This window comes from Fusarium sambucinum, chromosome II, assembly GCF_050947815.1.
Source record: "Fusarium sambucinum isolate potato_lamoka chromosome II, whole genome shotgun sequence".
Taxonomy (NCBI): Eukaryota; Fungi; Ascomycota; class Sordariomycetes; order Hypocreales; family Nectriaceae; genus Fusarium; species Fusarium sambucinum.
The window spans coordinates 5,585,303-6,134,943 of record NC_139293.1 but is presented as its reverse complement, the minus strand read 5'-3'; the positions used below and the strand labels follow the sequence as shown (position 1 = coordinate 6,134,943).

Below are 549,641 nucleotides of genomic sequence, written 5' to 3'. Positions count from 1 at the left end.
AAGTCCAGGTTACGGTACTCGAGGGAGGGAGGCGCCGTGCCCGTTGAGATGTGGTTGACTGGCATTCCGTTGGGTGAAGAATTCGGCTGATTTGTACATATGTACATCCATCCATATTCTACCTGGCCCTATTAGCAATTCATTACTTCACATGGCTACTATTGTCTCTTGACGCCTGTTGTAGCTCCATGTTTTGAGGTTCAGTAGAATGCCCAACACGATGAATGACAGACCCAGGCCCAAGCTTATTAGAGGCGACAGCCTTAGACGCAGCCGAAATTCCCAGCTCTCCACGGCAAGCCTCTTTCTTGTTTGTTTCTCATTTGTTTGTTGTAGTGCGTCAAGTAGAGAGAGAGAGACGCGCTTTATTTCTCCGCGTCATCTGTTTGAACCGACTGAGAGGGACCCCGGCTTGGACAAAGAAACAAAGATCCAGATCCCAGTCCCATGGATGACGGTCCGTTCCTGGTCCGTTCCTCAAGGCCCGTCCGTGACCATGAGGCTACGAGTGGCTAATGTTATTTTATTGTTATAATCACTACGTAGCCTGGTACAGCCTTACCCTTACCTTGTCCAGGGACGTCAGGCTTTCGACGACTGTGTACCCGTCACCACTGCTACAACAATAATCCACTCTGCTATAGCTGGCGCGTGCTCAGCTGGTCATTTTGCCTCCTGGCTGGGTCTCTGGCCTTTGACTTTCACGCCAGAAACGCTCTGGACTCGATTCTACACTTTCCATTTTCCTTCTATTCACGCTGCTGCGCTTGTGGGATACCCTGCGCTTGTTGCCCACTGACCTAAGTACGTTAGTAGGTACTCAGGTAATTGATATGGGTTTGTCTGGCGAATACAATCTATTGGGCTCTGTGGTTCGTCTTGGATGGACAATCTCGGCTGGCTTTCATTTAGCATTGTTGGTATGGATAGACTCGACTTGGCTTAGTCGTTGTTTCATCTCGTCCGCAGGTAAGGTAAGGTGAGGGAAGGTACATGCGGCCGGCCTGTATCTACGGGCCTGCAGCACAGTACTTATAGTAGGCTTACAGGGCAGGGCTACAGAGCCAGATGGGACCTGTAGGTACTGTACCCAAAATGGCCTTGGTGCTAGCTGGGCTCCATGGGGCCGGCTCCCTGGGAACGGCACGACACCGGCCCATCCGCCCCATTACTCCCGCCCTGGTCTCCGCCACTTGTCCACCTTAGACTGTCTTTCTCCTACGCTGCACCTGCAGCTACCCTCACACATTCAATCGATGAGCCTACTAGACTTACCCTTCTAATTAAATAGTAGCACCCCTTCATCCTTGAACCTCATTATGTAGTACTTACCTACTTCTGGCGCGCGCTCTTCCCCACTTCCTTGTCGCCGCAACGGCATGCACCTGCTGTAGGCATGGTCCAGTGTTAACAACTGGAGGCGGTATTCAGGTACACACACCTCTCAACTTTGGACCTTGCGAAGGTTATGTCTGCACCTTTCTATCTTGACTTTCCTTCACCACCACGTCTCTTAAACATTCAACTCTCCACTCTCAACCTCATCTTCCCTCTTGTCGTCACTTGCAATACGAACAATAGGAACGCTTGGTAGTTGCTCGAGTCGCCTGACCTATTACGACTAAACAAAACAGCAGCAATTTTACCAAAGAGGTCTTGTCGCTAAGCAGTCTCGTAAGAAAAAGAAAGAAGAAGCAGTAAAACGAGAGGGGAAACAAAGACTTGAAAAAAAGAAGAAAAAAGAAAAAAAGAGACAAATCGCCTTATTCGAGATCTTCTGCCGTATCGGAGAAGCAAGTTGCGATATCTCCTCTTGCAGACAGACAGACATACGACGAGCGAGACAGTGGGAGGGAGAGAGTATTTTGTCTCTCACCTGACTATTTCCGCACCCCCAAGACAAGACAGGTAGAAGACCAGAAAAAAATAACAAGGGCCCAGAAGTGCCCCCTCTTTTCCTTTTTTTCTTTTCCTTTTCTCACCCCCAGTCCCGGTCCCAAGTCTCAAATCCTAGTCCCAAGTCACTCAGGCAAATCCACAATCCCCAAAACCCCAGGCTCCATTTACGGTTGGGTGGCTAGGTGGTTCCTGGCTCTTCCCACGCAGTGGATCAGATTGGATCGGAGTTTCCTCCCATCCATTCCCTCCCTCGCTATAATTGTCGGCCTGTCCCGCCGCACTCTTCCCGCCCACGTCAGAGACCATTTTTATCCTCTTCCGCCTCTCGGGAAACATCACTACCGTCAGGCATTGGATTGTGGTCCCAAGACCTCGTGGAATCTGCTGTCATCTCCCGTTGAGACATACATTCACTCACTCGCTCTTGACTTGTAGCAATCGGTCATCGCCGGTCTTTTACAATCGGGACAGGGTACGCGCGACTGGACAAGAAAGGACAGGGCAGGATCTCGACGACTCGGACTAATCACTTGACCATTTCCTTTTCACTCCGTCTTGGCCTTGGGTTATTTCCCGTGCCAAATGCTTGCCCGCAGAAGCATCTTTGAAAACTCTCAACCACACGCATTTGGCACCATCGCCGCTGACCGTATTTGCCCATCTGCGGCTCTTTGCGTCTCAACATAGCATGGCCGACGACAGCTACCGAAAAGAGTATCCCCAGCACAGCCGCCCCGACGATAGTCACCCTCGAACTCAGTCACACTATCCTCCACCACCGGATACTGCCCAGCGTCCTTCCGACGCTCCTCCAGGCACCATGGCTACCTCAGTCACTTTGCCCTCTATCCATGACTCTCGTGGTTACGGGCCGCCGCCTGCAGCTCCGGGTCGTGGTTATCCTACAGACCCGCGATATGCATCTCCTAATGCCGTCAACGGTTACCCACCCCCTGGCCAGCAGCCTCCACCGGGCCAACCCCAACAGTACCTTCCACCTCTGCAACCCCAATCCGATCCTCGATCTTCAGCCTATCCTCCTCCCCCGCCGGATCAACGGGGTGGCTACTACGACGACCGCCGGCCTCCCTATGGCCAGGAGCCGTATGGTCAGGATCCTTACTATGCTTACTATCGCGGACAGCCCCCTCCGGGCCCTCCACCGCCGAACGGCTACCGTCACCATCCTGTCGGTGTTTATGAGTATCCTCCAGTTGGACCCGGCAACGGACCTCCTTTGGCGCAGGCAGCTCCCCGTCAAAGAACATCAATCGCCTGCCGATACTGCAGGAAGAGAAAGGTTTGTGACGCCGTGCTTGAGGAGACGAATGATTCTTGCTTAAAGAATGCTAACCACATGTAGATTCGTTGTAGCGGCTATCAGACTGCTCCCGGTGGGAAGTGTCAGAACTGTGCTAGGATGAACCAAGAATGTATCTTCCAGCCTGTCTCTTCATCAAGCTCGACCGCCTTTATACCTGTATCAGCAGTACCAGGAGGTGTCCCTCCGGGCACACAATTATTCGGCGCTTATGGTCAACCTTTGGCACCAGGCAATCCTCCGCCTCCACCGCCGCCCCATGCTGCTTATCAACATTCTAGTGCTCCGCCGCCTCCAGGAAACTATTACGCACCTGTCCAGTCGCCAACGGAGTCGTTCTCGTCTTACGGAGATGCGAGAACGGACGACGGCAGCCAGCTTGCAGGACGGCGGCGTCGTAGGACTTCAGAGGAGCAAGATGACGCCTACAGACTACCTCCACCACGAAGCGCTGTAGACGAAGACCCACGACGAAGATCCCCAGCCGAGTTTTCCAACCACAGTAGCCCAGGCGGTGTTGGATATCCGCCATACCAAGGTGCGAGACAAAGCCCGCGGAACCCGACGAGCGGCACTCTGCCTCAGGCTGCAGCGACTGGTAGCTATGCAACTTCTGCACCTGGAGGACGGTCACCGACAGGTCAGAATGGGTCAAGTGGTGCGTCCACCCCCGCCCGGCAGGGACAGCAATCCCAAGGAGGAAATGCATCGATTATGAGTCTGAGCAACTTGGTAGAAAAAAACGACATTGATAAGACCATGATCGACAGGCTTAACCGACCTGCACCAGGTCAGCCAAGTGGTCGACGAGACGCCAGCCGTTGACCGACTAATGGAGTTACGATTGACGCTGCCGGACAGGTCAACGAGAAGAGTCGAAACGACCCACGACAATACTTGCTGACAAGTTGATGACGATTGTTTGCTTTTAATACCTTATCCAATTCGATCTTACGCCTACATTTTCGTTGACCGGGATGAGACAGGAGTGTGATCGCGAGAAGAGGAAAAAACAAAAAGCGGAGGGGCAGCGCGACAACAATACAGGACAAAAAGTTCAAGATCTAGAAAAAGACGCGAGTTTGGCAACAAACGACCCCTCCGTTCGGTTTTCATGTTTTGCTGGACGTTTCTCTTATTTGGAATTTGACTTATGTGCATTGCCTTTTGCTAGTCTGCTCGTTCTACGGGGTGGAAGGGATTGCTCGGAAAAGCAACGGCTGGAGTAGTCGCTGTATTCTTTTTTTTAATCGGTCGGTAAATGTGTGTTCCCAGGAAAGACGGATAGCCTCACGGCACCATACGGTTTTGTTTTGATTCATGTTGATGCTTTGTTACGTTTCTACATTTGGGTTCGGTGTCTGGTCCTTCACCGACTATCATCGGTCGGTGTGAGGGAGAAAGTGTGTACTGGTGGTGATGGGAAGGAGGGGTGATGTAGGGGACAGTGAGAGAACCACCCATCTGTTGACAGAGATGCCACAGTTGGAGTGTCAGAGCGTGTTGGTCAAGCGATGCATGCCACGAGAAGAGATGAGCACAAGGAATATCAGGGAGGATGGCAAAGAAAAGGATGTGGGGGTGGTGGAAGACTTTTGTCGACACCGTTGATTTTTTTGCTTTTGTACATGAGAGTATCGCCATAGCCAAAAACTTAAACCAAACTCCAATGGCAGCAAGACTAGATGCCCTTGAAGAAGCTCGATGGCGTTGTGTGATATATGATATGTGATGAGGTACACGATGCTTGTCACAATCAGTTTGCCGAACCTGATGTATCATAGTTCGGTTCTGATTTGTACAGCACATCCAGTATTGGCAGGGTGGGGATGCAGAGGTAGCTACAGGGGTCGTGACAGCGAGATACCCAATGGTAAACTTGAGATCAAAAGGCGCAGTGCAGCCTAGCAGTGGGCTGTTGAACTGGTACGGCAGAGATACATAGTGATGGTGCTGTGGTGTGTGGAATATGAGCAGTGTTGCTAGAGCCAAGCCACGCAAATAGTAGAGTAGACTGGGTTTTAAGAGAGGGGTGTTGAGGGTGAGAGCCGGGGAGATTATAAGTAGAGGAGTGTAAAAGTCAGAGGAGATGGATCCCAGACGACAGACAGGAGAGGAGAGGAGAGAGCAGATGAGAGAAGAGGAGACAAGCAGGGCGGGGAACAAGCGGAAGGACGGACAGGTGCACGACTTCTAGCGGGTACACGGCAGATACCGCAGTGAGATTTACACGGTGAGACTACTTTTTCTTGAACATCAATTCGATTCCTGTTTTCGGTTCGGAGGGACAGGCTGGGGGTTACAGGACACAGGCCAACGCATGGGAGCGGGAGAGGCGTCTACAGCAGGGAGTAGACAGGTTAGTACCTGCTAGACATTGCTACTAACCTCATAAAACAGTTGAAGGAGTACAGGGACGTTTGGTTGCAGCGGCAAAGAACCCATAAAAGCACCTACAACGTTTTCCAATCAGACGTGTCTAGAACAGAGGTACACACAGAGAGGCCAACAAATGTGCTGAGAGGTTTGCAACCCACTTATCAATCAAGATCGAAGGGAAGGGAAAGAAAAGGAAGGCAAGGGAAGAGAAGAGCGGGGCAGTGGACAGGACGGACGGACGGACGGCTTATTGTTTGTCTCGAGACGAACTGTTTGCCAACTACCTAACGTTAGTAGGTAGTAGCCAAAGCAAGCATCCATCAGATTCACCCTTATCCGGGGTTCGTAAGCCAAGACGGTCGAGTAACCGCCGACAAGACAAGAGGAGAGAGGTGTAAAGAACGAAGGGGAGGGGGAGGGAGAGAGAGAGAGAGAGAGACGGGCGTGGGGCAAGGGAGGAAGAAAGGAGGAGCAGAAAATCGTGCGTATTGGCCGACATGGACGAGAATTTATTAGCTGAAGCCTGCGGCTGAACATATTAATTGTTCTTTTATTGAATTGCATTTCAGTGCTGAGTGGATGGATCACGGCTGGCTGAAACGACAACGATAGACGATGGTTGTTTTCATTAGTACCTGTTGGTTAGCTGTACTGCCTCTTTATCCGCATCGTCCCGTAGCCCTACTAATTATTCTTGTGACAAGGCAAGGCATTATCCGCCGTAGCTCTAACTCTCTTCTTAGAGCTCTATCTAGTATTTGCCTATTGATCGTTAGACTGTTAGCAAATTTGAGGTACATCGATACTGCAGGCTTACCCTCGGACAATAGATGTGATAATCTGAATGGGGTTGCCTACCATCGCTCACTCCTATCCTCCACCAGACTATCACCCCTGCATCTTGTGTAATGTCAGGTTAGTAGGGAAGACCCTGTCGACTTTTGAAAAACAAAAAAGGGATCTACATGGAATGTTGGTTAGGACAGGGCAGGCCAGCGGGAACACAGAACGGGAAGAGCACATGACCGTCGGCTGATGTGGTCAGCATCCCTCATGCGAGACATGTTCGATCTTGGGAGATGAGGCAGTGAGTTGACAGGGCGGGATAGAACCTGAGATCAGATGAGATGCTGGTCTAGGCTCAGTCATCACGTTTGTTGGTGATGAGTTGCAATGGATGGTGTTGAAACTAACCAGCGTTAGCTCAGTCTAGTGACATCTCGTACCTGGGAAAGCATCTCCTTGCACCGGCCCACGTCTATCAACTACAGACAACCTGGTCTGTACGACCCCTACACCAAGGCACGGTACGGTCACGGTAACTGCTCACGTAAGTAAGACACGACACGACACGAGGCTCTGAGTTGGACTCGTCCCAGGCACGAACCATGATGTACCTATATTAGCGGAGGTCCAAAGCGTAAGTAGCCAGCAGGTAGGTAATCAATCATCTGTGACACGGACCCGAGCGGTTACCTAAAAGTCTAATAATAAGATGAAACATGTTCTAGGGTATCGTGGGTTGGCCGATGCTGAAAGCCATTTACTTGAGAAGTTCAAACAATCAAAAACAACCGCAATTCCATGATCAACCATTGTTGGCAACTAATGTACCAAGAACTACTGCAGTGGGTAAATCTAGGGACAGCTGCCCGTAATAATTAACCTCTCATAACACATCTTAATTCCAGGGACCCGGTTTACAACCCTCCCTTTACCTACTAACTGCTGGCTTGCTCAACAGCGACGATAACAACTTAAGTTAGGGCCAGGGTAGGGCTTGACTAAAGAGGGTGCATATGGGACACACATACATACATACAACAGGCCAGATACCGCAACTCAAAGCAAGGGGCTCGGCTCAATCAATGGTCGGCAGGTGCTGAGACTGTGAGGAAGGGGGGGCGTGTATCGGACTGCACTGCATAGGCGCTGGTTAAGTGATGAGGCGGTAAACTTTTGTATGGACTGTGCTCTTTATGGGTCTTGACTTGGCGTAGAATAAGGGAGTTAAAACGAGTCAAGCGCAATGGAACAAAAGGTGCCACATATGTACAGTGAAGGGGGGCGTGTAAGTCAATTAATCAATGTTCTGGTGGGAGGACAACCCTGGATATGAAAGCGGTCAGTGAAAGACGAATGGAGACTCTGACCGCGACTAGAATCGGGGAGACGGGCCCCTGTGATGATGGTTTGTTCGTAGTGTTTGCTATGGAATATAATACAGACAGCATCATGGTGAAATGAGTGGCCGAGATCGACTGGCAGACGATCTGAAGGATCAAGTGTTGTTGCTAAGCTGACTCTAACTTGACCGAGGGGAGGTATTGGAAGCGAGACACGATAATTTCGAGCGCTATGGAAAGATGCCGTGTCTTGTGGCTGCAATGTGGGCAAGTTACCATGAACGGAGTGGCTGCAGCTGTCAAAAGTACAACTTTGAGGCTATTCACCGTAGAGTTTGACTTGAGGGCTTTTGTGGAACACTAATAAATGATTTACGTCTTCTCGAAAGAACACCTGGGTAGGTAAGTAGGCGTAGACATTGTCATGGTAGCCTCCTATTCGTGTGATGAAAAAGGCCGACTCATGCAGTGTTTCATTGTCAGGCACGTAGAAGCAAAGATATGAGACTATGGGAATGAAGAAAACCTGGAAGAGGAACAGACTGTGGTTTCCGCAGGCAGAATACCAATCAAGATAACTCGGGTGCCCGATCATCCAGAAATGGACGTCTTGTAGCGAGATCAGCCACACAGAAGCCCGATGAGGGTTTCAAAGGATGAAGTTGTACGTGCCAGACCACGCGTTAGCCATGGAACAAGCACTATGGGTCGTCCCGACGGAACGTGACGACTCTCAAAGAGATTTGCCGAAAGAAGGGAGAAGGAGCATGCACTGGATTGTACACGAGAATACTGTCTTAGACACTCGTTTGTTACCGGATGGCACTTAAAGCTTGGCCGTAAGGGAAGCGTGCCAAAGTAGTAAATGCAAGCACAAGTAAACAAGAGTATATTTGTAAATTTCGCTGTAGGGAGCTTTATAACATGGATTTCAGTTGGTTCAGATCAGATATTGGTATGGAATTCGGATTCCTAGAATACATCCTCGTGAGAAACCTACCATTCCTTGCCATTCTATACTTTGGTAGGTAGCTGCCCTTTGATGGTCTCCTTTCTTTTGATGACCACAAATATCACCGCTTCGAACACGCCCATGCCCAATACCCTGGAAATCAAACCAAGTTTAAGCTTCTTCCGTACGAAGTTTATAGAACTCTTCATTCTTGCCCCCCTCCTTCAACTGGCCATCAAATCCGTTGCCATCCCGGCGGAACGCATCGGCGCCGCTTCTTGCTCGATGGGCGTGTATAGAAGCTTCACTGTCTTTCCCTGCCTGTATTTTACTGCCAAGTACATTACCTGGCTGAGAGCGTGCGTGTAAAAGAGCGGTCGAGGGGTCACTGGAATGCAGATGACGATGGGTTCAAAAAGGGTAGACTTGTTTTGGTGGGACAAAGGGCCCGGATGTGCGGGAATGGCTTCTCGGGGTTTCCGCGAACGGGAGTGGAAACGGGCGGACTCTGGCGAGCTGAATTCATCGTTTCCCTTTGCAGTATACGCGTTGCTCCAGACGTTGGCGGTGGGAGGAATCCAAAGAGGTTCGATTCAAGACAGAAACTTTCCACTTCCGGGCGGCCAGACGGGACGTCACGGGATGACGGTACCATTGGAAAACGGGAAGGAACAAATCCATCGTGCCAAATGCAACTGCAAATTCGACAACAAGAGTTATCTTCTGAACCGATAGCTCGCTCTTGCTCACTGTGCCGCTTCCAACTCTGCAACCAAACTTCGGCCCCTTTCCAGAATCAGCGGGATGGCCGTCTTCACCACGGGTACGAGGATACAACTTTGTCTCCCTTTCTTCTAGATCCGGACGAAACGAGAATCGCAAAGAACATTCGATCGTAACGGACGTTTGTGGCGATATCATGATGTCGGAGGCGAGTATCGACATCGATCCTGGCAGGTGGTAGCCGCAGATGCTGCCTGCTTATCTTCTCTTTTCCCTCGTCCTGATCTTTGACGCCACGCGCTTTCTTTGAAGAGCTCAGATATCCTGTGGTTTTGGTCCTGTGGTTCGAGTTGCCTGCGGCAGGGTTTAGAAAAGAGAAGTCTGGGCCTTGAGTCTTTGCACAGGCTGGACAACAGTTCCGAGCTCCCTTTGTCACCAAGGCTGAAACAACAGTAGCCGACCAGCCTCCCAATTTTCCAAGCTATGGCAGAATCTTCCCCGTCATGGTGAGTTGACCCGAAAGCATGTCTTCGCCGAAAGCCCTCGCAGTGCTTCTTTTGATTCTAGTTCGACAAACGCTTGTTCTTTGTTGCTAGTGCTTGTAAGAACTTCCGCTGACTTGGAGACCATCATTATGCAAATTCCAGAGCAAATAGGAAACCCGAGGACTCTATGGGTTACGTAGATTGTCTGGGGAACTCGACCCGTCCCTTCCAATCGTCGAAGAACCAGACTGTTTGACCAACGACTTGAAGGATCAATTCACGACTCGATGACGAGCGACTTCTATAACCCTATAATAGCAGAGAGTTGAACGGGCCAACTCATCTGAAAATCAGGAACGGCGATCACCTATGCGGCAAACAGATAGCACCTCTCTTTTTCCACACGTTGCGTACATGCTTGTTTGGAAAGCGTAGGCAGCAATTCGCACAGGCAACGTGGCCGTCATTAGACAATCTGCACCAAAGCCAGCTGCTACAGTCAAACTGTATGTTTTTCATGTTCTTTAATCGTTTAGTCGTCAAAGGTTGCCACAACACCCAGCTACTGTTGGGGTTGAGTTGTAGCTTTGCCTCGACGACGTTATGACTACGCCAACGGCCTGCTATGCTATACTTAGCTGCAGTTTTATATGCTCCACAACAATTTCGAAAACTTTGTGAAGGCGCTGCTCCGTGGTTGAAGTTAGCCATAGGGAAAGGGATGCAGAAACCCAAAGGAATCCTTTACCCCTCTACTACCTCTCATATAGAGACGCGTTGATACTGACTAATACTCGCATTAACTGTCATTCTTGGTACAGGGTCGTTATTTGGAACGTCATATCGAGTCTTTGCGCTCAATGCAAGCCATGTCGTTGCTCTTTCTCTATGTTCTGGATGAGAGGAGTAATCCTCAAATACTGTCAGAAAGTCCGGAATGAAGCAGTTTCTACTCTCGAGTGTTTGCTTCTGATCATTGTTTTAGCATTCGTTTTCGACCACTCTTCTCGATCCCTTTGTTTGATTCTTCTGACTCCCTCTTTGGTCCCATCTCATCGGCCAAATTCGCAGCTAGCCCTTCAGACTACAATCTACATCCTTTCCACTTGCATTAAACTGCCCAGCGCGTCAATTGTTGACACTGAGCCTATGCCATAACCATCCTCTTGCTACAAGCCCATGTCTGATCGTACCCTGGTTTCCACTTTCGTACGTTTCGCTTGAGTGTTGTTCGTTACCTTAGCGAGACTAATGCGGCCGGGCCGGGGGGCCGGCGAGCACGACAGACGCTCCACACTGTGTGAGAGGAGTAGACTATCTGGCTCATATCTCTGCGGTAAACACCGATCTTGCTCGAGTTTGTCTCACAAAATTGCTGGCTTTGGATAGTCGAGAATATTTGGTCGAGGGCTCATAAACTGTCACGATGCATCGATTGACGATCGTTGATGAATAAGAAGGGACGGGAAGGGCCGCGCGGGAAAAGAAGGGATGGACCAACACACGGGGCTAGTGGGTACCAGAAAAGTTGACATCCTAAGCTTAAAGGTACAAAAATAAACAGCCTAAGAAGTATGATCTAAATAGCATTAGCTGACCTACTAATTTCGTTTTTTGTTCTTCCACCAGCTAATTTTTCTGATACCCTGAGGTGTGCTGTCTTTAGTTGGACCCAGTTGTGAGATAGAGCATGGAAGCGCTAGCTTACCCTAGGTACTTAGCCATCATCTCACCGAGTATTGAGGTGCTCCAGGTGTCTAGTCCAGGCAACTAATCGTAGCTTCAGAGCTATCGACTGCAATTACTCTTGGTGATTTGTCTGTCCATCGCCTTCTCTTGGTTGGACGATATACGATATGATTAGCTAGACCTCCCGATGATTTGGGGGGGAAACGTCTTTTATAGGCTTATTAGCTTGAATTGAGTCGGTGAGTGTGTAATGAGTATAGCCCAGGGCATTGCACCCTCACAATTAGGTCCTTTAAATATTCTGGTTTGTAAGACCCACAGGCTTGATTGATAGATTGCTGGAGCGTCGAAGGCGGCGTTGTGTCACACTGCTGGAACAACTGCGATGAGCTAAGATGCTCTAAGGTCAAATTAAGCATACGCTCAAGGTGTGTGAGTGGTATCATTGTTTCCTAGTCTTCAAACTACGGTCAGAGTTCTCCAGTGGTCCCTGGTCGTGTCATGAAAGATGCGTTGCTTCAAAGGAAGCCTATCGGCACGAGTGGCATTCGATACATAGCACTATATCGATGTATGATAACATACTGCTATAAGAGTTTAGTTTAGCATACCATTAGCCACATCACATGTAGTTGTTATAGTGTTTATGGGGGAATCGTGCGACGCTGCGAAGAGTCCTCGATTAGCTACATTATTTGCTGCGGCTTTTGTCTACACCCTGTCACCATGATCACGATACATGAAAATTATATAAAGTGTTACTAGGCGATGTAACAATATTATTCTGTAGACCATGAAGTACTTCCAAGTACGTTTGACTTGAATGGCGTGGTATTACTTAATATGGTACGAAGACTGCTCGATAAATTGCCACTATATCGGGTGAACGAGCTAATCTTGTCCTGTCTATTCCTGAGACAGCCTTAAACACGACTTTCTAAGCCACAATGCAACCAGAGTTATCTAGGCATGCTACAACGCCATGTCGTGGAGAACATTGACAAAATTTCTGGCTGCTAGATACTCAGACAGCAAGATGTAGTTGCCGTGATAGGAGATGCAGAGTATATGGCCCAATTGGCTAGAATAAATAGTTATGATATCGATATGGCCACTCTCAGGTGAGAAATGGCCTTGTTAAAATGATCGTGTACCTGTTTGAGATTGTCCTTAACTGTAATCTGGAAGTGAAGTGTGACACCGTGAGTGGACACTATTATCTCATCAAGGTCGCACCGGGAACCAAGCTAAGTGGCTCTAACATGATGAACCAGCGTTCAATTCGGTATTCTAAAAGAATTGAAACAAATAAAACGCTCGACAGTACTGTGAGAGTTGGTCTGACAACCGCGCGAAGCAGAAGACAACGCACACCTCGAAGACAGGCATTGTATATGTCTAGAGAGCAGTGTCTAAGGACGGACGACTGTAACTATTACAATACATCAGAGTTGTGGCAACGCTCAGGCAACGTTGAGTGACATACATACATATATCATAAGGTGCCTGGGTCAAAGTCACAAGAAACAAAACAGCAACGGAAATATACATGATGTAATGATATGACACGAACCAAATAACAATGGGACCTTTTTATTCGTCATGTCATTTTTCTCGTTATTGGATCTCGGCGCTTTGTCGAGTAAAAGTATCTAATTGTAATATTTGGTGGCATGAATTTTCATCCTCTGCTCCTTTGACTGCTGGCCGCTACTAGGCTCAAGCGCGACAAGTCGTAGTTTTGCCAGGGGCCTGAGCGTTAGTTTTTGGCAATAGTAAAGCTGTGCAGCTACATGGCGCGTCCAGGCATGCCAGGCAGATGCGACAGCAATATAGTGGTGGTGCTAGAATACCTGAATGGTAAAGGTATTATGTAGGTGATCTTTGAAACGCGCCGAATCAATGCCCTCAAGGGCTTGGGCTTCCTCCATGACTCGTAGGCTCGGCGCAAACCTCCTCATGAACCGCTATCCTTCCGCTCTGTACATCTCGCTCGAGGACAAAGCACCTCTCGGCGTATATGCCCATGTTGTTTCTTCGTCGCCATATACCGCCTAGTCTGCGAACCATCACCCGCTTCCAACCCCCCACATTGACAGCAATGTACTTCCAGGGAGTATAAGCGCCAAGCCGTTCCTTTTCTTGCACGAGCAATTGGAATGTTTTCATCGCAGCCTCGTAATCCCGGTCGATCCCCGGTGCCACCTCATCCAGAGGTTGAATCATGGTCTGGACATGTAGTGTGAGCGTGTGCACTGCTGGGAAAGCACACACCGCTCGGAGAAAGGTGAATGGGTCACAGAGCCTTGTGTCTAGGTCGAGCTCGAGTGTGTGAACAAACTTCAGCTGTTGGCCAAGACCAGCCAGACCACTGGGAGGGAGTGTTGGACATCTTTGATCGTCTTCAGAAAACCCAACATGATCTCTAAACCGCAAGACCTGTAACGAGTCCCGATGTGCTGCAATGGCGTCCAGCTGAAACAATCGAGTATGGCAAGTAATATTTAACACCTCGAGTGCTTTGATGTGGTCCTTTATCAACATGTTCAAAGCAATGCTGGCGTCTTCTCTCTTATCCGATAGATGGGCACTGTAATCCTCCGCATGTAGAGTATGGAGCTCTGAAAAGTCTCGGAGGCATACCGACTTCAGAAAATTGAAAATGGGCACCGAAATCAATTCGAGTGATTGTATCCCAGAGAAGTCCCAATGCTTTGCGACGTCATCAGCTGTGTGCTGCCAGTCGTACGATCGCAACAGTAAGGTGTTGACAGGCGGTATTTTTTCTCCGGGAGAGAAGTTGAAGCATGTGCCTTGGCCGCGATCTTCATAGCACAGTGTGCCGAGTTGTCGAGCTTGAACGACGAGTTGCTTCAGCGAGTTCAGCCGGGTTGACAGAACCGGAGTTGAGTTGGCAAGCTTCAGCGATGTCAAGAGCTCGGCAGGGATTGATCGAATGAATGTTTCCAACATGTTGTTCTCGTATTCTCGTCGAAGAGGGAGATTTTCTATATGCAGTTGTGTACTATTCGAGTCACAGTTGTGTAAACGACGAAGATCTGAAGGAAACCATAGTCCCGCGGTAGGGATGTTGCCATCCAAATATCGCCAGCTATTGTTCAGATTGTCAGTAGCCCTATGAGGTATCCGTGGATGGGTGTCAATACCGGACAGACTTCAATCGCTTAATGCACGATAATAATCTATTGATGCCTGTGGAGTTCAAATTGCTCGGTATTATGACATGGTTCGTGAGATTGGAGATGTGGCGGAAGACATCAGGATATCTTCTTTCGGCATCTGGTGCGACAAGAGCCTCATTCAGCTTCAGGAATCGGTATGCGATGGGTGCAGCGATGGCGTCCAGCCGCTTTGAAACTAGGCGCACAGACGTGAGGGCATGTGAGTCTAGATCCCGAAGCTATCAGATGGAAATTTAGAATTGTGCTCATGTCCACACCATTGTAGATCTTACAACATACCTGTTCGAAAATGAGGGCGATGAGTTCTGAGCTGAGGCAGTTCAAGGAGAGGCTTGGCGAGAGCGTTGTCCTGGTCGAGGTGTCCATACAAATGGAGGGATTAGGAGAGTTAAATGAGAAGCAAGACCGACTTGGTGGTACAGAGTACGATAGAGTGATGGGGGGTCGAGAAACTAACAGCTCGGTTGTAGAGAGCATTATAAGACAAGCCAGTATGGTCAAGAGTGAATGTGTCGAAAAGATGCGTTTGACAAAGAGGAAATCGATTCGGAACTGCGATTTATTATTAAAGAAGTGACAGACGGGAAGTCGCTTTGCCTATGTATAAGTCGTCCACCTAAGACCTAATATGGCAGCTCGGGAATGACTACCGGGCGTAAACTCTACTTCTTTGTTTTATGGCACTAGACTAGTTGAGGCGAAAGTAACGAAGGATGGAAGATGGTCAAGCCTCATGCGGGTTGGGAATTGACAAAAACCCTCGCTCGACATGGAGGGATGGGTCCTTGAAGCGGTTCCAACAAGACGGAACCATAGCAGGGTTAATTTGCTGGGATTTGGAAGCAGAACGGAGAGGGGTGGAGAGATGGTCACCAGGATCATTTATGTATGTACATGTCCTTTGATCAAAAGAAAGAAGGCCATAATAAAAGAAGTTATGTTGGGTTGATGAAGCAAATCGAAGGATCGTGAGAAGAAAGGGTGGCAAGGAATTGAGGACGAGGGCACACCCGGCCATATCACAGACAAAAGCAAGAACGTAAAACAATTGCAGGAAGGAGCTGGGTTATCTCGAGACAATTTGAGTGACTTAAGAGTCAGTCACTCAGGGTGGATGTATGGATATGTGGAGATAATTGAGCTTCTGAAGCGAAAAAGATGCAGCAAAACAAGGGTGAATTGCATGTGGGGAGGAGGCTAAAGCAAGCAAAGACGCGAAGTGTAGATGAAGGAGAAACAAGGGTGTTCTAGTCCAAGTCGGGGAGGTGACAGATCAAAGCTCGAGCCATAGCAACAGTCAGAGCCAGCTGCCGTTGACGATGACAATATGTAGCCGGAGGCGGCTAAAGCCTCTGGACGAATAAAGTAGTGAAAGTAGAGACATGGTGGGTAAAACGACATCAGGTACAGTGCAGAGAGTACATGAAAGAGAGAGTCGTGTGATAGTGTGTATGGGCATGATGCGTCGTTCTGTTAAGAGAATATTGGAGAGAGGGAGAGAGCCTCAAGCCCTCGATCAACCATTTTGAACAAACAAGGACGAGCATGACAACACAATCTCGGCCATTGAGCGGGGGACCAGGCTAAGAAGTAAATGAAGCGTGATGCTTGCTGCATCTCGTGTCGTATCGAGTCGAACCGGGAGAAACGGGTTGTGGACGTCAAGAATTGCTGCGTACACAAGCAAATTAGTTTAGTTGAGTTTAGTCCGGTCTGGTCCAGTTGAAAGAGTAAGCTTGCTATAGCCTGTATGTAGCATTGGCAAACCGAGTGGAATGATTTGTGGTGTCGTGAGCGGGCATGCACGTCGTACAAGCAAAAAAGTCAAGGTCTGAGTGTCGTTCGCAAGATTGACCCAAAACGGTAAAACGGGGACCCAGCTGGAGGGAACGGTGGCCCCTCATGGCGTCTCTATGCGGAACCAATCGCTGGCACCGAGACGCCCCAGACCACGGTGCGGCGCGCAGCGGGGAACAGGGGAACTTGGGCAGTCAATCGCATCGTGTCACATTCTTCCGAGATCCTTGTTGATGTTTATGTCGATGTCAATGTCAATGTCACTACCATGCCAGGATCAACATTCCGATTATGAACATGATTTATACCAATGTGATACTCTGCATGAACCATCCTCAACGGAATTCCCTAAGAAGAAAGCTTTGCCCAAGTTTCTTAATACTCCAGATACTGGGTATATCTTCGTCTCGTATACGTGTCTAATAAGTCAAGACGGTTTTGCAATCCTCCATTTCCTCCTTCTCGCGTCCCGTGAACCAGTGGGACAGGTCGGGCCAAAAGCAGATTTGTCACTCCAGACAGAGTTCCTTCAGCGCTGGCAAAATTCCGTCTTGGCGTTGGCTATCTATCGCCTTCCGCTAACATCAATGATCAACAACATGATGTGATGTAGGAAGCCGCGTTGCTCTGGGCTCACTTTTCCCGATATTCTTTCATCGCCCACTTCGCGACAGAAAACGCGTTCTGTCATAATATTGTTCAAGCTGAAAACTACATGCTGCAGGTGAGCGAACAGGGGTTGCGATGTGTGTTGGGCGCCGTTAAATGCGACTGGTTCGGTAGACGCTGGTCAGGGTTACATCCACTAGTCGCCGTGTCGAGAACGGCAATCACAACGTCTATTAGCAGTCCGAGATCCTGGGAATCTTGACTAAGGCTCCTGAAAATAACCTACTGTCCTGTGCGGTTCAGTTTGTCAAGCTGCAGCTGAAGAAGAATCGGCGGAGTACACAGATGGGCCGGGACTCTAGACGATCGATTGCAACCACTATATCATGTCCAACGACAAACAAATAAGAAAATAGAATTGCCTGTTCTAAAAAAGAAAGAATAGAAGAAGAAGAAAGAAAGGAAGAAAAAAAAAGAGAAAAATTGATTCACCCCCAACAAAGAGTTGCATATCTCCAACCCATATCGCTCATTGCTTCAGAATATCTCAATAAATCTAACTGTTATGTTTCTTAACGCTGCTCAGTATCATCTCGACGCAGTTCTGCTGACCGGGCCGATCACCATTCGCCATCCCCATCGTCTTGGTATAATTGGTACGACCTTGACGAACGATAATGAGACCTTAGCCACGCTATCGAGTCCGGGACTAGGTCCATGAGACTTGCATCTGCAGTGAACCCTAACAAGACACATGTCCCTCCATTTTTGTCCGACCAACCTCGAAACCTGTTGTTGCTCGTCTCTGACGCTCCGGTCAGCTAGATTATTAGAGTCTTCATATTGACTCTGAACCAATAATGAGTCAGAATAGAGGGAGACAGTACTGCTGTTGGGTACCTACTTGCTAGTTCAATGGCCGTTACAATCTGTAAGTGGAGGTTTCCTCGATCCCGCGGGCCATTGAATTAAAACATGTATTCTCTCTTTGTCGCGCTGATATCATGCTGGAGTGATTGTTAGATTGTCAGAAGCTACTAACTATAGTGTGGGCAAAGTGAACACATCTCAGCAAAGGCGCACATAGGACTGAGGAAACGCCTGTAAAGGCCGCGAAGATGGTATTGATGCTAAATAACAACATATTAGATATAACGCAACAAAAGAGAACGCTATGGGAATCTGCCTTTCGCCGTGCCAGCCCATTCATGCATGTACGACAATACTACGATGTCAATACAAAATACAAAATCTACCATCTAACCGAGGCATCCGTCTTCCCACTGGGCTGGGAGTTTGCAGCGTAAACCATTGATATCTTAAAATGAAGCAATGCGGCATCCTCTAGCAAATTCGATAAACGGAACACATATTTCGAGAACTGCCATCAAGCCAGTCTCCTTAACCCTCAGCCCCACCGTTAATATCGGTACATGGGCTCCTTACTCTTGGGCGGAGGGCCGCTGGGTGCATCGTAGATGTCATCGTCATCCGAAACCTCGTCAAGCCGTTGCTGTGCAGGTGGTTGGGCTGATGGGGTCGATGCGCCAGCGCCGTGCATGTGGACCTTTCCAATGGCGCTATCCTGTCGGCCTAGATAACTTTCTGTTGCCCTAAATCCAGGGTGGAAGGGTTCAGAAGCAAGACGTTGTTCCTCAGAATACTGGTACGCCGCCGCCGTTTGGGCAGGACCGCTTGGTTGAGGGTCTGCGAATGGGTTCTCGTCAGATTCATCGTGGGGCCGGCTTGTACTTCCTTCGCCTGCCTTTGGTGGAGGACCTGAGGGGGGTGAGTAAGACTGTGTCTCTTTGCCTTTGCCGTTGTTGTGACCAGAACTTGAAGAAGACACATTGCCGAAATAATGATCAGTGTTGGTTCCATCGGCCTGGAACTGAGACTCCGGCTGTTGTTGGGGATGAAGCTGGGGGGTTAAACTCGGCGATTGGGAGTCAGTGTGTTCGTTAAGACCCAGCTGTTTGCGAGCGCTGAGGACAGCGCGCTTATGTTGATTAAGCGCAGTTTGCAACTGCTCGTTGGTGTCGATAAGGTTCTCCATTGTATCGTTGTCAGGTGTGGGATTCTCGGATGTCATGTAACCCTGAATACTGCGAGAGGCGCTCGAGCACCGATCGGCAAATTCCTTAATAAGATCATTGTCGAGAATCTCGCCGGGAGGTGTATTCATAACGACCTGCTCAAGGAGCTTGGCTGACGTTCGGGCTTCTTCAAGTCGGCTGGCGAGTTCGATAGGGTCGGGCAATCGCTTGTTTGTATGGTGTCTCGCAAAGTAATTTTGGGAGTGCGGGTTTTGAGCAGGAGGAGAAGTATTGTAACCACCTGGCGGCATCATGGGTTGCCGTGGCCCCTACGACAGTCGGTATTAGTCTGGATCGCATCCATACGTGAAATCTTGTAGACATACGCCGTAGTTCTTGTAAGCTTCTTCCTTTTCCTTCTGCCACATTGAGGTAAGCAACGTTAGGTTTTCATCGTATGCCTTGGAGCGCTGGAAGTCATCAAGAGTTTCCATCACGATCTGACGGACGCTGGGATCTCTCAAATGCTTGAGGAGCGAGCGCACAGTATCAACAAATTTCTGGTCCAAGTTTCGCGTGAAGGTCGGGCCGGGGTTATCAGTCAGGATGCGTAGCAGCATGACTGCATTGTATTGCCATGATGGTCTTGAAAAGTAGTCTTTCGAGAGGTATTTGCGGATCAAGCGCGCGCATTCTGCGGCAGCGGCGGGAGAAGACTCGGCGGCGTCGACGATAGGAGGGAGAAAAAGGACCTCGTCTTGCTGTTGTGCAGGAGCGCATGATGTTAGCGAAAATGCTTCATGAGAGGTGATGTGATGAGTAGTAGGCGTTTACCTTTGACTTTCCCCCAGACTCGCAGAATGCTTTCTAGGTTTGGTCAGCAATGACTAGACGACACGGGTGGTTTCACAAGATTGCGCGATAATGCGACGGCATACCACACTGTTATGAGCTGTAGCCTCAGGCGAGCCAGCAGGCGTCGTCCCTGATGGTGATGTTCCGGAGGGTCCGTCGGATGTTCCTGTAGATATCAGTACTGGTTCACTATTTGTTTTGCGCCGCTTGAGCCTGTGCGAAAAGCAAGGCTGCTCGTGTGCATGTAGACACTTACGATTCGAAACATTGCTTGCTTTCTTTCTAATGCTTCCAAGCATCTTGCTCATACCGAGACCTTTCATAGATTTCATGGCTGCGTCGGAGCCTTGTGCCGCAAGAGGCGGCTACTTGGATATGGTAATTGGGTACTTGTGGACAGGAGGCAGGCGACGAGAGGTTGCCTAAATGCGACGGTGTGAGACAACAAATCGTTGTTGAAGAGATAGAGGGTTACTGAGATATCTGAAAAGAGATGAAGGGAAATTAAGGCCCAAATGGGAAGGCGCCGAGCATCCAATCCAATGCCTTCGCAGTTTCAGAAACAAACGGTGGTGTTGGTCGATTTAACTTGTTTCGCAGAGCTGACGATGTTGGATTTGAGCAAGTGTCGAATGATTGGCGCCGTTGTCTAGGAGTAGCAAGGGTATAGAGGTAGGTATTGATCCCCGAAGACTTGTGAATGAGAGAGAAGAGTTGAATCCTTGGTAAATCTTGAAGCGAAAAAAAGCGACGGACGCGATTAGTGATACTGTAACCGCTCTATCGTCTTTTGATCCCTTTCTATATCTTAATATTCCTTCTTCTTTTATTGTCGTTGCTTGTGTTTGTTGATTTCGAGGTGGTTCGGACTGGTCAAAGGGTCCGTAATGCGCCGCTCGCTAATACTGCTCCGTACGTCACCCACTTGTTGGACTTAATGCTGGGCTTAGGCTGTCAAAATAAAGCTCGACGATTGCAGGGTCCTTTTTCAAGGTCGAGGAGAACCGAATGGGGAAGCTCAGGAGTGAATGTCTAAGTACATGGTTTTTGGATTGAAAACTGCGAACCCAAACGTTGATCGAAGTTAATCAATTTTTGAGGAATTCCTTCATCCTTTTCATCATTCTAAAGCGGCCTCTGTTGCACAGCCTCATCACCCTACGCAATCAACCCCTCCCGAGGCATCGCCGCCGGGTAACACGAGTGACAATCGCGTCTTGGCTTTACCTTGGGCCCCTTGGGGCTCCTGGGGTACATTATAGGATGTACAGATGGGCCATGACAGATTGATATTGAAGTGCAAGGGTTTTATTACTTTACAATACCATTATTAAAGCATCAGATCTCATATATATCGAATGACGAGGATGTTTCTATGTCCATCGGACTGCGCCGCTCTTGAAGTTGTCTAAGTCCGACAAACATGACCCCTTCATCGCTCTTTCGGCAATTTACTGGAATCGGTGCAACATGTAAACCAGCATTTAATACCAGGTAGCACGGTTGATGTTGCCAGTAATATACACAGTTTAGTCAGAGTTCTCTTTGCCAAAACGCATTTACTTCTTATCAAAAGCTGGCATCTTGGACTGCCTTACGAAATCTACGCAGTAGACAACGACCTACTCATCGCCTCACGGCCTTTTCTACTAAACAGCCTCCGCCTCCTCGTCTTCGTCATCAACGTCGTCGTCTGAATCATCTTCCGAGTCCAGTGAGACGTCCTCCACAATCAGATTTCCTGATCTTCCGATTTTCTCCCCCATTGTCACCGTCGCGCTGGGCTCGTACACCTCCCTGGGCAAGACCGAGGCAATCCGGAACTTGTACTCGTGCTCGTAATCTTCCGGTCTGTCACCTACCGCTACGCCGTCTTGGTGGAGAACGCTGTAGCACTCCACAAAAGCATACATGTCTTCCAGAGATGCATCCTGGGGGAAACGGCGCACGATTCGGCCGATACCCGAGTCTTCGGGCATCTTAAGAGCGACTCGCACAACATTCTTCTCATTGGTTGGTGGTTCGGCCACAATCGTTGTAGCTCTCCATGTTTTCCATTTCCCGCGCTTCTCTTCAAGTATTGCCGCTGCGTTTTCTTCTTCGAGGGCGCGTTTTTCTGCTGCCGCTGCTACCGCTGCAGCTTCCTTCTTCTGTCGAGCACGCTCGCGGTCAATAGCTAGGGATCGCTCGTAGGCTGAATCTTGTTCGGTTCGTAGATTTCTTGTAACTTCCTGGGCTGTTCGCTCGGCCCGCACTCCGTCAAGATCAGCACCGTACTTCTCGATAGCTGCTCGAATTTCAGATAAGTAAGTAGAGGGAGGCATGGGCCCGACGAGGCGCTTGACAATCCCCATGCGGGTGCTACCCTCTTTTGGCGTAAGACAAACCAATGCTGAGAAAGGATACTTGGTACAAATATACTCCTGAGCCACTTGGTAAGCTTCAGAGTCGAGCACGTTGCCGCCCCAAAGTAGGATGTTATTGGAAGGATCCTTGATGAAAGCGACTACTTCCGGCGACAGCAAAGTCTCCTTGACAAAGGACTCGGTATCGTCATGCTCGGGGGATAATAGTACCACAAGCATAAACTTAAGATCTTTCTTGGCTTGGTCGTGCGCTTGAGCGACACCGCCTTCGAAAAAGGACAAATCGTTCTCCCCATACTCTTCCTCAAATTCTCTCTTGAACCTCGACGCAGTGTCCCGTGGCATTAGAGGTCGTCGGCCATTGGTACCCCTGAAGCCGGTTGATATTCTGCTTGTTACAGCACGTGGTCGAATCGATGCAGGTAGGAACGACAAGGCATATATCAGGGTTCGAAAGAGTGTTGAGGCAGCCTTCCAACCCAGGCTGAAAGGTGTTAGGAGCAGACCTAAAAGCCAGGGAGCCCGGTTTGTGACCGAGTTTTGGGGAACGATTCGTGGTGCTAGATCAGTGCGCTGCCGTGGTGAGGCACGGGGGGGACGCACTGCCTCGTGGAAAAGACTTTCTTGCAAGTTTTCATGTCGCGCTGTCGCTCGGGGGATTTCTTGCTGCGCTGCAGCTATTGGGTTGGCTGTTTCGCCGTCGAAGAACTTAGCGATTGCGATCTGTGAGCCAGCGTTAGAATCTCCAGAAGTGCATATCGAATGAAATTGCATACCTGAACGTTCCATTCCGACCGCCTCAGAAGCGGGATGGCTTCGTTGACTTCTTGATTTGTGACTTGAGTGTACTGGTTGAGGGCCTCTTGCTGCGTAGAGGACAGCTGTCCCAAATCGATTTCACTTTCGTCCATACTATAGTTGTGATTTCCCTCTGGCCGCCTTGTCTGTAGTATTGAACAAAGTCGTTTCGTGAGCTTCAGTTGCAAGCTTATCTATGAAGCTTTAGTGCTTGCGACTGTTGCACGTGAGAATAGAATGTGGTTTGCGTTTCGGTCGTGGTGGTGTCCCCCGCTGTTCTTATAAGAACAAGACGAGACGAAGGTTTTGGATCTGCAAATCAAGCGTATTGAAGGTTAACCTACCGAGGCAGGGTTTGTTTGATTGGTTTATGCAGTCTTTAAGTAGGTACTTGAAAGTTCCTGAGGCATGGGTCGTAGAATTATTGCCATGACTTGGGGTCCCGTATTAAGAACTTCGGGGATTGTGAAGAGAGCTAGACGGGATAGAGGAATGATAACATCGGAGCGTGTCAGAGCTTGGCTTATCAGTATGGGGTAGACTAGGACAGTGATACATCAAACCCGTTTTTGGTGGGCTATTCTTCGGCATATTGCATAAGTACTACTAACCCAACACACTAAGGTAATGGGAACAAGCTGGGTTCAGGCAGGTTGGCGTCATGCCGCCGGGGGACATGTATCTTTGCATATCAATTCTGCGGGAGAGATACTCTGAAGCGCGGTGCTGTTGGAACCAAGACTCGCGAACTGAACTGTCTTGTCTCGCCGGTCAATAGGTAGGTCGTCTTGCGCGCCAGTCCCTCCACCGAAAGTGCCCCCCACCGCCCACATCCACCACACTCGTCCAACTCCTACATACCTATCTACCTAACCTCTCCTACCTAACCTCTCCTCCCCCGACCTCGCAACTGCTTGTTACCGTTACAAGAGGCGACGGCCTGCGCCTTGTTTTTCCTGAACACGGCTGTTGGCTTCCTGCGCTCTCTTCGACTTCGACGCTGCTCCGGTCAGCAGCGCTGTTGAAACCCCGCCGCCCGTCTCGTTCCTCCATGGGCGGCCAGTCGCCTCGAGCCATTGAACCATGGGAGATGCTTGCCAGAGTCAAGTAGGTGCTGTCTTTGTTAGTACTCTGTCCAGGTCCCGTCGGCTTTGTTCTCCGTGCAAGACCGCTGTTACCTTCTGCGCTCTGCTAACGTACCATCCTTGCTTTAGACGTCGTAAACTCGGCCAAGGGGCTGCACTATCTTCAACATTATATACCACTGACCATGGCGACATCGCGGTATCAACCGGCCGATCTACGACGCCAAGTCGGGTCTCCGAGGCCCAAGGGACGCGGTTCGTTTACCCTCCCGATCATAGAACGCCCCGCCTATCCTAAAGCCTAAACAAACACTGACTTGGGCGTCTTTAGAAAATAAAGATACCTTGTGCCGGAACGTACTTATTTATGGCCATTGTCGCTACGAAGACCAAGGCTGCGCGTTCAGCCATGATCAAAACAAAAATAACTCCAATTCAGATATGTAGGTTAATCTTGCTCATGATCGTTTGGTGCTTGATAGCCCATCATGCGAAAGCTCGCTGTGTCAAAGTTCGACTTTGGTTTGGTTACACGCGTGGGCCAGAAAAGTCCCTACCCGCCACTATCCATGTTCGCTGAATTGGTAATGTGATTTGAGAGACTCCAATCATGGATCGCACCTGCCGCAATTTGAGTCTAAAGGTTCATTGCTGTGGCAGCAGCCACTTATGGTGCCTGCCTCTACGTTTTGCTTAACGGCTGGTGCTTGCCTTTATCATCACAAATGACTTATCTGCCAACTTTCTCCCGAGTTGTCCAAGCCATACATTGCTTGTTCTGTTCATTGACTTACAAAATCTTTCATAACTACCTACCTACCCATCCCGATCATACTCTATCGTATTTCACTGTCTCATCTTGTTTTAGACTCTGGTTAATCTTCCAAAGGCCCACAGTCTCTTCTTATCCATGGACATGTTCCGTTGACTTAACAGGATGGCTGACAGCGACAAACATAGATCCAAAAAATCACTAAACGTCGACTCGCCCTCGTTTACACCCGCCGGCATAGGTAGCAAGAAGCCAACATTCTCTTCCCAGGCTGCAAGCGCTCCCGCATTTACTCCACGTGGATTGGGTTGTACGGAACCTTATATGTCCTTGTAATTCTCAACTTGACTGACAATATGTGAAGCTGCCACCCCCGTGGGTCTGCAAGATGGCGATAATAGCCTCTTCAATCCTGGGTCTGTCCGCGAATTCACACCTACGTTTGACATAAACAATACGGTGAGACACAATCACATCAGATGCCGAGACAATGCTAATGAGGCAGACTACGACAAATGGCTCCGCCCAAGATGGCGGGATCTCTTATGACCCATTTACTGCAAATCAAGGCCTTACCACTCCCCAATTTAACCCTTATGCAGAAGACCCTACGCTCGGTGCCCACGGGCCAGGTTATTTCCAAGCGCAAAACGCCTTTGCAACACCCGTCCAACCACTCCAACACCATCTGTATTTCCCGGTGGCCCCCCATCGGGATGACTTGATGTCCTATCATCGTGTACCGCACGACTTCTTCCTGCCTGAGAAGGAGCGCGAAGAGATTGCCCGGAAGCTCGAGGCAGCCGGCCAAGTCCTCCCCAACTCTCAGCTACCACAACTCGATAACTACCACAACTTGGTGCCATTGGACACGACCCATCGAAAAAATGCTAATATCTTTGGCTACCCCAGTTGGGTCTACAAAGCTACGGCAACCAAGACAGGCAACCTTTATTGCTTAAGGCGGCTAGAAGGTTACAGGCTAACCAACGAACATGCAATCAGACTTGTGAAGGAATGGCGACGCATTAACAATGGCAGCGTGGTGACCATCCACGATGCATTTACGACGCGTGCCTTTGGAGATAGTTCGCTCATTTTTGTGCAAGACTACTACCCTCTCTCAAAGACACTTGTTGAGGCTCACTTAACTCCGAGCACCACTCATGGTAGTCGTTTCCAAGCGAAAACACCCGTTGCTGAAAACGTTCTCTGGGCCTATATCTCACAGATCGCCAATGCTCTCCAATCTATCCATTCGACCAACTTGGCAGCACGCTGCATTGATCCGAGCAAGATCATCTTGACTCATACAAACCGAATTCGTCTCAGTGCATGCTCCATCCTCGATGTTGTGCAGTATGATGCACACCGACCGATTCAGGAGCTACAGCAAGAAGACTTTATCCAATTCGGACGCTTGCTGCTTTGTTTGACAACTAACACGTTGCCAGTACACCTGACCAACTACCAGATGTCGTTGGAACAAATGTCCAGGGTATATTCTGTTGAGATAAGAGATACTATTTTATGGCTTCTCACACCCCAACAACCTCCCGCTCAGAAAGGCATTGAGGAGTTTGTACGCGGAATCGCTGGGCGAATTGCTTCCACTTTTGACCAGAATCTGCAAGCTTTAGATAAGGCTAATACCGACGTGATGCGGGAGATTGAAAATGGAAGGGCTGCGCGGTTGATGATGAAGCTTGCAACCATCAACGAACGGCCTGAATTTGAGGGGGATCGAGCGTGGGCCGAGAATGGCGAACGCTATATGCTTAAGCTTTTCCGAGACTACGTTTTCCACCAAGTTGATAACAACGGCAAACCAGTCCTGGACATGGGACACATGCTTCGATGCATGAACAAGCTAGATATTGGATCAGATGAGAGAGTCTGTCTCACAAGTCGAGACGAACAGACCAGCTTTCTCGTTAGCTACAAAGAGCTCAAAAAGATGCTGGCGAATGCCTTTGGCGAACTTGTGAAAGGGAGCAAGTCAGGACGAGGCTTCTGATAGTACTTCGGTTTACGACAGAACTTGGGCCAACACTTTGATTACTATATTGGAAGAGTGCAACCTTGGATTACTGCGGGCCCACCTCATTCCAAGTCACGACTGATCGTTATAGAGTGGGAATTCAGATATATCAGAAGTTTGTGTAGGGCAAAGGGTTCAGCGAGATGCATACAAAGCTAGCTTTGCTTTATTAACATGGTCTATTGCCTTGAATATAAGTTTTGAATCCGGCTAGTGACGTGGTAATCGCACGATTGAAGCCTAGTGGATTTGCACTGCGCGGCCCTTTGTGACCCCATACATAGTCCAAAATGGTATAATTGGAGAGGGCCGTCTAAGTAATTGCTCCGCCTCTTTGAGTTGTCGAGCCTTGCGTGACACGGCTGCAGATTTTGTGGCCGTCGCTCAACCAGGCACTTTACTCTTCACTATCGTCATGATGTTCATTTCCAGTCCGCTTGTTTGTATTTTCAATCATCCTCCGTTTGAATAAAAGGGTTGGCAATTTCTTCACTGCCGTCGACGGGGCTGACAAGGACAAGGAGGGTGCCTCGTACCACCACAAGACCGAGGGATCGAGTAGACTCGTTGCCTTCGTCATCTGTAATGATGGTGTTAGCCGCGGAAGTATGCAAAGTGTGAGAATAATTAAGGGAGAAGACAAAATGCGTATATGTAATCGCGTGGCATACCTCGAACAACCTCGTGTACATCATCGAGAACCAGGTTCATGAGAGCGTCATAGCCCTTCAGCGTGCCCTTGACTGCACACAGAGTTAGCACGTTGCCTTGATGGCGCATAAATCGAGCGGACGTACCCTCACGGCCACCGTTGAACTTGACGGTGATCTGCTTATCCATGTACTTGGCCAGGTCAAGGATGTTCTCCTTCTTGGGCCTCTCGCGCTCCTGCTGAGCGCCTCCCGCGCCGCCGCCTCCGCGACCACCTCCGCGTCCACCTCGAGGATGCGATCCTTGGCCGCGGCCACCTCGGTGTGAGGGTCTATCGGACATGGCGTATTTTTGGTCGGGGGTTGGGTAGGGGGAGATGGGGGTGGGCGAGAGATTGTTGATGAGCTTGCTTGGGTGTTTGGGTTAGACGTCGTTGGAACTTGTGAATGCTTTGGTGGGGTGAATTACTAGTACGGATCTGGGCCAAAGTGTGTGCAGATTCGGGCTTTCTGTGGGGTGGTATGTGTGGGTTTGGGTGCGAGGTAGTCAAATCGGTTTGTGATAATGAGAGTGAGACGGGAGCTTGACATGGATGGAGCTGGCTTGGCCAGCCGCCTCGGATGCATGAAAAAGGATGTTAGGATCAAAAGACGGGAATAAAATAGTTCAGTTGCACGTTACGAATACTTTGTTCTAAATTATTTCCCGATAATCAAGACTAGGTACCTATTTTTCTAATGAGATGAACCACCAACATTAAAAGCCAGTCTTTCTGAAATATGGTATTTCTCAAAAGTTACGATTCAGCCAATCATTGATGAGTCTGAATTAGCAACATGTGAATGCCACGAGATCCTACCCCGAGTTCCTAATCACGCGATTAACTTTTATTGGAGATGGTCGCGAGCGGGCTGAAGCAATCGACAACCAACCTGAGACAGCGGGGGTGAGCTCGCGTGCCTCGGGGAAGCAACGTTCAGACAGATCATGGCGTCGTCAATGATACATGGGAGACCAACCTAGGTTTATGCATTCGTTACCGCCGTTTATCCATCCCTCCATCCGTACCTACCAGACTAGTAGTCTACAAGCAACAGCACAGCCTCATACAAAGATTCCTAGGTAGATATGTATATGCACCTGGCAGACAGTAAGCGATATACATTCACAACTGTCGGTCACGGTCAATGAGTTGTTTTCTTGCATGTATATGCCGCCTCTGTTAGGTATGAAGGAGGCCTCTCTAAGTTGATTATGGACTGTCCTAAAGAAGTCAGGTTGCACTAATTTGATCGTGAGTCCGTTGGTCCGCTATACGCTTCTCTCCTCTCTCTTTGTCTGAATACCACTGCCTACAGTACTTGCTTAGGTAGTCTTTCTCCCACGTTTTCTTGGCCTACCTCATTTCAACTTTGCCATTAAGGTTCTTACAGTGGTACATCCCCTGCGAGGTGAGGCTGGTAGTAGGGAAAGTCCTCAATTTGGCGCACTTTCCAGTCAAGTTCATTCCAGCCGCCGCCATACTCCCGTCCTCTCATCCAGTTGGTACCTTATCCCCCCACATCGTCCCGGCACTTTCTTCTTGCTCGAGACTCTTTTCCCGCATGCCCTTCTGATCTTTTGTCCCGAATATTCGACCCTCTTCAATCTCCTTTTCTTGATCAACAAGACTCCTCCTCGCCCACTAAGAGTCTCCAACTAGACCGCTCGTAGCTGAGTGCGGTATTTTGCACGAGGGATTTTCTGTTCTGGGTCAAATTGAGCAATTGCGACTGTCCATCGAAAACTGTCCTCCTCTTGGCGGTCATTTACTTGCATCTGGATCTCTCCTGAGGCTTACACTGCAGATCGACACATTGTCCCCTTTATTCACCATCAACTCTGTTCAACCTAAATCCGTCGCCATGAATCTTCAATAACCGCTTCTGTTGTCCCCTCCTCTCTTCACTCTTCTCACCTTGCTTGCCATCCTGACTCCAACCTTGTCACATTCCGCCACTCACCTGACTCTCATCTGCGTCGCCAAATCTTTCGACACGCCCTGACACCCTCCCTACTTTGTGCAATTCGCAGAAGCATATTTGGATTGCAAGATAGGCCTGCTAAGCCTCAATTTCGGCCAGCTAGTTTGTCGGATAACGCAGGCGCCATATTCTGGTTACTCTCACGCTTGAAAACGAACTGCTACTATATCTATTCTCTTGACCAACATACCGCAGCTATCCACCATGGGTCATACTTCAGACTCGGAACCCGCGAAACGAAAGCGTGACGTCGATGATGCTGGTGGTCCAGGACGTGCTCCTACATCTCTTCAAGGTATGTTCAGTACAGTGGCAGCCATCTAGCGCTGTACCGTGTTGTGTCGCCTCAAATCCTGAGACGTCCATTCGTAGCATCGCGCATAAGACATATTGTGTGTCTTTGCGTTTTCCACATTGCTCAACGCATGTTGTCGCCCCGAGGCGCGCGCAAAAAGACAAGCGCTTTGAATTAGCAGCCTTCTCCAGACGCAGCATCTAGTCTGACTCCTCCAGGAGCGCATATGCTTGTTGCTTTTGTATCTGACTTTTCTGTCTCGGTGGTCTGGCACAGCTTGTTCGCTTTGAGGATATGCTAACCTGACATCCAAGGCGTTCCCGGCTACATCCATTATCTCTCAAGATCAAATGCCTCTCACTTGAGCCTCGTTCAGGGCGATGCCGACACCTTTGCCGACATCATTGGCCTCATCGGCGAATACGAGAGTAAGAATCTGACATGTTCCATGAAATCAACATGGGAGACCATTAGCTAACACCCATCCTCAGATGTCCTAGATAGACATGAAAGTCTTGCAGCAAGTCTTGGAGCCAAACTCACTGGTCCGCGACTTTTAAGGGGCATCGAGAAGTTTTTCGATGGTCCCATCAAGACAACACCGCTCCAGCCATTCTCCAACCCCATAAGCTGGCTTGACGTTGTCAGTTTCGCTAGATCGAATCCCAAGGACTTCAATCTCGTTCAGAAGCCAGACGGCTCCCGATGCTGCCAGTTTATTCTCAAAGGTTCACAGGTTGAGATTCTGGAAGATGACTGGCGCTTGGTGTGGTCTGGTGCATTGGATCGGTTTCCCCTCGATCACCCTCTCGAGGAGGACGAGACAGCAGAGTTGGCGACTTTGGATATTCTAGAACAAAGAACGTCCATCCTTTACAAGAAAGCTGACGAAGTAGCGGCAAGGGCCCGCATACTCAACCATCGCCTCGGTCAACGAAAGCAAGATATTCGCCGGCGTCGTAGCACGCAAGACCCATCGGCGTCGCGATATCAGTCAGCGAACAATACAGCGAGTAACGCTTCCCAACGGACAGCCACTACTTTCAGTGCTGGGTACGATTTGCATGCAGATTTGTTGCAGCAGTTCCTTACAGCTTCAGCGTCACCACCCCCATCACGGTCAGCATCAGTTACAGGAATGCCTATAACTGCACTAGGTCAGCCATCACCATCTCACAGCACAGCTCAGTCTCAAACACATGGGTCACGATATGGCCATGCCGTGGAAACGATAGTGCAACCTGCAATCGATAGTCGCGAGGCGGCTTTCCGACCCTTGATCGCACAAAGAACTGAGCAGCTAGGTAAGGGGGATGTCATTACACCACCCTGTGATCGGTGTCGAAGATTACGGGTAGAGTGTGTCAAGCACCTGACGGCATGTTCAGGATGTACTAAGAAGCATGCTAAGTGTAGCTGGAAGACAGTCACAGACGAAGAGGTTCGACAGCTCAAAAGAGAGATGGGACTTAGGGATGAGATGGATGTTGATGGACAATCCGACACTGGACCGAGTACCGAGACACTGGATCCTAAGGATGGGCTTTCCAATCGAGTTGGAGATCGGCAAGACGCCGCCAAGACTCCAGGAGAAAGAACACCGGGGACATACGGGACAGATGAAGGGTCAAGGCCGCCCAGTAGGGACAACGCACATCTACCTAGCACAATGGAGCCCTCGACCGCATCAATGCATCGCTTCGACCTGAGTGCTGAACGACATCGACTCCCATTCGGGATGAGCCAAACAGCTAGATCGGACCATAGCAATCACTCGGTCGAAACCCTGCAAACCGGGACGAGCGCTGCAGGCATGACAAGTTCGCTGACGATAGCCTCGAATAGTACGTACAGAAGTGGTGATGGTTCGTTAAATCCGTCACCCAGCTGATACCGTCTAGTTAGAATAACCCCTTTGGCGTTTTATGCATAAACGAAGAGGAAGTCCTACCTAGCGAGGGCAGGAGCGCGGTAGGGGCCATGTACCGGGAAGTGGTAATATGTGACGAACACAATGAATATAAAGCTATGTCAAACATATATGCTGTTTGACTTATACTCCGTCTTGTTCTGGGTTGAAGATACACTGCAACACGAGACTCTGATATCGGCGTGGACTCATAGGTTGATACCGAATCTTTATGCCCCACAATTAAGGCAGAACGAAAGTATACTCCATAGACCCGCCACAGCGCCACTTTACAGACTGAGGCGCGTCCAGTAGTATGTAGTCATAGAAAAAAAGTTTTGGTCGTCGCTCGTTTACCTGCGGGAGGCGATTGACTGGACTTGATCCTACCGACCGCTTCGCTGATTCATGAAAAGATTCTCCATCTTTTTTTTTTCGATCAATAAAGAGAGGCAGAGCATTCCTTCTCTTTATCCCTGAGGATACACCCTCCTCCTACGCCCAATCGATGCTTTCGTCTTATATGCTCTTTTATTAAACGACAGACGAGCTGCCCTAGGCTTGGTACAACAGCCGGTGTTCCCGCGTAGAGACGACTAGTAGCGACTTGAAAACAAGGAAAGCCGATAGAACAATCACTGTCCAGGGTCTGAAACTTCTTACTGTTTTGGGACCAAATTACTTCTTACCATGTCGCATCACCAAACTTCATCGCCAATCATGACTAGTGACGACGAGAAACCCTTCAACCATACGCATTCGCCAATCGATCACTCAGCACTCATTCAGTCACGGGAGACTGGCGATGTCCTTCCCGATGATACGCCTATTCAGGGCAACGTCAAGGCGTTGCCCTTTGCCAAATCCTGGGTGCACATGTTCGCTGGAGGGTACGTAAAAGTTCTCTTCGTTACTACGGGACTTACCATGTAGCTCGCTCGCCGCGAGATTGACTCATGGAGAACTGTAAGACTGACTTTATGGTGACCTCTAGTGTTGGAGGAATGACTGCTGCTGCGATAACAGCTCCTCTCGATGTGCTTAAAACCCGATTACAATCCGATTTCTACCAAGCCCAGATTCGAGCCCAACGCGAAGCTCAGGTTCAGACTCTTGGGCGACTTAATCCCGCTCGAAGCGCACTCTATCATCTCAACGACACCCTTCAGATTCTCAGCTCCGTGTACAAGAATGAGGGTTGGCGAGCACTCTTCAAGGGACTCGGCCCCACCACTGTCGGAGTTGTACCTGCTCGGTCCATCAACTTCTATGTATACGGTAACGGAAAGCGTCTGATCTCGGAACATTTCAACAATGGTGTAGAAGCTCCCTGGGTTCATCTATCGTCAGGTGTAGCCGCTGGTGTTATTACCTCGACGGCTACAAACCCTATCTGGATGATCAAGACTCGTCTGCAGCTGGACAAGAACGTGGCAGCCGGCGGTACCCAAATGCGCAAGTATCGCAATAGCTACGACTGTATACGCCAGATTCTCCGCGACGAAGGCATTCGAAGTCTTTACCGTGGCATGAGCGCTAGCTACCTTGGTGTTGTTGAATCCACGATGCAATGGATGCTGTACGAACAGATGAAGGTCGCCTTGGCCCGTAGACATAACGAGATCGTCCGCAGCGGCCGTGAAAAGACTTGGTGGGACAAGACGGTGGACTGGACTGGAAAAGGTTTTGCTGCTGGAAGCGCCAAACTAGTTGCTGCTGTTATCGCTTATCCCCATGAGGTACGCCATTGACGTGAAATATTTGTGTCTTGGGACATGCTGACAAGAATACAATAGGTTGCCCGAACGCGATTGCGACAGGCACCTATGGAGAACGGTTTGCCCAAGTATACCGGCCTAGTCCAATGCTTCAAGCTCGTCTGGGTCGAAGAGGGCTTGATGGGCCTTTATGGAGGCCTGACTCCTCACCTAATGCGAACGGTACCTAGCGCCGCCATCATGTTCGCTATGTATGAAGGTATTCTTCGGTTGTTTCACACGCCTGCATAGGGCGTTGAATGGGTGAGAGAGTAGTTGATCAGATGAGGCAAAGACCAACAATGTGGAGCGTCCGTGCCGGACTCCACTCCGGGTCTCACCTGATAACTTGTAACAATATCTGCCACGGGTTCTTATGAAGCTTCGCATGCTTCATAAAACACCACTGACGACTGTGTCATGTACAATATCTGGGATCTTAGACAGGGGCTGGGGCATGAAGAGACTACGAAAAACCAACAAAAGGGGTGACGGCGTGAAAGGGACGTCTTTTGCTTTCGGCGTTTGGCGAGTGGCTGGTTTGGTAGAAGGGAATCAAGAAATCACATACTCATACGAAATTATGTATAATAGGAGGCAGGCACACGTACATTCTCATGATATCACCACACATCGCATGTACCATATTACGGATGTTTTATTCAGGAAATGACCAACTCATGTATCTCACGACGAAATAAAGCAATGGCTTGGTGCCAAATTGTATCATTTATTGAGGTCCATGTCTATGTTAGGTTCAGGCGCTTATGTCCTTCATTCAAGCTGTTACTAGCTATGATTATACTGAGCAAAATATGTGGATATAAGACAGTCAGTCTATCAAGTAATTGTCATGTGCCCCATACGACAACCAAAGAAAACAAAAACTGCATTGTAGGAAATGTGCAACATGAACTGAAACGAACGGTCTTAAACAGATTGAATGCAACGACTGGACCAGAATTTGCTTTTTCGCCCTTGCAAGAATAAGAGACACCAGTATGTACATGAAAAGGAATGCGATTCCATGCGATTCCTCCCCCATCATCTCATTGATTGGTTTACTTCTGTTATCAGGGCGAGAGCATATTGTTGAGGAGTGAGTCTCGTTGGGTAAAAGCTGGATTTCGCTTGCGAAGTTTTCGAGGGTGACGCGGAGTTGAAACCGGAGATGGGGAGCGAGAACAAGAAGATGACTTGGCTTTGAATGGCCAGATTAGACGGAGGCGTCACCAAGCGTTGCGGTCCCAGTTGGGGTCTGCGAAGGTGTCAATCGGGGCATCATGATGGCAAAGATGGATTTAGCGACAAACTCACCTTGGACAAAGGCGGCCAGAACCTTGCTCCCTGTCTGCAGCAGGGGATGACCAACAACGATCTTGAGGAACTTCTCAAGGCCTGCGCGACGACCCTCGATGACGTCGTCGCTAAAGCGGTTGGTGAAGACCTTGCCAGGCAGGGGTGGAATGGTTACTCGGGCGCTCTCGCGCTCGAGGATGTCGCGGAAGTACTCAAAGTCAGAGTAGCGACGACGGACGCTGCTCTGGCGCAGCTTGAACGCCGGTATGTTTGTGCGGCAGAGAATTTCATAATCTGTATACATGTGGCGGCCCATGCCGTGCGTTCTTGGGTTGCGGACCTATATAGCGCGCTTTGTAAGCCTTTCTGTATGTATGTGTGTATATGGCTCTCTGGGTCTGGTGGCAGAGCGCAGAGAGGGAGGCTGAAGAAATGCGCACCTCAATCTCTAGGAAGTTCTCAGGAGGTCCGTAGATTTCGTCAAAGCTTTGTTGGCGCGTATCGGGCATAGATTGTAGAATTGGTCGGTGGAATTGCGAGCCTGGCGCATCGAGGCCGGAGTTGTCCTGATCGGACGCCATAGTGGCAGGGTTGCAGAGGTGAGCTTAAACTATGAAGTGTTATATATATGGGCGATCAAGAGCGTTAGAGTCAAAGGTTGACAGCAGGCGCAATGGGAGTAAAGAGAGGCTCGTGGTATGTTTTGTAAAGTGGAGGTCGAGGTGAGGTATGATGTTCGGGCTGTCATGTCGCATGAGGTTGGCTGGAGTTGGAGGTGGGGGAAAAGAGGGCGGGGTACTTGTGTCAAAGGCATAGGATCCAGCTTTCCATATGTACCTACCTCTTCCTCGCGTGCTTCCTTTTTATTTGTTTTTATTTTGTTCAGGTTGGTAGGTAGTGTTACAACTAACGAAAACAAAATCCAAACCTGTTTCGGCTCCTCCGGCGTCCGTCAATATTCATTGCTTTGTGTAACCATGAGGAAATACGACATTACATTGTTAAAGTGCGATGAATAAAAATGTCGAACTTGTTCAACTGAGACATTACTGTATGTGTACCATTTGGCCAGCATCTAAATTTAGGCCCATTTTGTTTAGATCGGCAAGTTTTATCTTTTGCGTCTGCGAAACGTTGTAAGTGATATGGTGTGCATGCTCCAGACACTGATGAATGATTCTATATTTAATTAGGATCTAGCTCTTATCATGTATGAAGCGGCAGACTTAAACAATCTCTATTATTAATATTTCCCAGTCCATACTGGTCCAATAACGTGTTGCGTCAGAATATTGAAGACGTGCTACACATTTCTAGTCGTTGCTGAAATATTAGCCATACGCCTACTCAGCGATGTGGCACACATGGCGCATACGGTTTAGAGTTAATTCTCATCCACCTTCGAGCGATGAGTCCGTTTGGGGGTTCCCACAAGGATATCCCAAGTGTCATGCAAAATTGAGCTGAATCAAACAAGTTAAGCCCGTATAATCGTCAAAACGCCATGCTCCAAATGGGCCTCACCTTGAGCCTGAACCTACAACGCCTATCGCGACATGCATTGTTATACATGGCCCATGTACAAGACCGACGTAATCCGACACTTGGCTTGCGGGTTACCCGGTGTCTTTTCTTCATTATCTCCGTATCGGCAATCTGTCCAACTACCAAATACTTCACTTCTTGTCGGCGAACTTTTGATGAATGGCGCGGATCTGCTCCTCGACGTTAACGTTTTGCATATGGCCCAACTGTGCTTGGCTCTTAGCGTCCATGGCACCATCGTAGCTGTGAATAGCAGCCTTCTTTCTACGCGCCAGCTCGTCCTCGGAAATTGCCTGTCCGGTCACGGGGTCGAAGACGTCGCTGCGTTGGCTAGCAAGACGCTTCAGATTGTTTGCAACGTCAACATGGGAAATGTTGGTCGAGGCATAGCGCGAGTCTGCCTTGGCCTTTTGCTCCTTCCAACTGGGGTCGAGGAGTTCAACTATGAAAAGATTAGCATACTGGTCATGCTGGCGGGGCTGGTAAACATACTTCGCATATGTGCCTCGAGCTCGTTCATGGGGATTTGCTGCTTGCAGTTGGGGCAAAGAGCCATCTGGGCACCTTGTCTGTTAGCAGCCTTTTGTGCTGCGCGTGGCACGTAGTTCTCCTTGATCTTCATAGGAGGAGCACCACCACGTGCTTCGGCAGTAGCGTGCTGCTTGCGTGCTTGCTGCTCTGCGCGCTCCTGGATACGTCGCTCTTCTTCCTCTTCCTGCGCAGATCGCTGTGTTTGTTGTGGATGATGAGCATAAGGCTGCATTGGTGGGGGCATCTGAGCCGGTTGGTAGGCTGGTTGCTGAGGAGCAATAGGGTAAGCACCAGGCTGGTTGGGATATGCGTTGTAACTAGTATCCTCGTCGGGCATAGCTTCCTCGATTCGAAAGCTGGCACTGATAGATGCGTTGTTACGATCTTCGAGCGATGCGTACTGGAGATCGGAAAGATTCGTTGGAGGGGGGAGGTTGGCATGGTCATCGGCCTCGTTAAAAGTAATGGTTTCAACGACGACAAAGTCGCTCCAATCGATTTGAGCGAATTCTTCTTTCTGTTTTTCTTCCTCCTCCTCTTTCTTTTGGCGTTCGGACTCGACAAACTTGGCATATTCCGCTCGTTGCCTGGCGCGGTTAAGAACAAGGAACTTATCCTTGATATTGGCTTCAAGCTCTCTTACACGCTCTTCTTGAAGCTTTCCACCTTCTCCACTCAAACCACTCGCGCGCAAAAGGGTTGTGTACTGATCAACGATATGCTGGAAAAAGTTGTGGAGAGTATGGTTAGGAATAAGGAATGAAAACTGCGGGTTGCCAGCCTCTCGCTGAGCCAGCTGTGTCATGAATTGCCGCCCGTTTTTAGCAACAAATAAGGCTGCAAGTTGGATTACGTCCAGATCCTTTCGGGCGATGCGAGGCGTTCGCGCAGAGAAGTAAAAATCGATGGGCTTCGGGGGTCCCTGGGGCTTGAGAGGTTCGGCGGCAGGTTCATTCGCGCGGCCAGCAGCGATTGCCGTACCACGTCCACTCCTCACTTCATCAAGTCGCCATTGATAGAAGGGATGGTAGGCATCGGAAGGGTTGAGAAAGCTAAACTTTGGGTTGGAGCGCTCCTTGTCGCGAATACGATCCTCGAAGACAGCGCCATTGCGCGCTACGTAGCCGGCAGTTTTCTCAAGGACATTTCGAATTTCGCGAGGAGGGAGGACAACACCAGCCGGGGGCTTAATATCGTCGAGAATGGATGCAGCGGCATCGCCGTTGGTTATTACGGCTGCCATTGTGAGGAGAATCGAAGGACGCGCTTAAAGGCTGATGGAGATGCTACTCAGAAAGCGAGTTGGGAAATTTCGAAGTGCTCTATCTAGCATGTACCAAGGTACCACCTACCTAGCGACGCGAAGCTGTTGAACGGATGATTATTGTTCCGCGATTTTCGCTGAGGTACTCTTAATCAGCTATTAACCTAACCTCAGGGTATCAGAAAAATTGATCGCTGGAATCATAAGAGACGAAAATAGTAAGACGCTTTATGCTTCTCAGAGTATAGTTGTTAAACTACTTATTTTTACACCCTCAGACTTAGGAGGCTATTTTTTCTGCTACCCAGTAGCCTAATAGAGGACTAACTTTCTTTAGGTATTGTAGGAAGAATTATTAAAAATCCACTTTCTAGCTATCGCACTGCATATGCTCTGGTAACAATGAAATCCTTATGACAAGATATCCATGGTCACCCAAGATCTGATCCCGACATCTTGGAGTACTTCCATACCTGCCCATCCTGGGCACGGAGTAATGAAACAGAAGCTGTTGTACGCACAGCTAGATACCTAGCCTACTAGCTTATGTACATATTTCTATATATTCTAAGCTTTCTTGTAAGGTGAAAGACTGCTTAAGTAGGAGGTATATATAAGCCCCGACGTTTCGATCTATTGTCAAAGCTACTAGGTAGAGGTACATGTTGGTTGGCAATCGTATTATGTTGATTGGCCATACGTTGCCTCATCCAGTATGTACAGCTTGCAAGGTGATCAATAAGTTCTGTAGATGGCAATGTCAGCTCAAAGTTCTTGTATCGGTCAGATTACTATGTTGAGTTTGTTGGTGAATACGTCCCAATTGCACCATGACCAACGGAACATTGTTTTCATATCGTACATATACATTCATATTACGCTATGGAGAATGGTATATCTGCGCACAATTTCGCAGCCGATTTGTTGGCTTTGTCGTGTGACTTGAGATTGCTTCCACAGACTTTGCCCCTATCAAACTAGAATATGGATACCCCGCAATCGCTTCCACCTTAATCCAAAATACACTAAATGGTACTGTATGTTATCAATTATCACGGAGCAATCGCCGTTTTCCCCGACCAACATCCTAACTAGGCTGGCATAGTATCTTCAACACGCTTTCGGTATTCGGCATTCCAAACCGCTATTGCTAGACTTGCTTAGGGGTCTTATCAACAGCCTCACTAGGAACAAAGCTTGTACAAGTACACATTGACCCCAGGGGACAAAACACCGCAAAACTGGAGTGGGCTTTTGATGGAAAGCTCTTCCGTCGATACAACTGTCGAAGAAACCCCGCCTTTCTTCTATGACACTCCGGGAGAACTACTCAGTGTGGCCAAATTATATACAAGTCTGTTCTATGGAGCTGCCAGCATGGAGGGCATCAGCTCTCGAGGCCGCTTCTCAATCCTTATTTGACGAGAGTTCCACTCGTTCTGAAGATGCCAGTGTGTTATTGGTCTTACTGTCATTCTTTTCTCCCTGCGAAAAAATCCCGTTGATCCTTTTCGTACGCGGTTCAACATCGAGGAAACGCTGGACAGTCGAAGGCAATATTGAGTTTGCTGATGCGACCAGGGTCGGGCTGGTCTCGGAGTTGGTGGACCTATTATCAGATGCTCAACGACTTACACAGGCTTTTGATGAGCTGTGCCGGTCTGCGGCAGTCCTCGAATACCCCAATGAGACATACCATTTGAATGAGGATATGTCAGCACGGGTTCATCGAAGCCTGGCGCCAGATACTTTACCCTTCTGGCGACAGCAGGCACTAATCGTGGCGTACAGGGCAATACCTTGGAAGTATATCGAGTTTCCGTGAGTCCAGAACCGACAACCGTCGAGCTCGAACCACTGACATTACAAAAGAGACCCTGTAATCAGATCGTTCCTGCCACATTTGCACCATGTTGCAGAGGCGTTCCAAGACTGCTTTGACGAGCTACCTAGGGCGACCAGGACCGACTTTATGCTTACACTGATCGAGGCTTTCCGGTTCCCAGATATGGCCTGGAAGTACTTTGCCATTGGCCAGGCTGAATTGGCTGCTGGTCGATTGAAAGACACACACCTTCGCCTTTGCATCGGCCAGACCAAGGCAGTGCTGGGACGCCTCAGTGGAAACATGGACGAGGCCGTCAGTAGTCTTAAAGACATTATGTCAAATGACTCGGCTGCCGCTGCAAGTAAGCGAGTACGATGCGAGGTCGGCGTTGCAACCATTCAACGTTCTTTAAATTGTATTCAAGTTGCGGATCTTTCAACAGCACAGGAACTACTGGAGGACTGGGATCCCTATGACGCAGAGCCATCTCTCTTGGAGAAGATTCTTAGCTTTCGCAGATTTTCGTTGCTGGGACGAGTCATGCGCCTGCAGGGCAACTTCGGCAAGGCATTGGAACTTCTCAAAACAGCACATCAGGCGTCGCAGATACCAAGCGAACTCGTTTTCGATGAGGATCTCCGCGATCTCACGTGTGACCTGGCTGACACTTTACGAGAACTCAACGAACCCGTGGCTGGTGAGGGATATCTTCGTACAGAGATCATACGGCGTACCGAGAGGCCAGACCCATTGCCTGGTAAATCGCTTCTGGAATTGGCTATAGCCGAGGCTCTTTTTGCTCAGGAACGCTATGGGGAGGCGAAAGAGATATGCGTCGACATTGAGTCACGAGTGAGTCTTCTCAAATACGAGAGGTTGCGCGTAAATGTCATATTGGCAAAGCTTTCACATATCCAATCGGAATTCGATGTGGCTCTGTCGCGATGGAGCGAAGCGATGCAGGCATTGCAGGAGTTTTCCCTGGTAGATGGACAGGTACAGAACATTATCTCTGCGTCAATGGCCGATGTTTTGGATGCCCAAGGTCACAACTGGCTGACGAAAGAATCTCCTCGAAAGGCTTCGCTGACAGAATTGGCAAAGCCAGAGGGTGTGCCACATTGGATTGCTGGTTTCCGGCAATGGGCAGAATACCTCCAGTCCAAAGGCACCGGATAACCTGTAGTTGTCAATGGTTGGATTTAATAAAACATAGGAGAATCTACGTTGGTAGCGAACTTGTTATAAAGGTGGAATTTAGATACCCAGAATCGAGCCAATTGATCATGTTAACGGCAATACGCATCAGCAAAAATGTTTCGAGTGAATGTCCATGCTCGGCCACTAAGATGTGGTCTAGAACGCGCGTTTCAAGTAACTTGGTGATCCATTCATGGATTAGAAAAGGGGTCAAGTTGATGGTGCTGTATTTCTGAGCGTTAGCTTATAAGTAGGTTGTCTGAAACCGGTGCCACAGCCGAGAACCCCCTTTGTGGCTACAGCTATAGATAGCCACACTTGGTTGAAGATATTTAGAAAGGAAATTATCAAGCAACTGAAAAGCCAATCAATTGATGGCAGAGGATGTCCAAGACGGTTCCTAAAAACAAGCCCAATGTTGATCGATCATCAACATCAAACACGTTTTGTGAGAGCTGAAACCATCCAAACTGCTTTCATGGAAGAGCTATCACAGGCAATAATCAATATCGATAGACGGGCACCTACTGAAGCTCTGTTCTCGGGCTAGTGTGGCGGGGACGCCAGGGGATCTTCGCGGCCGGGGCCGGGTTTGATTCGCTGTAAGGGTCCCGTCTGGTCCAGCTTAGGGAGAGCTAGAGAGAGCCTCCACCGGGCTGACAGACAGCCCGACTAGACGTCCATGCTGGCAGTGGACAGGACAGGAACGAGCCGAAAAGGCCACTGTAGCTACAATTTTTGAGTGACACGCGCTTGCTTTTGCTTGTCCTCGTACCGCAACCATCCACCCCATCCCATCACGAATTCCATACCTCTGGTAGTAGGTTCTGTTGCAGTCTCAGCCCGCATAAGGTAATATTGGCTGCTATCCCCTGAAAGCTTCATCCCTCTTCTTTTCCCCTTCTCTTCTTTTCTTCTTTACTACCCCCCATCACAATTACCTTCCCTCACTCAGGCTTGTTGCATCGTCTACCGATACTGATATAATCGGCGGTCCGCAGTTCAGCTTTTGGGTCATTTTCCCTTCTCCTTTCTCTTCCGTTTCCATTCTTTCCTTCCCTTTAACGCTCCAGACATCGATGAGGTATCTTTAAATCCTCCGACGGTTCGTATCCTAGCTTTTCTTCATCGACTCTCGTTACATCGAACCAGCGAATTGGAACCCTCGTGATCGAATCGACTCGACTTTCTACATTGATACCCTACTGCCGCCATGGCTCGTACGAGGGGCAAAAGTCCCCAACCGCCAGTTAAGGCCGCGACGCCTGTGGCCGAGAAACAGCAGCCCATTGCAGCTCCTCAGCAGCAGCAACCCACTGCTGTCACCACTAAACCTAAGAACAAGTCTAAGAGCAAGGTTACCTCGTACCAATCTGAGGGCGTCGAGGACAACGATGTCTTTCTTCTCCCCGTTTCCGACTACTGGGTAGTACTCGCCCTCATGGTCCTTGCTACCGCCGTTCGTGTCTACAAGATTTATCAACCTACGAGCGTTGTCTTCGATGAAGTTCAGTGCGTCCCCAAGTCATCTGGAGCTTCATGGTCGCTTCAGTCCATATCATTCCTGCCAATGCGCTAACCTGTGGGTGTTTATCAACAGCTTCGGCGGTTTCGCTACCAAGTACATCAAGGGCAAGTTCTTTATGGATGTCCACCCTCCCCTAGCCAAGATGCTCATTGCTCTCACCGGATGGCTTGCTGGTTTCGACGGCAGCTTCGATTTTAAGGAGATTGGCAAGGACTATATTGAACCTGGCGTCCCCTACGTCGCCATGCGAATGTTTCCTGCTATCTGCGGTATACTTCTGATTCCTTGCATGTTCTTCACACTCAAAGCTGTTGGATGCCGCACTATGACTGCTGCTATGGGTGCGGGCCTGATTATCTTTGGTATGTACATGACTTCGTCTGTTGCAATAACTCGCATGGCTGATTACTGACTATGTGCAGAGAACGGCCTTCTTACTCAGGCTCGTCTGATTCTTCTTGATTCCCCTCTCGTCGCCGCGACCGCTTTCACAGTCCTTGCCTTTTCGTGCTTCACCAACCAGCACGAGCTTGGTCCTTCCAAGGCTTTCCAGCTGAGCTGGTGGTTCTGGCTTGTCCTTACAGGTCTCGGCCTGGGTATCACCGTGAGCATCAAGTGGGTTGGACTCTTCACTATTGCTTGGGTTGGCTCCCTCACTCTCATCCAGCTCTGGGTTCTTCTCGGCGACAACAAGAACGTGTCCATGGTAAGCACTTCCGGCCTAATGGTGTTTCAAATCGTGACTAACATTCGCACAGCGTCTTTTTGGCAAACACTTCATGGCTCGAGTATTCTGTCTGATTATCATTCCTCTCACTTTCTACATGGCTATGTTCGCCATTCACTTCGTTTGTCTTCAGAATCCTGGAGATGGCGATGGCTTCATGAGCTCTGAGTTCCAGGCCACTCTCAACAACAAGCGAATGAAGGATGTCCCCGCCGATGTCATGATGGGTAGCCGTGTCACTATCCGCCATGTCAACACCCAGGGTGGTTACCTTCATTCTCACCCGCTTATGTACCCCACCGGCAGTAAGCAACAACAAATTACACTCTATCCTCACAAGGATGACAACAATGTTTGGCTTCTTGAGAACCAGACTCAACCCCTTGGAGTTGACGGCCAGCCCATCAACGGTACCAAGGCCTGGGATGCCCTTCCCGAGCCTGTCCACATCAAGGATGGTGCCGTTCTTCGTCTTTACCACAGCCCTACCCACCGCCGTCTGCATTCTCACGACGTTCGCGCCCCTATCACTGAGGCTGACTGGCAAAACGAAGTTTCCGCCTATGGTTATGAAGGATTTGAGGGTGATGCTAACGATCTCTTCCGAGTCGAGATTGTCAAGAAGAAGACTCGGGGTGCTGTTGCCAAGGAGCGTCTCCGAACCATTGAGAGCAAGTTTCGCCTTGTTCACGTCATGACTGGCTGCGTCCTATTCTCTCACAAGGTCAAGCTTCCTGATTGGGCTTCAGAGCAGCAGGAAGTTACTTGCGCCCGTGGCGGCACTCTTCCTAACAGTTTGTGGTATATTGAGGGCAACAGTCACCCTCAACTGCAGGATGATGTTGAGAAGGTCAACTACCGAAACCCTGGTTTCTTTGGCAAGTTCTGGGAGCTTCAGAAGGTCATGTGGCGAACTAACGCTGGTCTCACTGATTCCCACGCATGGGATTCCCGCCCTGAGTCCTGGCCTATCCTCCGCCGCGGTATCAATTTCTGGGGTCGCCAACACACTCAGGTTTACCTCCTTGGCAACCCCATCATCTGGTGGTCTTCCAGCGTCGCTGTTGCCATCTGGATTGTCTTCAAGGCCATTGCCGTCCTCCGCTGGCAACGCAGTTGCAACGACTACGCCAATACTACTTTCAAGCGTTTTGATTATGAAATTGGTACTTCGGTTCTTGGCTGGGCTTTGCATTACTTCCCTTTCTACTTGATGAAGCGTCAACTATTCCTCCATCACTACTTCCCCGCGCTATACTTCGCTGTCATCGCTCTGTGCCAACTCTTTGACTACGCCACTGCTCGTGTCCCCGGTGTTGGTGCTCGCGAGATATCTGTCATCAACCGCATTGCCACTGTCTCATTCCTTGTTCTGTCGGCTGCCGTCTTCACTCTTTATTCTCCTCTTGCCTATGGCAGCCCTTGGACTAAGGCTGACTGCAAGCGAGTCAAGCTTTTTACCACCTGGGATTTTGACTGTAACACTTTTTACGACAGCGTGAGTTAAACATTATCTTAGCATGTATCGAATATCAACTGACATGATGAATAGTACGATAAGTACAGCGAAATCCCGTCAATCAGCTCATCTGTGGTCCCAACAACCCCAGCAGCCAAGAAGGAAGAGCTCAAGAATGAGGTTCCTGTTGTTCAGCAGCAGGGGGGAGCTGTCATTTCTGGAGCCCCTCCCGCTCCTGACCAGCATGTAGAGCATCGTGTTGTAGCTAAGGAGGAAAAGGTTGAGTATCGTGACCAGGATGGCAACCTTCTTGACCCCGAGGAGGTGAAGGCCCTCGAGGGCAAAGTTGAGTTCAAGACCAAGTATGAAACAAAGACGCGTGTTGTTGATGAGCAGGGCAACGAAGTTCAGGAGCCCGCCGAGGGTTGGGATCAAAACCTCGATACCGGTGTTGCCCCTCCTCACCCTGATGTTGAAGGCGTCGACAGCGAGACTGTCAAGGGCAATGTCGAAGATGCTGCCGCTCCTCAGGATGCTGCCGCCAGTAAGGATGGCGAGAAGGAGGCTGAGGAGGCAAAGGCCAAGCCTGCCAGCGAGAATCAACAGGACGCTACCGTCAATGATGAGCTTTAGGGGCTTTTCCTCATACATGTCCTGACTGACTGCAGGACTCGGCCAATAACATTTCTCACAGCCTCGCCACACCCTGTAACATCATGTACGCTATCACTTACGACTTATGGAGGACGGGAAGATTTCTCTGGTCTAATTCAAAAGGTTCAAATTCAGGATCAACATTTCGATCTTGAAATGGAAAACATACCAAAAAGAAGGGGAAGGGTTTAGACGAAACCAGAACCGGGACGTCGAGCTATGACGTATTCTCATTTGTTTACATGTGTCGAGAGTAATACTGTGGCGGTAAGATATTGGCAGTTGATGCACACACGAATCTCGTATAATACAATCTTTATGTTTAAGTTCGTTTTGCGTGCAAACATGTGATATGGATTCGTCGCTGTCACCTCTGAAGGAAGGAAAATTCAACGGATATCCGAGGTTGCTTGCACTATGCATTGCAGCATCAATCAGTAACGGGCACGGAATTGACGAGAACAATCAAACACTACTTAGTAAAGTCAAACGTCCTCATTTCTAACAACGTATTCATATTTCGGCGAAAGATAAAGTATCGTAAGGGTCAAATATTATAGTTGGTATCATATCTATTACTACTACAACTAATGGCATCGCCAGAGGGCATGTTTGACGGCCGAGAGTAATCTAATAAGTTGTAAGAGCGAGCGCATGCCTGCCTGCCTGCATTTTGCGTTGTTGTTGTTGTTTATTTTTGCTGCGCAAATCAGCAACCGATTCATAACGCTGATCAAAAGACAAAGAACAAATAAAATATGTCATCTCGAAAAAGAAAAAACCCGTTGCCCAAATCGTTGCGCCGCTCCAAGTGAATGACGCATATTCCGTTAAACGCCAGTAATGAAATTCCGTCTTCAGCAGCCCATAAGCAGCCGACCAATTCCGACTTTCGTTCTTCCAGCCAAGTTCCGTACCGTATTCGTCCGATAAAGAAGCACAGGAGTAAGCGTTGAACCTCCCACTCCCTGAGTCCAATGACAACTTGCTCCAGCAATCTGTCAAGTAATGCTGCCAATAAGACGTGATCCAAAGAAGAAGAAAAAAGAGGAAATAATGCATCCAATCCTGAAGCCAAACTAGTATACATAGTAATACACAAAGCCCATTATATGTCTAGACTGTTAACGTCAAGGGGGTTTTCAAAGAATACTGCGCTGTTAATCCGTGGCTGGAATCGTGAGGGATAGTCGTTTTGTCTCCTCTGATCCGGAGGCACTTTTCACGTCAAGAGATTGGACGGAAGTGCGAACACTCCTTGCTCCATCGATCTGCATAGGAGGTGTATGTGGCTCTTCTATAGGCACAGCGTTACTCATATCGCTTAGTGTTCGCTCCATTGTCGTGGGTGGGGTTTGGAAACCAGGGACTTCGAGATGGTCTGACCTCACACTGCCCTCATCGCTGTTACGCGGACTTTTCTCCATATCAACAGAAAGGGGCGCTGGAATGCTTGGAATGACACCTCCTCCAATGCGAGACCAAAACATCTGCTCTCTGAGCCGAACGCTCTCCTCCCAGGCAGCCTTTTCATGGTCCTCGTTGTCTGCTCGCCAATGACCATCCTTGATCATACGTAAAAAGCCCAAGAAATCGCAGGTTGAACGCACACGGTTAAGGCAATACTTGCAAAGAGGATGTCTTTGAGCGGAGTCGGTCTCACTGGTTCGAAATCGATGGTTGCGAAGATATTCTGGGCCTTTGCGGGAGTCACCGCACAGTGAACAAGGGTAAAATTGTGGCTTCGTCAGTGCGACTAGGGATCCAGTTGTTGGCACAGGTTCAACTACCAAAGTTCCGTCAGCAATAGAGGCGATGACAGATCGCCGAGCGAGCCAAGACAACCCTGGTGCCATGTCCAGACGGAGTGTAGGCTCGATATCCTCTGCCAGAACGCGTTTGTAGAACTTTGTTTCCCTTAAACTAGGGAGAGGTGTAGCGGAGGCGTTCGAAGCAGCGCTGACAGTTGAGGCTGGAGTATTCGGCGACTGAGGTGCACTTCCGGGGCCAGGAATAGGAGTGCCGAGCGACGTAGTAGATGCGTTTGAGGGGTGGGCACTTGATATCGAACCACCGAGTCCAAAGCCAGTCAACGCATTCAATGCACCCACAGAGCCCGAGGATACACGGCTGCTGGCGCGGTTCCGGGAGATTCGGGTGAGGCTGACAAAGTCATCATAGGAAGCCAGATCGGTTCGCAAGATGGGCTGGATCAGATGGGAGAAGCTCGTTGGGTGGGCGGGTTCGACAATAGCGGCAGCACCCCATAATGAAGGTATTGGCTCTTCCGTAGAGGATCGGCGATCGTCCCGAGTGTCGGGTTTCGTTAACCCAGGGGAAGAGGGAGCAGTAGGGTTGGTGTGTTCCTCTCGTCCGGCAGCCATGTGTTCCATGACATGCTTGAGCTCTACAAGCTGCTCTTGTTGTGACTTAAGTATGCTTTCTGTATCCGCGAGCTGAGACTTGAGCTGGTCGTTCTTGCGTTGCAAGGCTTCATGATCAGCTTTTGCCTCCTCCTTAGCAGCTATAACCATCTTATTCGCTTCCTCGAACAATGCTGCAGTAAGATTTTCCAGTTCTTGCTCGATCTTCTTCTTTTCCATTTCCGTGTCAAGACGCTTTTGACGTTCCGCGGCTATCTTGGCCTGCCAAACCTTCTTTTCAGCCTCAACGGTATGTTTGCGAACCCACACGTCACCAGCCAACATTTCGCGTTGCGAGGCATTTTGTATTTCCAAATCGCGGATACGATCGCGCGCAGCATCAAGTTCGTGGCGGGCGGCGGATAAGGAGTCGTCTAGTATTGTTTGATGGTTGATTGCATTGATGAGTTTGTTGCTGAGGGTAGCGACTTCGTCATTGAGGTCAGGGTGATGGTTGGGAGTTGCAACACCACTGTCATCCGCAGGGCTTATGGCTCGACTTCGCGGATCGGGTATTGTGCTCATCTCGTCTCCAAAATCTACAGATGCACTTTTCACCCCAAGAGGTAGATGTGTTGAGGATGAGGATTTGATCGGCGTGTGGTCGGGAGTGAGCGACGGAGTTCGGGGATGATAGCTGGGGGCAGCTGCTATCGAGGAGAGAGATCTGAAGTGGCCTAATGATCGCCGGGATGCTGTCGATTTTGTTGCCAAAGGCTGACCCCAGCCGGCAGCGGCGGCGGACATTGGAATAAATCTACAGCGTGTAAGTTTCAAGCCAATGACAGCATATGGAAGTGGCCGAAGCTGGGCAATAGAGTTCGATTGAGTAGGTGTGCCACCGGAATAATGGGAGGTGTAGGTGGGATGTCCTGAGTCAATTCAAGCTGGGAAAGATGGTAACATACGAATCCATTGTGATCGGGCGCGTTGTGTCAGTTGGATAGGTACGTCTTGTGCTCTCGGCCCAGAGAGGCGTGACCTGACCTACTGTGACAGGTCGATATGAGACGACAAGTCAATGGGCAGACTTGTTGGAAAAGTCAAACTCTCGAGGGAAACTGGGGAGAGCAAACGTGGGAATGGAGAAGACGGATCTTCCGGGCCCGATAAGTGACGGCGAGCCAAATGGGAGATGGGAGACAAGAGATCCGAGCGACGGAGTGAGACCTTGTGCTTGAAATGAGCGAGCCACGTTCCACAGCCAAAGAGTAGCTGCGATCAGTCGATAGGTAGGGTCGAGAATTGAAATGCTGTGGCTTGTTCGGTTTGATTGGGCTTGGTATGGTATGGTTTGTTTAATTTTGCTTGACTTCTGTCGCCAGGCTCTGGCAGTAAATGTGTAATGAGAAGGAAGAGAGGAAGCGAAAGTAAGGTACGAATACGTGGGTATTGTACGGTACTGGGTCTGATTTGAACCAACCTGGACCTGTTACGGTACGGTGCGGTAGTAGGAGCAGCAGGTAGACGACAGGGTAGCACGGGCGACGGCGGTCCCTGGTTCTCCGCAAGCTTGTGAGATGGAGCTGAGTCCCAATCCGACAAAGTCGTGTCGTATCGTATCGGTCGCGGATCGTAATTGGGAAGTGGAGTCTTTCGGAAAGTCGTTTGACGATGTAATGATGTCGATGGCAACCTACTAACTCAACAGATAAACATTGAAGTTAAAGTGCCTACTTGTGCAAGTACCTTTAGTTATTAAGGCGTATATAGGTAGGTATGTACAAGAAGTCTTGTCAAGAATATATTTTCCGTCGGAAAGGACGGCTCATGAATTGTGCCTTCTGCTCGTCTCGTTCATTTTCGCCTCGTCTCACCTGTTCTTGTGCTCGACTTGATTAGGTAGTCTATTGGGTATTGGGCAGGCAGGAAAGAGGAGTGAGAGTACATCCGAGGCAAGTAACCCCCGCTGTGCAGGCCTCTAACACGTCAGTTGCCCAGTAGGGAAGGAGAAACACGACGTGGTCCAGACCTTGACTTGGCCAACCAGGCCATTAGCGTTGCCGCCTGCGCCACGGATCGTCTGCTGACGCCACGCTATCACATTGCAGGCGCTTGCTATCGAATTAATCCTTGTTGGGAAGAGTTATCGCTGATAGTTTGATCGGGCGGTACTTATACATCAAGTATTGGTATTACCAGACTAGACCAGATCAAAAGGGATGCGTCTTTACAGCGAGAGCCCGTGCGCTGCAGTAGCGATGGATTCGAGGCAGGGGCCGTTCTAACGCCCTATCCGGGGCTTGGTTCGATTCTATTTTCTTTGGCTATAGATAACCCAACAGTCGAAGAAAGGCGCATGTCCAGACTCTGAATTATCGCCGAGGCACCTACATACCGGTACCCACGTTCCAACACCAGCCCGGGTCTGGGCCAGCCTTCCCATATTGAAAACCCGAACTCCTGGGTTTCATCTACAAAAGTTTACCGCCATGGCTAAAAGTTACGAGCTCAAAGGGGAAAAGAGGCAGAAAGAGAAGGTTTCTTTGAGTCGTGATAGTTCGAGAGAACAGAAAAATGAAAATACGGGTATGCAGACAAATTAAACAGAAAGGAGTTGGTATGAGCTGAGACAGATGCAAGTTTGAGAAGTCTGCTGTTCTGTAGCAGTCATGGTTTATTGAAACATCGCTTAGTAGGCAATTGCTACTGCAGGTATCCGTAAAGTGCTGTCTTCCCCAATGGAGGAATAAATAAAGTGACCTAAAGTGGGCAGCTATGACGGGGCATTTGAGTCAATCAAGGATAAATGACGATTGACCAGGGTCTGGTTTTTTTTTTCTTTCGGTTTTTTTCCCTCCTCACTGGATGAACTTGGATGATGACTACCCGGTGACCCAGTTTTCAAAGCCACGCGCCAAGGGATAAAGCGTCAAGTCGAAATTGGAATTGTACATAGTAAAGGGAGATTCAGAGCGTCGTGACTCTTGACTAGACAGACTAGTCTATTCTTGAGTATCCGTAAAGTGAATCAAGCACTCATGATGAAATTGCTCTAGGGTAGGCTGCTGACCCTTGAATGAGCTTCAAGAGTGACAGGCATGAAGTATTTATTCAGGTCAGCTGGAATGCAATTGTCTCGACTTAACAGTAGATTACGGAATAGTTAGATACCATTACTATCATTTGTTAAACTGATGGCCTTCTCACCCCTGACTAGCAATCAATCAGCTATCTAGCTACTATGTACCTTGTTACCGTTCCACTGCAGCTCAACTATTACCTACTGCATACCATATTGTGTTTAGTGTTGACCAAGCAATATTGCGATGTAGTATCAGAAAATGTCGTGTTTCTTTACGACACTGCCGACACCCGCCTGTTTCTTCTGTATTCGTTTCAGGTAAACAAATATTGTCCACGTCAACCTATCAGGTAACGTTGGGTTAGTACATAGTTAGTAAAGGTAGGCATCTGTGCCCATCCAAGGTCCAAGTGCCTGGAAAGATTCAGGGTCCAAAGCATCCTATGACATCACAGCAAACATACCCAGCCCAAATTCAATTGGGGTGTTTTGGGCCAACGAGTGGTTGGCTTGTTTAATTAGTTGCCTATGGCCGACATTCCGAAGCTTGCCCTTGCTTAAAAAATCCAACAACTTGGCCTTTACTATAACCAGAATACGTACTAATAATTCAAAATGGCATGAACAAGCCAAGTCAAAACTGTGGGCCGGTTCTTGATATGGCCAGCCCACCATAGTTGCCAAAAACTCACCAGAAGCATTCAAGCATTTAAGACGCATACAAGACTCAATATCACCATGAATTGCCACAAAAGATTTGAGAGTGTTATCAAGCTACCTACCTAGTAGTTACCCATGTTAGCATAGACAAAATAAGGACAGCCACCACGTATATTTACACAATCATCTTAAACACCATCTAAACTCCCTACAGTTGTCATGTGTCCATGTATCTAGACTTTTAATTGACATATAGTGGGAAGTTACAGCTAAAGAATCAAGCAAAGAGCTTTCTAGACTCGCTAAGAGGAAACAGAAAAAGGTCTATGTTCCGTCATCCTCTCTTTCCTTTACATCATCTACGCAGTCCTGCCAGCTAATCCACTTCATGTAAGCGCACTCAAGACCCGCGATGATGACCATGCCACTTCCAAGACCAATCCAGAGGCCGTCAAGCTTCAGATTGGGACTTCCCAACTCGAGCCATATGGCGAATGGCACGGCGGCCACGTAGTTGACTGCCAGCACAACCCAGGCAGCAACAGACTGCTTCGCTAGGCCCCTCAACACACCATTGGTCCCGCAGATGATGGAGTCAATGATCTGGAAGCAGGCAACAGTGATCATGGATCCTACAGCAAGGTCCTTGACCGTAGAATCATCCGAGAACAAATCTGCAAGTGGTCGCCGCAGCAGGAATAGGAACGCGCCATCCAAGATACCGACACCGACAAAGACAATGGAATATAGGATCGCCGCCCGACGCGCTTCTTTTAGAGCTCCAGCCCCTACGAGATGGCCGAAGCGAGTGGTGACGGCGACGCTGATAGAGAAGGGCACGTGCCAAGTTACAATGGAGAGAGTGTTGAGAACGGTTTGAGCAGCGAGGTGAGGAGTATCGATATACGAAGTGCTGATCATGAGGATCTCAAAAGCAAGCCACTCAGCAAGATTAACGGCCGTGCTGGCAACAGAAAGACGGATCATAGCACCCCATTCATGTACTGCAAAGGCGGCACGGGCATCCCAACCACCCCAGCAACGATGAGATTTTTTGCCAATCAGGACAACGTAGAGCAGAAGCAGCGCGGGACGTAGGTTATTGGCGAGCGCTTGGCCAAACGCAGCACCATCGAGACCCATGTCGAGCTTGACGGCAAAGTACCAGCTCAGAAAGGCATTGACGGGAGCGCAAATGATAAGAACGACCATGCCTGGACCAAACTCGCCCTGCGCCTGCAGAAATCTCTTGCCCGCCTCGAAGAAAGCGTAACCGGGTAGTCCGACAAGACTGACGCGCAAGAACGATGCTGCTTTGAGGGCGAGGCTTCGCTGGGGGACGAGCAGCGGAAGGATCCAGTGAGAGCATAGCCAGATGGCACCGACAGGAATCATGACGATAGCCATCAATACCATCATACGCTGGATGTGCATTCCGACACCGGTATAGCGACCAGAACCGTACGCCTGAGCACACAGCGTGTCGAGTGCCGTGGCCATGCCCTCAAAGATAGTGAAGCCGATGATATTGATTGTTGTCAGCGCCAGACTAGATGCCGCGAGCTCCTCGGCACCTAGCCGGCCAGCAACGATGGTGGTGATAACGGTGAAGGAGTACTGAAGAAGATAGGTCGCAATCAGAGGAAGCGAATATTGACATAGAAGCTTCGCCTCAGCCAGCAGGCTGTGGACGTCTGTAAGCGATACTGACGTCTCAGCTTCGCTGACCTCTGATATCCGAGGGAGCAATGGCGATGTCTCGTCGTGTAACACGCCATTGTACTCTTGCTGCTGGCTCTCGCCTCGCCAACGTTCGCTCCGAGGCATTGGGTTGGTGGTTAAGATCGCAATGCCTACTCTGAAAGAGATGAGACAGCCTCAATCGGTATGGATCGAGTCCTAATGCAACGATCCACTCACTCGAGGGCGAATTGCATAGAGTAGAAAATGTCTAGAGAAAGAATTCTCGTGGCTAAGCGAGCCTTGGAGAGACGTCTCGACCCCGATCTCGGACCCCCACTGGACCAACAGTGGTGGGTGCTCCTCTCCGCTGGAGCGACAGATACGACTTCCATCCACATGTCAACATATTAATTCTTGAACAATTTTAACACTTCACATTCACTTTTCAGAAGAGATCCCTCAGCATCCTTGATATATTTAAAGGTATAAGAAGAATCGACATGTCGCGCTGCAGTTTTCAGTGATGTTGGCACAAGTAGCAATTGCTGAAATTATCCCGATCAACTTATAAATTATCAATATGAAGATATTTGGCATCGAGAATCAAGGTTTTGAGCCTTATATAGTTCGTTATCACTGGTTGTTGTTGTAGCAGGGCTAAAGATAACAATAAGAAACATATTACAAATCGAACGGATGCATTGGGAAAAAGGCAGGAGAGCAAGAGATGTGAGAAAGTGAGATCCAACGGAATATAACGGCATAATTTATACTTGCCTTATTAATTAAAACGGCGCCATGTCAGCAAGTTATAGCATGGTGGTGAATGGTGAGTAAGGGGCAATATTCAAACATATAAAAGCAGACAATGCCAAATAACCTCTTCTCAAATAGTTTCTAATTCAAGCTTCCTTTCTATTTGGCAATAATATGAACAAATCCAAGCTCATTGTCGTTATTGGTGCAACAGGAGGCCAAGGTGGCTCTGTTGTTGAGGCGTTCCTCCAAGACCCTACATGGCTTGTTCGTGGCATCACCCGTAACCCTTCAGGCCCAAGAGCAAAGACTCTCCAGTCCCGCGGTATCGATATAGTACGAGCAGACTTGGACGACCCAGTGTCTCTAGCACATGCTTTTCAAGATGCCAGTGTCATCTTCGCCATCAGTGACTTTTGGGGTATCTACAGCGAATCTGATAATCCCGACAAACCAGAGCCTGGCTCACTATTTAACGAATGGGTTAAACAAAGGGAAACTCAGCAACTCAAGAATATCATCGACGAGGCCGCCAAACTCACGAGCCTAGAAAGATTCGTTATCTCATCACTGCCAAATGTGACCAAATTGACAGGCGGAAAGTACACCAATGTCTGTCATTTTGACTCAAAGGCCAACGCGGTTGAATACGGCGAACAGCAACAGCCAGATCTTTGGTCCAAGACGAGTGTTTTCCTTCCAGGCTACTTTTTGAGTAATTTCCTTGATCATCCAATGGCACAACCCACAAAGGTGAGCCCTCTGATACATATCATGGTATATTTGAATTCTAACGCACTGCAATGTAGGGAGATAACGGTCGAGTACAATTTTCAACAAACCTGGATCTCGATAACAAACTGCCATTCATTGCACACGATCAAGACTCTGGACCATTTGTTAAATCTCTAGTTCAAAACTGCCCAAACAAGAGTGTTATTGGATACCGAGCTTGGTTGACACTCCGACAGTTTGTTGACATATTCAGCAACGTGACAGGATATGAGACAGAGATACTGAAATTTCCACTTGGTCAGTTCACCTGGGACTGCGAGCCTGAGTTGAGAGATGAACTTCGTGAAACCTTTGCCTTTGTCAACGAGGTTGGGCTACACGGCGGTGACGACGCAGGATATAGCCATCCTTATGCTGTAAGCTTTTCTCTCCTGTGGTTCTCGCTTGCCAATGATAAGCACTGACGAATGAGCCTCCAGCTTGAGACATCTCCAGACGTTCAGAGTATCGAGGCTTGGATCACTGAACAAAACTGGGAGAAAGTACTGGGGCCTTAAAGAGTTGGGTACCTGAATAGCAAGGTGACCAAAGAGTATTTGATATTTGTCCTTGAATCTTACTTGTTGATTGGGTACAACATTCGCTCCTAATGGATCGGAATCTTCTATGACTGTCCGTATATTCAATAAGAGGTAGTGGAATTTTCAGGATTCAAGTTATGACAAGCTGTTTTATTTATGTGTTGACCTCGGTAGTCATTGATGTGGTCGCCGTTCACAATCGACCGTTACATTAGTTTAATTAATGGCTTGTGGGGACAAAAGCTAGACCGTTCCAATACCCCGCAGAGTGTCAGCGAAATCCAAGAAAGGGTGTAGGGTCGCCCATAACTTCCATGAAACTAATTTTCAAGTGCAGCGTTTCGCCCTGAAGCTGGCTGTGGTCAACATCAACGAACTGCCTTTCGGGTCGCCTCGATAAATATCTGCCAGCTAAAATGAACACCCCTTCAAAAATCGTCGTTGTTGCCTCCAACAACGTCCCAAAGATCAAAGCAACAAGTGAAGGATTTAAGCAGATGTTACTGGACACCTATGACTTCCAGGGTCTTAGTGTAGATTCCCACGTCTCAGATCAGCCCTTCTCCGACGAAGAAACACTCCGTGGAGCGACAAACAGAGCTCAGAATGCCCAGACATTAAAGCCAGAGGCAGACTTCTGGGTTGGTATTGAAGGAGGCGTTGAAATCCACAACGGCTCTCTCTGCTCTTTTGCATGGATCGTGGTCATTGGAAAGAGTGGAAAAGTTGGAAAGGCACGTACGTCGGCCTACTTTCTGCCCGAAAAGACGTCCAAGCTGCTGAAAGAGGGTGTTGAGTTGGGCCACGCGGATGATATGGTGTTTGGCCAGACGGATTCGAAGAACAAGCAAGGCTCAGTTGGGCTTCTAACGGGTGGTGTTGTCGATCGGGCAGCCTATTATACTCAGGCAGTTATTCTAGCTCTCATTCCCTTCAGAAATGCATCGTTGGATTTCTAAAACCCTTCTCAACATACAAGGCAAGATATGTGCTCGCAGGCAAGAAATATGCACATGTATGTATGTATTCGTTTTAACAATATTATATCGGCGATTCAAATATTATAGTATATGCATGCGGACTTTTCTTCCCTCCACCATGTTTTCTGCAACCATTCTGTTATTACTATTCCATCCATCTCTTTGACGTATTTGAAAATTAACAAGGTAAGGTATATATATATATACGGCCACGACGCCATGCTATAATGGGACTAAACATATTATTTTCGACAAAGTTGGCTGATGGCAGCCATTATGTATCCGTAAGATAGAGAAAAGATGACCGTTATCGACAGTATCGCCAAGTACGTAAATGAAGCAAAGTCAAGTGTTGCTGGAAGAACAAACATGTGATGCTTGCGTTTATTTAAAGATTGGTGGTTGCGTGGTGAAGGCGGACTTTAAAAAGGCATTGCTTATAAGAGTCAACCCTTCAACGGTACAAGGCTTCATTCCAATCACCCACTTCAGTCATGCCGTATGGATTCCACTCTTGCCCAGGATAACTAGTCGCACTCATCTGAGCAGGCACCTCCCCATCTGAATCGGCATTGGGATCATAGTGGATCTTTTCTTCCTGTGAGTTGAGACGTAGTGTACGTTTTCGTGCGTCTTCTGTGTTCTCAAGTTCGGCATGGAATGAAGGGCCCCCGCTGGGTTTGGGTTGGGACGGAGCCTTCGAGTCGCCTATATCTGGTGGAGATGGCCTGGTTGGTCCTGAACTGGCATTGCGTGTCGTCGCAGTAGGTGGACTGATGGACACGCCCTGAGACTCCTCTGCCTTGGGAGAATAGCCCCGGTTGACGTCCGTCGCAGATCCAGCTCCCATAAAAATCTCCCCAACAGATTCAGAAGCAAACACAGGCATGGGAAGGGAGGGAGCCTGGTTCTTTAAGCCCCCGTTTTGTTCCGTGCCGATTTCTAGGGAAATGTGCTCGTTGGGCGATGAACTAGCGCTCGCCCGAGGGTTTCCGTTTGTTCCGCCACTATAGAGGTCAGTGTGACCACGGTTCTCCTGCTGGAGCCCTTCAGCGTCGATGCTGCCGGAGGCAAGAAGATTGAGCAGTGAAGGACGTGGCGATGGTGCGTGAACTGGTGTGGGCGCGTGAACAGTGTCAGGAGTAGAGACATGAACAGGGTGCGACTCTTCCCCATGAACCATTTGCTGGCTCGGATGCCTAGGCTGTGGACTATAAGGCTGCTGGGAGAAGTGCGAATGCCGAGGACTTTGATGTGCAGGCAAATTTGGACTCTGGCCAATGGAACCTTGCCACTGGCCAGGATAAGAAGCTTGCCGAGATTGAGCGGGCAAAGATTGATTCCCCAGCGAATGTGTCTGATGTTGCCATTGACCCTGAAATTGACCCTGAATCTGAATAGGGGCGTGAATTTGACCTTGATGTTGGGTGGGGGACCCGAACTGTCCTTGCTGTGGTGGCGGTGATGGAAACTGCCTTTGCTGAAGTGATGGAGACTGGAATTGCCCTTGGTGTTGGGGAGGAGACTGATAGTGTCCCTGCTGTTGCGGCGAGCGGTGGGTTGGATCAGTAGGTGAGTTTGGGGGCAAGAACTCGGCTTGAGGCTGAGGGGGTTGAGACGCAAGAACGTGCTGTGGCGAATGCATGCCTAGTTGCCCTTGAGGGATGGATCCTGAAGAGCTACGGAACTGCTGCTGAGGTAGAGATGGGCTGATAAACATCGAAGACTGTCTTTTATATTGCAGCTGCGCAGGGGACTGGTTGCTCAGATGTGATAATGGTCGTGAAGTTGTGGCTTGCCCGAAAGGCTGGCCGCTAACATTCGAAGATGGGCGAGGGGACTGTGCTTGCCCGTATAGAACCTGAGCAGTAGAATGCTGCTGAAGAGACTGTCGTTGCTGTGGAGCACCCATCTGGTGCTGTTGGTAAGCTTGGAAATCTGGAATAACCATGGATTGCCGGTTTTCCTTGGAACCTCGTTTAAATGCCCCGAGGATCTTGCTTGCAGTCAGCTTGTCTTTGTCAGTCTCGGTATTTCTTTGACTAGGCTGTGACTTATGCACAACTTGCGCAGACATGCGATTCTTAAGGCCCTTCCACTTCGATACTCCAGGACTCCCCTGCCGAGCTGGCTGGTCAACTACCTGAGGCTGCTGCAGATGGCTCGATTCGTTCTTTGGAGGAACTGAAGGGTTTCCGTCAGGTTCCTGCATCTGCATTGGCAGACGACCCGAAGCCATCTGATAAGCACCCTGCCGAGGAGGACCGGCCTGTGACAAGAAGCTTGAGGACTGCTGTTGCTGAGGTAAAATTCCCATCCTACTAGTGGATGCCTGTACTGGAGGACTGGTAGACGCTACCGGAATGACTGGAGTCTCAGGTTGTGAAATTTGTGAAGATTGCCGCCTTCCACTAGTAGGAAAGGAACTGTTCAGCCGAGGACTCTGTGTTGCCATTGAGGAAACAGACGGTGGTCCTGTCTTCGAAGCTTGGGATACAGGGGACAGAGGCATGCCGTCATCTAATGCAATTTGTCCAGGTCTCGCATTCTGCCTGAAAGACATGTTCGGCGAGTCAGTGACGGGCCGTTGAATAGGTGCTATCTCTTGCATGTGTTGCGAAAGCTTTTCGAACGACTGCGTCGGATGATGAAACGAGGTCTGTGCTGTCGGGGCTGTGCTTGGAATGTTGAAGGACGTCTGTGTTGTTGGAGCAGAACGTATGCCTGACGCCGCTGGCGAGATTGATCTCATTCCTTCGGTTCGAGGGTCATGAAAGCCCTGGCCGACACTGAAAGGAGTTTGAGGTGTGCCATGACGACTGTGGTCTATCGTCATCACGATCGGAGGAGTCCCTGCAGGAGTCGTGGAACCAAAGCCTAGTGGTGATGGGCGGGAGTTTCGGTACACTGTCTGAGCGTGTTGGCTCTCTCTTATTGCACCCGACGAGGTTCTAGAGGTCAGCATGGGAGACTGCTCCCTGGGAATAGCATCGCCAATCATTTGGCGAACCATTGGCGGTTGCTGGTTAACAAATGGCCGCGGTCTTTGGGGCTGGGGGCTGGCGAGAGGCGGGACATCGCTCTGAGGCGTTGGGATTCCAGGGGTCTCGGGGAAAGCGCCAGGCATCTGCAGAGCAGGAGTGGGCAGCTGAGGACCAGATGGGCTTCGATCCTGGGATTGCGGCATTCCATGTTGGGATGGATTGAGTTGTAGTTCAGAAGGGCGGCGATCATGCGACTGTTGGGCGAGATGCTGTTGTATCTGAGGTGAGGCACTTTGCTGACCTTCCTTGCTCTTGTGGCCATGCCCTAAGAGACCCGAGATCAATCCAGCGGCCGAGCCACGTCTTGTGCGACGATCTGAAGCATCGGCAGGGGGTGCATTTGGTAGGGTTGAAAGCATCTGGTTGAAAGTTGGACCAGCAGTGTTGCTTCGCTCGAAACCCGGATGGGATCGCTCCACAGATACCGGCTGTTGTACGCCTAAATGACTTGAAATCGGCCTAGAGGAAGTGGGAGTACCGGGTTTGGCAAATGTGCCACTGCTTGGCCTGTTGAATACGTTTGTCATAGCAGCCTTAGCATTGAAAGCTGAGAATCGCTTCTTAGGAGGAGGGGTAGCACTTCCAGTCTGGCTCAGCTCGTTAGCCAGATTGGAGGTAGCTGCGCGAGGTACACCCGCAGGCCTTGATTGGGCAGAATCAATGCCCAACCCGGGATTGATTCGAGATGCCCTCTTGTCTTCAATTGCGGTGTGTGGTCTCGAGTCTTCCGGGCGTGGAGGGGGAGGCATGGAGAGCTTTTCTCGGCTCTGCTTATTTCTCAGACCCAGCATGAAACTAGTTCTGGATTTCTTCCGGTCGTTTGTTCCATCAGTCGCTACACTAGACACGGAAGCTGCATCATGGTTAGCCTCTGGAAGCTGTGGAGGCTGGTATGGATTGTAGTTGTCAACAGGTGTGCGCTGTCGCTCGGTTGAAGACTTCCTGAAGCGATGCCCAATATCCTTGAACAGTGCCGACGCTCCCCTAGAACGACCGCGATCATCACCAGGGACTTCATTGCCACTAGTTCCCGTTCTTGAGATACCTTCCTCATGAGACAGGCGCCCGGCGACCTGAGAAGCCAGACCGGGGCGGGTTTCCTGCGAATTATCTTGTGGTGGTTGCTGACCAGGGAAGAGGCCTGGATATCGATTGGTCGTTGAGGGGGGCACTTCGGAAGGCTTCTGTCGTTGATGATGATGCTGATACTGAGTGGCCGAGCTCGACGACGGAGAAGTGGGCACATCACCCGTCTCTTTGTTGTAACCAAACGACGGATCATGCTGCGAATGTCGTGAGCGATGCGAACGCTGGGAGATCTGCGAGGCGTTTGTGCCAGCTCGGTTCCTATTGACAACGTGAAGAGGTTCGGCTAAGTGACTTTCTTCCAGCTTCCATTGTCCCGATGGAAGAAGTGGTGAAGCCTTGGGGGTAACGCGATGCAAAGGTTCCGACAGATGGCTTTCTTCGAGTTTCCAGGGACCGGAAGGAGGTAGTCTCTGGACTGGATTGCCACCGCCACCCATCAAATGGGGCGGTAATAGTGGCAGTGAAGGGCTTTGATGTTCCGGATTATGTGGTGGCATAGGTCCCTGATTGACTGGGTGCATCTGGAGGGAATGACGTGGTACCGCCTGAGGGGATCGTTGCTGTGAAGCACGACGTTGCCACTCCGGAGTCATCGCAGGTGTTTCTGGATCATCAACATCCTTCTTATATTCTTTATCAGGCGCAATCGAGTCGGTTCCCACCAGAGTTGACCCGATTGTGACTTCGGATGTAATGGTTCCTTGCTGGCGAAGGATTTCATCATAGTCTTCAGCGTCAGCTGAAACACGCTCGTCTATAGGCTCAGTCGGTCTCCGCTCGACTGCAGTCGGTCTTGGGTTGACATCGAAAGTCGAACCCCTTCTGATAAGCGGCAAGCCCACAAAAGATGAATGCCGCTGCGGAGTAATAGATAAATCGGTTGGTTGAGACTCATGCTGAACGTCTCTGGGTGTCTCTTGAGATGTGACAGTGGCGTAGACAGACATCGGCTGATGCAATGAGCCAGAATGCTCTTCTGAAGGTACCATACGAACACTGCCACGGTCAGGCACAGGAGATGCGCCACCAGACAAAGGCTTACTGAAAGGCGCCTCAACACTGGCTTTCTGTTGAGGTTGATCACCGTTTGTAACCAAGGCTCTAGATTCCTTAGAGGCCTTAAGATTGGCAAGATTTGTCTCCCGGAAAGGATCCCAAGTAGATTCATCGATAGGCGTTGGAATATACCATTGTGATCTATCATCGTGTTCTTTACTGGGTATGGCAGATGCATCTTGTAAAAACTGAGGCTCATCACTCTCGCGTAAAGCGATTTGCTTACCTGATTCGCCAGTCGGAGGCACAGGGCCAAAAGGAGGAATACTGGATGATTGGGAGGACTGGGGAGCATGATAGGATTGAGTCGAGGGCCTCGAGTTCACGTCTTTTTCGGAAGTTTCATCAGCGCGGGATCTCGCGAGACGATCTAAACCCCACGATGCGCGTCTTTCAGTCTTGAGCTTTGTTTGCACCGGAGATGTTGGTTCGCCCTGCCATTCAAAGAAACATTAATAAACATTCTTGTCACATATAGCCTGATGGATGGGCAACATCATGGTGACATGTGGGAGGAGAAAAGGGAACAAGCGTCGTAGAATTCCTATCTCATACACCCGTCTCATCATAAGGCCAAGAGTGAAACACCAGCCTTGAAGTGCATGATGAAAAGAGATTTAATCCAACAAAAACCCCACTCAAAGGGAGAAAAAGGAAGAAGCCCATCACAACAGGTTCTAAAAAGAGAAGCGTCAGTGAAATACCTTGTCCCCGGTTCCACGCAATTTGCTCTTTCCCTTGCTAAACAATCCTTTGCCCATCTTCCCAGCAGACTGCATAAGTTCCTTACTCTTGGTGCCGATCTGGTTGCTCGAGTTACCGAAGCCGCTGGAGCCCGATGGCACCGAGCTAGCGACCCGAGATCTGCCGGCTGCTGGTTGTCCTGTCGTAGGCGAGCTCGCGTTGAAATACTGCTGAGTATGAGATACACTGGGGCCTGGTGCGTGCCCTTTTTGACTTGCAGGCATACCACCGACCCCGGAAAAGGAAGCAGTGCTGCTTGCGTATTCGGGATGCTCGATCATAAGACTAGAGAGCCAGTTATCCAAGCCCGACTCCCAAGCTTGATGCGTGTCTCGGCCAGCTTCGAACTTGAGGGTCCTTTGAACAGGTGTCGCCAAGGTCATAATATCACGCCACGGAGTAGTCTGAGGAAACTCGCTGCTTGAGGGAATCGACCTACCCGAAATTTCAGGGGGCGGCGTTGTTGATGCGAGAGTCGAAGATGTTTTAGCTAGGGGCTTGTCATCCACGATCGATGGACGGCGATCTGCTATGGCCTGAGGCGTGGAGTCATTGTGTTCCACAGACACTGGTGAAGGGGGCTCCAAAGTAGTTTGCTGCTGGCTTGGCGGAAGTGTGCTAGCCTTGGATACCTGATGAGAGATTCCACCGGAAGGAGGAACAATGATTTTCGGAGCTTCAATATTTTGTGGCGACTCGTTGGATTTGCTGATATTGATGGAAACTGGGTTCTGCGAGGACTGAGCATCTGCCGATACCACTGGTGATGGGGAACCTGGGGCGGGAACTTCCTTGTTCAAGTTCCCAGCAGGAGTCTCAACAGGGAGGGTCTTGGGGGGTGAGTCAAAACCAGCTTCCCAAGAGAATCTGCGTCGCGATTCAGCATTCGGAGAATCCGGCGGAGAAGCAGGCTTGGGTCCGATAGAAGCCAACCCCTCAGGCAATGGCTGTTCGGTTGGCTCTTGTTGTGGTTCATTTACGAGAGCATTCGCAGCCTGTAACTTCTCCTTCCCTTGCTCGGGCTTGCCGATTGAATCTGCCCAATAATTATCGTAGTCGCTGAGGGTATAACTGCTGTTACGCATTTCGTTCTGACCACCTGGTGTCAATGACTGAGTGTTCTCGGGCGCAGGTCGGGCAAGAGCAGAATTTGAGGTTGGGGCGATGGGACTCAAAGACCTCATAATCTCCTCACTCAGAACATCACTTTCCTTAATAGGTGATGAATTAAATGTATTCATTGTGCCCTGCGTGAGTGCAGAATTTGGCTCGTAGTTTGAAGGCGAGTAATCTGATGGCTGGGGATGCAGTGGTTCTGTCGGTGTGATCTTGGAGCCTGTTGCAGCCGAGCCACTCGCAGGGTCTCCAAGTGATGGATAAAGCCCTTTTGTGTTTGGGCTTGGTGTACGCAGAGGCGGAACAGATCGTGGATCATTTGCAGGAATAAGTGATGATTGATTAGACGAAGCATTGCCAAGTCTGGATTCATTGCCATCATCTTCGCCCTCCGGGGGCTTTTCGTTCAGCGTAGAGAGGTTTGCGGCAGTATTGATTGACTGCTTAGATGCCAAGGGCTGTTCCTGTTTGACGGGACCCTGAGCATTTGAATTACCGCTGTCGGAAGAGAAGAAATCAGCGCCGAAAACTGACATACGCGCGACATCAGGAAGCTGTGGGCTAACAGACATTCGTTTTCGGTCGATCTCTGTGGGTGAATGCAGGACAGACTCTTCCTTGGGGTTGTTGATTTGCTGCCAAGTTTCAGCGCTATCTAAGACGGGTGCATCGTTCGATCCTGACTGTCCAACATGCAGCTCATCGCGTTTCGCAAGAATACTGTCAAAAGTCGGCTGCTTCTGGACTCTGTCGACCACAGGGTCGTCTCCTGGGCCGTGTCCCTGACGGCTAGGTTCGTGAACGGGTGGCGAAGAACGATCATCCGGCCTGGGCGCAACGTTTTCCGTGATAGACAAGGGTGAGCCACCAAGTTTACGTTCATCATCTATATGGCGATACAAATCAGGTCGAATCGAAGGAGAAGCTCGAGCAGAACTACTGGGGCTTTGCGGGGTAGAGGAACGGACTTCAGGCTGCTGTTGAAAACTCGGCGGTTTCGAAGACCCGGCGCCCGAAGAAACTGGCGCAGGAGATCCGTTCCGTCCTGCAATAGGCGATGAAACATTATAGAGTTGTTCCGGAGGCGCAGCGTTAGAGGGCCCAGCTGAATGTTGAGTTTCGAGCTGGAGCGACGGAGGACCACTCGAGCCTCGAGAGCTAGAAGCTACAGCAGCAGCTAGCCTGGGCGAAGGCCCGTATGATTCGGAAGGACGTTGGCCAACAGACCGGAGACCTGTTGTAACTCGAGAAACGGGAGGGGGCGGCGGTGGTGGTTCATCGTCATCAAACTCGTCGGCGCCCCAGTCATCACCATCATAGTTCTGAACGGGTGCTTGGACCCATTTCCTTGTCTTTTGACGGCTGACGTTCACTTGGTATCCGCCAGGTGTTTGAGGCGATCTGGAATGAATCGTGGGTTAATTAAAGAAAAGGTGTCAGAGATGATAATGGTTATTTACAATGGTGATTGCGACTGCCCTTGCGCATAAGGGTTGTTGTATGTCCCATCCATGTCGTGTATTCGTCGTCAGTGTTCGACTATCGGTGCATTCTTGGTTGGTGCTTGATGACTAGCAAGAAGCGAAGGTTTATGGCGACGCAGAGAGTGCTGGGCTCAGCGGACGTGGCAAACTAATTAGGTGTGCAGACCTCGTTGGGGTTGGTGTTGACGAAGATCGGTGATGACTGACTGGATCGAAGCCTGGGTTACAAAATGGGAAATCCAAGAAGAACGAAATCAGTGATGGACTAACAACAAGTATACGATGGAAAAGAAACAAATCAAAATACGATGAGGAGAAAGGCAGCACAATAGGAGCCAGCGGCAACAGATGAGGGATGCCAACGAGATGGTGATAGAACAAGGAGGTGGTGCTCTCGAAGGTCGGTAGGTAAGTAGGTAGCAATGGAGCGGGAACAAATGGTGCGGTCAGGGACTTTTAGGTGCTAGTGTTAGTGTACTAGCGCTGCAGTTGCCCGTTGGAGATTGGATGACAGAAGTGGATGGGGCACCTCGGCGCCGCAACTGTTAATAAAAACAGACAAGGAAGGCCGCATGAGCCAAGGAGGATACAGATACCCCAGTTTGCCCAGCCTCGTTGAAGCCTAGGATAAAATTAACCAAAGGGACCTATTATTATTCTACCGCCTACTAAGGTAATGTTGGGATGTATCCGCACGTACGTAGCTGCTTCTTGGGCAAGTGAGCTGGGACATTTAACCGTCAGATTTGGAAAGTCAAAGCAGGCGCCCAAACAATGTCCAAGTGGCTGTGCCGATTAAGTTGATTGAGGAGTTACGGAGTACAACGTACTATGAAGTACAGACAGAGTACAGGAATGAAATTACCAGCGGAGCCGATCCCAAGATCGTGGAGCCTCCATTATTATGGCAACAAGTTACGAGATCAGCTGCCTACTAACCTCTTGTTCCTACTCTGTACTGGGCTTCTGATCCTCCGTAACACTCCTAGTGGGTAGCAGAAGAATTCCATGACCTCTAAGCTTTAAGCTACGAAAAACAAATAGCCTAACAAGTATGGTCTAAGTAGCATAAAGTGGCCTACTAACTTAGTATGCTTCTGGCGGCTAGCTTTTCTGTTACCATGCCTAATGATTGCTAAAGTTATTATTCGCCGGTAATTAAATATGCGTACAATCCACGTAACCAAAGTAACATGAATCAAGTACTGGTCGTTGCTATTTTTGACATCTATAGTGGCATTCAAACACGAATCTCTACGCGATCGTTCAGGTCGTCCCGGCTCGCGATCCATATTGTTATGGTTGTGATTTTACAGATAATAACAGGAGTGCCAAAAAAAAACACAACTACGGATTTAGTGAAGCTGAATCGGGACCTGTGAATGTCACATATTGGAGTGGCACAGAATTGTTATTCTCGTCGAGTCTTGCGAAACTGGACAAAAGCTTGCATGTTGACCAAGGGTTGGGTTACTCGGTTTCCTCACAGGCGATGAAGGGGTGAAGGATTTTTGATCTTGCTCTTTGCTGTCATAGTGGACCAGCCTTCGAATATGTCGATCCAAGCCTCAACAATGTCACGAATATCATACAGTTCCTTCAGCGATACAATATTCCCACCCTCCCTCATATGATAGCCTCGTTCACTTTGCTTATAGATGCCCGAGTGGTTTGTTCAACTCTTGTCACATATGTTGTAACAAGGTCTACCAAGGTACTGCTCCGAAGCACAGCCGAGGTTGCACATCAAGATGAATACCACCATTGCTACAACGATAAAAAAAAGAGTCCCGGTATAGACATGCCTATTCTGATAGGGCGAGTGACGTTGGCAATGACACGTTAAGGGGCCAAGAGTTTTCGTGTCTCTGAGTATTAATTAATAATTTAGTAGCAAGCTTTCGACTAGGTATTGTTCATCTTGCAACACAAAGTTTACTCGTGAAGTATTAGCAAGGAGACAATGGGCTTTAAACAATGCCGTCATTCCCGTCCCGCTGAAGCTAGACCCCACTCAGTTGCAGAACTAAAGGACTCGCGATGATACATAATACGAGCATCCAGACTCAGGACGAGCTAGAGACGCATGGAGGGGCCGGCAGTTACGAGAACATAACTAGAGATCGAATCTTGGGAAATGGAGCAAGTCCAGCAACAGTTGCAGCGCATGGGGTCTTCTCAAAGTATAATAGCTCTGATCAGGGCGGTTTCGTCACGAAAGATAGGGCTCTATTCTTAAAAAACAGAATACCAAGGGACTGTAAGACCCAATACCTGCTGAGTAGCCCACCTCCTTCCTCCAGCACAACCAAAGAAATGGTTCCAGATACCTGTATCTACCTAGTTATCCGTAACAACCTCAATCTTGAACTTGTTAATCACAGCCACAGACACAGCCACACTAAAAACTTGGGGCCAGCATTGCATTTATTCATTGCATGGATAGTTCGCAATAGCCAGCGTGGCGGATCAACGTCTGTGCCTACCCCTGCCTGGACCAGTCTGGAACAGCCATTCCCCCAATCAATCTATCAATCCAATCTCCTTTCAGACGCAGCGACACCAATTCAAATCAAACTTCATCTGTCTCTGGCATTCTTGGTTGCGCATTTAACATAGCTTCTCCTCCATTTAATCACATAGAGGCCTGCGACTTCTTATGGGCAGCTATTAAACGATCCTCTTCCCACCATATTCGACCTGCCTGTTCGATTACATCCGTCGCTAAACCACTCCTTTTAATACACTGCAATTCGCTCTCGTGTCCGCGTCACCCGCCCGCCGCACTCAACGTTTTGTTTCGCCTACGCTGTCAACCGAGACCTGATTCGGTCCCTCCCACGTTTTACACCACGATTCGATTCATTCTCAGTTGAACTGAAGTTGCCAAGGTGTCCGGCATATTGCCCTGCTACTACAAAATCAACGTGAATCTGTTCTTTTCGAGACACGAAGCCGCGCTGGCCGCAGTCTGACATCTCGGCGTTATCCTTAACCCCTCTTAATCTGGCCACGATGGCTGTCTTATCTATTCAAGACCGAACCTCCGAGTTCAAATCGGTACTCGCACAGGCACAGCGAAAACAAACATCGTCAAAAGTCAGCTCCCAGCGTCAATCTCTTTTGACTGATGCGCAAAAAGATGCCGCCAACGGCCATCCCACTGGGCCTCCAAGGCGATCCGATTTTGCCCGCAAAGCTGCTGAAATTGGACGTGGCATCTCAGCGACTATGGGCAAGTTGGAGAAGCTAGCACAACGTGAGTACGACATTATAGTCATTTATGGCGGAGATGCGCAGCGCCATGTATGGTTCTAACATGGAGAACAGTCGCGAAACGAAGAACCCTTTTCGACGACCGCCCCGTGGAAATCAACGAACTTACTTTCGTCATCAAGCAAGACCTGTCGTCTTTGAATCAGCAGATTGGAGCTCTCCAAACTATCACAAAGCAGCAACATCCCAAGGCCGATCAAGAGGGCGAGCACAACAAGAACGTCGTGTACTTACTACAAGGCAAACTTACTGATGTCTCCGTCAACTTCAAGGATGTCCTCGAAGCCAGAACCAAGAACATCCAAGCATCGCGATCAAGAACGGAGAACTTCATCTCTTCGGTGTCGCAACATGCTCAGCCTTCTATTCAACAGTCCGCTTCGCCACTCTACGGGACACCCGCCCGCAACTCACCTGCGCCGGGTCAAGATACACTCTCCCTTAATCCTGTTGGCGACCAGCAACTACTGATGATGGAGGAGGCACAGCCTGCCAATACATATATCCAACAACGAGGTGAAGCAATTGAGGCCATCGAGAAGACGATTGGCGAGTTGGGAAGCATCTTTGGACAACTGGCCACAATGGTTTCGGAACAGAGCGAAATGATCCAGCGCATCGATGCAAACACCGAAGATGTGGTCGACAACGTCGAAGGAGCACAGCGAGAACTTCTCAAGTACTGGAACCGAGTATCAAGCAACCGGTGGTTAATCGCGAAGATGTTTGGAGTTTTGATGATATTTTTCCTGTAAGTTCACTAGTTGAGCATCTGGAGATATGCCAAGAAGGCTATAGTTTTCCCGGCGTGCTCAGTCACCGTTGGGCCAACCAGTCGCTAACCTTTTCATAGGCTTTGGGTTCTTGTTTCCGGCTAGTCTTGAGCCATTGAATGAAGCAATGCATGGCATGAGAACAAGAGTCGGGTAGAAAACTTGGGCAATGGGAAAGGGAGTTAAGGCACGTGTTTTGTCGCTACGCTATTGCCATTCTCCTTAGATTCGGATGAGAACGACGCAGCATGGAGGACAGGGTCGGAAATAAAGACTATTCGAGAGCTTATGTTGGCGGTTTTAGGGTTAATAATGAATGAGTAGATAGCCCTCGGGCGAAAACACAAAAGCCATTATCGTTCTCATCTGCTGATTAAGAGGTCTAGTGCCTGTACCAGCAGCTAAATGGACATTGTTAGGAACAGAAAACAAGAAGTACCCCCACGCTCATGGACGAGGTATATCGAAACTTGTAAAGAATTTGACATGATTTTGAGCGCGATGACAGCTGAACCTACCTAGGTAGTTTTACCTAGTTACCTACCTGTATATAAAGCAATCAGAGTCGGCCACCAGCCGCAGTTCGTGTTTCACTATCTTCATCGAATCACCGACAAAGGGAGTCTTCGAGGCTCTTCAAGAGAAACTACATCGAGGAACGGCATGATTGGGGGCATCATGTTTTCCGCCAACCGGTGTTCTCACCGACCTAAGGGACACATCATGTTAGCTTCTACTAAATACGGACGATTCGGACCAACCCCACCCCGAGAAAACTCCATCAACCATCACTCTTTTCCGTACAAGTCACACCCCAAACCCGCCTACTGCTCCATGAGGTAAAACTCGCCTCGAGCTAGAGGCATGTCCCTGGCGATGCAGCTTTGTTTGGCGGGGAACACAACCTTGACCCCACAGATATGATCGCATGTAACAGTTTGGGGGGATCAACAGCGGGATAAGTCTGCGGGATGTAACAAGGTAGCATAGCTTGGCCCGACAAACGTAGCTACATATGAGGGGCAGTCAGTCATATTCATGATGCGGCAGCAGTTTATAACCTTGAGGTCTCCCGCTGTTATACGAGCATCTTCTTTCCCTCCTGTGCTTTGCTCTAAACTTCGCTCATACACATACACGCCCTTCAACCAACTATATCGCCTACTGCCTTGCCGACTCCACACAATGGCTCCTTCAACCTTCAAGCTCAACACCGGACAGGAAATTCCTGCTGTCGGACTCGGTGCGTTGTTTTCCTAATGCTCCGAATTCCGATAACCTCAATTGATTAACCTTGTGTTTGCAGGTACTTGGCAGTCCCCCGCTGGCGAGGTCGAGAAGGCTGTTGCATATGCTCTTAAGGACGGCTACAAGCTGATCGACTGCGCCTACTGTTATGGGAACGAAGAGGAGGTTGGCGCTGGTCTCAAGGCTGCCTTTGAGGCTGGTGTCAAGCGCAAAGACATCTTTGTCGTTACCAAAGCCTGGGCTACCTACAACACCCGTGTCGAGCTAGCTCTCGACAAGAGCTTGAAGGCCCTCGGCCTCGACTACGTCGACCTTTTCCTAGTAGTAAGTCTTTCTAAGAAGGGTTGAATTACCTAAATCGTTGTATGCTAAATAATGTCAGCATTGGCCTCTTCTTCTCAACCCCGAGGGCAACGACGACAAGTTTCCCAAGAAGCCTGATGGTTCCCGAGATGTTATTCGAGACTATAACCACGTCGATGGCTGGAAGCTCATGGAGAAACTCCCCGCTACGGGCAAGACAAAGGCTGTCGGTGTTTGCAACGTAGGCTTGCCAAATTTCACTGTGGCCTAGGCCTAATTAACACTTTTCTAGTACAGCAAGAAGTACCTTGAGGAGCTTCTGCCTCATGCAACCATCGTACCCGCTGTTAACCAGATCGAAAACCACCCTGAGCTTCCCCAACAAGAGATCGTTGACTTCTGCAAGGAGAAGGGCATCCATATTGAGGCTTACAGTCCTCTTGGCAGCACAGGTGGTCCCGTCATGAGTGCCCAGCCCGTTGTCAAGATTGCTGAGAAGAAGGGTGTTTCTGCCTCTACTGTTCTCCTCAGCTACCACGGTAAGTCTCGATAGTGTACTCTTTACTGTGACTCTGCAACTAATTTTCTTTTCCTAGTCGCTCGCGGTAGCACCGTTCTCGCCAAGTCGGTCACCCCTGAGCGCATCACCGCTAACAAGACCATCGTCGACCTCGATGACGAAGACATGAAGGCTCTTAACGACTACTCTGCCGAACTTCAGAAGAACAACCAAGTAAAGAGATATGTCTACCCTCCTTTCGGCATTGACTTCGGCTTTCCCGACAAGTCATGAATACAAGGTCGACTATAAACGAGTGTGTGACGGTGAGACCAAGACCAACATGATGAAAGAACAAAAGCGGTAAAAGTAAAACTACATTATAATTAGATATTCTTAGTGAGATCCAAGAAAAGGAAATCAAACTGATCTGACTTTATAATTTGCCTCAACGTGATCATGCCAGCTTGGCCAAATTTTGACTTCAACAGGCAGGCAAACAAGGAACGTACATCAGACCAATCTTTTTGATGGGGGGGGGGTTTCTCAAAGTCTAATTACATCAGACCAATATAACAAATAATGGCTAAGCTTGATAAATGCGGATAGTCTATATCTTGGTGCTTGAAACAGCTCGTGTCTTTCATCGACTCTTGCTAGAAATCCACCGCTACATTTCGACATGTGCAAACGTTCCACCAACACGTTTATTTGCCGGCTACACGTTGCAAGTACCCGTTCGCATCGCCCTCTAATGAAAGAAGCCTCTAAGTTCGTGATACGAAAAAAAAGTAGTTAATTGCATCGCCAATTGCTACAAAGCCATGAAAGATATTCAGAATTTCCGAGACACCACCATTCAACAAGCTCGCCTTTTAGCCCATCCAAACAATACTCTGATGAAACACCATCCAGTACGATTCTACAAACGGGTCTGTAATTATTTTTCATTAAAGTCTACAACAACCTTGATGACAAGGTTGCCTTGTTCATCCCTCACCTTCCCTGCCATTTTGAAAGCTTCCTCAATCTTGTCCATGCCGGTATACCTTTGAGTGACTAGACGGCTAACATCAGGCATGTTCGCAGGGGGGTTGGCAAGAAGCTCAATGATCTCCTTGTATGTGTTGGCATAACGGAAAACACCCACGATGTCGACTTCGCGAAGGGCGGCAGCTGACATGGGGATGGTGAGCACGGGAGTACCCATACCGATAATCATAACTTTGCCTCCAGGCTTGGTAGCGTAGATAGCGGTTTGGACGCAGGTTTCGACACCCGTACATTCGTAAACAGCTGTAACCTCGCCAACAGCCTCTCCGTTGATCTGAGTCTCCTTAACCATGGCAGCAACCCTTTGAGCAAAGGCTAGCTTATCCTCAATGGTTTGCGGGCGCTCCATGGGAACAACTACTGAAGCGTCGGCGAAACCATTACTTGTGGCAAAGTCGAGGCGTTCCTTGAGAATGTCGGCGATGATGACTGTCTTTGCCTGGTCGGCCTTGGCAACAGCGGCTGCTAGAAGTCCAACTGCACCAGCACCGAGAACCAGAACTGTTGAGCCTTTGGGGAGAGATGCGCGGTCTCGGGCGTGCATTGCGACAGAAAGTGGCTCAACAAGAGCACCGAGGTCGAGGGTGACGTGATCGGGCATCCTGGGCACGTGTTAGCAGGCTATTCATCTCATCCACAGCCCTCAACTTACTTATGACACCACTTGGCAGGGTGGTTAATTCGCTCTTGTAGCGTTCCTTGGGCATGAGGGTTGGCCTTTGCCGAGCTTCGAAACTTCATGCCGCGACAGATGTTGTAACGTCCCTCGCCACAGAGCTCGCAGGTTTCGCAAGGAAGACCAACTTCAAGGGCAACATGGTCACCGGGCTTAAGGTGTGTGATTTCTGAACCAACAGCTACGACTGTTCCTGCAGACTCATGACCGAGGGTGAGAGGCTCTCGCACGATAATATCGCCATTGCGAAAGTGGTTATAGTAGTGGAGATCTGAGCCGCAAAGACCAGTAGATTGGACGGCCACTTGAACTTCATTGTTGGAAGGCTCGGGGAGTTCACGGTCTTCCTGTTTCATGAAGTATTTAGTGGTTGTTATGAGGTCTTTTTGGGTGTTGGACTAACCAGGCGCAGGTCCTTCTCACCGTGTAGGACGGAGGCTTTCACGAGATCAGTTGCCATGATGAGGGTATGATACAAGATGCGGCGCAGGTAGTAGAAGTGCAATTACTGGTTGACCAATTGTCGTCCTGTTGTTTCCAATGGTCAATCAATAAACAAAATACTTAGATTAAGAAAATGGTAGATTTGCATGAAACGTTATTAGAGAATCATGGGCAAAGAGAGATGAGAGTGGGATGTGGGTTAATTAAAGGGACCTTGTCATGAAGATGGGGTAAAAGGTGAGAGTCGACCTGGAAGTCAGGTACCTCTTACAGTTAGTACTCAGAAGGAAACTAAAAATAAAAGAAAAATTATCGCGGAGAGAGAGCCGAGCTTGAATAAGAAGACGAGCCCGACCAGAGTTAACTTACGGAGAGTACATATCTACTGTACATTGATTGTAGTTATGTCCCATGACGTTCAAAGGCCCCTCCCCCACTCAAGCTCCAAAGGGTGAAGGATGGCTACTATGGAGACTAGTAACTTCCACTAAAGATCCACAATGTTGGAGACAACCTAAGACATTGGAGAAGACGAGTCGAGGAGGTATAGAAGGAAATATGTAGAAACAAATTGACTACCAATTAAGAGATTCCTCGTAATCGTTCTCGAAGGAATCTTATATGTACTTTTTGTAGTGACTACAAAATGGACATTGCTGGGAACCTATACCTCTACAATGGTATCTGTACCTACTGTTTCTTTTAGTAGTGGACCTCTACTAGACGAGACTCAACACCCCTCAGCGGGGAATCGCGGGGGTGTTTTTGCATCGGCCTTCTTTCCGACCACCAATAGCCGTCCCAAACGCCGAATGCTTTGTCGTTGGCAGGTATGGATGGATAGATGCCGATGAAGGAGCTTGTCGCCAAGGCTACATTGTCAATTGCCTACCTCTACTAAGGTAGACTTGGTTGCTTTGATCTAACCCGTTATTCGAGTAGCAGTCCCCATATACAGACAGGTGCCTGCCCCTCAGTGAATTCAAACAAAACATAAAGGTCATCCTTGACTCCATCGCGACGTGAGCAGTTCGCATCATTCACATCAAAATCACACAAAAATGTCTGCTTCATTCTTTTCTCTTCTAGGCCAAACGGCTCTTGTTACTGGAGGCACACGTGGTATCGGACAAGCTGTGGCCATTGGCCTGGCAGAGGCTGGCGCCGACATTATTCTAGTACAGGTACGGACCAAAACGAAACATCCACAGGCTGTCATGATGAGCTCCGAATACTAAATCGGCACAATGGACAGAGAGACACAACTTCACAATCGACCAAGGAGTCAATCGAGAAGCTAGGCCGAAAGGCTTTCATTTATACCGCCGATCTATCGTCGCAAGAATCTGTTGCTGCTCTTGTGCCCAAGGTCCTTTCCGACGGACATGAGATCCGCATCTTAATCAACTGTGCTGGCATTCAGCGACGTCACCCTTGCGAGGTCTTCCCTGACAGCGACTTCAATGAGGTACAAGCCATCGAATGCAATCTGTGTCTTGGAACCTATCTAACATGCTCTAGGTCATCCAAGTCAATCTCAACTCTGTCTTCACTCTATGCCGCGATGTCGGCGCCCATATGTTGAACCTCGAACCGTCTTCTGTCACTGGTCGTCGTGGCAGTATCATTAACTTCGGCTCCCTTCTCACATTCCAAGGAGGCTTCACGGTCCCTGCTTACGCCGCATCGAAAGGTGCTGTTGGCCAAATGACCAAGAGTTTCGCCAACGAGTGGACTGCCAAGGGCATTACCGTCAACGCAATTGCTCCCGGATACATCGCAACTGATATGAATGAAGCTTTACTAAACAACCCGGAGCGTCTCGCCAGCATTACTTCACGAATTCCTGCTGGTAACTGGGGCTCGCCGGATGATTTTAAAGGCACTTCGGTGTATCTTGCAAGTAAGGCCAGTGGATATGTGAGCGGACATGTCTTGGTTGTTGATGGCGGATGGATGGGCCGATAAGCTGCAAAGCCAAGAAGGAGACGAAGAAGAAGAGACTAAGCATAAGAGCAAAATTTAATGGTTTTGGATACATATCATCCAAATCCCCACACATACAGTTAACGACGCGCACGAATGAGCCTTCGTTTGGCTAAACGAGGTATGCCTCCGCAATCCGTGACTACCGTGACCTTGTTGATAAGACGGCGGACGACATGCAACACTGAAGGGTTCTTTGATCGAACGCTGCACAGGCTCTATCAACGTTCGTCCATCTTAAAGCGAAGCGAGGCTTACAATGATTGTAAAGCAGCAATGCGCACTTTTGTAAACGAAAGGTCAAGCTCGTCGAACATGATTAAACTTGATGGCATCCGTTTCTCGAGGGAGGAGTCGCAGCTAGACAGGACTGGGAAAAGAATTGGGCTCGATGAACTACATGCATTCCAGCTGGGTAGGGAGTCTGATACTTATATTTGATGCCCATCGAAAGTCGGAAGCCGGATCAACAGCCTCACTCAGCTTATGGTTCGAGTCACACAACAGCTTAGGGGGTTCTACTCGCAGTATTTAGTCAATAGCCTGTAATAGCTCACTATTGTTCGCCAATGGTCATAACCAAACGAGCCCATAGGTGCAACGAAGCCCTTCTATGATCCGTTACCAAATCTATCATCCGAGTTTATCGTATCCCTTTTAGATTTTACTGCCTGTACCATGCGAAAAACCCGCATCAGCCTATATGCCTTGCGCCGAGGTAAACATAACGATACAAGGGTATAATTGTGAATAGACATTTCATAATGTCGTATTTAGTAAAGAAATCACTGAGATTTACCCTTTTCGCCCTCATAGTAGTGGGCCATCTGGAGACCAGCTCGTCGGAAGCCGCACTTGACGTAGAAACCTTCGTTGGCCTCGCTGCAGTCCAGGATGCTCTTATAGCAGCCGACCTGCTCGGCGATGTGGTCGAGCGCTTGGATGATTCGGAGACCGAGCTTCTTGCCCTGCTGGTCCTTTGCGACGGCGATATCCTCGATGTGGCCGACGGCGCCAAGAGAGTGGATGCTATAGGGGGGTTTGGTCAGCCTTGCTATCTATACGAACGGGCAAGGTCGGCTTGAGAGCCATTCGTGACTTACAACTTGCGCTCAGTGATCAAAGCACCAGTTCCGACGACGGGACTCTCTTTGCGCAAGGTGTCCTCAATGATAATAATGTAGTAGCTGCCAGCAGCAGCCATGTCATCGTACTGTTTAACGAAGTCGGCCTCGGTAATATCACCGACCGTGGTCAAGACACGTAGGCAGTCGAGGAAACCGCTGTTGAAGTCGGACTTGCGCAAAGCGCGCAGAGTGTAACCCTCAGGAAGAGCGGCCTTGACCTCAGAAGAGAGGAGGTTGGCGCTGAAGATGCCTTCTTGAGCCATGGCGGTGTCGAGTTTGGTGGGGGATAGGAGTTTTTGGCGGGGTCGTGATCAGACCTAGAGACGGCACAGGAGAGGCTTTGTCTCAGCGAGTAGCGTAAAAGGGGGTAATTGAAGAGAGGAATGAAGGGAAAAGACTCTGAGTCAAAAGTATAGTATATGCGAGAAAAGCGATGCCAAAGTCAGATCTAACAGATGTACAGTAACCATCATAGCGGGCTAAGCTTAGGTCCTCTGTCAGTGCCCCACTGGGGGGTTTCTATTCTATATCGGGATCACCCTTCCAGGGGTCGGTGAGAGTCCGCCCGTCACGACCTAAAGTTACGTTACAAGCTTTGCTTCATGCCTCAAGATGGACTACCTATGCGACAAAAAATCCGGTTCCGCCCGGGATTGAACCGGGGACCTTCTCGGAATTAACTGTTAACGAGATGTCATAATGAAACCGGGTTTAGAGTATTCTTTCAGGAAACCCGCAAGCCAACCGTCGATTATGATTGCGACCTAGCAAAATCGTGATAGTGTTTTAGGTGCTTCGCTCCTGTTTATGTATAGCAATTCCGACTGAACTATTCACATGTTATTGTCTTTGCCAAGGTATGAAGGGACGTGTTTGTGTGGCTGCGTGTCCCAGATATCTGAAATTAGTGGTCTTTCCCGATGTTCGAGAGGCTTGACAGTTGTAAAACGGCCCCAGCTAGCTCCATCATGTAACCAAATGCGAAGAGGCAAAGAATCACATGTAAATCAATATCTTATATCGTCATCTATTTTGTCTGACTGCTAAATTATACTATTCCTTTTATTGCCCCCATGCTATCCACCCATTTCTCTGCGACATGCCATTAATGCTTTGTCACGCTTTTAATTACATTCCGACCATGTAATTGGTGTTGAACATGCGTGGCGAGGGATCATTGTTACTTCTTCGTTGAGCTTCATTTAGTAGTTTGCGGCACGTTCGCTAGCCCCAACTTCTTTTCAAAGTGGACCTGATTTAAACTTGAGTTACAGCGGCTCAGGCTGTTTAAATTAGTAGTACAGGCTCTCTATCGACGGGCTGTCAATGTCTACGTATGCAAACACCTTATGATACCCTTTTCTCCTTGATCTCTTTCTTCTTCCAATTACCTAAAACGATTTCCGATCAAATCTCAATGCAAACTCCTTCGTCATGGATAACGCAAGTATTGCATCCGCAGAGGAACTTCCTCCGCAACCTGGCCGTACTCTACTCCCTTCTCCGGTCGCTCAAGCTGTCAGTCTAGCAACACGCTCGACATGCCTTGCCATTCGTCTTAGTTCAAGGGCCGGTTCCTTTGGCCTCAGTGCAGCGAAAGTTACAACTCTCTCTTCCCTGGAGCTCGCTCGCGGTGTGGTCGAGACTGTACTAGGCCAAGCGGGAAGGGAAACACTATCACGATCCCAGAGCGATTTGTCAACTGCTGAGGCCGAGTCCATCATCGAGCGCAGTTTTGAGCATCTTCATAATGCTATGTCCCAGGCCGTCTTTTGGACAACCGCAGGGTTTCACTTTACAAACACGACCTTCTCCATGGCATCTGGGATCTCTCAATTACTTCTATCTTCCCTTGACCAAATATTTGGTTCGACTGACTCTTCTCGAGCCATTGCAAGCATAATAACGTTGATAAGACGGGAGTTCCACGATCCTGCGACTGGACTCGATGGGGAAACTATCGGCATGACGGATCTCGTTCTTGGATTATGCGCTTTGTCATATTTACAGCAGTGGTCGTGGAAAATGGTAGAGGAGGAAAGAAAACGACAGGAGTGCGAGGAGATTGTATGGGATGTTGTTGTCTTGAACGATGGCGAGCGAGTCGACATACAGGATCATGCTCCCCGAAACCCAGTCTTCACGAAATCGGCCAGTCAGCCTTCCCGAGAAAGCAATCCTAATAAACTCCAAACAGCAGCCATTACCCCTACACGCTCAGTATCTTTCCAGGGCGAGGAAGAAATTATCGAACATCTGAAGGATGAGATGGTCAATAAACTCCCTCCTGAAACTTCTGTTTCCATCTTGAATACAGTATCATCGACACAGACCGTCACCATCGATGTCGATGGACCTCGCCCATTTCCTCTGCCTTTGCTACCAGGCGCAGAAATCATCGAAGCTAATGGGTTAGATTACCAGGTCGGAAAGCGCTGTAGTCAACTACTTGAGGATCCTCCAGAAGCTTCAAGCTACCGCGTTGTGTATAAGCTTGAAAGATCCAGGACTGGTGTCATGTCCTTCTCAGGATTGCGAGATGGTCCCATAACTGACGTTAACACGCCACAAGAAGAGTCACCCCCTATGGTTCTAGTCAAAGAGCCTCCTCAAGTACCCAAGAAGCCACGGACGTCTGCTGCCAAATCACCCCCACCACAATGGTCAAGACCTACTAGGGTTACTAACGACACACCGTCTCGAACCTCCCCATCGACTGCAAGCAAATCTCGCAGTCACGGAACAAGAGATGAGAAAGGGATATTACCACGATCAAATTCGACCTCACCGCCATCCTCGCCCATTGAGCCTCAGACCCCTCAGCGTGAAGCAAATCAGAAAAGACCACGAGCGCCCATCAACCCATCATATCCTCGTGGCAAAACCAGTGGCTCCCGTGAAACCACTATAACCCCGAAAAGAGTACTTTCGAAAGGGAAGTCAAACACTTCAACTACTACTACTCAGCAGCCTGGCGACAAAAAGACCGGTCTACGGCAAGCTCTTCGGGAAGGAAGTCAGTCGATTTCCAACATCTGGACCAAGGACTCGCCGCCTACAGATAGTAAAAAAAAACCGCAACCAAAAGTCTCAAATACCGCCAAGCTCAGTAGCAAGATTATCAATAATCCGCGGGCTCATCTAGACCAACAGCGTGTCGAAAAGGCCGAGCTTATTCCACGCAGCTCCTCAAGGGCAAGCTATGTCTCTATCCATGAGCGCCGGCGGAACTCTATGGTATCCCAGACAGATGCATATTCTTCTAAATCAGGATGTGTCACCGCAACTTATCCTCCGAGTGTTTCCCTGAGCGGCCCGGCGTCTGATCTGATGGGGGCTCAGCATTCGTCCAATGATGGCTTGCTTGCACCTCCTCCGATCTCTATAAACCATCGTAGGATCATTCGCAAAAGTCCAAGTCTTTGGAGCATGGGTTCAAATGACTCGCAGTCGTCGGTAGTACTTTCATACTACCACCAGAAGAGCGCTTATACAGCATCAGATGCAATGGGGGGCCTTCGACGTGACGGTATGGTGAACGGGATATTCCCTCGGGCCCACGTGCTTCGCAACATCACAAGATACATGAGGTTCTCGTCTGCATCCTATGGGTCGGCATTTCTCAAGTTCATGGGGATCTCTAAGGACATGCCATTATTAAGAGCGTGGGATAGTACTCATACTGATGTTAGGCATTTCGTCCATCACACCGAGTCCGACACCCACAGCATTCTTTTGGCTTCTCTTGTTGATCCACAAGGGGGAACAGACTCTAGTGGTTCGACGGGAACGGGCGTACCCTTGGTACATTACATCTCTCTGGACCATGATGCCAAGGCAGTTGTCCTAGCCTGCCGAGGTACTTTGGGGTTTGAGGATGTTCTCGCTGATATGACTTGTGACTACGACGTCTTGACTTGGCGCGGCCGAGGCCACAAAGTGCACAAAGGTGTTCATGCTTCAGCTCGTCGTCTCTTGTATGGCGGCGATAGGCGCGTGCTTCTGACACTTCGTGAGGCGCTATTGGAGTTTCCAGACTATGGTCTTGTTCTATGTGGACATTCTCTTGGGGGTGCAGTGACAGCGCTACTTGGGGTCATGCTTTCCGAGCCAAACCCAACTGGCACCGGGTTTGTGACGGCCATCAATGCACCTGAAAGAACAGTCGGCGATGATCAGCTTGATGGGCTACTTCCTATTCACTCCACACTACCCTCAAGGCGTCCTATTCACGTCTATGCATATGGGCCTCCCAGTACAATGTCAACATCTCTTCGTAAGCGGACCCGTGGCCTTATCACTACCATAGTTCATGGAAACGATATTGTTCCATACCTCTCCCTGGGAGTCCTTCATGACTTTCAGGCAGTTGCGCTCGCTTTCAAGAACGACCAGCAACAGGCCAAAAGGGAGGTTCGTCAAAGAATATGGAAAGCCTTTCAGACTGGCGTGGCAGATAAATGGTATGGAGGCCTGCCCTCGGTGCCGTCTGGAGATACATCCAAATGGGGGCATTCGGTCCTTCAAGGCCTGAGAGTTGGCATGACGAACCGGAAACTTGTACCACCCGGAGAAGTGTTTACCATAGAGACTCAGAGAGTCTTGAGGCGCGATGCATTTTTGTTACCTGAAGAAGACCATATTGGCAGGCCAGCGCAAAGAATCGTGTTGAAATATGTCAAGGATGTCGAGGAGCGTTTTAAAGAGTTGAGATTCGGGACGAGCATGTTGGTCGATCACAACCCGGCGAGATATGAAGAAGCGTTGAACAAGCTTCGTCTTGGTATTGTTTGAGCAAGAAAGACTTATTCTGATGAATGATGATAATGCTTCAGATTTTACAATGGTTTCTGCGGTTCATGATGAGATAAGTTGGTACCGTTTGTTCGTTTCTATTTACATCAATTGCTTAAACATCTATTTGGTTTGTTCTCTTTCCCAATGGACTAGTCAGCTATAGTGGTAATGATCTTGCCATCATCATCGTAAAATATCTCTTTGGCTTTGACTGATCTCAAGTGATCGACGCCCTTGCTCAACTCACAGTCATGGTAGAAGAGGTAGGTCTTGCCCTTGAACTCGACAATCGAGTGATGTGTCGTCCATCCCAGCACTGGCTCCAGAATTCGACCTCCATAGGTGAAGGGCCCAAGAGGACTGTCACCGATGGAGAAGCAAAGGAAGTGTGTGTCTCCTGTAGAGTACGAGAAGTAGTATTTACCATTCCTCTTGTGAACCCACGCTGCTTCGAAGAAACGTCGGTCGTGGTCGTCTCCTAGAATGGGCTTGCCTGTCTCGGGGGCAAGGATCTGGATTTCCTGAACATCACCTACGAATTGGTGCATGTCGTCGCTGAGCCTGGCAACTCTTGGTCCTTGGGCGGGCACACCTTCGCCGCTGACTTCCTTAGGGCCCTGCCACTCAGGATCAAAGATATCGTTGCCCTTTTGATAGCATTGCAGTTGTCCACCCCAGAGACCTCCGAAGTAGAGATATCCCTGTCCATCGTCATCCACAAAGCTTGCGGGGTCGATGCTGTAGCTGCCCTTGATAGGCTCTGGGTCCGGGGTGAAAGGACCCTCTGGCTTGTCGCCTACAGCAACACCAATTCGAAAAATTCCCTGTTTATCTCGCGCGGGGAAATAGAGGAAGTATTTGCCGTCCTTCTCAGCGGCATCAGGAGCCCAGAGTTGCTTGGACACCCAGGGAATGTCTTCTGTTTTCAGGACAACACCATGGTCAGTAACCTCGGCAGGCGGGTCTAGGCTCTCAGCGCTAAAGACATGGTAGTCGGCCATATCATACTGATCGCCATTGTCGTTGAACTTGATATCAGTCTCACGATCGTGAGAGGGATAGACATAGATCTTTCCATTGAAGACATGTGCTGAGGGGTCAGCACTGTAGATATTGGTGATGAGGGGCGCCATAATGATGGATGAGTAAAGAGGGAGGGCTGTATTGGTCTGGTTAGGGAGCTACAGATCGAAAATGGTCAAGAGTAGACAGCCTTTAATAAGTGAATAATAACTCATTGTATAATATGTATAATTGACCCCGCGTTAGCTTGTGAGTCTGATATGAGGCTCATGTCATTGATTTATCCAGCAGCACCATGTAATTACCCGGGTTGAGTTCCACACATTTGTTATGATGAACTTGACGAACAAGAACCAAGCACTAAGACATGAACTTCCGTGGGTAGGTATCTACCTATGGAGCATATGCCTGAGTTCGGAGAATGTGGGTTGATGGCAACGGGGTGGCGGCTAAATGAACCGGTAAAAATTCACAATAATCTCAGCAATTCGCTCGGAGGTGTAGTGTTTGTCAGGACATTCTACCAAATTGTCGTCAATTTTGGCGTTGTTCTTTATGCTGCCTGATATTTATAACACAACCTTGCCTCATTGATCCTGACATTGCCATTTAGGCAAAATGCTAACCAAAAATGCCGGTGCGATGCGCCAAAATGCGGGCATAAGCCAGCTTCAGGGTAAGTGGCAACAAGGGCGGCAATGTCATGACATTATTATTTTCAACGTATAATTCGTTGGGTAAAATAGGGAGGGTCTCGGATTTGTTGCCAAAATAAGATCGCCAAATCGCAAAAATACAGGCTACTGGCCAGCCCACTGTTGGGATGTTGAGCCTAAAAGTCCTGAACACCAGTCTCACCCCGCCGTCTTGCTGCTTGTAACGATGGTTCATCCTCGACTGTCCAGCTTGGTTCTTCATCGTCGAACCACGCATCTTCAGCGTCTCGTCTGAGCATGGTATCGAGATCTTCATCAATGTCGATTGGCCCATAGTCGACGTCCTCGTCCAGGCCATGGACGAAGCGCTCTTCAAGAAAGGCATGCCATAAGAGTATACCGTTAGCCTTGTCAGCGGCTGGCTTCTCCCAAGGATGCTCAAGATCGCCAATTAAAATTTCAACTCTGTCGCCTTCCTTGAGCTGTGCGAGTCTAGATTCCCCTCGTTGCAGATCAGCCTCCAGCGTCCGGCCATAGCCTTTTGCTTTACCCTCAGCCTCACGCTCCGAAGCTGTGTGAAACCTCTTGACTAGCCGCTCATATAGCACAGGATCTGGGCGCAAAGTCAGGTTGGGAGTCAGGGATAGTCGAGTTGTACAGCTTTACCAGCGAACTCATGCTCAAGGTTCTCAAAGTAAGAGGGATGCCGAGCGAGATACTCTCGCCTTCGATTCTGCGCTTGGATCTGCGCAGTCCGAGCTGGAGATTTAGGTCCTCTAGGGACGGGCTTATCAGGCGGGCGCTCGCCTTGGAGTATTGATATTATAGGAGCCATGGCGATGTGTTTGTAATGAGTAGATAATGATATTGAGACACTTCTGTTTCTGGTGGGTGGGTAAACGAGAGGGAGCTGATCGAAGTTAGTGCTCGTTGGTTTAGTAATGACAAACAAAAAGACAACAACAGCACACTGGCCGCACCTAACATCGGTACCTCAGCACCAACATGAAATTTATGTTAGGCCAGACATAATTCTCCCTCCCCTTCCATCTTCACAAATCAATAGAGAGTACCATAGGAGAAGAGGTTTTTTATTTTTAACATATGTAGATGATAAAATAAGGCTGTCGACCGGCTATTAGCAGTACCTACATATCACATTGAATTCTGACATGCTATATGTACCTTTGGTAGCCAGCCGACAGCCTTAAATTGTCATCTAGGCATGTCGAAATCCCCCCCCCCCCCCCTCCCAAACCCGCGATGGTAGTCTTCTGTTGTTTTCTAGATACCTTGAAGGTAAGTACTAGATACTTCTCTTTGCAATATCAACAATAAATCCACCAGCAACCAATCCGCTAATAACAGGGTCAGGTGGTATCACGGTGGGCAGTCATGGGTGGTGCCACAGTTATCATGTACAGGTATGTAGACTGAACTGGCGACTGGCAGCTTGTTAAGGCGTTGCATTGCAGCTAGCACTCATTGATATTATCCATGAGTTATGACACAAATTTGGGAGTGGATGCGATCCAGAAACATCTGTCTTTGACGTGGCCGATTCATACTGACAACAGCATCGGAAATCAGACTCAGGCATTAAAAGGAACAGGGGGGAGCCTTCTTTAGAGAAAACAATCAAAACCATAAACTACGTATTGACTGTTTCTGGCAGGCAAGACGCTGGTCCGGACGGAAATAAGTTGAGATTGACTTGGATACCCCCTGTCAATTGTAGACGCTCGGATGGCATCTGAATGGACGCAAACACTCCATGTGGGATGGATGCAATGAGCTGTGCATTGTAAGTTCCAGGGCACTGCTGACTCGGCTGAAATTACCATCATATCGAGCCCAAAGCTTGCTTGGGAGATATCCGAAGGGGACGGGAGCTTGGGGATCCCATCAACACTGCAACGGCGGATCTGGCCTGGTCTGGCACTGGCATCCCTCAATCATTTCCTACCTTTGATTAATATGAAGAGCATCCTCTTCTGTCGCCGACTTGCTTCTGACTGGTCTTCATTCCCCTTTTTTAAACCCATAACAGCCTTGCGTCAATACCCTACCCGAAGGAGCCCTTGCTCATCGATAATATTGCGAGACTGGGTACGTACGGGTCATTTTATTCCAGTTTTCATTACCTTCGCTCATTCAATCTTCTTAAGAACATTGTTTTTGTCCATCTTTCATTTGTCTATTTTTACTTCCTACCTTTCAATTCTTCGCCATAATTGTTAGGTTCATCGGTATCGGTCGGTGTCTTACTCTCCCTGCTTCATCGCCACTTTCGAGGTCCATCCAACTCCACGTTTAAGCCGCGTCCCATCCACATAGGATGCCCATGTCGTCCTCATAATGGGAGCTACCGACATTGCCTCGCGCCTTCGAGCCAAATTTACGAAGCGAAGACACTCGACAGCAGGTTCTCAAGCATCTTCGAACCAGAGCGTTACCGACACCTCATCGTCGTTCGGAAGCCGTCAAGTCGGAGATCGTGATCAGGCTCGGGCTCGGTCTCGCCAAAATGGAGATGGAGATCGTTCATCCCGCGCCGTGAGTAATTCAAGGGGCACCCTTAGTAGCCGACGTGGTATGACGGCGACAACCGATGACTCGCAACGACAACGAGAAGATAGCGACGAGTTCGCAAAGGTCGAGATCTCTCGCCGAGTATCAGGAGCAGACGCAGACACAGGAAACTCCAATTCAGACTCGGCAGAAAATACATCCTCGGAGACAGATGCTGAAGCGCCCGGAGCGGTTCCACCCGCTAAAAATCATTCCACAGCGAGAGCCGCAGCACTGAAACGCTCGACCCCCCCTGTAGACCAGGAGGGCCTTGGCGAAGAGCCTGCTACAGCCGCCACTAGCTCCAGCTCCAACTCTAGCTTGAGCGACCAGCACCAGCACCAGCCTCCGCCACAACCACAACCTCAAATCAATCCACCACCGTTGATCTCCCCTTCACTACATCCACAAGAACAGCCGTCACCATCGCGGCCACGTCAGGCAAGCTCGAACCTCGACCGAATTCACGAGGACGCACAGGATTCGGATTCTGAATCACCCACTGCGCGCCCCAGACCTGTCACGAGTTTAGACTTGGATGCTGCCCCTGTGCTTGCTGGACACAATGACGACGACCCGTTGAGTCCAGACCAAGCTCCCAATTCCCCCAGATCTGCCGCGTTTGCGCCTTTGGCAGCGGCTACCTTGACGACTTTTGTCGCTCCATCTCCTGGTCTTCCGCCATCAGGAGTTCTTTCGGTCCCTGACTCTCCAACAGCGCGACCAGCCCCGCCCCCCAGACGACAGAGCTTGCTATCGAACCGCCAGACGACCTTGATCAACACACTCCTTTCGAATCAATCCACGCAAGAACCTAGCATAACTCAAACTCACACATACGCGCCCATAAACGGAAATATGGTGACCCGTAAGATTTGGGTCAAACGACCCCATGCTTCACCAACCCTTGTTACTGTCAACGAAGACGACCTTGTTGACGACGTCCGTGACATGATTTTACGTAAATATTCAAACTCCCTCGGTCGAAGCTTCGACTCTCCCGATATAAATATCCGCATTATACCTCGAGACCAACATTCAGAACGCATCCTCAACCCTGAGGAGCCCATGGGCAGGACGCTAGACGCTTATTACCCGGGCGGACAGACAGTTGAAGAAGCTCTTGTAATCGATATCCCCCGACGTGCGCCAAAGGCTTCCCCACGCCCTGTCGTACCAGCGTATGTTGGCAATGTATACTACAGCGAAGACGGCCGGCCTACTGAAACAAGCGATGGCTACTTCCCCCCCTCAGTGGCTGTGGATGCTCATCCTGGCGCCGTTGCCTCGCCACATCTCCCGGTGGCAGTACCCGCGCACGGCAATCCTCCAGGCCATCACTCGATTGCAGTGCTGGGGACTGGCCATATCCCTCATATCCCGTCGCCTGGTAGATCACGCACATACCAAAACCGTCCGGAACGTCCCAAATTAGGCCGTACTCACACGGCATCACCGACTCTGATACCTAACAATTCATCCGTATCTTTGGCTGCCGCTGCCGCTGCGAAGCATCCGAGCCACGGTACGCAACACTTCAACCCGAGGCTACCACATTCACGAACTCATTCAAATTCTTCAGATGCCCCTGGTATGCCGCCCGCTGCCCCTCCCCTACCGACGCCGCCCGCACCAGAGCCGTTAATAGCACATGTCTCGACACCACCTGTCAGGCCATCTTCACCCCGGCCCACAGCCAAACCAAAGAAGAGCAAAAAATCCGAGCATCCAAACCTGCCGCCAGGCATGCTCAACGGTGGTGTACCCCCCATTAATGTTCTGATCGTCGAAGATAACCCGATCAACCTCAAGTTGCTAGAGGCTTTCGTCAAGCGCCTTAAAGTGCGATGGTCAACCGCCATGAACGGACGCGATGCCGTGAAAAAATGGAGGAGTGGTGGATTTCATTTGGTTTTGATGGATATTCAGCTCCCAGTCATGAATGGACTCGATGCGACTCGCGAGATCCGTAGGTTAGAACGAGTCAACTCTATTGGAGTATTTTCTTCGTCTCCTGATGGCGAAATAACGACAGAAAATCCCGACGAGATTGACGAGAAAGATCGCCTGGACAACACTTCCCTATTTAAGAGCCCCGTAATCATCGTCGCTTTGACTGCCAGTTCATTGCAGAGTGACCGACATGAAGCTTTAGCCGCGGGCTGCAACGACTTCTTGACCAAGGTACGTTATTCCTACCACTATGCTAGCATATTGACACGTTTGGCTGACTTGAATGTAGCCTGTCAACTTCGTTTGGCTTGAACGCAAGGTTATGGAATGGGGCTGTATGCAGGCTCTTATTGACTTTGATGGCTGGCGCAAGTGGAAGGAAATTTCCCAAGAAGCTGAGGAGAATGAGGCGGCAAAGAAGGCAGCAGTTGCAGCAGCCAAGGCAAAGTCGAAAAAGAATCGTCTTTCCATGACTAAGCCTGGTTGATTGCCTCCATTTCAACCGATACCATGATGTCAGATGTCTGGTTCAATGTAGGAGAAGTCGAAGATACGCCATGGTACACTTTCCGTTGGAGACAGCAGCAAACATAAGCTGGCTCGGCGATCTATCTATCTGCTTGCTACCCAAAGATTTTAGCACGGGGTTAATGTTGGTTATGTATTTCATGGCTGTTAGATGCTGGGCGAGAAAGGAGTTGTCCAATGCTTACAAGCATGGTGGCGCAAGTAATAAACACATACGGATGTCAACGTTTATAATGTTATACCAAGGTTTCAATATTTTTAGCTCCAGAACATCATATGGCTTCATAGGCCAATCTGCAAACGTCTAGAAAGATTTTACTTCCAGCAAAAGAGTGGTTGATATATCAGAGACGTTGACCACAACAAGTCCAAGAATTATCGACTAAGATAGACTACCAGATTATCCAGGTTGTCTACCCTGAGCCTCGGGGTCGAGAAAAACAGCGGAAGGGCTTACACCAAAAACCGCCGATCACCCACCCAGATCTTTCCGCTGTTTTTTTCCGACCCCCTACCCAGCCTGACAAAAACTAGGTAGCCTGTAGCTCACATATTTCGGTTTGTAGTGATGTGGACCTACCCCACTACCGGAACATTTGGAAACTCCGAACAGCTGAAAAATTGCTACACTTGATGAACAGCTTTAAACACCTCTCAACAAGCCCAGCCTTTTCCGATTCGACATCCAGCCAATTCCAATCAATTGGTCCTGGGTCGCATGTAGTGCAGCAAGCAGTCAGAGAATATCTGAAGCTGCTGTAATCATGCCTCCTCGAGTGCGCGGCGCATCGACGCCGCTGGCTGGCCTCGATGCCGCCGTTTCTATCTCCTCCAGGAGTCCCTCCCCATTCCTGCGAACGTTCTCGACAACGCCATGCCGCGAGAAAATGAGCAAGGGTCGCGCGAGGATGTTCGAGTGGTTGAACAATGGCGGTGGCAGGAGTCTTGCTGAGGCTGGTACCAGCCCTAACTACCTTGGTCCTCACCAAGATCAGCCTTTTCCTCTTAACCCCTTGTTCCGAAGTCAACCTGTGCTGGCCGATCAGGCACGCGAGATTATCTACGACAAGGTGATAGGCAAGGGTGAGTCGCTCAAGGCGGTGTCTGCTGAAATGCACATCGACGTGAGACGAGTTGCCGCCGTGGTGCGGTTAAAGGAGGTTGAGAAGCAATGGAAATCTGAAGTAAGTACAGCACTCAATAATCCCATTGCCTGCCCTGCTATATGATGAGACCAAACAAAATTTTCGATTAGTCTTGAAGACACCTACATGGTTATACTTTTACATACTCTGATAGCATTACCTGATTGGGTTTACGTCACTTTCTACGCCGGATAACAATGCTAACCTATTTCAAGGGCAAGCAGCTGGCAGTTCCTTACGCCAAAGCAGTCATGAAAATGTTGCCCAAGACATTCTGGGAAGAGGGTGCGGAGAACGTACCACACGAGCCCATCAACGAGATTCACGTGCACAACCTCACAATGCAACAACTGTTTGCGCCCGTGTCAGAATCTCGGCATTTCACACGAGAAGATGCTGCCAAGGCCTTTCACGATAATATGCTCTCTGCAGATTCGCGATCGCCTCAGCGTGAGCTCATCAATATGGAGAGAAATGTTATCAAAGGTGTTCCTCGTCCAGAGGCCTTAGCCAAGTTCCAAGAAATCACTCAGAATCGCGAGAGTGAGATGGCCGACGAGATGCAGCGTCGTCGTTGGCGTATAGAAGACAGGACGAGTCGAATAACGACGGACCGTTATGAGTTCCGGTTCAAGCCTATGAACACTGATGACGTGGGGCGCGACGGTCGTTCAAGAAAGGGAACCGGATGGCGCTACGGTGCACCTTTCGAGGACCGCAAGCGTGGGTTGGTCAAGATTCCTACATCGGTGCCTTGAACTGTATGATTGCGAATGGAATATGGCGAATGACTTGCCTTCGATGGCATGAATGTACAGCACGAATCAATGCCAGATATCAAGTGGTGTATTAATTAGATATGGATCAAACAAGGGTCCAATGAAGAACAGCGCTTGAGTTTTTTTTTCGTTTATATGTGATCTTGATATTGATCATTGGCGATTGATCTTTTGCATCATGGTATACTTAATGCCTAGGCTATTGGTTGCTATGGGGTACGATCAAGTTTTTCCGAACCTGCTTGAGATCGTCTTCTGACAGTCCGCAGTACTTGACAAGGTATTGCTCAACAGAGCCATGTTGCTCTCTTAATGTTCTCAGGGCTGCCAGCATGTTTCCAGGCTGAGCTCCAAGCATTCGTTTGGCACCTTCGGGGTTCTCTTGGAGTTCGGGGATCTTCATCACTGCCTTGAGAAGCTCGTCTCCGAAATCACCAAGTCCCACCTCTGTGAGGGCGTACTCGCGGGCGATGGTCTGATCATCTACGCCACAGATTGACAGGATAAAAGCACAAATGACTCCAGTTCTGTCCTTGCCTGCCGTGCAGTGGATGAGTAAAGGTGAAGGGTCTGGCCTGGCCAGGTGTGAGATGATAGTTCTGATAGGTTTCGTTCCCGTTTCCCATATTCCTCGATAAGCCTCCACAAAGCCCTCGCTTCCCTCAGCCGTGTAGTTCTTGAACCGTACAGCAATAGCCTCTGGGCCATAGTCTTCATCCAGGAAGACGGGAACAAAAACACGTTCCGCGCCTGGCCACTCACGAGTTCCCGTGGCGTAGCGCTCAATCTCAGTACGGGAGCGCAGATCGTAAACGTGCGAGATGTTCAGATTCTGCAGCTCTGCGATTCCGTCTTCGGTGAGACGAGACGGCTCTGCTGAGCGGAAGATGAGACCAGACTTGATCGTGTGGTCGGGGCGTGACTTGATAGGAAGTGGGCAGCCTGCGAGGTCCCGGAAGTTGTGAAGCCCGGAGATGGAGTGGAAAGGAAGACCGAGATCTGCCATTGTATTCACTGAGAAAGGTTGGGTTATGAGCGAAGCGTTATATGAGGTCAGAACTCAGGCAGCACTATCACTGTTCTTATTATTGTCAGTTTGAGAATCGACCGAACGTGGCAGTCTGGGGATGGAGAGTTGCGGTTGAAAGTGTGGGGCATCCATCACTCATACCTCGGCATGGGTATATCGAAGAAGTCGAGACCATGAACCTACTAAGGTACTGTACGCTCTTTTTATACGATTATGATCTTCTGATCTATGAAAGCTAGTCTATAATGACTGAGTCAATCAATTAAATGCTTTGTTCACCAATGAGCGAAAATAATGATGTAGCAAAACAAAGAGGCATACAATGCTAATTGTGGGTCTTGGCTTAAAGAGAGTGCAAAGTTGGATTTCTATTGATAACAGAGACAGAGGAATAAGATGAAACAAAAACCAACCTAGGCGCGAGCCCTATTCTAATTTTTGTCGAACCATGGAGACAAAAGAAAACAAAAGACGATACCCCCTCCCTCAAGCTACAGCAGCCGCTCGAAGACAACAACACTATCCTGTAATAAACGGCCGCTCTATTCTGAGTCCCGTATGGGAGGGATGGCATATCAACCCACAGAAAATCCTGAGCGTCTCGCCGTCTGTCATCATCTAACAAACTCCGCATCTTGGACAGCGACGGACGTTGCAGTTGGGGCAAACCGGGTCAGTGACGAGGTTAAAGAAGCCGTGAGCGCAGTTGCACTATAAAGATCAGTATGCTATTGTTACAGGCGGGTTTCCTGTTGCTTACACATTTCCATTGAGATTGAAAGTCAACAATCTGGCCCCGGTTGCCGGCAGAGGCTGGTGAATCTGCGCTGCAACAAGTTAGAACTCGATCAGAGAGCGAGAGAGAATATAGCTATGACATACAAGTTACCGCTAGCCATTTTTGTTTGTCTTTTCGAGTTGGAGAATGGGTATTATTTGGCTTGGATGCCCAAGTATTCGAATGCTTCTATTGAGACAGATGTCTGGTTCGATAGTAAGAGAGAAGTGTGATACTGGCTTGATGATTTGGCATGTCATTGCGAAGGATCTGAATTTATATAGTATGAATGAGAATGAGTGTTCGAGGCGTTTACAACCTAGGGGTCTGCGGTTTGGAACTTTCTGCTGCACGAACTACATTGTAGTTGAGGAAGTCATGAAAAACAATGCCAAACTGCCCTTGCAGTAAAAACAGTGCCACACAACTCCATCTTTGCGATGTTCTCTTTGCTTGAAAACGAGCTTGCTCCACGTTAGCGGTATACTAAACTCCTCGACGGTTACAGTTTTTTTGGCCGAGAGAGGAAGTTGATAGGATGAAAAGCAAAGAATGGAAGACTAAGCCCCGTCTATAATGACTTAAAATGCTTCCTTTTGCGCAACTGTGTCATACATCTCTGAGGTTTCGGAGGCCAGACAATGATAACAGGGCCAAAGTTAAAGCAAAGCAGTCTTGTATTGGGGGCGATGTTAAACCGCTAGTTGGACTGTGCCTCAATTGAATAGAACGCTAAGCAAGGCGATTAAGTTAAGCTTACGAGAGTTCCTGAATGATACAAAACATTACCATTGCCTGGCTCGTATTTGGACGTCTTCTGCTGGCACTTTCAACTACCTGGGTCAATGCGGCTCTGCTCTGTATGCGGCTCTGCGGTATCAAATAGGGCTGGCTTTGGATGTTGAAACGGCCTGAAGGGGAAAGAATAGATATGCACTGCCACATCAAACTACTGAGACCATGAGTGGGAGTTGACCAATCCTGAAGGTTGGGCGCTTGTTACAACTCAACTCGTGCCACAAACACAACAAACTGCGCTTCTAGAACAGAGAGCAATACAAGGTAAACAATGCTAATATGAGCATTTTGAGGATTTGCTAATTGCAATTTACAGAAATTCCTTGTATTGGAAAGATTACTTCTGTAACGAACCTCAATACCTTGTATCGGTGTACTCCGTCTGACTTGATCCTTCCAGGGTAGAATGCTGATAATGTTGCTGCCTTGAGTCGGTTAGGCAAGGCAGCAGCAACCAGTTGAATGAAACTTAGGCTCTGTTCCTAAACTCAACATACCTACCTACCTATACACGACAAGCAGAGCTTTAGACATAGCCCGACAAATAACAACCTGCCTGTTACAGCTTCGTATCAGACAAGAATAACAACAAAATTACTGTGTATATACATATTCACCTAGTGCTGTGGAGACGCTGAGAATACTAGACTAAATCACAGAAACGCAAAATGTCAGTCAACTACATAAAAGTTGAAACAACAAGATGCTGATCACATTAGACAAGGTAATAACAACAAGCGGGACAATCCGGCTTCGGTACTCCCATGCACGATCAGGGGTCACGAAGCACTAAAACAAGGCTAGCTCAAGCTACGTCATACCTCTATTGGTGAATCACGACAATCTGGGTAGGTAATTTAAAAGAAGAAAATTTGTTAAAAACTTTGGGTGATCTTGGCCTTGCCTGTTTTGAACTGGGCTGGCATTGAGTGCATGACGGCAGAGGCTTTCCACTTAGTTGTAGGTATTAATTAACCAGCGGTCTACCTACCTTTCACCAAAATCTGGGAGCTCTCATTGATAGTCGAAGTGACGTTCTACAATAAGCCTTCGTAATTGCTAAGGTACTCCAATTCACTACATACCTCCTAAAGACTACCTACAATATATCTTCATTACCACCCTCATCCCCTTCACTCCTGATACGCAACCACCCGAAGATAACATCAACTCCCTGGAGCTCATTTGCACTTCCCCCAAAGCGATTGAATTGAAACGGCGATCATGGGTATCAAAGATCTAGCTATCAGCTACGTGGTGTTCACCGTCATTCATTTCTTCCTCTTTGCCCTTGCTCTGGCAACCTGTGGTCTATATGGCACCGACGTCCATCATGCGAACCAGCAGGGCAAGTACTCCGACTCGAAATGGGTAAGTAATTGAATTCATTTGTGTCATTGTGTGACCCGACATAATGCAGTGCTGACAAGAGTGCCAATGTGCAGGTCTACGCTGTGGTTGTTGGTAGTATTTCTGCTGTGACGTGTGTCCTCTACTTCGTTCCCTTTGTCCTGCGTATCGCCGGTGTCTTTGTTCCGGTATGGGACTTTATTCTCTTCGTTCTCTGGATCGCCCTTTTTGGCGTGTTCGGCAAGGTGAGTTGACATCAATCAGCCCTCCCCCGGGTGGTTACTGCAGACGGCTCACGGCTAACTCCAACATCACAGATGTATATCAACGAGGACGCTGAGGGTGATGGAGACGTCAGACGCATGAAGAACGCTGTCTGGGTTGATCTCACCAGTGCCCTCCTCTGGTTCATCGCAGCATTAGGGGCTTTCGGATACTGGTGGAAGCATCGCGACCACAGATCGCGCTTTACTGGTCGCGCTCACGTCTAATCAAATATCGGGCCCAGACATGCATGTTAACGCCCCCTAATGAGGAGAAGGATGAACCAAGCTTGGTCCGTACACAGTGTAAGTCACGACTTGAGATAATAGGTACCTTGTTCAGAAACAACGACGATAATGGAAAGGAAGGAAGGAAGGAAGCCTGCCGGTCAGGCCAGTGGACTGCCGAGCTACGGCACGATTCTGATACTGTTGACTGTTCTGTTCTGTCTTGTTCTCTTTCCTGTTTTCACTTGAAGAAAGGCTGCGTGGTTCCTGAAATAATAATACCGTATTAACTCATGAGATTCGGTAGCGCCTGTGGATACAAAATGTGAAAACCTACAGCATTCATTGGTCGTCTAACTCTTGAGTATCCGGTACTTTACTATTAGTCAAATCAAGAAATCTCCTGGGATCCACAGGCGCTACCGAATCTCATGAGTTGATACGGTAGCTATACAGTATTGGAGTTAATCTCATTGTTATCACGCGAATCGACTGTATACATCAGCAGTTAAGCAATGGAACCATTTGCGGCAGCCTCCCGCGAGGCGTATACCCAACCTCTGGTTCGATCTACCAATGATTGTCGCCCAAGTGAAAACTGTCTCGCAAATTAATTGCCCAGTGAGTCACCGCAAGTTTCGTGTGAAATCATCACGGGGTTGTGTCGCTAATTCTACCCGTAGGTGTGCAGGCCTGCAGGTCGCGTTTGCGCCAAGATGAGTGATATCCGAGATAGCCTGAGGGACAAGAAAATGATAGCATGGTGCAGTATGCCGCAACTTCAATATCGCACCATCGCGGCGCAGGATGTTTGAATGTTGCACCTACCAGACCAAGACACACAGGCAAAGAGGGGTCAAGCGTCGATCATGGACAGCATTTTTGCCCCAAGACTCTATTGAAGTGATGTGACGATGACGGCTCACAATCAAGAAGGGGTCTTTTGCAAGGGTCCGGCGTTTGAGTGGTTGCTCTGCCGCTCTGACCTTGGTTTTTGGGTGTGATAACAGTCTTGACCCATTCGGGATTGTGAAAGGAAGGGATGGCAAAGCGGCGTTTGTGAGCATGCCAAGAAGCCAAGTCACTTTTCTTCGACGCCATGACGTCGATCAGTAACCTGATAAAAGCTCCATGTGGGTCCGCTTGTTAGAGCCCGTTTGTTTTCGGTACAGTCCAAGGATATTCTTTGTTGACCTGGAGCACACAGCAAGAGGAGGGAGAATATGTAACAGTGCAATGCAATGCAATGCACCATAGGTAGTTACCGTAAGCGATTTGGCTGTTTATCTTCACCCCCAGAAAACAGTAAGTTGAAAAATGCGGAATGGCACGTGGAAATATTCTATGATATTGGTACATACATTGTTCGCTCAAAGGACATTGAATCGTAGGTATGTAAGAATAAAGAGCAACAACGATACTTGTACAATTAAAATTATTAGTAACTATTATCAGAAATACGAATTGTGAGCAAATGCCATCTCTCTTTGGTTCATCAATTTCTTTGATGGGCCAGGTAGGTACGTACTATGTATTGGGTGCCTGAAAACCCGACCGCATATTCGCAGGAACAAAAACAAATTACCTAATAAGAGATGGCTCTAGTGGCATAAACGGACTGTTCTGGTGGGTGATTTCGTCTCGTATATCCGTACTCTCTGTAGCCAAGGCTTTTCTTTGCTATCAGGCCAATATACCATCGCGGAATCGGGTAAGTCACCGTCGAAAATCGTCATCGGCCAAAGCCCTTGGCCACGTAGGGTCCTCAAAGGGTCCCTACAGCAAATCTCAGGGACTGACTTGCTGCCGCCTGTTCTGTGTGTACCTACTAGTCTAGTCAGTCACGGCGTCTGGACGTTGACCGGGGGTTACCATTTGTCCCATTGACAGGTGTTGTCTGTTCAATCTGACTCTTTCTCGCTTGGCCAAGTCAATATGCGCTTAGTGTATTCGTTTGCGTTGGTGGTCTGGGGCTCACAGGTATCTCTTGGCACAAATGCTAATACGGAGGACTCGGTAAAAGAGAATAGAAAGTACTCTCGTCGCACACAAATCATGACAAAGCAGTTACCTATCAAAAGTCCTGCCCACATGGTTAACCTCCAGAGGGCACTGCACTGTACCCAAAAGCGGGTTCTGGTGTTGAAAACATAGAGCCGGCCTGACGATAGGAGGTAAGCAACTCGCTTTAGAGTGTGTCGTAGAACGTCGCAGAGATCCACCAAAACCTTCGCCTTGCCCTGGCCCTGGACTACCTAAGGTAGTTGTTTGACTGCGGTTTTGCGATTTGGGCTCACGTCCCCACGCTCCTCGCTTCAATCTCTCCAGGGCCGATCAGTAGACGTCTTGGTATTCCCACTTTTCGTGTCGGTTTGTTGGTTGGGATTGTGTGATGGATGGAAGGGGATACCTACCTAGGGAGAGGCAAGATCAACCAAATCAAAAGTGACTCGCTTGCGATAACAAAACCGTTTCGGGACCCTTTGATCTCCATTTCTTAGCAACCCTTTATTTCTCGACCCAAAGAAAGGCACAAGATTTGGAAAGTAGATGCTACCTACTAACCTTCATATTATCGGGGGCCTGTGATTGCCATTTCCATCTTGACGCCTCCATCACTTCCTTCAATTCCAGTTCTCACTCTAGTGGCCAGGGCTGCCCTCCTCTTCCTCTTGCTCTTCCTCTCTTGTGCCTGTGGGCATTCCAACAACCACTTCGCACAACACAAAAGCCGGCTCTCTTGGCTTTTTATTGATTTGCGACACCCACTGCCCCTCACTGCAAATCATCCATTCATCCATCGACCACCGACTGTCGCCTGCCCACCTGTCCACGACTCTTCACCATCCGCACGATCTCTTGACTTTCTCGGAAACTGTTCATATATATGTACCGGCGTTGGCGCTTACTGTACGATTTGGATTGTCTGATCACCAGTAAGACGAATACGCATCCTCCGAAAGGCCGGACATTCAATCTCCAGACATCGAACCACGGCTACGACAAAATGGCCAGCTTCGCCAGATCGATCAAATCCCCTTACCTCTCGCCGCGCATGCGACCTTCAATGTCGGGACGCACCATGTCTGCAAACTCTGACCGCTCAAACACAAACAATAACTCGCCCAACAGTCCCCGATCTGATGATCTTGGTGATTTTAATCTGTCTGGACGTAACACTCCAACAATTCACCATCACTCCAGGCCAAGTCAGGGACGAGACGGTTTTTTTTATGGCGAAGACATTTCTCGGACTTCCTATTTCACTGGTAAGTTTATTCGAATTTGCTGGAATGCATATCCCTCCTTTGACCCCTGATTGCCCATCACTATCCACCCCACCTCTCCTCTCATTGATCTTTTATCGCCTACGCTCAAGTGAGTGTTCTCAATCTGTTTGCGGCCGGACGTCGGGGTCAGCTCCGGCCGATAATCCCGAGCGGAGGCGGGCATCGCTGCGTTGGACCCGGCACCTGGCACCTCCGAAGTGAAACACGTCCTCTCCACAAACTGGTTCAAGGCCACAAAATCGTCTAGTCAGGATCCAGTATCCCTTGGCACATGGCATAAGCTCTGCAGTCCAGTCCAGTCCAGTCCAGCTCAGTCCAGCTCAGCCCAGTTCGCTTTCTGTACACCACCAGCTGTGTACAACGGATCGATGCCAGTGTGGAAGTTAAGTGTGTTCTTTCTTGGGGCAAGATCGAACCATTCGAGAGCCGCCACAACGCTACCGTTCCACGCTGCGGTGCATCAAAATTATTTTTCAACCAATGGTGCATGTCATGGTTGACTGGCGCAAAGCGCGGGGCGGGATGAGGTCTCGGGAGGGACGCTCCCGCACCACCGTTTTGAAGATTCCCATCCCATGCATCTCCATTTTCATTTCCCCATTCTTATCCACAGCAAATAGCGCTGGGTCAGGTCGACTTTTTCCTGTCTGGCAAGTTTTCGACCCCTCTGCACCTCGCATTTTGCTTATACTTTCCGCTTTTCCTATAATCATATGCCCTGGTCGGCCTCATTTCCAGCCTTTGCGAGCCAAGCCTGTCTGGGGAATGACCATGGTATGGCACTACTGATACCCCCTCTCCACTCGCTCCCGTCCCAGCCATCGCGGGGTAGCCCCATCCCTCGTCCCGGGGTTGGCCGTTACGAGTGATGCCTGCACTACCGGCTTTTGCTCAAGAAACTTCTTATATCCCCATGCTATGCCTCATTTTCCTGGTTTCCGTCCTGCTGTCATCGACCCTCGTCACCAGCCGTTCCATTTTGATAGACCTTTATCCCAAACTCTTATACTTACACATGCTTGTCAATTAGATGACACTGAACGACCTTCTGCCACCCCATCCGCTCCCTCGACGCCTCGCAGCCGTAGTCACGCTCGGCCGATAGTTATTGACCTACCTCAACTCAAACGCTTCACTTCGGCTCCTGCTCGCACACCTCCTGAGCCTCTATCTGCACGAGGTGATTTGCCTGGGTAAGATGATTTGGTTCCAATTGAGCGACTAAAATATACTCATACAATGACAGAGGATATTTTCCCCTCCACGAGGACCCCACCAGTCGTGTGCACCGTCCACACCCATTCCAGCATCACCCAGACGCCCGTATGAGCCGTCTCATCTCGGAATCAGGACCAATATACGCGGACCGTCCCACTTCACACCCTGCTCAAAGTGCACTCATGTCTCAATCAAATACACCAGTTGCTTCATATCTTGCCCCGGGCTTCCATGACAATCCACTTCCCATGGGCAAATACTATCCATCAAATTACGAGAGCAGAAACGGCAACCAGGGCAATATACGGCCCCCACTAAACGGGACTATGTCATCCAATATTGGGCCTGATTCCCAGACAGTCCCTCGCACAAGTAGCCAGTCAAACCCGGAGACAGAGCTCCGTCGCAAGCTGCAGCAGTATCAACGCGACATGATTGCACAAGCAAGTATGGCTGCCAACGAACTTCTCAGCACTTCGGCCAAGTCAGGCGACAAACCCAGCATATCACTCAACTCCCTACCACTCCGTGACTCGCGCTTCGCTACTGCCGGATCTCACAAGCCTATATCACCCAGGCTTCATCCCTTGGGAAGTCCCGGTCCTGTCACTCCAATGGATCTTGAGTCCATGAGCAGTGGCGATTACTTAAGCCGATAGCGAAATGAGACAATTGGGGAATCGATCTGTCATTATAACAAATATAAACTCGGATTGAGTAAGATTACACATTGGACAGGGATATTGACTTGGTTTTCTTTCACAAAAGGCGTTGGATGGAGATGGGCCCCATGGTGGCCCGCTATCACTCCTGGGTGGCATTGAGCGTGTTATTTAATTGCATCTGGTTCAATAAGATACCGAACGTGTAGTAAAGGCATGATACCCATAGAATACATATCATTTGTAAGGACTTTATGGTGATCTTCCACCTTCTTCAACTGCTATGAATGATACATTGTAAGAGGGATACTGGTCTTGAGCTAAACTTGAAAAAAAATTGGCGACGTATGTATTGCGGCTGACTGACAGGGAACTAGTAGTTCACGAAATGCTTAACTGTTGGTTGGTAAGGGTGAATTTGGTAATTTATAGCCTCACCGAAGGTAAGCCGGCTGAAGTCCCCCCCCCCCCCCCCCGGAGGGTATAAGTTCAATTCCCTCTATCGAAAAATGCAAAAGACCAAGACCAAGAGGCCTAGAAGGAAGAAGACCTGTACCTAGGCCGAGGCTTTGCCTGCGCTTCGGTGATGGAGTTAGCATCAGCGTCTTGTTCATAGTTCGTTAAAACTTCATGTTATCAGACTAAAATACAATAAGTCTTGTGGCGTTTCAATTTTCCTTCGTAAACCACCATAAGACATTTAGTATAATCACATGTATACTACTTATTCCTGTTTTGTTCTTGAGAACATACTTGACAAGGGCGGAAGAGAGGAGAAGGCGAAGAATAAACAAGAAGAATTGCAACGAATAAATGCTTGTAGGGTAGGCAGGCACCACCACAGTCCTTCCAGGCAACCACTTCCAGCGGGATGAGCACGTGACATGGCGTCGAGTTGGCTTCACTTTAACCCATTCTCCTGTTTCTACGCGTTTACATAACCAGATATTGTGTTTGAGTTGGTAAATGACCATACCAGCTTGACTCCATTGAAATGCTGAGAGAGGATTTATTTGGTGGGTTTGCGACGTCAAGCTCAAATTTCCGCCAAGAGCCATGAATTCTAGCTCAACACCTTCAACCGCCACTGTGGTTGACTTTATCTGCCTGTTCACACACGATTTGAAGAGAAAACAGAAACGTTGGCAGGATGGCGTTCTAAAGTACCATACATTCAACAAACGGGTGATGGTATATGATGATCGAAGCCACTTCATTGGCGATGCTCATTGGCAGGGAGGTGGCGATCTCGAGCCTGGTGATGAGTTTGAGCTTGATCGCGGCTCTGCCATCGTGCAGGTTTCAGACTGCACCGGAACACGAGAACAGGATTTAACAGAATTGTTGGATAAGCGTGTGAAAGAAGTCGAAAAGAGGCGATCAAATGCTGAGACAAGGACATCGGGATCGATCGCAGGAACTACTCAAACCCCGAGAAACGACCAGAATATACCCCATTTCCAACTTCGACACCGTCCGCTAAACGATCTGGTTGGGGGTACAAATAGAATCGGGAGAGCTTTCATATCCCCTCATTCACCGTACCAAGTACGCAAGATGGCCGAGAGCCCCGTTCAGCAGCAAGATTCACCTTCAGAGGACACGCGTCCGTCGAAGAGAAGAAGGCAAGAAGAGTCTCCCCCGAGCAAAATGGGGCATGCTCGTGCCCTCTTCGGGACGACATTGACTTTGACACCTTTTTCGTCTTCAGTCTCGACGTCTCGGAGTCAAGCATTACCTGTTAAGGCAGCCATGAAACCCAAGAACACATCAACAAGCACAAGGACTGACCTGCAGGACGTTTCCGAAGGAACTGGTACAAGTACAGAACAAACCTGTTCTTCAGATCCTGAAGAGCCGGAGATTCGTGCCCCTGGTCGGACAGCACCTCGCCGAGTGTTCACACAACGAGCTTCGCTTAGAGAACTACTGGCGGGCAATGAGCAGAACTGGAACGGAGAGCATCCTCGACCGAGACAGACTATGCCGAAAAACCGTCCACATGTACCAGAAAAAGCAAGACCCTATTCACCACAAAATCAAGACAATGTTGTTTCACTTTTTACACAAACAGAACAACCGGAGTGTCTTGACAATGCAAGTCAAAACCTCCCACGCTTTGCTGGCACTCGGCAAGAACCTGGAGTCGACAAATCATCCAAGTCTCCGCCCCCAACAACAGTAAACGAAGACATGGAGAATTCAGGCCGAGATCAAAAGCAGTCAGCAGGGATCAATGACGACGCGTTTCTCAACTGGCTTGCACAGGGCGAAGGTGCATTAGCTGACCACCAAACGCCAGCATCTCCAACAAATTCCCGCCCCAAACGCTTAATGATGTCGGGGAGTGATAAAAGCACATTACGCCAAAAGACCGTAGAAGAAATGAATCACACGGTAGTCCAAAACCCAATCCAGATTGATAAGGATGAACAATTTCACCCATGCCAAGTTACCCAGGCACGTTCTCGAAACCCTACTCCCAAATCACCCAGGAAGAACCAGGCAACTGCTCCGAAGACTCATAGCACTAAGCGATCATTGAACACCGATAGAGAACCACTTCCACAAACTGGAGTAGCCGAACCTCCGCCTTTAAAGCAACCGAGAACTGAACTTCGTATCAGATCGAGGCAGCGCCGTGGGTTACTTATGGTAGCGCAGAACAAGCAAAGTAAGAGAGCAGAATCATCGGGAAGATCGCTCCCATCTTCGCCAGGAACAGGAAGCGACGTGTACACTGCATCCCGTCCCGCTATTCCTACAATTCCATTGCCAGGGGAATCTAAGATGGCCCACGGCAACGCAAAAGGAATTGACTCACCCTCGCCACCGGCTAAAGAGAAAGCCTCCTTCGTGCTCGAACATAGCTCTATTCAAGAACCCTGTCACAAATCTGCCAACAAATTTGACTCAGCGATAGTGGAAAAATTATTGGATGAAGAGTCGAATAAGGACCCAAAGCCATTGCGAGGTTTGGCAGATAAAAAAATCCAGATTGAGGATCACACTTTGGACGATACTATTTCGGAGAAAGATAGAACCTCAGTGACAACACCTCGGCGCAAAAATCCGAGTCGACGCAGACGAGAAAAAGCAGCTCAAGTTGTGCCTAGTGACAATGAAGATGAAATGGCAGCACGCAACTCCCCCTCAGGAGCTGGATATTCTGATAGCCAAAACGAAAACTCATCAACTGATACCAAGCCTACAGGAGAGCGCCAGCCCACAACCAAACCCAGTGCCGAGGCGGAAGCAAGTTCCGGTCCTCAGATCACCAAGATGTTAAGAAAGAGTGTGAAGAGCAAGGAGATAATTGGCTTTACCATACCAGCCGAGGACTTTATGCCTGCTGATTTCGGCATTGGTGGTTACGGTCAATCGATAACTGCAACGACTGAAAACACGGACATAACAACCGAGAATGCTTCGCAAGGGAGTTATCACGCACTCAAGAGACCAGGGAACACCACAATTGCAGCACACCCACAGGAACCATTACGAGAGTCATCGAGAGACGACCAACCACAAAAGAAGCCGCTGCAAGAAAAACAACATCAGGGAGAGCAAACGCAAATAGAACAAACTCCACAACAACCCCAAATAAAGCAACTACCGCGTGTATCGAATCCTGCCACCAGAGGTAAGAAGGCTGCTCGGAAACAGGACGCGGCCGGGTTGCCACCACAGATTCTGGTTCAACTAGAGCCTTTCCCAGCCTCGTCTCGCATTGCATCTAGGAACTCACTACAAAGACCGAATCCCGTGAGTGACACAGCCCGATCAGAGCTACCAGGATTTTGCAAGCCGAATGGTGGTGCTTGGAGCAGGCATGCGGAAGATTTACTAGGGATGACAAGACCCTCTAAAGCAGCATCTCGATAATGATTTGACGAAATTCACCAAGTCTCCGGCTCCTACGACAAAATCCTTTCCTGACGCATGGGTGATTTGACAAGCGCTCCTGCAACTGCTCCTTAACTGAAATCTATGAACTGCAAACGACTTGTTGTGATTGGAATGCGGACAACGAGTGCTGCGGAACCAATAAGGTACGATTCTGTTTTCTAAGTGAGGGTATGGTTGAATAAAGTGCAACCAGTATCTGTACGGCAGTATGCGGCTCGCCGATAGAGTCATGTCGGCGTACCTCTTTGGTTTTGGCGAGATTTATCAGCACGATGGAGGGATGGCGTTTCGCAAGGGGCATGGATCCCAGCGTTCGAGGTTTGAAGTCGTGAATGCGATTAGGTGTGGAGCCTAGGACATATCCATACGCAATTCCGTTTGGCCATCATACTATATAAAGGACTTGATCCTCCAACTCGTCCCTCTTCACCAGTTCCAAGAACTGACCTGCCGATTCACATGGTGTCGATTGAGTGCTACAACGTCTTTCAAGGCCGAGGTAACTAAGACCAGCCTCTGTGACACAAGGATTCAAGAAACTCTGACTTTAGATTTGCACATTAGTACGTTTACCTTTCTTATATTTATATACCTTCCTGCATTCCCGCCATTGGGATCCCGCCAGAGTACAGTGGTACGAGGATCGGAGCCACGGTTGACAATAATTTAGACCACCTTGGTTTGATACTGTCCAGCTGAGTAATGATCCTGTTGATATTCTGTTTAATAATATTATGACTTGAAACGAGTCCGACTCTGAATTTGCGTGGATACCACTATTGCAAGCCTTTTGAGGTAATGAAAAGACTGAGAGAGATTGCTCAACAAAACTAGTTCAAGAGTATCTGTGCTGTCAAGCTCTTAGACAGAGTCTATGTTGTCTGACACCCCGCTCTACTTGAGTGTCGTATCGGGACCTTGAAATCTGGGGTTGTGGAAGGTTGACTCATTCTTAGATGCAGGCTTAAAGCATTGACCAACAAGAATGCTCTTCTCTCGCCGAAGTCTAAGCTTTGATGGTGCAGAATGTGGGCCAGTATGACCAATAGAAGCCTTTATCATGGCGGATCTCTTGAAAGTTCTGAGTTGTGATTGGCTTGTACTGCAGCTCTGCCTTATGACGCTATACCTTTTCGAGCACGCCGAAAGACTCAATCTCCTGCTCCTCCCACCTGCTGCGCCATGTTTCCAGTTCCCAGGGCATCCAAAAAAATTGGCCATTAGGAGCATAAGGGACAAAATTAGTAAGTCAACATAATCGGTTTAGATCGAACTTCTTAATCTATTTATTCTTACTCCCTCAAGTTTACCGGACAACTTTTCTTTTACCCGCTAGCCAGTGTATCTTCAAACCTGGCAGTGAAATACTTCGACGACGCCCTCCCCGTGGCCTCAGGCCTTTTCTCTTATTCTTCTTACTTCTCTCTCTTGCCTTCACAATCACGGCTCATTCTTCATTTGGTAAAGAGTATCTTGAATCGTACGAGTGATTTGTCTACTTTTGCCTTGTATTTGTTGTATCCCTATACTGAAGAACACTACAACAAACCTGGCGACAAGCTCGGTATTTCAAGGCTTTGCCTATTTCCCCATCTCCCGCTCCATCCCGAGTGGCCTCGAAACATCATAACCTCTGTTTATTCTAGCTCAACAAACAAAAATTGCTGCAGCGTCGCAAGTTACCATAACTTTGCCATTCCACCTTGGTACTTGCCGACAAGTAATCGCCCCACGTGAGAGTAAGCACGCCGGAGTAAGCAACACTCCGAGTTACACATGCTTGCGTACGGGTTAACTAACAAATACGCATAGAGCGCGACTCCGCACCGTTTTCAAGATTCTGTCCTTTCAAGCCAATAACGGAACTTCAAAGCTTGCAATGGCGACTAATTCGAACACTCTCCCTCAAGGGTTCTCTGTTTTTCAACCCGCTCTTGGCGCTCAGCTCCAGTTCTTCCCTGCTATCGGAACCCGGGAGCTCGACGAGCTGGTGAATGCTTACATCCCTGGCCCTGCTTCCACGCAAGAGAAGCGTGCCACCGTCTCTCTCGACTACTTTGAGTATGCGCACCTGACTGGACAGACATTCAAGTTCTATCCGGTTTACACACTTTCCGCTTCCGTTGAATCTCCTGCTGGTGCTAGCCCTCTCCAGGACTCTGGTTATGGATCTTTCAACACGAGCCCCGTTACATCCAACTGGGATTGGAGCCATGTGAATACCACTTCCTCCCGCCGCTCATCTCCCAAGTCCACCGCCAGCCAGCAGCCCGCTGATTTCTCCAACCTGCCTGGAATGAAGATCATGACCAAGGATGGCCGCGATGTGACCAACTCTGCCTCCCGAGGATCCAAGACAAAGGAGCAGAGAGACCACGCACACCTCATGCGAATCATCAAGGCCTGCGAAAGCTGCAAGAAGAAGAAGATCCGCTGCGACCCCAGCCACAAGAAGCGTGGCGTTACCAGCACCGTTGCTCAACCTGCAAAGGTCACAAAGAAGACGAAGACAGTGGCCCCAGAACCAAAGGTTTCTGTCGTTGCCCAGAATGCTTTTGCTGGCCAAATGACAACCCCAGAGCCCGAATTTTCGGTAAACCTCGACGACCTGATTGCCTCAGTCGAGCCAGAAAGCGACGCATGGGAGCAGTTCATTCAATACCCTGCTGCCGATGACAGTTATGACTTCTTCAACGATCCAGAGGGCTACTTCTCCCCGCAGTCCTCCTCCTCCTCTATATCGGACTACTCTACAAAGCCCGATACCCCGACAACAGGAGAGGACCTTCTTCGTCGCCCTCGTGGCACGGCCGATGTAGACATTGGAGACCTGGGCGATTCTACGGCGCATCTGCCATTCAACCAAGTCGATGTCAATCACGACTATGTGGACTTCAATCTTTACTCTCCCGGATCATTCTTCTCGGAAGATGAACGTATGGTCCCGGTTCAAGTCTCTAAGCAGTCGGTTAGTCGGCCGAAATCACCAGTACCGAACCCGCTACCGCCACGGGACTTCTCGAATGGGTTGAGTAGTTGTGGTGACGAGCTAGGTGACGATCAGCTTACTCACAACCTCCTCGAAGGACAGCATGCTGTTCCCACTTCCACACCTCAGCATTTCTTTACTGATGGCCAGATCGGCCGCGAAGACGTCTATGGCGATTCTGGAGCTGGCTTGGAGTATCGCCTTGCCGTTGCGCCAACAGCAAGTCTCGGATTGGACCTTCTGGGCACGAGTACTTTATCACAGCACAGCTCGCCAGTCGTTGCATCCACCGCCCAATCCACTGTGAATACTGTGCTATCTACGAATAGTAACGTACGTACCTCACTTACACACCCATTCCATTCAGAACAGCAACTAACTTGGGAAAAGGTGACAATCAGTCGCGATATTATCGAGGCCTGCGGAATGACGACAACAGGATCATCAGATCACCTACTATCAGAGAATGCAACAACACAAGCAGCTCCTCACTCGACAGAGATTGTGGCTACACAACAGAACCCCCAAACACTTGCAGCGACGGCCGCACAAGCAGATTCCCAGTTGAGCGAGATTGCTCACAGTCTTCCAGTTTGCCAAGCAACAGACACCGGATCTACAGCTACGCAATCAGATCATCACGATGTCATTGCCGAAAGCGAACTCAAGCAATCAGATTCTCGCGATGCAGAGATTCACAATGCGGTGGGAGATATATCCCAACCTTCTCCCACGTCCGCTGCGGTTGATCCTGCGTTGTACTGCCCGACATCGATGATTCGCCAACCAGGCCTGGATACTCTTGCACCCCTTATGGTGGTGTTGATCGCCTCGGCCGTCTGGTCCTTTGTATACCAGATGCTTGTCAACAGAGACGAATGCTGTGGACACCGGGCACGCTCTTCTGCACACAGCCAGAGGAAGGTCCACCAGATGACATCGAAAATTGGAAGGGTTGCCATCAAGTTACAGAGCACGGTTTTGAATAGCACGACACCAGTTGGTCGGATGGTATCGATGGGCAGGAGCCTCATCGCTGTGTAACGGCTTATCTTTGGGGTACAACAGGCGGAGTAGATGAAGAGGTGACCGCAGTCCCATGATTGAAGTCACCATCGTGCTTGCATTTTCCCTGGTTTATGATCTGAATTTTTTAGCATTGAGAGCGAAAGACTGCGCATTTGCGTTGATCCTACTAAGATAGAGCCTTTGCGATAGAGCGAGCATCGGACTGAGTGGAAAAATAATTGAACTGACTATTAAGTCCTCTTGATCTCTGAGTTATGGTGCATTCCAGCAATTTGACCTCTGATAAACTAAACGTGTTATTGTCCAGACTACAATACAATGTAGAAATCGGGATCAGGAACTGTCGGTGTTATGCTTTTTATTTATTTATTTATGTAACGTGTTTTGATGGTGTGCCGCGTGTGAAGTTTACATTGGACTCCCTTCAAGACCGGCAGGAGAAGCGATGCCACTGAATTATTGTTCAATCTACACAAACGGATCGCATAAAACCAACACCTCCGGTGTTTAATAGAAGTATTAAGTCAGCTTTAGTGAGTATGTAGCCGAAGAGAGCACTAATACTTTTGTCTGATCATGGTACCTAGGTATTCTTTGGCGACCTCTATGCCTGCTCGGGTATTAAGCGATACTGTATCCACGGTAAGTCGCAAGTCCAGTCCGTGCACTGACAGCTGTGTGGTCTGTTAGTGCATGTTAGACAGTTTCCTAACTCGCGTTCCGTTAACTCCTACTCTTGGGGCGGGGCATCCGTTATAGACGGCCATCTAAATGTGGCTTAGTGCACAGGAGCAAGTAGTGAAATCTTCTCTCAAAGGCGAGGTAGGACATGCGCATCTAGAACTCTTCTTCCTAAACTTTGGAGGTTCTGGTGAGTCTCTGATTCTCAAAAGCTAAAAATTGACCGCTGGACCTCTACTTTTGAGTTAGTCACTCCTTAACGTTTTCTTGTCAACCAGTGCGACTATTGATTGATCCGATCTCTTCATATACCTACGAACTCTCACACGCCTATTGAGTTGGGGAAAGAATCCTGCCAGCCCATGAAAAATTGTCAAAGCTACGAGAAATTTACGTCTACTGGGCATCTGGATCTTCTACTCAAGTTAGGGCTTTATCAGCCTGGTGGAAGTCGTTGAAAAAGATTAGCCTCTAAATTATTGTTTGCCTACTCAGCTTATTGCTTAACTCCAGTGATTGGACGAAGCGATAAGTCAACCAACAATCAGCTCGTCTTTGTCCCGATCAACAAGCTACACTTATTCACTACGGTTGTCTCTTGGAAAGGCGCTTGTCATCTTGTCGCCTGGTTTGCCAATACGACAAAGACGTATCACCCGCGCGTTAATAGGACCCAGGATATATTGTTTAAGGAGCAGCATAGGGCGCGACATAAAGGAGATCTAACCTTTTAGCGGTGACTTTTGTATGTATATAAGAACATACTAAGGACATTACTGAGAAAGGAGTCGTCGGAAAGAAAGAGGGACACTGAACTGAACTGGAAAGAGTGAAGTGAGGGTATACAAAGTCTCAAAGGTTAGGTATCTTATTACCCAACCCCTTAGTACCTAAAACCTCTTAGAGCAGACAGGATGGGAGTTTTCCAGTCACTTGGCCTTTCACCAGCCAAGAAAGCAGGTGCAAAAGCTATACGCCGTCTCTTTGGTCGAGTGATGCCTGGCGAGGGTGACAGCGTCACTGCCAGTGCCAGCGCAAGTGCCAGCGACACTGACCAAACTGGCAAGGGTAACGCCAGCAACGGAAGCAACCATCGCCAGGAAATTTTCAAAGATAACAACGAGCCTCAGCAAAAAAGAAATCCAGACTCTGCATCGTCGCCTTCTGCCCCGAAAAGTCAAACAAATACGACCACGACAGATTATCCCCAACAGCAGGAAAACCTTCAAACAACCGCGACACATGCTGCTAATAGCAGTATGCAATCTCTCCAGAATCGACCTACCCAGTATGGGGATGCAGATAAAGAGAATCTGCCCCCCGGCGTATCTCAGCTGTCTGAATCTCTTGCCCGCCTGGAGCTTCAAGATGACAAATCCATCTCGACTTCCCCCAAGCCGGTCACACCGGTCATCCCTCCTGCACCGATATTCACAGACCCTGCTGTGGTAGCTGAGCGAGCGATGCACATGAAGTTTACTGAAGCAGCCCTTGACATGGTAAGCCTCCCAGCCTCCCCTTTAGGCCCGTTTTCTTCCTCACACTTGGCCCGTTAAAACTCACAACGTCTGTAGGCACGGCTCGCTCTCCAAACCAACGAAACGCCTGTTGGATGCGTTCTTGTTCACGATGGACGGATTATTGCCCGGGGCATGAATGCGACTAATGTCACTCGAAACGGCACTCGTCATGCCGAGTTCATGGCGCTCGGTGCTTTGCTATCTTACCCCCCAAAGGACGGACCAAGAACGACGTATCTGAAGCCCAAAGCTGAGAACCAGTCCGAGGCGGCTTCTGAGACATCTTCCATTGATTCGGGACCTCCAGATGAAGGCAATGAGGATGGAGCCAAGGGACATCTTTACCCCTACGGACAAAAGTGCCATCCTGATGCGCGAGTAGACAGATCGATCATCAGAGAAAGCATCTTGTACGTCACGGTTGAGCCGTGTGTTATGTGTGCTTCTCTATTGCGCCAGCTTGGCATTAAAAAGGTCTACTTCGGCGCTGTCAACGACAAATTTGGCGGAACCGGTGGTGTCTTCAGCATCCATGCGAACTCCCTTCCTGTCAGTGCCGATGGGCAGACTGCCAGTGCCCATCCCACCCCGAAACCTGCACAGCTTCCAGATGGCAGTGGCACTTTGGGTGTCTCATATCCTCCAGGCGGGGGTGATGGCGGAAACATTGAACCTGGTTATGAGATTGAGGGTGGCTGGGGCCGCGATGAAGCTGTTGGCCTACTCCGGCGCTTCTATGTGCAGGAGAATGGACGAGGTAAGTAACCCATCATCCCGTTTGTCTGTTATCATCCATTGACTCAGCAGCCCCTGTACCTCGCAAGAAGGAAGGGCGCGCAGCTCGACTGGCCGCTATGCTGGAAGGCGAGGGTAATGGAGAAGAGACTCTAACCCCTGATATCACAACACCTGTACCAGAGGCCGATTGCGCCGACCTCCCTACTTCGACAGAAACCCTCAAGGAACAGGCCGAGCCGCTGGCAGATCGCACCAATGTCTAGAAGAGCACGGCTGCCCACTCGCGAGAGGACAACGAGCAACGCAACAAATAACGGAGACATTAAACAAGGCAGTAAAGAGCACGTTCCATTGAGGCATGCCGTTGATAACTTGAGATGATGCACGTTTTGCATGTGCGAAACTGGCTATTTGATGGACATGATGTAAGCATCTGCTGCATGAAACATGCCCGTTCTGGACTGAACATGTCCAAATATTGCATTATGATTCGAGTTAAAGCGAGGCATAATGTAAAAAGATGCATTGCATTCAAAATGTCATTACTGGAAATTTTCCCTCAGCTTGCTTGATTTTGGCATGCTACCACGCGAGTAGTGGACTGAGTACGTGGGATACTACATGAGTAGGGCCTTCTGGGCCATTATGAGAACAACAATAATAATATCAACTTGAGTTAAGGCAGTTTAGGGGACAACTCTATTTGTTTCGCTAATATATCACGGCGGCGTAGGGGCCTTTGAGTTTCCAGAAGCAAACGCTCTGCTGATGGCAACACCAGTTGCAGGATAGGAGATGATCTTGTCATGTACGCCATACTTCAGGATCTCTAGTCGTATGTCAACTTTCCTGGTGGCACAGACAGTTACTGAACCATCTTCTCCACGGCTTTGCTCGTTTTTATTTATCCTGAGGAGTAGCGCTCCCTCATCCTCTATCAAATTGTCCGCATTCGCCGCTACTCGAATAGCCTCCCTGTAGAGTTTGACGGAATGTTCCATGGGAATGTCCGTATCGTCTTGAGCATGCAAGAGAATGATGTCGTACCTTTCAACCGATTTGAAAAACTCGCCCAGTCTCTGTATATTATCCCAGGTACTTGAAAGCTGGCGCGCGAAGGAGGCAAAAAGTGCCTTCACCTTGACTACTGTTGAAAGCACTGGAATGAACCCGCCGATACGATATGTGGCCGTCAATTGAGGAATATCTGCAAACGTTGCCGTAACGACTAGTATGGCAAAATGAACCGAAGGCTCTTTCTGAGCGAGCTCATTGACAAGTGCAATGACCACTGCAGAGCCCAGGCTTTGACCAAAGATTACGATCCGCTCAGGCGGAATATCAGCAGTGTGGATGGCCCAGTTGGCTACGGTACTAGCATCTGTGACGATGCCTTTCTCGCTAGGAGAGCTAGTTAATTCTCCGTACCCACGGTAGTCGAATGTAAGAACATGGGTATCTATAGGGTCAACTGAGTAGAGAGAACAGTAGCTGACAGGGCGCCAACCGCTGGCCATTGTGCCACTGGTGCCATGGAAGTAGAGGACCAATCGAGAATTTGGGTTCCCTTTCAGTAGATGGAAGTTAATAGTACCCTCAAAGTTCTCAACCAGGCCTGCCTCGGGCCCCTCATAAAGGTCATCTTAGCTCCTGGGAAGCTTTGCCTTAAATGTTTGCAAGAACTCTTACAGGCGCGTAAAGCCGTAAGGCGATGCGCCTACAACTGGCAAAGAGTTCAAGACGATACACGGATTTTTCCTCTGCATGATGGGAATACGATACAATTCTGGAGACAATGGAGGATATCGGACACTGTGGTCGGGCCAGTACGCCTGACTATTGAACAATAGCTTGGTGTCCTGGAAAGATCACAAGTACTGGGCGCTTGCCAAAGAAGACATCTCAGACAAGAACAAGGCTGATGGTCTGGTCAAGCTAGCGGCTCTCCTTCAAGTCGTGTGGTTCACCTTGCAGTGCATCACCCGTGCCGTACATCACCTTCTTTTGGTGACTCTAGAAACGATGACCCTGGCGTATATGTTCAACGCACTAGTGACCTACACTCTTTGGTAGGAGAAGCCAAAAGATATTATTACTGCATCCTTTGTTGACTTGCCACAAATGACGTCCGCCCAGTCGGCAAAACTTGAAAGTCTAGCGATGGAGAACACATACGACGTCTCTCGACCGGACCAAAAGCAGGGCGACTCTATTGCCTGGTATATCGTCTCTCGCGACTGTCGAGATGATGAAGTGGGAGTGATGGAGGAACAAGAACACTATCTGGAAGAAGGTGTTTTTTGAGCGAGTCTGGCAGACACAAGGTTGAGCCAACCGTCACGGTAATTGAAGAAGGTGCAAGTGTTATCACAGAATGGGACGCAAATCTGTACATGACCAGGTACTGGCCGCTCCTATGTCTCCTTGGGGCATCGTTTGGAGCTATTCATCTAGTTTCGTGGGAAACATCATTCCCTTCTCAAACAGAACGATGGCTGTGGCGGATCAGCGCTCTTGTATCTGTCATAACATCTGTTATCTGTATGCAGTTCAGAAAGATGAGTCTCAGGTGGGAGGGGATACTGACTATCGTCAAGGTTGGAAGCCCGTTGTTGTATCTTATCAGTAGAGTTGTAATGGCAGTAGAAGCATTTGCGGGTTTGAGAGCTATGGAACTAGCGACGTACGAGACTTGGTAGACATTGGCGGATTACATAGAGAGGTTTGGGCTGACAAACGCTGCTTTTGAATATATACTATCGATACAAGTTCTTTAGGCACATACGACCAAAGGTAGTGGAAAATACGGGATCCCGTCCGCTCTCCCATAGTCAAGCCACTAACCGGCGGATTAGTAGTTGGGTCGGTGACGACCAGCGAATCCCCGCTGTTGTATGTTTTTTGCTTCTCTCTAAAACACTTACTCTTCTCGGTTTTATAACTCATCGCTCTTCTTTCCATTTGCGTCCCTTACTGTGTCTCGCCTACCTATCTAGTATATGACTTGATGTATTGTTGAATAAAATAGTAAAAAATCCTTTGAACTATCCTTGGGATGAGAGTAGGTATAGTTGGCTATGTCAAGGTGCTAACAGTTATTGCGTAACGTTAGGATGGTAGATAACGTTATTGGTTACGAAACATATATACCAATGTGACATAATCTTCAACGTTAACAACGAAGAAGATCGAATTACAAGAAATGCCCTATATAAACATGCATTCTGGTTAAGATGTCAGCACGGAACTGGCCACCAAAGCGAAGTCATGACCATGGACAAACACAATCGGCGCAATGTACTAGTATCTGGCGCAAATGGTTACATTGGGTTGGCCGTTTGTCGAGCATTTGTCCGTGCTGGCTGGAATACCTATGGCCTCATCCGGAACCCCAGAGCAAAAGAGCAACTTGCCCTCTCTGAGATTATCCCAGTTGTTGGGTCCTTTGCCGACCTTGGCTTTCTGGGTCCTCTTTTCGAACTAGTCAAGACTTTCGACGTGATTGTCAGTTGTACAGAGAAGATCCCCGGTTATGCTGCTCATTTTGAAGAAGTCATTGCATGTGTTGAGATACTGGCGAGGCGAAGTAACAGCGAAGGGGTACGGCCTCTCGTGCTGTGGTCATCGGGCTGCAAAGATTATGGCACCACACCCCTCCACGATGCACCTGATTTGGCTGCTCATATCGAAGACTCGCCGCTAAATGGACCAGAAATACTGAAAGAGCGTACCGTTAACTCGGTCAAGGTCTTCCACTATACCGATCTATTCGACGCAGCGGTTGTGCGGCCAACATGTGTTTTTGGCTACTCCAGCAGCTATTACGGTGCCATCTTTGACTATGCAGATGCCCAGCGAGCAGCTCACCCCCAAGTACTTCGAATCCCTGGAGATGCGAACAGCATCATGCATGCAACACATGTGGATGATTGCGGCGACGCCTATGTGTCACTCGCAGAGCACAAGGAGCGGGGCGCCGTTGCTGGTCAGTCTTTCAATATCTCCGGCCATCGCTACGAAACGTTGAATGAGATCGCAACATATGTGGCCAAGGAGTATGGCTTTGAGAAGGGTGTGCAATTCGTGCCGACTAGCGAAGCTGACCCTTCTTTTCCTCGGGGGCTGCATTTTGTCTTTAGCTTTAGTCAATGGGTCAGAAGTGACAAGTTGCGGTCGCTCACAGGATGGAAGGACAGGCGTGCTTTGTTCTCGGAAGGGATACATGCGCATAGGCTGGCGTATGAAGCGTTCAGAGGTCATGGGCATGCCAACGTTTCTGAGGTACAAAAAAGGATTGAAAGTGTTCTGACACAATAGAATCAATGGCGGTTTATTGCTGTCCCTTTGTTAGGTTGGTAAGTAAAACAACAAGATATGGTTCGGCTCAAAGCGACTATACTAGTGTCAAGTTGAATTGCCGGATACAGTGGCTGAAGACCAACTTAGACTACTAAGGTACTTTAGTGTACATACAGTACGTTAGTGACTTTGCAGCGATTCGGCAGTGGTTGTCAGCTCGACTGCCTCCTTGCCTATCAATTCAATGCACCGACAATCAAAGTTTGGTCTAGAGCGGTGCCGAAAGTTAGACAAATTAATCAAATCGAACTTGCTAAGTCTCACCGCACCCCACAATGACTTCAGCGCCAGCCATGGAATGTGTGTGAGAGAGGGAGCATCGACAGCACATGAACGAACGCATCCGTGGAAGCCGAGGCAACGCTGAACTGGAAGTCTTGTTGACCGTCGATTTGGTACAAGGCGCGGCCATTCTGCAACTTGCACTGTAATTGACCATCAATTCGACATGGCGCTCAATCGCATCAAGTCCCGTGGGCGAGGGCACCTCGTAATTGACGACTACGACGCCAACAATGGACCCTCGAGCAATGTCATCGACGATGGACGCGTTGAAGTTCAGTTTCACGACAACCCTCAAGCACTGGCCGTTTGGTGCCAGCATTTTAAAGACTCATTCGCAGGCGATGCATCATCTTCGGAGCGACTACAACCCCCCGAGCCTCGTCGAACGAATAGTATCGCGTTTATACCCGGCGTGGAGAAGCCAGATGAGGGTCCGCGCCTCCATATCGCGATACATATCGTGGGATCGCGCGGTGATGTTCAACCGTTTATACCTATTGCACAACTTCTTATGAAACCACCCTATGGTCACCGAGTACGGATATGCACGCATGCCGCTTTTAAAGAGTTTGTTGAAGCTCAAGGTATAGAGTTCTTCAACATTGGTGGTGATCCCGAGGCCCTAATGGCATACATGGTCAAGAACCCTGGGTTATTACCAAACCGCGACAGCCTTAAAGGGGGAGAGGTCGGGAAGAGACGAAAAGAGATGGCAGAGATCATTTCTGGTACCTGGAGAAGCTGCATCGAAGCTGGCGATGGAATGGGAGAGCCCATAAAAGCTGCTAATGTAGAGTCTGCCGATGATCTGTTCCTGGCTGACGTTATTATTGCCAACCCCCCATCTATGGGCCATATACACTGCGCTCAGAAACTCAGCATTCCCCTGCATATGGTCTTCACAATGCCGTGGTCACCAACTAAATCCTTTCCCCATCCACTGGCTTCAATGAGCTATGGTGATGCCGATGCCAAGGTCGCTAACTATTTGTCCTTCATGATGATGGAATTGCTAACATGGCAAGGGTGAGTAACACACACGTTCCCGATCGTTCTCGACTTACATGTTCTAGCCTTGGGGACTTGATAAACAAATTTCGTACGCAAACGCTGCATCTTGATCCCGTCAGCCCGCTCTGGGGCTTTCAACTCCTTTCCAGGCTTCGTATTCCGTTCAGTTATCTCTGGTCAGAGACGTTGATACCCAAACCATCTGACTGGGACGACCACCTGAACATTACAGGCTTCTCTTTCCTACCACTTGCCAGCTCTTACACACCTCCTACAGACCTTGTAAACTTCCTCAACAATGGGTCAACACCAATTTACATTGGGTTTGGATCTATCGTTGTGGACAACCCCCAAGCACTCACGACTATGATCTTTGAAGCTATCAAGATTGCCGGCATTCGAGCCATTGTTTCGAAAGGATGGGGGGGTGTTGGTGCCGGAGAAGTCCCCGATAGCGTTTATCTCATTGGAAACTGTCCCCACGACTGGCTATTCCAGCATGTTGCAGCTGTTGTCCACCATGGCGGTGCTGGCACGACAGCTGCCGGCATAGCGGCTGGTCGACCAACTGTCGTTGTTCCGTTCTTTGGAGACCAGCCCTTCTGGGGTCAAATGATGGCTCGTGCAGGTGCGGGACCAGTAGCGGTTCCATACAAAGATCTCACAGCAGAGATACTGGCCGAGAGTATCACATTTGCCCTTCAACCGCATGTTGTAGCGGTAGCGAAGGAAATGGCGCTGCAGATTGGGGAAGAGGATGGATCTGGTGGCGCAGCTATGGACATACAGGAGCGTCTGGACATTGATAACCTTCGTTGCGACCTGAGTCCGGGTAGACTTGCAAGCTGGCTCCATCGTCAGACAGGGGCTCATCTGAGTGGCTTTGCTGTAGGCTGTCTCAGAGATCATGGGTTGATTGAGATGTCAGACATCAAGCTGCTCCGACATAAACACTGGTATGTGGACGAAGGAGCTGAATCTCCCGCTATCGGTGCCATAGCTGCTGTGTCAGGCTTTGCAGCAGCCATAGGCACAGCAACGTCCGACTATAGTGAACGCTTGAGGAACTCGCCGCACTCTAAGACGACAAGGCGCCGTAGCAGCATAAGTTTGCCAAGGGTCCTGGCGACAGAACATAGCACTGTTGATGCCTATTCGCAGTCTCAAAAGGGACCACGAGACGTAAGTCAAGCAGATATGGAGGAACTCGCTCAGAAGATGGCAAGCAAGACACTTTACGGTGCCGAACCAGCTTTCTCAGCTGCACGATTATGTCGCCCAATCAACGAGGCTCGCCAGGGGCGCAAGAATTCATGGAAAGCTCGCGAGAGCGGCAGAAATGGACACGTCTTCTATATTACACGTGTGACAGGCAAATATGCTTGTGACCTTGCTGCGGCGACCGCCAGAGCGCCCGTTGCTTTCTTCTACAATGTTGCCAACGGCTTTCACAATGCACCATCAAACGTCTTTGATGTTGATGTTCGTCGCCGAGACGAAATAACAGGGCTGGGGAGCGGCGTCAAAACCGCAGGTAAGGAATTCTGTTATGGAATCTGGGACGCCTTTAGTGGCATAATCGTGAAACCGTACGAAGACACAAAGAATATGGGCGCCAAGGGTCTTGGAAGGGGTCTGTTGAGAGGCGGCCTTGGTATAATAGGCAATTTGGGCTCTGGTAAGTTATCTCTTATGTTGAAGGGATGAGTACACGTACTGACGAAGACATAGCATGTTTCGGGCTCCCAGGTTATACCTTGAAAGGGCTAGAGAAAGAGTTGATGAAACGTTACATGACAAGCCTGAAGGCAGAGATATTATTAATCCGACTTCGGCAAGGTATAGAGGATTGGAGAAAGGCTACAGAGAGTGAAAAAGAAGAAGTAGTAAGGAGGTGGAAAATATTAATAGTATAATAAGTTTTTAAGAGATTTTAAATTAATTATAAAAGTATTAATAAAAGATATTTTTATAATTAATTAATAATAAAGTTATATTATATTAATTAAAAATTAAAAATTTCTTTAAAAGTCTATATAAATTAAAAACTTAATATATTAAATTTAAATATCTTTTAATAATTAACTTTTTTAATAAAATAATATAATTTAAACTTTATAATAAGAAAATAATAAAAATATACTTTTATATATATAATAACTTTTCCTTAGTTTAAAATATAATTTAATATTTTAATATTTTAATATAAATTTAATAATCTTTATTAAAATTATTAATAGTATAATTATATAAGGATTAAAATAATTATATAATATAGTAAAAAGTCTAGTTATATAACTTAGTTTAATTAACTATAGTATTAATTAAGTTTTACTTTAATATTTTAACTTTATATTAAACTCTTAATTATATATATAAATTTCTTCTTTTAACTTTAATTTAAATAGAGTTTCTTATTTAAGCTATTATAGCTAAATATATAGAAAAGCTATTACTTAGAATATTTATATTTATCTTTAATAGTTTAAATAAATACCTCTAGTTTTATTAATTATAGCTTATATTAACCTATTATATTATAAAATATAATTTTTCTTATTATAAGGGTATTCTTTTTCTTAATTTTATAATATAGTATATAAAGCTATTACTTTTTTTATTAAATTTATTATAAATCCCTTTAAAGGATAAAAATATTAAAGAATTATAAAACCTTATAATTAAATATAGCTAATATTATATTATTTTTAATTAAAGGTCTTTAGCCTATAAAAATATATTTTAGCTTTATTATTATAAGGTTATATAAATCTTAAAATAAAGCTAAGCTAATATATAATATTTTAATAATTTTATTATATATATAATAAAATTACTTTATATATTACCTAGCTATAAGGCTATAATTATAAGGTTAAATAGTATAGTAATATAGTATTAATATTATAATTATAATCTAGGTTAATTTAATATATTAAATAAATAATTAAAAGTAAAATAATTTATTTTTTTATTATTATTTTTACCTTTTTTTATTAATAATTTTATTATATAAAATAAAAAAAGTATTTATTATTATTTTATTATTTTATATAATTTTATTTTAATATAAAGTTTTATTAAAAGCTTATTTATAAATATAGCCTTATAGCTTTATAATATTATTAAATTATTAAATATTTATTATTTAAGCTATTTTATTTCTTTATTTATATCTTTAAAGCTTTTAATTATTTTATAAAAAAATAAAATAGCTTAAATAATAAATATCTAATAATTTAATAATATTATAATGCTATAAAGCTATACTTTTAAATAAGTTTTTAATAAAATTTTATATTAAAATAAAACTATATAAAATAATAAAATAATAATAAATACTTTTTTTTTTTTATATAATAAAATTATTAATAAAGAAAAGTAAAAATAATAATAAAAAAATAAATTATTTTATTTTTAATATTTAATATATTAAGCTAATTTAAATTATAATTATAATATTAATATTATATTATTATATTATTTAACCTTATAATTATAGCCTTATAACTAGGTAATATATAAAGTAATTTTATTATTTATATAATAAGATTATTAAGGTATTATATATTAGCCTAGCTTTATTTTAAGATTTATATAACCTTATAATCTTTGTTAAAATTATTAATAATATAATTATATAAAGATTAAGATAATTATATAATATAATAAGAGGTCTAATTATATAATTTAATTTAATTAATTATAGTATTAAATAAATATATTTAATTTAATATTTTAATTTTATATTAAACTCTTAATTATATATATAAATTTCTTTCTCTATAAACTTTAATTTAAATAAAGTTTCCTATTTAAGCTATTATAGCTAAATATATAAAAAAGCTATTACTTAAAATACTTATATTTATCTTTAATAGTTTAAATAAGTATCTTTAATTCTATTAACTATAGCTTATATTAACTTATTATATTATAGAATATAATTTCTCTTATTTTATATTATTTTTAATTAAAGGTCTTTAACCTATAGAGATATATCTTAGCTTTATTATTATAAGATTATATAGATTTTAAAATAAGGCTAGGCTAATATATAATGCCTTAATAATCTTACTATATATATAGTAAAATTACTTTATATATTACCTAGCTATAAGGCTATAATTATAAGGTTAAATAATATAATAATATAGTAGTAATATTATAATTATAATCTAGGTTAATTTAATATATTAAATATTAAAGGTAAAATAATTTATTTTTATATTATTATTCTTATGTTTTTTTATTAATAATTTTATTATATAAAGAAAAAGAAAATATTTATTATTATTTTATTATTTTATATAGCTTTATTTTAATATAAAGTTTTATTAAAAGCTTATTTAAAAGTATAGCTTTATAGCCTTATAATATTATTAAATTATTAAATATTTACTATTTAAGCTATTTTATTTCTTTATAAAATAATTAAAAGTCTTAAAGATATAAATAACTTTATAATAATAAAGCTAAAATATATCTCTATAAGCTAAAGACCTTTAATTAAAAATAATATAGTATTAGTTATATTTAGCTATAAAGTCTTATAATTCCTTAATATTCTTATCCTTTAAAGAAACTTATAGTAAATTTAATAAAAAAGGTAATAATATTATATATTATATTATAAAATTAAAAAATAAAATACTCTTATAATAAGAAAGACTATATTCTATAATATAATAGGTTAATATAAGCTATAGTTAATAAAACTAGGGATATTTATTTAAACTATTAAAGATAAATATAAATATTTTAAGTAATAGCTTTCTTATATATTTAATTATAATAGCCTAAACTATAGGAAACTCTATTTAAGTTAAAGTTTATAAAGAAAGAAATTTATATATATAATTAAGAGTTTAATATAAAGTTATAATATTAAAGTAAAATAAATTTACTTAATACTATAGTTAATTAAACTAAATTATATAACTAGATCTTTTACTATATTATATAATTATTTTAATCTTTATATAATTATATTATTAATAATTTTAATAAAGGCTATTATATATATAAAAGCTTTTTTTATTATATTTTTATTATAAAGTTTAAATTATATTATTTTATTAAGAAAGTTAATTATTAAGAGATACTTAAGTTTAATATATTAAATTCTTAATTTATATAAATCCTATTATAGCTTAAGACTAGACTTAATTACCCTATAGCTAAAAATAAATCTAATTATATAGTAATAATATTATTACTATAACCTTAATTAAATTACTAGTTAAATCTTAAATATAGCTTTTTAAGCTATATCTTATTAATAAAGCTTAATTTACTTATAATATTTATCTATAGCTATAAAATTTATTATACTTAAAGTATTTCTTATTTACTTATATTATTAAATTTAACCTATAATATTATATAGCTTTTATTTATTCAATATTAAATATAATTTTTATTTTTTTATTTTTATTTTTTTTATTAAATAGTATTAAATTATTTTATAATTATATTTTAGAATATTTAAATAATTAATTTAAATACTTTTAGAATATTTATATTTATATTAAAAATACTTAAAATTATTTATTTTAATTAAAAAGCTAAATAAAAAAATTAAAATAATCTTTATAATTAATTATTATTAAATAAAATACTATTTAAACCTAATTTATATATATTAAATAGTAAATTAAATAGCTTTAAAGAAAAATAATAATAATATTTTTAAGGCTTATTTTATTAAATATTATACTTTTAATATTATTTAATTTATTATATTTAATATTTATAAACCCTTTAAAATTAATACTTTTATTAAGCTTTATATAATAATATCTATAAAAATAACTTTTTTACTTTTTTTTTAATTTATTAAATTATATAGTTTTATTAAATAATTATTTAACCTTAATAAGTTTAAAAGTAATTAAATTAATTTATATTATTTTATTTCTTAAATATACTTAAAGCTAAAAGCTAATTATAATTAATTTTTAATATATTTTATTTAAATATTTTATATAATTAATTATCTTAAAGAATATATTTATATTTAAGTCTTATTATATATTAAAGCTAAAGAATATTAACTTTTAAATTATTAAGATATTATTAGGTTTTTTTTTTTTTTTTTTTTTTTTTTTTACTTTATATTTTATAAAGCCTAAGTCTTTTTAAGGTTTTTCTTATAAATTTAAAACTAAAGGATCTATATAGATTAAAAACCTAATATATTAAACTTAAATATCTCTTAATAATTAACTTTCCTAATAAGATAATTAATATAATTTAAACTCTATAATAAGAAGGTAATAAAAGAAGCTTCTATATATATAGTAGCTTCTTCCTCCTATAACCCACTAAGCACCTTTAAATAATTACTTATCTAAATACTAAGGCAGTTAATTAATCCCTAGTCTATCTACTACTAGCTGTATTATATAGCTAACTAATCCGCAGGACTTATATAGCACTATGCCTCCTAGAAGAAGAAGCCTCTACAGTAGTATCTATAACTATTCTAATAGCTAGATATTATTAGTTTATTAGAATATATTTTTTAAAGATTTAAATTATATTAATAATATTTATATTAAATTATTTTATTTTTATTAAATTTATAAGGATTTTAATATTCTCTTTATTAAATTCTAATACTTTATATAAAAAAAAGAAATATTAAAAAAGGCTTTTTTTACTTTATTAAAATAAGCTATTTCTTAAAAGCTATATAGAATATTAATATATAATTTATTATTTAGCTATTAATATTATAATCTAGCTACCTTTTTATAAAAATTAGAAAATTAATAATACTATTTTATAATTAATCTATAGCCTATAATATAAAAAATAAATATACTATAAAAAGAATACCCTTAAATACTTTAAAAGAAATCCTTATTACCTTATAGAGAAAAAAGCCTTCTTAAAAATTACTAGCTAATAGAAAAACCTATAGACTTAAGTAATTAATATTATTATAATTATCTTAATTAATAATAAAATAATAATTAATATTTTTACTATAACTTAGCTAATTATTATCTTTATAATTATTTTTAGCCTAATAATTACCCTATTAAATTCTATTAAGCTATTATTATATATAGCCTTTTTTATAGTAATTATTAATCTTTTTTCTAGTCTTTTACTTTTAATTAATTAGGCTTTTATAGTTTTTAAGCTTTATAGAAAAATAAAATAAGCTTATTATAAATTAATATTAAGCTTTTACTTTTATATTTACTTTAATAAGAAAAATAAAAATATTTATTATTATTATTTATAGAACTTTAATTAAAATTAAAAGTAATTAATATTTTAATTTAATAATATTACTAATTAATATAAATATAACTAGAAAAAAACTTATACCTTTATATACTATAGCTAATATAAATGGAGGCTTCTTCTTCTAGGAGGTATAGTGCTGTATAAGTCCTGCGGATTAGTTAGCTGTATAATGCGGCTATGGATAGACCAGGGATTAACTGACTGCCAGGTTTAGAAGTACTTAGTAGGTTATAGGAAGAAGAAGCTACTATATATATAGAAGCTTCTTTTATTACCCTCTTATTATAGAGTTTAGGTTATATTATCTTATTAGGAAAGTTAATTATTAAGAGATATTTAAATTTAATATATTAGGTTTTTAATCTATATAGATCCTTTAGTTTTAAATTTATAAGAAAAACCTTAAAAAGACTTAGGCTTTATAAAGTATAAAATAAAAAATAAAAATAGCTAATATAAAAATAAAAAGTAAATAATTTATAAATAAAAGTTAAATTAAATCTTAAAAGCTATTATTTTAACCCTTAAAATAATTATTTAAATTATTTATATTTAATAATAAATTAATAGAAAATAAACTAATAATTTATTATATTTATATTAGCCTTTATATTAAAAACTATTATTAAAAGAATATAATATTTTATATTATTTAATTAGCTAATTATCTTATTATATTAAAAATACCTTAATTAAAATAATATAATTTATAAATAGGCTTTACTATTTATATATTTACTTTTAATAATAAATATTATAAAAAGAATTATAATACCCTTACCTAGCCTATAAGAATTAAAGCCTTATAAAATATCTTAAAGAAAATCTTTTATTAAATAAAATAGAAAATCCTTATAAACTTATAATAAAAAGATATTCTATTAATATCCTTAAAAGCTATAAAGCTATATAATAAAAAAAGTATTATTATTTTTTTATTATTACTTTAAAATAAATTAATTATATCTTATAAATTAATATTCTTTAGATTAAACTATTAGAAAAATTATTAGAATTTTAAAATATTTTTTTATTTAAAGAGATTAAAAAGCTATTCTTTTATAAAGCAAGGAATTATTATATTAAATTAAAGCTTAAATTAAAATTGCCTTTTAAATCTTTATATAATATATTTTAAAATAAGCTAATAGCTTTATATAAATAGCTAAATAAAAACTTAAAAAAAAGATTTATTAAATTAAGCTTATTTTTTATAATTTGTTTAATTTTTTTTATTAAAAAGCTAAAAGGAAAATTATAATTTTATATAAACTATAAGGCTTTAAATAATATTATAATTAAAAACTAATATTTATTATTATTAATTAAAAAATCTTTAAATAATTTATTTAAAATAAAATACTTTTTATATATTAATATTATATTTACTTTTAATAATTTAAAAATTAAAAAAAGCTAAAAGTATTTAATAGCCTTTTAAATTTACTTTAATTTATATAAATTACTAATAATACTTTTTAATATAATAAAAATATTAATAACCTTTTAATATTATATTAATAATATACTTTAAGAATACCTAGATATATTTTATATTACCTATTTAAATAATATCTTAATTTATAGTTAAACCTAAAAAGAATATATTAAATACTTAAAAATAATATTATAAAAGCTTTAAAAAGCTAGCCTTTATATTAATTTAATTAAATATAAATTCCTAGTATTTAAAATAAAATTCTTTAGCTTTTTTATTAATAAAAATAAAATTAAAATAGATTTAATTAAAATTAAAATTATTAAAAATAAATAAACTTTACTTTAAATAATAAATATATAAGCTCTTATTAGGTTTATTAGGTTTTATAAAAGATTTATTTAAGATTTTTTTAAGCTTATTATTTTAATAAATTACTTAATATAAAAGGATATTCTTTATATTTAAGATAAGAAATATAAAATAAGCTTTAAAAAATTAAAAAAAGCCTTTATATTAGCCTTAATATTATATCTTTTTAATTAAATAAAGGATATTATCCTAAAGATAAATATATTTAATTATATATTTACTAATATATTATTATAATATAATAAAAATAAAAGGCTATATTTAATATCCTTTTTTAATAAAAAGTATATAACTATTAAATATAACTATAAGATTTTTTAATTTAAAATATAGTTTAAAGTTTTAATATTTTAATATAAATTTAATAATAGAATTTTAAGGCAGTATATTATATAACTATATTAATTTCTATAAAGCTTTTACCTTTAAATTAGCCTATATTTTAACTTTCTTTGTCTTTAATATAATTCCCCTAGATTAACCTTTAATTAGCCTTATTAACCTTATTAACCTTAAATATAGCTTTTATTACTTATAAGGCCTTTAATATAAATACCTTTATTACTTTAGCTATTTTAATAGTATTTTTTATAATCTTATTTTTAATTAATTTAATAGGATTATTAAAAACCTTATTAGCCTAGGCTATTTATAAGTTAAGATATTAATATTAATCCTTATATTTATAATTAGACTTAACTTTTTTAAGGAAAATAGCCTTATTATTATAAATATTAAGACCTTTTATAAGTCTTTTTTTAAAATCCTTTAAGTATTTAAGCTTTTATTTAAGCCTTATTATTATTTAATTTAGCTTATAGATTTAGAAATATATTATAAAGAGTAAAAAGAGCTTATAATTAAAGGTAATTAATTTAATAAGGCTATAATTATTATTATTATATTAAGTTTTTTAAAAATATTTAATTTTATATTTTAATTACTTTAAGCCTTTATTATTATTATTAAGTAAAATAATATTAATAATATTCTATTTATTAAGGAAATAGCTATTAGAATAATTATAAATATTATTATAGAGGCTTTTTTTTTTAAGAAGTATAATATTATATAAGTTTTATAGATTAATTAGCTATATAATATAGCTAGTAAATAGACTAGGGATTAATTAATTGCCTTAGTATTTAAATAAATTTAAAGATATTTAATAGATTATAGGAGAAAGAAGCTACTATATATATAAAAGCTTCTTTTATTGCCTTTTTATTATAGAGTTTAAGTTATATTATTTTATTAGGAAACTTAATTATTAAAAGATATTTAAGTTTAATATATTAAGTTCTTAATCTATATAAATCCTTTAGTTTTAAATTTATAAGAAAAACCTTAAGAAGACTTAGGCTTTATAGAGTATAAAGTAAAAAAAAAAAAAAAAAACTATAAGATTTATAATAAGAAGCTTATAGCTATTATTTACTATTTTAAGGAATAGAGACTTAAACTAGAGGGAATATTCTTATTAATAAGTATAATTATAGATTATAAAAACCTTAAGTATTTTATAATAATAAAGCTATTTAATTAATAATAAGCTTAATAGTTTAAATTTTTATTTTAATTTAATTTTTAAATAATAAATTAATTTAAAAAATAAATAGTTAAGCCTAATACTTTAGTTAAAAGGTTAAAGAATCTTTTTAAAGAGGGAAATAAATACTTAATATATTAAAGCTAAATAATATTAAAGAAAAAAAATTAGTAATTTTTTTTATTATAAGTCTAAAAAGTCTATATTTATTATTTATTATAATAAAACTAGCTTATATTAATGCTGAAGGAATTTTTACTTTCTATAGAATTATTAAAAGAAATTAATTATTTATTAAATAAAAAATATTAAATTAATAATAATCTATAATTAATAATATAAGCCTTAAAAATAAATATATTATAATACCTAAAGATTATATTTATAGAGTATAAGATTATTTAAAACTGGCTATTATACTAAGATTATATTTATATTTTAAATTATAATTCCTTTAAGACTATTTTCTTAAAAGCTTAGTATAAATACTTTATAATTAAATACCTAGGCTATACTTATACTTATAATTTATTTTCCTAAGATTAGTATTAGCCTAGAATATTAGCTTATATTAAATAATAAGTTAAGAATTACTATATATATTAAAATATTAATTTAGCTTAAAAAGTAAAATAAGATATATTAAAACCCTTATTTATTCTTAAATAAGCCTAATAATATATATTAATAGACTTTATTATATATTTATTACTTAATAAAAGAAATAATACTATTTTAATTATAGCCTATTACCTAATTAAAATAAGATATATTATTATATATAAAAAAACTTATAATATTAAATATATAGCCTATTATTATTTAAAAAAAGTATAAAAGCTATATAGGCTTTTATAGACTATAATATTAAATTAAAGACCTTAATTTATAGTAAAATTCTAATAAAAGCTTATTTAATAACTATTAATTAGCTTATTACTATTAATTATATATTATCTTAAAGTTAATAAATAAATTAAATATTTAAATACTATATTAAAATAGTATTTATAAGCCTATATATTATATTTATAAAATAATTAGATTTAATAGCTTTTTTTAATAGAATTTATAGTAAATTCCTTAAAATTTAAGATTATTAATATATCCCTATTTTTTATAAACTATAGATTTTAACTTTAAATAGGCTTTAAGCCTATAATTACTATTAAGGAATTTTTATTATTAAAAATATAAAATAATTTATAAAAATTATAAATAATATTTTAAAATACTTAAAAATAAAAAGTATTATTATTTAAGCCTATTATAAAGCCTAAATAGATTAATATAAATAGTTAGCTTAATAATATTAAAAAAAAGACTTTATTTAATTAAATATTTAAAATATTAAGACCTTAAGATTATAAATAAAATTAAATTAAAAATATATTAGCCTTTTAAAGGTTATAAAGATTATATTACTTTATATTTATTAATTAGAATTATTAGCTAATATAAAGATTTACTTTATATTTTATATAAACCTATTAAAGCCTATAGCTATAAATTTATTATTTAAATAAAACTTAAAATTATTATTATTAATAAAAGCTAAAAAAATAAAAAAGTAAAAAATTAAAAATATTATTAATTTATAATAAAATAAATAAGGCTAAAGAGGCTACTTTAAGCTAAAATATATTATAAAGTAAATTAATTATATTAATTCAATAGAGATATTTATTATTTATATAAAGAATATTATATAGATTATAATATACTTTTATAGGAAATACCCTAATAAGCCAAGACTTTAATAACTTATTTTAATAAAGCTTAATATTAAAGAAAAGAATATAATTATAGCTTAAAATTAGACTTATTTACTATATAGCTAGAAATAAATCTAATTATATAGTAATAGTATTATTACTATAACCTTAGCTAGATTATTAATTAAATCCTAAATATAGCTTTTTAAGCTATATCTTATTAATAGAGCTTAACCTGCCTATAATGCCTATCTATAGCTATAGAATCTATTATATTTAAAGTATTCTCTATTTACCTATATTACTAGACTTAACCTATAATAAATCCTTTAGTTTTAAATTTATAACAAAAACCTTAAGAAGACTTAGGCTTTATAAAATATAAAGTAAAAAAAAATATAAAAAGACTAATATTAATAACTTAGGTTATAAATAGCTTAAGTTAATAAAGTCTTTAATAATCCTATTAAATTAATTAAAAATAAAATTATAAAGAATATTATTAAAATAATTAAAGTAATAAAGATATTTATATTAATGGCCTTATAAATAATAAAACCTATATATAAGGTTAATAGAGTTAATAAGGCTAATTAAAAGTTAATAGGAAATTATATTAAGAATAAAGAAATTTAAAATATAAGCTAATTTAATAGTAAAAGCTAATTCTATAGGAATTAATATAATTATTTTATTTTTTTTACTTTATACTCTATAAAGCCTAAGTCTTTTTAAGGTTTTTCTTATAAATTAAAAACTAAAGGATTTATATAGATTAAAAACCTATTATATTAAACTTAAATATCTCTTAATAATTAACTTTCTTAATAAGATAATATAACTTAAACTTTATAATAAAAATATAATAAAAGAAGCTTTTATATATATAATAGCTTATTCCTTTTATAATCTATTAAATACTTTTAAATAATTACTTATTTAAATATTAAGCTAATAGTTAATTAATCCCTAGTCTATTTACTACTGGCTATATTATATAGCTAATTAATTTATAGGACTTATATAATATTATATCTCTTATTCTTAGAAAAAGAAGCCTTTATAGTAATATTTATAATTATTTTAATATCTATTTTTTTAATAAAAGAAATTCTATTTATTATAGCCTAAGACTAGACTTAATTACTCTATAGCTAGAAGTAAATCTAATTATATAATAATAATATTATTACTATAACCTTAATTAAACTATTAATTAAATCTTAAATATAGCTTTTTAAGCTATATCTTATTAATAAAGCCTAATTTACTTATAATAGCTATTTATAGCTATAGAATTTATTATACTTAAAGTATTTCTTATTTATTTATATTACTAGACTTAATTTATAATATTAAATAGCTTTTATCTATTAAATATTAAATATAATATTTATTTACTTATTTTTATTTTTTTTATTAAATAATACTATATTATTTTATAGTTATACTTTAAAATACTTAAATAATTAATTTAAATATTTCTAGAATATTTATATTTATATTAAAAATACTTAAAATTATTTATTTTAATTAAAAAGCTAAATAAAAAAATTAAAATAATTTTTATAATTAATTATTATTAAATAAAATATTATTTAAACCTAGCTTATATATATTAAGTAATAAATTAAAATAGCCTTAAAAAAAGAATTAATAATATTTTTAAGGCTTATTTTATTAAATATTATATCTTTAATATTACTTAATTTATTATATTTAATATTTATAAACCCTTTAAAATTAATATTCTTATTAAGCTTTATATAATAATTTCTATAAAAATAATTTCTTTATTTATTTCTTATTTTATTAAATTAATTAATTTTATTAAATAAATACTTAATTATAATACATTTAAAGGTAATTAAATTAATTTATATTACTTTATTTCTTAAATATACTTAAAGCTAAAAGCTAATTATAATTAATTTTTAATATATTTTACTTAAATATCTTATATAATTAGCTATTTTAAAGGATATACTTATATTTAAGTCTTATTATATATTAAAGCTAAAGACTATTAATTTTTAAATTATTAAAATATTATTAATTTATTAAAATATATTTTTAAAGATTTAAATTATATTAATAATATTTATATTAAATTATTTTATTTTTATTAGATTTATAAGGATTTTAATATTATTTTTATTAAGTTTTAATACTTTATATTAAAAGGAAATATATTAAAAAAGGCTTTTTTTACTTTATTAAAATAAGCTATTTCCTAAGAGCTATATAGAATATTAATATATAATTTATTACTTAGCTATTAATATTATAATTTAATTACTTTTTTATAAGAATTAAAAAACTAATAATACTATTTTATACTTAACCTATAGCTTATAATATAAAAGATAAATATATTATAAAAAGAATGCCTTTAAATACTTTAAAAGAAATCCTTATTACTTTATAGAAATAAAAGCCTCTTTAAAAATTATTAATTAGCTAAAAAACCTATAAACTTAAGTAATTAATACTATTATAATTATCCTAATTAATAATAAGAAAATACTTAATATTTTTATTATAATTTAGCTAATCTTTATTAAAATTATTAATAGTATAATTATATAAGGATTAAGATAATTATATAATATAATAAAAGGTCTAATTATATAACTTAATTTAATTAACTATAGTATTAAGTTTTATTTTAATATTTTAACTTTATATTAAACTCTTAATTATATATATAAATTTCTTTTTTTATAGACTTTAATTTAAATAGAGTTTCTTATTATTTAAAATACTTATATTTATCTTTAATAGTTTAAATAAATACCCCTAATTCTATTAATTATAGCTTATATTAACCTATTATATTATAGAATATAATCTCTTTTATTATAAAAGTATTCTCTTTTTTAATTTTATAATATAATATATAAAGCTATTATTTTTCCTATTAAATTTATTATAAGTCTTTTTAAAGAATAAAAATACTAAGGAATTATAAGACCTTATAGCTAAATATAGCTAATATTATATTATTTTTAATTAAAAGTCTTTAACTTATAAAGATATATTTTAGCTTTATTATTATAAGGTTATATAAATCTTAAAATAAGGCTGAGCTAATATATAATATTTTAATAATTTTACTATATATATAGTAAAATTGCCTTATATATTATCTAGCTATAAGACTATAATTATAAGGTTAAATAGTATAGCTATATAATATTAATATTTTAATTATAATCTAGGTTAATTTAATATATTAAATAGTATTATCTTATTTAAATAGTATTTTAGTCTAGGTTATTAATTCTTTAAGGATAATTAAAGGTAAGATAATTTACTTTTTTATTATTATTTTTACTTTTTTTTATTAATAGTTTTATTATATAAAAAAAAAAAAGTATTTACTATTATCTTATTATTTTATATAGTTTTATTTTAATATAAAGTTTTATTAAAAGCTTATTTAAAAGTATAGCCTTATAGCCTTATAATATTATTAAATTATTAGATATATACTATTTAAGCTATTTTATTTCTTTATAAAATAATTAAAAGTCTTAAAGATATAAATACTTATAGTTAAATTTAATTTTCTTAAGAAAAATAGCCTTATTATTATAAATATTAAGACCTTTTATAAGCCTTTTTTTAAAATCCTTTAGATATTTAAGCTTTTATTTAAGCCTTATTATTATTTAGCTTAGCTTATAAGTCTAAAAATATATTATAAAAAATAAAAAAAGCTTATAATTAAAAGTAATTAATTTAATAAGGCTATAATTATTATTATTATATTAAATTTCCTAGAAATACTTAGCCTTATATTTTAACTATTTTAGGCCTTTATTATTATTATTAAATAAAATAATATTAATAATATCCTTTTTATTAAGGAAATAACTACTAAAATAATTATAAATATTACTATAAAGGCTTTTTTTTCTAAGAATAAAAAATATAATACTATATAAATTATATAGATTAATTAGCTATATAATATAGCTATAGATAGACTAGGGATTAATTAACTATATAAGTATTTTCTATATATTTTTATTTTATTTTATTTATATTATCCTTTTATTAAAATAGCTTAATATTTAAATAAGTAATTATTTAAAAATACTTAATAGATTATAAGAGAAAGAAGGTATTATATATATAAAAGCTTCTTTTATTACCTTCTTATTATAGAGTTTAAGTTATATAATCTTATTAGGAAAATTAATTATTAAAAGATATTTAAGTTTAATATATTAGGTTTTTAATTTACATAAATCTTTTAATTTTAAATTTATAAAATAAACCTTAAAAAGACTTAAGCTCTATAAAATATAAAATAAAATAAAATAAAATAATAACCTTATAATACCCTTAGTTTAAAATATAATTTAAAATTTTAATATTTTAATATAAGTTTAATAATAGAATTTTAAAGTAATATATTGTATAACTATATTAATTCCTATAGAGCTTTTACCTTTAAATTGGCTTATATTTTAATTTTCTTTATCTTTAATATAATTCCCCTAGATTAACCTTTAATTAGCCTTATTAACCTTATTAACTCTATATATAGCTTTTCTTATAAGGCCTTTAATATAAATATTACTATTACTTTAGCTATTTTAATAGTATTTTTTATAATCTTATCTTAAATTAATTTAATAGGATTATTAAAGACTTTATTAGCCTAGGCTATTTATAATTTAAGGTATTAATATTAATCCTTATATTTATAATTAAATTTAACTTTTTTAAGAAAAATAGCCTTATTATTATAAATATTAAGATTTCTTATAAGCTTTTTTTTAAAATCTTTTAAATACTTAAGCTTTTATTTAAGCCTTATTATTATTTTGTTTAGCTTATAAGTTTAAAAATATATTATAAAAAGTAAAAAAAGCTTATAGCTAAAGGTAATTAATTAAAAATATTTTGTTTTATTTTATACTCTATAGAGCTTAAGTCTTTTTAAGGTTTTTCTTATAAATTTAAAACTAAAGGATTTATATAAATTAAGAATTTAATATATTAAACCTAAATATCTCTTAATAATTAACTTTCCTAATAAGATTACTAATAAAAGAAGCTTCTATATATATAATAGCTTTTTCCTCTTATAGCTTATTAAGCACCTTTAAACTTATTTAAATACTAAGGCAGTTAATTAATTCCTAGTTTATTTATTACTAGTTATATTATATAGTTAATTAATCTATAGGACTTATATAATATTATACTTCTTAAAAGAAAAAGCCTCTATAATAATATTTATAACTATTTTAATAGCTATTTCCTTAATAAAAAGATACTATTAATACTATTTTATTTAATAATAATAATAAAAGCCTAAAGTAATTAAAATATAAAGCTAGATATTTCTAATATAATAATAATAACTATAGCTTTATTAAATTAATTACTTTTAGCTATAAGCTCTTTTTACTTTTTATAATATATTTCTAGACCTATAAGTTAAGCTAAATAATAATAAGATTTAAATAAAAGCTTAAATATTTAAAAGATTTTAAAAAAAGGCTTATAAAAAGTCTTAATATTTATAATAATAAGGCTAATTTCCTTAAGAAAGTTAAATTTAATTATAAATATAAAAATTAATATTAATATCTTAGGTTATAAATAGCCTAGGCTAATAAAATCTTTAATAATCTTATTAAATTAATTAAAAATAAAATTATAAAGAATATTATTAAAGTAATTAAAGTAATAAGAGTATTTATATTAAAGGCCTTATAAGTAATAAAAGCTATATATAAGGTTAATAGGGCTAATAAGGCTAATTAAAGGTTAATAGGGGATTATATTAAGGATAAAGAAAATTAAAATATAAACTAATTTAGAGGTAAAAGCTAACTCTATAGGAATTAATATAGTTATATAATATACTGCCTTAAAATTCTATTATTAAATTTATACTAAGATATTAAAATTTTAAACTGTATTTTAAACTAAAGGCAATTAATTTAATAAGGCTATAATAATTATTATTATATTAAGTCTTTTCTTTAATTTAAAATATAATTTAAAATTTTAAGCCTTTATTATTATTATTAAATAAAATAGTATTAATAATATCCTTTTTATTAAAGAAATAGCTATTAAAATAGTTATAAATACTATTATAAAGGCTTTTTCTTTTAAGAAATATAATATTATATAAGTCCTATAGATTAATTAGCTATATAATATAGCTAATAGTAAATAGACTAGGGATTAAATAATTAGATTTAGAGGTATTTAATAGGTTATTATTATAGGCTTAGGCTTAAAGGGCTTAAGCTTAAGTATTAAATAAATAAAAAAATAATAAAGTAAGGAAAATAAAGGGATATATTAGAAAAAAAAGTAAAGGATTTCTATATAGCCTTTTCTTTTTCTCTTTAAGTTTAATAATACTATTATTAATATCCTTTAAGCAGCTATTAAAGAGCTAATCCTTTATAATTATTAAACTTCCCTTAGCCTAAGACTAATAATAACTCCTTAGCTATAGTTTATACCCTTTAGATAAAGAATTAATTATTTTAATTAATATAGAATTAGCTTAAAACCTTAACTATTCTTAATAAAAATAAAATATTAATATTTAATAACTAGGAAGAATATTAATTAAAGCTATTTAAGTAAATAGAAAAGGCCTTACTTAATGCTTTACTTAATATAATATAAACTAAATTTAAAGGTTTTTATATAGACTTTTAATAATAAATAAGGAATAATATAGTAGTAATTTTTATTAAATAATATAAATATTAATAAATTAACCCTATTTTAATACCTTAGCTTTAAATTATTAAATAGGCCTTAGTTTTACCTATTAAATAACTTAATTTATAATTTACCTAGGCCTAATTAAATAGCCTTTTTTAATATATACTTAAAATTATAAAGTTTAATAATAATTATAGCCTTTAATTAGCTTAATATATTATTATTAATTATATATTCTATATAATAAGCTATAAGATTAATAATATAATAAATTAGTAAATATATATTTACTATTACCTAGAAAATAAAGCTCTTTATAAAATAAAACTATTCTTTAAGATTAAATAAGCCTAAGGTATAAACCTATTAGAGTTTCTTAATTATATAAAGTATATTTATAGTAATTAATATTATTAAAAGCTTACTTAAATTAAGCTAAAGTAAATATAATAAATAGATTTAGAAATATTTAATTAGTTTTTTATTTAATTTAACTAGAAGTTAACTATAGTAAAAGGCCTTAATTAAAATAATAAAATAAAATTAGCTTAACTTTAATAAGTATTTAATAAGGAATTATATAACTATTTAATTAAAAAGGGTATACCTTATAATAGTTTTAACTAGGCTATTTCTATATATTATATTATAATTATAAAGATTAAGTCTTATAAGCTAAAGGAAAAGTTTAAAATATTAAAATAAATTAATATTTAAAATTACCTTATTATTACTAAGGATAATAATAAGGATATAATTATAATAAGTATTAACTTAGCTAAAACCTAATAAAGCTAATTATAAGCTTAAGTTTAAATTTAATTTAAAGCCTAATAATAAGCTAAATAAATCTTAGCTTAAATTATATAAAACTAATAAATATTTAAAGCCTGCCTTTACTATAGTAATTAAATATATATAGTATATAAATACTATATAGCCTAAGCTATTAAACTTTAAAATATTACTTAAATTAACTAGATTTATATAGAACTCTTTAAAAACTAAGTATTTAATACTAAGGATTTAAAAAACTAGTTTCCTTTAAACTTAATCTTATTTAAAGGATTATTATAAATAACTAAGGTCTTAAATAAATATATTACTTAAATATAATAAAATACTATAGGGAAATTAAAAAATAGATAAATAGTATATTACTATTAGTCTTTATATTTCTTAATTCTTATAAAGTATTTAATACTTAAATTAACTCTAATTATTATTATTATAAAGTAATAAATAAGAAAATAATAAGGAAACTAGGCCTTTATTAAATATTACTAAGGAAACCTAGGGAGATTTAAATAATAATAAAGATAACTTATAAAGGCTAGTTTACCTATAAAGAGATAATAATTATTATATATATTATATGAACTATAATAAATATTAATAAATAGTTAATATTAATCTTATTATATATTATATTAAGGCTACCTTAAGATATAATCCTAAGGCTATTATAATTAGCCTATTATAATATATATATTTATATTAAATAAAGAGAGATAATTATTAATATAATAAGAAAATAAGTAATTGAAATTAAGGATACTTACCTAATATTAAACTATATTATACTTATAATTAAGGCTATATTTATAGTAATAATAAGATAATAGGCTTAATAATAAATTCTAAGGTTTATTATAGCTATAATAAGCCTCTATAAAATAATAAAAATCCTATAGGTTATAATATCAATAGAGATAAAGGCTAGTATAAAGACTAGACTTATATTTTTATTAAAGTTATAGGATTATTAAGACCTTTTTAACCTTAATAAGGCTATAGCCTTTTTACTATATTAAGGCTCTTAAGACTATAAAATCCGCTTTAAACCTAACTTAAATAGGATATAATTAAATCTATCTTAAGGCCCTTTTTATTTATTAATTTCTATGCTTTACTAATAAATATAAATAAATATAAGTTTAAGCCTCTTAATAACTCTAATATTTAATAAAATATCTATATAAATTAAAAACTTATTATTTTAAAATAAAGTTCTCTTAATAATTAAATTTCCTACTATAAATATATATAACTATTAAGATAATAATTAAACTCTATAATAAGAGTTATATAGAAGAAGCTTTTAAGCTATATATATAATAGCTATTTCTTTCTCTTATAATTATTAATTTATTAAAAATAGTTAATTAATTACAATCCTTTCTTTTTAATTTATAATATTAATTATATTATAAATATAATATATTTACCCCCTAGTTATTTAGCTAGACTATATATATTATTAAAACTTAATAAAAAAAATAGACTTTTATTATAATAATAATTATAACCTTAAGCCTAAGGCTATTAAGGCTATTATAGTATTATTATTAAGGGATTCTAATCTTATAAAAAAGGCCTTTTTAATAAGCTAGGATTTTAACCTTTTTAATTATAATAATATTATTAAGCTAATTACCTTTAATTATTAAATTCTTTTATTTTTATTAAAGGAAAAAGAGGCTAAAAGATATTATCTCTATAAAGAGCTAGGTATTTAAATAAGGCTATATAAAAAGCTAAAATTAAATAAAAAACTAAAGGCTAAAGAGAAAGATTTCCTTATAACTATAGATATAGGATATATTTAATAGTAACTAATTTACTTAGTAAAATAAATTACTTATATTATTAATATTTTTAATTAAACGGTTAAGGTTATTAATATAAAACTATAAAGATATTATATATAAAGGTAATTAGAAAATAAAGTAAAATTAAAAATTAATTTAAGGTTTTATTAAGGTAATTTATAATATTAAATTAAAGTAAGGCTAAATCTAGAGGCTAAATTTATATAATTAATCTAGATTATATATAGACCTATTATCTTAATTTACTCTACTAGAGAGTAATAAAGTATCTTTAACTATATCTTTAACTAAAGAAGGCCCTTTTTATAATATATTAAGAGATTAATTAATTAAGCTATAGAAATAAATTATAGATTTAATAGATAAAGAATAGATTTAAGCTAATAGCTTTTTAATAATAGTATTTATCCTATTAGTAAAAAAGCTAAAAGGAAAATAGTATTTTTATATAAACTATAAGGCTTTTAATAAAGTAATTTAATAAGATTATTACCTATTTTTATTTATTAAGGAAATATTATAATCCCTTTTAAAGGTATAATAATTAATTAAGCTAGATATTTAAGCTACTTTTTATAAGATTTAAGTTATTAAAAGGAATAAGAACTTAACTATATTTTAAATTTAATTTAAACTCTTTAAATAGCTAATTATATTATTTAGCTTAATAAAAGCTTTAGCTACTTTCTAGAGATATATTAATAAAGCCTTTAAATTAATACTAAGAGTATTTACTATAGCCTACCTAGATAATATTCTTATTTATATTAATAAATCTAGAAAAGATTATATATAGTATATAAAGGAAATACTATAATAGCTATAGAAACCTAAATTAAACCTAGACTTAAAGAAATATACCTTTACTATAGATAAGGCTAAATACTTAGGATATATTATTAAGGTAAAAGTTAAAATCTGCTTAAACCTTAAGAAAGTAAAAGCTATCTATTTATAGAAAGCTTTAATTACAGTTAAAGATACTTTATTACTCTCTAGTAGATTAAAATAATAGGTCTATATATAATCCAGATTAATTATATAAATTCAGCCTTTAGATTTAGCCCTACTTTAATTTAATATTATAAATTACCCTAATAGAACCCCTATTTTCTAGTTACCTCTATATATAGTACCTTTATATATTTATAGTCTTAGGCTATAACTAATATATTATAGTCTTATATTAATAACCTTAACCCTTTAGTTAAAGATATTAATGATATAAGTAATCTACTTTATTAAGTAAATTAGCTACTATTAAATATACTTTATATCTATAGCTATAAAAAAATCTTCCTCTTTAACCTTTAATTCTTTACTTAACTTTAGCTTTTTATATAGCCTTATTAAGGCACTTAGCTTTTTATAAAAATAATATCTCTTAGCCTTTTCTTCTTTAAATACAAGAATTTAATAATTAAAAGTAATTAGCCTAATAATATTATTATAATTAAAAAGGTTAAAATCTTAGCCTATTAAAAAGGCTTCCTTTATAAGACTAGAATCCCTTAATAATAGTATTATAATAGCCTTAATAGCCTTAAGCTTAAGATTATAATTATTATTATAATAGAAATCTATTTTTTCTATTAAGCTTTAATAGTATATATAATCTAGCTAACTACTATTAAAATTACTATTAAGATTACTGCTTATTATAAGGCATTTTTTTTTATTTTATATTTACTTAGATAATTATTATATAATCTATTTTTCTATAATACTTATTAATTTATAAAGAAGCCTTTACTTTAACCTAAAGCTTTCTATTAAAACTAATATAGCTATATAATAAATATTAACCTATTCTACTTAAATTTATTTTAATTATTATAATTAATTAAAAAGCTAATTATTTTTTATATATTATTAAATTACTTAAATATCTTAATTAAATATATTATTACTTTAAAGTCTATAATTTAAAGCTTATATTTATTTAACTATATTTCCTCTAGGAATATTTCCTCCTCTATTAATAATATATTACCTTAATCTAGCTTTTAATATAAAATATTAAAATATTTTTTCTTCCTTAAGGACCTATTTAATATAATCTAATTTAATAAGGTATAAAAAAACTAAAATTAAGTAATTAAATTATACTAATATAATATTAAGCTAATTACTATATATAGATTTTTCCTTATATATACTATTAACTTTAATATTATAAAGTATATTCTACTTAAAGGTTAATTAATATAGATATTTAATATATTTATTATTACTATTTAATATAATTATTAACTTTTCCTTATTATTATATTAATTATTATTACTATAGACTAAGGCCTTAAGGCTAATATCTATAAGGTTAAAGCCTGCCTAATATAATATATTATTATATAGATTATTATTAATTAATTTCTTTTATTATATTAGTAATAAAATAAAATAATTTATATATTATACTACTTAAAATATTAATATTAATAATTTCCTTATTTTTATTATTATATTATAAAAGAGAGAAGATTTTTTACTATCTATTTAAAGCTTATATTCTAATATAAGGTTTAGTTTAATATTAAGCCCTATAGTATTACTATACTATTACTATTAAATTACTATTACCCTATATTTACTATTAAGTATATAATTCCTTTTAAAGTATTAGCTGCTATAAAGGAAATATAATCTAGCTAAATAACTAAGAGGTAGATATACTATATCTGCAATATAATTAATACTATAGATTAAAGGGAAAAAGAACTATAATTAATTAATTATATAAGTAAGTATATTAACTATTTTTACTTTAACTATATTAATTTTTCTTTAGATTTTAATAGATTAATAATTATAAGAGAAAGAAATAGCTATTATATACATAGCTTAAAAGCTTCTTTTATATAACCCTTATTATAGAGTTTAATTATTGCCTTAATAGTTATATTATATATTCTTAATAAGAAATTTAATTATTAATAGAATCTTATTTTAAAATAATAAGTTTTTAATTTATATAAATATTTTATTAAATATTAGAGTTATTAAGAGGCTTAGACTTATATTTACTTATATTTACTAATAAAGTATAGAAATTAATAAATAGAAAGCTTTAATAAGACTTAAAGGTATATAAAGCTTCCTTAGCTTTATTAACTTCTATAGAGACTTTATATTAAGGTTTACCTAAATTATTATACTATTTAATTACCTTATATAAAAAAATATACTATTCTTATAAATAGAATAAGAAAATTAAGCCTTTTAAATACTTAAAGATACTTTTATTTTAAAATTAATTCTAGCTTAATAAAAAGTAAAATAAGAAATAATAATTAAAATAAATTACTTAAGATATACCTTAAGAAAGTATTTATTATAAAAGAATAATATTAATATGTTATATCTAGTTATATACTATTTAATATCTTTAAATATAATATAATAAAATTAAATAATTTATAATAAAGAGCTTTTAATAGTTATTAATTACCTTAAAGTATAATTAATAGAGTTATAAGGAATTTTAAAACTATTTATTATATTTATAGACTATAAGAACCTTAAATACTTTATAAAAGTATATAAAATCTTTAAATATTAAGTAAAATAAGCTAACTTTTTTTTATAGTTTAATTATTACCTTTAATATAGACTAAGGAAGTTCGCTGAGGAAATAGCCATTAGAATAGTCATAGATGCCACTGTAGAGGCTTCTTCTTCTAGGAGGCATGGTGCTGTATAAGTCCTGCGGATTGGTTAGCTGTATAATGCGGCTAGTAGCGGATAGACCAGGGATCAACTGACTGCCTTGGTATTTAGACGAGTTTAGAGGTGCTCGGTGGGTTACAGGAGGAAGAAGCTACTGTATATATAGAAGCTTCTTTTATTATCTTATTGGGAAAGTTAGTTATTAAGAGATATTTAGGTTTAATATATTAAGTTCTTAATCTATATAGACCCTTTAGTTTTAAATTTATAAGAAAAACCTTAAGAAGACTTAGGCTTTATAAAGTATAGAATAAAAAAAAAATAGACTAAGGAAGGATATATTATAATTAGATATATTATCTTGGAGTGAATAAGATAAGGGAATTAATACTATAAGATAAGGCTAAGTCTTTTAATTAATCTCTATTTTATAATTAAAAGCTAAAGGCTTAATAAAATAAGTATTTTACTAATAAAATACTAATATAATATTACTATTATACTATAAGGTATTCTTTAATTTTTACTTATTTATATCTTTAAGACTTTTAATTATTTTATAAAGAAATAAGATAGCTTAAATAGTAAATATCTAATAATTTAATAATATTATAAAGCTATAAGGCTATATTTTTAAATAAGCTTTTAATAAAACTTTATATTAAAATAAAGCTATATAAAATAATAAAATAATAGTAAATACTTTTTTTTTTTCTATATAATAAAACTATTAATAAAGAAAAGTAAAAATAATAATAAAAAAGTAAATTATTTTACTTTTAATTATTTATTTAATATATTAAGTTAACCTAGATTATAGTTATAATATTAATATTATATTATTATACTATTTAACCTTATAACTATAGCCTTATAATTAAGTAATATATAAGGCAATTTTACTATATATATAGTAAAATTATTAAAGTATTATATATTAGCCTAGCCTTATTTTAAGATTTATATAACCTTATAATAATAAAATTAAAATATATCTCTATAAGCTAAAGACTTTTAATTAAAAATAATATACTATTAATTATATTTAATTATAAAGTCTTATAATTCTTTAGTATTTTTATCTCTTAAAGGGATTTATAATAAATTTAATAAAAAAAGTAATAACTTTATATATTATATTATAAGATTAAAAAAAAAGATATCCTTATAATAAGAAAAACTATATTCTATAATATAATAAATTAATATAAGCTATAATTAATAGAATTAGGGATACTTATTTAAACTATTAAAAATAAGTATAAATATTCTAAGTAATAGCTTTTTTATATATTTAGCTATAGTAACTTAAATAAAAAACTCTATTTAAATTAAAGTCTATAGAGAAAGAAATTTATATATATAGTTAAGAGTTTAATATAAAGTTAAAATATTAAAGTAAAACCTAATATTATAATTAATTAAACTAAGTTATATAACTAGACTTCTTACTATATTATATAATTATCTTAATCTTTATATAATTATACTATTAATAATTTTAATAAAGTAATTTTTACTTATAAAGTCTATAAAACTAGGCTATTATATATTATTTAAAGTATATAGCTTATCTTAAGGCTATATAAGATTAAAAATAATAATTCCTTGAAGAAATAAAAATAAATAAATAAATTTAAAATTACTAGATTAATAATATAAGGTTACTTTAATATAAAGAATAAACCTAGCTCCCTCTATAGGAATTACTAATTATAGTAATTATCTAAGAGGTATATAACTTACCTGCCTTAAGTTACTTAAGGAAAAACTTAACCTTTTAAATCCTTAGCTAAGATTATTATTAAGATAATATATCCTAGGATATAGCTAGATTCTACTATAATTATTACTATTAAAAGGCCTATAAAAGCTATTAGTATAGGCAAGGATTATTTTAACCTTTATTAATATTAAATTATTACTTTATATAAATATCTATAGACTTTATAATTAGCTTACTTAAGGAAGCAGAGAAAATGCTTATATTTTTACTTATAATTATAAATTACCTATTAAAATATATTTAATTAAAGGTATTAATAACTATTATTATAAAAGTATATATATTATAATTCTAGGACTATTAATAGAAATTCTATAGATTTTTAAGAAGCCTTATTATAAACTAAGGTTTAAATTAATTAAGGAAATTCTAAATAGAATTATACTACCTAATTAATATAAAATAACTTCTCTTTACCTTATTTTATTTTTTTTACTTTATACTCTATAAAGCCTAAGTTTTTATAAGGTTTTTCTTATAAATTTAAAACTAAAGGATTTATATAGATTAAAAATCTAATATATTAAACCTAAATATCTCTTAATAATTAACTTTCCTAATAAGATTATAATTAATATAACTTAAACTTTATAATAAAAAGGCGATAAAAGAAGCTTTTATATATATAATAGCTTCTTTCTCTTATAACCTATTAAATACCTCTAAATATAGTTAATTAATCCCTAGTCTATCTATAACTATATTATATAGCTAATTAATTTATAGGACTTATATAGTATTATACCTCCTAGAAGAAAAAGCCTTTATAGTAATATCTATAACTATTTTAATAGCTATTTCTTTAATAAAAAGGATATTATTAATATTATCTTATTTGATAATCCATAGTTAAAGATATAGTTAAAGATACTTTATTACTCTCTAGGGTAGGGTAAATTAAGATAATTAGTCTATATATAATCTAGATTAATTATATAAATTTAGCCTCTAGATTTAGCCTTACTTTAATTTAATATTATAAATTACTTTAATAAAATCCTAGATAAACCTTTAATTTTACCCTATATTTTAATTATTTTTATATATAATATCTTTATAGTTTTATATTAATAACCTTAACCTTTTAATTAAAGATATTAATAATATAAATAATTTACTTTATTAAGTAAATTAGCTACTATTAGATATACCCTATATCTATAGCTATAAAGAAATTTTCCTCTTTAACCTTTAGTTTTTTATTTAACTTTAGCTTTTTATATAGCCTTATTAAAGTATTTAACTCTTTATAAAAATAATATCTTTTAATCTCTTTTTTTTCTAATAAAAGTAAAAGAATTTAATAATTAAAGGTAATTAACTTAATAATATTATTATAATTAAAAAGATTAAAATCCTAGCTAATTAAAAAGGCCTCTTTTATAAAATTAAAATCCCTTAATAATAATATTATAATAGCCTTAATAGCCTTAGGCTTAAGATTATAATTATTATTATAATAAAAGTCTGTTTTTTTTATTAAGCTTTAATAATATATATAATCTAGCTAAATAACTAGGGGATAAATATATTATATTTATAATATAATTAATATTATAAATTAAAGGGAAAAGACTATAATTAATTAACTATTATATTAATATTAGTATAATTTTAATAGATTAATAATTATAAAAAGAAGAAATAGCTATTATATATATAGCTTAAAAGCTTCTTCTATATAACCCTTATTATAGAGTTTAATTATTACTTTAATATATATATTCTTAATAGGAAATTTAATTATTAAGAAAACCTTATTTTAAAATAATAAGTTTTTAATTTATATAGATATTTTATTAAATATTAAAGTTATTAAGAGGCTTAAACTTATATTTACTTATATTTACTAGTAAAGTATAGAAATTAATAAATCTTATTTAATAATAATAATAAAGGCTTAAAGTAATTAAAATATAAAGCTAAATATCTCTAAGAAACCTAATATAATAATAATAATTATAGACTTATTAAATTAATTATTTTTAGCTATAAGCTTTTTTTACTTTTTATAATATATTATTAAATCTATAAGCTAAGCTAAATAATAATAAGGCTTAAGTAAAAGCTTAAATACTTAAAGAATTTTAAAAAAAGACTTATAAAAGGTCTTAATATTTATAATAATAAAGCTTTTTCTTTAAAAAAAGTTAAATTTAATTATAAATATAAAGACTAATATTAATACTTTAAGTTATAAATAGCCTAGGCTAATAAGGTCTTTAATAATCTTATTAAATTAATTAAAAATAAAATTATATAAGATATTATTAAAGTAATTAAAATAATAAAGGTATTTATATTAAAGGCTTTATAAGAAAAGCTATATATAAAGTTAATAGGGTTAATAGGGCTAATTAAAGGTTAATAGGGAATTATATTAAGGATAAAGAAAATTAAAATATAAGCTAATTTAAAAATAAAAGCTCTATAGGAATTAATATAGTTATATAATATATTACTTTAAAATTCTATTATTAAACTTATACTAAGATATTAAAATTTTAAACTATATTTTAAACTAAGGCTCTTTACCTTATATTATCCTTAAATAGATAAAGGAATAAAATAAATTAATTAAGAAATATAAGTAATATTATAAATAATAATATCTTTTATATAATTTAATTAGCTAAACTACTTAGCTATAATATAATAAGCCTTTAATAATTATACCTTATTAATTATAGGATTTAATTTAAATTACTTACTATATAGCTTTAACTTTAATATTATATAATAGCCTAATAATAACTAAGAAAGTTATACTTTAGCTAAAGGATAAATAATATCTTTTATAGCTTATCTCTATGATAAACTTAACCTTACTTAAGCTATAATTGCATTTTAATAGTAAAAACTTAAAGATATAAAGAACTAGGTTAAATAGGTAATAAAATACTCTTAAATTAGTAATTAAGTTTAGCTTAACCTATAGAATATTAAAATAAATTACCCTAGTAAAAAACTTAATTAAGTAATATATAAATATATAATAACTGATATCTTAAATAAACTAAATATAATCTTAAATATACTAAGGAATCTATACTTAATATTTTATATTAATTTAATAAAGTAAATAATAATAGATTTAATATCCTTTTAGATCTTAGTAAACTTTAAACTAAGACTAGACTTTATTTTATATAAAGAAGACTTAGAGTTAAAATAAAATAAAGAATATTAAGTAAAAGAGATTCTAATAGCTAGAAATATATTAAGATAAGGATAATAATATTAAGTATTTATTAAATAAATAAGATAAATAAAATTAATATAATAACTATTAAAAGACTTTATAAATATAGCAATATTAGATAAGTTTAAAGTATAATAAGGAAAACTCTTAATTTATAATAGGCTATTTTAGGCCTAGAAGCTATATAAAAGTATAAAAACTATATATAAATAAATAAAGCTATTTAAAAATAATAAAGTCTAGAAAAAAACTAGAGAAAACCTAAGGCTAAAATAAAATTAAAGAAGAACTTACTTATCTTTATTATCCTTATTACTACCTCTATAATAATTACTATAGTAATTATTATAATAGTAAAAATAAGAATAAAAAGATTAATAATAAAATAAGTAAAAAAAATAGGAATAATTATTATAAAGGTAAATATTAATATTAAGTTTATTAAATTAAAGGAAAGTAATTAAGGCCTTAGTATAAATAATAATAATAATATCCTAAGTTATAATATTCTTATAAGTAATAATATCCTAGATATTATATAAAAGGGTATTAATCTTTTTTACTTAATTAAAGAAATTCTAAAAAACTTAACTTAAGGCAGCTATAGTATTATTAAGAATAAAACCTAATCTAATACTATAACTATAAATAATAAGACTTAAATTAAAGAGAATAAAAGCTATAATAGTAAGGAAATAATAAGTAAAAGTATTAGTAAAGGAATTAATATTATTATAGTTATTAGTTACTTTATTAAAATTATTAATAGTATAATTATATAAGGATTAAGATAATTATATAATATAATAAGAAGTCTAGTTATATAATTTAACTTAATTAACTATAGTATTAAGTAAATTTATTTTATTTTAATATTTTAATTTTATATTAAACTCTTAACTATATATATAAATTTCTTTTTTTATAGACTTTAACTTAAATAAAGTTTCCTATTACTTAGAATACTTATACTTATCTTTAATAATTTAAATAAATATCCCTAATTCTATTAATTATAACTTATATTAACCTATTATATTATAAAATATAATCTCTTTTATTATAAAGGTATTCTTTTTCTTAATTTTATAATATAGTATATAAAGCTATTACTTTTCCTATTAAATTTATTATAAATCTCTCTAAAAAATAAAAATACTAAGGAATTATAAGACCTTATAGCTAAATATAGCTAATATTATATTATTTTTAATTAAAGGTTTTTAGCCTATAAAGATATATTTTAGCTTTATTATTATAAGGTTATATAAATTTTAAAATAAGGCTAGGCTAATATATAATACCTTAATAATTTTATTATATATATAATAAAATTACCTTATATATTATCTAGTTATAAGGCTATAGTTATAAAGTTAAATAATATAATAATATAATATTAATATTATAATTATAATCTAGGTTAATTTAATATATTAAATATTAAAAGTAAAATAATTTACTTTTTTATTATTATTTTTACTTTTATTTATTAATAGTTTTATTATATAAAGAAAAAGAAAGTATTTATTATTATCTTATTATTTTATATAGCTTTATTTTAATATAAAGTTTTATTAAAAGCTTATTTAAAAGTATAGCCTTATAGCCTTATAATATTATTAAATTATTAGATATTTATTATTTAGGCTATTTTATTTCTTTATAAAATAATTAAAAGTCTTAAAGATATAAATAGTTATTAGTTAAAAAAGAGAAATCTAGAGAATTGTAAGTAAGCTAAGTAGGGATTTACTAGAGATAAGCCTATAATATAATATATTAAAACTGCCTAATTTAATAAAAGAAATTAATAATAAGGATAACTATCTTAAAATCTTTTTTATCTTTATTAATGCTAAAGCAGAAAGGTTAATTAATACCTTTACTACTAGTTTTAATAATAAAAAGCTTCTTTTAAATATAATAAAATTGCAAAAAGATTATAAATAAATAGCTTTCTTAATAATACTTAATATAATACTTTATATACTTTATATATAAGGTATATTTACTAGGGAGATAAAATAGCTTTAAACTATTAATAATAAAATAGGCAATATACTTTAAATAAGGCTAGTATATATTATCTAAGAGATTAAAAGATTTATTATTAAAATTACCTTTAATAATAAAATTATTTAAGGCTTACTTAAAGTAATATTTAAAAAGGCTATTAAGGATATAAAAAGAAATTAAATTACTATTACTTTTATTAATAATAGTAAATCTAAAGGGAATAAATATATTAAGAATAGCTATATAATAGTTAATAAACTAAGGTAAAAATATTATTATAAGATAATTATATAGGGAAATAGGTAATTATAAATTAAAAATAGGAAAAGTATAATAAGAATATAATAAGTAATACTTATAGAAAGCTTATATAATATTAATAAAGAGAATAAACGCTAATCTAAAGATAAATAAGATATATTAAAAGAATAATATAAAGATTAAAGGGAAATAAGAAAGGATTAAAATAAGGATATAATAAATCTTTATATAATATAAAATTAGCTATTACTAGGTTAATAATAAAATAATAGAAATATAATACTATAATTAAATATAATACTAAGGTTACTTATAATAATATTAAATAGAATTTACTTTAATTATAGTATTAAGCTAGACCTATAGCATACTAAGTAAACTTTAGTAAATAAAAAATTAACTAGCTTAGCCTTATATTAAAACCTAAGCTATTAAGGTATCTAGAGGAATAGATAAAGGATATATTATAGGCTTAAGCTTAAAAGGCTTAAGCCTAGGTATTAAGTAAGTAGAAGAGTAATAAAGTAAAGAAAGTAAAGGGATATATTAAAAGGAAATAAAGGATTTCTATATAGCCTTTTCTTTTTCTCTTTAAGTTTAATAATACTATTATTAATATCCTTTAAATAGCTACTAAAGAGCTAGTCCTTTATAATTATAGGAGAAAGAAGCTATTATATATATAAAAGCTTCTTTTATTAATAATCTTATTAAGAAAGTTAATTATTAAGAGATATTTAAGTTTAATATATTAGGTTTTTAATCTATATAAAATCTTTAATTTTAAATTTATAAGAAAAACCTTAAGAAGACTTAAACTCTATAAAGTATTAAAAAAAAATATATATATATTAAATATTTATATTAATTAACTTTTAAGTAAAATATACTTTATAATATTAAGGTTAATAGTATATATAAAGAAAAATCTATATATAGTAATTAGCTTAATATTATATTAATATAACTTTTTAATTTAAAATATAATTTAAAATTTTAAAATTTTAATATAAGTTTAATAATAAAATTATAAGGTAATATATTATATAATTATATTAATTTCTATAGAGCTTTTACTTTTAAATTAGCCTATATTTTAATTTTCTTTATTTTTAATATAATTCCCTATTAAACTTTAATTAACCCTATTAACCCTATTAACCTTATATATAGCTTCCCTTATAAGGCCTTTAATATAAATACCTTTATTATTTTAATTACTTTAATAATATCCTTTATAATATTATCTTTAATTAACTTAATAGGATTATTAAAGACCTTATTAGTCTAGGCTACCTATAACCTAAGGTATTAATACTAGTCTTTATATTTATAATTAAATCTAATTTTCTTAAGGAAGATAGCCTTATTATTATAAATATTCAGACCTCTTATAGTATTATAGGTTAAATCTAGTAATATAAGTAAATAGAGAATACTTTAAGTATAATAGATTCTATAGCTATAAATAGGTATTATAGGTAAGTTAGGCTTTATTAATAAGATATAGCTTAAAAAGCTATATTTAAGATTTAATTAGCAGTTTAATTAAAATAATAATAATATTATTATTACTATATAATTTAATTTATTTATAACTATAAAGTAAATAAGTTTAATTTTAAGCTATAATAATATTTTTCTTTTTAATATTAAGCTTTATTAAAATAAGTTATTAAAGTCTAGGCTTATTAAAATATTTCCTATAAAAGTTTATTATAATTTATATAATATTCTTTAAATAAATAATAAATATCTATATTAAATTAATATAATTTACTTATTTTATAATATACTTTAGCCTAAGATAGCCTCTTTAGCCTTATTTATTTTATTATAAATTAATAATATTTTTAATTTTTTCCTTTTTTACTTTTTTAACTTTTATTAATAATAGCAGTTTTAAGTTTTATTTAAATAATAAATTTATAGCTATAGGCTTTAATAGGTTTATATAAAATATAAAATAAATCTTTATATTAGCTAATAATTTTAATTAATAAATATAAAATAATATAATTTTTATAATCTTTAAAGGACTAATATTTTTTTAATTTAGTTTTCTTTATAATCTTAAGGTCTTAATATTCTAGGTATTTAATTAAATAAAGTCTCCTTTTTAATATTATTAAGCTAATTATATATATTAATTTACTTAGGCTTTATAATAAGCTTAAGTAATAATACTTTTTACTTTTAAATATTCTAGGATATTATTTATAGTTTTTATAAATTATTTTATATTTTTAATAATAAAGATTTTTTTAATAATAATTATAGGCTTAAAGCTTATTTAATAGTAAAACCTATAGTTTATAAAAAATAAAAATATATTAATAATTTTAAATTTTAAGGAATTTACTATAAACTTTATTAAAAAAAGCTATTAAATTTAATTATTTTATAAATATAATATATAAGCTTATAAATATTATTTTAATATAATATTTAATCTCTTAGTCTATTTATTTATCTTAAGGTAATATATAGTAGATAGTAATAAATTAATTAATAGCTATTATATAAGCTTTTTTTCCTTAATTTAAAATATAATTTAAAATTTTAATATTTTAATATAAGTTTAGCAATAGAATTTTAAGGCAGTATATTATATAACTATATTAATTCCTATAGAGCTTTTGCCTCTAGGTTAGCCTGCATTTTAACTTTCTTTATCCCTAATATATTCCCCTATTAACCTTTAATTAGCCCTATTAACCCCGTTAACCCTGCATATAGCTTCCCTTATAAGGCCTCTAATGCAGATACCCTTATTAGTTATAGATGCCACTATAGAGGCTTCTTCTTCTAGGAGGCATAGTGCTATATAAGTCCTGCGGATTAGTTAGCTATATAATGCAGCTAGTAGTAGATAGACTAGGGATTAATTAACTGCTAGGTTTAAAGGTATTTAGTAGGTTATAGGAAGAAGAAGCTATTATATATATAGAAGCTTCTTTTATTACCTTCTTATTATAGAGTTTAAGTTATATTATTTTAGTAGGAAAGTTAATTATTAAGAGATATTTAGGTTTAATATATTAGGTTTTTAATTTATATAGATTTTTTAGTTTTAAATTTATAAGAAAAATATTAAGAAGATTTAAGCTTTATAGAGTATAAAATAAAATAAAAAGAATAATCTTTTTTTAGAATTTTACTATAAATTAAAATCCTTTATTAGATATTATTATTTAAAAAACCCTATAAAGCTTTTATACTTTTCTTAAGTAATAGTAAATAATATCTTTAATATTATAAATATAGCCTAGGTATTTAACTATAAAGTATTTATAATAAGCCTTTAGTAAAATAATTTTAAAGAGATTATAATTTAAAATATAAATATAGTCTTAATATAATAGCTAATTTTAAATAATTTTATATTTTATAAATATAATCTTTAAGTATTATAATATATTTATCTTTAAGGCTTATATTATTAACTATAGGTTATTATTAATTTAATATTCTTTATTTAATAAATAATTAATTTCTTTTAATAATTTTATAGAAAATAAAGATTTTTTAAGTATTAATATAGGCTAATTTTATTATAATAGGTTATAAATATAGACTTTTTAGACTTATAGTAATAAAAGTTATTAATTTTCTTTCTTTAGTATTACTTAGCTTTAGTATATTAAGTATTTATTTCTCTTTTTAAAGAAATCTTTTAATCTTTTAATTAAAGTATTAGGCTTAATTTCTTATTTCTTAGGTTAATATATAATTTAAAAATTAAATTAAAATAAAAACTTAAATTATTAAGCTTATTATTAATTAATTAATTTTATTATTTTAAAGTATTTAAGGTTTTTATAATTTATAATTACTTTTATTAATAAAAGTATTTTTTTTAATTTAAGTCTTTATTCTTTAAAATAATAAATAATAGCTATAAGCTCCTTATTATAGATTTTATAGTTATATTTAATAGCTATATACTTTTTATTAAAAAAGGCTATTAGGTATAGCCTTTTTTTATTATTATAGTATAATAATATATTAATAGATATATAATTAAATATATTTATTTTTAAGATAATATTTTTTATTTAATTAAAAAGATATAATATTAAAGTTAATATAAAAGCTTTCTTTAATTTCTTAAAGCTTACTTTATATTTCTTATTTTAAATAAAAGGAATATCTTTTTATATTAAGTAGTTTATTAAAATAATAAGCTTAAAAAAGTCTAAAATAAATCTTTTATAAAAACTAATAACTTTATTAAAATTATTAATAGTATAATTATATAAAGATTAAGATAATTATATAATATAATAAAAAGTCTAGTTATATAACTTAATTTAATTAACTATAGTATTAAGTTTTACTTTAATATTTTAATTTTATATTAAACTCTTAACTATATATATAAATTTCTTCTTTTAATTTTAACTTCAATAAAGTTTCTTATTACTTAGAATACTTATATTTATCTTTAATAGTCTAAATAAATACCCCTAGTTCTATTAACTATAGCTTATATTAACTTATTATATTATAAAATATAATCTCTTTTATTATAAAGGTATTTTCTTTTTTAATTTTATAATATAGTATATAAAGCTATTACTTTTCTTATTAAATTTATTATAAATCCCTCTAAAGGATAGAAATACTAGGGAATTATAAGACTTTATAAGTAAATATAGCTAATATTATATTATTTTTAATTAAAAGTCTTTAACCTATAGAGATTTATTTTAACTTTATTATTATAAAGTTATATAAATTTTAAAATAAAATTAAGCTAATATATAATACTTTAATAATTTTATTATATATATAGTAAAACTATTTTATATATTACCTAGTTATAAGGCTATAGTTATAGGGTTAAATAATATAGTAATATAGTATTAATATTATAACTATAAATTAGGTTAATTTAATATATTAAATAGTATTATTCTATTTAAATAGTATTTTAATTTAGGTTATTAACTCTTTAAGGATAATTAAGGGTAAAATAATTTACTTTTTTATTATTATTTTTACTTTTATTTATTAATAATTTTATTATATAAAGAAGAAAAAAGTATTTACTTTTATATTATTATTTTATATAGCTTTATTTTAATATAAAGTTTTATTAAAAGCTTATTTAAAAGTATAGCCTTATAGCCTTATAATAATATTAAATTATTAGATATTTACTATTTAGGCTATTTTATTTCTTTATAAAATAATTAAAAGTCTTAAAGATATAAATAAAAACTAATAAACTTAATAAAAGCTTATATATTTATTATATAGGTTAAATATTATTAATTCTTAATAGTTTTAATTTTAGCTAAGTTTATTTTATTTTTATTTTTATTAATAAAGAGGCTAAAGAATTTTATTTTAAATATTAGGAATTTATATTTAACTAGGTTAATATAAAGGCTAGCATTTTAAAGCTTTTATAATAGTATCTTTAAATATTTAATATATTCTTCTTAACTTAGTTTAAAATATAGTTTAAAATTTTAATATCTTAGTATAAGTTTAATAATAGAATTTTAAGCCAGTATATTATATAACTATATTAATTCCTATAGAGTTAGCTTTTACCTCTAGGTTAGCCTATATTTTAACTTTCTATATCCTTAATATAATTCCCTATTAACCTTTAATTTGCCCTATTAACCCTATTAACCTATTAACCCTATATATAGCTTCTATTACTTATAATACCTTTAATATAAATACCTTTATTACTTTAGCTACCTTTAATGCAATTACTTAATTTTACTTAATCTAGAGTAATTAAAACCTTATATAAGAACCTATAAAACCTTCCTTTAACTAACCTATAAAATCACCTAATTAAGCCTTTCCTATAGCTTAATCTTTTATCTTAGCTTATTAATTAATAAGGCCTGCTTATATAGTTCTAGGAACTATCTATTATATAGCGCCGGTTTATTTAGCATATCTAGAAATGCCTTTTATTCTTAATCTCAAGGCTTTTTACTCTTAAAGCTAGTATCTAGCTCTTGCAATAGCCTTTTCTCTATTATTAGCTAGTTTATATATTCCTAGCTAAATCTCTTATCTTTCTAGCTATATAAGAGCAAGAGACTATAGCTAAATAGGGCTACTTTAATCCTCTAAATATTACTTAATATATTAAATATATTTATTATAGCCTTTGCCGTATTAGAGATATTTTAATTATTACTACTGGCTTATAAAGCCAGTATAACCCTAGTTAAAAATATAGTTAAAGATACTTTATTACTCTCTGGTAGGGTAGATTAAGATAATAGGTTTGCATATAATCTAGATTAATTATATAAATCTAGTTAGCCTCTGAATTTAGCCCTGCTTTAATTTAATATTATAAATTACTTTAATAAAACCCCTATTTTTTAGTTATCTCTATATATAGTACCTTTATAATCTTATATTAATAACCTTAACTTTTTAATTAAAGATATTAATAATATAAGTAATCTGCTTTAATAGGTAAATTAGCTATTATTAGATATACCTTATATCTATAGCTATAAAGAAATTTTCTTCTTAGCCTCTAGTTTTTTACTTAACTTTAGCTTTTTATATAGCCTTATTAAGGCGCCTAGCTTTTTATAAAGATAATATCTCTTAGCCTCTTTTTCCTTAAGTAAAAGAATTTAATAATTAAAGGCAGCTAGCCTAATAATATTATTATAGTTAAAAAGGTTAAAATCCTAGCCTATTAAAAAGGCTTTCTTTATAAGACTAAAATCCCTTAATAATAGTATTATAATAGCCTTAATAGCCTTAGGCTTAAGGTTATAATTATTATTATAATAAAAATCTATTTTTTCTATTAAGCTTTAGTAATATATATAATCTAGCTAAATAACTAAGGGGTAAATATATTATATCTGCAATATAATTAATATTATAGATTAAAGGGAAAAAGAATTATAATTAATTAACTATATAAATAAGTATATTAATTATCTTTACTTTAATTATATTAACTTTTCTTTAGAATATATTAATATTAATATAATTTTAATAGATTAATAATTATAAGAAAAAGAAATAGCTATTATATATATAGCTTAAAAGCTTCTTCTATATAATCCTTATTATAAAGTTTAATTATTACTTTATTAGTTATAGTATATATTCTTAGTAAGAAATTTAATTATTAAAAGAACCTTATTTTAAAATAATAAGTTTTTAATTTATATAGATACTTTAATAAATATTAGAGTTATTAAGAGGCTTAGACTTATATTTACTTGCATTTACTAGTAAAGTATAGAAATTAATAAAGAAAAACCTTAAAAAGACTTAGGCTTTATAAAGTATAAAGTAAAAAAATAAAATATTAATATAATTTAATTATTTAATCTTAGTCTTTTTATATTTTATTAAATTAAATTATATTAAATGAATCTTTAAAAAAGAAAAATATCTTAATATTTTATATTAAAAGCTAAATTAAAATATTATATTATTAATAAAGGAAAAGGTATTCCTAGAGGAAATATAATTAAGTAAGTATAGGCTTTAAATTATAGACCTTAAAGTAATAATATATTAAATTAAAATATATAAATAATTTAATAATATATAAAGAATAATTAGCTTTTTAATTAACTATAGTAATTAAAATAAATTTAAATAAAATAAGTTAATATTTATTATATAGCTATATTAGTTTTAATAAAAAGTATTAAGTTAAAGTAAAAGCTTTTTTATAAATTAGTAAATATTATAAATAAATAAATTATATAATAATTATCTAAGTAAATATAAAAAAAATAAAATACTTTATAATAAGTAATAATCTTAATAATAGTTTTATTAGTAAATAAATAATTAATATATTTATTAAGCTAATCTATTATAAAGGTTTTTTATTAAAGCTATAATAATTCCTTTTAAAGCCTAATAGTCTATTAAAATAAGGAATTTATTTAATAATCCCTAGAGGTAATATTTCTAATATTCTAGGGATTTAATAATAGCTAATAGCTTTTATTACCTTAAATCTTATTATTATTCTATCTCTATAAGCTTTTATAATTAATAGGTAATTAGTTATTATTAAATATTTATTAATTAGATTAAAATACTTATTTTATTTTATTTTTTTACTTTATACTCTATAAAGCCTAAGTCTTCTTAAGGTTTTTCTTATAAATTTAAAACTAAAAGATCTATATAGATTAAGAACCTAATATATTAAACTTAAATATCTCTTAATAATTAACCTTCTTAATAAAATACTTAATATAACCTAAACTCTATAATAAAAAGGTAATAAAAGAAGCTTCTATATATATAGTAGCTTCTTTCTCCTATAACCCACTAAGTACCTCTAAATGCAGTCAGTTAATCCCTAGTCTATCTGCTACTAGCTATATTATATAGCTAACTAATCTGCAGAACTTATATAGCACTATACCTCCTAGAAGAAGAAGCCTCTATAGTAGTATTTATAACTATTTTAATAGCTATTTCTTTAGTAAAAAGGATATTATTAATATTATCTTACTTAGCGATAATAGCAAGGGCCTAAAGTAGCTAAGATATAAGGCTAGGTGCCTCTAAGAAACCCAGTATAATAATAATAACTATAGCCTTATTAAGTTAATTGCCTTTAGCTGCAAGCTCCTCTTTTAATTAATTATAAATAATAGCTTTATTAACTATTTATTAAGTATTACCTTATATTTTATAAGTTTTCTTTAATTTAAATATAGTTTAAATTTTTAATATTTTAATATAAGTTTAATAATAGAATTTTAAGGCAATATATTATATAATTATATTAATTCCTATAGAGCTTTTACTTTTAAATTAGCCTATATTTTAATTTTCTTTATCCTTAATATAATTCCTTTAAATTAACCTTTAATTAGCCCTATTAACCCTATTAACTTTATATATAGCTTTTCTTATAAAGCCTTTAATATAAATACCTTTATTATTTTAATTACTTTAATAATATCTTATATAATTTTATTTTTAATTAATTTAATAAGATTATTAAAGACCTTATTAGCCTAGGCTATTTATAACTTAAGGTATTAATATTAGTCTTTATATTTATAATTAAACTTAACTTTTTTTAAAAAAATAGCTTTATTATTATAAATATTAAGACCTTTTATAAGTCTTTTTTTAAAATTCTTTAAGTATTTAAGCTTTTACTTAAGCCTTATTATTATTTAATTTAACTTATAAATTTAAAAATATATTTTAAAAAGTAAAAAAAGCTTATAGCTAAAAGTAATTAATTTAATAAAGCTATAGTTATTATTATTATATTAAATCTTTTAAAAATATTTAACTTTATATTTTAATTACTTTAAGCCTTTATTATTATTATTAAATAAAATAATATTAATAATATTCTTTTTATTAAAAGTATAGCTATTAAAATAATTATAAATTATTATAGGTTAAGTCTAGCAGTATAGGTAAATAGGGAATACTTTAAGTATAATAGATTCTATAGCTATAGATAAGTACTATAAGTAGGTTAGGCTTTATTAATAAAATATAGCTTAAAAAGCTATATTTAAGATTTAATTAATAATCTAATTAAAGTAATAGTAATAATACTATTACTATATAATCTAATCTACTTATAACTATAAGGTAAATAGGTTTAATTTTAAGCTATAATAATACCTTTTTCTTTAATATTAAGCTTTATTAAAATAAATTACTAAAGTCTAGGCTTATTAAGGTATTTCCTATAGAAATTTACTATAATCTATATAATATTCTTTTTATAAATAATAAGTATTTCTATTAAATTAGTATAGCTAGCTTACTTTATAATATACTTTAGCCTAAGGTAACCTTTTTAGCTTTATTTATTTTATTATAAGTTAATAATATCTTTAATATTTTATTTTTTTATTTCTTTAGTTTTTATTAATAATAATAAAGCTATACCTATAAGCTTTAATAGCTTTATATAAAATATAAAGTAAATCTTTATATTAATTAATAATTTTAATTAATAAGTATAAAGTAATATAATTTTTATATCCTTTAAAAGACTAATATTCTTTTAATTTAGTTTTTTTTATAATCTTAAGATTTTAATATTTTAAGTATTTAATTAAATAAAATCTCTTTTTTTAATATTATTAAGCTAATTATTTATATTAATTTACTTAGGCTTTATAATAAGCTTAAATAATAATACTTTTTATTTTTAAGTATTTTAGGATATTATTTATAGTTTTTATAAATTATTTTATATTTCTAGTAATAAAGATTCTTTTAATAGTAATTATAGGCTTAAAGCCTATTTAAAAATAAAACTTATAATTTATAAAGAATAAAGATATACTAATAATCTTAGATTTTAAGGAGTTTACTATAAACTTTATTAAAAAAAGCTATTAAATCTAGTTATTTTATAGATATAATATATAGGCTTATAGATATTATTTTAATATAGTATTTAGCCTTTTAGTTTATTTATTTATCTTAAGGTAATATATAGTAAATAGTCCTTAGTTTAAAATATAATTTAAAATTTTAATATCTTAATATAAGTTTAATAATAGAATTTTAAGGCAGTATATTATATAACTATATTAATTCCTATAGAGCTTTTACCTCTAGGTTAGCCTATATTTTAACTTTCTTTATCCTTAATATAATCCCCTTAGATTAACCTTTAATTAGCCTTATTAACCCTATTAACCCTATATATAGCTTTTATTACTTATAAGGCCTTTAATATAAATGCCTTTATTACTTTAGTTACTTTAGCAGTATTCTTTATAATCTTATTTTTAATTAACTTAATAGGATTATTAAAGACCTTATTAGCCTAGGCTATCTATAACCTAAGGCATTAATATTAATCTTTATACCTATAATTAGACTTAACTTTTTTAAGAAAGATAGCCTTATTATTATAAATATTAAGACCTTTTATAAGCCTCTTTTTAAAATCCCTTAGGTATTTAAGCTTTTATTTAAGCCTTATTATTATTTAGCCTAGCTTATAGGTCTAGAAATATATTATATAGAGTAAAAAAAGCTTATAGCTAAAAGTAATTAACTCAATAAGGCTATAGTTATTATTATTATATTAGGTTTTTTAAAGGTATTTAGCTTTATATTTTAACTATTTTAAGCCTTTAATATTATTATTAAATAAAATAGTATTAATAATATCCTTTTTATTAAAGAAATAGCTATTAAAATAGTTATAAATATTATTATAGAGGCTTCTTTTTCTAAGAGGTATAATATTATATAAGTCCTATGGATTAATTAGCTATATAATATAGCTAATAATAAATAAACTAGGGATTAATTAATTATTAGCTTAATATTTAAATAAGTAATTATTTAAAAGTATTTAATAGGTTATAGGAGGAAAAAGCTATTATATATATAAAAGCTTCTTTTATTACCTTTTTATTATAGAGTTTAGGTTATATTAATTATTTTATTAGGAAAGTTAATTATTAAGAGATATTTAAGTTTAATATATTAGGTTTTTAATCTATATAGATTCTTTAGTTTTAAATTTATAAAAAAAACCTTAAGAAGATTTAGGCTTTATAGAATATAAAGTAAAAAAATAAAAAAAATTATAAATAATAGTAAATTAATTAATAGCTATTATATAAGCTTTTTCTAGAATTTTATTATAAATTAAAGTCTTTTATTAAATATTATTATTTAAAAAAGCCTATAAAGCTTTTATACTTTTCTTAAGTAATAATAAGCTATATCTTTAATATTATAAATTCCTTTATATATAATAATATATCTTATTTTAATTAAGTAATAAGCTATAATTAAAATAATATTATTTCTTTTATTAGCTAATAAATATATAATAAAGTCTATTAATATATATTATTAGGCTTATTTAAAAATAAATAAAGGTTTTAATATATTTTATTTTATTTTTTAAGCTAAATTAATTTTTTAATATATATAGTAATTCTTAACTTATTATTTAATATAAGCTAATATTCTAGGCTAATAATAATCTTAAGAAAGTAAATTATAAGTATAAGTATAGCTTAAGTATTTAATTATAAGGTATTTATAATAAGCCTTTAATAAAGTAATCTTAAGGGGATTATAATTTAAAATATAAATATAATCTTAATATAATAGCTAATTTTAAATAATCTTATATTTTATAAATATAATCTTTAGATATTATAATATATTTATTTTTAAAGCTTATATTATTAATTATAAATTATTATTAATTTAATATTTCTTATTTAATAAATAATTAATCTTTTTTAATAATTTTATAAAAAATAAAAATTCCTTAAGTATTAATATAGGCTAGTTTTATTATAATAAATAATAAATATAAACTCTTTAAACTTATAATTTTATTTTTTTTACTTTATATTCTATAAAGCCTAAGTCTTTTTAAGGTTTTTTATATAAATTTAAAACTAAAGGATCTATATAGATTAAAAATCTAATATATTAAACCTAAATATCTCTTAATAATTAACTTTTCTAATAAGATTATAATTAATATAACTTAAACTCTATAATAAGAGGGTAATAAAAGAAGCTTCTATATATATAGTAGCTTTTTCCTCCTATAACCTATTAAATACCTCTAAACTTATTTAAATACTAAGCTAGCAGTTAGTTAATCCCTAGTCTATTTACTACTAGCTGCATTATATAGCTAATTAATCCGCAGGACTTATATAGCATTATACCTCCTAGAAGAAGAAGCCTCTTTAGACTTATAATAATAAAAGTTATTAATTTTCTTTTTTTAATATTACTTAGCTTTAATATATTAGGTATTTATTTCCCTTTATAAGGAAATCCTTTAACCTTTTAATTAAAGTATTAGGCTTAATTCCTTATTTCCTAGATTAATATATAATTTAAAAGTTAAATTAAAATAAAAACTTAAACTATTTAACTTATTATTAGTTAAATAGCTTTATTATTATAAAATACTTAAGGTTTTTATAATTTATAATTATATTTATTAATAAAGGTATTTTTTTTAATTTAAATCTTTATTCTTTAAAATAATAAATAATACCTATAAGCTTTTTATTATAGATTTTATAGTTATATTTAATAGCTATATACTTTTTATTAAAAAAGGCTATTAAGTATAGCCTTTTATTATTATTATATTATAATAATATATTAATAAAGATATAATTAAATATATTTATCTTTAAGATAATATTCTTTATTTAATTAAAAGGATATAATATTAAGGCTAATATAAAGGCTTTTTTTAATTTCTTAAAGCTTACTTTATAGTTCTTATTTTAAATAAAAAGAATATATTTTTATATTAAGTAGTTTATTAAGATAATAAGCTTAAAAAAGTCTTAAATAAATCTCTTATAGAAACTAATAAACCTAATAAAGGCTTATATATTTATTATATAAATTAAAGTTTATTAATTTTTAATAGATTTAATTTTAATTAAATTTATTTTATTTTTATTTTTATTAATAAAAAAGCTAAAGAATTTTATTTTAAATATTAGGAATTTATATTTAATTAAATTAATATAAAGGCTAGTTTTTTAAAGTTTTTATAATATTATTTTTAAATATTTAATATATTTTTCTTAAGTTTAGCTATAAATTAAAATATTATTTAAATAAATAATATAAAATATATTTAAGTATTTTTAAAGTATATTATTAATATAATATTAAAAGGTTATTAATATTTTTATTATATTAAAAGGTATTATTAGTAATTTATATGGGTAAAAGTAAATTTAAAAGGCTATTGAATACTTTTAGCCTTTTTTAATTTTTAAATTATTAAAGGTAAATATAATATTAATATATAAAAAGTATTTTATTTTAAATAGATTATTTAAAGATTTTTTAATTAATAATAATAGGTATTAATCCTTAATTATAATATTATTTAAGGCCTTATAATTTATATAAAATTATAATTTTTTTCTTAGCTTTTTAATAAAAAAAATTAAAAAGATTATAAGAAATAAGCTTAATTTAATAAATCCTTTTTTTAAGTTTTTATTTAATTATTTATATAAAGCTATTAGCTTATTTAAAAATATATTATATAGAGATTTAAAAGATAATTTTAATTTAGGCTTTAATTTAATATAATAGTCTTTTATTTTATAAGGAAATAGCTTTTTAATTTTCTTAAATAAGAAAATATTTTAAAATTTTAATAATTCTTTTAATAGCTTAATTTAAAGGATATTAATTTATAAAATATAATTAATTTATTCTAAGGTAATAATAAAGAAATAATAATATTTTTTCTTATTATATACCTTTATAGCTTTTAAGAATATTAATAAAATATCTTTTTATTATAAGCTTATAAAATTCTTTTATTTTATTTAATAGAAAATCTTTTTTAAGATATTTTATAAGGCTTTAATTCTTATAGGCTAAATAAAGGTATTATAATTCTTTTAATAATATTTACTATTAAAAATAAATATATAAATAATAAAGCCTATTTATAAATTATATTATTTTAATTAAAATATTTTTAACATAATAAAGTAATTAATTAATTAAATAATATATAATATTATATTTTTATAATAATAGTTTTTAATATAAAGGCTAATTAATATAAATATAATAAATTATTAGTTTACTTTTTATTAATTTATTATTAAATATAAATAGTTAAAAGCTATTATTTTAATATTTAAAATAATTATTTAAAGACTTAATTTAACTTTTATTTATAAATCTTTTACTTTTTATTTTTATATTAGCTATAGTATATAAAGGTATAAGTTCTTTTTTAGCTATATTTATATTAGCTAATAATATTATTAAATTAAAATATTAATTACTTTTAATTTTAATTAAAATTTTATAAATAATAATAGTAAATATTTTTATTTATTTTATTAAGGTAAATATAAAGGTAAAAGCCTAATATTAACTTATAATAAGCTTACTTTATTTTCTTATAAAACTTAAAAACTATAAAAGCTTAATTAATTAAGTTATAATAGAAATACTAGTTATTTTTTTATAATTAATTAAAATAATTATAGTAATATTAATTACTTAAGTCTATAAGTTTTTTTATTAGCTAATAATTTTTAAAAAGACTTTTCTTTCTATAAAGTAATAAAGACTTCTTTTAAGATATTTAAGGATACTTTTTTTATAATATATTTATCTTTTATATTATTATTATTTCTTTTGTTTTTTAATTTCTATATCTTACTAGTAAATATAAGTAAATATAAATCTAAGCCTTTTAATAACTCTAATATTTAATAAAATATCTATATAAATTAAAAACTTATTATTTTAAAATATAATTCTCTTAATAATTAAATTTCTTATTAAGAATATATATTATATTAAGGCAATAATTAAACTTTATAATAAAGATTATATAAAAGAAGCTTTTAAGCTATATATATAATAGCTATTTCTTCCTTTTATAATTATTAATTTATTAAAATTTAAAGAAAAATTAATATAATTAAAGTAAAGATAATTAATATATTTATTTATATAGTTAATTAATTATAGTCCTTTTTCCCTTTAATCTATAGTATTAGTTATATTATAAATATAATATATTTACCTCCTAGTTATCTAGCTAGATTATATATATTATTAAACCTTAATAAAAAAAATAGATTTTTATTATAATAATAGTTATAACCTTAAGCCTAAGGCTATTAAGGCTATTATAATATTATTATTAAGGGATTCTAGTCTTATAAAGGAGGCCTTTTTAATAAGCTAGGATTTTAATCTTTTTAATTATAATAATACTATTAAGCTAGCTGCTTTTAATTATTAAATTCTTCTATTTTTATTAAAAGAAAAAAAGTTTAATAAGGAAAAAGAGGCTAAGAGATATTATTTCTATAAAGAGCTAGGTGCCTTAATAAGGCTATATAAGAAGTTAAAGTTAAGTAAGAAACCAGGGGCTAAAGAGAAAGATTTCCTTATAGCTATAGATATAAGGTATATTTAATAATAGCTAATTTACTTAATAAGGCAGATTACTTATATTATTAATATCTTTAATTAAAGGGTTAAGGTTATTAATATAAGACTATAAAGATTCTATTAAGGTAATTTATAATATTAAATTAAAGTAAGGCTAAATCTAGAGGCTAAATTTATATAATTAATTTAAATTATATATAGATTTATTATTTTAATTTATTATACTAGAGAGTAATAAAGTATCTTTAATTATATCTTTAACTAGGGATTTTTTATATTATAGACTATAGGTTCTTTATTAAAATTATTAATAGTATAATTATATAAGGATTAAAATAATTATATAATATAATAAGAGGTCTAGTTATATAACTTAGTTTAATTAACTATAGTATTAAGTAAATTTATTTTACTTTAATATTTTAACTTTATATTAAACTCTTAACTATATATATAAATTTCTTTTTTTATAGATTTTAATTTAAATAGAGTTTCCTATTTAGGCTATTATAGCTAAATATATAGAAAAGCTATTACTTAGAATACTTATACTTATTTTTAATAATTTAAATAAATACCCTTAGTTTTATTAACTATAGCTTATATTAACTTATTATATTATAAATTATAGTTTATTTTATTATAAGAATATCCTTTTTCTTAATTTTATAATATAATATATAAAGCTATTACTTTTCTTATTAAATTTACTATAAGTCTCTTTAAGGAATAAGAATACTAAGGAATTATAAGACCTTATAATTAAATATAGCTAATACTATATTATTTTTAATTAAAGGTCTTTAGCCTATAGAGATATATTTTAGCTTTATTATTATAAAATTATATAGATTTTAAAATAAGGCTAGGCTAATATATAATACTTTAATAATTTTACTATATATATAGTAAAATTACCTTATATATTATTTAGCTATAAGGCTATAATTATAAGGTTAAATAATATAATAATATAATATTAATATTATAATTATAATTTAAGTTAATTTAATATATTAAATATTAAAAGTAAAATAATTTATTTTTTTATTATTATTTTTACCTTTTTTTATTAATAGTTTTATTATATAAAGAAAAAAAGAGTATTTATTATTATCTTATTATTTTATATAGCTTTATTTTAATATAAAGTTTTATTAAAAGCTTATTTAAAAGTATAGCCTTATAGCCTTATAATATTATTAAATTATTAAATATTTACTATTTAAGCTATATTATTTCTTTATAAAATAATTAAAAGTCTTAAAGATATAAATAGACTATAGGTTAATTATAAAATAATATTATTAGTTTTCTAATTCTTATAAAAAGGTAATTAAGTTATAATATTAATAGCTAGGTAATAAATTATATATTAATATTTTATATAGCTCTTAGGAAATAGCTTATTTTAATAAAGTAAAAAAGGCTTTTTTTAATATTTCTCTTTTTAATATAAAGTATTAAAATTTAATAAAAAAAGTATTAAAATCCTTATAAATTTAATAAAAGTAAAATAATTTAATATAAATATTATTAATATAATTTAAGTCTTTAAAAGTATATTCTAATAAATTAATAATATTTTAATAATTTAAAAATTAATAGTCTTTAGCTTTAATATATAATAAAATTTAAATATAAATATATCCTTTAAAATAGCTAATTATATAAAATATTTAAATAAAGTATATTAAAAATTAATTATAATTAGCTTTTAACTTTAAATATATTTAAAAAATAAAATAATATAAGTTAATTTAATTATCTTTAAACTTATTAAAATTAAATAATTATTTAATAAGATTAATTAATTTAATAAATTAAAAAAAAAGTAAAAAAGTTATTTTTATAAAAATTATTATATAAAGCTTAATAAAAATATTAATTTTAAGGGATTTATAAATATTAAATATAATAAGTTAAATAATATTAAAAGTATAATATTTAATAAGGTAAGCCTTAAAGATATTATTATTTTTCTTTTTTAAGGCTATTTTAATTTATTATTTAATATATATAAGCTAGGTTTAAATAGTATTTTATTTAATAGTAATTAATTATAAAGATTATTTTAATTTCTTTATTTAATTTTTTAATTAAAATAGATAATTTTAAGTATTTTTAATATAAATATAAATATTTTAAAAGTATTTAAATTAATTATTTAAATATTTTAAAATATAATTATAAAATAATTTAATATTATTTAATAAAAAAAATAAAAGTAAATAAATAAATATTATATTTAATATTTAATAAATAAAAGCTATATAATATTATAAATTAAATTTAATAATATAAGTAAATAAAAAATACTTTAAGTATAATAAATTCTATAGCTATAAATAGGTATTATAAGTAAATTAAGCTCTATTAATAAGATATAGCTTAAAAAGCTATATTTAAGATTTAACTAGTAATTTAATTAAAATAATAGTAATAATACTATTACTATATAATTTAATTTACTTATAACTATAAGATAAGTAGATTTAGTTTTAAGCTATAATAATATAACTTTCTTTATTAAAATTATTAATAGTATAATTATATAAAGATTAAGATAATTATATAATATAATAAGAGGTCTAGTTATATAATTTAGTTTAATTAATTATAATATTAAGTTTTACTTTAATATTTTAACTTTATATTAAACTTTTAGCTATATATTTAAAGTTCTTCCTTTATAAACTTTAACTTAAATAGAGTTTCCTAATATTTAAAATACTTATACTTATCTTTAATAATTTAAATAAATATCCTTAGTTCTATTAATTATAGCTTATATTAATCTATTATATTATAAAATATAATTTCTTTTATTTTAAAAATATTCCCTTTTTTAATCTTATAATATAATATATAAAGCTATTACTTTTCCTATTAAATCTATTATAAGTCCTTTTAAAGAATAAGAATATTAAGGAATTATAAGACTTTATAACTAAATATAGCTAATATTATATTATCTTTAATTAAAAGTCTTTAGCTTATAAAAATATATTTTAGCTTTATTATTATAAGATTATATAAATCTTAAAATAAAACTAGGCTAATATATAATACTTTAATAATTTTATTATATATATAATAAAATTGCCTTATATATTACTTAGCTATAAGGCTATAGTTATAAGGTTAAATAATATAGTAATATAATATTAATATTATAATTATAATCTAGGTTAACTTATTAAAGGTAAAATAATTTATTTTTTTATTATTATTTTTACCTTTTTTTATTAATAGTTTTATTATATAAGGAAAAAGAAAATATTTACTATTATCTTATTATTTTATATAGTTTTATTTTAATATAAAGTTTTATTAAAAGCTTATTTAAAAGTATAGCCTTATAGCCTTATAATATTATTAAATTATTAGATATTTATTATTTAAGCTATTTTATTTCTTTATAAAATAATTAAAAGTCTTAAAGATATAAATAATAATATAATTTATATATATAAATAGTAATATATATATATATAAATAGTATTACTTTTAATTTAAAGTAATATAGCTTTATCTTTCTTAAGATAATAAAGTTAATATTAATAGTCTTATATAAAAATAAAGTTACTTTTAAAGCTTTATTCTTTATAATCTACTATCTTAATATATTAATTAGACTTTGCAAAGCCCCCCTATTAAATTATTCTTAATTTATTTATAGTGAGAGTGGCCACGGCGCTCTGGAACCTTTCCAGTTTGCGTTGATGCCAAGTTTAATCCTTCCCTCATAAGCTTTTGTCTTGTACTGTCAGGATGCTTCTGGCCCATGAAACCATCAACCAAGGCTGCACCAAGAGCAGCAGTGGCCACCTTCGCTCCTTTGGGGCCTAACCAAGGACCAGATTCTTTACCAGATTTCATCGCTGCTTGGGCACCAGCAGTGAAAGCAGTACGCGCGCCTGCCTGCACCATAGGGTTCTGCCACCATGCAGCAGCCTTGTTCTTCGTAGAAGCCGGCATAGAGCTTCGACGTCCAGATGGGGCGCCGCGAGCTTTCTGGGTAATTGGTGGGCGACCACGACTGGGAGATTGTTGAAGATTTCGTCCGCGCCGGTCTCTCCCCTGAGAGCGTGAACGTCGTCGACTAGCTGCCGCCGCAGCTCCTGCTCCTGCTCCTGCGGCTCCAGCTACGTAATGATCGTCCTCTGTATCTGATCCAGAATCTGAGTGCCGCGATCTCCCAGTTCTTCCTCGTGATCTTGATCGGTCAGCTGGCGGTACTGACCTTCCGTGGCGACGGGGAAAGTAGTCAGAATCAGGATCCCTGTTTTGAGCACGACGGGCTTCCCGAGCCTCGTCTGGATATCCTCGCTGAGGTGGCCCTTGAGTATATGGATCACGATTATAAGGATATGATGATGGACTGTCATTCTTATATCGTGGGTCTCTTTCCGGGCGCCCTGCACGTTCATCTCGAACGGGTACGTCGCGCTCTCGTCTAGGCCGTGGCTCTCTTGAGGACTGACGATGTTCATATTCAGGGCGATATGACTCGCGTTCGGGCCGCGCGGATCGGGCTTTGCGACGAGGTGAATCTGGGGGTGGTCCAAATGGTGGAGGACTCAGTTTTCGCGATCGCCGATTAGGTCCTACACTATGACCACGGCGTTCTGGCTCGTATCTATGAGAATGGTTGCGATACTCGGGCCCACCGTCATCTGCCATGGACTCATCGCGATAGACAGGTCTTCCTGGACTTCGTGGGCGGCGGCCTCTTTCCGACTTGTAACGACGTGGTGGTGGCCCAGACGACGCATCGGTCGCCGGTTCTCTTCGTACTCTGCGGGGCGGGGCTTCGTCGTAAGGATTATATGATCTCTCGGGATCGGGAGCAACGAAGTCATCGTCATATCGATATGGACGAGATTGTTGCCTGGGCTGATGATAGTATGCCATGGATGCAACAACAATACGTCTTGACCAAGGGTACTGGTTTGGGGAGTTTGAAAAGGAATCTTGATGTAACTGTTGAGTAAATATGGTTATAACAGCAGCGATCAGTTGCCTAGATGGGTAGATCAATCAATGGTGGAGAAGCAAGTAACAAGAGAAAATGACGGGAATACCCTCTTCTTTATGTAAAGAGACGTCTGCATAAAAAAGACGTAATGCAACAGGTGATGAGCGGTAAAGAAACAGAGCATAACTTAAGGCTGATCAGGGATCGATCATTGGCGGTGCACGACTTGCTCGGGCAGGCTAAGGCATAAGGATACAAGCAAGAATGGATGTCACAGCATCCGATGCAACTGAAAGGATTTCCCTCCAGTCCTCTGACACTGACTGGCTTAGATTGGGCGACCCCGGTGGCGGAAATATGCGGTGACCAGACCCTTCGTCATTTAATAAGCACGAAGGATATAGCTGTCTACTGTACGAATCCAAGGTAAAAGAATGGCGTAGAGCTGCAGTTCCGGAGGAAGATACCAGCCATCCAGCCATCGACTTGACGAGTTTCGTGGGGAAACCGACGTGGAATCCATTTAGACCCTGCATGCTCGACGTCATAAGACCCAGTCTGCTCAGCTGATTGACGTCACAACCTCAATTGGGACGCTCTGGAACCAAAAGAATGGTGGCCAACTGCATTGCACCTACTATCTACCAACCACTAACATATGATCGTCTTGAACAGGTCTAACATTAATTAGATCCTGACCGTGGTTTGCCGGCACAAGTCTGCTCTGTCAAATGATGCTCCGTTGATATGCATCAGTTGTACTGGTCGCTTCCTTTGTACTATGACGATAATGTTGGGTAGATCTCCCTAGTGTCCGATATAAATGGTGTTTGTAACTTGAAGGCATGAATAGCTTCTGCATTCCAGCTTCTCGACAGTGCCACCATAGCTAAGAGCCTTGACGAACTCCTGATAGTGCATTAGTTCATGTTTGGTTGGAGACATATGGCTCAATCCACAGGAACTGCATTGTAGATTGTAGGTTGATGTGGAAGTCGAGACTAAAGTTATCGCATTTTGATGGGCTAGGGTTGCTTGTAGCGTCGGGGGTTTTGCCTTCTTGTCTCAACTGATCGCATTTAAACTCACATCAACACGCGTAGACGCATAAGACAAGGGTTCCCCATACAGTCACATTGCACGATTAGGCTTAGGGGGAACCATGCTATTCTACCATGCTACGGCTTGCCTGCCTGGATCTGCCTCGTCCTCAGTTAGTTGGGGGTAGTCTCGTTGGACGCCTTGTCTTACTTAATGGTAACCGACCATCGGTCCTCATGAAGGACAGAGTCGGAACTCACACGTTCCCTGCAAGCACAGGAGAAATGAGATCGAAGGCGGTGAGTGAGGGAGTATCGTCCGGTCATGCCGCCGTCACGCTGAAGTGATACCAGTGCCAGGATATGGTTGAGACAAATTTTCATATATGAAACTCGGGGCTTTGAGCTCATCTACAACAGCGGGAGTACACACCCAAGGTCTCTCTACCTTGGGAAAGTGGGGGCGGAAGCCTGCAGGCCAAGTGCCTTGCCTTGTACATACACATTTAAACCTGGGGAGCCCGAAAAGACAGTTCGTTCTAAGTGCCGGGAGGCCGGCAGTGAGGTGAGCTGAAACTAAGCCACGAGGATGAGATTATATGGAGCTACGAGAGAACCAAACTCCCTTGGCAGTGGCTCGTGATGATGATACCTGATTGTGCAGATGGTCGCACAAAGTAAAGCCAGGATTTGGCTACCAACATATGTAGTGTGTAGGGAATTGAGGGACAAGAACACTGGCTGAAATAAGTCCGAGATGCAGTGACTAAAACACAATGAACGACTTGAGAGCCCTTGTAGAAGCCGTCATGAGTGAATGAATGATCAAGGCAATGTCTTGTAAATAACTATCGCCGGAAATAAAGCATTCGTGAGAAGGAGTTATCGGAATAATTCGGATGGATCTAAGAACATACATATATTTCGTTCACTAAAAACTGTTAGCAGCCGAAACTCGATCCCATGCGATAAAGGATAAAGATCGGGGGACGGCCCTTTTCTGGGTCTCCGTTATCTCTTGCATTCTTATCACGACTGATAAACGACAAGGGCTAGATTGTCGACCGTGCACAGGATGGAAGTACCTCAGATTTGAACAACTGTGTCCGCACGGTGCGTCCAAAGCTCCAGCACAACAGTGCACGAGAGGGTACTTTCTCCAACTCCGACATAGGAAGGTGCTCAGCCACAAGCCGACACAACAGCACAACCGCCATGCTTACCCACACCTGCCTACTAACTGCCCCGTTAATAAAGACGATAAACGTCCGTCCGCAACGCAAACGGTCTCACTCATCTGGTAGCGGAGACCCCAGCCAGTCCAACGTTGATTAACAATTAATTAAAGTAAGCACTTATATTACTTTGTCGCAGAGTATACATGCACAGACGACTTGATAAACCGTTTAACTGGAAAGGGCAATCTTGATGCTCATTATAGAGTTAAGCAGATCTCACCTGCCCTACCTACCTGCATAGCACAACGCAAGGGCAGATAGACATCAAACATACACCATCGCAGAGCGCCGCTGTCCTATCCATCCATAGATAAATAGGTGTGTCTACCAACAAGAGATATTTCGTGGGGTACAGCTTAAGGTGCCTGTGCAACTGCATCCATCTTACAAATTGTATCACATCTCGGCTTTTTGTCTGTGTCACTGTGTGTAACTGGCCAACAAAGCAGATAAACACAAGATCGATGGATGCGACCATTGGTACATCAATTGAATAGCACCCGAGCCTCGTGTCTGCTATCATCATCTGTGCTGTCCTGGCTCGAGTCGTTCGTTTCCTTTATGGTTCCACAAGAACGAGACCCGCTAGCTTGAATATCGACGTATACCTACCTACCTACCTACCTGTACAGCTTCGTTCGAGATCACTCACCTGGGAAGAACCATTCAGTCAATTGTCTCATGTCTTAATTGCGACAGGGGATGCTCAGTTTAACACACGAAGCCAAGATCAAATTCGAAGCCTGTAACTGGACGGGCATCTTGTGCGTGGCGTTGTACCCGCGTCGTTATCACTGTCGACTCCACGTTACCCGCACGATGGCTTGCAGACTGGCGCGCTTCCTAGACTCGAGAGACGATAGCGTTTTAGGAAAGGCTGGTAGAAAGAAGGGTTCAATGAAGCAGCTAGTCTAGTCTACTTTGTTTCAATGAGACCAAAAAGAACTGGGGACATAAGCGGATGAAGAAGAAAAAGACTGACCCAACCTCGGTATTTCCGGCCAATTCGTACTTGCCTTTTTATTTTATTTTAGCGGAGCATCTTTGGCTTGGCCTGGCTTGATTTGGAACTGGAACTGGAGCTGGAGCTGCTATCACGAATTCGCCTTCCGCAATTTTGATTTTCTCGATTTTTTTTTCCCTCACTCTCTCCCCCTCTCTTTCTTCTCTTGGCCTGCGCAAAATCAACAATCTTGCTTGGTCGTGACCCTTTGCTCAAGCCTGTTGTGCTAGGATCACTGACATCTTGTCGTGGTTATAGCTGAAGCTTCTTGTTCTATTCCACCTTGGAGAAACCGTTCCTCGGCAGGTCTCCGCCACACCAAAAAAAAATCTCGACAATTTGGACGAGCTAGACTACTACTCGATATTCACTTGGCAACGAGATCAACTTTCTACCTGCCTACCCCAAGCTCTTTTTGCTGCAAGTACTAGTTATATCGGAACTCTGCTCCTCGAGACCCTTGATATCGGAACCTTACTATCTTCCCCAATACGGTACACTCGTCCGTCGTCGCATTGCGCCGTCTTCCTATCAACACGCTGCAATTGGGACCGTTACTTTCCGTCGCTTCTTGCCTTGTCCAAAAGCGACAGCTACATCTGCAACTACACCACCCGCGCATTGCATTACTAGGTCCCCTTGCACCACGTACGAGGTTATACCTTATTAGCAAGCGCTCTCTTTGTACCTCATTCGGTAAGTGCCTAGTTCATTACCTTACCTGGGTCTTCTGTCCCCCAGATCGCCCTTGCACACCAATGTACAACCTTCGTCTTTGTATACCATGTACTGGTGATTTGCATTCATCCACAAACTCGAAACCCCCGGCTCTTGTCTTCCCCAGTCTCTTATCTCCCCCGTTTATAAGTCAGCAGTTTTGACCCCGTTCAATATCCCACATTCCTGCCCATGGTTGTCGCTAGTTCAAGTCTTACTCCGTCCATCTTTATCGCAGGCACACTGTTGGCCAACTATCTATCCCACCCAAGCTGAAGCAAAAGGAACTAACTTTAATAGACTAGCTGTTCCGCCCGGTACACTAGCCAGGCTGCTGCTCTAAAAGGTTGCTGCTCCCCAGCTTCGCTTTTGGATTTTCTTGTCTGCCATTCTCGTTTGTCCCTTGGCTTTTGGGGCATTGCTTGAGTCTTGTATATCTTTGGTCACACATTGTTGCCGCCTCGATCTTCAATATGGGTTGGATGGAGAATGCCAACCACAAGATCGCAGCCAGCGCTGTTGGTCGTTGGTTTCAACTTGATGGCTCCGGTCATGTAAGTCAATTAACCTTCCACATTCTCGGTTGCATCACTGACAAAAGCCTGGTGTTAGCCTCGTGAGCGCAAAGGCTCCCTGTTCTTCACCGAGATCCGGGCTGGCCTCGCCACCTTTTTTGCCATGGCGTACATCATTGCTGTAAACTCCTCGATCGTTTCCGAGTCTGGCGGTACCTGCGTTTGCCCTGCTTACGAGGATGGTGCTTGTGTCCCGGATGATGCTTATCAACTTTGTGTTGCTGAGGTCAAGCGCGACGCTGTTACCGCAACCGCTGCCATCTCTGCTTTGGCTACATTCTTCATGGGTCTCTTTGCCAATCTCCCTGTCGGTCTCGCTCCTGGAATGGGCTTGAATGCGTATTTTACATACACCGTCGTCGGTCCCAGTGGTTCTGGTCCCGTGCCCTATGAGCTTGCTCTTACAGCCATTTTCATCGAAGGCTTCATCTTCTTCGGTCTTGCGCTTTTCGGTATGCGCCAATGGCTGGCGCGTGCCATTCCTCGTTGTATCAAGCTTGCCACTAGTGTTGGTATTGGCCTCTTCTTGACCCTTATCGGTCTCACCTACAGTGAGGGTATTGGCCTCATCGTTGGCAGTACTTCTACTCCTCTGGAACTGGCAGGTTGCGAAGCCAGCTACCGAGACCCTGCGACGGGTCTGTGCCCTTCTTCTCAAAAGATGAGAAATCCTTCTATGTGGATTGGTATTTTCTGTGGTGGTATCCTCACTGTGTTGCTCATGATGTACCGTGTCAAAGGTGCTGTTATCGCCGGAATCTTGCTTGTCAGTATCATCTCTTGGCCACGAGGCACCGACGTCACATACTTCCCCTACGACACTCTTGGTGACGACCGATTCGACTTTTTCAAGAAGGTTGTCGACTTCCACCAGATTAAGCGTACGCTCAACGTGCTCCAATTCGACATTTCTGGCCACAGTGGTCAATTTGGTTTGGCGCTCATCACCTTCTTGTATGTCGACATCCTGGACTGCACAGGTACTCTATATGGTATGGCACGTTTTGCCGACCTTGTCGACCCGGTCACCCAGGATTTTGAGGGTTCCTCGATTGCGTATATGGTGGACGCTCTCAGTATTTCCATCGGCGCTGTTCTCGGTGTGCCTCCCGTAACTGCTTTTGTTGAGTCTGGTGCTGGTATTTCCGAAGGTGGTAAGACTGGCATTACCGCCATGGTTGCTGGAATTTGCTTCTTCATCTCCATCTTCTTTGCCCCTATCTTCGCATCCATCCCACCATGGGCCACTGGATGCGTGCTGATTCTTGTTGGTTCTATGATGGTTGGTGCTGTGACGGAGATCAACTGGAAGTATATGGGAGATGCTGTACCAGCTTTCCTCACCATTGCCATCATGCCTTTTGCATACTCGATCGCCGATGGTCTGATTGCTGGTATTTGTACCTACATGGTTATCAACACCGTCGTCTTGCTTGTCAAGGTCATCTCTGGAGGTCGTATCGTGCCCCCCAACTACGAGGAGAGAGATGGCTGGACCTGGCGCATCCCCGGTGGCTTCTTGCCCCCTTGGATGAACCGACTAGCTCATGGCAAGAAGGACTTTTGGCGTGAGGACAACCCACCTCACAACACCAACAACGAGACAATCGTCAACGATACGGTCGTTCCCAAAGAAAACGGTTCTGATCATGGCGGGTCCGAAGGTGGTAAGCTAGCGGAAACTACTCTTCCCCGAGAGAAAGAGACTTAAATGTCTGTAAAGGTTGGGATGCTATCTGAGGTGTAAACATATTGAGTGAGGAGAGAAAGATAGGTACCCCAGAAAAGGAATAACGTTTTGTTTATATGCAATGAGTCCTCATACATGTAGCCTGAAATCCAATTGTGATATTTGTGCCGAAATGAGTTGGTATCGTCGTCTGGCGAACGTTTCTTGTTAGATCGAGGTTGAGGTTCTTGAGAGCCAAGAGAATTTTCTTACCGTTCTGCGACACAGACATATCGTAGTAGTATGAGTGAGAACTAGCATAACAATGATCCAAATACAGATCTCAGAATGTGGTAACAATTTTTTTTTAGTATTTCATTAGCATGTGTTCAGAAATTCATGAGTAGATAAACGAGACTATTGTACTCATAATATCTCACTTCATACACTGTGATCTGTAATTTGTCACCAGCTTTCGATCCGCATCGTCATGAATCATTACTCCACATGTCCCGTGGCCTGTAGAAATTCACCGTCAAGTCATCAACGCAATGTGCTTTAGTTCTCTGTATCATGATTAGCACCAAAATTGATTTTGGGAGGATGTGTTGACGTACGCCTGTACTTGGTGTCCAACCTTCATAGGGGGGTACTCAGCCTCCCGCCCTTCGTCTCTTCCCAGTTCCTTCTGGTGCTCCCTGACTTCCTTCGCTCTCGCCGCAAGCTTAGGTGCAGGTGTCAGGTCAACGTCACTTCCCAGGTGCCAGAATAGGGTACTTGAAATCCTGACAAGGGGCCTGTCAGGGAATTCGCGCTTCCTCCTCTCGATTGTCTCGATAGTCTTATCGTTGACGATTACTTCATGGAAACCAGCCTTGATGAGCCCGCCGGTTATGTGCTCGAGCTGTTTGCCCGCCTGGACTAATAAGTAGTTTCCGGGCGGGATCTTTACTGCAATCCGATTTCCAGTGTTGCGAGCCCAAATGTGAAGACCGGGGTAGCGGGAGCGCCCATGAATGGTGAGAAAGTTGAGGTCGGTATGGAACCCAGCGAGGATGGTATCCTTCTGTCCATACTTGGTTAAATCTGAAGCTGTGGGAGCAAGAAGGTGAGGTCTGTGGAGCGTGTGAGTCTAGGGAACTGTCATGGTAGTTCATAAGAGGAACAAACCCATATTTTCCAGCATCACTGAAGAACTGAGCTGGCAAGTCAAGGCCAACAGCAGTCATTTCTGCAAGTTTGGAGACACTGCATATCCAATGATAAGCACTAAACTGGTCAAGAGTGAGCAGCTCGGGTACTTACGCGCTCTTCATGGATGTTCCCCATTGATTCATGGCTGGTTCCCAACGGTCCTTGATGTGAGAGGCTTCAGGCACAACGTTTTCGGCGTTCAATCCAGGGAACTCAGTCTCAAAAGGCGGCTGCTCCCCCATCCTCCAAAAGAACCTGCATTTTGGATCAGGAGAGTGTGCTGTGATGTCCAGGGGTCTTTGCGATGGGTCAAGTCTCTGGATAACATCCAAGCAAGGCTCATCAACTGCACACTTTGGCTTTTCGGTGTTTTCTAGGGTGACACCAATCTGATAGCTTAGCTCAGGCTTCTCATCCTTCTTCAGAATTTCCACGGGCTGTGCAAAGTAATCCTCAAGAATGTCGAGGAAGGTTGAGTTATCTTTTTCTGAGACGCGGCTGTCGTGGAGTACAAGGGCTCCGTAAGTGATAAGGGCACTGGCTGCTTTGCGACATTCTTCCTGTACGGCCTCCGAGTCGACAGGGTTGTTGAGGTAGACATCGAGGTCGATCACAGGCAGGTTCATCGAGGGTTCTGCTGAGATTGAATCCATCTTGTTTTGCGTCGTGTTGTAAGCTGACAGGTCGATAAGCCAGTTGGTTCTTCTTACCACCTGTTGACGGATTATACCACGGATATATATATATATGAGGAAAAAAAGAAGAGAAGGGAAAATTTAGCGGCACAGCAAAACATTCGTCTCAAGGTCCCTCTTTCGGAAGTTGTTGCGGATTGAATGTGTCTATTTGGTAGAATTGTAAATTACTCGTGTCCTGATTGGTTAACATCTTGTGGTTTTGAGGCGGAGTTGGCCGGTTCCCGATGGTAACTCATTGTGAGGCCCGGAGTTGAACGGATTTGGACGGAGTTGGGAACTTGATCCAAGCGGATGCAAGGTCTTGCTTGGTCCCTGAATATCGGGTCATTTTGGATATGCCATGACTTTGCCTAGAATGTGTGACTACGGGCGCTCGATGCGTGTGTGTAGAAACGACTTTTGGGTCCTTGTACGAGCCATCCATAAAGAAAATACCATTCGCGACATCCGAGTAAGTCAAATATATACGAAGCAATAAGCCCTGAGTATGTAGTCAAGCAACCTTGTTAGAGCAATTGCATATCAGCCCTTATATTGAGAACACTAAAATAATCAAGATGAACGTGTAGAAAGTTGCGGTATGAGCAGACTGGTGTTTCTGCTTTCTTTCGTCCTTTGTCTATCATCAGCTCTACTCTCATGTCCTTCAAACTTGACTTGTAGCTTAGTGAGGGCGCTCGCTGAGTCAGTACGTTCCTTTTCGAACCCGATGCGACGAGAGAGCATGGCACAGAGCACATCTAACCTTTATTCAGGAAACAATAATGGTTCAATGAATTTATTTCCACGTATCTCAGGAAAACTGGCTAGGCCGTTGAGGGAGTGCCCTCCTCCGCTAGTAATATACGCCTCTTTTCTCTCGACCTTTCTTCAGTGCCTGCATAAAATTTACCGCTACTGTTGTTCATGAGCGCTTCGCCTCCAATTCTCGCTCAGCCTGTTGGTAGTACTTGGCTGTGTCAACACCGTGCTGGTTGTGGTTGACAAAGTTGAACCAGGGGATCGTGCTCAGGAACAGAGCAGAATATCTGCTCTGCCGGGCAGCGACACCCTGAAGATGGGGGCTTAGTCGACTAACTCCATACAGGGGCTCTCCCTTCTTAACCTTGTCAACCATCTCGTGCATGTCCATCTGAATTTCGCGGGAGTTCTCGGTAGCACCGTAAAATCGGACTGTTCAGATTAGTTCAACATGTTCCAGCTGTCACCAAGACGGTGTAGACATACGGGCAGATCTTTGGTAGAAGTAGAGAAAACCGCCCAAGACACCGATGCCTCCGGCCAATCGCATAGCCTTAGCGAAACCACCTTTTCCTACGTGTGACGGGGCGAACTTCTCAAGAGCATAGAGAGCTGCAGGAGCGAAAGCGGCAGCGGCGGTGCCGGCGAGGTAATCGGATGTTCGGGCATATCCAACGACTCGCTTGAAGTGACTGCTGAGGGTCAGCAATGCCCACAATCCAACAAATCCAATTCATTCATCCATATCGACCAGAGAAGCAGCTGTTTCAGCACGTGTCGTCGTCGCTTGGTATCGAATGAGCTTGGTTTACGTACGGGTCGTTGTCAATGAGCTATAACATCATCAATTAGCAACAGCAATTGTAGCGTCAATTACAACATCACTCACAGGGTAGTCAGTCTGGACGACCTTGCTGGTCCCGACAAAGGATGGGGTCGCCTGCTTGGTCGCGGTCTCAGCCATTGTGTGGTGCGTCGTCCGTGACAATTCCTTGAATACTAGCACCAAGCCTTTCGAGGTCGTCGGTTTCCGGTACACTCAGAAGCTGAGTTCCAGTCTTGATGCCTCAGGATGAATCACGTGTGGTCAGCTCATCGAGGAAGCCAGTAATTGGTCACGTGTCGCAGGTGGACCTACAATCAATTAAGCTCACGACGCGTCTCCCTACAAGACGCGTCTAGCAGTTGAGTTGAGTCTATATCTACACAGGTACTTACTTACATACCCACATTGCTGACCAGATCTTATTACACAGTCAATCTCACAATGCCAGCATTAGACTCCGATCCAACCAACGGCTTAGACAACTACGACGTCGCTGACCTGTCGGACGATCCTTTCGCATCTCCCCCACCTGAAACATTCAACAAGAAGCGCAAGGAACCAGATTCGGGTCTTGGAATTGATGAAGAGGTCGATGTCAAGAAACGTACCCGAGCTCCCAATGTCAAGCTTGATGAAGAAAGGTTTGTAGATAGTTGGATTCCCAGTGGTATACAGATAAGACTAACAAAAGCAACAGGCTACTTAGCGCTAGAGGAATACCCAAACTAAGGCAAAGAGCACGAGACCTGAAGATCAAGGGTAAAGGCCATGAGGTATTCAGACGTCTTGAAATCGACCAAACCGAGTCGTGCTAATTTTGGTTCAAGTTTTCAGATGCCTCGCGGCTCCTATCCTTCTATCAGTTATGGCTTGATGACCTTTTTCCAAAAGCCAAATTTCTCGACGCTTTGAGCATGGTCGAAAAAGCAGGCCACAAAAAGCGAGTCATGATTGCACGCAACGAATACGTCAACGAGAGTAAGCCCAAGGATACTGTGGCCGATGATGGAGGGGAAGACCTCTTCGGTCAGGATAGCACTTCGGGACCCACGGATGAAGCGATGAAACCAAGGACGCCAGAGCAAGACCGAGACGTACCAGATGATGACGATCTATATGACGCGACACCAAGGCCCTCTCGGCCAATTGTGCCTATCCGGAACGATGTCCCCGAAGAAGACGATCTTGAAGCCCTAATCGCAGAGGCAGAGGGTCAAGACAGAGCCCAGAAAGCGAGGCCTGCACAAAAAGAACCCGACGAGGATGATCTGGACGCATTAATGGCCGAGGCAGAGGGACACGCGATGACGAAGAAACCAGATCCGCCTCGACAAGATCCTAATGAGGATGATATGGATGTTCTCATGGCAGAAGCTGAGAGTCGAGATCAGACAATAAAGAGAGATGGGCAGATACGGATAGGGAACAGCAAAAGCATGAACGCTTACGAAGACGATGAAGCAGCAATGCAGGAGATAGATGGGCTATGGTAGTTCCCAGAAGAATGGCGTCAGGCGTTGAAACATCAAAGATGTGCCAATCGTTATTGCATTTTATGGGATACGAGCCACAATCGTTATGTCGAACTGTCAAGGCACATACATCTGGCAAGACACTTTCGATGACGAAAAAGAGTGATAGTGACCTTGACAGTAGTACCCCAGAAGTAGGTCGGGTGTCATGTGTAAGAGCGAAAGGATATTGCAGACATCTCTTCATTTGCTTCAAAATGGTCAAATGCTTCTAGAGGCTGGCCACACATGCATAACAAGACGATATGTTCCATCTCGCATTATGTGTTAGGATTCATACGCACAAATGCCTCCCGAGTTACTGTGAAGGCAATTTACCATCTCGGCCCTGTGTCCATTCAGCTGGCAAAGTTGATTTCTTAATCACGGCATTGAAGAAAGACAGAAACACAAGTGTAGGGGAAAGATGTTGACGATCATGCGCTTCTTTGAGCGGTTCATTGTATTTGTTACAGAAGACCTATCTTGTAGGTTCTTTACCGGTCCCTCCTGGGACATTGATCCTTTACGCCTTGCACCACCATTAGGTTTTCAAACAAATAAACGTAAGCACATTCATTATAACAAGTCATCATGAGGCAAGCCCTCACGATTCTGTCCAATTATTCTCTGCCTCCGAAATGACTGGCGAAACAGATTTCTTGGTTGGTTGGTGTCTGTGTGATGGAGAGCGAGTCTGCGGGTCAAAAGCTCGGCCATTGCCGCGTTGAAGTCGACGTTCTTCTGATTGTATTGTCCACAGAATCGTCATCAGTAGTTCACGCGACGGCAAAGCCATGTCAGTCAAATATCCTGTCAACACGTCTTGGCCGCGCGATCCGTCAGTTCCGCGCCTCAAGACCTCGACCCTGTCCTCGCATCTCTCAGACACCAACCGCAATGCCACCAACGTCGCATCCTTGAGTGGACGCGCCAGGATGGGGCTGCTGGATAGGATTTTCCGAAGAGACTTGATTCTCAGGTTCGTAGACCTTGGGCTCGAGGCCCTGGATCGCAGCGGCGAAGTCACTCGTTGCCATAGATTCTGATGAGATGGCGCTGTCATCGTTGAGCCAGAGGCTGATGTCGAAGTCGTCGTTGAGGTTGAACACGGGAGCGTCACCAACCATATTATCGTCGCCAATAATTGAGGAGTCGGATGAAGAGAGATACCCGTTTTCAAGGACATAGCGATCTGCGTCAAGGGACGTTGGCAGAAGGTCAGAGTTGCCAAGGCTGAAAGCAGCATCGCCTGGAAGGGCGGGAGCCAGGCCGAGGTTGGCGGCATCGAGGTTGGCGGCGCTGGGAACGACTTGGGCATCTCCGCCGACTTGTGACACTGCAGGTCAGACAACATCGCGGCAGGACGTTGTGTCAGGTCGGGAGAGGTGCTTTCAGTTAATTCCGGCTTGGCCTCATTCGATGGCTCTTGGTCGGCAGTCTCTTCAGAACATTCAGCCACTGGTGACAGAACGGGGGAAAGTGCTGTGGGGTCGACGGTGGTGTTGGATGACACTAATGCGTCGATGGGTTCGTGCGTGTGCTGGGAGCTAAAAAGCTCCTGTGATAGTGAAGGGTTGACTCGGAAAGAGTCCAAAACCGAGGGGGAGTATGAGACGGCTCCAGACCGTCGGATCTGCTCGAGTTCCATCATGAGTTTAGCGTTGGCTTGTTCGGCCGCCATTACGGCTTGTTCAAGTTCCTCGTTTCTCTTCTCGAGAGCCTCGACCTCTTGTCTCTTGCGTTCACGAGAAGACTGTGCAGCGCGGCGATTTCGAAGAACGCGTTCAACGCGACGCTGCTCTTTTTCGTCTTCAGTCTTTGCTCGTTTTCTGTAGAGTGTTAGTTAGCTGGGCTTGATGACGATGTTCTTCAATATATCACCGTACCTAGGGGGAAGATTTGTCTTGGGTTCGGGAAGGACCTGACCCCATGACTTTCGCTTCTTGGTTGTCTTCTTCTCAGGGGCAGGAGATGGTGATGGCGTTGACATGTCCTCCTCTTGCTTGATCTGAGGAAGGGATGAAGGGACCTGGTCGTCTGTGAAAGACTTGGGGGTCATCATCTCCGTTGGGTTCATTGTTGAAGTGGCACTGGGGGTGGTGACGTCGAACAGCGATGTGAAGCTGTCCCCTGGAATTGACATGAGAGACTCGGCGGGCGAGTGTTGAAACTTATCGATAGGCAAGCTTTGTTGGTAGTCCATTTTAGGTGGGTGTTGTGTGCTGTGTGCTATGTGAAAGAGGCAGTTGTGGGTGTTGTTGATGATGTTCTCCAATATCAGATATCCAGTGGGAACGGATGAGATATTATGGGGATGACTGTTAGTATTAGAGTTGCATGAAGTGCAGGCAGCGACGTTCCACCACGAGAATCACAAAGACTCGATCAAGGAAGTGTGAGTCAGGGACTAGGCTTGATTGTCGTTGCCTTGTCAAAGGTGATGAGTCAGGCAGTAATGGTAATGGCAATGACGAAAGGGTACACTCCAAGAGGATGTAAAGGACAGACTGTTCACTTGACAAAACGCTCTCTTCGTGACCAGTCGCTGAGTGTTGGTTGGCTTGTGATTTCAGGACAGGTCGGATGGAGCGGACAGGGCCTCTTTATCTCTTGAGGACACGTTGAGAGTTTGGAGGGGCACAGCTCGGTAGATCCAACAGCCTGAGGCATCAACCCCTGAAATAACACCCCCTGAACGTGTTTTGGGGACCCAAAGGGGGAAGGTGGCTCGGAAAGAACCCTTTGGGTGCCGGGATGTGCTTGTCTCGCAAGCCAGCCAGCCAGCCCGGCCCATAGGTACTAGAACAGGCTTCAGGGGGGGCGCAAGACAAGAGTCAAAGAGGGAGGAGCCACCAAGCGACACGCAGTCTTACCCCACTGCCATTAGGGAAGGGGAAGGAAGGAAGGGCTGAAGGGGAATGGAAACACTCAACGCAACTGCAGGGGGCTTGGGACGCTCTCCACAATTGATGTCAAGTTTTGATTGGCGGAATACGATTGTCACAGCGCTTTCGGAGATCCATGGACCGTTCGAGTTTCCAAAAAAGGGGGTTGATCAATCGGAAGCTGTGAGACGCCCGCCGTTAGTAGACGGACACGGAGCCTACACTGAACTATCTTAGTACCTTAGTAGAGACGAGACTCTGTTCTGCCTTCTTTGTAGAGTAGTAGGTACTAATCATGGCAAACGGACCTAGTTGCTCCATGCGCCTCTATTTGATCATGGTGCGACAAGTTTCTTTGCACTTGTGGCAAACACATGGGTACATACTGAGGTTGGTCGACGCGGCGAGAGTGCTCCCGTATTTCGTTTGCTACGTTACGCATGCCGCGCCACGTCCAATAAGAGCCGCACTGATATGGATCAACACAACATCAAAAGTCAAGTTAAGAGTACATGCAGAGGCTTTCTTTGTTTTTTTATGATTCAAGACGTGTTTCCAACCCCTCTTTACCAAGCAAGACCAGCCTTTGGGGGCTTAGCCAATAGGTCTGCACAATGACGAGATCACCTCATCCTCCAAGAACGGAAACCAAGGAAGATGAGCGAAGGAGGCCAAAGGAAATGTGCACGACCACACTTCGCACTGTAGTTAGGTGACCCGACACCCCAAAAAAAGAGTCATCATACTGTACAAACACAGTCAGCCTCTGTAAGCTCGTAAGCTCTCCACAAAGGCCGAGTTGATCTCCACCTCTCCACCCAAGCCACGCCAACTCGACCGAGGGAGAGAGAGTTAATGCAGGGCAGTGACACTATCGATGGTGACGAGAATTGTGGTCAACAAGGGAGACAACATTTTATCACCATGAACTTACAATTCCGAATTATTATCCGTAAATGCGTCCCATATATCGATTGGTATGTGACCATAAGAAGATCAACATTCGTAGGCATTCAACTTGCAAACCAAGTTACCAAGTCAGCCATCAAAACCCCAAACAACTAACTGCTTGCAGGTAAAATACTCTTCGATTTAATGTTAGGGGACGAGAACTAACAACACTGCGCACGATATCACTGAGCTCGACCGCCTTTCACTGGGCATGTCATCTATGCGTATGCGTATGCAGATCTCGTAAGACGACGACGTCTCTGTGCTCTTTGATCCCGACCAGCGGTGATATCTTGAGTTAGACGCAGAGAGGGCTGACGCTGACCGACCTACTGACCAAACGACTCAGCAGTGCAACAGTGGACCTTCTCATGCGTGTTCCAATAATAAGAGAATCTATCACCGGCCATACCGGGGACGTATCCGTCAACACCAAAAAAGCCCACCGTTACTACCACCTCCTCGTTTTGTTTCGCTGGCTACTATTAGCCTTGCTGGCTAAAAATGTCTAGAATCTCAAGGATATCCACCAGAAGCCCCGTTTGCCATCATCGACTGAACCGCACCCAACTTCGATTTGTTGGATGTGGGAAGTGCAGTCTTCATTGCTCGCCGCAACCAGGACAATCACAGTATTAATATTAGGTTTAGTTTGGCTTTGGCTTGCGCAGGCACTGATATCACATTGCCCAGTTAGATGGACATCGTAGCACCTAACACTTAACAGATGAGATCCGATACATATGATAGGTATTCAACCGAAGTATCGGGAATGCCCTTATCCCAATACCCGCACTAAGATTACCGATAACCGTAACGTGCGTCAATCCTACGCCATTCGATAAACATGTCGCCAATTATTAGTTCCGCTGGTGTTTGGGACTAGTTACTATGCATGTTCGTGAGCCAAACAAAGAATAGCTTTTCAGCTTCGACTTCCCAAGCCTCAATACCCATCAGTATTGAGAAGCTACAGATACATACCTTACTTAGTACCTTATTAGACAGGGAAACAACCAGCTCTATACTTTCTATGACCGCCAATTCACCAAACATTCGGTCAAGCTCTCTACCCCATCCTGTAATGCATATATCCATCGGGTTCCATCCCCGGGGCTTGGAATGTGAAGCTACATATACATAGCTGGCTGGACATGCAGCTGGGATTTGGAGATGGGGCCCCTTTTCTTGGCAAAACTGATCAACTAGCCTAGGTACGTATCTAGGTGGGCAAAGTTAAAGAGAATCTCATCAAGCGAGCGGGAATCTAGCGAATCTACAGATATCTGTCTCTCTCTACCAGCCGTCAGTGAAATACAAGAAGGATGAGGACTTCCTCTGCGAGACACGGAAGGGAGAGACATGCCAACGGTCACAGGACAGGAGAGACACAAAATGCTCCAAGGCTGTCTAGGTGTAGCTGATTGTGACTGCACTATCGCCATTAATTATTTATTTCTCGTTTCTCGTTTCTCAACTGTCTCAAGAGTACTTGCCATGTTTCGTATTAAGTTCAATGATCTTCACTTTTCCTGTTCCCTGCCTCGCCAGTAGCCGACCCTGATCTTCAAGAACCCCTTTCTCAACCCCTTCTATTGCCTAGGAATGCTTCTGTGCTCCTCACAGGAAAAGACCCCGCTCCGATTTTCCTCGTGCCCCTGTCTCCCTTAAGGCCCCATTCTGCCACGGCACTGAGAAGTCATAGGCTAATTGTTCCAGCCTTTAACAAGTCTGACGATAAAGTCGCATATCGAGAAGGTCGGTCGGTTCATTTTGGCCCATTCCAAACATAGCTCACAGCTCTGTGACCCCTGGTCGGTAATCTCGAGTCTCATATGAGCTTAATTGAACCAATTAATCTCAACCCCCATTTCCGGATATTGCATATCTCATCTCAACGCCATATTATTATTATTATCGCGGAAACTCATCTCATACACCTCCATATTGTATCAGGTTTACCGCCCCACCCCTGTGATGAAGAAGTAAATGGAAGCACCATGAACTTTACTCTTGAGATCAAACATCCATTTGCGATGTCCATATGATTGACTTTCCCATCTCTTCTCACCAGCTAAAACTTGTGCGCTGTTGCATTGATCACCATCAAGCCTCTACTGTCGCTCAGCCTCCTCTAGCACTCGAGCGTTTGACCACTACGGTACCACCCGCTTTTCCTTGGTTACTAGACACTGTTAGGGCCAGACTGAACAAGGCGAATCCCGGTTGCCCAAGCCTGGCTTGGGCTTTCAAGTGGCTCGGTCAAGGAATAGGCAGTGCTGTATTTCACATAACGTAGTTATCCACGTCACGTTATGGGAAATGGCTTTGTAGGTAACAGAAAAGTTACCTCCGAGTCCAAGTACAAACTACAGAGTCTAGAGAGTCTGGTCTGAATATCGTAGATTGACTAATCTTGTTGTGTGTTGGTTTGGTGTTGCATCTGTTCATGTACATAGTTGAGTCATCAGCAACTCAACTCCATCAAATTTCTGGCAGATAGAATGGAGTTATTCAATGCATGACCTCTTAATAACAAGCTGTGGATGTATTGAATGTCTGATCCAAAGATTTGGTGATTTTCCACGATTTCTAAAGTCTAATACTGACTTTTTGTCTGCCTGACATAGTTACCCTGAATCACTCGTTGTTTAGTGGCTGTGCATACACTTATTCAGCCCCAGTCTCTCTGCTTTCTCATCCCGCTCAAATAATCCGGTTCCGTTGGTTGCGTCATTCGCCCGCTTCCCGTGCGCCCCGCAACCTATTATCGCGGGTCTTGATTCTAGGCCTTCGGCGGTTCCATGCCAACCTAAAACTCTCACATGACATTCACTGTCTTTTCCACCCTCGACACGCAACTGTAAAATATTTCCACGCTCGACGACTCCAGCCATCCACCTATCCATTTCGCGCCCGAAAAAAAGTACAAGCAGAGCCCTTTGGCCCACAATGTCTAACCGTCAGATGGCTCGCGATACGCAGGTAGAGTTCCAGGCTCGATTCCAAGCCAAACAGGCTCGTCGCGAGGCCCAAAAGGCCGCCAAGCAGGACCCCATCCTCAAGAAGCAGATACAAGACCTACTCAAGAAGGGGGAGACCCAGAAGGCGTACCAGAAGGCCAAGATGCTTCTCTCCAAGCAGGCACTCGCTCAGCAGATGGACCAGATGGCCGATATGGCTGAGCTGTCTGCTGCACAGATCCAGGCCAACAACTCGATGAATCGAATGACCCAGATGATGGCCCAATCATCGCGAACCATGAACGTTGCCCAGAAGAACACCAATCCTGAAAAGGTCAGTGTATATACAAGTTTATCACGTCTAACTATAACTAATAACCTGCCAAGACCCTCGTTACCCTCGAGCAATTCAAACAGCAAAACGAAGAATACGCCATGTCCAACGGTATCTACCAAGACGCCATTACCCAGTCCACCTCGACCCAGGTTGGCGAGGATGCTGTCCACGAGCTACTCGGAAAGCTGGCCGATGACGCTGGCCTTGAGCTCAGCAAGGAGCTCAGCCAAGCGACACCTTCAAACGCTGAGCCTGCGCAGACTAATGAGCCCAGCGCTGAAGAGGAAGATAAGCTACAGCAAAGACTGCGAGCTCTGCGAGCATAGTCTTCATGTTACAGGCCGCATAAGTTTAGGGGAGCCTTGGTGTTTTTATCCCCACGTGACAATGATACGACATGCACCGCAATCGATTCTTCAGAAAGGTGCCTTTTTTGGTTATGGTATGGCGTTTCGGGGTTTTCGGGAGGCGACACGAATTCATCTCTAATTTGAGAACAATGCGAATGTTTCAATGGTTACCGCACATCCGATAGGGCCACTTCTTCACATTTCACTTTGATTCATTATAACGTACATGACGGACACGCTGCTGAATTCTACAGTTCTCTCTGCCTCTATGATGCCTGTAGATATTACACCCATTGCAGACTCGACAAACACGGCGAATACCTCATCTTAATGCTGGTTTTACATGTAAAGACTTGCCACTGCCGTGATATCCCTCTTGATCATCTCCTGAGCCTGCTGCATCTTCTGATACAGTTCTGGATCACCCACAATTCTGGCCGCATTCTTCACTTCACGGCATGTCTCGTCTAGTCGTGTAATCGTTCGCACAATAGTGCCCTCCAAAACGTCGGTCAACCCGGTGATGTTCTTAAAGCTCATGCCCCGAGCCCATTCGTACACCACCTCCATGAGGCCGAATCGTGGTCGAGACACGAAATCGTTAGAGTCATCAGTAGATTGGATCACCTGCAATCGAGTTTGTACATCGTTGACCTTCTCGGAAATAGCGACAATGGTTTCTTTTCCACGCTCGAGGTTGCCAGTCAAAGACGGTTCCATGTCGGTCTTTTCTTGGAACACAAAGGCGGACAGGAGGGCGGCAATTTCAGCTGGTTCGTAGTCGGCAAGGACATTGTCGAGAATGAGCTCAGTAAGAACCAACTCATCACCGGAATGGATTTCACACGCAACCTTGCCTTTGAGCTGAATGCGAGTGGCGTCATCAATGAAACCAAGTTCTTTGAGCACTTGAACTCGCTGCTCGTAATCGGGCAGAAGCTGCAGATTTTGATCCGATAAAGATTGCTTCAGCTGAGAAATATGCTCCTTGATGAGCCATTCATCGTGGCACATGGCGAACTGTTATAATGATTAGTTCTATAAGTTAGTCGCACAGAAAGGTGTGAACATACATGCTTCAAAAACTCCGAGCACCTCTCAGCAGGCGAGTTCGATATCGTCTTAACCAAGTCAACCCTCGTCTCTACAATCTCCTGAAGCTGCAATTGCTTGATTCGAGACAGGTCCAGCTCTTCTAATCTATCATCCCATGAGCCACATAGTTCTTGCAAGCGATCCTTCGCTTGATGGTAGCCATCTCCACCCTGGAAGATCTCAGGGACGATGCCCTTTGTTACCCATCTTGTAAGGCATTCTACGTCGCTCAGCGGGACATGAAGGGTTTTTGTCTGCACCCGTTTCTTGCTCTTCGGGAGCTCGTGGAAGTATTTTCGGAATGCAGGAACGAATGGAAGCTGGTCGGTGGCATCGCGTCGGTCCCGAAGGGACTTGATGGCGCATATGTGGAGTGTTGGATCTTCCGACGTACCCTTATTACTAATTCCGTCTGCCAGAAGAATACCGACTGAACGGATGCCGTCCCAGTTAAACACCACGAGACGATGTTGGGAGAACATCCTTCGTCCTATAGGGATGGCCAGTAAGCCCTTATAGAGATCGAACGTGAGCTTTTTGAAGTCCTGAGAAGCTTGGTGGCATTCGTCCATTGAGACGTCACAGATCTCACACGAGTCTCGCTTGACTTTCGCCAGATCTGCTTGTGCTAGTTTCACATCCTTCTCATGCTCCGGAAGCAACTGCTGGGTGGCGTGTTCAGAGAAACTGCGCTTAATCATCTCTTCAATCTTCAATGCCTCTACTCGAAGGAGGTTCAGGATCATGTTGTATGTCAGCCGGAATTGCGAGCGTAGCTTTGAAGGTTCTCCTAAGATCATGTTGCGGAGGTCTGCGACGGGGGGTGCATCGTCGAGACCCCCCGGTGGTACAATGATGACGGATCCAACAGTGTCCAAACCACGACGGCCAGCTCGGCCTGCCATTTGAGTGTATTCTCCAGGCAGCAGATTTCGGAACGAATGTCCGTCATGTTTGCGGTATCCCGAGAAGACAACCGTGCGTGTGGGGAGGTTCAGGCCCATGGCGAACGTCTCGGTGGCAAACAGCACTTTCACTAGTGTCTGAGCAAAGAGGATTTCGACCAATTCTTTCACAATGGGCAACAGTCCACCATGATGAACAGCAATACCTCTGCTCAACAGCTCCCTCAGCCTGATAATCTGCGGAAGCTGCCTGTCATCTGGCTTCAGCCGCGCGACTGACCTTTCGATGATCATGTGAATATGGCTTTTCTCAGATGCTGTGCAGAAATCTTGGTTGCTAAGAGCATCGGCGTTCTCTTCACATCGCTTCTTCGAGAACACGAAGATACAGGCTGGAAGTAGGGTTTGCTTCTTGAGGTATTGAACGAGATGGACCCAGAGGTTCTTGTCCTGCGCAACAGATGTGAAGCCACCTGCATGACCGCCACGGCCCATATGACCAGGCGCATGACTTGCACGAGGTGGCCCTCCGCGACCACGCTGTTGGTTTCCTCCCCTTTGCTGGCCTCCGCCTCGCCCGCCTCGTTGAGGCCCTCCTCTTTGAGTACCGCCGCGTTGGTTGCCCCGAGGGTTACCTCCACGCGCAGCAACAGTAGTCTCTGTAGGCTTTTGCTTGTCCCTTCCCTGAATAGCAAAATGTGCATCTTTCCAGCCCTTTTCGATGAACTTCTTTTCCGAATCCACAATCTTATGGATGTCTTTCCCAGCCCAAAGGTAATGCTCAAGAGGCACGGGTCTCTTCGGGGTAGAGATAACGTAGATATCCTTCTGTTTCGTTCGACCAACCCACGAAGCGAATTCTTTAGTGTTCGGAACAGTCGCTGATAGTAGGATGAGTGACACGTGCTCAGGCAACATTATGATAACTTCTTCCCAGACAACACCGCGTTCGAAGTCGTTGACGTAATGGACTTCATCAAAGATAACGAACTCAACATCTCGAATGATATCAGCGCCCCGATAAAGCATGCTTCGAAGGATTTCCGTCGTCATGATCAGGCAGCTGGCCTCAGGGTTGATCTGAACATCGCCAGTGAGGATACCCACCTCATCAAATGTTTGTCGGAAATCGCGGAACTTTTGGTTGCTCAGCGCCTTGATCGGCGAGGTATAAATTGCTTTCGTCATATGCTTAGCAGCCAACGCAATCGCGTACTCTGCCACAACAGTTTTGCCAGCCGATGTATGCGCTGCAACAAAAACCGAATCGCCATTTTCTAAGTGATATACTGCTTCCTTTTGGAAAGTGTCGAGTTCAAATGGCCACTCTCTAGCCATATCAGGCACAAGCTCTCTGAAATTGGACATATCGTGGTTGATATCAACCATGTGCGCCCACTCGCGGCCAGCTTTGCGAGCACTCGAAGCTGCGAGGACTCCATGGGGCTCTAGAGCAGGGAATTCCACTGGCAAGATGCCGTCGATATCATCCCCATCTTCCACAGAGTCTGCATCCAGCTCTGGCGTAGCGGTATCTGGTGAAATCTCGTCACCCTCAGGACCAACCTTGGCTTCCTCGGGTTCCTCCTCAAGCACTTCCTTGATAGCATTTGCATCCTCTTGGCTGACACTTGCCTTTTTCTTTGCGAAGTCAATACCTCGACTCATTCCAGGTGCAATCTCCAACAGCCCGCCTTCGGCACCGAGTTGTATGACTCGTTCCAATTTGTTTCCAGTACTGCCTGGCTCTGCAATACCTCCTGTGTGTACGGAGTCCTCGAATGCTGCTGTCGCCTCAATGCCTTCAAGACCACCGGGTGCGAACGGGAAGAAGCCAGCAGCCCCTCTCACAAAGTCAGCGCGGTTCGCAGGTTTTCTCGAAAGACTAGTCGAATTCTTGGCTGTGGCACTGTTGGCAGGAACCGTAACGTTCTTGTAGCCTGTAACGCGACCTTCCAGTCCATGACGCTGAAATCTAGTAAGTGTTCGAGTGTGTGGTGGTGCAACTCTGTACAGAGATGTATAATCAGCCTCGAAGTCCCATCGCTGTTGTAGACGGTTCAGCCATTCTGGCGAGAACTCTGGTGAAGGCGAGAGGAGTAGCTCCTCTAGGCGACGCTTGAGTTCCTCAGGATCCTGGGTCGAAGGTTGTCGCTGGCCGATCTCTTGAGCTTCCCCCTCAAGAAGAGCATTTATAGCAGCCATACCAGCTGAGTTCTTACGACTTCAAATGTAATCAATGCCGTGTTGTTTTTCTTTTTCGTTATTATGCCAAGATCAAAGTGATGAAAGCTGCAAGTTAGAAATGCCCCACCATTGACGTTGGTGATTCTGACATTCATGGCGGGACATTCATGGCAGCTTATAGCTCCACTTCAACTACCCTGTACTAACCAACATGCGTTTGATGATCACTTGAGACATCGAAATTCGTTCACAGAAGGAACTCGAGATTTCTTTATTTGAGCGGCCTCATGGGTGAAACTCTTTACTTATCTGTGAGTGGGAATTTAGGAATTTATTCTATCATGGTGACATCACCACCATTTCTCGAAACATCTTTTGGCATTGCCCTGAATTAGGCAAATCACGACACTAATACTTCACCACCATTTAAAGCACATATGTGAATTTGTAGATCATTAATAAGACGGGTGCCGTGCCCTTAACATACATGGCAACACGCGATAAAATTACATTTCCTTTCCTTCCGCACGTCTATCAAAGGTAGTGTCCATCAAATACGCCAATCGGACCAGGTTTTCATCTGTGTCTCAATCCCGATGATCAGAACGAGCAGCGTAGGACACGCACTGCCACGCTGGGCACATAAACATGGGCGCTGTCCTGATGTGTGCAAGCAGCTGGACCGGATTCTTTCTCAGCACTCATTTCTCTCTCCTTTTTTTTCTTACAGACGAAGAACCTTGGCAGCGTAGTCCTCAATCAACTTCTCAGTAGGGAAGGACATCTCCTCCAGCTTCTGAGCATAAGGAGTAGGGACCTCGGCACCAGTGACTCGAGCAGCGGGAGCATCGAGATAGTCGAAACCGTACTCCATTGTCAAGGCAAGGATCTCAGATCCGACACCGAAGGCAGGGTAGCCAGACTCGACAGATAGAAGACGGTGTGTCTTCTTAACGGACTGGATGATGGTCTCAACATCAAGAGGCTTGATGGATCGCAGGTTGATGACCTCGGCTTCAACACCGTACTTCTTCTTGAGGTTCTCAGCGGCAATCAGAGACTGGCCAACAGTGCGGCTGAGGGACACGATGGTCAAGTCCTTGCCGGATCGCTCAATCTTGGCCTTGCCGAAGGGAATAACGAAGTCGTCCTTCTGGGCAGCCTCGGACATGGGGAAGCTCTGACCGTACATCAACTCGTTCTCGAGGACAACGACGGGGTTGGGGTCACGGATGGCGGCCTTCAAGAGACCCTTGGCATCCTCGGCACTCCAGGGAGAAACAACCTTGAGACCAGGAATACTGCCGTACCAGGCGGAGTAATCCTGGGAGTGCTGAGCGGCAACACCAGCAGCGAAACCGTTGGGACCACGGAAGGTGATGTTGCAGGGCTGGATACCGCCAGACATGTAGAGGGTCTTGGCGGCAGAGTTGATAACCTGATCGATAGCCTGCATGGCAAAGTTGAAGGTCATGAACTCACACTAACAAGGCAAAAGCGGTTAGAATGTGATTGAACATGACGAAGCAGGTGCTGAGATACTTACAACGGGGTGGAGACCACTGAGGGCAGCACCGACAGCGAGACCACAGAAACCAGATTCGGTGATGGGGGTGTCGATGACACGCTTGTCGCCGAAGCGGTCGAGAAGGCCCTTGGTCACCTTGTAGGCACCGTTGTATTGGGCAACCTCCTCTCCGAGAATGAAGACCTTCTCGTTCTGCTCGAGCTCCTCCGCGAGAGCCTCGTTGAGCGCATCTCGGACGGTGTACTCCTTGACGCCGGAGCTGTTGTCGGCGTAGGATCGGGTCTGGGCGGAACCGAAAACAACTGGTCGCGCAAGAGCAGCGCGGGTGATGGCAGACTGGGCAGCCGAAGGAGAAACGGGAGCACGGATAGCTCGAGTCGAAGCAGCGAGGCGAGCTGCGGGTCGAAGAATGCGAGACATGATGTGCGTTTGTTGAACAGCCAATTGACCCAAAGTCGAGAAGAGGACGGTAGATTGTCGACGAGGACGAGAGAAGGAAACGTCAAAGGCAAGAAGCTGCAGAGAACAAGCTTCTCGTAATTCCCGAGTCGTCGACTTTGACGTGGGAATTGAAAATGGTGATAAGCTGAAGTTGGTGTTGAGAAATGAACAAGTCGGGTTGAGAGAGGGAATTTCACCGAAGAACGCTTCTGCTGGCCAGCTCTCAGTTTTTTTTGGGGCCAGTCGGTACGTATCGTGCCGGAACTGCGAGGTACTTAAGCCCTCACCAAGTTTGGGTGACTAATGGAGTACCCGCTCTCCAAATCCCCCCGAGCGACCCTCCGTTAGTTCGGGCAGCTTTATCCCTCTTTACTCCCCGCCTACAGAAGTACAGCCAACGCTTCGAAAGACCCTTGCCATTGAGTGAGTGTAGCATTGTTTGGAAGGGGTAGATAGCCAACTAGACTAGTAGAAAGCGCCTATCAAAGCGCAGAGCGCATCCTTTGCGACCCATTCAGACAGTCTGTTGGGGGATCCAGGGAGAACATTGAGGGACCATTCTGAACCCACCCAAAGCATAGAAAAAACGTGTGCACCAATTGTTGTTCAATATGGGCGGTACCGGAGAAACAGAGGAACCGCATGTTCTTATCACATCAGCATCCGTTGATATAATGAATGGAGGCGGATGAACGACCGAAGTTATGAGTTATGAATAATCATGCTATCAACGACAAGAAAGATGAAATTGTATTGGTATGTGTTTATTACAATTATAAGCCAATATTGTCCCCAAACTCCTCTGCCTTCTGGGTCCTCTATATCCCGAGGCGTGCCACTTCATACGTATGTGCATCATCAGCCAGCATAATTTACTCCCTTTTTGACCCTCGTGAGGGATTGTTGTTTGGAAAATTTGTTATCATGAACCTGTCTGTTTACGCAGCAGGCTTGCGAGCCACCATGAGGTACATGGGGGTGAAGAGCTTGTCTCGGCCACCAGCGACCAGACAGTCAGCAGCAAGAGCCAAGCTGTCAGCAGTCTTCTTGGTTCCGGCAGGGGCAAGCTTAAAGGTCTCGAGGATACCAGCAAGACCGTGGGCGATGGTTCGACCCCAGGTGGTCATGCGCACGATAGTGAAGAAGTCACCGACAGTCTGGACGTAGCGAAGCTCACCAGCCAGAGGCCAGTACCAGGGGAGGGCGTCGGGACGATCCGCGAGATCCTCGTGGTGGAGCATCTCGAAGCCAGAGTCGTGGATGGCAGCAATACCCTCGGAGACCTTGCACATGTTGGAAATGCCATCACCCTGCTCGATACCCAATCGAATCTCACGGTGACGGAGGTTGTCATTGTCGTACTCGTCAGTCATGAGCCACTCGTACACACCAAAGACACCACCAGGCTTAAGAACACGGAAGATCTCGCTGTAGATGCCCTTGAGAGTGGGGGCGTGGACAGTAGCCTCGATGGCATAAACGGCATCAAAGCTGTTGTCAGGGAAAGACATTTGCTAATAACAGAATTAGCCTCCATCTAGGATACTAGGGTAACTGGAAACTACTAACCATGAAATCACCCTTGACAAACTCAAGCTGGTTTGACAGACCCTCCTTGAAGGCGTAGTGGGTGGCTCGTTCAATTTGGTAGTTGTTGTTGTTCAGGCCAGTAATGTGAGCACCTGTGAACTTGGCGATCTCACGGGCGGGACCACCCACACCGCAACCGACATCAAGAACCTTCATGCCGTCCTTGATACCAATCTGGTGGGCAAGGTAGTGCTCATGGCGGGCAATGGCCTGGTAAAAGGGCTCGCCCTGGGAGAATCGGCAGAAGTGGAAGGATTGGCCCCATCCGTATTCGTAGAGATCGGTAGCAAGGTTGTAGTAGCTGCGAGGTTCAAGTCAGTACTTGGCTTGATAAAACCCCGAGGCTTTTTGGTCACGACTCAGAAAGTCAAGGCAAACGAAGACAGAGATTATGTTACTTACTGTCGTGTCAGAGTAGCGTACTCGGCTTGACGGGCCTGACCGCTGCGTTAGTCACCGCTATGAAGGAATAGGAGGGGCATCTTACAGCTCGCTCCTCAGGAGTCTCGTTCTCTGCGGGCTTGTTGTCCCAGTGCTTGAAGTACTCATCAACAGCAGCCTGCTTAGCAGCACCGCCCTTGCGGAACATGGCAGCGACACCACCTCGGGCCTGGGCTGAGGTGCCGTGCATGGCCTTGTTGAAGTCGGCATCGCGCTGGTGATCCTCGCGCTCGAGGCCGGTGTTCGATGAGGCAACCATGTTGAATATGGTGTGAAGTGTTGAAATGAAGTGAAGTGAAGGCGAGAAAAGATAAACGAGAAGTCAAAGGACAAGAGGACAACAGGCGAATTGAAGATGTAGGGTTTGAAAAATCGAAACTTTGAGGGAACGGGTTGGCTTTAATGGTAAAAGGGTATGCAGACTTGACGGGTTGTACAGTAGCAACAAATTTCAGGGCCTCCCCTGAGCTGCACAAGGGTATCCAATCTCAATCGCGAATTGAGTAATATCCGTGCACTATACCTTATGAGTACTAGACCCCCTGTATATCGTTTAGGTTTGGGGTGATCGGAAAGAATACGACCAGAAGTAATAGTGCAGAGGATCAACTCCTCTCCACAATACCTCAAGACTTTATACATGTGATAAAGAAAGACATGGACTTTTCTCACGCTCCCTCTTATATCAAAGAGACTCTGACTTGCTTTTGCATGATGCAAACATAATTATCCTTGCAATTCTGTCGTCGCATTCGCCCCAGCCTGCGAATGGTTGGCGGTGAGTGTGCAGCTAACAGATAACAACGTAGATGCTCGGATAGTATGTACTGTCATTTTGCGAGAAATGATACGAATACGAAAGCGCCTACGAGAATAAGTTATCAGTAACAACAACACTGTTGAAATATCAAAAAGAACCAGAACGGGATATGTTCTAGTTAGGGTGATATTAACACTGCAAAAAATGTACCGAATTCCTTACCAGTTACAATGTGAGCTGTGGTTGGAATCGGTATCATGATGTCCTTCGTTTTCGTATAGATACCGAGTTGAGTTGATTGCTGCACACCTCAAGTCAGCACGAATCCTCATATCTACATACTAAGAGACAACAATGCAGTATGATCTTGGGTAAGCATAATGATGACAGTGTTTTCTAATAATCGATACATTCGTGATCCTTCTAGGTATCTTACCCATCCTGGTTTTGCTTGAGCTTACAAGTCTAACCACCCAACAGAGACGGTGCTTGTCAAGGTACAGGCTCTCCAAAAAGTTATGCCGATGCTTATCGATAAGCAGAACACGCTTGAGTAGGTATTCCTAGTGCTCAAATAGCGGCCAACTCCGGCATTGCAGTTTGTTCTGAGCCCATTCTGTATTACGTAAGGTGGCGGATGACCGAATTTCCACGCCTCAACGCCAAAAGTCATCAATGTTAGCTTGAAGCTTTCCTGCGCAACCATCCTTTCAAGTATCCGCCATGCCACCCCAGATCAAGCAAGATCTTAACCGTTCAGGATGGGAGACCACCGATTTCCCCTCCGTTTGCGAGACGTGTCTCCCCGAAAATCCTTACGTTAAAATGCTCAAAGAAGATTATGGTGCGGAATGCAAATTGGTACGTTGATCGGGCGGACCTCTTTCGTGTATTCGCATCAACACAAAGCTAACGTGATATATAATAGTGCACTAGGCCTTTCACTGTATTTGCTTGGAGCGCTACGCGCGCGAACGGTCGCAAGAAGCGAACCAACATTTGCCTGACGTGCGCGCGGCTCAAGAATTGCTGTCAGTGTTGTATGCTCGATCTTTCCTTTGGCCTTCCTATCGTCGTACGCGATGCTGCCCTCAAGATGGTTGCTCCCGGGCCCCAGTCCGACATCAATCGAGAATACTTCGCCCAAAATAACGAACAATTGATTGAGGAAGGAAAGGTTGGACAAGAGGAATACGAAAAGACAGACGAGAAGGCGCGTGAGCTGTTACGAAGACTCGCAAATAGTAAACCCTACTTCCGCAAAGGAAGGACTATCGAGGGGGGTGAAAGTTCCAAGAGCGGAAATGCAGCTGTTGGTGCTGGCCTTGGCGGACCTGGCCCTATTCGAACTCGAGATTCCAAGGCTGCCGCGGCTGCGGGAGCCAAACCAGGCGGTAAGGGTCGTCAGGTGTTCCCAAGTGCTGCTCAGTTGCCTCCGAGTCCGCGCGATTGGCTACCCCCTGCCGACAAGAGCATCATGTCGCTTTTCGTGACTGGCATCGAGGACGACCTACCCGAGTACAAGCTCAGAGATTTTTTCAAGGCGCACGGTAAGATCAAGAGCTTGGTCTGCTCACACATGTCACACTGCGCCTTTGTCAACTACGAAACTCGAGAGGCGGCTGAGAAAGCCGCAGAGGCATGCCAAGGTCGGGCTGTCATTGCTGGATGTCCGTTACGGGTTCGATGGGGACAACCAAAGGCAATCGGTACTATGGATAAAGAGCAAAGAAGTCAGATGCTGCGTGATGCCAGACAGCGCCAGGGAGGTTCTCAGGGTCAAGGCTCACGATCAGCGGATGGCGGTGGCGAGTCTACTGCCCGGCCTGCAGCTCTCCCTGCTCCTGTGGCAGCACCCCCTGGAGCTTCTGATACACCTGCCTACGCTGCTCTTTCTGGAGACTAGACGATGTCATGACCTCTTTTTTAATGTTGATCAAAGGTAGATAGATTGCCTGTCATGCTTTCGGAGTTTGGCGTTAGGAAAAGAGCATCATGGTAAGGTGGTCTTCAGCGAAAAGGATAATTGATCATGGCGGCTGGGAAATGCTCGAGATAGGTATAGATGGGAAGAAAAGTGCGGGAGTGGTCATTATTTTGTTTCACTTGTTCTTCCGGGTATCGTTACAGTAACAAATTGTACAATGGGACTAAGAGTCCTCTTATTTTTTACCACCGCCGCAGCAGCCTCCGATTGTGCCGTTGCCAGCTGTCTTGATAGACTCGTTGTCGCCTCGCTCGATGTCTTTGTGTATTCTCAGCTCTAAATTGCCAATGAGTCCTTTTCCGTGCTTGATAACATGAAGTCTATCCCGAACTTACTGTAAGAATCTTTGCCATCCTCTATTCTTCGACCCTGAACGACATTCTGGCGGAGGACCTTGGCAACCTCCTCGGCGTGCTTGATCGCCGCAGGAGCATCAGACGCATCGATCGTGGCCTTTTGGCGGAATTCATTGCGGATCTGGATCTGAGCTGCAGACATGACAGGAGCGTCGCCTAAAACGCCAAACAGTCAGTATAGCCGAGACGTTGAACTGCCTCAACAGGAGCAAAATGTCCCGTTCGGTTCTGGCTTGGTTGCATACCTTGGAAAGCAATGCGCGCCGCGCGCATAAGGTGTCGGTAAGCATTGAGAGCCGGGACGGTAGTCATTTTGGCCCTTTGAAGATTGTGAAAAGTCGAAAACTCCGAGACTTGGGATTCACAGCAATTCGTGAGTCTATCGTGCTGGGGAATTATCCGAGGTCGTCAAATATGGCTTTCAAATCGAGAGAGAAAAAAGCACAGTCCAACTTCAATTGGATTGGATGGATGCTTCCAGCGTCCTTAACGGTTCAGCGGAGTTCATTCATTAGTGGGCCACAGGCTTGCCAGCACTATCTTAGGTATGCAGCACAACCCCCCAGGGTATCTAATTCCGGAACCGCCCAGGGCACCGTCTTACCGCAATCTAGCCCGTCCATGGTATAATCGAGATTCTGTACCAATGGAAGGATGCCCGGGGCTATGGAGGATTTACCCCGCCAATAATGTTCATGGTGGGGGAAGTCGATGTAGCGCCATTGAAAAAAATTATTGCAGAGAAAAAAACTGACGGGTTTTTTCTCTCCATCAACATCAAACTCACACATCACATCACATAATGGCTTCTGTGGCTACTGTGACACTCCCCCTTCCCGCCCTTCCAAGCGGCTGGGCTGCTGATAAGGACTTCAAGGCTGTTGGCAAGCTTTCTGAGGCTACTCAGCGAAGCATCGAGCCTGTCGGCCCTCACTTCCTCGCCCACGCTCGACGAGCCCGTCACAAGCGTACTTTCTCTGAGGATGACCGCATCCAGGCCCAAGAGAGCGCCAAGAATGTCGAAGATGGCGACGTCAGCGACGAGAGCGAGCCTGAGGACCCCATGATGCTTCAGCGTGAGGCCAAGGACTGGAAGGTACGTAATTATCGATATGCACCTCAGCACTTTTATTAACGCATATACCTCTAGACCCAGGACCACTACAAGATCCTCGGCATCTCCAAGTACCGCTGGAGGGCCACTGAGGACCAGATCAAGAAGGCCCACCGCAAGAAGGTTCTCAAGCACCACCCCGATAAGAAGGCTGCCCAAGGTCGTGTCGACGACGATCAGTTCTTTAAGTGTATCCAGAAGGCCACCGACGTCCTCCTTGACCCCATCAAGCGCCGCCAGTTTGACTCCGTTGATGAGGAGGCTGAAGTCGAACCCCCCACCAAGAAGCAGCTCCAGAAGGCCGACTACTACAAGGCGTGGAGCAAGGTCTTCAAGTCCGAGGCTCGCTTCTCCAAGACTCACCCCGTCCCCTCCTTTGGAAGTGCCGACGCCACCAAGGAGCAGGTCGAGGACTTTTACAACTTCTGGTACAACTTCGACAGCTGGCGAACTTTCGAGTACCTCGATGAGGATGTTCCTGATGACAACGAGAACCGTGACCAGAAGCGACACCAGGAGCGCAAGAACACTAACGCTCGCAAGAAGAGAAAGGCCGAGGACAATGCTCGTCTCCGCAAGTTGCTAGACGATGCTTCAGCTGGAGATGAGCGTATTAAGCGATTCCGACAGGAAGCCAACGCTTCTAAGAACAAGAAGCGTCTCGAACGTGAGGCCGCTGAGAAGAAGGCCAAGGAGGAGGCCCAGGCTGCCAAGGAAGCTGAGGAGAAGGCTGCCAAGGAGGCTGAAGAGAAGGCCAAGGCCGATCGTGATTCTTCCAAGAAGGCTAAGGAGGCTGCCAAGAACGCTGTCAAGAAGAACAAGCGTGTGCTCAAGGGATCCGTCAAGGACGCCAACTACTTCGCTGCCGGCGAGCCCACACCTGCTGATATCGACTCTGTTCTTAATGATGTCGAGACCATTCAGGGCAAGATTGACCCCGATGAGATTGCTGCCCTTGCTGGCAAGCTCAACGGCCTCAAAGTTGCCGACGAGATCAAGGCTGTCTGGAGCGGCGAGACCAAGAGGCTTGTCGAGGCTGGCAAGCTCAAGGATGGTGACATCAAGGTTTTGGCTTAAGTGATGCGTTTAATGTGACTGGGGAAACGTTTGGGATTGTCATGATAGGCTCCAGATAAAATAGAAATGAGGTTATGGATTCTAGATTAAGATGAGACGAACTATAGACGATGGTTGGACTATGTCATGATTACCATCATAGTTACATGCCTTGTTCCCTCCTTTGAGATCGTGCGTACCCGTTTGTGTGACAAGCTCCATCATGGTGGCTACTGAGATATAGATTCTATTTGTCCCAACCCTATGGGATTTGGTCTATGAAGAATATTACAAGAGTCTATCGATATATGCTGAAAATGCCACAGCTATGGCTAAGTTAAGACCAGATGAGAAGAGATGACGCACCAAAACCTAGAACAAACCGATATCCGCTGCCATGTGATCAAAACATTGAAGGTTTAGTCCTCTCAAACCCCGACGCACTTCTGAAGCATCATGCCTCTCTATCTAGAGATTGGCCCAAAACCATTTCATAGTACAAACCCCTCTTGGCAACAAGATCTTCGTGTCTCCCTCTCTCGACGACTTTCCCACCAGAAAATACGCAGATGGTATCCGCCTCCCGGATTGTGCTTAGTCGATGTGCGACAGCGACTGTCGTCCTTCCCTCGGCTGCTCGATCCAGCGCCTCCTTGACTACCTTCTCGCTCTCTGCGTCAAGGGCACTGGTGGCTTCGTCGAGAAGTAACAAACGGGGTTTGCGAACAAGAGCGCGGGCAATAGCGATGCGTTGGCGTTGGCCACCTGAGAGCGAGAGTCCTTGGTTGCCACAAGAAGTGGCGAGGCCTTCGGGAAGAGAGGACACAAAATCATAGACATTGGCTTGTTTGCAAGCCTCGATGATGTCGTCGTCAGGCGGATTGCCCTCTTCGATACCGAGGGATATGTTGTCTCGGATCGAACCTTGATACAGAACCGGCTCCTGTTGAACAAGAGCGATGTCTCGTCTATGCAATCGCCTATCTTTTGTGCTGATATCTTGACTTTCCGCCATTATCATGCCACTGGTTGGATCGTAAAACCGCTCAAGTAGTGCAATCATAGTCGATTTGCCACATCCAGATGCCCCAACGAGAGCTACCATCTTGCCAGGTTCGATGCTGATGTCCACACCTCGAAGCACCGGCAGTTTAGGTCGACGAGGATACGCAAAGGCGAGGTCTTGGCAAGAAACGTCGATGCCCTTCCCATTCGGGTTCTTCTCACAGCTAGGCTCATTCCCTATGTCATCGTGAAGCACCTTTTGGCGTCGAAGCTCGAATATGTAATTGATCGCTGTCCGTGCTTTTGTGATACTCGTAGTGTACTGGAATAGCATTGCTGATGTTTCTCCCGAGAAGACGACGGCGATGAAAATTACATAGAATTGATCAGTGGTATACTCACCAGTAGAAACAAGACGCCCGCCATACCTGTGGTCACCTGTCAGTGTTGTCTCAACCATTCGCGAGCAAGTGATACATACCAAAAGCCGAGTGCCATGGCGAGGAAAGATGCTGACTGGCTGAAGGAGTAAAACAACATCTTCCAACCCAGGCTTCCGATCGCCTCTTTTGCAAGACCTTCGAGGGCATTGCTATAACGCTCAATGACAGCTCGTTCCAACGCTAGCGAGGAAACAGTCCGTATGCCCAGTACAGCTTCTGAAGCCAAACCGCTGCTTTTGGCGAATCTTCCAGCAGTATCGTCATCAAACTTGTATTCAAGTCGGATTCTGACATATCCCGAGCCAACTAGCACTGGTAGGGCGGCAAGTGTAAGGACTAGGCCCAGCTTATAGCCGTAGGCGATCGCAAGTACGGAGCTTGATAGAACTGTAACTATGTTGATCATGATGAGTGATAAATTCATGGACAGTAATTCCTGGAGACTAGTGGGCTCAGCGGCCAGTCGTGAGACAAGGGCACCAGTTCCGCGGTCCGGGTCGTCGAAGAAGCTCATGTCTTGTCGGAGAGTGTTATCAAAAAGCTCACTTCTATATACCGTCATTATATACTGAAGAAAATTAGCCAAAAAGGGATGATGGAGGCAGGTGAGTAGACAAATTACTTACTTGACCGATCTCGTTGCAGACCCAGCCAGCCACGGCGTATATGACAAAGTTGGCGAGTGCGACCACAAAGAACATTAACGAAAAGAAGTTCGCATCGCTAACATCTATAGTCTCGAATGCCTTCATGGTTCTCGAGAAGAGAATAGCGAGTGCTGGATACGTGGCGCCTGAAGTAGTGTAAGTAAGCTTTTCCCCCTTCTAGACGTGGACAAACAACTCACCTCCCAAGATAGAAATGATGACTAGAATGAAACCGGAGAACCATAGAGGTCTCTGTTCTCTGATCACAAGCCATAGTCCTTTCAAAAGTCCGTAGTTAATTGCGTCGTTTTGTGTGATATCCGCTACAGCATGCTGAGAAGCGCGGGACAAGACAGGATCAAGACGAGCACCTGTCTCGTCTTTCACTGTATCTCCACCCTCATCATCTAGAGATACACTGCCCTTTCCAAGGTCCTGTAAGCGGACTAAACGCGAGTATGTGCCGCCTTGTTGGAGGAGTTCGTCGTGGGAGCCTTGTTCGATTGTTTCGCCCTTGGCCATGACGATGATGTTGTCGGCATCACGAATTGTAGACAGTCGGTGCGCGATAACGATCATTGTTCGACCTTTGGCGACATTATTGAGAGCTTGCTGTACGATCTTTTCGGCATTGGGGTCTAGAGCACTAGTAGCTTCATCCAACATCAAAACCTTGGGGTTAGAAATGATGCTACGAGCGATAACTACACGTTGTTTCTGGCCACCGGACAACGACGCTCCCCTTTCGCCTATCCAAGTATCGTAGCCCTGGGAGAAGTCAGTGGAGGACAAAAAAGATAGGAGACGAACATACCTTGGGCAGCGTCTCGATGAAGTCGTGAGCGTAGGCGGATTTAGAGGCTTCGATGACCATTCTTTGCTTCTCATCTTCCGGAAGATCGGCCATGGACGTACCAGTCAAACCATCGACGACATTCTGATAAATGGTACCACTAAATAAAGTTGGTTCCTAAACAGAAGTTAGCAGTTACTAGGTATTTGACATTAGATGCTTCATGCATACCTGCTGAACCATTCTGATATTTGTCCGCAACCACTGTATGTTTAAATTCTCAACCGGGTGTCCATCGAGTGTAATCAACCCACTGATTGGCATATACCATCGTTCCAATAGTCCAAATACAGTGCTCTTTCCGGATCCACTGGCACCTACAAGCGCCGTGGTCCGATCAGCAGGAATGTCGAGATCCAGTGATCGAAGAATCGTCACGTTAGAACGGGAAGGGTAGGCAAAATTGACCCCGCGGAATTGGATATTGCCTTTGAAATCGGGTATAGTCTCGCCGTTTTGGGATAGCGGATCGATTTGCGACCTGCGGTCAATCATTCCGAACATCTCTTGCGCAGCAGCAGTGGCTTTGGAGATGGCTATTGTCTGGGGTGCAATCTGAGTAAGTGCTGTAGCAGCAACGAGAATAGCAAAGATGACACTATGAGGTTCAAAGTTAGTCAAATCATCCTAGGCAGAAACATGTCAAAAACACTCACGTTACGACGGTGCCTGGCTGCGTAATCTCACCCTCGGAGTACATCCTCATCCCCTGCCAAAAGGCCAGGCCATAACCTGCAAAGATACAAAAGAACTCAGTGGGGAATAGAATCATGTACACCCAAGACTTCTTGTGGCCAATTCTCCTTGCTTCTTGGAGCGTGCTTGTAAATCGGTCTGACAGCTTTGGGAAGGCCCAGAAAGCGTGGGCTGTACGAATAGTCGAAAAAGCCTCCTCAGCCAAGGAACTAGACCTCGAGTAGACGTCAAACATTGCATACTCGTAGCCAGTATCGATAGCTACGCAGATGATGGTGACGACGAGATTCACTGGGATGATGGCGAGTACGATGAGAGTGAGCTTCCATTGGACTGCGAACGCCACGATGAAGGCAGAAACGAAGGTCGAAAGGGCTGCAATGGTAATACCAAACTTTTCAGAGATTCCTTGGTTGATGAGGTTTCCATTGGTCGTGATCTGCCCGGGGATTGAAGAAGCGGGAGAATCAAAGAACGAGACCTCTTGGCGAAGAGTGCTCCTGACAAAGTCAACGCGAAGCGATTTTGTCGTGTTGATGGCAGCGATGGAAACAAGTATCTGGGCACGCATCTGATCAGCACCACATGGACTCGAAGACCACTACCTACTAACCTATGCATGTAACTTGAGGGGTGGGTGGGAGGTACTTACTGTCCATATATATGTCAGAACAAATTTCGCAATAAAAAGATAGACAAAGTACAAGCTATAAGCAAAACAATGGTCAGTTTAGGTGTCCAACCCTGGGAGCGCACCGCACAATTGATAGAAGGCCGCACCTGTACTTGCTGACCTCAGTTCGGTACCCAGCAGGTGATAATGATCCAGTAGCAAAATCGGTAAAAACATTGATGAATTTTCCAAAAACAAAATCCATCAGGGGCAAAATTGTGCCTGCAGCAACCATGCAGACAAATGCGACACCATTGAGGATCCATCCTAAGCGATCGTTGTAAGTAAAGACGCGCTAAGATACATTGTTAGCGTTAGCTATAAGAGACATTCAAGTAAAAAGAAGTTACCAAATAATATTTGAAGCTTGTATCCTTCTTTTCTTCTTTTGTATCGCCACCGCCATCACTCTCGCCCTTGTCTCCAAGTGTAACCGTCATTGTGCTGTTTGGCTGTTCTGTTGATACTCCTTCGGTCTTGGAAGACGAATTGCCAATTGGGCCCTCTTGTCTCATTGCATACCCCAGGATTGTCGACTGGGAAACGACTATAGAGGTAGCTATGTAATTGAAAACGGACAAACGTCAAGACTTTTAAAGAAAGAAAGGATGCCTCTTGGCGTTGACGTTGGACGCATCCCGCGCGATACGATTCAGCCAATGAGCTTACACAGGCATCAGACACCAATGGGTTTAGGAGAGAGTCTAAGACCGGGGCAATTATTCAGCCGTCTGTGGTTAATTTCGACTACCTCGTTGCTCTTTGCAGGAAGAGAGTTGAAGGTCAGATTGAGTTTATTGGTGGGCTTTGTTTGTGACTAACTAACTCTAACCTAGGTACTAAAGTACTAGGTACCAACGAACACGAAAAAGAACTTGAACCCGATTTGGTGATGGATCAAGTATTGACTTTCCATGCAGCCACATATGTTTTGACAAGCCACAATTCGGTACCTGACATTTTGTTATCGGTCCCCGCGCTTTCCGAACCCTCCTTACCTTTCTTCTATCCCAACATAGTACGATATTCTCTTTCATCTCCTGTTCCTGTTCCGCGTCGTCAGCACCCAAATTCCAGTATTTTTCCCCAATTACGAAAAAGAGGGAATATTAGCTGCTCGTTTATTTGCCTCATTTCCCATCTCGACGTCATTCATTGGCCACGTCAAGATACATACATTCATTCGTTATGGATCAATCCAGTACTGGCCCGGGATTCACCAACAACGGACCCGCGGCTCCCGATGACTCTACACGGCGTGCGGTAAGTGACATTTTCCACATTAGGCGTTCTTCACGGACCGACATAGTTGCCGCTTGTACTGCAATGGACCTGTTCTGTTGTTTGCGAGACCCCATTGCTTTTGCTTCGGTTTGGGCGCATATGCCACAAACTTGAATGCATGCATGTATCATGTACCCATACATGCATGGGTCTAGTTGCTTGTCCAGTATCACAACTACTAACTAAATATCTCGTGAATCAGTGTGATCAGTGTCGTATGCGCAAGGTAAGCATATCCCATAGGTGCCATCACAAAATAACGTAGTCTGTGTGCTTTGTATCAATAACACTCGTATGGAATAGATCCGATGCGATAAAGACTGGCCTTGCTCCAACTGTCGCACTGCCAAACGCTCTTGCACATCCACCGGTGTCGGTCAGAGACCTAAAGAGCCCAGGCAACGAGTGCTCATCTCGTCTCAATAGTCGGTTACCCCGTATCCTCTTGACTCCAAGAAACCTGCATCGTCTCTGCCATGTCTATTTGCAAGCAGGCCATACCACTTGCTAACCGGTGACTTGCGCCTCCTTCAGTGAGCGCAAGATCGATCAGATCGAAGTCCGCCTAGCTAACATAGAAAACCTTCTCCGCGACCTCTCTCAGCGCCCCACCTCAACACCAGGTAGCAATGTTTATCTCCCCGTAACCCCTACAGCCTTTGCTGGTCTAGATGCCAACGCTGCCTCGACAGTCGGCTTTGAAAGCTCTGATGATGAATCTGCACTGGGCGGCGATTCTGTGATTGCCCAGCAAACCACGTTTGCTAGCGAACTTCTTGAGCATGCCGTAGAGCGTACCTCATTGCACGATGTCAGCCCCAAGATGTGGGAAGCCCTTGCCAACCTAAGACAGATAGCCGAACTCCAGAGTCGACAATCCATCAGCCATGGCCCCAGGTTTCCATTGCAACAGCCATTGCCACCGGGTGGCCTGGGCCAGCTCAAGATGCCTCCTATGGATATCGTTGTCTCTATGCTGAAGCGAGCCAGGGGTATGTGCGAAAACATCTGTTCTTCAAACCGTCTGCTCACCAACCAATTCTAGCTTCTCCTCCGGGGCTCTTTACATTCGTGTGTTATTTCGTAGGCATTAGTGACTTCTCAAACCTTTGTCGAATGGTCTACTTCCCTACTGAAGACTTTACTGATGCTACATTTATCATTGTCAACGTTGGGCTCTATTATTTGTTTCTCGAACAACATTCATTGGCCACAGACAACAAGGCCCTCAAGGACGAGTTTGCCTCGCACCTTTACACAAGCCGAGTCAACTTGGAAACAGGACTGGCAAACATGTCTCTCTTCATGTCGGTTAAGATCGAGACGGTCCAAGCTCTGTTGTTGGGGGTGAGGAAGCGTTTTCTTGTGATGAGAAGTATCAGAACAGACGCTAACAGAACCATCAGACGTTGTACGCCATTGATGTGTGTAGACCCTCGGTGGCCTGGCACCTTAATAGTGCTGCCGCACAAATGTGCCAGACTGCAGGTTTTCACCGCAAAGACCACTCCGTTCGCAATCCGGAAGAAGCTAGTATCAGGGCAATTCTCTTCTGGTACATTTACACGACAGATAAAGCATTGGCAATCAGACTTGGGCGTGCCCCTCTTATCCAGGATTGGGAAATTGACATCCCACGCACCTTTCACTTTGAGGGCGTATTGAGCCTTGAAACCAAAGCTGTTGCAGCCATGTGGCTCAGCGCTGCAACGCTCCAAGGCCAAGTATATGAGCAGCTGTAAGTGTTATAACATTCGTCTTTGGCTGTTCTTGCTAATCGGAATCAGCTTTTGCCCAGCAGCACTAGCTCAGCCTCCTGCTGTTATTGCTGAGAGGGCTCGGATGCTAGCAGCAAAGTGTCGAGAGGTAGAGGCGCAGGCGTACGAGAGCCGAGGAATGGCCATTGCCTCGCTCGAGAAAATAGGAGCATCGCCTCTTGTCGATATTCACGTCAAGGGTGACGAAGTCCAGCTATTATCAACCATGACACTCATCTACCGAGCGATCCCAGCCCCCGAAGGCTCCTCCAGCAGGTTCTGTGACGAGTGTATCGAGACCGCACGAAGGGCAACACATACGCATCTCTCTTGTATGGAACTGGTGCGGAAGGATCCTCATGCGAGAAACATCTATGTCCATTGGTATGTTCACAATAACAATTATTCCTGAGCTCCGAGTACATCTGACACTGTGGTAGGAACCTGGTATTGACTCCATTCGCCCCCTTCTTCGTTCTGTTCTGCTATGTCATAGAGACATCATCGGCAGAGGACCTGCGTCTCTTGTGTGACTTCAGCACATCAATTGGCGAGACCAGTGACGCTTCGGAAACCATGCAAAAACTATCACGGCTATGCCAAGTCATGAGCAATGTCGCGGCACTTTATGTCGAGGCCAAGTCGCAACAGCAAGAAGATCAAACAATGGTGCCAATCGGAGACGAGTTTGACGTGTATCTGAGCCAACTTGGCTTCATGCCTGTAATGGACCCAAACATCAACACCGCCAGCGGTGACCCTAATGCTGCATTTCCGGATAACTCGCAGGTGGCGCAAATGGCAGACTGGATGTCTGGAAGCCGCAACTTGCTTGGGTTGTTGGAACAGGATATATCTCAAATAGGCGGTCCCCAGTGGCCACCAATGTGAAGGGTGAAGGGCAGGCCCAATAGATAGAGATGTATTAGCGCAACGTTATCATTCAGTGTTCCGAGTGTCGCAAGATCTAGTTCGTAGGAAACCGCGGATTGTAAACCTCGTAGCCTTCTTCTTCGGTGTCGCTTTCTGGCGAGAGGTTTTTCTGGAGACCAGGGTTGATAGGAACAGGCTCAAACGCGTTGGTCGGCTTGAGGTTCTCAATGATTGATGGTGTTGATCCCGACCCGCTACTTTCGACTTTGGTGAAAGCACTCTTGAAGCCACTCTTCTTAAAACCGCCTTTCTTGAACCCTCCGGCTCCGGCTCCTGTACTCGCAGCAGCTTCCTGGCCGGGGAGCTTGATGCTAATGAGACCATCCGCTTTGGCCTCTGCCTTACGCGCACGTGAGCCAGCATTGGGGTCACGAACCATGGCTTTCATATCCTTAAGGCGCTGTTTGTGACTATGGTCATAACTGCCGAGATGAGCTTCATAGTCGTTCATCCTCGAATAGCCTTTGGAGCAGAGCTGACAGTAGAAAGACTTTTGCGCTTCCCGCGCAGCCGCAGTCTGTGCTGCTGGAAGTGTTTGGTGTCGCTAAAGACGCGTTAGTAAGAGGGCGATGATCGTGTTGCTTGAGGCTTACTGGAGGCATGTTTCGTTGCTTGATGTTCTCTTCAAGCGCGTATGGTGGATTTGCTATAAGGAAGATGTGGATCTCATCGACTGGTGAAAGTTTGATCGGGAAAGATTGAGCAGTGACCCAGCGCCTGGGTACCTACTAGGTATGGAGATAAGGTACTAGGGGGCTCAGGCACTAACTTCATATGGCCAAGGTTTTCTAAAGCATCTGCCACCAATCAGAATTTGGCATGTGTTGCTGACCGGGTTCCCAGAACATCATGGAACGTCATTCCCAGGGGCTTTCGGCAGGGGCTTCCAGAACAACTGCCCCAGAATCTATGGCAGCTTCCCCCGTCTCCAACCACGTTGAGGCGCTAATCCCAACTGGAAAAACTTCCCTGTCACGAGCGCGCCATCATCTCTTCTTCTACGTTTGTGCTCCCCGCCTACATTTCCAGGAGCTGTTTCTCTCATCTTCGTACTTACAAAGAAAGGTAGCACGCTGGGCGTGGTAACACCATGGATTTCGACCAATCTCCTAATCGTCGAGCCTCACAGGCAAGCTTCTTATCTTTACAACAGCTTGACCCTTCCCCGATAGATTCTCCACCAGCAGATCCCACTATTGACCGCCGTGATCTTGGGCGACCACCTCGAGGAAGCGATGATGGGTACGAGATGGTGAGCGCTGAGGAAATGGAGAACAGCACCTCATCCATCAGGGCCCCTTCGACCGGTGCTCCAGGTTTGAGTGCAAGCGCGAACCTTAACCGGTCTGGAGCTGGTCCTGGTCCCATATTCTACCGTAAGGATATACTCTTGTGTATAAAACCCAACAGAGCCATGCTTACTCTCGATTAGTTATGCGGATTCAGAAGTTCTCAAGTTACGCAATGGGTATCTTCACATCCCTTCATCTTGCCAACGTTTCCCTCATCCCCGCTATAACTCGCTCGGTTCCCGGCTCCGAAACCTACCTCCTCATGACTCGTGAAATTTACCAAACCTCACTCACCGAACCCATACTGGTCGCTCTACCTATCATCGTTCATATCGGATCAGGCATTGCCCTTCGGCTACTGAGGAGGTCGCAGAACATGCAGCGTTACGGTGCAGCGACCCCAGGAATGTACGCCCTTCATCGCTCAAGGACAGAACTTGAAAAGGATCAAAAGAGTGCCAGGGCCGCTTCACCATGGCCAGCATTGAGCTACATCTCGATCTCCGGATACACCTTTACCTTCTTCTTCGCCGCCCATGTCTTCGTCAATCGTATCTTACCTCTACAGGTTGAGGGTGACAGCTCCAACATTGGCCTTGCCTACGTTGCACATACTTTCGCTCGACATCCTATCACGTCTTGGTTTTCTTATGTCGGTCTTCTTGCCGCTGGCTGTGGTCATATGGTTTGGGGGCAGGCTAAGTGGTTCGGTCTGTCTCCTACGACCAAGTATATCTGGGGAACAAGCAGCGTTCCTGCCGAGAAGAAGGCTATGAAGCAAAGAAGACGAAAATGGGTTGCTCTTCACGGCGCTTCCGTTGCATTCGCTGCACTCTGGGCGGTCGGAGGACTGGGTGTTGTCGCAAGAGGCGGACTGATGGAAGGCTGGGTTGGCAAAGTCTACGATGATCTCTTCTCGGCGATCGGTTTGTAAAAGCAGTGTTAGTTTAGCATCATTGGAGTTCGGGAACACTTATACGGTAGACATTAGGTTTCTACCTTGACACGCATTATGGAAATACCCTGCGTTCATACGTCAGAGAAAGAAGTAAATAAGCACAAGGACGTCAGAAAGAACTTTAATGAACACCTTTCGACACTAGCAGAACTATATTAGCGTTTTGCTCCTCACACATTGTGATTATTTCCTTGTACTGATCTATTGTTGATGGTCTATCAACAATAATTGGCGAACATGTGCAACCCCTACTGTCTAGGTACCTATACTTGACTTGCGAACGAAATGGTTAAAAGTCCATACGCAGGCATGTATATACTATGCGACAAGTCAAGATAAAGGTATAAATATAATTACATGGCTATTGACGTTGAAAATGTTAAATAGATCCTTTTGTATCTGGGTTTTACACACACAATCCCCCAGCCATGATTTCAGATAGCACATGTATAGGGTAAGCGCCAGGACTGCAAGCTCCAGCTATCGCCACCGATATTTCTAGTCTTCCTCAAAACATCTTTTGCTCCACATCATCTTGACATTCAAGCATAGAACTTACTTTGAACCTCTGCAGCTGTAAGTTGGCCCGGGCTGCTCAGCGCAACAAGCGATTTTCAAATGTCAAAGCGTAAGGGTGCATACAGCGAGGAGAGCTCTGACCCTCACACCCATGATGTAGTTCAACCTCGGCCATTAAAGCGTTCACGCATCGCCAATGCAGCTTGCAACTCGCCATCTCAGGATATACTCACCAGAATATCTTCTGAAATCCTGTTGCGAATCCTTTCATTCCTTTCATCATCCGAGCTCCTCACCGTTTCCCCCACTTCCCGCCGCCTTTACCGTCTTGCCTCGGATCCTCACCTGTGGCGCGAACATTACTACGAGCGGTTTGTCCTCCCGCGCGCGTTGCGCATACCTGGATTTCGAATCGGTGGAGCTGGCGGTACCAGACTTCAATACTCGGCGCGGCGGGCTGTGTGGGCAGACGGAAGAAAAGGCAGAGCGCCAGACGACGAGTTCTTGAAAGAAGGCAGCAAGAACGAAAGCGTTGATTGGAAGAGACAATACAAGTTACGCCACAACTGGGCCAGAGGTAAATGCGCAGTGGAGGAAGTCAGCGTGCGGGATGCGTCAGAAGAGGGTGACGGGCAAAAAAGAACGCTGATCAAGGTCGTTGAGGGCATAGCGATAACGGCCGACTCGGAATCTGGATTACGCGCATGGGATCTCCGAACACGACGGCCAACCGCGCAACTCGAATTTCGCGAGGGCGACGAACATGATGACAATGCGCCGACGTCACTTGCAGTGGACGAAAGCAGCTCCGTGACAGAGGTGGATATTGTAGTGGGATTTGCTGATGGCGGTTTCGGACTATGGCGGTTGAATCTAGAACAACAAGAATTGACACGGAGATACCGGCACGAGACAAGCTGCAATGGGGAAATTATAGCGGTTGCCTGCGGTCATCCTTATGTATTAACAGCGACAACGGCTGGTCTGATCTCACTCTACACATTTAATCGACCAGCCCCTGAGCCTACAGACGACTTTACGAACAATGCCAACAAGATTAGCAAACCGCTCTCGCACGGGACGGTCGAGCAACAGGTAAAGCCTCGAAACATGGGAACGATCCTGCCACCGCCCTACCTTCTTACGTCTCTCAAGTCGCACACCACACACCTTCCTCTCGCTCTATCGATACGACATATGTCGGCCTCCGCAAGCGCCTCTATCGCCTACACCTTCCCTGTCCGCGACGGCTGGTGTATCGGCGTCCAAGACCTACTCATAACGCCGTCTCCCGATGGCTCCGGCGTTGACAAATTGACATCCCGTCTTGCTTCGACACTCCCCATTGTAGCCTCAGGCGGCGTCGATACTGTCCGAACTCACGGGTCACGTTCAGAGCTTATGACCCTCTGCTACAGCCACCCATACCTCCTCGCTACACGGCCAGACAACACACTTGTTTTATACCTCTGCACATCAACCACCAAATCTTTCTCGCTGTCTTCTGGCATCCGCCTCTGGGGCCACACGTCAGGCATCTCGGACGCTGAAATTACACCGCGGGGTAAGGCTGTTAGTATAAGCACACGGGGCGACGAGATCCGCGTATGGGAGCTAGAGGGCCGCGTCGGAGGCAGCAGCATCGAGGTGCGACCTACGACTAGGCAACCGGCTGATGGCACAGACAGTCCTACAACAGTACCGCGGGCCGAGTGGGAGGACCGCAGGAATTGGGTCGGCTTTGACGATGAGATGGTCATTGTTCTCAAAGAGACACGAGACGGTCGCGAGAGCTTGATGGTTTACGACTTTACATGATGCTGACTGCCCAACACCTCAATTATCGACAAGTCAAAAGCGACTTCATCATTGTTCTATTGAGAAATGGACAACATACATTTGCGTCGGGACTTTACCAACAATGGCAATCGCCGCCGCCTCCGGCTCACGCCACGTTCCTGGTGAAGGACACCACCTAGGCGTGGCAAGTGACAATACCAGAGCGTGTATCATGATCCGAAGGAAGTCCTAGCAGCCACCCGTTGCAAACCAATGCTTGCCTATTGAGGCTCTAGGCACCAAGGCAGCACGGCTGAAAGTCCTAGCAAGCCTTGCCTACGCGGAGCAGACACAAGTCTGGCGTATCATCAGTGATAGGGACAAAGAAAGAAGTAGGTCGACTGGGTCCTGCTTTTTAATCGCAGCAACTGATAACCTGACTGTCCAGGCGCTGTGATTAAACTCTGAGCGACATACCGATGGATCGTCCGACACGGTCACTGGCTCGTAGGCCGGAGCATCAATCCAGGCACTTCCGTTTCGCTAGCTGAAGCTTATCAAGACATGGAAAGCCGATTCGGAAAAAGGCAACGCAAGCCAAGCCAAACCAAGGTCGTACAAAAGCCGCATTTCATCAGGGGGTGGCTGTATGGACGGACTCATACTCTGGGCTGAAATGTCTCGAATAGCCCGAGGCCATCAATTTGGGGTGACTTGTCAGGTTGTATACTGTAGATACCTAGGCAATGGACGATCAATGCATCAACGCAAACATTGAACTTCATCCTGAGAGGGGAGATCTTCGGGCCCCCGTGTTTCTGAAACAACACCCATTGACTCAACGATGCACCAGAAGTCTGCTGAAGTGTCTTCCCAGTGAAATTGGCGTTGCATATCATGTCATGCATTGTGTGGCTCCACGGCATGAAACGGAGAAACCAAGGTCGCACTGACAGCGCATCAGAGAGGAGACAAGGGAAGAAACAAGAGAGTAACTTTCATCGCATCTTGCCATTCCAGTAGACGTGTTGATCAGCTGCACAATGCCATTGGGTTTCGTCTACCCAAGCAGATGCTGACACGCCAAGGTTCTGAAGCGACCATGGATGGGAATAGTATAGTGCCTTGTGCCAGCGTATCAGCTATGTCAATTGAGTTCTGCTTGGATTCAATTCAACGCAGTGCCCATCTATTATTTGCCTGGCAGCCCTAGCCTTGTCTGACCGAGCCAACATGCGCTACGCCGCCAGGCTTTTCCTTGGTCTTGACCGTATGTTCCTTTGCAGAGAGGCAATTCGTTAGACTTAATTGTACTGTGAAATACCCACAGGATGACCTACTATCTAGGTACATCAACATTGGACTAGACCGTTAGAAAGTGCACGTTGCCGGTGTTCGTAACCGTCGAGAACAAAGACCCCCACCAAGCGAGGGGTATCGACTTTCACATGGTAGCAACAGAGGAGCCATTTTTCCATTCTCTGTCTAATCAAGTCAAGTCTAGGAACAAGACCCAGATGATTGACTGGATGTTGTGGGGCCCGTCCTTTATACCTATACAGCCTGTAGGGATCTTATATGTTAGCGCGAGACCTAAACTTGCCACTTAGCTTTTTCTTTAATAAATTATTCAATAATAGAGCTATTAAAAAGTCAAAGAATAGTAAGTTTATACTCTAGAGACTATATATTAGAATTTAACCTATTTTTCTCTATTTTTCTAGCTTTTTCTACCTTATTTTCCTAGGATTAAAAGTAAACTGGAACTCAGTATCGAGCTAATATATAAGATCCCTGCGGGCTGTACCTAGTAGAGTTGAGTTGTCTTGTGGCCATGGGTGGGTGATAGCGGGGATGCTTTTCTTTAGGCGGAGGGAGACAGGACAGGCAGGCGGTTCTAGTTGGGGGAGTGTGATTATCACGGACTTGGATATGTGAAGTTGATTTGTTATTGAATGCTATTGACAAAAGAGTATTGCGTGGGATAGATGAATTTTGGAGCCATTTGCAATAAAGAGTCAGCAATGGGCCCAGGAAGCAGTAATTACAAAAACAAAGATGTTAATACACCAAACACTGAAAAACAGCCCAGGTGTCGAAACTGATGACTCAAATGAAATTTAGCTTTAGTTGTTACCCGTGCACGCGGCCCGAATCTATATACTACAACCTAGCCGCCAAACAAGGCAATATCCCTCACCAATTGTCGTCAGAGATTGGCCGAACCGAAAGACGGCAGGGACGACACATGGGAAACGGAGGGCCGATAATTATGTATGTACTTACAGGATGGCTTGGGCAGAGACGGTGGATCAGATTACGCTCACCGTTTCTTTGACTGGAACAAAATGATAGTACGAAGGTAGGAGGAACTATGGGCATAACGAGCAGTGGGGTTACAGCCGAAAGACATAAGAGAACAGATGACACTCTTCTAGTTGACGCTGTAAGCGCATGAAACATGGAATTGATCCCTCAAAACAGCGCTATAGACACTCCGCCCCATTGCGAATGACGCGGGTCAGAGTGAGATATAATATCTCATTCAATTGTTGGAGTGAATTGACCCAATTCGACCCCTCCATCGCGGGGTTGCTGGCTCGCGCCCGCTAGAAAACAGCACTAAAGTCTATGCCTCTAGTACCTGCTGTAGCAGGACCTAATACGCCTGTGACATGGAAGGTCTTTGATATGACGTCTTTCGCTAGCACATGCACATGGGCGGGCAGTTCTAAATCTGAGGGTCTAGATCGTGTAGGATCTAGCAACGCCTTGAATTGTTGCATCCATCTCTAACCTCGTCGGATGAATGAATATCAATGGAGAAGGAACAAGTTGGAGGATGCTGACCGCTCGCGATAAAAACCAATCAGTCAACTAATCTTTCCACCGTCGCACCCATCGGCCAATACTAGCATTAGTTCTCATTAGTACGAAGTTGGTTATTGTTCTTGTAGTTCCCTGTGTTGACACTGAGACAAAGGTCAGCAATGACTTGCTTGATGTGCTACTAATGTTGATGCGCAACACATCTCCTCCCCTCCCTCACCTTCGCTGACTTTCCGAAAGCGACCTAGGACCCAGGGCATGTCTGGTGCTGATTATCTCCGATCCTGTAGGGCCATGCGCTGCCATGCCATGCCATGCAATGCGGCGCGGGAGTTGCTTAGTCTCGTGCGTGTTTTACCTTGGGGACTTAGCACTTATTTGTGGGAGAGAGAGATTGAGACACTGTCTGAGCGTGTCAAGATAAAGCGAATTGTCTCAGACCAAGGCAGTCAAATGACCGAATGTATGGTAGTAGCATTGATGCTCCACGGAAACATGCCTCGTGAGCCTCAGAGACACACACTCTTATCAAGCCGCGGTCCTCTCAAGCTTGAAAGCCGCCCTCTAGGAGCAAGCCTTGACAACCACCATCAAAACGATGTGTACATGAAGTGGATGGGACGGAGGGTTCACGCGCCGAGCGGGCCGTTTCACAACCAAGGCATTGGAGAAGTCGACTCTGGCACCGATTCGTGGAGGGTAGATGTTATCAGGACCACTTGAACTGAAAGGGACAGCCTGCAGTAGTTGAGCATCTCGTTATCTAAAGATTCGACAATCGATCATAGGTAGTCATGCGCTCCTTCAATCACTCAGCTGCCAAAACGTTGGTTGATGATCAAAAAAAGAAATGGTGGGGAACCTTGTTAGCAGCGCACTACCTCCACCGCTTCTACTACTAATGTAAGTCCAAAATCTGGGGAACGGTCTACTCGATCGATAGATCACGAAACAAGCTGTGTAGGCAAGAGACAATTACGAATCAAGTTCATCTGACGAAAGGATTTGGCTCGGCTGACTTCTCGGCTCGGATTTGCCCCAACTTTGCTTATGTGAGTTGTCTTGCAAACAAGTACCCAAGTTGGTACTTACGGAGCCTGTACTTCCATATTTCATGTAATCTTCAGAGTCCATAGATAAAAAGAGTTGACTTATGCCATTGGCATCAAGGGACAGACCGTTTAGGATCTGGCCATGGTGCATGTAAATGCCATCATTTAATTCCTCCTCAACTATAACTCAATTCATCGTCAACGCCCAGCAGTCAGTTACCAATCAACAATCTTTCCAGATGCCTCCCAGGTACCAATTTGGCAGACCCCCAAAGTCCTTATCGATAATCTACGGCGATGTTCGTCAATCATCAGGCCAGCCACTCACTCCCCCTGTCGCAATGCACATCCATCTCAATGCGCTCCCAAATATGTCAAGGGACTAGACTCACTAGACCGGATATGACTTGGCGCCAGGTCTTGTTTCGGTCTCTTTAGTCTGTTTTGTGATAGACCAAGCCTGTTTCTCTCTGTCCTGTGACTCACATCATATTGGTGTGGGAGACGCACCACGACGCTGTGACTGAATGTAAGATGTCCGAATAGAAAGATGAACGAGAAGCATTCAGCCTCAATTGATGGGGACTGGGAGCACAATTGATAGTGGAATAGTCGAAGGCGGCAAATATATCCTCTGAAAAAAACATCCCTTCATAGCTTAAGATGTCATATTGACCACGCATGATTCGCAATAGACACATACATGCATGAACGCCCATATACTGCGATAATTCAGTCATGCGATGCACTTCATGCGCCTAGCATCGAATCAGATCATGAGTCGACACGAACCACAATGGATGGTTGAATAATGAACATTGCCGTGCCATAACAGACAGTACTTGGACAATGTTGATCTTCCAGGACCCTTCAGGGCCGAAACAAAGGGTCTGGAAATCAAAATCCGGATGCGGGAACGATTGACGAGATGCAGTGCCAAGCGGGGAACCATGGGGAGTTGAAGATGATAGAGCATCTGAGTACTTGCACATTAGTCGCCTGTGTTATTCCGAATCCACGTATGTGAATGGGGTCAAGGTGATTGTAGAGGTATGTGCAAGTCGCGACAACTGGCGAGATGACGTCCTTCAATCAATTGGGCACCGGGTAGCGAGAAAGAGGAGGGCTGATTCAAGACATGAACCATCACACACGGATGTTACACGCCCCCTCAGATACTGGGTATTATGTATCGTTGCGATCGTGATTTTGTCGCGGTGGGAAACAAGCAGGGAGGGGCGACAAGACGAGATCAGTCTTACTGTCGAGAGGCTCAAGAACGCAATAAGCGGGTGAGGATTAAGTAGCAAATACAGTTGAAGACAGTCAATCAGTGATGGTGTTGTGAAGCCTACTCGTGTGATGCCCTAAAGTTCAGATGGCATCATGATCGCCCTGGTACTGGTAGGAACATGTTTAACATAGAGACGCGCATCTGCCGCTGAATAAACGCAGGCTAGATCTCTTGTCCGAAGGCTTCTGTAGGAACAGAACAGGAGGATGGCACCTACGTTGGAAACTAGCTGAATTTGGGAGACTTGGCGCCGGCCTCGTGGACATTGCCAATTCTGACCAAGCCACACAGCGCCTCTGTATGTGATGGAAGGCTGAATAGGTTAGGTGGAACGTGTACCTACATCCATACCGCATTCCAAGGACGCAATGGCGTACAAACTGCTGCCATCACCAGTGCCTTGGCCAAAATGCTTGACGGACAGCCTCTGCCCCGATCCATGTCTTGGGTCTCGAGACCAAACTGTGACGGGCAAACAGGCGCCTACACAAAACTACCTGGGCGGCGATCTCAGTGACCACCGATGCACCTCAGGCTGCCCTGGCATATTACCGTAGGTAGATAGAGATAGCGTAGAGGCACGAGATGAGATGCTCGCTCGAGATATTGGACAATTTTAACCGCGGAGCTAATAAGGGACCTGATGGCTGTCCTGAGCGACATGGTCTGTCCATCTTGATGTGGAATACGATAGGCAAGGGGAGGTAGGCCTTGGGCCTTTGGCTGAGGCTTTCAGATTGATTGTCACTGTTCAATTGTGAGTTGCTTTTTCCTCTTCTCATCTGCTTCATCATTCATTCATTCTCCACCCACACACTAGCTTAAGCCCGAGATTCCTCATGTGAATTGACTTTAAAGCCCGATTCCTTGCTGAGCGTCAAAGAATAGGCTGGACAATTGGAGTCTAGGTACTAAGGTAGGTTTGCGATACTGAGGCTGTTGTAATTGACAATCGGTCTGCCCGCCTGCCTCCTTGGTTACAACAACCAACAGCCTGGAAAAGGTAGGCACACCCCTAGTGATTCAGTTTCCAGATGATTGTGGTAGGATATTTTGGGAAGGAAGAAGGAAGGAAGGGTCAGCCCGTCACCACCCGCTCGCTCTGGAAACCAGGACGGGACCCACAGATCCACCCCTCCCGTGGTTAACAAGAAGTCCCTTATGACCTTTGCGCGGTCACACATGACTTGGCTTGAGAAGCTGATGATGGGGGATCAAAGATACACTCAAATACAAGGTCAATTGATTGTGAAACTCTTTGCGTTAATTCTTACTCTCACCATGAATCAACAATGTCCTCAAATTGTCATTGTGATTCAATGTCTGAGTAGGTAGTCATCGGAATTAATTCATAATTCCTTACCAATGGATCCTCACTCTCTCTCACCGAAGGCTAATCGAACCTTCTATGGCACACTGGACAGTTGTTCGGGGCCCACTTACATATGCTAGGTTAGCTTTGGATCTCCCCTACAGCAATCAGGGTCAGTGCAGGGAGCTGCATGTGTCTAACTTGCAATTCAAGCCCCGGAAACCTATCATCTAGGAAGGAAGGGAAAAGGAAAGGGAGGTCTCGCCAAGGTGACAGTTGATGTCTATTGGATGCTGAATGATAAGGATTACCTACTACCGACGTACGGATACTGTATCAGTACTGCCCAGTATCTCAGAAAAAGAACAAGAAAAAAGAGGCCAGGCCCAAGTTGGGTGTGTGAATAGTAATATTGACTCTGTTGCATCACATCTCAATGTGGCTGCGCCAAATCCACGTTTTCTTTATTACGTACACGCCTAGTCGATCTTCCACACTCTGCCTTACCCTGACCCCCCCTTCCCCTTCTTTGGTCTTTCCCGTCTGCCTGTCTTCCTTTCTCCGTTTCCACAAGGCGCCACTGTGTGAGTAAGGGAGTCTCAGTGTATGAGTGAGCTGAGCCATTGACCGAAATAATAGACCCTGAGTGCATTGTAGTTCATCTACACCGTATTGTAGTGCATAGATTGTGCTGATTGTTAGGCAGTTCACATCAGCCATGATACGCCCCCTTCTGTGTTCTTGCTTGCTTGTTTTCTTTTCCTTTCTCCCTTTCCATTCCCCATTCCCCTTTCCTTTGCTGCTCTCCTCTACACTGTGACTTTGAGCATCATTGATGGACCCTTAATCTCTCCTCCTGACCCCAGTCGGCTGCAATGTTTATTGCCTTTACGTTGACCTGAGCATCAATCGACATCTCGTTCCACTAGCACCCCCACACGCCTGTCTGCTTGCTCAAGCAAGCGCACAGTCATCCTGACGGTTCCTGCTCTGGCGCCGTCTCGAAACGAAAGGCCTCTCCTCTCTCCTCTCTCCCTCAACTGCTGCTCTACTCGCAGGGGAGGAGTATTCGACTACGACCTAATCTATTCCCAATTGGACATTCGTTGGGGAAGGTGAACAAGAGCTCCTGTTGCTGGCTCTTTACCGAGACAAAGACCTCCTTTCTTTGGACTCGCTCTCCTCTCTTCTGCTTGATATTCTCCTTACCTCCGTTCGCATTTGCATTGAACTTTTGCGCAAACAAATTGAACCATATACATACTTTTCCCAGTTGCAAATTGAAAACCTTGATCTACTATTACCTTTTCTGCTCACATTGAACTCTCGTGTGCAGCTCTATGCGGGAAAAGTTATTTTTTTTCACTGCTTTATAAACAGCACCTGCATTCTCCTTTTCAATTGCATACCAGAACCTCGACCAATTCGTGTTCCGATAACCTTCATCTCAACAAACATCTTTCTGCGCGCAACAGTCATTGAGCGCCCCCTGGCCATCAGCATTCTCATCAATCGATAACCATTGGCCTAGTCACATCATCAACCCTTAAAGGTCATCAGGTTACGGTCGAATTAATTGTCCAGTCGGCAGTATCAAGAACCATTGCTCTCCAAAGTCATACGGTCTGGTACGGTGCCCGTCCCACAGATCGGGTTTTGCTTGGTCTTTCGGACCTATATCTCACCCCCCTCCCTCTTAACTCCGCCCCCCTCCTTCGCCCCTCCTCCTCCAGTTTCGCCGCCCTGTTGCTGCCTAGGTACTCTGGTTTTAGGCGCCCGTCCAGTCACTGACAGCACACTTACAAACACTTTGGGCATACGCAAACAAAGCCGACAAGACTCATACTCCGGCTTATTCAGGCGTTTCTCTCATCCTATTAATTGCGAGCCCGCCGCTCTTTTTAGTTCCTAAAAAGAGCTCAAACAAACGGCTTTGCCACACCAACAGTCATTGTCGCTGACTGACTGCAACTCGACTCGTGGCTGACAAACCATACCCTGTCTTTGCACTGCTAGACATCTTCTTCCACCACGTTCGACCATAACTAACAATTCCAAACGCATTATTCCAGTTCAAACACTCATCTGGATTTCTTTCCCTCTTCATCAGCATATCATCGTTCAACACAAACATCGCAGCAATGGCGTCCAATTCTATGGACCACGGGCAAAGGAGCAGCCCAATGGGCCCTCCCAAGTACCCTGCCTCAAAGGCCTACAACAACAACCATCCTCATTTGATGTCGCCTCCGGATCACGTTCAAGATAGTTTTCATCACAATCAATACGACACCGGAAAGTCAGTATTTCCCAAGACTGATCGCGAGCAGCAGCACCCAATGCCGATGTCTCCTCCAATTTCTCCTTACAACCAGCCCGTCTCGACCGCAGAGGCTCCAACTGGGCCATCCAATACAATCAAGGACCCTCTTCTTTATCCTGTCGACGAGGTGCCGTCTAGCCCTGCTCAACAGCCTCTCTTCGCCACCGCTGAGGTTGAACAAGATCACGACAAAATCATTGATCAACATATCCGTGCTCGCTCTCAGTCCCCCGCAGCTTTTGGCATGGTCGCACCACCAAATCGCGAGCATTATCGTCTGGTTCTTTCCTTTAAATCCCAAGTCATGAAGCACTTTCGACAAGATCCCCGGGGTTGGCTCCGACAGGAACGGCGCTACCTCCAAGAGGACCAAGCCGCTCGCAATGCTCATGGTAAACGTTTTCCAAAGATCATGCCTGCCAAAACCTCAAAGTCACCTCGACAGCGCGGCGATCGGGTCCAGAAGCCCCAATCCACCCCGCGGCCGATCCGTACCCACCCTCCCGCCGGCCCCAGCCCTGGCGCCGGCATCGTGCGACCAGCTCGTCGTGTTAGTGTCACTCCTGAGCCGTCTCGTCGTGCCGTTCCTCCCAACCGTGAGGATAAGGACTTTGTCTCGTTGGAGAATTACTGCCCGCCTCTTGATTCATTGCCGAACAAACCCAACAGTCTCAAGGTGGAGTGGAAGGGGCAGCCACTCGATCTCAGCAACGATCCAAACAAGATACACCTTCATCCCGATGAAGTGTCCCTAGCAAGCAGTCTGCGCTTGGATGCTGCCACCTACTTGACTAGCAAGAGACGTATCTTTATGTCACGACGTGACTGCTACCGTCGTAAGAAAGAGTTCCGCAAGACGGATGCTCAACAGGCTTGCAAAATCGACGTGAACAAAGCCTCAAAACTGTGGACTGCTTTTGAAAAGGTCGGCTGGCTCAATTCGAAGTGGATGGAACAGTACCTGTGAGATTGGTCTGTTGCCATGTCTTTTCATCACACGACAGACATCACAGCACACCTCGTTCAAGACATACGACTTCATGGATTATGGGAATGGGCATTATTATATTCAGCGAGTCGATTGCTTGTTACCGCCTGATTGGATGGTTCTTTCTTCTCCTGGAATAGCCGAAGCAACATTGCATTTCAGGTGTCTATGGCCTTGAGCAGGCCTTCTTTTCTCTCTCTTTTTCTCCACGCCTTTGTTTGTTTGGGAGCACTTCTGTTGGCATGTTTGCTTTTCGTTTCGTCTCTTCGTTTCATCTCTGCCTGAATCCACGCATGATTACAGACACTATTCGGCATCACGGCACATTTGAACGATACAACAGAGCATAAGGGATTCTCATCATCATGATACCCGGAGTGCGACACACACTGACCCCCTCGCGCGATCACGTCACCACTCCACTTTTTCTTACTATTTGTTTTCGATTTTCTTAGGTTCACCTCGCCCCTACCGAGTCTTGTTGTTTTCCATACTGTTGGGGCGAGGGTTTGCAAATATCGAGGCATTGCATGTACGGCGTTTTTGTATATGGTCCCTACCAACAGACTGTTGTGGTATGGGAACCATTTTATCTGGAAATTGAAGATGTAGACTCACATCGAGTCGATGAGGGTACCGGAAGCTGTCAAGCTGCCACGCTTGCAGATTACAGATTACAGGATGGATTGAGGTTATTCCACATCAGCCTTGCTGAGGCGGCCTCCAAAGGACAACCTTCTGGTCCGTGGCAGAGATTGAGCGAGCCACTGTTTGTGGCATGGTTAACCTATATGAGAAACAAGGACTTTTTTCTTAAATCATCTATTGAAATGTAATGTTCGCTACGAATACAAAGTGATGGCTTATGAATGAACCGAAACAAATGCCGCGATCAATCAACCACGACGAAGAAAATCGTGCCCAGACACCAGCCATAGTTTGGTAGCATGTTGCAATGCAGCAGGATGCATGTAGGGCACTCTTGGTAGAAGAAGATCCCTTCAGCCCTACACTACTCTGGGGGCCGGTCGCTTCCTCTAGAGGTTAAGCGTGAGCCATATTTCTGGGAACGGATGGATGTCTCTCGATGTGCGTGCGGTACAGCGGGTGAAGCCGCCATTGCAGCGGGGACCAGTGAGGGCTTGCAAGTCAGTTGTATGTACTTCTGTGGTTACTTATGGTGACCTGGTACATGGTTGGTGAGGGGGGAGTGTGCCGGGAAGAGACATGAGCACCAGGATCTCGGTGAGGTGGAGTCAGACAGCGGGAGCTTATCAAGTGGAGTAAAGGAAAAGAGAGGGAAGGACAAAAAAGAAAGGTGGTAAAATGTGGCTGTAGCGACGTGGCTTAAGGCTTTACGATCAAAGTTTCCAATAGTCAAGAGGCATTGAGTACCTGGGTTTATGGGTAGATTCAGTCATGTCCGTAAATATCTGAACTTTGCCTACCGGACTGCTTCAAGTCTTCACAAAGTAACTAACTCTCCTTGAAAAGACTAAGACCAAAGACTTCAGTGAAATGGCAAATACACTTGCTGGCTACATCCAGATTATGGGAGATCGACTTGGAACCGCTATTAAAGCTATGCAAGTCCTTCAATCATTCACGACACACTAAAGTGAATTCGAGAGCCAATACCTTGTCGCCTACCATACAACTGCCACTCGATAAAGCCAAGGAAGAATAGAAGGGCAGAAACTAATTATTGGACTATTGTTTATTAGGTAAATAAAGATGTCAAGACCCCGACCAAGCAGCTATTGGTCTTGTGTAATGTGTTTTGGATTGTATAATGTATTCTATTGAATCTTTTTAATCATAATCCGGTATGGTGTAGTGGCTAACATTTCGCGCTCTCATAACCTGAGAGATTAAGTACCGCGGAGCCCAGGGTTCGATTCCCTGTACCGGAGTAGTTTATTTTGCCCATGTACCTGGCATCTAAAGAGTGTCTCTTTTTTTTCTTGTGACAGCAAGAACTGACTGAACTTGCCATGTATGAAGCCTGTCAACGATTTAACATGTACCAGCAACTCTTGGCAATATTCTGCTTATGACAAACTTGAAACGAATGTATTTATTTTATTTCTTGCTGTTGCATATTAAGACAATTAATGATTAGTTACTTTTTACGCCAAGAAACCATCGTCAAACGCTGTTGTATCATAATGTCCCATTCATTAATATTATCTCGTTCTAATATTATAACTTGAGTGTTTACCCTCACTCTCTACTGACCAGCGGCAATTGTGTAGCCTCCATCGACAGCAAGTGTCTGTCCAACCAAGTACTGGTTTGTGGCAAAGAAGAGTACAGTGGCAGCCATGTCCTGATCCTTGCCGGCCCGTCCAGCGGGAACCTTCTCGGCATACTTCTCTTTGGGAATGAAGCTCTTTTGGGTCTCGTCGCTTCCGTCAGTGGTCATCTCGGACGGGAATACACCGGGGGCGATGCTGTTGACTCGAATCTTGAGCTTGTTGCTAACAACTTCTGCGGCGAGCATGCGAGTGAGGTGAACAGCAGCACCCTTGGAAGCGTTGTAGGCAAAGTGGTGCTGAGATTTCTGAATCAAACCACTGATGGAACTGATGTTGATGACGGTAGAACTCCAGCCTTGGTTCTTCTCACTGCTCTGCTGGAGAAGAGGCAGAAAGGCGGCGGTGGTGAAGTACATTCCAGTAACATTTGTGTTGTATGTTTGGTTCCAGTCCTCAAAGGTGGCATCCTTGTTGTCGAAAAGGTTCTCCTTCATCTCCTGTGCGGAATTGGCCTCAACCTGGAAAGAGTTGCTTGAGATACCGGCGTTGTTGACCAGGATGCATAGACAGTCCTCTTTGGTTTTGTACTCGTCCAAGAGTTTCTGAATTCCCTCCTTGTTACCTATATCGGCCTGAATTGGAATGATCTCTCCGGCAACATTTTTGCCGTAGTTCTCGACAACACGGTCGAGCTTCTCCTTCGTGCGGCCAGTGATGTAGACCTTTGCTCCGTTGACAGCGAGAGCCTGGGTAGCCATTAGGCCAATGCCAGAGCCACCGCCTGTTTATTATCAGCTATAGTTTTTGAGAAAGGAGTCGAGATACCAAACATACCTGTTACAAGAGCGACCCTGCCCTTGAGGTCAAAAAGACTGTCGCGAGCAAAGTCTCGCTGCTCGCCGCCGCTAGCTGGTTGCATGCCTGCCATCTTGTTTGTGGCGTATTGGAAATCTCTCCGGATGCTTGTTTGAAATGTTTTGAATTGGGTTGCAGCTGGGACGCAAGAGTTCTTAATCAGAGGCGCTGTGAATCGGAGGGTAGGGGCAAGAATGCTTCTGGGGTTGGAAACTCCAGGAATATGAGCGAGCTGCTTGGACATGATTCTTATATGGATTTCAAATTTCAAATACAGCAAAAAAAAAGAGGGGTAGTTACACAATAAAAAGGAATAACTAACAGGAAGAAGTTGTCATGAGCACGAATGAACCTCCTCCTTGTCCTTGTATTTACGCCCATGACGAGCTCATGGCTCCAACATGAGGTCAATGCAGCTCTCCTGCCGTAGAAGCTCTATCCATGACGAAACTTGTCGGAGGAAAGTGCCCGGCGTGGTCAGAGAAAGCACGTCAATGGAAAAACAATTGGAGTTGCACATTCTTTTTGTGCTAGGAAGCTTATCATGACGTCGGCGTGGAGTCAGCATGATGAATGACCCGTACTTCTGCTGGCCATGATCGCGATCTCCAAGGTCAATTGAAGGCTGACAAAGAAAATACACGGCGAATGCTGCAATAAATTAAGCCAATCAAGACTCCAGATAAATCTGTAATCTCTGCATCTTTTTGAGTGTCATGACTTCTATTGAGGCTGACCGGAGCTTGAGGACCCACTCAACCTTCAACGGCTTCAACACCATCACGATCCCTTACATCACTGAGGCTCCTCCAAACAGTGACGTCCATTTATTTCACAATATTCCTACAATCATATCTGTAGCTGTACCGTTACAGATCTCAGCTACGTGAAACCCAATTCACGAACGCCGTTCCATAATATCCTGCCCATCCTCCTTTGGCTTCATCCTGCACCATCTATTTAACCTCAATATGTTGTACAGCTTTCTGCCACTTCTGCTCGTCCGTCCTAGTAATACTAGATTAGCCACTGTCCATTAGAATATAGTGGGTAGTAAGTAACTCACTTGTCGAAGCGCAATAACTTGCCAAGTACTGGTACAAGCTGCGCTCTTAGCTTGGTGTCCTTTTGCTCCAAGAACTGTAACAGGATTGTCTTGAGGTAGACAGTATCCGGGGCTCCAGCTGGTGAACCATTGCTTCCGCTTCGTACCGAATCGAACGAACTACGGCTCGAACTAGCTACGAGTTTGGTCTGTGCTGCCTTGAGATCCTTGGATAGCTTCTCATAACGTTGCTTCGACTCTTCCAGCATGCGTCGAAGTTCTGCTCGCTGCTTCTCCACATCGCGGACTTGCTTCTCTGATGCATCCAAGGCTGTTCGGAGCTGTGACGCCGTTGTTCGGAGCTCGTCGGCTTCTGCCTCAGCCTTTTCTTCGACTGACTCGAGTTCTTCCCTTCGTTTGCGCCACTCCTTTTCGCGTTGCTCAAGTTCATCTCGCTCATGAGTCAAAGTCTTGACCTCGCGTTCAAGGTCCTTCAGCTTCTGTTTTAAATCTTCCGTCTCTCGTGTTTTGCGCCGTGCAAGGGTGGCCGACTCATCCTCGATTCGATCTCGCTCTTCGACTGCAGCTTCCATTCGTACCCTCATATCTCGTACCTTGTTGTCGGCGCGTTCATCAACATCCGCCAAGAGCCGTCGCATTGTTTCGCCCTCGCGTGTCCGCTCCTGAAGTAAGCGCTGAACTTCGGCCAACTCCTCCTCCAATGACTCGGCTTGGGATTTGGATTCCTTCAGTTGTACTGACATCTCGGCCGTCTGGTCTCGCATGCTGCTCAACAAACCTTGGGCATTGCTGTATTGCTGCGTCTTGAAGTCCACCTCCTCCTGCGCTGCTGTTTTCTCTCGCTTCAGTTTGTGCATTTGCTCTTCAAGCTCCTTTACCTTGGGTCGCAGTTTGCCCAGTTCGCCCTGCACTGCCTGAAGCTCCTGCTCCGCCTTGTCAGCCCTTGCACCAACTTCAGCCTTCTCGGCCTCGCTTCGGCGAAGGTCTCGTCCGGAAACTCGCTGAGCATCCTCGAGGCGAAGCTTGGCGTTGGTCTCGACAGTCAACTTCTCCTGTAGACTCTTGATCTCAGTCTCGCGATCGGAGGAAAGCTTCTGAACACGTTCCACATCCCGCTTTAGGTCCTTTTCTCGTTTTTCCATATCTCTGAGCTCCTTAGTCTTGTTGGCGAGCTCCTCTTTCGTTGCCTTCAACGTAGCGGATTCCTGGCGTAGGCTCTTCAACTCTGGCTGCGCCTTTTGTAGTACCTCACGTAATTCTGTCAGGTCCTTGAACCGATTTTGAGCCAATTGTTGCGCAGCACCAAGATCAGCTTGCAGAGTAGACGTCTTCTCCTTAAGATCGTTGTATTCTGTCCTGATGGAGTCCATCTCGCTCTGCAGCTTGAAGCCAGCCTCGGCATCTGATGTGGATGAACTGATCTTCTTTTCTAGATCAGTAATCTGCGCCCTCAATTCCAGCTTCTCAGCTTCGAGATCCTTAATCTTGTCCTTGGCCTCAACATGATCTTGGCCAATCATGAGAAGGTTCTCTTGCAGTGACTCGATCTCCTCCCGTAAATCCTCCTCAGTCTTACGCTTCTTGCTAAGACGATCGATTTGCATGTCCTTTTCAACAACCTCTTCCTTGAGCCTAGCAATCTCAGCCTCTAGCCCGGCATTTCCAGCGGCGTCAGGAGTAGTTGCTGGCTCAAGAGTTTCCACGGGACCTCCTGCTGCTGGAGCCTGAGAGGGTGCTGCGGCACTACTGGCACCGCCCTTGCCCTTCTTCTTCTTGTTGTTCTTCTTCTTACCGCCGCCACTGGCAGCTGTCGCAGAGGCCGCCGTGGGCTGCGAAGCTGCAGGCGTTGGTGTTGCGGCAGATGCAGGCGTGGGCTTGGATTCTAATTTCTTAGTCAAATCGGTAATCTTGCTCTCGCTATCGGACCTTTCCTTCTTCAAGGTGTCGATCTGGCTGTTGAGGTCATCGATCAGCTTCTTGGAAATGGTCTTTGCGTTAGAAGCCTTGGCCAACTCTGCGTCAAGCTGGCTTGCACGCTTATCTGACGATGCCATTGAAACCTTGAGTTCGTCAACCTTGATTGTATGCGCATTCTTGTCCTCTTCTAGCTGCTTGAGTTGCGCCTGTGCCTCCTCCAGTCGTTGATTGAGGTTTGTGATCTCCTTGTTGCGGTCATCAAGTTGGGCCTGTAACGATTCCTTTACCGTAGCAGCGTCGCGAGTCTCGCTCAGCTCTCTAGTGGCGCTCTCCAGGCTTTCAACTAAACCAGTACTAGTCTCTCTGGCTGTAGTGAGCTCCTTCTGGAGGTCCCCAACTTTAGACTTCAGCTTCTCAATCTCTTGGGACTTTGACGCAACATCAGCCTGAAGCTGGGGGATCTCATCGTCGTAAGAAAAGAACTCCTCGTTAGACTCCTTCGTTTCGGCGACCTCGCTGAGTGGCTTTTGAGGCTTGTGCTTGGGTGAGAACATGCCCATGACAGAGGACACAGGAGATTTCGATTTCTCGGGCTCCTCTGTGGAAGTGTCTTCACTCTTATCCTTCTGGGTATCCTGAGAGGTCTCCAAATCACCCGTCTTTGGCTGATCAGCGCTTGCAGACTTCGCTGTCGCTAGCTTTTCTTCCAGCTTTCTTGCCCTTTCTTCGGCTTCGTTATACTTTTTCTGCAGTTCCTCCTTATCTGTCGATACCTTCTTCAGTTCCTGCATCACCATGTCACTCCGGAGGTTCACTTGGTTGAGGTATTCTACAAGGGCATCGGGATCACTGATAGAAGTCAAGGGTGTGTTCTCGCGAAGGGCTTTCTCGAACGGCTCGATTGCCGTGGCACGTCTATGGGCAACACGGTAGGAGCGAAGCAGTTCTAGACATTGGGGTCAGTCCCAGAAACATCTATAATATCGTAGGGTTGAGCTTACCAGGATATGTCGCCTCGAGCTTTTCCAACTTGCGCAACTTCTGTCGAATCTCAGGACTCAACTCCTGAGGCTTCGGTGCCTGTGGTTTAGTTGCTGGAGCATCGGTGCCACCATCTTGACCCTTGTTCATACTGGCTTCGTCTTTGGCTCCCCGACCTTCCGGAGTCTTGCCTTCTGACACGTTTTCTTGACCATTGGTATTGTCGGCATCGGCACCAGTAGGAGGCAATGGGGTAGCAGTTCGACTCGGTTCGTCACTATCATCAATCACAAAAGCGGCCTCGAATACAGCAGGATCTGGGTTGGGGGCGTCGCCTAAGTCGGAAGCTTGCTTTCGGGACTTCGCGCGCTGACCCGGTATGGCATCGCCTTTGCGCGACGACGTCGAGCCTGTTCTAGAGGGGCTTCTCGGCTGGGTGGCTGTCTGCTGGCGGGCTTGTTCCTCGGCAATGGTCCGATCGATGGCGCTTTTGAAACGCTGTTGAATTGTAAGTGACCGCACGTATAACGCAGATCAGATAGTTGTCACGGCAGAACTCACTTGGAACATGATGGCTCCCTCAAGTCGAAGACCAACGTCTTAAAGACCAAGGGACGCGCGCAACGTAGGTAATGGTGTAAGTCTTGGAGATAGTAAACAGGAGTGTGCAAATGAGTGTCCGGGAAATGAAGACAAAGGGAATGTCAAGAAGATTAACAAAACGCCTTCATGGCAAATGAGAGATTGTTGGTGGTTGAGATGATGAAAGGAGTTGCAGGCTCTTGGTCCCTGCTGGCAGAGGTAGCTAGGTAGTGGACAGAGTTACAGTGTTTCCATGTGTCAGGGTAGCAGAAACGTTAGCCGCTACAAGCACAAGGGACGGAATAAATAGGCCAGCTTATGCATTACAGACCATACTTTTTAGGTTGTTTATTTATGTACCTTGAATCTTGGATGCTAACTTTTCTGCTACCACTAGACCTAGTAACCATAAATTTTCTGGGGAAGGATTATGTGGCTCGTGTATTTCTGTGGCTTATAAACAATACCTACCCTCAGGGTATCAGAAAAATTGACCGCTGGAAGCATAAGAGACGAAAATAATGAGACAGCTTATGCTTCTTAGGGTATAGTTCTTAGACTACTTATTTTTATACCCTAAGACTTAGGAGGCCATTTTTTCTGCTACCCAGCCTACCTCTCCCTAGACGGGCAGGCATCCAAGCATCCAGATAGTTAAACGAAGTATGGAGTCCTCCCTAGGTAGTTTACTATATGCGCAAGTTCAACTGATAAACCCTTCTTTGCGACAGAAATGTTTATTTGCCCATTTCCGCAATATAGAAGCTGCATTAGGGTGGGTTATGGTCTAAACTATAGTTCCAGGTAAAAGTTCTAATATATCCGGGGACTTAACCCTGCCTTCCTTTTAACTATAGCATTAATATAATAACTTTAATATATTCTAATTATAGTAAAAAATGCCTTAATAAGTATAAAATATATATTATTTTTCTTATAAAAGAATAAAGTTTATAGTAATATATAACTTAAGTATTTTTATTAAGGATATTATAGCTAATATAGATTTATTATAGTATATAATATAAGGAGTTATTTAATAATATAGATATTAAAAGTTTATTAAAGATTTACCTTAGTTTAAAAGGCCTTTAAAATTATTTAATTTAAATAAAATATATATAAAAATATTTATTAAAAGAAATACTTTTATTTTATATATAAATCTTATTAATAATATATAATTATTTTATTAAAGAAAGATAGTTTATTATTAATTTAATTAATAAAGGGATTTAATATAAGCTTATACTTTAATACTTATTTATTAATAAAGAAATTATTAAAATTTAAAAAGCTTAATATAATAAATATTATTATAAAGATAAGTCTTTTTAATATAGCTAATAGTTTTCTAATAAGGTTTTTATTAATTATATAAATAGTAATTATATTAAGTAATTATTTTATTAAGTAATTAATTTAAACCTTTTTTTTAAAGAAAGCTATTTTAATTATATTATAAGGTAAAAGACTTTATTTTAATAAAGTTTAACCTTATAAATTAGCTATAAGATATAATTAAATATTTTTTAATAAATTTAATTATAATAAACTATTTATAATTATTCCTTTTATTAATAATTTTAATTCTAAGAGAGATAATATAATTAATAAGATTATTTTAAATTACTTATAATCTTATTTTCTAGGGTTAATTAAAAATAAAAAGACTTTTTAATATAATAATGCTTATACTTTTAAAGCTTAAAAAGTTTAAAATTAACTTTAACTATAAATAAAAAGAGAAAGGGTATATCTTATTAACTAGCCTCTATATAATCCTAATTTTATATATATTAAAAATCTATAGAAAGTCTTAAAAAAGAGAATATATAATATATACCTTAAAATAGCTATCTATTTAAAGTCTATTTATTATAGGCTTAGGCTTAAAGGGCTTAAGCCTAGGTATTAAGTAAGTAGAAGAGTAGTAAAGTAGAGAGAGTAAAGGGGTATATTAAAAGGAGGTAAGGGATTTCTATATAGCCTTTTTTTTTCCTCTTTAAGTTTAATAATACTATTATTAATATCCTTTAAGTAGCTATTAAAAAGCTAGTCCTTTATAATTATTAAATTTCCTTTAGCCTAAGACTAATAATAATTCCCTGGCTATAATATATACCCTCTAGATAAAGAATTAACTATTTTAATTAGTATAGAATTAGCCTAGAACCTTAACTATTCTTAATTAAAATAAAATATTAATATTTAGTAATTAGGATAAATATTAATTAAAGCTACTTAAGTAAATAAAAAAGGCCTTACTTAATGCCTTATTTAATATAATATAAACTAGACTTAAAGGTTTTTATATAGACCTTTAATAATAAATAAGGAATAATATAATAATAATCTTTATTAAATAATATATATAATAGTAAATTAACTTTATCTTAATACCTTAGCCTTAAATTATTAAATAGGCTTTAATTTTACCTATTAAATAACTTAATTTATAATCTATTTAAGCTTAATTAAATAGCCTTATTTAATATATATTTAAAATTATAAAGTTTAATAGTAATTATAGCCTTTAATTAGCCTAGTATATTATTATTAATTATATACTTTATATAGTAGGCTATAAGATTAATAATATAATAAATTAGTAAGTATATATTTACTATTACTTAGAAAGTAAAGTTCTTTATAAAATAAAACTATTCTTTAAGATTAAATAAGCCTAAGGTATAAACTTATTAAAGTTTTTTAATTATATAAAGTATATTTATAATAATTAATATTATTAAAAGCTTACTTAAACTAAGCTAAAGTAAATATAATAAATAGACTTAGAAATATTTAGCTAGTTTTTTATTTAATTTAATTAAAAATTAACTATAATAAGAGGCCTTAGTTAAGATAATAAAGTAAAACTAGCTTAATTTTAATAAGTATTTAATAAGGAATTATATAATTACTTAATTAAAAGGGATATATTTTATAATAATTTTAACTAGGCTATTTTTATATATTATATTATAGCTATAGAGATTAAGTCTTATAAGCTAGAGGAAAAGTTTAAAATATTAAAATAAACTAATACTTAGAATTATCTTACTATTATTAAGGATAATAATAAGGATATAGTTATAATAAGTATTAACTTAGCTAGAATTTAATAAAGCTAACTATAGGCTTAAGTTTAAATTTAACTTAAAGCTTAATAGTAAGCTAAGTAAGTTTTAATTTAAATTATATAAAATTAATAAATATCTAGAGCCTACTTTTACTATAGTAATTAAATATATATAGTATATAAATACTATATAGCCTAAGCTATTAGACTTTAAAATATTACTTAGGTTAATTAGACTTATATAGAACTCTCTAGGAATTAAGAATTTAATATTAAAGATTTAAAAAATTAGCTTCCTTTAGACCTAGTCTTATTTAGAGGATTACTATAAATAACTAGGGTCTTAAGTAAATATATTACTTAAATATAATAAAATACTATAAGGAAATTAAAGAATAAATAAATAATATATTACTATTAGTCCTTATACTTTTTAATTTTTATAAAGTATTTAATACTTAAATTAACTCTAGTTATAATTATTATAAAGTAATAAATAAGAAGATAGTAAAGAAACTAGGCCTTTACTAGATATTATAAGGAAAACCTAAGGAGATTTAAATAGTAATAGAGATAATTTATATAGGCTAGCCTACCTATAAAGAGATAATAATTATTATATATATTATATAAATTATAATAAATATTAATAAATAGTTAATATTAATCTTATTATATATTATACTAAGGCTAGCTTAAGATATAATCTTAAGGCTATTATAATTAGCCTATTATAATATATATATTTATATTAAATAAAGAGAAATAATTATTAATATAATAGGAAAATAAGTAATTAAACTTAAAAATAATTACTTAATATTAAACTATATTATACTTATAATTAAGGCTATATTTATAATAATAATAAGATAATAAGCCTAATAATAAATACTAGGGTTTATTATAGCTATAATAAGTCTCTATAAAATAATAAAGATTTTATAGGTTATAGTACCTATAGAGATAAAGGCTAGTATAAGGATTAGATTTATATTTCTATTAAAGCTATAGGATTACTAAGACCTCTTTAACTTTAATAAAGCTATAGCCTTTTTACTATATTAAGGCTCTTAAGACTATAAAATCTACTTTAAACTTAATTTAAATAGAATATAATTAGATTTACCTTAAGGCCTTCTTTATAATATATTAAAAGATTAATTAATTAAGCTATAGAAATAAATTATAGATTTAATAGATAAAGGATAAGTTTAAGCTAATAGTTCCTTAGTAGTAATATTTATCTTATTAATAAAGAAGCTAAGAAAAGGATAGTATTTTTACATAAACTATAAGGCCTTTAATAAAATAACTTAATAAAATTACTATTTATTTTTACTTATTAAGGAAATACTATAATCCTTCTTAGAGGTATAATAGCTAATTAAGCTAAATATCTAGGCTATTTTCTATAAGATTTAAGTTATTAAAGGAAATAAGAATTTAATTGCATTTTAAATCTAATTTAAACTCTTTAAGTAGCTAATTATATTATTTAATTTAATAAGAGCTTTAACTATTTTCTAGAGATATATTAATAAAGCCTTTAGACTAATATTAAGAATATTTACTATAGCTTACTTAGATAATATCCTTATCTATATTAATAAATCTAAAAAAGACTATATATAATATATAAAGGAAATACTATAATAGCTATAAAAAGCTAAATTAAACTTAAACTTATAGAAATATATCTTTACTATAAATAAGATTAAATACTTAAGATATATTATTAAGGTAAGAGTTAAAATCTGCCTAGACTTTAAAAAGGTAAAAGCTATTTATTTATAAAAAGCTTTAAAAAGACTTAAAGGTATATAAAGCTTCCTTAGCTTTATTAACTTTTATAGAGACTTTATACTAGGGTTTATTTAAATTATTATATTACTTAACTATTTTATAAAGAAAAATATATTATTCTTATAGATAAAATAAGAGGATTAAGCCTTTTAAATACTTAAAAATACTTTTATTTTAAAATTAATCCTAGCCTAATAAAAACTAAAATAAGAAATAATAATTAAAATAAACTGCTTAAAATATACCCTAGGAAGGTATTTATTATAAAAGAATAATATTAGTATTTTATATTTAATTATATATTATTTAATACCTTTAAATATAATATAATAAAATTATATAATTTATAATAAAGAGCTTTTAATAGTTATTAATTACCTTAAAGTATAATTAGTAGAATTATAAGGAATTTTAAAATTATTTATTATATTTATAGATTATAAAAACCTTAAATATTTTATAAAAATATATAAAATCTTTAAGTATTAAGTAAAATAAGTTAACTTTCTTTTATAGTTTAATTACTATTTCTAATATAAATTAAAGAAGGATATATTATAATTAAATATATTATCTTAAAGAGAATAGAATAAGAGAATTAATACTATAAGATAAAGCTAAGTCTTTTAATTAATCTTTATTTTATAGTTAAAGGCTAAAGGCTTAATAAAGTAAATACCTTATTAATAGAATATTAATATAATACTATTACTATATTATAAGGTATTCTTTAATTCTTATTTATAGAGTTTATAGGATTAGGCTATTATATACTATCTAGAGTATATAGCCTATCTTAAGGCTATATATAACTAGGAATAATAATTCCTTAAAGAAGTAAAAATAAATAAATAGATTTAAGATTATTATATTAATAATATAAAGTTACTTTAATATAGGGGATAAACCTAGCTCTCTTTATAAGAGCTATTAACTATAGTAATTATCTAAAAGGCATATAATTTACTTACCTTAGGCTACCTAAGGAAAAACTTAACCTTTTAAATCCTTAGCTAAGATTACTATTAAGATAATATATCCTAGGATATAGCTAGATTCTATTATAATTACTATTATTAAGGGGCCTATAAAAGCTATTAATATAAGTAAGGATTACTTTAATTCTTATTAATACTAGATTATTACTTTATATAGATATTTATAGACTTTATAGTTAATTTACTTAGAGAAATAAAAGGAATATTTATATTTTTACTTATAATTATAAATTACCTATTAAAATATATTTAATTAGAGGTATTAATAATTATTATTATTAAAGTATATATATTATAATTCTAGGATTATTAATAGAAATTCTATAGATTTTTAAAAAGCCTTATTATAAATTAAGGTTTAAATTAATTAAGGAAATTCTAAATAGAATTATATTACTTAATTAATATAAAATAACTTCTTTTTATTTTATATTATCCTTAAATAAATAAAAAGATAAAATAAGTTAACTAAGAAGTATAAGTAATATTATAAATAATAATATCCTTTATATAATTTAATTAGCTAAACTATTTAGCTATAATATAGTAAGCCCTTAATAATTATATTTTATTAATTATAGGATTTAGCTTAAATTATTTATTATATAGCTTTAACTTTAATATTATATAATAGCCTAATAATAATTAAGAAAGTTATACTTTAGCTAAGGAATAAGTAATCTTTTTTATAGCTTATCTCTATAATAAATTTAACTTTATTTAAGCTATAATTATATTTTAATAGTAAAAACTTAAAGATATAAAGAATTAGGCTAAATAGGCAATAAAATACTTTTAAATTAATAATTAAGTTTAGCTTAATCTATAAAATATTAAAATAAATTACCTTAGTAAAAACCTTAATTAAATAATATAAATATATATAATAATTAATATCTTAAATAAATTAAATATAACCTTAAATATACTAAGGAACCTATATTTAATATTTTATATTAATCTAATAGAGTAGGTAATAATAGACTTAATGCCCTTTTAAATCCTAGTAGACTTTAGACTAAAATTAGACTTTATTTTATATAAAAAAAACCTAGAGTTAAAAAAAATTAAAAAAAAATTAAGTAAAAGAGATTTTAATAGCTAAAAATATATTAAAATAATAATAATAATATTAAATACTTATTAAATAAATAAGATAAATAAAACTAATATAATAACTATTAAAAGACTTTATAAATATAATAATATTAAATAAGTTTAAGGTATAATAAGGAAAAATCTTAATTTATAATAGGCTATTCTAGGCCTAGAAGTTATATAAAAGTATAAAAACTATATATAAATAAATAAAGTTACTTAAAAATAGTAAAGTCTAGAAGAAAATTAAAGAAAACCTAGGGCTAAAATAAAATTAAAAGGAAACCTATTTATCTTTACTATCCTTACTATTACCTCTATAATAATTACTATAATAACTATTATAATAATAAGAATAGAAATAAGAAGATTAATAATAAAGTAAATAAAAAGAATAGAAATAGTTATTATAAAGGTAAATATTAGTAATAAGCTTATTAAATTAAAAGAAAGTAATTAAGGCCTTAGTATAAGTAATAATAATAATATCTTAAGTTATAGTATTTTTATAAATAATAATATCCTAGATATTTTATAAAAAGGTATTAATTTTTTTTATTTAATTAAAGATATTCTAAAAGATTTAACCTAGGGTAATTATAATATTATTAAAAGTAAAACCTAGTTTAATACTATAACTATAAATAGTAAAACTTAGGTTAAAAAGAATAGAAATTATAGTAATAAGGAAATAATAGGTAAAGGTATTAGTAAAGGAATTAATATTATTATAATTATTAGTTAAAAAGGAGAGATTTAAAGGAATATAAGTAAGCTAAGTAAAGGTTTATTAGAGATAAGCTTATAATATAATATATTAAAACTGCTTAATTTAATAAAAAAAGTTAATAATAAGGATAGCTATTATAAAACCTTTTTTACCTTTATTAAGGCTAAAGTAAAAAGATTAAATAATACTTTTATTATTAATTCTAATAATAAAAAGCTTTTTCTAGATATAATAAAGTTATAAGGAGATTATAAATAAATAGCTTTTTTAATAATATTTAGTTTAATACTTTATATATTTTATATATAAAGTATATTTACTAGGGAAATAAAATAGCTTTAAGCTATTAATAATAAAATAGGTAATATACTTTAAATAGGGCTAGTATATATTATCTAGGAAATTAAGAGATTTATTATTAAAATTACCTTTAATAATAAAATTACTTATAGCTTACTTAAAGTAATACCTAGAGAGGCTACTAAAGGTATAAAGAAGAATTAGATTATTATTACTTTTACTAGTAATAATAAATCTAAGGGAAATAAATATATTAAAAATAGCTATATAATAGTTAATAAATTAAAGTAAAAATATTAATATAGGATAATTATATAAGGAGATAAGTAATTATAAATTAAAAAGTAAAAGAAATATAATAAGAATATAATAAGTAATACTTATAGAAAGCTTATATAATATTAATAAAGAGAATAAGAGCTAATCTAGGGATAAATAAGATATATTAAAGGAATAATATAAAGGTTAAAGGGGAATAAAAAGAAACTAAAATAAAAATATAATAAATCTTTATATAATATAAGATTAGCTATTATTAGGTTAATAATAAAATAATAGGAATATAATATTATAATTAAATATAATATTAAGGTTACCTAGGATAATATTAAATAGGATTTACTTTAACTATAGTATTAAGTTAAACCTATAGTATATTAAGTAAACTTTAATAAATAAAAATTAATTAACTAGGCTATTATATTTAAATTTAAGCTATTAAGATATTTAAGGGAATAAATAGAGAATATATTATAGGCTTAAGCTTAAAGGGCTTAAGCCTAGGTATTAAGTAAATAAAAAAGTAATAAAATAAAGAAAGTAAAGGAATATATTAAAAAGAGATAAGGGATTTCTATATAGCCTTTTCTTTTTCTCTTTAAGTTTAATAATATTATTATTAATATCCTTTAAGTAGCCGCTAAGGAGCTAGTTCTTTATACTATTATAGCTTTAAGCTAATTAATTAAAGCTATAGAGAAATTATAATAAAAATTAAAAATAAAATAATTAAAAATATAATAAAATTACTATCTACTTAAATTAATATATATTATAATATAAATATTTATTATATTAAGTAATAATATATATTACTAGAATCTCCTTTAAATTCTCTATAAAATAATATATAAAATACCTTAATTAAATAAATATAGCCTATAAAATAATAGGTTAAAGTAGGAGAGTTAAACTAAGGTAGTTAATATTAACCTAGAATATATTAAAACTTTTGCCTAGCCACTGTATATATAACACAGAGAGGTAAGTAAGATGACCTATATATATTATATATTGGCGTTTAAAATAGGCATATAGACATCCTTAGCAAGACTAGAGAAGATAAGGCAAGAAGGTAGCGAATCGTTTCGGTTGTTGTAAATAAGTTCTACTCACTGACAATGAAGGCGTCCTATAACTAACACGATAGATCTATAACAAACAACGTTTATACTGTCTAGGTCTAGTTCTCCTGTAAACAAACGACTTGTATCTTGATCGTGATGTTCTGAGAAGTAAGGTGAGTTAGTAACAATGGAACATATTGAAGGGAGAATCGTCCATAAGTCCTGTTGGTATACATTCTCCCCTGATTTAGTGAATATTGTTTCAGTTGATGCTATCTGTCATTTATCCGGGCTAGGTAGACCGTTGAAGCTCAAGCTCCCTTTTTTAGCATCAGTGGAGCTATCACAGGCTAACTGCCCTCCCTGTCCTCCCCCTGGGGTCCTCAGGTCGCCCACATGAGCTGAGCCCGCTGAATGAGGTCACACCTTGCACTTGTTCAACTCAACTTCGCATTCTACCATTCCTTTACATCGCCACTTTTCTCTATTTCCCCCTTCATCTCTTCTTCGCTTTGCGATATTTCCTTTTCGCCCATAACTTGGGCATACTCTCCCTTCCTTGTGTTCTTTCCTTCTGTTGTCTTCTCTTTGTATACTTGGCCCTTCCTGCACTATCTATCTTCTTGATTAAAATGGTGGCCTTTTGGCCCTGGGGGGTAATGCCTCGTCTCTGTTGAAATAGAGTGCAATTGCTAACATATTCTTGGTAGGGCGAATCCTCCGACACCGCTTCCTTCGAAAAAACCCTTTCTACGCTTTCGACAAAGATCAATGATGCTCAGGCCTCTCTAGACAACTTCCGCGCAAGCTCTCGCCGCGCCCGTGTCATTTGGACACTATACCTCAGCTTCGCTTATCTCGTTTATGCGATCGTCCTTCTTCTTGTCGTCGGATATGACAACCTCGGTGCTTTCGAATGGGGCGGTCTTACAGGCGGTCCGGTGCTGTAAGCTCTTCACCGAACGTAGGCAATGCGACTTGCAAACTGACGAAATTGTGACAGCATCTACGTAACACGCACGACCCTCGCCACGTACTACAGCTTTCGCATTGAGACACTCAGTGCCCGCCTTAGAGAGCATCAGCAAGAGCGCGCAAAGACGATCCAGAAACTCAAGGAGGCCACCAAATATGACTCCACTATGGAGTTAATCGAGAAGTACGGCGGGGCTGACAATAAGAGCAAGAAGAAGGATGGCGAGCAGAATACAGACAAGACGCCTGGCAAGCAACAACATGCTGCCCCTGGCCAGGGGTTTCCAGGTCGAACGCGCATGCCTCCTCCTCCAACAGCCAACATCCAGCGGGCTCACAGTCCTATGCCAGGCCCAAACCCCATGGAACCCGGTGCCGAATTCGCTCCTAATGCCGAATGGTCTACACCTCTGCCACCTCCTTCAGCTCCCGGTACCCCTCAGCCTCCTCCTCCGCCCCCGCTGCCGCAGAGAAGTTATTCTTCCTACTCGACCGCTGCCCCTGAAACTCACTGGTACGACCGTATCTTCGATGTCCTCCTTGGCGAGGATGAGACCGCCCCCAAGAATCGTATCGTTCTTATCTGCCAATCGTGCCGAGTTGTAAATGGCCAGGCCCCCCCTGGAACTAAAACGTTGAGCGAGCTTGGACAATGGAGATGTATGTCATGTGGTGCCTCGAACGGAGAGTTAGATGAAGGGAGGCGTATCATGAACGAGGTTCTGGACGCCGCCAAAAACGCAGAGACTAATGGCGACAGTGTTCATGAGGAGTTCGCTCCTGAAGACAGTGAGCCCCCCATGGTCGATGTGAGCACGCCCAATGATGGTCCCGCTGCAAACACCAGAAAACGTAAGGGGGGTAATGGAAAGAAATGAGATGTATCGATCTATATGTAATCCTGTACGACCACGACAGTATTGACAAATTACGGAGATGGGGTTTATGGCATCTATTAATAATCGAACGTTTTAAAAGCTACCTATCTACTAAGGTACTTTATATGAGCCTTGGAGGAAATACGTATATGCTACTGTTTCTTTACTCGATTTTCCACTTACGAAGAAGTAACTTCCATTATCCCTTGGTTACTTCTAACTTGGATTACTGCTCTAGAAAGTAAACTATGATGATCGATCGTTCGGTGTAGAAGCTTGAAACGCCCCTCACGTTGATAAATCCTTTGCCTTTACATGTGTTGACATGTAAACCAGCACTGGTTTTAATCACACTTATTGTTACAAACCAGAGACTACAGGGTGCTGCATAGCCTTGTGCATTGGGCGCAAATGATTTAACATCAGTCGCTGTGAAACAAGTCAAGTCTATCATTTTCACCTAGTCCTGTGACTAATTTCAACAATGCAACTCTTGAGACTTTCATATAATAGTGTAAGTCCAACATGTGTACCCCAATATCTCTTCATGTCCAAAACCAAAGCACGCTGAGCAATTGGTTAAGTATGAAACCTTTTCGCTGTCCAAAAAGACAAGAAATCATGCGGCTTTGAGGAGATTGACTTGGTCCCAATAGATGCACAAGTGTAGCACCTAGGGCCGCGTGGGTCACCAACAAAAAAACCAGTCATCCGCATCATCTGGATGGCCTGGAATGTCGGCTTGTGTTCGTTTGTTCCTCTGTATTCGACATGTCCGGAGCGTCTATAGTCCTTCTATCTCTTCCTCACCTCCGTCGACCACCCGTCAATCCCCTCACCGCGACCACCAACCTCCAAGCCTTCAATTTTCAATCCTTTCATGCCGGGCGTGTCCTCTAACCAGTTATGACCTGCCATACCACCAGCGTTGGCTCGCTTGTCGGGAACCAGCTCCAACATTGGGGTCAAGAAGTCTGCAATACGCTTTGCTTCGTCTTCTTTGAAGTGATATTTTTCGCGTAGGACATCTGTTAGAGCCCAGTGTCTAAGTCGGTGAATGTTCCGCAACTCTCCCTTTCGATTGAAGATCTCTTGACTCCACTTGCCACTGAGACATAAAGATTTGGGAAACGGTCCAAGAAGCTCAATGATCTGGGCGATATGATCGTCGTCCTTACCATACTTGGTGCCTGACTGGGGATCAAACAAGTAGTCACCTGTAATCAACTCAAATACCTAGTAGTTGCAGTCATGTTAGCAAGAGCTGTGACAGCCTCATCAAGAGTTTGGGGGCCCATACCATAGCTGCCATACTCCATACATCAGTGCTAGCACCCCATTTCGAACCCAAAATTACTTCCGGCGATCTATATTGTCTTGTCTGAATGTCGTTGGTAAAGTGGTGGTTGACCCAGCAAGCATTACCCAGGTCTGCAATCTTGACGCTGATAACGTCGAAGGCATGCGCATCTTCCGCCTTGCGCTTATCGCCTGCTGCGGCAGAGGGGGAGTTCGATTTGTCCAGAGAAATGCCAGAGACCTCACGGCTGAGAAGGTCGCTTCAAGTTCGTTGTCAGTGTTTGAACAAACTTTTATTTGGTGAGGATTGACTTACGCTGACTTTTCTCGTTGCTTCTGAGCGTCGTCGGATGGCTTAGGGGATGCCTCATTTGATGATTTGCCTATCGGCATAATGTATTAGCCATGTTTCTGTACAATAAGACAAGGCAATGGGAAATGCCTGAGCGACTTACCATCATTCAAAACACCAGCAAGACTTGAGTGGGGGGTCGGTGAGGGAAAAAGGTTGGACTGGTTGAAGCTCGTGTTGAGGGGAGATGGGAGTGGTTGACTGCCAGTGATGAGAGTTCTTCGACGTCGCCGTCCGTTACGATTGTTCTCTTTCTCAGCAGCTTCGGGCTTAACGACGCGCTTAACAATCTGCTCGACGTCTCCAATCTCAATAAGAACATTTTCTGGTTTGAGATCGGTGTGGATGATACCGCATTCGCGATGGAGGTAATCGAGGCCGAGAAGCACCTGCTTTGTGATTTGTTTTACAAGGGGCATGGGAATACCACGATGGTTCCAACGCTTGATGAGGCCGAGCAAGTTCTCTCCTAGGACTTCGAAAACCATACATACGTGGGTGCCATGAGGTCCCTTGTGCTCAAACGAGTCCAAAAGACTCACAACATGCTTGCGACCTGGGTGGTCGGGCTTGGCCTGAACAATCTTATTGAGAAGCTTAATCTCGTCGATGGCGGTCTCGGTATAGTGGGCGGCGGAGCGGACGACCTTGAGAGCAACATGTTTGCCGTTGGTGTTGTCTCGGGAAAGCCAGACGGTTGAGAAATGGCCCCATCCTAGCTTGCGAACGACCGTGTATTTTCCGTCTTTGAACTTCTCTCCAACCTGTACTGGGTGATAACCACCTTTGCAGTAGTCTTCAGAATCTTCCTCGTCTGCAGTGTTTTCGGCGGCGTCTTCGACGGACGAGGATGAGGGGGAGTGGGCCATGGCCGAGAGTTGGTGGGATCTAGAATAGGAGAAAGGAGGTTAGTGATGGCCCAGAATGTATCTTGATATGCGGCAAAAATCAGCGCACGAAGGCAAGGGTCTGATGATGAATGAAAATAATGGCGGAGCCAATGCAATCTGAACAAACAACCACGGTCGCAAGATTTGGTGGGAGAGCGACGGCGGCGAAAGCGCTGATGGCCTTGCGCGTGGTGGGGGACCTTTTCCGGATTGGGCTTGGGAGTGGTGAAATGGCGGGGAAGCATCAAAACATCATCCAAGAAGACAAGGTAGCAACGAGTCAAGACGCGCTGGCGCAATGCATTCATGAAACCAGCACGTCGAACCTCAGACCGTAAACTGCCAACAGCCCAGAGCCCAATCCTGGGCGCCAGCATGTAATGGAAGAGCGTCAACGGGGTAGGGAGGTGCAACCTTGATTTGAGAAAGCTGCTCATGGTGTCTTTACATGACGCAGCTTACGCTGGTAATAAATAAATCGGGCGCTGGTTCTTCTTCTTTGCACTCTGCACTCCTTGGCTTTGGGAGCACGTCCAAGTCAATTGGGCAGCGAAAGTGGTTATAATCGAGGCAAGAGTACGCAAAGGTTATGCTTGTGAGTGGTGTGGCGGACGATGGGCGGGGAATAGGGAAAGAAGAGAGAAAGAGCAAGGATCTTGTGAAAATGACGATGATGACCAAGGCGTATATGTTGGGTGACGATAGCGGTCGCGGACGTCTACAGGCTGTGGCAAAGAGGAACAGGAGAAGGGAACAAAAGAAGGGGAAAATAATATATAAAGATAGGCCAGGCCAAGACGAGGGAGATTTGTTGGAGATTAACCAGAGGTCGGGGGCGTGCTCCTTGTCTTTGGTTTTGATTCTTTGACTCTGGGCTCAGCGTCTTTGCGGATCTGCACTCGCTTGGCTTTCAGTTTTCTAGGGCCCTGCCAAAGGCCATGGGATGGCTGGCACGCGGCGCAACACGGAGCGTCCCGCCCGGCGAATAAAAGGGTCTTTCAGAGCTCAAGTCCAAATATCCAGCTCACCAAGAACCTTCTAAAAGACAGGGAACGTGAATGCTGAATGCGCAGTGATGGCAGAATGGCAGACACCCAAGTCAGGTGGCTGTAAATCAGACAGCCATAGGGACAACCACTATGGCAATCACATTCTCATCGTCCTCCGCTTTCATTAGCCAAGGGCAGCCAGGCACCTCGAAAGGTGCAGTAGGCGAGTGACCAAGTGCACCTCTACCAGGGCAGGCCAGGCTGAGATCAGGTACAGAGGACCCAGTGATCGATCGAGGGATTCAAGGTTGGTGAATGCCCAAGATTTATGGGGTCGTGTCGTCCTATCAAGGCCCAAGCCCACAGTCCCCCAGAGGCTCAGTGCAAAGGGAACAATGCCGCTGTGAGCAATGTCCACACTTTTTTCAACTTGCTTCACGGCTGTTCCCTGTGAGGTGACACAGCATGCCACGCCATGCTGTTGAGTGTTTCTTGGACACCTGAATAGGATGATGTTTATGGTTGGGACCGCCATTGACATTTGCCACTCGCCAGATATAAGCAAGCCGTGAGCGTAGTTTCATGTCCGAAGCAAAACCCCGTATTCTGTGTGGATGGACAATCGCAGGTACCAATGCGCACCAAAACTTGTTGGTGACCGCCGTATCTCGTGCAAAAGACCAACGGCCACAAATCACTTGAGTATACCACGCAGACTTCGTTCGGGCGGTTTCAATGCGACAAGCAGAACAAGGTGTGACCATGAAATTCCCAAGGCTAGTGGAAGTTTGCCAGAACCAAGACAGGATGGTAAGTAACGAGGGTAATGCAGAACGGAAGATAAACAGAAATAACAAGACGAACAAATAAATATTCGATACATACCCATCTGCCTGGTTTGCGCCCTCCATGGTGATGATAGGTTTCAGATCCTTCTTGCGCTTCTTAGCCGCCAGACTGCTATTGTTACTGTTTGACCCGTTGCTGTTGGCATTCAAGGCCTTCTGGGCGTCGGGGGATTGTGTGCCGTTCATTGTGTTTGGATCGTTCAGTCTGCTTGCGCGCGACTGTGCAGGGTCTATATGGCAATGCGAGACCGGAATAAAGATAGCGCTCTTATGTCCAAGTCGTCAATGGTCTGCGTCGTGAGTTCGTTCAATTTTCGTAATGTATGTTTGTAGGATGCGACAAGCGTCTAATTTCTTTGATTGTCGGTAAGATAGGTAGGTAGGTTGGTATGGAAGTTGAAGTGGGGGAAGAGGGGTGCTTGTAAGTGTTCGGTCGGTCGGTGTCGCAAAGAGAGTATGTCTATGTTTTTTTCGCCTTTCGTATCGATGATACCTAACACCGAAATCGCCCAGATGAATTGCTCCAGATGAAATAGAGTTAAGATAAGCAGAAGATGATTGCGGTAGGTACTCCAATTGCGATCTTGGTGCGACAGGGTCGTGTTACGTAGTAGCGGCCCAGCACAGTATTTTACCAGGATCAAACAAAAGTATCAGTGCTGGCTGGTGTGCTATATTGGTTCCAGGGTGAGCCAGCAAGCTATTGTAGGTAACTTGGTTGACTGAGTAATGGCTTATGATGGGGAGATGGTGATCCAGATAGGTTCTGGAAGGTGAAGAATAAACAACCGTGTACTATTTAAAGAGATAAATCTTTGGACTTAGAATGCAGGAGAGTGAAGAGAAATAGCCCGCTGCCAACTGATGGAAACAAGGAGGGGCCCAGATGCCAGGGTCCCGGTTGATGGGTTGGGCTGGGACAAGAGGAAGGTGACAGATTCTTGCAGTGTATGTACACCTAACGTTAGTACCTACTAGGTACCTACTATCTAGGTACTAAGGTAGGTAGCCAACAGGATTTTGCGTTGACTTCTGTAAACGAGGCAAGCGTCTAAATTCACAACCTGACATTGATAAGGGTATAAATACAAGCAAGATTACAACAGCTCAATTATGATGGCGGTCTCAGACGACTCACGACATAATTAATATCAAAACAATAACAGGGACAGTTAGTCCATCCGCGAGATACATGCATGTGTGGATTAGTAGGTATGTCAAGTCGCAAAGCTATTCACGGCCCTGGAGCAGCCCAAGAACCTATAACAAGGACTGACAAAGAGAATGACGATGCTTGCCGTCGCAATCGAAACTTGATCTCTTGTTCTATTAATCCCTGCTGTGCCTAAAAAAAAGACGGGCTCAAGGCAAGGATTCGTAGAAACAAATGCATTCGGACGGCCAAGTAGCGGCATTTGTTTTGGGTAATAGCTGGTGTCGGTATCTAGTCGTGGTGATGCTCTCGTATCAGGCGCTAAAAGTTGTCTTGCACATTCATTGATTCGAGCATGGAGCTGACGCCATTCTTGCAGGTACATACCGAGCAGGGCACTCCTGGTTGTCTCCTGCAAGGATGCCTGTCGCAAGTTTGTATACCGATATTATGTAGGTACCTAGGCACTAAAACGATTCAGAACACTGTACAGAGAAGAATTGATTTAACTTTACGTGTAGCAGATGCAGATGTATCTCACAACTATGGCGCGCTTCGACTGCTGCTCAAACTTCTCATTGCCCATGTTGATCGTAGTCGCATCCATAGCGCATGTCAAATATGGAGGTAGCCTCTCCATCGGATCTTGGGCTTCATCAATTGCGACCTGACGTCACCGTTCCAAGAACTTACCAAGGCACAATTCCCGATAGTTCAGTCGTGAAACCAATATTGGGTAAGAATACCATGCAACTATATGAGCATCGATTAGACTTTGCGAAGCCCCCCCATCAAATGCAACTATATGAGCGATTGGTGTGTTCGATTTAGATTAGTACCCTGGAACGGCGCTCCTTTGGGATATAGGGTTCTGTCCAATATTTTCTTCTTTACCTAGGTATTCATAGGATGGGCTCATATTATCTGTGCCGTCTTTTTGTGTCTGGATCTCATGCATTTGTACAGAAGCACAGCGACGCTACGTTTTAACAAGATGACAAAACTTGACTATTATCTGCCACGTGGCTAATAATAATATCTGACAGTCGTGTAAGTGATGACGCCCGGATCAACTTCTTCTTCTTCCAGTGTCAAGCACGTGCATTGCACATGGGTTATGGATCACCCGTACATATTGTACTATGACATGGGATAAACAATCATACTGCTACCCAAGTCGGAAATGAGACATATGAGGTCTTGAGAAAGCAGTTCACATTAGCCCATCATGATGGACTTCCATTTTATAAGTTTAATAGCCTTCCTTGTATACGTACGCCCTGAACGCCAAACCCGATATCAGCCTCTACCATCGTCGCCTTTGTTATCAACCAATAGCTCACAATCAATACGCTCCTCAATGAAAGATGCAACTTCAAACAATCTCAGTGGAGGAGTCCCATATTAGCCGTTTTAGTTGGCACGCTTCTTGCTCTTCTGCGTCATCTTGCGGAATGCCTCCATACCACCGGCACCCAGAGGACGATGGCCCGAGCCCTGGCTTCCCATGAAAGTGCTTTGAGGGGCGACTGTGTAGCTCGAGGGAAGATTGACCATACGCGCAGAGTTGTTGCCGCGTGAAGGGGCCAGAAGACGCTCACGCTCAGCCTCCTTGGTGTTAGTTGCAGGACGCTGGGACAGACTGAACTGCGAGTTGGTTTTCTGGCGTTGTGCCATCTTGGCAGCGCTGATGTTTCAGTTAGCAAAAGTGGCATTAAAGAGAGCGATGAGCTTACTCGTAATCATAATCCCGCGTCTCAATCTGTCGCTTTTTGTAATCGTCGGTTCGGTTGAGGATAGGTCTGCTCCACTCTCCAAGAAGACGCTGTGCAATTCTCTTGATGCTAGGCTCGGGCTTCTTACTCCGAGTGTAGAAGACGACTACCTTTCCAATACCACTGCTGAGAAGCGCTTCCTTTTCGATATTCATTTTGGCAAGAGCATTAAAAATATCTCGCTGGATGTTGTAGGCCGGGAGGGACCCGTCGTTCAACGGTTCCAAAAAGAACTTGACATGTTGCAAAAAGTTGGTGTCTGGGTCGAGAACTTCATGCTGAACATTGTTGCGGTTCATGATAGCAGTGACTTCAGGAAGCAGCTTCAATTTGTGAAGTGCTGGTTGACCAGCCTCACGAGCCTGATTGTCGGACTGGCATGCTCCCTCCATTCTAACCTTGAGATCCGCCAGTAGGTCATCGATCTCGGCCTCAAGATCCTGTGGAAACGAAAGTTAGCTATCGCCCTTGTCTATGCATAAAAGTACCTACGATCTCGTCCTTCTTCTTGCGCTTCTGGCCGCTGGGCTTTTTGATTGCTGCATCAAGAGCTCGGTCAATAGCCCTCTTTCGCCGTTCCTCTGGTGAAAGATGGTCTTCGTTCTCGGGTTCCGGCGTGGCAGCCTTGGACTTTTGGCGTCGTTCTCCATCAGCAGCAGCGCGCCTTGATCGTCGGGGCTTTTTGCTCCCGTCGTCTGCATCATCCATCTCGATATCTTCATCCCGATCTCGACGCTTCTTATCTCGGCGGCCTTCGCGAGGCTTCTTTGGTGCCTCACCTTCTGCCCGCTTACGCTTCGTTGCCTTCAGCGTGCGAGCAACATCTTCATCAATTTCAACGGGACGGTCTTCAATATTGGCAGTTTCAGGGTCGTAGTCCTCGAATTGGTCCTCATCTACTTCGGACAGCGCATCTGAGTCGCGATCAGAGTCGGCAGCAGCAACAGCATCTTCGTATTCCTGCTCCTGACCATCGTTGACAGGCTCGTTGGCGTGCTCGCCGATTGGGGAATTCCTTTCGGACATCGTCGCGTCGTCGATCGCGTTTGACTGCGTCAGCAATTATTTCGGGATGGTGAGATGGTAGATTCTCTGAGGGCAGGCAATATTGAAAGAGGAGCTTTGCTGGAATTTCGCCCGTGAAGAGTGTTTAAGAGCTTTGATCATCAAAGATCAGGTAAAGAAACAACAATTCGCAAACCTTCAACTTTCTTTGCCTGGCTGGAGCCGCCACAAGCATGAGGCGCGACCCTTGTCTGCTGACATAATCACCTAGCTCCAATTAGGAGCCTGAGGCAAGTGACCCGCACCTTTGTTTACATTGGTCTTTCAGGTAGTTGCCATGGATTGATTGATGAATCCGGTGGCAGCTGCTTTCGTTCACAAAAAGTTGCCAAACTTCAAAAAGATTTCTGTTCATCTGAGAGGGCCTTATACCGTAACACTTCGAGCTACTCATTAGCTGTCAATCGATTATGGATCGTCGAACTTACGAAAGTCCTATGGACTGGGAATACCAGGACAGCGGCCCTTTTGATCCCACGAGTCCCTTTACACATGCAGCTAAGAGTAATTCGCAGGATGGTGAGTTGAGGCTTTGCAGGATTTCAAAGTCCTTAAACCAGGTCAACAAGTCCTTCTCAAGTGCCAGCAGCTGATATCCCGTATCGCAGTCTTTCCTTCGCCCTCAAAATCGAGCTTAAAACCCAACCCTTTCGCAAACTTAGGGACACCTTCGAAACCCAACCCTTTCGCAAATTTCGGGACACCTTCGAAATCACAACCACCTCGGGCATCTTTTTTTACTCCCCAAGTCCCATCCAGGGCTGCCGCGCCCCCGTTCCGAAACCCTGCTTTTACAACGCCGCGGCGACCATTCGAGGATTTAGTATTGTCTGAAGCTTCAGGTGCAGAAGATAGTCCTGCCCCAACAGAGGTGTCTGACTTCCCAAACGATACTCCTGAAGTAGACCATACCAGCGATATCAATATGGGTGGTATGGCAAGTCCCTCCAAGATTGACAAGTCGCACCGATACAACAAGACTCCTTTCTCGAGTAAGAAGCACACCCCGGGCCGAGGCGAGATCAGAGCAAACCGAGACCTCCCCGTATCCGAATTTATTCGCAAACGGAAGCGACATAACCTTGACAGGGACGTCAGCAACGTACCTCGGCATCGATGGACAGAGTCAGACTCCGACTCAGGTGATAGTATCGCACCACGACGACGATCGCGCGGTAAGAGAAATACAAAGGAAGAGCCCAAAGGCTTCCTGGGCTCCCTACTTCATATGTTGGATGAACACCCCAATGCCCCTGATAATCTATATCGTTGGGTGAAGTTGCTCGTAAACTTTTTCCTTGTCGCAGTCTTCGTCTATATTGGATGGTCAATCGTGAGCACTATCAAGACAGACATCGAGAACGCAAACGAGATGGCCCGTATCGAAATAATGGGCAGAATCACTGAGTGTCAGACACAATACACCATCAATGGTTGCTCAAGAAACGACCGCCCCCCAGTGATTGCAAAACACTGCGATGAGTGGTTCGAGTGCATGACGCAAAACCCTGAAGCTATCATGAGGGTCAAGGTGACAGCAAAACAAATCGCGGAGATCATCAACGAATTCTCTGACGCCATGAACCTCAAGGCTTGGGTACGCTGTTCCTTTGAATTGTCTATTAACCTATAACTAATATTTGTTTAGGGTTTCTTCTTCGCTGTACTCATTTTCTGTGCCTTTGCGAACAACTTCTTTTTGGGAGGATATGTCAACAAGCCGGCGGCGCCCGTTCCATCACAACCTGCCTCTTCATCACGCGAGGCATCAATGGTTCCAGAGAACGGCCCTGGGTTCATGTGGGTTCCCGTACAGACACCAAGAATGAAACGTCATATGATTCTCGACGAGGGGACGGACACGGACAATACACCACCAAAAATGAAGGCACTACTTCCACCATCTTTTACGCCTTCGATCCGCCGAAGCTCAAGCAAAGGAGATCGAGGTCGCAGCCCTGTCAAGAATCGGAGCCCAAGTAAGGGACGCCGGGAACCATTCGCATAGCGAACTGTGATGAATAAGAATATACAATTATTTATTTTGTTATGATTGTCGAGAGATAGGAACTGTATAACACTGATGCATAGTAACTGGGCGCATACATATGGCGGCGGGATGGATGGTGTTTGGACAACCAGGTTATGGTATTGGATTATGGGAAAGATCATGGATGTTGGGTGATACTCTGGTTAGGTAGATAGTTTGTCGGTCTATCTTACTACTACTGTTTTCTTCAATCAAAGGTCCCTTCCACCATGGACGAACATGGTGACATGTAGGACATATCATGATTGGACGCTTGTTGAACTAGCTGAATATTATTTTCAAGCTGAATTGACTTGGGGTGATGTTAATAAGGCTGTAGTGTATGTATGCTAATGACGTCGATACTGTGGGGTTCCTGAGGCCAGGGTTAAGCTGATAAAACAACGATAAATGAGGTTCATTGTTGTAGATACCAGGTGATTATTAAAATGATCTCTGGCAACTATCCAGGTAGCATTTCGTCGATATTCAGTAGCATGCGAGTAGACCTTTCCCTCACCCATATCGCATAGCTATGTTCAAATCCCTATTCAGTTAAGTTGAAGCTTCTGTGAGTATAGTAGAGACGAGCTTGGGTCATTGAGACTAAAAAATCACGCTAACTAAACAGGTGGTAGCCGTTTACCCAAGAACGACCATTCTACCCTGTCTATCTGCCATTCCCAAAGGAGTAGCTGGACAATCCTGTTGTTCGCAAGGCGTGAGGGGCTTGTGATGACGGGATGCCGGTACTGTGCTGATCATAGTCTGGGGTAGCAAGATGAGTTCAAAACACTGATGTCTGACATCATCTTCGCAGGGGCAGGAAATCCTTTTTACCTGGGAGGTCCAATTAGATGAAGCAAGGTTCAAATGGCCATATGTTTTATGCCCAAGAAAGTCACATCCAATGCAAAAAGCCAAGATGATGTGGACTGTTGGTGGGCTTAAGCCAGGTGCCGTGCAAGGAAGAATGCACAACCTAAACGGTCTGTGCCGATCCAATGGGAGACTGAGTGTCATCAAAATCCCAAATCGGGCTTCAATGAGGCTTGGAGGTTGACATAACAGACGATAGTAGCGTACTTCTGCTGCTAGTTGTTGAAAAGTCTGATAGAGACAAGAGATGGAATGAAGGAAAGCACGGCAAGTTGTTGTAAGCACGGCTGGTGATATCCGCCGTCTACAGAGGAGGTGACGAGAACACAGATGTTGGCAAATTGATTTGCTTTGACTACGACAATATAACCGTCCGAAAAGAATACGGAATTTGTCGTTGCCCAGTAATCACAGTAAAGAAGATCGATCGCGCTTCCTCCGTGACTGGCTACAGATCACTCTCTTCGTTCTTTACCGGCAACCTTTTCGTCTGGCCTTTTAAACTCAACCTCTTATCTTGTTTCTTGACTGTTCTAAAGACCATTCCCGTCTTCCCTTCCCTCCTCACTCTTTCTCTCTCTGAGTTGAAATGGTATGAGACTGAGATTGACCCTCGGCGATTACCTCTGATATGTTTCTAAAGTACAGAGCCGCCAAATCGAGCCATACAACATTTTGCAAAAAAGAATTCACTCAGGAAACCTGCGTACCTGGGATTGGGCGCAACGGTAATTGTGATCGCAATTGCCTTGGAGTCAGGATTTTCTTTTTCTTTTTCTGTTCTTGTTCCCTTCCCCGCCTTCTCTAGATTGCCTATCAACTTTGTGTTAACTGCGCGAAATTTCCGCTCCTAGTCTTATTGTCGACTACCCATTTCGTCATTGCCAATTGCTGCCCGCCAGTTATGGTTTGGTAGCTGTCAATTTATGCTGTGCATTGACCACTTCAGCCAGCAGTTTCTGGTCTCTATAGTACCGACACCATCGACGATCGAGTGGACACCGATTATCTATCTATAGCTAACAGCATCGTGCGTTCATTCCTCCTGCAAAACGCAAAACACAAAACACGGTTACAAAAAGAAAGAGGAGACTCTATTGTGCGCTTCGAAGCGCCATTGATCTTGTAACATTCTCACGCCAAGTTCCTTTCTCCTTGACTCGCGAGACCAGTCACAAGTGCCTTCAGCCCCCAGTCGCAATCCACAAACTTGCAAGCTTCAAAGCTCACTTCTAGTCCAGTTACGTCGTTGCTAGCTACATGCGTACCTGCCTACTACCTGGCTAGGTCAACAATTGCGCAGTTGCTGGTCTGTTTACCGAACAATAAACTATAACCAAGTGCGACTCGTCTCCAATTCATTGTGAGAGCTTGGGTCACTTCAGCATTGTGTCTCCGCATCGCATTCTCCCCGCTACGAGGCGTGACGCGACATTGAATCCAGAAGCCATTCAAGTAGCAGCAGCCCAAAATATCCCTGAACCAGACCAGGCGCAAGAGCCAGTACTGCATCTCCGGCGCCACCAGAGAAAACGAGAGCTCGAATTTTCAAACTCAAGTTTTTACTCGGGCGATACCAACACGATTTCCTCTACAGCATGTCCGATTGCGCCGTATCCTCCACTGTCGCCCCTCCTAGACCTCATCCCACCAGAAGCTCGTCGAGCTGAAGGTAGGACTTCAAAGCCAAACGGCAAACGCCGGGCTCGATTCGCATACGACTATTTCGGGCCCGCCCTTCTTCCGCCACTTTTATCATATCTGTGATAGCCTATAAACAAGGCTACAGTTCGAGAGATGGACGTAGACAACGAGCATTCAGATGGCGGTAGTCAACCGCCCCCCAGCGCTGAACACACGCCTCAGGGAACTTCTGCGCAAGTTGGGGGAGCATCGGGAAATCCAACCCCTACCTCGGTTCAGTCTGCAAACACGCCCTCGACTGCATCCGGCAATGCACCCATTGTCGCCCATTCACAGAACTCGAAACGTCGCCGAGGGTTGGGTGTCGTGACGCCCAATGCCTGCACCGAGTGTCGTAAGAAACGCGCAAAGGTATGTAGCAAATTGGCCCGTCTCCTTCTGCCCTATATCCCCAATCGTGGTGAAATGCTCATTTTGGCTTGCACATGACGCTGTCTGACGATAAATCGTGTTGTCGGTTTTGCGACGGAGTCTTCTACATGCATCTTGTCTACGCAACGTATATTTGTATTTGCGCTGCTTCTTGGCTAACAATTGCTGCGCATAGTGTGATGGGAAGAAACCATGTGGGCGCTGCAGAGCACAAAAAGATGTCGAGTGTGTATATGAAATACCAGTGCGCCAGTCAAAGGAGAATTTGCGAACCGAAATCGAGACTCTACGTCAAAAGCAACGATCCAGTGATCAAATCTTCGCTGCGCTTGTTCGACCCGAGCTATGGGAAGGGGTTCTCACCCGACTTCGAGGTGGACAACCCATCGAGAGCATTTCAGAATGGCTAGCGAGCGTGCCGCCCTCTGGAGGGGGTCCGATGCCTAATTTTCCCAATCGACCCGAGGGACCTACGATGGGACCCGCGCCAGGTTTCCCGGGAGGTGGACTGGGAACGTTGGCGGCGATGAGTCTAGGTGTGAACCAGGGGCCACCGCAGCAGCCTTCGATGAGAGAGATGGGCCAGCAAAGTCCCTGGCATTCGTCTTTTCACAGTCAAACAGGATCAACGAGGAGTAATTCCTACCCAGATGTTATGAACTGGACGCCACAAAACCGTGTCGGATCTTGGGCAGAAGGAATGCATCCAGAACAGATGCCAGATGGCTTGCCGCGATATCGAGGGGTCGAGCAGATTTTGTCCCCTCTAAACGAACCGGAACTCCGAACACCTACTTCAACATGGACCGCTCTTACTAGTGATAATACTCTCGTTCAGCATCTTTTAGCACTGTATTTCTGCTGGGAGTACCCGACATTTGCCTCCCTCAGCAAAGAGCATTTCTTACATGATTTTCAAGAAGGACGAAATCGCTACTGTTCGCCGATACTAGTAAACGCCCTCCTCGCGTTGGGCTGTCGTTTCTCAACTCAGCCCATGTCTCGAGCGAATCCTAATGACCCATACACTTCCGGAGACCATTTCTTCAAAGAGTCACTACGACTCTTCTCTCAAGAAACAGATCATCACTCGTTGACCACCATCCAAGCCCTGGGCATAATGTCGATCCGGGAAGCTAGTTGCGGACGCGATTCGGAGAGTTGGTATTACGCTGGTCAGAGTATCCGGCTAGCTATTGAGATGGGATTGCACAGAATCATGGACGAAGGGGATGAGGACGAACTCGCTGTGCAATCAGCGACCTTCTGGGGAGCATTTGCACTAGATCAGTATGTCTATCTCTGTGTTGCGAGAAAGTATTTGTCTAACCTGCCCCCGCAGCGCATGGTCCCTTGCTACAGGCTCACTGCCACAATGTTCCTGCTTCCCGCACTTACCACCAAAACCGGCAATAATAGGAGACATAGAGGCTTCCTTATGGGTACCATATACCGATGATGGTAAGTTTGTGATCGAATGATTCCGTAGGAAGTAACTAACGATATCAGGAGCTCCATTACAACGATCCTGCCAGCAACCGTCAAATGTTAGGTCTGTGTACAAGTGTTTCTGTGAGCTGAGCGAGCTGGTACACCAGTCTTTGTACATTCTACATTCTCCCGGTAAACCTCTCACGGCGAGGGAGCTCTTGAGCATGTATACCCAGTACCTGAACTGGTATGATAGAATTCCCGAGGTTCTTCGGCTGGGGCACAACTTTACCCCAGCTGTGTTATTTGCACAGTGAGTTTCAGCATGAAGATGCTCTTGTCGAGATAAAATACTAACCGGGAATAGCATGTACTACCATTTTGCCATCCTACTCTTGTTTCGGCCTTTAATCAAGCTACGAATCATCGGGTCCAAAGTCTCTCCCCGCGACGTCTGCTCCCAGGCAGCTGACGCCATCCAAGGTCTCCTGAGATCTTACTCTTCCCTCTATACGCTGCGAAGAACTCCCTCATTCGTGCCGTATTTCGTCCTTACATCAGCCATCATGCACCTGGCAATCGGCGCGATTTCTGTCAATCCGGAAGCCACTGAAGCCGACATGAAGAAGGCGGTCAAGGTTGATCCTCGCGTGGCTGAATCTATTACCCAAGGCATCTCGGATCTTACTGAGATGGCCCCTTGTCACCAGTTTGCCGAGCAGGCGCTCAACATACTACGATATCTTGCTGTGAAGTGGAATATTGACGTCGAAAACAATGTCGATAAGCTCACGGCGGAAGAATATGATCGTCTCGTCCTGCCACAAACTGGCAGTTTGAACTTTTTTTCCCCGAATTTGCGTCATGGAGATATAACGTGCCAGTGGGGCACAGGAAACTTCATGCCAGGAACACCAAAACAGTCGCCTTCAGTCCAACAGACGGGGGACAATTTGGAAAACCCTCTTTTCTGGCCCTTTCCTATGCAAGGCCGGCCTATACTTCCCGATGGCATTGAGTTAGAACATGCCGGCTTTTCTGTGCTCTAAGATACCCAAAATAGCTGACCCTTCGGATAAAGCTTTTCTGTTGCTCGTGTATGGATTTTTATATACAAATACAGGCTTCATGTTGGAGTAAACTGGAATCAGGGTCAGTACTTTTACCAGGCGAAACAGGGATCAAAGCAAACGTGGCGAGCATCTTCTGGCGAATTGGAGCTTTGGGTGTGTTGAGTCATCATCTAGATTCCGAAGGCGAGTGTCAATGTTTCATGCTATATGTGCGCACATCCAGTGAAGGAGATGGGTGATTAGTCGTCAGGAACCATGGGCTTTCGTCGCCATGTTACACGAGGAACTGATTGAACCTACCCTATAGTCTGAATAGCAAGAGCGCCCTCCTCTCCTATTTTGTGGCCAGGGGAAGCTGTATTTGTAATTGTGTGGGTTAAGAAAACTGATATATGTAGTATCTGATAGCTTAGTAATTTGTAGTAGACAAATCCTTTCATGGCCACGTTAATGACCTGTCACGTACCATTATCAGACCAATGCCTAGGGTTTGTCGTTGCTAAGTAGAGGTAGGTAAAGCAACAAAAGTGATATCTAGATAAACCAGCTCCGCACTATCTTTACCGATCGTCGATTCTAGCGACGTCAATAACAAGTGTCTGGATTTCTTCCGGGATGTTTACCGGTGCACTGTTGTGGAGGCTTGCATACTTCATTAAATGGCTTCATGCGCGACAGGATCCCATTCACACCGACACATTATTTGTGGAAGCTCTAGAAGCATAGTGAAATCATGCAGATAGCCAATCTGCATACTAAAAAGACTCCATGCACAGGGGTTTCGGACGCATCTGACCGGCGTGCTGGATGTGCAAGGTAAACTGAGAGCCACTATCTGCGGCTTCCCGCGATTTCGCCAAAGGATATTTTGGCATCACTCGAAGCACGTTTCCTTCACGTTCTTCTATTTGTTTCTCATACATTATTTCCAATGTTACAATAAAGTGTTTTAATATGTGGTTTGATCAAGTTCTTTATTGAGGTCGGAGTAGTATCTTCATCGACGAGTTACGATATAATACCCCTGAGACAGCCACCTACTATAAGGTTATTCATGAGCAAACGACTTAACACATAGGATACATCCTTTTTGCACTACAGAATAATCCTATAGATTAGAGATATCCTGGAGATGGGGCCGCTTACGACTTGAAATAATACTGCGCAATCTAGATTTTGCTACTTGACGCTGCAAGGGATTCTTCTTACCTTGGGCGACGGCAGCCACCGAACTACGCCGCAACAACGTTCCAGTCTATCGCAACAACTAACTGGTACAAGTAATTGGCGTGAAAAACTTACTACAGTCATTCGATAATTTTATGCAAAATACTAGTGTTGGGCTGGAAGGCATTTGCGGCTCAATACATTACCTCATCAGGGGCAAGCATACATCACTCCTGACAGCTGTTGCAGCTGCTCAAATTTGAGGAAAGAAACCACAGCTCCTTATAAGCTTGAAAGAGAAAGTAACCAACACCAAAGTTCCAGTGCCCTCAATGCGTTGGTATCATTGATATTTACCCATCACTAGACGGACATTCTTCTCTAGGCAACTCCGGCATTGGAAACACTCTCTCGGACCTGCAGACACCTGCTAGGCAGCTGGCAGTAACTCCATTTGCTAGATTAATCCATCACGGGTGGTAGGGAAGGTCCATGCTTCCTTCTTCCCGAGGGCAATCCGTTTCACTGCTTCCTTCCTCCCCCACACCTTTTTCTCCTCTCCTTCTCCTTCTCCTTCTCACTCCCTCTCCCCTTAGGTAGTCCCCTGTTCTTCTTACCTTCCTACCGTCGCACACAAGCTACCCAGCAACTTGAGAACCTGGGTTGTGAAGCCCAGAATTTTTCAACAAAGCAACGCCGTCTGCATTCTTCACACACACTCGAAACATCTCTCTGCCATCACCATTTGGTGTCTATTCTTGATTTCCCACAGCACAAGTTACGCTGTTACTGTTGAAGTTGTCCCCTTGTCTTTTATCCTACTGCTCATCATTTACCCTTGCCGCCTTCAAGTGTCAGCTGCACTTGCAGCTCACCCTCTCCGCAAGATTCCTGTATCACACTACTCTGCCTGTTCTTCAGCCAGGCATACTGTACTCTGCTTCAAAGATGAATCGCGAATATGAGGCAAGAATGAGAGCCACAAGTTTACCTGCACCTGCTAATAACACCATACAGGTATCAAGGGACCAGCACCCGATTGAGATTATAACCCAACATGTGATGCATAGAAATAGCACCGACACACAAAGCCGACACTGGCTTACATCTCCCGAGCTTCCTCAGCCCGAAGAGTTGATGGCAGAATACCCTGCTGAACTTCCTGCCGGACCTTCAGACGAGAATCCGCTTGACAAAAACGCCTACCTGGAGTTCCAATACGCCATGAACCGTTTCGAGGGTACTGAGCTGCTGAGGCGAGCGATCAGAGACTTCAGACAAAGACCGGTGAAGGAAGATTCAGACACTTTCCATGTCTACACTCAGGTTGGTTTTCTTCTCGTTGTCTTTTGTATCATTAGCTCAACTACAAAAGGTACGCGTCCAGGGATATCTGCTTGCAAAAAGAGGGCCCGCTTGTCGAATCTCTTTTTCGACCGAGTGCTCGACAACAAAGGTAGTCTGGCATCAATCCGCCCGCCTCACCACGGGAACTCTCGTTGCGCTGTCTCCTCGGTCAGACAACTTCAACAAACAGTGCTTTGTCGCTGTAGTTGCAGCCCGGTACCTTCTTGGTGGGCTAGAGCCGAACCTTGATGACGGCGAGGACATCAACACCCCACCACGTATCGAAATCTTCTGGTCCAACGTTGAGACTGCTGTGTTTGATCCTTCGGTCGAGTTGGTGATGCTCGAGGCTAAAGGCGGCTATTTTGAGACCGTTCGTCATGCAATGGTCGGACTACAGCATGCTGCTAAATTCGAGTAAGTCTTTCTCTCCTCTTGTCTTCTCCAACCTAGTGTTGATACCAAGAACAGATCCAAATTCGATAAATACATCATTGATGGGTCGAATAAGGAATGTACTGCTGCCTATCTCACTAATGAGGGTGCTACGATTCCAGAAAGAGCCAAACACTTTGATCCATCTCAACTGGAAGCCTTTCATCTCATGACTTCACGAGAGCTCGCGGTGGTTCAAGGCCCTCCGGGTACTGGGAAAACTTTCACTTCAGTTGTGGCCCTTGGAAGCCACATACGTACTCTTAAAGCTGTCCAGGGAGGCAAGGCTATCGCACCCGTTATAGTCGCTGCGCAAACCAATCATGCATTGGACCAACTCCTCGCTCGATGCTTGGATGTCGAGGCTGTCATCGCTCGTCTAGGTGGGCGTACAGAGAATGAAAAAATTGAGGCTCGAACACTCTACAACATCAGGAAAGATTCCAAGATTGCACATGGCCCTACACGAGGCGAGAGATCTCGAAAGCAAGTCCAGAACCAGATCCAAGATCTTTTGAAGGGATGCTTCCCTGCCCAATTCATCGCAGCGGAAGAATTTCTGCGCGAGGGATTAATAAGTCAAGAACAGTATGAGTCGTTGGACGACGAAGAGTATGAAACACTACCCATTGCGGGAGGCAACGGACAGAAAGACGACGAAGCAGTTGATTCCATCAAGTCGTGGCTCGGCACATGTGTGGAGCACGACCAAACATATGTGTATCGCCCCCCTAAAGGTCAAACAGAACCTCCAGAAAACAAATACAATGCCATCGATGAATCAAAGGAGGAAAACGGCAAAGAACGGCTTCACGGGGACTTCTTCCCCACCAAGTTCTACATGACTGGTTCTGTTCCCTCCAGGTATGCGGATGGGGACGCCATATCCGCTCAAGCCAGCAGATTGTTGCTGAAATATCATGATCTATACGATATCAAACCAGCGCAACGCGGCATAGTCTACCGTTTACTAAGAGAGAGACTCATTAATGCGAGAGCCAAACGCTTTCCGGAGCTCCTCAAAGCTTACCAAGAAACGTGTGACGAGATCAAGATCGCTCAATCATTGAACGATGTCAAAGTCCTCATCAATGAGAAGGTCGAGATTCTGGGCTGTACAACTACAGGGCTGTCAAAATATCGCGGCTTGATTGCAGCCCTGAAACCCCGTATCTTGATGATCGAGGAGGCAGCTGAGACACGAGAAGCGAACATAACGTCAGCTTTATACCCCAGTCTTGACCAGATCATCCTGGTCGGAGATCACCAACAGCTCGTTCCACATGTGGATGTCAGTGAACTCGAATGCGAACCATACAACATGGATGTCTCGTTGTTTGAGCGATTGGTCAACCTGAAATTGCCGTATACCATGCTCCAGGTGCAGCGCCGTATGGTGCCACCGATCCGCCAAGTGGTAAATGCATTCTATCACAAAATTACTGACCACTCTTCTGTCAATGATCCCAGAAACCGACCTCCCGTTTTGGGAATGGGGAATAAGAGTCTTTGGTGGTTCCAACATGGTTGGGAGGAGTCTCGAAATACTGATGGCTTTTCCTACTCAAACTCCAACGAAGCGAGCATGATCGTCTGCTTCGTTCGGTACCTGGTACAAAATGGAGTCTCGCCCAGTCGTATAACTATTCTGACGTTCTACAAGGGTCAGGTCAATCTCTTGCTCGAGATCCTGCGACGAGACCCAACTTTGTCGGCCAGGAACCCGACAAAAGAATGGTCGGTCAAAACAGTAGATGGCTTTCAAGGTGAAGAGAACGACATTGTGATTCTCTCGATTGTACGAAGTGCTCGCCCAGGCTTCGTACGGAACAAGAACCGAGCTGTGGTTGCTCTTAGCCGTGCGAAGTGCGGCATGTACGTCTTTGGCAATGCTGGGGCTCTCTTGGAAGAGGAAGAAAGCTTTGCAACTTGGTTGGGTGTCTATAACGTCTTTCATGAGCAGGGTTGCTTCGATGATTTCCTTCCCGTCACCTGCAAGAATCATGGGCGAGAGACCAAAATATCCAGCATTGAGGACTGGGAAACAATTGCTGCAGCTGGCTGTGACGAGCCGTGCACAGAGCAATGCTCAGAAGGTCACCCTTGCACGAAGACCTGTCACCCGTTCAAGCATTCAGAGTTGAGATGTGAAGAGAGATGTGAGCGGATCTTGAGTTGTGGCCACAAGTGCAGCTCGTCATGTGGCAATCCTTGTCGTTGCATCCAGCGATGTGATGAGGCCTATACCCAAGCTTCTCATGCACCGATGCCTCAAGCGCTTATTCAGCCTCTCCGACTTGCACGCACACCACAAAGTTATGAAGCCAAGGGCTTCCAAGCTACCAGAGGTGGAAGAGGTGGAAGATCGACGACTGGTGTGCGACGTGGACGAGGCGGAACAGTTCGACACGGTGCCTCTGGTACGGGTTCATCGACCTCCACAAAATCTTTAGAGAGTAGTCGGAGCGCCTCCCAAATCCGCACTCATAGCGACAACATAGGAATGCGATCAGGGCAGCTCAACTCCGTTGCCGGAGTGTCCAGTGTGCAAGAACCCACCAGTGAACAGCTCATGGAAATGGGCCATCACTCAGGGCCAACTCGCCGACATGAACAGCTTACTGTCCAGACCCAGAACAACTTCGAATTAGCACCCGCATCCTCGACTACAAATTCTCTTTCGGACAGATGGAGTCCGGAGAAAATTTCGCAAAAGGATAGATCGCTCGGTGAGGAAGCTAAACGGGCGTCACGACAAAGAAGTCCCTGTTCAGTTGTTATCAGGACCACGTACCGTCCAACTACAATGGAGCCAGACGGAAGGCGTCGGTACGGGGTACAAACACGTTCAAGCCACACCGTCCCAAAGCCTCTACCCACAAGGAAGCAGATGCTCCATGATGTTGCTGCCGGACAGTACATCACTGATCAACATCAACAAAATGAGCTACCGGGCGCGGAAGTAGAGCAAGTGATTACAGGGAGCGGAGGATCCGATGTCGTTGCCGGGCAGTATATCATTGATCATCGACAACAACAAGATGAGCAGCCAAGAGCAGACACGAAGCGCGTGGGTACAAGGAGTGGAGGATCGGATGTCGAAGAAGATTTGATCAGTTTCGACTAAAGAGTCAAAAACACAGTTGGTGACACGCTGTACGTTGCGAGGCCATACTCATGGATATCCCGTGGACTGATGATGTTTTGTATGCTTCCGCTTTGGTGGGTTAGCAGAGGTGTCAAGGGATATGAGCCATAGGGAAGAAGGCAAAAGCAGTGGAACAGATCCACACCGGCTTATTTGAGAAGCGAGGCAAGAGTACATGGCAGAAACTACAGCAAAGTAGAGAGTATTGGAACTTGTACTCTATGTCACAATACAACTGTCGTTGATATCATGATTCAGTGAATCTGCATTGTAGGCACAAGATTGGTTATCTGAACTGTGGCAAATGGCCATTGTATTGTGATCTGGGTTATCTCTAACTAGGTGTAAAGAAGAACTCTCAAGTTAGCACCGCTAGTTCCAACGCTTCAAACAGCAAGACAAAAAAATTTAGGAAGTTGAGCGCTCAATTCAAAGATGGTCAGTCCATGCTCCCCTTTCTCGGCCAAAATTCATCCGTCAGTGACATTGATCTCATAGCCGATAAGGACTTCAGTACTGGTGCCTTCCCATCCTCTAGTACCTGCTGCGCTCAGCATGAAGCGGCTGGTCGGATCGATGTAAAGACTAGAGATGACACCTGCACGGGGAGGGCCAGGGATAATTAGGAAGGGAACAGTGGAGTGCTTGAATGCACGGGTGTCGCGGAGGTCATATAGGCGGAGGATGTCATGGGAGGCGCTGATCCTGTTAGCAAGAGAGAGAGAGAGAGAGGCGACAGAGAAGAATGAACCTACCAGACGAGATGACGGCCGTTTACCATGGGTCTTACGGCGCTGACAGCTCCACTGCCAGCAGGGAACTTAAAAGTTCTCTGGGGTTCCCAGTTTCTCTTTGCCTTGTGGATATCGAACTCTTCGACTGTGCCGTTACGACGACCTGCGTAGATAGCATTGCCAGAGGGACTCCAACAAGCCCCCATGCACCAGGGCGGGACACCGTTACGAGTGCCTATGCGCGCGACAGGATCGGGCTGGCGCCTATCCCATATGCGAAGGTACCCATCCATGGCGGCGGAGAGGAAAGTTGTTGGAGATGTTTGTGTAGGGTCGTGCTGCGTTGGGGCGTGGGGCGATGTGAGTATGAGAGATGGCGAAGCGGGGACTTCTTGAGATGCAGGAGGTTGAGAATCCTGTGTTGGTTGGGAAGGTTCTGTGGTCTGTGTTGGAGCAGGAACGAGATCTACGTCCATAGCATCGGCTGCATCCTGCGATGTGTCTGGCGGAGGAGGTTCAACGGCGGGAGCCGGTTGTATTTCCGCATCTTTCCCTGCGTCGAGAGCAGCCATGTCTGCAGAGTGGTCCATTGCACTGTCGTGGCCGTGGCCAGGCATCATGTCCATGGATCCAGCGCCAAACTCATCGTCATCATGCCCAAAGGGCTGATCTTCCTTTGTTTCGCCGAATAGACTTCCTGCATCGCTTCCCCCAAAAAGACTGTCATGAGCAGGAGATGCTTGGCCATCGCCGGTATTGGCGTCGGGGTTGAAATCGGCATTCATGTCATCTACCCCATCTTGAGTTAGTCCATCTGTAAAGCTCCCGCTTGCAACTGGAGCTCCATTGTTGGTGGCCACTGTCGTAGATGGCAGTGGCTCGTCATCGTCTTCTGGGATGGGGGCACCATTAGCAGGCCGCAGCTCGAGGGCCGAAATCTGACCAGCATTGCCGTCAAAACTACGGATTGTCTGGCCGGTGTTTAAGTCCCAGTCGTAAATATTTTTATCCCAACCGCCACTCAAAACACTCTTCTCATCCTGTGCTAACGTTAAGACGGACACGGCGTTGGTATGCTGTTGTAGACAGTGGATCCGTTTGCCCTCGTCGTGTCGAACACTCTGTAAGTTGATACCGCCTGACTCCAGACCAGACAAAAGCCACAGGGCCTCAGAGTGGACAGCAAGGGAGTAAACAGGAGAAAGTATGTGTTCTTGGTCGCCTCGGCCAGGGGGTGCAGGCTCTTCGTTCTCCCAGTACGACATGAGGATGCCAGCTTTTGTAACGCTGTCCACAAAAGGATGTCTCTGGGCCACGGTCAAAGGCAGCTTTCCGTTGATGGTATTGGGACCGTCGTATTTGCGGATATAGCCGTCAGAACCTCCTGTGATCCAATATCGCAAATCAGGCGTGATGGCCATGGCATTAACACTGGTCGACTGAGGTGCTGCCATAGTTGGCACGATGTCGTAAAGGCGGGCATTGATGACCTCTGGTCGAGGCTGAGGCCATTTCCTGTGCGAGCTCGGTGAAGGTGTGGTCGATTCGCGCTCGGTATCACCACCATTGAGCTCGGTCTTGATATGAGCACTCGTCTGGTCATTGGAGTCGGTAGCAGGAGGTTGGCTTTCGTCGCCATCGCCGTCGCCATCAGCATCTCCATCTCCATCATCGTTTGCGTCACCATTCTCATCATCGTCGTCGTCGTCGTCGTTATTATCATCGTCGTCGCCTTCTGCGTCCTGGTCTTGATCGCCGTTATCGTCTACATCCTCCATTGCCTCATCGGCGTCATTGTCCCGATCAATGCGATCGTTATCATTGTCGTTGTCGTTATCATTATCGTTGTCCGAGTCGTTTGAGCTGTTGGACAGCCGATCATCGTCTAAGACATTCATTATGAATAATACTAGACAGATGAGTTAACCAGGACTTGTTAAAGTGGGATACAGCACCAAGATGATTGATAAGGTTTTAGGCATACATTAAAAAACTAGCTTCTTAACATGTAATCGAGAGCATCGATCAATACATGGGCAGATAGATGGTTCGCAATAGACCTGGTTGTCAATGGCAATCGGGAGAGTCGCAATGAACCTAGAACAGTGCGCGGGGGCGACAGAGCGTATCTAAAGTTTTGTGTAGAAGCGCAAGTGACTGAAGAACGTCCTGAAACCTGAAGAGAATAATTATTGATTTGGACTGTGAGCTAAAAGGTGACAATTTTTGTGCTGCGCTGTTGGTACTGCGGGGCGTAACATATGGGTAAAGATCCAAGTTGAAGCTTGTTCGCGTCGCGTGGAAATGGAAATAGAAAAAGAAATAGAGGCATGGGTGGGTGGGGCTTACCCAGTAACTACCCCTTCCTTTCATTGACTTACACAAGTAGACAAGACAAGACAAGACAACTGCCACATTTTTAATTGTGCATAAGAAATTCAAACAAAAGAAATATACTGATTGCTGTACCTACGTAGCTTCTCTATAGTCTCTCTCAATGAGACATGCTCTACTTCTTCTACTTCTACTTTTAAAAATCATCAATCCGAGAGTACTTACTTCACCAGAGGGCTAGTTCCTTCCATCCCATCTTGTCTGACTCAATGTCGGCGGCGACTCTGTCGTGAACTTCCATTGTGAGAGTCTCTGGCACGAGATCCATGTGGCCCTCTGCTATCCTGTCCACGATGGTGCATCGGAATCTGGGTAGCACTGTCGTCAGGAGCCAAACTAGCACCATCGTGACCTTGATCTAGGCCAGGCCAAACGGTCACATGGCTCCCTCCGAATACAGACGGTTCCTGGTCTGCACCATGTCGCTCATTGGGAACCTCGGTGACGGTGTTGCGCCAGCTACCGACACGATTACGCGAGCGTTCAAGAGGTACGCGAGAGATGTTTTGCGCTGTGGGCCATACATCTGAGTTTGCTTGTTGGACCCGGGGAGCAGGGCGAGAATTGCTGAAGAATTGTGACTCTCGCAGAGACTGGGCGTTCACCTCAGCCTCTCTTTGGTTGTCCTCTCGGGATCCTGTCCGCTGCCCAAAACTCTCACTAGCTCGCTGCTGATGAACCAAAACTTCGTCTATATCTCGCCTTACCTCAAAGTTAGGAACATTAGCGAACAGTTGATCGTTGTTAGCATTGAAACTTACCTCATCTCGCGAAAGCGGGCTGGTAGGTTCCTGCATGGACGTGCGGCCTACAATGCGATCCAAAAACGAGTCTCGTTGTCTAACAGCCCCATGTGCACGAGTCACTGCTGAACTCGAAGAGTGTGACCATGCAGAGCGAAAGGGGCCCGGCTCAGGCTGTTCCGCAGGGGGGAGAGACCGTCTCGCATTCTCACGGCTGTCATCTCCATCCTCTCCATCTGTGCAGTATCCGGCAGGGACTCGCTCGGCATACTCCCGCCACTGACGAGCTGTGAGGTTCAGTTCAGGCGGTGCATTGTCAAGACGAGCCTGCCTATATGCTTCGGTATGGCGATGTGGACGGCCACTGTGACGAGAAGTGCGACGAGAAGACTCAGGGCCCATAGTCCACTGTCCAATAGCTTCTAGGAAGCTGACAGAGTGGCGACGGGAGCTACGCTTATGAGGCATTGTGAATGTGTTGTTGGGTTAGTTGAGGTATGAAAAAAAATGACAAACCTGGTGTGTGGCGATGATCCTCTGTTGTAAAAGATCGGGAGATTTCTTGATGAGGAATTTATAAGTCAGTATATGCGAAGATTCTTGTCATTATATAATTACAAGAACAATAGCCATCATGAACACAATGAGTTACTTTGTAGTGTTCGTAGGAATCGCCACGGGAGGGTTGTTACCAAACAAAGGATGATCGGTAGTCATGTTCCTTCGTTCTATGCATTAACACATTTTGACTGTTCGATGCGATGCCTTTGTATGAACTGAGGCTATGAAGCGAATGTCGGAACACGCCCGTCCCTTTGGCATCAGTGACTGAAGTTGCAGATGAACTCCACGACTCCTGGATAACTGGTCAGACACACCTAGTCACATTCATACAGGTCTTTCAAAGGTAGGGGGCATTTCAGCGTTCAACACAACTCTCTGGTGTCATAGCTCGTGACTTCACATCTCCATATAAGCCAAATAGGTTCCAAGATAATCCCTGGTTGGAGTTCAGCATACATATCATGTCATACCGAGGCATTCCCTACCTAAACATTGTCTCACATGCATATCATTTCAGTTGCATTCCTCACATAACCTCATAAAAACGGCCTCTTGCGCACTTTGTTCATTCAAATCCGTTCCTTCCGGGGTCTCTATTCCTTCCTCTACCCTATCTTACAGCACCTAGATTTTCAGTGTCGTCGTGCGTGCTACATGCGCGCCGCCTTAAATGGCCAGTCCATGACTCTCCAGCCTCGGCCCCCATATTCCAAGCCCATCCAGCCCATGGGGTAACTCCCGGAAGACTTTAACCATCAATCACATCAAGGAAACAAAGGACGACAGTGACAGCATCCCAACTCCACCTTTTTTTAAACCAAGGACATGAGAAGCCAATCCATTTCTTTCAGACTGCCGTGATAAGACAAAAAAGCAATCCACATGCCCTCACATGCCGTCTCGATGATGGGGTATTATCATTATCTACTAAAGAAAAACAAAACGAAAAGGAAAATGCTTGCACAGGGATAGCTTTCGCAGCATGTCGATAATGTTCGATTCAAGGAAAAACGTGGCAAACCCAAATTTGGGTAGACAATAAAGCAATTGGCTCGGTAAAGTCCAAAGTGTCAAAGAGTGGCTTGAGCCTGAGCTCATGAGGTGACCCGGGGGTCGTTAAAATACTGCACCATGCCCCAGTCGGCTGGTGGTCCGTTATGTTGTTGGCCAGGCTGTTCAATAACAGCGCTTGTGAGACTCTCCCAATCATCAAACACTACAGGGGCCGGTGAATATTCGAAATCCATCATCGATTCGCCGTTTTCGTGTCCTTGGGATTGAGGTGGAGGTGGTAGCGGAAGCTCACGCTTTTCCAAAGGCGACGGTGCTGGCGGAGGCATCAGTGGTGATGTTGATGGCCCCAACGGTGAGTGAGCCGACGATGCAGGCGAAGGCCTTGAAGGCGAGGTGAATTGTTGGGAAGGCACCATTATCGTATTTCGGAAAGGTGTAGTGAATGGCGTCTGTTGAGGATCGGGTGAAGGCATCAAAGACTGGTGACCTGGGTGGCCTTGAGTGGGCAGTGGCATGAATGACATGCGAGGATCGTGTCCAAAACCTTGGGGTCCAAGAGAGGCATGAGAATACTGCGGCGAGGGGATAGGCGCTGAGGTGAGAACAATATCGGCCAGGTCATAAGCAACGCTGACAATCCACTGCGCTTCACCCTCATCGCCAGAAAAGAATTCAAGAAGATCTTGAAGCTGGCCAGGATTCTCGTTCTCGAGGAATCCTTGTGCACGACCAGTTTTGCTTGGGTGCCAACTGAACTGAGGTCGTCGTCCGTTGTACTCGGGCTGCTTGCTAACGACAAGCGCGTCCCAAGCCTCGTGGATCAGAGGCTGGTGCAGGAGACCATAAACAACACGCGAGTGCATCCAGTCGCCTTTCGTCATGCCCGACTCAAAGTGGCGGGCAACATGTTCGACATGGCGCTCGCGAGCTGGGTGAAGAGCAGAACAGAAGCCACAAGCCCAGTACTTGCGTTTTCGAAGAAACTTGACGACTTTCTCGGCGTGGGGACAAGTCTTGCAGCCATGGCATTGCTTGTGATGCTGGTTGAACGAGTTGGACCCCCAAAAACTGCGGTTACATCCAGGCTCGGGACAAGGGTACTTGCGCCAGCGCTCGTGAAACTCGTCCTCGTGGCGCTTCCAGTCGTACTTGCGCTTGAAGCTCGTTTCACAGGAGGTGCACCAATAGATGTTTGTCTTGCCAGCTGTACCTACCGGGGCACTCATAGGGCTAAGACCGTTCATGGAACTGGAAGGGGGAATCGGAAGCGGCGCCTGTGATCGGTTACAGGTGGAAGTAGATTGCCATGACATCGCTGACTGTCCCGAGTTGGTTGACCAGATCGACGCATGGCCTGAGGATCCAGAGCTTGTCGAAGAGACGGAGATACGAGGACGATGGCTGAACGCGACCTGAGGGGGGAGGAACATGGCTGTATCATGATCTTTGTAAGCATACATGTCAGTAAAGCTAAAGGGCTAGGGAGTCGACACCACATGTCGGGTGGGAACAACGCACAGTTCACGTCCTCGGAGAGAACTTCATGCTTAATCTCAACGGACGGGGTTGGGGTCGTCGCAGTCGATGAACGGCGAGAAGGAGCTATTGTAACGGTCTGAAGACTAGGCACATTCGATGCAATGGGGGGCGGGGGAGGGCATCGCATTGGGGGCGGAGGAGCAAGCGAAGCTGTATTAGCGCTTTGATTCGGGTTGCTGGGTTGCTGGTTGAACTGAGTCTGAGAATGAGGCTGAGATTGAGATGGAATCGCGGGCATGGTTTGCATGGCAGTCATCGCGCTGAGGTTAAGATTGAGAGCCTGGCTCCCGTCGACCAGCTGGTGCAGCAGTTCCTTGGACAGGCCTGAGTCAATTAGGCACTGTAGATTCTTGCGTGCCTCGGCGAGGACGTCCTGAGGGTTGGCATCGTGGGCCTGTTGAGCCGAAGGGCTTGGCTGCTGCGACATGTTGTGTTGCTGAAATTCTAACTGTTGTTGAGAAGTATTGGTGTGGTGCTGGCTCTGTCTTAGATCCATGGGCTCCGCTCACATGGAGGAAGAGTTGGTGAATAGAGTATGAGCCAGAACAGAATCTTGCGAGATGATTCTATTCCTTGCTAAACGGTTCAGGTTGCGGATTGATTATAAAGTGGTTGTTGAAGCGAATGTGATGGCCTTGGGCGATGAGCTGATGGCACGGGGTAGCGAGAGTTGGTTGGATCTTTCAGATTCCGGGAACGAGTAAACAGCGAGTGACAAGAGCGAAAGTTGGAGGTCCCAAGACCTTTGAGCGAGAGTGGATATGAAGCAAAAAGAAACAAGAAAGAAAGAAAGAAATGTTGGTGATGGTTGATTTGGAGTTGTGAAGAGACGACGGAAGAGGTGGGAAGGGGATGGGGGATGGGAGGGTAGTGTAAGAAGGAGTAAATACAAGCGCAGACGTTGGCTGGTCCAGGCACAAGGCAAGGCAAGGTAGGAGACAGGAACGAAGCTAGACCAGGGGTGCTTGCTCTCTTGCTGGAGATACCGTGCTGGGTCCTGTCTGCTGGGAAAGAGGCAGACAGGTACGGATACAGTACAAGAGCCGGGAACTCTATGTGGAGGAAAGAGAGATGGACGGGACAATCAATCAGTGAGTGAAAGCTGGGTTAGACAGGATAGCCTAAGGAAGGGGCGTGGGCGTGTGTGTGGTCAGGTTATTTCTCCGACAGTATTGTAATTAATTAATGATCGCCTGTGGTGTTTTGTATCTTGCTGTTGTGCGCAGGGGGGTATGATTTGAGAGACGAGAGAGGATGGAGATGGATCCAAGGCCCGGGCTGCAGGCGCTGTAAGCTTCTGGGGGCTGCTGTCTGTACCCGTAGGAGGCAAGAGGCCTGCGCTGAAGGAGGGGCGGGCAGGCTTGTTCTGAGTCCCGTGCTTCAAGCTGTGGTCTAGCACCACCAACACAGACACAGCCAAACCCACGAAACTAGGACTGGGACCTAAAAGAGAGAGAAAAAGGAGCAGAGTAGACTCAGTAGAATAATGGATTGACCCGGGTGGGGAGGGAAAGAGACGGGAAAGAAAGCTAAAGCCAACCAAATATGGGCCTGTGCTGGGATGTTTTTCTGGTCGTAACTGGGTACAGAGTACTAATGTATCCGCGCTCTGATTAGGCTCCGGTACCTTGCTGTTGAGGTCTTTTTTGGGGCCCTGTACCTATATCTGTACCTGTCCTGTCTTGTCCGTAGATGACCAGTTCTTTTTTTCTTCTTTTTTTTTTTTGGGTTCTTTCTCCCAAGCCCCGAGCAGTCAGTCTCTGGGCCACAGTTTCACAAGAATTAATAAACTTCCTAGGCGGAGATGAAGATGTCGGCAGCCAGCAGGAAGCCTAAAATGCCAGGTTCATTTCTCGAACAAAGAAAGAGTGTAAATGGGAAGAGAATATGGTGAATGAAAACTGTATGTGGAGGAGAAAAGCATCCGGTGGGATCGTGGTAAGATCCAAGGTCTACCTTGGTAAGATAGAATCGACAAGTACTACAGCGTGGCAGGTAGAGTGACGTGACGTGCAGGAAAGGATTGACTGGATGATTGCAACTGATACGATGTGGTGAGCTTTCCCTGTTCTGCTGACGGATACTACCTGGTGTTTGTGGATGGGTCCTTTCAAGAGACAATGTATTAGAGCAGCTAAATGGACGATAGAGAAATGTGCCTTCTGTCTCTGTATGTTTCAATTGTGCTACCTATTGTCATGATTAAACGCTAGCCTGTGGGTGGACTACTCAGCATGTATCTTGAGTACCTTGGTATACAGATAGCTTTTCTACACTGATTAAGCTTACCTGCCTACCTCATCACGATCTCATTTAGTTGGGAGCGTCATGACAACAAGATCTCCTCTCGCGCCGTCGACCGACAAGCGGGACCTGATAGTATCAGCCAGGAGTATCCCTGCTTTCTTTGGGCCAATTCCCACTTTGGAACGGCATCAGGGGTTAACCACGAGCCAGGAGCCTAGGACAGGGGCTCCTGCAGCAGAAACCAATCTAGCCTAACCAAGACAAGTCAACCAAAGGCAACACCCAGTGCTCGAGACAATGCTCTAAAGAGGATAGCAGATAGGATGGGATGGGCATGATTGATTGCACAGACATGAATTAGTCTCAGAGGTCAAAGGCGTTGAGTGAGTTGAGAGTTATTTGTGACAGACAAGAAACAATAGTGCGAGCGAGCGTTCGTGCACAAACATGTATTGCTACGCCATACTCTTCAGCACCACGCCAGTATTTTAATTACATCCAACACAATACTTCTCTCTGTTTTACTACTTATTGACTCTAAAGATAGTAGTGGTCTTTTGCTTTTTGATGGCACAAACAACAATATCTCTTCTCTTCTTGGGAGCCAAAGCAGAGCCCCTGTCCTGCGCAGAGGGAAGCTTGGCTGCAGGTTCAGGTTCAGTAACAGACAAAAGGGAAAACGCCATGGGATGGATCATGTTCGGCACTGTCACTCTAGATTACCATGAAGCTGTTCTCATCCGATAGTAATAGTAATAGGCGCATGCATAATAAATTTACCATGACACAATCAATTGACCCACAGCAGGAAAACCCCATTTAACGTCCCCATTATCCTTACGGATGGACTCTGATGTACAGAGTACAAATGAATGATTTCAAACGTCCACTGACTACTAACCGGGCGGTACTAAAAGACACCCGATTGCTGATCCTAGGCTGTTCGTTTCCCAATTCCTCCTCGTCACTACGGGATTTGGCTCGATCAAGGTAGTCTACTCCGTCGCACGTCCCGTCATCTCAAAGCTGCTCGCTAGCTAAGGAACGATAGGAGATCACCACGTTTTCTTGCAATTTCTAGGATCATCGGGCAATCAGATCGGGGGTTTACCCGCACGACTCTTGAGCCACCAAGGCCAAGGATAGAAAATGCTGTACCACATGTAGCACACGCTGAGCTTAGCTGAGCTGAGCTGAGCTGAGCTGATCTGATCTTATCTGTCTTGGAGGACGGAACACACATTGTAACAGAATGCTTACCTGAAACATGCGACAAGCATTCAGCAAGGAATACCCAGGGTCTATCTACCTCTTGCTGCACCGCTTCTGTTGCTGTTGGATGGCGACCCTTTGGTTATGGCTTATGCCCGTTGACGCCGCCTGTCGAGCGTTTCGAAACGGTTTTCCGCCAATCAGCCACTGCTAAACGTAGTGGTCTTGGTTCCAAAGGGAAGCCGTGCCCCGACAAGAGAGGGGGGAGGAAAAGGAGCTCCATCCATCCTTGGCTCGAATGTTGCGATTTTCATGGCCTTATACGAACAAGGGTCGTTTGCTTCAATCAGAGTCGCCTTTACAGATACTTGATCTCGCTTCGCTTCTGCTGGTCAAAAGCAAAAGGCGACCGTTGGTAAATCAAGCATGGATCATGACATATGCCGATTCACATGTCAGTCAATCCTCTACTGTACTGTCTTGTCTTGTCTGTACAGACTCCCTTTCGTAATGGGGAGGCCAGGTCCTTACTTCTGGGGCTGAAGCTGGAGCTGGGGTTGGGGTTGGTTGATCAAGTTAGGCTGGTTATCGATTATGGCACCATCGTGTCTGCACTGCAACTTTGTGTCGCGTCGCACCTTTGACGCCTCTTTCATCAGCCCGGGCCTCTTTTGGTTTCTTATCCACGGTACAGAAGTGTTATTAAAAGATACAATGTCGGAAAGCCGTTGTGGTGAAAGTTTAGTAGTAGTTGTGTCATCATCGTCATTGCTGATTTATCTCTACCCGTCTTGGCTCTGCTCCACCAACGAACGATGGACAGAATCTCTGAGCGAAACCCTTTTTCAAGCGAACCACAGAAAGCGAGCGCGCGGAGCGGAACAGCTCTGCAGACGAATTCAATCAGCCAACTTCCCGGGCATTAAATGGACGACTAAGTTTGAATGTTCAGGGGTGAACTTCTGGACACGGCAGATGTGGAAATTGCCTGACTCTTGTCAAGACCCAACGTGCCCCCAATTCAATACCTTTCATCAGCCTCAGCCTCTAGAGTTATTACATACACACTGCTTCTTCCCGCACGACAAGGAAATCTTCCGCTGCCAATCATGTGAGATTAAAAATAAAGAAGATTTGCAACCGGTGCTCCATCAGACCCAGTAATACATACAGCCAGCAGTGGAGGAGAGGGCCCGACCGACTTCGAGAAGCAGACCAGACCGGCTTTTGTTCTTACTTGCATCATTTCGCGTATCACGAAGCCCATGCCTCGCCCCCTTTTAACGGCTTTGAACTCGGATCAGTTCCGCAAAGAAGGAGCAAAGACAGGACGATCATGAGAACCCTGGGTGATGATGATTATGGATAATTATGGATGATGACAAGGACAATGGAACTGTAGCATCCCGTCTGACAACGATTATGTCGGCCCCGATGGAAATTGAAGCTAGGCAAACATCTCATCTCATTCATTACCTTACCCTATTCAGCCCACTCATTTATGATATCCATTTCAATTGTTGGCGTCCTACGGATACTCCGTACAAAGAGAGTACATACAGTACTACCTGCATCGTGACTGGTCCTTGAACTCTGTCCCTATCCGTTCTAGTCAGGGACCAAAGGTTACATGTCATCATCATCACATGAACCCCGATCAACGGTACTATATCGCTATAGGCATAGTTGCCGAGCCTGAGCATCCGTGCTCTAATTTTACCCAGAGGGCATTCGCATAAGATAAACCCAGCAGAAAACGTATGACCCAAGCTAAGGGTACAGAAAATAGATAGTCTAATAACGGATCTGATGTGACATAAAGTGACCAAATTATTCTATCTCTTGGGCAACTAGCATCATGTTTTCTGTAACCCCAATGGACTTGTATGAAGCGACTATCCGTTGAGATTTGTCACTGCTTATGAACACTTGATCGGCTTGTGCAACCACAAACTCACTCTTCCAGTCTAAGGGTACGCGCTCAACATCATCAAAGCGCGGGCCCATGCCGTTTTTAAAAGCAGATCATATGCACCAGCATCTTGCGGTCTACCCGATTGCTGGTTACTAGCCTGTATCTACAAAGTACATTCTCCTTGATGCTTCATGTGGGCGTTTTTGTGTCTCTGCCTTGGTAGGTATGCTTAATAAATCTTGCTGCTCTGCCACAGCCTCTGTTATTTTTAAGTTCGCGAAACTCTGTGCACCTTTGCCAGGTACGCACTGCGTTTGAGGTAAGTCTATCATCGAACCCAACTTTAGGCGTACTAGTCTTCCCGAATTGCCCATTTCAGCCCTAGTTCCTTACCGAGAAAAGGGAAAAATTCAACGTTCCACGTTTCACCATTCTTGACTTGGGTACCTACTAACTTACCAACATTTTGTCTAAAGGCGTACTGTACCAAAGTACCAGCTACAATACCGCGGAGATAAGAATGTATCCATTTGGAAAAGAGAGAAAACAACATGTACGAAATAGGGGATGACAGCTCTGCTAAGACATGGGCAACGTTAGCAAGCAACCCTGCCAGATGAACAGAACGTTTCTATACCAAAAGAGCAATATAGCGCCGAACCCTGCGATTTAAAATGGCAGCTGGGGACCTCGAATATATATATAGCACAGCCAAATATCATTGTATGCAAGGTACCGCGTTACACTGCAAATTCTTCTTGCGAAATGATGTTGTACACATCTCTTCACCGTCTCTTTGTCGATTCTTGCCTTTCACGAGTACATCGTATACCATGAAAGAATTCTCTCTTGTCAATACGACAGAATGCAGTAGAAAACAACAGCCCACCAGACACCCCTTCAACTTCAACTTGAAACCCGCCTCCAAACAACCGGCTCAAAGGCCGCCGCATCCTTCTCCTCCACATACACCCCGAAGCTCCGTGCTTTTTCCAGAAACCCTGAAAAGACCAGGGGTCTCTTTTCTTTTGAGTTTTCCTCATTCTTCACAATCGTTGATGCTGTACGGATGGATACCTTACAGTACATAGATACATGGTGGAGGCTCGTTCTCGGCCGAGCGTTGCACAGCCCAGTGGGACTGTATGCACACCCCTTTTTCGCCTAAAGCATCATTCATGTCTAGTCTCGATCCTAGTCTGGGAGGTGGATGGGATGTCTTTCTCAGGGTTGCATTTCGTATCTCGAATTAATTAATGAAAAGAAAAGGCAAAAAAGCGAAAGCCCATTCGCAGTTGTTGTTGTTAGAAAGGTTTGTAGTTGTAAGCAGTTATGTCATACCCAAACGCCCATGCCATTTGATTAACTATACAAGTGCATAACATTATACGCATCGCCATAAAAGTAAAAAGAAAAGCTAAATAGCTGAGTAATGTAAACAGAACACTGCCAGCCGGCAAACAGAATTCTCTGTTCGATCGCCCGACGTTGATCGGAGAGGGCCTCCCAACACTTTTAGGTACCGCACGGGCAGCTGAAAAAGCAATCGTGCAACACCGGCGCGAATGTGGTTATCCAAATCGGCAGACGGGTCCAGAATAGCCACAAGATCAAAGCTCCCAACCTGCCCATCCTGTTCCACCTTCCGATCTGGTTCTCTATTGTGTTTTGCTGGTTGAGCAAGAGAGGATCCAAAACGTCCATCCCTGTATTATGCCAGATTCGTGAACTGACAAATCCCGGCGAACTATTAACGTTCATTGTACTCGAGACAAATGATCTGCTGCGCCGCTGTGCTTCTTATGCACTGGTGCTAAAGTAGTAATTCTCCCACAAGTACTCGTAGTCTTCAAGGATACCTCCAATGAATGAGGGCATTCTCTTGCTAACTCCTCCCACAACGCCCTTGGTGATGTTCTCGTAGGCGGCACCCCTCATAGCCCACCAACCCATGGCCCACCCACGCTTGTTCCATTCTTCACGCTCGAGGGACGTAGTCCGCAGACCGCGGTCCCTCAGTTGTCGGGCCGCGTACTCGACTGCAAATCCGATCATCCAGGGGGTCCAAGCTTTCTTGTCCCCTCCACGCCTGATGTTGTGAGCCATGGCGGCAGCGTAGATGAGTGGCGACAAGATCTGCAGAATCTCGGCACCGTGGCTGCTGCCCTGGAGCTGGTTGAGCAGCTTAGTCGCAGGTTTAATGTCATCAGCGGTCAACACACGACCCAGCAAGTAGGAGCTGATATCTCCTCCAGTAGGCAGCGATGGCAGGCTCATACCCGTTCGGGGCATGTTCCACTCGCGCTCGTGCGCAGGTCTCGACGACTGCGAAGATCCTGATCCGTCCGCCGATATCTCATCCATCAGCTCGCTCTCACTTCGATACGCAATCTCTTCATCCTCTTCTGCAGCTGCTGCGTCTTCGGGGATAGGCTCCCGCTCCGGCAACACCGGCGTGACTAGTGGTCGAGACTTGGTAATGCGCAGGAGCAAAAGCCGGCAAAATGCCTTTAGTGCTTCGAGGAGCAAGACCACCTTCCACCGGGACTTCTCGCCACCCTTTCGCTTGGCCGTCATCTCCCATAACATCTCTGTATAGATGATCATCTGCAAAAACATGGCTATTCTTCGATATGCGCCACTCCTTTGGGTCCAGTATCGTGTGTATCGAGCATGCGCCGATGGCATGCTGGCCATTGGCAGACGTGCGATAGCCTTTTGAAGTAGAGAGTCATGGTATAGTGATAGGAGTTGAACACCCGAATGAATCGACTCGGATGCGATTTCGGCATCGCGGAATCGGCCTGGCAGTGATTAGATATTGCTCTTGTAATGAGACTGCCTTTCAGGTTGGCTCACCTGGAATTATATATGTCAAACTCCGTAGAGCGCTCTCAATCTGCGAGACTTGACCAGCGTTCTTGGTTATAAACTCATCATACATGGAGAGCCATTGTGGAGGTAATGATAGAATGCGTCCGATTCCTGGTCGCGGTGACTGTTTAGAAGCCGTAGAGGGAGATGGTATCTTGGTAGAATTAGGAGCCGAATTCGGCAGATCGCGCGTCAAAGATGGATCCATGTCGGCGTTGTTGGGAATAGGGTATGATATAGAAAGGAGATGCGCGCGTGATGTTGAAGCAGCGAGTAATTCGGTCAGTCACCAGCCATGACGCGTCAATAGGAGTTGAAGACGCAGGTTTTTAGTGATGGCGGTGATGTTGAAAGGCGGTGGGCGATGTTTGTGTATTGAGTTCAGTTGTATTGAGTTTGATTTGATTATGGATGGGATGCTGGTCAGCCAGCTCAGTCCCTGGGGCTGCCCGCCAATTCACTCCGAGGCACGTCACCTCTGCTGTCGAGAATGTGGAGGTGGCGCGTGCCTGAGGCCGGCTACCTCGGCACATGCGCCGAGGTACCCTACACATGGCAGTTGAAGTGAACAACGAATATTAATGAGGTTATTATCAACTATTCGATGCTATAAGACTTGGAAATAACCCTTGTGTCTTTATTTTCACTTAATCGATTTATTAGAGATTGTCATGATGTTGTTGTTTGGTTGCTAAACGATTTCACTTGGTAATACATACCACAAATCACCGGTCAGAGGTGCATCAGTAATGTCAAAATACCCTCAAAAGCGCACCACTTGGGCATACCGAAAACAAAACATCAATATCTGGATGTTACACTCCTCAATACTTCACACCCGTGCGAGCTCCTGCAAAGCGACTATTTTCGAGTGAGTGATATCACTCAGGACATGTAATCGCAACCATTCGTGTTCATTTGTTGCCTTGATAATAATATATCTGGTTGATCGCAGCCTAAAAGCACGCACGCCAGAACTCCTACGCTTATCTAAAAACCAATGCAGGCTCCGTCTCCTGCTCCGCATAGAACCATGTCCAACCTTCCTCCACTAACATACCCCCGATAGAATTGAGATGGATTCGGAGATCGGTTGTCTATGCCAATCCAATTGTCCATCCTCGCCAACCATAAAGGCCGCCACCTCCTCGACAAGATCCCATTCCTCAGTCATTGGGTTCTTCTCTGCATAACGGAAGATAATGTTCATACCGAGATCCTCAAACACCAACTCTCTTCTCCTGAGCCGCAGCCACTGCTCGTCTTCGTCATCCTCCATGGCGTTCATCGCCTCAACCTCCCAATTCTTGAGCGCAATTGCGCGGAACACACGGCTATCGCGCAAGGCATTTCGAATAGGATATTTTCCAAGGATACGGATGGCGTCCTCCTTGACGGCTTTATCTCGACACCCGAAAGCCGACACAAAGAGCGGCCATGTCCAGCCGGAGTCCATCGCGAAGCCACAGTTGGGACGAGACGCAATTAGTGTCTCGGCGATGACATTGATCTGGCTATACTGCGGCGTAAGATCCTTGGCTGTTTCGAGACCTGAGTATCGTGGCATGGATGTATACACATAGAGGATGAGGAACTCAATGTGTAAATTGATGGCGTTTAGGTAAGACTGTGAGTTGCTCTGTCGATTATCCGACACAGTTTGGAGCAAAGGGCTGAACGAGGTTGACCATCGATGGAGCCATGATCTTGAATCCTCCAAGAATTTGGCGATTCGTGGGTTTTGTCGCACACTGGACAACTTGGCTAAAAGTTCATCCCTGTATTTGACCTTTGGCAAAGCGAGCTGCGCCGTTGTCATAGTCAGAAGAGGAATGTACTGGACCATAAACCTTTGTAGTAAAGTCCAGTAGCCATGGGCCTCATCCAACGAGCTGAAAGCTGCTGGCATATCATCGATAACGGTAATGTTGGTCTGCCTGGGTCGAAAGTAGGGTGAGTGTTTGGTGAAAGGTGCAATACCTGGCGGTCTCTGTGGTGCTGCTCGCGGGGGTGTCTGTTGGTTTGGCATTGCCTGTGGACTTGCTTGACTCTGAGGACTTGGCAAACCAACAGAATTTTGTTGGCCCGGAGTCGCGCCCGCCCATGGTGTACCAGGTTGGCTCACTGGACTAGACATGTTCTGAGGGCTGGAAGCCTGGTTCGGAGGAGCTTTATTGGACACAACACCAGGTGGCTTAGGTGGAAAGAAGAACTTCTTATAGGAACCCATGAAAGACCGCGACTGCAATTCCAGGGGCTTATAGCAGTCCAAGATCTCCTGAACAAGCGCAGGAGGTGCTGGTGCAATTCTGACGAGACTGGGGGCTTTGTCTGAACATGCTGCCAGTTCATTGAGCATGCTGAAGCCGTGGATGATGTGCTTGAGAGCTGCTGGCATGTTGCCTCGTTGCGTCTCAAAGCAGATGAAGAGGAGGGATGCTAACAAAGCTGTTCGCAAGCCTTCCTTTGTTGGCCTAGCTTTGGCCTGTAATTGCAGAGCCTCGCAGTAGTAGACAATTGCGTTGAGATAGTGCTTGTTATTGCCGGCGAGCTCATTCCCGGGGGAAGATGCTTCAAACTCGACATTTGAGGACTTGCGCAATGCGCCAACTGCCATGGCAGCATATCGCAATGAAGGTTCCTGTAGTGTAAGTTGAGGCATCGTTGTAGTCCATAACCGCGAATCGCCTAGACCTCCGCTGAGGAAGGTGACACTGAGGGAAGACCATTCGTCGAAGTAGGATCGCTGTTCACTGCTTGTAAAGCATATGGTGTTGATTGAAGGTTCCTCCGGGATCGTCGGTACCCTCGCAGTAACGGCCGTAGATCCTGTGCTAACTTTTATTTTCGGAGCTGCCCGAGACTTGGCTGAAGAGTTCGTAGACGGTTTTGACCTTGATGTAGCAGGGCGTGGTCGTTGTTCTGTGGCAGTGGCTTCAGACGGAGGAGCTGAAGCATCAGCGTAGCCGTCGCAAGAGCCCCTCCATTTCAAACAGTTGAGACATGATGGCTTGGTTTCGTCGCATTTAACATGTCGCTTCCTAGAATGTATTAGTGATGAGCCCCCCAAACTGTCACATGACTCGCGAGCAATGCAAAACCCGACAGAAATAGTATACTTACTTGCCTAATAAATAGTCAGCGACCCGTAAACAATGAATATACAGTAAACTCACATGTGGCACATCCTGTACGAGCTCTGCTAGAGCTGCGCCGAGTATGCCGGGCCCGTGTCTCAAGCGCAAAGCGATGAGTGCCACCGCCACGGGCAGCGGTGTCATTTGCAGATCTCTCAGTGGAAGAGGCTGATGCCGATGTAGAACTAGAAGGACAAAGGAATTGTCAGCTCAGCTCATTTCAGCTGTACTGTACTGCAGTATACTGTACTGTTGAATGAAGGAAGGGTCCATGTGCGACAGGGTTTCGTAGCTTACCCAGCTGAACCGTTGCGCCCACCGTTGATAGGTATCGAGAATTGGATCTCCATGATTATGGTTGGCTCGGGTCCCACCGGATTGCTGTAAGAAACGAGTAAACAGACAAACAAACACGGTTCGTCGTATGAGGTTCAGCTCGGAGTGGTAGTTGGTTGGAAGTGAGGAGAAGCTTGTGCAGAGACGAGAAGCCGTTCTGGTAATGTAGGCAGGGAATGGGTACTGCGAACCCCAGGAGCAACTCGGCACTTGGAGTGCCTAGGGAATTTGCAACCCCTACCGTAGCGTGCCTGGCTAGGAGAGTCAGGGTGCAGGATCTTTCAACGTCAGCGGCGTTTAGTATGGGCTGAGACGCAGCATTATGTGAAATGATTTGACGATAGAAGCGATAGAAGCGCTACTGGTTACATTAAATACCTACCTCCAGGTGCTGTACAGTAGCCAGGGAAGTACCTAGTGCCCACATACAGCGAGCGTACAGTCCTTGAAGTCAAGGTACCTTGAAAGGGAAAAAGGAGAGGACAAATGTGGGCGTGTTTGGATAGGATGCCTTGTGCCAAGGACAAGAGTCACCACTTAGTCAAGTACCGACACGATTTAAAATAAAAAAGACCCATCCCTTAGAATTGGAATGAAGCAATTCTTGAGGTCCAAGACAAGACGCCTCGTTGTGTTTCGGGCAGAATGAGACAGTATTCCCGTGGGACTTGCTCTCTTGGGCACGTCAGGTCTAACTAGATGAAGAAGCTCATTATTAATACATCACAATTCCGCGTTTAGTCGAGGCGAGCGGTATGTTATGGATCAACGGGGAGACGTTTTTGGCGTGGCTAGTTAGTTCTAGTTTGTGTAGCTCCCGGGGCATGGAGAGGATCTTTGAGCGGGATGAAGATTCTTGATTGGTTGAGGGCACGACGGTTATTGTATTCTTTGAAGGGGGGAATAAACAATGGAGTGCCCAGGCAGAGAGCTTCACTTGGTGATGCAGTATTCGTACATGTGGTGTGTTGTCGAGGAACAAAGAATGCCGAGTAGGATTCCAAACTACCTAGACTAGTTGAGGTGGTGTAGTTAGGTTTGAGATAGGTGAATCCTTCAGACATACATGTACGTCACTGAACAAGATTAAGATCAAGATTAATATCTAGCATGGCGCGTGGCTGTGGATACAGCATGGCTACCTTAGTAGGCAAGTATCTAATCCAGATTCGACGAGAACTGCCGTTGCAGCCGAGGTCAAGATGAGGAGATGTATGTACAACTGTGAACGAGGAAAGAGAAAACTTAGTACTAACCTACTAACTCACCTATTCCTAGATGTCCAGACCTGTAAATATTGATAAGATGCTGACGGCTATCCAAGACAGTCTTCTTAATGACATTTTGACTGTTCTGTTCATTCATACCAGTAGATAGTTTACTTTCTCAACTCCGACACAAACTCTCACAATTTCAGTCACCCTGACTCTGATCATCAATCACTGCCAATCGAGTCTCGCCTATTTCCCCCCACGGTAGAGATACAGGGACCGTTGGAGGCGCCGTAGCAGGGATTGTCTTAAATGCTGCACATACCGAGAACAGAATTGATTTTTTTGTGAAGGGGGAGACGACGATCAAGGTAACATCAACGGTAAGGTTCATGCTCCTGCGATTTCAGGGCCGACTACGAGGCATTCTTGAACACTGAATGGATGTTGATATTGCAAGACACAGGGCCGAGGGCTACATCAGGCTGTAAAACTCATGAAACCTCATTTGGTCCCATAAAAGCCTATCTAAGAAATAATGTTCATGTTTCAAAAACTAACGCACTATCGGCACTTGATGCCCAACGAGATCACCGCAAAGAATCAAGTGCCGCCCCAACTGCATTCCACATGAATGAGGTCTGATCGATAATCAGTTCCTTCCATAACCCACTCGATTCCTTCGGATGCTCACTCTGGCAAATACAATATGTTGGGCATCTGTTCCAAACGTAGCTTGCAATGAGTGCTGCTGATTTGTAGTCTTCACTCGTAGGCTCACATGCACTATGGCTCCAAGATTGTCATCGTTGTTCATATCATTGGCATTGACTCATTAAGCCTCTGTGGCTATTACTACAGTTCTTGTCCGCTCAGGAGACAATTTTCAACGACGCTCGCTCGCAACCTCCTCAGCCTTAGCAGGCTCACGATCTTCAGCACCAGCGTAATCCAGCGCATTCTCACCACCCTTTCCACGATAGTTGGTAGGGTGGTCCCGATCAGCGCCCTTGTCGTGGATGGGATCAGAAGGGTTGGCACCAACGCCCTCAAGACCGGAACGGTTCTTCTTCTCTGTGCCGTGCAGCTCCTGGCTAGTCTGACCAGAAGCGGGCTTGCCTAGACCGGTGTGGACGTCGGCAGAAGTAGCTCCTCTGAGAGTTGCGGCCGCGGGAACGGCGCCCTCGTTACCGGAGGCTTGAGCTGGGATTTCGGACTCGGGGTTGGGTTGAAAGGTGTTCTCGGAAGGGGCTGTACCGGGAGGGTGCATCTCAGCATGGAACTCGGGAGCAGCCTCGTTGCCAACAAGGACTCCAGGAGCGTGCTGAACAAGTTGTAAGTACAAATGTTTGAGACGACAAAAATATCTATGACGATCAACTTACACCACCCTTCATGAGAGGCTCGGCGGGAGCGACCTTGCTGCGGAACTCACCCTGCTGGGGAGTAGCGGACTCGGGGTTCACAGACATAATGATTACTGACGAGATGAAGGTCTTGATTGGATGTGTGTGTGTTGGTGGCGAGGGATCCTTTGGGGTATATGATTGCGGAGATGGTATTGTGAGAGTGATGAGAACAAAGTCATCTCTTTTATGCTGCAAAGCTACTAACATATAAATCCTCATGATGCCGTCGTTTCACATGTATGACATCAACACCTGAGAGTCGTCGACATGACATCACGGTGACCAGATCGGAGCATGCCCTTCCATTATGAGTGGCTCCTTCGTCTTCGCCTTACCGTCCGTAGAGTAGTAAGAGCATGTCTGAAGAAATCGCAGTCGAAACAGACAGGAATGCCACTTTTCGACTTGCAATCGATCGACCTAGATATTCAGGTGAGCATAATATGTGGAGCGGATGTCGGAGTAGAGCTCCGCGCGCCAGCTCGTTGGTTGGGGTTGTGGAGGATAGTCCTTGAGTACAACGTCATTATGTGCTTGGCTAACATGGTCAATGGTGAGATTTCGGTGAATGCGTGCTTGTATGGCCTTGCGATGCCGGCTTCGAGGTTGAGAACAAAACGACTTTCTTCGGAACTAGACTAGCTAGTGTTTGTTCAAAGATCCGATCACATGAGCGGGTTGATCTAACATGGCGATATATACAACCAGGGCTCATGCTAGGTTTCCCTGTTCTACAATTAGTCTACTAGGTAATTATAGATTGCGGCGAAGAGAAGCTATTCTACTTGGTGGTCTATACGTTGAAGACACTTGAGATGGCGTTGTTTGACAGGTAACCAATGGGAATTCTCCATCGTGCTCAGCAACTAAGAATCACTCTTGTTTCGGCCTGTATCCTACGTGTAGGAGCACAATACCAAGAGATCCATGGCCCCCTGCCAAATAGGTAACTTCATTCCTTCCTTAATAGTCGCACTCAACGTAGCACATGTTGGCTTGGAATCCGACCATATAAATAGATGTAAGCCACCAAGCACAGTATACGAGTCGGAGCATCCGGGATGGCAAGCAAGGAGCAAGGTGGTACCAAAGTTGGAAGAACTATCACCAAGACCAGACATCATGATCAATTACGTAAAAGCAGTCGGATTCATCGAGCCTTGATTTGGATTGCTTCATACCTACCTAGGTAGATGTCTTATGTGGTCGACGTTGGCTACCCTGGAGCGTAATTCTATGTCGCAGGTCTACAGTAAACAACAACCACGTACAACTTATACACCAGATGATACATCAGTAGCCGGTGTGATTTCTAGGTGTCAAAATTGACTGTGTATCAACGGCGTGCATTGGTATGATGTGCATATGCTCAGTGTAACGTTCCACGACAGCCTCTTGACAGAGTGTTAGTTTCTTAAAAAATTGAAGTTAGATGTACGAAACACCATGACCAGATACCTGCCATCAGATATTAGCAATCCGCGGTGACTTTGGTAAGTCTCGAAATCTCCGAATAGGGGCTCAGTGCTAGCATTTCTTAATTTATCGCGTGATCTCTTTTGTTCAGCCTCAAGGGTCCATGGCTGATTTAACTGAGCTGAAGCTAGACATAGTTCTAGCCGCGATTGCCTACTGATCTGGTCACGAGAATAGCGCTATTTCAGCCCTAAAGTATTAAGTTTAATGACATGCCACTGTTAGAAAAGCCTGGCGTCGAGACTATTTAATTGTTAGTGCTTTGCTTGAGAAGAGAGAATTGACATGTTTTGAGGAAGCCTCTGTTGGACTGTAATTGGACGGCTGGCTCAATCGTCGATGACATGTACAATGTTGCAGCGATCGTTATCATAAGTCTTATCGTTCAAGCACAGATCTTTTTGATCGACAAAAGTGTCATATACATAGTAAACACTTCAGGATCACCAATCAAATGAAAGCGTCGCACCGAGTAAAGGCAAAAAAAAATGGGAGCAAGACTGGGTCAGTGAGGATCCTTTAATCTGCTGATTGTTATAAGTAGGTCCGCAAACAAATAAGGTAACGAAAAGGCGAGTGACGATGGTTAATTCGAGCATTATTCAATTTGAGCATAGTGCCTGGGAAGACGTGATATAACGAACGGTGCTGGGTCTTATTTTAGTCGCTGTGCCGTCGGTGATAATTAAGGCGATAAATTAATATAACGCCACGAGCCAGGCCCCGATGTTTGTATTGCATTAATTAATAATTGTCCATGTTGTGTTGGATGTATACTGTACCGCCTCATCAATATGAAATGCATTGCTTTGTAAATTGCAATGCATGCTGGAATGGATATACTCTGTAGTCTACAGAGTATACGCTGTTTAATTGACCTATATCGCTTTGTCGCGTTCCATGATCCTGGGCCTATTGATCGTCAATCGACAGGCGAAAGTACAAGTACCAAGAGGAGCCGTCCATGGACTAGGTAGGGGAGCCTGGGGAGGGTACTGGGGTTAAAGTCGAGAATTTACTGTGCCATGCTCTTACAGAATGACCCTCATGTAACGAACGAGGTCTCAATACGACGACGCTATTGTCGTAAACATAGATTCCCATGTTAGATTAAAAAGGACAAAGACTAGTCTAGACAGGAAGAAGTTGGCTGAAAAGACGGTTTCCGAATATAGATCAAAGTTTTGAGAGAGGCAGTAAAGTCCAAAAAAAAAAGGACGCGCAACGCATCCACGATAGAAATAGCCCTCAGCAAACCAACCTAGGCTGCCTGACCAACCCCGTGTTGGTGATTCTCTTACACCATCCGACGACTAAGATGGTTTAGATCATTGCCAACCTCGTTTTCTGCCGTTGGACCCGACCCGATTTGGGGGAGAAGGAGGCTGTGCTTGTAAAACCTCTTGTCTCGTTTTTCTTCACCAGACAAGATTCATTTGGTAATTAAAGACCGTTTTCAATATGATCAAGTATTCCTTTCGATTAGAATAGAGTGACAACAAGTCGAGGGGAGACAGTGTAGACCAAAACGTCTGCGTCACGGGTCCCGCCTCTTACCGGGGTTATTGACCTGCTGTATTGTAGCTGTAGGGGCCGGTTGCCGGGGAGTCCAGGGCGGAACTCCCGCTAAAAAGGGCAATTCCAGGTTATCGGTCCGCATCCGGTGTGGCTCCCTAGAAGCTGCTTGATCCTCTCATTCGTTCTTTCCAACTTTGCAACGGCCCCAAAGTTGCACTGAGATCAAGACTCTTGCATCTCCTCCATCTTTTTCCCCCTTCCATTCCCTTTCATCTTATTTACTGTACGCATACTCGTCAATCAATAGCTCAAGACTCGGTCTTTTTATTCCACTCGCTCACTTGTATTCCTTGCATTTGTTGGTCTTGCTCCGCTTCCTGTCGCTAAAACCACCACAAACCATCATCCGATCCACTTGATAATAGCCCCATCACCTTGAGGCGGCTCGCCGCTGCTGGCATCATCCATACTCTTGGCATTGCATTGGCTGCTCTCGAGTCGCAATCCCCAGTATCGACGGATACTCTGCCACTTTCTTTCGCTGGGCTCCAACTTTCTACGGATACTTTATCCACAATGCAGAATTACCACGGGGATCCTTACGAGCGAGAACCTCTCGACTCTCAAAACTACTACAATCCCTCGCCACAGCGACCCATTCCTCCACCCCATAGTTATTCGCAAACCGCTGCCCACGACGCTCCCGCGAGATCGAACCACCCAAGCGCCCATCCCAATTCTTCCTACAACCGTGTGCAAGGCGGCTACGACGAATACCATTCTCAAGGTCGCTCGGCTTCACCCTACGGAGGATCAGCTGGCTACGATAGTCCTCGACGCCCATCACCTCACCAAGGCGACCGTGACTACCACGCCGACCAGGGCTACAACACCTACGGGGGTGGCGGAGGAGGACATCTGGGGTAAGATCATTCAAACTTCCATACTGTACCGGTCGCAGATAATTTTGGAATGTCGGCGTCTGGTAGAAAGACAGGAATCGCACACAACGTTGCTAACCGTAATCCTTATAGTAGTGGTACAGGCGCAATGGAACACTCTCGTTTGCCTCCACCCCCATCGCGGACACAACAGAATCCGCATGGAGGAAATGGCGGCTACGGCTACGGATACGATTCGCCCCGTGGACCTCCAGGCTCGTCTTCAACATCCCATTATAACGGAAGTGACCCTTACGTCGACAACCCCTACCACGGATACACCAACTCACGAAACGGTAGCGCCAATCTTGGTGTAGTGAATCCTAATGAGATCGTTGATGACGGAGATGATGGACTGGTATATGGAAAGAGTCAACGAAACTCGATGCTAAGTCTCTCCAACTCGGACCGCGCAAAGAGAGGTGCTTCTGCTTCTGCTGCTGCGGTTGGAGGTGGCGCGGCTGCTGGCGGTGCGGCTGCTGGCGGCCTGATGAGCGGTAGAGGTTAGTATTTACTTCCTCCTTGGTATAATGCGTAGTTGCTAATGTGATACAGGAGGAGCTTATGAAATGAATGCAGCACGTGAAAAGCACTATGGTTCGGCAGCTAACGACACTGGGAGAAGCAAGAAGTGCAAATGGCTCGTCATCATTGTGGTATTCCTTGTCATTGTCGGTGCCATTGTGGGCGGCGTCGTGGGTAGCATGGTCAACAATGGAAGGGACGAAAGCGGAGGAGCGGGTGGCAGCAATCAGGGAGAGTCAGCTAAGGACGACACGAAGAAGAACGGCGATCTCGGCAAGAACAGCGCCGAGATCAAGGAGCTTCTCAACAACCCTGATCTGCACCGGGTATTCCCTGGCATGGACTACACCCCGCTCAACTCTCAGTATCCCGACTGCATGCATAACCCACCCTCTCAGAACAATATTACACGCGACGTTGCCATCTTGGGCCAGCTGACCAACAGGATCCGACTCTACGGTACAGATTGTAACCAAACTCAGATGCTGATCCACTCCATTCAGCGCTTGGAGCTTGACGACACCAAGGTCTGGATGGGTGTTTGGTTGGACAAGAACGAGACGACCAACGAGCGACAGATGAGCCAAATGTGGGACATTCTGGATGAGTACGGTGATGACCCGTTTGAAGGCATCATTATTGCCAACGAGATCCTGTTCCGAGAGGAGATGAACATCACCACCTTGTCAGAGATTCTGGCCGACACCCGCACCAAGCTCAAGAAGAAGGGCCTGAAGCTGCCTGTTGCCACCTCGGATTTGGGCGATGATTGGACTTCTGAGCTAGCCACTGATAGTGACTACATTATGGCCAACATTCATCCTTTCTTTGCAGGCGTCGAGGCCGATGAGGCAGCTGATTGGACCTCCAGCTTTTGGAAGAACAACAATGGACAATTTTGGAAGTCGGACAAGGAGAAGAACATCATTTCAGAGACGGGCTGGCCCACTGGTGGTGGAACCCACTGCGGCGGTACCGCAACTTCTTGTACTAAGGGTTCAGTCGCTGGCGTTGATGAACTGAACACCTTCATGGAGGACTGGGTTTGCCAGGCCCTCAAGAATGGTACCAACTACTTTTGGTTTGAGGCATTCGACGAGCCCTGGAAGGAGAGGTACAACGAAAAGGGCAAGGAGTGGGAGGACAAGTGGGGTCTCTTGACTATTGATCGCGACCTCAAAAAGGGAGTCAAGATTCCTGACTGCGACGGCAAGACGCTCAAGGACTACAGCGCCTTTTCCTAAACGACCAGAGACGCAATTCTACGACATTCTCAGCCACGATGCATCCTTCAGTCGATGCCAGCTTACGAGGATAAAGGTATGCATTGGATATAGCCAATGGCGACCCTGACACTCAGTATTTAATGTCTTTTTTTCTTTTCCCCATGGAACCGGAGTTAAGGAGTGCCAGGAAAACGGGCGGAAACCTTGCGATGCCTGTTGTTTATTTCATGTTGAAGATGATGATTGTTTTGTAGAGATGGACCGGAAGGAAGGTTTCCTGTGACGACTCGCGCTTGCGAAAGTATATAGTTGATTCATGAGGTAACAAATAGGAAGCATGTTTGATGAATCAGGTCACTGGCGTTCGCCATGGTGATAAACACACAGGGAAGTGATTCGGTTCGGGCCAAGGCGCTATCGTGTATAGACAGTTTCGTTGTCATTATCGTCATTCATTATGAGCTATTTGGCAAAGCTAGAAAGAAGTATTCATTGTCTTTCCACCCCATGTTTGTAATCACTTCCTCTCGGTTTGCGTCGTGCCTATAGTCCGATCCTTTTGCTGATTGTGTCTTTTGCGCCCCATAATCTCATCCCATTTGTTCAAGGTTCCAATGTCCTTCAAGCTTCTACCAATGGTGCGCCTCTCTCTTGACCATCTTCATCCCCATTGCCGTCCGAGATCTGGCTCGCAGGCGTCACCTGCCCTTCCATGGCAAAGTTGAGGTCACCGCCATTGAGACCTTCCAACGGATATTGCATGGCATGGTGAATGGGATGGACAGGTTGGGCGAAGGCTGCAGTTCGGCGTTCCTGGCTCATCTGTTGCATCTGACCCTCGAGTGCAACGATCCGTCTGTGGTACTCGCGGAGGGTATTGACCAATCTCTCCATGAGCTCTTTCTGAGCGGCCACTTCGTCACATAAAGAACGGATGGTATGGCCCTCGGTGTGCATCGGCATGTCCAAACCAGGGGGCGCCACCGGGACTTGAGGCAGATGGTGACTCTGCGGGATAGCTAAATAGGGGATTTGACCTAGATTCTGAACGGGGTTGAAAGCCGCAGGGTTGGCATTGTAATGCTGGGGCTCGGCAAGGAAAGGAACCAAGTTCGGGGCCGGGTTCGGAGCAGGACCAGCGGCCTGGTTCCTGCGAGGAGGCGCGCGATAGCGGAGGCGAGTGACTTCGCGTTGAATATGAAGATCGACCATGCTGGTCACGTTGGTTCTGCACATAGTCTTGCCCTGAGCACGTCTATCCAACAAGGTTAACAAAGCCCAAGAGATGAAATCAATGGATGTACCTCCTCTCAAGACGATCGTAGCAAGCGATGCGCAAGATTTCACGCTTCATCTCCCCGTCAGCATAGATGTAGTCACCAGTTCTTGTGGCACGATCGCAGGTTTGCCAGAGGGCTTGATATTCTGCTTCTCTGGCTTTTGAGTCGAAGCTCTTAGTCTCGGGCGAAGAAGACATTGTTGAAAGGATGAGGAAAGTTTAGGAGAGGAGGGTTGAAAGGGATGAAACTTATAGTCTGCTGCCGCAAGACCTTTGTGAATCACTGTCGAAGACGGCGAGTGTAGGATTGACCGTTCAACATAGCCAACTGAAGCCCTCATCGGAACTTTTCTCTTTCCAATATCCTCCTCTAATCCATCCACATCTTCGTCTCAAATCAGTAGCAGCAGACTATAAATTCCATCTCTTTCAACCCTCCTCTCCTCAACTTTCCTCGTCGTCTTCTCAACACAAACCAAGCAACAACAGGGATGAATAGGTCAAGCCAAGTGATATGCAAAGACGAGGGAAGTTAGTGGGTCGCAGAAAAATTGGCCGCTAGAAGTAAAAGAGACGAAATTAGTAAGTTATTTTATGCTTCTTAGACCATCGTTTGTAGACTATTTATTTTACCCCAAGACTTAGGAGACTGCCTTTTCTGCTGTCAGTCAAACGCTGATGGCGCCGTATAAGAGTAAATCTCCACAAAGTGAATTGACTCGTTGATAATTACTTATTACGAGATAGTAGTCGACTCGAGTTTCTTGGATAGTTCATCCTCGTCTTCTTCCTTGACTGCAACCTTTTCGCTCCCATCCTCTCCCTTCTCCTTTCCTTTGCCCTTGTCTTTGTCCTCGACCGACTCCTCCTTCTCACCCTCAACCTTCCAGTAAACACTTGTAGTCGAAAACGCCGTGTCATACTTGTCCTCAGGAAACTTGCAATGCTCATATGTCTTGTGTATCTCGCGAATTTCTTCGAGACCATCTAGACTCGGCATACTGCAAGATCACTGTTAGCCACATCTGGCGATCAAGTATCGGAAGGCGACTTACTCGTCCCAGGCATCCCAGCCTGTTCCGATGAAGAGCGCAGGGAGATGTTTCTCCAACGCTTCTTTGTAAACACCCCGGTAGAGATGAACACCAAAGAAGAACGTGGTTGGTGTGACGAGGTCGTTTCCAGCTGGTTCTTCGACGACAGTATGGCCAATGTTGCCGAGGAAGGTCTTGTCGGAGGCACTGAACATTGGATCCTGAACATAAGTCTCCATTTTCTTACCCGTGATTTTCTCTATACATGACCGTTAACTTCCTACTTTTACAAGAGTCAAATTGCCATACCTAATTCTTCTACAATGACATCAAATGCTGCGAGTTGCACAAACGATGCCTTGGGATCATATGCCCCCTTTGGATCAAACGTGCCAACACCAAAGTTGACAGCACGATTGACCTTGTTGAGTTGTGAAGCTTTGCTTGTGATGAGATCGCGGACTTTTGCACATGATGGTTCAGACTCCCAACGCTCGCGGTATCGTCTGTAGGATGTTTCAAGCTCAGCCGGGGTGCGGATGTTTTCCGTATTGGGAACGTTCACGCGGGCGGCGACACGCGGGCTAGATGATGAAGATACTTGGTTGGAATTTGTGGACTTGTTCTTATTCTTGCGAGATTTGCGAGAAACTTGTGTCCATTCTTGAGAATCTTTGGGGGAAGACATTGTGATGGGTCAGTGGGTGATATTTGTAACAAGGTCAAGGCGGGGGGGTAATTGGGAATGAGATGATGGTAAGTGTAAAGTATGGGATTAATCGATCTTGAGTGAAAAGAATATTTCTGTGAGATGTTCACTTTTATAGTGAGTTTCAGTGAGGATGTCGTGAAGGTTGAGATTTTGGGACTCCACCGCCTCGGTGTAGCTCGGTGAGGTCAAGGTGAGGGAGCTAGTAGATACCTTAGTAGGTAGCAGAAACATTAGCCCCCAAAGTCTTAGGGTACAAAAAATAAGTAGTCCAAGAACTATCGTCTGAGGAGCACAAAATAACCTACTAATTTCGTCTGTTATGGTTAATTTTTCTGATACCCTGAGGAGTGGCGCTTTACTTGGGGAACAATTAATAAATTGATAATAATAAAATTCTCCGACTGGCTTGGGCTTGAACATGGCTTTATAGTATTTTGTGAACGAATGATTGTCTTGATTATCTTTTGTTGTTCTACAATATGGCATTACGGTTCACGAGTACAAGAAGAGGTTGTGATTTATCCCAGTGGCCAAACTGTTAACAAACCAACGTTACAACGTAGCACTGTGACTGTGACAACTATCAGCTTACGGTTGTGTCCGTACTCTGTACTGTACAACACGGCGTTTACTCTAAAAAGTCAGCAGATGAATGATTACGGATAGACAAGAGTGATACTAAAAATCGGCTCAACTGATCCGATATTTCAACCAAGTCAGTTCATGGAGTTTAGTTTTTTTCTTCAAGACATTTAATTTATCCCTTGTCAATGGAGGTTGGATATGGAAGCCGAGCGCCACGATATAACCTCCCGTAGATCATTGGCCCTGCGCCCCGCCCCGCCCTAGCGTCAGCGCTTAAAGCAACCCAACCAAATGCCAGAAACAAGTCAACTCATAGATTGTCACTCCTTCCTGAGCTTCCTACTGGCCCCTCTCTACGGGTCCTGCAGCAGGGGTCACACCCTCCAGCAAGCATCTCCAACGGCTTCTTACTGGGCAGGTTTCCCAAATCACACTCAGCACTGCTTCTTTGCACCTTGACCTCTTTCACCATGTCCATGTCCATGTCCATGCCCATCACATCAAATCAAGTGCTTGCAGCCGCCGCCCTGGAACCCGGCCATGGAAAAAATGGCCACTCGGTTCCCCGGCTCCTTAAGACCATGTCCATGCCCCCCTCGACGCCCTGCGGCCAGTTCATAAGCCCTTTTCTCCATCTTCAACCCTTCTTCTGTTCTTTTTTTCTCCGATAGTCCTTGAAAGTTATTCTGTTTGTTGATTCGTGACATGTTCATTGCTTCACGAGGCTGAGCCTTATCACTTGGACGCGAAACATAGCGACATCTGTTTGCTTGCCAACTCAACTCTTACCGATATACCGATAACCCTTACACAACCGCAAACATGCGGACGTCAGCTTTTCTCACCATCGTCCTTGCGACTATCGTATCCGCCCACAGTGTAATCACCTATCCAGGCTGGCGCGGCAACAACCTCATCACCAACGAGACCTTTCCTTATGGCATGCAATGGATATATCCATGTACGTCCCTCGTGTACTCAAACAAACACGGAGCAATCAGCTAACCAGTAACAAGGTGGTGGTCACAATGTTACGACAAACCGCACATATTGGCCCACGACAGGCGGTGCCATTGCTTTCCAGCCCGGCTGGTTCCGTGGCCACGAGACAGCATTTGCCTACATCAACTTGGGTTTCGGCGACGACGGCCCAGACGGTGGCCCTGCAAACATGACTCTCCCCATGGTCCCCATGTTCCAGATCCTCGGTCCCACCAACAATCCATTCCCTGGAACCATCTGCCTACCTCAGGTGCCTCTGCCAAAAAACACAACAGTAAAGGCCGGAGACAAGGCGACAATTCAAGTCGTTGAACTCGCCGTTCATGGCGCAGCTCTCTACTCTGTACGTCACATGAAACCAACTAAGCGTTGTCAACAGTCAGCTAACACAGACGTAGTGCGTCGATATCATCTTCGCAGAACCCGGTGACAAGAACCTCAAAGAGGTGAATGAGACCAACTGCTTCAACTCGACCGACATCGGCTTCGCAGAGATATACACCATCACGACCAAAGAATCCGGCTCAGATGAATACGCGAGCGAATCCGGCGCCACACTTGCCTTCCGCCAACTGGGCTGGATGCCCTTGGTGGCAGCTGGTTTCTGGGCTTTTTTGCTAGCGTGATGAAGTGAAGAAAACGTATACCTGAAAGCATAATGAATGGCGTTTATGGTGGGAATTGGGATATCCCCGGGTTTTTTTTGTTTCTTTAATTACTTCTGACAGACCCTGAAATGGGCCAGAACGTCTTGTTTAGGTGTTGGAGGAGCTTCTATATTGCTTCATTCATTTGAGACGCTACGTCAATTAACATATTTACGATTATTCAACCCCAAAATGTTTGCGGTATTAGTCTAGCAGCGAAAGTGAAATTCACTCGATAATGCACATCTAATTCACCTGATAGGGTCATACGAATGAACATCAAGACTGGACATAATGTCAGCTTCACTCGCTATGGGCAAAAACAGCTGGTATCCATTTACTGCTCTATGTACTCTGCAATTCCCTTCTAATACCTTACTTCCGTCCCTCTACGTCAAGCGGAACCCGGCTTTGCACTGCAACACACTTGCATTGCCGCCATCGCCATCACATTTATGGAGCTACCTTGGTGCATTCTGCCGCGACAGACTTGACACGCTCTTCTGAGCTGCGTCCTGCAGCACCCTGGATCCACCCCTTGATGCCGAGATTGGCTGCTTCAGCCTTTGATGCTGAGAGCAACGTGCCGAGCGCCACAAGGGCACGGTATAGAACTTCTGAGTCCGTCTGACCATCATGAGAAAGGATTGTACCGAGAAGAATGGCTAGGCGACGACGTTGATCGGGAGTGAGAAGACGCTCGCGGTGTACGAGAACTGAGAGGTTGATTGCTGCTGTGGTGGCCGCAATGAGAACGTTACGGTTCAAGGGTCCAATAGGATCGGATGATACACCAACGACGCGCTCTAGGAATGAGATTGCTTCATCCGATTGAGCGCTCACAATTGAGCGGCCATTGGCGGTGGAGAAGATGTTTGCAAGAGTACGAAGGCCCATCATGGCTGCGTTCTCATTGGGAGTTTCGCCTTGGGGCAGAGATGATGCGAAAGCAAGATCGAGAAGAGAGCCCACTGTCGGATCAGAGAACTGTGCGACAAGAGGATACTTTGCCACGCAGCGGAGGAGATCGAGGCCAGCTAGTCGGTCTGAATAGGGCCATTGGGTAAGAATTCGGACGAGAAGAGGCATGGCATGTTGAGGGACAGGCTTGTTGGACTCAATGGCAGCGCGTAGCTCAGATAGTGTGGATTCGTCAGATGGGTTGAGAGCAGCATCTTTGTCACCTGATGAAACCATGTTCTTGTTGATGGTCAAGATTTTGTTGAACATAGCTAAATAGTCAGCGGATGTTTGAGCAATGAGGATGAAATAGGAGACTTACCTTCATATTTAGCTGCTGTGATGCTGAGATATTCCTTCTGAGGGAGCACCTTGGGCTGAGTGTTCTCACCAGGGCGATACCGCGACTCGGTGCCAAGAGGATCAGGACCGCCGGGCTCTGAAGTCTGGCCTAAAGTGGCACCCTTGGTGTTCTCCGTAATAAAATTGGCTACATTATCGAGGTAGGAGAGTGGCAACTCGTTATCGCCCAAGAACTTGGTAGCTCGCTCGTAAGGGTTTTCAGAGAGGTTGTAGGGAAGCTTGAGAGCAGGTTTTCCGTCCTCAATATCAACATCAAATACGAAATCGTACATTTTTCCGTTGTACTCGACCTTCTTGCCAGTGCTGCCGACAGCATCGACGACTGTTCCGACATTGACCCATTGCTGCTGGCTCATGGACCATGTGTGAGCAGTCACGGCACCATTGTCCTCCTTGATCATCTGAACTTGACCCTCCTTGGTACCAGCCTTGGAAGTCAGGAAGTCGGGTCCGGGGAGCTTCTCCTTGTTGATGCCTCCGACTTGTTGTTGGGGAATTGATGACGACCTGACGGATTCTTCGAACTCCTTAAGCATCGCGTCGTCACCAGTACGTTCAGGGCTTCTTGTGAAAACGCGAGCAATGCTATCGCTGGCGCCTGTAACGATATCTCCAGTTTCGGGGTTCGCCGCCACTGTCCATACAGAGATAGCGGGGTGAGTAATGGTCTGTACACACTCGTTGCCTTTCCATACTCTTACAGTGCGATCCTCTCCTGCACTGACCAGTTCGCCTGTAGGGAGACTTGTGATACTGTAAACGAAGCTCTCATGGCCATGAAGCTCTGCAACCTGCTGACCGTTCAATTTCCATAGACGGATAGTGCCATCGTTGCTCGCGCTCGCAATATCGGCACCGCTCGGGTGATTCTGAGGAACCCGGCAGAGGGCGCGGACAACATCGGGTGTATAGATAGTCGAATTCGGTGCCACCTCTCCAGCGGTAGACTGCCGCAAGTCAAAGATGCGGATATTTTTGTCGGCGCAACCAGTCACTACTGTATGGTCGTTGAGAGCAACAACGCTCCAGACCGACATGCCTTCGTGGCCACCTAGTAATAGCTCTGTCTCCCACTTCTGGGGGCTCCAAACACGGGCTTGACCGTCCCAGCCGCCGGACACTAGATACTTACCACTGGGGGCAGCATCAATAGTGCAGACATTGTTCGAGTGACCGATCAGAAGGCGCTCAGCATTATCGGTGCTGGTTGCGTTGGGGGACTTGACTTCGATGATGGTATCTTTTCCGCCAGAGACAACATAGCCATCAGGGTGCTCGTTTGATGGAGGAAAGAAGGAGAGAGAGTTGACATATTCGGAGCCGCGGCTCAAGAGAGTGGCATCAAAATTCGGAGGAGATGCTTGGGTGCGACGCCATGCGCGGACGCTGCAATCGCGAGAGGCAGTCAAGACGGTATCGGGAGAGGGAAAGCTTGCGGCTCGAACCTAGACAACCCGTTAGTCGGGAGCACCTTTTAAATGTGGATCAAATAATAGCACCTACATCAGCTTCATGGCCAACCAGCTGTGCTGATAGCTTGAAGTCAGTCATCTTGATGATGGTGGTAGACAAGATGAGTTGGGTATGTAACACTGCTCAAGTAGTGGGGACCTCAACGGACTGGATGGGATGATGATGCAAGAGTGACAAAAGAGAAAGAGAAGGGCCTGCTATCTTTCCAAGAGAGAAACCACCGAGGTCAAGAAAGAATTACGGAAGAAGGGATCATCAAAGACGTGACAAATTGTAAAGTCGTTGACAGATCGAAAGTGGTCAGTGATGGAAGCTGATCGATTGCCCCTTCCTGTCGGTCCAGCTTAAGCCACACTGCGTCACTATAAACTACCTACCTACCTACCTACCTCTACTAAGGTACTAACCTACTACCTAGAGTAGGTACCTACCTACCTTAGTACCCACCTCCACTCGGCCGGACTTATGTAGACAACCAGAATGTAAAGACAAGAACATGGACACTTAAAGCCAGGGTTCGGCGTTGAGATGTAGCAGTTCACTTATTTTAAAGAACTGCACTTTATAGAATCCTTTCCCCTCGTCGTCACACATCAATTACTATATGTACATATAGAGCTCGGCCGTACAGGGCAACGTGCAGCACCCCGCCCTGTGGCGGTGCATAGGTGTTCCGAAAGAAAGGTCCACCGCCTTCATTCCTGTAACCCCGCTGTACGAAGTGGGCAAGCGTGACCCTGTCTTTTGAATGCGCGCTGCTGTTTCCCCGTCTTTCGCAAAGATTTGGCAATTTATCACCGCCCACCCTCCTTTTGTCTTCTCCTCTTCCTACTCTTTTCTTGCACGGGGGTTTGATTTGGGGGCACACTTATGCTTCTCTTATTCTGCGATTCTCTTCGATACTCCCAATCATCTATCCCTTTCCTCCAAGTCTCGCCCTTGTCATCGCTTGAGAAAGACGCTCCACACTTCTGCGACGACACGCGATAATCACTGCCACGAGTCACGATACAGATCGCTCTTAACGACGCTTACGACCGTTACGACTTCAACTCTCCTTTTTAGAAATTTGACGCTCAGTTCCCATTGAGCAATCCCTTCTTGTCTGTCTGATACAGCTTCACATTCCGATCAGCCGCAATTGGCCAGAGTGGACAAACACCATAGACTATCGATTCTTACAACTGTCGCAATGTCCTCCGAACCTCGACAGTATCATCCTCTGACCTGCCACGGTCATTCTCGACCCGTTCCGCATATCGCCTTCTCGGCTATCGAGAAAGACACCGACAAAGACAAGAACGATATCTACTACATGATCTCGGCCTGCAAAGGTGCGTTATTGGGTTTCTTCTGGTAGAGCGTATGCTGACGTTTGTTAGATGGCAACCCGATGCTTCGCAACGGTATTACTGGCGACTGGTAAGGTGTCCTTGGCAATGATCCACCGGCTCTTCTGACTCGTCTAGGATTGGCACTCTCATCGGTCACAAAGGTGCTGTTTGGCAGGCTCGGCTCAGCCCCGATGCCCATCATGCTGCGACTGCATCCGCCGACTTCACAGCGTAAGTTAGCTCGATGGACAAGGTGTTGTTGCTTCGCTTACACTCTCAAAGCAAGATTTGGGATACCTATACCGGCGAGCTGCTTCACACTTTGCAGCATGACCACATTGTACGTGCCATTGCGTATCCTCCCGATAATTCTGATCTCATTGCGACCGGCGGTATGGAGAAGAAGCTACGCATCTTTGACTTATCAGAGCTGCCAGTAGCCGGGTCCCCAACTACGATCAACGCTTCGACTGGGTTTGAGATAGGCGAGGGCGTCCACACTGGTTCTATCAAGTTCATTTGCTGGACCCAGGACCCCAACATCGTCGTGACTGCCTCCGACAAGACACTTCGCTGGTTGGACCTGCCCAGCCGAGCTTGCGTCCGGCACGAGGTTCTCGATGGAGACATCAAGTCCTGTGAAATGGTGTCAATGGCCCCCCAGTACGCATCGCCCAGCGATATTGGCGGCGGAAAGCCTGTACTCGCTGTTGCGGCTGGAAAGACGGCGTACTTCTGGGGTGGTGTTCAGGCGCAGGACGAGCTGAAACGCATTTCTTTACCCTACACCATCGCTAGTGTTTCGCTGGATCTAAAGGGTCGTAAACTTGTCGTCGGCGAAGAACCTGGTACTTGGGCCAAGGTGATTCGATATGATGACGGAACGGAAATTGACACACACAAGGGACACCACGGTCCCATCTGGTCGATCGCATTCTCTCCCGATGGCAAGCTTTACGCAACCGGATCCGAGGATGGTACTATCAAGCTGTGGAAGAATTGTGAGGGTTTTTACGGCCTTTGGCGCGGAGGCGCGGAGAAAGCTGCAGAATAGGAGCGCAGGTCTACTTCCGTTTCATCCGTGAGTGGTGAGCCCAGCTCCGGCGGACAACAATCCGGGACTGTTTCTACCCAGAAGCAGGACAGTCCAGAATCCGTCAGACAAGAAACCACCGCTGTTGGAAAGAGAGGCGCTAAACGGAGAAGGAGTCAACGTTTGTCCAGAGCGGCCACTTGCAGCTTGGACTAGTCTTTGAACAAAGCTTCTCTGCTAGATCGCGCTTGTAAAAAGGAGGGGGATGCAGAGGTTATGTTAGACACCACACATGTTAGGGGTAGAGGGCCTCGGTGGCCGCTGAATAAGGGCAAGATATTAAATACTTATCTACAGACGCCATTAATACCAGTGTACTATCAGCATATCTCGATACGGAATGCGATCATATTATACCTAGATGCCTCGTGCTATCCAAGTCTACCCAGGACTCTAAGATATCTTATACGATAGGCAATCTCCCACGATACCAGTCCAAGCGATCTTCAGGATCACAAACTACAAGCCACTCCGCATCTTGTAACGGGATTACTATCAAGGGCGCAAGTCTCATTGCCCAAGTAACAACTACGGTTAAGCAAGTACGCACGGTCAGCGTTTCATCCTTTTACTTCTCGTGTACCAGAGAGCATAATCACTTGCTGTCTGGTCTGTCTTAAAGTCATGCTGCAGATAGCGTTGAAGTCGAATGTATGCGTGCTCGAACGGCTCACTAAGGATGAAAGCAGCGCGGTCTTACCCAAGAAATCCATAACGTCACCGTAGCTGGTGATTTCTGCATCGGCCCGGAAGGTCGTATAGTTCTCGCCGGGGCGAGAGACTATCACCCAGTCATCCCAAGTGTCGTCTTGGGTAATGTGGGAGCCTCATCGAGCGAGGATTGTTGACAATCACCCAATCCTTAAAGTCGTAGTACAAACGCTTGTGCTTACTGAACCTGCGGCGAGAAGGGCGACGGCCGCGATTCTCGGACGGGATGTAGACAATTGTGCTGGCTTTGCGGGAGAACTTGACATGTCGTGAGGTATCGGGGGAGAATGAGATATTCTAGGATGACTTCAGAATGCCCTTCAGGGCAGGGGCGGGTTCAGTGATATGCTTGCCCTCTCCCCATAGACCTGAGGCTGCGATGTTCCTTCGGTCAGACATGTTACGAACGTTGTGTCGATAGTAAACGATTTGGTGTTGGTAATGTAGATAGGGAATTAGGATAAGAAGGCGAAACAAGCAGGGCGTAATATGCGCAATCAATAAAGAGCTAGGAGGAAAGGAAGTGGAGGTCGTAACCAGTGATTGTGGAGCTATTATAGATACTGTCATTGTTCAATGTCTCGATTGCTCTTTGTAAGTTGATCGAGTGAGGCGTGGTGTCCACCTGTCCCAGAGAGAACATGGCAATCGACTATCGAGAGTTGCCTGAACAACCAGTAACGATTATAGAATCGGTGACCAAGACTATGGTGTCAATTCTTAAAGATGTCTTTAGTGTTCGTGAGAATATGTGCGAAGTGATGGTGTTTGGGGGTTAAGTTGAATGTGGCACTGACGGCACGTTCGACGTTGATCCCAGTACTCAGTGACAGATACTCTCAAAGCATTTACCAGAGATAATAATAAGCTATGTACTACATGGAATCACCGTGAATGAGCTTTATAAGATACTAAAGGCTATGCTGGTTTCCCTGAGTGTTAGCAAGCGAACATTCTGCAGGGTATGCCCTTCAAAGGAACCCTGGAACTCGATAATAACAATAGTGACAGGCATTTCTAGGCAATGTAGAGAAGTTGAACGGAAACCAGAGGATCTTATAATTGATCAAGGAAAAGATAACCAATGATGTGATTCTTCGACTGTCTTCGAATGCTCCTTGGTCGTGAGCTTGAACCATGGACATGCAACACAAACGTACTATAGTCTTGTTGAAGATCAAATATTGTATCGGAGTTCACTTAAAACGATGAAGCAAGCTTCATAGTGCTCGAAGATTGTTTAATGTATGAATAGGTCGCCTTTGATAAGCAAGGTGCTGGTGCAAGAACTACAATAGATCAAAAGCGACACCTGGACATCAATGAGTTCAACGACACAAGAGTTCCTGTTGCAATGGTTAGATGCGATTTTTGGGCGTATTGAAACGTAATAATATTATCAGAGTATCATTCTTTAACTCTAGGATACAGGAGGAAGAGTGACTGGGCTTCGTACCTCTAGCCTGATGAGCTCGCGTTACCAACATGTTCTTCTTTCAACCCTGGTAAACAAAGAATATACAGTAGGCTCCACGTACCATGCGACTCGTCATTATTTAAGGTAAAATAACGTTCCTGCCATGTGAAATTGAATGCGGATCCTTGTTAGCAACCATGATCAGCTCCAATATTGGCAAACTTGCGCGGCCGTCGGCTGCGAATGACTGACAAGCCTCCAAGCCGTCAATTGTGGACCAGAGTATGTATCGAGGCAACTTGATGTAGACAAAGAAATCAAAGTCCGTCAGATCACTGGAACCAGCTTCCACTGTGACTGTGCGTCCCGGGATTCCCGAATTCCAGATGGTTCGGTAGTTCTGGTTCTGGTTCTCTCGCGACTTGCCGGCCACGGCATCTAAAATCGTGATAATCACCTTCTCAATGGCACAACTCTTAGCATCATGTCTAGACCAAGCTACGACAAGGGGACTGCTTATTTGCTCTTGGCTTCTGTCGTGTCACGTCTCCAAGTGGAGTTTATCTACTGCCTTGCTGGATACACGTTAGCTTTGAGGTGCAGATTGGCGAGCTGAGGGATTCCAACGAGTACAGCTGCAGAATTAGGAAAGTCACCATGCAGATCAATTGGCGAGGCGAAGGTGCCGTGTACCGAGAACAAACAAGGGGAAAGAGGTTGGCTGCAACGGTCGGGTTCTGCACCAGTGAGCGAGATGCGGCAAAGCCTCGACAGAGATCCTGCAGACTTGGCTTGGCTGGGGAATGGAAGGGTCGAGGTCTGATGCCAACGGTTCAAGGTGGCAGCGTAAGGTTGCAGGGCAGCAGGAAATATGCATGTTGTGCTTCAGCATGTGGGATTGGGAGGTGCTTTGAGTGTGTGTGCAGTAGACATGAAGCAGGGCAAAGAACAACCAACATGGATACGAGCATAGGAGATGAGGGGGATGATTGTCCATTTGTTGGCCACAGGTTTGCGACAAATTGGGCGGTTATTTGCATGGAAAATGGTTCGTCTCAAAGACATCGGCGATGTAGCATTTTATGAGATATCATCTTTCCTCGACTGAGGTGTCACATCAATGTACTGTGGGGAGGGGGAGGGAAGCAAACGGGCCTCAAGCAAGTCAAGACCAACAGAGACAAAATGACAATGATAGGCAACAGAGACAGCCCAGCGCAACAGGCCAGTAAGCCTACAATACGAATTTCCACTTCAATGACAGACACTGTTCGTTGCGAGTTACAGCGCATGCGCCACTTCGGAAAGGCACATTTTGGCCAAGACGGAGAAGCTTACCAAAATGACATTTTTGACAATTGGCTTGGCCCGTGTTGAGAATAGAGGAGCGACAGGACTAGAATCTTCCACTCGTCCGGCCGAACTGCAGGGTTGAAACTTGTCCATATGAATGTGGGCATCAAGCGTTGAACACATAGGTCCTGAATAGCTTCAATGAGAAGGGTAAGATCTGCTCTGCTAAGAGTTTGTGTGATATCACGATGCATTTAAACAATGTCAGATCCCCTCAGGATTTAGGTCACCAGAGAAAACATGTGCAGCTGGTCCTGATGATTAAAATCGATATGGATGAAGTGGAAGATGATGCACGGACGTTGGGGCGTCGAGAGATTTAATTAACCCAGTAAAGGATCTCAGTATGTACCTATACCGGAACTAAAATGCATCAGGCCTATGAATACCCGAGAAGAAAAAGAAAGGTTCAGTTGAGGTACGGCAGTGAGAGGAGGGTATGTGTGCTGTAAATGATTGTCCACACCAAAGTTGACAAAAGCAATTCTAGTGGATGGAAATAGTTAGCCGAAGCGGGCCGCTGCAGGGACGTTACGCCGTGCCGCATGTCAGCTACCTCAAAAAAAAGTAATAAAAAAATACATACTTGACCTTTTGCTTCTTCTTTGCGTTGTCGCTTCTTTTCAGCTTTGACATTTCCTTGCCCGTGTTACGATACGAATTTTTGACTCAGCTGCAGTGTCCCGTTCGGCGTTTGTTATTGTAAAACGGCGTGGCTTGGAGGTACGGGGAAAACACTCCGAGAGTAGAGATCATCCATGAGGTGAGTAGCAAAATGTAGGTATCCGCATCAGATGAAAGACATGCCTCGGTTTGTATTTGTGAACATGGTTCCGATCCGGGTTCAGGATGATCTCTTGTGTGCCTCTGCTAGAACAGGGCTGGCTGATCAACGCCGACGTGCAGAAAAACATTTCAACGTCATTACGCTGTGCAGATCGAGTATCTGCACAGGGAGTTTGTTTTCTCAAACACAATCGTGATGTCTCACTCATTATTGTTCGTTTGTAGTCCAACTCTAAAAGACACAGAGAGAGGTTAGTCTGCGGCACGTTATTTTAGTGGCACACTAAACTAGGCTAAACCTGATCATTTGCCGCAAAGATGCCGCTCGAGACCGCACAGATGCCGCAACCATGACGGGCTTGCTCTGCCGTAGACTTGAGTGTCTGCGGTGAAACACGGTGATAGTTACCATCATGTATTGATGATGATCTCTTAAACGCGCGATAATCAGGTCCGCGTTTATTGTTCAAGGCGACTCCCGGCTCCGAAGCACCGTTAGGACTAAGGAAAAGGAAACGGGACCTCGTAATGCCCGCAAAACATCCCATCAGCCCTGTACAACGGACGACGACGGGGACGTTTCGACGAGTATTTCTCGCGATGTCAATTAAGTACCTGTGCGCTGAGAATGGGCTTGGAAGTACAATAAAACTAACACCGCGTTTCCCGAACTCTCCGTTCCGGCCCCCGCCGCTCACGCGTTTTTGGGTGGTCTCTTCAGTTATGGGCTGTTGAAGAAATCAGGCCACTTATCCCTCCCACAATGACATCCCTGCGCCTAGTTCCTAGGCTAGGTAGTTTCACAGCCAAATCTACCTGGCTCGTAACGATTGTCACAGATACAGATGTCTGTTTGATGGGATATTTCTGATCTTGTTTCCGATATTTCCAACTAAACTAGGATTGAGATGGATTTCCGACGGGAGCTTGCATATTAACGATATGATGTGAGTGCATCGCGACGTCATGTTCCATGGTGGAAGCTTTGAGGAGGCTGTAGACTGGACTAGTCGATAGGGTATGTATCTTTGGATTGAGAATTCTGCTCAACACGTGGGTTATACCGATCGTATTGAATGAGTGTTTTAGGCGTTGAGAATAGACGTCGACATGGATTCTATGCACGGCATTACAAAGAGTGGACATGATGTGGTTGCCCATCTGTCAGATATTGTTGATGTTGCACATGCATAATCTCTAGAAATGCCATCTCTACTCTGTAGAACATATTGTATTGACCGCTGTAGGAAACCCTTGAAAAAGAACAATCTAGGCCATCTCGTTAGGAACAATCTCTCTATGATCCCACGTTGTCATGATCTGCACGTTTCCCACCCTGCCGTGATTCAACATTAAAACGGTAGAAGTTATCCACATTTCTTTGTCGAATTTCCTATTTGGGCATCTCGTTAGACGCCACTGTACTCCATCTTCGGTCCTCGCCAAACGTCTTGGAACGTTCCTGGCCTTCTAGGCGCGCGGGCCTTTCGGAAACTTGTAAACGAAGAGAAATCTACGGCAGATAAAGTGCATAGACTGGACTAGAACTACCACAAGGCAGATGGATGCTACAGTGCCTTTTGCCACGATGCAACGCGGAATAATGCCGGGTGATAAGATGAAGATGACTGATGGTATGCTTAGGGATGTATTGGGGTCCCCAATTTAAACGAGCCTAACACTAACAATATAAGCAAGACAAGGCAGGTCTGGAACGATAGGCGAGGCGCGCTCGTTCGCTTCGGTGAATGGGGATGCGAGTCGGGTATAATTCGTTGTTCAAAAACGCTCGAGTCAATTTGAGGCTGATTAATTAGTTGCGATAGTGGAGGAAGATGGACAAATGGACATTGTGGATACGAGCAATATTCCTTTGATGGAGGAGCTTAACTGAGCACCAAGGTTGTGCCGAGATGTTGCACTCATGAACCAAAGAGTCAATGCATGTATGTTCGCTTAGAGGTGAAAGTTCAATGCTATATTTGCCACAAGAGGGAGATGGAGATCAAGATCAAGATCAAGAGCAGAGATAAAAAAGATACAAGATTCATGTTTATACTGCGAGTCATTATTGGCGACGGCCCGGCGTCGCTCTGACAGCTAATTTAGTCAGTCCCCTTTCCTTGTAGGCTGTTCCGTCCATACCTCGAAACCAGGATTTAAGGCTGTGTTGTAGTGTGGGCTTATCTAGCGCTTGAACTGCCAGGAGTGTACAGGTACCTTGCCCGGTCGCTGAGTCGGCGTTCTAGGCCTTTTTGAGATCCCGAGGTGCAGCGGGAGATGATGTTTTGACAGCGCTTACAGCGCACGACGAGGCAAAGAGCCGATGATTAGGTGATGATGACGACCTCGACAAACGTAAAGCAAGACATCGCCTTTATTTTTCACGGGTGGCTGAGAGAAAACAAACGCTCAATTAACAAACGATTGATTGACACTGTAGATCGGAATCTTTGATATGTTTTTCGTGCATTGCAGCTGCTGCGAGCTGGGAATCAGAGACATCACAGCAAAGCACAGGGCAGATGATGGACCTGACAAGCGAAGGACGGACAGGGATACATCAATTGAAACCCACAAATGATCCATTCTCATTCTCATTTTCATTCTCTCTTTTCGATTCTCGTCCGTCGTCTCGTCGGGGTTCCCCTTGCGTTCACTGCCTGGTTTCGAACGGCCAAGGCCACGCAGCGTCGATCATGGGAAACGGGAGCCATTGCTTTTTCAACCACCCCTGGTGACATGCACCTGTCAATAGCCGCTGTAATACAGGGCTTTACTTGACTCGAGCAAATTAAATTGAAAAGATGCAAGAGAAGAGGAGAGAAGAAAAGAAAAGAAAAGGTGTGTTGCTAGGATGAGTGAGTACCGTTACTGAAAAGGCGAAGGCGAAGTAAATCTTTATTGCAAGAAAGTTGGGGGTCGAACCAACAGAACATTTGGCCTTGTTGATCTGGTCTCTAGAGGGAATCAATCCTACAGACAGAGGATAGAGTGTAATGACCCTGGCTGGTCTACGATAATGGGGAAAAAACGACCCATGGGAGTTAAAAGTCAGCTACAAAGTTGCCCATTATTTGAACGACAATTCCATGGCATGGCATGGGACCTGATGCTGTCTGTATCTTGTTGTTCTACTAGGATTAAATTTAATTGCAGTCTCAAGAAAGAAACAGAGTCGTACCTGTACCTTGTCAGAAAAAGGTACGTATCTCACCAAGATCCTTGTCGGCGGCAGCCCCCGCCAGTCTTATGGTGCGGTCGTATGACGCGGAACGTACTTGTCGGGCGCTGTCGCTCTAAGCTTTCCCGTCCATGCCAGACCAGACATCCTTGGCTCCTTGACTTTTCGCTGTATACTTACCGGAGAAAAAATGCATTCGACCATGGAAGAAGCTATATATCGCTTGCCCCGTCTCGCCATCCCAAGAAGAAAGAGTGTCTGACCATCCCATCACATCCTGTCCCATACATTCAACAACATACAACACAAGATACATCACGACATTACCGTCTGATATCGATTTCTATTCTCAACTTGACGATTCAACAATTTATCTACTCTACTCGGTATAAACATCAACACACCCTTTTATATCCACACACCCTCGACTTGACTGGCCTCGCCTCGACTCGACTACCATACATACACAACATCATTCATCAATCAGCCAATATACAAAACCAAATCAGATACAATGGCCGACATATCATTCGACTACTTTGACCATTCTCAGAACAAACAGGTACGTTATCGACTTTCCATCTCGGTCCTTTCCCTCTCTGCATCTGCCTCTGTCTCCACGATATGTAATGTAATTGCCCACACCCCCTGGTCTCTCACTCTGGGGCATTACACTTTATATGCCACATGCCATGCCCATTTTCCCCTCACCTCACCTTACCTTCACCTCATCTCAGCCCACTCTTCCTCTTTGAGCATCCCACAACCTACAGCTTGAACAAGCTATAGCTATCAATCTCATCTTTATATCATATCTACACATCCTCTCACCCTACTTGTACCACACCACAAACCACCTCATCTATCTACAAAGCTTCTGTCCTAACAATCTACTACAGCATCTCGGCTTCTACGACCCACCAGACTTCAGTGGTGATTCAGCTCACTCTCCCGACTCACCACTCTCTCCCGTCTTTGCAAACCCATACCAGCTTCCTGTTTCCAACGACTGGATAAACTGGGACGACAAAGCTGCGCTATCACCTGATCTCGACGCTCTTCCCAAGCAGGAACCCTTTGAAGGCATCAACCTTTCTGCCATTCCCTCAAGAAACAGCATGGAGCTTAGCCCCGCCATCAACCCACACGACCTCTCGGGTACCATCCCTGATGCCGTCCCCTTTGGCCGAGTAGGTCTCAACGACATCGATACTCAACCTCTTTTCCAAACTCCCATTCCTGCCATCTCTTCTCAGCCTCCTCATCTCCAGTCCAGTATGATGCATCCCAACCCACCCCAGATGTCTTCTTCTCTCGACAGCATCACCTCCAAGGATGCCAACGGCCGATATCCTTCGCGCAAGCGCAAGTCATCAGGCTCTGGAAGCTCTTCTTCTCGCTCTTCCACCTCTCCTCCCCCCGCTCTCCGCCGCCATTGCTCTCCTCCCAAGAAGACCGCGCATAACATGATCGAGAAGCGCTACCGCACCAACCTCAACGACAAGATCGCCGCTCTCCGCGATTCCGTCCCAGCCCTTCGCGTCATGGTCCACCGTCTGGAGCAGCCCTGCGTTGAAGGCATGGAAGAAGATGGTGACGAGGACCTCGGTGGTCTCGCACCAGCCCACAAGCTCAACAAGGCCACAATCCTCAGCAAGGCAACTGAGTACATCGCCCACCTTGAAAAGAGAAACAGAAGCCTTGCTCAAGAGAACGGCCAGCTCCGAAATCGCATGGAAGGTTTCGAGATGATGGTCATGTCTCGAGATCAGGGACCACCAGCAGGCGTCTGGGCATAGACTGTGTTTACTTGATTATCTTGTGCACTTGTTCTAGACCTGTTTTTTAGAATATTTGTTTTCTTTTTCTTTTGTGTGATATTATCTTTTGGATCGACAAACTGGAAACGCAACGCAACGCTTCGAGCTTGTGTGATTGACGAATCATGATATCCCCGGCGTTTATCGTTTTTACAAACTCGGCGTTTATGAGGATATGGGAAAGGCATTCTGATGATATCTTACGGCGTCACAAAAGCAAGCTCCATGTGATGAGCTGCTTTAACAAAAATGTGGGCATTCCGAATGGAATAGTATAAACAATCTCCAATATACATTTAATGTTTTGCACTATCTACCTTGATCTAAACAGCTTCCACTGCCGTAATACTAACTTTCAGGAACACCAAATACCAAGGATCCACACCCGTGGAGATGTCTCTTGCAACTTGAGCCTCAACACTCGCTTGTAGATCGTGGGTCCCCAAGTAAGATGCAGGGTCCAACGTTCCGTCCCATCTCTTCTAGAAGGATGCGAATAAGAGCAAGGGGGGTTCGTGCCATGTCAGGCCACGGCAGTGAGAGTGTGACCCGGTGGACGGGGCAGGTGATGGAGATCAGACCACTATGGGTCGGTGGCTTAGACGGTATATAGTCCCATGTGAGGCTGATGGACATGATAAGCGTGTGTTGAACGGGTGATCGTGGGATGGATCAGAGAGGAAGAAGCAGTAACTGTTGGGGAGGAAGCTGTTGGGTACGGGAATCGGTGAATACATTGGATCAAGTGAAATGTTTGGTTGCATTCGATCCGAGGCGGTGAAAAGGTCAACCTGGAGATACTGACTTATCCAAGATCCTTCCTTTCTTGAGGTCCTGGCTAGGAGTACAAGTGACTGTAGATAGCAATTATTTTACCATGACGAGAGTGAGAAACCAAAGATGTGCCTTGACTTCGTGACTCATGATTCGCGGTCTGCTGCAAAGCTACGTACAAGTAGATCCTCACATCATAGCCTTCAAAGCTACCTCGAACTCTTCGGAAATAGTCTCTTCGCATCGGAAATCATCTTTGATCGGCTTCCACCCCAGTTCCTGGCTCCTGTCTCCTTATGTTTGAGAACTACAAAATATTAGTAAACCGTGGAATGAAAGTGTAGGAGGATTTACTGAGAACAAATAGCAGGTTCTGTCGTATCTTCATCACCATCGAAGAACGCCCGACTCGCCTCACACAGAGAAACACTCCTTGGTTCAACAGCGAGTTTACTTCTCTGGTATCCTACCTTTGCAATGCCCTTTGCTACGTCCAACCAGCTCTGAGTCCCGTGATTGGTAAAGTAAAAGCCGTCTTTTCCTGAGTGAATCTTTTCTCCATCAAGGACTTTGGCCACGATGAGGGCGTATAGGTTGGCGATGTCTTCAACATGCGTGTGATCCCAGACTCCTAGACCGTCGCCTGCGTAGATGGCCTCGCCCCTGTGAAGAGCAGCTCTGATCATGATAGGAATCTGGATGGATGACTTGTTGAAAAGACCCGTTCCACGGCCGTAGATCAGAGGTGAGCAGATGATATAGGTCTCGACGTCTAGTTCAACACCTGTTTCGAAAACGACCACATCTCCAGTTCGTTGCTTGTACTGTTCCTTCTCTTCTCGGAACTTTTCATAAGCGTAAATGCCGTCTTTGTCCGAGAACACTCTTGGTTCTTCAAGATACTTTCCAGAGACAGGTCGGTTGCCAAAATTGGAAGTACCAGAGTTGTGGATGTAGTGCCTTGATTTTCCTGTCTTTACTTTGCGTTGGGACAGACCTGCGAGGGGGGCCTTTGCAGAAGGGATATGATAGCCGTTTGCAGCATGAACAACAATGTCGTGGGTTGATGCTGCTTCAGTGAGCAACTCGGTGTCGTATAAGCTTTTGAAAAGCATGGGAGTGACACCAAGATCTAATAGAGAGAGTGTCGGCTTGGTCTTGTTGGCGAACGAGGACTGTGATGTGTATGTTCTTGTTATTTACTGGAGTTAGTATCGGGGATAAGTGACCGGACTTAAAGCAGAGCCTCCCCTCCCCAACTGTGCGGCTTGCATCTTGATGATTCAAGAGTATCAGCTATAACGTTATCAGTCTTGACTATAAAACTGCTAGATTCTCTGAGTTACGGTAATGCTGAAACTCGGCGTCGTGTACGATGAACAAACAGTAACTGCCGTGACTGGATGAGTGACTGGAGTGATCCATTCTTGTCGTGGTCAGCAACAAGGCACTCAAGTCGCTAATCGTACAGGCAGTACAGGCAGTACTGCAGAAAGAAGAATAGGTGTTAGTGATTGGACAATTCTAATGTGACTGCGTAAGCGAATACAAATGATTATTTGTAATTGGCAGGTAAACTAAAGCTTAGTCTAAACATATAATACCTAACTTTGTTTTGAAACTTTGCAGGATGTAGCTTGGCGTAACAGGCACCAGAGCGATGACTGAAGTGACCAATCAGAACGAGGAATCTACCCGGTGTCGACACAACCACCAATCAAATGCTCGGAAAGGACTCATAGGCAGAGGAGGCAGCCACTGAACTAGGTAAACTGAATCAACGTCACTCAGCATCAAACTTGAGTCACAGCGAACAAAGAAGGAGCAATTGCTTACATCTATAAGAATGTCTCTCTAGACTCCATCAACAATAACATCAACATCAACTCATTCACAGACACTCATCTCAAACTGACTTGGTCCAGTACAATCCAACGACTACTATATCACGACTTTTTATTTCATCCGCAACATCACTCGATACCCTTCAACACCATGGTTTTCGGATCAATCAACTCTGGCTGGGGAAACACCAAAATGACCACCCTCTGTGGCTGCTACGTCTTCATCGATAACAACCTCAAATACCTCCCCCAAGTCCAGGTCGACGCCCACACCACAATCCTTGCCACAACATCTCGCACCAACCTCACTCAAACCTTTGTCAATCCCACCTCCAACACCATCCAAGAACTTCGCTACGTATTCCCTCTTTATGACGGCGTCTCTGTCGTCGCCTTTACCTGCACTGTTGGGTCCAAGGTCATCAAGGGAGAAGTCAAGGAACGCCAAAAAGCACAGCAGGACTACAACAAAGCTAAAGCAAAAGGCCAAGTCGCTGGTCTTTTCAAACAGTCCCTCGAAGCCGCCGACACTTTCACCACAACAATTGGCAATGTTCCAGCTGGCGAAAACGTCCTTGTCGACATCACCTATCTTGGCGAGCTCAAACATGATGCCCAAGTCGACGGTCTTCGCTTTACCATCCCGACCAACATTGTGCCCCGATACGGATCTGCTGAGTCGCTAGCTGGACCCAACGTGACTCAACAAGGCTTCTCATTTACTGTTGATGCCGAAATGCCCAACGGCTCTTCCATCAAATCCATCCAGTCTCCTTCGCACCCCTTGTCTGTTGAGATCGGCACCACTTCTACTACAAAATCCCAGGAGCCTACGCTTCGTAGAGCCTCTGCAACACTGCAACAGGGAACCACCCATTTGGAGCAGGATTTTGTGGTACAAGTGGTCGCTACAAACCTTGGTGAACCATCGGCCATCCTTGAGACCCATCCTGATCTGCCTAACCAGCGTGCAATTATGACAACATTGGTGCCAAAGTTTAAGCTTCCTGCCGACAAGCCTGAAATTGTCTTCATCTGCGATCGTAGTGGAAGTATGGGCAACCAAATGTCCAATCTCAAAACCGCCCTCGAGGTCTTCCTCAAATCGATTCCTGTCGGTGTCAAATTCAATATCTGTAGCTTTGGGTCTGACTTTAGCTTCCTTTGGGACCGTTCTCAAACCTACAGTCAAGAGACTCTTGACAAAGCGATCCGGCATGTGAAAACTTTCTCTGCCAACTACGGCGGCACTGAGATGTACAAACCTGTCGAGGCTACCTTTAAAAAGCGCTATAGGGACATGAATCTCGAAGTCTTCCTTCTCACGGATGGTGAAATCTGGGAACAGGATGCACTTTTCAAGCTCATCAACGACGAGGTCGCTCAAAGCAAGGGCACAGCGAGGGTATTTTCTCTTGGCATTGGATCTGGCGCCAGCACCTCTTTGATCGAGGGCATTGCTCGCGCAGGTAACGGCTTTTCTCAAACTGTTGCCGACCATGAAAAGATGGACAAGAAGGTGGTCCGTATGCTTAGAGGAGCTTTATTTCCTCATATTACCGACTATTCTCTTACCATCAAGTATGAGAAAGTGGAAACCCCTGATGACGACGGTTTTGAGTTGATCGAAAAGGTCATGGACGGCCTCAAAATTAACACTGCCGAGGTTACTGGCCAAAGTTCTGGAGGGAGCCAAGCACCGAAGAAGCCAGTGCCACTTTTTGATTCATCTATCGACAACAATGACAGTAGTGACATGATTGAAGCGCCAGCCGTCGACAACAAATTTGACCACCTTCCCACTGTACCAGTGCCACGTTATCTCCAGACTCCTAGTCAGATTCCTCCCCTCTTCCCTTTCAGCCGCACTACTGTCTACATAATTCTCTCTGATGGAGCCCCTGAGAAGCGACCAAAGTCAGTTGTTCTCAAGGGTACCTCTCGCAACGGGCCACTCGAACTTGAAATCCCCATCACTGAACTTGCCGAGAGAGATTCAACAATTCACTGTCTTGCAGCTCGCAAGGAAATCAAGGAACTTGAAGAAGGCAGAGGCTGGCTGGCCCATGCCAAAGACTACCACAGCAAGCCTCTCAAAGAAAGGTACGACGGTTATTTCTCAGACATGGTCGAGCGAGAAGCAGTGCGCCTTGGCGTCGGATTCCAGGTTGGCGGCAAGTGGTGCTCGTTCGTTGCTGTTGAACAAGATGGACAGGAGGCGAATGTCGAACAAGTTGAGAAATCCGATTTACAAGACGAGTCTCTCATGCCAGCAGCCTTTGGTGCTGGTGTTACCGCCGTGAAGGGGCGTGCCATGATGCACGCTCAGGCGCCATCTGCCTTTCAAATGAATGCTCGTCTCCCCACATCGAACTCCTTATTTGGAGGCATGCCAAACACTAGTAACACTGGAGGCGGTCTTTTCGGTTCGGCCTCAGGAGGGCAACCCATTTCTGGTGGTGGGCTCTTTGGTTCAGCCCTGGGGGGTGGTGGTGGACTTTTTGGATCAGCATCAGGAGTTTCGTCTAAAGCAGGTATGAATCCCTTCGGATCAGCCTCAGGAGGCCAGCCCAGCACTGGACTCTTTGGCTCAGCACCGGGGGGACAGCCCAGCAGTGGTGGTGGACTCTTCGGCTCAGCCTCAGGAGGGCCCAGCACTAGTGGTGGGCTCTTTGGAGCCGCTCCTGGAAGGTCGTTGGGTTCTGGTAATTCTCCTTTCGGTGGTGGTACCCAGGGTCTTTTCGGCAACAGTCAGCCTCCAGTCGTGCAGGCCGCAGCACTTGCACCTCCAGCAGCACCAGTCGACGAAAACCTGTTGGCACAGTACCAAAGAGAGATGGACGCGGCTGCTGCCACGCCATTGGCGGACGAGTCAGATGAATGTGAAGAAGAGGGCTTTGGGCTGTTTGATGATGGACCTGCCCCTGCCATGGCAAAATTGGAAGAAGCTGAAGAGTCAGATGAAGACATGGGCTTTGGGTTGTTTGATGATGGGCCTGCCGCTCCTACTTCCGCCGCTCCCTCTTTCCCTGCGTCAGTCAAGGGTAAAGATCCGTTGCAAGCTCTTACAAGTTTGCAGACATTCTCGGGTAGCTGGTCGTGGAGTACAGACCTTGAGCGCGTGCTTGGCGTGGACTTTGAACAGGTCACTAAGCTTGGCCTTCCATCTACTTACAAGGACGACATTCTGGCAACAGCTTGTGCGATTTTGTTCTTCAAGATCAAGCTGAAGGAAGAGGAGGATGTCTGGGAGATGCTAGTAGAGAAGGCCGAAGGGTGGTTGGAGGAAAACATTGGAGAAGACGGCGTCAAGGAACTTCAGGTTGCTCTTGAAAAGCTGTTCTAGGCAGTGACAGGAGCAGCAAAATGTTGACTTCTGAGTGTTAGGGGGTTAGGAATGGATAACATAGCTAGCTGTTTCCTCTAGTGGGAATAATACAAATTGATATGTATTTTTCTTTCGGCTCAAGTGACTATGGAGGGCTCCAAGCTTTAAGATGCAAATAAACAGCCTCAAGTTTGACCTAAGTAGCATAAACTGACCTACTGATCCCATCTCTTATGCTCTCAGCGGCTCATTGTTCTGATACCCTCCCTGATGGTGCTGTCCTTGCGACTCACAGGCTTTTGGCTTGTGGGATGATGCTATCTAGCAAGCACCAGGATTCGAGATTCATACGATGACAAGCAAAAGTTGTAGGCGTAGTGATGATGGGGAAAGTATCGGGAATAATTATTTATTTTGGCCCAACACAAACTCGTCTGACCAATTTTTTCGGGGCTGTCAACTGTAACAGTTTTAGCGTAACGGCTTTGGTTGGGTTTTGTCGATTTTATTATTTCCGGACGGGGATCCCATATCTTTGGGCGTTGAAGAGTGGATGCTCAAGTGTTTTAGTAAGGTAACGCAATTAAAATAAGAACCAAGTTCCATCCTGACCTGATCTGACTCTGACGTACTCTGTAGAAATTCGAGAATTAGAAGGAATAAGCTTTTAGCTGGTCGGTTGCTGTTTCAAATGCATGAAATACAATGACGGTCCTTGGAGCCATAACACGAGAATGAACATTACCTGTTGGCTAAGAACAGGTCAAGCAAGTCAAACCTTGCTGCAGGACATAAGTAAGCTAGAGACTGTTTTCAACAAGTTATTTGTGCAACTGTTACTAACCAATGTCTCAAATCTTGGTTTGTACCCTGTATGTGTATGGAGATCATAGTCCGGTCATGTTTTGATGCCCAACAATAACACAGCCTGCCCACAACAACCAATTAATTCCAAAGTCAGCAGCAAGTCGAATTAAGGTTGATGTAATAGTAACATGGAATGATCTGGAATGAATAATCCGTCGATCCAAACAGCCAATAGTCCGATCGTCGTGACACTATCATTTGCATCCATTACGAGTAAATAAAAAATTCCAAAACAATTCGCTTGTTATTGATTGACAAAGAAAATCTAGAAAGAAGAGAAGAGAAGGTCTAAGTACATCCAAGATATCTAACCAAGAAGAAAATCAACATCAGAAAAGAGTCCCCCAAGTTTTCCCGCTCTCATAAAACTCCAAACTTTTTTTCAACCCAATCCAAAGAACTTTTTTAACGAGTCAAGATTACCGCCCCCAATTGCCAATTCGCACACATCAAAATACACGCTAGCCACAAACAAGAAATCTGAGGGTATCGGGGGTATCCTATGTTGTACAAAGTAGCGATTCCGTTGCCCTTCCCATATACTTTTGCTTCTCTCCCAACTCCAGTGACATAACATATAAATGAGAAAAGATGACATAAAAAAAGAAGAATTAAATGCGGTTCGTCAGAGAAATGCCAGGCGAGGCAGGACGGTCAAGCTCAAGGCGGTGCATGTGAGCGTCGAGAGCGCTGACCGAGGTAGAGGCGCCGATAGAAGTGTGGCGCTTATGGCGAGAGGGCTTCTTGGTGACGCTCATCTTGCGAGGGCGGCCGTTCTTCTCGGGGATGGGTGACTTGATGGACTTGTCGTCGGCGCTGGTGGAGGAGATGGACGAGGCGGAGGAGTGGCTAGATGCGTTGCTGGTGTAGGATGAGGCGCGCGAGATGGACGAGTGGACGGACGATCGCGAAGAGGCGGTCTGAGGTCGCTCGGCGATGTCGGAGAGAATCTCTTGGGGCGTACGGGGCTTGTTGTTGACCATTCCCAGGCAACGCTGCCACCAGCCCTTGTCCTTCTCATCTGAGAACTCAACCATGTCGGCCAAGGCCTCCTCCGCTCGCTCCGTCTTGTCCTCGTCGAGAACCAAGGCACCATGCTCAGAAGCCAAGTCAAGCAGGGCAGCTGCGTCACAGGCGTCGCGTCGCTTGCTGTTGTCGTTCTCGTGGAGGCCGCAGGCGTCCATCTTGAAGATGATGATGTCCTCGAGGGATGTGTAAGGCAGGGTGGACTCTCCCTTTACATCGCGGACGCGCTTGGCGGCTTCGGGGAGGTATGGGCTGAGCCAGTCGGGGATGAGCTTGACTTCAATCTCCCATCCTGTCGTGTGGCGGTACAGAACGACGCCGGACTTTTCTACGAGGGGGGTGATGGGATGGCCGACAATGTCCTTCTTGACGCGACCGGGAGAAGAGGACTTGCTGATGACCAAGTCGATGCTCTGTTGGTGGATGTTAGGAAAGGGTTTGCGAGGTTGAGATTGTGCGGGATGGCTTACTGTAACCTTGGCTTGTTGCGACAAGTATTTGTTGACAGCCAAGTCTCCAACGATGGCGAGACGAGTGTTCTCGAGGCCGGGAATGTCTGCGATGAGACGAATAATGTGAAGAGCAGCCTGCTCGAGCTGGGCGAAGCTTAGTCGTTGTGTCATTGTGGACTGCGCTTTTCTGTTTTGGAACCGTTAGAAAAAGCGACCAAACACTTCGCCCAGTGGCTGCTTCTTTTAGTTGAATGAATGAATGATAGGAAATCCCTAATGGCTTCTCTTAATTGTGTTGTGAGGGCAGTCCCCTTGATATATGTGAATTTATTTTTGAAAGGTCCCTGCGTGCGTCTGGGGGCCTGTCAACAAAAGGACCCGCGGGGTGCATAGGGAGGGAGGGGCCTTACGCTTTGAGCCTTTGGGCCCTGAAAGGTTGGTCTAATGCCCAACAGTGTTATCAGCAGGGGGGGGTACCATGCTGTACCTGAATTTGCAATTTTAATAATTTCAGGGTGATCCCAGCACCGGGTTGAATTGGAGCCCAAAGGGGGCCATCTCGCTAAGTTTTTTTTTGGGCGCTGGAATGGAATATGATGACGTTGTTGTGGGAATTGACTTTTCCATGGGACAATACTCTTCAACTCTCGTATCCGACAAAAACAATAAACAGGGAATTATCTAAATCTCGATGGATGGAATGAGTAGGGTCCAATTCGCACGGCCTTTTTCTCATCAAGATGGTGTATGTTGACCACCATTTTCTTTTTTCTTCTCTTTTTTCTTCTTGTCCCTTTCTTTTCTTCTTTCATCCTCGGCTGTCCATCACTGGGACCCCTATTCCTTTTTGTCAATAAACAATTCTCTTGTCGCATGTTTTTAATGAGCCGGTGAACTAATTAAAAGCTGACAGCCTAGGTTTGACAAGGCTCACCCGGAAAAGAGATTAGCGGCGTAGCGAAACATTGGGCGCAGTTTCAAAATGACTCTTATAATATTCATGGAATCTTTTTCTACTCTGTAGTTGATACTCTGGAGATGAAGGAATACCCGAGACTGATCGAAACATGACATCAATAGCGATTAATGTTTCCATGAATACCCCGACAACCAATCCGAATAAAGTTGTCTCCCTTGCATCCTATATGCAGGGTAAGTGTATTCCTACAACCTCTTAATTGAAACGCGGCAGAGTGAATACTTCTACTCCTTTTTCCGGGTTTTACCTCTTGCTGTCTCAACTGTCACTTGATCCGGCCTGGAACAACTCTGGGCAGAACAGTCACTTTAAAACCAGAGGTCTAATTACCCCGTTGCCATAGCTATAGAGGCATGTAACCTAAGACAACCATACTCTTCTCCGGTCCAGATCGAGATCGAGACTCGTCCAACATGACAGCAAAAGCTCATGTGGCTAGCAACAGCCGTTATTTACATTTGCAACTCAGTGACAGCATTCTATCTATATTCAATTCTCAGCATAGTTGATACGCTATTTAACATAGTGCAGGGACTAAAATCCAGCATAACTCCGGTAACACGCCACTCAGATCAAGTGTCAGAAAGAGACGGGGCCACTGCCGCACGGGTGAGGCGTTTCTCAACGTCGTTGGAGCACGGAGCAACAGACATTAACTGCCAGGGACCAAAACAGGTCCATGTTGTATAACCGGTCAAGGACGTTTCATCTTGGACACAATGTTATTGCTGTCTTTTCGCTGACTATAAACATGACCTATATACTTCGCTCAGAATTGGTAGTATGGTGCGTTGACCTAGTCCCGTCATTCTGTGCCTCGAGATCCATAATCTGGCTTCTCCGAAACTCTGGCCCAAGAATCTCTTCTTCACTCTGATCGTCTCCAATACGCCTTGCATCACTTTTAGGATAAATCCTTGTCCTTGCAAACGGACTGTTAATACCAATCTTTCGCTCACATTCTTCGATGTGTTCATGAGTATCAGCCGTGCTGCCGCTGCCATTCCTACCCACCCGCTTAGCTGAATGTACACCTCCGCCTATCGTCTGCAGAGGATATGACACCGCAGAGTTAGGGCAATTGCTGGAACCTCGAGAAGTCCATTTCGCAAAACATTTCTTGTACAGAGGTCGGCAGACAGGAATAGCAATGCAAATCAATGTTACTGTAATCTCAGCGGCTGACCAGACAATTAATCCCATTGGATCCTCTTAGCAGATGTTAGCTGAGTTTACAACTATTATGTCAAAGGGGTACTTGCTCGTATGGTTTGGGCTTTTAAGCTTGGGAACCTCGAGTGTTCGCTTAATTCCAAATGCTCCAGCACTGTAGATCGGTTAACCAGCATCACCGACAATGAAGAATGACTCTTACATAAAGCCCAAACTAAGACTCAAGAGAATCACCATCTTCTCTTTCATCTTCATCTGTAAGCCGAGGATAAACAGCCAGGGGAAGCCAGCAAAGAAGAAGTCGGCCACCACACAAAGGACTATCAAGTTTAGCTTGCCAAGAAAATAATATGAAGGGGGTCCGAAAATACTCACCACAAAGTAGCATAGACGCCGGAGCCGTATCTATATGACAACGACCTGGTATCTTGCGGTTCCAAAGGTATTGCGGCGGGGTGCACTGAAGCCAGTAGACGAAACACACTGAGATGGACGCTGACATCAGACAAGCCATCATGCACCAGATAGCAATCTTGTGCCACTTCTCCTTGACGAGCCGTAGTAGGAAGAGGCCCAGAGACCACTTTGCGATACTCATGGCTATTATCGCAAACGTTTGGCTAGCAGCTTCGTAGAGCAGTGAGAGTGGTAGATGGTCGGCGTCATCTCTCAAAATATCCATTAGATTCTGACCCAAGCCATAGTGTACCCCTATGGTCATCAAGATGGTGTTCATGAGAAGGAAGAACTGTCATACAAGATATCAGTAAGATGCATCGATGGTGACAGGGACACTGGACTAACAAAAGCAAGATTGTACATATGATCGTCAACGCCAAAAGACTTGACGATGTAGACTCTCGTGTACGTCCGCAACACGACAAAGACGAAGCAAATGACCGTCAATGACCACATGGAAGCAATGACCCAATGTCCATCGCCGCCAACCGCCATGGCAGTCTGAAATTGAGTAGTTGTCGCTAATACGAAACTGCTGAATTGGGGGGGAAAAGAGTACACAGGTAGAACTCAGTCAAGGATGCGGTGTCGGTCGAGGAAGGAGTAGGAATGGACAGTCATGCTGAAGAAGGGGAACCAACAGTTTTCAAGCAAGCCATAGTGACACAAAAACCGTCTCGACACCAAGGCGCCGGGACGAATACCAAATGCGGATGGAGGCGAAGTGGTCACTCGTTGTTGACTTCTATTGAGGCAATCAAGCCACATTCCTAGCCCACCAGGTCGGTTAGAGGACCTTTTTGTCCGCCTGGAATCCAAATACTTACTGTAGTTTTGAGTCAAAGACTGTTCTTGGCTAGTTATCGATTAGTGAGAATACCTGCAATCGTTGAAATGATTCTTGACCAGCTGAATGGCAGGGGTCAATGAGTTTGTAGATTATAGAAGCTGCTTTTTGAGTTTAATAAAACACGAGCACTTAAAGATTTGATCATGAACAATGTATATGCGCAGCAAGAATCTTCCATTAAACAAACACTCGGTTAGTAAAGATCCGATCAGATCGTAGGTTCCCTTGAATACCATTGACTGTGATGGAAGACGTCGAGATGATATGATAATACGCACATGGACATATTGACCTACAAATCAAGACTACACTACCCGCCTGTAATTAATGGCCAGGAACGTCACCTTCTCAACAAAACACAACGTCTAATTAACCAAGAACGTTGCAGAGTCGTACAAGACCTGTACGCATTCAGCCCTGTAGCTCGCTAGCCAAAAGAGGCGTTTTGACAATAGGAACCTTGATGAGGTGGCGGGCGCTTGATCATTGTCGATCGAGACAACAATAGTTTATGGCTGACAGCCTTGAACCCTAAAGTAGAAATTACACTAGGAACAAGGAACGATGACCCTGGATGGGCTTTGTGTAGATATATCAGATCATGGACGCATAATTGGGAATGTTGATGTCAAATCTTTGCTCTTTAACAACACATTTTGTTACCGTCATACATTCGACTAATGGACAGTTTTACTGGGGGGGAAGCCAACACTGCTCTGTCTCGGTGGCGTTGACTCACCAATGGTCTCGACTCACTGAAACAAAACTCTGTGTGTCTAAACGTAGTCTTACATCAGGCCAAGTGCTTACATGCCAGTGGTTTTCGAAGCTTCCTTCCAGTTATTCATCAGTCTTTCTTCTCACGAACCTCATATGTAAACATATGGTTCGATGCCACTCCATGTCTATCCTTCATCTTGATAGCTGTCTCCTTGCCAGCAACTGGTAAGCGATACTCAAAACCTGCATCAGAAGTTCGACCATCTGGTAGAGTATAAGGGAATGGTAGATACTCGGGCAATAGACCCAACTGTCTAAGTAAGGTTCCTTGGTCCCAAGAGATATGCTCATGATACAGGCGGTCTCCTCGAATATTGACCACCGCCGTGAATGGGACTTCGGCTTTGATATTGGTGGGCGGGACACCAGGTAACCTGCAATGATTTAGCATAGCAGCCTCGCATGTCTGGGGAATACTAACATCCAAGGGATCTCTTGATTGTGTGTGAACTTGAAGAGGAACTCGTCAACCACACGATCTATTCCAATGGTTCGACTAATCAAATCCAGTTCAGAGTCTGAAGAGTTGTTAAAGATAAAGTTGTGCCGATAAAAGTCTGATAGTTTGTCTCGACCAATTCCTCCTGTCAACTATTTGTTTGTCAGCTCTATCATTAGGTACATTTGTATGTCCACTCACAGTAGGCGTATGGTTGACGTATGGTTCTTGAACCATGGTACTCATGGTATGCTCAACTGAGCGATCGGCAAACTCATAGTGGGTATGCTCTTCCCAGATGTACTCAAGATCAAAGTAAGGACCCCCGACCTTGGGTTTGAGGAACTGGAGGTTTCTCGTGTGCGAAACAGACTCCATGTTGTAGTCAAAGTGCTGGTGGAATGGCGTTGCAAAAGCGTAGCTTTGAGCTTTGGGATAGTAATACTCGATTCCATCTGGCTTGTTAGAACTACTCTTGCTGGTAGGCCCAACTATATGTCGTGCGAGTGGAATGTTCGCGGAAGATAGTTCCGATAGGTTGTCAGCATTGGTGTATACGGCTGCTGCTACAACATCATGGACGTCTGATAGGCTTGGCGCAATTGTGTTCCATAGACTTGAAGAATATGCTACGGTTCATCAGCAGATTTCATGAAGACATCATGCTTGTCTCACCGACTAAACCAATCTTTCCTTCGTCATACTTATCACATTGGCACATAATCTCCAAAGCCTCACGTAAGATATCTACGCTATTGCCATCATCAAACGCGGAAGCATCGATCTGGACTACTGTATATCCCTCCTCAGCCCATTTGATAAGCACAGACGGTACGCCATCTTCTATCTTGAGAAGATCCTCGGAAGTTGGTGTAAGAACCACAAGGCCTGGGCCATGGCCTCGACGTGAGAGCGGAGGCAACAGCGAGACACCTGGCCGCACAGCTTTAAGCTGAGGTGTAGGGAGTGGTTTCGGCGGCTGCGTAATATCAGCAAACATCTTGATCGGTTTGTTATGTGATAGTTAAGTTGCAAGAGTCAAGTCGATTTTGACAAGAGATCACGTCTCCGCACGATTGAGGGGTTTCGGATATAACTTCCCGTTGAGGAACACATGACCGGCAGAAGTGTAGCCCGAATTGCAAAACCAGGCGACTTTGTATAACACTAGAATGGAAAGGAAGAACAGAGAGACACTGAGAGAAGCACATGTGTACAACAAGGGGTTATTGACTTCCTATAGAGTTCAATAGAGGCGGCACCACTCATTTGGCATCGTCCAGATTGTTCAATTAGGCTCAAGATATTGCAAGGAAGGATGGCAAACTTAAGATGTGTTCATATCTCATAAATGTCAAACTCAATATGGTATATGGTATATGGTGCTGAAATCAACCCACGCGTACGTTCCGACATGCTTCAAATTGGTATATTCGTTCCAAAGTCCTCAAAGCAAATTAGACCTTGGCTTGCTTGTCGTCAATAACCAACAACCCAGCATCAACACCTGCCCTAGCAAATCGATCTCCGAGTACACCAACTGTGCGCTGAAAATCTCTCTCTACGCCAAAGTCTTCCACAAGAAGGTTGTCAAACAGTGGGTGCGAACGTCCAACGATGATCAAATCGCCGACGCTGAAGCGAGACTTGCCAACGAGTTCACGGGAGTGAGCTACAGCAAGATCAGGCAGGTTGCGAACTGAATCGACAGGGATCTCAACAAACGTGACGCGGCCCTCGAGTTTACCTGCAGCGTTATTCTTTGCGGTGTTCAGAAGGTCCATGTCGCTCGCAGATGGGAAGCCGACTGCGTTCTTTCCAAGTTCATTACCCGTGGAAGGATCGCTGTCAGGTGATGCATTGAGTGCTTCATGATCGTCTTCGCTAAAGTGTAGGTGGACGACGTGAATAGAGACGTGAGGGTTATGAGCGAGCTGGAGAGCAAAGAGAAGGGCAGCGCGATCATCCTTGCCGCCAATGAAGGGCACGAAGATAATTTGGCGCTGATCAACGGGTCTTTGAACAACTGCGCCGTCATGGGCGCTGTGTACAGACAAGCCGGTGCGAGTTCGTGTAAGGGTAGGTTTCTTGGTCAAGGCATCGTGGGGAATTCGGTTGATGAAGATACCAGTGGTGCAACTTGACCTGTCGATAGCGTTCTGGACATAGTCGATGTAAGTTCTACTAAAGAAACGATCGTTGATGTTGCCAGTCTCGGTCAAGGCGGCGGTAGAGCTTTCCTCGGCGATACCGCCATATGTGCTCCAAGGGATGATCATGAAGTCAGACCTGGCTTCTTCGGCATACTTGACAATAGTCTCGGCGTAAGCGTTGGTTGGGATGATGGAAACTTGGCCAGCAACGGCAACACCGTTGAGACGAGAGAAGGTCTGGAAAGCTGAGAAGACGGCGTCGCGGGAAGCGAACTCGTCGAGTTCGGCAGATTGCATGACGGACGAGGTACGATCGGTCAGCTCCATAAGCCGAACACCACGAACCTCGAACGGGCGGCTGGGGATGACTTGAGTCTTTTCCTCAGCAGGAGTAGCATCTGCGCCGTCATCGTTGGGTGCGGGAGTGATAGCAGGGAGAGTTTGTTTTCGGGATCCACCAAGAAGTGAAACAAGGTTGAACAATCCAGGAAGTGCATCAAGGCGGAGGTGAAGAACGAGGCGGTTGGTTTGAGACTTATCAAGAGCCTCTTCCATCTTATGCTCAGAACTCTGGGTCTCGGTTTGGAGAGGGTTTCCATCCCAGTCGATCTCCCCTCGGCGCCACTTCTCCACCTTGAGGCGGTAAGAGAGAGGGTAGAGCCACCTGGTGAGTGGTGAGGTTGTGACGGTGGTGACCTGGCATGGTTAGCGAAGCATTGTACAAGGATGCGAGATACTTACAACTGCCATGACGACAAACATGGTGAAGGTCCGGGGCGAAAGAATGCCAGCTTGAAGACCGATGTTCTAAACAGATGTTAGCGGGGGCTACGTGACTGGCGACGTCAACTTACTAAGACAATCAGCTCGACAAGACCCTTACAACTCATAAGGGCACCAATGGTAAAACTCTCTCGCCACAGACATTTGGTCAACCGCGCGGCGAGGGTACCGGCAATGATCTTGCCAAAAAAAGCGCATGCGATAATGGCAATAACATATCCCCAGGTAGTGCCATCATCAAGCAGACCCAGGTTGGTGTTGAGGCCAGAGAGTGCAAAGTAGAGAGGTAAGAGAATAGACCCAACAAGATCTTCAATCTTTTCAGTCAATTTGATGGCGAAACCACCATCGTGAGGGCATATAAGACCGATGAGGAAGGCACCAAAAATAGCGTGGACACCGATAGCGGCTGTGCAGAGTGTTAGGGTTAGCTGCCACTCGACTTGGGGCTGATGACTTACCAGTGAACCAAGAAGAAGCCAGGACAAGAAGCAGAGTCAAGGTAGTGATACCTTGAGATGGACCGTTCTGGATACTGTCCGTTCGGCGCAACACCCAGAGAAAGACGGGGCGCACAGCATAGACGAGGAAAAGGACCCATGCGACTGCAGTCAAAAACACATACAGCGCCGTGAGGCCATTGGCGTTGTTAACCAGAGCGACACTGAGAGCGAGCAGAACCCAGCCGACGACGTCGTTTCCGATACCGGCAGCGAGGACTGTCACACCAACAGAAGTGCTGAGAAGCTGAAGCTCGGAGAGAATACGACAAAGGACAGGGAAAGCAGTAATGGCGAGCGCAGTTCCAATGAAGAGCGCAAATGTGCCAAACTCCATGTCCTTCATAGTTCCCTCATCTCCGTATTCTTCATACAAACCCCATGCAACAGCGACACCAAGACCAAAGGGAAGCACCATGCTGGCAAGACCAACACTGGCAGCGACACGCCAATTGGACTTGAACATGCGCGTATCAACCTCGAGGCCAACAAGGAACAAGAAGAGAAGCAGACCAATGGTAGCGACATTGGAAAGAACAGGCATTGACTCGGTAGGGAAGATGTTCTCCTTGAAACCGGGGATGCGCATCATGACGGAAGGACCGAGGACGATGCCACCGATGACTTCTGCGATGACGCGCGGTTGGCCAAACTTGGAGAGGGGCCATTGAAGAAGACGACAGAAGATGATGATAACGAAGGCTTGGACGATGAAGAGCGTAATGGGGTCTTTGGGGTTGTACACAATTGGGTTGAGGCCTTCGATAATGCCTCCTTGGGGATGTGCACTCGTGACTGCCGCAGCCGTCGTCGTCGGTGAAGACGACATTGCGAGACTTTGAGATCTGTGCGACTGTGTGGTATTCTAACAAAACTGATTGTTCTTTCGTGTCTCGGTCGTTTCGTGCGGAGGAGGCGCAGACGTGAGACGACGTCGCAAGAGGAAACCCTCTATAAGGAGGAGGAGAAGGAGAAGATGAGAGGAACAAAGGACAAGATAGTAAATACAAGAAACAAGGGTAGGGTCGAGGGAGCAGCGACTGGCGCTGGAGCCTTTTTGTATCTGTCGCCCGGAGGATGGATCAATGGGCGACCAAGAAAAGAAAAGATCAAAAAGTTGGGATTCAAGGGAGAAAAGAGGCGGGGGGTCATCCGCTGAGGAGGATAGAGTAGGTAGTGGGGGAGAGCTGTAGGCCAAGGGCCAAGGGTCTAGGCTATCGTAATGGAGGGCGCGATGCATGCACTGGACTGCCTAGGTAGACTTGTCACTTTTCTTTGGTGTAGGTTGTCTTTATCCAATATGAGTCAAGGGTCTTTTTTCCCCCGTCTGCTGTGTTACCTGGACCAGGGTTGATCGAGAAGATAATGCAGCATAGCAATTGTAACCGAGTACATGTATTTCCCAAGCTGTCAATTCTGTGTACAACCAACCCAACAAAGATTGAATGTTCCGTTCCATCTGATTTACAGGTACTTTAACACAGTATTGCCTGCACTGAGTGTACGACCATCTCCCCTAGCGTGAGCCAATTCAGTGGAGAAACCCCAAGACTTGGCAATGTCAAATCTGGTCAGAAGAGGTCCACGACTTGTGATTGTGCTGAAGCGGGCGCAAGCACATATTGTTGGACTCGACAGATTACTCAAGTATGGAGATAGTTTCCCCATGTATTATAAAACCCGCTATTGTCGGTTAATCCGGAACGGTTTTTTATTTTATAGTATTCTAAGCAAGTCTTGGCTTTGGTTTAAACTGTGGAATCAACAGTCGATTGTGGAGACTGTAGGTAGTCTATTGACCATGTTTTTTCTTTATTTGCCAACCGAGTTGCCCTTTCAACAACAATCCAACGACGATCAAAAGCCAGGGAATGCACTCCTTTGTCTCATCTCCCTGTCCGAATGTTATTGATCACTCCTCCCTCTACTCCCCGCACATGTGATCCTCCCCGTCCTCCTCAATCGCAACACCCCTGTCGCTCACGCGCCGTTGTGTCTCACCGCTTGCATCTGGGCCCGGGCCCTTCAAGATCTGACCTGCCTACCTGCCATGTTGGGTGGTCTTTGCTTTCTGTTTTGTTTCCGACCAAGCTCGGCTTTAACTGAGGCTGAGTTCTGTCACTGACTGGCGTTTGACGCACGAGATGCAATATCACAAGTGATTTGTTGGTGGGGAGTTCTGTGTAACCACCCACCATGGCAAGCAACTTAAAACTAGACGTCGCACTCATTCACCGCTACAAGGCCGTCGAATACCATTACACCGGTCTTCGTTACGATGCATCGGTTCAACGGCAAATTCCTTAATTCAAGCATGATTCAATGCCCAGCCCAAGGATCGCCACAACTGCAACAGCTTGAATTGTGAAGTTATCAGGCCAAAAGGTGGAGAGTTACTAGTCTAGACCCCGCATAGGGTCACATTGACACACTGCCGCAACCCTTGGCTCCAACTCCAAGGCTCTGTCAACGTGCAGCACCTTTCAGCCAATCTCTGGGCATCTCGATACCTGATCAGCAGGGGTTGTCGGCTGATGGTAAGCCAAGAGTAATGTTTCTTGAGAGCATGAACTTAATTTCAACCTCGATTTTCATGGTTGCTGCCTAGTTCTATAGTCCTTGTCTTGTTTCAAACGATCGTGCGCTAGACATGAACGGTGTCTCATTATAGTCGACTGTTTAAGTTTCGATCGCCCAATCCATCAAGGTATTGTTTGAAGCTATTCCCAGCTGTACCTCCCCACTATAGTAATATTACTCAATGAGTCGGCACTTGCATGTTCCCACTCAAACCTGTTATTGACATGATTCTCGGTGCAAGGTCCTTATCAAAATCGTCCTTTACGATTTAAATCCCATTGCTGTGTTCTATGTCACAGCGGATATGTTCTGTCTTGGACCAAACACTCATCAACGTCAGTGCCATAGGTATAGCAATCTGCTGAAACTATTTAGCCAGTGTATCAAGACCAGGTTCTGCTCTGCGCATCTATTTCAGACTCGATATACTTGTACTTTGTGCCATTGTTTACACCCACTGCAAAGATAGACCCTGGCCCCAGAAATAAAAGGAAACACAAACTAGACAACGCCATCATCGCAAACCAACACTACAAGCAATAGTAACACCTTCACAAAACACAAAGTTTCACATGCCTTCGTACACCAAATGGACCCTACATGTTACATCCGCTAGTCTGTGTTCTTTCAACCACCTCTGCGGACCAGACACGTGTTGCGCCACTAACTGTCACTGAAGGCTTTGCACAACTCAAGACTATAATCTCAATGTTAAGGGGGAAGAGATAACAAACTTACGACTGTACTGGATCAACTATCTCACGCCACATATAACCAATGATAGTGAACAGTGATTCATGGCAGATTCAATGAACGATATCAATTCACGAATATCTCTCAATATAAAAATGTATCGTTTGCTGTGCCGAGAAAAGGTATTTTGTTTTTTTAAGGTTCTTTAATAGCATATACATAACCATGACATATTTGATTTATCAATATTAATAACTACGCTTTTGTGTATGCCATTTGATACAATGTATGTAATCTCATCGTGACGCTCAACCAGTAAGTAACCTCTATAATCGGTTGGCAATCTCCTCCAGCAGCTGAAGCTCCTCCTGCATAAGGAAGAGATCCTGAGGCAAAGCAAGTGCACCACCGGGCTTGAGAATGATTTCCTTGCCGTCATGCCTCTCGTGCCTATCGGAATCACTTCCATCATCTGGCACCACCTCACTCGACTTGCCCTTCTCAACATCCGCCGATTTCTCCCTCTCTCCTTCGGTGCTTTCAGCGCGTAGGCTCTCAGGTGTCCACCAATAGACAGGGTACGCGCGCTGGATATTGTTTACGAGGAGTGCCACTCCGAACATGATTGTGCAGTTGAAGAGCACCACGGGGATGAAGAACCAGCCCAGTTGAAGAAGTCGGTCATCGACTACGGCGAGAAGGCCCGTTGCGCCGGCGGGCGGGTGAATCGTTTTTGTAAGAGCCATGATGGACGTTACCGTCGCGCAGGAAATGGCGCCACCGAGCCATTGAATGGAGGTGAAGCTGTCACTGAGGAGGAAGAGCTTTCCAATGCTGACACCGATGACGGCAGCGATGAGTTGACCGCCGAAGAAATTACGCGGTTGTGCGAGGGGAGATTCAATAGCGTAGAACTCAAGAACAGCGCCCGCACCCTAGAATTGTTAGCATATCATATCAAGGACTTGGTCTTGTGGCAGCGGGAGAACATACAAAAGATCCGACAATAATAGGAGCGCCCCTCTCAACAAAAGAAGGAATACGCTCCGAAGCTAATTCAATAACCGATAGTGAGATGAAAATGCCAATGAATGCCCAAATCACTGGCAGAATAGTCCCAATGCTACTGGGTTTTTGGTGACGGTATCCAAAGATGTAGGCGATGGGATATGGGAGGTGTTTCCATGGCGGCGGTGGAATGAAGGGATTGATGAACCTATCAATGTCGAAAGTCCATTTTTTGGGGTCCCGGGACGGCATCGAGATAAAATGGGGTGGCCTGATGTGATGGGGTTGTAAAATCTGGGGTAAATGCAGATGAGATCAGGCAATGCAACCAGCCAGAGTCAATGGATGCGAAAGGTGAGATGGTTGAAAAAACAGAAAACGAAAATTGAGTAAAGCGACGTCAGATTGAATAAAGATGGCGTCAGAAGGCGTCAGATGAAACAGCGAAAGTTTTAATTAAGCCGGAACCTCTTTTAACGTGGAGTTAATCTCGGCTGGCGATGGCTTCAAAACTCCCAACAGAACAAGCCGAAGCTTCCACGGAACGACAGCGCCTCTGGTCCTTATACCAAGTACGTTGGCCCGCGGAGATGATTCATTATTTCCCCTCTCTAATGAGAACCCGTCTGAAAAAGCATGACACCAAGGAACACAACAAACAAAGCCGATTCAACCGGTCAAGAGAAAATGGAAGACTTCTATTGGCATCACTAAGACTCGATTTCGTAACAAAAACTCAAGTGTCCCTGTGCGTGACCAGGAACGATGACGGCTAACAGTGGACCCTTCCCCATTTATTCCTCTTTCGGAATCCGGAGAAATGGAGCGCCGGGGTTTGTTCGGTATAGTGGATTTACAATGACATAACAGCAAAGAGTCTTGTCTTCTTTTTACTCTGCACCGGCCCGAAACGACATTCCTACACCGAACTGCTTACTCCTTCTCGGTATCCCCGATATATACGGGCAAGCGAAAACTAACATTACAAAATAATTTCGGCATCGCGAAGTTTGGAGAATGCTTCAATCCAACCCTCTGATGGATCTCGCTCCTCCTTGAAGCCTACGCTTCGTAACCTTTCCGCGCTCAATTGGCGATCAAATGTCAACCACCAGCCCACATTATCGAGTTGTTTCCTCCCTGCTCCGACACCTGCCGTTCTACCATACTCCCCCAAGAGATGACCATAGGTCTCGATGTATTCACTCGGCCGCTGACCCTCGGCATTCCCCGGCGCGACACCGACAAGCCCGAAAAACGACGCGATACGAGGCCACGCTTCCGCGAAAGTGGTCGGTTCCGCACGATCGAGCATGTTGATAATTTTGCCTCCGCACGATGACGGATTGAGTGCTGCGTGGATTGCGATACGGCCGAGAATACAAGACGACACGGACGTGAATCGCGCATGGTAGGCTTCCATATTCCCTGGAAACGCCACCTCTGCGCCCTTTCCGTTCTTCTTTGCATACAGAGAAAGATATTGCGCCCAGTGCAAGGCGAGGGAGTAATTCGAGCCAATTGCACTGAAGCCTACGACCACGTCGGGACAGACCTCGGTCCATGTCCATTCGCGACCGGCTGAAGCATCGGCGAGGATGCTGCGAAACCACGGGTAAGCGACCGTCTTTGCGTAATCCGCGGGTATAGTATCGGCCATGGATTCTTCAAGAGGAGGTGTGAAGATGCCACCGGGAATGTAGATACCGTAGCCCTACAAGAGTCAGTGATTGTACGTAAGTCAAAGGTAGAGAAAGCTATACCCTTGTGCCACCAGAGTAAACGACAGACTTGAGATTGGGAGAGAGTGCGTTGAGTGCGGTTGTGACATTGCGCATCATGCCACAATTAATCTTGCATTCCTCTTGGTGGTCCTCGTCATATGGTGCAAATACTGTCGCGGTAAGCAAAGGTCATTGTACGTCTTTGCAATGCTCACCAAAGTAAAAGACGTGGGTAGTTTTCTCGATTCCAGCCACGTTATCCCTCAATTGTTCTTTCAATTCACCACTCTTGAGATCTACACCAGACACTAGTCGAAGTTCTGGTCTTCCACCGGACTCTGCGGGCCAGAATGTTCGCTGTGCATCCAAGGGTCGATTGCTCACAGCTGTGACGCTTGTAAAGGTGTTAGGTGCAGGGTAGTTCGAGAGAAGTTGATTGACAGCAGCCCAGCCGACGAGGCCTGTTGCGCCAAAGACGACAGCATGGTTTTGAGGGGTAGACATTGTCAATTGCGAATTTGGTGTCATGCAAGGTGATGTTTAGTTAAGGCATGTAATATTTATTCGAGCGTTGTTCTCATACTGCAATGTTCTCATCATGGCTCATCGATCTCCACTGCCCAAAACAGCTCGCCGAACACGGCCTGACTCGTTTAGTAGACCTAGTGTCTTAGCGTTTGACTAACGCATAATCTTCTATATTGGACACGAGTGCTTGAACATTAGGATTAGCCTATCTATAGTTTTGAAGGCATTGTCAAAAGGACATAAAAACCCTGAAGAGAAAGTATTGGCCTTGAGCGGATAGCTTCATGGCTCGGCCCATGCATTCATTAAATTTCGAATCTCTATTGGTTAAAAATCATAGAGTTTATTGATAGGCAAAAGCATGAAAGATTGAACAATAATACCACAGATTAACTCAACCAAAAGTACCAAATATCGCTTAGCCAAGAGAGAAACAATAACCAGCTCAACCAACTACAGCATATAAACCATCGCAGCTACAGACAGAACAAGGCTAATAACGTTATTTCCAATCTTCACTCCGGCAGAGTCATCTTCTTTGCCATCCCCGCTACCACCAGTCCTCGACTCAGAAGACCAGTCACTCTCATTCCACTTCTCAAACGTCAGTCCAGAATCGAGTCTCAGCTTCAGGTCAAAGTCAGCAGCAGTAGCCTTTCGTGAACTCGTGGTTCCGTTCCAGCAGTGCTTATTGAAACACTCATCACATTGCTTGGGCAGGCCAATATCCACTCGTCGTAAGGAACCCTTGATAGCAGCACATGCTAGACAAGCGGGCCAGTTCTCATCGACACTTCCGTTACCGTATGTAGCAACCTGGAAGGCATTATCGAAAGCAATGTCCAGCTGGTTCGAGGTGAATTAAGCTTGCATGTACGAGTAGTTGGTATAGCCTGTCCACGGTGCATTAGGAAGCCAGAGAAGAAGAGGGGTCCCTTCACTGGCGTTGCACCCGAAGAACGTGGGCTGAAAAGAGAGGTTCTGAGCTACAATTGTATTCACGTCGGGAATTTCAGGGAACGGAATGTTGCCTTGAGAGGCGGCAATGGCCGTGTCTGAGTGATTATTAGCGTTAATCTTGTTCAAGGGTTTGTGCGGCGTACGTCTCAGGTTTGTTCCATTAACCCATCCATTAGGCGCGTCAGATGATGCCTCGTACACAATTATCAAGTCGAGTTTTCGTTCAGGAATGATCAAAGGGCGTAGAGGATTGGTATCCAGAGTAAGACTGCCATCGATCTAAACAAGTCAGCAAAGTTCTTTACGTAAGTCGATTGAAACCTACGAGTAGAAGCTCCGAAACATCTTTCATGTCCTCATTGTAGCCCTCGAAAGGGTTGGGATAAGTCGACCAAAGTGACTGGTTGAAGGTCAAGTCAAAGTATGAGGCCGTCTGGTTGGCCAGTTCCACCAACGGATTATCATATTCATCATCCGGGATGGGAACGTCGTTGATATCTGGGTTCACCTGCTGTCTCTTATCCAACCAACGCTTAGCAAATATTGGAACCCCATAGAAAGAGTCGATGAACCATGCGGTAAAAGCGTTGGTAGTGGTTCCTTGCATGAGAGTGAGTTTATCGAAGCCCTCTACGCACTCGCTTCTGTTCTGCGGTTTGCCGTCAGACATGGACGTGCCGAGATACTTCGTTGGTATGAAGGCTTGCACACGGCCACCAGCCCAAGACCCAAACTCGTAGGGTGTGACTTCATAGGCGGTCAAGTTGAAGAGGTTGGAGGTGTTGCGGGTTGGATACATGAGCTTTCCGATCTCAGGTGACTTGCCAGGTATGACCTCTGCAAAGCACATGATGGGCATAGGAGCATCGCCCATAGCAAAGGCTGTGCCATTGCTAGCAATGTCGGAGTAGTTACTAAAGAGTTGGTCCTCGGGAAGCCATGTTCCCCAGAACTGGCCAAAGGTATCACCAACAGACACTGGGAAGCCGGCTTCCAATTTGGCGCCGGTGTTTTCGAAGATAGTGTTGAGGAACTCTGTCTGGTTGCCATCGGGACCTTCAGCATATGAAGTTGAGAAGTTGGTAGCCTTTTGGATGTTGTCTGTTGTGGTGAAGTTGTTTGCCGCGCTGAATGGTAAGTATGGCGGATACTAAGATCGGAGTATGAACTTACAGGAGGCCGACAGTGACAGCACCACCACCTGACAGACCAGTGATGTAGGACAGAAGCTGAGCTAGACCTCCGGTACGAGCAGCAATCGCTGCATCGGAACGAGAATCAAAGGCCTTCCAGACACCAAGGCCACCTAGACCAGACTGCGTACCGCCACCCGAGACAGAAAGGCCAACAATTGGGACGTCATCTTCTTTGAGCTTGTCCATGTACTTATTGATGTCAAAATCATTGATTTTGGCTAGCTTCAGGTAGTCCTCTAAGTTGGACATCATCTGCTTTGCTCGAAGTTCTCTCCATGCACTTTCTTCGTCAGACAGGCCCTAGAATGGTTAGCATGTGTCATATGATAAGCTCTGTGATGCCTACATCTTTGGCAGCGCGAATCTCCAAATCTCTCGGACATTGTGTGTAGACGGGGATATAAGGATCAGCGCCAGCGCTTCCCTGAGCCAACGCAAGGCTAGAGTATGCAGAAAGAAGGAACAAATGTTTCGACAAAGAGAGATGCATCTTGAAACTTGTAGGTGCAACTAAGGTCAGAATCACAACGGTTTACGATTGAGAGACGTTGGGAAAGGTTTGGCATGTAGCCGCACACTGGGTTTTAATATCATGAGCCGTAACCATACTACGTAAAAAGCATACCAGCAAATTGCCTCCTTTGCCATCAATCCAGCCAGCGGTACTCTGATGCCGGCGGGGTTAACGAGACTTTCCCACTAACAAACTCCACGAAACTCAATGGCGAGCTCCAGCCAACGAGAACAACGAGGATCTGGGGTAAGCCGCCTCAATGCCTAATTTAGCGTCCGCAGCAGCGATGCATCTGGAGGCGTAACGAATGCGAGAACAGCCACGGGTTGAGGTTTTGCTGAGATGCAGCTGTTATGTCTTGGCAGAGGAATGGTGCCGTAAGCCCGAACAACTTCGGGTTCTGGGACATTCGCAAACGAGCTTGATACGTTAGACTGTTCCGTTATAGACTGGACAAGTCTGGTAGAGGCGAATTGCCATGGCGTTGCAATTCGGGTCTCGCGCTGTAGCCGATATTAGGTAAAGACTAACTTTTGTCTATTCCTTCTATGGTAAACCATTCAACATATGCATCTTTGATACCTTTTATGCCTCTAGTCCAAAATGCCATCCCTCTGTTTATCCCGTTAACCCTAATCTTAATTGTCTCACACGATAAAACATAATCTACTGTTTCCAAGTTCTGCTGAATCTCGAAATTAATAAGACAAAAACGCCCGCAACGAGGGATAGACTTGTGGCTTTTGACCATTAGCGGCGTATTGGTCTTTGGTAAAAGGAGTTTACTTACTGACAGTAAACGCCCATCCTACCCCAATACCATCAATCATGGGAACTACTCCACCAACACTTATGGCACCAAAGCTGTACTGAATGACATATTTGCCCGTGATCACAGCAGTTCTATGTGCAGGACGTACTTCTATAAAAGTGTCAGCAAGAACAACATAGCAAAGAAACTTCAGCTTACCAGCAGCAAATGTATTCAATCCACTGAACGACGCCATAAGTCCAAATCCTTCAATGAATGAACTGATAATCGGTAACGCCATGCCGCCTATTCTATTCTGAACACTCCATCCGTAAAGCAGAGTACCAAGAGGTAAGATGATGAGAATACTGGGCAAGCTGCTGTTCAGTCGATCTTCGGGACACCTTTCTCCATTTCGCTTGCGTATATATCGTTTGACGACAATATCAGAAATCTTACCACCCACTGTGCTTCCAACAAGAAAGCCTGCTCCTGGGGCAAGATAGAATAACCCGCTGGAAAGAGGGGAGTCGAGCTTAAAGCGAGGGTTGATGACGCGGCGGACAGAACTGAGAAGCCCATATTGGTTGAAACCCAAGAGACCGCAAGCGATATTCTATCCATGTCAGCTAGGTTTTATCTTGCAAGTCGTACAGTACTCACTGCGATGATGACCTTGGGGTATGAGTATTGACAAAACACGTGCATAGGGTTGAATGTTTGGACGATTTCTCTCCTTGTTCGAGGGCGTGGCTCGACGAGTTTTGGATTCTCGACTTCACTTGCTCGAGGGATGAACAACACAGAAAGAATGAGACCGAAGAGAGACATGCCGGCTTCCACGCCGTATATAACCCTCCAGCTAGTATATGTAGCAATTACACTACCGAGGAGAGGGGCTGCAAGAGATCAGTCAGAGCATTGGGTGTCATCCTGGGTTGACTTACCAATCGTGTTGGCAGAAACACAACTTCCTAGAAAGAAACCCACAGCTGTCCCACGAACCGTCTATTGATGGTTAGTTACGATTCTCTCCCATCTTTCCAATTACTTACAGGATCAAAGATGTCTGCAAGGATAGTCTGTCCTGCTACCAAAAAGAACGGTCCTGCAGTTCCACCAAGAACCCAAAGAGATGCAAATCCAGCTAGATTGGGGACCAAAGCACATCCAATTGCACAGAGACAAAGTACAGCATTTGCAGCAAGATATGCAGATTTTCGACCGATGATAGTACTGATCGGCAACCAAATTAGTCCTGACAGAGCTTGTGCGACGAAAACTCCAGCGTTGACTGTTGTGATAGTAGTCATGGGTATGTTCAGGTCCGAGGCCACTTCGATGGTGGCAGGCATGATGGCCGTGCTCCAGAAAGTCATGGGCAGAGGCATCCAGCAGACGACAAAGAGGATGACCCATTTTCGCCAAGAGGGTATAGAGGCAACATCGTCGTCTATTGCTCTGACTTCTGGCTGAGGTGATACCTCTGGGGCTGCTAACGTTTCGGTTTTTGGCTTACTCATAGCGAATGTTTCCGAATGGTAAAGAGACAGTAGTGCATATGGATGGGAAACTTATAATAAAAATTACAATGAAAAGCAACAAAAATTACTTTATAAATTTGCGAAAAATATACAGAAAAGAGTGTCTGGTCCTACTCTAACTGATGAACCTAAAGTCTAAGAGAGTTCTAAGAAGAGTTTTAATAAAACACAACTTCTCTTTTAAGAAGAGTCATCTTACTTATTACAATGGCGACATGTGGATCTTCCAAGACTTCATTAAGCGGTGTCGGCTCCTTCAAGTATGATTATCATCATTCATCTAAAACCCGGTCAATTCCCATAATCTATTCGGCCTAACACTCAGATCCGCCGATGAACCCGAGGTTAGTATAGGATTGCTGACTCATCACGGCCAAATTCAATTTTCTGGCCGCAAAGTTTCGGCTTCTTGCACCGTTATTCCCATCTTTCTCAGCGCGTCACGCGAGCAACCGTTGAACAAAGCAAGTCAATCGCTGACTGTAAATGGAAGCTTGCAGATCTTAGCGGGGGAGTAAATCGAGTCATCAGATTGGTTAAGATCCTCTGCGACCCTGCGTTACCGAAACCCGATCTTTCGAATTTATCGACCTTGACAATCTCGGGTTACGCCATGACTTCCAATGGTGAGAGCCCTCGCGATTCCGAGCTTGAAAGTAGAGATGATCTCGGCTCTTCGAACGTTACGCCTTTGAGCACCGCAGAAAAGCGTCAGAGAAAGACAAAGTCTACGGCGTAAGTGAGACGCCTCTTAATCTAAAAGAGGCTTTTTTACTAACTCAACTGTAGATGTCGAAGGTGTCACGCACGTAAAGTTAAATGTTCTGGCGGTCAACCATGTCAGAATTGTCGACAGGCGAGTAAAGGTGCCGAATGCTCTTATCCACGTAAGAATAGACTTGTCAAAGTCAGCCAGCAGTATGGTATATTCCCCTCCTCAATCTTCTATTATTCTCATCAATCGCTACAGGTATATTGATGATCTCGTTGCTGAGAATGAGCGCCTCCGTAATCAAAATACAGACCCCAAAGCACATCCCGAGACGACTATCTCAGACGTGGCCATACCTTCTACCAACCAAATAGAAGCACCTTCAACATTACAGGGCACCTTGTTAGAAGAGAGGCCCTGGTTCTTTGACATGAATGTTCTTCATACCCCTGTGCTCATCGGCGAAGCTTCCGATGCTGCCTTTGCGACTCGCTTTCGGCAAGCCATCTCCGAGCCGGGACATAGCCACATACCGAGAGTCAACTACGCGCCAGATGAGACATTGCTTGTTCTTTCAGATGAAGATTGTCCTTGGCCCATACCATCCCGGGCACGGCTTCTCGTGAACGTTGCGTTAAAGTACGTCAGCAGGAGCTATTACATTGTACGCAAAAGTCAGATATTGGAAGGACTTGAACAGACAATTCTGAACCCTCACTCTACAGATTCACTCCTAAAGAGCAAATTGTGGGTTCTTTTTGCTATTGGAGAGATGTACTCGACTAGGACAGCGGCAAAGGACAGGAACTTTCCTGGTATGGCGTACTTTGCCAGGGCCACAAGGATACTTCGTATTATTAGTGAAAGACCACGGATTGATGCCATCGAAATTCGCCTGCTTCTTGTAAGTGCCGTACTCAAGTATGGAAGATACTTAGCTGACCTCTCAGTCATTTTACTCACTCGCCCTGAATCGCCGCTACACCGCCTACGCTCTAGCAGGCTCATCAGTTCGACTCAGTGTAGTGATGGGTCTGAATCTGAACGTCCCAGAATCACAGCTCCGCGATGCCGGCGCCCGAGAACACAGGAATCGCGTATGGTGGACAGCCTACAGCTTCGATCGCATGTGGGCATCCAGACTCGGTCATCCTGTAGCTATACGCGAGGATGAAATACAAGTTGACTTACCGACCGATCCGGTTCTTGAGATACCTTCAGATGATTTTACAGACTCGTCGTATTTCATCGCCAGTATACGACTTGCAAGTCTAGCTGCGAAGGTAATTAATTCGATCTATACGAGGAGGCCACAACAGAAGACCCTCTCGCAAAGGGTACAAGAAGCACTAAAAGATTTGAGGGCGTTTGTGGAAGAGTTACCGGCACATCTTCACATTGAACCTACTGATGCTCCTGAACCAAGTCCCAAGCCTCTGTCATTACATCTATACTTTAACCAAGTAAGTGGTTTACCAAAAGGCTGAACGTAGCTGATCAATCCAGGTTGCCATCACGGCTACTAGACCTATCCTTCTTCATGTCCTACGAACCCACGTAGCGGCATGGAACGCGCAACCGCGTACCGAGCCCCAAATTCCAGTCTCGGCAATGACACTCTCAGAAGCCTGCGTCCGCTGCGCACGACACTCGTGCCGGCTACTGATCGAATGCTGGATTGACGGTTCTTTTGCAACCTTTGACTACTTCTACACGCAATATCTCTTCGCAGCAGCAACAGTGCTTGCGATATCGAGCCTCATCGATGGGAAAGAGTCACGCAGCGATAAGGAGCAATTCGAATCAGCCGCACAATTCCTTGCCCAACTCAAAGAGAACGGAAACTTTGCAGCGGAGGAATTTTGTAGACATATTGATGCGATGAAAGTTTGCATGGCGACACGACAGGGACAGTTCGCGCCAGACGCGGTGATTCAACAGTTTGAGGGGATTGATGTAGGAGGGTTTTCCAACCCGACGGCCGGGATGGCGCTGTCGGAACCTTCATTACAGGAACTCTTGTCGCAACCGGTGCTTGACTTGCAATTTATTGATGCATCAATGTATCAAGATGGAGCGCAAGGGCTGTATTGGCCCGATATAAGCCCCGAGAGTTGGACCACCAATGCCTGGACGCCAGGTGGATAAAGATACCCTGGGTCTGTGTATAGATGATAGTGTGGTGATTACTTCTCGTATAAAAGTGTGGTTAATGTTGTAGGTTTAGATACACTCAAGTCAACCTGTTTCGAAATAGCCTCTATGAAACTGAGGTATTTTGGCCGGTAAACCTCGGCGTCTCGGGATATTAGTTTGAATGACAGATATTGCTTACTTAAAATATTGCTTACATATTGGTAAATATACATCAGTATTATCAGGAGACATGTTGTCACAAGTCGATAGAGACTGGAAATGTGGTGTGACTGTTGACTCTTAGCAAACGCGGGCACGTATCGGAAGCTCGGCTTGGAGATTTGCCCCGTGGGGTCTAGGTCGAAGACATGGTTAACGTCACTCACATGCTTGTACTGTACAAGTTAGCTTGCGGCTCCGAGACATGAACTACCCAAAACGTCAACCCCATTTTCAGAAATGGTGAGATTATCGAGGCATATAAATACTCCCTTGGCACCCGTAGCTCTAAGCTCTTCTCACCACGACTACAACCAATTTTCCATATCATATCTTATCTTTGTCTTTCTTATCTTGACCCAACCATGTCCGTTGTACAACCCATCATCAGGGACGAACTATTCCTCCAAGATGATGACGGCTGGGATTCAGTACATCATATTGAATGGGAAATTGACGCCAACTTCTTCACAGGTAATAACACAAGACCCAGAACGCCATTTTGCAAAGCCACAGCAGACCATCAAATCGTCATCGCCCGCGCCGCAGCGCTCATAATCCGCGCATCTCTCAACAACATTCCAATGGATATCCCGGACTTTGATCCTACCACACTTACAGGCCCGAGAAAGAGCTTGTACCAATGGATGACTGCCTATAACACATCCCAGGCGGGGAAATTGGTGTTGAGTGATGTTACCATGACTGCCATGATTGAGACCCTTTCCTCGTTATCAAAACTGGATCGTGAGGGCGAGATTCTTGATAAAATTGGTCCCAATATCGGTGGTATTCTCCAGGGAAAGGTTGATCCTATCGATTTAATGGTTCAAAGCGACAGGATCCATCACATGCAGGACGGTATGGAGCTGATGTTGAAAATGAAGACGCACCTTGGAGAATATCTATCGCATTTCGCAACCAAGAAACCCGTTCAAAATGTTCTCGAAGTCGGAGCTAGCACAAGCAACATGACAGAAACACTCTTCAATGCCTTTCCTGTCGAAGAAAGCATTGTTTATACCCTCGCAGACCGATCGCTTCCAATACTGGAGCAGATGAAAGCCTCACTGAGGGGTTCGTTTAAGCTCAAAGCTCTCGACATCAACCAGGATTCACTTGAACAGGGTTTTAGTACAGGGTCTTTCGACGTGGTAATCGTCAACAATATTCTATACGCAGCCAATTCTTTGGTAGGGGCTCTGAAGAATCTTCGCAGACTTATCACCCCTGGCGGCGTCCTCGTCCTTGTAGGACTTTCAAGTATGTCTCCAGCCTATAATCTGATATTCGGTATGAATGAGAATATGTGGTCAGGTAAGCGCACCCATGTGTCATTTGAATAGAATGTTTACTAACAACACTGGAGACGAACGATTTGAGCCATTGGATTATCCTTCTGTAAGCGAGTGGAACAAGGCTTTGCAGAGAAACAACTTTAGCACACTCGAGCCGGCGACGAGAACATTTGATTTTATAGGGCAGTCATCATACTGTTTGGTTTCAACAGCCCTTGCATCTACTCAGAATCTAATGATCAACATTCTACCTTGTACTCAGGGTGACCTTCTCAGCTTCGCGAACCAGCTATCGACCGCTCTTGCAGAAGAAAACACAGCATCGATTATCTCACCAACATTCCCTGATGACATCTCGCCTCGTTTCATCTACGCTGTTATTGATGACGGTTCTACTCCTCTAACGGAGTATGAGAAGCTCATCGAGGCCAAGAATATTTTGTGGATCAGCTTGAAGACAGATGATGCCGAGCCTCGTGACATGGCAGTGGTGCAACGCTTTGCGCACCATGCTCATAAAGCTAACAAAAAGATCAAAATTGTTACACTCGATGTCAAGCAGAAGTTTCCAGATCATGCGGATATCTTGAAAGTAGTTACACGAATCATTCGAGTCTCGTTTCAAGAAGGTCGAGGCACCCGGACGGAACTTGAATACGAGTATGTCAATGGCCAGGTGTTTGTACCGCGTGTGCGTTTGGAATTAGCTGGTAAGATAGGATAGGATAAGACCCTAAAACACGATTCACTGTGTTTGTATTTCTCATTACTCTGGAGGAAATTTCTTTTTATTAAGTTATAAATGATGGGAAACCTTATAAGGCCAAGCTTTGGGAGTTCATTCGTGTATCAAATAAGCTCATAGGCAACCACACTTCAAGGAGCCTGATTAAATCTTATCTCTGAAAAACGAAAGCTTGGTGGATATAATTTTGTACAAATTGACTTCATCATCTTATTTAATGACCGCAGTGAATCAACATAAGAGCATTTAGACAAATACACATTTTATAATATCGCAATTATGAACTTATTCATTGTTTAAAACTCTTCGGGTATAGAGAGGTATATAGAGTTTCATTGTCTTGAATATACATAAAGACAATTGCTTCTCACAACCTTTCACATTTACTTCCCCTTCCCATCCATTACTACACGCTGACCTTCATAGTATTTATCTCTTGTACGCCTCTCTGCTCAATCAATATGTTCGAAACGTCGCATAACCAGGAGACTGTTCTCCAAACTTGTTCATACCATCGAAGCCGATATTATTTCCCGTTACTTGAGACAAACCCCAGCAAGATTCCTGACACATTGTTTGAGGGATTGTTAGCCTCATCATCTTTAGCCCAGGCAGATTCAAACAATACGCAACCAATTTGCAATCTGCCTCCGGAGATTATTTCCAGTATCTCAATGCTGCTCGACGTCATGTCATTTCATTCTTTTCGAAGTGCCAATCGCCAAACGCGTGCCATATTGAATGAGATTCCTCAATATCGGCATGTCGCACAGCACGGCTCCGAGGGCATCAAGGCACTTGCTCGAACAGGTATGAGTCGCCATGTCACGTATCAAGACCTCTATCATGCTCTTATCAATGGGGAATGCACATTGTGTGGAGAGTTTGGAGGTCTCCTCTTCCTCCCGACCTGCACTCGCTGCTGCTACAATTGCCTTCGTGAGGAACCAGAGTTGGCTGTGGTGGGAATCGATGATATTTACTGCCCCGCTATATTCGGGGATATGTCCAACAAAATGGGCTATCGCTATCTGGAAACCCAAAACTGGGCCAACCCCACGATGATGCTGAACAAGACTTTAGGTATACCGGCCGTTGACATGTGCGAAGAGATTCGGTGGCTTGACTCTATCCAAGGCAATCTCGGAGCCGCTTTCCATCGAGGTTGGTTGCACTATCGCTCAGCAGCATGCATCGTATACCCTACTCTCGACCAAGATACAATGAAGGTTGAGCGTGGAGTAAGTTGCAAGGGGTGTGAGAAAGCATTCGTCAAGGACTGTTTCGAGGCTTCCGGCCAAGGCTGGGATATTCCTGACATCCCCTCGGATTGTGTAGATCGCGATTTATCTTTCTCTGCAGCTGGCTTCCAGAAGCATTTTGAGTCCTGTGAGCATGCTCAAAAGATCTGGGAGGATAGTGAGTACGGATCAAAAGGCACCAAAGACTCGCAGACTATAAAGAATGGAGGACGGCATCTCAGGCGGGCGGGTATGTCTAGATATATACACTGTCATGGGAATGATTTAAGTGTTTTACTTAAGAAAGTATCTAGTTGGCGATGTTTCGGTGTTTTGATGGAGATGGATCAGGATGGGATATTGTACAGTTAGGATGAGAATGGAGCAACGAATCAGACAAGGAAATATTGCAAAAATACACAACTCTACTGCATCTGTCTGGCCTGCGTTTGCTTGCTCATGAAGAATTACTCGGATGAATTTATTGGCATTTTCTTTATTTATTGATAATTTGATATGGTATCCAGCTTTCAACATGCGACCATCGATAGAAGAGGAATACCATTCAAGCACTGCCTCTCTTAGTCGGCCTATGTCATACAAGGATATCGGGGTTGGGATCCATCTCGCTATCGCTTACAGACGCTCTAACTGTTTTCGTTAACCCATTCGAAGTTGAGAACCACTCGGAGCTATAATCGGAGTCTCCTATTGGTTGAACAAGGACATTCCTAAGGCTGAGACGTTGCCATGCAAATGCCGTTCTACCCGATGACGAAGTGGCCGATCCAAGTGGAAGTTAAATGGATTCTGGAGATTGATATAAGATGACAGTTCTGCTCTCAACTTGGAGTCTGGATCATATCAGTTCATTCACAATCTAAGACTAGCATATTATTACTCCTCCCATCAATAATTTATTTCTTCATTCACATTCATAATGTCTTCCAGCAAAGAAGCAGAGCATATCGCCAACCAGGCTCAGCCTCAACAACCTCCAGCTCCTGCATACAGCGAAGCTGGTCCCTCATCACAAGCTGGTCCCCAATCGAACGACAAGGTTCCTACTGCAGAAAACCCCTTCAACTTTCCTGAAACTTCTCTTCCCACATATTCTGAAGTCTCAACAAGCAAGGAAGCTCCCATCGCCATCCCTCAAGAGACACCTTCTCAAACATCCCCATTTCTCAAGGCTTATGCGCCCGCACTTCTTGGCCATGGTATTACTCAAGAAGCTTGGTCTGCTTTTCTGGATACTATCTCGGCTTTCATGACTGCCAAAGTCGGTGAAAAGGCTATTAATCATGCTGGAGACGTGGCCAAGACCATGGGTCAGCAACCAGTGTCGTATGTCAAGGGAGTCGGAAATCATGCCAAAAGCGTTGGAAAGAACATCGCTGCGAATGCAAAGAAGGGAAACATCCTTGGCGCAGCATTTGGAGTTATTGGTGGTGCTATATCTATCCCCGTGGGCGCCGCCTTTGGTGCAGTGGGAACTATTGTTGGACTACCTGGACGCACAATTGCAGCGGCAGTAAAGAAGCCCAAGACGCCTGCTGAAAGAGCTGTCGCGTATGTCGCTGTTGCGAATCATGACTGGTTGAACAAGAGAGGTCTTCATGCTACTCTGGTCAACACCGAGCAGCTTTCAGAGGTTGTCGGGGTCTCTGCCAAGGCTTTATTGGAAGCTTCAGCGGAAGGAAATAAGAGTTCTGGACCTTTGGGACCTATGAGTGCTTTGAGTGAGCATATCGCTCATCTTGAGGTGAAGGGACCTGGTGTTGTTGATATTGGAACAGAGACATGGTGGTTGACTGTGGTTCAGATTGAGACTTCTTCATGAGTTTAGTTGTCTCTTTATTGTTCACTTCTCTTTATTCTCTAGATTTATTCATATTTTCTTAATATCTTCATTTACTTGGTTATTTGCGCTGTTGATTAAATTTGGGTCACGATTATTTACCCCGCATGCGCTGCAAAAAGTGACACCTCGTGAACTAAAATAAACTCGCGTCAGCCGATTTCGCTCACAAGACGCAAAAAAGGCTGAGTTAACCAGCACATGCCACTATTCCTTGACTTTATTTATCTACCTATATCTCGGATTACTTCCTCAATTTCTTTGGTAGCGCAAACTCTACTGAGTTAGGCTCATCTCAAAACGCCATGGCTCCAAGCTCACAAGCCGTTTCAAGCTATCTTTCTAGCCTCTTCAGCCTCGCCGGCAAAGTCGCTGTCGTCACAGGAGGAAGTTCCGGAATAGGAAGAGAGATGGCAATCGCCTTGGGCCGCTCTGGATGTCGGATTGTTCTCATTGCGCGAAGGCCGAAACCGCTGCAAGATACCATTGATCATCTTGCTGATCTGCATGTCACTGCAGAAGCTATCGTTGCCGATCTTGGGGACCAGACTTCTGTGAGAGATGCCATTCAAGCTATCAAGGCGACTGTCGGATCACCTGATATCCTCGTCAATGCAGCGGCTGTCAATTATAGACCTCACATGAACGATCTTTCCCAAGGAGCCTGGGATGAAACAATTGCTGTCAACCTGACTGCACCCTTCACTCTTGGTCAAGCATTTGGACCAAAGATGGCAGAGAATGGCTGGGGTCGTATCATCAACATCATTAGCCAACAGGCGTTCCGATCGTACGGCAATAGCGGTGCATATGGAGCCTCCAAAGCAGGTCTCTTGGGTCTGACACGATCACAAGCAGAAGCATGGTCTCGACATGGTGTTCTCTGCAATGCCATCGCACCAGGCGTCGTCGATACGCCCATGACTCGTGTTGCGTTCAATGACCCTGCAAAGGCCGAGGCTCATGCAGCAAGGACCATGACAGGAAGGAATGGTCTGCCAAGAGATTTTGCGGGGGTTGCTGTGTATCTGGCGAGTGATGCAAGTGCTGCAGTTACGGGGCAGACAATCTTTGTGGATGGTGGTTATTCTTCCACATGACTAGAGGAACGGTATCTTAGAATTGGATAGGCGTCAGTAATACCAAGAAGCTCATTAGACGGCAACTAGGGGGGTCATTTTCTTTTACTTGAACAATAATCTCACAAGTTTGGTGTAATGGAGTGGGTTTCAGAGTGTTTGAATTATATCCTTTACAGCTCAACAAAATTCTGATCCGTTACAACCTGTACTTCATGTTGGTCAGCCTCAATACAGAAACTTGGGTATCTTTGATAGATAAAAGACCTCTGACCATCTAGGGTAACTGGCTCTCCCGTGTGGAGGGTAGATGAGTGGCATAATATTGATGGAGAAGCTGACTTTACTTACAGAATTCGTCTACCCTGTAAAATAATGGATCCAATAATGTGTGGGCTATGCTTGCATAGACTGGCCACTAATATGTCCCCGCTTTGGTAAGCATAAAGGTAAGGCATATTTTCTTCAATAACGACCAATTTGACCAAGACTGTCATGTCAACCTTGAGTAAAACATGTTTAATCAAACATCAATGTCAAAATGTCATATAATGAGTCTATCTACCATGCTCAACTATCAGAAAACCAAATCCGCCTTCTCCGACTCAACACGGATACATCATCTTCAGATGCAGGTTTTCTCGAGATAGTATCACTCGACGATACACCACAATTCTACGCCATTAGCCATTGTTGGGGGACTAAAGCTCACGATACTGTGGTTAGAATTGATGGACATCCACTAAATTTAATGTCGGATTTGGCATCTGGGCTCAACGTGTTGCAAGACCTAGCCATCACTGGTTCCAACTTCGACCCTCCACTAAGATATATCTGGATCGACAGTATCTGCGTCAACCAACAAAGCATCTCAGATCGCTCAACACAAGTGGCTTTTATGCGACAAATTTATTCGACATCGGTGACCACTCTGGTATGGCTCGGACCTGAACAGCCTTGGGTCACGTCAGCATGGAGGCTACTGGACCAGATATATCATGTCTTTGAGTCCACCTGCCCCGAGGTACAGCGTGAGAACGACATCTCTATTGGCACATACTCAGATTCATTACACCAACACACAAGCCTGCCCACATGGGATGACAAGAGTTGGGGACATCTTAGAGACATGATGCACCTCGACTGGTTCTCTAGGATTTGGGTTATACAAGAGGTCGTCCTATCCCCCAAAGATCCTATCATCATCTGCGGAAGACATCTGTACCCATGGCATAGACTACAATGGGCAAGTTCGTGGTTACGTCGAACGGGATATATGAGACTATCGCAGATTCCAGAAAAGCTACTCAACGTGAGTAACATGGGTAATTTACGATACTGCCGGGCAAACTGGCCACTGGACGCCTTGTTGTCGTTTACAATGACGAAATTCCACGCCACAGACCAGAGAGATAAAATATTCGGTCTTCTCGGTATAGCGGCAGAGTGTCAAAATCCATCACGAATTCCACCTGCCTTGCGCCCAGACTATAGCGCCGACTTGACAAGTACGTACTTAAAAGTGGCTCGTTTCTTGCTGGAGAATGGCAGTTCACTTGCGATACTCACTCGGGCACATGGTGCAGATGGCTGCTCAATGAGAAGACAACGAGTACACAATCTAGCAGAATTGCCCTCCTGGACTCCTGACTGGAGCGATTTTCGAGTCTTTAATAAGGGTATACGGACAAGTCTTGCTCGTGTTCACTTCTCTGATCCAGAAACGCCACCCAGGTTGGGTTTCGCCAAGTCATTTGCCGCATCTTCTGGACTCGAGCTGAAGTTACACGAAGTCGAGGACATGTCTGTTCTCCGTGTTAGTATTGTGAAATTGGCTACAGTCACCCATTGCTATTATTTTGGTGAGAATGAGGCATCGAAAGAGGATTTCAAACACACGATCGACCAGAACCTCCGAACGGTATGGAATATGTCTCTCTCAGTGTTGAATGTAGGTGACTTGCCTTCTTGGGCAACAAGCTTCATCAAGACCACTACAGCCGGGCGCTATGACCTTATCGGACTGTCATATGAACAGACAATAAAGAACGGTATGGCGTATCTCGTTCAGCAATTAGATATTGAAGGGACGGAAATGAGGTTGCCTTGTGGCGAGGGTGACAGGGGAAAGAATATCGAGCTGCTGCAACAGCTGTCGGTAGGCGGAAATGTCAAGGACTTTATTACTCTAGCATACACTTATTGCTTTAATAGGTGTTTCGTGATAACGTCTACGGGGAATGTCGGGATTGGTCCATCGAATACCTGGGTTGGAGATTTCGTTACTGTCATCCTGGGTAGCGATGTGCCGTACATTCTTCGGAATAATGGAACATTGTGGTCTTTTATTGGGGAGTCGCACATGGAAGGATACATGGATGGTGAGGCGGCGAAGATGATAAAGCAGGGGATAGTTCAAGAGGAGGTAGTGGACATTAGATAGTATCATGACTTGGTAATGTGCGATACCCGTTTACAAATGTGAGGCTAGAGATATTCATGAGTGCACTATCTTATGCCTGTCTTTAATGTGAAACGACCTGCCATTCTTTGTCATGGGATGAAAGATCGCGATGTACTTTAAAGGACCAGGATTGTTACAAACGCTCACTGCCAAGATTGGTGATATTCTCCAACCCATGACGCAAAATGGAGTGCTGATAAGAGTTCCACCATTCCAAAATTCCATCCCGCGGAAGCTTCATCCAGCGTAGGTGTGCCTTTTCATAACGAGGAGACGTGAGAACCTGTTCAACATATAGAAATCCCCAGATGTTTCTTCCAGATCCCACGTACAAGTCGGTATTCCAGTCAAGACGGAACTTCTCCAGCGTTTTATCAAAACGGAATCGACCAAGGCATTCTCGATGGCCGTTGCCATAGTACACTAGCACCCCTATAATGGGTTTATGCGGAAACGAGGAATCTCTGCAAAGGGTTATTTCACTTATGTCTTTCATGCTGCAAGATGATTTGAACCAAGGTCCGTTGGTTTTGGTGCAGCTGCTCGGGAAGTCAGGAACCAGAAAAGAGGGAATCGGCTTTTCTACCAAGGATGATAGACCTTCGCTGAATGCAATATATCGTACTTGGTCTATGAAGTCGTATGTCCAGTCGTTGATATAAATCTGCGAACGATTTGGTGAAAGTGTTGCCAACTGGTGGAATGATGTGGTGTCAACCAGGGAGCGAGCGGCGCCGAACAACGTGGTTCTCCCTTTGTTCGTAACCAACTATTAGGTATGTCAGAGAACTTCAAGACCGAAGACTAAGGTTTTGTCATACCACAAAACTGCCTAAAGACTCTTCGTCGGAGTAGGGATCTTTCCCATGACGACGGTAGATTTCTGTCAGATATTCTCCTTCATCCAGCGGCATGTAAATGAAAAAGCCACAGGGCCATGAATCCTCTATCTCATCATAAAATCTAGCCTTTTCGCCAAATCTATGGCCATGGACAGTGGCTGTTCGGTGTCCGTCAGTGACCACGGTATACCCGGTGATATCCTCAGCGTTGCAGTCAAAAGATGCCATCCGGACGTTTCTGTTGTCACAATTCAGGCCTTTTGTCATGTTCAAAAGATCTACGATGTCGGATGGGTGCTCGAGGTTTGTCCACTGCGTGTCGTCGCTAATACGTGGATGAGGCTCTCTTGGGACATCTATGCCCCATACCATTAAACCCTGGAAACTGGTTAGTAAAGGTTCTTCTGTTGTTGAAGTCTGCTCACATTTTCGTGGATGATCATCTTTTCAGCGTCAGGGATGTTTCTCCAATAACAATCCATGATGGGACCTGGACCCGACAAAGACACATTTGATGGGGCTAATCTGATTGCTCGGACACCTCTAAAATCATGTGCGATATAAAGTCGGCTATGAGTCTGTCCTTCCTTGCTGAGTTGTGTGTATTCTTCTCTGTCTGGCACAGGGGAATTCGTGAGACTCTTGACATAACGTACGCCATCGACAACGGAGTAGGTCGCATATACCGCAGAGTCCAATCGAATTGTCCGAGCGTCCTCAGACCTCCCCACAGACTGTTCTTCGTTTGTGATTGTAGCACATTCGTGAACAAGCATCTCAGCTATTGTGTTTAATACCTCAGCGGGAAGCTTCACTTGGAAAATGCCATCCAATCTTCGCGCCAGAGAATGCTTGATACGAGTGAAACGCCGATTCTGCTCATGTACCTTCGGTTCAAAACGGAAGCATCCAGTGGACACAACTCTAAGAACGTCACGCTGTTTAAATTTCCGACACTCAGCGTGGAAGAACTGGGTGAGGCGGCCCCTTTTTTCACAAGGCCGACGACAGGCATGTATGCGGATGTGGTTGACACTGTCGTATGTATGATGCATTATTGAGAAAGTGAATTCCGGGGAGAACTTTTCCTCTTGGGTATCCGACACCCGGGCGACAACCATATCATCTTCCTCCAAGTTGAACAGACAAAGTCTACATCTCAAATCCTCCAGGCATAATCGTCTAGGTTGTGAGATTATGAAATCATTTTTCTTCTTGACTTTGTCTAACTCCTCAGTGAGGGTAGTACGGTCCATCGACGTGAGATCCATCGAAAGGCAGGTCTATGTAGCCACCGCGATGTGGGATTAGAAGCTTAATAAAAGTGTCTGGTACAAGCTTCCCTAGCAGGGCGAATTTGATAAATTTTACAAAGATGAAGGAATGAAGATTGTCTTATCAACCAATAACACGTCTATAAGTAATACAATTTCCGTAAGCCGGGGCGGTCAAATATTTGCCCGTGTGCGATCAAAATCCATCCATCTTACAATGCCTCGTCTCTGTCTGACCAAAGAAAATTGTGATAATCGGGCGATGCGCAATAAATGTCAAATCTGTTACGTTTCCAAAACTGGAGTTCCAAATGGACAGATGAGATTAGAATTCCGTATCCCATTCTACATTGTTGGTTTAACAGCCTTAAGTCTTGAATCTTTTTGGAGAGATGGGACTCTATTGTACAAACTTCACCAACCTTGCCCTTTAATTTGGGAGCTCTATTACATGTGAAACCCGATAGATCAACCTCAGAACTTGGCTGTTTCAAACACACCATGTCTACCCACTCCACCACTAAAAGCTGCAGCACCCTTTACACTCTCAGTATTGATGACCTTGACACCATTCTCATACTCATTCCTCAGAGCATCCTGAAAGGAGATAGCATTGTACACAGAATAGTAGCAGCTAGATCGATCAACATTCATACAATCTTGGGGAAATGTTAGAAGCTGTTTGGCAATCTTGGTAGCTTCTGGCAATGCCTGACCCTTGGGGACAACTCGGTTGGCAAGGCCAAATTGCAGTGCCTCGTCAGCTTTTACGGCTCGTCCTGTGAGGATCATGTCCATGGCACGGCCCAAACCAATTATGGCTTGGAGCCGAACAGTACCACCATCAATAAGCGGCACTCCGAATCTTCGACAAAATACGCCAAAAACGGCATCTTCTTCGACGATGCGCATATCACCAATGAGTGAGAGCTCCAATCCGCCAGCCACAGCGTATCCTGAGACTGCACTGATGACAGGTTTCTTGACCTGCATCCTTGAAGGACCCATCGGGCCATTATTTCGACCGTCAACTGTATGTGCGGGATCGACAGTTGGGCCACGATACTCCGCAGATTCTTTGCCCGAGTTGTAATTTGCGACTTCATGAAGATCGAAACCAGCACAGAAAGTACCGTGATTTCCATAAAGAATGCAGACTTTTTGGGTTGTGTCATTTTCGAAAGCTAAGAAAGCTTCTGCAAGCTTCTTCGCAGTGGCTCCATCTACTGCATTCTTGCGATGTGGCCGGGAGATGGTGATGGTTGTGATTCCATCTGGGGTTTGAGTGGCTTGAACAGCCCGAGGCTCTGGATCAGTCATTATTGGAGATGCTTAATTGTGCAACAATGTTATTGCTGGCATAGACGCAATCCCATGATGCGGGGTGATATCTTGAATGGCTTATATATGTGGTGATCGGCAATCACGGGTTGGCGAACCCGCAATAGCCGAGGCTGGAAGATGTGATATATTACTGACTTCGGATATCTTTGTTTTAACTATAATTGTAAAAATAACATTCTGAATTATAAGAAGCATGTTCCGCCAAAGTCGTCTGTATATAGATGAGGACTTTGTCTCGTTACGTTGTTAATCTTGATCTCTAGCGGACTTTTCGCGTCCAGTTGGCCACTATGCTTGCTCGATAAGCCATAGCCAGTGTCGATTGGATGCCATGTTCGATAACCTTGTTATGTTTATCATGGGACCGTTTAAAATGTACAGCAGTTTGGTTTTAGCCGATTTGAGTAGGGTTTTGTTTTATGACGATACACGGCGTATAAGCGGACTTCAAGCTCTGAACCTCATAGAACCAACCACGCGGTGATCGTTGTAACATCGCCAGTGCTTCTAGACGTATGGGGTCAGTTTTAAATTTGACATTCTTTAGTGTTACATATAAGACCCTCCATGGTATTTCATGCTGCGAACTATAAGCGCTTCCTTTCTCGATAACCCCCTTGAAGGTTCAATTGTATCAAGTAGCACCGTTGTTATTGTGAGATTGCGGCCGCGTACGTCTTCTGTCTGACCGGTAATCTCCTTCCTATGGGGGACAAAAAAAACTATATGTCATGTGTACATGTCTTCCAGTTCCTGCGCCATACACAAGAATCCTGGGAAACGGTAGAACAGAGACATTTTGAGGCTATGCTCGAGGATAAGCTTGATCGCTACCCAGCTACCAAAAGAAGTGTGATACGTAGTAGTGAGTTGAACATACCTCTATACGCCAAGAGCTCACGTAGACAGCTGGGAGTGGTAACTTCGTATTGAGACTCTCTTTTACAAGTCTGTCTTTTAACAATTACCAATTACCTGTTCTGGTGGCTGGCCTAACTTTGTCATTCAGGAAAGTTCCATGCCCATCTTAATCTCACTACGCTTTGGTTTTTCATCTATCAAGTAATAAATGAAAAATTGTCAAAAATTAACATCTGACAGTGATGATTTGTCACGGAAACTCATGGAATAATGCCTTGAGAATTGGCTAGTCTCGGGACAAAAGGTCCCTTCTATCGTAAGAGCATCGCTAAGTCTTACAACTTAGACAAAGGCATGGTGCCTGCCAAGACAACAGTGAAACTACCGTATGGGGTTGTTAGTGTCGTAAGCTAGAGAATCAACTATCAGATGTGAATATAACGTATAGTTGAAGAATCTTGATTGGTTATAATGTGCCGACATGTGAATTGTGCAACGAAACTGTGACAAAGTTCAGGTCCACGGAACGGTGAGCCAACCAACATACGTAAACAACTTCGGCCAGCAACTTCGGTCTAGCAAAAGTGCATCAAAGTTTGGGGAAGTCAGCCTTGCCAAGAGGGAGTCTTGTGCCGTAGCCGAAAGCACGAATAATGGAGGTACATGATGTGAAGATATATCACATCACATCGGAATTGTTGCTGTTCTAGACTCGGACATGGCGTTGGGAGGAAAGGCTTAGTGCTCACGGTGATAGGTGTGATTACGACGCTTTAATTAACTGAAGATTTATTATGCATGCTTTTCGTATCTCGGCAGCTTGGAATGAGTCTGCAAGTTGATGAAACAAGGCTATATCCGAGAATTCCATCGAGATCACCATCTTCAACTCCTGTTCGCTTGCTAAGTTATATTAGGTTATTGTTTGTAATTTGAAACACAGCCTCAAACGTAGCTCATCCCAGATATGACTTTGTGATAGCCCTGTTGGGCGGAGTTTCGGACAGCGAAACACCGAAAAAGACACTAGAAATTGAGTTTCGGTATGACACAGAATAACCGAGCAAGGAGACACGACTTCAGCTCTTTAGTAGAGCCTCCCATTGGCTACACCGTAAAAGCAGGGATCCGGCATGTCTTAGCGTCTCGGCTTCGCCCCCTGAAGACTCCACGTAGCAGATCTTTGATATTTCCCTTGTACGGCTCGTCCAACAGAATAACTTCCTTTGCATCCTCTTCCTTAGTCAAAGCCTTTCTACTCTTTTCCGGCTCGTTTACAGATTACATCAACTCAAAATGAAGGCAGCGAACCAGAACAAGCTTGTCATTCTGCCCAAGAAACCCAAATGGCAGCGTGCTTCCAAGCCCAAAGTTCGCACCGGCTGCTTAACTTGGTAAGTTGTATCCCTGCTTCATCCAATAAGCTTGGTCAAGAGTCTGCAGCTGATAAATGGATTTTGCTTTTTATAGCAAGTTCGTATCCTTGATACCAAGACTATAGTGTGATATCCTAACCCTTTCTAGAGTCAGGCATGTTAAATGTGACGAAGAAAAACCAACATGTCGTCGCTGCCGTGATGGCCGCGTAAAGTGCGACGGCTATGCAGCACCTGACAAGGCTAAGCTCCAGGCGCGTGCTGCCGTCTCTGTACCCGTCAAGGCATATCCTCTCTCCGTCTTCAACCCTAGTGTGGCGGAAACATCCATCGAGAGCTGCTATTTCCATCACTTCCACCACTGGACATCAACACAACTCACCTGTGCTCCCGGCTCATCAAACTTTTACCTCACAGTTGTCTTACCTTTGGCACATCAATGTGAGCCCGTCAAGCATGCCATCATTGCTGTCGGCGCAGCCCATCGCTTCTTCATGGCTGGCCAAGACACGTGCTCTCCACTCCAACAACTCAAAGGCTTGGCTATGTCGCAATACCAGAAGGCCATCTCGCGTATCATACCCCACATGTCACTCGAATCAGCTTTCGATATCCAATGCACTCTCGTGTGCTGCCTCTTGTTTGTTGCATTTGAAGGTATCACTGGCCGATACGCAGAGTCAATTCGACACATTCGTGCCGGAACCCGTCTTCTATCCTCGCCAACCCTAGCCTCCAACCCGTTCGAACAGAAAATTGCAACCAAGTTGCTCGACATGTTCTCCAGTCTTGGCTGCGAAGCCTCAGCCTTTATGGAAGATATGATTATTCCCGACATACGGACTGGACCTTTTGCTCTGACTTACGATACAGAGTGCCCCGACGAGCCTTTTCGGGATCTCGACGAAGCAGCGAGCGCACTTCGAAGACTAGATGTTGAGACGGTCGAATTGATATCAAGCATGCCTTGTGGAGATGGTTATGGTTCTTCAGGGGGCTCATTCAATAATTTGGATATCATTACAAAAACAATCATGGAAGAATCATGGGATCAACTTGAAGACCGGTTCCGAGCCTGGAGCAGACGCTTTGAATTGACCAAGAAGTACATAGCCACGTGGGAATACCAAGAATGGACATCACCACAGCTCATGTACCTCGATCTACAACAGCAATTTTGGAGGTTGAGTATGTCTCTCGAGCTAGAAGACGATTCGGAGCCAGATCCACGGGCCGTAGAGGCCTATCTCGATGCCGCGGAGGCATTTGCACAAAGATTGATAGTACCCGGCCAACCAAGTTTCTCGCTTGATGGCGATCTAATTTCCAGTTTGTCCTTTGTCATCTGGTGCTGCTCCGAGTCTCACCAACGATATCGGGCACTGAATCTTCTTCGAGGTTTAAATAGGAGGGAGGGTATGTGGGACAGCAGGGACTTGGCTGAGATGCACGAGGCGGCGCTGTCAATGGACAATCCGAAGGAGTGGTATAACAAGGAGATCCCTGGCGGCGTCCCTGGTTTCATGGCTGAATTGGCTAAGACGTCGTCAAAGTATGGACTGCATCGGTCGAGACTCTTGATGGAAAATCATGATGGTGAGTATACCTTGTAGTAATAGTAAATATCTCTTGGGTCGAGGTGGAAACACAGCAATCAAAAGACAAGGATCTAACATGCATCATGAGAATGTTCACAGCGAGTTTGTGAAAGTTTAACTGATGTCATTTTTGTGTTGTGTCAGGATGAGAAAGATAGTGGTAATGGTCTCGTAGCATCCAACGTCATTCTTCAAAACAACACCTACGTCACCAGCTAACGACAATCTGAATCTCTCACTTTTAATGAACCTGACCTCTTAGAAGTATTTTTTTATTTTTAATGCTATTGAAGAAATAAATCGCCGACCCTCCAAAACTGGCCAACATGTCCCACCTCGAGCGATCCCTCAGATCAACCAGTCTTGCAGAGACACTATCAACTTATGACGAATGGGCAAAGAATTACAACCAAGATGTTGAAAAAGAAGAGTATGTCGCACCAAAAGTGGCTGCTGAGAAACTGGTCAATCATCTGCACCCTAGAACTATTTCAGACGTAAAGATTCTCGATGCAGGATGTGGAACAGGCCTTGTCGGTGAAGCTTTGCTCAACCTCGGTGCAAAGCACATCGACGGCATCGACCTTAGCCCTGGTATGCTTGAAGTCGCCGAGAGAACAGGCGTCTACGAGTCTCTCAGTGTCGCAAATCTGGCTGAACAACTCGAAATTGCACCAGACAGTTACGACGCCGTTATCTGCGTTGGGACCATGACAGAAGGCCATGTTGGGCCAGAGGCTTTCGATGAGTTTGTCAAAATTGCAAAGCCTGGTGGAATAATCATATCTACTATCAGAGAGTCTGTTTGGAAACCGAGAGGCTATGAGAAAAAAGTAGATGGTCTCGTCCAAGACCGGAAGGTCAAACTTGTCAGCAATCTGAAGGAGCATCAGAGGATTGGAGCAGGGGTATATGCTTACTTTGTTATCCTTCAGGTTATTTAGTGTTGGATAGGATATGGAAATGACAGTCTTGGGATGAGGGGGGCGACGACTATGATGATGCTCACGTCAGACAGGCTCGGACTTGGAAGGCTAATATCTGTCTATTGTCACTGATAAGATGGTAGAATTTCGGCAAGCCATAACTGGTATTTGTGGCTTGCATCACATTTCTGAATTTGGAAATCTCTAAATAGAAAAATCACACCATATCCATGACCATCTGTTAACTTGGTAGATGTGAGTCACGCACTATTGCCAAATCGGGAAGGTGTTGAAAGAAGAAGCTGCCGCATAGCCGATTACTACCTTTGTCAAATAAACTCTTGTGTGTAGTTTAGATCCAACTGTTTGGTATGAGTCTTACATGTCTTGAATAGTGACATGAGTGGAGTATAAAACCACACATTACCATCCTTCAAACGGGACTTTAGTACTTACACGATCATCATATTTCATCATGGACATGCCAAATATACCAAAAACATATTCCTCTGAAAGGCTCATCTATAGAGCCTTGGAGAACAACGAACAGGATACAGCATATATCTTCAAGTTTCACGAAAATGACCCCTTCAACACAGCTCTAGCAGATCACTCCCTGCTCCGCCCACGAAACAAGAAGAGCTCAGAAGAACTCATATCCGGAATCCAGAAGTGCGCTCTGTCGGTAATGGTCTGTCTATCACCATCAGAAGCTAAAGCCCAAGAGATCGAGTCCTCTGATCTAGTGCCTATTGGCTTTGCCATCTTGGGTTGGGGAGGCATCCCGGCTGGTCGCGAGCACCATAGACGCACATCACTGGGTATCACACTCAGTGAACCATATCTTAACAAGGGATATGGAAGTGAAACTATTAATTGGCTTCTTGATTGGGCTTTCAGGTTTGGGGGCTATCATCGAGTGGGATTGAGTACGGTTGGGTTTAATACGCGAGCCCAGCATGTTTACACCAAGTTGGGATTTAAAGAAGAGGGAAGGGAAAGGGAGACATTCTATATGGATCGGAAGTGGTATGATATGATCAATTATGGCATGTTAGAACAGGAGTGGGTTGCTTTAAGAGGGATTGAGTAGTTATTGGTCATCATTGTGAAAGGGGGATGTACTGTTACTAATGAGACTTGTCATAATGAAAGAACTAATCAGAGTTTTCGACTAAACCTAATCCCTACTACCCAAGCAATCTCAAACTCCGACATCTTTAATGATGCGACCCTCAGAGTCTTCAGCATAAGCATCGACCTTGGTATCCGCAAACTTCCTAGCAGGTGTCTTGTTGGCGAAAAGAATATCGATCTCCTCAAATGACCGGTCCTGGAAAGGTTTAGAAATTGTAACACTAATCGCTTAGAGGCCCATACCTTGGTTTCGGGGAGACGGAAGTAAGCCCAGACGAAAGTCAATAAAGAAAGACCGGCCTATGTTGAGGTTAGAAAAGGATCGATTCTGCAGGTAATGTGTAGACTTGCCCAAAAGTAACCAACTTTACCCTTCCAGTCGCCCTCAGTGGGGTTAATCATATATGGCCCATAAGTATTGTTCAAGATCTGTGAGATGTAGTACGCAATACGAGCAAGACAGATACTCTTGCTGCGTACATTGACAGCAGGGATCTCGCCGATGATTGCGTAGCAAACGGGGCCGATAGTCGCGTAAAAAACAATCTCCCAGATCAACACAATACCAGCCTGTCCAAAACTCACAGATTGGCTTTGTGGAAAACTGGCAAGGATACCGATGAGAAGCATGAGCACCGTACATGCGCCACAAGCCCAGACGTACAGTGTTCGCCGGCCGATGCGGTAAATGAGGGCCCATGAGATGATAACACCAACGGATGCGAGACCAAGAGCGCCCGTAGCGAACTTGAAGGAGTTCTTGGGATCGACACCGGCTTGGACGAAGAAGTAGGTTGGTGTGCCACCGATACCCACACCAGTGGTGTTTTGCGCAACAAACACGAGACTAACAATCTCAGTTCGACGAAGGTTGATACCCTTGAAACAGTCCAGGTAGCTAGATCCGGTGCCATGCTCGCTTTCGATCTTGTTTGTATGCACGATCATAGCAAGTTGCTTATCAAGATCCTCATCGGACTTGCTGCTCTTGGCTGAAATTCGTTGAAGAACCTTCTTCGCATCTTCGAGTCGGTTCTTTCGAGCAAGCCAGTAGGGCGATTCGGGAGTGAACCAGAGAATAATCAGAAGAGGGATAGGCCAGATCCACTGAATAGCAAAAGGAATGCGGTACGCCCACTGCGTAGCATTGTCAGAGAAACTGAAAAGAACACCAGCCGCGAGGAGCTGACCGAGAGCCCAGCACAGGCAAACGTAGTTTGCAAGATATCCTCGAAGTGCCATGGGGCAGATCTCAGAGGCGTAAGCTGGAGCCATAGTTGCAAAAACTCCCCATGGTAGACCGCAGAGAGTAGAACCGACGAGCAACATGGGCAGGTTGTGAGCGAAAAAGGTGATAAAGATAAAGCCTGTAATAGCTAGAAGTGATGCTACCAGTGTTTTTCGATATCCGAAACGTTGAGTAAGCCAACCATTGGCAAAGGCACCAATGATAGTTCCAATGGCAGTGGCATTGCCAAGTCCGGACTGCCATGGCCCAGAAATCTGATAGCCGAGTTTGTCGCCGTACCAGTCGCCGTACTTCCTCTGGAATGCTGGCTGGGCCATGAGGTTACCAATGAGGACAATGTCATAGCCTTCCATGATGATAGACGAAGAGAGTAGGAATGACCAGGTAATGGCACCGGGATAGGCCTTTGCAGCTTCCCAGAGTGTCATATTTCGATCAATGTCAGCACCCTGTTGGCCCTGGATGTGACTCCATTCCTTTGAGTCGGATGCGACTTCATCTTCAACATGATTGATACTGGGAGTCTTTTCGACTGCCATGTTGATAAGTTTTCCAAAAAAGTAAAAGATGAAAAGAGTCGTGTGTGGATATGATGACTCTTGAAATTGGTGATGAACATGAAGAAGGACAGATCTTGAAACCTGCGGCTCAGAGGAAGTTTAAGTATCAACTCAATCTGACGATATCGACAGGGATTTACCCCGGGACCCCATGGGGAAAAGAGGTCCAAAGGTTTGGATCAGGATTGCCTTGTTTGCGGGGGAGGTTGAAGAATGAAACGCGCCAATCGGGGACTGAATCCCACCGGATATCCCACCGGAGACCCCCGCGGCGGGTTCGGTCCATATTATGGCTTTCACAAGTGACCTTCAAATGAACTATAAACTCAGCATGGCAAGTGATCACTCTCACAGTAGCTTTGGAGTCATATCCTCAAGAATACGTTTTCAAAATGCCTGAAGATTACATGTCGATGTTGCGGAGCCTACCCGATGAGGAGGCAAACGTCAAAGGACCTGCTGTTGGTGTCGCAACCGTTGACTTGACTGTCACAACTGGGCCACCTCGTCACCTTGCCTCTGGTATTCTTTACGGTATACCTGATAAACCCGATCAGATTCCTGAGCGGTTTTACAAGGAGATTGGTTTCAACTATGGGCGAGGTGGAGGGTCTCAGCTTCCAAATACCAGAGGCTATGCCGTCAGTAAGGAAGACTATACGGTAAGCTCATATAATCTTCTAAATATCAACTAACTCACATCACTACAGGCACGATTCTCATCAGCGTTGAGTAATTACAAGACAGCGCGCAAGCATGGGGGAAAGTTCATCTACCTACTCCCTCCGCTTTGGGGAGCTGATGGTGGCCAATCTGAGAACTTCGAGTACCCTGGTGACAGTAGTGACTGGACGCGCTGGGATGCTTTCTTGGAGCAGACACTTAAGGACATCCAGGACTCTGATATGTCAAAGGGCCTTGTCATTGACATCTGGAACGAGCCTGATCTAAGCTTCTTCTGGGGTCCTTCCAAAGAGCAGTGGCTGACTCTTTGGTCTCGCACTTTCAAGAAGGTCAAGTACGTACAGCTTTACATCTTCCATCTTTATACCCGTATACTGATTCGTGACTCACAGGGAAACACTGCCATCAATCAGGATAGCAGGTCCAAGCATATCAGCAATTCCAACCATCACTCATGAATGGTGGGATGACTTCCTGTCTGAGTGCCTCACGAACGACACTCTCCCTGACCAATGGTCATGGCACATGGAGAGTGGTAATGACTGTGATACCATGGCCGGGTCGATCAAGACATTTCACGAACTTCTAGCCAAATTCGACATTCCTCTAGACAAAGCGCAGGATGTCAACATCAATGAGTATGCTGTCTACGGCGAGCAAGTCCCATCTGCAGGGGCCTGGTGGATCGCCGGTCTCGAACGCGAAAATGCTCATGGGCTGAGGGGTAACTGGGCGATAGCCGGAGCTCTACATGACTTCTTAGCTGGTAAGTTTCATGTTTGACGTTTGACTAACTATCACTGACATTGGTCCAAGGTCTGTTATGCAAACCAAACACGACAGAAGGAGAATACCAGATTGAGGGCGCCGGATACTGGCCTACAGCAGAGTATCAAGTATACAGGTACTACGGCTCCAATATGACAGGCGAACGCGTCAAGACCACACCAACCCCAGACGGTTTCCTAGACGTCTACGCAACAAAAGACGCAAACGTCATCCACATCCTTGCTGGAACTCGCTCCAGATCTGGTGACTGGGCGATCGAGGTAATTGGCCTACCGGACAATTCTCGAGTTCAGATCAAAACTCTGGCGTTTGTTGTAGCGGGAAAAGACAAGTTAGAAAGGGTTGATGGCCCTGGGCATTTGGGGGAGACGACGCGGGTTGCCGAAAATGGAAGTTTAAGACTCAAAATGCAGCATAAAGACACGACGACGGCTTATGCTTTTGAGGTCACGCTTCCGAGGGAATAAAAAGAATGATGTTGGCCCCAAAGTCCTTAAACTATATAGACTAGCCTCAGCAATAGACTTACCCTTCCTTATCCAAGAGCTTTCAACAAATCCAAGTGCTCTGTGCTTCGACCCCAAGCCAGGGACACTGATTCAAGAATCTTCCTACCCTCGCGCAGAATGCGAATAGGAGCTGTAGGGGCATATATGTCTCCAACGCCACTAATATAGGCCTTCAAAACCCCTGCCCTCACGAATAATTGGACCATTTCATCGTCGTTAGGTCGATCTAGTCTTATGAATGTCGGGTTCTCGTCGTCCGAGATGGCCTTGACATGATCTGGTGATGGACGACGTGTCACACTCCCACTACGCTCTTCGCCGGAAGATCGCCTTGACTTGGATGAGTACACGCTGTAGGCCCACAAAGTGAGGATCGCCCAGAACACGCAGGAGGGTTCGTAAAAAGCCATCTTGGCATACCGACGGATGTGCCAAAGAAAGCAACCACAATGCAAAACTGCGAGTCGTGCTTTTGACTGAACTTTTGTTAGGACATGTCTCAAAACACTGACATACTTGACTTACCCCATCCTGTTGCGCCCATTTGGAGATTTCCCGTTCAGCCTGTAACGCTTTTTGCTGATTCAACGACATCTTCCTTACCCTCTCTGGCGACTCAATGTATCTTGCCAAAGTCATTAGCATTTCCCTAGGCACAAGGAGCACAACCCTTGAGAAATGCAAATGAAGTACAGTAGGATGCTCAGCACCCAGCAACGAAGCTATCGTCCCATTCGCCGCCCAGTGTAGTGTGTCTACACAATCGAGCGCAGCATTTCTCCAGTTCGATTCGGTGATATTTAGTGCGCTTGAGTCTTCGCTGTGTTGATCGGGGTTATTCTGCGGCATCAATGATGATAAAGGGCGTTTGCAGTAGGTATTTACGGTTGAGTATTCTCTATAGACTGCGTGAAGCAGAAGAATGCGAGAAAATTCTCCCAGGTCCGACTTGGCAGTTCGATCGCGGAAGATGGTGCTAGCAGCTGATGAGAGTGAAGGGTTTTCTGTGATTGGTAAGTAACCTGTCTGGCGCTTTGGTCATATAGGATATATACCCTCAACACGTTGATATGCTTTTAACCAGTCTGACGAACATGTTTGAGACCAGAGGCCATCGTGAGGCAAACTGATATCTTGCACATCAAACGTGATAGATTGATGGTCGGTCAAGAAGTAGCAGCCCATCCGATCCAAAAGCTGTGGAGAAGTCAGCCCAACCTTTCATGTGATGACACTCGATGGAATCTCACCCAAATAAAGTAGCACAGTCTCCTCAAAGTCTCTTCCTGAACCCATACCTTCCACTCTTCATGGTTGTTGGAACCTCTTTGGTTGATCTGAGTATTGATATCGCTCTCCGACTGTGAATAGGATTGCCAGTACAGGCTGACGACTTTTTGTAAGTCACCAACTCGTTGATAGCCGCTGCGACGAAATTCACTTGTGCCATAGTATAACAGACCGACTTGACTTAAGACAAGAGCCTGTGCTAAAGCAAGGTTCATCTCTGAATTTTCCAACTGTAAACGAACGACCAAAACTCTCCTGAGAAACTCATGTAAGGGTCGAACATATGCATCAATGTCCCCAGTGGCGGAATACTGGCTTCCTATTGCACAAATCGCGAGGGTAAGGACCCAGTCAGCATTGAGGTCCGTCATATTTGGGTGTACAAGAGGAAATATGGGGTTAAAGTGTTCGAAGAAGAGCTTTGCGCAGTAATCCAAGACTGCTAGTGGTGGAAATTCCGAAGATGTAAACTCGTCTGTGAAAATGCCCGATTCGAGGCATGTGTTCTCGAAAGAGTCATACATATTCGCATAGGTGGCTTCTGTGATTGTTGACTCCCCGAGCCCTTCAATGTCGTGGATGTTGAGGTGATCCAAGTCTGGAAACGCCCAGTCACTATTTTTGGTTCGTAATCTGGAATCCTGAGAAACAGGAGGCAATTGTTTGCAGCTCTCGACGCCTGGTGGAGGAAATAATTGCTTTGATCGAGCCGTGCAAGGTCTTCGCGCTCCATTAGAGCTCGTAGCATACAGGTCACCAGGGTTGGTGCGATCGGACGTCATACTGAGCTGTGGGGAGGCAGCCACTCCACTTCCTTGGGAGAGTGAAGCAACCGTCGAGACTGTCTGCGGAGTGTTGCCCATGGGGAAAGAGTTCAAAGTGGTCTGGTTCAAGGGTTGCTCGTTTCCATACGAAGGGTTTAGGGACCCTGTTGAAGTCGGGTTTCCGTCGAGACCCAGTATTGAACAATAGTTAGTTTCGATGTCGTTGTTGTATGGTAGCCAGTTCATGGGAAAGTCCCAGTCAATGTCACACGGGCCAAGGTCATATTCAAATGTCTGAGGTTGTTGCATCGTTGTGTCCCCGTCGTTCTCATGATATTGACTTGGCCTTGTACTTGGTTCGTTCTGAGGTGATATCGGAAAATGAGTGTTGGATGGCATGGATTGCATGTTGGTTGTAAGATCCACGCCGCTGTCTGATTCCAGAAGGGGTGCGCTATCTTGATGTATAGGTGGTATGGTTAGCTGCCTATCCATGTTGTTGGGATATTCGCAGCTTAATGACTTTATTGAGCATCGTTGACAGGGCGTACTTCTTGAGCACTTCTCTCGTGCTCTGGCACATTCCATACAGGCTCTTTGTCGAGTAACATCGCGCCTGGCTGAGGCTGGATGGTCATGAATAGCGATGTGCTTGTTCAAGATATCACTAAACTGTAGTCAGTGACAGCTTGGTTTATGCATTTTGAATGCTTGTTACCTGCGAGTAAAGCCCTTGTGGCAGATGTCGCATTCGAAGCGTCTGTGGGTCTCGTGGCCTTTTTGATGTCGCCTAAGGTGCTCTTGTCGCTTGAAGTTTCTTGAACATTGTGAACATTCCCATCGGGAGGGGAGATGATGCGACACCATAGAGGATGTTTCGTGATCGGATGATGAGAGAGTCAATATCGACTTGGAGGGAGGCTGGCAAGCATGACTGAGGTTAACCCCACTTCCCGCCTCTTGGTCAAAAAGTGGTCTAGTTCAGTTTAGGCTGTAACTGTTATTTTCGTCAGAGATTCCGTAGTTAAAAAAAATATATTATTCTATGCACATATGATGTGGCCTCTTCATAGTCATATATTTAGTTTACGAGAAGGATAATGAAGCAAAATGTTGAAGCCAATTGAAGAATGGTAACACCAGTCGCGATTTCTTTCCCAATCCTGACGCTAATAGAATAAGCTCGGGTCGAGACTTGCTCCGTCCAGCCAGATCTCTGCGAGCCAATCAACAGTAAAAACCAGCGATTGTTTTCAACAGCCAGATCGATCCTTGATAATGAGGTTAAATATACTTATTGAGTATATGTTAGACGAATGTCAAATTGAAAGTTTGTGTCGAACCTTTTTTGCTTCACCTGTATCTTGTCAACTCGTACCAGCAATAATGATTAGGTCTTTCTATTATGGAGTAAAGTGATTGCTAGTAGACAAAGGGAAATACAAACAAACGCACAAGCAACAAATCCATTAAATAAGTAAGTAATTATCCAATCGTAAGAATATAAGATAAGTTGATATCCAGGTTTTTTCCATGTCCTCCTCCCACTCCAAACCCATCAATTATCAGCTATAGGGTGTTCTCTGCCATTCCGGTGGGATGCCCGGTGGGCTTTCCGGCCTCCATATCCATCCCACCGTAAACTACCAACGCCACTTTATCAACCGAAACCGAGCGACTGCGTCAATGAAACGATAAGTACTCACGAAACAAAGCCCAGGATTCAACACCAAATCACTCCTAGCATACTCCTTCACCATGTCTCATCCTCAATCTACCTTCCGCCACACGACCCTTGCCCCAGGCTCCGTTTTATACCGTCGACGAACCACAGTCGCAAAGACAACTCTGCACACACAACTAAAGCGTCTTCGCGAAACAGGTCGCTATGACTGCTTCAAACTAAAATGGCATGACATTTATGGTGACAAGTCTATGTGGCCTGTCCCCTTCCATCTTTTCTGGGACAGTGACATAGCAAAGTGGATTGAAGGCGCTTGTTACTTTCTTCACGATGAGTTTGATCCCGAGATAGACGCCGCTGTTAAGGAGCTGGTTGAAACTATTCGTGGAGCACAACAAAATGATGGGTACCTAAATGTCCATTATACCGTGGTTGAGCCCGGGAAAAGATGGACTAATTTGCAGGACATGCATGAACTGTATGTGGTCGAATCCGAATCATGTATCTTCATTCTCATCACTCACATTTGCATTAGGTACAACGCGGGGCACCTTATCGAAGCCGCCATCGCACACCATCAATACTACAAGAATGACCTCCTACTCGGACCCATCGAGAAATACGTTGCTCTGATCCATCGAACGTTTGGGCCTGCAGACAATAAATTACACGGTTATCCAGGTCATCCAGAGATTGAACTAGCACTGTTCCGACTTTACCAAGCTACTGGTAATCAGACAGCCTACGACCTATCTCGATACTTCATAGAAGAGCGAGGTAACAAGACAGGACAATCTGGAGAGCACTATTTCGAGTGGGAATCCAAGCAGCGAGGCCAGAACATCTATCAGAGGCCCGACAGCTACCCAGAGCATGCTTCCCACTGGTACTGCCAAGCTCACAAGCCCATCCTGGAACAGGATACTGTGGAAGGCCACTCCGTCCGAGCAATGTATCTTTTGACCGCCGTCGCTGATATGGTGTGCATCGACAACCAACCCCTCCAAACCTTATCAGACTGGAAGAACACGCTAAACCGTCTATGGAACAACATGGTCGACAAGAAAATGTACCTTACCGGTGGCATAGGGGCTATCAAACAGTGGGAGGGTTTCGGTCGTGACTACTTCCTTCCTCAGAGCACCGACGAAGGAGGTTGTTATGCCGAGACTTGCGCCTCCATTGCTGTCATGATGCTTGCGGAACGCCTTCTCCACATCGACCTCGACGGGAGGTTTGCTGATGTCATGGAATTGTGTCTATACAATAACGTCATGACCTCAATGAGTCTTGATGGAAAGGCTTTCACGTATGTGAACCAGCTTGGAAGTTCAGAAAGTGACAAGAGCGTTCGTGAGGAGTGGTTCTGGTGCGCTTGTTGTCCGCCCAATGTTACGCGTCTGTATGGGTCCTTGGGCGGATATCTCTGGGACTTTGGGAACATTTCCGAGGGTGAAGTGTATATCAATGTGCACTTGTACTCAAAGGCTAGCCTGAAGTTCGAGGTCGCTGGAAAAGAAGTGTTACTGGAGCAAGACTCAGACTGGCCATGGGATGGGCTCGTCAAGTTTTGTCTATCAGCCCCCGAGTCACTGAAGACCACGATACGACTCAGAATCCCTGGGTGGTCTCGAGGTCAGTACCAGGTGACTCCAGAGCCAAGTCAAGGAAGCGTTCATCTACATAAAGGTTATCTTACCCTTGACTCGGCTTACGTTGCCAAGTACCCAGAGTTCTCTTTAAGCATAGGCAACTTCAAGCCCCTATATCTTGCACCTCACCCATATACCAACCAGCGCACATTAACGCTTACTCGGGGGCCTCTAGTCTACTGCATGGAGGACGCTGACAATGCCTGGGAGGATAACCATTTCAAGGATATCGGGCTAAAGGCGTCTACGGTGGTTGAGGAGGAGAAAAATAAGGTTGGAGAAGAGGAGTATATTGCATTGAAGACGTCCTGTTGGCGTCGATCCTTGGATGATGCCGAAGCTGGTGCGGCTCCTGGTAGTGTAGTTGATTGTGAAGAGAATTCAGGTAAAAAGATGGATGCCATTTTCGTGCCTTACTATCTACGGGCGAACAGAGGAGGCAATGGACATATGAGAGTTGGACTAAACCGTATTTGAGTTAGACAGACTATGATACAGATAGATACATTCCTTTCAAGTGCTGGATCGCTCGGTCTTTTCTCAACTGTGGCCGTATTGCCTGTAGTGCTCAATGTCCATTTCAAATTGTCCTTACTTTGGTGCCAGTAACTTCTGGCTTTGCTTGAAAGGGCGTTCATGTACCTACCAGTCGTTCAAACTGATTCGCTTTGAAAACTAAGGGACTCTCATCACACAACTCATCACTCACTTCGTCCCCGTGAACTTCAACTGCTGTGATCCCAGATCCTGACTTTTCGATCCTGATCCCAATGATATCACCACGATAACGCCAAAACTTGATGTTCTCTATTCCTTCTTCCGGACTCAAAAGCAACCAGTCGACCGCTGTGGACCGACGCCCCATGTAAACTGGCGGAGTCAGGTCCCAGAACTCGAAGCAAAGACCCGATATGTACTTTCTTGGCGGATTTACCAGATAGGCATCTGTAGATATCCCAATTCCTCTGACTCTCTCCAGACCATGGTGGTGATGCTGGGATAGCCAAAGTCTGGATTTGTAGTCCGATCCCACCGTGGCTTGGTCCTGGCAAGCAGTCCTTCTCTGTGTCCATCGGCTTTGCGCAGAAGGTTTGCTGTGAGAGTATTACTTTGATTTTTTGATGCAATTGATTCTAAGAGTCTCTATCCTCCCCCTACCTAAAAAGAGCTATGTATGGCACGTATCAGCTTCATTCACCCTTGCGAGTCATGGCAGTGATCTAGGCTTACCTCGACAGATGCGAGAATTCCAATGATAGTCTGCCCATCAGGCACCTCTCTACTTTGGATCAATAGGTTGTGTGTCGAACTTCGCATGCTGTCTCACCTTTTTCTATCGTCCTGTTGCATCTTCAAGACCCGACCAAAATTGGTGATAATCTGGGAACGGATAAGTCAGTCAATTGTTCTCTCATCAGGTCACCGTTCCTCAACAGGGAATGACCATAAGCCATGAGTCATGCTCTGAGTTGAAAGTCATTGTCCCAGTTTCCGAGCATAACAACGGTGATTCTTTCTCCACCTGGCCCATCCAGCGGAAACCCTAGTTCGCGAACGACGGAGCGACGGCCTCGGAAGTATGTCGTATCAGCCTTGAACCAATACCGTTTACAAGATCCGTCCTTATAATAAAAAGTCAGCCCCTGGGTGCGTGGGTTGTTTCAGAGGTAAAAACCGAAATTTGGACGAGAAGTGGAAGCCAGGTTCCATCTGGGCCGCGAAGTTCATGTTGAAAGCGACAATCGGTTGCCCAGGAGCAACAACTCCTTCAACGTCGGATGGCATGATGAGGTTGCTTGAGCTGGGTTCCACTAGATGCCATAGCCAGGGCTGGGGCCTTGCAAAATTTGTTTGGACCGACATATTAGCCTTTTCCACCAACTGAATCGAGATTGCTATATAAATATATATTCCCTTCTGGGTAGATCAAAATAATGTACCGATCAGTTTAACTTACATCGAAGCCCAGGATGAGTCCAACAATCTGGCTCTTTGTTCTCGGCTTGAGAGTTACCATACCAGAGAAATCTGGTAACTTATCAAGTTGACCGACCGATTACCACAGAGCCTGCCTGACCTGTAGCGTACTCCTCCTGAAAGCCAATTCCGATTATGCCTCCGATCGACACAGCGACTCGGATAGCCACCAAACGTGCCGATGCACGAAAACAAAGATGCGTCTCGGTGAATGGTAAAACAAAACCAACGCGTGAGATATCGTCTTCAGCGATTATGCCATCTTCCATAGAGATCCTCATGCTACAGACGTAACGTGTGGATTTGAGGGTTATAGTACATATGGAAACCCGCAAATCATCAGCCTCGGCGAGTTTCAGATCAAGGTCGAGAAACTGCGAGCCTTTCTCTCTGAGCGCTTTCCTCTTAGCCAGGCCTTGAGTCTTTTCTGTAGCATGAATTCCCTGTAAATTAGTGTCCTTAAGGAGGCTACTAATGCCTTGGAAATTAGGAGTTTGCTGGAGCATCGTTTAATGGGTGACCTCAAACGCTTGATACAACGCCAAATTCGTTCCCACTCCGCATGTGACCAATTGTGGAATGTTTCTTTAGGTTTTCTTTTAACTTGAAATATAATTGCCGCCAGACTTTATGAACAAGTGCAGTTTCCCAGTTCAGTGGAAATAATCCCATTTCGTGATCGGCAGCGAATGGACTTGCCCAAAATTCTTGATCAAGGTTATCGGGGTGAATCAGGTTCGCGATAGCCTTTGAAGATAGTCTTAAATTGCAAAGAGATGGAGATTCTATGAATAGATGAGAAGATGAATTAACTCGGTGAGTAGCCGGGTGAAGCTGTTTGCGTCAGCTTCAAAAGGCAAGGGTCCAGTTTCGGTTTTGAAGGTTTTCATATCCTTGACTTGTATCGTAGGTAGCGTATCTGGGTTTGCTCCTGCATATTGATATCTTATTGGCAGGGGAGAGATTTCCCGCCAAAGTCTTGTGAAGTCTTGCTGTCCGATAATGACAGAACAATCTTCACCCCTTGAACCTTATTTTCGAAAATTTTAGAAACCCAAAAAAACAAGGTTGAACAAGTAAGCGTGACTTCGTGGGGGCTGAATGAAAAGGGTTTCCGCCAGTTCAGTAAGTTAATGCTAAGAAGGACTAAAGTCATCCGAGTTCATAGGGAATTTGTTGATCTGGTTGTTGAACCTTCACCAACCCAGTGCCTACATAAGGCTTAGTAGTAAAAATAATTACTTGCACTGTTTAGAATTTTAGTATAATAAAGTGGTTGATTTGAAGTTTTTATTGGACTCTAAATTTCTCACAAGATTAGACTTTGTCCAACCACGCGAACATTCTACTCAGCAAGATATGCTTCTCGGTGACCGCGCAAAATGCAGGATAGAAGGAGCACCATAATGTTAGATCATTTAGATATACAGCAACATGAGACCCTTACCATATCAGGGGTACATTTTGCGAGACTTTGGGCTTTCAGGTTCGGTCCCTTGAAAAGACACGTCAATAAATTTAATCGCCACTTCAACTTTGTCGACCTAGCGACCCGCCTAATGACTGAGATGCTTAACTCAAATGATACTTCCTATGAAATGCCCGCAGCAGCACGTATGCGTAGTCACGAAAACTCACTTTGTATTTCCAGAGATTTTTAAAAGTAACGTCTTCACACCTCCGGGGCTCCTATATAAAGCGACGTTCCCTCCCTGTCCTCCCATTTTCTTTTTCTTCCCACAACAATCTTCTGCACACAAAAATTCAATCCATATCACAACTCATCTACACTTCTTCCATCACTCACCGCTACTCTTCTACCTTTTACTACCACCACTTCTCAAGTTCTCCAGCATCTGTCATTATGGCCTGTACACGCATCGGATCTGGAAAGAAGGCCCAAGGAGTCGACAGTCACTGTACTTCGTGGGATGACATGGTCCTACCCACCGAGTATTCCTGGACCGACTTGGAAGGAAATGATACAGAGGAGGCCCAGGAAGCTGAGCGTCCCTGCACTACATCGGACAACATGGTCCTTCCCAGGGACGACTTGGAAGACGATGATACACCGGAAGACGTGACTTCCAAACGTATCTGGTTTGGAAAGAAGGCTCAGGAAGTTGAGCGTCCCTGTACTTCATGGGATGACATGGTCCTGCCTACCAAGTATTCCTGGAGTGATTTGGAGGAGGAAGCCACCCAAGAAGATACTCTGGAAGAATATCTATATTCTCCCAAAATATCCAACGCCTACTATGCCAAAGAGAGCAAAATAGAAGCCCGACGAGAAGAGTTGAACGAGAGGCCGGCGCCAGAATATGATACCGATGACGATTGGTCGTCGGATGATGAAGGCGACTGCGACTCCAACAGCGAATACGACGCGGGTGAATTATTCTACGAAGTCGCTTATGAACACTTTGACGACTGGCCGTCGTATCATCAGGACTAACTCGGAGCTTTCGCTAAGTCCTTTCGGCATGTCATGTGGGATAAGTCTGGAAATCCGGCTGCTCACATGTCGTTTGTTTACTTTTTATTGTGGTTCTTTTTTCACTTTACAGGCCATACTGTATAGTTTAAGTATTTCAAATGCCACAATTCATGACTTATTATTATTTTCAGTCCAATGTTTGTGAAACTATGTAATATGTACACTTCAATACTCTGACCTACTCAATAGGAGTAGCCTTGACGTAAGCACAGTCGGGGTCAGAGAAGGGGTCGCCGCAGCCGACATTATTATCCTTCTCGATAAAGACAGCAGGAAGGTTAAAATAACATTGCGGGATCTCACCCCAGGCCAGGTTACCAAAGTCAATGTCATCCGCATCACTAAGCGCACAATCAAGAACTCCGCGGTAGTACTTCTCCCGGTCACCAAGGCCGTAGTCAGCCATCTTTTCATAAATAACCTCGTCAACCTCGACCCAGTCCTTGATACGATTGTTGTTGGGGTTATTGCGCATAACGTAAAAGCAGTACTCCTCGCCGTCTTTGAGAGACATCCACTGGCGGCCAGTTGAGTATCCACAGTCCTCGCGACTTCCATAGCCATCGCGCTTGTCAGCAACGAGGTGAAGTTTAGCAGCCTTCATTACATCGTTCGCAACCTTGGTCTTGATATTGTTGCTGATGGATGAAATGGCGACTTTGACAGCTGCAGCGTCATCGTCGAGGAGGAACCATCCACCGTTGAAGAACTTGGTAATCTTGGACTGGAAAGTATCCCATTTGGGAGCGGGAAGGGAATTGTATTCGTCTTCGGTGCCTCCACCCATAACGATACGGAGGGTGTCTTCGATCTTCTTGGTGGCAGACTCAAAGACGTCGGCGAGCGCTGCCGAGATGGTGCTCTGGTCAATCTCGTCTTCATTCTGGCTAGCAAGACCGGAGAAGATGCCACCCAAGATACCAAAGCCGGCCGCGAACCCATTACCCTTGTCAAGTTAGTGTAAGTTGAGGTATTGAAGATATTGAACTTACGGCACCAGGGACAAGTCCACCGACGGCATTACCCATGCTAGATGCAGCAGCCAGCCAACCCAAAACATTGCCAGCATCATTCTCACTGCCATCAAAGTCCTTCACCATCTGGCCGATTCGGAGACTACTAATTAGGGTCTCGTCAGTGAGCTGTCTCTTCAGCTCATTGAACTTGGCGTGGACACCCTTGGCAGCCTGGAAGATCCAGTAAGAGTTCTTGCCAATGATTGTGTCTTGGCCGTACTTGTCCCACTGGTCTTCACAGCTCATGTCGTTCAAGGGCTTGCACTGAGACCCAAGAACACCGCAGCCAGCGGCACCACTCTTGCCGCTGGTACCATCCATGACTTGGCTTTCGACATTCTTGAGCCAGTTATTCTCGTGTTCTGTGTTTGTCAGTTTCTACAATCAAGAGGACATGTATAAGAGACTTACCCCACTGCATGAGAATAAACATATCGAGCTGTCCGCCGGCTCCGGAATCTTCCCAGAGCTTATCGACACCTTCGGGAGTTCGTGTATCCCATCCATTCCCATCCCATCCTTTACAGAGAGTTTCCTTCTTGTCCCAAGCAGCGGGATCAAGTCTCTTGGACATAGGGGAAGCGCTTGCCATGGTGGCAAGCGCCAGAATGGCGGCGTTGGACTTCATGATGTAAAGGGCGACAGTAAAGAAAGACTTGGTTGAACGAGAGTAAAAGTTGGGGATCCAAGGGGAATTTTTGTTGTGACTGAATAGCCTGCCAGAAACAAGTGATCGAAGTGCAAGCGGCCAGCTATATATATCGAAAAGTTGCATGATTGATGGTGAAACTGGCTTGGAAATTAACATGAATCATGAAGTTACAAAGGATTCAATTCCCCGACTCTCGTTCCGCAAAAGGAGCCGTGCGTCGAGATTCAGGATGAGATGTTTGCAGGATGCGGTGGAGATCATCAGCTTATCGTTGTAACGCGATTTACTTTAAGTGGAAATCCAATAAGTAATGCATAGAAAAAGGGTGAGAGTCTTGGATGAGACTCGATTGATGATTGTGTCCTGTTGCTAACTTATCTATTTCCTTTTGGAGGATGTTGTGACGTTGGCCAACTGAGAGACTGGGCTGCGCTTTGCGATACAGATGAATGAAAAGAGATGACTATTAATAACAAGGCATCAAATATACTACGTGTATAATTCTTGTGGCTTCAATCTGCTTTGCTGACTTGCATGGCCGAATTCGTCTGGATATTCTGACAATCCAGAGAAAGAACCTCGCCTTATTTTCACCTCTAATTACAATCATCACTACATTTGAAACCTTGGCAGAAATCCTTCTGATGTTGAAACAGTCAATCAGCCTTATTGTGGAAAAAAAGGATTCGCAAGCACGATCCACCGTCAGTTCGGCAATAAATTAGGGCTTGGCGAGTGCCGGGACCAACTCTTTCAGTGGCTGAGCCCTCCGAAACAACCCTGTAATACGCTATTAGATTGGCCAGTTTGTGCACCACGAACTGGGCAATTTATGGAAGCTTTGTACGTCTGCCCGCCACGTTCACTTGCTGATCATTAAGCTATCACGACATCTGACAGGAAAGGAAGAGTTAAACTAGGATGTCGCCTTTGGTATTTTAATTCTGTATGCTCTTCAACTCACCTCTAGGGTATGGTTCATCAATACCAAATGGTAAACGTCGTTTGACATTATCTTAGTAACAAAATCCGAAATATACTCTTTGCCATATGTCGAATCTACCTATACCGATATAAAACCTGCGAGATCCAATATTTATAGTAGAGAAAACATTCGTACAAAGGCATTTCTTCCGAGTAAGACTAGCACTATCCTTTTGTCTCGGCAGGTGCGCAAAAGATATAAATATTGAATAAAACTTATAAGACTAGCTTTGAGCCATGCTCAGCGGCTACATTTGACACAACCAATACTAAACAGTATGCAGAGTGCAGCGTCAAGGCGTTCATTCTTCGTATCCGACGATGCAGTCTGGCCAGCTACAAAGCTGCCAGCCATACCAAGAAGAAACAAAACGTTGAGTAGACGAGTCATGATGAGAGATGAGATGTTGATCCAGTATAGTGACGAGATACTTTTTTGATGGGGGAGCTTCTCAAAGTCTAATCGATGCAGTGAGGGCGGTATATCACGAAACATAGGGCTCCAAGAGCAACCTTATTCTCACATAATACAAAAGCACTGCTAAGCAGCCCACTTATTCTTCCTTCAACACAAAGACACACAAAAAGATCAAGCTGTCAGTATAGTGACGAGATACAAAACAAAGGGCATGATTTGAGACGCGACCCTTTTGGTATTTAAGTCACCGACATCGTGTCTTGCTAAGAACTTACCCCTGACGCCGACTTAACCGGAACAAAAATGATTGGCGGGTGAAAGGGTCTGGAAATTGATCATTCCAGGGATCTTGAGGCGCTAGGAATATCTAATTAGTGTAAATACGAAAGACGAAATTACTAGGTCACCTAGGGACTTTTCAAAGCAGACTTTTGGACTGTTTATTTCTGCTGAGAGAGAGTCTTTTCTGTCACCCATTGAATGGACCTTGTAAGGCAAGCGAATGAAACCGATGTGTCGGGCCTAGCGGCCTCTGCGCCTCATAATGGTCTCACCGAAGGATTCATCTTGCGGCGTATGTCCATTACGGTCGAAGTAACGTTTGATCAACGCCATAAATAACGTCGTGAGTCAGATAGATCTCGTGGCATATAAGTCGTTTGAAGTTTGAATTTATACGAGATTAGCGGTTGTATACGAGATGTACTACCGATAAAGCATAGAGTTTCAAGTATATAAATTGTACTACGATTTTTCATGTTATAATCTATGCATTCTAGTAACTCTATTATGTTTCCCTACGCAAGTTCTTATGTCCATACGGCGTTGAACAGACATTTGTATGAGTTACCCATCTTACCCTTTGAAAGTTCATTGTCAACATCTTCAAGGCCTTGGCTTGAACTGTACTGGCCAGACGCACTGCAACCGTTACCGGGTTCTGGGCAGTAAGCATGTCAAGCGCACCCATAGAAGAAGCTAACGGTTAATCTCATCTCAGGCAAGCAGAGAAGCACAATCATCTTCTAAGCAAGCTTGAACAGAGGTGTGAGAGCCTTCATCGGCGACGGTGGCATAAGTGTTACACTTGACGAGCACGCCATGATGCCATCAACTAGTTGGTACTGGATAATATATAGGAATGTTATCCTTACGCTTTATGTATCTGACGATATGGCGACTCTGGGCCCTCTGTTACCTCGACGACTGGTGTTAAGGATCCGCTATCACCACATATCAAGGTCCAATCCTTTTCTCGCTTACGGTAGGCCGTAACTTGTCCTTACTTCACATTAACCCCGTGCTTCCCCTACTTGATAAGCAATATCTAGCCCACTAGATTGCGGTGTAATCACGATAGCACTTCCCGGACTGGTCGAGATACAACCCGGCGCTGCATTATATCCTTCTGGCTTGAGCCTCGACGGAATAACATTAGAAAGGGCAAAGCAATATCGTGAGCTTTTAAGAACGCTAAAGGGGATGGAGTTCAACTTCTTTTGATTAGGGGGGAAAAGATAAGGGGCGATGGAAAGTAGAAGAAAGCCGTAAAATACGACTAGGAGATCCCAATATCTGTAGTACTTGTTCGTAGAGGATGGCAACGGTAGAGAGGAAGAATAGAGACAATGAACCGCAGGGCAAGACTCATTACTAGGACTAAAAGGCAATGGTAATGGTTTCAGTACGACGAGGCAGTGCCAGGTCTCATGTGACTTCGAGGTCCTGCTCTTTGGTATACATTATATACAAGGGCAAAGGCAATACGTTTAGCCACAACGAAGAGAGGATTGATTGCAGCATGCTTGTAGTAGTGATCGACTTAGTGTGGCTGCTTCATATCGGCTAAATAGATATGAAATCTAAGTGGTATATGTCGTTTTAGGTCTCAAGCAGATAATTTGGGTCTCTAAGATACTTTGTGACACTCGGCTCCGAAACGCGTCGTCTGCTATCCTGGCCCTGTTAATAGACGTCGGCTTTCGATGGGCAGGGAAGCGTGATCGAAGATTCCAGGGTGAATCAGTCGATTTCGATCTAGTTATCAGCCTGATCGAGTATTTAATGTCAATATCTACACTCATAAATGCACCCAAACCGCGTACAGTACCCGGCTAGAGGGCGGAAATTCCGTATTTGCAAATACCTCCCTGGAGTCCCCGGTGAGTTCGAGTTCGAGTTCGAGTTGATCGCAAACTGTTACAAGCAAACAAAGCGATGGTTCGGCAGCACGGTATGTTCACCAGCATGGATTAAATCTTGGCTGGTGTGGATGGGAAAACAAGACTTGAATGACCAATGTCGGACTGACAGGTCAAGAACAGACCATGCAGTAGGGCTGTACCATACGACATGGCCAACCACAAAAAGGAATTCTAGATGTTGATCACAGTATTCTAGAGCTTCCTTATCGAAACACATGTCTGGAAAGGCTGTGGAAGTAACCTGGATTTCCCGTGAATGGAGCTAATGGCGGACCTGGGAGGGTTACAATGTCTATTCAACGGGGTTACCTGCACCTCTGAGCTACCCTTTCTGTACCGCGGATCAGTTTACCCATCGTGTGCCATGGTAGGATGTCTCTGGGCCCACTCAATGGGTTTCAGGGATGTTGATTCCCTGGAATGGGCTGGACCGAGTGATCAGACAGGCCAATACGGTGCGGTATGTGTGATTTGCCTATTCCGTATGATGCGATTTATTACAGGAAGGATTGTACTTTGGTGTCAGAGATAGGTGCTGACATGGAGCGCAAATTGAAACCATACTGGAATGTGTTTTAAGTGTTTAATAATCTGATAGACCTGCCTATTCAGTAATTGTCATCACATGGGTTATACAGTCATTCGACCATCGGTTTGAACATGCCAAGATGGTGAAAACTTGCCAAGCAAAATGTCATGATTATTTGTTGATAGGATATGATACCAAGAAAAAGTCTGCCGAAAACCGAAAGATTGGACAATTGCGTGCTCTTAGATGATGTCTCTCCAGCGTGGTATTCCTTGCTTGTCGGCCGAAAAAGGACCCTATCGAATCCGCCCGTCTTGGCTCACACTACGACAAGCCTTGCTCGAGGTTAGCTTCTGCTTGGCTGCGCTGCGGCTCTGCGGTTAAAGCGTCGGTTACAGAATTTGCATGTTAACAATTATTTACGCAACAATTTCAAGGTGTCAAGCACGAAATCACGACTTGATCTTGCGACTTGAGATTAGACTATGGCGAAATCTGGGGAGAGCCTGTTTCTGTTACTTGATGAATTGGGATTGACAAATTTGGCCACATAAGCATACAATGTTTATTGCGGGCGACAAAAGATACGAGCTCCACTGTAACAGAAGAAGAAGAGAAGAATCCGAGGCGCTAGACAAAGGGTCCTTTGCTTGTGGATATTATCAGCGGTAGCACGCAGTGGCTCGTCGGGGGGTTTCACTGCAGGGATAGTGTTGGGTCGTGCAAAAAGAGTCCGTCTTGGCCTTAGACCTCTAAGGATTCACCATACCAAAAGTTCCGATTAGCAAAACGCCACGCGCGCCTACAGTCCGTTCTTGGTAATGGCTTTTAAACGCGAACGAAACAGTTTCTCTTTTGATGTAGGAGACGAAAGGCAAAAGGTCCTGTTCCCCCAGGCATTATACGGGGTTTTACATAATTGATTTGTTCCCCGCAACGCACGAGACCATGACCGGTAGGAGGGTAAAGTCAAACCTGTAACCTTGTTCGACAAGCTTAACTTGTTGGTGGAAGGAGGACCCAAAAGGGGCAGCTCAAGGTGAATCTGTGAGGTAAGAAAATCCATTCTCAGAGGCCAACGGTGATGCATCTAATGTTAATTTGGTGGGGATACCTTTGACAGGACTCCAGGGTTGGCTGTCCTTTTACGATGGAGCTTAATTAGACGCGGTGGATTGGGCTTTTTGGAGTAACATTTCCGGGGCATTATCAGTAGCATTGGAGCTGTGACGAGAAGGTATTTGAACGATACTCGGGTTCAATGCAGAGTGATTCGCCAGTGCTATCTTCAACTGTCAGACTCATTGTTCTAGAGCTTCAAGTAATCTCGATGTCAGCGTTAGAAATACTCGCCACAGAATCGCTATCCCACTGTATTCCCGAAGCTGTAACAACCGTAACCAGGTTAGGAAGGTTACCGTTACATGAGGTGAAGAAATCAGGAGGCAAACTGCACCATTATCGCAAGGCTAACGTGTGCGCGAGTCGCGTTATCAATTATATTGTAGCGTCAACTTGTGAGGTTTATTGATGGTAAATTATTTGCGACACGAATATGAAGCATAAGGATTGTGGGTTTCCAATTTCTCGTCGGGGTATTCCGATGAGCACGGTCTTGAGCTAACTCTAGAGTACGCCCAAAGCACGCGACAGTTTGTTTTCTCTTCTAATGTCACTGCCAAGACAAGGCATGACATACGCAAGCCACTTTCATCACTTTGTTGTAAGAGTAAACATTACGACATTCACAACCAGGAACGATCTACGCCAAGGGAAAGCCATTCTTCAAAGAGTCCCTCTTGGCAGCTGAAACGGTAACCAAGATGAAGCCACAGATTGCCGCTCCCGTCTTCTAAATTCCTGTGGCTTGACCCAATAAGAAGCTGGAAACCTGAATCGGAGCCGGAAGACGCCCAGCTCCGAGAGGCAACTGTCCCATTTGTGCCTCGGCACCTCGATACGCCACGCTTCTATTCATGGCTTCGCGAAACAATGTTACTGCATCAATGCATCGTCGCACCTCCAGCAGAAGAGGTTCAGACTCTGCATCAAAGCTGAGAATAAAGCACAAGCTGAAGCTGAAGTTGAGAATTGACCACAGCTCGGATATAACCACTGCTCCGGGATTCCAAGAAATGTCAAGAGATGGCCAAGCAACTAATCTGCCGTCTTGGCCCCGAGCCTCAAAACCAACGACATGACCATCGGCCGACTGAAGTGCTGTAATGCTCCTCCAAAAGGTCGACCTTCCCTGTTAGGCGATAAGACATCGGCAAAAGGACCGAACATCTGTCTACCTTGTCCGTTAGTGCTCGGGCCTTGACCCCGCATGTGGCATAACCTCTGTTACATGGCCTTGGGGACTTTTGTTCTGGGGTCGTCAATTGGTGCTAGCGAAGATAAGGTCGTTGTCTCCACTCATTAACTCTACTGTTGATAGACTACAGTTTGTCAAGTCAAAGAGGAAACTCTGGGGTCTGGTCTGTTACAACTGCTATCATGCTGGGATCGTCGCTTCATCCTAGCCCCCAGGGAAGGTGGCAACGGCCAAGCCCGTCCTGTCGGATATTGGAGATGTGCATTTACCTCTAAGTCTGGGGCAACACGACCCATTCCTGCATCTGATATATAACCATCCCGTATCCTCCCACTTCTCCGTTTCCTTTCCCTCAGGGCATCCTCGACATCTCGTTTAACCCCCCTTCGTTTCAACAGTCTTTCCCACATCAGACTGCCAGCAGGACTCAAGTCAAAATGACTTCCACCGGTCCTATCGACAACGACGCCATCGCCCGCTCAGGGCTCGCAGACCCCGAGACTCATGGCATCCCCCAGGTCGCCGCCAAGGGCTCCATGGACGTAACACGCCGCTCCGTCTCCGACTCTGACGATGAGCTTCCCACACAGGAGGAGCTTCAGACTCTCCGTCGTGTTTCTGGAAAGATCAAGTGGGCCATGTACACCATTGCCTTTGTAGAGGCTTGCGAGCGTTTCTCCTACTACGGTTCCGCTGTCCTCTACACAAACTTCGTTGCACAGAAGTTGCCTCCAGGGTCCACCACTGGTGCTCCTCTTGATGTTGATGGTCAGGCTGGCGCTCTTGGCATGGGTCCCAAAGCCGCCCAGGGTATCTCTCTGTTCAACCAGTTCTTCGCTTATCTGATGCCTCTTGTCGGGTAAGTTACATCTCATCTCGTCTCATCTTGCTGTCAGCAGCTATTTTCCCCAAAATAGAGCATCCCAAAGAGGATTTAACGAGCCTTGAATTTCACTATCTAAAGAGGGGAAATCGGCTCTGTTTTGTTCAACAGAGCAGCCTCGCACGTGACTGTGAGCTCCACCAATCACGGTGCCGCATCTGCTGACACATCTCGTCTCGTCTCATCTCTCGAATCTCACTAACATCTCAACAGTGCCTGGGTTGCCGATGCTAAGCTCGGTCGTTTCGTCACCCTTCACATTGCTATTGCCATCTCTACCATTGCTCACGTTATTCTGGTTGCTGCTTCATCTCCCAACGTGATTGTCAGGAAAGATCCTGCATTCGGTGCCTTCATCGTCGGTCTCATCACTCTCTGCGTCGGAACTGGTTTCTTCAAGGCCAACGTATCTCCCCTCCTGGCTGATCAGAATGAGGACACCAAGATGCGCGTCGAGGTCCGCAACGGCGAACGAGTTATTGTCGACCCTGCCGTGACAAACACCCGTGTCTTCCTCTACTTCTACCTTGCCATCAACATCGGTTCCGTCTGCGGTCAGATTGCTATGGTCTACGTTGAGAAGTACCACTCCTTCTGGCTTGCCTTCTTTATTCCGACTGTGTTTTTTCTGATTGCTCCCATTGTACTGGCTGTCAACAAGAAGAAGTACAAGCTCAAGCCTGCGACTGGTTCCGTCCTGTCCAAATTCTTGCGCATGTTCATCTACGTCTCCAAGCGTAGCCCTGCTTTCCGACCCAACTGGGAGCACGCCAAGCCCTCTCAGATTCCTGTTGACCAGCGCCCTGCCTGGATGACCTACGATGATGCCTGGGTTGACGAAGTCCGACGTGGTCTCATGGCCTGCAAGGTCTTCCTCTACCTACCCGTCTTCCATCTGGCTTACAACCAGATGACCGGTAACCTGACCACTCAGGCTTCCACCATGGTTCTCAACGGTGTCCCCAACGATGTCATACAAAACCTTAATCCCATAAGCATATGCCTGATGGTCCCAATCATCGATCATGTTCTGTATCCCGGTCTCCGAAAGCTGGGAATCTCTTTCACCCCCATCAAGCGTATGACAGTCGGTTTTTTGATCTCCGCCCTATCCATGGTCGCCTCTGCAGTGGTAAGTACTATCTTTTCAATATCAATACTTCCTTGTTTTTGTTTTTGTGTTGTGAAAGAGGGAGATTTGTTGCCGTTTGTTCAGATCTCATATTCCAATATGAGGTTTGGTCTGATGTTGAGCCCTGTGGCGCTAGTGTGGCGCTAGTGTGACGCACTGTGCCATTACTGTGTTTACACTGCCTTCATACTGTTAAGCGTGCGGCTCCTTTCGGAGTGTCGGCTGCTATGAGGAAATCTTTTCAATATCAAATAACTCGATGCTAACTTGTAACAGATGCAATACTACATTTACCAAAAGAGCCCCTGTGGCAAGTATGCCAACGGTGACGACCCTTCAACTGGCGAGAAGTGCGCTCCCGCCGACATTAACGTCTGGGCTCAGTGCCTTCCCTACATCTTCATCGGTCTCGGTGAGATCTTCACCAACGTCACTTCTTACGAGTACGCCTACTCCAAGGCCCCCGAGAACATGAAGTCACTTGTCATGAGCGTCAACCTCTTCATGTCTGCCTTTGCCTCCGCCATCGGACAGGCTTTCACGCCTCTCTCCGATGACCCTCTTCTTGTCTGGAACTACACCGTTGTTGCTGTCATCGCCTTTGTCGGTGGTGTTGCTTTCTGGTTCCAATTCAAGCACCTCGATGGTGAGGAAGACAAGTGGAACATGCTCAAGGCCTCAGAGTTCCAGGGTGGATACCAACCCAACGCTGTTGAGAACAAGGTTGCTGATGAGCATGAGGAGCCTTCCAATGCTCCTCGGGATATTGAGAAGATGTGACTCCCAAAGGAGTGCAAGAGTTGCTATCGCTTTAGTTAAGATACCACTAGTATAATGATCTGGATTACTTTAAGATAATTGAATCCATTTACTGCATCACGCTTTGTCAAAGAAATAATTTGAACTTGATGCTCATTACTGTAATATGTTCCATGACGGATCTTCTGCGTAATTGATTGATGAGTATCCGGCATCTTAATCATCTATCTAGTGGTGTTAGTGGGATGATGTGTTTGATGACCGCTTTCATATATGCACTGTTACTATAAAAGGATCAATACTTACCCTTGTACTTATGGTTTAAAGATCCTTCCAAGTGGTCATATTCGTAGCAGAAACACTAGTGTTCCAAGTCTTGGGCTAACAAAATAAACAACCTAACAAGTCTGTTCTGTTAATGATAAGTTCACATGCTAATTCCGTCTCTGGTGTTCAGCGACCAATTCTTGATACATTGAGGTCTTCCAATTGTTATGCGATTAAATGACTTGAGTTGAGCGTACTGTAGGGTTCTTATCTTTGTTCTCCGTTGTAGCAATAATATCAGTGGCTGTTGTAAACGACCTGAATCGCTAGCCATTATGATAAGTCGGATCGCGTGTCTAATGGCTTTGTACAATATTCAAGCACAAGGTAAAGAGATGTTATAGCCATGGTTAGTCTTTTTGTGCTTTCATTAAATACCAAGCTTATGCTGTCGTTTAAAGGCGGCGTTGAAAAAACTGTTTTAAATAATATATCTTTATGATTACCATTCACAGGAGACCAAGCTTGAGGAATTAATGAACAAAGCCACCGACATGAAGAAAACAACAGTGCTACCTTTGTACTCAAAAGGTAATTGGTTTGCAAGGAAGAGGTCAAGAAACAGTATATCGGCACCTACTGCCACTGCCACTGCCTACCACTGCTGGGTACTGCCTGCCGCATCGACAACAATCTACCTCCGCCGGAAATACTAAAATACCACCAGCTCTGAAATTTCTAAATCCGACACAGCACAACCATCCTCCTCTGGTCTATCTTTCACGACACAACCGCATGCCCCCGGGTTGTCTGCACCATGGCATCCTCCCAGTACTGTAGAGCTGGTCCTGTCATCTTTACTCTCATCCCGCTCAATACTGCCTCAACCAACGTCCAGGAAGACGTCCGCAACAGACGCTTCTGCAAAAGACCCGGTCGGCACACGCCTTCGGATGAGATTCACATCACCTTCAACCCTCATCGCTGTGAAGGTATCTATCCGTCCACAATCGGCCGGACAGGGCACATCAAGCTACCCAAATCGTTCCCCGCGAACATCCAGTGCGCTTTTGAGATACATAAAGACACTGGAGAGGTTATGCTTGTGGATAGGTCACCTAACCAGACTTGCTATGTGCGCTATACCACCAACGTATTCAGCGAGCTACTGGATTTCAGAAATTTCGGAGCCACTGTCATTTGCCCGCATGCCAGAGAAATCATACTCCACTTCGGCGAGAGAGGAAGTCCTTTTTGGATGGAATGGAGTATGGATTGGAAGATGTCAGGGCCGATCGACATGCAGGCTTGGGCAGCGCAAGTAGGTTTCCATGCTCGGATCGGACAAACCATGGCACTCCGAAGCATTCCGTCAACAAGACGTTTAGATTTCGATGCTGCTAATCGAGAGAACCGGTATCTTCCACGCGACAAAATCAAAGAAGATGATGCCTCAGTAGTCACCAAGGGCATCGATGCACTCACTGGCCATCCTGTGGTCATCAAGACGGTCGTAGATGGGAAACCTGGCCGCTATCGCTTGGAGGGAGAGGCGAGAAAGGAACTCACCACCGATTTGAACCATGTAAGGATATTTGAATCCGCTTCTTGAACCCAGAACTAACGTCAACAGCCTCACGTGATGGAGTTCTTCCAAGTCGAAATCATGGGAGACCACTTCTATCTTGTCATGGAGCTGCAAGATGGCAATATCTATGACCTCGCGCGCAGCGAGGGCTTCGCGAATGCCCGAGGCTTATTCCAGCTTGGGGAAAACGTAGGTCGACCTCTAATGCATCAAATGTTACAAGCCTTGGACTATCTTTCGTTGAACGACATAATCCACCGGAATGTTGAGCCAAAGAACATCCTATATCGTCGCATCGACGAACACGCCTACCACTACCGTCTCGCTGGCTTTAATATGGCGACAACGGCCCCCCACCCGCTTCTTGGCGATGGAATGTCATTATTCATGGCGCCCGAGGTTGAGGATCTGGATCCCGACGATCCCCATACGACCAAGATTGACATCTGGTCACTCTGTGTCTCGTTCTGTTGTATATTTGACTTCGGCCTGACCTATGATGACAAAGTTTATGACACGCATGGCCGCGTGCATGCAGATTGGATTCCTGTTCTCGAGGCTATGGCGGCTGATGACTCCAAGCTCCGGGTTTCAGCTGGCGATGTGCTGACGGAGATGTTTGAAGGAACCGGGCGAGTTACCGATGTCGAGTGAAGTAGTCGTCGCGTATCATGGCGCAAATACTGCTAAACAACAAGGTTATTCATTCAATCCGCGCGGGATGGCAAAGGAATATATACGGGGGCACGGGATCTGGAGTTTTTCTTTTCTTTTTTTCCACGAATTACTACGATCGACAGCAATAGATTCCTTTCATGAAAGCTCAAATAGTAACCAGGATCACGCCAAGTTCTAACGCATCCTTTTGGTCGTAGGTCAGCCTTATCATAACGACCCAGTCTTCAAGCAGCCAATCAGGCCTCTCTGAGTGCGCAACGCCCCGCAACGCTTTGGGGGTGACACTCCTGCAGAATGTCAGCTTTGATATTGATGGGTAAAGATGTTTTTCTATGGCAGGTTTACTTATAAATACCTCTGTTCCTCGCTCCATAAACATGCTATGAGCAACACTCCTTTACCTTGTACAAACATCACTATGACTGTGATTCACTTTCTTTGTTCCAGCGCCTTGGCCTGGGTTACTTACCTCATCTTCAAGTACACTCAACTGGAACGTACGAAATGCCCTTTGCCACCATGCCCTAAAGGGTTACCTATTTTCGGAAACGTACTTGATCTCCCCCCACCGGGCACGATAGAGTGGCTTCACTGGCAAAAGCATAAAGACAAATATGGCCCAATCTCTTCTGTCTCCGTTCTTGGACAGTTATTTGTCATACTGCACGACAAACAGACCATCGCAGATCTGTTGGAGATGCGTGCCTTGAAAAGTGCTTCAAGGCCAAAGCTGGTGTTTGCGGGTGACGTGTAAGAAATCTCTCAGCCTCGTGATCTTTCTTTGCTAACCTTTGCTACACAGTGTTGGGTATGATAGCATCATGGGCATGATGCCGTTTGACAGGACGTTTCGGTTGCATCGCAAGCTCACGGCGACCCAAGTCAGCAGCAAGTCCATCGGCAGATTCGAGCCGATACAGGAACTTGAGATTCTGCGACTGCTACAGCGCATCTACAAAGACAATAATGGTGGTAATCTACCCGAACATTTGAACCAGTAAGCCACCCTTTGTGTCAAGTAAAAACTATCTAACGAGTCAAAGAGTATCAGGTTCCATCATGCTCCGCATTCTCTACAACTACGAAACGGACCCCACTAAGAACGACCATATCGTCTCCATGGCCAATACAGTCATGGAAGAGTTCTCGAAAGCGACAAGTCCAGGTGCTTGGATGGTAGACTTGATACCGTGGCTCAAATACCTACCAGAATGGATGCCCGGTGCAAGCTTCAAAAAGACAGCCAAGATCTACCGGAAGCATCTTCTGCAAAATGTCAAAGACCCTTACGATTACGTGAGAGATCAGATGGCCCGAGATAACGACAACGTCTCGTATGTTGCTGGTTTGGTCAAAGACATCCATCGTAAAATCGATCCAGAAGAGGAGAGTGTCATCCAGTGGACGGCTGCTTCTATGATGAACGCTGGCACAGACACAACTGGCGCCACACTTTTGTCGTTCTTTGCGGCCATGGTCATCTACTCCGATGTTCAGAAGCGAGCACAGGAGGAGATTGATCGTGTCGTTGAGGGTTCACGTCTCCCTTCCTTCGACGACAAGGTCAACCTTCCTTACATCAATGCGATCGCCCAAGAAGCATTGCGGTGGCATACACTCGCACCCATGGGGTTCCCACACATGACTACTGAAGACGACACTTACAAAGGTTACTTTATCCCGAAGAACACTCTCTTATTCCCCGCAGTATCTTCAATTACGCATGACCCAGAGATATATCACGACCCGATGACCTTCAAACCTGAACGGTATTCTGAACCGTACAATGAGCCTTCGCCGTCTGATGTAGTATTTGGTTTTGGACGTAGAACTTGTCCGGGCAAGTGGATTGCTGAACAAACAATGTTCTTAATTATTGCACAGACTTTGGCTGTTTTCAATATTGAGAAAGATGTGGATGTGGAAGGGAAAGAAATCGATGTGGTATATGAGCAGTTGCCGGGAGTTATTGCCAGGGTGAAACCATTTCCTCATAAGATTGTACTTAGGACTGAAGGACATAGAAGATTTGTGGAATGATGACCTTGCTGTTTTTTCCTGTTTATCATTTTGCCGAGAAAGCAAGCTAATTCTGAAAGCTCAGTATAACACGACCAGTAGGAACGAGCCAAGGAATCACCAATTATGGCATATGCCCGAGACAGGTAGGGCGTTAAATTCATCCGTGTACACATGTTGGGTCTGCGAGCCGAAGCCCGAGTCTTGAGTTTCCTGGAAACTTTAATGAAGAATTGTAGTCTTTCATGATCCATGCTGGAATATGCTACCGGACTGTTTCTCCCTCAAAACGGCCATTAAATATGAGAAGAACGACATTGCTCAGTGTCTCTATGACATGGAAAGACATTGTCAGAGAGATCCGCGCCACGGACATCAGTCAACATCACAACGCGAACCCTTTCACTATGAGTTCTATTTTCAAGCTTGCTGTTGGCGAAAAACGTATATAATTGCACTTAAGATATCCTACAATGGTATCTGGCAGACAGCGAAACGACCTCATCTCTTAAGAGTCTCGCATCCTATGTACTCCTCACCTACCCCAATTTCACATTTGAAATCGTGTGCATGCCAGAAGAGGGACCTTGCGGGTTTTCCAAAGCCAAATACCATTCACACGGCGAATGCTACGGAAGCAGCATGTTAAGAGATTGCAAGGGGACGTATGCACCATACCTGCCGAGGGCTGCCTGCCTAAGAGCTACCTGAAAGCGTAACCTACATAGATCAGAGGGTATCAGTCATGAAGAACATTTATTGTTGGCTACAGAGCAAAGTAAGAAGTTAGTATTGGGCTTTGGGAACCATCAATAACCATAAAAAGTATATTGATTATCTTCTGCATCTCCCTTTTCTTGTATTCGTTTCGATAACCTGGATGATTCGGCTTTCCCCGGAGATATTGTTCCATGATCGCCTGAGTCTGCAGTGAACCATTGGCCGCTCAAGGCATAAGAGACAATATCAATAGGTCGCTCTAGGCCCTCTAGACCATACTCTTACATACTTCATGTTTGTACCTCAAAGTCATTAGCTTCCGCACATTGCGAGTCAATATTTGCATAGAACAAGGAGGTTGGGTTACAGCCTCGGTCATGCATTTTCAGGGAGAAGGGTCTTCTCCAGTCATGTAGGAGCTGTTGTTTTCAAGTCTATCTGAAAGGAGAAGTGTCTCCAGTCATGTTTTCAGAGAGAAGTTTTTCCGGTCATCGAGGCAATGCCTCAAGCGTCACAGGTTTAGGGGGATGGTCTCCCTGGTCAGCTGTGACGGTTTTTTGTTTTTTTTTTTGTTTTGAAGGTGGCGTTAGGTGGAGGGCGTGTGGGAGGTAGGGCGGCGATTCTGGCGTTTTGGGTAGGTATCTTGGGGTTGGCATCAGTTTGGTATCTTGGGTTGGTTCGTTTGGCAGAGACTGACGATCCGGGCCGGCGCAGCGCCCGACAAGTGCTTCTAGCTCCACGACCTCTCAGACTTCTCCCAACCAACCCTCTACCGACCTACAAAAGAAACTCCTCATCAAGCTTTGTGAGTAAACGACCTCACTCTATGCCACACCCTCAACGATCACCAGACCTCATCAGAATGCTCTCTCAGCCATCGAGCTCAAGCTTCAAGAAACCAACAACCACCAAGTACTCAGAATACTCTCTCACAATCACCGAGATTGAGCTTCACACTAGACCTTAACACACACACACCAGTCGGAAATCTTCATCCACCAAAAGACTTCATTCTTGAGAATCGATTCACTGCAACAAAAGACCTTTACCAGTCAAGCATTCAAAAACATCGAAAGAATCAGCACCTTGTCAAATCCCACCTTTGGTGACTGAGCCGACAGACCGATTCACTCAAAGTCATGCCACAAGATTTCCCACTTCACCCAATTATCGCCACAAGAGAAGAAACAAGAGACCGGACTTTTTAGCAAGATCTTCCATGAGATCACACCAACAGACCTTTCTTGCCGACCACTATTTCGACACTTCCACTACAAAACCTACAGCCATGCAAGGACACTGCTACACAAAGACCGTCCCTTTCTTTCTCTTCTCAACTATGCCCTACCAGAACAACATCAGCAACCATCGCTCAATCATTTGATTGACCAAGCTATATCGACTCTCTTTCCGAAGTATCAGAAGATTGAGTTATCGTCAGATTCAGCTTCACATCATAATCGACCAAGTTTCATCAACTCTCTTCTGGCCACCATCCGAAGATCGGGTATGATGATAAAAGATCCAACTTCAGCTTCACTCCAAAGAAACCATGTCGAGAACCAGCCTAGTCGAAAGGATAACTCTTTTCTTCCAGCCAACTCCATGAAAGCCAGGCTTCTTTGAAACGATGAAACGATCTTTAGCGATGGCCATTTCCTTTGATGGTGTTCACGCCTACAACCCCCCTCAGCTAACTATCACAGTGACACGTACCCTTTACCTGCTCAAGGGCCTTCACCTCTAGCATTTGCCGAAAGTCAACTCTTTTATCCGCCAGACGTCTTCTACTGCCACATATTCAGTTTTGTCAGTCAAACTTTTCGACGGTATCCTCTATACGCAACAACAGCGAGCCCGTCTACGGGATATGGATTGAATCACAACCGTCCTTGCTTTGAAATCGACATAACAAGAAGATACTCGGCATTACAGCATAACTAAGCTCACTAGACACGGAAACAGCGGACTCAATAGCCAGCTCCAGCGTGAAGGTACGGCAAATGAAAACGACATTTGTCATCTTGGGGAGGTCGTGCGGACTTGGAGGTGTCAAGGTATGTTTGCGTCTCTAAAAGGTGTACGTCAACTAACTCTTTGCAGACTCACAACGCCACTCTGATATTGCAATGTGCTTTCACTCCTACAGAGCGATGCGATCATATTATGTCTCTATCGAAAAGATAGTCAACGTTATATCAAGCAATACCGACATGATGACAGTGGATCCCAGGGCCAGGAAGCCAGGCCCTGAGCTGCTTGATCTTCAGTAGCATCCTACCCGCGATCGCGTCTACCGATCGCGTTACACAGTCCACAATACCCAGAGTCAACCTCTAGTCTAGTCCGCACCTCAAACGATGGGCGTTCATGTCTACCCCGGTCATCGGAAGTAATCAAAAAGCGTCCTACCAGGTCAAATAACCTCAAACACCTCAACGTTCATCCAAACGACTACTGGATATCCTTCTGAGACGGATATCACTCATCAAACAAAGCCCTGTGCAATCATTTCAAGCAAATTTCAACAAACACGTCAAGTTACTGGTCCAAGTAACTGGTCCAAGTAACTGGCCAAACATCCAAACTCGAAAACTGTTCTCAAGAGTCTATTTCTGTCGAATTTCCACCTCCCAACAAGCGACTACGATATGGCCATCAAAACTCAGCGACTCTTGAGCACATCAAAGTTACCAATCTGAGGGAACATGGTCGACAGGGTCAATGATCTTTTCCGATACATGGCACCCCGGTGCCGACTAAAAAGCTCCCTATTAAGACCCCATCTTAATCGGTAGCAAGACCAAGGACCCGCGGAACTTTACTTCATCAGTACCTATCACTGTCCGGAGACGTTCCAATGCAATTTTCCAGCTTGCTGTCAACGCCAGTCGGCAGAAAAGACAAGTTTCAGACTGTCATTCGCTGTATGGCAATCGTGTCGTCAAAAGGTTCGGCATCAGTTAATAGGTAAGTCATTTTATTGTCATCAATTACACATTTAGCTAACATTTTGCAGCTTTGGACAATCGATCCCCAAAGAATTTAAGCTTCGTCAGAATTTCGACAGTCGCAACGGGCGCTGGACCAGACGTTTGGCAGAGAGGCCATGGAAAAAGCTCGAAGACAGACTTTGATCCGAAGGCACTGTCGCCAAAGACACTGTCGCCAAAGACACCACACCGTACTCCCTGCGATGCCCAAAGCTACTGCTTCTTTCTTGATTTAGGGCTAAGAAAGTCTACCTGAACTGGCCATCGCAACGCCATTCAGTCATACGATCCTCAATCGAACTGCTACTTTCTTGATTCAGGGCCAGCAGAAAGTCTACCTGGCCGGATTATCACAAAGCCCTTCAATCATGTTACTGCCTTCGCTATTTCACACTCAGTTGAGCGCTAGTCAGCAACGGCGGTGGCAACGACCGACAGCAACAGCGACCGGCAACAACGGCCCAGCAAGCAACTGGCAATAGCAATAGCTCTACACACTATCAATCGCGACAATACGGCTATCAGTATCCCAGATGATGTCGCACAGCAGATACGTCACCAATCACTGCTATATCTGCATCAGATGCTGAACTCACCATCAAACTCAGCTCTTCTGGTTTCGAAGTCTCCGACGAGAACGACATATTGACATATCATCGACGGCGCATGCAACAAACCTGTCACGCAGGACCATTTGTTTATTTATTGGGGCATGAATTAGACCTATGTGGACATTAGCAACGACTACAGGATGCCTTGACACACCACACGCCCTCTGCTAGCTCTTCAATCGTTAATCTCTCAAGTGGCTACAGATCACGGCCATACGGTAACTGGAGTGTCAAGTTCATCGTCATCGTCAACAGTGCCGACAAAAGAAGCACCTCTATTGTAGCAGCCGTGTAGTGTTCGACAATCCCTACGTCGTTATACGTACGCTTTCAGCATACTTCGGGCTACTTGACGAGTTCTTTTTGAAGATCTATCTTTGCACCCGAAACCATTCAACAGCAATATATGAGGCTCGAAACTCGAAACTCCTATATTCAATCCTCAGTCGAGTCAAGTCTAGATGCGCTTAAGTAAGTCACACCATCGATATAGATAATCCATCTAACATCTCACAGGCCTACAGCTGAACCCAACAGCATTGAGGGATAAGTCCCCCAAGACTAGCGACTCAACGACTTCGACAGCAGACGCTCACAAGGCAACATATCACAAACTTTTTCTTGTTACCTGCTTGTGTGGGATTCTACATATCGACTCTGCGACCACCAGCTAAAGGTTGATCAACTTCTCGATTGCCACGATGGCTCCCCTGCCCGAGGGATTGTAACTGATTGGGACCCCGTCGCGACTGGAGTATTCTTTATAACCAGTCAACTATACCTTTGACACCAGCACCCGCATGAGGTCACCGAGTGTCCACAAAGGTTCTGATACGGAACACGCAATTTAATATCTGGCACTCCCAGCCGCCCGCAACAACACAATTACCACTGCCAGTACTCCTGCCATTCTTGTCTATTGACTAGGCAAGTTACTTGGCATTCCGATTGTTGGGAATCATGCTTCGCTCCCTAACCACAGGGGCCGCCTCAGTATCCTCCTCCGCTACTACCATCGAATCTCGTGCGCACCAAGGTCTATGTGCTGGGTGAGAAATACGACATCAGAGTCCTGAATGCCCTGACTCGCTTCAGGTTCAAAAAGGTAGCTCAACATCCCAGCAGGTCGTTCCTACTTGCTGTAAAGCATATCCATGCTTCGACTATCAACCATGATTCGGCAATTCGCAGCAGTTGCAAAATATATCACGAGCACTAGACTGGGGCTGGATCTGAAGAGATTCTGCTCAGTAGCGCAACCAAACCCTCAAACCAACAGAAATAACTCGGCCAGGGTAGTCTCAGCTCGGCTCCCACTCAGCCTGTCGACCACGGCTCTGGCATTTGTTCTTGTCGTTTCCCTACCCGGCTGCTTATTGCAAAGATCCTCTTTCCTTATGTTTGAACCAATGCCAGTTCCAGCCATCCAAAACAAGGTCAAAGGGTGCGATGGCATTTACTCGCTATTTCGTTATTCCCTACTCACTGCGGGTGGTGTTACCAAACACAAATGGAAAAGCCTCGGAAGGAAAGATGGTCTTCCAACCAAACGTACACGAGATGTGCAATAGTCATCCGTGCAATAGAGAGTTTACTACCTGAGTTGTACTCAAGCGACACAGTGGCGGAAGCAACAGCACCCTTTATGTTGTCCGACGTACGTCCTTGAACCATTGGACTACTTTATAGCATGAGTATCGAACCCCACATTTACATCAACAGCCTTTTACCTCGCTGAGGCATTCAACGTCGCCCTACAGTCAGTAGTCAGCGTCAGGCTCGAGACGAAGTCAAACACAGTTCAGTCTTCTATGGAACCAAAGCTATAAAAACGACTCCAATACTGGCTTGTGTTGCATGTCGCTATTTTCCGTGCCGCGTTAAACACCCCGGGAGCGAGTTCAGCCGATTCGTTTCTGACCCATCTCAGCATATCCCTCAATCACACCAAGCAAAGAATATTGGTGTCGACCTTGACTCCTTCAAGGAATCTGCAGACGCCTGTTTTGGGCTTGGCCTCAATTCGAGTCCAGGTCCGGACATTCAGAATGCAGTCTCAAGCAACCCATCTTATCGGCGCTTCTTGGAAGCAACAAAGACTCGCCCTATCGTACCACTGCTACAGCCGACGTCAAGGGTAGACCGACCAGCTTCCCGTTTTTCCCTTCCGGTCTTTGGTTCCCTACTACGATAGCTATCGCCCTCCATGGTGAACAGCATGATCCTCTAGTCTTGGGCGAACCGAAAGTCATGCCCTCTGGGCCCGGCTATCTATAGTAGCAGGTGGTGGTGGCACTCAATTCGACGTGTTTACCAAGGTGCCCAACATGGCTGACGACATTGCAACATAGCGTCGCCACGTCCGCTCCCCCTTGACCCGAACGCTGGCACACAGGACCGAATTTGAGGAAGTTAGCCGCTTGTTCGTTCTACATCCACGCCAACTCCCATGTTGTTAAACAAGAATCTACTTGACCTTGGCAGGAACGGAGTCCAACAGCACAGGCATCCCTAGTACAAGAATGGAGACAAGGGCAACCCTCTGCTTGGAACCCTTGAGAAGGAAATTACCTACCCGTTTATGTTCTATTTCTGCCTCAACTCCTATGTTGCCAATCAGAGACCTGCCCCACCTGTTCACTACTCGGCAATTCTGGATGAGATGTCAATCAGATGCAAAAGACGCACGATCTATCGGCAGCGCTACTCATGCTCGCTCCACCACCCTGTCTCCCTCCATCCGGCTGTTTACTACACACGACTCGCTGGCAACCGGCCCTCACTCACGAGAACTTTTCCGTCAGTGGCCGGTTCAGAGGAGGCATCCGAAAGCGAAGAAACGCTCATCCAGGCTATGGTTTCATGATCCTTAAGCTTTCGCCCAGGCCTTCTCAACTTCCTCTAGGTTTTCAACAAAGGTTAATCTGTCCGCGCAGATCAAATTTTCATGTTCTTAGCATGATTGTTGGTGAGTCAATCTCAAGAAACTTATACACGAGTGTGGTCGGCTGAGAAGCACAGATTTTATCCTCAATCTTTTCAAGTGCGAGCAAGGTGTGAAAGGTTCCAATTGGGATCTAGCCCTGGAGATACTGGGATCCGTAGGTCTCGTCTTTTCTTGTCTCTTTGTCGCGGAATTGATTGCCTCTATTTGGGCATTTGGATGGGGGTAAGCACATCTACGCCCTATCATTTACGACGACCTGAAGGCTGATGTTTAGGTACTTCAACTCTTGGTTCCATTGCTTCGATGCTTCCATCGTAGTTGCGGGCTTCGTCACAGATGTCGCCCTGCGTGGCGTCCTAGAAGAAGTGGCTTCTCTGATAGTGGTCATGCGACTGTGGAGAGTTGTCAAGATCATTGGAGAGCTTGGTCTTGGTGCACAGGAGCAGACTGAAGAATTGAGTGAAAGACTGGAGGAATGTAAGAAGGAGAATGAGGTGTTGAGGAAACAATCTGATGAGCTGCGAGGAGCGCAGTAAAGTGGGTTACTTAATATTGCAATATTTGCATAAGGTCAAAAGAACATCATCACATCTCTACTATTGTAGAATTTTACAGATTTCGACGGATTCTATCATGACACAATTACCAATGCTATACCGGTAGTGCAAGCCGATGTTCTTGTTACTCTATCTACCTCGAGGCAAGTTCAGCCTCGATAACACTCTCAACTGATTGAAGTGGTCTCCAAATCTTGGTCACCTTCAATCCGACACTCTCAATCAACTCTCGCCACTCAACCTCGGTTCTCTCCTTGGCACCCAGGCAAGCCATCATGGTGATATCAGACGTTGTAACACGCGCATGGGGCTTGATAGTGCTGATCAAGCTCTCGTGGATGAGAAGTTTGGAGTAACCAGGTTCCATAGCATCGGAAAGGTGTCTAAGGATCTCTTTGGCTTGCTTATCTTCCCAGTCGTGCAGCACGTTATGCATAAAGTAAGCACGGGCACCCTTGACGGGTTGAGGAGTGAAGAAGTCGTGAGGATGTACCGAGATAGTTTCCGCGATGGTGAGTTCTTTGAGAATGTCGGGTAAGTCTTGGAGGACTAAACTACCGTGGGGAATATCGGGATGGCGTAAGTGGAACTTGGTCAAGTCATGACCCTTACTTCCACCGACATCAACTACCAATGGTCGATCAGAGTTGGAGTCAGCGACCAGTGTTTCGGTTGGATAAACCTCAACCCAAGGTGTCAGGTTGTACTTGGAGTGGCTCTCCATAGCATCGTTGAACTCCCTTGCAGCGACAGGGTCTGCACCGAGCGATTGGAACAGATTCTCTTGCTTGCCCTTCATGAACTGCCAGTTACAGTCATTTGGGTCGGTGGGGTTCTTGTACCCAATTTTCTTGAGGTAAAACGGTAATGTCCTAAACATGGGAGCGTTGACAAAGTCTGAGAGACCGCCATAGACGTTGGCGAGGGCTTGATCGGCAGTCAAAGCGTGGACCCAGGGTGTAGGTTTATAGGTATCTTCAGCAGTCTCAATGACGAGATTCTGTCCAGAGATCTGTCGAATCATGCGTCCTGTGGCGCTGTTAACACTGCACTTTAGTGGAAAACAAGGTGAGGCTTACGGATGAGCACTGGGTCAGTGTTTGTAAGCTCAGCCAGTTCAGAACAAGTCTTTTCCTGACCACCAGCCTCAATCCACTTGTGGAAAACGCCAGCATCGATCAAAGTTTTGGCACACGCATTTGTGGCTGGATTTACCCAACAATGATTCCACACAATATCCCAGGGCGTTTGGACCTTGCTAACAGCCAAGGCGAGGGCATCAAGAGCACGAACACGCTCGGCTTCATTGGTGAAAGACTTTGCGTCAAGACCTTGGAGGGCCTCGATGAGTTTGTCTGCAGATGCCATGTTGGAAAAAAAGCAATTGAGTGACAGGGGGGAGTATGCAGGACTGAGAGAATTGATGAGCGTAAAGAAATTATGGCGGGTAATCCATGATATGTACAGTACAGAGTACATACAGTAGACGCTTGTTTCTGAGTGTGTATGGTAATTGGAACGGTAGACAGGAGCAAGACTTCCGAACCCTTGTACCTGATAGCATTTCCAGTTCAATTCCGTCAAGTCAAGTCCGTGCCTCTGACGATCTCAGGTGAAGAAGAGCTAAAAAGTTCGCCTTTAAACTTGACAAGGGTCTCATCGTTGAATCGCATTGGTTCTTCCAATCAGAATCTTGCTTGAAGTCTCCCCTTGTTTAGACCTTCCGAAAAAGCCGCTGTGTCCGCGTTCAGTTCTGGGGAAAGTTTGATAGATGATCTACGCCTCTTGAACGCTCAGACAAGGTGATATTGTGGCTTGTGACACGACTAACATATTATGTCGAGATTATTGCATACAATTTCTTAAAGACAATGCACATGAACAGATACAAAATCACGCATTTGAACTCTCTTTCCAGATTGCTAGTTTGTGCCAACATATAAGGAGATCCACAAGTTAACCAGGTCCCGAATCCTTGTGGGAAAATTCCCGCGAGTTCCATCACAAAGAGGATCTGCATCCCTGTCATGTCCCCTAAAGTCTGCAGCAATACTAGAGTACCAAGAAAGAAATGACACCACTTTCTTGATCAATTTCCAAAATCATCTTTGCTTGCATTTGTTCCCATCATGTTGGTTCAGGAACACATGGGCACAAAAGTCTTATCCCAGCAGCACGGTAAGGTACAGTTGCATTCTTTTCAATTCTGCATAACAGGCTAAATAATCCCAATCATCCGGTTCGTTATCACATTGGTCAACGTGGGTGTCTAATACCCGCGGAGGCCACCCGGTCGAGTCCTTGTTCCGTCATCGTCTGGCCCAGCATGTGATACACCAAACTCAACCGTCTTGTGGATTCTTGTCGAGTTATCCGTGGCGTGATTCAGGCCTACTACAAGCGGAATGTCGTCGACACTGGAGCCGATCCTACTAGATCCATTCTCCATATCATCTCCCTGTCGACCTCCCAACTTGTCCCATCTTCCACTTGATTGGCCGCTGTGCGTGTCTTTCTTGCTGCTGTCTGTTATACGGCTGGCGTTGGCAGTGGCTATCTTGCCTTTTGCACAACGGAACAGGGGACCCAGAGTGGGTAAAGAGGCACAGATGAGAAGGATGCATCCTTCACCCAGACCAAGTATGTCAAGGAAAGGAACGGGGTCTAGAAAGGTTAGCACTTGTTAACATGGTAAGTTTGGGAGATAACTCACATGTTGGATTCTCTGCGAGTACCACAAAGATCTCCCCAAAGATGGTAAGCTTGTAGATGGAAAGGATACAGGCCAGGAAGCTCAATCCCAATGCAATTGAGACCAAAATCCTGTTCTTTAGTGGCATGTTGAGTCGCATAATAAATGGAATCGGATACAACGCAAAAAAGCCATCCAGGAATGCAGAGTAGGCGGAAGTGAAGTATCCCAAGTCAGACATGACCTGCACAGAAGAGCAAGTCCCGCCTTCGATACTTCTATCCCAGCCAAACTCCACTGGGTCGCATTGCTTGTACCACCAGATCGAGGTGGCAAGGATGCAAGCCTGCGAACTGATTGCAAGGCCCCAGAAAAGTATCGTGGTTTTCAATCCGTAGTCCAAGATGCGCTTCAGCGTAGCGATGATGGCGAACTTGGGAAGTGAAAAGGTCCAGATCAACACAGAGCTGATGATAACGTTCCATTTCAACGCGCCGGGGATGAGAGCAGGATCAATATCGTTTAGTCGTCGACCGAGACCGTAGTGTGTACCAATAGTGATCATGATGCACGTAACGAGCATTACTAGAACACAGAACGCTGTGATAAAGTCATCCCAGCCGAGGCCACCTCCGACATTCCCGAAGAACTGGCGACTGATGAGTCTGAGTACAACTACCACTGTACCAAAGGTTAGCGACAGTTGAAAATGTTTGGCCGTCAGTGAGTCGTACCTGTTGTTACCGCAAACATAGACCAACATGCCTTATCGGCAATGATGCCAAAATCATCGACATCCCACAGGCCCATTATGCGTGATTTGAAGTTCTAGCAAGCATACATAACCAACAGCTTACCAGAAAACCGGGACGGAACAGAGGGTCATCGGGGCGATGTGCATTTATAACCATCATCAGCAAAATGCCCGGGGAGGGTAAAGGATCTACAACAGGTCGTCCGTTAAGACGGGCCGCCCAGGGCCGTGTTCATGGTTCCTTACGCCATGGGACTAATGAAGCACACGCTGCAGTTTCTATAACCAAGAAGAGTACGTATCTCGTCGCTGTACGAAGGATTCTGCCGTGTCGGAGACTCCACTTGAAGTGAATCCTTCGATTTGGTGGAAGATCCGGGTCCCGGCTCATGATCTTTGATGGGGCGTCTTTGGTCGTTGTTTTCTGCTGTCTTTAATACCTGAAACACTTTGCTCTAGTTCCTCTTGTGGTGTATCCAAGCTCATATTGCCAGTCAGTCACTGCAAAAGAACTCCCCGAGTAACAAGACGTGATGTGTAAACACTTTGCTGCACATCAAAAAGCATCACATCTCTTGCCTTAGGTAGATTTGTTGTGCCGCATGACATACAGCTTAACACAGATGTGCATTGAGCCAAGTATAGATGATCATTAAACAAGCCGCCTCGGCCTGAATAAATTGTGAGACATGGCCATCTCGTTAGTTAGCGTATAAAACTCAAGCCTCCAGCGGCACATGCAATCATATCATGTAAAAAGATATGAGGGCCCTTGTCGCGCCAAGATGTGCTACAACAGTCAATCCTGGTATTCCCGGTAGCGCCATGTCTTCACGCCGATATGAAACTGATGGACAAGGGATTGTGCAATACCGTATCAACTTGTGAAATTCGGTAGCTTAATGGGTCCAATTCAAGCTTGTCAATTGGTCAGAGACACTATCTAGATTAGTCATTATGCCATTGGTCAAATGGCTGAGTTGGCTTGGCCACCACTACCCGCATATCCGGATATGCATATTAAAAACCGGGGCTTATGCATATCCGGATATATATAAAGGCTATATTAGCTTATTTTACTTTTATATATATCCTTTTCCTATAATATATACTTAATTAATCTTATTTAATATATTAATATTATTAATTTAATTTAATTTATTATTATTTTAATAATAATAGCTTTAATTAATTTAATTTCTAATTATTAAAGTATTCTTTATTTACTTAATATAAGTATTATTAATATAATTATATAGAAACTTAATAATTTCCTTAATAATACTTTTTTACTTAAAGGTATTTATAATAATTAAAATAAAATATATAAAGCTATTAATATATAAGCTTTAATAAAAAGCTATATCTTTTTAATTAAAAAGTCTTAAAAGACTTTATATAATATAAATAAGATTATTTTTAGCTATAATTATAGTTATAAGAAAAATAAAGTTATTTTTAATAATAAGAGAAAAAGAGAAACTATAATATATTAAATTAAATATAAATTCTTAATCTTTATAAAAGTAAATAAAGATAAAGTTAAGTAAAAGGTATATTATTACCTTAACCTTAAGTTTAAGATATATAATTATCTTATAAGTAATAAAGAAAATATTATTTACTTATAGTATTATAAACTTTTAAATAAATATAAATATAAGATTATAAAGCTTATAAAGGCAAAAGCTTTAATATATATTATATATAACTATCTTATATAAGATTTAAAAGGTTAAATAAAGGCTATTAATATAGATATTTATAACTATATCTTTAATATTAAGTATATTCTCTTTAAAGGTTAAGATTATATTAAAACCTTTATAAATTACTTATTTAATAATAGTTATTAGTATTAAATTAATATTAATAAGAATTAATATATAAGATTTATATTATTTTTATATTTAATATTAATTAATTATATTAAGTCTTATCTGCAAGTTATAATATTTAATTATATATATAAGACTAATAAATATAATATATCCCTTCTTAATATTATTAATATTAATAGTATTAAATATACTTTTTATATTACCTTTAGCTTTATTAATTATAAGGAAAAAAGTAATTTTATTTAAGTCCTCTTAAACTTTTATTAACTATATAATATAAATAGAATTAACCCTTTAAATATTATAGTAATAAATAACTTTATTAAAATTATTAATAATATAATTATATAAGGATTAAGATAATTATATAATATAATAAGAGGTCTAGTTATATAACTCAGTTTAATTAACTATAGTATTAATTAGGTTTTACTTTAGTATTTTAATTTTATATTAAACTCTTAACTATATATATAAATTTCTTTCTCTATAGACTTTAATTTAAATAGAGTTTCCTATTTAAGCTACTATAGCTAAATATATAAGAAAGCTATTATTTAAAATACTTATATTTATCTTTAATAGTCTAAATAAATACCCCTAGTTTTATTAACTATAGCTTATATTAACTTATTATATTATAGAATATAGTCTCTTTTATTATAAAGGTATTTTATTTTCTAATATTAAATCTATTATAAGTCTCTATAAGGAATAAAAATACTAGGGAATTATAAGACCTTATAGCTAAATATAGCTAGCGCTATACTATCTTTAATTAAAAGTCTTTAGCCTATAAAAATATATCTTAGCTTTATTATTATAAGGTTATATAAATCTTAGAATAAGGCTAAGCTAATATATAATACCTTAATAATCTTATTATATATATAGTAAAATTGCCTTATATATTGCCTAATTATAAGGCTATAGTTATAGGGTTAAATAGTATAGTAATATAGTATTAATATTATAATTATAATCTAAGTTAGCTTAATATATTAAATAAATAATTAAAGGCAGAATAATTTACTTTTTTATTACTATTTTTACCTTTCTTTATTAATAGTTTTATTATATAAAGAAAAAGAAAATATCTATTATTATCTTATTATTTTATATAGCTTTATTTTAATATAGAGTTTTATTAAAAGCTTATTTAAAAGTATAGCCTTATAGCCTTATAATATTATTAAATTATTAGATATTTACTATTTAAGCTATCTTATTTCTTTATAAAATAATTAAAAGTCTTAAAGATATAAATAAAATAATAATAAATAAATACCTTATTTATATTAATATTATTACTTATATTAACTATTTCCTTAAGGCTAATATATATATATATATTAAATATATTAAATATATTATTTTTACCTTTTATAAGCCTAGCTTTAAGAAGGATTTTAATAATAATAAAAAGGTAAATAATTAGGATAATTTCTTTAATCTTTAAAATAAAATTATATATACTTTAATAAATAATATATATTATAAATATCTTAAGAAGCTTATTAATTAATATTTAAAGTTAAACTTAAGAGAAGTTAATTATTTAATTAAAGTCTAGCTTTATCCTTATAAGTATATATTTATTTTAGTATTTATTAATAAAGTTATATACTTTAACTATTAGGCTACCTTTTAAATTAAAGGTATATATTTATTAATTAAGTCTTAATATCTTAAGGAATAGTAAATTAATCTCTTTAAGGCATTTAATATTATTAAGCAGGTTATTAAATATTAATTTACTAAATTAAAATACCTTTAAGAATATTAATTATTAATAAATTTAAGTTATTAAATTGCCTTTAAGGGATATTTATATAATTAAGTCTATAGTTAAATATTATATAAAGCTTTAAAGGAAATTAACTATTAATAAGAGAGAATATCTTTAAATCTCTCTCTTTATATAAAGATATTTACTTAATCTCTTAGGCTTTTATATATATATTATATATTAGAATTAATATAATAAAAAAAGCCTTTTATTTTTAATAACTTTAATTAATATTAATATCTATATTATACTAATAAGCTTTCTATTATTATTAAGCTATACTATATATATAATTACTATATAGCTTTAAGTTAATTATTAATATTAAGTATATAATATAAGCTATTATTATTTAAAATAATTAAGAGTTTACTTTTAAAGCTTAAAAGAAAGCCTTAAATTTACTTTACTTATAGTATTAAAGGCTATATAAAGAATTTATATTAATATATTAAATACTATAATATTAAATTTTAAGGAGATAATAAATTACTTTATTAAAAAGCCTTTATTAAAAAGAAAATACCTTACCCTTTAACTTCTCTGCCTCCTTTAAGAATAGAAAAAAGTATAATAATATATACCCTTTTATACCTTTTATTGCCTAATCTATACTATTTATAATAAAAGCTATATAAAGTATTTACTAAGTATTTATAATATAGAAAAGCTTAATATAATACTTAATTAAAGAGATTAGTTTTTATAGATTAAGGATAATATAAGGTAATTAGGCTTTTACTATAATATAATATATCTCTATATAGATAATATAAAGGGAATATATAAATAAGGGATTTTATAAAGTCTTTTAATATAAATAGACTATATAATTAAATAATTAAAGAAATAAATAGCTAGATTAATTAAGATTATTACTTTAATAGTAAAGCTAAAGCTATTAAAGAGTAGCTTTAAGATATATATAGTCCTTTATATATTAATTATTAAAATAGCCTTCTTAGTATATTATAAAGAATAGCTTAAGGAGAGGATTTAATAATAAAATAGCTAATATATAAAGGTTAAAATGCCTATATATAATAGAAAATCTATTTATTATTAAGTTAATTACTATATATATTTAAAATTAGCTTAAAAAGGTAAATTAATAAGTATATAAATTAATATTTAATTAATTTAATTAATTTACTTATTTAAAGCTATAATAATATATTACTTTTTATAGTAATTTTATAATTATAAATCCTCTTAATTAAAATAAGGCTACCTTATAAGTAATTATATAACTTTAATTACTTTATAATTATTTCTTTTATATTTATTATATTAATATAATTTATATATTATTAAATAGAGAAAAATAAATACAATTAAATAGTATATAAATAGCCTTAGTCTAATATCTATTTATAATTATTTTTAATATTATTAATACTTTAAAAAACTATAATTATTTATTATATTTAACTTATTTAACTTACTTTATAGGGCTATATAATTTATATATAGACTAATAATAATAAAGTATAATAATATTAAAATAACTATAGTAAATACTTTAATTTAATACCTTTTTAATTAATTACTTTAATCTACTGCCTTTTTTATTAAACCTAGCTAATCTGCCTTTAAGGATTTACTATAATAAACTAGACTTAAGCAGCTACTTATAAGTATTAATAAATAGTATTATTTAGCTTAAAGAGAAAAAGGGATTTCTAGATAATTACCTTTCTTTTTTCCTTATATAGAGATAAAATAAGCTACTTAGATTCCTTATTAAACTAGGGTATAAGTATAGCTTAAGCCTATAATATACTTCCTTTTTATACCCTTTAATATTACCTTAAATAAAGAATTTTTTAAATTTAATTTAAATAGAATTTAAATAAAGTTTTAATTAGATTTTCTTTAATATTTTAATATTAAAAATTATTTTCTAGAATTACTTAATAAAACTTTAAGATAAGTCTTAATAAATATTACCTTATATTTTTAGATTTTTATTATATTATTTTCTATAGGTATTATTAAGTTTATATATCTTAACTATTATCCTAGAGATATTTTTTATTTATACCTTATTATATATCTTAATTAACCTTATTATTTTTCTATTTATTTTTATTAAGGTTTTTAAATAACTCTTTATTATTTTTCCTTATATTTATTATTTTATTTTATTAAATTCTTTTATATTCTTATTTATATATTCTTTATACCTATAGGTATTTAGCTATTATCTATTTTATTTTCTTATTATAACTAGCTTTATATCTCTTTATATACTTATTTTACTTTACCTTTTTTCCTTTTATTATCTTATTATACTTATATTTATATTTATTAATATTTATATTATATTAATATAAACCTTTATTAATTTATCTTAAATCTTATTATTATTATAGCTATTACTATTAATCTTCCTAGTAATTCCTTTATTTCCCCTAGTAATAAAAAGGATAGCTTTATTAAGTATTATATTATTAATATATATATTATTAATAAAAATAATAATAATAAAGAGTTTTAAGTCTTTATAGCCTTTATTATACTTTATATTTAATATATTATTAAATTATATAAGTTTAAGATCTTTAGACTTTATTTATTAAATAATAGCTATACTTATAAGTAATATTTAAAAGTAAAAAGAATATATTCCTAGGAGAATTTACTTTATACCTTTAATCCTGCCTTATAAGCTTAACTATACTATTTATAGTCCTTTACTAAGAATAATATATATATTATTATTTTTAATATAAAAAAGAAATACTTTTAAATTATTAAAGAATTTTACTATTATATTAACTAATTTAAAGATTTATTTACTTTTACTTATATTAATTAAACCTTTATTTAGCTTATTTACTTTCTTTTTAATACTTATTAAATTCTTAGTTTTAATTTAACCTTATTTATCTCTAGCTTTTAAGCTATTATTTTATTACCCTCTAACTTTAATTTAATTATTTTTTTTACTTATAATAATATTACTACTTTCTAGTAATAAACCTAGGCTAATTTCTAGGCCTTAGCCTAAATAGGCTATACCTTTATCTATAAGTAATATAATTAAAATATTTAAATTACTTTTATTTTTATTATTAATATTACTGCCTTTATTAAAGTTATTTATACCTTTTATAGGTTTTACTATTAATCTTATTTTTATTATTATTAATATAATAAATCTATTAAATTAGAAAAATTTAATTATTTTTATTCTCTTTATAATAATAATTAGTTTTTAATTAATAATATTTATTATTATACCCTTTAAAGCAGCTTAAATTTAGCTATTACTATATTAATTAAGTTTATATTATACCTAGGTTATACTTAAATTATTTTATTCTTAATTCTATATAATTTATTTTTAATCTTTATTATTTATATTATTATTATAATTAATATATTACTATAATTCTTTATTATTTTAAGTAATATTTTAGTTTATTTAAAGCTATTTAAATAAAATATATTTTTATATTTTATTTTATATTTATTTAATACCTATATATTTAATATATTTTTTAATAGCTATTATTATAATTTAATATAGCCTTTCTATTTAATTAGTATATTATAGTATTATCCTTATCCTAATATATTCTTAGCTATTAAGATAGCCTTAACTTTATATTCTTTTTAAAATTCTAATTGCCCTTTTTAAAGTATTAATTATAATAATAGTCTTATATTTACTTATACTTATTAGGATAAAGGATTTAAAGCTATTTATTTTATTAGGTTAATATAAAAATTTAAATAAATCCTTAGTAAAATATTAAAATAAATATTAAATTTATTTAAAACTTTAACTATATTATACTTAGCTATTATTTAATTAAGTTTCTTATTTAATTAATTTATTTTAATATTATATAAATTAAGCTAAACTTAATCTTTAACTTAAAATCTCTTAGCTAAATATTAATATTAATTATAAGAGTCTTATATTTATTATTAATAGTATATAATAATAGCCTATATTATCTTTAACCCTTTATAAAGTTAAGTAATAAAAAAGGCAGCTTATCCTTTAAGGTTTATAGCTAATAGTTAAAGTTATTTAGCTTACTATATAATATTAAAATTAAATCTATATAGTAATTTATTTAAGCTATAGCTTATTACTATAGATAATTTATTATTTAAGGCTTATTATATTATTAGGAAGTATTTTAGCTAATTAAACTATTTAAAGAATATTATTATATATAAAATAGCTTAGACTTCTTAATTAGCTTATTTAATTCTACTATTAATTTAAGGGTAATAAGAAATAAATAAAAGCTACTTTATTTTTATTAATTAATAGAGTTTTCTTTAAAACTTATTTAATTAATTTAATCTTTTATTAGTTATAATTTATCTTAAAAAGCTATAAAACCTTTATTAATAATATTTAAACTATATAATATAAGCTTTTATTAAAATACTTAATAATACCTCTAATTAAATATATTTTAATAGTCTATTTATTATAATTATATAAAATATTAAATTAGCCTTTATTTAGCTTAATAATTTTACTATAAAATTAATTAAGATTTATATAAAGTATTTATTAGTAATAAGTAATAGATATAATAAGCCTTATTATTTTTATTTACTTTTATATACTTTAATATAATAGTAATTCTTATAAAATTACCTAATAGCTTATAATATACTATTTTAATAGTAATTATAAGTAATTATCTTAAAAATTATATTTTTTCCTAGGTATTTTATAATAAAGCTATTATAAATATTATAAATAATTACTATTATAAATAGCTTATATAAAAGTAATTATATTTATCCTTAGTATAAAAATATTCCTTATAAGTTAATAAAGTAGTCTTAAATCTATTTAATTATCTTTATAATCTTTAAAAACTTTTATTTCTTATTCTTAATAGCTTATAATTAAGCCTTATATATATATAATATTATTACTTTTTAATTCTATAGAGATTATAAATATATATTAATAAAGATTATAAATCCTTATAATAGCTTTATTTAAATAATATTAATATTATTTTTATTTATAGCTAGCCTATTTTATATAGGTATTTCTTTTTTATTAATTCCTAGTAAATTAATTATAATTATAAAGATATTAATTAATTATAAGACTTAGCCTCTATATAATACTATATTTAAGTAATTTTAATCTTTTTAAAAAAATATATTAAATTTAAAAGTTAATTTCCCTAGTTAATATTAAAAGTAAAAGTTAAATTTAAATAATAAATTAGCTTAATATATTTATTATTTTAAGATTTTATAAGCTTTTATAAAATACTTAAGGTTCTTATAATCTATATAAATTATAAAAGGATAATAAAGTTTATAAAGCTTTATAGACTAGGCTATTAAATATAAAATAATAATTAATAGTTCTTTATTATAAATTATATAGTTATATTATATTAAATTAAGTATTATTAAGTAATAAACTATTAAATATAAAATTTCTTAGTTATTTTTCTAGGATAAATATTTACTTAAGGCTATATTAAAATAATTTACTTTTATAATTATATTCTTATTTAATTTTTATTATATTAAGATAAAGCCTATAATAAATATTTCCTTAAGCTATTAAAATATATCTTAAGTAGCCTTTATTTATTTAAACTTTATATTCTTTTTTATTAAGTAATTTAATAGTATTATAATAGCAGTAATATTATTAATAAAATTATAATAAAAGTTAATAAATCCTAGGAAACTTTATAATCCTTATAAATATATTAAAGGCTCTTAGTCTTAAATAGTAATAACCTTTTTTAAATTAAATCTAATTTTAATTTTTACTTAAATAATATATCCTAGGTATTTAATTATATTTATTATAAAATTATATTTCTATAGATTAAAATTAAATTCTATTTATTATAAATATTTTAATATCTTATAAACTTTCTATATATAGTCTTTTTATAATTCTTTATTATAAATAAGGATATTATTAAAGTATATTATAATAAAAATACCTAGGGATATACTTAAGGTATTATTAATATATCTCTAGAATATAATTAAAGTATTTACTAGATTAAATAAGGTTATTAGCTATTTAAAAAGCTTAAAATATATTTAAAATATTATAAGGTATTTTTAGCTTAAGGTAATTTATATTTTATAGAATATTATATAAATATTTAGCTTTATAGGCTATTTTACTTTTAATAATAATTATAATATTTTCTTAATAAGAGGTAAAAGGTATTAGTCTTATTATATAACCTTATTAAGTACTTTATAGTTTATATAGAATTACTATTTTCCCTTTAATTCTTTTACTAATAAAATAAATATTATAGCTAATAATAAACTAGCCTTAATTTATCCTTTATCTATAAAGTCTATAACTTATTTATAGAATTTAAATAAATAATCTTTTAATATATTATATAATAGTCCTTATAGTAAATCTAAGGATTCCCTATTTAATCTAGGCTTAAATTAAATATAATAATCTTATATACCTTAAGATAATAATAAGGCAAATGCCTTTTTAGAATTAAATAAGTCCTTATAGTCTAATAATTCTAAGAATAATTAAGTCTAGTTTTTCTCTAGGTAAAGCCTTAGTATATATTCTATAGATACTATAAGATAAAGAATTTTAATTATTTTATTAAGGCTAATAGTAATAAAGGTTTTTAGTTATTATATACCTTTTATTTATTATTTTATAAATACTATAAAAATAGATTTTATAATAAATATAATTAGTCTTAATATTATTTTTATTTTAATATTTTAAATTATTATATTATTTATAATATTAATTATAATTTTATACTTTTTAATATAAATTATAATATTATAATATATTAATTATAAAAGTCCTAGTATTATTTCCTAGGATAAGTTTAAAATAATATAAAAAGCTATAAGAAATTACTAGCTATTTAAGCTTATTATAATTTATATAATATATATAATTTATAGTATTATTATTTATATTAAATAATCTTATAATTATATTTCTATAGCTATTTTAACTTTATAAGGATATATAAATTTAATTAAGTTTAATTTAAAGTATTATATTAATTATTTATTTATAGCTTTATAATAATTATAATTACTATTAATTTATATATTAATAAATAAATATAAATTTAAAAAGGTAAAGATTATAAGTAAAAGACTATTTATAATTATATTTATCTCTTAAAACTAAGTTTTTATTTTAATTTAATATATATTTATTAAGCTATTATAATTAACTATTAACTTTTATATAAGATTATACTTAAGAGTCTTTAGTTTCCTTAATTATTTTTTAATTAAATATTATTATTATCCTAATCCTTAGCTTAAAATACTTAGACTTATATCTAATTAACTAGTTATTATATTAGGCCTAAATAATATAAAGCTATTATATAGCCCTAGGAATTATAATAAAAATATAATTTTAATATATATTATTATTAAAGTATTTCTATTAAAACCTATTAGGCTTTAGGCTTAATATTTATATTATATTTAATATAAAGGTTTTACTTATTATAAATAGCCTTAATAGAGGCTAAGTTAATTCTTAATATAATAATATTACTATTTCTATTAACCTTAGGTTACAATAATATCTAGGTTAAAGTATAATAATTAAAAAATTTCTCTTTAAGCTTATATAATTCTAGCTTAATAATAATAGCTTAATATTAAAATATTACTTTATTATAATTATTATAAAGAATACTTTAGCTAATTAAGTAATTATATAATTACTTATTTAAGATATAATATAACTTTATAAGCTTAATATTATTATTTTAATTTAATCTTTTTATTATTATAAGCTTTTAATTAAAGTAAATATAAAACTTAATAAATTCCTTATTAAGGCCTTATTAAATATATTTAAATTTAATTTATATAATTTCTTATTAATATTAATTACTATATATATTTTTTAAGTAATTAAAAAACTTCTAAGGATTATAATATTAAAAAGATTTACTTTTAAAGAAGGCTATTACCTTTTATTATACCTTTTCCTCTAAGTTAAAGAAAATATAAAACTATTAATCCTTATAGTCTTTAATTTTATAAGCTAAAGTATTAATTATATATTTAATTATTATTCTCTATATAGGCTCTATATTCCTATCTTTATTAAAGGTATAAATTATAAGTAATTACTTTTATTAATAAATCTTATTAATTTAAAGTATTATTAAGACTATTAGATTTATATATTAAGGTATTAGTATTAATAGGTATAATTATAAAAAGGCTTTAAGGTATATCTCTAGGTTATTTATATTATTATAAAAGGCTTTTTATTAATTTTATATTAATTTAGCTATAAAGGCTTAAATATTATTAAATAGCTCTCTATATTTAAATTTAGCTTAATTAAGTATTATATTTAATATTACCTTTAGTTATTATTTTTCCTTTATATTAAAGTCTAAGGGTATTTTAATTAAAAGGTTTTCTTAGCTTTAAATTAAAAAAAGCTAAATAATTATAATAAACTAGACTTAAGTAACTATTTATAAGTATTAATAAATAGTATTATTTAGCTTAAAGAGAAAGAGGGATTTCTAGATAATTACCTTTCCTTCTTCTTTATATAGAGATAAAATAAGCTACTTAGATTCCTTATTAAACTAGGGTATAGGTATAGCCTAAGCCTATAATATTTACCTAAGTAATATATATATTATTTTATTATATTATTTTAATTACTAAAGTATATATTATTATTCTTATAGCTAATATAGGCTAAGCTAATTTAAGAATAAGGTTATTATTAGCTTAATATATTATATTATACCTTATAAGATTCTATATAATAAAAAAAGATATAATATCTAGGATTAATTAAGCTTAATATTAATTTATAATATTATTAAATTAGCTAATATATTAAATGCTTTAAACTTAATAACTATAAAGTATAATAATTTATATAGCTAGCTAGCCTCTTAAATAATAATATATAGTTATAGCAGTATAAATTTAACTAATTAAAAGTAAAAATAACTATATTAATTAATTAAAATAATATTAATTTACTTATTATTAAGGGCTAAAGAAGTTAAAAGTAAATAATATAGTAAATTTATTCTCTTAACTTTATATAAAAGCTTTAAGAATTAAATAAAAAAAGCTAGCTTTTTTTCTTATAAGACTATTAGATTTAAATATATTATTATTAATTATAAAAGGCTAAAGTATAAATTAATTATTTTAATTAAAAGAATATTAATAACTATAAGTAATAATATTATCTTTAAAAATCTAAAAGCTAATCTTATTATTTAAGTTATTATTATTAGCTATTATTAAATATTATTTTCTATAATAGCTTAATATTAAATTAAAATAATTTAATAGCCTTATAAAGTAAAATATATATATATAAAGCTATATTATAATTTAGCTATATATTAATATAGATTAACCTATTTAATAATATTATAATAAATAGTATTATAATACTAAGGATATAGCTAAATTAATAAGTAATAAGACTTTAATAAGTCTATAGATAATAAAGTATAATATTAAGTAACTTTATTATAATTCTATATATTAATAAAGCTTTAAATAGCTTTAATAAAAGCTAGATACTTAAATTAAAAGGGGAATATATATATAACCTTAAAGGTAGTTATATTATTATATATATATCTGGATATGCATAAGCCCCGGTTTTTAATATATACATCCGGATATACAGGTATTAGAACCCGAGTAAGCTTAGGTCCCACTAATCTACCGAATTTCACAAATTAATACGGTAGTTAGGCTAATGTCTAGCGGTTAGTAGACTAAGAACAGCGAATTAGCGCCATGGTCCGATTACAACCCTTGGCGCACTGAAATCTGAATGATTCCAATGTCAAAAAATGTATGTACAAGTCGCAGGTCATTCGTGTCCTGTTTATGAGTGAGCCATGGCAAAAAATGATGATGAACCACTTTTGGAAGGGTTTGCAAAACCAGAACTCCCCCGGGAAGGCTCGAACTTCCGATCTCCCGATTGTCTATGAATAACAGTCGGACGCTTTAGCCAACTAAGCCACAGGGGAATATGTTAGTTATAAGTGCGAGTCAAATTACTGTATATATTCGTTACAGCGAACTTGCTTCGAATACTTACCCTATTGGAAACTCAATCCCAGTTAATTATTCATCTCTTCCACTTATTTGGAGCCATTTCAATATTCTAAGGATAAACCCCTTGGTACAAAATAGTATGTTGTCCATTTGTCTCGTTTTTATGATGGTTAAAGGGTAATGACGTGCAGTGTTTATTATAAACATTCAGCAATCCAAACAATTTTCATCGAACAACCGACACGGATTCACGTCGCCCTGTCCACTTAATTATTGGCCACATATTTAACACTCTTATTGTCGACACAGAATATTCAACCAACAACTATTTCAAGACAAATAATAATTCGCAGCAGCTCCGGCAATGCAAAGCGGCGCAAATACCCAATGCATCCATTCTCCGTGTCCAATTACTGACTTGGCAACAATTCCATCCGTCACGCACATTGCGAGTCCACCAAGATAAATCATGTTGATCAGCTTCGGGTCTCGCGTGAGACTCAAATTGAGACCGATTGAGCCGATGACGACGTTTCTGATACCGTAGACACGCGCAAGACCTTGAGTAAGTTGTCGCGCTTTGGGCTCCGACGGGATGGTGAACTCCAGTTGCTGCAGAGTTGCTTCGGGGCGGATGAGAAGGTTGAGACCGATGAGACCAGGGACAAGGGCCATCAACTGGTTTCCATAATGGAGGACGTTTTCGTTCATCTTGATGGCTTTAATTGAGAGCTTACTGTCAATGACTGTTTCAGCAGATTCGAATTGTTGAGTTTGATGTGGGTCGAAAATATGGTTTGTGAATAGAATTGGGAGAGGTTGCCAAACAGACAAGGGACAAGTTCAAAATAAATAACTGTCTGACCATGAACGGGCTTATATACTCTTTAGATCGCTCTGACAATTTAATCGAACTTGATCCTTCGTGCTGACACGGACTTTATTGTCCATATCACCTAACTCCACCTCATCCATTGGTCAGGTTAGCTCTCTGTCTCACTCAGACGCGCCAGCCACGTCTACGGGTAGCAGAAAAAATAGCCTTCCAAGTCTTAGGGTATAAAAATAAGTAGTCTAAGAACTATGGCCTAAGGGGCATAAAGTGACCTACTAATTTCGTCTCTTATGCTTTCAGCGGTCAATTGTTCTGATACCCTGATGCACGTCAATAAGCGAATGCGATTATTCGTTGTTCTTGTCGTGGTCGGGGCTTTATCGATTCTATATCGTAAGGGTATTCGTTAAATAAGTTGAACATGTACCCCGCCATTACTATGTCATCATATCCGAATTATGCTCTGTTCAAGCTCTCTTCACACCACTGCCCCTTGGTACCCGGAACAACCAATACAATCCAAGGGCACCCAGGACATTTGCCAAAACATACACCCACAGTAGTCCAAAGTGCCACCACCGATCATCGTAGTCAATGTTAAACCTGGCCAGGAACTCCTCCGTTGAAGCAAGCGAACAATATTGGCAAGCATCAGTGGAGGAGCGGTCAACAAGATAGCCACCCGCGGCCTCAACAAACGGACCCATAAAGTCGCCGCACGTGAGATTCATGCCACTCGGGACCTGCATCTGGAGGATCTCATTGTCTGCACATACCACATCTGAACCGTAGACTGCGACCGACATGATGCCTCCAACGATGTATGTTGCTGGCGAGACGTGATACATAAAAGTCCAAAAGGTGGGGATGTCGTTGTATATGACGCCGACACTATCAAGAGTTAGCAATTGGTAACATGATAAAAAAGTATAGAACTAACCCGCAAAAGGCAATGCAAAGCATCCAAAGTAAAGTGGCAAGAACACCAGCTTCTTCAGCTGAACCGATGCAAACAATACCAAAGTGTGAGAATGTGCTCGTGAAGAGCATAAACATCATTAGGAAGAGGAAAACGAGGAACCCTCGTATGTGTTGATCATCCGAAGTGGTGTTTTGGACGAAACCGACGGGATAGTACCAGCAAAAGTAGATGATGACAGCCATCAAGGTGTTCCATGCCGCTTCGACGAGGATATTGGAAAGGATATAAGCTAAATGATTAGCATGGGTTTCTTGGTGAAGAGAATCCAACTTACTATTCCAGCGATAAATCTTGGATGGTCTCTCGCGAACCTCGTACAAGGCTCGCTGTGGAACAAATATGGGCATGATCTGGTTGGTGATACTTTGGAAAAGAACCATGTACATAAAAATAGCATAAAGCTGGTTCTGTAACCCTTGGATCGTATTCTTCGCTTCGAATGTAAATCCGATGTAAAGAGACTGACACGCATTAGCCAAAGTCAGTATCTGCGTATTGCGAAAGACATACCGATAGAATGATCAAGACAGTCTTGGACCAGATGTACGTAGGCGACCGCCAGAAGTTCTTCCAAGTACGAATCAATACTTCGCGGAACTGCGTCCAGAACGAAGCAACAAACTCCTGATGCTGTGATGCATCCGCGTTGTCGAATGCGCTACTACCCGTTGGCTGTGTAGATGGCAGAGCGTTCAACCGTTGAAGCTCCTGCTTGACACTTTGGAACTCTGGAGAGCCTCTCCAAACATGATGCCAGTCGATGTTGTCAGCTTCTTCGTCGTTGGAAGGCTGGATGATGTTGAGCATGTACTCGGCGGGATTTGCATCTGCAGGACATGGAGGAGCCCCGTTACGTTCGAAGTAGTTGAGTAGGGTTTGTGATTGATGTCCGAGGTCTAAAAGTAATTAGTAAAGGGTGTTGTAGACGGTAACTGAAGGCCTACCGCCGAAGTAAACTGTCTTTCCACCAGGAGCTAGCAGGAGCAGACGGTCAAAACGCTGGAAGAGTATAGCGGAAGGCTGGTGAATGGTGCACAATACAGCCTGACCGCTTGCCGTGAGCTTTTCTATAAGGTCACAAATCGCCCAAGAAGTCTGTGAATCAAGACCGGAAGTAGGTTCGTCCAAAAAGACAAGCAACTGCGGCCTAGCAGCAAGTTCTACACCAATCGTCAACCTCTTCCTCTGCTCAACGTTGAGGCCCTCGCCAGGAACACCAATAACGGCATCCGAGAATTCCTGCATGTCTAGCATATCAATTACTTGCTCCACGTAATCGAGCTTGTCCTGTCGGGATATCTCAGCGGATTGGCGTAGGAGGGCACTAAACGCAAGGGCTTCGCGGACAGTCATGGTGTTGAGATGGAGGTCTTGCTGTTGGACATATCCTACGCGGTGCTGGAATGATGCGTCGGTGGACTTCCCGTCAATGTGAGTGTTGCCGCTGCAAACACCTACTGTGACGCGTGTTGCAAGGACATCGAGGAGGGTTGTTTTGCCGGCACCAGATACACCCTGTGGCAGTTAGCATGGACCTATTGATGAGATTGATAGGAGGAGAAGCTTGCCATAAGGGCTGTGGAAAGACCAGGCTTGACCCAACCGTCAACATGATCGAGTAGACGTCGATCTTTACCCTTTATTTGGATATCATAGCACAAATCTTCCCAGTGAAACACAGATGCACCAGCAGCGAGACCGCTGTTAGCGTTGGCAGTCCCTTTCTCAGCAACAACAGGTCGGTCAGTAGCTTGCGCTTCAATATCGGTACTGTCTTTCTTGTCGAAGCTGGGAGGCATGCGACCCTTGCGGAAAACAAGAATCTCGCCCTTGCTTCTGGGAGGCTTTGCGTGTTCGGCAGCGAAGATGTAAAAGACTAAAAATGCACCCAAAAAGCCAAGAAGAATGCCGATATTCCTTTTCAAAGTTAGCAAAAGATTGGTAGAAGGAAGAGAATACTTACCGCCACTTGTGTGAGTTGTAGTATTTGTATGACAAGTTGATATACCTATCGCCATCGACCATGGATGATCCAGGTATGGCGCCAACAACAGAACAAATAGTCGAATTGGCAGGAAGATTGTCATAGCCGGGGCCCTGAGGAACCATGGTCGCACAACCATACTGCCTGTTATGAAACTCGTTTGCCATCAAGGCTTCGAACGCATAAGCAAGCGGATTGATGTAGTTCATCCATCGAGACCACCCGAGCATGTAATCCGTAGGCATAGTAAAGCCAGTATAGATCATCAGCCCTAGACTCAAAATTGAGACGGGGATCATGGCTTGATGGGTCGTGCGGGTCACGCATGCTAGAGTGCGGTAAATACATGACATGACGAGAGTGGTGAGGTAGGAAGTGAGGCAAAAGAAGAAGAAGCTGCCAGCATCGCGACGAAGGTTAGACATGAAGTAGATGAGCAGGTTGAAGACTATCATGTTGATAGTCTTGTAGGGCAGGTCGATGATGTAGCTTGCAATTGCTTGGGCAGATTGATGGTAGAATGCATAGCGGTTGTGCTTCTCGACAACAGGTCGCTCGGCATAGACAGTAAGAACCTACTACATTAATACAATCACAAGAAAGTGAAGTAGATGTCACTCACCTCAAGTTGACTGGCGAAGGCATTGAACAGCAAAGCGAAGAAGATCAAACCACCTCTATAGTAAAAGCTTGACGAGTCATCAGGAAGATTGAAGAACATACTGCCCAATACCAGCGCCATAACTAAATTGAAGACCAGCGACGCGATGGTAAATCCGGGGTCCGCAAGCAACCGACGCCATCCTCGCCAGAGCGTAAGCTTTACCTGCGCGAGATACGATATCGTGTACGGAGACTTGCTGCGCTGATTCTTAAATTGTTCTGCCCGACGTGACTCCTTGTACTCCGCAAGGCGCTCCTCACGTGGGTGGGTTTGTTCATAGGTCTCCAATTCGCGCACGAGTTGCTTGCGGTGAGAGCTGGCTTGCCATCGCTCGGCAAACTCGGCGGGTGTTCGAGGGGCGGTGCGTTCAAATCCTAGTTTCACGCGACGTTCTTGCGGGCTTGTCATTGAGGTGAGGAAGTCGGGTGCTGTTTGACGATCGGGACCTTCATTATGTCAGTGTCCGACTTTGCACCAAATGCACTCTCACTTACACTCGAAACCTAGGCTCTCGAAGTAGGCCTTGGCTTCATGAATCCGACCAAAGAAAATTTGATGACCCTCGTACAAGACGGTCACACGATCGAATAACTAGATCGCGTTAGTTTCACCCGTCATGCATATCAAGTGTCGCACAATAGCAAGACTGAGTTAAAGACCCGTTGCTTACCTCGTAAGCTGACTGCGGCGCCTGGTAAATGGCCACCGCGGCCGCAACCCCGACAAGATCAGCCTGAAGACGCAAGTTCCGGCAAAAGTTGATGGCGTTTCCACTGTCAAGACCCCTAGTTGTGTTGTCCCAGCATTGAAGCTTTGCGCCGGTAAGGGCCGCCTCGGCAATGCTAACGCGCTTGCGTTCGCCGCCACTAACGCCCCGAACGAAGTCGTCCCCGACCGGAGTGTCGACGGTATGTGAAATGCCAAAGATGGACATCATAACGTCTCGCATCATTGTGTCTGCTTGGGAGCGGGTGACACCTCCGGGGACATGGCGGAGGGAATGGGCACTGGAGGCAAATGAGAGGGTCTCGCCGACGGTGAGATGGGCGAGATGACAGTCGATTTCGGCGTTGTATAGTACGTCTCCTCTAAAAGATGAGCGCATGTAGTTCTCATCGATACCTAACTATGTAAGCGACGTTGTGATAGGTTCAAAGATGAACCGGTTACCTCTGAAGTTCATGTAAGAGTCAGATCCAACTTCGAGACCGGCCGTCTCGCCCGCGATAGTCTTGAGAAGTGTTGAACATCCTGATCCAGGGGGACCAAGCACAAGAAGAAGCTCTCCTTGTTCAATAACACCCTCAAAGTTGCGCAGGATGTCGACCTTTTTCTTCTTTCCCCGCCCAAGAAGACCCAACACGTACGACGCGGCATCCAGAGGATAATCCACAACGGTCTTTTGATGTTCGGCTCCCGTGCCCCAGCCGTAGACATTGAGTGTCTTGAAGGCGACACCCAAACTTCGCGATGGTGCTGAACCATCTTCCGATTCAACGAGTTTGACGAATGCCTTTACCCATGCACGCGGATCGAAATTGGTGGAGTTGGGGTCGAGTTTTGTACCGGCTTGCGGGGAGAAAGCGTTCAATTCAGCACCTGCTGTTGTCGATACTCGCGAGAGCTGTCGCGCAAGATCGTTGATCTCTTTATCGATGTTCGGCTTGGGATTTGTTGGTTCTGCAACGTCGTTTTTGATGCTGTTGGCCGTTGAGGCTGAACCTAAACCTTCGGGCGACAAGGCCCCTGTAGTACCTGTCATGATGGTGACAGTCCACTAAACTGGTTACGGGAAGATTGGAGGGGCAATCAAACCCAATTACCGTCGTACTGGAATCGTATATGTTGACGTTTAAATTGAAGTCTGCTTGTATTCCATCTCGTCAATAGAATTCATAACAAAGATAGGTATCGGCGTGTGGCTTCCCATGGTCCGGGGCAGGGCATTGTAGATAAAACCCGGAGAGACTCAACAACAATCGGGGATTCGCGGCGTCATAATTTCATCCGATGGCTTCTACCATTTTCCCCTTCTCCTTTGTTAGAATGCAACCTTTTGGTATCCAACATGGGATTTCAGTTGATAATTCATCCACTGTGGAGGAGCCCGCGGGGGCCCGAACAAGCAAAAGCGAGTGTCTTGGAGGGTAAGATTCGAGCTGACACTTTCGCTTACGAAGAGGTCCCCCGTTTGGGAATCGCCTCGCAGGGATTCAGCGTCTTCTTAATGCAACGGTTTCTCGCACTCTTTTTTCTCTCGTTGGTCGGTAACTGATGGTGCCCAATAGTGATTCGAGAATGCGACTTAATCCGGTTAAAGACCCTTTATCGTAAGATTCATTCGAACTTGGCTTGGCTGATCTTATTTCGCCTGCATCCGCTAGCATCGCGAATCTCAATAAACCAATGCAATGCCACGTTGACCTGCAACTTCACCGGTTGTTTGCTTCAGCCACCGGCGACACCGTTAGCTTTACCAATGTTGATTGAAATAGGTTAAATGTTTGTTTTTTGTGAATGTGTTTGGAGAGGCCAAGATGTTCTGGACCTTTGCTATCCCGATAAAGTTGTCACTGATCTTAATTCAGCCAGCCACTGTGACCTATCCCCTGTATGAGATCGGATTAGTGGCCGTTTCCTGTCTAGGCTGGGGCAATGGGGAAAAGGTGAAAGAGTTGGACCGGGCGGAGACTTGTCGGAGCGTTGTTACGCCGCCTCTATTGTTGATGTGCGATAACGATAACAATGACGGGCGGTATTCTAAATTGGCCGATGCCCCGTTACTTGACTGACATGATGGCGCGGTGTGGGTTACACTTGCATGTAAGTACTACAAATACACAGGTAAGAGCTAGGCTAGTTGAAAGTCATGAATGTCTGTTGCGGTGAGCAAGCAAGCAGCAGTGTTTTTGTTGTCCGTTAATGTTAATAACCGTGCCGATGTGCGCAGAAAGAAACTGCTGATGCGCTACAACGACCTCTATAGGCGTCCAGTAAGCCGGGCCTGTTAGAAGATTGCTGTCGGGATGGCGTGTGACAATTCGGTGTGAAAAAACCTTAGAACAGGTAATTTAAGAGTAGGGAATTAAACTCGGGAATAAGTCATATTGCTGAGCAAAAGTTTGAGTGCTAAGTAGAAGAAGATTATGCTGAGTACCTAGGAGACGATGGTGCTGTGCTCGGCAGAAGCTATCTAGATAGTATGGACTGCTTAGGTAGGTACCTACCTAGGCAGAAGTTATTGCGCTAAGGAGAAGCTACAGTGCCTGCTGGGTAGAAGTTATACTGATAGAAGCTATTGCAGCTGGGAAGTAGCCGAAGCGCTGATTTGCATTTAGCTCAGTGTTATACTGAATTTACAAGTACTTCCTTATTTAAATGTTTTATAGGTTATTTAATTACTAATGTTAAACTTTATTGTATTGAACAGATTTTCATTTTAATATGCTTTTTCGCCTATTTAAATTAGACTTTGCGTGACATATAGTATATCATTCAATTGATCAGTTAAATGCGCATCTCTTGATATAATTTTGATCTCAATTAGAGGCCGTTTACCAATTAAGTTGGTGACTCAACTGGACGATCTCCTGTGTTGCTGTCACGGGTTATCTCTTTTGTTTTGTTTTGCTTACCGTTTCGCTTAAACTAGATACCTAGATAGATAGCTGCTCATTGACATGCTTTAGCTGGGTGTTGTTTCAGGATAGGTAGGCTTAAAGTCCCAAGATTGTAAATAGCACAATAATAGTCCATCTTCCCATCCATGTAGCTCTTTTTTATATCAAGGTCCACGTAAAGTAGATAGCATGTGACTTGTTCAATCTGTACGTGTCGCGTCTTCCCCGAGATTCAAGATCCACTCTACCAACAACCGAACCGAGGTAGACCCACCTAAACCGAGCTTAATCGGTCTTTAATTCAAGCCCGATGTTAAAAACATGGACAAGAGTCTCCCTTTACGGACAACTTTGACGAGTCAACAGTCGTTTTCTAAATAATAATGGCTACAACACTTGCAGATCAGGTCGCAGTTGACCAAATAAGCGATGATGAATATGTCTCGAGACGCAATCCCATCCGAATGGGTAACGCTGCGCCCATCGCCTACGGAGGCTGCACAGCGGGCGTAGCTGTCAACGCTGCATGTCATACAGCACCTCCTACAATGTCGCTCTACTCGGTTCTCGGACACTTCCATGGTCCTGCCTCGACAGAAAAGAAACTGTACTGCACCGTCACCAACATCAGAGATACAAGGACGTTCGCGACGCGCAGAGTACAGGTCAAGCAACAGCAGGCTAATGGCGAGTTTCGCGTCTGCATGGAGGTCTTGGCGGATTTCCACGTTAATGAGACGTCCGACTTTGAGTATTCCGAGGCCACATGCTCAAAGTGGCCGAGGGCGGAGGATTGTCCAGACTTGGAGACACTTATTAAAGACCTTTCAGACAAGGGTAACATCACCGAGGACCAAGGCAAGACTGTCGCCGAGACCTTCGCTGCAAACGCCGACTTTTTTGAGACGAGATACTGTACAGATGGTGTCTCAGCCCAGAACCTCACAGGCGTCGCCAAAACCATCGTCACAACACAGGACGACCGCTCAATCACCGAAAAGGTCTCCGCGGAATGGCAACGCGCTCGCGAACCACTCAACACGTACATCGACAATATGAGTGTGCTAGCATTCTTGATGGACGGCGCGCTTTCGTTTTTACCGCTTACGCATAACCACATGTGGTTTGACGACACGGCCGCCTGTTCCACGCTGGACTTTGCGCTACGCATTTTTGTGCCCGAGATAAAGATGAATGAGTGGTATCTTAAAGAGCGTAAGACGTCGAGGGGCGGTGGGAATAGAACTTATGCGGAGGGGAAGTTATTTGACAAGCATGGCAATTTGATCGCCTCGAATACGCAACAGTCTATTATGAGATTGAGGAAGGGCGTTGTTGTACCAAAGCTATAAACGTGTCACTTGACGAGGAGAAGGGTGCTAGCGTTAAAGATAGAATTAACAGGAAATAAATAAGAGCTGCGTACATAAACCTCCCCTTCACCCAAAGAGCAATCATTCTTCTGTTGTATCGCTCACTCTTTTCCTTTCTTCCACTTTTTACCTCTTCAATCACATTAAGCACCATTCCAAGATTGTTGGTAGTAAAAGGTGGCCGCATCCGTTGAAGTCCAGGTGGAGTCGTAACTAGACACTTTGCAATAGATAACTGCCCAGGGTTGCCTGGTAGGGGAGAAGATCTCGATTCTGGTATAGTATTGGCCGATAAGGCCTCCAACTCAACGACTGCAGAGTTTAGTTGTTACATTCACGATCCAGTCACGACAGAATGGCAAAGGTGTTTGGTGACCCACGGTCAATTACTAACAGAAAAAAAATAAAAGAAAAAACGCCTTGATTATCCCCTTAACCATGATATTCCCTCGTGTCAAAGCAAAAAATTCGTTATCCTTCCATCACCACCACCACAAGCGCTTAGTTGGGCTCGCCTCGGAGGCGGCGGGCAAGCTGGATGTCCTTGCTCTGGATGGTGACACGCTTGGCGTGGATGGCGCAAGGGTTGGTGTCCTCGAGGAGAGAGGCTGCACCGCCGGCTGCTCCGACGCAACTGTCTGGGCAAACCCAGAAAAAACAGAGCCCGGGACAGAAGTCGCAGCGGCAGCGACGCGGACGGCGGGGGCAGCGACGGGGACAGCGGGGACAGCGGCGCGGACGGCAGGGGCAGCGACGGCGGGGGCTAACTGCAGAATAGGCTGGGGGGCCTCGGGAGCAGGCCCCATCACCTCGGGGCGAACGATGGGACGCTCCCCGTAGCGGGCAGCCAGCGCATTATATCTATAAAATGAAAAGTTAGCTCTGGAAACGGTATACTCATAATAAATCTCTTACGCGGCCAAAAGTTCTTCCGCCAGTTGGCGGATTGCCCTCTCAGGGCAGTCACGCGCAAAATGACCCCAACGGTCACACTATCAAATATTAGTTAGAGTCCAAAGTATATAATGTAAGTATCTTCATAACTTACAACACGACACGCGCCGGGGGCGCCACGACCACCACCGCGACCACCACGACCACCACCACGTCCACCACCACCGTAACCACCACCGTAACCACCACCGACGTAGGGGGCCGGGGGGCCATAGTAGGGAGGAGGAGCGTAAGGCCAGTACATCTAAGAAAAAACGTTAGTACTTGATATACTTGAAGGACTGGAGAGAAGGCATAGGCAAGGCCAGAGGTAGAGAATGAAGATATAGTGAGTACTTACGACGATTTGAATTAGAGGAATATTCAGTTTGGTGACGATTCTGAATTAGAGGAATATTCGGCTTGGTGACGATTCTGAATCAGAGGGATATTCAGCTTGGTGACGATTCTAAGTTGGAGGAATATTTAGCGTGTAGGAAAATTTAAGAGGGTCATACTTGTGCGTGCAAATTCGAGCCTTACACGTAACCAAGCTTTTACCTCGTTTCGAAGGCATTATCTTTTAGCCGTGGGAGGCGGGTCGCCCTAAGGCAACAGATGCCTGACACTTATCTACGAGTCTGGCTTGCTTATCGGCTTTTCTGGCGGAATCATCTCCACGTTCATTGCTATATGGTGAAGTTTCTAACTATCACCACTTTTTGACGATGTCAGTTTATAGTGTTAAAAAGATTTGGATATATTTAGAATATCATATGGAGAACCGGTTAGTGTACCGCTACCCATGGTTGTCTTGTCCAACTTAAATTCGCTGGTACCCAATCAGTCGAGGTTATGACAAGATGTATCTAATCAGCTTAGGGAGTGTGGATCAGGTAAGTTCGACAAGGTTCAAGGTTGAACGGAAGATGGAGATGATCAGAATGAGAAAGCGCTTACCTTACTTAGTACAGATCATGTCCAAATCGGGCCGACAGAACAACATGCGATAGAAGTTATTGTCGAGTAAAGATCCATGGAATCTGCGTTTTACCAAGCATGTTGCGACATTAATCTGTATCAATTGTTCTATCGCACAGGACCTGCGAAGTTCTCCTCGCCTCTATTCGGAGATATGTGAAGCAATTGCGGGCTACTGTACACGAGAGAAGGTAATACATGCCATTCGAGATCTCGGGCCGAGCATCTAACATTGCGAACTATCTGATCCGTCAACCACCAGAACTAACAGCATTACTATCATCTTACCCAGCGTGGGTATCATCAGATGACGGCGGTCCCCAAGTTGATGGGTCTAGGCATAACAGCAAATTGCCAGGAGGTCGATATCCGGGGCGGGTCGAATGGAGAAGGCTAGTATCCATGGGGAGAAGGGTGCGATAAGCGTTAAATATAGAATTGATAGGAAATAAATAATAGATGTGTATATAAATACCCCCCTTCACCCAAAGAGCCATCATTCCGGTGTTGTATCCTTCCCTTCCTTGTTTTTCTTTCCCATTTCCCCCCTTCTTTTATATCTTCAATTACATCAACCGCCTTCAGCAGTTGTGACCACCTTATACTAGCAACAATCTTTGAAGTCCAGACCAACGTCCACAATGTCCGACCGTCACCCTGCACAGTGTCCTGAACTAGCCCCTCATTCGTCGAAGGTTGTTCAATTGAGAGTACAGGCTGAATCGACTCTTATCGACAAGACCTGTTGATTGCGCAATTCTGTACTGGGAGGTCTGCTCATGGGGATTGGCAGATGCGCTATCCGCAATAACATCCCGGCAAGCGTTAGGAGGGTCTTGATTCAGACCTGTTGAACAGTCGTGGTCGACTTGCATTGTCGGGTGAGACTGGCTGTCTTGGAGCGGATGTAGATGTAGAGGGGAGACCGGCCAATATGTTGTCATAGGCCACCGCTGTTGCATCCCTTGCTTGCACTATAGCCTTAAACCGCTTCTCACTCTTGACCACAGCACTTCTAGAGCTAGGTCCAGCTTGAGCACCATCACTCACGGATAAATCCTCAACCCCTCGATACGAGTAACCGTCAAGATTGGTACTCAGTTGAAAGGTGCTACTCACAAATAGCATGCAGGAGTCAGTGCTACCAGAGATGTCGGCACTGCCATTGATGGCCAGAGAGTCAACCCCCATATAGTCGCCATGGCAGTTGAAAGCTGGCCTTTCGTCACTAGAACGGCAAGGTTCTTCATATCCGGGTAGACCATCATGGTCAGGAAACGGAACACGAGGCGCGACGGTGACCGGACACCGAATTGCTTGCTTTCCGGCGGTTATGCTGGATTGTCTCTCTTCAGGAGAAGCATAATCTGTACCCGATGTGCGGTTATAGGAGACCTCAAAGCCTTCGTTTGCGGAAGTATCGCCGGTAATATTGACGCCATCTATAGCGAGCACGGTCAGTGCTCTAACTTACATCAAGCTTGACAGTTCAGAACTTACTGCTAACTGGACCTTCTGTGGGCTGAGCGTTGCGTCGGCGAGGACCACCACGTTCGCGCAAGTACTCATCAGCCAGAGTTTTGTACGGGACGACACTGTTGCGAGGGTTATAGGGCTTGAGAACAGAGAGAGGCTCCCACCCTATGTTGTGGTTCTTGGTGTATTCATCGTCGAAATAAATGACAGGATATTTTCGGCTTGAACCCTTGGTAGTGCAGAGTCTGTACCCTATTGCCCACTCCCAAGTCTTGCTGTTGGGAGCATATCTGTAACATGAGGGGTATGTATTTATCAGATCCGTATCTTCGACTGCTTTGACCCAGTCTGGGATCCCGTGCCGGTTAGAGCATTTCCAAGGAAGGATCAACACAGCGTTGTTTTTGCCGTCGTCGTAGGTTGTTTCCCATACTTCGCCCGGCTGAGGCTCGGTGTCGATGGTTGCAGGGCGGGCCCGACCGGTATTCGGCGCAGTGTCGGTGTTGTCGTCCGCGATTGCAGCCAGACTTGCACTCTTTCGAGTGGGTCGCTTATTTCGAGCGGATTGCCTATATCGAGTGGACTGCCCATTGCCAGCGTTCTGTTTCGCCAGAACAAAGTCATTGTTCCTATTCGCATCATCTTGGCTGCAATCCAGTACACGTATACTAAACGTGGCTATTACCGTGCGATAGGTCAGCTTAGAATGAGGGTCTTTGTTCTTATGTTTCCTGAGGTGGTTCTGGGCACTGTTTATAACACCATCACTATCTTTTATAATACCCTCCCTGCGGAATATAATTCCATGTTCTTTACACACAAGAACATACGGAATACCATCAAGGTACACGATATAGTAGTCCTTTGGTCCATTTTCGACCTCATTGAGCGTAATTGTCTCATCTGTCAGAGATACATCGGACACAACTCTTCTCTTCCTTTTGTTGGGATGGAGTGGTTCCGTGTCGGAAGATCTTGGACGCCTGTTGTCATGTGCGGACGGGGTAGACGCGGAAGGCTCAGCAGGCTGAATAACGTCTTCTTGTTCGTTTGTCAGGGCGAGGGGGTGACCTGGCTGGTTAACGGCAGGAGGTGGAGTCGTAACTAGGGACTTTGCAATAGATAACTGCCCAGGGCTGCCTGGTAGGGGAGAAGATCTCGATTCTGGTATGGTGTTGGCCGATAAGGCCTCCCCCTCAACTTGGTCTTGCACAGGGATCGGTGGTGCCTCTGGATCGGCGAGATAGTTGGTGCATACCCTTCTGGCAACACCTGGCCTAGCTTTGTAAACGCGCTCCCTTAATTCAAGCTCTTCTATCTTCTCTTGTATATCTAGCCGCTCTTGGTGTATCCGACGTGCGACTTGTGTGAAATGTGCCGTAGCACGTTCAACATCCTTCTGACAAGCGTTCAAATAGTCAGCATCCCCATTATCCGGAGCTGCCAACAACACTTGGTAAGCCTCGCTGCACCTTGACTTTGCGGCTTTGAGTTCCGCTTTGTAGATATCGTCTCGGGCGGTTGGGGTATCGACAACCTGCGATTGCCGTCGAGGGTATTTTTGAGGTTGGATGGCCTTTTGAGAAGGCCCAAAAGAGTCGCCCATAGTTCTTTGTTGCTTTAAACCTAAATAAAAATGAAAAAATAGGCCATGGAGCGTGAGGGATAGGTAACTTCGTCCCCAGACTATGGTTTCCTGGAGGATGGATCATGTTGAAGAGTTGTGCTAGGCAACAAGTCCTTTATATGTTGAAATTCCTTGGCAGGCGGAGCAGGTCACCCACAACATAGAAAAGCTCATAAAGAATCAGAAGAAAGCAAAGTAACTGTGGGTTGAGTAAAGACGCTAATTCCCGCTGATTGCGAGTTAGTATCCGATCCATATTGCACGAAGCACTTATGAGTCAGCCAAGCCTGATTTCCCTTCCGTCCAGTGAAACCGTGGGAAGTAGGCAGGGGTTTAGAAGATTCTAGACATACTGTATAGGAGAAAAAAAGCAAATAGTAGGATACTAAGTCGTTATTCCAATGAATAAAGAAACTTATATATAGCACAGTGTTGAGTGATAATTTTATATCTGTAGTTCAGCGTGTTGGATAAGGGGGGGGGGGGGGGGGGGAGGGGGGGGGTGCATAAAAGAAAAGGGTTTACATTCAAGTAATTACCTACCTGATGTATGTTTGCTTTTTTAGTGTTATTGAAAATAACCTGATACGGATCCGTATATTTAGCAGGGGTATCGGAGATATGCTATTCGTTGTAAGGCTAGAAAAGGCGTCAACTGATTGTTTAACAATCCTGGAGAATATTCATTGTATCTATAACCTACATCAATTCAACTAGCGTAGTAGTCTCTCGACTTATTACATTCTATCCTGTAAGCGAGACAGGGCAAAATAAGGCAACTATAGTGAATGCGGAACGGATAACCCAGTAACCTTCTAAAGATGTGGCTTCTGAGTACTAAATTAGAAGTAACTACGTATTAAGCGATAGCGCCCAGTCTAGTAACGCCCTGGGGCTTTATCCAGTGTTCCCAAGTGAATAGACCTAGTATTCAGTGTATACCGTGTTATAAACGAATCTTCATCACTGTATAATATGATTACGGGGACGGGGGGCGAGATTGTGCGTCAAGTGTTTCATTGTACCTATTGTAAGAAAACTGGGTGTAGTAGAGATATTTTACTGCCTAGGTAAATACAAGCCATACATTATCCTTAAAGACTAATCATTCTTGTGTTGTAACTGTTCTACCCCCCCTTAGTCTCTTCTTTTCTCCTTTATTTCTATTTGCACACTTATGTTAATTAACCTTTAGAATTGCTTAACTAATTTTTAAACCGAATTGGTTGCAGGGCAAGCCCACATCCTCTATTTCGTATACAATTAGCGTTCTTCCGGTATAAACAGCGATGGTTGTTGGCGCTCCGACTTTCTATGTCGTGGGTAGGATAGCTGCGAGGCCATAGGATGAGTCCTACCTTGAGTCTCAGTCACTGTCCACATTGTGCCACCGTCGCTTTGAATCATGTGTTGAAGTGTTCCATGTCCTTCTACAATTGAAGATCTGTTCATCCGCCTGCAAAGGTTGTGTAGACTCCGTCGAGCGACGTTTTGGGCTCTGCGGAACGTCATGCATGCTGGTCTCGTTATGCTTTAATACCGCGTTAGACACAAAGTGGTAGGAGATTGGGACTTCTGTAGAGCTAAACCCAGCTTGGGTATCGACACTCATGTGTGCGATCTCGGCCTGTGACCGCATGGGATTGCAAAAAGGTGTAGTGCTGGATCGGGGAGACATGCCATTTAAGATAGCGTGGTACTCCTCCTGGGTTAGTTGCCCCTCCGGAGTGGTCATGGTGTCATTGTTCACAGTGTCAGGGTGGGATTTAACGCCCATGTGATGGTCACTCTCCTCCTGAACATGCCCAAGATCACTAGCTTGGCTGTCCTGTTCCTCTTGGTTCGGTATGGCGGGCTGTTCTGTAGCTCCAACTTCCTCGTCACGGATCGGAACGCCAGACGTATCCATGGGGCCAGGCTGAAGTACCTCCTCTTTCACTCGAGAGGAGTTCTCGCGAGTTCTTTCGGTGAGATTTCTTTCGAACTCGATGTCACCATCATAGAGCAGTGCGCTACTATCCCGGCTATAATCGGACTGTTCTGCCTCTAGAGAAGACTGATGTAGGGTCGGAGGGCGATCGTAGGAGGTACCAGCAGTGCGTTCAACGACGTCGTCACCGTCTACATTAAACTTAATTAGCGACTTGCGACTCCAAGTGGATGAAATGAAACTTACTCGCTTCTTCGATTCTTGCGTTTTCAGCATTGCCATAATTCGATTTGAACGCGCCGACCTGTTGCTTGTGCCTGTGATTGATGCTGCTATCGCAAGGATCATAAGGCTCCATATCAGAGACAGACACCCAACCAAGGTTACACTCATGTGGGAACCTAGTCTTATGGAAAAAGACCACGGGGTACTTCCGCTGGCATTCTTTTGAACCACCACGTTTATGATCCTCAGTAAACTCTAAACGTCCATTTTCTAGCTGTACGTAGCATGGTGGAAGACAAGATAGCAGCTGCGTATGCTTCAGAGACGTGTCCCAGTCCGGGACCAAGTGGCTGAAGTTCAAGTTCGTGTCTAATGGAAGGACCAGGACGGCGTAGTACTGTCGATGCCGATTCGACCTCCAAAGAGTCTTGTAGACATCACCAAGTCCAGGCCAAATGTCTGAAACATGGCTCCGATGCGTGTTCATAGTCGTCGATGACTGACTAGCTCGAGCGGAAAGTGTACCATCCATGTTTTGGGGATTATTTGTTTTTCTTGACTTGTGAATGATAGCTCTCTTGTTGTTCAACTTGGCCTTGTCGTTGTCGCAATTCAACACTTTCGTACCCAACTCAACGACTGCCATGTGGTATGTTACCCCATGCGAGTCTGAGTAGTGCTTCCGACTTCTAAGATGCTTCCAGGCACCTTGAATAGGATTGGCAGTTCGGAATTGTTTTTTGTGCCTTTTACACTCGAGGATATACCAGCTTTTGTCGTATTCACCTATGACATATTGGCGAGAAGCGTTGCCGCCTTGGTACACCTGGTCGAACTCGATAGATGTCTTTGTCAAGGACTACTGAATACCGCCATGGGCCATCCTCGTGATCCTGGATGACCCAGGATTGGGACGAGTTTCTTGCACTTCCTCATGTACCATTGTTTTAATCTCGGTCGGCCGTTGCGGGTCGTTCGTAGACATATCCGGGAGGTGTCCTTGATCGGTAGCAGGAATGTTGTTCATGATTGGAAGGGATGCGGCGGGCGGCTGCGGAGCGTCGGCTGTAACAAGAGTAAACTCCAAGCCCATGTAAGTAGGTTGGCCTTCGTTCCCAACTTGGTCTTCCGCAAGAGCAGGCGGCGGCTGTTGAGTGGCAAACCATTTGGTGATCACCCTTTTGCATACCAAAGGACCGAGTATGGCGAGATGCTCAAGCAACCCATCCGCCTGCTCTTGTTCGAGCCGCTGTTGATACTCGGACTCTTCCTGTACTACTTTCACCCTTGTACTTTTAAGTTCTTTCCTTTTTTCCACGGCATCTTCAAGATCGTCGAGATAGGTGTTGGTGGGAATCTCGCCACCACTGCCCATTACGACTGACCCTGCTCTATAGCAGGCCTGGTAGGCCTCGCGAACCCGTGTTTCTGCAGCCGTGAATTTTGCTTCGAAGGAATCCTTTGGGGACACACGTTCGACATGTTTTCCACGGCGCTGATGATATCGTTCAAGTCGTATGGCCTTCTCAAAAGGCTGGAGAATGTCACCCATTGTTCTTTAGGGGTTTGGAATTGGTAAGATAAACTCGTCGGCTTTGCAAATTGGGAGATAGGCAGGCAGGGTGATTCTCATGGGTTTTGCCGGCTGCAATGAGTCAAAGACTTGTGCTGAGGGTAACGTTCTTTTTCATTGCTAGGCTCGTAGAAGAAGAAAACCTCCCAAGATTGAAAGACATCGAAGAGCGGAGAAGAAAAATTGCGGCTTCCTGTGTGATGGCGTCAATTTCCGTCGATTGAGAGTTGATACTGTGTATGAAGTACGGAGTACTTGCGAATTGGCAGCCGGATTGTTCTCATCCAATGATAGTATCGGAAATAAGCTAGGGTATGGGCTTGTTGGTTATCCAAGACAAAAGCAAAGAGTTGCAATGCCAAGGTGACGATCCTGATAAATACGGGAGAGGGCTGGAAAGAGAGAAGAGCAATGAGAAAAGAGAAAAAAAGGAAATGGATAGGTATCCGATTCCTGTGATGGATTTTGTCTTTTTTCTTACTTGTTCACCCGTCAAAGTATGCAGATCATATCAGATACACAACGTGTGTTCTCAAAATAAATCACCATTGGAGGGAGATATATTTATTGCAATACAATCTATTACTCGAGAGCCACAATCTTGCAGTTGAACTTGGAAGAATTGTGACATCAGTACAAAGGGCTAGTAAGTCGGTCAAGTTACTTAGGTACTGTGTATGTGTAAAAGCCTCTTTATCCTATTACCTACCAACAATAGGGTGTGTAGCTATTAGTGAAACCTGTAAGTTTCCACTTCCACCCTCTTTTTCCTATTATGTTAAGTTGCATAGACTAACATCCTTTCTCATAAGCCAAGGAATGGACAATAGTGAAGGGCGCGCGGTCATGTATGTTTGTGTGTTTGGCATGAATAACAATACGGCATGTTAAGCATGCAGGGGTGTCGGAGATACAGTATTGTGAAACCGACGCCAACATTGTGCTAGTCTAGAACCTGGTAGCTGGCGTACTTTAGACTTACTAGCGTAGTTGTCTGCTGACTTGTCATATTTCATCTCGCGGATGAGACGAGGAAAAACAAGGCCACTGAGGATACAGAAAATATAAGCGAACCAGCGGCCACCTAAAAAATGAGGCTCTAAGGTTAGAGCCAAGAGGCAAACAGACATCAATAAGAAATACCTGCCCTTTTCATGTCTCAAGGTAATCATTTGTCCCTCTCCCCCCCGCTGAGAGAGTGTCCTTGGGGGATAGAAAACAAGCCACATGAAGATCCCGTTCACCGGTGAAAGTGGATCTTCGCGTAACTTCTCTTCTGTTCCCCTCTACTCCGTACCTCGAGTGTGTTGTGTTATACAATGCCAACTCCTACGCGGGACAAAATTATACTGTCGTGTTATATTCGCTTAGTAAATCGGACCATAGCTTAGGTATTAGTTAGGCAGTGGTTTATTACATACTCAACAGCTTATGAGCAAACTTACGTGTACATTGATTTTGTAAAAGGTAGGATTAACTCAGGGTGGTCAGTAGGTAGGTAGGTTCAATTTAGTTGTCGGGTTTCAGCTGGCTGGACCCATAATTGGTCGTGGTAACAACCTTTCCAGAGCTAAGCCTTCAGTCCAATAACTTATCGCTGAATTTTCTGAATCATTAATTTATATATGAATTAATTGTAAAAGACTCTTCCCAGGGGGTCTAACGTAGCATCACTTTGCTTCTCAGCATTCTTCGGCTTCTTCTCTGGCTGCTACATCTCGTTGACGCCATCCCTGGTTGTTGGAGTCTCGCCACCATCGGAGATAGGACATCGCACTGGAATGCTCTATTTCTGTATTTCCATTGGTGTCCTGGCAGGTAGTCCCATTGCCGGTGCGCTCGTTGAAACAAATGGTGGCAATTACACATACTCAAGATTTTTGCTGGTGTTACCATGATTTCTGGAGCTATACTGATTGCCGTCTTACGTTTTTACATCAACTATTTGGCGAAGAAGGCTACGGCTACCTTGAAAGACGGCGATACGGATAAGGAATAAAGTAGTTCTGACTCTCCAGCAACTACGCGATACCTTCACACGGCGTCGCTATCTAAGATCATGTTTAAGGGCCGCGCTTGCATCAATTGAATGGGTATTTATGGGACCACATTTTGAAGAATTGAAGAGAATTTTCCAAGCGACCTCAAAACATGATTTTCGGTACTTGGAAATATGATTATGTATACGTATAGAAGATAGCTCCTTGGGAATACACGGAACAAGCCTAGACATTAGGGCCCAGTATTTAGAACATAATGTACAGAGACAATCTTTGACTTTTGTCTTATTGGTAGATAAGAGCCATTGAAAATAGCGGCTCATTGACAGGCCTGAACAAGCCAGGACGGCATTGATTCAGGCGAAATGTTAGGTGTTAGTAACGAACCCCGACCACCAGGCTACCAAGGCTCTTAATCCACATGGTAGAGTGTTAATAAAATAAAAACAAATGTGTCCCTAATTTCCTCTATCTCTTACCAGTCTTATCTTTGCCAATATAATAGGATGGCTGACTTGTATATTGCGACCGCAACTCGGAGTTGTATAGAAACCTGAAGGACCTACCCCCATCGGAGCGTAAGGAACGTCTGTGACACCTTTCACATTCGGAACGTTCTAGGGTTTGGATGATCCTCGACAAGGAGGAGAGAGCCCAGAAGCTGCAAGAACTCATCGCAGGTCGTGACCTTGTTTAACTCGCCCTGACCAACCCATCCAAGATTGTATTAAACATGTCGTTGAAATATACCCTGCTTGGCCGAAGCACGTACCCCCATGATGAGAATATTATCGTCACACGAATCGCCAACGATATCGCAAGAACGAGCCAGACCTTGGTTGACTACATCGCTGATTTCGAGCAAGAGGCTTGGCCTTTCCCCTTGGATGCATGGAAGCTAGTGTATTGTGATTTGTACTATATCGATGGAGGTAGTGCTACACTAGAGATTTATGAGGCATGCCTCGAGACGAGGAGCTCCAAACCCCTGTCGCACGCGCTAGAGAACTCGTTCGGTATAACACACTCAAGGAAGCTTGGAGAAATGCTAGATGGATGATTCCTGCCATCCAAGGTCTTTCAGCAGCGGAAACCGCAGTCGACTCTAGAAGACGAGAAATTCGCCCAAAGAGCCTTCACACAGGGGAAACGTGGCGAGGCCATGGCACTGCTTTCGAAAAAGCTTGAATGTGAGAAAACCTTGAAAACGCTCTGGAAGCAGGCTTCCCCTGCGCCACCGGCTTGGGTGCAGCAGATCATCGAAACGCGAGAACAATGGAGGTTTGTATACTACTTATCAAGAGACACCTATCAGAAATATGACAATGACTGGGAACTACTGTGGAGTGAGATCAAATCAAGCTGGACGAATACTAATTGTGAAAGGGATATGGCAGATGCGACCTAGATGAGTATCCATTTTCAAGGCGAAGACAATCACCGGCAGATTTTGAAACCGCTTCTTACTGAGGATTCGCCAACTTTTGGTTTCAGCGATGACTTGAAAGAATAAATACAACGACTTAAGAAGGTATGTTGAACTAGTAACTTGTCCCACAATACACTTACTTATTCATCAACAGAAACTCCAAAAACCACAAAGAGGAGAATGCCGACCTCCTATCTCCTGGAGTTTTGCGAAACACTTTCATTCTAATTCCCCTTGAATTGGTTCCAGATGTTTCTGAAGACGGTGAAAACCAATCTTTACTGGGTTTAGGCACGTGGTTCAGACAGGGATAACTCAGGAGAGACGGTTGTTGACGGACAAAAATATGAAGGTTGCGTTAAGGTAGCCTTATACTCACTTAATTCATCGTTCTACGCGGCTCGCTGGGAGGGAGTGAGTCTTCGAGAACTGTGGTTGAAGGTACAACAGCACCCAGAGAAGTTGTGTATATGCTACACAAAGAGACTCGAAGAATGGGATCATGAACCTTATATTTAATCTCAGAGGAATGACCACGGCATGTCAAATAATTGGATGTGTTCGATGAAGTGGATAAGGGTTCAATTGTACGAATAGTCACTTTCATCATTGACCAATGTTCCCTCCTTGCTTCTTATCTGTGGAATTTTGTACTCGTTTTTTACCCGAATATGGATAAACTTCGAATCAGTGCGGTCTCAAGTCTGTATATTAACGCATCGGCTCTTGAGAATGACCCAAGAACAGAGATGCGCTGTAAGTTACCGAAATGCTTATTGACCCATCTTGAGCCGGAATGAAATAGCGGAATCTCTCGGCCGAACTTATAGCGGAGTCATTCCGTTTCCGACCCCCGCGTCATCCCCCGCACCTCGGCCTTAGTCCCCAGTGCAATCGGTTTGCGGCGGCTTCATAAGCAGTATACAAATTAAATGATTGACGTCTTTGTACTTGTCACTGTTGTTCTTCATTTCATTCAATTGTTTGTAATTTGACCAAAATGTCGTGGTTATCTATTCCTTCGGAATCTCACTTTTCTATCGCCAACATCCCGTTCGGCATCATCTCTACATCCTCCAACCCAACTCCCAGACCAGCCGTCGCCATTGGAAATCATGTTCTAGACCTTCAAGCCTTTGCGAAGGGAGATGGTTTCGCTGGTAGCTCCGATGTTCAAAAGCATGTTGATGCCTTTTCTCAATCCTCTTTGAACGCTTTTGCAGCTCTTGGACGTCCTGTTCATCGCGTTGTAAGAAGCTATCTCCAAGATGTATTTGCAAAGGACACCAAACATCCTCAAGTTCTAAAGGACAACCAAAAACTTCAAGAAACAGCTCTTCTCAATAGCTCCGATGTGAAGAACCATCTTCCCCTCAACATTGGAGACTATACCGACTTTTACGTTGGAAAGCATCACGCCTTCAACGTAGGTTGTCTTTTCCGTGGCCCAGACAACGCGCTGCAACCAAACTACACACATCTTCCTGTCGCGTACCACGGAAGAGCAAGCAGTGTTGTCATCTCTGGAACACCAATCCGTCGTCCTTGGGGTCAAATCCTCCGCCCAGGCAACAAGGTTCCTGATCTTGCACCTTCTGAGAAGCTGGATATTGAGCTTGAGATGGGCATGTTCATCTGTCGCGAAAACGCCATGGGTGAACCTATTCCAATTAGTGAAGCCGATGACTACATCTTCGGCTACGTGCTCTTGAACGATTGGAGTGCGCGCGACGTTCAGGCCTGGGAATATGTGCCTCTTGGACCTTTTACCGCCAAGAATTTGGGTAGCAGTATCAGTGCCTGGGTTGTCCTCGCCGATGCTCTAGATGGCGCAAAGGCGGCTGGTATCAAGAACGATAGCGAAATCTTACCATATTTAAAGGAAAACAAGGAAAAGAATGTCTTGGACATCGACTTGGAAGTGGAAATCATCAGTAAGTTTCCTTTCATCATCTACAAATGCACTGGCTAACAAATGGTAGCGGCCAATGGAAACAAGCAGATTCTCAGCAAGACCAGCTCTAGAAACCTTCTCTGGTCATGGCCCCAAATGATTGCTCACCACACCATCACCGGTTGCAATCTGCGTCCAGGTGATCTTCTGGGCTCTGGCACTATCTCGGGACCTGAGACAGGCACTGAGGGAAGTTTGCTTGAACAGACAAAGGGTGGAAAGGTAGCCATTCAACTAAACAGCGGCGAAGAGCGCAAGTTCATCCAAAACGGCGACACGTTGGTGCTTCGAGGATCTTACGGTAGTGGTGATGCAAAGGTTGGCTTTGGCGAGGTCTCTGGAACTATCCTTGAGCCTCTTCCCTTGTTCAAGTAAAATTGGAGTGTAGACAAAGTTTACAAGAGAATGGTAGAAAACAAATAGAGTCTATTTACAGTTGTGTACCACGACTAGGCTTTGAGGTTATCTGGTGTATCAGGCTGGTTCTGCCAGTGAGCCTTTACAACAGCAGGATGGTCCTTCAGATTCTCCGCAATTCTTTGTAAAGTTGGAAATGCCGACAGGTCAACACCAAATCTCTCTGCGTTCCACCAAGCAGGCATGAAACAAGCATCCGCCATTGTAAGCTCATCGCCAACAGAGAATTTCCCAGCAGTATCCTTGGCCACTTCCTCGTAAGCGCTCAAACCGTCAGTCATGAGTTGACAATTCCACTCTTCTGCATTTCCGCCAAGTGCTCTCACGCGGCGCATAATGCGAAGGTTGGTAACTGGTTGAACATCATCGCAAATGATGTTGACGAGAGTTCGCACATTCGCCCGTCCTTCTGAATTCGAGAGCGAAGGGAGAAGAGGATGTTCAGGGTGCTTTTCTTCAAGATACTCTAGAGCTGCAACGGACTGACTGATGCGGAACGGCTTTGAATCTGAGGTAGGAGGGATCAGAACTGGGACGGATCCCGAAGGGTTGAGGGCTTTGTGTTCATTTGAGCTATGCTCGTTCTTCAAAAGGTTGACCGGCGTCAGATCATATTGGATCCCCTTGACGTTAAGGGCAATCCGAAGGCGGGCTGAGCATGATGATCTGAAGTACGTGTAGAGAATGTAATTAGGGTTTGACATTTTGCTCAACGGGCGTGCAATGTCTACTAAGTTCTTTGTGCCTGCTTTGGCTTCCAATGTGCGGAGAGGTTTGGAAGAACTTACATCACCGAGCAGCCGCGCCCTTCTTATGTCACGGACATATGATTGTGTAAGTAGGTACATGTATACATAATCATTCTGCAAAGATCCTTAGCACCCGCTGCTAGCCTGGCACTGCCGAACATCAAAGATGTCACATGTCTTGATTCCGCGGGAGAGTTCCGATTGAATGCGGGGGTGGAAAGTTGGGAGCATGGGGAAGGTCGTAAGCCGGTCTTGGCCAGTGAGGACATATCACAAGGTTACCGTCGGGCGTCGGGCTAAACAGCTGATTGGTAACGTTGGATGCCATTTTACCGTGATCGTTAACGACCAGCACAAACATATCGGTGAAGCTTTTGCCCATAACGTTATCCTGGTTGCATCTCTGAAGATACTTGACACTCAAGTAGACGACCTGGTGAGTGACAACTGTGACCTGGTTACCACTATTATGACTATGTTGGTGTAATTCTTGACTATAACGTGTCCAAGATCACCACCAACACCAGCATAGTCCTTTGTCCTTTTTGCTCTAAGAAATGTCGACAATCCTGTTTCCTGCAAAAGGGACTTCATACGTGATCTAGAAAGCATCCGTGGCACCCTGAGGATACGCTTTAAAAGTAGTACTGTCCCACATGTCAGCCGTGACGTTTGCATATGGAATGAAACAGTCGTCCTGGATGTCAGTGAAGATCTACTCTATCAGATACTTGGCAAAGGTGCTACAGTTGATACCACCGTGAGTCTGACAGGCATTGAAATCGTTCACCCAGAACCGTGTACCGTCAACCGCTAGAGGGTGCTTTGTTTCCGGTGAATTACACGTAATCCAAAGTCTTTAGACTAGGGTCTACTGAGCCGTTAGGACTGATATAGAAATTGGCGCCAGTTAGTATTGCCGCACGATGAGCAGTAGAATGTCTCTTGCCATGAGCAGTATTTAGATGTGTTTTTGTTCATGTACGGTTGCTACTTTCACATATTCGATTAACAACCTGTTGTTCTGTGCCTTCTGTGTGGGTAGATGGCATATGGATCTGAACCATATACTCGTTACGCGTAACTCTAGCCAATGCTTTGTCACCCACTGCTCTATCCATTGTTTCGATATGACAGTTGTAGAAACTTCGCACTGGTTATTGTAGTTATATAAAGAGACTGCATAGAATTATTATTTGATGCTCAAGATTATAATATTAAAGCTTTATCTGAGGCACTTTGGCGGAGGGTGGGAGTCTCAGCTCAACCAACGCAACATCGCTCACATCTGTGCAACTTCTCCTGCCATCATCCGATACCCCCTCATAATTCTCCCAATTCAATGCCCTTCTTGTGTTCTGTGGCTCAGAGGACGATGACGATTCTTCTTCGTCATACTTCCTGTAATTATGTCGGAGTGTGTCAATACCAAACTTTGATGGTCTTCGGAACCGTTCCTCATTCCTGCTTTCGAAACTCGGCTTTTCTGATTGAGTTCGCGATCCAAAATATGGTCGTAACGATGGAAGACAGGCGATCACAAGGCCCATGTTGACGTCTAAAGCACTCCATAACACTATGACAAAGATTAGCTGAGGCCTTTACATAACAACAATGAGAACTGTACCAATGGTGCTAAGTGAAATGGACGAGTCGGAACCTGCTTTAAAGATCATGATGAAGCGAACAAGGCTGACCACAATATTAACAATTCCAAGTAAGAATGTGAAGTAAATGCCAAGTCTTAGTGCTCTCTTGACTTGTAGTGCTGGGACAATCAGCCAAGGAAGAATGAATACTGTGATAAATTAGTTTCTGAAATATGTGGAGGCCCAGATCTACATACCTAAGATATCTCCAAGAAATGACAGCGCCCAACCAACATTAAAATTGACTGCGTAAGTCCACGCTTGGCATGTCACATCGGGGTCCAAGTCCCTGTGACACAATTAGTTTCGTGTTTAGCGATATGACAGGGAGAACAACTTACCAATGACGTTCTAGGGGAAGGCAGATACACAGGACGAGTATCATAGTAGTAACATAACTGATGGCCGTGAAACATATGGTAGCCCAGAGAAATATGCGTCTCTTCACCATGAATTCCGGAAATGCCTGTAAATAGACCGATAAGAGAACAGCCTTGCAAAGGTAAAGTGTCGTGTAGAATGGAAAGTTGGAAGCAAATAGCAGCTAAAGGTACCACACTGTCAACCAAAATATTCCTCCGAATGTTCCAATAGCCTCTTACTTTTAGTATCAGTCGAAGTTTTCTCCTGTTGCCACTATATCCTTCTAAGGTCGAGTGTACTTTCGTATCGAAGGCGTCGAGTGCTGCAAACGCGGGGGTAAAAGCAGCCGCTATGACACCAGATATGCATGCCGCTACCATGAATTTGTCGCTGAGAAGGAGTCGTCGCTTTTGTATTCGAAGACGAAGATTGAGACGGGCTGCGACGAGGGCTACCGCTATGACGACCAGGATCTCGGAGGCCTATATAGGTTTCAGTTGTGATTGAACCAACAAGAAAGAGCACTTTTTGATGTTTACAAGAATGTCATGGGCTCCTGGAGTGCGCATCGTTGTGTTAGAGTAAAAGGGCCGACACCTCTCCCATCCTTGGTTAGGGTGTTAATGTCATAGACTGATGGAGGGTACACATTGGAGAAATGTTTGCGATACACAACTGTAAAGAGCGGCCTAAGCTCTATTATATAAGCTTCTGAAAATAAAAGCCCTGTCGGTCCCGTGTCGACTTAAGCTTCGGGCCTGGCATCGTTATCCCTTGAAGGCATTCTTAGCTACATACCGACGATGGCGCTAGGTCGAAAACGTCTTGAACCAGAGACAAATCTCACAATGAAAGCAGTAAAGATTGAAGACCCTTGGACGTTCCTGGGACATGATACGTCTAGGCTTTCTTGGCATAGGGCAGAACCTGCTTTGCCTGCCGTTTGTCATGGAACTAGTCTCTCATATGGACACAGGAGTCATGTAAGACTTGACCTGGACAATCTTACTTGTTCATCACATCGACACCACAATGACACCATAGTTTGCTTAGAAATTCATATGTTTATTACTGTTCTAGCCAGGTCCATTGCTATCCCCCCACAAAGGTCGTAATCACGAGCAGCTCAAACTGAGGCAGGTGTTGCAAAGAGTTTCCCCGGCCGTCTGAACAACGCTTTTACAGCCACATGAACAGCTACAGGCCGGGTTAGCTTGCTGCCCATCACCCTTTCCGGGAACAAACACGGATGAAGGTGACTCTTGAGACCGGAAGTTGGAAGGAGCAGCCTTCATGCAAGGCGATGTGAAGTCGTCGTGTTGACACATGGTTTTCAGAGGTTTCGAGATAGTTTGTTTTGGTATTGTTGTTTTATGCTGGGTTTGCTTTGTGGGCGTGACTGGTACTGTAGGGAAGGGATGTCACGAGTTTATATACATGGTTATGTACCTAGTATCGATTCACCTGATGGACGGCTTCGACCTTTAATCACGCTGAACACAATACATAATCACTATCAATAGTACCAATTTTCGACTGCTGATTCACGTTTCAGTGCATCGTATTTGCCATCCATCTAACTGTCCCCATTCACGCTAAATCCTCGATTGGTTGATCACTCAACTTTAGACTTCCACAAACTAGAACCATCTGTATTAACAAGTCTTTCTGGAGCAACAAGCGCGACTTCTGTCCATCGTCACAGCCAAGGTTACTGTATTGATATTAAAGGCACTGGGTGTTTTACAAGACAGCTAGGGCAACGCTGAGCGGACCCTGAGTCAGTCATCATTATGCAGCCGCAATAACACCAGCATCGAAGGTTTGGACTTTGCCGGAATTCTTGGGTAAGATGTGAGGGGATCTGGCACCGCTGGGAGGGAGTGGTATTGTTAGTTTGAGGCATGGCTGTAAGAGTCCTGATAGTTTAAGATAATCGGACTTTTTAAGAAATACAAGTGAAGATTTGTGATTTACGATACGAGATTGTATAAAGAACACATCTTATCATTTTAGGAACATCGTATTTATAGTTGAAAGCACGTGTCTATGTCTTATGTTTGGTCGTGTCTTCCTCCTTGACTCGAAAGCTCTGTTAATAAACTCACAGTCAGACATCGCTAGTCCCCGAACAGAGAAACTTATATAAAGAGCGCGATTAAGCCTCCATCTTGATGTTACTTTTATGCGGACCACTATCCTCTTGTTCTTCGTGTAAATATCAACTCTGCCTATCGATATTCATTGTTATCTGGTTAATGATGCAGAAGAATGAAATTCAGCAACTACCAACTGTGCTACAGCGTCATCACCACTGTGCTTGCATTCCAATCATATACTGGGTCTATACCAGATGGCTCTTTATGCACCAATCGCAATGTTCATTCACCTGTTGTTCAGTTTTAACTTCGCAGTTGCAAAAGCAACGGCATATGTGATATGGAACTTCCTTCATAATCACATAAATGGAAGGATATGCTGTGCTGTTAATCCCAGCCATAATTGTAACGTCTTGTAAATGCTTGTTTGTTACCGTAAGTGCTTGTTCGAGATTGGGAGTGTGCAGTCACTTGTTGGAATTGATGTTTGTCCCTGTGTTTGGTTGATGACACACTCGTTCTTATACTTTTGTTCATGAGTTGGCATTTTGCATTTGCTCAACCGTTCACTTTGCTGAGCCTGCTGTAGTCACTCACCACCGCATTGTGACAATAATAACGAGTGTACCCATTACTCTTGTCAGTTGTGATTGCCGCCCTCATGGATTGCAATTGAGTCAAGTTCACAACAATGGAGTGATACAAGATCTGTGTGATTCTAATAGTCTTTCATAATGAGGTGAAGGAATCATAGGAATGATGCTGGCAACGAGTACTGGACATGACCGTCGTCTTATCAATCTTATTCATGTCAGCACAGGCCAGGCAATGCACCACTTGTGGTCAAAGACGTATTGAATACAAATGCCTATATCAAACTCAAGAAAACAAGATAGCAGTGGCCACCATTGCGTATTGAGTTGTTATCGTATAAATTGGGAAAATGGGATGGCTGAGAGCATTGGGACTTTAACTCATCATATAATCATGATCTCTAAATGTACTAGGGAATGCTGACTTACCCTGCATATGAGTAACGCGTAAACGTCCCAAGACAGCTTAGCTCCGTCAGCATGAACCCATCTTATCTACTATCCATGCCCAAACACCGCTTCAAGCCCAATTCACCTTGCAATCTCTACAAAGTGAAGCGCTAACATCATGGCTATTACACCTGAAGATGCCCCCAGTAAGGGAAAGCAAAAAGAAAGACAGTATACCCGCAGCCGAACGGGATGTCTGACATGCAGACAGCGCCACCAAAAATGTGACGAGACACGTCCCATCTGGTCAGTAAATGTGCCCTGTCACACACGCTCTTGTCCATATTAACTGTTCCCCAGTGGGAACTGCGTAGGTATCAAACGTCATTGCGAATATCCCGCTGCAATCCTCCCGCTCCGAGAGCGCAGAAAGAAATGTCTCCCAGGCGAACAGCAGCCATGGACCAATGCAGTAACGATTTCCAGAGCTGTTGGGCCTTGTACCGCTGGCGCAGCTCGGCCTATAAGCATGGCTTACAGATCTGACGCGCTGTTCCACTACTGTAAGATCCCTGAAGCCGCCGCAAGCCAAGAGACTGAATCTACTCTATAGTCTATGACCTGGAAGACCCGTTCGACATTGCTCCCAAAGAGAAGCGACAAAGCTTGTAAGCCGTTTTGATCATTTGTTCCTGTCAATACTGACGTAATCACTTGTCAGATTGACATCCACCATGCATAGCAGTGATACACTGCGCAATACCATGCTCATTGCCGGATTACATTTTGCCTGGAATACAGGCCAGTTACAGTCTTTCGAACCCACGTTCTTATTTCACAAGATTGAAGCTATGAATAGTGTGAACAAATTCCTTCGGAACTCGAGTATGAAGTACGCCGTTTGTGTGAGAAATATCGCGACGTTGTGCTTTACAGAGGTAACACTGCCATGTTAACTCTTACCTACCATGGTAGTTGGCTAACCGAATCAGTGTGCGATGGGAAACATTATTGCCAGTGAAACACATTTGGATGGTCTGATGAAGTTTATGGACATTCATAGACCACCTCACAAGGCAACACCAGCAGAGTATGAGCTGGATGACGAGTTGGCGAATCGATATGTTCTATTGTACGTGGACAACTATCCAATATAACCCACAGCTAACAATGCGTCGCAGCTCATACAACTTCATTCACGGCTTCAAAAGCCGAGTAGAAGATGTTCTTATAAATGGGAGTGTCACAAAGAGGGGCCAGACGCCATCGCCCGCTCTTGTGGAAAGACTCATGCATGAGTGGCACAAGCACGAGGTACAGGGACTTGATATCAGACTCAAGTCATTAAAGATGATCCCTTTCTTCTTTTCCGAACTACCCTCAAGTACAAAGTTTGTTGATATTGATGGGACAGATACCGTGGAATGCTTGGAGACGCTGACCTCGACTGCTCAACTCAGGACACAGGGCATGGATTTTGATGATCAGCAAATGATATGGCAGGAAGGTGCTGCGACTCGACTTATGCTGGCCTTTGTTGAATCTCATATTAAGTCCATATCGACTGGTGGCAGTAAAGCTCCAGGTGTGAAGGTTCATTCTCGGATGGCTTCAACATGGTCTGGCATGGCTACAGCAACAGGCCTTTACCTCAACACAATCCTTCGCTTCTGGAATGCTGGTGAACTGATAGAGCCACGGCTTCACCGTCGTGTTTTACTCGTACTCCAACAAGACTTGGAGCGCAGTCGTCGAAGTGCTCGTTCTCTGAGTGATCTTTGGTTCTGGAAGGCCTTTATCGGTGCGATGAGTGTTGAAAAGCACGCTGTTTCATCTACTAGTGGTGTGTTGAATGGGATGAAGGGGATATATGAAGGCTTTGTTAGGGAGTGGAGTATTGTAGTTGATACCATTCTATGGGAACGAGCAAGAGTGGCGTTGTCTAGTATCGTGTGGCCTGAGGTGTTTCACTCCGAGGAAATGGCGCAAGAGTTGTGGTACAGATGTGTTTTATGATACTGGACGAAAGTCATGCTCTCGTTACTCGCGGGTCTTTAAAGGCTATCATGTCGCGTACCACCTGCCAACCAATACTTTGCTGATTAAATTCCTCATACTCCTTTCCCGCAACGTTACACCACTTATCCAAGAACCACGGCGTAGCCTCCCAACTCTTCATGTCCCAAGGTGGATAACTATCTTTGGTCTTTTCTCCCTTTCCAGACCCCAACTTCCATGTTACTAGACCCCCTCTTTCATAAACATCAAGTTTTAGCTCCCAGCTGTTGAAGGTATCTGGTAGCGCTGCGGATAACATGATGGCTCGTTCGCGTAGGAACGGGAGAGGTATTAGATCTAGGCTGATATGATGTGGAATGAGGATCTGGGCCATGGTAGGTCGTAAGTGCACAGGCATGCTTGAACGTGCAAAGGTGGAGAGGATATCCGAGCCTTTTTGAACAAGGGTTGAGTAATCGACAATGGAGGAGAGGTTGGGTTGATGGAAGGGAGAGAAATTATATGCGGTACAGTCTGCGACAAGGTTGAGATCGAAGCCCAGTGATTCTGCATTGGCGAGGCAGGACCCAAAGAAGGCTGTTGGAAAGAACCGAAGCATGTTGGAATAGACATCGGGAAAGGTTGATGATACATCAGAGTCTGTATCATCCGATGATGAGGTATCGTTGAAGGGAATAAGTTGTTGGTCTTTGGAGCAAGGGACTCGTCGCTTCAGGAGTGGTCTTGACCGGCTATTACTTCTTACTCGAGCAATGACCTCTTTTTTGATATTTCTCTCTTCCTTTTGGCGTTTTCCTAAACATTTCAGGTTAATGACGTTTGAGGTGTGAGCCGAGGATACCCTTTAACTCACTATATGCCTTTTGGGCCAGTCGGTTCTGCTCTCTTCTGGCAGGGGTCAGGACACGTCGCTTAGTGGGCGGACGCGTGTCATTGCCCACATGTTTTGGCATCAGAGACATGGTTCGATTGGGTTCTGTGGCTTGCATTCTCTATTTTCTCAAGACGGTGTCAAGAATGAAGGAGGGAGATGGTTTGATCTCGGAGCTTGTAATGGTAAAGTCCATATTCCGAGCGGGGCAAATTGGCTGGCTTACGCATTTTGAACCAATCAGAAGCTGACTAGGGTTTTGATCCTCCGTGGCTTACTCGTGTACCGCCATTCAGAAGTTGAGGTTATCGCCAGGGTCGGTCAAAGTCCCCTGAAGGTTAATAATACTTACTCTAGAAATCACTATAAGTAGAACGGGTGACCACAGTGAAGATATCAATTAAATACTTTGACATCCATCAAGTAACACATACCTTACACTCAATAAACAAACACCAACAATGACCACCAAAACTATCACAGTCGTCGGTGCTACTGGCACTCAAGGCGGTTCAGTTGCCAGAACCTTTTTGGGTCTTCCCAACTGGCACGTTCGCGCTCTTACCCGTCGATCAACCTCTCCCAAGGCCCAAGCTCTAAAAGACCTTGGAGCAGAGATTGTGGAAGCCGACATGGACGATGCCGAGTCTTTGGTAAAAGCCTTTGACGGAACCCATGCCATCTTTGCCAACACCGACTTCTGGGCTCCTTACACAACTGCTCTCGCCGAAGGGAAAGACCAGGCTACCAGTCAACAGATCGGCTACGACACTGAACACCGACACGTCAAGAACGCTGCTTATGCCGCATCCAAGACTAAGACTCTCGAAAAGTACATTTACTCTGCTCTTGGACCCATGAAGGAGGTGTCAAAGGGTAAATACCCCCACTGCCATCATTGGGAAACCAAGGCCGCTGCCGTCAAGTACATTGAGCACGAGATTCCTGAGCTGGCCAAGAAGACATCATACATCTACATCGGAGCTTACGCTACCAACGCTTTCCTGTACCCAAAGAAGGATTCTGAGACTGGCGAATATGTTCTGGATCTCCCTGCATCCAAGGATCTGAGATTTCCCATCCTCGACACCGCCAACTCAACTGGCCCGTTTGTCCAAGCTCTAATCGAAGACGAGCCCGTTAGGACAAAACTCTTGGCCTATGATAGCGAACTCTCCATGAGCGAGGCAGTGGATATTTGGAACAAGGTGACAGGGAAGAAGGGTGTTATCAACAGCATGTCCGAGGAAGAGATGCATCAGAAAACAGGTCTACCGTACGAGGTTTTAGACGGAGCTGCTTACTTGGACGAGTATGGATACACTGACGGCATTGAAGGAGTCATTATGCCCGAGCAATTGAAGAAGCCTGTTAAGACAGACAACTTTGAGGAGTATCTCAGGAAGCAGGATCCTGAAGCTCTGTTGTCGTTTCAGTATGGTCTTCCTGAGCCTCCAGCGAAGAAGTAATAATCTGTGTAGTCACATTAAGTAGATTCTTAACATAATTCAATCACATGTTGTTGGTTCATTAGTGGTTCATATCACATAAACTCCGACTGAGCGTACTCAATAGGTCAATGTGAACAATCATTTGTATTCTGACCTGTCCAATACTCCTTCAACTGCCATGCAACTCATTCAATTGCCGCCACTTGCTTCAAACTCTGGCCTCGGATGACACTTGCCACACTAACATGCCCCTATACCATCGCAACTTCTCAATCCTTCTTCGGACGAGCACCCGAGTTACCACTCTTCAAGGTCTTCAAAGGCCTTCGCCCAACCCGACCCTCTTGGTTCTTCCTGATCCACATGTACTTCTTCTTCAGACGGCCGTTGGTCATGAAGACCTTGGGCATTCCACTGACTTCACCCTTGTTGGCAAGGGGTCCATCTTGGAAGACACCGCCAGTAGCACGGAACTTGGCGGGAAGGGATTGCCAGAGCTTGACAGCGATAGCAATGTCGGATTCAGACATGTCGTTGCGCTTAGGTTCGATGGCGTCGTTCATGGCCTAGAGAGACGTATCAGTAACGGCCAGTAAATGAGTTTAGTTGGAGTACATACCTCGATTTCGGCGAGCTTGGCATGTCTCTCGACGTGGCGTTCCATGGAACCGTTGCGGTCGACAATAGTTGCTTTACAGATAGGACATTCCTTGGAACCGCGGTATAGGCGCAACTTGATTTCGGGATGCTTTCTGGCACTTTCGGGTGAAGAGGGAGCTGAGGGAGCGGAGACAGATGAAGCTGCAGAAGGTTGAATAGGAGAAGAGGGCTGAGACTTGCGCTTTATAATGATGCGAGCCATTTTGACGATGCTTGATAATGATGCTGTTGACGATGTTGGTGCTGATGGCGATTGCGAACGATATTCGGATAGCGGAAGATGGTCAGAAGCGAAGAATTAAGAGAAGTATTTCTGCGATCCGAGATTGCCTTTTAAGTTGATAATTATGGCTATTATTCTTTTGGGCGTTTATTAGTACAGCCGAGCGTTTACAAGTGAGCCATGGAAATTGTCAAGCACCAGCCGTTGCCAGCTGGCTGACAGTGACAGAATCCATCTCACTTGGGAGATTGCGGGACCCTGAAACTGATCACTGCTGGCCGACTAAGCTCGCTAAGTTCAAGTCAATTTGCGTAGGTAGCAAGCTACCAAGATAGGTCACAAAGGATGCAGAGAGTAGAAGGTAAAGCTGCGGTGGTTTGTGAGCTCCATTGTCAACGCACCTAATCTATGAGTATGTCACTCGCTTTGAGACGCAGCTTCAATAAATAACAGGAACCAACTGCCCTTGTTCCCTGGTGCAGGTTTCCTTGGCCTTTGATACATGAACGCCGAGTTCCCATGATCAGTCCCGAATAGCTTCACCCCTGATGTTCGCCCGTTCACCGAATCTCTCAGGTACCCATTCCAAAATTCCATGACGCCGGATCCCAGCCGAGTTTCCGTATTGCTGAGATCATGTGATTTTTCTCAAATTCGAATCCGCTTCAGTTGTGCTTCCTGTACTTGCTGCTGCTGCCGCTGGCTTCCTGGGGCTCGCTGGCTCGCTTCTTGGACTCTTCGCGAGCTCTCTCGATACGCTGAGTGCATTCCTGCATGCGATCATTAATCTCTGAGGCGACACTGATAAGCCGTGCGGACAGCCAGTAGGGAGCAACTCTCGTCGCACTTTCAATGGCTATCTCCATGGCAGCATGGGCGGATACAAGTCCTTTTCCTGTGGATAGCATTAAATTAGTACGAGATTTATTCAGGTTAAAGGACTCTCTACTTACGTGCATCAATCGCGACTCTCTCAAAGTTCTCGGCTTCTTTCTCCCTTGCTTCGAGTTCCTTTACCTTTTTCTCAAGGCCCTCATTTCGGGTGATGAGTAAGGCGATCAAGTCCTCGGAATCCTCTGACTTGGGGGTCGGATCGATGATAGGGCGACCTTCAGCTTCGTTCATAGCCTGGGCAATACCAGCCGTGAGGCCAGCCGTATACCACTTGCGCCCGAACTTCTCGAGAGAGGAGAGATGATCGACAGATGCTGCGTAGGCTTCGGTGTCCAAGCCGGGAATCTCCATGTTAACCACAAGCATTCTGAAAACCTTGGGAGTGACTGAAGATAAGGAAATGAGGTTTCAGTGAAAAGTGAGTTGAAAGGTAGAGGCGCTAGTGGGTAGCAGAAAAGTTGGCCTCCTAAGTCTTAGGGTACGAAAACAAGTATTCTAAGGACTATAGCCTAAGGAGCATAAAGTGGCCTGATGGTTTTGTCCCCTATGCTTCCAGCGGCCAACGTTTCTGGTACACTGATGAGGCGGGAGGATTGGAGCAATGGATGAATTCTTGTGTAAGGCAGAGGACTTTCCCGTGTGTAGTGTTGTAAAGTTTGAACGCGGAGATGATTTTCTGTTAAGAGAAAGGTATATGCTTTCAGGCAGCAGAGGATGATAAAACGCAGCTCTGATTCACTGCCCGCTAGTCTGAGAAGACGCCGTTTTCCTCTTCGTCAAACTACAATAATCTAAGCTAAGCGCCAGAACAATAGCACCAGAGACTATCGTGCCAATGCATAGCTCAAGGTGACGTGACTGTTGTCCAACGTTTCAATGCAAACAAACACTCGGTCCGGTACGGTGGAAAGGCTATTCTGAGATCGTAAGTCGACTAGAGTCTATTCATTTCTAAACAATGACAATCAAGAGGGTGTTGTTTGTTGCTTGTTTTCAATATTCCATATTCATCTTCATATACCATACAAAGAAACACTATTCCAGTACTTCAATCTTTTAGCGTCCGATAAACCTCACAGCTCGCCATCCTGCCAGTCAGACTCAGTATCATCGTCCTCCACATAATCCTGTAGTCTCTCCTTGAGCTCCTCAACACTAATCTCACCGTCAACCTCAGAAGGATGCTCGCCCTTTCTGTGAGGGGGGATAGGAATGGTCCTGGGAACGTGGATAACACCATTCTTACCAACAGCGTCATTGAAACCAACAACAACATGTCCGTTCAGCACAATAGTAGTCCAACTCTTAAAAGTGTGCACATCAACACCAACGCCCCTCTCAAGTAGCGTAGGCAGCTCGATGTGGAAGTCACCTCCATGACCGAGATCCTTCTTCTTGAGGGTCTGCTTCTCATCGCCGTAGTAGATCTCGTCGCTGTAAAGCGTGATGTTGGGCACGATCTGGTACTTGAGCAGCGCGCGGAGATACTTCTTGCCTGTCTCTGTGTTAAACAGGAAGGCGTTGGCGCGCGCGCCGAGACGCGCCCAGGCTTCGTTTGATGGGGCAAAGACGGTGCTGCCGATCATGGGGACATGGTGAATGTACTTGACAAAGTCGGTCTTGTCGTAGGCAAGGAGGAGTGTTGAGAATTGGGCGGGGAAAAGGCTGATTTCTTTGCCGATGTAGGGAGGGGGGACGAGAATTCTGTTGACAGCGTGGATGATGCCGTTCTTGGTTTTCTAAGAATAGTTAGTCACGGTTATAACGTGTCGGACTCCGGGTCATGATGATACTCACAAAGTTGACGGCAATGACCTTGCTGTAAAGGTTGACGCGCACGCCAGAAAGTCCAACACTGGTTCGGAGGCGCTGAGGCTGGTCGCCTAGAAGCTTCTCCTTGAGAGTGGTGGGAACAGTGTGGGTGAAGAGGATTCTTGACGCGGGATACTCGCCAATGCCGAGATGGTAGTTGAGAACATCTTGGACAAACTCATCGCTAGGCTTGTGCTTGTGGTCATCGGGGATATGCTCAAAGGCCTCATCGGTGGGCACAAAGAGAGTATAGTTCTTATCGGTGCTATTCAGAAGCTTTCCAAAGCTTTCGTGCTCCTGAACGAGCTTGAAGAACTTCTTTGTGTGGTTGCTCTTGGCGATGAGTTCGTATGTGGTGTGGCCTGTGAAGTCGCCACCTGTTCTACCGAAAATAGAAAGGGGCTCGTCGCTGTTGGTGACATCGTTGTCGACAAAGTCGTGGAAGAAAGCATCTTCATCTTGAAGCTTGTTGTGAATGGCGGAGGAAATCTCGGTGGAGAGCTGCTCAGTCGCTTCATCAAGAGACTTGCGGAGACGCTTTGGGATGTCCTCTAGAGTTTCTTTAAGATCGTCTTTGAAATCATTGAAAATATTGAGCGACTCTGGGAGGACGAAGGCTGAAGTAGCCGTGGCCAATGTGAGAGTCAGCAGAGACCTCATTGTGAGTATGGATGATAGTATCGACTATCAGGTAGAAATGAAGAGATTGGAGGACGAAGAAAGACAAAAGAATTGAGCCGGCAGCAGATGCTGGTATGTATAACAACGTCTGTCAATGATGCTCAGACTTTATGAGGGTCATACCGTTGAGATGGTGGGATAATGAGTTGATATGACGCTGGCACAGTACAACGAGTGTTGGCGTCATCAGCGAATTTACCCCGCATTATCAGGGTGTCAAAAAGGGTCACGGTAAACTTTGACTGTTATTATGTTGATCTTTTTCTTTCACTCCAAGTCCGGCTTCTTCGGGTCTGACGTGAGGCGTTGAGTAACGCGTGTCGGCTTATCAACCTTGAGCTAAGTAATTTGTACGCGTATACCGTAACCTGCAATGAATAACCGCGTATATTCACGTTCATGGCTCACAACATACGATCTAACAGTTGAATGGAGGAACTAATGGCAGAATTCAAGGTCCGAAGCACCCAATAGGATAAATTCCTATTTTCCTACATAATTATGCGGTCACATAATAAGCCCAACAGGATCCCAATCCGGCTCTACCTAGCTCCAGTGTAACAATAGTGGACTCAAAGCTATACCTGTCTACGCGACCTCCACTACTTTATTGACCAACACGCTACTGGGCCACCATTTAGCTACCAGCTACATTCTCTTGATCAGCCTTTCCGGCCTTATCAACCGGGTCCAAATTGCCCTTAGAAGGCCCCATCACACAAATACCCTCTCGGGAGAATCGACTTCCATGTACAGGACAATCAAAACTCTTCTCGGTCGTGTTCCAACACACGACACCCTTCATATGCGGACATAAAGCGCTGTACTGTTTGACATTTCCCTCTTCATCCTTGTACACTGCGATGGGCTTTGATCCGACCTTTGATGAGTTAGCATATATTCAACGCGTAGCCTGGTGACACAGTTCTTTCTTACCTTGTTCAGAACACCGCCCATGCCCCGACCGAGATCTTCAATATCGGCAATGTCAGACTGCAAAAACCTCTTGTACTGCGCGTTGATCTGCAAGTCATGTGATATCATGCTGGGCAGTGACTTCAGCATGGATGCAATACGCTTGGGAGAGTAGACCTCAGCCCATGGGTTCTTGACTCCATCGATCTCATCTGCGATCAATCGGCCAGCCAACACTCCGCTCGTCAAACCATCGCCAGAATCACCTGTGATGATGTAGATGTGGTCATTGCCCTGGTTCTTACCAACAAACTGCATAAAGTCCACTGGCTCGAAGATCTGTCCGCTCCAGCAGTAATCGACCGAACCAACCTGCGAGAAGCGCTCGCGTGTCCATGTCTCCAGTTCTTTGAATTCAGTTGTGGTGTCTTCCTGGCCGACCTTGTGATCACAGCCTCCAACGACGATGTAATCATGTTCATCATCGCAGGCTGTCAGTCGAATGTACTTGTACTCCTCAGCCTGGTCGTAGAGGAGACAATCCTCAATCGAACCCTTGGGTACTCTGGCGGCAATGCAGTATGTTCGCATAAATTCCATCTGTGCGATAACACTCAGTTTCTGTAGAGGGACACAGGTAGCTTCGACGGCATTGTTGCATTTGATCGAATTGCCATCTGAGGTTTGCACAACAACGGACTTGTTACCGATTCCCAAGATCTCAATGCCCTTCTCTTCGACTGACATGACTCGGGTTTGGTCGAAGCAGCGGAAGTTGGGTTGGGACTTGAGCCACTTGAGGACTCCGTTGAGATACTTTGTTGGATGAAAAGTAGCTTGGTCCTTGACAATAAGTCCTCCTCGTTGGTCAATAGCTCCATCCCATCCACAAACGGTGAGTGTTTCCTGGTAAATGATTAGTTCAAGTTGGACTGAAACTGAAGGTAATAGTGTAAGTCAGGGCTGCAATGTGTACTCACATCAAACCTGGAATCAATTCCAAACTTTCTTTGCGCTGCTTCCTCCTTCCGCAATTCGTGCATCTCTTCTTCGTGATCTTTCTTCTCTTTGGTGGAGTACTGAGAGACTTCGTACGCGGGTAGTTTGCGATATTCACAATCGATTCCAAGCATCTTTGAAATTTCACCAACGCGGTCTCGTCCCCAAGCGTGACTCTCTGCGGCAGCCTTGGCACCTGCATCGCCGTGCTTCTTTGCAATTTCAGTGTATCCATCATCCAAGTCGTTGGTCAAATGTCCGCTGGTGCGGCCAGTTTCTCCTGAGAGAACCTGGCGGGCTTCAAGAAGGACGACTTCGCGGCCTCGACTGACGAGCTCATATGCGGTGGATATTCCTCCGATACCACCACCGATTACACATACATCGGTTTCGATATCTTGGTTTAGCTTTGTGAAGGAGGGTCGGTTGGAGACAGGATCCTGGTGTACCCAGACTGCGTCGGTTGCGCCTGAGGTGTGAAAGAACTGCTGTGACTTGGAAGAGGCCATCGTGGACTGATAAGCTTTAAATGATAGCTGGACTGTGCAACGACGAGAAATACGAGAGACTTTGAAAGCAGCCGAGGTCACAGAGAAGAGCATTCTAGGCTGTGCAGGTTATGTAGAGCAAGTGTGCTGCAGAAAGGGCGACGTGCACGTACTGGAGCTCTCTATATTATGCGAGATAGCACATGATGTCTATGAGCAGTACAGTGTGCATGTTTTAGAAAGAACACACTGATTGGCAAGAGCTCATGCCCTTGGAGAGTAGAATACATATTGAAGTGCGTCAGCATTAACAATTTCACATCACAAAGTCGTCACTGTTTGCACAGCATTCCCAGCGGCTATAAGAGGCCCGGAAGAATTGGTCCTTTGACTTAGAAAGGGGCCAATTGGAGTAAAGATAATACAGCTGTCATCCTTGGCGCTAGTGCAAACGTCACAATGATGGACCACATCGTGTTACAAAAGAGACAACACAAAGGACAGAACTATATTGGCTTTACGGCCACGATGCAACTTCACTCAATCACTGCAGCATTATTGATGTTCTGTTCGGTATTTATATATTCGATTAATTAGTTTGATTTAATTTAACAGCTCGGAATTAATTAAGCCTTCTTCTCTCCTCCCATCTTGTCCTGGACAGTTCCTCCAATGCTTCCACCAGTTGTGAATTCCTTGCCAATTGCACCATCCTTTGCAAGGGGGCCTCCAATCTTTGCCGCAGTACCTCCAATAGCTCCTTGCTCTATAAGACTCTTGTTAATTGATGTTACAGACATAACGTGACTATTTCTGCTTACCTGTGAATTGCTTGCCGATAGTACCTTGCTCGTCCATGGCCTTGGGGACAGTGCCAGTCAGGTTGGTTGTGGGCTTGTCAGACATGGTGATTATAGGAGATGTAGTGAATTGGCTGTTGAGGATTGTTGTTTTTGGATGTGATGCGATATTTGAGATGTAAACAATGGAGGATAAACGGAAATGTTGGTATTTTATAGGTAATTGATGACGGCACATCTATGATCGCATCACTGTACAGTCGTGATATCATTCAAGAGCTGGAGCTACGAACGCGGCTTACTGGGCTGAAGTCACTCCACGCAGATCGATCAAGATCAATATTAACAAGTAAATAGTTCAATTATTTTAGCAACGCAACAAAGGCAATTTTGTTTCTAGTGTCCTGCGCTTTCTTCCATGCTCACGGTGTTTGTTTAGGTGGCATAAAGTCTAGGTCTATTCCCTCACTATTACCGTATCAGCTCAGCAGCCGACTTGGTGGCAGAATGCCATGCCGGGCTTCGGATCTGAGCCTGACTCCTCAATTGAACATGCTCTTAATTGTAACTTCACTCTCCAGTCTTACCGTGATTTAAGAGTTTTAATATTTTGAATACTGATCGACTCTACATTTGGTCCGAGAGCTGTTGTTCTATAATGGACGACCCTCCATTCAATTCACCAGGCCTCTCAATCCAACGAGCCGAGATAGATGACATACCAAACATCCAGTCAATCATTCACGAAGCCTACGAAAAATACATTCCACGAATGAACAAACCCCCAGCTCCGATGACGACAGACTACAGATCCCTTCTCGCATCGCCAGACCATTCAATCTTCGTCCTCCGGCCTACCAAGAAAGAAATAGTCGGCGCGCTAATCCTTTACCACCCAGACAATGAGAATGAGGTTCAGGTTGACAACGTCGTTATTGACTCAAAGGCCCAAGGCCGCGGATATGGTAAAGTATTGATGCGATATGCTGAAGACTTTGCAAAAGGCCGCGGGCGCAACGCTCTGATATTATACACAAATGTGGTTATGGTGGAGAATTTGGCCCTGTATCCTAAGTTGGGCTTTGCAGAAACTGGGAGGCGGACGGAGCAGGGGTTTGAACGTGTATATTTTCGTAAAGAGCTATTGTAAACACTGGTATCACTTTTCCTTGGTCTATTTTGTATATGCCCTCAATCTATTTGTCGCAATGCACGGCGTCGCGCTTTCAATTACGCGCATCTCGTAACCTCTCAAAGCTAAAGTTCCACACTTCAGCCCTCCTAGGTCCATCAGAAGACTCCACAAGTCCGACGTGCTGCAACACGCTCGGATCAAGCGCCCACTTGGTCAATCCATTGTCGCGCGCAAAGTCTTCCATGATCATGTCCCCAGGGAACTGATACGGTGGCTCGCGCAAGAAATCCTGTAGAGTCTGCAAGTGGTGGTTTGGAAACACGAGACCCTGCGCGCAACACCCGTAGCGTGGCATCTCCCGCACCGTGGGTGAGGTCGTAAAGAGGCGGTGCAACGAGATGCGCCCCGTTACAAAAGCTAGCGCGAGACAGGCAGGGATCCAAAGACCGAGGAGCAAAGCGATTGTTTGCGCAAAGTCTTTGGACGCAAACGATCCTGCGTTGCGACGTCCACGACAGCGCAGAGCGAGGAGGAGACACCCGATAAGGCATGTGTAGCCTAGGATTACGATTTTTAGGTAGTCGAAGATCTCCTCGTTGTTCCATCCCATCAAGATCTCAGAGTAGAACAAGCGCAGGTACATCCAATCGTGGTGCGCATCCTTCGCGTGTTGCTCAACCTCAATCACGCCCTTCTTGAAGCGCGTGAACCAATCTGGCGAGGCTATTATGTCGTCCTCGATGAGGGCAAAGTATGTGGGGTCTCGTTCTCGGCAGGCTTCGAAGAGGACGGAGTGATCTAGACGGATGTTCTCGACTCGGTCTTCGCTGCGACCCATTCCGCGGATGTCGTGCGCGAGGACTTTGTAGTCGAGGTCTGGTCCGGCCTTTGCAGCAGAGCTGTCATTGGAGTAGATGAGCACATCGTCGGCAAGCCCAAAAAGCCAATCCTTGCCGTAAGCAAAGTGCTTCTTGGGATCTTTGTCGGCGAGTAGGACCACAATATGTATTTGATTGCGCTCATTCGGGGTCAAGGTGTCGACCAGGCTGCCGACCGTGTGCGCGAGAAAGGCCGACGTGGTGCGATTGATGCTGGGGATTCCGATGCAAAGGAACTCATTCTCGACCTGGACTTCGGTGCGCTGCTTGTGTTTAACGGAGTAGATTTCGCGTTCGAGGTACTCGTCGACCTGGGCTTCGCGGGTGGCTGAGAAGCGACGGTTGAAGGCGATGCGGCTCTTGTAGAAGAACGATGAGGGGTCATCGTAGCCGTTGCGGTAGCTCCATAGCAGAGCGATAAACCATATCAGCCAGAAGCCAATGTTTGCGTGAGAAGGTCGCATGACTTCATTGCTGATTCGAATGGAGGAGGAGAGGAGGAAAAGCTGAGGAGAGAAAAAGAGAGGAAAAAGAGGCGCATTCAGCTGTCAAAAAATGCAACCCACTGTGTGTTCCTAGGCTAGGAGGCTTAGGGGTTGAGTTTACGGCAGGATTGTCTTGGCTCTCCGCTGACGTACCGTACCACCCATTTAAGCCCATTAGCAAGGCTGAGTTTACTGAACTCAGTGCCTTCTCCGTTGTGATTCAATTCGCTGACCCGCTATCTCCTAAGGCTATATAACGCCTGTGGGGCCCCCACAGCCCCGCCGCCACCACAAATTAGTATTATATAAAAAATAACCTCTATAGGATAGCCTCTGCTTAAACCCTTATTTTTCCTATATCCCTTATTTAGCCTATAACTATATTTAAATATTAATAAAATTATACTTTATTATAAGGCTATAATTAAGGCTACTAAGGCTATTTCTTTTACTATTAAATTAAAGCTTATAAATCTACTTAAAGGCTTTAATTTTTAGCCTTATATGCCAGTATATTATAATATTATTATTATATTATTTCTATTAAGTCTTATTAAGCTTTTTAAGTAATTTTACTTAATTTTCCTTATTAAAAAATAGGCTAAATAGACTAATACTTATATTATATAAATCCTTTAAAATATAATAAATTTATAAGCTTTAAATATTAACTTAAACTTTTAAGAGCTTATTTTAATAGCTAATATTTATATATAGCTTATTATACTTATTTATATAGAGAATAATTTATTAAATAGCCTTAATAAATTCTAAGAAATTAATTACTTTAAAGAAGTTAATATAATATATTTTATTATTAAATTTATTATATAATAGTAATTTTACTTTATCTTATAATATCTTTATATTTTTTTACCTTTTAAAGAGCTTAAGAATACTATTAAATATATTTATATTTTTAAAACTTTTAATTATTTTATAAAGAAATAAAATAGCTTAAATAGTAAATATTTAATAATTTAATAATATTATAAGGCTATAAGGCTATACTTTTAAATAAGCTTTTAATAAAACTTTATATTAAAATAAAGCTATATAAAATAATAAGATAATAATAAATACTTTCTTTTTCCTTATATAATAAAATTACTAGTAAAGAAAGGTAAAAATAATAATAAAAAAGCAAGTTATTTTACTTTTAATATTTAATATATTAAATTAACCTAGATTATAATTATAATATTAATATTATATTATTATACTATTTAACCCTATAACTATAGCCTTATAGCTAAGTAATATATAAGGCAATTTTACTATATATATAGTAAGATTATTAAAGTGTTAAAAATTAGCCTAGCTTTATTCTAAGATCTATATAACCTTATAATAATAAAGCTAAGATATATTTTTATAGGTTAAAGACCTTTAATTAAAGATAATATAGTATTAGCTATATTTAGCTATAAAGTCTTATAATTCCTTAGTATTCTTATTCCTTAAAAGGATTTATAATAAATTTAATAGGAAGGGTAATAGCTTTATATACTATATTATAAGATTAAAAAAAGAAATACCTTTATAATAAAAGAGATTATATTTTATAATATAATAAGTTAATATAAGCTATAATTAATAGAATTAAAAGTATTTATTTAAACTATTAAAGATAAATATAAGTATTTTAAGTAATAAGAAACTTTATTTAAGTTAATATTTATAAAGGAAGAAATTTATATATAGTTAAGAGTTTAATATAAAGTTAAAATATTAAAGTAAAATCTAATTAATACTATAGTTAATTAAACTAAGTTATATAATTAAACTTCTTATTATATTATATAATTATTTTAATCCTTATATAATTATACTATTAATAATTTTAATAAAGACTATTAAATATATAATCTTATATATTAATAAGTAGTCTTTATATATTTAAAAGACTATAATAACCCTTTAAATCCTAGGATTTTATATATCCTTTAATAAATATATAGTTTATTATAAGGAAAAATCCTTATTAAAAGTAACTATAAAAAATAATTTAATACCTTAAGGCTTAAAGATATAAGTAGCTATTAAGTAAGGCTATTTCTTATAGTAATAGCTTTATATACTTAAGGTAATATAAATACCTTAATAAAGGTATATCTCTGCAGTATATTAATATAGTAATCCTTATAAGCTTATAGAAATATAGTAAATTATACTTAATACTATATTATCTCTTCCTTTTAATATATATTATATATTCTTTAATAACCTCTTTATAATACTTACCTTTATTTAAGCCCTTTATAAGTAAGGTATTATAGCTATAAGTATAATATATATAAATTATAAGCTTTATAAATACTTTATTAAAGTAAAAGCTATTAAAAAAGCTAGTAAGCTATATTAAAAGTATAATTAACTATAAGCTATATATTATAAATTATAAGTAATAACTATAATTATAATAGTAAAAAGGAGAATACTCTTTTAATTAATATAAAAGCAGGTCTTAAATTAAAGAGCTTAAGACCTATAAGCTAATATATATACCTATATATAATAGCCTCTAGTATCCTTATTAATATTAATATATATTATATACTAGCCTTAAAAGGAGGTAATATAGTCCTTAATACTATCTATATATTTATTATATATAATTATAATCTCTTTTTATCCTTTTTAATTTAAAATTCTATATTACTTTTTCTTAGAAATCTTCTTTTATTACTTATTATAATATTTTTTATTATTCTTAAACTTAGCTAAATATAAAGTATAATATTTTATAATAACTTCCTTATTAATATTTACTATCTTTATTTATAAGTTATATTTAAGTCTTTATCCTTTTTATTATATTATAAATCCTTTAAATAGCTTATTATTTTACTTAAGGTTATATATTTCCTATTTTATTAGGAATTTAATCTTATATTAATTTTCTTTATTAAAATCCTATTTAATAAGGCTAGGTTTAGCTTTAATATAATTATAAGTATAAGTAGAAATAAGGTATTTAATTAATATAATAGGATATATATATTAATTAAAAGGCAGCTTAAGTTTATATATTAGCTTATTAACTATTTATTTAATTTAAAATAGGCTAATTCTTTATTATAACTATTTATAAGGAGGATTTCCTAGGAGATAATATCTATTATATAGTTATAAATAAATATAATTATTCTCTTTTAAAGTAATAAGGTAATATTTCTTATTATAATATTTCTTTCTCTTTATTATAATAAAGTTAAATACTAGCTAAATATCCTTATAAATAGTTTCTTAGAAAAATAAGAAATTAAAGATATTACTTTTATTATTTAAAAGCTAAAGGGTATTATTAAATCTAAATCTATAAATATATTCCTATATAAATATTCTAGTTTTAAAGTTAAATATACTATTAAAATTAAACTATAAATTTAAGAGTAAATAACTTTAATTAACTTTTAGGTTTTTAATATAATAAAAATGCAATATAATCTTAACTATTTAATTCTTTTATTTAATAAGACTATTTACTTTAAGGTAATAAGTAGTAATTATAATTAATTTATAATTAAAATATTTCTAAAGTATTTACTAGAAAGGACTTTTAAACTTTTTATTTTAATTTAAAATAATTACTTTTAATAATCCCTAGTTAATTAATAGGAATATTTTTAATAATATAACTGCTTAATCTTTAGCTATATATATAGTATAGCTAGGTATTAATAAGCTTTTTTTACTAATAGTATAAATTACTATTATAAGCTAATTAAATAACTTAAAGCTTTCTATAGCCTATAGTAATTTAATTAATATAATAAAAGGCAATTTAATAATAAAGTCTATTATAATAGTATATATTAAGAGTATAAGTAATTAAATAGGTATATAGTTTTTAATTCTCTTTTATTAGTTTATATATTTAAGATAATAAGTTTTATATTTATAGATATACTTTTTAATTTATTTAAATAGATTATATATAGATATTTTTAATAGCTTTTATATTATTTATTTAATTTTAAAGTAATATTTATTATTATAAGCTATACTTATAATATCTAGAATTATATTATATAGAATATAAAGGCAGTAAATTCCCTTATTATTATAATTATATAATAAGCTTTACTATATAATAAATAGGATATTAGGCTTTAAAGTATTTATAATATCTTTACTATTTAATTTATTAATAGTAATTAGCTTAATATTTAATAAAATTATTTTAATAATTACTTTATATTTTATATTTTTAATATATTTTATTAGAAACTTAGTTTTAATTTCTAAGGCTATAAAGGCTTTAATTCCTATTAAGATATTATCTAAGGCAATATAGTTAAAATAAAGCTAATTAATATTAATATTAATCTCTATAGCCTTAAAATAACTTAATATATTAAGAATAAAGTTCTTTTTTCCTAGGATATAAAATACATATAATTTATATTTTAAAAAGTAAATTAATATATTAATTAGGCATTAATTAGCTTAATTAAAACTAGAGATTTCTAATATTATTTTCTTAATAATAGGCTTAATAGTAAAATAGTTAATAAAAACTATTAAAAAACCTTTTATTAATTTAATTTAAGGCTTAAGGTAATATATAGCCTATATTAAGTAAGCTATTTCTAATTTAATTAATTTATATTAGAGTTCTACTAAAGATAATATTCTACTTAAGAAATAAATTAAGAAAATAATATTAAAAGGAATATATATTCCCTCTTTCTATATATATTTATCTTTAATATAATAAAAAATAGCTTTAAATTCTTATTATAAGCTAATATTAATTTATAAAAATAAATATTTCTTTAAATTAAAATAAAATAGCCTTTTACTAGATATAATTTAATTTTATATAGCCTTAAATAATATTAATTCTTTAGCTATAGATTTATAAAAAGTTATTTTAATATAGGTAATATATTTGCCTTTATTATTATTAACTACTTTACTATTTTATTTTCCTTAAGTAAAAAAAGTAACTTTATATTATTAAAATAGTTTAATAAGTTAAGTATAATAAGGAATTAAATATTATATATAACTAATAGTATTAATATATTATTTAAAGGCAATAAGCTACTTTAAGAACTTTAAAGCTATAAATATAATTACTTTTTCTAATATAATTAATAATCCTAATATATTAACTTTAAATCTAAGTATTTATATACTTAAATATTTTAGCTAGCTCTTTTTAAGAAAGATAATAAGATTCTTAGTTTTAAATAAAGAAAATAATACTTTTAAATATTTTAAGTATTTACTAATAAAGTAAAAGTAAATAATAATATTATTAATAAATATATAGTAAAAGGATTAATATAAATAAAGTAAATAATTTATATATTATTATATATAGGCTAGTAGATTATAAAAACCTATTAAGGCTATTATTAATTATTTAAGTTTATAATAACTAATAATAATAAAGTAATCTTTATATTTTACTTTAACTTTAAATTAATAAAAGAAAGTTAATATATTAATAACTAAAATATAAGTAGCTTTTTATAAAGCACTTATAATATCTTTTTATTTAGGTAATAAATAGCAGTTAAGTATAATAACTTTATTTAAAGTATAAAAGTCTATAACTATATATTCTTTTTATTTTCTATTTATAATTCTCTAGACTATAAAGATAAAAGCTAAGAAAAGTATAAGTTAATATATTTATTTTATTTATCCCTATTAATATAATTTATTAAAGGTTTTATTAATAAACTCTTTATTTTTTATTTTATAAGTATAAAGGTATTAAAAGACCTTTTATTTATATTAATTCTTTACTAATAATACTATTATTTTATTTCCCTTATTAACTTTAATTAATTTAATATCTTTTTAAATATTAATAAAGTCTTTAATTAATTTAATAGTATTTACTATAAATAATATTAAGTTATTATAAATATATACTTTATTTATAGTTATAATCTCTAGAAGGTTTAATTATTATTATACTTAAACCTTATAAGGGAGTTTATAATACCTTATCTCTTTTTTTATTAAGTAAATAGTTTTATTATTATTTTCCCTAAGTATTTATAGCTTACTGCTTAATAAATCTATAAAGACTATAAATAGCTATTATTCTTATTTATCTTATTAATAATAGGCTTTAATAATATCTACTATTATAGTATTTAAAATACCTAAGGTAATAGTTTTAAAGTACTTAATAGACTTTAATATTATATACTTAATAAACTTTAATACTATATATTTCAGGGTCTTAAGAATAATAGCTTTAATAGCTATAGCTTCTAGGGCTAAGGTAAGAATAAAGTTACTTAATAGGCTTATTTATATACCTATTTATAATCCTTAGATAAATTCTTTATTAAAGCTATTTAAATACCTAGCTATATTAACTATAGTAAAGGCTATAAATATTACTTTCTAATTAATTATTAAATATAACTATTAAGACTTATATTCTTTTAAATTACTTAGTTTTTATTTCTAGGAAATATAAATATCCTTATTAGTATTATTAGTAATTATAATATTAAAATAGCTATTAATATCTATTAGACTATTAATAATAATAAAAAGAGATCTATAGAATATATATAGTTATTCTTTAGGAATTTCTTTCTATAAAGTAGAAATAAGTTATAATTAACTAATTAAAATAATTATAGCTTATATAACTTATACTTATTAAATTACCTTTTAAACTAATTAAATTACTTAGAAAAAGATATAAAAGTCCTTAAGTATAATATAGTCTAAATAGTAAATAGTATTTATTATATTAACCCTATAAGGGACTATCTATTTATTACCTAATAAGGCAGCTAATAAGGATAAAGATATTCTATTTTAAACCTAGCCTTTATATTTAAACTTTATAAGCCTAGTATTATTTCTATTATATTAAACTCTATTTATATAGAAAGTAAAGGTAATTTACTTATTATAAGGTTTATTAACCTTATTATTAATTCTATATATATATATTAGCTTTTTCTTTTTAATTAAGTAGTTTAATATTTAAAGCTAATTATAGCTAACTATAGGTTTATTATACTTTATATTTATATAAATAGTTATTAAAGGTCTAGAGAGAAATCCTTAAGCTAGAAATTATAAGTAAATATAATTTCTATTTATTTTATATAGAATAAGTATATAAGCAGTAATTAAAGTAGTATATACTTAGTTATTTATTAAGGCTATACTATTTTATTATTATTTTATAGTATTATAATTATATCTTTAATATATATATTAGTAAAGCTTATTATAAAATAGGAAATCTTAATAATAATAAATATATTATTTAGTTTTTATAAATATATTCTTACTTAATAGCTATTTCTTTAAAATATATCCCTTAGATTATAAGTATTCCTAGAATAAGCTTTATATTATAAAGATTTATTTATAAGTCTTATAATTATATACCTCTATATTATTAATTATAAGGAAAGTATTATTATAAATATTATTTAATAATAGGCCTTTTATAGTTATAAAACTTAAATAGGCTTCTTAAAAGGCTTTAAAGCTAATAAAAAGGCTATTATTTATAGAGTAGCTATTATCTATAGGGGTATTATTATTTAGACTAGGTATAATATTAATTAATATTAAATATATCTTCTTAAAATATATTTTCTTTTTCTCTTAAATATAGTCTTTTTCTTATAGTTAATTATTATAATTATCTTATATATAGTTATTTATATTTTAGTCTTTTTAAGAGCTTTTATAGCTATATTAACTATTATAATTTTAATCTTTACTCTTATTATCTTATTATTAGCTATTATAATATTTATTAGAATAATAGAAATCTCTTTAATAACTATCCTTACTTTATTTATTATTATATTATTTATTTCTATAGGAATTATTTTCTTACTATTAATTATAATTAAAGCTAGACTTTAAGGCATTTTAGTTAATAGTCTTTTTAATAGCTTCTCTTTAATTCTAATAATTATAAATAAAATCTATTAACTTAGTATTTTTATCTAAGTAAAGAAAGAAATATATAACTTTAAGATTAATTATAAAAAAGATTATAAAGAGAATAAAGGTCTTATTAATATATCCTAGTTATTTTACTAGGTTTACTTTATATTAAGCCTATTATATTAATATAATTTTCTTATAAATAAGTTATAAAGAGTATAAATTAAAATATAAGGCATTTTATAATTTATTATTAAGTTATTTAAATTAATATATAATTATTTAAATAAATTTAATAATAAGTATATTTAAGAATTATTCCCTTTTAATACTATTTATTTTAGATATTAATTAAGTATAAGCTTTATTAATAAAGATTAAAAGGTAATAATTAATAAGATAATCTTCTTTATAATATTTAAATATTAATAAGTATTCTTTAAATATAAAAATATCTATATAGATATATTTACCTCTTAATATAATAATAAAACCTTAATTATAATAATTATTAAAGTAATTTAAGTTAAAGACTAATAAGTTTTCCTTTTTAATCTTCTTAGAGATATTACTTATAGTTATATTACTTACTATAATTATCTTATAAATACTTTAATATATAGGGAAATAACTATTTTAATATATTTTAAAAATATAGCTTTACTTTTAAAATAGTTAAATATTCTAATTAAAGCTTAATCTATAGCTTATTTCTTATATTATTTATAATCTATAAGAGTTTAACTTATTTAAACTAAGAAAATTAAATTATCTAGGTTAAATAGGCTATTAAATAATTCTAAGATTAAGTTTAAGGTTAAAATAATATATAGTCTTTAATATAGCTTAATTACTTTATATTATAAGATATAGCTTAAAAGATTTTATAATTTCCTTATATTATTATAGTAAATACTTTAAATAAAATAGTTAAGCCTATTTAAGTAATACTAGTAAAAAGGCTAATAGGCTTAAGCTAATATTTTATAAAATTATCTATTAAATATATACTATAATATTATAGTCTTATATAGTTATAATTTCTATAACTATATTATTATAATATTTATCTATTAAATAATAAAACTAGATTCCCTAGCTTATTATCTCTTATTTTTCTTATAAAATAAACTTAATAACCTTAGAATCTTTATTTAAATTATATAGGGAAGATTATTATTAATTAATTTATTAGTAATTATATATAAGAGGAATAGTATTTTCTCCTTTAAAGTATATTAACCTAGGTTATATTAATTAGGTTTTATTTATTAGGGAATTATCTAAGAATTATACTATTAAATATAATAATAATAAAGTAAAAGTATTATAATACTAATTCTAGTATATATTACTTTAAGAAGTTTTAAAGTTTCTTTCTTTAGTAAGGATATTATTATTAACTAAGAAACTTAATAAGTTTAATAGTTAAAGGTAAAATCCTAGGAGTAAATTAATAATTATAGCTTATTAAAATATAATAAGTATATTAAATATATCCTTATTAAAATAATAAAAATCTTATTAATTCTTATAGCTAGCTTCTTTAATTAAAGGATAAAGGCTTAAGTAATTAAATTATAAGGGAAAGCTATACTCTTTAAATTAAATACTAATTTTTTTTCCTTAGGTAAAAGTTAAATATAGAGAATCCTTATTATATAATTTTATTATTTTTAGAAGTTAAGCCTTATTAAAGCCTTATAAATAATAATTATATTTAATATTCCTATTAAAATAAGTATTTATAGTTTCTTAATATAGCTAAAGGGTTAAAGGCTATAGCCCTTTAATTTATATATTTAAAGAATAGAAATACTATTATTAATTATAATTACTTTATAGATAACTTTTTCTTTAACCTTAATAATATTTAACTATTTCTATTAATTAGTATATAAGCTTATACTTAGATTATAAGATAATATTAAATACCTTAATTCTTTAAAATTAGAATTAAAGCTATATTACTATTTACCTTTAAAAAGTAAAGCTAGGTTAAAAGGCCTTTTCTTTTATTAATTATATATAAAGGGTTAATTATAAAGTAAAGTTCTTAGTAATTAAAGGTATATTATAGTAATATAAAAAGATTATATTAAAATAGGTCTATATTAATATATAGGAATATATAATAATTAATTACTTAATTAAAATAAGGCTTAAATTTATAAAGTTAATATTTAATTCTTTAAAATTAATTTTTTAGTTTTTTCTTAGAGATTATTAAAAATAAGGCATATTAATATAAATAGTTAAGTATAAATAAAGATTAATAGCTTTTAATACCTCTTATAGCTATAGTTATTACTATATATTATAAATTATAAGTAATAACTATAATTATAATAATAAAAAGGAAGATATTCTTTTAATTAATATAAGAGTAAGTCTTAAATTAAAGGGCTTAAGACCTATAAGCTAGTATATATACCTATATATAATAGCCTCTAGTATCCTTATTAATACTAGTATATATTATTATACTTATAATAAATAACCTTATAGGATTAATAGACTTTTTCCCTTTAATTTTCCCTATTAATTTATATTTTCTTCTTTATAAGTTAATTAAATTACCTTTAAATATAATTCCTTTATACTTTAAATAAGCAGTTACTTTATTAAAAGTAAATAAGAAGAATACTATTATATAAAATTAAATTCTTTTACTTATTTTACTTATATTACTTATAACTTCTTTAATAATAATATTAATTATATAATCTTTATACCTTATATTTAAATTACTTATAACTTTAATATAAATAGTATTAATTATAGTAATTAGCTTTATACCTATAAGGGTTATAATTACTAGATTTAATATAATAAATAGTAGGCTTTTATATAGACTTTCTTCTTTAATAAAATCTTTATTAATATATATATTTTATAGTAAAAAGGGCAATATAACTAGAGGCTTTTTTAATTATAAAAGCTTTAAAGAGCTAAGCTTATTAATAGCCTTATTATAAGCTATACTTATAATAGCTGCCTTTATAAGAGATTTTAATATAATAATAAATTTATATTAATTTTATAGTATAATTATATTTAATACTATAATAATAGCTAATATAAAGGCTATTTTAAAGTTAAGCTTAATAATCTTATTACTTAAAGCTTATATATAAATACCTTAAGCTTAAAAAGGCTAAAGATTACTAAGACTTTCTATAAGTATAATAAATATAAAGTATTTTTATATACTTTATTAAGCTATTAATACTTCTTTTATATACTTATTTAAGTATAAAATATATATAGCTTTTAATAGTAAATTAACTAATTTATTTATTTTTATAGCTTATATATATCTAATATAACCTATAGGCATTATATAGCCTTAGGAGATATATAGGGAATTATTAGGTTTAATTAGTGCGGATCCACAATCTCCGGATCATGCACGCTAAGCCTTACGATGTGATTGGTTCATTTACCCCACGTGCTAAATCCACGTCTGAATCAGAGATGACCCGTGAACATGAAGCTCGATTCTAGGGTAGCAAGTAAACAAATCATTTGTTGACTTTTAGTCACCTTAACCTGACTACTTCTATAGTTGACGATGTGTTACGAGACAATCATTATAAACTTACTTGTATTTTATTGACGATCAGGTTAATTGTATGTTCCTCGCGGCCATTCTGGATAAACGCTGTGGTAATGTCCACGCTAACAACTGTGATAATCAACTGTGGTGATGGTAAGGCGACAGTCAATGTAGTCTTCTAGGCATATAATCCACACATTAAGCTTACATAACAAAGTAGGTAACTGAGCAAGCAAATATCATGTTTTAATCTTTACGAATTGGCATTTATTTTTATCTCCGATGTGCTGTACTAATTGCAGGTAATTTTCCATGTGATATTCCATGAGCAAGTGACCATCCACCATCATAGGTAGCGGATGTTGATGACCCACTTGAGCAGTTTGGCTAATGTTAGAGATGTCTAAACAACAATTGCTAGATAGTTAACAAGAGCAATCCTCACCAACGGCTGGCATAAACATATCGTCTACAAGCAGTGACCGAGACTAGCAATTAGACCTTGTTAATCCATACGTCCTAGTTGTTCCTATTCTGTGATTTCCCCAATTGAATGTGCAAGACCCATGCCACTGTTTGTTACCACCACAGCGAGTGCTTGGTAGGTACCTCGCAGGGATGCGCAGCCGATCAGACATGCTACGTCGCATACGTACGCGTAACAGTAAGCCACCTGTAAAAGCCTCGTAAAATGTGAATAGACTAAAAAGAAGCGCTCCCATTTTGTTTTTATTGGTCATAATTCACCCTTTATCGGTCTTTTCATGCCAATTCACCGTGACTCGCTCTTTTGCGACAAGATGCCGACCCGAGTTGCCGACCCAGGAGGGGGCCGATCTCGGGAATTGATTTCGGATATCCGGCAAAGCGAACACCCAGACGAGGTCCCTTAGATTGATAAGATGGCTGCAGTTAAAAGACCCTGTGAATCCATCTTTAATCAGATCTTCATTGCCATAATCTCATATCTCATTTTATCGTCTACCAAGATGACTGCCGGTCTTAAAAATGTTATTGTCGTTGGTGGCTCATTCGTTGGGCTTGTAAGTCAACCCCGACCATCCTCTGAACCTAGACTAACAATTTTAGGCTGCTGTCAAAGAACTTGCGGCTCTTCTCCCAGTAACTCATCGAGTATGTCCTTATAACATTATCCTCAAGTTTGAGTACTGACATATTCCAGGTCCTATTAATAGAACCGCATAGCCACTTCCATCATCTCTTCGCTTTTGTAAGTGTCTTGTTCACCTAAATAAATCTCCATCTACTAACTCTGCCAGCCTCGGTTCGCCATCGTCCCAGATTACGAACACAAAGCCTTCATCCCTTATACTGGCTTTTTCTCCTCTCTACCAAATTCTGCAAACCACGCCATAGTGAACGCCAGAGTAGTCTCTCTACAAAAGAACCAAATCACTATTGACCGGCCATGGCAAGGTTCAACAGAGATTCCATTCGACTATGCAGTCGTTGCTACTGGAACACGTCTTCAGGCTCCTAGCAACATGCAGCACGATGATAAGAAGACATCCGTCGACTACTTCAAAACCTATCAGCAGGGTATCAAGAATGCCAAATCGATCGTCATTGTAGGCGGCGGAGCGGTGGGCGTGCAAATGGCCACTGATCTAGGAGAGGTTTATCCTGAGAAGAAAGTGACGCTGGTTCACTCAAGAGATCGACTCATGCAGCTCTACCACCCCAAGATGGATGCCATCATCCGTGACCGGTTGCAAGAGCTTGGTGTAGAGTAAGTTGACTTTCTATTCCTTCTTGACTGGTCATTTACTAAAGCCCATGACAGTGTTATCACCGGCACACGTGCCTCTATCCCAGAAAGTGGCTTCCCAACAGACGGTTCAGAATTCGAGTTAGAGCTAAAGAATGGTCGCACGTTAACAACAAACCTTGTCATCCCAGCAACTGGTCAAACCCCAAACAGCCAGTTTCTACATGATTTACAACCCACTCCAGGACACAAGATCCTCAACTCGGCCAACGGCTTCATCAAAGTATCACCAAGCTTACAGTTCGCCGATCCAGGTTTCTCGAATCTGTATGCATGCGGCGATATTGCCGATAGCGGAGCCCACAAAGCAGCGCGACCAGGAGCAGCACAAGCACATGTAGTGGCGCAGAACATTTCAGCCGCCGTTCAGGGTGGAAAGCCTACAAATGAGATCACCGTTGATCCTCCAGCTATTCATCTCTCGCTTGGATTGGTAAGTAAACCCACCGTGATATGAAAGTTCTTACTGACTTTGATATGTGATAGACCAAGAACATGGTGTTTAGAAATCCTCCAAAGGGCCAGACTGAGCCAATAATTATGTGGAGAGACGAGTAAGAAGAACCCAAATTTGATTTGAAAGATGGAACTAACCTGATACTGCAGTGGTGCAAGGGATATGAAGATCGACGGTGTCTGGGAGAGAAGAGGCACGAGAGTTACTCGACCTGCTGATTACCATTTATGAGAAACCCACCGGCGCCGATTTGATAAATTTCTTTCGGATTATGTTTTGCAAACAGTCAAGTTAGATTGTTGTACCTGAATGATGCTTTCTATAGTTGGATATTCTTGTTGTGCAAGAGTGATGATGTCAAAGAAAGGAAGTCCACCCATGTGCCTGTGTCATTATTTTGAATTATTCTCCATGCTCAACATATAGTACAAACCCTCTGAAACCAACTCTTTTAATTCGACCCTTGACTTTTCAAAAACTCCCTTCCACCATCAACAATGCGCTTATTCTCGACCAGAAACGTCCCCTCTGGCTCACTCTCTTCACTGACAGCCAAATACGTAAAATACGCACCCAATTCGCGATTCAAAACCACCCAGTTATCACCTAATAGTGCTCTCGCAATTATGCCCGGAATCATCAGATTTTGCGTAACCACACCGCCTGGTCGAAGCACCAAGGCTCGCCAGACAGACTTGTGTTCTTCTGCTAACTCTCTGGACCGGACTTCACATAGACCCTAGATGACCACCGTGGTCAGATATGTTGTGATCAACAATTAAGAAGGAAAAATACCTTTAGTTTGCGAGGGTAGTCGTTAACCCATAGCTTTGCATCTTGATCTTGAATGACAAATTTGCCGCTGAGGTGAATAAAGCGGAATCGTGGTCGCTTTGGTTGTTTCTTTAGCAGAGGTGCGAAGGCAAGTTGGAAAGCAATAGGGTATTCCAGGTCTGCCCTTAAGTTTCCCCGGTATGAGCCCATAGCACTGGATATTCGTGTTAATTGAAAGCACAAGTTGAAGCATGCAAGAGACGTACCAGATCATGGCGGTGGCGTCAACATGAGGAAGCAGGACATCTTCTGGCCAGACAGAAAAGTCTTTGGTCATGACGGATTGAAGTTTTGAATTGTTTGAGACATCTGATGGGAGCGGGCGGCGCACGAAGCACACTACCGAAGTGACTTTTGGATGAGCGAGGCATTGACGGAGAGCTTCGCCTCCGATGGAACCAGATGCGCCGATGAAGAGAATCTTCATGATGAGTAGATGGTAAATGAATGAGTTTGTTCAGTACGGAGGATAAATAAATGTTGCAACGTGGTTATATATATGCATTCCTGGTTGTGGCTGATTTGCGGAGTTGCATGGATAAAAGTCCGCCAGTCCGACCATTGAGGCTCTGGTTTGGAGATTTGGGTGAACGCTGATTATCGTTTGGAATACGGAAAATGTGTCAAAATAGCGGCTCATATCAACTGAAATAGGAAGAATAAATATTGATCAGCCAATAGATCTGTATAATGGAATGAGGCTTAGATGCCGTGCTTACTCTCCCTTCTGGTAAGCCACTTGCTATTCCGTAGCGGACGGAGGTGGCTCACATCAGCCATTTCCCCTGTGAGACATTCGGATCCTTCAGGAATGCGGACATTAGTGGCGTCGGCGGATAACTCATAGGCCACATTGAATTGAGTTCGCAGAAGGCTTGATGCCATCTTTAAACCTGGCACATCTACGGGAACGAATCAAATAAATTAATGCCAGTTCGTTCATACAGTAGTTCGGAGACGAGTATAAACCTCATATCCTATTATCGGTACGGGAGTAAATAGCCTCGCCAGTTATTTGCTATCTAGATCACGGCCAAGATGGGAGTGATACGGCATGGCCTCACTTTCAAATCATTCCTGCAGTAGCTGAAGACTCGAAGTATTTAATCTACGTTCAACAAAATGTCCCTAATACTCTCGTGTGCCTTACTGTGTCACGTTCCAATTCCCATCAAATCGAAAACTACCATCTGAATCACAAAACACAACAACCGAGTCATGCAAGGCTGAAAAATACCCTTCTATTCAACACACAATCCTTCAATGAAAGCCACTAATTAGTTCACCAACAAGTTAAAAGACTCATAAAATTCAATCAACTACGTCGTGTCCCAAAAGTCATGGGCGTCATACCTCAAAAATATCCATGACCTCACCAAAACTACCCAAAACTCCACCACGACTCCATCGTAAAAGATCCCTACCACGCCAAACCAAACTTCTTTGAGAATACTACCGTAAGCACCTGTACTCCATTGGCTCGGCGTTTAGTACTAGACATGGCACGGCTCAGCCCGATCTAGATCTGCCAGCGATGATCGATCCCCGTTGATTACAGAGATGTTTCTACATCCGAAGCTTCCACTCTTAAATTATGAATTAATTAAAAGAACAGGACAAAAAGCTGGACCCGGTTTAGCGATCCTCGATCCTCTTGTTAAAGTACCTTTCTATGACACGATGATCAGGACGACTCACGCCGTATCCCTATCCCGTTCACTATAGAATGGGCGCCTCATGTCCCAATTCGGTTCTTGGCTCCCACGTTCTTCATGCAAGGCTTGTTTCGTTAGCTATCCTTGGCATCTACAATGAAGGGCCTAATTCGAGACACCATTTTTAGCCATATCCTTCGTCTCTTGACAGGTGGCAGGGTCTTCAAGTACCCCGAAGAAGAGGACCCATCGCTATGGAAGAAATACATTCACGCCGAAAAGTCGGCCAACATGGCTAGACATGGTCGAACGGAAGCGCCCAAGGACGATGGCGAACAACAGAGCAGAAGATCACAAACGAGGTCTTCTTCTTCCAATACGGTTGTGTCTTCAGGAGAGGGAGAGACTGTGAACGAACCCAGTGGGCATATTGTTGATAAAGAGAAGGGAAAGGATGTTCATGTCGTGGACTGGTATGGCCCTAACGATCCTGAGGTAATCCTTCCATCTATCATCTCTTACGATGTACTAACAGTTACAGAACCCCAGGAATTGGTCACGAATCAAGAGATTCTTTGTAACCTTTGAGATTTGTCTCCTCACCTTCTCCGTCTACATTGGTTCAGCCATCTACACCGCAGGCGTTCAAGACGTGATGCAAGTTTTTGGCGTCTCCCAAGTCGCTGCTACTCTTGGACTTACCCTATTCGTTGCTGGTTATGGTCTCGGCCCTATGATCTGGTCTCCACTCTCTGAGATCCCCCAGATTGGCCGTAACCCTGTGTACATCATCACTCTGGCGCTGTTTGTTATTCTTCAAGTCCCCACTGCCCTTGCAACAAACTTTGGTATGCTTCTTGTTTTCCGATTTATCACTGGCTTCATTGGATCGCCGTCACTCGCAACTGGTGGAGCATCCATTGGTGATATGTATAGCCCAGCCAAGAGAACTTACGGTATCGCTGTCTGGGGTGTTGGAGCCATCTGTGGCCCTACTCTAGGACCTCTCGTCGGAGGCTTCGCAGCTGAAAAGAAAGGATGGACCTGGACTATCTGGGAACTCATGTGGCTATCTGGGCTCTCTCTTGCTCTATTCTTCTTCTTCCTCCCCGAGACGTCCTCTGCAAACATCTTGTACCGCCGAAGTCGACGCCTGCGAAAGCTCACTGGCAACGGCAAGCTTGTCTGTGAAGCCGAGTTGGCGACGCAAGACATGTCGATGAAGGATGTTGCGTTGATGACTCTGGTACGACCATTCCAGTTGAGCTTAGGCGAGCCAATCGTGTTTGTGCTTAACCTCTACATCGCTCTCATTTACGGTCTGCTATACATCTGGTTCGAGTCATTCCCCATTGTCTTTGGTGAAACTTATGGCTTCTCTCTGGGTATTCAGGGTCTGGCCTATCTAGGTATTTTGATTGCTGTTTTCGTTGTTCTGCCGCCCTTTGTGTGGTATCAGCACAAGTACATTGAGCCAAAGTTTAATGACAACGGAGAACTCAAGCCTGAGTGGAGATTGCCGCCATCATTTGTTGGCGCGTTTGCGATCCCTATCTGCCTCTTCTGGTTTGGATGGTCATCACGGGCAAGTATTCACTGGATTGTGCCCATCATTGGCACAGGTTGGTTCTCTATTGGAGCATTCTTATTGTTCAACTCCGTCTTGAACTACCTCAGCGATGCGTATCCCGAGTATGCAGCCTCCGTTCTTGCTGGCAACGACTTCTTTAGAAGTGCATTTGGTGCCGGGTTTGTAAGTTTAGCCCATGACTGGGGTATATGCAGAAGCTAACATACACAGCCACTATTTGCGTCGGCTATGTACAAGAACCTTGGGGTTGGCTGGGCAAGTTCTACATTAGCCTTCATCTCCATCGCCTTTATCCCCATTCCGTTCTTGTTGTTTAAGTATGGTGAGTGGATCAGACACAAGAGCAAGTATGCTCGTCATGATCTGTAAGAATTTCCGGAAGCCCCGGACGACATCGGATTGGTAAACGGGATATCGGAAAGTGGGATAAAAACAGGGATTTGATCAGATTAGAGTCTATACAAGCTTAATACTTATTAGCAAGGCATGTAACCCTATAGGTGGATAAAATTTAGCGATGAATGTCATCAACTCCTTGTGCCCGGCTATCACTTGTTGGTTGACGGTTGAAAGACCCCAAAGGAACAGACGAGAGGAATACCTAATCTAGCTCAAGAGTCCGATAAGAACCATAAGATCGTCCAATATGGTCAAGATCTGTTCCTAACATCAGATGAAATATTTGCCACAGGGTGACAGCCAAGGCTGCATCACTCCTATATCAGAGACATCTGCAACAACGGAAGACATGGTCCTTTCTGAGAAAAGAACCTTCGCATTAACGTTGGTTGCCATCGAAATTCAACCGCCGCTAAGGCAGGGGGGCCAACATCCACTTTATGCAGATCCTAGGGTCCCCTGCTCTAACTGAAACAATCCGCTTGGTGGACGTATTCCTCCATCCTAGGTTTGCCCTTGCGGCGATACTACCCAAGACGGTGAAGATGCGCTGTGAAGAGTGGCAAAGCATTCTGGAGATTTGAGCTTATCATCTTATTGGCTGATTGTCAACTATCATGGGGAAAACATCGTCTATAATCTAAAATGACCAACACGGGTCAGAGTGGATCGCGCTCACGCCATGTTAACTTTAACAAAATGAAATAAATACTTTAATATTTCCACTGAAATGTCACTCGAGATTTTAGACTATCGATCTCGAGTCGACAACTTCTTCACTTTCGTTCTTACTCCTCATCTGTCGCCATGAAGTTCCAGTCTGTCTGCCTCGCCTTGGCCTCGGCCAACATGGCTGTTGCCAACAACCTCATGGCAAACCTTGCTGACTCTTGGATCCGCAACAACCATGAGACCCAGCGAGCTTACTGGTACGGCCGCGCTGTCGTCTTTGAGGGTTACGAGGCTGCCATTGAGTTGACCAAGAACCAAACCCTGGTTGACTGGTACCGCGATCAAATGGATCTTGTTGTCGCTGACAACGGAACCATCATCAAGTACGACATGACAAAGCACTCGCTCGACAACTACCGCATTGGCATGAACTGCCTCTGGTGGTACAAGCGCACCGGTGAGGAGAAGTACAAGCAGGCTGCCGACTTTATCCGCGACAGGATGAACCAGCACCCCAGAACTCCCACTGGCGGTTTCTGGCACCGAGAGCCTACTTACCCCGACCAGATGTGGCTGGACGGTATCTTCATGGCTGATACCTTTTACGCCGCCTGGACCAAGGAGTTCGATGCCAAGAACACCACCGCCTGGGATGATATTGTTCTCCAGTGGGACAAGATCCAGGAGGTCACCATCGACAAGGAGACCGGCCTTCCCGCTCACGGCTTTGACGAGAGCAAGACTGCTGTCTGGGCTGACCCTGAGACTGGTGCCTCTCCCATCATCTGGAGTCGCGCTGTTGGTTGGTACTTCTGGTCTCTGATCGAGGTTCTCGATGTCTTCCCCAAGTCTCACCCTGGCTACAAGCGTCTCCGAACCTACTACAAGGACCTCGCCTCTGCCCTTCTCCGTGCTCAGGACCCCGAGAGCCACCTCTGGGAGCTCCTCATGGACAAGGAGTACGAGGGTGTTGAGGGTAACTACATTGAGAGTTCTGCTTCTGCCATGTTCACCTACGGCTGGTTGGCTGGTATTCGCCGTGGTCTCCTCGACGAGAAGACCTACGCCAAGCCCGCTAAGCAAGCTTACAAGCGTCTTTACCGTGACTTTGTCACCAAGCACAAGAACGGAACTCTTACCTGGGAGGGTACCGTTGAGGTTGGATCTCTGGGCAGTGATGCTTCTTTCGAGGTAAGTTTGGCTTTTATGATTTCATGTTTGAATCTTTGCTAACAGTTTGCAGTACTACACCGAGGTTCCTATTGTTCCCAACGACACTCGTGGCCACGGACCTTACATGATGGCCGTCTACGAGTGGGAGGTTCGCAACCAATAAGCGAACGCTTTGATATGTATGAATGATTCGAGTATATATTATTACATCATTAGATCACATAGGAGCTGCTCTAGGTAGTTGGCTATGTTTTGAGCTAGCTTGACCTTGATATTATATAATTCTACATCCTTCAGCGTCTTTGCGCTGCTTTTCTCTGAACGATCGCACATACCTATTACGTTGAATTGCCTGGCCTAGGTATCTAATAATGACTGTCTTTATCAGGAAGACGCGACGTCAGTGTCCATTTAAGAGGTAGAATTAGCTGCATTTAGGTAGACAGACAAGCTTTCTATCTGTAACAGCCAATTCCGACCAAAGTCCAAATGCGATATTAATTAATTGACATGTCAACAAAAAGGTCAATTAATTCTTATTTCGGTATCTTTACATTCCAATACCAGTACAGTTACGTCATGTAGTCCCGCTTCCGGCCTTACGTCATGTCTCATCTATCATTGTTACTGTCAGATTCACCTGAAAGCTTCGCCCTCAATCTCTTCTACATCTGATCTAAACAACAAACAACTCAAGTTTCCCGGACTCTACACCAACATTCAAAATGGCAGAAGTCGCAGCAGGTGCTCTCGCTGTGGAGCAAGTCGTCTCTACCGGCCTCCAGGTCGGCGCAGCAGCAACCGTCGCGAGACCTACACAACCACTCACGGCAGTCCTTAGCCAGTTTGCGTCAACTCCACAAGAGGATGACTCGTAGGAATCCATGAAACGATCACCCAATTCAACGCTGACTCAGGTACAGACTCTCTCTAGCCCGCTCCCACCACTCAGTCACAGTCATCGACGGCAAAGCCTACATCTTCGGGGGCAAAAAGGACGATGGAAAACTATGCAACAACGATGTTCATGCGGTCGCTGTCCCAGGCGAGAATCATCCTCGGGGCGAGGGTGAGTACGCTTGCTACCCAGCTGTAGGCGACGAAGGACACATCCCCTCTCCACGGATCAATCATGCAGCTTGTGCGCGTCGCAATACCCTCATCATCTTTGGCGGACAGAATGCAGAGGGTCAAGAAGCAGATGATGAATTCACGCTTTGGGAATGGGAACCCAAGGCTGCCCGATGGTCAGCGATAGAGGCAGCCGGAAAAGCTCCCCAGTCCAGACACGGCCATCAGATCTTTTACGATGCCAAAAAGGACAACCTAATCCTACATGGTGGCTACGAGAACGAGCAACGATCGACGGGTACCTGGCTCTTCGATTTCACCACCCGCCTATGGCACGTTCTACCCGATGCGCCCGCTGCACCTCTCGCCGCGCAGTTCGTCGAAGGCACCCTGTACTCTATCAGCGCCGAGTCGGACCTTCATGGATCAGTACACTACATTAAGACCGGCTTTATTCAGGACGAGTCAATTGACCAGCTCCCCGAGTGGACAACAGTCGACTTCCCCTCTAATCCTCTTGTCCCCGGTCCTCGACCACGTGTAGGAGGCGCTTTGATTCCTGCCACCACAGGCCACGGCCGTCGGTACCTACTCTACCTTCTGGGTAGCCGCCAGGACGCCGACTTAGCATCCGCAGACAAGTCCTTCACCGAAGAACATCCTTTTTACTCCGACATGTGGTCCTTGCAGATACCCTCGGATGACTACAGTGCGACGCGTGTGAAGGATGCGATCCGAGGTGTGATTCCTGGCGTTGAGAATGGTGCGTTTAGCTGGCATGAGCTTGAGATTGCGCCGGCAGAGATGACGCAGGAGGCTGGAAAGGTTCATCCTGGACCAAGGGGCTTCTTCGGAGCAGATTCATGTTTAGATGGGAAGGGAATTTTGATGTGGGGTGGTGTAAATGCGAAGGGAGAGACTGAGGCTGATGGTTGGCTTTTGAAGGTTTCTTAAGCAGGTTAAAAATCATGGCTGATGTACAGTTAGTGTTATACACGGGCCAGGTGGGTAGGCAAAAGGAAGACTAGTAACAGAAGATATTATTACTACCTACTTCATACAAAATGATCACACTCATTAAATTAAATACCTAGGTGAACAAACATCACAATGACTGAATTATGCTGTCACGATGCCATCTTCCAATGACGTACAAGACTGAGTCAGCATATATTCTGGCGTTAACGTCAACCAGCAGTGACCATTTATTTCTTCATCTCATGTCCTCAGTCCGTCAACATCAACTCGGCCATGAAAATGAGGCGCAGTATCTTCATATCAAGTTTAAGGGCAACTATCCCCATCAGAAGAACCCAAACAACTTCTCTGCGTGCTGTATCCGACACTGCAAAATCTCAACCCATGAATCAATCTCAGCCAACACAAGAGGAAGCTACACCAAAATCAGACGAAATCAAAAAGGTCGCACGTAAAAAGACGAGCGCAGAGCTGGACCAGGAACTGCGGGAGAAGCTCGAATCTCTTTCGGGAGAAGGAGGAGGTGCTGGAGTTGAATATGAGGGTGGGAAAGCGGAAGGACTCAAGAGAGGTGTCAAGTCGAATATGTTTAGAGTGATATGAAAGATTGGGTACTTATTTCTATGATTGTGTCGTCGACCAGTGCTAGTGAGTGTCGTACTTGACTTCCTGTACAGCTTCCTTTACCACTGTAGGCTGAACTTCTTGATCGGCAGCCTTGTTCTCATCGATCTTTGCTTCATCAACCTTGTTCAAATCCACAGTCTTCAGAGCAAACATGACGATGAGCATAGGCGCAAGAGCACACGTGGCAGCGATGGCAAGAAGCCTTTGTGTCTCGCGGTATGCTTGGTCAATAGCGGCTCGAATAGGCGTCCCCTTTGCGAACGTTTTAGCAACGACGATGGATTTGTAAATCTTTAAAGCATTTGGTTTGGCTTGATTGGGAAGGTAGGCTGTAAGTTTCTTCGGAAGCATGTTATTCCAAATCGCACCTCCGACGCTGAAGATACTGTTAGTAGGATGAAATGGTCAGATAATTTATGCAAACCTTACCTAGTACCGATGGCAGCGCCAAAGTTCATGGCGGCGTAGTAAACGCCCGTGACGACGGGAACATCCTCTTTAGCAACAAGAGCTTGAATGGACACTTGTGCAGCTGTTTGATAAAACGCACGGCCAACACCGACGAGAGTCTTTGCGGTGATGAAAGACGCCTCGTTGGCGTGGCCTCCGTTCATGTTTACAAAGTAGATCATCAGGCCTTGACCGAGAACGCAGAGGGGAACTCCGATGAAGACAAATATTTGACTGCGCTTGGTGTACTTCATGAGGATGCCAACGAGAACAGAGGCGATCTGAAATGCCAAACGAAGTGCATTGCTGGTCACTCGAGTTAGTGTCAGGTCTTATTCTTGTCGAGATAACTTACTCGATGCGAGTGGCGTGGCCTGGGCTAAAACCACCAGCTACCTGGAGGTAACTAGGGAAGAAGAGTGTGAAGCATGAGTAATGAAAGAAATCAAGCATGGACAGAACACATGCTGCCACTACTGTACGTTCTTTGATCATTCGAAACGGGACAAAGGGAACTTTTGCAAATTTTGTATCCCAGACAAAGAAAACTGCAATGACAACAACACCAATGACTAGCATGGCGATATAACTCCCTTGATCCCACCGGTCACTGTTCCTGGCACCAGTAAGGGATAAGGGAATAAGAGTAAGCCCAAGACCAACAACGAGCAAAAGAGCGCCAGCAACATCGAGGTCAACCCACAGTAGGTTCGCAATGCGTTTACCCAATGGCTGAGTGCTATCGGCAGCGTCCCAGGCACCTTTTCGTCTATATCCAGCCTTGCGAGCCTTCCTCTGTAGGATGTAAAGGGTAATGATCAAAGGTGCGGCGCAGAATGGTAAAATGACGGCCCACATTCCATAACCCCATCGCCAAGTTGAGTGTTTGAGTACACTGTCAGCGACAACGGAGCCGAGATAGAGTGTTGGTATCGAGGCTATAGATTCAGGGAGAGAAGTCCAGAGACCGCGATTTATGAGACTGGTCGTGTCTGCGATGAATACTTGTTGCATAATGACATAACCTGTATCGCCGATGGCTTCAAAGATACCTCCAGCCTATAGTGTATTCAGTGAGCTGCGAAGTCATGAAAGCTGGAAGGGTAGACACACTATGTAAGTCTCAATGTTCTGACAAGCTGCGTACATGATTTGTGAAAGAACAAGGAACAAGATGGAAAACGTAAGGCCTTCAGCTCGACCAAAAACCTGGAGCAGATCAGTTGAGCACATACACGTCCCCAAGCGGAATGCTTACATTGGAGAACTTGGCCATGATAGGATACGTAACGAGCCCAATGATGGTGCCGACTACATTTGCAGTTGCGAGGGCTGAATGTCGCTGAAACGCCGACGTAGCATACGCATCGTAGACCTTGGTGGCATACTTGAGGAACGAGGTGATGAACGTTGTCGCGAATAGACTGTCCAGATCAGTGAATGTTGGATAATGAATGAATCAGACGGCTAAAACGTACCCTGTGAACGCGATGATTAAAGCCTTCTTTGACCATGAGTCCCGTAGAATATCTGTATTGGTGAGAACATGTTTGTCGTTTGCCTCTTTACGAGCAGCTTCGACATCGCCTGAACTGCGATGATCAGAAGTGTTTTCTATAACCATTTTGACTTCAAATTGCAAAATTATAGGAAAACTCAATGTTACCAGGTTGATTCAGCTGCCATCAACAGGTTATATCTACGCTGTACCATACGTGCGGACAAATTCCGCCCTCCCACAACCCGTCAGACCACTTACCTGGTCGCGGATCCATCTAATCTTATCAGATCCGCAACCGATCTCCTTGCCATTGGCTACCATAACCGGTGGGCAAGTTGATGGGCCGATTCGTGAGTCGAAAAAGCCTCAGATGTACTAAGGTCTTTACTAGATTTGGTGTGGTTTCTGGGCTTTTCACGTTCACGTAACATGTGATGTTATCAATCAGATCAGCAAAGTGGACACGATGAGCCCACAGTGTCGAAGTGTCAGCCTTTACACTACTAAGATGAGGTATGCTAACAAGCAAGAAAAATCTTGGTTTCAGTCTTGGGTTTTACGCAGTTGCTATAGTTGACACTTGCAAGTCTTGTTCGGTAGGCAGTACTAATGCTTGTAAGAGAGGCTGTTGGCGAGAGAGGATAGGTAGGTCAGGTTTCTTCTCAGTCACTTCGGTCCAAGTTGATCCATTGTTCGAGGCGAAATCCACCTCAGAATTCAGGTGGCTCACACGAGTTGCCATATATGGACAAAAGACACGAATACCGGGGTACAAACTCAGAAGCCAGGATTTATATACAACAAGAGATGGGCAGGTATGAAAAGAATCATCACATGATGATAGGTATATAGTACCTTTTTAATTACAACTATTATATAAAGGTTTGTTGATCAAACAACGAATGATTTAAAAGCAAAATACCACCCAGCACGTATATTGCACAATTTGAGCGCCTGTCCATCTATCTACTACGAAACCCCTAACCAGTAGACAAAGCATCTACTCAAGGTTGTTGGGAACCTTGGCCCGAATCTTTGGCCCATAAAAGTAAAAGACAACGGGCACCGGTGCAAGTACCAGAGCTAGGAACGCCAGTATACTATTACCCCAACCAAGACCAAGATCATCATACATAGACAAACCAGCCAGAGGAAGAAGAGCACCAGCGAGAGAACGAAGGACCGTCTGTGCCGCGACAACTGAAGCAGCGTATGAGATGTATGCGTCAACGAGGTATGTTTGTAGACACATCTGTCCTTGTTAGCATAGATACTGATAAGTGTAGATCAAGAGAGTAACTTACCATGATGCCCATAAGGCCAAAGCAGAACAACGCAACGCCAATCATGGGTACAATCCAATGCGTATGCTGCTCAGTCGACCAACCGTACCAAAACAAAGACGCGACAATGAGTAAACCCGAAGGCATTGTCATCCAGATCTGCAATCGATCCTCAGGAACAGTCTTTCCGTTCTGTGCAATCTTCTTCTTGACAACAACATCTGTCAAGCCTCCAAAGATCATTGTTCCGAGAAGCATGCCGATGCCGGTGGGGAGATAAGCCAGACCGATTGTTCCTGTACCGAACCCGTACTGCATGGCAAACACAAAAGAGAATGTGCTGAACATAAGGTAAAGTACGCCGTAGACCATGGCGACGTAGAGTGAGAGGATGAAAACAGGAAGGTGGGTTGTGAGGAGCTTCATGGGTCGGATGATGGCACTGCGGAAGCGTTGCTTGGCTGTGACACCGACGGTATCGAGAACGGAGTACAAGTCTTGGTTGCCGGTCTCCTTCTTTAGTTTGTTCACCTTTTTGCGAAGGAGAATAGTTGCATATGTCTCCGGTGCACCAAAGTAACAGAGGGTGCCCATGAAACCGGTCTAAAATGTCATCAGCAAAAGACTCATCTCAACAGGGTCGCGAAACTTACAAGAATAGCAATCAGCCAAAATACCCATCGCCATCCAATAGCCTCAATCATGTATCCACCAGCTAGGGGTCCAATACAAGGACCCAGCAACGGTCCCATAGCCCATACAGCCATGGCCTTACCTCTCTCCTGTACCGGAAAGATATCAGAGATGGTACCACTACCGTTGGTGATGGGAGTGGAACCAAAGAAACCCATCAAGAAGCGAAAGACGATGAGCATGGGCATGTTCTGACTCAAAGCAGTGGCAACGGTCATGATCAGGAACAGCACATTGGATATGTTGAAGATTATGGCACGACCATAAATTTCGCTGAGAGGTGCGGCGAGGAGAGGACCGAAGGCGAAGCCGAGGACGTATACGGAGACGACAAAGGTGGCGACGTTGCGGTTTGAGGTTTCGAACTCGCGCATAATGTCAGGGACGCCAGGGGCGAACATGGATGAACCCTAGATACCTATGTTAGAGATGTACTATGTGATGTTCTTTCGCTTCGGTACGTACGAGTGGTCTAAACATGGCCAGTTAGTTAAGAGACTTTGAAGATGAGGCGCCAACTTACGTGAGAAGAGTCATGACTGACAATGATCCAATGCAAGACCACTTCTTCTTGGCTGTCCAATTCATGGGGTTGTTGGGATCATCAGGTCCATCCCAGCCAACAGCGTTGGAATCTTGCGGCTGAACAATGTCTTGTCCCTCGGTAGCCTTCTCCTCATCACGCACCTTTCCCGTACAACTCCCATTGTCTGAAGGGGTAAGTGTTCGCTGACTCCCAGGACGAATATCCTCCTCCAACGGGGTACTCTTTGAAGGATCGTTCGTAGCCATGATTAGGTAGTTAAAAGCTGTTCAAACAAGAAAGTGTGCAGAGCTATGAGATGGAGAAGATGAAAACGACAGATGGTTAATTTATAGAGGCTAACAACAGGCTATCTTGGGCAAGCAAAATGTGCAAGCCACCAACTGGAAACGCCCGAAACCGAAACCGAAGAGCATAAAAAAAAAAAAAGGAACGAAAAAACAACCAATCAACAAACGAATATGCAAGTTATCGGAGATGATGGGAATGAAACATGCGCCGGTTTTATGCGGGGCCCCATAACGGGAGATGTGATATCCGGTCCGTTAGTTATGCATTCTAGCCGACTTTTGTGCAATGTTGTGCAAGCTTTCGGCCGGATCGCCCCTTTTTTTCTTTTCCGGCCTTTTAGACGTATGCAAATGGAGGAGAAGCTATTATCGCAACTCTAGGCTTGAAATGACTCATGGAGCGTTTCAATTCTTTCCATTTCGATTTAATATTTGTTCGTCATGAATTGCAATGCGGCAGCCACTGAAGCATGTCTTACAATACGAATCACCAGAGCTGACAAAAGCACTGTGAGGGAGGTTTGATCCGATCAGGCTGTCGCAAATCGGCTGCATACCCGCTGTCAGATAGCCTACCTATCTCCGATACCCATGTCCATCGTGCTTCCTCACCGGCTGACTTGTTGTCTCGTGCATCACCAGGTGCAATAGCTGAGAAAAGCGGATTAAATCATCCGCCAATTAATTAAATATAGATAAGCTAACTACTCAATCTTAACCCTAAACTCTCATCATACCCTGGTGTTCCATCTAAGATTTGCGCTTCTGCATAATCTTCTTAAAAGGGTTCTTTCCGCGGAACTTTAACCAAGTGCCGAAATATACAACGGCATAATTAAATGCAATAAAGGCGCAGAAGATACCAAAGTCCCGCCAAATATGTCTGTAGTACACACTAAAACTAGCACCGAATTGATCACCGACCTCGTACTGGCAAAACTCGCAAATGCCGTTATCGCCAGTTTGGACGTAGCCACCAGCCATCTCAATGAATGACTTTGTGTACTCGGCGCACGATTGACCCGAAGGAGGCTCAAAGCGCGCAAACTCACCTTGCTCACAACGAACAGGCTGGTTGTGGATTACGGCAGCAAGGAAAGCTTCGAGTAGGTAGTGGAAGGGCGTGAGCCAATACATCCACTCTCGCCAAAAGGTGGGCAGACCCTCTGGTGGGACAACGACACCACAGAAGGAAACGACAAACAGGAAGAAGATGGGGACGAGAAGAGAGGCGAGCAGCTCATTAGGGGCGAATGCAGCAATAGCTTGACCAAAACTCGTGTAATACAGCTCGAAGAGGAGAACGAGGAGGAATGCAAAGCCTGAGACAAAACTCGACGCCCGCCAGCCAAAGACACCCCACCACCAGCAATTGAAGTAGATACCGCCTGCGACAATGCGGTAGGGTATCTCAACAATAATAGCGGCAGTGGTCCATGCAAACCAGCTGTAGATCTTTGCGTTGTTCTCACGCCACTGGAAGATCTGACGCGATTTTAGAAACACGGGCTGCAGCTGCTGGATAAGCGGCGGACTGATGGTAAGCGTCATGAAGATGGAGAACAGTCTGTTCTGGTAGTCGATTGAAGCAAAGCCGACCTTGTAGAAGGTGAAGCAATTGAAGAGGCCTGTCGCGACGTGCAGCATCATGTTGCCAAAGATGTAGTCGGGCGATCGCCAGTACGAGATGAAGCTGCGACGAACAACGGCCCATGTTTGGGTGGACAATGGCATAGCATATTCACGGTCATCTTTCAGGCTCTTGGAAGGCTCAACGCTGCGACGGTGTTCAATCATTTCGTCAATCTCCTTCGCACGCTTCTCGCGCTCAGACGAATCGGCCCAGACGTCACCCCAGTCCTGACCATCGTAGTCGGGGTTACCAGCACCAATTGCATCGAGCATGTACTCAGCCGGATTAGCGTGGGGAGGGCACTTGGGGCCACCATTAGACTCGAAGTAATTGATGAGGTTCTCCGAATCATGTCCTAGAGGTCCGTGATAGGCGACGCGGCCGCCCGACTTGAGGAGGAGGAGCTCATCAAAGTTCTCAAAGAGGACAGCAGAAGGCTGATGGATAGTGCAAAGGACGGCCTGGCCTGCGTCGGCGAGCTTGCGTAGGAAGCGGACGATGTTGAATGCAGCACCCGAGTCAAGACCAGAGGTAGGTTCATCGAGGAACATGAGCAGTTCAGGCTTGGAAGCCAGCTCGACACCAATAGTTAAACGCTTTCGCTGCTCGGCATTGAGGCCTTGGCCAACGGCACCAATGATAGCGCCGGCGATATCGCGCATCTCAAGAAGATCGATAATGGTCTCGCAGTAGGCCATCTTGTCCTCCTTTGAGACTTCTTGCGGTTGTCGAAGAAGGGCGGAGAATTGAAGGGCCTCGCGGACTGTAGCGGTCGGTTCGTGGATATCCATCTGTTCCGCGAAGCCGGTCGCGCGCTGGAAAGATTTGGGAAGAGGGCGGCCGTCGACGAGGAAGTCACCAGTGATGGTGCCAAATTTAAGACGCTGGGCCAAACCATTGAGGAGGGTTGTCTTACCCGCACCTGAAGGTGTTAGTCGATGATAATTGACGGGTGATTGAGTACCTTACCTGAAGCGCCCATGAGAGCTGTGAGTTTACCTGGCCGAACATAGCCCTGTACATCCTGAAGAAGTTTCCTCTCACCATTCTCAAAAGGGATTGTATAGTTGATGTTCTGGAATGTAAAGACGGTCTCGTTCTTGGCGACTTCTTGAGTAACCTGTTCGTCGCTCTTGGTACGTTCGGCGTCACCAGCAGCGACAGGATTGCTTCGACCAGACTCTTCGTCGTTGTTGTCGCCCTTGGCCCGACCACCGGTAGCGATTGACTCCTCAACCTTCTTGGGGACTTGGCCGCGCTTGAAGACAGTAATAGCACCACCTCCCATGTTGGGCTTCATGAGTTCCATGCCCAAGGCAGTGAGGAACACGAAAAAGAAGAAGAAAGCCCACAAGAAGCCAAAATTGCGCCAAAGATGAGCACGAGTGTACGTAAAGGATTGCTGAATGTAATCGGCACCAGAGACAGTTGTTGATCCGCGAGTTGAACCTGCCAATGCACAACCTTGGTTCTGGGCCTGGACACCAGGGCCCTGTGGAACGAGGTATTGGCCTTCACAACTGAGCGAGAGGTTGTAAAACTCGTTGGCCATCAGACACTCAAATCCGTACTGGATCCAATTGATCCATCGTAGCCATCCAAACCAAGGATGCATCGAGTCGGGTGGGATAAGATAGCCGGTGTACACGACAAGGATTTGGATGGCAACGCCAGTAAATCTTGTCGCCACATCCAACGTCCCGCACCACGCAGAGATGGCACGGAAGAAAGCATACGTCACCATTGTGACAAGCCACAGGATAAGACAGGAGATGAAGAACTGTGATGCCGTACGAGCCAGATTCGCCATGAAGTAGATGAGCACGTTGAAGATAATGACCTGGATAAACACAAGCGGTACATCCACCACCGTCTGCGCAATGGCAAATGCGGAGGGGCGATAGAACGAGAAGGACTTGTGCTTGAGAAGAATGGGTTTAGATTCGAAGGCAGCTGTCTGTTCAGCCAGGGCAAGCAGGGCGTTGAACAAGAGGAGGAAAAACAGAGCACCACCACGAGGGAATGCACCAGCAGCTGTATCAGGAAGATTGAAGAAAAGCGAACCGACGATGAGACCTTGGAACAAAAGGCCTCCCCATTTACCGAATAGCGAGGCCTTGTCGCCGAACATGACGAGGAATTGACGATGTGTGCAGGCCATGACTTGCTTGTGGAAGGCAATTTCGTAGTTCTTCTTCTTGCTCTTTTCCGACTCGTGCGCGCGACGCTCCTCGGTGAGTGTCTGTAGTTCGGCCTCAAACTCATCAATATCGCGAAGGTTCTTCTGGTAATCTTCGCTCCGACGATATGCATCAGCAAATTCCTCAGGCGTGCGTGGGATGCGATTCTCCCAGCCCTTACGAATGCTGCGCTCGTGATCATCCGTCACGGAAGTGAGGAAGTCAGCTGTTGTCCAGCGCTCTGGGCAATCGAAGCCGAGATTGAGGAAGTAATTCTTCGCATCCTCAGAGCGACCAAAGTACAAACATTGTCCATGGTCAATAAGCAGAACTTTGTCTACAAGGTCGTAGAGCTGTTCACCGGCTTGGTAGAGCGACACAGCAGTAGAGGTATCGGCCATGTTGGTCATTGCGCGGATGGATTTGACGTATTCGACTGCTGTGCTGGCGTCGAGACCTTTACTCGAATTGTCCCAACCTTGGACCGAAGCACGAGTGATCATGGCCTCTGCAATGGAGACGCGCTTTCGCTCACCACCAGAAACACCGCGGATGAACTCGTTGCCTACTTTTGTACCAAGGGTGTGCTCGATCCAGAAGAGCTTGGTGACGACACGAAGAAATTCGCGGACGTAGTCTTCTCGAGACTCTCCCTCAAGACGAGACTCTTTGCCAGGCGTGCGCGTCTGCAGAGCGAACTTGAGTGTTCGCTTCACTGAAAGCGTGGCATAATGCAGGTCGTCCTCGGGATTGTAGATGACCTCGCCTCGGAAGTCCTTGGCCATAACAGCAGAATCGGTTCCACCATATGTAACATTTCCTTCGACAGACTCAAAGCCCGCGCGCTGGTTACAAAAAGTTTTGAGAAAGGTACTGCATCCAGCGCCAGGGCGACCAAGAACGAGCAGTAATTCGCCCGGTCGCACGCAGCCATCAAAGTTGCTAATGAGGTCGCGAACAGGCGGTTTCGCAAGAGCAGCTTTGGGACCTTGGGTAAAGAGCTTAGCCAGCTTTCGAGGGAGACCCATGAAGAAGTCGCCCACGGTCGGCTGAAGACTAGAACCCAAGCCCACGCCGCGAACAGTCAATCCACGGAAGATGACACCGCTATGGCGCGTCTTTTCCTCCTCGCTCTGCTGTTGTCGCTTTTGTCCAAAGATACGGGACATGAGTCGGTTAAGCTCTTCATTGTCTTCGCGCTCTTCTTCCTTCTCGGCCGGGGTGCTTGCATTCGTCTTGCGACGGGACAAGACTCGAAAGAGGTCATCTTCTGTCCGGTGGGATTGACGCTTCTCGTAGGGTGGTCTGTCGGGTTTTTCGTCGGTGTTTGACTTTATGGGTGCGAAGACTGGGTCATCGGGAGTAGAAGGGACGGCGGAGGAATCATCGTTGACGACTGCGCTGTTCTTGCGCTTCTCGTTGGGTGGCGCATCGTGAGGAGCAAGGATTGTGCTCGATGAAGAGCGTCGCTCAGAAAGTGGTGGTGGTGCATTGCTGCCATCATGGTTGGAAGTTTGATGTGCCGGGATGTTGTTCTCGTGAGGGTGTTGAGAAGCCAAGTAACCCCCGGTAGCAGCCCCGGCGGCAGATGCACCAAGTGCCGCTGAAGTCCCGTTACCGCTGTAACGGTAACTGTCCTCTTGGCCAGACGTGACATTATCATAGGTCGTATAACCAGCCGAAGTACCCGTATCACGACCTGCAAAACCAGCCTCAAGCCTATCGGCAGTGTCGATAGTGGGCGTCAACTGGTTCATAGAGTTGACACTGGGCGTCACAGGGAAACCGCCTGGGATATCCTCATCCCGAGGCGTTGGTCTCTCATCAGCCATGGCAAGAAACTATTGTCCTCAAACTGTGACAGATTACAGAATCACTGGCTCTTTTCCCTATCATTTCTGGGCAATTGTTTACTATAATACACAACTATTTTTGTTTGTGATATCTATGACGACACCAGATCTACCGCAATCGGCTTTTCGGACAACTTTTCGACCGCGACTGATATAACTAAGAGACGGAAGGATGCGCTTGGTGGAGTTGTAGCGTCATAGACTTTAAGCTTAAAGTGGCCCGTGGACATTTACTTACCCTATATACTACCCGGCTCTTCCGAGTATTTTTGAATAAGACGTTTCGACAATATCAAGGCTATCTCCAGCTTTTGGTAGACTTTCCACATGTTAGACTACTTGATTGCGTTGCTTTCCAGCACTAGTTACTCATGACGTTTGACGCGTGGAGCGGCGGCCTTTTTAAATGTCCGTTGGTGCCTCAACTTACACTTTGACTTTAGTAATCCAAGTAGGACATCGGGACGATCGAGGGAGATCGACCGTGGATCACACGTTCGGCAATTGGATATTGTTATGATGGGTGAGTGCTGCACTGAAATTCCAATTCTCGATTTGTTTTACAATTTACCGGCCCCGATATCAAAATTGTGTGCCCGTTAGGGCCAAGATGGCTGTTTAATGAGATGACTCTGCCTATCGTATACTGTCCTGTCGCATTCTTGCGATGGCGCGTCAAAGACATGGCGGCCATGCAGGTAAGATAATTTGCTCTTTCGTGTAACACGAAACGCCTGGGAACCTCAAATTCTGTGGCAAAAGCGGGCAAGATTGCGAGTCAAAAGCGACCAAAGTGACAATCCATGGTGGTACAAAGCAATGCACATTGGCATAACGTTGAGTCTGCTCGTCACTGAGGCGTCAGTGGTAAGCCATTAATTAAATACTTGTTGGGGCGATGTTTCACGTCGACTTGAGGCCCTTCTACCTGATTGTGATCTTCCCCATAATCTTCAAACCGGTCTGATGCATCGCATTGTCCCTCAATCCCATTGTTCTGATTACGACATTTCTGACTAAATTTTCCGGCTATCAGGGGTTCAAATACTCGTCAAGGCACTCAATCCAGCTACCTGGGTAAATAAAGCGTGCTAGTAGTAGCAGCCGTTCCTAAGCTTATGGTTCCCGATGATCGTCGGCTTAGGATGGCACCAGACAATCCAGATTCAGTTGCTTGCATGTTCTCTGTGGGCTGTCTCAGACAGATTCATCTTTGCATATCGGTGCTTCTCCGGACAGCCTATTAGATCTTGATATGCGGAGAGCCTGAAGAAGAACACGAACATGGGATGCAGAGCATGCAAAAGCAAAATACATTTTGGCCACCAGCCTGAGTCGAATGTCATTCATCTGGGTGTAGTACCCGCCACATCTCAGGACTGGAGTTGTGAAAAGGAAATGGGTAATTGGTATGGTTTGTAAAAGTGACTCTAGCTACTTATTCTGTCTAACTATCTAAGAACATACGCTTCCTTAGCTAGAGAGAGTATCGGTTCGAGGCTCAGCTCATCAAAATCGTCAGGCCTAATTATGTTCAGATTACGACTCCAAGATGGCCAGCAGCGTGTCTTGACCCTACTTTAGGTACACTTCCACTTGTGGTTGCCAGCTTCATCCTTGCATGTCAGGCCACTGTCTCAAACATGCCCAAAGCCAAGAAGAGTAATGCAGCAACAACGAGGGGCGATTGATACACCTTGCCAATCAAAGACCAAGGACCGACCGCCGACTCAATTCTGACGAATAACGGCAATGCTTCCCGCCAACATCTTATACCATACAAGCTGCGGCTGCGGTACATACCTACTGATACTTCACTTACAGCTGGGCAAAACATCAGCACATATCCTCAATGCTGAATCGTAGCAGAGACACCAAGCAGCGCCATGCAGGTGAGGCATGTGGGTGAGGCATGTGGGTGATCACGGTTAGTACGGATGTATATCTGCGGGTTAATAAATTGCTTCTGTCTGATGTCTGCGTCCAATAGTCACGGCTAGGGGGGTACTCCGTAGACAAGTTGATCTGGTCAGCGGGAGAAGACAGAGGCTCGCAGACGTGAAAAAAGTATTTGAAGAAGAGGCTCCCCGACATATAATGTTCATTCCAAACCATCAAAGCAAACATCAATCCTCTATTACCTACCTAATCAACTCCTGCAATCATGCGTGAACAGCCCGGAGCCCAGCAGCAAGAGAGCAACGACAATACACAACACCGGAACGGCACAGAATCAGCCCAGCCCAATCAAAACAATAATAACCAATATCAAGACTCATATGTCGTCCCTGCGTCTCAGCTGCCCGTTGAACAAGATTTCAATTACCGTACCAACATCACAGTACAGTCGCAGCAACGCCAATGGCCACAGGAGATGTGGTACCATGGTCCAACCCACCGTGTGCTCTACCGCATTGACTTGGTATTGCACGAGCCGGGGTATCAAAACCCTCCACCACAAGACACTGCCCCTACCCAGAACACTGAGGGAAACACTCAACAAGGTGAGACCAACGGTTGTTCTTCTGGTGGGATCAACGGTTGTTCTTCAGCATGAGGGACTTGGCCAAGAGTGAGAGCAATGGCAGGGTACATGAATGATACGATACATGGACTGTTATATATACGAGTAAAAGCGAGGATGCGCAAGGAGTTTACATTTGTTTAAAGCATGCCACGCATACACAAATTGGCATATTTTTGTTTGTTCTAAAAGAGAAACGAGGATTTCCCGGTGTCTGTCTGTGCAGGAAACGAAAAAAAGGGGTCTATTGTACTAGCATTAGTGGTCAGTATTTATAAGAAACGATACCATCCCCTATCATTCACTTGTTTGAACTTAGCACTCAAACTTCCACTCCACACTTTCCCAACCTTGTCTACTCTTGATGTGTGCACCGAGACCGGCGCCATACTTTTCAGGACGCACCGTTCCACCGGCAAGCTGAGGCCCAAGCTTCTTCATATCGCCGAAGCCCATACCCGTAGCTTCGACATCAAAGCCAAGTAGCAGAGAAGATGCAAAGCCAACGATCTCTGCAAAGGCAAAGTTTCGACCGGGACACAGGTGGCGTCCACCACCGAAAGGTATGTATGCTGCTTTACGTTTTCGCTCCTCGTCAGGGCTGCCCTTGGAGGATGGGTGGAAGCGCTCTGGGTCGAAGGTGTTGGCATCAGGACCCCAGACGCTTTGCTCGTAGTGGGCTACGCCAGCTGGGAGTTGCATGTCTGTTCCCTTCTTGAGGAGATATGTAGTTCCCTCGGGGGTCGTGATGGTTGTATTCTCCAAGATGCGGCGCATACTGACGGACTGATTGACGAGACGCATCGTTTCGCGGTAACAGCTGACAAGAAGGGGAAGCTTAGCTTCATACTCTGCAATATTGAATGTCACCGTCTTCTTTCCATCCTTGTGCGCTATTACAGCTGCAGCTTCAGCCTCGGATCGCACACGTGTGAGGAGATCCGGTCGATCGAGAATGTAGAGCAGAAGCCAGTAGAAAGTAGGCACGGCGTTGAGCGTTGCGACGTTGGGAAGGATGACTTCGAATTTCCCGATTTCGGAGCCTGTGAGGCCGTTTTTGCGGAGGGCGCCGGCGCGGTTGCGGACGATGGCTGATACGGTAGGGTCGGTAACGTCATGATCTTCGGAGTACCATTTGCAAACGACGTCTTGAAGAGTTGAGCGCGCTTTGTAGGCTTTTGGCATCGTGATCGAGGGGTATAGGGAGAGGAGGAAGTAGGGGACGGATTCCTCGAAGCACCTGTGCGAGCATTTGTTAGCGACGATGATGATGAAAAGGCGCTGTTTACTTACCACATGTCTTCGATCAACTCTGGATTGGGCTCGAAGGGATCAGTGTCGCCGTAGAGAGCTTTCGTGGTAGCCAGAGACATGACGTCTCGACACCACTGATACAAGTTCTCAACTTGTAGCTGTCCATTTGTGACCTTCTCTTTGCCATGTGTGTCTGCGTGGGCGCGCATCGTTCCATTGCTCATAGGATCCAGCTTCGCTGAGATGCAGGCCAAGAAATGGACGTTCATCTGGTGCAAACTCGCAGTCTGGAAGCTCGCGTGTATGGCATCGGTAAATTCATCGTAAACGCCTGGTGCTTTTACTTTGAGAAACTCTTCTTGGGTCAGGTCGAATGTTTTCTTGGCGTAGTCAATTGCGAACGGCTCGAACGACGCGGTTTTGTTGCGGAGGAGGGATTGAAGAAGGCTTGGATCGAAGACAGCGTAGAGTTTGCCATTGAGCATGGGGAGAGTCGCGATTTGGTGGTTGGGGTTCGCATTGCTGTAGACTCGTGTTTAGTAATAGAGACAGAGAGACTGGAACAAGAGGACGAACTGAATGAGTCGGCCATAATCTGCCTGGTGACGAATGATACCCAGAATGTGACCGACCCATGGAATTGTTGGTTTCACCACTGGCGGTTCACGTGGGTCAACGCGGGGTGTCAGCAAATAATTTAGCAGCGACAGCGCTATAACAGTCGCTATAGCCGCTGTGGTCCATGCTGAAGAAGAGCTTAGATTCCCACTACGCAGATCCAGATACGTCTGGGCCAAGAAGCTGCCCGAATGAGAATCCATTGCCATCACACTGAGCAATGCTATTTGATATCGTAGTGGTGGGAAGGAAAATGTAAGATCATGACCATGCTTTTATCCAGAGGAAGGATTAGTTAGTGCTGACTGTCATTGTGCCTTATCGCCTATTTGATCTTATTCCAGCTAGAGATCTAGTGCTGATGATTGTGACCTTGGATACGATCCTCAGTGGAATATTTCTAGGTGATAGACCAATTAGGGAACGAGGATTCGTGATCATCATTTGGTGTTTTGGCTAGGTTGTATTGAACTTCAACTCAATATTTGTACTATTTATCCAATATCATAGCTTCGCGACTGGCTTCTCTGCAGCAACCTTTGCCTTCAAAACCCGTCTCAAAATCTTTCCACTGGGTGACTTGGGAATGATGTCCAACACTCTTACACCACCCTTCAACCATTTGTGCCTCGCCTTGTGCTGCTCAACATGCTGATGCACCGCCTTCACAACTTCATCGTCAGAGATACCGCTTGCTTCTCTACTCTTAACAATAAACGCCAAAGGAACTTCTCCCGCGCGCTCGTCGACAATGCCAATTACTGCGCTGTCTGCGACGTAGGGATGGTCAAGAAGATGAGCCTCCAATTCTGCTGGCGCAACTTGATGACCCTGGAACAATTAGCATATGGACCATTACGAGATGTTGGTGGCGAACAAACCTTAACTTTAATAAGCTCCTTAATCCGATCAACCACAAAGAAGTGCTCGAAACCACGTGGTGACTTTCGCACGAGTACTTCGTCTCCTGTCCTCAACCAGCGCCCGTCCTCGCGCCAAACAAATGTTTCGGCATTGGCTTTCTCGTTGTGCAGATAGCCCAGAACCACATTTGGCGCTTGGACGTACAGCTCGCCTGGGATTTCATGCTCTGTGACTTCTTTGCCGTGTTGATCGATGATCTTTACCTTTGCACCCGGTAGGAGAGAGCCTGATGATCCTAGAAGGGCATCTGCTTCGCTTGTGTGAAAGACCGAGGGTGAGGCTTCCGTTAATCCTGTCCATCATTAGTATGCTTGAGCCTTGCACCGTGAGTCTGCGTAACATACCGTAGCCTTGGCTGATACGCCATTTTGGATATAGCTCCAATAACTTCTGAATCGTCTCACCTCCCAAGGGCGCAGCGCCTGAGAAGACGAGTCTGACGGAACTTAGATCGTATTTGCGACACTTGTCCCGACTGCTCAGAAGCTGAACAATGATAGGTGGAACGACGCTGAGTTGCTCGATGCGGAATTTTTGAATGCAGGCTAGAAGCTGATCGAGCTGGAAGCGCTGCAGTACGATTATCTCGTCACCTCGATACTGTGCGATGTGTGCGATGACAACCAGGCCGTAGATATGACTGAAGGGTAATAGTCCGAGAGCGACTTGCGTGTCGATGCCGTCTTGTTGTCGTGTTACGCTCTCGTATGTGTGGATCATGACGGTGCATGCAATGACGTTGTAGTGAGAGATCATAACCGCTTTCTATATTGCATTAGATACGCAACTGGCTGGACGAATTCACGTTAACTTACGGGGAGACCAGACGTGCCGCTTGAGAAGCAGAGGTACGCTGTCTGCCTCTTGCCCTGTCCTGGTACCCATGCGGGGATGGACAAAGGTGGGAGATTCTGACCCTCAGAAATGAGGTCTTCAATTGACTTGTAGGATCCATCTGAGGGCGTATCAGGCAGGGGAAGTAGAAAAATGTGCTTATCGAGAATCCCAACTGCCTTTGCTGCTTTTAAGGCAGTACTAAGGAGAGGAGCGCATGTAAATAACGCTTTCGCCCCGGATGATCGAAGCTGGTGCTCCAACTCAGACGCTGAATGCGCTGAACTAGCTGGTGTGACGATACCATCTACACGGTGAATTGCGTGTGTAACGGGGATGTAGTCAATCTGATGACCTCATTAGTCTCTGTATTAAAGCTTAGAGATAATATACTCACGGAGTTCAGAGCATAGATGGCGACAACTCTTTCCCAAGCTGTTCCATCGTGAGCATCAAATCCCACGTTTTTAGCCAAACCCCGCGCGAGAAAGTCGACTCGCTGGGCAACTTCAGCAGCAGTACGCGATTGACCGGTGACGCCGCATGTATAGGGACTTTTTGAACCAGAAAAGGCTCTTCGGCCCGCTTTGTCGGTATTTATAAAGTCTGCTACACTAATTGAATCGGGGATATCTATCTTTGTTAGAAGGCTTGGTCGATTGACTGCAGGGTTGGGTGAGCATACTAGGGAGCTGAGGGGCCCAAGAAGGAGGATTGAACGTCATTTTAACAGGTTATCGAGATGAACAAAGAAACACAGTTGATAAAGCTGAAGTCAATTAGTCTAAGGAAGTAAGGTAATTTGTATTTGTTTTTATCCCGGCTACCTCGGTTTGCCTGTTCAAGTTCCGCGGCAACGATGCCGAGTTAAATTTAGGGATCTACCGGGCCCCGTTTTAGGGGTTGAGGCCAATTACAAGTGACGAATATGACGCTGACGTAGAAAAATCTGGGGAAGCCACGTGAGGGATCTTCCAGAAGCTTTCTGGCGATGAATTTAGAAGAAGTCATTATGGAGAAGGTTCAACGTGAATGTTCGGCAGATGCGACCTCGGGGATTCAGAATTGATGTCATTTCCTCCAGGTTAGCTTTCATGCAATATAGGTATATAGAGATTACAAGGGAGTATACAATAGAGATGAATTGTACTGGCTGATGAGCCATGTATTTGACCATGTGAAACACTACCATCCTTCAATTAAATAGTAATAATTAATTAATTATGTAATCCTCTTCATCATTTCATATCATGACCCTTTATGTCTAGCTCAATTATATCATCAATTTTCTCTTTGCCCCAGATAAAACCTCAGCACACCTTCTTGCGCTATCCGACTTCTTGCCCAAAATCCACAACGCCCTAATGCACTCATCCGCCTGCGCCAACCTCTCACCCACTTCACTCTTCGCCTCAAACATCCTCAAATCATTTGCCTCGCCCATCCAATAAATCGCCGCTTTTGAGAACGCGCGTTCCAGGACCACCGTCCACGGTTCAGTCAAGATCATGCTCTCGTTGAGCGCGTGGTGAAACTCCGAAGGCTGTGGTGTACTTGGTGTTGTCACGCGTGCGAGATCAGATAGCTCTTTAGCGCTGCGCTCGCGGACACGGAGGATCCATTTGCTGTTTGTGCGGCTTTGAGTTTGCGCGGGAAGACCAAGAGAGTTGCTGTCGACCTGGGATACTAGATCGGCAAGGAGGAGGACGCCAAGATGCATGGGCGCAGAGATGCAAATGAACCAGCTTTGGATGCGGCCTGGGATCGAGTCATAGTTCTCAAGGAGCTCTCTAAAGAATGTTCCACTGCCAAGTGTTAGACAAGATTATAGCTGGCAGAAGGGCTCAACTTACTGAGTCATGTTCCAATACCGATAGACTCTCACAGACCGTTCAATAATTTCTTCCACCTTTTCAGGACTCTCGCCTTGTCGTAAAACAGTCTGGAGATAATGAACATGCCTAAACATCAAAACCTTGACGGGCGCAGATCTTGCGACGGCCTCAGCAGCCTCATCGTAGGAACATGGCCAATGTACCACCAATTTAGGCTTCTCCAAGCTATCCTGAATGAACAGCGGAACGTTCCAATCTTTGTCACCTGTTGCGTCGTCATGTTGGCTGTTGGCATCTACCACCACCACCGGTCTTTCCGCCATGGATGAACTGACCGTGTCGAGCATGACAGAAAGCCAATAAAGAAGACTGATCGTGCTTTGGTCTTCGGTGCTCATCAGGGACAGAGTGACGGGTCTTTTGTTCTTGCGCGTCTTGGCTATGCCCCGTCTTTCGGCATCGTAACGGTATTTTAAGACGTGCATTTTTCGAGCTGCGCGTTCCATATAGATTGGGGGACCATTGTTCTCAATAATATCAGAGATTTCCTCGGATAGCGCGTCTGCGTCGAAACTCCCACCTAGAGGAACAGATGTGGTCCAGTCGTTTGCCTTATCGTCTTGTGAGAGTGGCTTCTGGGTGAACCCAAAGATCATCTCTGCAGAAACAACTCGGAACGATTCAACATCAGCAACATCGTCGAGAGCCCTACGAGCTTGATCCCAAAGATTTCGCTGAAGATGACGACCAAACTCTTCATTTACATCATCCATGTACTCGTTCAGCGGATTGTCGTTGGTGTCTGCTAGGGAGTCGTACCGTTCTTTCTGACGACGCGACTCTTGAGCCCACTGTGTGGCAAATGCCATGATGGCTAAGTGGTAGGCTTTAGAAACTGCTGCTTGTTGATGTTTGGATATGTGTATGAGTTGTGCAGACTGAGCTCCACGATCGACACTTAATGTTCGACGAAGAACTCTATTTGACCACGAAGAGCCCCATTCTGCAGAAGATCTGGGCATGCTTGGGCCTTTTGAACGCCCAAAGGGGCAAGTAATTTCGTTAAGCCAGCATGTTAGGTTGTGTTCGAGAACGTCGTGATAGATATGTAGCAGATTTGATGAGATGAGCTGGTTGTTGGATCGAGCCATCATTGACTGGTCAAGTGAAAAGGACGATAGAGAGCTGTGAGAACTGTTCTGGGTATCGCTCCCGGCTTGGGATACTCGTCGACGCTTTGTTCGTATGTTCCTGTCTTCGTAGTCTACTGAACCACCGGCATTGTATGGTGAAAAGAAAGATTGTTCAGATTCGCGTATGTTGACCTCAGGGAGCTGTGTGAGTGGAAAGACGTCGAAATTATCAGGTACGGCAGTATCTGCTGTCTCTTTGAAGATATCGAATGGTTCCGATAAACTATCTGACGGTATATTGATGTCATTGATGTTGACTTCGCAGAAGTTGGCGTCTAGAGGATTGTTGTTCTGGTCGCCAAAGTCAAAGGGTAAAGAGTCGAGTGGGTTATTCAAGAACGAGGGCACATTGAACTCTTGTGATCCGTTATGTACATCCGAGAAGTCGAAGACTGGTGGAAGTGATTGAGACACGTATGATGCTGCAGTTGACTCAGCGCCGACGCTCGACGTTGTGGGCGATCGACTGGCCCCCGAGGACTTTCGCCTTGGAGGGATGATGCATTCTATGCTGGACTCTCCTCCTGCAGCAGCGGCCAAAGCGTAGGACACCTGGAGTTGAGTCCATGCCCAATTCATGGTGCACTTTTTGTGAGTTTTGATACAATACGAACAGGGCGATGATTGAACTAGCGGTGCTGAACAGAGTGTTAGTCCAGAATTGGAGTGCAGGTATAGATGTTACTGACGCTTCTCTCCAACGATCAGCTTACCATCGCGTAGAGGATCCATATCTTCTGGATATTCCAGAGGCGGGGCATCACAGCCTCGCTTGGATTTTCTGCATTGATCGCAGGCATACTGTTGTCTCTTCATTGTGTATATCCACTGATAGTGCCTCACTACAAGTTGGTAGAAAAGATGGAAGTCTTAGGAGGATAAGATATGGACGAGGGAAGAAAAAGAGTGGGCGATGCTGCCAGTTATCAGGTTCTGAATTCTACCCCAGTTCTACGTTACCCCCACATAGAGCCAACTAGTTCCGGATCCCCGGATTTCCTGGTTAGACGAAGTGAGGGCTTGAGAACTTAGGTTTCCCCGCGTTCTTCGCTGTTTTAGTTTAGTTGACGTGTGAATTTGTGAAGACATTGGGCAGAAACTCTCGTGAATTTTTTGTTTCGTCAGCCTTACTTTGAAGTTAACAGTCATAGTGTTCTACATCGTTAGGTATATGGAGTTCAATCGCTGTAATTGGATCAATCCGTCTGATCTAGACCTACTCAATAGTATCATATCGTAACTACAAGATTGACTTATAAATCTCAGTCTCAACGTCCGCCCAAAGACCCAAGACTTTACTATCAGCGAAGGGCAGAATTTGGGTACACACGATACCAGCAACACCATGCTCACGATCTGCCCACCACCAAAGATTCGCAAGTCCTGCCCACTGGACGGTACTCTTCGATCTTCCAGTTGGACCGCCATTTGTAAGCATAAAGGTCAATCCCCAGCCCTAATCAACAGTCAGAATTATTTACTAAAGGGGAAAAAGAAATGGTCGTACCTGGGGAGGATCGCCTTCGACCCCGTACAACTCTTCAATGCGGTTGGTAAGATCAGGCTTTGCAGCAGGAATGACTTGACGAGAAAAGTTGGGGAATTTCTCAACGCTGTTGCTAAACATGAGTTCGATTGTTTCTTGTTTCAAAACTCGATTGCCTGTCTTTGGGCATGCTCCACCGTTGAGAAGCATTGTGAGCACCTCTGTTCAAGTTAGCGGCAGTTACTCTAGTGTTGATGTTTTTACATACTTCCATACTGCTGCGGCTGTGCAAACATGCCAGCACCTCCACTGTTAAAGATGGAAGAAATTTCAGTTTCATTGTTCGGATCAATGACCAGAGGAAGGCGCTGCAAATGATCCCGAATGCGAAGTTTTCCGTCCGGATCTCTTTGATGCATATAAGCTAGCTTAGAACGCATCGACTCGTCGGGGAACATGGACATGTTCGTAATGCCCAACGGCTGGAAAACATGTTTCTGTAGGTAGTTGTTCAGACTTAGGCCACTAACACGTTCGACAGCCATGCCGGCCCAATCGATGCCCGTCTGTTTATGTTAGCAGGCTGATCCTTTACTGAAAAAAAGTGTGACTTACTCCATATTCCCAACCTTCGCCAGGTTGAAAGAGGAGAGGAAGTGAGATTATATCCTCGATCCTTCCGGAAAACTCATCTACGCCAGCTGGGTGAGTCCAATCTCGAAGTCGTTCATTGAAGAACGTATAGCCAAAACCAGCAGTGTGCGTCAACAGCATTCGCAACGTGATTAAGTTCTTCTTCTCTTCAAAGGTTCCATCAGGTTTCAGAACTTTGAGGCTTTTCAGCTCCGGTAAGATATTCTCAGTATGTTCACCGTCGTCGAGCTTTAGCTTTCCTTGTTCTACAAGCTGCATGCAAGCAATGCCTGCCAACATCTTTGTACAAGAAGCGATCCAGAAGATACTGTCAAGAGTCATAGGCTCTTTGGTGCCTAAGCCCCGTGTGCCTGTCGAGTGAGCGAATAACTCGCCATCGCGATCGACAACTACAATGGTTGTGCCGGGAATGTCGGTTGCCTGATCAGCACAAGCATTGTCTATAATAGACTTGATCTTGGATGTAGCTTGGGCGTCGAGAGGCATGATTGCTGAAAGTGAGTTTGCCCAGTCAATACAATGCTTGGGTTGACGAGGTATTATAGAGCGTGAAGCGGTGTATATATACAAGCTAGCAATGCAACTCCTAGATCAAGGTTCAACCTAAGCATGTATGCTACACGACTTCATTGCAACCCAACGAAGCACTGATATACATGTGACTGCGAACAGACACACTGTCACCTTTCAGCTACTGCAGACTTGTGCATCTGCCGGCAGGCATAGAGCCCATCGGCAAGGGCCATTGACCATTTACTTCGCTGTTCTGCCCTTGATATCGGCACATGCCTCTAGTTATAAACCCCGCATCACACATCGTAAAAGCCAACCTTGTTCAGTAAAGCGTCGATCTTTTCCTCTTGAGTTGCGGAACCGCGTCCGCAACCCCAGAGAGCAGCAGTGCACAGACTTGGACCCTGGACGAGTGCGGGGTAAATAGAATCAAGAATCAAGGTTGTTGTTGTTTTCAAAAACCCTTTCTCTGTGCCTTTGGTATCTGCAAGGATCCAGGGGTTTTGCTCAACTTTAAATGTGTTTCCTTTTTTCTCAAGCATGATGACTCGTGTTTGCTATGTGACTCTGGTGTTTTGCGCTTAGATGCTTGGCAGCAGAGAAGCTCAGTGGAATCGACCCCATCTCAGGACTAAAAACCAGCCTATTATCAGCGTACAGGGCGAATTTGAGGTAATATAAAGCTTTTGCTTAAGTTCACGCACGGCATTTGCATTAGATGCATAGTATATAGTTGATCTTGCCTGTTCCCTCTGGTACATACGACCAAAGGTAGTGGAAAATACGGGATCCCGTCCGCTCTCCCATAGTCAAGCCACTAACCGGCGGATTAGTAGTTGGGTCGGTGACGACCAGCGAATCCCCGCTGTTGTATGTTTTTTGCCAATCTTATCTCCGACCTCATTTTTACAGTGTACTTTGTTATCAAGCAAGATGCACAATTTGCATTATAAGTAAGTAGATACCTATATACAGTACTTTTAGTCCCTCTGTCTAAGAATCCAACTTCTCTCATCTCTGTTAGTGGTATATAAAAGTCGCAGATTAGTTAGAACTCCTAAAGAGTTATTTTAGTTCTTATGTCACGTAGATTATTCTGGATATTCATGTAGAGGTAAACCATTGTATTTAATCAATCTAGTTACTCCGTGTAAATGCTTATTTTTCCAACGGCCAGCGTCAGAATGGTCTGTTGGCACCAGGCTCAGACTCGTTTTCCCAAACTCCAAAACTCCAATACAAAGGAAAAAAGAAAATACAAAGGAAAATACAAAGGAAAAGTTGATTGTGACTCTTGCGTCACCTTACCACCACTTCACCGCCCGTCTCCACCTTACACCACCGGCTTAAGCCTTGATGATGTACTGGCGCATGCCAGAATTCTCGGCCTTGCCAAGAGTCTCGATCTTGAGACCGACCGCGTTGGTCAGCTCATGAATCTCAGCCTCGTAGCGCTTCCAAGACTTGAACATCTGGTAGACAGTGCCAGCAGAAACCTCGATGTTGAACTCCTCGCAGAACATGTTCTGGGTGGCGGTAACGTCGAAGTAGTGCATGGCCTTGGACAACTTGCTCTCCACTGTCCAAGCGAGTTTGGGGTTAGCCCCCTCGATACCAGCATGGTCCTGGAGACCCTGAAGGTAGTTGGTGAAGAAAGCATCGTATTCTTCAGTCTGGTAGGCAGCATGGGTGTTGCTGGTTTCGGCACCGGTGGGACCGTCCTGTCCAACGATCAGACGATCATTGGCAGTGAGGTGACCCTTGAACTCGATGCAGCGATCCTTAGCCATACCATCGGGAGCATTGTAGAAAATGCTACCAAGAGAGAGGAAGAGGCGAGCGACGGGGCGAGTCTGCTTGAAGTAGACATCGCCCTGCTCGAAGCTGCCCCAGAGACCAATGCACTTGACACCAGGGAAGGTGGCCTTGGCCTTGGCGATGTGCTCAACTAGAGACTCACGAGAAAGGTCGAGAGCGACGTAGACGCATTCCTTACCTTGAGCAATGAACTCTCGGACATAGGGCTCGAACTTCTTGCTGTTGGCGGCACCGAGGTCGATGATGTGAGTTCCAGCCTTGAGCTCACTGACCACCTTGGCAGCGGTGGCCTCGATGATTGACATCTCGTCGGTAGTCTGGTAAGACTTGTCAGCAATGGCGTTCCACTTATCCATACCGGTGGTGTAAGCAACTTCCTTGGGGAAATCGCCCTTACCAGCAAAGGCCTTGGGGAGTTGGTCGTCAACGAAAGTGAGGTTGATGCTGCTGCCTCCGATGTCGATGACTTCGCAGTCAACGGCGTAAGCGGTAGAAATGAAGAGAGACATTTTGTCTGATTTCTTGTGGGTTGTGAGTAGAAAAGTTAGGTTGTTGATGAGTTGTTGAGTCGTTGAGTTGTGAGAGTAGTTATTGTGATCTTGGTTGTTTGTAGACTTGTAGTCAGAAGGTTTTTGATGAGGAAAGAGAATTGGATTTTGTAAGGGGGGATTCTGAGGTATTTATAGTCTGGAAATACTGAACACGTTGAATATCTCAATCGTGGTGATTTCCTGGACATGATCTGTGTTTCTGGAGTACAGGAGGTTGTACGTTGTTCTCAATACCGGGTTAAACACCAAAGCTCGTGCGTGCGCTGGCACAAACCATCGAAACAAAGGAAAGTGCCATGTTTGCACTAGAACAAAAACCGTGCGTCAATGGGAAAGTTTCGACAATAAAGAAATACTGAAATACTTGCATGTTCATTATATCGAACAACAGAGCTGAGAGGCCTGTTGTATTGGCTGCAGTGGCTGATCGAGCCCATTGACAAGAATTACCAGTTTTGCTCATAGGATACTGGCAAGGTTCCTTTGATTTACCCATCTAGTACTAGCAAAGGAACTATCCCATCTGTACCTGGCATCTGACTGTGAGATGGTTAGAGTGTTGAGATACAGGCTCAATTGACATCAGATTTAATCGGTTTGACTTCTAACAAAACGTCACAGGTGATAAAATCAAGCAGATTAAGTTAGTAGTGATATATAACATAATTATAAAGCCTAGATAATGGAGAACCACAGACTGCGAGACAAATTTGCTCTGATCAGTATCATGAAGTGCGGGTTGTCACGAGCGAATGCACATTGATGTAATTTATTAATGAGCCACAGCAATACATCAGTGGTCCATCATTCAAAAAAGAAGCCACGACAACACATGGTGTAATGGATATCGAAGCAATTGTTCACGGGGACCGCCAATGAGGATTTGACAGGGACAACTTGAGCAACTCCCCGGATGCCCAATGCCTTTGTTCTCAATTCGAAATGTTACATAAACAAATAAAAATGGAGCAATTGAAATTGCAGTCCAACTCTGTCGTTCGCTGTCTGAGTGGGTAACTAGGTAGAACAGCCAGTGGGCTGACATTGTCATACGTCTCGGCCTTTTACTTTCGCATTTCTTATTATAGATTAAGATTTGTAATACGTCTACGATAGCTGTTCCTCGATGCTACGGTATATAAACCAGCGGCTAGAGTTTATATCCTATATCCGACAGTCTGTTGTCATCCTTCGGTGAATTGAGCCCCATTTTAGTCAAATATGGAGTTGTGATGTGGAGCGGCCATCATAGTTCGGCTTTTTGTCTCTGGCTCCATTCGAATAAGCCGAGACTATCAACAACTGTCTTATAAGAAGTTGAGCATATAAAAGGAGTTCCGCAAGTTGATTCAAGCTTGGAATCATACAACACCAAGACCAAAAAAACATTTTACAACCCATTTATCCTCAAGTCACAATTCCATTAGTGAAATCAAAATGTCTCGATACGCAAAAGACCAACCTACCGGCTTCAATAATGCGATTGAGAGAGTTGCTATCGTCGGAGTGAGTTAAATACAAGCAGTTACAAATCTGTTACTTGGACTAAAGAACTAATCCATCAATCCAGGCGGCCGGCACCATTGGAGCATACATCACAGCTGCCCTCCTCCAGACTGGAAAACACACTGTCACAGCACTCACCCGCGAGGATAGTACCAATATACTCCCCAACGGCGTTATTCCCGTATACATCGACTATGGCAACGAACCCAGCATTATCACTGCCCTCAAAGATCAGCAATTCCTCATTATTACCATGGCACCCACAGCACCTCGAGACACCCATAGAAAACTTGTTCAAGCAGCTGCCAAGGCCGGTGTACCATACATAATGCCCAATGGCTTCATGGGAGACATCGAACAGGTCAAACTTGGAGAGGATATCCTGCTTGGGCCTGCTGCCAAGGCCAACAGGGATGAGATCGAAAAGTTGGGCATGCAATGGGTTACTATTTGTTGCGGCTTCTGGTATGATTACAGTCTTGCTGGTGGGGAGCAACGTTTTGGCTTCGATTTGGATAATCGTTCAGTCACGTTCTACGACCATGGAGAAACCAAAAACTCAACGTCCACTTTGTCGCAGGTTGGCAGAGCCGTGGCAAAGATTCTTAGTCTGAAGGAGCTCCCTATTAACGACGACGATGATAGCCTTACCTTGTCAAGCTTTCTGAACAAGCCCGTCAATATCAAGAGCTTTGTGATCAGTCAAAAGGATATGTTCGAAAGTGTCAAGCGAGTCACTGGTACTTCTGAAGCTGACTGGACCATCACCTATGAATCGACCAAAAAGCGATATGAAGAGGGTATGAGCCTAGTAAAGGGCGGCAACATGGTTGGGTTTAGTAAGCTTCTTTATGCGAGGGCTTTCTTCCACGAGGATCCCAGTGATCTGTCAGCAAAGGCACAGAATGGCTTACTTGGTTTGCCGGAAGAGAGCTTGGATGATGCCACGAAGGCTGGGATTGATTTGGTCAAGGTTTTGCAAGGTCGTGCTGAGAGGATGGCGTCCTGAAGGCCAATTATGGAGGATAAGCCGCTACTTCTGTAGCACTGTACTATTATTATTCCAGTAGGTGGCAGACTGGGGGTGGGACAAGGGATCGTAGGCTGAACAACGCTATGTATAGTTAATGACGATATTTGTGTATAACGTTTTCATGTATGAAAAATATGCTTATTCTACAAATAACCGGAGTCCTGACCTTCCGGTCTCCATTTGCTTTACACTCAATTGAAAGAGTCACCATTCTGTAACCAGTTGGCGCACTCTTCTCCAAGTTCCTCCTTTGCCTCGTCCAAGTATCTCTTGTTATCCTCCTCAGACAACACATCCTTCCATCGTCCATTAGAGCCTTTGTGCACAAAATCTTTAGCGCCATTCTCCCATGCTACTGCAGCCTGAGGCGGCGCAGCTAGTTCAGCATGTTCCTTCATCCAGTCAAAAGTGCAGTGCTCAACAACATCTTTGAACTTGTCCTCGGGCATATCCGGAGTTTCGAGAAAACTGGCAATCTTGCGAATCTCGCCGTCAAGATCTTTCTTGAGGTCATTAAAGTGAACCAGCATGAGGTTAGGCTGATCACGGCGCTCCCACCATCCTCGGATATGGCTCCAGAAAGGCCAACAGATTGTAGGACGGGTATCGTCTTCAATAAGATCAATCAGCATGTCTCTCGGGTTTTCACTAGGCCGTTGGAAGGGAGTGACGCCAGTGTTCTCGAAAAAGCTGTAAAAGGTGGGTGTTGCAGCGTAGAAGTGATGGTGAAGACTCCAGATCATGTCACGGCCATCACGGGCGATGAAGATGTACTTGACTTTGGGGTCCCACACGAGACTATCAACGGGCAAGTGTGTCTTCATAAATCGTCTGTGTGTCTGAGCCTCAACCATGTCAAGCATGACTTCTCTGGGAACGATACGTATATCGACCCATGGAGATAAAGCTCCTGCTGCAACAGTTGGATCACCTTGATGAATGAGCTGAGATACGATTTGTTGCACCCACTAGGTTTAGTGATTTAGTTACTATAAAATAGCTTGGGGCAATGATGGATATCATACTGTTGTTCCTGATTTGGAGTAGGTTGCGATGATGATATCGTCTGATCTGAGCTTTACATCGTTCCAGACCGTAGAGTCCATGTGGTGGTTGTTGACCTCACGGGCCTTTTGAGGTATCTTGTTAGCGTCGTCGTTCATAGTAGCCATAGCGATGTTGTTGTATGAGTCAATGGTGATGGGAATAGTCGCTTTATTCAAAGGGTATATACTAGCTTTTATAACTCTATGCTGAACCCATCTTGACATCACTATGCAACAGTTGGTTTTCGTATCATGGCTGAGCAGGATCCATGCAGGTCAGACAAAAGGATTCGACCCCTTGTTAGTGTCGGATGTCGGACAAGATTTTTGTTAACTTCACTTCGGTTTCGGAACTCGCTGACAAGACTCTCACAATGATAGGTCAATTAACGGACTAAATGGTCGGGGGCGGCAATGATCAGCAACAATTGGTTGGCTGACTACCAACTCACGACCAGTACAGCAGATGTCCACAGGGTTCCTTCAGCCCTACCAGTGGCTGAGTTTACCCTAGGACGGACGAGAAACAGGCCGATTGATGACGCTGGACTAGCGTTTAGCGGAGGATGGAACCGAGTTAAGCCTGATAAGCGGCGGTGAACCAGTCATGTTTAAGGTGACATGTATAGAGCATCCCTCTTCCAACATTTGGTCCATTTTGTGAATGGAGGTGTGCTTGAATCCTTGACTATTACGCACCGTCAACAGTCTTTCTGGTCTCTGACGTCGATACTTAAGAACATGGCTTAAACTAGAGAGAACAATAAGACGATACATGAGAGCATAGAGTTGGGTGGGTAGTACGAGTTTTTGATTGGTAATCCAAGTAACTAAAATGGTCTTTGGGGTCCTTTGTACAAAAGTTCTGATCCATAGCACGGGTCAGCGGTTAAAACGGCTCTGAGAGGCACTGCTAACTAGTGTTGCTTGAAGGCAAATATGATCAGCGCTAGCAACCGAGCAAGCCGTTCAACTGAGCAACCTTTAGTACCACTCATCAATTTCAGACCCGAAAATCAATGGATGCATTTTGGTAGCCTGGTAATTAGGGAGAGATTGCGGAGTTGCTAAGCAAAAATTGCTACTAGCGCTGATATATGCAAGGCTTTTTGACAAGGCCAAAACCTCGCGTCAGCTTCTAGTTTAAGCAAGTCGGGATGAAACTGAAATTGTATTATAATCTCAATTGTTCCGATCATATATACATGTACACCTGGAACTACAGCTGTTGCTTAAAACTTCGACTTGTAGTATATCAGTAAGTACATTATGATACTTTTAGAGGAGGAACGCTGAGAGAATAAGATCATATCTAGATATGTTCATCTAATATATACAGCGAGTATTTATGTTATAATCTATCATCTATGTCACTGTATTTCCCGTTAAGCACAGTGTGGGTACTGGAAGCAAGAGATGTCATCCCAAACTCCATCTCTCCAGCGATCCGGCCAAGCTCTAAACTTCTGGGATTCGATGACAATTAGTGAAAACATACATCTACCATCCTTGTGTCCAGATCCCTTGCAATCATTCCTCGTACGGCAGATAGCCGCACACTTGGCAGATGAGCTCTGGTTAGGATACCTCTCCAGAGACTCCGTCCACTCCATTTTCCAGAAGCCTTAGTAATTGCACAGAGCACCGTCCTTGTTCGACATCACGCGTTGGCAAACGTCGCCTTGTTCATAGGAACAGGTTATATCACGAGTGATGGGCATGCTTGTGTGTCCATGTAGCGTGTTCAAAGCTGCGATCGTTGTTGATGGTGAAATCAGGCTCGGTGACCTTCTTGGCAGTGAAGAGACAACGGTTTTCAGTCTGCCAGTATCCGGCAGATTCACAATTCTTCATTGTTGGACAGATGGTAGCACACTACTCCAGGGTGTCCTGATAAGGGTAGTCTTCACGACTTTCCTTCCACTGGGTGCCCATGAACTTAGCGCCGCCAGCGCAGAAGGTGCCGGCCTCTAGCTTCTCTGGGGCTATTGTACATGATTGACCACGGTTGAAAAGACATACTTCAGCAGGTGTCGTCGTAGTCTCAGGCTGTTGGGAGGTCCGCGTAGCCAGTGTAGTGGGTTGAGAGTCGACCGGTGCCATGGTCGTTATAGGGAATGACAGCTCAGGAACAGAGATCAAATCGAAATCGCATTCTGGATCGGCCCAAACAGCCCTGTAAGCAGCTTGCTCGTCGGTCACCAGAGTGTCTCACGTGGTGCGGTTGTCAGCGAAGAGACAGTAACCTGGGTTTTGGTACTTGTTCCAAGTGACAAATGCAACAGCCTTACAGTCACGAATACCGTCGCAAGCCTGTCTACACTCCTTTCTTTGCTTAGTGAAGGCCGTGTGGTCAGCCCCATAAGGACCACCACTACCAGTGTATTGACCGACATAGCCGCAGACAATGTTTCTTGTCTCTGTGGGAGTGGCCTCAGTGCTCCTCGTCCCGATTTCTTCGGGCGCCGTGGTAGAAGAGATTTCTGCTTGAGAGTCGGCAGTTGTTGGTGGATTAAAAAGTGGCGGCAGGGAATAGTCATTGCACTGGAAACATCTCTGTTCGTCCAAGAAACCCTGGTTGGGTGCTGTATTGTCCAGAGTCTGAATCTCAGACTCGCGAATCAATACATCCGTGAAACCACCCTCTCCATTGACCAGAGGAGACGACTGGCAATCTGGTAGATCTGGCAGATTTCAGCACAGTTCTCACTGTTGAGCATCTGAGTGTGGATATTCTCAGGGACGGTGTATGTAGGGCCACTGTAGATACTAAGAACATCGTGTTGCGCTCGAACGCATCTCCTTTTGGAATACACATGAGCCAACATGGGGTCTCTGAGGGATAGGGAGCGTCTCTCGTGGGGACAGGTGTACCGGGAGTACCGGAAGTGACAGAAGTGCCGCCGGGGACGACAGAAGTAACGGGAGTGACGGGGGTATTGGCTGGAGTGCCAGGTGTGGAAGTGACTTCCTCATTCTGGGATTCGGTCACAACCGTGTTGGGTCCAGAGAGTATGGGAGGGATGATGGAAGAAGCAGTCTCCGCAGTGTTCGGGTCAGAAGGAGGTTGAGTATGTGATGTGAACTCAGTATCTGTGTTTTGAGACCCGTCAGTTGGCTGATGAGGGTTTCCAGCTGTCTCTGTAGGAAATTTGACACTTGATTCAATCGTCTGATCAATGTCGGTGGGAGAGACTTCGCTGGACTAATGGATTGGCTCTTCGCTAACAGTCTCAGGGGATTATGTGACGGTGGTAAAAGGAGGGCTTGCAGTGTGTGGCCCATCGTTGGTGACAGGTGCTTTATATATGGTGACAGGGTCAACTAAAGGTGTTCCAAAGTCAAGCTTGACATCACCAATGGTCTGGGGAGTAACTTGGTTCGAGATAAAGATCGAGTCGACGAGCATCATAGAAATACCGTTGTCAGTGCAAGACATGGAGATGGAGAAGACGGCGGAAGCAGAGTCGGCAACGACAGTGGTAACAACATGATTTCACGAGACATTTGCACCACCAGAGCTGGAAAGCGAGCTGGAGTAGAACTGTGTGTTTCCCAGTGGAGCATTGTCGGTACAGATCTGGCTAACACCAGAAGCGACAATCTAGTAGAACTGGACCGTATATCTACTCCTTGCACCGGTGCTTAGAGAGTTGAGTATCTGGAAGATACTAGCCATGGAGTCGAAGTCACGCTTGCCAACTGGGTTTCCAGATGCTGTCAGAGAAGCACAACCATCATCCAAGCTGACATCCTCCTTGAGACATCCACCCTGATGGAACTTGGCATCGCCAGTCCCTTGGAAGTTTTGAAGGAACGTAGGAGGGTTGTTTAGGTCGGTAGAACAGTGAACAACGCAGTACTTCATCACTATCAAAATTGGAGTTTGTCTGAAAACCCTGGACTTGCGGCGGTAAAGACTGATGCTTCTGGCTATACCGTCGTCGATTTTTACTACAAGATGGTTGCTTACTATGGGTAGACACAGTACATAATCTCTAGACCATCACACATCGTTGCCACTTACTGAAATGAGTCGATTGTTGCTCTCCTCTTTATCATCTGATATAGTAAACATGGAACATGCTGGCTTTTCATTAATTATGATTCTTGTAAATACAAGCGGAGAGCTTTGATAGGTTCAGCATTGCACCATTCTAGCAGAAATACTAATGACAACCACGTTTGTTTAGTTGCAGTTGTTTGAGACACCGACAGGGTGGACAATCAATTGTGTTGCACTAGCTGGAAATAGAAGGAGGTCGAAGTTACCCCAGATTTAACAAGGGCTGTCACACCTCCATTCCCAGACCTCGGCACATCAGGTTTTAGTGCCTCACTATAGCATTACCGTTACGGAGAGTTGTTGCTGGGCGGGATGGGACGGTGAAAGAAATTCTACGGGACGTAATTGTCTCAGGGTTGAAAGTGTTTGATTGTAATAACAAGTTGGGAAAGCCTAAAAAAGACGGAAGATCTGGACTTCGTTGACCCGACTGTAACCAACCATTTTGCAAAACTGGGTTAGAATGATCTTCGAGGGTCAAGTAGGCGGCAGATCTACTAAGATAACCCAACTCGAATCCCGGCCAGTCAGTGCTGGCAAGACTTTAGCCAGATATCTGACAAGATAGGTGGAGGAAATAGGTAGCCTATAGATGGCGATTGACCCAAGAGACGCCACCCTGTTGAGTTTGGAAAGGCTTGCGAAAATGCAATGCAATCGCAACTTAGCCAGCCTTGGCACAGTTGATGACTCCCATTAATGACCTTACAATAACTAAGATCATCAACGAGGGACAATCCAAGTTAGGCACACACGCTTCCAGGTCGCCTTGAAAGATGTCTCCAATTGGTTCAAAAACTTATTTCCGAATTCTTATTCAGGCGGTCAATCCCGGATTGACTTCTGTCTTGTGAGTCGCCGACCGCAAGTTTGCTGGACGTCTTGTAGCAAACACTTCGATATACTCATCACTGAAGTGTGAAGAAAATTACCGAGGCTCCGTTGTCATCTTGGCTTTCATGTCATTCGCAAGATAAGCTAAGATTGGGTTAGTGTATCTCCAAATACTTAAGCTTACGGCTCCAATATCACTAGCGCAACGTGGGAATTCGATGGAAGCTTACCAGGTAAGACACTTACACCACCTCCAAATATTTTCTGCCCATTGACGTGAAAGCAGAGACAGCGTAGTCCAGGTCAGTTTTCGGATATGTTCCGGTATATAACTTGAGTTCAAAGGGTAGGGTCGCAGACAATAGTAACTATTTCCCAAAACGATACAAAGTAACGAGCTCCGGTAGACTAACTCTCTCGTGCAATAGTTCTAGAGACAATTCCTTAAACATGATTTGCTAAAAGACGAAGTGATGGTGTTCTGAAAGTGCGGGGTCTTGGTCTTATGATACCTTATTATAAGTCGAACTTGCTTTTTGTGTGTGCTTTTCCCCCTCTCCCATGAACACTGCCGAGGTTTGGAGAAATTCCGGGGAATTGAGGTCGACGAGATTGAATGGGAAGACGGTTAGAATGATCGAGGAATATAGGGAGGCCGTTGAATGAAGAGGAGAAGAGCCAAGAGTAAGTAGTGTACGATAGATAATATGATAAATAGTGCTGTTCGCTCCTCTCAAACCGAATTGTTCTTCACCTCTCTCGCAGTTCAATCGTTCAGGAAACAGCACCAACAACAGTCCCCAGTACCAAATCAACAATTTAAGAGCAATCATGAAGTTCTCTGCCATTCTCTCGTTCCTTGCTGCCTCATCAGCTGCCCTACCTACTTCCAACTCTTTCGTTGCCCTTGAAGGCCGCCAGGCTGGAAGCATCACTCGCAATGATCTTTCCAGTGGATCTTCTTCCGCATGCCCTCCTGTGATCTTCATCTATGCTCGCGGCTCGACTGAACTTGGGAACTTGGTATGTCATAATTCCATAGGATTGCAAGACCGAAACTGACAGTCTTCTAGGGTACCCTTGGTCCCCGAGTTGCCTCTGCTCTAGAGAGTTATTATGGTAGAGACAAGGTTTGGATTCAGGGTGTAAGTGACATTATCAAACAGCTCCGAGTATGGTACTTACTTGGTTACTGTAGGTTGGTGGAGCTTATGATGCTGCGATTGGAGACAACGTCCTCCCTAGAGGAACGTCTGCAGCTGCCATCAGGGAGATGATTGCTCTTTTCAATCTGGCCAACAGCAAGTGCCCTTCGGCAAAGGTTGTCGCTGGAGGGTACAGCCAAGGTGCCGCGTTGACCGCAGCCAGTATCGAGGATCTCTCTACCAGTGTTCGCAACAAGGTCGTTGGTACTGTTCTCTTTGGTTACACCAAGAACTTGCAGAACCTTGGCCGCATCCCCAACTACCCACGTGAGCGAACCAAGGTTTTCTGCAACGTTGGCGATTTGGTCTGCACTGGTTCTTTGATTGTTGCTGCTCCCCATCTTGCTTATCAGTCTGATGCTTCTGGACCCGCTCCTGAGTTCCTCATTCAACGCGTCGCTGCCTCTAACTGAGCTGGAATGCTGGATTTACGAATCTCTTCCATGAAGAACGTTCATCTCGGTCGGTAGAAATGTGAGGGAACCCGGGTTTCGCTGTTTAGTGCTGTTCTTTTTTTACTTCATTTCCTGTCACTCGTTTTGTCAATTTATTCTTCAGTATATATCAACGTCGTCATTTCTTCAGTTTTTTAGCAACATTTATATCATCACGGTTCAATGAAAGTATTGCTTTTCTTGTGCGGAGCATGACTGAATTGTAAATTCGATAAAGAGTTACTATCGTTGGCTAGCAAAACGTCTTCTATCAAGGACCCGATTCCAACCCTTCTGCATCCTCCTAGAGCCACATACCACGGTGCACTGGACATACTCTCCTTCTGTGATATGGTTGTCTGATTGCATAATATGAGAGATTTATCACTCGGTATAACGCTTTTCTTCGGTTTTGCCACTAGCCCGGAGTTTATCGACCCGATTCAGTATTTCTTCGCAATCCTTCCAGATCCTACGCCGATTCCGTAGCCCACGTAGCTTGTCCCGGTTCCGATACAGTTCCGCATGCAGATAGAGCCAGTTCGTTCCTACCCGGTCGAGCTGGTTGACAGGCATCGCAGGATGAGCAACTCTTTCAAAATTGCTTGTGCTCTCCCATTCCTGTTCCAACTCCTCTTCTGTTGTGGTTGCCCAGAAAGACAGAGGCAGTGAAGACCACGCCTCGTATATCCATGGAGTGTGACGAACTGTCAGATGGTATAGAATAAAGTTCGGTACCTGTAAAAACAACCGAGAGGTGAGCCTGAGGCTGGCTAAGTCCTTGAAGTCGAGGTAGAGTAGTACATGATGCAGTATCTCCGTGGACAGTTTCCAGAACGGGTTGCTGTTCATTTCTTCTGTTGAAATTGCTGTTGAAATTGTCACCTCAGGGCCTGAGCTATTCAAACCTTGGCATGATTGGAGCAGCGACTGGAATCCGGGTATAAAACATGGATTGGCAGCAAGATATTCATTCCCAGGCTCATGATGCCACCACCCCTCCTTGAGAGCTGCTTTGACAGCCTGCTCTCGAGGAAATCTATAGTAAGCTAGAGAGTGACTATGTTCACGCGTCCACCACAGCGTCAGAGCTTTCATATCCACGACACCATACCGGTGCAGAGAAGCGCGCTTGAAGATCTCGAGGCAGGTGGGATGGAAAGGCATGCCGTATTGGTCCGCGTTGATTACATTTTCGTCGTTATATTCGACTTGAAGCGAAGTGGTGCCATGTCGAGCAGGGAACACATATGGCCAATTGGTGTTCCTACTGTTCATCTCGTCGCCCAAGCCAGTCAGAAAGTAGTTGCCCTTGACTTCAAAATCTTGATCGTCAGATTGTTGTTGCCAATCTTGGGATTTGTACATCAGACACTGAAATGTCTTGCAACCCTTCATTTCTTCGGCTGAAATGCAGTGTCCATTGTATCCGTCGATTTGTCGGCAAGTTGGGCCGGCGACGTGTTCGAAATGATCATTGTCCAACATTCTTTCTATCATTTCCGACTCCCTGACCTCGGAAGGAGAATATTTGATTTGCTCATTGGGGGGCAAGTCACCTTTAACAAAGTAACATCCCCCTTTGTCCGGGCATTCATAAGGATCAGCGGGTAAGCCTTCGCCTGAAGGTTCTTGTTCGGTTCGGTAACGACCGATGTTGAAGCTAACACCGCATATGCGGCAAGGTACCTCGGGATCGATAGCTTCCCCGTTTATGGTGGGTATATTAGCATTAACAAGGTCCATTTTTTTGGTCGTTGTTGTGCGAGTAGATACGATGCTAATGCTAAAGGGAAACAATGACAAGATAATTGGCGTGATGTGCCGCTTCTATATAACAACAGACTCCCTCCCTGACGTCATCTAACTTTATAACTGCTGATTAGTGGGTCTAGCTAGCAGTATCCCCCAGGGTTTCATTGGTTTAATGAGTACGATCTAGCTAATTGCAGGCATCCTCACCTGCAATTTACCACATTCACAATTATATGCATCAGATATAGCAAGGAGCTCATGTAAGCCTCGGGCTGTTAATTGTACTAATCCCTCCTTTCTAGATAGATCCTAGTCTAGAAAATACTACCGGCTTAATATCCCGTGTGGTCTTGGTTGGACAACGCCCCTCTGTGGCTGCACGCTAGGCGGGCCTAATGAACTTCATTAAGCTGTACAGTGTCACTCATAGACCTTTAACTCCAACCTTGAGCAACCACTGGTCTTCACCGATCTGGACTCGGAGCTCTCCAGATGCCAGATCATTGACATCCCATGTTGACCAGATAAATCGACCATGTAAGAACTGCGCCTCACTGGAAGCAGCCCAAACTGCAAAGCCACCAGGGAGGTTTTCTACTGTATGTGAGTAACTTTCAACATCTATGGTCCTGTTTGTTACATACCATCTGTCCAAGGAAGAGTGTCCTCAGTATATCCAGTCTTACGTGCTGATTCAGTGAAGACTATAGAAGGGTGAAATGAGATGACGCGCATCTTTTCTTCGGGTGTATCCCTAGCGACTTGCTGCATAACCGTGGCAAAGGAGCTCTTGGTCAGCTGGTACCCTGGCATTTGAGGAGCACTATCCCATCGATGGATATCTTGCGTTGAGACAGAGATGGCAAACTACAGCTGGTCAGTAACTTGTACTAAATGTGAACATTGTCCTCTATACCTTTTGCTTGGTATGCCCAGGCTGCTTGTAGAATCTCTCGACAAGGTAAAGCGGGGCGTGAACATTGTTCTCAAAGTCTTGCCACAGCCTGTCGGCACCTTGGTCGAGTATCGTCTGCAATGCCGGCTCGCCGACAGCGTTGAGCACGAGCACGTCGATCAAAATGCCCTCCTTCTCCAGGTCATCCCAGATTTTCTGGGCCTGATCCCTATTGAAGACATCACAGGTGCGTGCAGTGACAGCCGTGTTGGGGTAATTTTGATCAAGCTTCAGTGCTGCATCACTAGCAAAATCCTCACGACGTCCCAGGATTATGACGCTGGATGCACCAGCAATGCAATAGTTTCGCGCGATTGCATGGCCAATACCTGTTGAGCCACCACAGACAAGGACAGTTCGGCCTTGCTGAGACAGCTCTGTCCTTTGGGGAGAGATTGCGTCGTAAGGCTTGTCATGGTTACGCTATTCGGTGTCAGTATGTTTGCAATGCTGTGTAGAGCTTGGTCCATACGATGGTAACGCCGTTGATGGTTGCTGTAGGAGGATTCATGTTGTGCAATGTATGAGAGTAATGTGAGTTTGTAGAAGAGATAATAGAGTGTCGTGTTTGATCATAACTTACAGATGGAAAGAGACATATTTATACCTGAATTGACCTTCATTAAGCAACTTTTGTCTTTCACTTATTGCTGACTTGATATTGTTCCTGCCGAGTAATTGTCCCAAAATGGTAAAGTCCATTGGCCAGGGTTATGAGTGGATACGGTGTGTGTCTTATCTTTAGCTTTGGAGCGGATAGAGTTTAGCCTTATCGTCGACCAGAGAGAAGTTAGAGCAGAGTTGCATAACAATTGCATATCTCAATGCATAACTTCGGCAATGCCAATGCCATACCCTAGACCATATATTAACATACAGTACAATAAGTTTATAAATTTGTTTTATAGCAACCGACACTCTGAAAGGAGCCACACCCTTAACAGTAGATCCAATGATTCAACAATATATTTATAAACAAGCTTAGTAGCTAAAATATTTCTCCCTTATGGGTTTGCATTTTACAGCGAGATATGTCCAAACTGGAACAGCGGATATTATCAGAATGATAACACGCTCAAACACGAACTCTTCAGTGCGGCCGGATACCGAGACAACTTCAGCTGCGATAGTCAACTGTCCAGCCGGGAGACGGAGAGTGCCTGTGATTTTGTTGGTCCCGCACTCTTCTTAGCCAGTGTAGAATCTTAATATGTCTTAGGTTAGATACTCGTCGTTGATGGTAGACTGCTTGGTAAACAAACCTTGCCTTATTGATCCAGGCTCGATTAATCTGGCATAGCGGGGGTATCACCTATGTAAAGATTTTTAAAGACAGGGACAGCCTTGGAAAAAAAAGGACATTCAATAACGATTATCAATTCTTCTTGCTGACAAGGCTGCCCGAATCAAGCTATCAGACTTTGAGGAAAACCCCATCAACCAAATATTCTTGCACCAACGAATCATTACTGTAAGTAGTATAGGTCTAAAGCTAGCTGTAAGCCTGGAGCCTTGTCTACCTAGGCTTAGACCCTCACAGCTACACAGCCAGTGCCAAGCTAATAATAGTTCGGGTTAACCTCCACTTTCGGACAATAACGTAATAAACCTTAGTAAGATTCAAGGGGTTATGGCTTGCAATTTTTATCCTAATAATTAAACGCAATCCCAACTATTGGCAAATCCTACCAAGTAATAAATCAGGTATCAGCTGGTATGATAAGCCAGCCACAGCCGCAGCTACTTGCAAGATGGAACACTATTATCTTCCTAGTGCTTTATCTCCATGTGCTTCTATGCGAAGCTCGCTGGCACGATAAGGCGTGGGTTCGAAAATACACGTGTGATCAGTCGCGTCACGAGTTTTTATCGCCAGAGCTCAACCCTTTCCGGATCGACAGCTTTCGAGGAACATGGGATACGCGTGGGAATTCGACTCAGCTGCAACTGGGCATTCTCGCTGTCTATAATGAGTCACTTATCACTTGTGATGATATTGATGTCCCTTCGTTAGAAAATTCGCTAGAATTCCAAGTTCTTGGACATGCAGTAGGACACTTAAAGGAATTCAATACAGAGTGTCCTGTACCGATTACGAAAACCCTGACGCCGTGAGTTTTGTCCACTCCGCATTCTTCAAATGAATCGACTCAGAGGTCATCACAACGAACGGATCTCTTGTCTTTCTTAACTCGCTTCTGCTAACGCATTCACAGATTTGGGAATCAAAGGTTCTCCCACTACAGTCTCGTCTATACATTCCATAGTGCCTACCAGCTACGCTCACTCGAATCCACGTTCCGATTCAGACGCTTGAATGGCACAAAGCTCGACTGCGGTGCCGTCAAGATCACACCGGATATCGGGGCTATATCTTCAGCAGCCTTTACCTTTCTCCCGCTCATGGTCATGGCTCTTGTCGCTATCTCTTCATGGCAGAGCCACCCAGACGACTTCGGCTCTAGTTACGGTATCGATCACAACTTACTCTCAACTGGACAAGGACCACTCTGGGCCACTGTCTTTCAAGTCACTGATTTTTTACGGCATCTTCAGTTCATACTTCTATCCACATCGATCACCATAGAGTACCCAGGCTTTTTCATCCCAGTAACGAACAATGTGGCCTGGGCTTCCTTGTTGTTCTGGAAGGGGCCACTCCGTCACGGGCATTCATCCCCAGGAATCGACGGCGGTATGTATGTTAGCAACGCTACATACGGGCTCGATTTCGTCACCGTGACTCTTGGATACCCGAATATGCTTAACACACTATGGAACTCCCTGTTCAACCTTGCTATGCTTCTTGTTCTGGCTTTAATTATCTTCTTGAGCCTCATTTGGTATCTATCGGAACGCCAAACCTCATCGCCGTCCCTGTCCTCGATCATGACAAAAGCGGTGGGAGTAACTGTCAACATTGCGCTGTGCTTCTTCAGTGTCCCTCTACTATTATTCATGGCTTACGATCTGGTGCTTGTGGGCTATCTGCCCAATTATAGGATCGGCTTAGCGGTGCTTATGATGCTTATCATTATTGGGGCTAACTCGTTTTTCGCTACTCGAATTAACAGGCGTTCGATTAACCATCCCTTCTTGGCACCCGAGCAACCACAGATGGACGACAGCGCCGTGACTTACAAACAAGCTTGGGGCTACGTTCGCCGCCATTTTTCTCACTCCCTCCCATTCTTCCAGGCTATCTTTATAGGTGCCTTGCAGAATTACCCCATGGCTCAGATATTTACCCTGGTAATAACTGAATGCATCTCTTCTGTCGAACTGGCCCTTCAAAACGGTCCGCAATTTTACACCACAGCGTCAACATATTTCTCGGTTGTGCGGCTTCTTGCAGCACTATCAAACTTTGTGTTCATGATGTCTAAAAGCCAGGCAATGAACCAATGGGCCGGGTACGTTGTGCTTGGCCTGCATGGGGCAGTGATTCTGCCTGGTTTCGCACTTAGAGCAGTCTATCAGTTATTGCCATGCATAAGTCGAAGAAAGCTAGGAGGTTCTGACGGTCTCCAGGCGGGTGAGAACGATCAAGAATTAGCTATTATTCCTGTAAGTTACTAAATTCTTATTGATCAGTCTGGCAGAGTGTCTAACACAAGTTTCAATAGTCTGTACATCTGCGTTATTTGCCAACTACTCCCTTAAATAATGGAAAAGATCGCAGCGAAGTATCTCAATCGCACTTGTCTTACCGATCAGACTCTAGGTCTTTTTTTCGAGAACCACGACCTCGAGTAGCCACACCGGTGTCGGGTAACTCTTGCCAAAGCTCAGTTTCAGAACATCTTGTGTCGCTCGAGGCTGGAAGATCTGTGAGCGAGGCAGGAGAATCTGTCAGCGAGGTAGGAGCATCTATGAACGAGGCAGGAGCTTCTATGAGCGAGGCACGATTTGATCTAGATGTTGTGCTTGCCCAAGTACCACCAGTCTCTGGTGTCGATTATTCTTTTCGAGAAGCGGACCTGTTCTACGGTAGAGAAGCGGAAACGGATCCCACAATAATGAGACAGACTTCACTATCCAATATTTCTAGTGGAGATGACAAGTCAAAAGCGAGAAATGCCGTCCGAAATTGGAGGCCTTTCAAAAAACAACAGCCGGAAAAGGGTTTTCAGGTTACGCGGCCTCGTAACCCTCATCTACAGCAACTTGAAACGCAATAGGCAAAATTTACATAACGGTATACCAGATTTGTTAACGCTGACTTTTCTATTTAATATACTTCTTGTTTTATACAACGCCGATCTAGACAATCAAGGCATATGTTGTGTCATTGCTCCTACTGAGGACATCTTAGGGCAGACTCAAGAATAAATCCACAATTATTCGTAAATCAAGCTTGCCATTAGATATGGCGGATCTGGTAGCATTTTGCAAACTCCTAACACCACCAAGTCCGCCCTCTACTTGGAGTACACAGTAAAATGCCCTGCCACCTCTTCTTTGCACGTTAACGAATTCCTGGTGATATTCCGGCAAAGAGTCATGTCATTATAGGGGCAGATATCAGTTACTTAGAAGCGTGGCAGCTAACAAAACTACCGAGGTGAATAATAAACTCCTTCCTAAAGAATCAATGGTAGGGATTAATATACCTCGTTTAGCATGTGATCGACAATGCTAAGTAACAACTAACTTTCAATCATACCGACCAAACTCCCTAACTTTCATGGCAAGCTTCTTGTAGTCAAGGCCGAGACCATCCTTCTAGAAGAGACTTGGAAAGGCTGTTCAATGGGGCTTTATAGCATTGACTACAAGACCACATCAGGTGGCATCATTAGCACCTGTTCCTAGGCCTCCGAGGGCTAGATCTGTCTGAATACAGGGAACTGTTTCATCCGCTACGAGGTGGAATTGCGCTAAATCCAAAAATACGAGCAGCCGAAGGGATGAGCTAATAAATCCATAACTGTACACGTGAATCACGCTTGCCATTGGCTGTAGCGGATACGAGATTGCTGTCAATGCGTGTAATGCCGATGTTAGGAGAACATATAAGTAAGAGGCATAGTTCAGCATCGGCAGGCAAGGCGAGGTAGACAAGAGCTCAGCTTTTCTCCAAACACCATGCATCTTCTCAACGGGAAAGCGGCAGTGGCTGCCTTAGGTACATGGTAGAAAAACGTCTTCTATTGATCACGCTAACAACTCTTACAGCGCTTCTCAATTCCTGCAATGCACTCAAGATTACCATCCTCGCAGATACCAATCGCGATGGCAAGGTCGACAACAACGACGTTACTGGCAAATCCACGTGGACAAACGCTAAAGGCGCTCTGATTCTTCCCAGCATTGGCGATACCGGTCGCCGTTGCGCCAAGAAATGGGGTCCAAGTGCTGATATCCAAGGAGACGAAACTTATTTGGACAAGTGCAACGACGCCTCAGACAACGTGCAGCGAAATCCCAAATATCTCTCTCCACTGAAAACTCTCCCTTTGGCCAGTTTGAGCGCATCTGCCAAAGGTTCAATCGCCATTGCCGACAAAGCAGCTGCCTCCAAAGTCCGAATCTTTGTCAAGCAGAGCGGAAAGTGGAATTACGTGGCCGCAGACCATGTCTTCACGGCCAAAGAGCTAAAGTCTGGACTCGAGTTGGGCGTTGATGCCCGTGATGTCCGTCGCCCTCAAGGCTGGAATGGCTATGCCAAGATCCAGTTCACTGTCACCGATGGCAAGGCTAAAGCGACTGATGCCGTTGCTGTGCGAGTTGCACCAGTACTGACACACCATCATGGACAACACGCCCAGCGTATCTTCACAACCGGCGTTAATGAAGCAGGTTTCAACAAAGTCCAAGAGAAATACATCGCTGATCTGTTGCGCAACGTTGGTGACGCTGGCATCAAAGAGCCTGTCTTTCAATTCCACAACCAGGATATCTGGACACAGGACTTTTTCGAGCCTGGTTACGCGACCATCCCTGGTCCCAAAGGCCCTGTTAGCATCCGCATCATGATTCGGTCTGTTCAAAGCAGCCGAAGATCAGGCCGCGACGCTTTCCACGACCTTCGGAATGATCAAGTCGGTGCTGTTCAGCATCTTGGTGACGGTGACTCGATAGATTCTACTGGTAACCTGGAGACCATCCCTCCTTACAGCCACAATGGAAAGAGCTTTCCCGTCGGTAGAACCGTCATGGGTGCATGGGAGGGACGAGCTCCTCTCATGGTAGAATTCCTCAAAGCTCAACAGGTCCAGGACCCTCTGATTCTCGACACAAGCTGGCTATATGTTGGCCATGTGGATGAGTTCATTCAGTTCCTACCTAGTGATAACAAGCGTGGTTGGGTCATCATGGTTGCTGATCCGATGAAGGGTGTTGATCTCTTGAAAAAGGCGGCTAAGGCTGGCCATGGTAAAGTGAAGGCTGTGTCACGTCCTCTGTCGGCAGATGAGAAGAATGAACAATTGTGTCTCCCCCGACAGACCATTGCCGAGACTCTCAAGTTCAAGAAATTTGATGCTATCAACAAAAATTCTGCTCAGCGCATCCAAGCAAATCTCGATATCATCAAGCAAGAGACTGGCATCACGGAGGAAGATATCCATCGCGTCCCTGCACTATTCTACTATACCGAGTCGAATAGTTGGCTATGCGCTGGTGAGAGCTCGTCTCAGAATGCAGAGGCCGCTTCAACACAACCCCAAAAGGCCGCAAGCAACTCAGGTATCACAATGAAGGCTTCGCAAGGCGGTCCTAGCTTTAAGGCCAAATCCATTCTCGAGGCAGCTACTCCCAACAAATCTATTCATCGTCGTGTGATCGACCCTGCTACCCAGGTCACTGCTCTTTACCCAGACAGCGTCAACGGTCTGGTCATGACAGACTCCAGGGTTCTCGTGCCCAACCCTTGGGGTCCTGTGATTAACAAACAGGACGTCTTTGCTGCTGCCGTGTCCGAAGTATATGCCAATGTCGGTTACAATGTTACATACCAGGATGATTGGTTCTCTCATTTTAAGTTGCAAGGAGATGTCCATTGCGGTAGTAATTCGTGGAGGGTCATACCTAAGAAATGGTGGTGATCTTGTCTTGAGGTAGACATTTATCAATGACAAGCCTCTATTAATGCTCACAACACCAAACTATTCTGATGATTGTCATCTATCTGTGAATGACTGGAACTAAGCCGCCTGTGCTAACTCCCTTCTGCCACATGAAGAACCTTGAGCCTGTTCGCAACCAGATGCATGGACCGACATTGCTGCCATCTTGACTCCAGCTGACTCGCAGTTCTCTTGGATGATTTCCTTTCCAGCAGGTGCAGGACGTGTAACCGCGAACTCCTTGAGTTTGTAATCAGAGTCACCCTTCAGAACCATCTCGGACAACGCTTTGCCCAAAGTCGGCACAAACTTCATCGCCCAGCCAGCAGTGAATATAGCGACACTCTTCTCAGCACCTCCATTCAGATACTTCTTAGGCAAGAAGTCGAGAACAAACATGTTATCTGGAAGAGTTAGCCAATGCTTAAAATAAAAAGTTGATGCACTTTTACCAAAAACGTTAGTCTGTAGGCAGCTGACCGTCGACGCTGGGACTGTGGGATCGACACCAACGACGTGGTCTCTCACAAAATCCTGGGTGTCCTTAATGTCCTCTGGACTGAGAACATGGGTTTGGCGCTCACTTGGATCTTTGATTGTTCGAGTTGCTGCATCGACAGCGATTCGGACTACATTAGGTGGACCCCATGGAAGTGCTGGAAATCCGTAGAACAGACGAGATCTCTTGTCCACAGAGGGAGCGAACTGAAACCACATGCCTTTTGACTATCATTAGAGAATGAAGCGGCATGTAGAGGTGTAGTACTCACTTGGGAAGATGGTCCCGTTCGGGCCGGCATTGGTGTTGAAGTATGTCGCAACCATCTCCCAAATCTCCAGTCCCAAGGAAATACCAAAGCTAGGTTTCAAGACATGGTTGACATAACTTCCACTTGTGATGATGACCTTCTTGGTGAGGTAAGTCGCCGATTTTCCATGAACAGTACCATGAACTTCCCATATGGACTTGTCCTTGTTTGTTGGACGGATCTGCTTAACTTTAGTGTGCTGTTTGGCATCGGCGCCATAGTCCCTTGCTAAGCTGTAGAGGGTTCGAAGGAGTAGCTGGACGTTGATGACTCCATTGTCTGGTGCAAATAGGCCCTCCCAGTCTTTCTTCAAGTTCTTGAATGGATACTGGTCTTCAATGTCTTCCACGGAGACTAATTCTGTCAACAACAGGATGCGAATAAGAATATCAAGGCACTCACGTCTTTTGTAATGCATATCAAACTTCTCCAAATTATCGATAGGCCCCAGCAAGGTTCCTATGATCCATTTCGTTGGCATGAAATCCCCGGAAACGACAAGGCTTTCTACTCACCCTCAGGCGTGTCACTGCCCATATCCTTATCGCCAAAATTGAGTAAACCGCCCATCCAGCGAAGGGATACACCAGCATCTTTCTCAAGAGCGTCCCAGTGCTTCATGGCTTTAGTAGCAAGTTCAGCCATGAACTCTTCAGTGTACCTGGTCGATGTTAGCCGATATACAAGAATCAGATTCCGGCTTACATGGTGCGAAACATGCGAGCCAAATCACCAGAGCTTCCGGCTTGATTGAAAAAGTTGTTTTGCTCAAGGATCATGACGCTGGCCCCTGCTTTGGCTACCTCGTATCCTGCGGCCAACCCGACTGGACCACCGCCGACAACAATCACGTCGTAGATCTGGGAATCTGCCATTGTAAACTTAGTGGAATCTGTTCTATGCTTGGTTGTAAAATATGACAATTCTGAAAATTGCGCTCTCAGCAAGAGACAATGTTTTACTTTATATAGAAAATGGTTTATGAGGTAGACCTCAGCCGCACCATTTACAGAACCATGTCGCATTCCAAGCTGTTTATACCCGTCATTTATTGGTTAAAAAGGGTCTTCGCTTATCTATGGAATGCCATTACAGAAAAAGGCAAGCATTTTAGAGTGAAAGCAACCATTGAAGGCATTGAAAGGGTGCAATGAAGACCGTATTTGGTCTAAACGAGGGGTTGAGTGTCGTTGAAGCGTCCAATATGTCTCAGCCAAAAACAATTGTTAGTGAGTGTCGACAGCTGAAAGCTACGGTCTGGAATGGCGGGGATGTACGGGAGGTTCCGCGCTTTTCTCTCATGTGGTGTGGTTTGACTTGTAAGGCTTAGCCATCAGATTGGGCGTAGCTGAACAGTAAGATGACCAGTCATCGTGAGCCGCAATAGTTATCCCCTCAATTCTGGATGAGACAACAAGCTCTCGGTTTCCCCAGAATTTGTCAATTAAAATTAAAATTAAGATGAAGACCCGGCCCAGAACGAGTCGCTCCAATATATCTTGAAAGTAATAGAGCATACCCCAAATCTGTACCTTGTTGAACTCATCAATGCGGTATCTTAATATCAGGTATGACGCTGATGTCAGCTGACAAGATCCTTTAATTTCTGCGTATGGAATATTCAAGAGCCAATTATTAGAGACAAGATGCGATCTGTTTATCTCCTGTTCCTTTCCGGTCAAGCGATTGGTTTGAATCAAAAGTTCTTTTCCCCCATCGTCAAGAAGAGCGCAGACCTCCAGAAAGCAATGAGACTCGTTTAGCACTCACTACAAGGACGCAGTGGAATTTGTATAAGGTTTACTCGACAGGGATTTTAAGAAGTGTCACTCACAAACCATCCGATGAATGAACAGTTCACTCAATTTAGCTTACTGGCATGTTGCTAAATACTAGGCGTCACCATTCATACGGACGCCGCCAGACTGATGGGATGATGGGTTTTGAGCAGTGCCATTAAAATATTGTTCTTCTAATAATCGTGATTACCATTACAAACGAGACCCTTATAACCATCTCCAAAGTTCATGCCGGCAGCACAATGTCAATGTCGGTGCGACCACTCACTTTGTTGGGGTGATGCATTCGATAAGGGCGAAAGTCCATTGTGATTCACATCGTGCATATCCCCATCAGCAGGCAATTCGACAGGCCGATTGTTACTCTTCAAGTCAGGATAACCCGTCAGCTCCGATGCAGAACGATTATGAGCGGGCCATACCACTGATTCAACGCCGTGAGACGGAGTCGTGCCTGTAGGTGATGATACGTGGTGTTGATCCCAGCCCCCAGGCGAAGTTGATTGACCAGGGCTCATGGGGTTGTGCGCCATAGCCGTCTCACCTTGCGGTGGTGGCGCCGCCACGCCGCGAGGTCCGCTGTAGTGCTTCCTCCTGCGATAAATCAGAAACCCGCAGCCCAGAAGTGCCAGGATAGAGGCGACACTGCAGCCGACCGCTATCCCTGCTATGGCTCCACCGCTGAGAGATGACGATGATGGTTCGTCTGAGGGTGATGGAGATGGCGTTTTGGTGCTTGTTGAAGTTGCTCGCGTCGCACTTCTTGTGCCCGACTCAGCTGTGCGTCCCATGAGAACTTCCAAATCAGGGTCATCAAAACCGCTGACGGGTGTTGTCTCGGTCGCACCACCTGTGGCACTGCCCCCAATGACTGTTCTAATATCATCCGGTACTTCGTACGTGGTCAAGTCGTCCTGGTATCGTGCCCAAATGGCATCCTCCTCGTTTTGCTTGCCCAAGTTCATGTTGTGTACGCCCTGAATAGGTGGTACATCGCATATTTTCTCCGTGGCGTTTGCGTAGCTTCCGCCGATTACTAACATCTGGGCGTTATCGACGACGTTGCAGCTCATCATACTCTTGGGGTAAGTTCCGGTACCATTTTCGTAACCTGGGTATGGCCCTCGAATCCACTGAAAGCTTGGAATGGTGAGGATGTAAATGTCATCGTAACCGGTTTCGAAAGGAGGGAAACCTCGACCACCAAAGATGTAACTGACGAGGAGTTAGCTCTGACAGAGGTCTGGTTCATTGTGGTGGGACTTACATATTGTAACTTGACCGATCCTGAGCCCATGTCGCGCCGCCACAGAAATTCCGTCTGTCACCCGGTGCGTCGCCAGATGTCTTTTGCGTATACCACCTCGTATTTGCCATGTCGTATAGTAAGATCTCATTCATGGGCTGAGGCTCAAGAGTCCCATTACCAGTCAAGTCCTGACCACCTCCAAAGTATGCCAGCATCCCATCGTCTCCGACTGGGAGGTAAACCATGGCGCCCTCGGCTCTTCCCACATCGTCAGGGCCGCTGACGTTACTCCATTTGTTCGAGTCCATGGTGTACTTGATCAGCCCACTTGAAGTCTGTCTGTCGCCTTCCCAGTCTTGAACAGACTTCTCACTGAGCCACCCACCGTAGTAATATGCCTCGCCTCTTGATGGTACCGAGACTCCAGCACCGTAACTGGCAGCCTTGACTGAATTCGGAGGAGAGCCGTAGTTGTGCCATTCATCGTAGAGAATATCATAGCTGTACAGGCTGAAAGGTTCTGTCGGAACGTCCTCGTAGTGGCCGCCGTAGAGGTAAAGTCGCTTGTTGATTGAGTCTTCCCATAGGATACCGCCCTGGACGCTGGGTATGGTTCCGTTTTTAGACAGGCCGGTATGGAATTCGGGCATAGCCTCGTCAGAGACAGAGTCGAGGTCATTGTATGTGAAGAACGTATCTGTTGAGATGTTAGTATGTCTGTTGAGGAACGGTAGTCGCAATACCCACTTGTAAAGTTCTCCCTAGGTGGTTGGTAGTTGATGATGCCACCATCGATGTAAAGCTTCCTGTCCACTACAGCAGTCTGATGACCGAACCGCCGACAGAAATTGTTAGTTGGATCTTTCTGAGCAAGCGAGATGCCTATTGGACAACAAGCAAGCAAAAGCCGTGGCCATGATGGCCCCGAAGACTGGTCCATGGTGCCGCGAGCAACAGCAGTTGGTGACTACCGAAGAAGAAACTGCAGGTCTAGGAACAAGCAGATGCGTAGAGATATTGTGTAGTATTATGAGATCAAACCACACTGAATCACTGAAGAGGCAGCCCCTATGGAACGCACGGTACGCATCGAAACCAACCTCTGTGGATGACTTCCAGCTGCATGTAAGATAAAAGCGTCGCACACCATTGCTGAAAAGGGAAATATTTGTGACGAGTGAGCTGTACTGGCAGGGGTTCCGTACAAAAAATTTGATGACTGTGTATTGTTGGGCGTCAGGTCACACTGCAGTGCATAGTGCCTTGGTGCTGTACGCCCATGCTGACTTGGCTCTGAGCATGAGTGTAATTTCATTGCTTTTTGAGTATGAGTATCGAACCGAGAATGATATAGTGGTATGATAATAGTCCGTAAAAAGATGTGGAAAATAAGACAAATAGTAACATACATACCACACTATCCCGAGTCTTGTCTTCAGCCCTGTTTAGAATGAAATACCATGGAAAATGTGGTTCAGTGTAGGGTTCACAAATATGCATAAAATTAGCGTACAATCAAAGGGCCACCACAACAAGGTTACAACTCAACAGGCCCGGGGAATTAGTCGGGTCCCTGTTTATTGGTAAAACTTGTAAAATCCCCGATTATTTGTTGAACCTGAAGCAGGGATGAATCCAGACCTGCTGATTCAGGCCTGAATGGCCCGCTTGAATCCCCCCAAGATGCTGACTGCATTTTACACTCTTCACCAATCGGGATCGGAAGGTTTGGGTTCATTTGAGCAATTGGAGAAACAGCGGGTAACACTGATGGCTTGGCTATTATCTTACCAGCATGTTCTAGATAGGACAAGGCTGGATCAGCGGAAGCAGTCGGACATGGGTCGATGAGAGAACGGAATCGAACCATCCGTTCATTTCAATTGGAAAGGATGAGATTGTTTATTGGCTCTACCATAGGAAGTGGAGGCTGAATCTGACGCCGTTATCATCGCATAGCTTTCCCGTTATGTTTCCGCAATTTCCTTTCTGCAGTTGCTATTCGCTGTTTTACTTAGCGACTTCATCCTTGATCTCTATCTCGACAACATCCCCACACTCCAGTATCACCAGTGGGATCTTGGGATTGTACAGATGACAGGGCACTCGATCCTCCACTGCTGCTGCGGACTCTCCACAGTTGCCAACACACCACATACCCCGAGGTTCCATTTTAAGCCCAATCTTCCATCTGGAAGCTTGGATGCCAGGATGCTAACGTCAACGTGTCTAATGACTGGCTCTCGGACCTCAAAGTAGTGAGAGTTTTCAGTTTCGGGCGTGGATCACGCTCCTGATATAGACCGCAGACACCAGGTTGAGTTGCTTTTTTGAATGGTTGACCATTCTTATCAATCAACACGTACTCGCCCAAGTCTCCTACTTTGTTCCGAATCGTGTACTTCTTCCCGGGCTTAAACAACACCGCAAGCTCGCGGTTGGGACGAACGTGGTAATGATATACCGACCAGTTTTTCTTTACATCATTATTTCTGCGAACTGTTGACTTGAGTTGTAGAAACTGTCTATAAACATTGTTAGAATCTGTTGACTTGAGTTGTCCAACGTCTACTTCCATATCATCTTCTCGTAGTGAAAGTAACCCATGAGACAGCGCATAAAGAAAGAAAATATCCATCTCTGCGATATCGCCTACGCTAAAACGGCCAACTCATCTGACATTGATTACGGCAGCCTTGACAAATACCCCAGTACCAAGATGGATACCTTTTCGCGCGTTACACTCCATGAGACTCTGCACTACCGCACAATTGGAGTCAGCACTAGGTGAACGATCGGCGACCAACTGAATGATGGCAAGGAACCCGCGTACGGTCTTAACGACCCCAAGTAAGATGCTCAGCCAGGCAAACCGGAGAACAATGGCAATAGATATGCATGAATGTCAGTTGACGCTATCATCAGAAATCGGTGTATCCAAACAACAGATAGGATGCCATGGCACACATCCTTTACTAAACCACCCCTAAGATACTCTGAAAGTCATCATCGACTAGTTACAAAGATTTTTGACTAACGTCGTATCGCATTGGGGCTTAGGTAGTGGACAAAGCATATCCTGTGTGTACGGCTTAGTAGAAGAATCACTACTAGATAGCGTCCACAAGTACATTATGGAGTTCAGTTAGTACTGTCCTCAGTCGTGCCAGAAAGCTCGGTAGCTGGAAACACATGGGACTAAATTAATAAATCTATTGTCAGGTATCCCTTTGCTCCAATGTCAATATATCTTCCATAAGCATATCGACTTGAACCATAGCACTATGGATCGCTGGCAAGATACATGTCGCAGTGACTGCAACGATACAACCAGGGGATACTCTCGCCCCATATTCCTAAAGGTCTCTTCAACCTATGCAGGATGGTATTCCAAGAACGAAGTTGATCCATTAAAACATCATTGCATGATGTATGCTAAATGTCCTCGTAGCCATCAAAGTATAATACAAGAATGTTCAAAACACCCCCTTCTGCTGAACCGTCTGTCCATCAGTTCTGTTCTATCTAAAAACGCATAGAACAGATCCCAATTAACGTTGGACCAAACGTGTATAGTCCCCAAGAGCCGTGCACTTGAGGCCAGGCCCAATATAAACAAGTCCAAAAACCCCCTCAACGCATTGGTTTGCGTCGGAGCACGTATCTGTCACTCCACCTCTATCCCACTTTCATGGCCGTTACGGCGATCCAACACAAAGTCCACCGATACAAAGGCAGATGTTGACAAGACCACGGAGACACAAACCTGCGTTAGCTGTGCAGTCGGAGGCTCTGCTACAAGTAGTGCCTCCACCACCTGAGGGTGGAGGACCGCAGACACCGTTGTTACATTGCGATCCAGCAGTAGTGCATTGACTATTAGCCGTGCAGGAGGCACCATCGCTGCCGCCTCCACCACCTCCACCGCCACCGGGGGCAACAACGCAAACAGCATCGATGCAGACACAAAGATTCAGAAGGCCATCGAGGCACAGCCCAGCATTAGCAGTACAGTCAGAAGCTGTACCGCAAGTCGTTGTGCCGGGGTTGGTAGGATTAGGCCCACAAACGCCACTATCCAAGCATACAGAGCCGGAGGTAGTGCAGTCTCCATCAGTTGTGCAGGCATCCCCGTCGCCACCGCCTCCTCCGGGTGCTGCAACGCAGACAGCGTCAACGCAGAGACAAATGTTGAGAAGACCATTAAGACAGAGGCCGGCGTTAGCAGTGCAGTCAGCAGCGGTATTGCAAGTCGTTGTATCAGGATCGTTCGGGTCGGGTCCACAGACACCACTATCCAAGCATATGGATCCTGCGGTGGTGCATTCGTTGTTGTCTGTGCAGCTATCTCCATCGTTGCCGCCGCCTCCAGGAGCAGGCACACAGACAGCATTAACGCACAGACAAATATTGAGGAGACCGTCAAGGCAAAGACCAGCGTTGGCAGTGCAGTCAGCAGCTGTGTTGCAATCTGTACCAGTATTGTCCGGGTCAGGACCGCAGACACCACTATCCAAGCATATGGATCCTGCGGTAGTGCAGTCGCCGTTGTCTGTGCAAGTGTCTCCATCGTTGCCACTACCTCCAGGAGCAACCACGCAGACAAGGTCAACGCAGAGACACAAGTTTATAAGACCGTCAAGGCAAAGACCAGCGTTGGCAGTACAATCAGCAGCTGTGTTGCAAGAAGTAGTATCGGGATCGTCGGGATCAGGTCCGCAAACTCCACTGTCAAGACAGATTGAACCGGCTGTGGTACAATCGTCGTTTTCAGTACAAGCAGACCCATCTTGGCCGCCATTGCCTGGGCCGAGAGACACACAGACGGCATCCACGCAGACACAGAGGTTGAGTAGTCCATCTACACAAAGACCAACATTGGTTAAGCAGTCGTCCGCTGTTGTACAAGAAGTTGTATCCGGATCATCAGGGTCGGGTCCGCAAACACCACTGTCGAGACATATAGATCCTGCGGTGGTACAGTCGCTATTATCCGTGCAGGGAGAACCATCATCTCCATCATCTGGACCGTTGCCAGGAACACAAAGACCATCGACGCATAGACAAAGGTTAACTCCCAGGATCACACAAAGATCAACGTTGACAGTACAGTCATCGGCTGAGGAACAGGAAGGCGCAGCTGTCTCTGTAGGCACCACTCCGGTTGTAGTGGCATCTCCGTTGGGCGTAGCAACGCAGACAGCGTCAATACAAATGCAGATGTTGATAAGGCCATCTAGACAGAGAGCAGCGTTTGCAGCACAATCATCAGCCGTATCACATGCAGTCGTGGGTGTAGGTACAATTTCTCCATCGGTTGTGGTAGCGGCATCAGTTGGCTCACCACCACCTTCTGTAGTGGTGGCATCAGCAGGGTCGGGGATGACACATACTGCATCGACACAGACACAGAAATTGACTAGTTCAACGACACAGAGATCTACGTTGGCAACGCAGTCGTCATCGGTCTCGCATGCAGTAGTGGGTGTAGGTGCAACTCCTCCGTCGGTGGTGGTAGCGGTGTCAGTTGGCTCACCACTACCGTCTGTAGCAGTGGTACTCGCGGTAACTAGATCAGGAAGAACACAGACTGCGTCTACACAGACACAGAGATTGACGAGACCATCGGTGGTGCAAAGACCAAGCTGGGCCAGACAGTCGTCATCTGTTGTGCATGGGAACTCAGTCTCTGTGGCCGCTGGCTCGGTTGCTGTGAGAGTTACCGTTGCTGTGGGTTCGCCATCTGGTCCATCAAGTGTTGTAACTTCAGGGTCGCCTCCGTCTGTTAATGTCACGGTGGCAGTTGGCTCTCCATCTGGCCCGTCGATTGTAGTAACCTCGGGACCGTCAGTTGGCTCATTATCACCAGTGAGGGTAACAGTCGCAGTTGGTTCGCCATCGGGACCATCAAGTGTAGTCAAGTCAGAACCATCGTCGTCAGTCAGTGTAATAGTGGCCGTCGGCTCACCATCCGGTCCATCGAGAGTAGTTAGTTCAGGGTCGTTGTTAGAGGTAGGCCTTCCCTGGGGGTCTCCGGTAATGGGTTGCTGAATGCAGATACCATCGATACAGCGGCAGATGTTCTGATTGTTGAAGAGGCAGGCGTTGCTGTCGGCGAGACAGTCCTCGTCAGTGGTGCAGGTCGTAGTTCCAGTTGGTGGGGCAGGGAAGTCATCTGTGGTGGCTGCTTCATTGCCTCTGGTGGTAGTTGGGTCACCTGGAGTAAGATCTGGATCAACAACACAAACAGCATCTTTGCAAATGCAGACATTGATTCCGGCAACGATACACAATGCGGTGTCGCGAGCACAGTCGCTATCAACGGAACAGGCAATGCCGGTCTGAGTAGGGTTGATGGGAAACGTGATGGTGGTGCTGCCCTCAGTGATGATACCAAAGGTCGTAGTACGGTCGTTATCCTCAGGCTCGCCCTGGATACCAGTCGTGGAACCCGTAGCGCCATCTGTAGCACCGTCTGTAGGGCTGTCTGTAGCACCGTCTGTGGGGCTGTCTGTAGGGCTGTCTGTTACGCTGTCTGTAGCGCTGTCGGTGGCATTGGGGTTGGGAATCACCGTGACAGACCCAGAAACGGTGACGGTCAGGGATGGTTGATCGTCAGGGTCTCCACCACCGTCACCAGGTCGGCCACTGTCTCGGGTTGGCTGAGCATCGGGCCCATCTCCGTCTCCACCGATGTCACCACCGGGTCGACCACCGTTACCCTGAGGGTTACCATTAACACCAGTACCAGCTGGAACACAGTCACCTGCCAAACATCTCTGTCCAGTAGGACACACGATGCCGATACAGCTGGCCAGATCTGGGTTCGACGTGCAAGTCTCAGCCAAGCAGATCTCATCACTGGCGCAAACCTCACCACCACAGTTGGCGGGATCTCCAAGAGCCACGCAAGCGTCGTCTATACAAGCATAGTTAAAAGGACAATCTGATCCACCACAGTCAACAGGACTGTCGACAGGGACGCAGCGATCATTGATGCAGGCGAAACCTGGTGGACACTCCTGGCGCTGGCGACGGGTTAGACCGGAAGAGGTACCGCAAGACAAGGGATCGGAGACGGTAAGACATTCTCCTCCAACACAAATCTCATTGGAGGAACAGTCGGGATCGCAAGCTGGAGCAGGAGAGCCTGTGCCATTGCTGCCTGGGCCTGGACGACCAGGACCGAAGTTGCTAGGACCTCCCTTGTTACCAGATCCGGAGCCTGGACGTGACCCAGGACCATAACCGTAACCTGGGCGTCCAGAACCGGTTCCAGGATAGTAACCGTTGCCGTTGCCGTCACCGTCGCCGTACTGGGGCTTTCCAGAGCCATCCACATAGTACCCGTCCTGGTTATAAGAGCCTCCTTGTGAAGAGCCACTTCCATATGGCTTACCACCAGGGCGACCCGAAGTACCGCCATTTTGGTAGGATCCGCCAGAGTCACCCTTGCCGTTAGATCCCTGGTTTGATGTCTTGCCACCAGAACCATAGGGTCCTTGGGGTCGGCCGCTTGATCCCGAGGAGTCGGCAGTGCAGATAATTACGGATGTGTCGGTCTCTCTGAAGAGGTTCTTGGCGCAGATGCCCGAGATGCAAATCTCGTCCGCGCCACATCCCTTGTTACTCTTGCCACAGTGAGAGCCATCAGTCGAGATACTGATAGGTAAGCACTCGTTCTCCCAACAAAAGAAGCCAGGATCACAAGGTCCATGAGATTTACCACAAGCTTCAGTCTGGTATTTCTCTTCTGTAAACGAGAGAAACTCGCAAGATCCAGAAACACAGAGTTGGCCAGCGATACAGCTCTTAGCAGATTCACCGCAATTGTAAATATCGGCCGAGATGGAGATTTGTTGGCATTGTCCGTGATGGCAGGATGAGCCAAGTGGGCAGGGAGTCTTCTTGTCGCAGGATTGAGGGTATGTTCCGAGGATGAATGGGATGCAAGAGTCATCAAGACACCAGGTTCCGGCGTCGCAAGCAACCTTTTTGGGTCCACAGGATTTAGATTCGGGGTCGATGTCGATAGTTTGGCATTGTCCATTGATGCAAATTGCTCCTGCACCGCAGTCTTTATGATCTTTGCCACAGAGTCGAGCGTTGGCTGCAATCTCAATAGCAACACACTTGCCATCATTGCACCACTGACCAGGCTTGCATGCAGTGTCGCAATTCTGGGTTCCGATATCTAGTGGCTGGCATTCGCCAGCGACACAGATCTCTCCCGCCTCACATGAGTTGCCATACGTACCACAGTTCTTGGGATCAAGGCCGATGGTAGTGTCAGTACAGCTTCCCCATGTGCAGAGTTCGGATATAGGGCAGTAGACATGTTTGTTTGAGCGAGATACATGGTTGTAGGATTGGAAGGGATAGGCAGAGACGGTGATGGCTGTGAGAGTGATAGCCGTCAAAGCTCGCCAACTCATTGTATGAGTCATGGCTAAATATCGGTTCGTAGATCGTTAAACAGGTGGGAAGATCGTAACGAGTGACGAGTTTGAAACGAATGCTGGGATTAATGCAATGAGGTTATCGTGGGGTGAAGCCCAATACTATATACCCATCACAAGGCTATTGTGAACCACAACACAAACAACACGCAGGCGTGCCTAACATCGTTCTCCCCTCGGTAACAGGATATTAGATGCCAGTTCAAGACGATGTGAAAGGAGATGTTTGATTAGACGGAACTCGGCATCTTGAGTCGACTCACAATGCGGCTCTAGATTCTTGAGGTGCTCGGATCTGGTATGCAGGAGACATTTCAGCATCGAGATAAATACTTGATTCTACCAAGATCGGTCTGCGACACGATGGTTTTTGTGAAAGGCGATAGCTGGCACCGTACGAAACCGGGAGTGTTTTACGCGACACATTCTTTCAGTAATGAGAGTTCTCAAAAAAGGGGCGAATGTTGTTTACCCGATGAAGTTCTGTTCTTTCGATTACTGGCAAGTGTATTGAGCATAACAGACACGAGTGTTAACATTTCTGGTATGTTCAGAAGACGTTGTTAGATCTTCATTTGATGAATGTCCAATCACGCTTGAACGGCCGTTTCATTCCCGTGTCTGACTTGAAACAAAAGGGTATGAGTGACATCTCTAGGTGTCCACTGAGACTGCCACACTGTACAGTTGTAGACCACCTAACACAGCCACGCAGGAGTCTCGATAACAACGGCGTTAGTTTACGTTGCCTTCTATATGTAGTTTAATATACTGTTCCGGTCGTATAGTCATGTATAACCATTTTTGTTGAGACGTCCCTATGGAACAACTATCATAGAATCATATCTATTTGTTTCTTTTGTTCATTTGGTCCTTTCAATGCATGAATGTTGGAATTACCCCTTGATTACAAGAACCAGCAATGTGTTCATCGGCATCTGTATCTTTCAGCAGGGGAAACGGCTAAAAGTTGGCTGTCACATCTGTCATTTCATCATCATCATAGACTTCGATATAGCATACCTTCTGCAATTTCTGCATGAAAACAGAAGCCTTTTTGTTTAAGCCCACTTCGATCACCTTTCCCTCCTAGATCTCAGATGTGGGTCCAGAGACTGCACTGGCTGGAAGTGTTATGTGAGACGAATCGTGTCTCTAGACCCTTTTCCACAGCACCAAGACTGTTTCTGCGGTTATAATCGGACACGCCCTGACTTCGGCTCTCCGCCCGTGGGTGAAACCTCTCAGGCGGTCTGTCGTATGTATCACTGGCTGGTCAGTATCAGTTGAGAGCTTTCACTGGCTCCAAATCGGAGTAAATCTGCGAAATGCTAACTCTAGTCCCCACCTAACTTTTTCAAACTAAGATATTACTAACAAGAAGAGGTATGTTTAGAGGCAGTGTTAAGATCTCTTGCCTTGGACTCTCGCTTGACAGGATGATCTGATATTTCGTCAGTACCTATTACATTCCTTCACGCCACATAGGCAGTGCAATATTCCTTGTACAGCTGGACTATAAGCAGTTTTTAAGTGGAGTGTGCCGAGACCTCAGCCATTGACTTTGCCTTTATTTCTATAATGTCTTACTAAAAGGCCACTATATGCGATGTAGCAGTGCTCCTCCATCATGACATGTTGTGTAACGTCGGCTAAGCTCACAAATATCTGAGTTTGTTTCAAGTCCTCCCTTCTCATTTGGGGTTATACGTGTCTCGTGTGCGGGTAATCACCTGATTGCCGGTGGTGATCGATGTTCAGATACGAAAACCATATCTCAACTCACCAATGGCTATTAATGTTTGAAATCATACAACGTGAGCGATACCATCAAGCTGTCTGACATAGTTGTTTTCGCCCTATCTCTTGGCTTTAACTTTGCATATTATATGGCTTAAATACTTATGCAACAAATGACCATCTGCAACTGGGCCAAGGGTTAACTGACACCTCAGTCAATGACCACTTGATCTGTGAGATAAACATAAAGACATGGTCTGCCAATGTAAAGAGATTGGCAGAGGTAGTATCCCACCTTGTGTAACCCGACGGAAATAACTTTGTCTTGAGACCAGTAGATCTCGCCAATTAACTATATTAAAAGCCATCCTGGGGACGCCACAAGCTCTTACAGGGCCTATCATACTTTGTTTGTGGAGCAGGTCTCAGCGATCGACTGACATATTTGTCTTATTTAGCGCACATGCATTTCAGCCGTCGTATCACCATGTGCACGATGTCGCCCACATTGAAACACCTTTGATGTTGGTGGTGTCGGAGCTGTTGCTCCACCAAATTTCGCTTGTCACTTTTCTCTGACGTCCCAGACAAGGGTTGATCAAGAACATATTTTCATTACATTCCAGTCAAACTTTGACTGCATGGTCTACCGAATCTCGGCACCTAAGTTTGACGCAGATGGAAGTCGTCACTCTTGATTGTAGTATGATATGATCATTTGTCGTGTTACGAGATATTTGGACTGGCATCTGCTCCAGAGCCACGTTTCGCACAGACTCTGCCAAAAGATGGATTGACAGGTCAAGGGAGAAGCAGGCTAGAACGTATCTTGATATTGGTGGCTTTTGGGCCGTTTTCCCTAACTGTTGATAGCTCCGATCCCTTAAGACGGGATTCAGTCACTCCTCGAATTGAGATGCCTCAATCTCGATCTGTACCTACTGTCTCAAACGCTCCGTAATCGGCTCGTTGGGAAAAAAAGTACCAGAAACACCAAGTTCTAACCTATGACAAAAATACCTGCATGAAAATGTTTCTCCGATACCCCTGTCGGTCATACTATGCTAACCTGAAGTAAAAAAGACTGCATGAAAATGTCTCTCCGATACCCCTGTCGGTTACATTATGCTAACCTGATATGAAAAAACCTGCATAAAGATGTTTCCTCGATACCCTTGTCAGTTACACAATGCTAACCTGATATGAAAAAACCTGCATAAAAATGTTTCTCCGATACCCCTGTCAGTTATATTGAGGCCATAGTGGCTTGCGAGAGTAGCGGAGATGCCGTAATGAGTTGGGTCAGGTATTCATCGGCGTTCTGGGCCATGGTATGATTTTGGCTGCTATTTCAGGCTCTAGCTATTGCCTCAATCAATGACTGTCTGAGTGAAACCATTGACATCATCCAAAGTTCAGCAGTACACATTACTCTAAAACAGTTTGTATCCCGGCATGTTGTATGTTTCCCAGTTATCCTCAAACTCATATCCCACGGCCTGGCCAGCTCTCTTCGCCATCTTTCGCATAGGACAATCCGTAACTGTTGTTTCTGTCGTGCTGGTCTGAGTAGGGATTGTGGTGGTAAAAGCAGTGACACCAGCCTCTGAACAAGCCTCGTAATATGCCCCGGGGAATTACAGTACGTAACATAAGCAGGGGTACTGGTTGGTTGGATTGTAGCGGCGGTTGAGAGTGTTGATGACTGGCTGGCCTGTATATTTATCAGTTGGGATACGGACGGCGAGTTCTCGTTTAACGACCGTGGTTGTCCTTTGCTCTTTTTTGGTTTACATCACTTCGAATGTTTATGAGCTGTACTTACACTGGGAACGGGCTGACTGTGACGACGTTCAAGCGGGACTAGACTTGTGTTGGGGTTGGTCTACAAGATGATTGCTTCACCAGAAGGTTCTACAACACTTGTGGTAGTAGCAGAAGGTTCCTCAGTAGTGATTGAATCACTAGTTGTTGTTTGGCCAGGTCTGCAAGGTCCAGCAGCCGCTGTGGCTGCGAATAGGGCGACGGCAAAGCTCTTGGCAATCGTTTTAGTGGAAGCGAGTGTCGATAGTTGGCAATAAAAGAGTGGAAATGTCTCGCCCTAGGGGAGGTCAAAATGACAAAAGCATGGGAATTGCCATGAATAAATACGGGATTATCAGGCTGCTTCCTTTTTCCGCTTCATTTCACAGGATATATCTTAGCGTTGATTGAATGGTATTGTACCTCGATTTAGTCAGGGGTTTTAAAAGACTATCGGTTTTCTTTTGCCTCTCTCAAATACTAGACTAGACCAAGAGCGTGCTAACTTTAAGTCTTGAACTTAACCGACCATTCGAAACTAGAGGGCCAAAGGAGAGGCTATTCCCTTTCGGGTGTAATAGCTGAGATTCACGATCGTAGCATGGCCTATAGCCTTAACCGCTCGCCTTATGCGATACTTATCAATTATCTCCTTTACATCTGCTAGCGTATCTCTAATCTCTCTGGGGTGACATTTCGGAACATATGTTCCAGCTTATCAACTTCCTGACCCATAGTGTTCAAGAAAACCATGTCGACATATTCATAAAATGGCGTTGTATCCTCCTTCTTTCTCAACAACCGCAATGTAGCATCAGTTCCAACTATCGCTATCACCATACCAACCTCTGCTTCTCCAGGGTTTGTTAGACCAAAATAACCATTCTCTGTGTAAATCAGATCTTTATCTGTTCTCAACACATCTTCCACAAGCTTGAGATTATCCAACTCGAAATCGGCAAAAGCTTCATCGGATTCTTCGGCCCACCTCTCTGCGAATTGCTCTGCGTAGTCTGGTGCTGTTTTCGACAGTCCTGGCGTGTCCTTGTTCGTCGAGAGTGCCCAGATCAGGTATCCCGTCAGAAGGGGCAATATCCTTTCTGGTGTTACGCCTTTATCTTCATTATTCAACTTGTCTTCAAAAGAGGCGATGGTGTTGAAAAGCGACATTGCGTTTGTGCTCCTCATCAGCGAGCCCTCGGCACCCTTTCCCTTCCCTGAATGTTCGGTGCTGCTGTCAAGGTTAAACCCCTCCCCAACCGGGTACGTGCCGTATATGCTGCGGCCCGTCTTTGCAAGTGCATCGACAGCCAGCAAAAGAATGGTTGAGATCTCAAGGTCTCTCCTCAGGGTCAATTTGAACACAATCTTGTCAACAATACAGCCACTAATTCGCAGAGAAGTCTCGGTAGTTATCGGATCCTCCTTGATATCCAATTTGCATGATGGCTTGACATCTCTGAATGGGTTGATTTCCGCAATTGCAGGTCTTCGTTTGAAGTCTGGAACCCATGAAGGCAAATTGTCAATCTCCTTCGTGCTGCGTTGGATGCCCAGCCTCCAGGCCCAGAAGATGCCACCGACATCAATCATATAACGAGCAGCATGTACAAAGACTTGCTGTACGCTCATTGTGTAGTCAGCAACAGGGCGTTCCACTAGTTTCTTGCCAATTGATATCCGTCCCTGTGATACAAGCCCCAGTGATGCAAATATCTTATCACGAGGGTCAGTAGCTTCCAGAGTGTGGAGTATGAAAACGACATCTTCAAAAAGCATTTCAGCCTCTAGTCCCAACTCACCAACCAGGCCGCTGTTGAAGATAATAGGTGGTTGACCAAATCTACAAAATTTGTAGATAGGCATACCGTACTTCAGGGTCGCCCAATCGCAAGATTGATTGCCACACATAGCGATGCCTCTGGTGCCACCGATCACGATTTCGGGAAGAATCCAAGCTCGTGTCCAGTATGTTCGCTGCATCAGATCGTCAAAGGCCTCCATCACATTCTCTTCCTTGAACATACCGTTCAATAAAGTCTCAGGGTCTTCTACTTCTTCTGCCAACCCTTCCTCAACTGGCAAGTTCCCGGCTTCCTGCAAAAGCGTACGTTGTGCTCTGGCCACTCTTGGCAGCAAATCGAAAGCTGTTTCAATGGCTTCTGTCTCTTCTCCAAACCACATAATAACTCTGTCAGCAGCTCGATATATTTCTCCCATTATGGCAACTTGCTGATTTCGCTCTTGATCGTGGGTCTGGTTGATACATATAGCATCTATCCACAAGTATCTTGACTTGTCTCGCAGCCGAAGTCTTTCCATGGCTGCCTTGCAATTGGGAGTGATGAGGATTTTCTGTCCGTCGCATTGAACTGGTATCGTCCCATACCTTTCTTTCCACTCATAAGAAAGGGCTTCGAAGGGAGTTTTAGAAGCAAGTGAAACTTCTTCCAATTCAAACTCCATTATATCCCCAGGGTTGCCTGGATACAGCTCGATGATGCGGATGGAATCATCCATCATCAAGGGCTGATATTGATAGTAGTCCTTCTTGTTGAAATCCACTTCATCAGCCTTTCTCCGTTCTCGGTGACTGTCTCGTCGTAGGCTGCTCGCTCGACATAATAATCTCATTGTGGCATCGTTAGAGCTCTCCTTTGCCAATGATAACGCAGTTCTGCCATCACCATCCTTCAGATCAACATTCGCACCGGCCTCAATCAGCATTTTCATGACCATGAGGTTACCTCGATGTGTTGCAATATGTAGTGCGGTGCACTTTCCATCCGAAAAATAGTCCACATCTGCCCCGTGATCAAGGAGTAAATCCACGATGGCTTCGTCGCCATTGTAAGCTGCAAAGCACAAAGGCGAGTAGTTTTTCAGAGACTCTGGCCTCATCTGGGACCCTTTCTCAAGAAAAAACTCGGTAAGTTTTCTGTCTCCATTTCGCACAGCTACCATCAAGGGGGTGAGGCCGTAGTGGTCAGCGGCCTCTATATTGGCTCCGTGTTCAACCAAAAGCTTTACAGTGTTTACGTGTCGGTTCCAAGCGGCATTCCGTAGTGGCGTTCTTCCGTAGTCGCCCTTTACTTCGGTCTTTGCACCAAGTTGCAGAAGCAACGACACCGTTGTCTCGTGCCCATTTTGTGCGGCTTCCGCTAAGGGCGTTTGACCCCATTCTTGGCCCGCCTCAATACTAGCTCCAAGGCTGTGAAGTAACTTAACTGTGCTCGTAAAGCCATAAGACGCTGCAGCTACCAAAGGGGTGCGAAATCCATCATCCGGATCGACAACGGCTCCCTGCTCTACAAGGATAGCTACTGCCTCAGGTTGTCCGCGAGTGGCAGCTTCATAGAGAGGATTTTCGCGACCGAAAGAGGAATTTGGGTCAACTCCTGCTTTGATCAGTCGTTTGATCATCGCGATTTGACCCTTTCGTGCAGCATCTATCAACATCGAATGGCGTTTCAGGCAAACGTCAGAAACTAGTTCAATGGGAGTCACGGGCGGATTTGTTGCACTTTCTGACCTTACCCTAACCTCTGGCTCGTCTATGGTCAAGTTCGGGTGGGCTTTGAGAGTATTCACTATATCGTCGAACCCACGCTCTCTTGCCAACGATAGCGCTGAATCCCCATGTGGGCTTTTATAGTTGATATCAGCTCCGGAGCCCAGGAGCAGCTTCACCATATCCAACTGCTCGTTGTCGACTGCAAATAGCAGGGGTGTTTTCCCATAGTGAGTACAAGAATTAGGATTGGCCCCATGTTCCGACAGAGTTTTGGCGGTTTTCAAATGCCCATTTTGTGATGAGACGGAGAGAGGTGACTGGCCATCTGCGTCCGGGCTATCGAAATGTGCCCCTTTATCCAGGAGATGCTCGACAATCATTGCATGACCATATCTTGATGCCCACCAAAGCGGCGATGCACCATAATTGTCCTGCACGTTTGGATCGGCATCCCTACCTGTTAGGGTTTGAACAATGTCACTCCATCCATGTTCAGCAGCCAGTGACAAAGGGCTTCGGCCATCAGCGTCCAGCGAATTAATATCGATTCCCTCATCCAGTATTTGAGAAATTTTGTTCAAATGACCGTTTATGGCGGCATAGAAGAGTGAGGATAGGGTTCGAGCGTGTGACTTGTTCCGCGCGTCCAGTGATATTGGCACACTTCCGTCTAATATCGTTGTCACTTCATCGTGGAGATTTTCCCACGAGATCGTTCGTGGTCGTTTGCCGTCAAGGGTCTCGGCAGTTGGGTTAGCTCCAGCCTTCAACAGTATTTCGATGACATCTTTAAAGCCATTTTCGGCGGCGAAGTGCAAAGAAGTCCAGCCGATATTGTTGGATGCGTTCACATCGGCACCCAGTTTGATCAGTAACGAAACGATCTGGGGGTAACCATCCCGGACCGCTCTGATGAGTGCCGTGCTTCCTTCATCCATGGTCCTAGCATCAATAGCCACCCCTTCTTGGACAAAGAATCGTATCAGAGATTTGGCCTGTCCGATAGTAGCCATGTGTATACCATTATAGCCAGCACTAATTGCCTTGACGTCGGCACCATGATCCACAAGTATATGGAAAGTTTCAACTCTCCCGAATCTAGCAGCTACCAACAATGGGGTCATGCCTTCTACTACTATCTCATCATCATGGATCTTCGAATCTGCCCTTGCCTCAATATCTGCACCCTTTTCAAGCAAGAGCTGCGCCATCTGTCCAAAGTTTTTCTCGGCGGCTAGGTGCAATGGTCTTTTACCGCCATTGTTCGATGCTTCAAAATTTGCGTCATGGTCGAGAAGGAAGCTGGCCATTTCTATGGCATTGTAAAGAACTGCTGCTATGAGAGGCGTTATGCCACCGATGTCACAGCTTTCGATACTAGCACCGTGCTCCAACAAGGTTTGGGCGGTAGCTACAGAATTGGCGTTCACAGCGTAATCGAGAACGCTTCTTTCCATCTCAGTAGCGGTCACATTGACGTCTGCTCCATGTTGGAGAAGCTGTTTGCTACGATGTACGGTCAATGTCAGCGTTTCATTTCCCGTTTTGTGGCCAGCAGATAGCTCGCGTTCGAGCATGAGTTGTACTTACACAACCTTATGCTGCCCAGAAAGGGCTGCGGTATGTAAGGGAGTGTGATCCTGCTTGCATTTCAAAGCCATGTTTGCACCGCGCTCGATCAGAAGCTGCACTGCACCTTCGTGTCCTCTTCTGCACGCAACATGCAATGGGCTCCATCCTTCGCCATCGACACCTTGGATGCTGGCATCGGCTTCCAGCAACGCCTGAATAACTTGTACATTCCCATTATCAACGGCTAGATGCAAAGGACCGCTTCCTTGAATCGTTTGCGCCTCAACATTTGAGCCATGAGAAATAAGAATTTTCACTGCTTCTAAATCCCCAAGGTCTGCGGCCCAGTGGAGTGCCGTACGTTCAGATGTTCCAGTAGTAGTAGACACATCCGCACCATTTCTAAGCAGAACATGCAAAGTCTCAGGATCGAAATTGCCGGCAGCAAGATTCAGGCAGGTCCAGCCGTCCTCAGCTGGCAGGTTCACATCAGCTCCATGGCTGATAAGCTCCTGCACTAGTTCGGTCTGCTTCTTTTCGACAGCCCATACCAGAGCTTCAGTTTTGGTGATGCTATCATGGCTATCCGGGAGAAATCCGCTTCTTAACAAACGTTTGGCAAGGTCTGAGGATATAGAAAGCTGACTCATGCCCATCGCCAGCAAGTTATCAGACGACGCTGGCTCAGAGTCGATAGGGTCTGTGCCTGTTTTGGTTTGGTGACTCTGCAAAGCCATCCTTTCCCTGATTGTAGGTCATATGGAACCACCAGAGACAAGTGTTTCGATCTTTATCAGTCAACGTTGAACTGCCTCAGCCTCACTTGCCGTCGAGATGATAAAGCGGGGTAAGAGAGATGACTGACTAATCGTATTGCGCTTTCTCAAACAAGTAATATGTGGCTGACATGTTACCAAGAAAGGAACTTATGAAGCAACTCTTAGGTGGTGCAAAGTACGAGAACTATTCCATGATATGGGCATGCAATTTAGAATCAAATTTGCAGATCATTAAAAAGTATACATTGACAACTAGTAAGTACATATCTCTAACTCATATTCTAAGTAGAACTGGACCTGCAAGCATTTAGAATAATCCAGCTCCAATGACAACAGCGACAATAAGCCCCATTGCTCCAGCTTGAGCACCAGCAAGCTTCATAGCTGAAGATGGTGTTGTGGTGTCTGAAGCAGCAGGAGTTTGAGCTGCAGAAGCGGCTTCAGAGGTGCCAGTAGTAGCAGCCGCTCCAACACTTGTGGTCTTGGTCTCGGCATCAGTCTTTGTGGAATCAGTGGCCTCTGTCTCGGTCTCGGTAGAATCGGCAGAATCAGTAGCTGCAGATGCAGCAGATGTCTTTTCAGCAGTCTTTGCAGTCGTCACTGAAGTGGAGGCATCCTTCTTGGCACCATATTCCTCAATATCCAGGACATAGGTGCCATTGCCAGTAGTATCGCCCTGTTCGAAGCTAGCCCAACTAGCCTTTCCATCAGTACCAAGCGAAACACAGGCCTCTCGGAAAGAGTTGCTGGCGCAAATGCTGTTGCCATCACTGTATACAGCGCCACCAGCGTTGGTACAAGAGACAAACAACTGCGTAACGAGCTTGGCCATGTTGTCAAAGAAATCTTCGTTCGTGTTGGACGAGAGACAAGTGCGGCAACCGTCCATGGAGCCGTACCAGCCGTCGGGGTTGGGAATGCAAACACAGTCCTCGGCTGACTCCTCAGGGAACTTGAGCTTCTGGCACTTGAGCATGGCTTGGTAGATGGGCCAGCAGCCGCAGTCGTCAAGCTTAGAAGGGCTATCCTCGGCTTCCTTGGTCTTGGACCAGCCGTTGGGCTCGGCAGAGGTGAAGCCGGAAAGGGCAACAAGTGCCGCAAAAGCGGTTGAGAAATGCATTGTATTGTTGGTTGAGAATTAGATATTAAACGAATGACGATGTTGAAATGACTGTTGTGCAACAAAAGAGTGTGTGCGGTGAGAAGTCGGGCTTGGTGAGATTTTAAGAACGAGACTCTACCTCACCGGGTAATCTTAGAGAACAGGGATTGTGGGTAGTAATTTCCGGGTTTAGGCATCCGCACCCATAATTCTAGCGCTTGTCCTTCGTCGAGTCTTATCGTGAGGTGATTGCTTGGTGTTTTCAAATCTCGAAAAC

The 549,641-nt window shown here is 43.4% G+C and overlaps 158 protein-coding genes across 158 annotated transcripts; 69 read left to right on the top strand and 89 right to left on the bottom strand.

Moving 5' to 3' along the window:
* Positions 1 to 2,587: 2,587 nt before the first annotated feature.
* On the top strand, positions 2,588 to 4,045 carry FSST1_008993 (Zn(II)2Cys6 transcription factor domain-containing protein; the record flags this gene model as incomplete). The annotated part of the gene is made up of 2 exons (XM_083225928.1): positions 2,588 to 3,199; positions 3,263 to 4,045. 2 exons carry the CDS (start codon positions 2,588 to 2,590, stop codon positions 4,043 to 4,045), a joined length of 1,395 nt encoding a protein of 464 aa, XP_083084954.1.
* A 9,437-nt stretch (positions 4,046 to 13,482) lies between these two features.
* Positions 13,483 to 15,254, bottom strand: FSST1_008992 (uncharacterized protein; the record flags this gene model as incomplete). The annotated part of the gene is made up of 3 exons (XM_083225927.1): positions 13,483 to 14,686; positions 14,742 to 14,995; positions 15,057 to 15,254. 3 exons carry the CDS (start codon positions 15,252 to 15,254, stop codon positions 13,483 to 13,485), a joined length of 1,656 nt encoding a protein of 551 aa, XP_083084953.1.
* Positions 15,255 to 18,603: 3,349 nt separating this feature from the next.
* FSST1_008991 (VHS and GAT domain-containing protein) lies at positions 18,604 to 20,406 on the bottom strand (the record flags this gene model as incomplete). The annotated part of the gene is made up of 5 exons (XM_083225926.1): positions 18,604 to 19,548; positions 19,606 to 19,980; positions 20,054 to 20,086; positions 20,158 to 20,240; positions 20,331 to 20,406. The coding sequence occupies 5 exons, from the start codon at positions 20,404 to 20,406 to the stop codon at positions 18,604 to 18,606; spliced, it is 1,512 nt and encodes a 503-aa protein (XP_083084952.1).
* Positions 20,407 to 21,723: 1,317 nt separating this feature from the next.
* Positions 21,724 to 23,351, bottom strand: FSST1_008990 (UBX domain-containing protein; the record flags this gene model as incomplete). Its single annotated transcript, XM_083225925.1, has 2 exons — positions 21,724 to 23,163; positions 23,217 to 23,351. The coding sequence occupies 2 exons, from the start codon at positions 23,349 to 23,351 to the stop codon at positions 21,724 to 21,726; spliced, it is 1,575 nt and encodes a 524-aa protein (XP_083084951.1).
* Positions 23,352 to 25,260: 1,909 nt separating this feature from the next.
* On the top strand, positions 25,261 to 27,112 carry FSST1_008989 (PAN-complex poly(A)-binding subunit PAN3; the record flags this gene model as incomplete). The annotated part of the gene is made up of 3 exons (XM_083225924.1): positions 25,261 to 25,405; positions 25,460 to 25,554; positions 25,601 to 27,112. The coding sequence occupies 3 exons, from the start codon at positions 25,261 to 25,263 to the stop codon at positions 27,110 to 27,112; spliced, it is 1,752 nt and encodes a 583-aa protein (XP_083084950.1).
* A 473-nt stretch (positions 27,113 to 27,585) lies between these two features.
* On the bottom strand, positions 27,586 to 28,129 carry FSST1_008988 (Sm-like protein LSM7; the record flags this gene model as incomplete). Its single annotated transcript, XM_083225923.1, has 3 exons — positions 27,586 to 27,716; positions 27,808 to 27,879; positions 27,934 to 28,129. The coding sequence occupies 3 exons, from the start codon at positions 28,127 to 28,129 to the stop codon at positions 27,586 to 27,588; spliced, it is 399 nt and encodes a 132-aa protein (XP_083084949.1).
* Positions 28,130 to 30,015: 1,886 nt separating this feature from the next.
* On the top strand, positions 30,016 to 32,039 carry FSST1_008987 (uncharacterized protein; the record flags this gene model as incomplete). Its single annotated transcript, XM_083225922.1, has 3 exons — positions 30,016 to 30,106; positions 30,421 to 30,534; positions 30,598 to 31,997. The coding sequence occupies 3 exons, from the start codon at positions 30,016 to 30,018 to the stop codon at positions 31,995 to 31,997; spliced, it is 1,605 nt and encodes a 534-aa protein (XP_083084948.1).
* A 666-nt stretch (positions 32,040 to 32,705) lies between these two features.
* Positions 32,706 to 34,024, top strand: FSST1_008986 (mitochondrial carrier domain-containing protein; the record flags this gene model as incomplete). Its single annotated transcript, XM_083225920.1, has 3 exons — positions 32,706 to 32,905; positions 33,010 to 33,754; positions 33,812 to 34,024. 3 exons carry the CDS (start codon positions 32,706 to 32,708, stop codon positions 34,022 to 34,024), a joined length of 1,158 nt encoding a protein of 385 aa, XP_083084947.1.
* A 964-nt stretch (positions 34,025 to 34,988) lies between these two features.
* Positions 34,989 to 35,652, bottom strand: FSST1_008985 (Phox homologous domain-containing protein; the record flags this gene model as incomplete). Its single annotated transcript, XM_083223882.1, has 2 exons — positions 34,989 to 35,411; positions 35,512 to 35,652. The coding sequence occupies 2 exons, from the start codon at positions 35,650 to 35,652 to the stop codon at positions 34,989 to 34,991; spliced, it is 564 nt and encodes a 187-aa protein (XP_083084946.1).
* Positions 35,653 to 36,747: 1,095 nt separating this feature from the next.
* On the bottom strand, positions 36,748 to 38,390 carry FSST1_008984 (Pre-mRNA splicing factor PRP21 like protein-domain-containing protein; the record flags this gene model as incomplete). The annotated part of the gene is made up of 2 exons (XM_083225919.1): positions 36,748 to 37,058; positions 37,109 to 38,390. 2 exons carry the CDS (start codon positions 38,388 to 38,390, stop codon positions 36,748 to 36,750), a joined length of 1,593 nt encoding a protein of 530 aa, XP_083084945.1.
* A 1,330-nt stretch (positions 38,391 to 39,720) lies between these two features.
* Positions 39,721 to 41,418, top strand: FSST1_008983 (uncharacterized protein; the record flags this gene model as incomplete). The annotated part of the gene is made up of 2 exons (XM_083225918.1): positions 39,721 to 40,232; positions 40,284 to 41,418. The coding sequence occupies 2 exons, from the start codon at positions 39,721 to 39,723 to the stop codon at positions 41,416 to 41,418; spliced, it is 1,647 nt and encodes a 548-aa protein (XP_083084944.1).
* A 1,234-nt stretch (positions 41,419 to 42,652) lies between these two features.
* Positions 42,653 to 45,786, top strand: FSST1_008982 (dolichyl-phosphate-mannose-protein mannosyltransferase PMT1; the record flags this gene model as incomplete). Its single annotated transcript, XM_083225917.1, has 5 exons — positions 42,653 to 42,951; positions 43,040 to 43,329; positions 43,390 to 43,673; positions 43,726 to 45,192; positions 45,247 to 45,786. 5 exons carry the CDS (start codon positions 42,653 to 42,655, stop codon positions 45,784 to 45,786), a joined length of 2,880 nt encoding a protein of 959 aa, XP_083084943.1.
* A 1,181-nt stretch (positions 45,787 to 46,967) lies between these two features.
* FSST1_008981 (uncharacterized protein) lies at positions 46,968 to 48,977 on the bottom strand (the record flags this gene model as incomplete). Its single annotated transcript, XM_083225916.1, has 1 exon — positions 46,968 to 48,977. One exon carries the CDS (start codon positions 48,975 to 48,977, stop codon positions 46,968 to 46,970), a length of 2,010 nt encoding a protein of 669 aa, XP_083084942.1.
* Positions 48,978 to 52,239: 3,262 nt separating this feature from the next.
* Positions 52,240 to 53,742, bottom strand: FSST1_008980 (mate-domain-containing protein; the record flags this gene model as incomplete). The annotated part of the gene is made up of 1 exon (XM_083225915.1): positions 52,240 to 53,742. One exon carries the CDS (start codon positions 53,740 to 53,742, stop codon positions 52,240 to 52,242), a length of 1,503 nt encoding a protein of 500 aa, XP_083084941.1.
* Positions 53,743 to 54,528: 786 nt separating this feature from the next.
* FSST1_008979 (NmrA/HSCARG family protein) lies at positions 54,529 to 55,646 on the top strand (the record flags this gene model as incomplete). Its single annotated transcript, XM_083225914.1, has 3 exons — positions 54,529 to 55,107; positions 55,164 to 55,505; positions 55,569 to 55,646. 3 exons carry the CDS (start codon positions 54,529 to 54,531, stop codon positions 55,644 to 55,646), a joined length of 999 nt encoding a protein of 332 aa, XP_083084940.1.
* Positions 55,647 to 56,086: 440 nt separating this feature from the next.
* FSST1_008978 (uncharacterized protein) lies at positions 56,087 to 56,629 on the top strand (the record flags this gene model as incomplete). Its single annotated transcript, XM_083225913.1, has 1 exon — positions 56,087 to 56,629. The coding sequence occupies one exon, from the start codon at positions 56,087 to 56,089 to the stop codon at positions 56,627 to 56,629; it is 543 nt and encodes a 180-aa protein (XP_083084939.1).
* Positions 56,630 to 57,104: 475 nt separating this feature from the next.
* FSST1_008977 (uncharacterized protein) lies at positions 57,105 to 65,212 on the bottom strand (the record flags this gene model as incomplete). The annotated part of the gene is made up of 3 exons (XM_083225912.1): positions 57,105 to 62,273; positions 62,544 to 65,100; positions 65,160 to 65,212. 3 exons carry the CDS (start codon positions 65,210 to 65,212, stop codon positions 57,105 to 57,107), a joined length of 7,779 nt encoding a protein of 2,592 aa, XP_083084938.1.
* A 2,986-nt stretch (positions 65,213 to 68,198) lies between these two features.
* FSST1_008976 (t-SNARE syntaxin) lies at positions 68,199 to 69,337 on the top strand (the record flags this gene model as incomplete). Its single annotated transcript, XM_083225910.1, has 3 exons — positions 68,199 to 68,442; positions 68,514 to 69,210; positions 69,313 to 69,337. 3 exons carry the CDS (start codon positions 68,199 to 68,201, stop codon positions 69,335 to 69,337), a joined length of 966 nt encoding a protein of 321 aa, XP_083084937.1.
* Positions 69,338 to 70,417: 1,080 nt separating this feature from the next.
* On the top strand, positions 70,418 to 71,576 carry FSST1_008975 (putative glycerol dehydrogenase; the record flags this gene model as incomplete). The annotated part of the gene is made up of 5 exons (XM_083225909.1): positions 70,418 to 70,475; positions 70,539 to 70,804; positions 70,863 to 71,024; positions 71,076 to 71,322; positions 71,380 to 71,576. The coding sequence occupies 5 exons, from the start codon at positions 70,418 to 70,420 to the stop codon at positions 71,574 to 71,576; spliced, it is 930 nt and encodes a 309-aa protein (XP_083084936.1).
* A 646-nt stretch (positions 71,577 to 72,222) lies between these two features.
* Positions 72,223 to 73,471, bottom strand: FSST1_008974 (chaperonin 10-like protein; the record flags this gene model as incomplete). The annotated part of the gene is made up of 3 exons (XM_083225908.1): positions 72,223 to 72,937; positions 72,988 to 73,358; positions 73,415 to 73,471. 3 exons carry the CDS (start codon positions 73,469 to 73,471, stop codon positions 72,223 to 72,225), a joined length of 1,143 nt encoding a protein of 380 aa, XP_083084935.1.
* Positions 73,472 to 74,516: 1,045 nt separating this feature from the next.
* On the top strand, positions 74,517 to 75,423 carry FSST1_008973 (uncharacterized protein; the record flags this gene model as incomplete). Its single annotated transcript, XM_083225907.1, has 3 exons — positions 74,517 to 74,639; positions 74,711 to 74,923; positions 74,977 to 75,423. The coding sequence occupies 3 exons, from the start codon at positions 74,517 to 74,519 to the stop codon at positions 75,421 to 75,423; spliced, it is 783 nt and encodes a 260-aa protein (XP_083084934.1).
* Positions 75,424 to 76,226: 803 nt separating this feature from the next.
* On the bottom strand, positions 76,227 to 76,831 carry FSST1_008972 (acyl-CoA N-acyltransferase; the record flags this gene model as incomplete). The annotated part of the gene is made up of 2 exons (XM_083225906.1): positions 76,227 to 76,470; positions 76,545 to 76,831. The coding sequence occupies 2 exons, from the start codon at positions 76,829 to 76,831 to the stop codon at positions 76,227 to 76,229; spliced, it is 531 nt and encodes a 176-aa protein (XP_083084933.1).
* A 1,171-nt stretch (positions 76,832 to 78,002) lies between these two features.
* Positions 78,003 to 81,362, top strand: FSST1_008971 (lipase family protein; the record flags this gene model as incomplete). The annotated part of the gene is made up of 1 exon (XM_083225905.1): positions 78,003 to 81,362. One exon carries the CDS (start codon positions 78,003 to 78,005, stop codon positions 81,360 to 81,362), a length of 3,360 nt encoding a protein of 1,119 aa, XP_083084932.1.
* Positions 81,363 to 81,514: 152 nt separating this feature from the next.
* FSST1_008970 (glycosyl hydrolase) lies at positions 81,515 to 82,498 on the bottom strand (the record flags this gene model as incomplete). Its single annotated transcript, XM_083225904.1, has 1 exon — positions 81,515 to 82,498. The coding sequence occupies one exon, from the start codon at positions 82,496 to 82,498 to the stop codon at positions 81,515 to 81,517; it is 984 nt and encodes a 327-aa protein (XP_083084931.1).
* Positions 82,499 to 83,220: 722 nt separating this feature from the next.
* Positions 83,221 to 83,879, bottom strand: FSST1_008969 (uncharacterized protein; the record flags this gene model as incomplete). Its single annotated transcript, XM_083225903.1, has 2 exons — positions 83,221 to 83,657; positions 83,711 to 83,879. The coding sequence occupies 2 exons, from the start codon at positions 83,877 to 83,879 to the stop codon at positions 83,221 to 83,223; spliced, it is 606 nt and encodes a 201-aa protein (XP_083084930.1).
* A 1,523-nt stretch (positions 83,880 to 85,402) lies between these two features.
* Positions 85,403 to 88,055, top strand: FSST1_008968 (response regulator; the record flags this gene model as incomplete). Its single annotated transcript, XM_083225902.1, has 2 exons — positions 85,403 to 87,799; positions 87,858 to 88,055. 2 exons carry the CDS (start codon positions 85,403 to 85,405, stop codon positions 88,053 to 88,055), a joined length of 2,595 nt encoding a protein of 864 aa, XP_083084929.1.
* Positions 88,056 to 88,860: 805 nt separating this feature from the next.
* Positions 88,861 to 89,999, top strand: FSST1_008967 (mitochondrial 37S ribosomal protein mS45; the record flags this gene model as incomplete). Its single annotated transcript, XM_083225901.1, has 2 exons — positions 88,861 to 89,280; positions 89,457 to 89,999. 2 exons carry the CDS (start codon positions 88,861 to 88,863, stop codon positions 89,997 to 89,999), a joined length of 963 nt encoding a protein of 320 aa, XP_083084928.1.
* Positions 90,000 to 90,219: 220 nt separating this feature from the next.
* FSST1_008966 (tyrosine-protein phosphatase) lies at positions 90,220 to 91,026 on the bottom strand (the record flags this gene model as incomplete). Its single annotated transcript, XM_083225899.1, has 1 exon — positions 90,220 to 91,026. The coding sequence occupies one exon, from the start codon at positions 91,024 to 91,026 to the stop codon at positions 90,220 to 90,222; it is 807 nt and encodes a 268-aa protein (XP_083084927.1).
* Positions 91,027 to 91,668: 642 nt separating this feature from the next.
* FSST1_008965 (uncharacterized protein) lies at positions 91,669 to 91,949 on the bottom strand (the record flags this gene model as incomplete). Its single annotated transcript, XM_083223881.1, has 3 exons — positions 91,669 to 91,761; positions 91,811 to 91,877; positions 91,933 to 91,949. The coding sequence occupies 3 exons, from the start codon at positions 91,947 to 91,949 to the stop codon at positions 91,669 to 91,671; spliced, it is 177 nt and encodes a 58-aa protein (XP_083084926.1).
* A 1,901-nt stretch (positions 91,950 to 93,850) lies between these two features.
* Positions 93,851 to 94,467, top strand: FSST1_008964 (uncharacterized protein; the record flags this gene model as incomplete). Its single annotated transcript, XM_083225898.1, has 3 exons — positions 93,851 to 93,997; positions 94,057 to 94,221; positions 94,294 to 94,467. The coding sequence occupies 3 exons, from the start codon at positions 93,851 to 93,853 to the stop codon at positions 94,465 to 94,467; spliced, it is 486 nt and encodes a 161-aa protein (XP_083084925.1).
* A 3,007-nt stretch (positions 94,468 to 97,474) lies between these two features.
* Positions 97,475 to 99,634, top strand: FSST1_008963 (uncharacterized protein; the record flags this gene model as incomplete). The annotated part of the gene is made up of 3 exons (XM_083225897.1): positions 97,475 to 97,736; positions 98,788 to 98,950; positions 99,004 to 99,634. The coding sequence occupies 3 exons, from the start codon at positions 97,475 to 97,477 to the stop codon at positions 99,632 to 99,634; spliced, it is 1,056 nt and encodes a 351-aa protein (XP_083084924.1).
* Positions 99,635 to 100,693: 1,059 nt separating this feature from the next.
* Positions 100,694 to 103,522, top strand: FSST1_008962 (DNA helicase ZGRF1-like domain-containing protein; the record flags this gene model as incomplete). The annotated part of the gene is made up of 1 exon (XM_083225896.1): positions 100,694 to 103,522. The coding sequence occupies one exon, from the start codon at positions 100,694 to 100,696 to the stop codon at positions 103,520 to 103,522; it is 2,829 nt and encodes a 942-aa protein (XP_083084923.1).
* A 1,903-nt stretch (positions 103,523 to 105,425) lies between these two features.
* Positions 105,426 to 107,579, top strand: FSST1_008961 (Zn(II)2Cys6 transcription factor domain-containing protein; the record flags this gene model as incomplete). The annotated part of the gene is made up of 2 exons (XM_083225895.1): positions 105,426 to 106,868; positions 106,926 to 107,579. 2 exons carry the CDS (start codon positions 105,426 to 105,428, stop codon positions 107,577 to 107,579), a joined length of 2,097 nt encoding a protein of 698 aa, XP_083084922.1.
* Positions 107,580 to 109,159: 1,580 nt separating this feature from the next.
* FSST1_008960 (tRNA(adenine34) deaminase) lies at positions 109,160 to 110,766 on the top strand (the record flags this gene model as incomplete). Its single annotated transcript, XM_083225894.1, has 3 exons — positions 109,160 to 109,744; positions 109,820 to 110,522; positions 110,573 to 110,766. 3 exons carry the CDS (start codon positions 109,160 to 109,162, stop codon positions 110,764 to 110,766), a joined length of 1,482 nt encoding a protein of 493 aa, XP_083084921.1.
* A 456-nt stretch (positions 110,767 to 111,222) lies between these two features.
* Positions 111,223 to 112,020, bottom strand: FSST1_008959 (Alpha/Beta hydrolase protein; the record flags this gene model as incomplete). The annotated part of the gene is made up of 1 exon (XM_083225893.1): positions 111,223 to 112,020. One exon carries the CDS (start codon positions 112,018 to 112,020, stop codon positions 111,223 to 111,225), a length of 798 nt encoding a protein of 265 aa, XP_083084920.1.
* Positions 112,021 to 113,770: 1,750 nt separating this feature from the next.
* FSST1_008958 (NAD-dependent epimerase/dehydratase family protein) lies at positions 113,771 to 114,820 on the top strand (the record flags this gene model as incomplete). The annotated part of the gene is made up of 1 exon (XM_083225892.1): positions 113,771 to 114,820. One exon carries the CDS (start codon positions 113,771 to 113,773, stop codon positions 114,818 to 114,820), a length of 1,050 nt encoding a protein of 349 aa, XP_083084919.1.
* A 490-nt stretch (positions 114,821 to 115,310) lies between these two features.
* Positions 115,311 to 118,074, top strand: FSST1_008957 (glycosyltransferase; the record flags this gene model as incomplete). The annotated part of the gene is made up of 3 exons (XM_083225891.1): positions 115,311 to 116,173; positions 116,221 to 117,836; positions 117,890 to 118,074. The coding sequence occupies 3 exons, from the start codon at positions 115,311 to 115,313 to the stop codon at positions 118,072 to 118,074; spliced, it is 2,664 nt and encodes an 887-aa protein (XP_083084918.1).
* A 50,280-nt stretch (positions 118,075 to 168,354) lies between these two features.
* Positions 168,355 to 169,599, bottom strand: FSST1_008956 (uncharacterized protein; the record flags this gene model as incomplete). Its single annotated transcript, XM_083225890.1, has 1 exon — positions 168,355 to 169,599. One exon carries the CDS (start codon positions 169,597 to 169,599, stop codon positions 168,355 to 168,357), a length of 1,245 nt encoding a protein of 414 aa, XP_083084917.1.
* A 4,535-nt stretch (positions 169,600 to 174,134) lies between these two features.
* FSST1_008955 (permease family-domain-containing protein) lies at positions 174,135 to 175,947 on the top strand (the record flags this gene model as incomplete). The annotated part of the gene is made up of 2 exons (XM_083225887.1): positions 174,135 to 174,215; positions 174,274 to 175,947. The coding sequence occupies 2 exons, from the start codon at positions 174,135 to 174,137 to the stop codon at positions 175,945 to 175,947; spliced, it is 1,755 nt and encodes a 584-aa protein (XP_083084916.1).
* A 493-nt stretch (positions 175,948 to 176,440) lies between these two features.
* FSST1_008954 (uncharacterized protein) lies at positions 176,441 to 177,752 on the bottom strand (the record flags this gene model as incomplete). Its single annotated transcript, XM_083225886.1, has 4 exons — positions 176,441 to 176,471; positions 176,523 to 177,020; positions 177,076 to 177,153; positions 177,211 to 177,752. The coding sequence occupies 4 exons, from the start codon at positions 177,750 to 177,752 to the stop codon at positions 176,441 to 176,443; spliced, it is 1,149 nt and encodes a 382-aa protein (XP_083084915.1).
* Positions 177,753 to 178,701: 949 nt separating this feature from the next.
* On the bottom strand, positions 178,702 to 179,502 carry FSST1_008953 (NADH-ubiquinone oxidoreductase 21 kDa subunit; the record flags this gene model as incomplete). Its single annotated transcript, XM_083225885.1, has 4 exons — positions 178,702 to 178,970; positions 179,025 to 179,230; positions 179,355 to 179,371; positions 179,428 to 179,502. The coding sequence occupies 4 exons, from the start codon at positions 179,500 to 179,502 to the stop codon at positions 178,702 to 178,704; spliced, it is 567 nt and encodes a 188-aa protein (XP_083084914.1).
* Positions 179,503 to 179,805: 303 nt separating this feature from the next.
* FSST1_008952 (replication fork protection component Swi3-domain-containing protein) lies at positions 179,806 to 180,857 on the top strand (the record flags this gene model as incomplete). The annotated part of the gene is made up of 3 exons (XM_083225884.1): positions 179,806 to 180,005; positions 180,062 to 180,137; positions 180,192 to 180,857. 3 exons carry the CDS (start codon positions 179,806 to 179,808, stop codon positions 180,855 to 180,857), a joined length of 942 nt encoding a protein of 313 aa, XP_083084913.1.
* A 902-nt stretch (positions 180,858 to 181,759) lies between these two features.
* Positions 181,760 to 183,081, bottom strand: FSST1_008951 (transcription factor HAC1; the record flags this gene model as incomplete). Its single annotated transcript, XM_083225883.1, has 3 exons — positions 181,760 to 182,214; positions 182,244 to 182,707; positions 182,765 to 183,081. The coding sequence occupies 3 exons, from the start codon at positions 183,079 to 183,081 to the stop codon at positions 181,760 to 181,762; spliced, it is 1,236 nt and encodes a 411-aa protein (XP_083084912.1).
* A 4,585-nt stretch (positions 183,082 to 187,666) lies between these two features.
* Positions 187,667 to 188,340, top strand: FSST1_008950 (uncharacterized protein; the record flags this gene model as incomplete). Its single annotated transcript, XM_083225882.1, has 2 exons — positions 187,667 to 188,011; positions 188,065 to 188,340. 2 exons carry the CDS (start codon positions 187,667 to 187,669, stop codon positions 188,338 to 188,340), a joined length of 621 nt encoding a protein of 206 aa, XP_083084911.1.
* Positions 188,341 to 188,703: 363 nt separating this feature from the next.
* Positions 188,704 to 192,569, bottom strand: FSST1_008949 (SKI complex RNA helicase subunit SKI2; the record flags this gene model as incomplete). The annotated part of the gene is made up of 2 exons (XM_083225881.1): positions 188,704 to 189,384; positions 189,438 to 192,569. 2 exons carry the CDS (start codon positions 192,567 to 192,569, stop codon positions 188,704 to 188,706), a joined length of 3,813 nt encoding a protein of 1,270 aa, XP_083084910.1.
* A 706-nt stretch (positions 192,570 to 193,275) lies between these two features.
* On the bottom strand, positions 193,276 to 194,499 carry FSST1_008948 (pyruvate dehydrogenase (acetyl-transferring) subunit E1 beta; the record flags this gene model as incomplete). The annotated part of the gene is made up of 2 exons (XM_083225880.1): positions 193,276 to 194,034; positions 194,098 to 194,499. 2 exons carry the CDS (start codon positions 194,497 to 194,499, stop codon positions 193,276 to 193,278), a joined length of 1,161 nt encoding a protein of 386 aa, XP_083084909.1.
* A 959-nt stretch (positions 194,500 to 195,458) lies between these two features.
* On the bottom strand, positions 195,459 to 196,810 carry FSST1_008947 (sterol 24-C-methyltransferase; the record flags this gene model as incomplete). Its single annotated transcript, XM_083225879.1, has 4 exons — positions 195,459 to 196,034; positions 196,090 to 196,411; positions 196,513 to 196,547; positions 196,598 to 196,810. The coding sequence occupies 4 exons, from the start codon at positions 196,808 to 196,810 to the stop codon at positions 195,459 to 195,461; spliced, it is 1,146 nt and encodes a 381-aa protein (XP_083084908.1).
* A 1,224-nt stretch (positions 196,811 to 198,034) lies between these two features.
* Positions 198,035 to 199,217, top strand: FSST1_008946 (Pre-mRNA-splicing factor ECM2; the record flags this gene model as incomplete). The annotated part of the gene is made up of 2 exons (XM_083225878.1): positions 198,035 to 198,172; positions 198,240 to 199,217. The coding sequence occupies 2 exons, from the start codon at positions 198,035 to 198,037 to the stop codon at positions 199,215 to 199,217; spliced, it is 1,116 nt and encodes a 371-aa protein (XP_083084907.1).
* A 256-nt stretch (positions 199,218 to 199,473) lies between these two features.
* Positions 199,474 to 199,966, bottom strand: FSST1_008945 (LYR motif-containing protein; the record flags this gene model as incomplete). The annotated part of the gene is made up of 3 exons (XM_083225876.1): positions 199,474 to 199,574; positions 199,634 to 199,810; positions 199,900 to 199,966. 3 exons carry the CDS (start codon positions 199,964 to 199,966, stop codon positions 199,474 to 199,476), a joined length of 345 nt encoding a protein of 114 aa, XP_083084906.1.
* A 490-nt stretch (positions 199,967 to 200,456) lies between these two features.
* FSST1_008944 (DnaJ domain-containing protein) lies at positions 200,457 to 201,845 on the top strand (the record flags this gene model as incomplete). The annotated part of the gene is made up of 2 exons (XM_083225875.1): positions 200,457 to 200,750; positions 200,805 to 201,845. The coding sequence occupies 2 exons, from the start codon at positions 200,457 to 200,459 to the stop codon at positions 201,843 to 201,845; spliced, it is 1,335 nt and encodes a 444-aa protein (XP_083084905.1).
* A 433-nt stretch (positions 201,846 to 202,278) lies between these two features.
* FSST1_008943 (P-loop containing nucleoside triphosphate hydrolase protein) lies at positions 202,279 to 206,656 on the bottom strand (the record flags this gene model as incomplete). Its single annotated transcript, XM_083225874.1, has 10 exons — positions 202,279 to 203,257; positions 203,311 to 203,840; positions 203,899 to 204,065; positions 204,120 to 204,687; positions 204,734 to 204,889; positions 204,944 to 205,370; positions 205,429 to 206,027; positions 206,121 to 206,175; positions 206,249 to 206,436; positions 206,492 to 206,656. 10 exons carry the CDS (start codon positions 206,654 to 206,656, stop codon positions 202,279 to 202,281), a joined length of 3,834 nt encoding a protein of 1,277 aa, XP_083084904.1.
* A 673-nt stretch (positions 206,657 to 207,329) lies between these two features.
* Positions 207,330 to 210,073, top strand: FSST1_008942 (uncharacterized protein; the record flags this gene model as incomplete). The annotated part of the gene is made up of 8 exons (XM_083225873.1): positions 207,330 to 207,404; positions 207,628 to 207,651; positions 207,729 to 207,850; positions 207,960 to 208,417; positions 208,471 to 208,772; positions 208,832 to 209,163; positions 209,213 to 209,566; positions 209,623 to 210,073. 8 exons carry the CDS (start codon positions 207,330 to 207,332, stop codon positions 210,071 to 210,073), a joined length of 2,118 nt encoding a protein of 705 aa, XP_083084903.1.
* A 76-nt stretch (positions 210,074 to 210,149) lies between these two features.
* FSST1_008941 (C2H2-type zinc finger protein) lies at positions 210,150 to 210,717 on the bottom strand (the record flags this gene model as incomplete). The annotated part of the gene is made up of 2 exons (XM_083225872.1): positions 210,150 to 210,659; positions 210,709 to 210,717. 2 exons carry the CDS (start codon positions 210,715 to 210,717, stop codon positions 210,150 to 210,152), a joined length of 519 nt encoding a protein of 172 aa, XP_083084902.1.
* Positions 210,718 to 211,205: 488 nt separating this feature from the next.
* On the top strand, positions 211,206 to 212,341 carry FSST1_008940 (MCP1 family protein; the record flags this gene model as incomplete). The annotated part of the gene is made up of 2 exons (XM_083225871.1): positions 211,206 to 211,491; positions 211,548 to 212,341. The coding sequence occupies 2 exons, from the start codon at positions 211,206 to 211,208 to the stop codon at positions 212,339 to 212,341; spliced, it is 1,080 nt and encodes a 359-aa protein (XP_083084901.1).
* Positions 212,342 to 212,983: 642 nt separating this feature from the next.
* Positions 212,984 to 214,702, top strand: FSST1_008939 (uncharacterized protein; the record flags this gene model as incomplete). The annotated part of the gene is made up of 1 exon (XM_083225870.1): positions 212,984 to 214,702. One exon carries the CDS (start codon positions 212,984 to 212,986, stop codon positions 214,700 to 214,702), a length of 1,719 nt encoding a protein of 572 aa, XP_083084900.1.
* An 8,589-nt stretch (positions 214,703 to 223,291) lies between these two features.
* Positions 223,292 to 224,440, top strand: FSST1_008938 (SWIRM domain-containing protein; the record flags this gene model as incomplete). Its single annotated transcript, XM_083225869.1, has 1 exon — positions 223,292 to 224,440. The coding sequence occupies one exon, from the start codon at positions 223,292 to 223,294 to the stop codon at positions 224,438 to 224,440; it is 1,149 nt and encodes a 382-aa protein (XP_083084899.1).
* A 2,251-nt stretch (positions 224,441 to 226,691) lies between these two features.
* On the bottom strand, positions 226,692 to 227,818 carry FSST1_008937 (SDR family NAD(P)-dependent oxidoreductase; the record flags this gene model as incomplete). The annotated part of the gene is made up of 2 exons (XM_083225868.1): positions 226,692 to 227,500; positions 227,554 to 227,818. The coding sequence occupies 2 exons, from the start codon at positions 227,816 to 227,818 to the stop codon at positions 226,692 to 226,694; spliced, it is 1,074 nt and encodes a 357-aa protein (XP_083084898.1).
* Positions 227,819 to 228,530: 712 nt separating this feature from the next.
* On the bottom strand, positions 228,531 to 232,108 carry FSST1_008936 (uncharacterized protein; the record flags this gene model as incomplete). Its single annotated transcript, XM_083225867.1, has 4 exons — positions 228,531 to 228,582; positions 228,641 to 231,503; positions 231,559 to 232,036; positions 232,100 to 232,108. The coding sequence occupies 4 exons, from the start codon at positions 232,106 to 232,108 to the stop codon at positions 228,531 to 228,533; spliced, it is 3,402 nt and encodes a 1,133-aa protein (XP_083084897.1).
* Positions 232,109 to 242,112: 10,004 nt separating this feature from the next.
* On the top strand, positions 242,113 to 243,333 carry FSST1_008935 (lunapark family zinc ribbon domain-containing protein; the record flags this gene model as incomplete). Its single annotated transcript, XM_083225865.1, has 3 exons — positions 242,113 to 242,136; positions 242,191 to 242,426; positions 242,484 to 243,333. 3 exons carry the CDS (start codon positions 242,113 to 242,115, stop codon positions 243,331 to 243,333), a joined length of 1,110 nt encoding a protein of 369 aa, XP_083084896.1.
* A 795-nt stretch (positions 243,334 to 244,128) lies between these two features.
* Positions 244,129 to 246,311, bottom strand: FSST1_008934 (kinase-like domain-containing protein; the record flags this gene model as incomplete). Its single annotated transcript, XM_083225864.1, has 5 exons — positions 244,129 to 244,569; positions 244,634 to 244,892; positions 244,949 to 245,015; positions 245,088 to 245,872; positions 245,998 to 246,311. 5 exons carry the CDS (start codon positions 246,309 to 246,311, stop codon positions 244,129 to 244,131), a joined length of 1,866 nt encoding a protein of 621 aa, XP_083084895.1.
* Positions 246,312 to 247,047: 736 nt separating this feature from the next.
* Positions 247,048 to 247,897, bottom strand: FSST1_008933 (uncharacterized protein; the record flags this gene model as incomplete). Its single annotated transcript, XM_083225863.1, has 2 exons — positions 247,048 to 247,363; positions 247,749 to 247,897. 2 exons carry the CDS (start codon positions 247,895 to 247,897, stop codon positions 247,048 to 247,050), a joined length of 465 nt encoding a protein of 154 aa, XP_083084894.1.
* Positions 247,898 to 250,277: 2,380 nt separating this feature from the next.
* On the bottom strand, positions 250,278 to 251,665 carry FSST1_008932 (transcription factor SPN1; the record flags this gene model as incomplete). Its single annotated transcript, XM_083225862.1, has 3 exons — positions 250,278 to 250,551; positions 250,601 to 251,079; positions 251,132 to 251,665. The coding sequence occupies 3 exons, from the start codon at positions 251,663 to 251,665 to the stop codon at positions 250,278 to 250,280; spliced, it is 1,287 nt and encodes a 428-aa protein (XP_083084893.1).
* A 449-nt stretch (positions 251,666 to 252,114) lies between these two features.
* On the top strand, positions 252,115 to 253,712 carry FSST1_008931 (Di-sulfide bridge nucleocytoplasmic transport domain-containing protein; the record flags this gene model as incomplete). Its single annotated transcript, XM_083225861.1, has 3 exons — positions 252,115 to 252,223; positions 252,313 to 253,301; positions 253,353 to 253,712. 3 exons carry the CDS (start codon positions 252,115 to 252,117, stop codon positions 253,710 to 253,712), a joined length of 1,458 nt encoding a protein of 485 aa, XP_083084892.1.
* A 2,697-nt stretch (positions 253,713 to 256,409) lies between these two features.
* FSST1_008930 (transcription factor domain-containing protein) lies at positions 256,410 to 259,168 on the top strand (the record flags this gene model as incomplete). The annotated part of the gene is made up of 5 exons (XM_083225860.1): positions 256,410 to 256,667; positions 256,864 to 257,978; positions 258,031 to 258,149; positions 258,198 to 258,432; positions 258,487 to 259,168. 5 exons carry the CDS (start codon positions 256,410 to 256,412, stop codon positions 259,166 to 259,168), a joined length of 2,409 nt encoding a protein of 802 aa, XP_083084891.1.
* Positions 259,169 to 261,307: 2,139 nt separating this feature from the next.
* Positions 261,308 to 265,268, top strand: FSST1_008929 (P-loop containing nucleoside triphosphate hydrolase protein; the record flags this gene model as incomplete). Its single annotated transcript, XM_083225859.1, has 3 exons — positions 261,308 to 261,685; positions 261,735 to 262,123; positions 262,178 to 265,268. 3 exons carry the CDS (start codon positions 261,308 to 261,310, stop codon positions 265,266 to 265,268), a joined length of 3,858 nt encoding a protein of 1,285 aa, XP_083084890.1.
* A 491-nt stretch (positions 265,269 to 265,759) lies between these two features.
* Positions 265,760 to 267,921, bottom strand: FSST1_008928 (WD40-repeat-containing domain protein; the record flags this gene model as incomplete). The annotated part of the gene is made up of 2 exons (XM_083225858.1): positions 265,760 to 265,994; positions 266,045 to 267,921. 2 exons carry the CDS (start codon positions 267,919 to 267,921, stop codon positions 265,760 to 265,762), a joined length of 2,112 nt encoding a protein of 703 aa, XP_083084889.1.
* Positions 267,922 to 268,623: 702 nt separating this feature from the next.
* On the bottom strand, positions 268,624 to 269,628 carry FSST1_008927 (uncharacterized protein; the record flags this gene model as incomplete). The annotated part of the gene is made up of 1 exon (XM_083225857.1): positions 268,624 to 269,628. One exon carries the CDS (start codon positions 269,626 to 269,628, stop codon positions 268,624 to 268,626), a length of 1,005 nt encoding a protein of 334 aa, XP_083084888.1.
* A 1,190-nt stretch (positions 269,629 to 270,818) lies between these two features.
* On the bottom strand, positions 270,819 to 272,704 carry FSST1_008926 (uncharacterized protein; the record flags this gene model as incomplete). Its single annotated transcript, XM_083225856.1, has 2 exons — positions 270,819 to 272,182; positions 272,257 to 272,704. 2 exons carry the CDS (start codon positions 272,702 to 272,704, stop codon positions 270,819 to 270,821), a joined length of 1,812 nt encoding a protein of 603 aa, XP_083084887.1.
* Positions 272,705 to 279,451: 6,747 nt separating this feature from the next.
* Positions 279,452 to 280,733, bottom strand: FSST1_008925 (peroxisome membrane protein; the record flags this gene model as incomplete). The annotated part of the gene is made up of 2 exons (XM_083225854.1): positions 279,452 to 280,455; positions 280,511 to 280,733. 2 exons carry the CDS (start codon positions 280,731 to 280,733, stop codon positions 279,452 to 279,454), a joined length of 1,227 nt encoding a protein of 408 aa, XP_083084886.1.
* Positions 280,734 to 281,576: 843 nt separating this feature from the next.
* FSST1_008924 (Zn(II)2Cys6 transcription factor domain-containing protein) lies at positions 281,577 to 284,012 on the bottom strand (the record flags this gene model as incomplete). The annotated part of the gene is made up of 4 exons (XM_083225853.1): positions 281,577 to 283,566; positions 283,649 to 283,652; positions 283,702 to 283,847; positions 283,960 to 284,012. The coding sequence occupies 4 exons, from the start codon at positions 284,010 to 284,012 to the stop codon at positions 281,577 to 281,579; spliced, it is 2,193 nt and encodes a 730-aa protein (XP_083084885.1).
* Positions 284,013 to 286,095: 2,083 nt separating this feature from the next.
* On the bottom strand, positions 286,096 to 286,976 carry FSST1_008923 (uncharacterized protein; the record flags this gene model as incomplete). The annotated part of the gene is made up of 3 exons (XM_083225852.1): positions 286,096 to 286,533; positions 286,595 to 286,799; positions 286,954 to 286,976. 3 exons carry the CDS (start codon positions 286,974 to 286,976, stop codon positions 286,096 to 286,098), a joined length of 666 nt encoding a protein of 221 aa, XP_083084884.1.
* Positions 286,977 to 290,188: 3,212 nt separating this feature from the next.
* On the top strand, positions 290,189 to 292,322 carry FSST1_008922 (glycoside hydrolase superfamily; the record flags this gene model as incomplete). The annotated part of the gene is made up of 3 exons (XM_083225851.1): positions 290,189 to 290,535; positions 290,647 to 291,056; positions 291,109 to 292,322. The coding sequence occupies 3 exons, from the start codon at positions 290,189 to 290,191 to the stop codon at positions 292,320 to 292,322; spliced, it is 1,971 nt and encodes a 656-aa protein (XP_083084883.1).
* Positions 292,323 to 292,925: 603 nt separating this feature from the next.
* FSST1_008921 (uncharacterized protein) lies at positions 292,926 to 293,781 on the bottom strand (the record flags this gene model as incomplete). The annotated part of the gene is made up of 2 exons (XM_083225850.1): positions 292,926 to 293,559; positions 293,609 to 293,781. 2 exons carry the CDS (start codon positions 293,779 to 293,781, stop codon positions 292,926 to 292,928), a joined length of 807 nt encoding a protein of 268 aa, XP_083084882.1.
* Positions 293,782 to 294,319: 538 nt separating this feature from the next.
* Positions 294,320 to 295,305, bottom strand: FSST1_008920 (SRR1 family protein; the record flags this gene model as incomplete). The annotated part of the gene is made up of 3 exons (XM_083225849.1): positions 294,320 to 294,584; positions 294,639 to 294,876; positions 294,927 to 295,305. The coding sequence occupies 3 exons, from the start codon at positions 295,303 to 295,305 to the stop codon at positions 294,320 to 294,322; spliced, it is 882 nt and encodes a 293-aa protein (XP_083084881.1).
* A 1,431-nt stretch (positions 295,306 to 296,736) lies between these two features.
* On the top strand, positions 296,737 to 297,542 carry FSST1_008919 (copper acquisition factor BIM1-like domain-containing protein; the record flags this gene model as incomplete). The annotated part of the gene is made up of 3 exons (XM_083225848.1): positions 296,737 to 296,875; positions 296,931 to 297,259; positions 297,315 to 297,542. The coding sequence occupies 3 exons, from the start codon at positions 296,737 to 296,739 to the stop codon at positions 297,540 to 297,542; spliced, it is 696 nt and encodes a 231-aa protein (XP_083084880.1).
* A 474-nt stretch (positions 297,543 to 298,016) lies between these two features.
* FSST1_008918 (WD40-repeat-containing domain protein) lies at positions 298,017 to 300,437 on the bottom strand (the record flags this gene model as incomplete). The annotated part of the gene is made up of 3 exons (XM_083225847.1): positions 298,017 to 298,795; positions 298,846 to 300,331; positions 300,390 to 300,437. 3 exons carry the CDS (start codon positions 300,435 to 300,437, stop codon positions 298,017 to 298,019), a joined length of 2,313 nt encoding a protein of 770 aa, XP_083084879.1.
* A 1,114-nt stretch (positions 300,438 to 301,551) lies between these two features.
* On the top strand, positions 301,552 to 302,747 carry FSST1_008917 (WD40-repeat-containing domain protein; the record flags this gene model as incomplete). Its single annotated transcript, XM_083225846.1, has 4 exons — positions 301,552 to 301,693; positions 301,742 to 301,781; positions 301,829 to 301,924; positions 301,976 to 302,747. 4 exons carry the CDS (start codon positions 301,552 to 301,554, stop codon positions 302,745 to 302,747), a joined length of 1,050 nt encoding a protein of 349 aa, XP_083084878.1.
* Positions 302,748 to 310,751: 8,004 nt separating this feature from the next.
* On the top strand, positions 310,752 to 312,036 carry FSST1_008916 (basic helix-loop-helix domain-containing protein; the record flags this gene model as incomplete). Its single annotated transcript, XM_083225845.1, has 2 exons — positions 310,752 to 310,799; positions 311,137 to 312,036. 2 exons carry the CDS (start codon positions 310,752 to 310,754, stop codon positions 312,034 to 312,036), a joined length of 948 nt encoding a protein of 315 aa, XP_083084877.1.
* A 984-nt stretch (positions 312,037 to 313,020) lies between these two features.
* Positions 313,021 to 314,105, bottom strand: FSST1_008915 (uncharacterized protein; the record flags this gene model as incomplete). Its single annotated transcript, XM_083225843.1, has 3 exons — positions 313,021 to 313,117; positions 313,186 to 314,006; positions 314,061 to 314,105. The coding sequence occupies 3 exons, from the start codon at positions 314,103 to 314,105 to the stop codon at positions 313,021 to 313,023; spliced, it is 963 nt and encodes a 320-aa protein (XP_083084876.1).
* A 721-nt stretch (positions 314,106 to 314,826) lies between these two features.
* FSST1_008914 (von Willebrand factor type A domain-containing protein) lies at positions 314,827 to 318,021 on the top strand (the record flags this gene model as incomplete). The annotated part of the gene is made up of 1 exon (XM_083225842.1): positions 314,827 to 318,021. The coding sequence occupies one exon, from the start codon at positions 314,827 to 314,829 to the stop codon at positions 318,019 to 318,021; it is 3,195 nt and encodes a 1,064-aa protein (XP_083084875.1).
* A 1,460-nt stretch (positions 318,022 to 319,481) lies between these two features.
* Positions 319,482 to 320,519, bottom strand: FSST1_008913 (uncharacterized protein; the record flags this gene model as incomplete). Its single annotated transcript, XM_083225841.1, has 2 exons — positions 319,482 to 320,309; positions 320,367 to 320,519. 2 exons carry the CDS (start codon positions 320,517 to 320,519, stop codon positions 319,482 to 319,484), a joined length of 981 nt encoding a protein of 326 aa, XP_083084874.1.
* A 1,564-nt stretch (positions 320,520 to 322,083) lies between these two features.
* On the bottom strand, positions 322,084 to 323,454 carry FSST1_008912 (uncharacterized protein; the record flags this gene model as incomplete). The annotated part of the gene is made up of 5 exons (XM_083225840.1): positions 322,084 to 322,536; positions 322,564 to 322,654; positions 322,703 to 322,820; positions 322,876 to 323,248; positions 323,305 to 323,454. The coding sequence occupies 5 exons, from the start codon at positions 323,452 to 323,454 to the stop codon at positions 322,084 to 322,086; spliced, it is 1,185 nt and encodes a 394-aa protein (XP_083084873.1).
* Positions 323,455 to 324,656: 1,202 nt separating this feature from the next.
* FSST1_008911 (uncharacterized protein) lies at positions 324,657 to 326,028 on the bottom strand (the record flags this gene model as incomplete). The annotated part of the gene is made up of 4 exons (XM_083225839.1): positions 324,657 to 324,963; positions 325,011 to 325,180; positions 325,230 to 325,657; positions 325,704 to 326,028. The coding sequence occupies 4 exons, from the start codon at positions 326,026 to 326,028 to the stop codon at positions 324,657 to 324,659; spliced, it is 1,230 nt and encodes a 409-aa protein (XP_083084872.1).
* Positions 326,029 to 326,485: 457 nt separating this feature from the next.
* FSST1_008910 (Sodium/hydrogen exchanger family-domain-containing protein) lies at positions 326,486 to 329,293 on the bottom strand (the record flags this gene model as incomplete). The annotated part of the gene is made up of 4 exons (XM_083225838.1): positions 326,486 to 327,877; positions 327,923 to 327,988; positions 328,036 to 328,373; positions 328,426 to 329,293. The coding sequence occupies 4 exons, from the start codon at positions 329,291 to 329,293 to the stop codon at positions 326,486 to 326,488; spliced, it is 2,664 nt and encodes an 887-aa protein (XP_083084871.1).
* Positions 329,294 to 332,063: 2,770 nt separating this feature from the next.
* FSST1_008909 (HPP family-domain-containing protein) lies at positions 332,064 to 332,997 on the bottom strand (the record flags this gene model as incomplete). Its single annotated transcript, XM_083225837.1, has 2 exons — positions 332,064 to 332,672; positions 332,731 to 332,997. The coding sequence occupies 2 exons, from the start codon at positions 332,995 to 332,997 to the stop codon at positions 332,064 to 332,066; spliced, it is 876 nt and encodes a 291-aa protein (XP_083084870.1).
* A 730-nt stretch (positions 332,998 to 333,727) lies between these two features.
* Positions 333,728 to 334,997, bottom strand: FSST1_008908 (uncharacterized protein; the record flags this gene model as incomplete). Its single annotated transcript, XM_083225836.1, has 3 exons — positions 333,728 to 334,459; positions 334,509 to 334,639; positions 334,685 to 334,997. The coding sequence occupies 3 exons, from the start codon at positions 334,995 to 334,997 to the stop codon at positions 333,728 to 333,730; spliced, it is 1,176 nt and encodes a 391-aa protein (XP_083084869.1).
* A 453-nt stretch (positions 334,998 to 335,450) lies between these two features.
* Positions 335,451 to 337,643, bottom strand: FSST1_008907 (uncharacterized protein; the record flags this gene model as incomplete). The annotated part of the gene is made up of 6 exons (XM_083225835.1): positions 335,451 to 335,843; positions 336,000 to 336,052; positions 336,101 to 336,236; positions 336,283 to 337,084; positions 337,131 to 337,453; positions 337,500 to 337,643. The coding sequence occupies 6 exons, from the start codon at positions 337,641 to 337,643 to the stop codon at positions 335,451 to 335,453; spliced, it is 1,851 nt and encodes a 616-aa protein (XP_083084868.1).
* A 690-nt stretch (positions 337,644 to 338,333) lies between these two features.
* On the bottom strand, positions 338,334 to 339,941 carry FSST1_008906 (uncharacterized protein; the record flags this gene model as incomplete). Its single annotated transcript, XM_083225834.1, has 5 exons — positions 338,334 to 338,407; positions 338,458 to 339,034; positions 339,082 to 339,317; positions 339,366 to 339,426; positions 339,474 to 339,941. 5 exons carry the CDS (start codon positions 339,939 to 339,941, stop codon positions 338,334 to 338,336), a joined length of 1,416 nt encoding a protein of 471 aa, XP_083084867.1.
* Positions 339,942 to 340,575: 634 nt separating this feature from the next.
* On the top strand, positions 340,576 to 342,822 carry FSST1_008905 (transcription factor domain-containing protein; the record flags this gene model as incomplete). Its single annotated transcript, XM_083225832.1, has 5 exons — positions 340,576 to 340,697; positions 340,752 to 340,880; positions 340,933 to 341,578; positions 341,625 to 342,137; positions 342,181 to 342,822. The coding sequence occupies 5 exons, from the start codon at positions 340,576 to 340,578 to the stop codon at positions 342,820 to 342,822; spliced, it is 2,052 nt and encodes a 683-aa protein (XP_083084866.1).
* A 572-nt stretch (positions 342,823 to 343,394) lies between these two features.
* On the top strand, positions 343,395 to 345,051 carry FSST1_008904 (class I SAM-dependent methyltransferase; the record flags this gene model as incomplete). Its single annotated transcript, XM_083225831.1, has 2 exons — positions 343,395 to 344,346; positions 344,399 to 345,051. 2 exons carry the CDS (start codon positions 343,395 to 343,397, stop codon positions 345,049 to 345,051), a joined length of 1,605 nt encoding a protein of 534 aa, XP_083084865.1.
* Positions 345,052 to 345,746: 695 nt separating this feature from the next.
* FSST1_008903 (uncharacterized protein) lies at positions 345,747 to 346,650 on the top strand (the record flags this gene model as incomplete). Its single annotated transcript, XM_083225830.1, has 2 exons — positions 345,747 to 346,563; positions 346,628 to 346,650. The coding sequence occupies 2 exons, from the start codon at positions 345,747 to 345,749 to the stop codon at positions 346,648 to 346,650; spliced, it is 840 nt and encodes a 279-aa protein (XP_083084864.1).
* A 603-nt stretch (positions 346,651 to 347,253) lies between these two features.
* On the top strand, positions 347,254 to 348,156 carry FSST1_008902 (uncharacterized protein; the record flags this gene model as incomplete). The annotated part of the gene is made up of 1 exon (XM_083225829.1): positions 347,254 to 348,156. One exon carries the CDS (start codon positions 347,254 to 347,256, stop codon positions 348,154 to 348,156), a length of 903 nt encoding a protein of 300 aa, XP_083084863.1.
* Positions 348,157 to 348,479: 323 nt separating this feature from the next.
* On the top strand, positions 348,480 to 349,274 carry FSST1_008901 (SDR family NAD(P)-dependent oxidoreductase; the record flags this gene model as incomplete). Its single annotated transcript, XM_083225828.1, has 1 exon — positions 348,480 to 349,274. The coding sequence occupies one exon, from the start codon at positions 348,480 to 348,482 to the stop codon at positions 349,272 to 349,274; it is 795 nt and encodes a 264-aa protein (XP_083084862.1).
* Positions 349,275 to 349,794: 520 nt separating this feature from the next.
* Positions 349,795 to 351,696, top strand: FSST1_008900 (uncharacterized protein; the record flags this gene model as incomplete). Its single annotated transcript, XM_083225827.1, has 1 exon — positions 349,795 to 351,696. One exon carries the CDS (start codon positions 349,795 to 349,797, stop codon positions 351,694 to 351,696), a length of 1,902 nt encoding a protein of 633 aa, XP_083084861.1.
* A 154-nt stretch (positions 351,697 to 351,850) lies between these two features.
* FSST1_008899 (uncharacterized protein) lies at positions 351,851 to 353,830 on the bottom strand (the record flags this gene model as incomplete). The annotated part of the gene is made up of 3 exons (XM_083225826.1): positions 351,851 to 352,486; positions 352,539 to 352,937; positions 352,985 to 353,830. The coding sequence occupies 3 exons, from the start codon at positions 353,828 to 353,830 to the stop codon at positions 351,851 to 351,853; spliced, it is 1,881 nt and encodes a 626-aa protein (XP_083084860.1).
* A 477-nt stretch (positions 353,831 to 354,307) lies between these two features.
* FSST1_008898 (enoyl-CoA hydratase) lies at positions 354,308 to 355,153 on the bottom strand (the record flags this gene model as incomplete). Its single annotated transcript, XM_083225825.1, has 1 exon — positions 354,308 to 355,153. The coding sequence occupies one exon, from the start codon at positions 355,151 to 355,153 to the stop codon at positions 354,308 to 354,310; it is 846 nt and encodes a 281-aa protein (XP_083084859.1).
* A 4,185-nt stretch (positions 355,154 to 359,338) lies between these two features.
* On the top strand, positions 359,339 to 359,956 carry FSST1_008897 (class I SAM-dependent DNA methyltransferase; the record flags this gene model as incomplete). The annotated part of the gene is made up of 1 exon (XM_083225824.1): positions 359,339 to 359,956. One exon carries the CDS (start codon positions 359,339 to 359,341, stop codon positions 359,954 to 359,956), a length of 618 nt encoding a protein of 205 aa, XP_083084858.1.
* Positions 359,957 to 360,413: 457 nt separating this feature from the next.
* On the top strand, positions 360,414 to 361,031 carry FSST1_008896 (uncharacterized protein; the record flags this gene model as incomplete). Its single annotated transcript, XM_083225823.1, has 1 exon — positions 360,414 to 361,031. One exon carries the CDS (start codon positions 360,414 to 360,416, stop codon positions 361,029 to 361,031), a length of 618 nt encoding a protein of 205 aa, XP_083084857.1.
* A 111-nt stretch (positions 361,032 to 361,142) lies between these two features.
* FSST1_008895 (general substrate transporter) lies at positions 361,143 to 362,863 on the bottom strand (the record flags this gene model as incomplete). Its single annotated transcript, XM_083225821.1, has 3 exons — positions 361,143 to 361,271; positions 361,319 to 361,375; positions 361,427 to 362,863. 3 exons carry the CDS (start codon positions 362,861 to 362,863, stop codon positions 361,143 to 361,145), a joined length of 1,623 nt encoding a protein of 540 aa, XP_083084856.1.
* Positions 362,864 to 363,276: 413 nt separating this feature from the next.
* FSST1_008894 (glycoside hydrolase superfamily) lies at positions 363,277 to 364,824 on the top strand (the record flags this gene model as incomplete). The annotated part of the gene is made up of 4 exons (XM_083225820.1): positions 363,277 to 363,546; positions 363,595 to 363,902; positions 363,961 to 364,334; positions 364,385 to 364,824. 4 exons carry the CDS (start codon positions 363,277 to 363,279, stop codon positions 364,822 to 364,824), a joined length of 1,392 nt encoding a protein of 463 aa, XP_083084855.1.
* A 68-nt stretch (positions 364,825 to 364,892) lies between these two features.
* FSST1_008893 (fungal specific transcription factor domain-containing protein) lies at positions 364,893 to 367,415 on the bottom strand (the record flags this gene model as incomplete). The annotated part of the gene is made up of 4 exons (XM_083225819.1): positions 364,893 to 365,342; positions 365,392 to 365,870; positions 365,922 to 366,063; positions 366,117 to 367,415. 4 exons carry the CDS (start codon positions 367,413 to 367,415, stop codon positions 364,893 to 364,895), a joined length of 2,370 nt encoding a protein of 789 aa, XP_083084854.1.
* Positions 367,416 to 368,678: 1,263 nt separating this feature from the next.
* Positions 368,679 to 370,733, top strand: FSST1_008892 (glycoside hydrolase family 127 protein; the record flags this gene model as incomplete). The annotated part of the gene is made up of 2 exons (XM_083225818.1): positions 368,679 to 369,082; positions 369,140 to 370,733. The coding sequence occupies 2 exons, from the start codon at positions 368,679 to 368,681 to the stop codon at positions 370,731 to 370,733; spliced, it is 1,998 nt and encodes a 665-aa protein (XP_083084853.1).
* A 3,364-nt stretch (positions 370,734 to 374,097) lies between these two features.
* FSST1_008891 (uncharacterized protein) lies at positions 374,098 to 374,688 on the top strand (the record flags this gene model as incomplete). Its single annotated transcript, XM_083225817.1, has 1 exon — positions 374,098 to 374,688. The coding sequence occupies one exon, from the start codon at positions 374,098 to 374,100 to the stop codon at positions 374,686 to 374,688; it is 591 nt and encodes a 196-aa protein (XP_083084852.1).
* A 220-nt stretch (positions 374,689 to 374,908) lies between these two features.
* On the bottom strand, positions 374,909 to 376,374 carry FSST1_008890 (uncharacterized protein; the record flags this gene model as incomplete). Its single annotated transcript, XM_083225816.1, has 3 exons — positions 374,909 to 375,676; positions 375,723 to 376,108; positions 376,158 to 376,374. 3 exons carry the CDS (start codon positions 376,372 to 376,374, stop codon positions 374,909 to 374,911), a joined length of 1,371 nt encoding a protein of 456 aa, XP_083084851.1.
* Positions 376,375 to 383,287: 6,913 nt separating this feature from the next.
* FSST1_008889 (POT family-domain-containing protein) lies at positions 383,288 to 385,645 on the top strand (the record flags this gene model as incomplete). The annotated part of the gene is made up of 3 exons (XM_083225815.1): positions 383,288 to 383,709; positions 383,947 to 384,865; positions 385,142 to 385,645. 3 exons carry the CDS (start codon positions 383,288 to 383,290, stop codon positions 385,643 to 385,645), a joined length of 1,845 nt encoding a protein of 614 aa, XP_083084850.1.
* A 1,063-nt stretch (positions 385,646 to 386,708) lies between these two features.
* On the top strand, positions 386,709 to 388,133 carry FSST1_008888 (protein kinase family protein; the record flags this gene model as incomplete). Its single annotated transcript, XM_083225814.1, has 2 exons — positions 386,709 to 387,476; positions 387,525 to 388,133. 2 exons carry the CDS (start codon positions 386,709 to 386,711, stop codon positions 388,131 to 388,133), a joined length of 1,377 nt encoding a protein of 458 aa, XP_083084849.1.
* A 442-nt stretch (positions 388,134 to 388,575) lies between these two features.
* FSST1_008887 (cytochrome P450) lies at positions 388,576 to 390,197 on the top strand (the record flags this gene model as incomplete). The annotated part of the gene is made up of 3 exons (XM_083225813.1): positions 388,576 to 388,907; positions 388,960 to 389,154; positions 389,201 to 390,197. The coding sequence occupies 3 exons, from the start codon at positions 388,576 to 388,578 to the stop codon at positions 390,195 to 390,197; spliced, it is 1,524 nt and encodes a 507-aa protein (XP_083084848.1).
* Positions 390,198 to 397,458: 7,261 nt separating this feature from the next.
* On the top strand, positions 397,459 to 397,983 carry FSST1_008886 (uncharacterized protein; the record flags this gene model as incomplete). Its single annotated transcript, XM_083225812.1, has 3 exons — positions 397,459 to 397,468; positions 397,522 to 397,669; positions 397,722 to 397,983. 3 exons carry the CDS (start codon positions 397,459 to 397,461, stop codon positions 397,981 to 397,983), a joined length of 420 nt encoding a protein of 139 aa, XP_083084847.1.
* A 154-nt stretch (positions 397,984 to 398,137) lies between these two features.
* FSST1_008885 (O-methyltransferase-domain-containing protein) lies at positions 398,138 to 399,372 on the bottom strand (the record flags this gene model as incomplete). Its single annotated transcript, XM_083225810.1, has 2 exons — positions 398,138 to 399,033; positions 399,084 to 399,372. 2 exons carry the CDS (start codon positions 399,370 to 399,372, stop codon positions 398,138 to 398,140), a joined length of 1,185 nt encoding a protein of 394 aa, XP_083084846.1.
* A 901-nt stretch (positions 399,373 to 400,273) lies between these two features.
* FSST1_008884 (uncharacterized protein) lies at positions 400,274 to 401,506 on the bottom strand (the record flags this gene model as incomplete). The annotated part of the gene is made up of 3 exons (XM_083225809.1): positions 400,274 to 400,668; positions 400,718 to 401,377; positions 401,431 to 401,506. The coding sequence occupies 3 exons, from the start codon at positions 401,504 to 401,506 to the stop codon at positions 400,274 to 400,276; spliced, it is 1,131 nt and encodes a 376-aa protein (XP_083084845.1).
* A 13,963-nt stretch (positions 401,507 to 415,469) lies between these two features.
* Positions 415,470 to 415,850, bottom strand: FSST1_008883 (DUF4267 domain-containing protein; the record flags this gene model as incomplete). The annotated part of the gene is made up of 1 exon (XM_083225808.1): positions 415,470 to 415,850. One exon carries the CDS (start codon positions 415,848 to 415,850, stop codon positions 415,470 to 415,472), a length of 381 nt encoding a protein of 126 aa, XP_083084844.1.
* Positions 415,851 to 416,441: 591 nt separating this feature from the next.
* FSST1_008882 (ABC-2 type transporter-domain-containing protein) lies at positions 416,442 to 421,366 on the bottom strand (the record flags this gene model as incomplete). Its single annotated transcript, XM_083225807.1, has 11 exons — positions 416,442 to 416,865; positions 416,915 to 417,185; positions 417,231 to 417,417; positions 417,467 to 417,852; positions 417,901 to 418,471; positions 418,525 to 418,873; positions 418,920 to 419,515; positions 419,563 to 420,050; positions 420,099 to 420,195; positions 420,275 to 420,726; positions 420,775 to 421,366. The coding sequence occupies 11 exons, from the start codon at positions 421,364 to 421,366 to the stop codon at positions 416,442 to 416,444; spliced, it is 4,413 nt and encodes a 1,470-aa protein (XP_083084843.1).
* Positions 421,367 to 423,607: 2,241 nt separating this feature from the next.
* FSST1_008881 (thioesterase-like superfamily-domain-containing protein) lies at positions 423,608 to 424,576 on the top strand (the record flags this gene model as incomplete). Its single annotated transcript, XM_083225806.1, has 1 exon — positions 423,608 to 424,576. One exon carries the CDS (start codon positions 423,608 to 423,610, stop codon positions 424,574 to 424,576), a length of 969 nt encoding a protein of 322 aa, XP_083084842.1.
* A 503-nt stretch (positions 424,577 to 425,079) lies between these two features.
* On the bottom strand, positions 425,080 to 425,795 carry FSST1_008880 (uncharacterized protein; the record flags this gene model as incomplete). The annotated part of the gene is made up of 3 exons (XM_083225805.1): positions 425,080 to 425,458; positions 425,513 to 425,589; positions 425,646 to 425,795. 3 exons carry the CDS (start codon positions 425,793 to 425,795, stop codon positions 425,080 to 425,082), a joined length of 606 nt encoding a protein of 201 aa, XP_083084841.1.
* Positions 425,796 to 427,336: 1,541 nt separating this feature from the next.
* Positions 427,337 to 429,593, bottom strand: FSST1_008879 (uncharacterized protein; the record flags this gene model as incomplete). The annotated part of the gene is made up of 3 exons (XM_083225804.1): positions 427,337 to 427,953; positions 428,012 to 428,634; positions 428,818 to 429,593. The coding sequence occupies 3 exons, from the start codon at positions 429,591 to 429,593 to the stop codon at positions 427,337 to 427,339; spliced, it is 2,016 nt and encodes a 671-aa protein (XP_083084840.1).
* Positions 429,594 to 430,980: 1,387 nt separating this feature from the next.
* FSST1_008878 (uncharacterized protein) lies at positions 430,981 to 433,321 on the bottom strand (the record flags this gene model as incomplete). The annotated part of the gene is made up of 3 exons (XM_083225803.1): positions 430,981 to 431,735; positions 431,791 to 432,628; positions 432,710 to 433,321. 3 exons carry the CDS (start codon positions 433,319 to 433,321, stop codon positions 430,981 to 430,983), a joined length of 2,205 nt encoding a protein of 734 aa, XP_083084839.1.
* A 4,450-nt stretch (positions 433,322 to 437,771) lies between these two features.
* Positions 437,772 to 439,100, top strand: FSST1_008877 (uncharacterized protein; the record flags this gene model as incomplete). Its single annotated transcript, XM_083225802.1, has 2 exons — positions 437,772 to 438,705; positions 438,754 to 439,100. The coding sequence occupies 2 exons, from the start codon at positions 437,772 to 437,774 to the stop codon at positions 439,098 to 439,100; spliced, it is 1,281 nt and encodes a 426-aa protein (XP_083084838.1).
* A 74-nt stretch (positions 439,101 to 439,174) lies between these two features.
* Positions 439,175 to 439,846, bottom strand: FSST1_008876 (glutathione S-transferase; the record flags this gene model as incomplete). The annotated part of the gene is made up of 1 exon (XM_083225801.1): positions 439,175 to 439,846. One exon carries the CDS (start codon positions 439,844 to 439,846, stop codon positions 439,175 to 439,177), a length of 672 nt encoding a protein of 223 aa, XP_083084837.1.
* A 1,262-nt stretch (positions 439,847 to 441,108) lies between these two features.
* On the bottom strand, positions 441,109 to 442,472 carry FSST1_008875 (uncharacterized protein; the record flags this gene model as incomplete). Its single annotated transcript, XM_083225799.1, has 6 exons — positions 441,109 to 441,467; positions 441,519 to 441,689; positions 441,738 to 441,829; positions 441,882 to 442,084; positions 442,143 to 442,385; positions 442,443 to 442,472. The coding sequence occupies 6 exons, from the start codon at positions 442,470 to 442,472 to the stop codon at positions 441,109 to 441,111; spliced, it is 1,098 nt and encodes a 365-aa protein (XP_083084836.1).
* Positions 442,473 to 445,163: 2,691 nt separating this feature from the next.
* FSST1_008874 (Zn(II)2Cys6 transcription factor domain-containing protein) lies at positions 445,164 to 447,001 on the top strand (the record flags this gene model as incomplete). The annotated part of the gene is made up of 6 exons (XM_083225798.1): positions 445,164 to 445,291; positions 445,346 to 445,548; positions 445,599 to 445,653; positions 445,707 to 445,923; positions 445,978 to 446,117; positions 446,167 to 447,001. The coding sequence occupies 6 exons, from the start codon at positions 445,164 to 445,166 to the stop codon at positions 446,999 to 447,001; spliced, it is 1,578 nt and encodes a 525-aa protein (XP_083084835.1).
* A 13-nt stretch (positions 447,002 to 447,014) lies between these two features.
* FSST1_008873 (bZIP transcription factor) lies at positions 447,015 to 447,993 on the bottom strand (the record flags this gene model as incomplete). The annotated part of the gene is made up of 2 exons (XM_083225797.1): positions 447,015 to 447,799; positions 447,858 to 447,993. 2 exons carry the CDS (start codon positions 447,991 to 447,993, stop codon positions 447,015 to 447,017), a joined length of 921 nt encoding a protein of 306 aa, XP_083084834.1.
* A 343-nt stretch (positions 447,994 to 448,336) lies between these two features.
* Positions 448,337 to 449,344, top strand: FSST1_008872 (uncharacterized protein; the record flags this gene model as incomplete). The annotated part of the gene is made up of 1 exon (XM_083225796.1): positions 448,337 to 449,344. The coding sequence occupies one exon, from the start codon at positions 448,337 to 448,339 to the stop codon at positions 449,342 to 449,344; it is 1,008 nt and encodes a 335-aa protein (XP_083084833.1).
* Positions 449,345 to 449,595: 251 nt separating this feature from the next.
* FSST1_008871 (uncharacterized protein) lies at positions 449,596 to 450,188 on the bottom strand (the record flags this gene model as incomplete). Its single annotated transcript, XM_083225795.1, has 2 exons — positions 449,596 to 449,892; positions 449,946 to 450,188. 2 exons carry the CDS (start codon positions 450,186 to 450,188, stop codon positions 449,596 to 449,598), a joined length of 540 nt encoding a protein of 179 aa, XP_083084832.1.
* A 686-nt stretch (positions 450,189 to 450,874) lies between these two features.
* Positions 450,875 to 451,469, bottom strand: FSST1_008870 (uncharacterized protein; the record flags this gene model as incomplete). The annotated part of the gene is made up of 2 exons (XM_083225794.1): positions 450,875 to 451,104; positions 451,163 to 451,469. 2 exons carry the CDS (start codon positions 451,467 to 451,469, stop codon positions 450,875 to 450,877), a joined length of 537 nt encoding a protein of 178 aa, XP_083084831.1.
* A 707-nt stretch (positions 451,470 to 452,176) lies between these two features.
* FSST1_008869 (FAS1 domain-containing protein) lies at positions 452,177 to 453,575 on the bottom strand (the record flags this gene model as incomplete). The annotated part of the gene is made up of 2 exons (XM_083225793.1): positions 452,177 to 452,842; positions 452,901 to 453,575. 2 exons carry the CDS (start codon positions 453,573 to 453,575, stop codon positions 452,177 to 452,179), a joined length of 1,341 nt encoding a protein of 446 aa, XP_083084830.1.
* A 658-nt stretch (positions 453,576 to 454,233) lies between these two features.
* Positions 454,234 to 456,019, bottom strand: FSST1_008868 (FAD dependent oxidoreductase-domain-containing protein; the record flags this gene model as incomplete). The annotated part of the gene is made up of 3 exons (XM_083225792.1): positions 454,234 to 454,476; positions 454,533 to 455,417; positions 455,492 to 456,019. The coding sequence occupies 3 exons, from the start codon at positions 456,017 to 456,019 to the stop codon at positions 454,234 to 454,236; spliced, it is 1,656 nt and encodes a 551-aa protein (XP_083084829.1).
* Positions 456,020 to 456,624: 605 nt separating this feature from the next.
* On the bottom strand, positions 456,625 to 456,904 carry FSST1_008867 (uncharacterized protein; the record flags this gene model as incomplete). Its single annotated transcript, XM_083225791.1, has 2 exons — positions 456,625 to 456,764; positions 456,820 to 456,904. The coding sequence occupies 2 exons, from the start codon at positions 456,902 to 456,904 to the stop codon at positions 456,625 to 456,627; spliced, it is 225 nt and encodes a 74-aa protein (XP_083084828.1).
* Positions 456,905 to 457,456: 552 nt separating this feature from the next.
* FSST1_008866 (acyl-CoA N-acyltransferase) lies at positions 457,457 to 457,948 on the top strand (the record flags this gene model as incomplete). The annotated part of the gene is made up of 1 exon (XM_083225790.1): positions 457,457 to 457,948. One exon carries the CDS (start codon positions 457,457 to 457,459, stop codon positions 457,946 to 457,948), a length of 492 nt encoding a protein of 163 aa, XP_083084827.1.
* Positions 457,949 to 458,024: 76 nt separating this feature from the next.
* On the bottom strand, positions 458,025 to 459,275 carry FSST1_008865 (uncharacterized protein; the record flags this gene model as incomplete). The annotated part of the gene is made up of 1 exon (XM_083225788.1): positions 458,025 to 459,275. One exon carries the CDS (start codon positions 459,273 to 459,275, stop codon positions 458,025 to 458,027), a length of 1,251 nt encoding a protein of 416 aa, XP_083084826.1.
* A 12,471-nt stretch (positions 459,276 to 471,746) lies between these two features.
* FSST1_008864 (uncharacterized protein) lies at positions 471,747 to 473,234 on the top strand (the record flags this gene model as incomplete). The annotated part of the gene is made up of 7 exons (XM_083225787.1): positions 471,747 to 471,800; positions 471,847 to 471,891; positions 471,941 to 471,988; positions 472,038 to 472,507; positions 472,562 to 472,979; positions 473,033 to 473,100; positions 473,153 to 473,234. The coding sequence occupies 7 exons, from the start codon at positions 471,747 to 471,749 to the stop codon at positions 473,232 to 473,234; spliced, it is 1,185 nt and encodes a 394-aa protein (XP_083084825.1).
* A 220-nt stretch (positions 473,235 to 473,454) lies between these two features.
* Positions 473,455 to 474,264, bottom strand: FSST1_008863 (uncharacterized protein; the record flags this gene model as incomplete). Its single annotated transcript, XM_083225786.1, has 3 exons — positions 473,455 to 473,742; positions 473,799 to 473,991; positions 474,044 to 474,264. 3 exons carry the CDS (start codon positions 474,262 to 474,264, stop codon positions 473,455 to 473,457), a joined length of 702 nt encoding a protein of 233 aa, XP_083084824.1.
* Positions 474,265 to 475,648: 1,384 nt separating this feature from the next.
* Positions 475,649 to 477,452, top strand: FSST1_008862 (MFS transporter; the record flags this gene model as incomplete). The annotated part of the gene is made up of 3 exons (XM_083225785.1): positions 475,649 to 475,987; positions 476,034 to 477,245; positions 477,294 to 477,452. The coding sequence occupies 3 exons, from the start codon at positions 475,649 to 475,651 to the stop codon at positions 477,450 to 477,452; spliced, it is 1,710 nt and encodes a 569-aa protein (XP_083084823.1).
* Positions 477,453 to 478,289: 837 nt separating this feature from the next.
* FSST1_008861 (Six-hairpin glycosidase-like protein) lies at positions 478,290 to 479,490 on the top strand (the record flags this gene model as incomplete). Its single annotated transcript, XM_083225784.1, has 2 exons — positions 478,290 to 479,345; positions 479,398 to 479,490. The coding sequence occupies 2 exons, from the start codon at positions 478,290 to 478,292 to the stop codon at positions 479,488 to 479,490; spliced, it is 1,149 nt and encodes a 382-aa protein (XP_083084822.1).
* Positions 479,491 to 480,052: 562 nt separating this feature from the next.
* On the top strand, positions 480,053 to 481,352 carry FSST1_008860 (uncharacterized protein; the record flags this gene model as incomplete). Its single annotated transcript, XM_083225783.1, has 2 exons — positions 480,053 to 480,201; positions 480,251 to 481,352. 2 exons carry the CDS (start codon positions 480,053 to 480,055, stop codon positions 481,350 to 481,352), a joined length of 1,251 nt encoding a protein of 416 aa, XP_083084821.1.
* A 303-nt stretch (positions 481,353 to 481,655) lies between these two features.
* FSST1_008859 (uncharacterized protein) lies at positions 481,656 to 481,979 on the top strand (the record flags this gene model as incomplete). Its single annotated transcript, XM_083225782.1, has 1 exon — positions 481,656 to 481,979. One exon carries the CDS (start codon positions 481,656 to 481,658, stop codon positions 481,977 to 481,979), a length of 324 nt encoding a protein of 107 aa, XP_083084820.1.
* Positions 481,980 to 482,021: 42 nt separating this feature from the next.
* Positions 482,022 to 484,077, bottom strand: FSST1_008858 (major facilitator superfamily domain-containing protein; the record flags this gene model as incomplete). Its single annotated transcript, XM_083225781.1, has 6 exons — positions 482,022 to 482,379; positions 482,433 to 482,759; positions 482,809 to 483,512; positions 483,567 to 483,662; positions 483,712 to 483,877; positions 483,932 to 484,077. 6 exons carry the CDS (start codon positions 484,075 to 484,077, stop codon positions 482,022 to 482,024), a joined length of 1,797 nt encoding a protein of 598 aa, XP_083084819.1.
* Positions 484,078 to 484,954: 877 nt separating this feature from the next.
* FSST1_008857 (MFS transporter) lies at positions 484,955 to 486,722 on the bottom strand (the record flags this gene model as incomplete). Its single annotated transcript, XM_083225780.1, has 5 exons — positions 484,955 to 485,206; positions 485,259 to 485,840; positions 485,891 to 486,340; positions 486,396 to 486,402; positions 486,454 to 486,722. The coding sequence occupies 5 exons, from the start codon at positions 486,720 to 486,722 to the stop codon at positions 484,955 to 484,957; spliced, it is 1,560 nt and encodes a 519-aa protein (XP_083084818.1).
* Positions 486,723 to 487,514: 792 nt separating this feature from the next.
* Positions 487,515 to 492,409, bottom strand: FSST1_008856 (ABC-2 type transporter-domain-containing protein; the record flags this gene model as incomplete). Its single annotated transcript, XM_083225779.1, has 2 exons — positions 487,515 to 489,319; positions 489,367 to 492,409. 2 exons carry the CDS (start codon positions 492,407 to 492,409, stop codon positions 487,515 to 487,517), a joined length of 4,848 nt encoding a protein of 1,615 aa, XP_083084817.1.
* A 2,185-nt stretch (positions 492,410 to 494,594) lies between these two features.
* FSST1_008855 (uncharacterized protein) lies at positions 494,595 to 494,987 on the top strand (the record flags this gene model as incomplete). Its single annotated transcript, XM_083225776.1, has 1 exon — positions 494,595 to 494,987. One exon carries the CDS (start codon positions 494,595 to 494,597, stop codon positions 494,985 to 494,987), a length of 393 nt encoding a protein of 130 aa, XP_083084816.1.
* A 282-nt stretch (positions 494,988 to 495,269) lies between these two features.
* On the bottom strand, positions 495,270 to 497,029 carry FSST1_008854 (cytochrome P450; the record flags this gene model as incomplete). Its single annotated transcript, XM_083225775.1, has 3 exons — positions 495,270 to 496,194; positions 496,248 to 496,730; positions 496,785 to 497,029. 3 exons carry the CDS (start codon positions 497,027 to 497,029, stop codon positions 495,270 to 495,272), a joined length of 1,653 nt encoding a protein of 550 aa, XP_083084815.1.
* A 301-nt stretch (positions 497,030 to 497,330) lies between these two features.
* On the bottom strand, positions 497,331 to 499,309 carry FSST1_008853 (acyl--CoA ligase; the record flags this gene model as incomplete). Its single annotated transcript, XM_083225774.1, has 6 exons — positions 497,331 to 497,657; positions 497,708 to 498,042; positions 498,095 to 498,515; positions 498,566 to 498,931; positions 498,982 to 499,217; positions 499,270 to 499,309. 6 exons carry the CDS (start codon positions 499,307 to 499,309, stop codon positions 497,331 to 497,333), a joined length of 1,725 nt encoding a protein of 574 aa, XP_083084814.1.
* Positions 499,310 to 499,857: 548 nt separating this feature from the next.
* Positions 499,858 to 502,428, bottom strand: FSST1_008852 (Zn(II)2Cys6 transcription factor domain-containing protein; the record flags this gene model as incomplete). Its single annotated transcript, XM_083225773.1, has 3 exons — positions 499,858 to 500,389; positions 500,438 to 502,250; positions 502,302 to 502,428. 3 exons carry the CDS (start codon positions 502,426 to 502,428, stop codon positions 499,858 to 499,860), a joined length of 2,472 nt encoding a protein of 823 aa, XP_083084813.1.
* A 424-nt stretch (positions 502,429 to 502,852) lies between these two features.
* Positions 502,853 to 504,238, bottom strand: FSST1_008851 (beta-lactamase/transpeptidase-like protein; the record flags this gene model as incomplete). The annotated part of the gene is made up of 4 exons (XM_083225772.1): positions 502,853 to 503,068; positions 503,120 to 503,319; positions 503,367 to 503,664; positions 503,714 to 504,238. The coding sequence occupies 4 exons, from the start codon at positions 504,236 to 504,238 to the stop codon at positions 502,853 to 502,855; spliced, it is 1,239 nt and encodes a 412-aa protein (XP_083084812.1).
* A 1,373-nt stretch (positions 504,239 to 505,611) lies between these two features.
* Positions 505,612 to 506,592, bottom strand: FSST1_008850 (uncharacterized protein; the record flags this gene model as incomplete). Its single annotated transcript, XM_083225771.1, has 1 exon — positions 505,612 to 506,592. The coding sequence occupies one exon, from the start codon at positions 506,590 to 506,592 to the stop codon at positions 505,612 to 505,614; it is 981 nt and encodes a 326-aa protein (XP_083084811.1).
* Positions 506,593 to 508,071: 1,479 nt separating this feature from the next.
* On the top strand, positions 508,072 to 509,149 carry FSST1_008849 (aromatic alcohol reductase; the record flags this gene model as incomplete). The annotated part of the gene is made up of 2 exons (XM_083225770.1): positions 508,072 to 508,140; positions 508,205 to 509,149. The coding sequence occupies 2 exons, from the start codon at positions 508,072 to 508,074 to the stop codon at positions 509,147 to 509,149; spliced, it is 1,014 nt and encodes a 337-aa protein (XP_083084810.1).
* A 215-nt stretch (positions 509,150 to 509,364) lies between these two features.
* On the bottom strand, positions 509,365 to 510,345 carry FSST1_008848 (P-loop containing nucleoside triphosphate hydrolase protein; the record flags this gene model as incomplete). Its single annotated transcript, XM_083225769.1, has 2 exons — positions 509,365 to 510,141; positions 510,199 to 510,345. The coding sequence occupies 2 exons, from the start codon at positions 510,343 to 510,345 to the stop codon at positions 509,365 to 509,367; spliced, it is 924 nt and encodes a 307-aa protein (XP_083084809.1).
* A 1,259-nt stretch (positions 510,346 to 511,604) lies between these two features.
* FSST1_008847 (uncharacterized protein) lies at positions 511,605 to 511,832 on the bottom strand (the record flags this gene model as incomplete). Its single annotated transcript, XM_083225768.1, has 1 exon — positions 511,605 to 511,832. One exon carries the CDS (start codon positions 511,830 to 511,832, stop codon positions 511,605 to 511,607), a length of 228 nt encoding a protein of 75 aa, XP_083084808.1.
* Positions 511,833 to 512,094: 262 nt separating this feature from the next.
* Positions 512,095 to 513,658, bottom strand: FSST1_008846 (uncharacterized protein; the record flags this gene model as incomplete). Its single annotated transcript, XM_083225767.1, has 4 exons — positions 512,095 to 512,429; positions 512,511 to 512,886; positions 512,930 to 513,424; positions 513,470 to 513,658. 4 exons carry the CDS (start codon positions 513,656 to 513,658, stop codon positions 512,095 to 512,097), a joined length of 1,395 nt encoding a protein of 464 aa, XP_083084807.1.
* A 2,292-nt stretch (positions 513,659 to 515,950) lies between these two features.
* Positions 515,951 to 516,737, top strand: FSST1_008845 (cutinase-domain-containing protein; the record flags this gene model as incomplete). Its single annotated transcript, XM_083225765.1, has 3 exons — positions 515,951 to 516,142; positions 516,193 to 516,264; positions 516,318 to 516,737. 3 exons carry the CDS (start codon positions 515,951 to 515,953, stop codon positions 516,735 to 516,737), a joined length of 684 nt encoding a protein of 227 aa, XP_083084806.1.
* Positions 516,738 to 517,142: 405 nt separating this feature from the next.
* FSST1_008844 (F-box protein) lies at positions 517,143 to 518,504 on the bottom strand (the record flags this gene model as incomplete). Its single annotated transcript, XM_083225764.1, has 1 exon — positions 517,143 to 518,504. The coding sequence occupies one exon, from the start codon at positions 518,502 to 518,504 to the stop codon at positions 517,143 to 517,145; it is 1,362 nt and encodes a 453-aa protein (XP_083084805.1).
* Positions 518,505 to 518,937: 433 nt separating this feature from the next.
* Positions 518,938 to 519,979, bottom strand: FSST1_008843 (SDR family NAD(P)-dependent oxidoreductase; the record flags this gene model as incomplete). The annotated part of the gene is made up of 4 exons (XM_083225763.1): positions 518,938 to 519,110; positions 519,158 to 519,380; positions 519,430 to 519,891; positions 519,941 to 519,979. The coding sequence occupies 4 exons, from the start codon at positions 519,977 to 519,979 to the stop codon at positions 518,938 to 518,940; spliced, it is 897 nt and encodes a 298-aa protein (XP_083084804.1).
* A 1,898-nt stretch (positions 519,980 to 521,877) lies between these two features.
* On the top strand, positions 521,878 to 523,047 carry FSST1_008842 (uncharacterized protein; the record flags this gene model as incomplete). Its single annotated transcript, XM_083225762.1, has 1 exon — positions 521,878 to 523,047. The coding sequence occupies one exon, from the start codon at positions 521,878 to 521,880 to the stop codon at positions 523,045 to 523,047; it is 1,170 nt and encodes a 389-aa protein (XP_083084803.1).
* A 1,509-nt stretch (positions 523,048 to 524,556) lies between these two features.
* Positions 524,557 to 526,517, top strand: FSST1_008841 (protein-arginine deiminase domain-containing protein; the record flags this gene model as incomplete). Its single annotated transcript, XM_083225761.1, has 2 exons — positions 524,557 to 524,596; positions 524,647 to 526,517. The coding sequence occupies 2 exons, from the start codon at positions 524,557 to 524,559 to the stop codon at positions 526,515 to 526,517; spliced, it is 1,911 nt and encodes a 636-aa protein (XP_083084802.1).
* A 99-nt stretch (positions 526,518 to 526,616) lies between these two features.
* Positions 526,617 to 528,222, bottom strand: FSST1_008840 (uncharacterized protein; the record flags this gene model as incomplete). The annotated part of the gene is made up of 6 exons (XM_083225760.1): positions 526,617 to 526,942; positions 526,991 to 527,257; positions 527,309 to 527,707; positions 527,750 to 527,806; positions 527,863 to 528,008; positions 528,053 to 528,222. The coding sequence occupies 6 exons, from the start codon at positions 528,220 to 528,222 to the stop codon at positions 526,617 to 526,619; spliced, it is 1,365 nt and encodes a 454-aa protein (XP_083084801.1).
* Positions 528,223 to 529,391: 1,169 nt separating this feature from the next.
* Positions 529,392 to 531,335, bottom strand: FSST1_008839 (uncharacterized protein; the record flags this gene model as incomplete). The annotated part of the gene is made up of 3 exons (XM_083225759.1): positions 529,392 to 530,361; positions 530,414 to 531,092; positions 531,143 to 531,335. 3 exons carry the CDS (start codon positions 531,333 to 531,335, stop codon positions 529,392 to 529,394), a joined length of 1,842 nt encoding a protein of 613 aa, XP_083084800.1.
* A 2,758-nt stretch (positions 531,336 to 534,093) lies between these two features.
* Positions 534,094 to 538,842, bottom strand: FSST1_008838 (uncharacterized protein; the record flags this gene model as incomplete). Its single annotated transcript, XM_083225758.1, has 1 exon — positions 534,094 to 538,842. One exon carries the CDS (start codon positions 538,840 to 538,842, stop codon positions 534,094 to 534,096), a length of 4,749 nt encoding a protein of 1,582 aa, XP_083084799.1.
* A 4,218-nt stretch (positions 538,843 to 543,060) lies between these two features.
* FSST1_008837 (uncharacterized protein) lies at positions 543,061 to 548,220 on the bottom strand (the record flags this gene model as incomplete). Its single annotated transcript, XM_083225757.1, has 2 exons — positions 543,061 to 547,417; positions 547,502 to 548,220. 2 exons carry the CDS (start codon positions 548,218 to 548,220, stop codon positions 543,061 to 543,063), a joined length of 5,076 nt encoding a protein of 1,691 aa, XP_083084798.1.
* Positions 548,221 to 548,569: 349 nt separating this feature from the next.
* On the bottom strand, positions 548,570 to 549,382 carry FSST1_008836 (uncharacterized protein; the record flags this gene model as incomplete). Its single annotated transcript, XM_083225756.1, has 1 exon — positions 548,570 to 549,382. The coding sequence occupies one exon, from the start codon at positions 549,380 to 549,382 to the stop codon at positions 548,570 to 548,572; it is 813 nt and encodes a 270-aa protein (XP_083084797.1).
* Between the last annotated feature and the right edge of the window lie 259 nt (positions 549,383 to 549,641).